Genomic DNA, 495,733 nt, shown 5'->3' on the forward strand with positions numbered 1-495,733 from the left:
GATATATTCTTAAGGTGATAGTAGGCTGACTTTGTAACTGTCTTAATATGGCTGCTGAAATTCATGTCTGAGTTCATAATTACACCGAGGTTTCTGGCTTGGTCTGTAGTTTTCAACATTACAGACTGTAGCTGAGCAGAGACTTTAAGCCGTTCTTCCTTGGATCCAAAAACATTATTTCAGTCTTGTCTTTGTTTAACTGAAGAAAACTCTGACACATCCAATCATTGATTTGTTCAATGCATCTACTCAGGGTATGTATGGGATTATAGTCCCCTGGTGATATGGTTATATAAATGTGTGTGTCATCTGCATAGCTATGGTAGCAAATTTCATTGTTTTCCATTATCTGAGCTAGAGGGAGCATGTAAATGTTGAATAGTAGAGGCCCCAGAATGGAGCCCTGGGGTACTCCGCTTGTCATTTTCATCCGTTCAGATGTGCAATCACCAATAGACACAAAGTAATCTCTCTCATTTAGATAAGATTTAAACCACTTTAGTGTTGTACCAGAGAGTCCAACCCAGTTTTCCAGTCGGTCCAGTAGTATATTATGGTCGACTGTGTCAAACGCAGCGCTGAGATCCAGTAATACTAAGACTGAGATTTTTCCGCTGTCTGTGTTTGAATGAATGTCGTTGAGGACCTTAACAAGAGCCGTCTCAGTGCTGTGATGTGGTCGAAATCCTGATTGGAAAACATCAAAACAGCCATTTATTATTAAGTAATTGTTCAGCTGTTGAAAGACAGCTTTTTCAATTATTTTACTTAAAATTGGGAGGTTTGAAATGGGCCTATAGTTATTCATTACTGATGTGTCTAGAGTTCTCTTCTTCAGGAGTGGTTTAATGACTGCAGTCTTAATGGCTTGGGGGAAGACACCTGAGAGAAGAGACGTGTTAACAATCTGTAGCAGATCTGGAATCATGCAGTCTGAAACTTTTTTGAAGAACCCTGCTGGTAAAATATCCAGGCTGCAGGAGGAAGACTTCAAATGCTGTATAATGTCTTGCAGGTTTTTGGCATTGATTGGATCAAATTGTGTCAGGGTATTAGAGTTGGGTTTAGGTGGACAAAACGACAACACACCTCCAGTACCTGGTAGAGTGGCACTGACCGCTTGTCTAATGTTCTGAATTTTGGCAGTGAAGAATGAGGCAAATTCATTACAGGCCCTGGTAGACAGATGTTCAGATGCTACTCGCACAGGAGGGTTTGTTAGCCTGTTGACAGTAGCAAACAAGGCGCGAGCATTATTTTTGTTCTTGGTGATAATGTCTGAGAAGAAGGACTGCCTTGACTTTTTAAATTCTAAATTAAAAATGTACAGTCTCTCTTTATAAATGTCAAAATGAACCTGGAGATTTGTTTTTCGCCACCTGCGCTCAGCTATTCGACATTCCCTTTTTTCCATCTTGACTAGCGTGGCGTTTTTTCCAAGGAGATTTTTTCTTGCCAGAGACCACCTTCACTTTAGTGGGTGCAATGGCATTCATGACATTTGTAATTTTGGAATTGAAATGATGTACAAGGTCATTGACAGAGAACCTAGAGAGGGGTGGTGTGGAAGAGAAAGCCTCAATGAATATGTCACCAGTGTTTTCAGTGATGTATCGCTTTGAGACAACCTTAGTTTGAACATTTGTGTACACAGATATATCACTCTCAAATAAAACAGTAATGGTCAGAGAGAGCCACATCAGATACCAGAACCTTAGAAATGTTCAGACCCTTTGAGATAACCAAGTCCAGGATGTGGCCCCTGTTGTGTGTGGGCTGTGTCACATGCTGAGTGAGTCCAAAGTTATCAAGGACACAGCACAGTTCTTTAGTCCATCTGTCCTCAGGCTTGTCGACATGGATGTTAAAGTCACCAACAATTAACACACAATCAAAGTCAGTGCAGATAAGAGACAGTAGCTCAACAAGGTCATCAAAGAAATCCGTACAGTATTTAGGTGGTCTGTAGATGTTTAGAAATATAGCTCGAGAAGATGAGTTTACCTGAAGAGCAACATATTCAAAAGAACTAAAACTTCCATTAAACATCTGCTTGCATTTGAGTAACTCATTAAACAGAATACTAACACCTCCTCCTTTTTTATGCATTCTAGTTTCACTTATGAAAGAGAAATTTGGAGGACTTGATTCAATGTGAACAGCTGCACTGTTATCCTGGTCTAACCAAGTTTCAGTTAAAAAAATAAAAGTGGGGAAAACAGTAGTGATATCAACTTCGTAGTCCGGACCCGGCACATATCAGTAAGCGTTAATTGTACTGTCAGCATGGACAGGATGTGCTTCGCTGTTTTCAGACTGTAGAGACCGAGGATTATTCAGAGGAGGTGGAGGGGCACGATGACGTTTTGGCGATGGCGGTTTCAAGCGTGGCAGATTTGGACGGGGTGTGAGTCTGAGTCCAACATTGACAAGTTTTTTCATCTCATCCGTGAAACCCAGGAGGGGGGAAGAGGGGGAGAGGCTGAGGCTGAGGCTGGCTGGAGAGGGCAGAGAGTTGGTTGGGGTTGATGGAGAGTGGATGTTCCCTCTTGTTGCGACTGGGGGGGACTCCTCCTTGGGGGACGAAGATGGCAGCAAGGACTCCTCCTGGCACAGCTGACTTGTCTGTTCAAAGCTTATCTCAGGCACAAGTATTTCTCCTTCCAAGGGCTGTCTTATCAGTTGTTTTGGTTTGTCTTGCCTGCTGTCCTTGAAGGGAGGAACTGGTGTGTGGTGCACTGAGTAGAATATGTTGGAGGTTAACAACCTTACTCCTGATTTGTTAAGGCAGAATCCATCTGCCTTAAAGAGATGTCTGCATTCCCAGAAAATGTTAAAATTGTCAATAAAGTTCACCGATTGAGCGGCACATGTAGCTTTGAGCCATCTGTTCAACATCAACAACCTGCTGAATCTCTCATCACCTCTACGGACAGTTGGTAGAGGGCCACTGCCAAACACTACAGTATCGAGAGATCTGACTTTGTTCAACAGATCAGCGAAGTCTTGTTTCAATACCTCAGATTGTTGTTTCACAACATCACAGGCCCCTGTGTGTAAGATGAGAGATTTCGCTGTTGGATGTTCAGCAACAATGTCCAGAATTTTTTCTGAGATGTCAGAGACCATATCATTGGTAAAACAGAGTACGTTGGTGTTCTTTTTGCTGCAAAAGCTGTTTGCCTCCTTCACAGCAACATCACCCACAATCAGTGTTTGTGGTCCAGTCATTAGCTCTTTCTGTGGTCTTTTACTTTTGGATTTGGTCTCATATCTCTTCCTGTTCATTGACGGAGAGCTTGCACGGTCTTGATAAAGTGGAGCAAATCTGTTCTCCAGTTGTATTTTTGTTATTTGGGTAGGTTTGCTCTTTTTCTTTTCACTGTTGTCCACGGTTGTTTCCTCTTTGGTACGGGCGTTGAGGAGGCACTCTTTTCAGAGGAAAGTGCAGGCCAACCAGTTGTATCACAGATCTCAGGACGCTGGGCTCTGCCTGTTACTCGTTCTCTCAAAAACGATTTATCTTTAGGCTTTGCGCCAAGAGTATTCCAGCAGGGAAGAATGTTCCCGGACTTTTTATCCAGTCCCCAGAACTCCTGTTTTGTCAAGTCATTGTCAGGGCTAATTAGCCGTGTGTTAGCAGGCTCTTGTCTGCTGTTTTGATTCCATGGGAGAGTAGTTTCGTTCCCACATAGTCCATTCGCTTCCACATTTACTTCTATCTGGTGGATCTTGGTTTCCAGCTCAGCAATTTTCTGAAGGATCTTCTGAAAGTTCACGTTCATGTTAACGAGAGGCATTTTGGTGCTAGTTAGCTTTAGCTGCTAATAGGCTTGTGCTACTTCGTAGGCCTCGTTCTGAAAGTACTGAGTTCTGAAGAAAAAAAAAAAAAAAAGAAGTGAAATAAGGCAGCAGCAGCAGCCAATTAGTTGTAATCCCAGTGGTTTGTAAATATCCAGGAGTCGCTGCCTGTAATCTCTCAGTGAAGAAAAAGAATAACAGTGGAAAAGAAAGCACACAGAAGCGAGAGCAAGCAGAAAAGCGTCTGCACCCAAGCAGATACAGGAAGTAAGTTGTACAATCATATATAGTAGAGAGGGGTCAGGATGTTTGAGAAGCCGCAAGCTATTGCTACCATCTCCTGTTTGTTATAGATGTTCCTTATGACTCTTATATTCCATGTCCTGTCAGTTTCTTTAAAGTTGAATAAGTGAGTAAAAAGTGTTTCACCAGCTGCTCTGAGGAGTCTCTACACTCTCATTTGCTCTCTGGGTGTCCCAGTGGGAGCCAACCTACACCTAAGTCCACATTACTGAAGCTTCATTCTTGTCATAACAACTGAATCTTTTTTCTTTTCTTTTTTTTTGACCACCAGAGTACTCTTTTGCTTTTCACACTGTTTTCTGAATGGCAAAGGAAGTCCTTTTTTTCTTTTTCCCAGGGTATCTGCCACAGACTTGTTTGTGATTGAACATATTCTGAATAGTGCAGGGCAACTGCTATATAATTTTGCCATCATCTCTGCTGTGAACAGTGAAATCTGTCTGTTTTTTTTTCTCCCTATTTTGTAATGGCTACTAGCAATTTTCCCACTCTCTGCATCCTATGATCCATCTGCATACAACAATGAAACAAATATGTCTATATCTTCTATGATGATGCAACATGTGCATCAATTGCCCACATTTCAAATTCATTCTCCAAACCAATGTGTCACCAGAGTAACTACTTAATGCTGCTAACTGTAGCTGCCATTAGCTACATAGCTCAGTTAGCCCTGCAGCTAGAGGTCCAGAGCAGAGGGGAGAGTGTTTGTGGTTAAACCACTGCCACAGGAGCTTTGTACTCTTATAGGCTGGGGCTAGCTGGCTAGCATGCTACCTACAATAGATATCTGTGCGACAATACATTGACATCATAACATCAAAACTGTTATTTCTTCACATTCTGTCAATAATGTTGGTTAATTTTTCAACGCTTTTAGCTAAAATGCTTACATATTGCACCTTTTAAAAAGCTTTCTTGCTCTAGCAGAGGTATGGAAGAAAAACAGACGTCTACTTCAATGGAATAATGCTGTATTTTGCTTGTACAGCCCCATTACACTCTGCAGTGCTGACAGATACTGTGGCATCTTTCTTCCTGCTCTTTGCCTTCTCCAGACACTACAACAGACTCACATTTAAATTGGATCCAATTGCTTTTCAGGGATGAATTGATCTTGTCGGGAACTTTGTAATTGACACAGAAATTGGACAGAGTAAGAGGTGCTCCAGCCGTTTCAACACCTCTACACATGAAAGATTCTGCCTTAACAACCTCGAGGTCCCACCCAGGCATGGAAATTGGATTTTCTTTTATTGATTAGTCAGTCTTTGTATCAGGAGAAAAGCTTTATATAACAGCTGAAATAAATAATACTGAAGCTTTGCATTTGTATGTTGTGTTGCGTTTGTAATTGCCTTGCATAACCCAGTCTGAGTGAGGATTTGACTACAGTACAGTTTAATGTGCACTGCCAATCAAAATGCATTCTACTGCTGTTTCTGTTTTGGCTCACAATAATACAGATCTATTCAGGAGCTGCGTCTGATCATCCGAAAACAATCAACTCCAAAATACATGATTACCACCGTCTCTGTTTGTCTGTTTGTTACAGCACCAGGATTATGGACCCCAAAGTACTTCCAGTGGATCTTCCCATTTGTGCGTGAGTGCATATGAATTGTTATCACTCCAGCAGCAACCAATCCTTGAAGACCATCAGCTGAAAGTGGCTGGCTGTTGATGGATTTTTGGACTGTCATCTCAAGATCATGATTTACTGTCCCATTATCTGAAGACAACAAATAATGTAATTATGATTACTACAAGGAGTTGATGAAGGTTCTTAGTCTTCCATGGCATGGTAATTCTAGAAAACTGGACTTGTTTTACTTCCTCACCTCTCATCCAAGAGGCTTCTTCAGTTCTAACTAACTGGAGGGAGTTGCAGTTCTTAAACGCTGTCTGGGTTTGACCTTACAGAGTCGTTAAGGTCATGTGTAAGCTCTGAGTTTCCGAGTCGTGAGAGCCAACCGGCCTTCATGTAAGTTGCTATGGCTGGGAGAACCAAGTTGGGAATGGATTTTCAGGCTGTCAGAGGAGGGATACTACAAGGAACTTTCACATCTTTATTGATTCTGGTGGCGAAATTAAGTAAACTCTGCTGTAGTGTCGTACTACCAGACTACAGAGCAGCATCTCTCCTCAGGCTGTGAGACTCAACAATTCACCTTCAGCACTCTGCCCTTTAAACATTGTTTATGACTTGTCCAACCAGAAAAAGCAGCATCCAACCCAGTGTCAGGCATTAAGAATAACTTAGTGTACTGTAAACCCGAATAAGTTGCCAGAACTCAAAAGAGTTGCCTCAATTTTTTTGAGTTGATGAACTCAAAAGTCAACATTTTCCAGAACTTAAAAGGTTGGATGACTTGCTACTTGTACCTTTTGATAACCGTCAAATTAAAGTGCTCATTTAGCTCAACTCAAAAATTTGCAGTTATTATGACTTAAAGTTCTCTGTTAAGGCAACTCAATTATTTTCAGTTAATATGACTTACAGTTTCCAGTTTTCAAAACCACTGGAATAACTTCACAGAACTTTAAAAAATAAGTACACAACCACACCATTTTATCTTAAGCAAACTCAATGTTTATTAGTTTGTACTGTCATTGCTTTAAGTACACATTAGTCACATATGTTGAGTTTGTTTACTTAAAAACATGTGATTAGGGTGCTGTTTAGCTCAGTTGGTAGAGCACGCGTCCCATGTGCCGAGTCTCTGCAGCGGACCCGGGTTCGACTCCCGGCCTGGGTCCTTTTGCTGCGTTTCACTCCCCCTCTCTCTCTTCCTATTTCCTGTCATATCTTCAGCTGTTCTATAGATAAAGCCATAAAAGGCCAAAAAAATATTAACAAAAAACATGTGATTCAAAGCTTAACATTTTTGAGGCAATTGATTGCCTCAATTACATAGAGTTTAACAAACTTAATATCTCTCTCATATAACTCAAAATTCCTCCTCCTTGAACCGGCACCTTATCGTGGTGGAGGGGTTTGAGCACCCGAATGATCCTAGGAGCTATGTTGTCCGGGGCTTAATGCCCCTGGTAGGGTCTCCCAAGGCAAACAGGTCCTAGGTGACGGGTCAGACTAAGATCGGTTCACTCGCCCCCGATGAATATAACAAGACCAAGGACGTGCACGTCGCCCGGATCGGCGTCACCGGGGCCCCACCCTGGAGCCAGGCCTGGGGTTGGGGCTCGCAGGCGAGCGCCTGGTGGCCGGGTCTCTGCCCACGGGACCCGGCCGGGCGCAGCCCGAACGAGCAACGTGGGCCCGCCCTCCCGTGGGCTCACCACTCGCGGGAGGGTTCAGAAGGGGCCGGTGCAGAGGGATATGGGTGGCGGTCGTGGGCGGGGTCCCCGGCGGCCCAATCCCCGGATGGTGACTCTAGCCATGGGGACATGGAATGTCACCTCACTGGGGGGGAAAGAGCCTGAGCTGGTGCGGGAGGTTGAGCGGTACCGGCTAGAAATAGTCGGGCTCACCTCCACGCACAGCCTGGGCTCTGGAACCCAACTCCTTGAGAGAGGCTGGACTCTCTTTTACTCTGGAGTTGCCCGCGGCGAGAGGCGGCGAGCTGGTGTGGGCTTGCTTATAGCCCCCCAGCTCAGCCGCCATGTGTTGGAGTTCTCCCCGGTGAACGAGAGGGTCGTTTCCCTGCGCCTTCAGGTCGGGGATAGGACTCTCACCGTTGTCTCGGCTTATGGGCCGAACAGCGGTGCAGAGTACCCGGCCTTCTTGGAGTCCCTGGGAGGGGTACTGGAGAGTGCTCCAACCGGGGACTCCGTCGTTCTACTAGGGGACTTCAACGCCCACGTGGGCAGCGACAGTGTTACCTGGAGGGGTGTGATTGGGAGGAACGGCCTCCCCGATCTGAACCCGAGTGGTGTTTTGTTACTGGACTTCTGTGCTAGTCACAGTTTGTCCATAACAAACACCATGTTCAAGCATAAGGGTGTCCATATGTGCACGTGGCACCAGGACACCCTAGGCCGGAGATCAATGATCGACTTTGTGGTCGTGTCATCTGACCTCCGGCCGTATGTCTTGGACACTCGGGTGAAGAGAGGGGCTGAGCTGTCAACTGATCACCACCTGGTGGTGAGTTGGATCCGCTGGCGGGGGAGGAAGCTGGACAGACCTGGCAGACCCAAACGTATCGTGAGGGTCTGCTGGGAACGTCTGGCAGAACCCTCTGCCAGGGAGATCTTTAACTCCCACCTCCGGGAGAGCTTTGACCAGATCCCGAGGGAGGCTGGGGACATTGAGTCCGAATGGACCATGTTCTCCACCTCCATTGTTGACGCGGCTGTCCGGAGCTGTGGCCGTAAGGTCTCCGGTGCCTGTCGCGGCGGCAATCCCCGAACCCGGTGGTGGACCCCGGAAGTAAGGGTTGCTGTCAAGCTGAAGAAGGAGTCCTACCGGGCCTGGCTGGCCCGGGGGACTCCTGAGGCAGCTGACGGGTACCGGCAGGCCAAGCGTGCGGCAGCACGGGCAGTCTCGGAAGCAAAAACTCGGGTCTGGGAAGAGTTCGGGGAGGCCATGGAGGAGGACTACCGGTCGGCCTCGAAGAAATTCTGGCAAACCATCCGGCGCCTCAGGAGGGGGAAGCAGTCCTCCACCAACACTGTTTACAGTGGAGGTGGGGAGCTGTTGACCTCGACTGGGGACATCGTCGGGCGGTGGAAGGAATACTTCGAGGATCTCCTCAATCCCGCTGACACGCCTTCCATAGAGGAAGCAGAGGCTGGGGACTCAGAGGTTGACCCATCCATCACCCAAGCCGAAGTCACTGAGGTAGTCCGTAAGCTCCTCAGTGGCAAAGCACCGGGGGTGGATGAGATCCGCCCTGAGTACCTCAAGTCTCTGGATGTTGTGGGGCTGTCTTGGCTGACACGTCTCTGCAGCATCGCGTGGCAGTCGGGGACAGTGCCTCTGGACTGGCAGACCGGGGTGGTGGTCCCCCTATTTAAAAAGGGGGACCGGAGGGTGTGTTCCAACTATCGGGGGATCACACTCCTCAGCCTCCCCGGGAAAGTCTATTCCAGGGTACTGGAGAGGAGAATTCGGCCGATAGTCGAACCTCGGATCCAGGAGGAACAATGCGGTTTTCGTCCTGGCCGTGGAACACTGGACCAGCTCTATACCCTCCGCAGGGTGCTCGAGGGTTCATGGGAGTTTGCCCAACCAGTCCACATGTGTTTTGTGGACTTGGAGAAGGCATTCGACCGTGTCCCTCGTGGCATACTGTGGGGGGTGCTCCGGGAGTACGGGGTCGGGGGCCCTCTGTTAAGGGCCGTACGGTCCCTGTACTGCCGGAGCAGGAGCTTGGTTCGCATTGCCGGCAGTAAGTCAGACCTGTTCCCAGTACATGTTGGACTCCGGCAGGGCTGCCCTTTGTCACCGGTTCTGTTCATTACTTTTATGGACAGAATTTCTAGGCGCAGCCACGGGCCGGAGGGGATCTGGTTCGGGAGCCAATGGATCTCATCTCTGCTTTTCGCGGATGATGTGGTATTGTTGGCTCCTTCGACCCGGGACCTCCAGCATGTCCTGGGGCGGTTTGCAGCCGAGTGCGAAGCGGCTGGGATGAGAATCAGCACCTCCAAATCCGAGGCCATGGTTCTCGACCGGAAAAAGGTGGCCTGCTCCCTCCAGGTGGGAGGAGAGTTCCTGCCTCAAGTGGAGGAGTTTAAGTATCTTGGGGTCTTGTTCACGAGTGAGGGAAGGATGGAGCGTGAGATTGACAGACGGATCGGTGCAGCGGCCGCAGTAATGCGGTCTTTGTATCGGTCCGTCGTGGTGAAGAGAGAGCTGAGCCGAAAGGCGAAGCTCTCGATTTACCAGTCAATCTACGTTCCGACCCTCACCTATGGCCATGAACTTTGGGTCATGACCGAAAGAATAAGATCCCGGATACAAGCGGCCGAAATGAGTTTCCTCCGCAGGGTGGCAGGGCGCTCCCTTAGAGATAGGGTGAAGAGCTCTGTCACCCGGGAGGAGCTCAGAGTAGAGCCGCTGCTCCTCCACATCGAGAGGAGCCAGCTGAGGTGGCTCGGGCATCTGTTTCGGATGCCCCCGGGACGCCTCCCTCGGGAGGTGTTCCTGGCATGTCCCTCCGGGAGGAGACCCCGAGGAAGACCCAGGACACGCTGGTGTGACTATGTCGCCCAGCTGGCCTGGGAACGCCTTGGGGTCCTCCCGGAAGAGCTGGAGGCGGTATCCGGGGAGAGGGAAGTCTGGGTGTCCCTGCTCAGGCAGCTGCCCCCGCGACCCGGCCCCGGATAAGCGGATGAAAATGGATGGATGGATAACTCAAAATTCTCTGATTCTAGCCTTCCAAATGTGTTCCTGGTCACTTAAGGCCCTAGGAAATAGATATTTTTCACAAATTTCTGATATTGACCAAACAACTAATCAGATAGTCAGGAAAATAATTGGAGTAATCAAAAACAATAATAAATAATAATAAATAATACACAAATTAAATTAGCTTTCGTTACCAGCTATAAAAGTGCTTTTGGCGACCTGGCTAATTCCTTTAGTGACGACAGAGATTCTCCCAGGGTGGTAGTGAACTGGACTTGTATCATGGTCACTGATGACAGTAAGGAGGCCCACGGCAACACCATCAAGCTCTAGCTCATCAAACTCATCCTGAATGGATGAAAAAGAGACACTAATCACAAACTAACACATGGAACAGAACAGATGACATATCATTTATCTTTATCACATCTCCAGTTATATCTTCCTCAACTCTTAATACTTAACTTCTTGAAACTGGAAGAGAGAGATGCAATGATGGGAAATACATTCATCACATATCAAAATATACTGTTTGTGAGCTTGGATCCTCTGAGAGATTAGGTTGTAACCTAGGTTAGCTAATGTTAGCTTGTTAGTTCTAGCAGCTGCCGATTACATTAGTTGTAATTGGTTAGCTAGTTAGCACCATGGTGGCCAGCGGAGTTTTGCCTCTGCTGTAAACTTAGTTTATTACAATCCATGGGGTTAAATAAGTAAAAGTGAATAAATATTCAGCTTCAAAACTTAAAGTAAGTCCTGACTTCTGCCGCATAGGTCGAACTTTCTGCCTTCTGTTGCTTCCGGCCGCCAACCATCTTTGCAGTTCAAACTTTTCTTCTTCTGTGTTTTTTCAAAGAGCGGTAAGGAATCAGTGTAGTATGCACATTAACGCCCCTTCTGCTTCGGAAGGTGAATCGGAGATTAACTCGAAATAAAACATTATCCCTGCAGCTGCTCAACACTTAAGTAAAAATAAAAAAAACATATAGGCTAGACTAGCGTAAACTGATGCTTAAATAAAATACATTTTGTCCTCCACTAATGTCAAATGCATTGTAGACCATTTGTCCCAATCAAATTGTTACTGTTTTTTTTTACTGATTTTATTTATTTGGAGAAGCACTTTGAGATTTTATTGTATTTTAGCATGTGCTATATAAATTAAGTTTATTTTTAAATCATCCCTATTTAAAACCATAGAAATAACAGGACTTTATCATTATTAGCATGAAATAACTTAATTCTATTAATTTGTGCTTAAGTGATGTTTTTAAGTTATGCTCACTTAAATACAAAATAGTTCCATTTAATCAAAAATGATTAGTCAAAATTACTCAAAAATGAACAACATGTTACACCAACTTGACATAATTAAGTAAGTAGAACTTATTCTAAAACTTTGAGTATACAGTACTTAATCTATTTAATTACTTTGAACGTTCGGGTTTACAGTGTGTATAATCATACAGAAATAGCCAATAGTTCACAAGAAGAGCTAGATGGATATTAGCTCAATACATTACAAGAAATTACGATACTGAAAGGCCACACCACGTTTGAGGTCATTAGGAAACAAGTTTATGATACTGACACCTTTTCTTCAGGAAGATATTTTTACAGATGAACATCATTTTTTACAGATGAACATCATTTTATATTTAAGAAACGTTATTCTCATTATCATGATATCTTGGTATCTTAGATGAATTTATTGTCTTACAAAAGCTTTCCACACTCACATTGTTTTATTGACGTTGCTGAACTGTCTACAGGTCATCTCAAGACAGGTACTGTTCAAAGGAGTGACACAATGATGAAAATACACTGTATTGTATTATATTTTATGTAATTTGAACTTGAACTTTGAATCTTAGTCAAACTGAAAATAACATTTATGAAACAATAAAAAAAATGTTGCATTTTTTTTAATCATTACCTCAAAATGAGCACAACATAATTCTACCTCATTATCTTGAGATAATTAGACAAATAAGAGATCATTTGGGAGTGACCACAGCTGCTGTGGGCTTTCAAAATAAGAAACTTTATTGGCATACTTCCAAGAATGCACTGCATTTGATTCAACTCTCCTCAAATAACTTGTTGTTGCTGTCTGTGTTTCTGATGAATATTAGCTTAATATCATCAGGGCATCATGCAAGCTCCAACCTTCATGTGGGTTGCCTGGTGTGAATGGGTGGCTGTCTGGGGAGAGAACTCAGTACTGCATTGTACATTTACATTTATAGTATTTAGCAGACACGTTTGTCCAAAACCCCTTACAGTAATTAACACCAACATTCATACACTGATGACAGTTTGGGGTTCAGTATCTTGCCCAAGGACACTTCGACATGCAGACCAGGGGAATCGAACCAGCAACCTTCTGTGTATGTTTACTCACCAATCAGTGAGAGAAGTGAGAGCAACAGGATGAAGCAATCTCTCTGATGTTGGGCTTGTATTCTGTTGTCACAATCCTGAGGCACTGTCCAAGATGTGTATTGGATAGTCTGTTTCTCTCCTGACTCTTGATAACGTTCAATTAAGAAATTGATGACTCACATATATATGTTGAGGGAAACATTAGCTCTTTTTACACAGCGTCTCCGCATTATCTCCAGAGCGGTGGTTCGGCAATTCTCCGCCGATGGTGATTCACACAGAGTGAAGCATCTCCGCCTTCACGTGTGTAATTCACACAGAAAGCTGGCGCTGCGGCTCCTAAAGAGGCGTGACGGTACACGTCATGTTGATGACGTCGGTGTTTCCCAGGTGTTCCCCCTGTTAATCCAAACCCACGGACAGTTTATAATCATATTGATGCTGTTATGATTGAGATCCTGACCCACCAAACATCCTGGAAAGTGACGGAGTTACGTTTCTGGCTCTAAACTATCTAATTGCATAATTGCCATCAGTAAACTGGAAGCTGTCTTGACCTGAAAATTCCTGTGTCCGTCAGTCCTGGTTGGAGGCTTTTGCTGTTCCTGTGAAAAGTTTTTCGTGCTAAATTACATAATTATACATAATCACCATCAGTAAATAGGACGCTGTCTGACTCTGTCAGTCGCGGGGACGGAGGCTGTTTTCTGGGTGAAAGTTCCCTGAAGTCTCGGTCAGGAGGGCTGACGGTCGCGGTGATTTATTTTCATCACAAACACTCGGTGAGTTAAAGTTTTTTGCCAGTGACAAACGCAGTTTTTTGAGCAGAAATGTGAGGAAGAGTCAGTAGGACAGGTGGGAGGACAGACGCTTCTCCACGTACGGCTGTGGTATTTGTTTTCCTCATAGAAGTTGCCAAAGACAATTACAGTTACCACGTTACTTTTGTTCAGTCCTGTAACGTTGCTTTGTGGGACATTTCTCTGTATTTAGTTGAGTGAAGGACCTGTGCAGTTATCAGACTGTCAGACCGACACGCCCTCGCTCCGCGCCTCCGGATTATCCGTTCACACTGGGACGGCTCACCAATAATGCGGCCCTGATACTACCTCCAGAGGCGGATCAGCGCCGGAGCCAAATTTCCCCCCTCTCCGCATCTGAAACTTTCACACAGAGGAGGGTGCGGAGAATTGGCGCAGGATCCCCGCATGCAAACAGCAGTGTGAAAGAGGCTATTGTGAGTAAGAGCATCGCAACAGCTCTGGTGTTTTTGAATCGAGCTTGTGGAACCATGTTGATCCAGAAGTCACTCACCCCAACATCCTTGTGCTGTGCTTTGAGCAAATCAGATGTTGCCATCTATAAGACCTCTATCTGAAGAGCTGCCTCATCAATAGAAGGCAACAGTGTTTTGGCCTCTGCAGTCCACTGGCCATCAGCTGGAACAGACAGCGCTGTCTCAGGAAGAGGAGGATGTCACATGAGAGTTTAGGGGAGCTTTCAAATCGTTCCTTGAAGTTTTCTGCCAAACTCGACACAAAATCCTTCATCGCTGGATGTTCCCGCATGTCGTGCTTTTCACAATGCTCGCGCAGACGTGGAAAGTGCAACTTTCTTCCATGAATGTCTCTCTCCAGAAGGTTCAGCATTGACTGGAAAGCTTCAGCTGCCTCGTGCATGTCAGCAACAGTGTGGTTTGTGCCCTGTAGTTGCAGATTTAAGTGATTTAGATGAGACATGATGTCACACAAAAAAATAACATCTGCATCTCAGCATCAGCAAAGGGCTTCTTAGCTTTAGTCAGGGTCCATGAAACTTTCAGTGATGCAGCTGTAGTGCTCTCTTGTGCGGATGTTGATTTATTCATGGTAGAAATGGAGTGCTTGTATGATGTTAGCATGTTTGCTATTTTGCATTCACGCTGATCCGATTTTGTTGGGTAGTTGGCACTTAAGCTGACAGCATGCATCGTGTTGAATTGCCGCTTTAGATTCTCAGCTTTGCTGTCAGCAACAGTTTGCATGCATATTAAGCATGTCGCTTTTGCATTGGCATGATCCGGTAAAATAAAACAAACCTCCTCTGTCCAGTCAGCTTAGAACTGACGGTTCTCCTGGTCAACCTTGCGCTTCTTAGTAAAGGCCATGTTGTTCTCGGTTCATTATCTATTGTGACTTACTGGTAATATTTTGCTTTGCTAAGGTGGTCAGCTAGCTGGTGACTGACAGAGCTGAGGATGAAGCGCTCGCACGTCCTCCATGTACATGTGCGATGGGGCAATATGGGTCAAGTGTACGGTGTGGGATGAGGTCAAAATAGAACCAAACACACTTTGTTTCACCTTATGGCAGCACCCTAGTGCCTTTAAGACGTGTCCAAGTCCATTTTGCCAGTTAAACAGCAGCCGATCTGGCCACAAAGTGCGGTGCAAAATGGTGATATTTAGACTCTGAATTAGTCATGGGTTTGTTTTGGCCTGGAACATAAATCTAACCAATCCAAGTGTCGACTGACATTCCCTTTAAGAGCCAGGTGCACCGGGCCTGCACAGGGAAAGGGATGTGGCCCTCGGCTGCTGGACCCTCTGCCCCGCTGTTTCACAATCATCTGTTCCATTAACAGCTCTGTTTGACTGCAGATGAAAAAATACACTGATATTAAACTGAGGAGGAGGAAGAAGGCTGCTGCATCCCTCTGTGTGTGTGTGTGTGTGTGTGTGTGTGTGTGTGTGTGTGTGTGTGTGGATCTCAGTCCATGAATCAGATGGGACAGGTCATCATCCTCATCAATAACAGCTGCGATGAGAGGGGAGAATACGCCCTGAATGAGGAAAATATTAAAGACATTACCTGCAGTGATCCTCCAGCAGCAGGAACAATATGTGTGTCTGTACATTAACATGTGCATGTGTGCACAATGAACAGCTGATAAAGTTCAGTGATTATTTAAAACTCCTGACTTGTTCCCTTTGGAAAGTTTTTAACTACAGCTTTTAGTTCTCTGAATAAATGTGCCACGACATTTGTTACAGTGACATGACTCTGTTCATGGAAATGTTTCAAATAACTGAGAGCATCCTCTTAAATCATAAAATCAGAGTGTATGAACGGTGTGAGCCCGCCTGTGTAGGAGCATCTAATAAGTCCTTTAAAGATCAGGAAACAGACTGCAGCTTTGACTTTAGACCAGCTTTATGTTGGTCTGTGGTGCTGTCACTTTCTGCTGCCTCAACATAGCAGTCCTCCATCAGTGGGCCTGACCACACCTCACTTTAAGGTGGGTGCAGGTACATTTGCTATTTACACAATCTGGATGCTGGACGTAAAAATTAGTGTGTTTGATTGCAACCACACACACACATACACACACCACATAACTAACAAACATTGTTTTTTTTACTGTGTGTAGAGATAAGAAAGGATAAGAAAGAGATAAGAAAGGAGATGTGCCAACATCCTGTCAAAAATATCCAGTGTTTCACCACAAACACGGCTGGAAATTGTCCTGAGGTGTCCTCAAATAGTATTTTCTTATAAGTTTATAAAAACTGTGGGAAAAAACATTGTTCTGAACCTGTGTTCTGAGGCTATTCTGTAAATAGCTTTCTAAATATAACAATTTATTACCAATCTAACGCAAATTAACAACTTCTGCCATCGGCCGGGTTACACCCCATCTACTCTGAGTACAGATTCAGATACAGATATTGTAGTACTCACTCATCCCTACTGTTGCAGACCTGTTATAAGCACATCTGATCACCTCATTCTGCGTGAAATGATTGGACGACCTACCTGCCTGCCTGCCCATGCACAATCTGCCTGTGCAGCTTATTGTGCATGAGGGAGCTTTTTCAGATTGAGATACACTTGTGATGGTTACTTTATCTGTGTTTATATATGATTATTGCATTTAGAGCTGTTTATTTAGGTATTTATTTGACTAGATTTTGAACGTAGCAATCTTATAGATATATGCCATACAATATTTGAACTTGTTTGGAGTAAGCCGATTGCTGATTGACACACAGTTCACAACCGTATGAATATAAAAAGACTTCCTGAGATTGTTTTTAACTACAAACTAACGTATGATTAAGGCTGTAGTAGCTGTTACTAGAAGTTACTCTGTCTCTATATTTCATATCACGACATAAATTCCATTAATTGTTTTTATTTTCCTTAAGACATTATACCAACCCTTCATACTGTGTAGAGTCCTGCAACGGTTGGTCACTGTAAGTTTCATCAAACGTTACTCAGACAGGAGGAAACAGTTAATCTGTTGGAGCTATTTTTAAGTGTGTTCCAGTGAGCATTCAGTGCCGCAGAACGATGTGTGTTAGTCAAAAACTACAGTGTGTGTGTTCAAGGTAAAAAAAAGTGTGGCTTAGTTTTTTAGCAACAATGAAGCTCTATAACAAAGGAAAACTATATATAAAGCTTTTCAGTAGGATCCGTTCAGTGTTGGTTTGTGTTTGTACATGGGATTCTTTGACAACAATCATGATACAATAATATATCACAATGTTAGTAGAGTTGAGGCATAAAAACACCAACTCAAATGGAGCTTGTTGCATCAGTAGATCTGCAATTATCAGTTTGATCTCCATAAGCAGCAGCGAGCCTTACAATGCAGTGTTCTGTAGTGCTTCTCACACTTACTCTGACCTCAAGTTATTATTAGAACACGGTATCAGAGAATGATGTATGTACATCATGTCTGTCGTCGACACCAACCTCACACCTGACTTCACACTCACATCTCCGTTCCACCCACACACACACAGGCATACATGGATCGATAAAAACAAACTTGGTATTTAGCAGCATTGGCATTCCTCTCATTCATTTCCCTTGAAGGCCCCCGTGGCGATGTCTGCCCTGCTTGTGCCCTGGCCGACACAGCTCCCAACCGTCCCTCGGCATCAAATGTCATGGCCGGAGGACTGGCAGCTAGTGAGCACACAGCACAGCACTCTGTCTGCCTCTGGACCAAAAAGAAAAACAGGACCTTCACTTGTTCTACTCGTGAGACAGCAGGGAAATTGCTGACATCCTCCCATTTGTGTACATTATTAATGACTCCAGATCCAAGATGACTCCTTGTACACCTGTTGTAAAAGAATGCAAAGGTAAAGGAAGCACGCTCATCTAGAGGGAAGAGTTTTAAGTCCTGTTACTGATGTACGTTACACAGAAAAAAAGAGATTCTTCAAAGATAAGAGGAGCTAGGACAATCAAAAGACTTACATGAAAGCTGTCGACAAGTCAAGACCAATTTCATTTACACTTCTGAATGAGCTGAGATCAATCATTGAATCAATCAGCACCAAAGACTTTTGGGCAGTATGTCCGGAGGTAAAATTAATGTTTGTTAATGTGGAATTTTCAGCCTGATATACTGTTCATTATAAGTGTTTAATAGGTTGTATAAATAACCAAGACCATCACCAGCTATCTCAGGTGACTCCTGAAATCCAAAATTCGGCTTACATAAAAGAGGTCGGCTATAGTCAGAAACCACTGTTTAAGACGATTATTTCGTACTGTAGTTACAGTTACTGTAACCATTGTAACTGTAAATATTTCCCCACCAAATGTTAAGATTTGCCTAACCTCAGAGACTGCCCCCTCATGAGGAACAATAGCATCGGTAAATTCAGCAAGGGCCCCTAGTGCCTCTAGAGCATTTCCGATATAAACAAGCAGCGAGAGCAAACCTTAAAGGTTGAATATGTAATATGCTTATTAAAAGCTATATTTTTTCAAAAATAATACATCCACGGGGCGTTTAGAGGGGCGCAGATTAAAAGTAATGCGTTTCCTTGAAAAATTATATTTAGTCTGAAATAAGTAATTTAAGAAATTTTGACGGGTTCGACAATGACTTCCTGTTTACATCGTACCAGCCAAATAGCGGCCGGCATTGCGGGTTGCCAATTTCGCAACCTCGGCAATGCTCGGCAAAGCTCAGCACAGCTAGGCTGACACTGGTTAAAATGGCGGAGTCTGCAAGCTCTTCAGAGCCCCAGCGAACGGTGCGTTATCTGTCCCAGCAGCTGAGTGACCGGAGAAGAGCAAAAACCAGAGTAAATATCGGTGAAGCATACGCTGGATGGACTCAGGTAAAGGATTTCCACGGCATCAAAACACACGCGGAAATGGCGAACTTTCTCCTGGATCGGTAAGCTAACTCGCTTGCTAACTTAGTTAACGTTACCTGTCGGTCAAACTCCTCTGCTATACTTATTTTCATTATATCACGTTGATCCTAGATATGAGAATACTGATCGTGACCCATCGACCTCCACAACCAGTAAACGGAGGAAACGGAGGCGGCTCAATCCTCCTGCCCTGTCCAAACCTGGCAACCCGACCGCTGGAATAACCTTTTTGTTGTCGCGACTACGATCTTGAGACACTACCGGCGGCATTCAGCTCATATTCCATATTCCACCTTTAACTGTAGAGTTGTGGGTCGTACAGATAAACATCGAGTTGAAACTCACAGTAAGGCTCTGTGAAGCAGAGAGGAGCTGAAGATTCATCACAACAAGCAACACCACTCACACTGTTTTCACACTGACATGTTATTTATTGTTTTCATAAAAATCTGAGTTATAGGTGCTTTATGGAAGTAAACATTATTTTCCAAGAGAAATTCCAGTAAAATTCACCGTTCAACAGATAGGAGACCTCAATCAGTTCACATTTCACAGACTGAAGTGTGCAGCTGCACCACTTATTTACCATGATTTAGGAATTAAATCCTTTATTTGCTTTCCATATTTAAACATTATGACTCAGAAGTAAGGAGCAGCAGGAAGAAACATTTTCTTCTTCTGCTCGTTCAATAAATGAAGTTCCACTGTGATCTGATGGAGATAAGTGTGAGCCAGCTGAGGATCAGGTTTACTGTTCAGACAAAATTAAAGGGCTTTATACCAATATGCCCTGTCGAGTGAGTCATACTGATTATCACACAGACAAGTACACACACACAAGCACAGCAGCATGCACACATCCACACTTACATGGACAACCACACACACAGAAAGTTCACATGTGCTGCTGTCTCTCTGGGTGACCAGCTGGCAGCAGTTATCTCTCCCCAGAGCTGTGGTGTTAATCACATATGGATCTCTGTGTCTCACACACACACCACACACACACACACACACACACACACACACACAAAACTGCCATACTCAGACCTCAAACAGTAAGCCGTAAGGTTGGTCACCAGTCTACTTCTCACACACACACACACACACACACACACACAAACAAACAAACAAACACACACCACATGGATGTAGGATTATTGCGGACTCCTGCTGTGGAGCTGAGCTGTCTTGCCTGACACGCGTTTGCGTGTGTGTGTGTGTGAGGGTGACAGAAAGAAACATGTCCAGATAGATTCTGAATTTGATTTAAACTTCTTGGTGATCCTCTCAAGTATGCCATCATGTGCGCTGTTTTGACCCTTGAGCTGTGGCGCCACAACACCCCCAATTTTATGAGATCCAAGAGAAAGGATCACGTTGCTAATTGCTAGCAGGTTTTGCAGTTCAGCACCAGATACCAAAAAGTTGGATGTCAGAGTGTCTTGTATATAGTGGGAGAGGTTTCAAAGTAGGTCCAGTTTGCACCTGCAACAGCAATGAAGTCACTTTAAAAGCTTTGGTAGTGGATCTTCACAGTGTATTGAAAGAACTGAAACCAACTGCTGCCTTGGAAGTAGATAATCAGTCTGTTAACACAAGGTAGGCTTAGAAAATAGTCAGCAGTAACGAGAACCATTTGCATAGATATTGTATGGTTCAACAAATAAACCATACCTCTATAACACAAATATCTAAGATGCCATTCTTCTGTCAAAGAGGGACTTGAGAATCTCTTCGGTCCTTTCATCTATTCCTGTTTGCTCTCCTTGGTGTTAAGGAAAAAAGGAAAAAGGAGTTAGTTGCATCATAGCTCTATATTTCATGATTAAAATGAATTCAAGTCTTCAAGGCTGATATCAAGCTTAGTCATGCATTTAAACCAAACTAGCTGCTTACAACGACACATAATGAGTCAAAGAATTACATGGTTTCAGGATTTTTCAGCTGCTGTAAAATAATGCTCGCTTTTTGTTCCAAGTCCTGCCACCCACCTGTTTGTTGCTGCATTTGGTCCTCACCATCTTTCACCACAACGTAACATATACAGTCATTTTGGTCTTTCGTTAATAGGAGTATGCTCACTTTTCCTCTCAAGGCTATCTTATTACTATAGTCTCATCTTCAGATGTGTAAATGTAGACGTTACCTCTTCATGCCTCAGTCAGATCCAACCTGAATGGTGAGTAACCAATAACAAAAAAAATAAATAGGCATGCTATTTCAATACAGTCCACTCCATTCCCAGTGTAATATCGTTATTGCTGGTACATGCGATCAGTGTAAGGGGACTTGATGATTTCATGTCCATCAATCAATTAATCAATAATAAACCTTTGTTTATACCCAAAGATCTTTTACTGAGTACAACAGCAGGCCAGTAAAAAAAAGGCAAAGCCATTCCAAAAACACACAAACAAAAAACATAATCATTATTTAAAATTAAAATCAGTGACCAAAAAAACCCCTTACAATTTTGCATCTTGGGATTCTTAAAGTTGTATTCTGTAACTATTTTTTTTTGTTATATTTGCTAAAATTGTCATTATGATCTGACAGATCAGCTAAGATACAGGTCAGCTGTGTAAAAGTCCACTGTCTGTGGCTCCACCCAGTGGCTGTAATTTCATTTGCAAGAATCCACCGCTCCTGAATCAATACAACCGATCAGAGTCAAGGGGAGTGTCTGAGACAGAGGAGGCTCGTCCATAGAGGCAGAGGAGGTTGGTCCTCCTCTATTTTTGAGAGGCAAGAGGAAGATCAATTTTTTTTTTAAGAAAGAGTAACTGGTTGAAATAAATCATTAACAAATCTCAGTATCATTTATAAAATATATATATATATATATATATATATATATATATATATATATATATATTATACCATAAAAAAAGTTTCTTCTTTGGAAGAAAATCCACTTAAAACGGTTCAACAGCGACAGCTGCAGACGGAGGAGACAGAGCAGTCTGTGAGAGGAGCAGGGAGCAGGAAGGTGAGGGCTAGAGGAGGACGGAGGGCTTATGTCCTCCGTGGGAGGGATCTCCTTCCATTCACTCAATGCATTTAAGATTTTTTCATGCTGATCTGTGACTAGCTCCCAAAGGGCTTTGCATCACTACCCACCTCTTCTAGTAGGGCTGGGTATTGTTAAGAACCTCACGATTCGATTTTGATTCTTCAGGTCGCAATTCGATTCAATATCGATTCGATTCAATATTGATTTAAATGCTTCGATATCAATTCAGTAATAAGCAGTAATAAACAAATAATTCATTAGAGTACCTGTTGATAATTTTGAAATTCAAAAAAGTAATCTTAAATTATAAATCTTTCCTCTAGGAAGCTCTAGTTGAAATGTAAACAAAGGCACACAATGTGTTAAGTTATAAAATAGTGCAACCATAGTTAAGCTGAGAAAGTTCCATTGTTTCTGGGATTGCATGGTACACTTTTGTCTTACATAAACAGACACAACGCGGTCCCTCCGCCCTCCGGCTAGACGCAAGGGGGTATAACGTTGACACTGAGCCCCCTATCTCCCCGGAGGAGAGTGCTACCCGCGGTCGCACGGTGCAGCGGCCAGGGTGAGACCGTCTGCGCTGGGGGTTTACAGTCCCTGAAAGAGCGGTGCGTCAGACATCGGCTACCTGCTTCCGCAGCTCCGACGGTGTTTCGGCGGCGCATCACCCTCCGACCCTCAAGCGAGATTGCGGGCGAGGCACTTCCAGCTGCTGGAGGCGGGGACCAAGAGGCGTACGGCAAGGGACAGCGGGTGGTCGGGGGCCGCTGCTTGCCTGAATCGATTCAAAGGATTTTCTGAATCGTTACTGGTTTTCCATACTGCTCGTTGCCAGTATGGAAAATCCAGATTCAACAGCGATTGCTTTCTGGATCAATCTGTTTGGCCAAGGCCCACCCCCACCGCCTCTGTTAGATCCAGAGAACTGTCTGGGCAAACCCGGCGCCGGAATGCAATCAGCCCTGCATACGTCATTGTCACTCACGATTCAGTCTCACAAAAAAATCACGGTTAAGTAACGCAGTAACGCAGGCTGCTTGCAGGAAAGTAACAGTAATCTAATTACTGTTTTTGCAATTGTAATCCCTTACTTTACTCGTTACTTGAAAAAAGTAATCGGATTACAGTAAAGCGTTACTTCTAATGCGTTACTGCCCATCAGTGGCTAAGACACGTAAAATGACGCGCTAAGGGAGGACGTCCTCCCTTACCAATCAGCAACCTGAATACAAGATTGACAGCAGGTTGGTCCAATAACAGTTCCCAAATTTCATTCTCACATTTATACAACCGGAAACAAAAAATACTTATATGTATTTTACAGCTTTCACTGCCAGCCATGCTTGGAGAAGAAATATGGAGTTTTCAGCGATATTGGAATTGGTTTCAAAGGAAATATAAGCACATTTCTGAAAGAAAAAAAACTGTTCTGAGAAATCAGAGAGAAGCAGTCAGAAAGATAATTCATAGTTTTCGTTTCGTTCGTCCTGCTGGAGGACATAACGTTAGCGGCACGACCGGGACACAATACAGAGCAGCAACACAGTTGTTTTGGGCAATTGTGATGAGTGATGAGTGTGATGTCATGTGCTGTCGTGTATGTACATTGACTGCTGTGGTAGCACAGTGGGCAGAGCAGTTGCCTGCCACACAGTTGACTGGGGATTGAATCCCGGAAGGGGTACACATTGGTGTTTTTTTTGTCTTGTATATTAGCCCACTGTACATTATTAGCCGGCCGGGGACACACCTGCCCATGTTAACCGATTGTGTCGTTCACACACCAACAGCCAACAACAACAGCCTTTTGCCATTTAATAAAATGTTTTTTAAAAAAGTCTTGTAAGTCATTGTTTTATTGCTTAATTTTCATTGAATATTAGTTGACTTAGTTGGCTTGTATAAAATAACATGACACCGTGGACTGGTTTTCCTCCTGTCCTCCCCAATTTTTTCAGTCACCAGCCGCCACTGGTCTGAGAAGTGTCAATCATTCTCATGTATACACTGCTGGCAGACCCCCTCACTCATGCAGCACATACTGGGCAGTGCCCCTCCCCCGCACAGGTGCAGCGTCTGCTCTCACCTGCTCAGATACTTTCAAGCTTTAGCTCAAACTGTAAACAATGGCGGAGAACAGACAACAACAACAGAGCCTAAGAATCTCCCACCATTGCCCTCATCAAAGAGAAGAAATAAGAAGACTGGTGGAGAAAAGCAGTGTAAAAACAAAGAATTGGACCGAGCCAGAGAGAAAACCAGGATTAATATCCGAGCGTCACTTCAGAGGTGGAGGGAGCTGCAGGATTTGTAAAGACTCAAGAGCGACGCGGAGTTAGCAGCTTTTCCGCCGGACAAGTAAGGACCTCTGCTTGATATATGTTTCATTCTATGTTTTAACCAAAAGGCTAAGATGGCGGCAGTTACAGTAATACTTGCAACTGCGCATATGGCCGTACGATGTTGCAGTCGAGCTACGTAGCTTGTTGGTAAATCTAGCTTGTAGCTTTTATGCTATCTTCCGGTGTTTAGCTTTGTCATTATGGCTACTGGCTAGCAAAAGTGTCTTTCCAGTGACCGGGCAGTTATATTAACGTTAGTTTGTGTTCAGTAAGCTCTGAAGTGATTGAATTGGTTTAGAGAAATAACGTTACTCATGCTTCAGAAAGGCAGCATGGCAAAAATGTTACATCAGCTAATGATTAGCTGGTAACTCTGTCTATGGCGATGTGAGGAATATTATTGCTTACTTGGGATATCTACAGTGATCTGCACTCGTCACTCGTCACTGTAATTTAGATGTATTGGTCAGAAATAGAACAACCAGGGCTTATTTTGTAGTTGTTATTTTGAATGTGACATCTTGGTTATCTGGCGTCCTCTGTTACCGTGGTTACAAGCCTGCTTGTGCACAGCAGGCTCCTCTGTGGGCTGTCGGCAATCCCCGAACCCGGTGGTGGACCCCGGAAGTAAGGGTTGCTGTCAAGCTGAAGAAGGAGTCCTACCGAGCCTGGCTGGCCCGGGGGACTCCTGAGGCAGCTGACGGGCACCGGCAGGCCAAGCGTGTGGCAGCACGGGCAGTCTCGGAAGCAAAAACTCGGGTCTGGGAAGAGTTCGGGGAGGCCATTGAGGAGGCCTACCGGTCGGCCTCGAGGAAATTCTGGCAAACCATCCGGCGCCTCAGGAGGGGGAAGCAGACCTCCACCAACACTGTTTACAGTGGAGGTGGGGAGCTGTTGACCTCGACTGGGGATATCGTCGGGCGGTGGAAGGAATACTTCGAGGATCTCCTCAATCCCACTGACACGCCTTCCATAGAGGAAGCAGAGGCTGGGGACTCAGAGGTTGACCCATCCATCACCCTAAGTCCACTTAATAATAAATAATAATCTTAATAAATAATAATTAATAATAATAATAATAGTCTAATAATTCCAGACTGCAGCTTTAGGATCAAATTTCTGAAATGGCTAAAAGGTGAAAAAGTATTGATTTTAGGTGCTGTATCTTGTTCCAGGAGTCAGGGGCACTAAAATTAAAAAGTTTTTTCCAAGCTCAGATTTCACTTGCTCTGTCAAGATATCAAGTGGATGTTGTCTATACACATTACAGCTTTTTGTACAAAACTCGACCCTTTTGTTGCGGTCACACCAATTCACCTCAACTCCGAACTCAGGGAAACACAACGAAGGAAATTACACAGCTGCGATTTTGGTAGATTTCTGCTTAATTCATTTAATCAGAAGACTGACACCTTAATATTTACTTTTTCACAAATTGAGGACTGTTAACCTAGTACCCAATCACATACATTTAAAGAGCAGCAGGAAGGGACTGATTAAATAGGAGGAATCATAACAGCAAAACCAGTTTCAGTGTAGATATAGGTGCCTAACTAATGTTTGAGGATGGATTTTAAAAACTGTGTACCTGCACATCATGCCTCAGCTGCCAAACCATGTTTTGAAATATGTTGTGTTTTTCCTAAAATATTAAAAAATGTAAGGTAAAATGTATTGGCACTTGCCACATTAAGAGTTATGTTCAAGATGAGTTTTTAATCATTACGTAGCTCATAAACAAGAACTTGGGCACTTGTATGTTCCTAGTAAAATGTATTATATATTGCAAATGAGTATTACAGGACCACCAGGAGGGATGTAAAGCTAGTCATTTTAGTCAAATTAAAGTGATAATCAAACTTTAAACTGTGTGTTTATATCATCCACCATGTGTCTGTGGTAAATCCACTGAAACCTTTTGCTTTTTCATAATTTACATCTAAACTGTAGACTGCAGTAAACACCTCGTCTGGCTTTTGCCTTAGCTACAAATATCCACAAGTTTGTTGTGATGTTATTTGGTTGATATGCACATTTTGAATTCATAGTGTTGTTTGTAAGAGCCGCCAGATTTGTCACAATGTCCCTCTCTAAAGATGAATTCGACAATGCCTGGGTGCATTTACACCTGCATTACATTTTTTTAGTTATTGTGAGTCATAAAACTGACCTTACTTTGAAAACTACTTGAAAGCTGAAAGAGGAAGTGAGTTAGAGGTCATTGGAAAAGCTTAAAAAGGTTATTATTCCTATTACAGCCCAGAGCACACAAGCCCTGTAATAATCAGAGATAACGCTGTGTTGCAGTGAACTGAATTACCTTTTGAAAATGGCATTACCTGACCACCTCCAGCAAAACGAATCCCACCCAGTCAGGGTGTACGGCTTTGATTCATTTACACTTGATATCACTCATGCCCATTACCTACTTACAGCTTCAAATTGCTTTCAACTTCAGTTTGGTCTCTCTGTGAAAATCAATCAGGCATGCAACACTTCTCAGTTAATTTCCACGTGAAGCTCCTGCCTTCAAAGGAATGAAGTTCTTTATTAAAGATTTGGAACTGCTGCTTAATTTTCAACATGTTTAAAGCCACCCTATGCAGTATTTTTATGTGATTTTGGCATCTTCTTAATATACGGTTTGCTTTAAGCCCTGTCATGTCATGGCAAACAACACCAGCAGCTTGATTTCAAAACAGTTGGGACACTGTGAAACATGATTAAAAACCGAATGCAATCATTTGCACATGAACTATGTTTACCAACAGCATTTTTAGTGTTCCTGATCCCATCTAATAATATCCTTCTTACTATCGCATGTTTGTCAAAATGTTAAATCTTGCCTCATCCTCACTTGTGAGTGACTGAGCCTTTCGAGGATGCCCCTTTCACACCCACTCAGGACACTAAAACCTGTTACCAATTAACCTGTGTACCTGTGGAATGTTCCAAACCGGTGTTTTTGGAGTATTACACAACTTTCACAGTCTGTTGTTGCCCCTGTTTCAACACATTTGAAACAGGCAATCAAATTGAGAATGAGCAAGTACAGAAATCAATGAATGTGTCAAGCAAGAATGGGAGTATGGGTAAGGACATATCTGGAGACATCTGGACCGATACATTATCTATGTTCATGCTCCTCCAATGCCAGGCAATACAGTTTAAGGTGCTGCATGGGCTGTATTACTCCAAAAATAAACTCCACACCATTTTTCCCCGAGATGGCATTTCAGCACAATAAATGCAACTCTGCAGAGGGCAAAGTTGACCAAATTTTAGAGGACATTTTCAGCATCTTTTCCATAGTCTTTGGTCTGACATTGAACTTTTTAGGCAGAACAGAGACACTGAACCTACTAAGGAAGCCTCGAACAGTTTATTGCTTATGGTCTCATTACGGCAAAGTTTTGCTCCAGCACTGCAAGACAGTGTTGTACTACACTCTTAGAAATAAGGGCTCAAAAAGGGCTCTTCCCGAAGGGCTGAGGTTCTGCCCAGAACATTTGCTCTTGAAGAACCATATTTTTAAGACAGGGTTCTTCAAGGGTTCTTTGTAAGAATAAGGGTTCCATTTAGAACCCTTTATGGAAGAAGAAGTTCTTTAAAGATTGTTGAAAGCATGTTCGTTGAAAGATCCTAACCCTCAAATATTCAAATGTTTACCTATGTTTCAAATGGTATATCTGAAGGTAGATATATCTGTAATCCCCTTAATCAATTCACTTTACTTGTGTTCTGCCAGTGTTGATAAATGCTGAATTACTCCCTACTATCTCCCTTGGGCCTTTCTACTGTTGTTGTATTTTCATATACAGCTGGGGATTGAAGCAGGAACCATCAGATTGCTAGACGAAGGCTCTACCTCCTGAGCCATACTTGCCCAACAATGGCACAGTCTGTCTTAAAGATCTGGGCCCGTATTCACAAATACTTTTATCTTAACGTTAGGAGTACTCCTAAATCGGACTAAAAGTTTTTATGTAGGAGTAGTTTCTTAAAAGTAATTCACAAAGCCGCTGAGACCTACTTTTAGTTATGAAAACAGTGAACTCCTAAACTAGAAGTAACTCTCTGTTGCTATGGATGACGTCATTTTATAAGGACGCACTTAGAAGCGGTGACAACGGTGATTGGTTGTTGAGTGACAGGGCAGCCCATTGAAAAGTCATTTAGGCTACGCAATGCATGAAGTGAAAATAAGGAAGTTGCCTACAAGCCCATGACAAAGCTTATGAAAAGATATTGGATAAAGAAAAGTATTTATGAGGAGAATTAAGTGCCCCCCCCAACAAAAACGCTTCGGACAAAAATTACAGATTAGAAGATTGCGATGAAAAACGTGAATTGTCAATAAAAGCCGCATTTGCTCGAAAAGCTGCGTCAAAGACAATTTGTGTATTAATGGAATGCAACTTTTTCCGATTGACAAAAGCCCTATTCGCATGGGACTAGTATTACCTGGGGACCCCCAGTAATTTGTAATAATTGCGGAGGTCGTCTGTGATCTTAATCCCGTGTGAATCTGCCATGTCCATAATTTGTAAAGTAAAAATTCTACCACAAATTACCACAAATTATCATATTTCACCAAACACAGAGGTCATGTGATAATATTAGTCCCGTTCGAATCTGCATCTCTGTGATTTGGTCGTTTTTTGTGTTTTCCACACCTTTTTCTGCCTTTTTCCCGGTCGAGAATTATGGAGGCTGCGTTGGGAATTATAAATGAAAGTTTTGACAGGCTCATCAGAGGAGCAAAATCTCGAAAGATGATTAGATGGATTACAAGCATGGCAGCATGCGGTAAGGAACATTTTTCCATCTTTCAACAGGCTCACCAGTTATTATATTAAAAATATCCATATCTAACCGTTGTGCTGCTCCAGTAAGGGCTCCGGTGTGATCGAACCGGGGGATAATGTCAGTAAATTCGAGTTAAAACACAGACTTCGCTTATGCCATGCGAATGTGCTGTACGAAACACGGACGTGGTGGGATCATTTCTAAATCACTTGAGGTCCCCAGGTAATACTAGTCCCGTGTGAAGAGCTGCATTTTCCCCGTAGCCAAATACCGGAGTGTTGCCACACATTTTAACTCTGGCGTTATTGGATTGTTTCGGGTTGGTTGGGAACGTTATTGCGTCCCTCATCAACTCAACCACAACTTCAATCCCTTCACGGTCCATCCGTCATTTTAATAATTCCCTGTCATTTAGCGTCTCCAAAACATTCGGCTGTGACCAGGTCTTAGTGAGTTAGGAGTCCTCTGGACTACTTCTAAGGTCTCCCAGACTTAGGTGCTACCAGTGTTGGGCAAGCTACTCGAAAAGTGTAGTGAGCTAAGCTACAAGTTACTCCACATTAAATTAAGCTTCACTACACCGAAGCTACTCCCCTGAGAAATGTAGCAAGCTAAGCTACAGCAAAATGGCAAAAGTAGCTTAACTACATCGAAGCTATTTTTTTTTTTATATTGGAACAACTTCATCCCAAGTCAAAGCTATCTCAGTGATCAATAAAACTATCAATCAGACAGATAAGCAGGCAAAAATGTTACGTTAAATTGTTTATTAAACAATAATCTGTGCTCTCACTATTGTGTATATTGTATTATTTAACTATCAATGCACACTTAATTCTAACATCCATGGACAGTCATTCACCTTGCTACCACAGCAATATCCACCTGACTTACACTAATGGACAGTGTCCTACACTGTAGCATATTAACATAATTAAACAATGTATACTCAGCAAATAGTATATTATAGTTGTAGTTTTCGTTAAGGTTCTCTAGTCTGTGTTCTAGTTTCAGCTTTATAATTAATATTTGATATTTGAATTAGTCTATTTAGTTATTGTATATAATTCAGCCTTTAATTGTATTGTTTCTTTTACCTACCTCATTGTTTTTGTATTTTGATTTATGTCAAGTGGCTGTAACACTTTAATTTCCCTTTGAGATTAATAAAGTACTCTATCCATCAACCAGTGTCTCATAAAACTGGCAGTTTCAAAAGTGGTATTTTTTATTAGGCCCATTCTGTGGTAGTAGCTATATCTACATACATTTTAAGCTTATCATTTTGACTTATCACCATACTTTGGTTTTGTAGAAATTGCATTTTAGCTGTACCCTGTGCTAGTTAAAAATTACAAAAGTAATAATTTAGAGTGATGTAAACTTTTCAAATGTTTCTCTGTTCTCTTATTTCCCCACCTCTTACCTCCTATATGTAACGTTACTGTATTTGTTTATTATTCAAGTTTGTCTTTTGCATCCCTCGGGATCAACTTGTCTCCGTCCTCTTCACCCTCTGCCATCTTTCCATCAAGTAACGTAACTCACTCAAGCTAACCTGTCTGTATTCCCGTGCAGCAGAGATGTTGTAGACAAGGATTAGTCCGTGGTGTCACCGTCATACGGAAGTGCTTCTGTCGGCTCCATGTACCCGGCCGTGTATGGCGGTGGCAGTGACCAACACGCTACTGAGAAATGTAGTTAAACTACTTCTAGCGACGTTACTAGTCTCTACAAGTAGCGTTACTACTGGGTACTACTTATAGGCCTAAAATGTTTTGTGAATAACTCGTATTTTCAAAAATTAGGAGTGTTAAAGTTACGACTGACACGCCCATTATTTTTAGGAGTTGCTCCTAAATTTGTCTGTTAGGAGTTACTTTTAGCCTTAAGATTCTTTGTGAATACGGGCCCTGAACTACATAAGCTGCGGTCGTCACAGCTGATCGTGTCAATGTTTATGTTTCCACCAGCTGTGCCACGGCACGTCCCAGAAGAGACGCTATCTTTTTTTAAGGACACGGACCGCAGTTGTGTCAAGCTAACCAGAGCAAACATCTTGTCCAGAGGACACAGATGGTTTGAAAGAGGAGTAAAGGAATCATCTATGTCACACTGGAACGACCATCTTTGAGCAGAGTTGGTGGCCTAAGACATTACTGATCACCCACCTACAATGCTGTACAGAGTACTCTCCACAGACAGCTTAACAACCAATCACACCTGGGCTCTTGGATGAGAGGTGAAACGTGTTCAAGAAACTGAAACAAGTCCAGCTGACTACAATACAGCACCTAGATTTACCGTGAGCGGGATGACTGGGAACCTTCAAGACAGAATAAGGTCGTGACAGCACTGAGCCTCAAAGTGGAAGATAACGTGCTGCTGAGATGTGAATCTAGGCTGTGATAAGAAAAGCAAGCAAGAGTATATTCATACAAACACATTCACATACACTTTGTATTCTGTGTCGGGATATTGTAAAATTAAATCTCACACACACGTCAATCATCCCTCTCTGTATACAGTATGAGTGGGAGCCAGTGAGGACCTGTGGGCTGCAGGGCAGGCACTGTCAGGTTGTGGGCAGCTGAAATTAAATGGAGGTCAAACTGTCTGAGTAAAAGAGAGAAAAATGAGAGAGACAGAGCCAATGTCATGGAGGACAGACAGGGGGATACACTGGGGTGAGAGGAGGAGGTGGATGAAGGGTAGATGATGTGGTAAGTGATGAGAATGTAATGAGACAGAGGAAACGTATACAGTCAAAAATGGGAAGTTCATAAAGGGAAATGTAGAGTACAATAACCTATGTGGGGGAACAAACATAAAACCTTTTATAAATGTTATTTAATTAAAGCTAGGGTCTACAATCCTGGAGAGCTAGCAACAGAGCTAGCAAGATTTGAAAGTGGCACCTCCTCTAAGTTCCACCCCCCCTCCCCTTCCCGTCAGTGCTCCGTCCAAAGCCACTCCCCCACAAACTTGAACGCGCATCTGTTAGTGGGACTCAGCAGGGAGAAGGAGATGCCGGAGCAAGACGCAGCAATTCAGCTGAATTTAGCATGGAGCAGACAGGAAGTCAAGCGCCGAAATAACAAACTACATCCGGTTACTTTTCAAAATAAAACACTCAGTGCTGACATTAGCACACATCGTGAGGCCTGCTGTCTACGTACTGCGCCGTTGCGGACTCAAACCGCAACCGGTGGGGATTGCCAGACTGCGGAGCAAAACCGGATCGGAGCCGCAACGCAGCGGACCCCTATCCAGTGGAAATTAGGCCGACTCATTAGTCTTTCTCATGGCTAAAAACAAAACACAAAGATGCTAACGTTAGCATTGGGCTAACACGAACTACAAACGTAGCCAAGTTGGCAAACCTCACATATTTCATGAAAATAACAAATACCCTTGAAACAAAATAAATAATTACCTGCCCAACAGAAAGAGAGCAACCTCTGCATCACTTTTCAAGCCCTTCACATGCCCCAGTTGTCTCCACCGCTCAAACGCCGCACCAAGGTTGACTCGGTCTGACTTCTTTCTTTATCCAGAGCCTTTTTCGTAGCAGCCTTTCCTACCTCAGGCTTTCTTTTCCTTGCCTTTTTAACGTTAGCGGGGTGAGCTGTTACAAGTAAGGCTGGCTGCATTTTCTCTGCCATTGTAACCAAATGAACGTCTTCTCCTGCAACTCTGTATTTCTGCAGAGGAGTGTGCTGAATATTTCTGCATCAGTGAAACGTAACGGGTGCGCGCGGAGGAGGGAGGGACAGAGGACCAGACATGAAGGCATTTGACCAGTCCGTGCATCTGACCAATCCATGCAGTCCGGGCCAGACGGCACGGATTGGTCAGATTTTTCTCAGTCCTACAGCTGCCACAGAGGTCTGATTATTTAGATTCGTTTTTCTGAATACATAATGTATTGACTACTCTCAGGATAGCAGGATCATTTCACCCAGTATAACAAAATGTGTTTCTGAACAACATTACAGACCCTAGCTTTAAGTATTTAATCAAAATGAACAAATTACATCTGACCTGGCCACTTTGTACCAGTTACCCATTTCTTTTTCTTTTAAATGTATTATTTCCAGTCAGTTACCAACAAATCCCAGTAACAGACGCACTCCAACAATGTTTCAGTACTTTTGTATTTTGAGGTGTATCAGCCAATGCTGGTCTCTGGATAATAAGGCAGTGCATCTCTGCTCTTTGCATTCGGCCTGGTACATTCTTTGAATCATAAACTTTTCACATCAAGACAGATCTTTTAATTTCCACACTGTCAACTGGCTGCAGGGGCCATGTGTTTCTAATATTTGCCTGGAATATACAGCACGTTTGTATTCCTGATTACAGTTATTTTCCACAAAAAATATCTCCTCTTGAGTGACTGTGTCCAATATGTTAGGGTCTGTCAAATTCGGTGGTGGATTCTTGTGTTTGGTGTTGTCTGTTCTGTTGTGTTTGCAGAGGTGCACTGAGAGGCTGGGTGGAGTTTCCCCTCACCGGAGCTGCTGACACACACCCACCTGCAGCAGGTTGGCAACCTGCTGATATGCCCTGGTCTTCACGCTAGCTGCTGCCAGATGATTTCGTCAGGTCGACATGGTTTATGGCTCTTTCTAAGTCGGTTTAACAAAGCCTCTTGTCAGTATGTTTCATGTTTTCTCGTTGAGATCTAATTGTCATTTGTTCTGCCTCAAGCGATCACCTGCGTTCCCAGCTACCAGGGACAACCCAGCTCTCAGCACCTCTGCAGCCACCACCCATGCCCTAAGCTTACTGAAGGTGAGGTTTGCCCAGGGTAGCATACAAGCTAGGACTGCCATTGCCTCAACACGCTATACTGTCCAATGTCACAGTGAGTAACCTCTCCTCCAACACCCCCCTACTCTCCAAAGGACTCCAGCCAGAGTTTCTCCACACATTCTTTTGCATATTTATTGTGAAGTATCAATACATCTTCCTTCACTCTGCTCCTGCCTCGTTGTCTGCTTTTGAGTCCTACAAAGCACCACACAGCGTAACACAATCACAATCAACATACGGTGTTGAAATATTTCTTTTCACGTTTGAAACACAGTAGCGAACTCTACAAGCCAAAGAACTGAGAACTCATATGATGCAGCCTTAAGAAGTACTGTAGATAATTGGTAATGATTCCTGAAAGATCACACTGCGTAGCCACAAATATTCATTTGTCTGTGATTTGTCAGAAGGATTACACAAAAATTACTCCACAGATTTCAACATAACTCGGATGGGGGATGGACCTAATATAGGAGTACCTAATATTTGCTTAAAACCACTATAAACTACTTCCTCAAAAATAGCCTCTGAACTGAAGACCTCTGACTAATCCACTTCAACAGCTGGTATCTCCTGCGGGGCAATTGTGGATTTTGCATTTTTCTTATTGCCTCTACCCCCATATTTAATTTTGACGGATGATGAGTTCATGCTTGCAGCGGTTTAATGTGTTTATGTTCATGCATCTGTGCGTGTGATGTGGTGGTTAGATTTAAGCAAGTAAAATAGATCATACATGGCACTACAGGGCAAACCTTTCATGAAGTAGCCCCTGTCCAGTGGCCAGTTGCCCAGTAAAGCGGCTACTCAAATGGAACAATTAGCTTCCAGTGGTCTGTGGCTTTTAGCCGGTTGCATCATGTTATTTACTAAGCTGCTGTCTTTGAAGAGGAAAACTTGCCGAGATGGTTAAATGAAAGAAAACGGTTGGGGAAATTACTAGGGAAATTATTTAAATGAGGATGTTGATGAAGGTTCTCAGTCATCCAAGTCATGGTAAATCTAAGTACTGCATCTGAGGCAACTGGATGTGTTTCAGTTTGTTGAAGACATTTCATTTACATTTAGGGCATTTAGCAGACTCTTTTGTCCAAAGCGACTTACAGTCATTCATACATACAATCACACATTGATGGTGGTGGCTGCCATGCAAGGTGCCGACCAGCACATCAGGAGCAGTTTGGGGTTCAGTGTCTTGCCCAAGGACACTTTGACATGCAGACCAGGGGAACTGAACAACCGACCTTCTGATAACAAGTTCTAACTAACTGGATATGCTGCAGGTTCATAAACTCTATGTGAGAGTGTCCTTACAGAGTTGTTAAGGACACGCGTGAGCTCTTAGTTTCAGAGTTGTTAGGGCCACTTGTGGGTTGCTAGGGCTAGGTGAGCCCAGGTGTGAATGGTTGTTAAGCTGTCTGGGGAGAGAACTCAGTACTGCATTGTAGGTGGGTGATCAGTAATGTCTCAGGCCACCTCCACTGTTCAAAGACAGTTGTTCCAGTTTGACATAGATGGATTCTTTTACTCCTCTTTCAAACCATCAGTCTTCTCTGGACAAGATGTTCACATTGTTGTCCTCACAGGAATGATTTGTTTCCTTCAGATGTAAGTGGACAGCAGAGTCTTGAGTACTGAGTATTCATATGAGGAGTTTCACGGTAAAGCCAGATATCCATTATTTAAAAGTTGTACATGTTTTACATGTACTTTGACAATTTGTTCTCTCAGTATGAAAACTCACACTCTGCTTCAAAAACAATAACATTTGAAAGAATATCCTTCCATATTCTTTAAGTATGGCAATACCATTTTCAGGTCGCAGGAGGCAAGGCTCTTACCCAGCATGCAATGGGCAAGAGGCAGACAGGTCTTATAACATGCAGGGTTAACTCACCAACACTGTCATTTAAAAACTATATTGATATACAGAATGATCTGTGTGTCCAAAAGCATTTTGGGAGCAGACATAGATGTTTGGATTGTTTTGATGTGAACATTTTTATACTGTACAGAAACATTAACAAAGGAGTGGGTGTTTGCTCGGTCATCTATCATCCATTCATTCAATTATTCAATTTGATCTGGCAAAAAAAGGTAGGCCATTTATGTAGGTTACGTGGCTCGGCATTGAGACAGCGAATAAAAATAAAGAACAACGTGAATTTAACTTGTTAATTTGGTTTGTTTCCTAATCTATTAGATTTTCCTTTCCTTGGCTCATTTGCAAATACAAAATGTATTTGCAAATGAGCCACTCCGCCATACACAGCAATGTTTTGAAATATTGACAAATCCGTAGCTGATCACTATTTTTCACCATGTTTGGCATTAAACTTGCAACCAATTGTTCCATCCAAAGTCAGCCTTTATGAAGCTTTGGGTGGGAGGAATTGCTCGTGTCATCCAGCTGGTCTAAAACTAATGAGCAGGGAAAATGGAGGGCATGGAGAATGAGTAGTATTTGCTGTTCTGTTCTGTACATGAGTCCATTTGTCCCAGTGATGTACATGTTTATTTGCGCACAGAGCAGGGATAAGCGATGCGATCACAAGGGGTCACTCGAGATGCATGTTAATGTCAGGTGGGAACTGCTGTCAAGCTGTCTGCTTGTGATTGGACCACTCAGGGTAGATGCATAGTGTTAAGCTTGAGAGTTCAAGAGTTCATCAGTCTTATGGCCTGTGGGATGAAGCTGTCTGAAAGCCTGGTGGCTCTGTTGACCTTCTTCCTGAACCACTTGGTGTACAGATCCTCCATGGAAGTCAACTTCATCTTGGTGATGTGCTGAGCAGTTTTCATAATCCTTGTGTTTGAGCACAATACCAGGTTTTGTTGTTGTCAGGATAATCCTGCACCCCTGCACCATCTTCTAGTTAAACTAGTTTAACAAGAAGATAAAAATGCTGAAATGCATCAGCAGAAAAAACATCAGAAAAAGAAGTTGTGAGTGACTATGATTTAACAAAAATGAACACATTAGCGAATATCTGATTTCTTATTCTTTATCTAATTTGATATTTGCCTTAAGTGCTGATTTGGAAGGAAGGGTTAACTCATGTCCTGGGGGCACGGCTCTGCTGCTGACCTAGTGTCTCACCTGTCTGTCTCGTCTCCTGTCATTTTCATGTTTTATTGTTGTTTTAAGTCAGGGGTCCCCAAACTTTTTTCGGTGGGGGCCACATCAACTTTCCTCTCTGTGGTGGGGGGCCGGTGTCAGTCTATAACAGGAAATGATATGGGCCAACTACCACAGTTCAGCTATTAAACACCAAGTCCTTACCACGGTACAGAACAATTACCCATTAATCTCAATGTCCCAATTCAAAATGTTGCACCATAACTGCATATGAAAAACAATACAAAGGGATCTACCATGTTAAATCAAGTTTATTTAACATTTAATTTATTTTCATTAATTGTATATATTAGGAGTTGAGGAAAACATCAACACTTATAGAGAAAATATAACACTTAGGCTAAAATATTGAATGAACAAATGCAATACTGCTGTTACATGACTTTTCCTAAAAGTGTCTGTATTTTAACTTGGAATAGATTGTATAGGAATTACACTAAATATGATATGTTAGCCTGTTTCACCAAGTACGGCGTGGACGTCCCGGACCAGATGGCGAGGGCGTACTCCGTCAAAGGCGAAAAGATGGCCAGTGGCGGTCTTCTATAACATCCTCGACCTGGCTGGGATCAATGCCCACATCTCATTCAAGGAGCACCAGCACCAGCAGCAGGAGAGCCCGGAGGAAAGTCCTGCAGCAGCGGGCAGAGGAGCTGATGAGGGCAGAATGGAGGGGAAAGCGGCCGCGGCAGTCGACACAAGGTGGGCAGCAGCGGTACCAACCACCGCAGCAGCAGCAGACACGGACACGGAGGCAGTGCCGGTCCAAAAGAGCTGCAAACGGAACCAAACGTCGGACACGGACTTTGGCTGGCTGTGTGCCTTCTCAGCAGTTTAATCGCCGAAGTGTGGAGTTTACACGAAAAGTCGGCATCCTCACTTACACACAGGACCAGCTGTTGCCACTCAGGCACTCAATCAAACCGGGAGACTCTGGTCTGGAGCCACTGGTTAAGTATCCGCAACTCAAAAACACCGGAACGCAAAAATGGACTAAAATAAAGAAAAGAGGATCGAGAGGTGGAGTGAGAGAAAGATTAAGGAGGCGCGGCAGCAGACATCCTCTACCGGTAATAACATTTTCTAATGTTCGCTCTTTGAGCAACAAGATGAATTAACTAATCGCTAAAGTTCAATATGATAACGAGTTCCGTCAGAGCAACCTCATCTGTTTTACTGAAAGCTGGTTGAAAGAGAAGATGTCGGACCCCAACATGCCGGGTTACACAATTATTCGGGCTGACAGAGACATTAATTCGTCAGTGAAATCTATTGGCGGTGGCTTGTGTGTCTATATGGATACACGCTGGGCTACCCAGTACACTGTCCGGGAACGTGTGTGCACACATGACTATGAAATCCTGCTGGTCTCATTTCGTCCCTTCTACCTCCCGAGAGAGTTTGGCCAGATTACAATCATATTGGCCTATGTACCTGGGCCGGACTTCGTGGGAGCTGTGGCCAGGATAGCCGAGAGCTAAAACACCGCCCTGTCCCGCGCAGTTAACCAACCCGTCCTGTTGCTCGGGGACTTTAACTCTTGTGACCTGTCCGATCATCTACCCACTCTACATCAGTACGTGGACTGTCCGACCCGCCTGGTACGTACCCTGGATAAGTGCTATGGCAATAGTATACCAGATGCCTATAAATCCACCTGTAGGCCCGCCTTGGGGAAGTCTGACCATAATGTCATACATCTACTTCCACGCTACAGGGCTAAACTGAGACGGGAAAAGACAGTGACTAAGGAAATAGAGACCTGGACTGAGGACTGTATGGAGGAGATGAGATGCGAGTTGGAGACCACCGACTGGCTTTTTCTTAACTCATGTGACACTCCTCATGAACTAATTGACACGTTTGCATCCTATCTGTTGTTTAATGAAAGTAAAATCATTTGAACAAAAACTGTTAGAATATTTCCTAATGACAAATTATGGATGTCTAGTGATCTTAAGGAATGTATTCGTGAGAAAAAACGTGCTTTTAAAAATGGCAATATTGAGTTACTTAAGGAAAAAAGATGTGAACTAAGATCTAAACTGAGTAAAGCAAAAATAGAATACAAGGATAAAGTTGAATATCACTATTTCTCAGGAAATGCCAAGAAAGCATGGGAAGGTTTAAATGTGATGATGGGCAGGGAAACTAAGCAAAACGCGTACCCCCCTGTCACACCCCTCTCCATCTTTTGCACACGATCTTAATGTCTTTTTCAATCGTTTTGACAAGAATGTTACAGTGCTGAACGTGATAGTGTGCGTAGGTCCATTTTGGGATATGCCCCTATTAAACTCAATGATCATGAGATTGTAGCCAGCCTGTTTAGTATTAAGCCCAACTCGGCCCCGGGGCCAGACGGCCTGAGAGGTAGAGTTTTAAAAGAAAATGTTCATGGACTTAAAGGTATTGTGTTGGAGTTATTCCAGTATTTGCTCAATTCTTTAACAATGCCCAAATTATGGAAAATGTCTTATATCGTGCCTCTCCCCAAAAAGCCTTTAGCTACCGAATTAAAAGATTTTAGGCCCATTGCTCTTACTTCTATCTTGGGAAAATGTTTTGAGAGAGTTATAAGCAGACAAATTACAGCGTCGGTTTCTAACAGCTTAGATCATCTCCAGTTTGCTTATAAATGTCAGAGGGGAACTGATGACGCAACTGTCAGTATGTTCCACACCCTGTCAAAGCACCTTCAAGTCCCCTCCCACCTTGCTAGGGCCCTGTTTATCGATTTTACTTCTGCTTTTAACAGCATGCAGATTCACATCCTGCTGCAGAGACTTGTTGATATAGGAGTAAACAGTGGTATTATCCACCTTGTTAGGGACTTCTTCTCTGACCGCCCTCAACAGGTTCTGGTCAATAATACTCGGTCCGACATCATTGTGCTGAATACTGGTGCTCCGCAGGGGACTATTTTATCCCCATTACTTTTCTCCATATACACAAACGAATTCCAATTAGATCTGGAAAAGTTTTGTTTGTTTAAGTACGCGGATGATATGGCCCTGGTTGCCTTATTGAAGAAGGGGGACATAGTTGGAGAGGAAGTATACAGAACACATGTGTCATCTCTCCAGAAGTGGTGCGATGAAAGCTCCTTAGAGATCAATGTAACAAAAACACCGGAACTTGTCTTTCATGAAAAGGACCCTGTGCAGCCCCTTATAATTAAGGGACAAACTGTAGAGGTAGTAAACAAGTTCAAATATGTAGGTACATATATTGATTGCAACCTAAATTTCAGTGAAAACACTGACTATATTTTTAAAACCTGTAATCAACATCGCCACCTACTACGCAAGCTGAACTCCTTTAGAGTGAGCAAGCATATTATGGAAACAGTTTATAAGAACCTGATAGAGGGCATTTTAACTTTTAACATGGCAATGTGGTACAGTAATCTAAACAAAAGGAAGAAGCAAGCTGCAGAGAATAGTAAACCTAGCCTCAAAAATCATAGGGATGAGACAGAAACAATTAAGTTGTATGTACGAGGAAGTGTTTTGGAAAAAAGCTGTCAAAATAGCAAACGATCCCTCTCATCCACTCAATAGGGAGTTTGAACTTCTTCCCTCTGGTAGACGATACAAAGTACCAAGGGCAAATCGTAATATTTTTAAAAATTCCTTCATCCCGAATGCCATTGGAGCACTGAACACCATGTCCTGTTGATGCGTTTTTAATGTAACTGCCACTGCTGTCCTGCTTTTAGCCCTGAAGATGTTTGTGTGTAAGTGTTTTTGTTGTTGTTGCCGTCCTGCTTGTTGTTTTTATGAGACCAAAGACAAATTTCCACATTGTGGACAATAAATGTAACTAACTAACTAATTATTTCTATGTCTACTGTTTGTTTTTTGTATTATCTTTATCGTGGTATGAAAGAGCGAGACAATCTTACAAATGGTTGTACTGCAGTTTATGAATTCACTTACGCAATAAACCAAAGGCCCCATTTTCTGAGATAAAGTCAATAAAATTGGATTGGGTGATATGAGTATTATCTACAATTTGTCAGGTAAAAATATAAATAAGATACAGTTGTTTAAATAGAAAGCCCATAACTTTCAACACACTACAAAGCAGAATTAATTTACATTTAGGGCATGTAGCAGAGGCTTTTGTCCAAAGCCACTTACAGTCATTCATACATATATACATTCATACTCTGATGGCGGTGGCTGCCATGCAAGGAATCAAACCAACGACCTTCTGATAACAAGACACTGGCTATGTTATCAACATCTGGTCTAAATAAGGGAGGAATTTGGGATGCGGTCTGTTCAAGGACGTTTCATTACTGGACACAGCTTTGGAAACTTGTTGATATTTATGATTTAAAATCTGGATGATGACATTGATACTTTTCGAGCTGGACCACAACAACCAATTAAAGAGGCAGCTGACGATGCTGCCGAGTAACAGTTAACATTGTAGTCCATCAGGCTAACGTTAGCTAGCATACTACTGTCGACAGAAAATTTCCACTCTTGTTCTCCCTAAAGAATGGAAAACCTGTGTTGACTCGTCTGCTTCCCCCTAGACACAGAGGAGAGGTAGAATAACCCTATCTGTAGTGTGTGACATGTCAGTATTTTATAATGCTGTAGTGTGTGTATGTTTAAGATTAGAGAGAAGAAAATCTATGGAGTTACTTCTTATGTGTGAGACACAACCCAATTTCAAAATTGGTTCAGGTTTTAGAACCTGTTGTGTGAGCACAGCTTCAGCGTGCAGAGCCATGAAATGATTGCTAAAGCCAAGCCCCGGCTGCTGCACAGTGTGCTGCTCCCTGTTTATTCAGCATTATTAATATTAAACGTTTCCAAATTGCACGAAATTTGGTCCCTCAACAACAAACCTGTCAAGTGTGAATTAGATCAGACGAACAGTTCTCGAGATATGTCAAGTACAATCATACAGACACACAGACAGACTTTCCTTGCTTTATAGTTAGTTGACTGGAGCAGAGTGATCAATGAACTGCAACTACTGAGTATCTAGAAGGAAGTGCATGTCTAGAAATGTTTTAGGAGTAACACATTAAAGTATAGAAGATTTGTGTCTGAAGGTCAAAACATTCAAATCAATCAGTGTTCCTTTAATCAGGCCCTCAGCATCTCTGCCTCTGAGGACTCCACACGCACACAATTCATTGCACTTATTGTCATTAACAGCTGTCCAGGCACTTGCCAAGGTATGTTTGTTAGCTGTGAGCCCTGATGACACCACTATAGTTAATACATTACACCCTAATACTGTTTGTACCTCCCTGACCTCCACAGCCTAAGTGAGGCTCTAACAATCCTGTCTGCGCTGACATGCTCTCTAATCGGCTAAGGACCCACCGCCTTTAACACAGGGCTTAGTAATTAGATGGCTTTAAAGAGGGCTCATTGGGGTGTGCACACACACACACACACACACACACACACACACACACAAACAGAGACATGTCTCATGCTGTGATGGAAACCCTAACATGCTCACATTGTTGAACCATGTAATACAGGCTTTTGATTTGTGGACAGCTTTTCAAAATAAAAGCTCAAAGAGATTTTTTTTTTTTTATTATCAAACACAATATACCTGAATGGAGCCATAGACACAAAATATTGAATTTAATGTTTAATGTGTATTATAATTCTATCATTGACTAGACTTTGTTGGGGAGTGTATGACAGCAAAGAAAGAGTGTGATAATTCAAAAAATGCAGTGTGAAACAAAATTATTACTCAATACTATACTATTTATATTAACAAAGCATTACATGACCCCTTTGTCTTTAGAAAGTTGTTCTCATAGTGATGAATGAACAGTGAATCATTACCCTACTCTGCAGCTCTGCAAAGCACTGAAGCATTATTCAGATCAATGTTCAACACAGCTCTCACTGGCCTCAGTTCTGACAACAACAGGTAGCTCTTTTTATTAGCAGACACAATTGTCAACCAGCTGGTGGACATATAGCACATAAAGAATCAGATTGCTTTTGGAGACCAGAAAGTAGCTAAAAATAGAAGGAATATTGAACTTTAAGCCGTGGTCAGAAGTTTACATGCAATTGTAAAGGACATGTCAGAAGTTTGGTTCAATAATGAATTTATTATAGGTCTGACCAAATATGTTGGATCAAAAATATACATACAGTAATTCTGATATTTGGTTAAATGTCCCTCAGCCATTTTCACCTCAGTAAGGTGCTTTGATCCACCCACAAGCTTCTGGTGAATGTTTAACCCATCTCTTGACAGAATCGGTGGCGTTCAACTAAATTTGTTGGCTTCCTGGCACAGACTTGTTTCTTCAGCACAGTCTCCATGTTCTCAGTGGGGTTCAAGTCAGGACTTTGTGAAGGCCACTCCAAAACCTCAGTTCTGGTCTGAATGATCCACTCCTTTAACACTTTTGATGTGTGTTTGGGATCATTGTCCTGTTGGAACACCCAACTGCACCCAAGAGCCAACCTTCTGTCTGATGATTTTAGGTTTTCCTGAAGAATTCCAAGATAATCCTTCTTCTTCATTTTTCATTTACTTTCTTGCTGCCAGTGGATCTGCAGCAGAACAGCTGCAGATCCACTGGCAGCAGAACAGCACCGCAGTATAATATTACCAGCACCATGCTGGACAGTAGGTGTGGTGTAAAAATAAATATATACAGCAAAAATATAAAAAAAATAAAAATAAAGCAATTTAAAAAGGCAGCATGTGAAAAATAAATTCCAAAAAAGCACTTATGACTAACTGTGACTTTTTTTTACTTGAAAAATTATCTTTCTATTTCACAAACATCATAACTTTATTTATGGTATAATTCAAACTGGATGAAACAAGTTTTTGTCTCTCTCCATTGACTACTGTCAAAGTTTTTTCTGAAATAAGTTCCCATGAGGTCCAATGGAAAGGGCTCTATACTGCGCCACCTCACTTCCTCTGTTGCTATTGCAGTTATAATTACTACGGCCACTGGAGGTCACAGCAGCAACAAGAAGTGTAAGTATGGGTCGTAATAAGCTGCTTTCACAGTCGACCTTAGGGCTGTTTTTCTGATGAAGACAGGCTGACATGGTTGGAAATGAAGTAACACCTATTTTCAGTCCAGTTATGTAGCTTTCATAGGCAGCAAATGAACATTTAATAAATAGTTTATAACACACTATAATGTGATTGTAAGCAGAACTATTAAGTATTTATGTGTTTATTTCCACCTATAACTCCTCTTGTGGGCACCCATATGTGGAGACTGCTGTATGAACATATAATGACAATACAATAAAAGGCAGTTGTTCCATGGGGTAGTCTGAGGAGCGTGACTGTGAGCAGGACGACTGGCCAGGGGGGGTGGAAGTGCAACATTTACAGTGATTTGGCCAGGACATAACGGTGGGAGCAGGTCCTCCTCTTCCTGGAAGACCATTTGAACTCTGGGTGTGTGTTTGTTTGGGGGGTTAACGGGGTGTGTCTGCATGTGTGGTGTGTCTATGTGAGCTATTCCTGACCTCAGGGATAGACTTAACAACCTGTGTGTGCTTTGTCTAGCCTCATTAGAGAGCATGTGTGTCTGTTGTGGGAATGGGGAGGGGGCGGTAGGTGGTTTGTTTGGGTGGCAGGGGGATTTCCAGCCAGTTGAGCTTTAAGTGTGGCCTCCTGTGAGATTCTGTGATTGGACGGGAACAGAAACACTGATGGTACAGACTGTGCTCCGCCGGTCGATCAGTGTTTGAGCAAACACTCAGCTCCAAAATAAGCTCCCTGTCATCTGAGACAGGCAAGGTCTTCTAAAGTAGCCCCTCATTACTGAACATTAGCGCTGTCTTTAGCTCTCATAAGAGCTTTGCTGTAGAAAAGTGGGATTTTAGGATTAAGCCACCAGTGCTTTTGAAGGATATTGCTGATTGACTGCTGAAAAGTGCATTGCCAATCGGACAGCTCTGCCACTGACTAAAGATATGCTTCATTTGGACAAAATGCACATGAATATTGTTGAATTGCACAAGAGCAGTGCTGCATATGCTTCATTGAAAGAAAGAACAATAATCCTGTGATCACTAAAAAACAGGGCTGTACTGGAATATACACGCCAGAGGCAAATTAAGAAAATAAACCTGAAAGGATGAGTGCAGAAACATGCATTAATTTGGACTCTTCAATAACACAGTTCTTTGACAAGTTAAAAAAAGCTGAACACGAGCAGGGCACATAGACTTTGGATTAAGAGGGCAAGAGGAAAAGACCCAAGTGACAGTGAGAGAGGGTTTAATGGGAAGCCACAGGTCACAAGGGCTCACTCAGTATTTTGATGAGTATATATATTGTTTTTTTTATATAACTTTACACCTATGGAAGGGTTTGGACTGATGCGTTAAGCTGAAATCAAACCTTCTGCATCTGCATTGCTGCATGTATCAGCATTATTTTGCTGTTCGCCCACGCCCACAAAGCTCCACACTAGGAAGGCAAATTTTAAGACATTTCTTTAATCGATAGTCAGCTGCGTTAACAATCGACTATCAATAAATGATGATAATGAAAGAAATGTATTTTTCCATTTGAAAAACGTTAACTGACTTATTCGTTTTTGAATGAAAATATGAGTAAGTCACTGTAGAAGTTACAAGGATATCCAGCCGATATTGACACTACTAAGTTGCTAAAATGTAATAATGTCAGTTTGTACTGAATGTCTTTTTGTATTTTTTAAATTACAAATAATTTGTATTTTAATTCTATACATTTTCTTACACCAGTATTTATATCTTATTCAATAAAGTTCATAAGCAGGTTTGTAACACTTTTTGATGGATTTGTTCCCATCAATACAGTACAATGAATCAAGTCATGAATCATTGATGTCAGCGGTCCACACACATATGCAGGCATTACATAACAGACTGGAGGAAATAGGCTTCAGAAGAGACGCGTGAAAAGCAGGGTGCACCTTGAGTGCAGGGGGAGGTTGAGTCGAACAACTGCCGGGTTAACAATCTTGTCAATAAAAATGGTCCAATATATCTTGCAGCCTACTTATGGGAGTCGATCCGGAGGGGGAGATCCCGAAAGGGGAGCCACATTCTCTGTCCTGGTTGATAGTCAGGAGCTGGGAGGTGTTGCCTGTCCGCCAGTCATTGATTCTAAACATTCTGAACGTTAGTCTATGAACACATCCATAACGTCTCGGGTCTGCTCACGTTGTCCCTCCTTGACTCCTTGAGAGGAGAGGGCATGACGCTGGTGTTCAGTGTCTGTTGAGCTTTGTTCTGTTAAGGTTTGCGTTTTTGTTTTGAACCAGAATGCAGAGAGTGGAGGCAGAGAATCAGTCCAGGGGAGTAAGCAATGAGTGAGGAGGGCAGGCGGGCTGGGCGGCTAACCCGTGGAGCTAAGAATGAAGTATATCTATAAAGATTGACAGTTACTTGAAAAAAATGAAGTTTGAAAGAATTTGATGTAATATGTAACTTAAAAAAATCAAATAAACCTAGTCCACGTTGTAGCATTGACATGGTTCCGTTCACAGTGCCTCTGAAGCCTTACTGAAGTGACAAGCTAATGTTAGGCTTCAGATTTTTCAAAGTGTGCAAACAGTTCTACCATTTTCCTTCATTCATCTGCTTGTAAAGGCACCTTGCTGCCAGAAGTGATGACAGCATGTAATATATGTGTGGATTGTTCAGTTCAGTTCAGTTCAGTTCAGTTCAGACAACTTTATTAGTCCCCGGGGGACAATTCAGTTCAAGCAGTTCTGGCATAAAAAAAAAACAAAACACAAACAACAACCATGGCATAACAACGAGCAGCAGACGACAAACAGGAGTACAATATGCAGATCAGTACATGTCCCCAGGTGGCCAAGGCACTTAGGCCACTGTCACATAATTGTGTGGAGTGGCACAACTAAATACCAGAGACCAAGAATAAGAATAAATAGTAATAAATAAATAAGTGGCACATTAAGTAACAAGGACACAAAGTTGCAATGTTACAAAGAGTGGCTGCCACTGTCCATGTTCAAGAGCTTAAATGCAGATGGGATAAAAGAATTGGCATACCTATTTGTCCTCCTGATAGGTGCTATAAAACGACGGCCCGAAGGCATCGTCGTGAACTCAGATGACAGGATGTGGCCATACTGGGAAATTATTTCTTTAGCTTTCTGAACCACCTGCCTCTCCTACAAGTCCCTCTGCTGGACGCCAGTTATTTTAGAACAGACCTTTACGATGCTGCAAAGGCTGTTTTTGTCTCTTACAGCCAGGCCACCAAAGCAGCAGATGAAGGAAAAAGTTAAAATGCTCTCGACAAAAGACTGATAAAACATACACAACATTTTGTTACAGACTCTAAAAGAGTTCAGCTTTCTTAGTAAGTGGATTCTCTGCTGGCCTCGTTTGACAATGGACTCAATATTTTTGTCAAACTTCGACTGTGAATCGAAAACAGCGCCTAAGTACTTGTAAGTTTCAACAATTTCGACCTTGTTCCCATGAATTGTACTTGGCTTAGGTTTTCCACCATTTTTTTTTTTAAATCAATGACAAGCTCTTTGGTTTTGTTCACGTTAAGATCGAGGAAATTTTCGTCATACCAGCTTGTATGTTCTGACGGGTGAACAGCTCCAGTGGTGTTTGTTTGTCTGCTCCGCTGTGTTTGCCCGTGTCCATTTTGGAGCATACCGAGGCATTTAGAGCCTGCGTAAATGTGTGGCGATAATGAATGATGAATGTAGATCAAGTGCACACCAACATGGAAGTTAGGTAGTGCTATCTACCACCATCACCAAAACACCAATTTTTTCTTTCATTGCCGTTGCTTTTAATTGTGTACACAGACTCTAAGCGGTGATTTAAAATCTTCTATACATGCTATCGAAAACTTTTAGGTTTTGATTAAATGCAATTTGAGATTCCAGAATAGAAAATTATCCAGAGCAAGAGGAAATATTCAAAAGAACAGACGATTGGAAGACAGTTGTGTTGTAATGGTGGATGGATAAACACGGACAAGCAGTGTTGCATAATTAAGGTTTGAGCTGCTCAGTGTTTGTATTCTGTCAAAGAACAGTGAAATGTCCACACACTATGCAATGCCTCTTGATTCATTTATTATTACGTGGTTTGTCATGGTACACTTACTGGATACATACATGCATGTATACTGTATATCGCCATAAAAGAGGTGAATGAGGGGACGCTTTAACTTGTAATTTGATGCAAATGTGTATCTTTCAGATCCATTTATGAAGATCCTGGTTAGCATGTTCCACATTGGATTGTGTTGAATGCAGTGCAAGGCTCTGTGGGTCTTTGCCTGACTCAGTCTTAGTCTTGGCCTTGACTTGCTCTCAACACCCAAAAGTCTTGGACTTGTCTTAGTCTTGAAGCACTCTAGTCTTGGTCAGGACTTGGTCTCAGTTTATGTGGTCCTGACAACAGTGCTGGTGTGTGGAGTTAAAAAGTGTGATAGTGGTCAGAGGAATCTATTTGATTTTGATATTATATGACAAAATGTTTTTTTACATGTACTTTGCCCATAACGGTTGTTCTCATTCAAAAGGAGGTCTGCCATTCATCTGTCAGTCTGTGTTACAATGGAGCTGTTTATCGGACATTTGACAGAGCGATTTTCGAGCGAGTTGTGAGGGAATGTCTTTGGAAGGCACACGCGTCCCTCCAATAGAGCTCTACTAATGTGAAGAATCTAAAACAAGGAGTGTTGAAGTTGTTTAGGAGGCCTGTGCTAGAACTGCTCTTTAAAACACTGTTGTTCTTTATCTGGAAAAAAAAAAAAATCTCAACCAGAGGATCTAACGGCAGATGAAAATTCACTCATCTTATTTTTTCAATGTTTTGGACTTCTATGGCAGTTGCCTTTTATTCATAATAAATGGAAAAAAGCAACAGAGGACTTGTCTCCAAGTAAAGTACGTACAGTTCATATATTATGTAAGAAACATGCACCGTATACCATATTCATAACAAGCATGCATGCATGAACAAACACCACAAACAGTCATTGCAAGTGTACATGTACGCACACACACAAACACACACACACCAACCAAAAGAGTTGGGATGTTGTGTGAAACCTTAATAAACTTTACATTTTGCCTCACCAACTTCGACTGGGGGAATGCTCCAAAACACCTGTTTGGAACATTCCATAGGTAAACAGGTTCACTGGTAACAGGCGACAGTATCATGATGAAGGTTGCATATGAAGGAGCATCCTCGAAAGGCTCAGTCACTCACAAGCGAGGACGGGACGAGGTTCAGCCATTCTGAGTGTCATTCACGTTTGAACCGATTTGCTGCACTGTAACTATATATGACCTGACTGACTGGCTGGTTGAGTGATCATAAACTCACACTGCAAGACCCACCCTAATAGTGAACTTCACATGGGGTCAGTTTAGCCACACGCTGATGAGGATGTCTGCCAAAAAAACATATCCCACCTCCTCCCGTCACTTGGCAGAAAATCATTGCTTGTGTCTTTATCCTCTGGGCGCGCTCCCATCTCCTGGATGCGCGCGCACGCGGAATCCCTCGCGCGCTTGGCACGGACCCGCGCACTCTAGCCCCTGTGTGTAGTAACCCAGAGCAGTACTGCTCTCAGCTAGACATGGCGGCGGACCCTAAGCCGGACTGGCTCTCCTGCCTCCCCTCTTCTTGGAGTTATGGCGTGACTCGGGATGGACGCATATTCTTCATCAAGTAAATATCACGCGGACACATGGATTTATGGATACGCACTGCTTATTTCTCCGACGCATTTTTCCTGTTTGTCTTTTTCGGGTTCTCTGTTCACCTTCTCCCCGTTTTTTTCCCCACCAACAGCGAAGAAGCAAAGAGTACGACCTGGTTGCATCCTGTTACTGGAGAAGCCGTAATCACGGGGCACAGGAAAACTCCAGGTAAACAGTCTGAGAATGTGGCTTTTCGTTAATCACTGCGAAAACACGCACACACATGCGCGCACGCCGCGCCAGGGAAAGGTTATCCGCGCGTCACGGCGGAGAAAAAAGGGGCGACAAGTTGCGGAGAGAGCGGTGGAAGACGATGAGGGGAGATTTCTTCTCTGCAGCAAAGCAACAGCCTCCTCTGCTCCGCTCCCCTCTCTGCTCTCCTCTGGCGGACCATTACGCACGCCGCCCTCCCCCTCCTCACACACGCCTCCTCCAGCTCTCTCCACCTGGACACTTTGCGACACACTTTTTAAAAGTTCCGTCACGTAGGCGTTAACCGATTTCGGAGCCGATTCCCTGCAGTGACATTTGACACATTTCCCGCTGACAGGCTTTTTCTGCTGCAGAAAGCGAGTATTTCCGAGCACGTACAGGCACCGAGGCTGCTTCAAGAACAATGCAACGCGTCTGGTGCGTCGGTGCAAAGCCGATATATTCCAAAATCATACACATCTGCCCGCGTCAGGAGAGAGGTGACGGATGGATAGGCATCGTTGCATGCAGATCAACAGTGTATTCAAACACCTAGAGGCCAACCGCTGCACGCACACAATGATCCAGTGATCAGTAAATCTTGTCTGGTAATGGGGAGGGGGCGCGGAATCGCATCAAAAAGCACAAGCCAAATTAGCTATTTGTGGTCCAGACACTGCATTGCTGTGCAGGTGTGTGTGTGTGTGTGTGTGTGTGTGTGATTGTGTGTTTGTGAGCGAGAGAGAGAGAGAGATCAGCTTCATATCTCTCTGCACAGCTGCTAATGTTTCAGTGTTTTGTCTGTCCTCTTCCCCCTTCCCCTGTCCTTCCAGATTTACCAACAGGATGGGAGGAAGGATACACATTCGAGGGAGCTCGCTGCTTCATCAAGTGAGTTGGACATGTGTGGCGAGAGAGGAAGAGAGAGAAAGGGGAGAGAGAGCGAGAGAGACCAGTAGATGCAGGGGGGAGACAGAGAGGCAGTGTGAGCAGCGTCTCAGGCGGTGAGGGGCTGCTTGGACTGGTCGGCGGGCACAGAGATTTCCCTCAGCTCTCATCAACGCCCACCTCTCTGCCTCTCTGCCCTGCAGGAGGAATTCACAAATATCACTGTTTCCCTCCCCTGTAACACACACACACACACACACACACACGCGCACGTGCAGGTTCACACACATGCAGTCAAATCAGTGTGAATGGATAGATGCACTGTCTTTTGCTGCTGTTGAAGCTTTACTCCTTCATCAGTCGGTGCTCTCACACTTCACCTGTCTCTCTCTGTCTCCTCACACACACACACACGCACACACACAGAGGGATTTTCTCAGGAACAAGTCTGCTGTCTTGATGCAAGTTTGACGAGCCAGTGTGACTCAGAGGCTGCTCTGCTGCGCTGAACAGGCTTTACTTGTTGCCGTGCTGCGTGTGTGAACATGTGTGTGCGTGTGTGTGTGTGTGTGTGTGTGTGTGTGCAACCTCTCCAGGGTTGTTAGTGTCTCTAGGTTCTTGTGCACATTGGCAAACATGTGTATTTTGTGGACCTGTTGGACGACAAAATGGCCCTGTAGCTTTTCACACACCCATAGCTGACATTAACATGCATACACACCCACACACACACTCACACACACACACTTATTCTCTGTCTGTCTGCGGGTTGTGAGCGGGCACTTTCATGTGCTCTACCTACTTTGCCACCTAGTTTTCCTGCTGTTGCGCGTGTTGTCCGTGGCCATTTTGAGAGCAGCAGCTGACACATACGGTGAGCTAATATAGCTGCTTTATAAATAGCCCACAACCGCTGCTCATCGGTATGTATGAATGCATGCAGAATGCGCTCACACGCACTCTGCGTGTGTGCGCATGTAGGCATGTAAATATACGAGCACGGTCGCACATGTTAAGTGCTCGCATGCAAACACAGACGGTCAGGTGAGTGACAGTTAGATGTGACAAGCAGACAGCTGTGAATGCAGGTGTGAACACAGCCAGAACACACTGAATGTGGTGGGGACCAGAGCAGGACACATTCAGAGATGGTGCACAGAGGCATGAGATTGTGTACAGCAGTGGGAGCTGACAAGTCACAAATTAGATTAGTATAACAAATTCAGAGGAGCATGGCCAAAACACTGGTCTTGGGCCCGTATTGACTCACCCTACGGCCCTCTGCGCATTCTGTATGTCAACTCACCTCAAAGCCCCAACTGAGTACTGAGCAGACAGCAGACACGGACATGATTGACCCAATGACCAGTTCTCCTCTGCCAGAATAAATACCCCCATGTTATGATAGTAATAACTAGTATGGCACTCAGTAGAGCACAGACCTCCACCAAGGCTCAGCTGCCCCCTTCATCTGCATCAAACTGTACTCACTCACAGATGCCAGCCACAAGATCCATGCATCATGTCCTGAGAAATTAATGAAATGTCCAAAAAATAAAAATGTTGCAATGTCAAGGACAGTAAAAAAAAAAAAAATCCTGGATCCGCCCGTTTATTTCTGTTGAGGAGGCCAACGGTGCTGTAGATTTCGGGCGCTGATAACAAAAGCACGATTCCCCTTGTCACTAACTGTGACTACTAATTGTGATTTTATGAAACACAACTTTATGAGTAATCTGTACCATATGGGCATAACATTACATAAAATAGAACCATTAAAAATTGGTTTTGACAGAGAATTACATTTATATCAATAACTCGTCGTAGTTGAGTGGTGCAAATTCTCTGAACAAATTTGCAATCAGTGAAGTTACCAAAAGCTAATTGGCATGCAGTGAACCCGGGGCTTGTGCCCCCCTCCAGATGTGTGGCCTTGGGGTCCGTTCTGCCCAGTTGGTAATCTGTCTCTGTGGATTGGCAGTGTCCCCAAGGAGATGGGTCTCAAATGATTAATGGGATTAGCTCATCCAAAAGTCTGCTGCCAGAATTTTGACTCACACTAGGGAATATGATCACTCTACACCAATCCTCGCTCCCTTACACTGGTTATGTGTTGCTTTTAGTATTGATGTTTTGGTTATTCCTAGTTATTCAACAGGGCTGTCGCAGTTTTGGTTCATTTGGTTCTGTAAAGCCCTGTGAAACTCTTTTGAAAGGTGCTATAGAAATTATGTTTTTTATTATTATTATTATTGTTATTATTATTTTCGGAAAGAAAAGAAAAGATGTTAATATACAATTATTTTTTTAGGCTTTTCTTTAAAATTTGTTTGGGGGTTGGAATTATTGTTATTAATTCAATACTGACAGAAAGTTGTCTGTCCCCTGAGTATCAGTGGATGGGATTGGATACTTGTTCAAGTTAATAGTCTTATTCATGCTTTCTTTGAATATATAAGAATATTATAAGTAAGCAGAGAGCATACCGTTTAGTCTCAAGTATTGGTACCAGAATACTTACTTACCCTACTCTTGGCTTTTTCTCTTAATGCTGACTAGTTTACTTTTTGACAATTTTGCAACTGCTCATAGCTCATAGGCATGACAAAGGTGAACAAGGGAGCTCTATACGTGCCTAAAACTAAGATCTGACATGTTCCAGCATCTTTACGTAACGTGATCTAAAGAATTTATGCAACAAAACAGCCCAAACCCAACCTGATGCCCCAAACTATGGCAGGACTATTTTGCTTGTGTAACAGAACTCCACATAATCCATATGTAGACTCCATTGAATAGGGTTTGGAAACAGTGATCTAGGGTAAACATAGAGTTACTTTAGGGTCAATTTTAAATCGACTCATCCAAGGGCAAGGTGCGAGAAAACTACCACAAGGTAATTTGCAAACCTTTTCTTACCAGGTTTCAACTGCAGTCTTTGCATTTATTCCTAGTGAGGATAGGACATGAGGTCTGACCAGACAGCTACTGTTGATTCTCAGCTATTGGCTGACTCGGTCTGGACTGTAGGCTTGAGGATATGTTCTGGAACAATAACAGCCTTGAATACAATGGACAGCATTGGACTCCGAACAAACAGGCCTAGTCTCACACTTGCATCATCACCACTTCTGTGAATCCTTCAAATTCCTTCCAAATTCTTGCTCGGTCACTTTTCTGTCAGCCCATTATTGGAATCCTGGCCCCTCTGGTCCCTCTACATCCATGGTGTTGAAGGACAGTGCTGTCGTCTGAATGCCTGGTGACAGGCAGTCACTACCAAGGCCCAGACTCAGTAAGGGTCGAATGGCTCCAGCTTTTGTTCAATCCTCAAATTTCCATTTTGAAACTGATTATACCCTCAGTTGTATTCTAAACCCTGTTAGGATTCGTCTACATATGAGTTGCTGGTTCGCTGTAACAACGACCACTCAGGTGCACTGACTCTTAATTGCCATCACTTACCAATACTTTCGACTAAGCATTTAGTTTGAAACCACACTTATTCAACAGCAAACATTGACGCAATCGGTCGAGTTCAGAGCGTTGAGGGGAGTCCCAGTGGAATATGAGGAAGAGATACTGGTCTGTTGTTTCTGCTCCGTGACTACTGTGTCTACAGTCCAAACCACTTTTTCAGGGTGAACTGAAACATGGAGGGACAGGCCACATTTTCAGTTAGTTTGTTGCATGGTTAGAAGCTGCTGCAATGTCTTCCAAATGCCTTTCAAAATAGGTCTTTCTTCAATTGCCAAGATTTTGAAGTCTTGCCAAGGTGTTTAGCTCTGCACAGCTAACTAATTGCTCCTGCACTGACCCATGGCATGTCAAAGGAGTTTTGGCACGGAATGAAAGATGGCAGCTTCTCATGTGTCATAGTAGAATGTTTAGTTACTTTCCCTCAGTTAAACAAGTCACAGTGTGGCTCTCAGTGAAATAAGACATATTTACAGCATGTTAGCTGCCTGTCCCTTTTGACTTCAGGAAAACTGCATGACATGTGGGGTTTACTACTCTTTGCCTCGTTGGAAGACAACATTGATGGCCTTCTCTTATTGTTATAAGCCAACTCCTAACACGTCGTCTCTCCTGAATCCAAAATAAGTCCATATAGCAGAAGTGCTGTTTCTTTTCAACACAAGGTCTTCGTCGACCACATTTTCATCACATTTCTCCCCTCCCTCAGCCATCATAACCTGGCAATCACCACCAAACTGATGCCGATTAATTTTGTCAGGTTAGCTAATGGCTAGCTGGGGCTTCATCTGATTGGCCCTTGTATCCAGGGCTCCGTCTGATAGGCTAAATGTTGGCATGCTCAAGGTGCAGGCATGGCGCATGTAAACAAAATAATTTTTCTTATTCATCGTGTGTCAGGCAGTCTTTTGCGATGTGTTTATTGCACATGTTCATATCGCGATGACAATGAAAATTCGATTTATCGGGCAGCCCTTCTGAATGGGAAACAATAGCCTTAATAGCTTTAATTTGAGCTCTTGGCATTTTTGCTCGACTTTAGTGTTATCTTTTACTGTGATGTTAAAAAATGTCGAATAATTTCCCAATTAATGACCTCTGCCAATAAGGTTATGTTTCCCATGTAGGTTGGTTGGTTGGTTGATTTGTCAGCAGGATTACACAAAAACAACTGAATGGATTTCCATGAAACTTGGATAGAGGATGGTCTCTGCCTAAAATAGACCCTTTTAATTTTTGGTGCATATCAGGAAGAATCTTGGGGCCTTAGAGGGGGTATGCACTCTACTTAGTGCCATTCTAGTTAATCTGTCCAGAAGCTGGAATCAGGCAATTTTTAAGTTGATTTTTTTTTCTCAAGAAAAATACTTGAATTGATTATCAAAATAGTTGACGAGTTATTTCATAGTTCACAACTAATCTATTAATCACTGCAGCTCTGATTTACAGCCCAGTTACTACATGTCATAGCAACGCCTGCTATGTATTGTTATTTTCAGAGAACTTGGGCAAATGAAAGATACATTTTCTACAAAGTGAAAGTGTGGCCTTTCCACTTAGTTTGTCACTCCTGCTATTTTTCATATTTCCATTTGGCATACTGATGTTTTTCGTTTGTTCAGGCTTTTGGTCAGAGAGCAAGGTGGGGGCTTTATTAACCTATATTTTGACTTATACAGGACTTCCCATGGGTTAGGGTTGGTTGGGACTGTAACTGTTTTGATGAAAATTTGGTTGAAATCACAAATGTGGAAATTAAATCGGCTGTTGAGAGCTTTATTGTTGCTACAGAAATGTTTTGACTTTAATTCTGTCAGACTTTGAATTCTCTTTAGTCAGATTTTTGTGAAGCTGACATCTACGAGGCTGCAAGAGGAAGTGCAACATCCACGTTGGTTTCACTACTCAGCTGATGTGGCTGCTGATTGTGCTGTCTGCATCAGGTCACGAACACATTTTTTTAGAATATGTAACTGGTCAGCATGTGACTCACGTCCACTGTGTTGTGTTTTGGAACAGCTGATCCACTCTGTCTCCATAGGACAGTTCTTCGGCCCTGAGTTAGACTGTAGCTCACAAGCAGAAAAAAGGTGAAAAGTTGGGTTTGTTTGATTATTCATATATACTTGTACTTGCAGAGGTTTGTGGAACAGTGATTTAGAACATTCTTTTCTGTCCTATCTACAATTTGACTTGTACAATGCTGCAGTTGTTGCTGTAGCAGTGAATCACAGTCAGAGGATGCAGAACAGGGGGACTGTATGGATGTAATGCAGTATATATTGGTAATTTTGTTGTCAGGCTGGATGACACCATGGTGAAAGAAAAACACAGTAATAATTTTCTCCATTCATTTATTCAGGTTTCTTTTTTAATTGGTCATGAGTCCATACGGTACATAAGAGCAACTGAATTGCTTGTTGAATTGTGTGTGATAGTCTCAGCCTTCTTTTAGGCCCCATCCAGACGACAACGTTTTTTTTTCCGAAAACGCAGACGTATTGCATCGTTTTGGCCGACCGTCCACACGGATCCTGAAAACGCAGCGCCTGAAAACGCACTTTTTTGAAAACGGGTCTCAGGGTGGAGAAATCCGAAAACGCAGCCCTCCCATTTTCATGTGGACGGCAAATCCGCATACTTTCCAAAACGATGACGCCATCGCCCCACCCCGCGACGTCCCATAACAACAACAACAACAATGGCGGCCTACATGCTCGTGTTCGTGCCGCAGAAGATATTGAGCCTTTCTTGCAACTTAGTCTCCTTGTAGTCGAGTGTGAGTCGCAGCAGCAGTTCGACCTCATTAACGGTCCACACAAACAATTCTGGTTTCCTTGCACTAGCCATTTTCATCTTCTTGTTGTGTTCGGTTACTCCGTCTGCTGTCTGTTTACAGAGCGCAAGCTTAATGGGCATGCTCCGTGTCTTCTTCTCCGTTTTTGGTGAATGTCAAGCGCCACCTATAGGCCTGGAGTATGAACTACAGCGTTTTCGGTCGTTTTCAGTGGATCCGTATGGATGCAAATATTCTTAAAACGATGACAAGGAAGACGGAAAAAAAAAGATTGTTTTCACCCGTGTGGAGGAACCGTTAGTTTCTCTCGTCTTTTCTCTTCATCTTCTGTGCTAACTGGGCTGCAAAACATTCAGGTAGTGTATTAATGTTGTCATTAGTGTCAAAAGTTTCACTTTTCAGTTTAGTAGCCTTGACTTAACACTTTGCCTGTGAGAACAGTTGTCTTCTGTGGTTCTGGGGAAGTTGTGCCATATCTGTGAAAATGAATTAATGCTGTGTTTATGTCATATGGAAGAGATAGGAAAGGTTCCAACTCAAAAATGATTGCATGACTTCAGAGTTGGTCATGTGAGGGTGAAATACTGTTAATTGAGTGCATAACATAGTTTCCAAATCAGAGTTTCCTCTGAGAGGAGGCTTGTGTGTACATTCCTGTGTGTGTGTGTGTGTGTATGTTTGTGTGTGTGTGTGTGTGTGTGTGTGTGTGTGTGTGTGTGTCTGTGTTTGGAGCCCCTTCCTGCTCAGTGGGAGCCAGTTTGCCCTCCACTCCTCTCAAGTCTCAAATCCCTGGAGAAATCTCTGTGCCGCTTCTTTTGACATCCCCCCCTCCGTGTGTGTCTGTGTGTGTGTGTGTGTGTGTGTGTGTGTGTGTCCTCTTCTGTGTCTCTCTCCCCTGGCTGTAGCGGTTTGATGTTTGCTTCCTGCTTGACTGAACACTCCCTAAAGCCTGTACCAGCTCCTCATGCCTGTGTGTTTCTGTATGTGTCTATATGTGTGTGTGGGCACTGTAACACTCCTTGCAGGAATTTATTCTGTGTGTGTGTGTGTGTGTGTGTGTGTGTGTGTGTGTGCGTCAAGCGTGCGTACGTGTGTGTATGTGTGGCAGCACTCTTCCAGCTTGACCTCACCTTTGAATTTGCCCTGTATGTGTGATGTTTTTGCAAATCATAGAAGCCTTGCAGGTATCAGGACTGTCACCAAGCTGCCCTCATACTCACATTGTGTGTGTGTGTGTGTGTGTGTGTGTGTGTGTGTGTGTGTGTGTTCGCTGATCCAGAGAAGAGATCCATTCTGACTGACTTAACTTGACTATTGACATCATGAGAATATTCAACTGGATGTTATTACATTCTCAAGCCATCAGGCTGCTATATGCACCAAATCACTTATTATTCCACTCACACACACCTCCTGGTCATCAGCTGGTGTGTTACCAGTGCAGGCTTTATTAAATTCCTGCCTCTCTGTGTGCCTGGGGGGGGCGGTGTGTGGCGGGCTTGGGGGTGTGGGACTTAGGAACCGATTTATAGCAGCAGAGATGGGAGGGCTGTATTCATGCATGATGAGCACAGCTGATGGAGGTTAGCTATGGTGACGTATAGCAGAGGAGAAGGACACACACAGGACGACCGCTCAGCCACTCCGTTCAGTAACCACAAGCAGCCACAGAGGCAGCTGACAGGCTCTTCACTGCAGGCATGACTGATGGCAGTGGTGGATTTTAATCCGAACTGGGAATCTGTAACTGGATGTGTTGTCAGATGTATCTACCCATCTGGTCAGAAAAAAAACATTAGTTGTCTTTCTAAATGCTTTAAACAACTCTGCTACGTTTTCCTGTCAAGGACCTGTAGTTGTTATCGGTATAACTGTTCTCTGTCAGACACAAAAATGGAAGTAGCATCATGTTGTCGTACTCCTCTAGAGAGTAGGCCAAAGCGAAAGATAAGGGTAGAAAATATCTTGACTTGGCATGAGGATGCTCTTTGGATGCCAGTGAATTGTGTCCAATTCAAAATCTACGGTTTCCCAAATTTGAGGTAGTGTGTCCCCACTAACCCCACTGTAGCCACCACTGTCGCTGTTTTCTCACTAATCTAACCTGGCCACGAAAGAAAACTGCCTCCTGTCACCAGTGAAGTGAGTCAGATCAATTGTCATATCCCTGCCTGGCAAGTAACAGCTAGCTATACCGAGTAAGCTAAGCTAGGAGAAAGCAAATAGCAGTGGCCTGGAGTGCATTGAGCAACAACAAACCTATTTTTATTTTCTCTCCCAGATGTCACAAATGCCTACCTACATCTCCTACCTTACAGCAACTCTAGGGGGACACAATACATTGTGTGCTGTCTGTCTTTTAAATCAGGAAGTTATGATGATACAGGGCTCAGGAGTTAATGACTGTCAGCCATCAGTGATGGACGATGGCAGCGTCTCCCAGCCCAACCCTACCATAAAGTGACCACTGGTTAGTCTGATATGTATATCAAACTTACCAGTGTGTTACTGAGTCTGTCTAGAACTTGAGTATTGTGTGGTGTTGCAGTCGTTTGCTGTGGAGAGTGGTTGTTGCACATGAACAAGATTTATTCCTCTGCAGTGACAGTTAAGCACACGCATGGGCCCCCTAGTAACTGTGTTTTATTGGAAGCTTAACAAGATATTCAGGGCTGACAGACAGTAATGTTAACCGTGATCAACAACAATGAACTGACATTGACTGCCAGATCTATGTCTCTGTCCATGCACTGTCCTCCGTGTCCTCTAACCCTTCACATCAGACACCCGGCCAAGAGGAAACGCCTCCTACAGTCAGTGAGTTATCCTTCTATGCAAATGTTGTCTGCTCATATGGGAGTGGCAACACATAAAGCTACAGTCTCCACTGAAAATACTGAGCTCCCAGACCAAACAACACTGGACCCATGTCGACTACAGATACAGGTCAACAATGCCAGTCAATCTTGCCATCATGCATGTCGTTGTTGCATTTACAGTCTATCAATATTGCAGAGGTACATATACTGCAAAACCAGGAGCTTTTCTGTAGAATAACAACCCAGTCAGTGCTGAGTATGTAAATTATTGGTTTAAGGCTAAGGGCGACTGAAAGCTACTCATGAAAATCCACAAACAACGCAACTTTAAACATTATTTCATTTTTATGTTTGTTTTTTGTGTGCAAGTAGAACAATGTTTAGGCTACTCATACTGCAAGAATACATCCCCCATACTACCCTAAATAAAGCTTTTGTGATAATACAATAATACATATTTTACAAGGCATAGACAAACATGTACTTGATGCAGTCGTCCTAGGTTTTGTGTTCGAGAGTATTGGATTGTAGCAGGAAAAAAGCGAGGTGGAGAGACTTTTGTTGTACTCGATGTACCATGTTTCTGTACTGCATTGTGATCTCTGTTCTGTTCTGTGATGCAGAAATAGTTTTTTGTATCCTCTTTATCGCTCTGGATTTCTTAACTAATATTTAATGATTTATGTGTTAATAATTAAAAAATAATTATTGTATTTATTATTGTTTTGATTAATCAAACTATTCCCAACAAAAATATCCCAGTTTTAACTGGTAATCTGCATAATCCTTGCATAGATTATGTCTGGGTGGGGACAAAAAGTAAACAGGACTTATATTCACATTGGATCCAGTGTTGCAGGGAAAACACATGTTTTCCCATTCATTTTAATGAGTAGTTAATGTTAGTTAGTAATGGTAGTCCAATTTGGCTGACGCCGGTGCACAGCACAGGGGTTCTGCAAAAGAACGCAGCTGGCTGCGGTGGAAAAGCCGACTCAACTTTTGGAGAAACGAAGCCTGACGTCACGTTGCAGTGGCCAATCACATGAACTGTCGACAAGGAGGGCATGTTATTTAGCATGGATAAATACTACAGAGGACTGACTACCACAGACAATTCTTGGTGTAAAGTGTGAAACTTAACTTTAACAGAGAAATGTCACTTCAGTTTGGTCTTGTACCCCAGTTTATTAAACAAAAAATATTTGCCTCATCCTGGTTGTTCACTGATATTTTATATCCTTCAATGAGGACAAACAATCACTAGCAGTGCCAGCATGCTAGTGGCATAACAACACAGTAGCTTCATTATTTTGGCAAACTATTCTGCGGAGGTTCCCAGCACACCACACAAATGGACCATGGAGTGACACTCCCACACCGCCACACCAACCTGTGGCATTTCACTGCACCGCTGGATCCAATGTGAATCCAGCCAACCCAGGATGCTTGAGCATGGCGTTAGTTCTGCATACATCCAATGCATCGAGAACACGTTACGTAGTCGATTCAGTGTTTGCCACAGAATCAGACTTTAATTGTGGAGGTGGCTGTCCAGCTGGGGTGCCGTAGAGCATGCGCAGTTGAGACTTCCGTCGCATGAGTTGGCTTACTTCCGGTTTAGCGGCGGGCTAACTTTGAGGGGGATAAACTGGAATCAAGTGGCTCTTCAAGACACTCCAAATCTTATTCAACCGAATTGCCCGAATTCTGACACTAAAATTAGTCATTTTGCAGGGGTTGTGAGGCTTTTATTACCGTTTTACAGACAAGTCTTTCACAATGTTAGCTTTTGGGGAAAAGTCCCCAGTGCATCACATGACAATGTGACTATGGCAAAAACTGGTTTCAAGGCCTAGCACTCTTTGTGGAGGCTTGATCTCAAAGATGAGGCCAGAATATCGAGGTGTCACACCAGCCCTGCAAACAACCAATCAATAAATCAAGAAAATTATCAAGAGATTGATTGGTTATGTAAATAATCATTAGATGCAATCCTGCTCACTGACACCCTAACGTTTACCTTTTTACCTTTGCTTTGTTTTAATTTATAGAAACATTTTCTGACCTGCTGTTTTCCGTCCTGGACAGGGATCTTTTATCTGTAAGGCTGGATGAGTCGATGAGACTTAAAGGGAACGAGAGTTTGAGAGGTCATAACTTCACCCTTAAAATCTGACTTTACTGACCCTGACATGCAGCTGACCTTTGACCTCTGTAGTGGGACAGTTAACAACAAGGGCCTGGTTTGTGGGGTTGTCATTTAGCCTGAAACGCGTTGAGATGAAACAGGAGGAGAGGTTATCAGAGGCTGTTTAGGCTCTGTGTTGATGAACAGACAGATAAATAGAAAATGAAATGACAAGGATTGATAGTAGATTCAAATGAAAGTGAAGAGAGTGTAACCTGGAACTGACACTGAGAATAGAGGAGGGGTAGTGGCCATGTCAGGCCGCCACGGCTGTCTCTGCCTCTTTCTTCCCCTTTTCAGTGTGTGCACATGTTTCTTTCTGTGTGTGTGTGTGTGTGTGTGTGTGTGTGTTTAGCTTGGCTTGGCAGCGGCTCAGTGCTTTGGGAACGCCACAAAATAAACAGTTAGAGTAACATGAACGTAGCCTTGTTGCTCCCCGCCCACCAGAAAAAACATCTTCATGCAGTCGCTGCTGCAGCAGCTGATTCTGAGCCTCTGTGTCAAACTCAGTGATGCTCAGCAAGACTATAAAGCTGTGCTGGTGTGTGTGTGTGTGTATGTGTGTGTGTATGAGGTTGAAATCATGTATTAGAATTTATCCTGGACACAAATTTCTTTGTAATCCAGAAATGTATTTGAAACTTTAAGGGGTCATTTCACTGAGAAAATGAAAACTGTACTATTTACAACTAGTAATTACATCCTACACGTAACACTATTTCTGATTTATGCTGAAAAGACACAGATGCAATGGATCCTGTTATTGTATGTAACAATCAGTATTGGATAATTCAAAAGTATCTATCTCTATTTAAGTATCTTTTGTCTTTGTCATCTCACCCACACTTTGTGAATAGTTGTATGTTCCATTTAATCAATCGATCGATAAATCTTTATTTGTAAAGCGCCAGTTCACAACAAAAGTCATCTCTGGACAATTTCCAAATTGAGCAGGTCCAGACCATACTCCTTGATTAATGTTTTCCCAGAGGCCCAACATTTCCCTCCATGATCAAGCACCTGGAGACAGCGGCGAGAATAATCTGCCTTTTAACTGGCAGAAACCTCGAGCGCAACCGGACTCAATGGGGGGGGCAGTCATCTGCCTAGACTGAGTGGGTTGAGAGAGAAGGAGAGAGGGAGAGATAGAGATAGAGACAAAAGCCCTTTTCACACAGAGACGCCAAAGTATCACCGCAGCGGCACTTCGCCAATCGTCCGGCGTTGTTCATTCACACAGAGCGAAGCAGCTCCACGGTATAGTCGAACCGCTATCTATTTTTAAACGAGCTTTCAACATTTTTACAAACACTAAAACAGCATCATCTCCACAGCTGTCTCTGTTCTGTTCTGTTCTGTTCTCTAAAGAGGCGTGACGGTACACGTCATGTTGATGACGTCGGTGTTTCCCAGGTGTTCCCCTCTGTTAATCCAAACCCGCGGACAGTTTATAATCATATGGATGCTGTTATAATGTGTAGTGATTGAGATCCTGACCCACCAAACATCCTGGAAAGTGACGGAGTTAAGTTTTTCGCGCTAAATTACATAATTATACATAATCACCATCAGTAAACAGGACGCTGTCTGACTCTGTCACTCGCGGGGACGGAGGCTGTTTTCTGCAGTGATTTATTTTCATCACAAACACTCGATGAGTTAAAGTTTTTTGCTGTGACAGACGCTGTTTTCGAGCAGAAATGTGAGGAAGAGTCGGTAGGACAGACAGGAGGACGGACGCTTCTCCACGTACAGCTGTGGTATTTGTTTTCCTCATATAAGTTGCCAAAGACAATTACAGTTACTACGTTACTGTTGTTCGGTCCTGTAACGTTGCTTTGTGGGACATTTCTCTGTATTTAGTTGAGTGAAGGACCTGTGCAGTTATCAGACTGTCAGACCGACACGCCCTCGCTCCGCACCTCCAGCTTATTTGTTCACACTGGAATGGCTCACCGATAATGCGGCCCTGAAACTACCTCCAGAGGCGGATCAGCGCCGGAGCCAAATTTCCCCCCTCCTCATCTGAAACTTTCACACTAAGGAGGGTGCGGAGAATTGGCGCAGGATCCCCGCATGCAAACAGCAGTGTAATGAGGCTACTGTGACAGCTTCTCTCCATTTACTGACTAATAGAGAGATACTCTTAGTGAATTTCACCTGTAGGCGGCAGGCAAGAGGAGCTGCATTGTCCATTTTTGCACCTGCAAGCTGAACTACATGTCCCAGAGTCACCACATTAGACACACAGAACTGCCTGAGCAGAATAGACCCCACCTGACAGCCTGGACTGAACAGGTCCCATAGATAACAGGTTCTTGGAGCAGCCAGTACACTGAGGTGTGGTGTCCCAGCCTCTTCTTCTTTAAAAAGCTCCACACTTTAAACAGTCCACAATAAAAATCAGGTAGTTCCTTGATGTACGGCTGCTTGAGGTTCATTAGAAACAAAGATCTGTTGAGTCCATGTCCACCTAACTGACTCAAAAGCCAGCGGCCTCCACACTAAATCAGCAGGACCACACAGAAACCTTTGCAAGAACTAGAAACTGAAGGTAGCCCCCCTGCTGCTCAGGTGGATCAGGCCCTGTCCTCCATCATTCCTCGGCAGATACAGCTCACTCTGAGGCATCTGGTGCAGTTCATCAATGCTGTCAGAAAATGACGACTCCATTGTCATATAGTATAGGAAGTATAGGAATGATAATAATGATAGTAATAATCACCAGACCTCAGTAGCCTGCTCCTAACCTATAACCAGATGGTTTGGTAGACAGAACCATCTGGAACAGCACTTCTACAAACAGTTTGGAAAAGAAATACTTGGCAGGTGTTGGATGTACGTGCCTGTCACCCTCTGTTGTGGGCTAGCTTCAACAAATTGGATCAGCAGTAGAAGAGCAATACCCCCAGTGAAGATGGTTGGTAAATCAAACTGTTACCGAAGATGGCCAAGAGATAAGACAAACATCTTTTCCATTGAGAAAAGCCTTCTGTGCTGTTCTCTGCTCTTCTTTTCAAAGAAATATACTGTCCAGCTCTGATATATTGAAGCTTTAGCAGCTATGCTAACCCTGAAGAGCTGCCAAATTATGCTTCAGATGAGCAGTCACCTCTCGCAATGGTTGTCGCACCTAGACTATGGCCATAGCTGCAATCTGTTGTTGCCAGTAGTTTCTCATATGATGCTGATTGGTCAAAAGCCCTGTGTTCTCCCACCAGTGCATAGCTCGAGCCACGAAGAGATTTTTTTCTCTTTTTTTTTTTTGTTTGTTTTTGTTTTTGTTTTTTGATTATTTTTTTTTCACATGATCATACAAACGTTCAGTTACAACTGGCTTGGCGTGTGTGTGTGTGTGTGTGTGTGTGTGTGTCTGTGTGTGTGTGTGTGGCTTGAAAGAAGTCAGATTTACATACTTGTGCACATAATACATTTATTTACACAACTGCGCTCAGTAGTGAGGACGCTCTACACAAGTAGTGGGTGTGACCAGCAGCATGCAGGCAGGGACACATTCATTAACACAGAACAGGTTTGGAGAGCAAACCAGGACAGAACTATGAGACTGATGTGTCTGCTCTGACTGAGCCGTGATTATTAGTTTGCTCGCCATCTTCAAAGTCGCTTTCTTTCAGTGTTGGCAGGGAGTATGTCATTGCTAACCTGACTCTCAACCTCTTTACATTTTTATTTCAGTTTCTCATCTTTCATTAATGACAAAGTGATTCTGATAGGGATTAGGGATGGTGATATGGCTTTATAGACACACTGTGAGACTGTGTAAGTTTGTCTTAAATTTTTCACAACGTGTCTACAAAGTAAGCTATCCATATGTAGCAATACATTAATATCTTTGGTTGTATTAGCCCCATGTAGGTAATGTGGCCTAAGAGTAAAACTGTTTTTTTTACATGATTTTAAAAATCAATGTGATACAGTGTTTTGATTTTCAGGTATTTGATTCACAGGACTCACAGCGAATAGACATGCTGATATGGTTATTTTATCTACAAGCATTTTCTCTATTTAATATCCAGAAAATTTACAATATTATAATATATGTAGCTATCACTGAATTGGATTACATTTAATGTGATTTATCCATATTTTCCACCAATAGCAAAAAGTTAAATACACCTTTTTGGATGTTTCAGAACAGCCACAGTGTTTTATTCAAAGGTCCCAGATTCAGCTCGTTTTCAGGGTCACATTTTTCATTTGCTGTTTTTATGTTTTGCCCCTGATTGGTGGAGCACCACTGGAAGCTATCAATCAGGGCTGGGAACACTAATGTCTTTTGAAAAAAACTTAAAAGTTTGTTTCATAGGTAAAGAAGAAAAAATATGATTCTGAACAAAACATGCCACAGTTGAAGTCAAAGGCCACTGTTCCCTAAACAAGTATTGATTTTTGGTGACTAAAACTATATTCAAGTCGTGGTCTTTGTCTTTAAAGATGTGCAGAAAATAAAGGCACTCTCATTTCTCTTTAAACGTGTAGTTTCTTGCGTGTGTGTTTCTCTCTGCAACAAAAGATGGATCTGACGCCACATTAATGGGAAGTGAGAGTACTAACAGTCCAGTTTAACAGATCGAAGCTTGAGCTCTAAATCCACTGGACGCCACGTTAGCATGAGCGGTTATCTCTGCATCAGAAACACACAAAGTTTGTGTGTGTGTGTGGGTGTGGGTGTATACTGTATCTACAAGCCAGCAGTTAGTGCAATCCTCTTTGGTGAACTGGTCCTAAGATGCAGGGAGAGATATGAGGACAGGAAATGAAGAGAATTAGGAACAGAGAGAGAGAGGGGGAGATAACATGTCACTCAGTCACACACTCGCACACTCTGCAGGTGTTTCCATCTTCACAAGCAATGCTGACACTACTGACAGCGAAGACATGTGAGTGTGTGTGTGTGTCTTGGTTTTCCAGTTATTACCAGCTCTGCAGTATCATAAGTGCAGCGGTTTTTGGGACAAAGAGTTCCTAAGTGGGTCGTTTGCTGGGTGGGGCAGATCTGCTCATAAGTAGTTTCTTGTACAATCTGAATACACACATAAACACACAAGTTTGCACACCACCCCGCATTGGGAAGTTTTTTTCATGTGCGAATTCATTCCGCACGTGACCTTTGTCCCTGACAGCTGGTGGTTGTGGTTGCGTTCAGAGCTCTCTCAGAATGAAACACATGCTCCATATTGCTTTTAAAGGGTGATTTATGTGAGGATTATAAATATTGTTAAACTGAGATTATATTATCTGAAGCTGGAAGCATCCCTGAGGGGGCACGGGACCACTGCAGGAGCCAAGACTAACATAACAGGACACTTGGTGTGTTCACAGGAAGGGTAATAATATGTTATTAATCCACAAATTGACAAATCCATTTCACAAATTTTGAGACTATGAGCACCATTTGACTGGACCTCTGTTTATTTAAGTCAGACACTTTAAAGGAGGTGAATACTTAAGCAGTCACTTTTTTTTACATTATATATCTTTAATAATTGACATAACTTTTTAGAAATCTGTTTTCACTTTGACATTAAAGAGATTTTTTGTTGGTAATTTTTTGGTTTTGTATATTTTTTGTTTATTGACCATGATTCCATTTGTAAGAGCAATAAAATGGGAAAAACAATTAAGGTGGTGAATATTTTTTACAGGCACTGTATCTTATGACCAAGGGCGGACTGGCATACGGGGACACCGGGGACTTCCCCGGTGGGTCGGTGGGCCGGTGGGCTGGTGGCAGGGGCGGGCTGGCAGTTCCAGGCCGAACCGGCCGGTGGTCGGAACGTTTTTTTTACCCTATAAAACGGCCGCAGGTGGCACAGAGTGAAACGTCAGACTGGGTCAATCTAATATTTTGTATATTAAGGGGGGATACGAGCGGCCCCTCCCAACTTGAGCTGATCCTTGTTTCTATTGAAATGTGATTGGCTCAGCCGCTCAGTCAGTTATTAAAAGAAAGTGGAACGGGATAAATTCAAATTAGCAAACATGCTGAAAAGAAAGAAGGCGGAGAAAGAGATGGGTGGAGCAGAAAAATTAAGGGCAAAAAAGAGAAAAAGGTACATACAGGATGCAGCCAAATGTGCCATATTAACAGAGCTTTTAGTGGTGGAGGGGTGAAGGTCAGCGCGGCTACAGTCCGCCAGGCCAGTGAAGACACGGAGCCAGCAGCAGACCCAGTGCCGGTATGTCGGGCTGCGATGGGTCGGGTTGTAATTTCAGGACCGTTGAGAACTCTAGTTTGTGTTGTTGGATGTGTTCAGGGCACACAGAACCAGGATGTCCGCTGATCGGATCGGCCGATATTTTGCATTTTGTGCAATTTGTGAGATCACCCTAATGTCTTAATTCACCGATCCGATCAACGACGTCATTGTCCTGTTGAAACTTTTTGCAGATGCTCCCGTTGCATAGATTGCAGATGGCTTGTGTTTTATCTGTCTCATTTACTCCGAAGAAGTTCCACAGCACCAACATGTTTGTTTGCCAGTGATGATGTTGCTAGCTAATGATTCAAGATTCAAAAAACTTTATTGTCTGTCATATAGTGACAGGGCTCAAAACATAAACGCCACAAAAACATAAAGACAGAAATCCTGATTGTGTAAAACCTACACAGAACATTAAAGGTAGCCTATCAGCAATGTTACACCATACCTGTGTAAATCCTTAATCTGTCATACTGGCTGACCAGAAAAACGCACAAATGTCCTTGTTGCAAAGAAAACATATTTCAGGAGAGAGTCTGTGTTCAAAGTTAAAAAGATATTATTAGAATATATAGGTTATACATCCTGCTTTCCTGTTCTGTTTCTACATTAATATGTAGCCATTTTTACCAGCTCAAGAAAAATACATGAAAGTGAGTAATTAATTTACAGTGTGTGTGTGTGAGGCACTTTTGTTGATTTTTATATTGTATTTGTGATTCTTTGCAAAAGTGCCATAACGTTTATCTTTGTCGCTGTTACTGTTATTATTAGCTTACAAGGCCAGTGTCAGTCATGGAGTTGATGCAGAGGGACAGGATAATGCCAGTCATAGGAGTGAGGAGGAGGAAGAGACAGATGAGGAGGGACAGGAGAAGGAGGAGGAGGAGATGGAAGAGGAGGAGGAGGAGAAGAAGGAGGAGGAGGAAGAGGAGGAGGAGGAGGAAAGTGGAACCACCAATAAAACAGTGCCAGGTACAGGTGCAGTGTGCAGGACTGGGTTGGCAATAGGTCTTTGCATAGAATTATATTAAGATGTCATATGTTGATGTTCCAATTCCAGTCACATAGAAACAATAAGCCCATCCACTCCTGCAGTTATTATAGTGCAAATAAAGTATTCATGTTAAAATTACGGTTCCACTTGCATCTGTCATGCGATCGGATAAAAGGCCTCTCCAAACCAAGCTCCCGGGCTGAATTTCAACCCCAGTCTGCCCCTGCTCATGACGCTTTCCAATTGGAGAACGTCTAGACCATACTCTTCAATTAATTTCCTAGCAAGTATTGTACAAACACCCAACATGGAAGGATGAAAGACCATGTCCAATGTCCCCATGTAATGTGATGAAAACAACTGCGTGTGTGTGTTTGCATGTGCATGTGTGTGCATGTGTAGGCGCTAATTAATGACTGGTGTGGATTCCAGCATTGGTAGACTGTTGACTATAGAATAACAGAGCTCCACCCTTTCGCTGACTCATCTGACAAACCAGGAAACACCATTTGCTAGGCCCTCACTGAGGGGAGGGACAAGTTAACTGTGAGAAAATCAAAGATTATAGTCTGAAAAAAACTTACCCTTCCCACTCAGAGAAGGACAGCTACAGGAGGAATTTGTGGAAATACTGGAACACTTGGAATACTGCCAGCTCAGCAGTGAACACTGACTGAGAGATTCAGAGGAAGCTCAGCTCAAAGTGAAACTAACTGTCAGGAAATGCTCTGGAGGAGGGGGGGAATCCACACCCGACTGACTCACTGTGCTGTCTGTCTGCTGTGTTTTTAACTGCAATCATGGTATCTTATTTCCTTGAGAGGGACCTCTCAATGACCTCTCATGACATCTTCAAAGATCCTGTTTTCCTGTCATGTTGTCACTGCTTCTGGAAAAAGTGCCTGTGTCTGGATTGTAAGAGAAGATCTTCAAGGAGTGACCCACCTTCTATCTTGGTGTTAAAAAACCTGTGTGAGGCCTTCTTAGTGGAGAGAGGCCAGAGAGCTTCGGAAGCTCCCTGCTGCTTCCGCATTGAAAAACTCAAACACCAGCAGCCAGTGTGTCTGTCGGGACTCAGAAAAACACATGGGCCACAGCTGCAGAGGATCACAGGAAAAAACTAAACTTTTAATCAAGCCTTTCCAGGAGGAACTGAATCTCTTGTGACGAATAAGAGAAAATTGTGACCTAACAGCAGAACACATCAAGGTCCAGGCTTGACACAGAGAGGCAAATAAGGAAAGAGTTTAAGAGGCTTCACTAGTTTCTACAAGAGGGAGAGCAGGCTAGGATGTCTGCTATGAGGGTGGAAGAGGAGCAGAAGAGTCCGATGATGAAGGAGAAGATGGAGGCTCTAAGCAGAGAGATGGCAGATCTGTCAGGTACTTGTAAGTTGTCACCATCTCAGTGTCCGTTCCCTGGATGTTCACCTGTGTGCAGGGTTGTTTGTGCCCGCGGAAATCCACCACCAGCTCTTTGGTCTTCCTGGCGTTGAGCTGGAGGTGGTTCTGCTGCCACCAGTCTACAACGTCCTTAATGAGCTCTCTTTAGGCTCCGTTGTCCTCGTCCCTGATGAGGCCGACCATAGCAGAGTCGTCAGGGAACTTTTTTAGATGGCTGTGGGGTGATTGGTGGTAGAAGTCTGCAGTGTACAGGGTGAACAGGAAAGGGGCCAGGACTGTTCCCTGTGGGGCCCCTGTACTGCAGACAACTGTGTCTGACATACAGTCCCGAATCCTCACATACTGTGGCAGGTTGGTGAGGTAGTCAAGGATCCAGGACATGCAGTGTTGGTCCAACCCTGTGAGCTCCAGCTTGTCCCCCAAAGTGCAGGCTGAATGGTGTTAAAAGGAGTGGAGAAATCAAAGAACATGATCCCCACAGTGCTTCCAGGCTTCTCCAGGTGAGAAAGTGATCTGTCCAGGAGGAAGATGATGGCGTCATCCACACCAATGCTAGGTTGACAAAAGGACCCACCAGAGGGCAGAGATGGTAGGGGACCAGGCGATCCAGGGTCTTCATCAGGTGTGAGTAGGAGCAACTGGTCTGTAGTTGTTGAAGTCTTTCGGGTGAGGGATCTTTGGTGCTGGTACCACGCAGGAGGTTTTCCACAGCAGTGGCACTTTTCCCAGCTTCAGGCTCAAGTTGAAGATGTACTCCACAATCCTGCACAGCTGGTCTGCACAGGACTTGAGGAGCCTGGAGCTGATCCCGCCTGGACCCGTAGCCTTCTTCACCTTCATCTTTTTTGAAAACGGGTCTCAGGGTGGAAAAATCCAAAAACGCAGCCCTCCCGTTTTCATGTGGACAGCGCCCCACCCATTGACCTCTGAACCCCGCGACTCTCATAACAACAACAATGGCGGCCTACATGCTCGTGTTCGTGCCGCAGAAGATATTGAGCCTTTCTTGCAACTTACTCTCCTTGTAGTTGAGTGTGAGTTGCTGCAGCAGTTCGACCTCATTAACGGTCCACACAAACGATTCTGGTTTCCTTGCAGTAGCCATTTTCATCTTCTTCTTGTTGTGTTCGGTTTCTCCGTCTACTGTCTGTTTGTATACATAGCGAAAGCTTTCTGCGCGTGCTCCGTCTCTTCTTCTCCGTTTTTGGTGAATGTCAATCGCCACCCATAGGCCTGGAGTATGAACTACAGCGTTTTCGGTCGTTTTCAGTGGATCCGTGTGGACGCAAATATTCTTGAAACGATGCCGAGGAAGACGGAGGAAAAAAAGATCGTTTTCGTATGTGTGGACGGCCCCTGAGTGTCGGGTGGAGGGGGTGGGTGAATGTCAGGGGGTGCAGTGTCTGCAACATGAAAGCAGTGAAAAGGCAGGTAGAGGTGAGAATGGGACAGTAAACAGGGGGGATGGAAAAGGTGCTGGGGGGCAGCAGAGATGACTGGGCTGGGGAAGGGGTGGGTGTCTGGTCAAACCTATTGAAGAATAGGTTCAGGTCATTCACCCACATCTGATCCCCCGCAGACTGGGAGTCTGGAGTCCTCTGCCCTGAGATGGTTTTAAAGCTTATCCAGACTCCACTGACATTTCTCTGCTGCAGCTGGTTCTTCATCTTCCTCCTCTAGTTGTTCTTCCCCTCTCTGATATTCTTCCTCAGCTCCTTCTGCACATCCTTCAGCTCCTCCTTGTTTCCTGACCTAAAGGCCCTCTTTTTCTCCTTCAGTAGGGCCTTTATGTCAGGGTTTATCCAGGGTTTGCTGTTTGAAAAACACCGTACAGTCCTGGTTGGTACAGTGTTATCAACACAGAAGTTTATATAGTCCATTATGCAGCCTGTTAGACTGTCAATGTCCTCCCCATTAGAAACACACAGTTCTTCCAACACAGTTGAGTCAGAGCAGTCCCTCAGAGCCTCTTCAGTCCATGCCTTAACTGTTCGGGTCTCCACTGGGGCTTGTATACAGGCAGGAGATGCACCAGGTTGTGGTCAGATCGTCCCAGGGGAATGAGTTGTATGCCTCCTTGCTGTTGGCATAAAATAAGTCTGGTGTTTTGTTGACATATTGAGTGAATGTAGGCAGGGTGGAGGACAGAGAGGCTTGATTGAAGTCCCCAGAGATGAGGAAGAGGGCCTGTGGGTGCTGTGCCTGCAGTGAGCTTGTGACTGAGTGGAGGACGTCACAAGCTGCCTCAGCGTTAGCAGAGGTGGGGATGTACACAGCGAGTACAATCACCTGTGTTAACTCCCTCGTGAGGTAGTACGGCCTCATGCTAACAGCTAAGTTTGATGTCCTTACTGCAGACTTGTTCTTTAACAGTGATGTGCCCAGAGTTACACCATCTGTCATTAACAAACACAGCCAGCCCTCCTCCTTTCCTCTTACCGCTCTCTGCCATACTGTCAGCCCACCATAGTTGAAAACCGTCCAGATTAGCGTTCGTGTCCGGGGTCAGCGCCGTTAGCCATGTCTCACTGAGCACCATGATGCTGGACTGGCGGTAGTCCCTCTGATGCCACGTCAGCGCTTTAGCTCGTCCATCTTGTTGGGGAGAGATCTCACATTCCCCATGATGACAGACGTCAGGACGGGTCTGTAGTGTCTCCTGCTGCTACGGTGAGCAGCTCCGGCACAGCACCAATGTCTCCTCCTCTTCAGCTGGCGGGGGACATCGGGCCGCTCGTGCAGCAGCACTGCAGCACTACTGAGGGCCAACAGCTGATCCCTACTGTACACAATAGGGCTGCGTACAGGCTCCCCGGACACGGTGGAAAACAGTGAAAAAAGCAAGTCTGGTCTCCATTCTGCCCGGAGAGAGAGCTCCAAAGAGAAGTAATTAAAAACAGTTAAAAAGTACAAAAAGTAATATAAAAAGAGGAAAAAGCTCGAAAGTGAGACAAATAACCATAAGTGAATGTTTCGTTCAAATTACTTTTTTACATAAGCAGTTTTTTTAGATCAGTTATTTCATCCACCAATTATGATATAGTTTAATGTCTGTTAGTTAGTGTGTCTGTGAGCAGGATATCTCCAAAAGTGCATTATTAATACATTGGCTGGACCAACTGGCCTTGAGCCAAAGAAAAGTCAATAAGATTTTGGTGGTGATCCAGATCAGACAGTTCCACAATTAAACAATTATCGACTGGGGGCGTAACTTTGAAACTAATGGAGAGGGAGGCTGGATTGTAATTCCTAAGGGAATGTTCGCAAAGTCAAAAAATTAATTCAACTTTAAATCAAAGCCATGGGAATGATGTATTTGTGTGATGAATTAAAGACTTGTTTGGGGAGGTGTGTGCTCTCTGGGTACCTTCTTGTTTTTGAAGAGTCTCACTCTGTCTCTGCTGACAGTCTGACAACAAGTCAAACTTCTGACCTTGGCAAAGGAACAGTCTCAACCACCCTCACATAGAGAAAGATGTGGAGCCCCAAAGACACCACTGACCCAATTTAACCTGATGCACTAGAGGCGTCTAGATATGTGCATGTAGGCCGCTGATACCCAGAGGGTGCCGAGTGAATCTACGCCACAGCGCGCTGCACTATGGGTCAGACTGAAATTTGGGCACACATAACACCAGCCACCGCTGTTCACCACATGATTGAGAAAGTTCTGCAACCCTCATGGCTCATTACACACTTTCCTTATCCATGGAATAAAGGAAATAAAAGCATCATGCACATTTTATCTGTGCCTATATGCTACGTGATAAATTCTTGTATGTGTATGTGTTGTGTTTATTCATATGCAGTGACAGCTGTCATGGTCTGGAGTAATGGTTGTGTTATTTTACTTGTCTGAGCTTATGTGTTGTATTTTTTGTTAGTTTTTTTATGCTATCAACCTGCCAGCGACTGCAGTTGAACAATAGCCTGTAATGCTAAATCTAGCACATTTACATAATAGACTCATGTAAATTAAATTGCATTTATCAGATGCCTTTGTCCAAAGCAACTTACAGTAATCCATACATACATGTATACACTGATGGTTGTGGCTGCAATGCAAGGCTGGGATTCAGTATCTTATCGTATTTCGACATGCAGTCCCGGGGAATCGAACCAGCGACCTTCGGATAACAAGATGCTGGCTCTACCCCTGAGCCACAACTGCCTTTGTTAAATCTCATTAAATGAATGATTAAATTATAGTCAGCAGCTTAATCATTAAATTAATTACAGAACTTTTCATAATAAACCTGGCCTTAACGATTTAGTATGCCCAAAACGATCGAGTTCGTGGGATGTTTTGTTCTCTTTGTCTAAAGGCCAAGATGTGAACACGTGTTCTGAAGAAACTCAGAGTAGGGAGGGAACGTCTTGTTCTGGCTGCATCCCACTGACTGCCTACTTCACACATCCACACACCTGGGAAGTTGCTGCTTAGAGTAGATTTATAGGGGCAGTTTGTAAGATTTGGCCAGAATTTGAGTTTGAAACACTCAAAAAGTAGTAGTGTTATCAGAGTGAAGAAACAACAGCCTTGACGTCATGTCTTAGGTCTCCATGTACTGTGTTACACAGATGTCTACTGAAATGAGCATGCTAACCAGTCGATAGTCTGATAGCCCCAGAGTTTCTTTCTCTTAATCCTTGACTGACTTTGCCTTGCTACTGAGTTGGGATGAGAGTTAAAGTGACATGGTAGCGTTTCTCTGTGATGTAAAACTTTGCATTGACAGCTCTTTGTTTCACTGGGATAGTAAAAGTCATTTTGATATGTAAAAGTTGTCAAATATGTTGACACATTGAAGGTTCTTGGTGAAATATTGAAGTAATACTGTACCACATTTCAGTTGACACAGTTAGGATAAACGTCGGAAAGTTTTGGGTGCTGCTGGTGTCAAAGGAGTTGAACGGCGCAGTTCGCTTCATAACTGCTGCAGAGTACAAAGTTAAAGATGGTTGAGAAAGCTCAACATTATTGCTTAATTGTATGATATTACACACAAGCCTTCGCCACCAAATTACCAATTACTCACTGTCAGTGAAAAAACACACAAATAATACAAAACTAATGAAGCTTTTATTCTCTATAGATCATTTATTGATGGTCTTTAAGAAACTTTGTAGGACCAAACTTTGTGCTGTTGGAGTGAGGTGGAACCCTGGCTGGCCGGATTGATTGTATTGAGCCTGTGCTGCTCAACGATGGAGGAACACATTGAGGTGTGGCTCGGTGGAGAGAGTTCGATCAAACCACCGTCTGTCTTTCTGATGACAGTTCAGAAACTGATCGACTCCAGTTTGCTACGGACTGTTGCACTATTTATCAAAAAATGCAAAGTAATGGAAATTGTCATTAAATTAGGGCTGGGCAGTATATCAAAATGATATCATTTGCGTGATATGAGACTATACTGTATATGGTTTTGGATGTTGTATAGCATTATACCTTGATATGTCATAATTGTTGTCTTTTCTGGTTTGAAAGGCTCATTACAGTGAAGGGATGTCATTTTCTGAACTTAACACGCTGTTCTACTTGTTCTAATAATTGTCTTTAACCACCTAGTCAATATATCTACATTACTGATGATTATTGAACTAACATGTAACCTCCGTAAATATTTGAATTTGTCCAACAGGCTGACATTTGTTTATGACCAAATACCTGCAAAACAAGACACAAAAAAAACAAGAATTACTGAACCACTGATGAGGTAAGATACAGTCTTTTAGCTCTCAGGAACCTCAAAAACTTCAGATTAGGTGAGTGGTCCCCTTGTTGTAACCAATACTTACTTGTTCTTGACAAAATTCTCATTACAAAGCCTCCAAACTCAGAGCTCACAGGTGTCCTAAACAACTCTCCAAGGACACTCCCACACAGAGTTTAAAAGCCTGCATACTCCCCTCCAGTCAGTTCGAAGTGGAGAATGAGAGGTGAAACATCTTCAACAAACTGAAACAAGTCCAGTTTCCTACGATACAGCACTTAGAGTGACCATGACCCAGATGACTGAGAACCTTTTCTACTTTTAGTCCATCTAGCTTCATGATTTGAAGACTAATTTCATATTTACTTGTTTTTCCTGGAATCATCAGGTTAGAGTTCCAAGCTGACTGTCTGCTAGACAAAAACTTTGTTTCTCTTGTTCACAGGATTACAACCCGGTACGCTTTAGACTTATTCTAAGCTCTCGTGCCGCCAGACAAAGGGATGCAGTCTGAGATTGCATGTTGCGGGGGGGTCTTGCGTTGACTGCCTCTGTTGACATTTGGATAAAGAATGAAGCTTTTAAATGCCTCCAGTTTCCTTTGGAGTGTTAGCCCGAAGGTTCGCAACTTCACCTGACTGAGAATTTCAAAGACCAATCCATTTCAACAAAATCTCTCTAACGCTACAGTATCATATTGTGGATATGAAATAGAAATGACTATCTGAGGAAGCTCAGAAATCTATTTAGCGATCACCTAAACCTATCCTTTACCAAGGATAAACTACATGTGGAAAAGGCAAAACGTTCTATAAAATCTTTGATCAGGGGACACCGTCAAGCTCAGTTGGTAGAGTGGGTGTCCCATGTGCTGAGGCTCTGCGGCGGACCCGGGTTCGGCCCCTGGCCTGGGTCCCTTTGCTGCGTGTCACTCCCCCTCTCTCCTTCCCTGTTTCCTGTCACCCTCTTCGGCTGTACTATCAATAAAGCCATAAAAAGGCCAACAAAATACTTAAAAAAAACAACAAAAAAAAATCTTTGATCAGCACTTTCTAAAAGAGAATCCTGTTCTCTTTGTCATGGCCAAATTGCTTTGACAGAGTATACACATCCTTTAGAGACAATCAGCAATCATTTGTTTAAGAAGTTGATCATATTTAGAATCTACCAAATCCTAACAGCAGAAATCAGCTCCTTAAGGTGCGGAAATGCTTACACAATGATCTTAAATTTTTTTTTTTGTTTTGTATTTGTCTTTTATAGTTTAATCTTAAATCCTCTGTGGTTTTCCCTCACACACTCGCATGTTATCCTCTCCAGACCATTTGCTGTAGTATGACAGTATAATTCCAGGTGGAGCGATAAGAAGGCTATCTGCACGCAGGTCGTCGTGCGTGCGTGTGTGTGCGGCTGAGGTCAGGTCACTGTGCAGGACAGTCAGCACTCCTTGGTCTTCACTGGTCTTCAATAGTTGTGTCAAAGCTTTGAGGTGTACAGTCACAGGGTTTATTATTTCTTTAACCAATAGGCCTCCACAATGCAGTAGTGTGTCAGCGTTGTTAACTGTAGCTGAAACAATGACTTAATTGGTTGATTGAAATAAGATATATTGGCAACAATCAGTTAATTTTTCAGCTATTTAAACAATGCCGTTTGTGTCACAGTTGCCTGTTCCCGTGTACATCTATATATAATGAGCATTTGTTGCTGCAAACTGGACATTTTGCAGTCACTGAAGCGAAAAGTAGTGCTGTTATGTTGAGCTGACCAGCAGAGGATTGTTGCAGTTATAAATATATCTGAGCCCTAAATCTAGGGCTGGGCGATATGGCCTAGAAATTGAATCTCCGATTTTTTCACACCAAACTCGATTTATGATTTTAAGCGATTTTTTTATCCTTCTCAAGAACAAATTTCAAATTACAAAGAAATTATTAAAAGCATTGCATTTATTTTAATGCTATGATTCTAAACAAATTTGCCATGCTGTTGTAAAGAGTGCAGCTTCAAACTCATTTAAAAAAATAAATAAAAGTGCATCCTTTTGAAAAGAATGTGTCCCTTTTTGATAACAAATGCTTTTGTAAACATATTTAACATGTCAGATTGCTTGCTATTATAAAAACAGATCAGTCTCCATATTGGTATTGATAAAGTGTTAACATAACTTTTATTAAATACTTTATTTTGCAAAAGGTGCCTTTTGTTTCCAAATAGTATTTTATATCCCTGAAGATATGTAAACTAAATCAAACATCTGCATGCATTGCATAGTAAACACTGCACGTTGGTAGATGTACAGGACATCAGGTGTGTGCTGGCTGTCTTTTTAAAACATTTTTGGCCAGGAAGACGAGTCTGTCTGCTTCCTCTGGCTTGAGACATCTTGCCCCGTTGTGGCTTTGTAGCACAAACCTGGGGGGTCGAACATTTTCAGCATGTGGATGAACCTCCGGCGTTTCCACTGTAAATACGGGCACCATATCTTTAGCGATATGCAACGTGACTGCATCCGTAACAACTGTCCACCGGGACCCTTTCTTCTCATACGGGACACAATGATTAAATGATTCTGTTAATGTTGGCTGCTTTATAGCAGGTATTTGTGGGCTGCCGCGGTCTTCTCGTAGTGAACAAGTGTCCCACTGTGATACATGCGTCTGTTTGAGAGGCTGAAATAAATGTCGGTCCGCTGCCTTTACTAACAACAGCCTTTGAACAAACTTTGCAGCGGACGGTGGTTTGTTCGAGGTCCGACGCTACAAAACTAAACTACTAACGAGACGGTGCCGTGTTAGGAACGAGCTCGCTGCATGTTGTTGTGTTTGTTTCTCAGTGGAAAGTCAATGCGGGGGGCGGAGCCACTATGAACTACGGGAGCCCGTGAGGAGCAGCGGCGGAGCAAGTGAAATAAAAACTCGATTTTCATTTTTTAAAATCGTCCTAAACCAAAAACTCGAATTAATCGATTTTGCCGATTTATCGCCCAGCCCTACCTAAATCATTCGTTTTACAAAACAAGCTATTTGTTTGTTTAAGTCTTTGTCTGGACAATTGTGACGGGAATTCTTTCTCTACTCTGAAATTTTATAGACCAAACAAGCAAAATAATTGTTAGTTTCATCCCTACTGTTGACACCAAAAACTGAATTCAGTTTAGCTCTGAAGTATTGGAGTGAAGGCAGAAATCTTAGAGAAAGTGTGTGAAATGTGTGTGTGTGTGTGTGTGTGTGTGTGTTAGAATGAATAAATTCCCAGTTAATTGTACTGTTTCAGTGCACTAATGACATTTTAGAGATTAAAATGTATTATTAAACTGGAAAAATATCCTGCGCATGTTTTATATCCTTGTCACATGTGTTTGGTAACCGCATTTGAGTGTTCATTGCAAAAAAAAGTGTGTGTATGTTGGGAGATATATTGATGTATAGGAATTGTGTTCTTATATTTAATTAGGCCACCCCAGAGTGTTAATATTCACATTCGTAAAAGACATTATAAAAAATGGAAACAAAATTCCCCTCACCATGATGTGTCCACAAACGGTAATGAATGCAGTCCATGTGTTTTTATGACTGTACAAGCCTACCGACCAGGCCTGTGCATATGATCTTTCAAAGGCACGATAGTTAGTCATTATTGTGTCAGAGCATGTTTTTGAAAGGACTCATGCCTCCTCATGAGCAGCAAAGCATCTGAACAAACAGACAGCTTGACCTCAGTGCTGCTTCAAAGCAACGCGGTAATTTAGAGAGCTGCTTGATTGGGTTGGATAAATAGACCTTCAGCAGACACAATGAATAATCCCAGCTGAAGCAGCCTAAATCAGTGATGAGAGGGAGAAATGACTTTGAATGACCTCTCTTGGGATCCTCCATTGTTTCTGGTGTAGAGCTGTGTGTAGAACATGATTACATGGTATGATTGTGCCTTTACCTGCACCACCTGGAATTGTCCTCACATGTGTTTTGTGTATGTGTGAGCGTTCCCAGACTTGAGGTCATTGCACCAGACACAGACAGGAGGGAGAGCCCCAGGCCGAGCCCGACACCGGGCGAGTGCAGGGTAGGATAAACGGATAGAGATGAAGCAAAGCTGATCTTCTGATTTAGTTTTTGTTATCTTCTCTCTTCTCCCCAGTCATAAGAGTTTGTGAGTTTTTCCGCCACTGACTGATAAGACCTTTCTTTGGGAAATGGATTTTGAAACATGGCAGACTCAGACGAGGAGGAACTTCAGCTCAGAACTTTTCCTCCACCCCCAAAAACTCAATGACCAAAGTGTTGACATGGCCCATCCCTTATGGAATTATTGACAAATTAGCAAATCAAACGTTCTACCATGTTAACCCAACCATCATCTAGTAGTAGCACAGTACATCAAACTCTGTATATTTAATCCAGTACATAAATCAAACATCTTCAGTCTGAAAGAGCAGAATTGTTATGTTGTGTATGACTGTCCTTCTCCTGTCCCATGCTCTGAAGACATATTCAGAAAAGATAAACACGTCACCAAAGACGTATTCAATTAGAGCTCCGCCCTCAGGACCTATCAGATCTAAATCAGCAACATAAACATTTTAAAACAATATTTGTCGTAAATCATGATATAAAGGACCGTGTAAAATAAAATGCATTTCATTCTCCACCTCAGCATTCACATTTCCTCAGCCCATGATGTGAGCATTTAGCCAAGGCTCTGTGTTTCTCTTCTAATCCACACTCTTCTAATAAATAAAGCACTTCACAGGCCCATTCACCTTTAACAGACAAATCCCAGGGAAATATTTTACTGGCTTTCCTATTACTTGGTAAGCTCAACAGCCTGTTTCACAAGCTGATTTCCATCTGACACCACATGACTCCCAGCCCATATCTTCATTAAATGCCAGAAGAGGTCCGGAGTTCACACTCACTGGTTCTGATACCAGTACCTGGAATTAGATACCGGTACACAATGGTACCTTTTTCCATACTTGAATCTTTCTGTGATAACAAAAAAAGTCATTTCAGTTCTAACCAGTGAAATCATTCTGTTGTAGACCATATATCATATATCTAAGTCAGATTTGCAGTGACAAAGCAGATCACAAGTCAGTCAGTCTGTCTCAGTTTTGTTTCACTAGCATTTTGCTGTGCTGCAGATGAATCAGGGTTCATTCCTGCTCATCATTGTGTCATAAGAATAAATATAATAAATAACACCAACATGTATATGTGCAGTCAGTCAGTCAGCACTTATAAGTTTGTCTCAAGAACATATGAAATACTGTACATGCCTACAAATAGGAGCACGCATATCATTTTATGTTCAGTATGTGAACTGAAACCTTTGGTTAGTAAATATATTTACTACGGTAGCGGTAGACGGTAGGTAAACTGTGTTACCGCGTTAATGGGAATCCCCATTATGTACTGGCATCGAGCTAGTGGGCTGAGCGCTTCTTACAGAAAATCGTTTCAGGAATCCATAAAGCATGCTGTAATATTTCCTGGTAGACAGTCTGCGGTTTCAAACTGAGGTCATTGGATTGCCCTTAAAAGTGTAAGTCTTAAGGCCAGATCAGTCTTCTGTGGCCCCTTTGTAGAAGGTCTCATTCTATTAAATGTTAAAGTAGTAGATACAGTAAGTCCATCTACACAGTCTTTCAACAAAAAAACACTCTCCATCAATCCATCAACAATACCTGCTTAAGTTGGTTGTGTGTGAATGTGTGTGGTAATTATTAATGACCCCGACTAAGTGGTCCACAGGAAGTGATGTCAGAGGGGCCATAGGAAACACTCATTTCTGTTTCCGGTGCAAAAATCTTTAGCTGGTTTTCATCTGGAAACCTGTGCTAGTCCTATTCAGGTCACATACACAGACACACACACAGACACACAGACACACACACACACACACACACACACACACACACACACACACTTAATATCTGTGTGGCTGCAGACTTTGTGCAGGGCAGGCTGGCTGCAGACCCTTTGTCCTCACCACAGCTTTTCTCTAACTTCCTAATTCCAAACATCTCGGAACACGCCTCACAGCACAGTGTTCCCAACGTTACTGAGCCCAGCAGCTTAGTGAACACATCGACCGTCCTTGTCAGAGGGTTACTCACTGCAAATCAACACATCAAAAACAGTGCTCCTGTGTGTGTGTGTGTGTGTGTGTGTGTGTGTGTGAGAGAGAGACACATTTCTAACCATTAATATTAAGTATTGTCTGATCTGACATCTATTCACTCAAGTTTGAGACAACAGCAACTACGTGAAAAGATGAAAGCTCAACAGATCACCAGTGAGCGCCCTGATTATCAGGGATGTTGGCATAGCAACCAGTTGGGCTGGGGAATTAGCAGTGTGATGTGAATGCCTCATGGAGCAGAGAGACTCTCCTCAGTGGCTGAGGATACACTGGTCTCTCCAGTGTGACGGGGGTTAATGTTTGTATCAAAGTCTCATCACACTTATGTGTCCAGATGTGACCATTAATACTCTCCATCGCTATTCTTGTCTATAGCTGTACTCCTGTGAACTTGTGAAATGTCACCAATTACTGCCCAACTTCAGAATGCCCACTGGAAGGGTTGATGCTGTCCCCTGTCTATTGAGGATACGTAGGGAGCTGGTCTGTCCATATGGACCTGCGATGGACGTGTACCTCAGCTTGCATTTTCCATGAACCAGTGGCGGTGGCAAAGGACATGAACCACTTTCATACTTCAGCTGTCACCAGATTGTGTTGTGACATTCTTCTAATATAATGCTTAATTGTGAATATGTGGTTGATTTATCAGAACAAATTGGCCTGCTTGAACATTTGATGTAACCTTGTCAGTTCTGTGAGGACCGGCTAGCAGCAGGTGTTGATGTCAGACAATTATTTTATCTATGACAATTTCTGATATTTCATGTTTAGATATTTAAAGGGGGTGATCAAATTAAATATGAACGTATTTGCATAAATGCCCAGAACAAAAGTCTCAAACAGCACTACCACTGCGTTAAAAATGATGTTGTCAGGTGTAGTGTCTCCCCTTCATGAGGAAAATGTCTCCTTTTAGAAGGTCCTTTTTTTTCTATGAATATGTAGTATAATAAGGTTGTTTTTGAAAGCCTATTGTTATAAAAATTGATTATTGCTTTTTCATGGATGACCAAATGAGGCTGTGTTTGAAGGTGGGACATCAGGGATATAAGTGCCCGTTTTTGACTACTTTTGATTTTACCATTATATTATATATATTATTATTCACCTTAAAAACTATTTACCTTTCCTTGTACACAATAACTATACACTCGCTATATGTCACAAATCTCTCAACTCTCAAAACTCGCTCTCTCTGTCACTGTCACTGTCCCTCCCACAACTTCCCCCTGTTCCTCAGCAATCAAATCACGTGGTTTGCCATAATTTTGTGATTGGTTGGTGTGCTGCCTTTTTCCACCAATAGGAACATGTTTTCTTGCTTGCAAACGCTGCTTGCGGACACTTTCGTGACAAAAGTCCGTGTTTACTGTTTCTTCCTGCACCAGACACAAAGCAAACGTGACGGCAATTTTCGCGAAAAAGCCGGCGGACATTATTTACCGTGAGTCCGGCTTTGGACGTGACGGCACGTCCGTCGACTCAGGAGGTGGGGCTGCTAGCTAGCTACACACGAACATCCACAGATTCCGATTCCAGTTTGTATCCGGATCTCCTCGGACCCGATCTCCTCAGACCCGAACAGACTCGGTCCGGACTCGTTTAGACTCATTAATCCACAACAGTCAGTTTAGATGCACAGAACGGGACCGAACCGCCAGCAGAATCCCGGTCCAGCTCACGCTGCTGTAGGTATAATTAAGGTGTGTCGTGGGGGTGAGCTCTGCAGTGATTGGTTCTGGTGCGCACGTGACTACGGTGGCTGCGGTTGACAATGCTAGCAGAATTGGTAAATACTTTATGAAATAATTTATTAACGGTATCATTGTAGTCCAAACAAATCCAACGTTGCACACCCTTAAACCACACAGCAGCCATGTTGAAAATCTCAGGCCAGTCTGATCCTGATCTGCAGAGATTTGAGGCACACACACACAGACACACACACATACACAGACAGACAGAGATTCCTTGCTTTTTAGAGCGATATTGTGAAAAAGATTATTTAAAGTTTTCACATAAATCCTCACCTCAGAAAAGGATTACTGTAATTTTTGTGATGTAAGTGCTGACTCGTAGTGTGAAGTGAGGGTGTGTTCAGGCAGTGGCTGTCTGGCAGTCTGTCATCTTGTTGAGGGAATGAGTCTCGGGGCCGGTCGGCTTCTAAGAGCCTGTAGACAGGCACAGGAGCCGGACAGGGTTGACACATTCAACCAAACACCGTTCAGGGGAAACCATCACTGAAAGGAAAAAGTATTACGTAAAAGTGAGGTCTAGCCTCCATCTGCCACCCCTCAAAAGAATCTAACTTAACTTATCTAATATGCAGGGTATGAATCAGCCGCCTCATGACCCAAGTAATCACTTTAGCGGAGTGCTCTGCCTCCCTGACATGTCAGACACTTGCAGATTCAGATACTGTCTGGTGGAATGTGTTCACCATCTTCAGGCCTCGCAGGTAAACTGAAAAAAGATCTGTCTGCATGAGTGGATTGTACCATTAACAGGGAGGAGGTGGGGGTGCAGTACACTAAATGTGTGCCTGTGAAACAGCATAGTACAGCACAAAGACTGACAGATGAATTTTCTCACAACCTGAAAAGTGTGCACAGGGTTGACAAGTTTTATTTGGTAGATGTCAAAAGCATTTTAACAACTGTGTCCATTTACATGTACTTCTCTCCATTTTGCCTGCAGTTTAGGATTTGTCAAATGATCTTAGGTTCAGAGCAAAATGTTGAGGTAACTGCAAGCTAAATATCATTCAAATTTGCTTTTATAGCTATAGGAACCTTTTCTCTCAGGCCACCAAAGTCAAACATTTCAGAATTAAATCAGAACTTATATAGTAAAGACGATGTTTTTGTGTGATGTTGCCCTGTAAACATGAATACCTTTTGATGATTAAATTTGTCCACTCTCGATAGCGCAAACTCCTTCCTTTTCTGCTTGCTCTCGCTTCTGCTTGCTTTCTTTTCCACTGTTATTCTTTTTCTTCACTGAGAGATTACAGGCAGCGACTCCTGAATATTTACAAACCACTGGGACAACAATTAACTGACTGCTTCTGCCTTATTTCACTTTTCTTTTTTTTTCTTCTGAACTCAGTACTTTCAGAACGAGGCTTACGAAGTAGCACAAGCCTATTAGCAGCTAAAGCCTATTAGCAGCTAAAGCTAACTAGCACCAAAATGCCTCTCGTTAACCTGAACCTTCAGAACATCCTTCAGAAAATTGCTGAGCTAGAAACCAAGACCCACCAGATAGAAGTAAATGTGGAAGTGAATGGACTATCTGGGAACGAAACTACTCTCCCATGGAATCACAACAGCAGACAAGAGCCTGGTAACACACGGCTAATTAGCCCCGACAATGACTCGACAAAACAGGAGTTCTGGGGACTGGATAAAAAGTCTAGGAACATTCTTCCCTGCTGGAATACTCTTGGAGCAAAGCCTAAAGATAAATCATTTTTGGGAGAACGAGTAACAGGCAGAGCCCAGCGTCCTGAGATCTGTGATGCAACCGGTTGGCCTGCACTTTCCTCTGAAAAGAGTGCCTCCTCAACGCCCGTACCAAAAAGGAAACAACCGTGGACAACAGTGAAAAGAAAAAGAGCAAACCTACCCAAATAACAAAAATACAACTGGAGAACAGATTTGCTCCACTTTATCAAGACCGTGCAAGCTCTCCGTCAATGAACAAGGAGAGATATGAGACCAAATCCAAAAGTAAAAGACCAAAGAAAGAGCTAATGACTGGACCACAAACACTGATTGTGGGTGATGTTGCTGTGAAGGAGGCAAACAGCTTTTGCAGCAAAAAGAACACCAACGTACTCTGTTTTACCAACGATATGGTCTCTGACATCTCAGAAAAAATTCTGGACATTGTCGCTGAACATCCAACAGCGAAATCTCTCATCTTACACACAGGGGCCTGTGATGTTGTGAAACAACAATCTGAGGTATTGAAACAAGACTTCACTGATCTGTTGAACAAAGTCAGATCTCTCGATACTGTGGTGTTTGTCAGTGGCCCTCTACCAGCTGTCCGTAGAGGTGATGAGAGATTCAGCAGGTTGTTGATGTTGAACAGATGGCTCAAAGCTACATGTGCCGCTCAATCGGTGAACTTTATTGACAATTTTAACATTTTCTGGGAACGCAGACATCTCTTTAAGGCAGATGGATTCTGCCTTAACAAGTCAGGAGTAAGGTTGTTAACCTCCAACATATTCTACTCAGTGCACCACACACCAGTTCCTCCCTTCAAGGACACCAGGCAAAACAAACTAAAACAACTGATAAGACAGCCCTTGGAAGGAGAAATACTTGTTCCTGAGATAAGCTTCGAACAGACAAGTCAGCTGTGCCAGGAGGAGGAGTCCTTGCTGCCATCTTCGTCCCCCAAGGAGGAGTCCCCCCCAATCGCAACAAGAGGGAACATCCACTCTCCACCAACCCCAACCAACTCTCTGCCCTCTCCAGCCAGCCTCAGCCTCAGCCTCTCCCCCTCTTCCCCCCTCCTGGGTTTCACAGATGTGATGAAAAAACTTGTCAATGTTGGACTCAGACTCACACATCGTCCAAATCTGCCACGCTTTAAACCACCATCGCCAAAACGTCATCATGCCCCTCCACCTCCTCTGAATAATCCTCGGTCTCTACAGTCTGAAAACAGCAAAGCACATCCTGTCCATGCTGACAGTACAATTAACGCTTACTGATATGTGCCGGGTCCAGGCTACGAAGTTGATATCACTACTGTTTTCCCCTGAGAAAAGCCAGGGCCCCTTGGAGTTCAGGCAGCCTCCTCAATTCCTGTCCTTACAGGTAATAGAAAAATTGTGAATTTGTTGAGAAACAGGAAATGCGGGACTAAATGTGCCAATCCATTCAATTTAGCTCCCATTCCTCATCAGCCACTACCTGTCGCAAAAAATTGCACAGTTGGTTTTGATACTGTAACTGTAGCTATATTAAACATCAGATCTCTGGCAGGAAAATCTGTTTTAATACATGATTTTATCATCAAACACAGTCTTACTGAAACTCGGTTAGACCAGGATAACAGTGCAGCTGTTCACATTGAATCAAGTCCTCCAAATTTCTCTTTCATAAGTGAAACTAGAATGCATAAAAAAGGAGGAGGTGTTAGTATTCTGTTTAATGAGTTACTCAAATGCAAGCAGATGTTTAATGGAAGTTTTAGTTCTTTTGAATATGTTGCTCTTCAGGTAAACTCATCTTCTCGAGCTATATTTCTAAACATCTACAGACCACCTAAATACTGTACGTATTTCTTTGATGACCTTGTTGAGTTACTGTCTCTTATCTGCACTGACTTTGATTGTGTGTTAATTGTTGGTGACTTTAACATCCATGTCGACAAGCCTGAGGACAGATGGACTTAAAGAACTGTGCTGTGTCCTTGATAACTTTGGACTCACTCAGCATGTGACACAGCCCACACACAACAGGGGCCACATCCTGGACTTAGTTATCTCAAAGGGTCTGAACATTTCTAAGGTTCTGGTATCTGCTGTGGCTCTCTCTGACCACTACTGTTTTATTTGAGAGTGATATATCTGTGTAAACAAATGTTCAAACTAAGGTTGTCTCAAAGCGATACATCACTGAAAACACTGGTGACATATTCATTGAGGCTTTCTCTTCCACACCACCCCTCTCTAGGTTCTCCGTCAATGACCTTGTACTTCATTTCAATTCCAAAATTACAAATGTCATGAATGCCATTGCACCCACTAAAGTGAAGGTGGTCTCTGGTAAAAAAAAATCTCCTTGGAGAAACGCCACGCTAGTCAAGATGGAAAAAAGGGAATGTCGAAAAGCTGAGCGCAGGTGGCGAAAAACAAATCTCCAGGTTCATTTTGAAATTTATAAAGAGACACTTTACATTTTTAATTTAGAATTTAAAAAGTCAAGGCAGTCCTTCTTCTCAGACATTATCACCAAGAACAAAAATAATGCTCGTGCCTTGTTTGCTACTGTCGATAGGCTAACAAACCCTCCTGTGCCAGTAGCATCTGAACATCTGTCTACCAGGGCTTGTAATGGAATTTGCCTCATTCTTCACTGCCAAAATTCAGAACATTAGACAAGCGGTCAGTGCCACTCTACCAGGTACTGGAGGTGTGTTGTCTGCAAGACATTATACAGCACTTGAAGTCTCCTGCAGCCTGGATATTTTACCAGCAGGGTTCTTCAAAAAAGTTTCAGACTGCATGATTCCAGATCTGCGACAGATTGTTAACACGTCTCTCCTCTCAGGTGTCTTCCCCCAAGCCATTAAGACTGCAGTCATTAAACCACTCCTGAAGAAGAGAACTCTAGACACATCAGTAATGAATAACTATAGGCCCATTTCAAACCTCCCAATTTTAAGTAAAATAATTGAAAAAGCTGTCTTTCAACAGCTGAACAATTACTTAATAATAAATGGCTGTTTTGATGTTTTCCAATCAGGATTTCGACCACATCACAGCACTGAGACGGCTCTTGTTAAAGTCCTCAACGACATTCATTCAAACACAGACAGCGGAAAAATCTCAGTCTTAGTATTACTGGATCTCAGCGCTGCGTTTGACACAGTCGACCATAATATACTACTGGACCGACTGGAAAACTGGGTTGGACTCTCTGGTACAACACTAAAGTGGTTTAAATCTTATCTAAATGAGAGAGATTACTTTGTGTCTATTGGTGATTACACATCTGAACGGATGAAAATGAAAAGCGGAGTACCCCAGGGCTCCATTCTGGGGCCTCTACTATTCAACATTTACATGCTCCCTCTAGCTCAGATGATGGAAAACAATTAAATTTGCTGCCATAGTTATGCAGTTGACACACAAATGTATATAACCATATCACCAGGGGACTATAATCCCATACATACCCTGAGTAGATGCATTGAACAAATCAATGATTGGATGTGTCAGAGTTTTCTTCAGTTAAACAAAGATAAGACTGAAATAATTGTTTTTGGATCCAAGGAAGAACGACTTAAAGTCTCTGCTCAGCTTCAGTCTGTAATGTTGAAAACTACAGACCAAGCCAGAAACCTCGGTGTAATTATGGACTCAGACATGAATTTCAGCAGCCATATTAAGACAGTTACAAAGTCAGCCTACTATCACCTTAAGAATATATCCAGGATAAGAGGACTTATGTCTCGGCAGGATTTGGAGAAACTTGTTCACACATTTATCTTTAGCAGGCTCAACTACTGTAATGGTGTCCTTACAGGACTCCCTAAAAACTCCATCAGACAGTTGCAGCTGATTCAGAACGCTGCTCCTCGAGTCCTAACAACAACCAAAAAAGTAGATCACATCACTCCAGTTCTTAGATCTTTACACTGGTTTCCTGTCTATCAACGAATAGATTTCAAAGTCCTGTTGTTGGTTTATAAAGCATTGAATGGTTTCGGGCCAAAATACATTTCTGATCTGCTGCCGCGTTATGAACCATCCAGACCTCTGAGATCGTCAGGTACCGGTCTGCTTTCAGTGCCCAGAGTCAGAAGTAAACATGGAGAAGCAGCTTTCAGTTACTATGTGCCACATATTTGGAACAAACTCCCTGAAAATTGCAGGTCTGCTCCAACACTCACCTCTTTTAAATCAAGACTTAAAACATTTCTTTTTGCCACTGCTTTTAACTGAAGCAATTCAAGTCTTTGAACTGCATTGTGACTTTTATACTACAGTCTTGTTTCTTTTAAAGCTTCTCTATTTTAGCCTACTTGTTTTGATGTTTGTTTCTTAATGTTTTTACTGGTCTTAAAATGCTATTTTTAATTTTTTTTAATGCTATTTTTAATGTCTTTTAAATGAAATTCGTATGTATTTTAATGTAATTTGTGTGTGCCTGTAAAGCACTTTGAGTTGCCTTGTGTCTGAATTGTGCTATACAAATAAACTTGCCTTGCCTTGGCTAGCCTAATTAACCTTTTGAGCCATGTAATGGATGCCTATGTTGGTCAGTCTGATGGGACACCACCACGTTCCTATTGGTGGAAAAAGACACCACACCAGCCAATCACAAAATTACATGGTAAAACATGTGATTTGGTTGCTGGGGAACAGGGGGGAGTTGTGGGGGGGACCAACAGTGACGGTGATAGCGAGTTTTGAGGGTTGAGAGATTTGTGACATTTAGCGTGTTTTGGAGTGTAACATTTTTTGTTTAATGAGTCAAAACAATGAGGAGACAGCTGAATGTGGAGCAGGCAGGAGAACTGAGGCAGACCTGAGCCTGAGGCATTGCCTGCATTTAAATGTAAATAATTACATATAACTTTGCAGATTTTAAAAACGTATGCACAAGCATTAGCAAACAACAATTTATATTTGCATTATAAGTAATAAAAATTGTTCGTTAAACATATTTGTAGTTTTCAAAGTAAAAAAATCGAACTTTTTCCTACTCGGATTTTATGTTTTTTTGTGATTTTAGGTCCATTGTGTTAATACAGTGTGTCAAAATGAAAAAATAACTGTACAGTCACACATGTGAGGTTGTGCTGAAAATAATGATGCAAAATAAGGCAAGGTAAATAGTTTTTAAGGTGAAATATATTGGTAAAATCAAAAGTAGTCAAAAACAGCCAATTATACTTTGGACTGCATAAAATCCCAATAACACCCAATCAAAACTCTCTATAATCCAAATTGAAACATATTTCCTGGTCCACATTTAAATTCATTAAGCTTTTTATTACCAACACCCCTATGAGGTAGGCCTGTTCTGTTCTTTGGTAGGCCTATTCTGGTCGTGGTGTGTGTGTTTGTGTGTGATACACCTGATGACACAAAAAGGAAGAAATGTATCTATATACATTGTTAAACTAGGAGAATATAACTGTTGTTTATTTTTGCAAATAAAAGTTTGTAATTAATCACTTTATTCTTTTAGTGTATGAGTGTTGGGGTTGGGGGGGCCTGGCTTGTCTTGGACACAGGGCAAGGGGGGCTTCAAGGAAAAAAGGTTGGGAACCACTGCTCTAAACGTACCTGTCAAAGCAAATCAGTAGTAATCTAACTTAATTTGTTGGAGTCAGAGTTCTCACACTGGATCTTTAGTCTTTGTCTTTCCCGGTGCAGAAACTTGTACACACCTGTAGGCAGACAGGTAAAGATGTTTCTGCTGATCAGGCACCGCTGAGATAACCTGCCGGGGAACAAACACACACATGCATTCCCTCCCAGATATCCCTCACAGCAAAATCACAGTCATCCTGGCAATAATAACTACGTTTGGATTATTACAAGGGTGTGTGCCAGAGCTGCATGGTCTGGGTTTGCACTGATAGAAAAACAGTCAGTGTTAGGTTCCTAGTTGCACAGTCAACATTTTTGGAGCTTCACAGTAAAACAGAGTTGCAGCGTTCTGCTGAACAACTGAAGCAGCTCGAGACCTGATTCAAAACAGAGAAACAACCAAAAAAACTCACACTTCCACCCTCGATGCACTGCTGAGCTCATGCACCAGCTTCAGTCAGGATTCAGTCAGAGTGCATGTTTGTGAGAGCTAATCACCAGCAGATGTTAACAAAGTTCCTGAAGTTGGCGAGTGGTCAAGTGTGTCAAATATCTCTTCTTCTCCCAAAAACACACACCCACCCACATTCACACATGTGCGCACACACATACACACGCACTCACGTGTAAACTCTGTCAGACTTACTTGCAGTTATTCTCTAAATGTCCCATCTGGCTTCCCTTCTCTGTCTTACAGCACCCTGCAGTGTGCTACAGGGTGCTGCTCTGCTCTCACATGGAGGCTGATTGGTAGCAGTACAAGTCGGTGCGAGGCAAAGTGTGATTAATGCCCAGTGGCTGGAGAGAAAGGTGGACTTTTTCTGCTGCGTTGGCTGTGGCTGTGCTTCCTCTGCCATCTGCTCACGCTCACTCTCTCCTTCTTTCTTGCTCAGATAGATGCAGGGAGCTGAAGAAGGGAATAAAGCACCGGGTGCTGCCGGCGCTCGCTGCGTGTCAGGGGAGATTACATCAAGTTTGTGCCCAGGAGCAGAGAGGCTTGGATGGTTGTAACTAATCACAGGAGCTCAGGTTACAGCTGGGACCTCCAGATTGATTCATCAGAGGAGCCTGTGAAAGAAATTATGATGAGAACGAATTCATAATCTCGCAAATAAGCAGTGATGGATAGAGACTGAAAATATATACTCAAGTAAAATGGCAGTTACTCTCAGAAGAATGGCTCAAGTAAAAGTGAAAATTGCAATTTAAGAATCCTACTCAAGTGAAAGTACAGGAGTCCTGGGTTAGGACAAGTTACTTTCATTTTAATATAATTAATGGCAATTACAAAAGTAGGTTGAAAGTTAATGTTGAAGTTGGCATGAAATCGGTTACCTGCTTCCTAAAGCCCACCCGGAAACAGAAAGGTTGAAGTTACACGTCACATATTAACTTAACTAATGTTAGCTAGCTAACTACACTTTCCCCTACAGAGTGTGGCTTTATGGGGAGGCTCAGTGCGCCCTTTGTCATGTAACTGTTGTATTTTTTACATTTTGGTATAAATAGTGGGACCAGATGATCCAGGGATTGTCGCTGGAAGCTGCCTCTCATACTGGTTTTTGCTCCACCTTCATCCCATCATGCTCAAAAGACAGGTGGTGCCTTCCAGGCAGCTGCAGCCTGGCATGTGCAGTAAAAGGGCTCCTCGCAATTTAAGACATTTTGTGGATTCTCAAAACTAATGCAGTGCCCATTCCAAACCTTCAGTTTGGCACAGATGATCTGGTAACGTGAGGGCTAATAGAGCCTTCTGAACTTTTTTGTAACTCTGTTTTCCTCAAACGAATATAACTTTATTCTCAAGACGGACATGTTTAGGTTTTTTGTTTCTTTCTTTTTTTGTATTTGTTTTTTAAGTTGCGACTCACGTCCTGCAGCAGTGAGCTAGCAGGCTAATCCACATGAGCTCTCCCGTGTCGCTGATGGCACTCTGCCCCCTGCTCATCTCCCATCATGCTGCAGGCAGGATGAATAGTCTCGTCCTGAGGCTGCCCAGGATTACAGTGATGGAGAGGATCTGAGCTGTTCTCTGCCAAGCTCATGAAATTCTCTCATTCCACATGGGCAGCCGCCAGGCCTTTCTCACTACGCTAATGTTCTCAATCTGGGTTTGAAGAGCCGAGCTCAAGCCGTTCAATCCCCTTTCATTGTTTGTATGTGTGAATGCACATGCTTGTGTGTGTGTGTGTGTGTGTGTGCAAAACAAACAAATGGATAACATGAATAGGATTGTCGAGGTGAGCCCGCTGCTCTGGAGTCAGTGGAGGCTTATGTGTGGTTTATGATTATGAATTTAAAAGCAGGAGATGGCAGCACAAAACAGGCTTGTGTGTGTGTGTGTGTGTGTGTGTGTGTGTGTGTGTAGTGGTCAGTGTGCAGGCAGGTTTAGTGTCACTAAAGTTAAGTTTTTCTTCTGGCTCCAGTTTGACTCTGGATACACACACACACAAACACATACACACCCTAAGTGGATGATGCGGAGCCGGTGTTATGGAGCATTGTGTTCTTTGCTGCAGAGTGTTCCCCTGCCACTGACTAAAGCCATAAATCGGATGAAGTTAGCAGAGCAGTGTTGGGCCAGTGCAGATGCAGGTCGAGCTGTGTGGATGTGGGCTAAAGCACAGATACCTCCATTTGTGATGGTGCTCTTTCTGTGGCGCTGACACCACCTGGCATAGAGAGACTGAAGAAGGAGGGAGGGACGAGGAGTGAGGGTGTGATTTACATTAGTCATGTTTTTGCCTGATGGGAGCTGGTGTCAGCAGACAACAACCCTCACAGACTGTTCAGACTTACTGTTCAGACTTGGTGTTGACGTCCGTCCTGAGTGATACGTCCGTAAGTTCACACCTGGCCTCAGCATGTAAATTAATATGCGTCTCTGTATGCAAATGGCCTGGGACTAACGGATACGATGTTTGCAAACATTTAAGAAAGAAATCACTTCATGCGTAACGTCTGACACATTTAGAAATGGGCAAACCCAAACAGGGTTGGGCAGGTACATGTGACATGTTTAGAGTCAGACAGTACAGGCTGGTGCAGCCAACTGACACGCTTTACAAGGAAGCAAACAACTTCAGGTTTTGATTTAATGGTCAAATCACAAGAAGGCTCCAGTGATTTAGGGTTCAGTCAGCAACACTCAAAATCTCACAGTTTGTTCGGGGAGTCTGGTGATGTTGTGTTACTAGTTCAGTGGTTGGATCAGTTCAAACAGACAGTGTGTTCCCCTAACATAACATAACCCTGCTTACACTGACAGGTTAGCAGAGACCAAACACTCCTCCTCCTCCTCCTCCTCTTTTGAATCCGGGGGCTGTTGACATCATGGGGCTGTTGTCGTTCTACAGTGCGGTCCTAAAGACCTGCTGTATGCTCGGGTATGTTTGAGAGGGGGCAGTGGGGCCAGAAGAGCCCATCGTCCTGTGGAGCTGTTGTTTGAGGGCTGGCATTGTGAAACTGGGCCACCTGAGAAGGATGGAGGGGCTGGACTGGAAGACCACAGCAGCTGTCAGAGGAGTCAGGTGTGATATCTCTGAGACTTCTGGAGAGGCTGAGAGGGCAGGTGCTGGGCTCGCTGTCTCCATCACTGCTGGACTCCTTCAGTCAGGCAAAAGGGGGAGGAGCCTCCACTTTTCCCAGTGCTGCGGTTGGCGGCAGGTCCAGAAGGTCCAAGCCTGGGGTGTTTTTGAGGGTGTAAAGCGGAAAGTGTTGCATGCAACGTTAATGAAGGTTAACAACAGCATTGAAAGAGATCAGGGAGCATCAGTGGCAGCACTACCTTAATGGGCAGACGATGGCAGGGTTGAGGTGGAGGGTGCTGTATAAGCTCCCATTACCTAAGAGATCAGGGGATCTGCAGTGGAGGGTGTTACATGGGGCAACAAATGTTTTGGGTGGATGGTAATGTTGGGAAAGCTGTGTGTTCTGTAACGTGCCTGAGTCTGTACATCATATGTTACTGTCACTGTTTGCTGTCTTTACTGTCTCTCCTCTCTGCTCTCTGTGGGAAGATGTGGGTGGTGTTCTCTGAAGGGCTTAACATACTGGGGCCCAGGGAGTCAGCTCGGCCCAAGCACACAGATCTGCTAATGAATTTTCTGTTTGGCCGGGCTCAACGGGCTACTTGGCTCACAGGGCGTAACAGGTTGCAGGGTTCGGGGCTGGTGGACCCTGAGTTACTAGCCCTTTTTCACAGCAGTTCACCAGTTCTCTTCCTTTTCTTCCTCTTCTTCTTTTTCTAGTAAAGCAGCATTTCTAGAATGGAAAATCCTCTTTCCTCTCTCATCTCCTCTAAACTGGCTGATCCATGTCTGAAGGGAGCATACGTTTTAGATGTTTGTAATGCTACAGAAATTGTTAGACAGCCCCTGTTTCTCATTTACATCGGTGTTTCTGAAGTTAACACGATGGTGATCATGCCACAGCAGTCGGTAGCAGCAAGGAGAGAAAGGGTAACTTCTGTGTGCGCTGCTGTTGCTGAGTTACTGATGGTTGAACAACATTAGATAACCATGGCAACCTGAGGAGCTGAAGCAAATGATGCAGGAGCTCATTTTACTTGTATCAACGCTTGCACTTAGTATGGAAGTTGTCTCATGTTGCTAATTTACTCTTTATTGTAAACTACAGCCCTCTCTGTTTAGCTGTGTTAGAGTCTGCAGTATGTGCAGGTTGTTAGTAGGATCAGATTTATCAGAGTACCCCCTGCTGCCACCCAGCCAAAATTCAGAACATCAATAGCTGTAACCACACACTGTCTGACACCTTACAGAAAAAGGTTGATGTCACTTGTATGTTTCTTTTTTTCTATTTTTTTCCTGCCCAGTTAGCGACACTGTGCCGTCTCTGAGGTGTTGTTCACCTTCCTGTATGTACACCATGCACACAGACGCATGCTGTAGGCAGTGGTGGGCACATTGCTGAACCTCCTTTTTGATTTTGATGATCTTAATTGAAAGCTAACTTTGATCTATTTTTTTTTAGACTTAAAATCTAAATTGTGACACCCCTAGCGTATGTCTTCGTGCTTATAATGGAACACGTGTGTGCTGTTAATGTTTCTGTGAAGCCACAGATATTTTCACATTTTTGTGTTCACATTTTGTGTTTATCATCTGACTTTCCAGTCAGGAAGTGGAGGGAAAGGTTTGGAGTTGACCACAGTTCAAGTCCGTGTTTCGACATTTGTCAACGACACACCACATTGCTGTGAAAAGAGAAATAAATTAAATTTGACCCTTAAGAAACCTAAAGTTTGAACTTATCTGAGGTTTGCTGAAAGCTACTTTGCTGACATTCTGGTGACTGGGTAAATGAAAACCGAGAGTCATAGACAATGAATGCCATGAAAAGCACAATGGGAGCTGTAGTCTTGCTTCTCAAGTGTGCTATAAGGCAGAACATAGATCTGTTATAATCTATCTGAAAAAGTGGCCCTCGCTGTCAGATATACTGGCCACATAAGTTAACAGGTATGTCTTCTGCTGCACTAAAATCCAGCTACATTAACTGCTGTGTGTTTGTTCTTCATGTAACATTCATGATGTGTTTGAAACTGAGTGTTTATCGAGCGGCTGTTCATACTGCAGTCCACACACGCTGCACACTGGCAGCCAGAGCAGCGTGCTGTTGAAATATTTAGGTGCTGCTATCAGGTAAATTAGCATATATGTGCCTGCAGACTGCACACACTCCTATCAAATAACACCGCTCATGTGCATTTACACACACGCATGAACAAGCAGGTAATCATTCAGTCAAGCTCATTTGACTTGACATAATTAACTGTTTGCTACCTAACAACCATCCATAGCGCGCACACACACACACACACACACACACACACACACACACACACCACACTGAGTGCTTCTAAATGAAAGACAGCGAGGTCATTCATATGAGGTAAACTCATCATATACAGAGCAGAGCTGCTAATTCCACTCTGCAGACAGACAGCTCTGTACTCAGGAACACTGATACCCATCATGTTTCTTGCTATTATATTCACAACTGCACATGGAAGGCTCACTAATCCATTCAGAATATGTGACAGAGTATTTCAAATCCTGTCATATCTCATCTCTGCACAGATTAACTGCTTTCAGACACTTCCAGGCTGATTTACAATGCAGAGAGAGCTCCTCAGCTTGTCTCCCACTGCTGGGAATAAATGATTTCTGTCACCTTGTGTAAATGATCTTTTAACAAGGCCAACCTCAGTGACAAAGAGCAAGGACCTGCAGGTTCTGTTCCACACAATGGATGTGAGAAAATAGCCAGTGCCACGTTGTGCTGCTCACTGAAAAACATGTTGTTGATCTACAGAAGGCCAAAGTGAACAAGGGCAAACATGACCTGTGAAAAATATATATATGGGTTGTTTTATTTTATCATCAGGACGTGACATTGTTTTGTTATGAGATGACAGAAAGGCTGTTCACAGTTTCTGTTTGTTTCTCAATTTATCCAGACCGTTTCTGGTGATCATAATTCATAACCAGGACTATGAAACTAGCTCCTCTCTGGCCATGATTATATTTATCTATAGTATAATTGGCTAGCCCCTCCCCCACACAGTCATTATCTAATCACAGCTTGGCAACCATACAATATACTGCAGGTCAAGATTTCTCCACATGATGAAGAGGTGTGCGTGGTTCTGTGGTAAGAGACATCAAAATTAAGACCAAACATAACCCTAACCCTAACCCAACATGTCAACAACAAAAAGCTAACATTAGACACAAGTCTAAATAATGCATACAGATCCATTAATCATTGCATAACTCTTTAAGTTTATCTTGTGAAGCTTTCAAGAGACTGGTTGTCAGTGTGACTCACTGGACGTAGACTGATGGTATAAGCCTGTCATTGGCCAGCTATTCCAGTCAGCATTCTCCACCCTGCTGCTATCTGCATGCTAATGTCTTTATTTGAAACAACAACCCACTGCAAGATGGCAACCTACACGCTGACCCTTACACTAAGATGACTGCCAACAGCACATTATCATTTTTTGGGCCTTTTCACAGATTTATTCGACAGGAGAGATGAAAACGGACTGGAAATGAGATGGAATGACTGCCACTGCTGCAGGAAACACAGCCTCTGTACATGGGGTGCACAGTCTACCAACTGAGCTACTGCGGCACCTCAGCCTTTTTTTCCCCCCAATTGGTGCAGCCAGACTTTTATCCAGCCCTGACACAGCACTGTGGAGTGCACATTGCCGTGGACAAGTTTCTGTTTTTGTATCTTGTTCGTCATCACGGTCAGACCAGATAGCAGCAGCACATATGCCTCATCAGATTCATCCAGATTCCAACCTATTTTTAAAAAGTCTGAATTATACACATCGTTTTGTCCAGAGCGGATAATGGACGTTGTTGAGGAGTGAGACATATCACTCTTTTTTTCATCTCTGTTGAGAGCTGCACTCATGTAGTTCTGATCAGGCAGCGGACAGGTGTGGAAAACATCTTTTACTTCAGTCTCTCTTTCAAACTCAGCACTGACTGAATTTAACCTCAACACCATTCATAGCATTACACCTGAGGAGTATCAATATTAACATGTTCACCTGGGTGTTGTGTTTACATTACAGTTTATCCCAGGTGGAGACTATAAATACCTATAACCACTGCAGAGTCATTTGACCCGAGAGTTAATGCCGATGATACACATTCACACTGAAGACAAAAGCTGTGTGTGTGTGTGTGTGTGTGTGTGTGTGTGTGTGTGAGCCAATGAACAAACAAACAAACAAACAGATACAGATAGATTTTAAAGGGTCAGTTCACCCAAACTACTAGGACATATTTTCCCATTTAACCTCACCAAGATGTTGGCTGTTTTGAATATGTGTCTTAGACATTTCTGAAAATCTCTTTCCTCTATGACTAGAAAATTAAATAAATGATCAGTTCCTTGTGGCTTGTTTCCACAAACTGTATCATCATGGGACCATGGTCACAAGGTATTCCTCTCTCTCCAATATTTCCTGCTTATTAAAGAAAGAGTCTCGGAAAAATAATCCTTGTGAAAAGAAATTGGGGCATTTCTTTTTCTCACAGTAGAATACTACATGCCCTTGGGCTAACTTTTAACAAGTTGGTCCCAGTGCAGCTGTACTGAAGCAGCTCCATCTCTGTTTTGCAGTCTATGGGGGTAACACATCTGCCGCTCAGCGCTCCAATCAGGTGGAAAACAAATGTTAGCGAGCGGTGTACTCATTAGCATCTCCAAATTGAATAAACATGTGTAAATAAGCACAAAATCCCCTTGCTCCATCAGTGCTGCCATAACAGGCTAAAAAGATCCTCTTCGGGGGCTGATTTGTGCGTTGCTGTCCTAAACTTTTAAGAGAAAATGATTAGTTTTATGCGGAAGCCTTAAAGTATAAATTTGTATTACATCTTCTCACAACTCTTGTGTCTTCTGAAGGCACAAATTCACATTCACAGTCAGCTGAACACTAATAACCATTTCTGATGTCCATTCAGGACAAATGTCCACAAATCTAAGGGTTTGGGAAAGACCCATAACCTCCTTGTAGAGGATAAAAGCAGCAAAGTGAGTTATCATGTGCAGGGGGTGATAAATTTCACTTATTAGTTGTTTGATGCACGTCCGAGTTTTTCTTTTTATCCGTGCATATTAGCAAATGTTAACATACTGACACGGTGCGTAAGTGGTGAGCACGGTTAACGTTATACATTTATAACATTAGCATGTTATTGTGTTGGTATTAGCATTTTGCTTAAAAGCATCATAAGGCAAAAGTCTCACAGAGCTGCCAGCAAAATCTTTACCCCTACCTCTCGTTTTTGATTGCCCCCCTCGTTCCTCAGAACAGTCACAAGGGCTAGTGGTTGAAATCACCCCCTATGAAATTGAACAACCCTTCAAGACCCTCATAGGTCATCCAAAGTTGTCGATGGTGTTTTTTGTAAACAGACGGGACATTTCCAGTCTGCCGTCGTCAGCTGTGGTGATTTCTCCTGCGTTACCATGACAACCCTGCTATTGTCACAGTGCCATTTTACACTTATAGAATGGAGATGGCGAAAAAAGGACACTGCACTTCGTTCACAACATCACACTATCAGAAGAGTCATCAAACAAAAAAGAAAAACACTGCCGGACTTTAGTTATCAAAGGGGGTGACCGCTGAACATTGAAATATGTCGGTATGACTGTCATGCACAAATCGGCAATAACAATGTGACGTTAGCTAGCTAGCAAGTTAGCCACCAAGTCATCATCAGACTAATAGTGATTAAAAAAAAAAGAAATATAATACCATGAAATGGCGGTAATGGCTACAAACTGTTGAAAGGTGGAATATTTTTTGGCTGAAGCTGAATTATATCTATTAATGATAATTACAAAATTGTTTATTGCCTTCAGAAGAATATTTACACTTCCATATAGTTTCGAACTAAAATAACGCAATACTTTGCTCGTGCCCATGGGTGTACAGCTCATATTGTGAACACAGAGCTAGAAAAGCCTCTCATGTCATTTAGATTTATTGTTTTGGAATGTTATGGTACCCCGGTAAGTTACTACAGTACTGACATTGTTGGCCCAAAGTTGGGTATACGTCTGCAAAGAACCAACAATCAAGCATACTTAACAATTTGTGGTTGCATCTTGAAATGTGTTCTGCATGCATCTCAGCCAACACATAGCTTTGTGTGGGCACCAACAGGACTTGAAACCTTGTTCTGTTTTTGTTAAATCAAAGTGTGTCAGGCTCCATGTGCAGTAATGTGTGGTGGGAATAAGCCTACTAAAGCTATTGTAACAAATCTAGTCGAAAGGATGAAAGTGGTGTGAAACGTGTCACTGTTTCTGCTGAGATGATCTTCAGTTCAGCCCACGCTTGGCAGCAATCTGAATGCAGCAGTGCCGGCTTATTGTTTGTATTCAATATGCTCACACACACACACACACACACACACACACACACACACACACACACACACACAAACATGCATAAACACACATGCATAAACACGCACAAAGTAAACATTTGAGTATAAGCAGTAATATCCACAGTGTAGGTAAGAATGCACACACACTCCTTGCATCCAGTCTAGATTAACATGACATGACAGCAGAGTTTACACTGTTAATTATGAAGAGTTTTACAGTGTATACACTCCTTGTCTGTGTGTGTCCGTGTGTGTGTGTGTGTGTGTGTGTGTGTGTGGGAGGGTGTGTTTGAAAACACCTTAAATCTCACTGATAGCAGAAGGCTGAAAAATACATGATTACAGCTTGAGTTCATGTCACTGTAAACACCTGCAGTAAAGCATCTGATTATGTATTTAATGTAGAAACTTGTTGTTCAGTCATTATCTACTCAACCCAGGCCAATGGAAAGTCAGTTGAAAAAATAAAACTTAAAATGGCTCTATGGAGCTCGTCCAGCGTAATCCAAGTCTCTGGAGACTGGTCACCAGTCTAACTAAAACCTCACACTATGTTTCTGTAACTTACTGCAAGCACTTCCACAGCAAGTCATCAGTTGTTTTGTCTCTATTTTGAAAATGTTATATATCCTCCAGAAGTATATACCCTAAAAAAACATAGGCATCAAATAGAGAGGCCTTTTTACAAGCAGGGTGAGAAACGCTATGTGAAATATTAGAAATATATGGAGAGTGAAAATAATTCTATGATTAAATTCTGAAAAGAAAGCATCTACAATGACAGCAGGAGGAGTAATTGGAGAAGTCGGGTTAAAAAGTCGAAAAAAGGGGAGCTGTGCAGCTCTGTGGTAGAAGTGTGCCTGTGTTACAGGACAATGAAGTTCTTCTCTGTCAGCTTAGTGTCGACGCCCTCTCCTCCTCTATCTCCCGCTCTTATCTCTCTCGCTGAGTCCCATGTCTCTCCATCGTAAGCCGTCCCTTTGCACGTATCCTCCTCCTCCTCCTCCCTGCTCCTTTGTGTTTGATTGCTAGTACTACATATTCCTCTCAGGCTGGATTCATGCGTGGGTGTCTAAATATTGTGAAAAGAGACCCCCATTACTGACGAGTTTACATAAGAGGGTAAATCTGCGAGTAGGCAGCGAAACAGTGGATTGCAGAGAAGCAGAGAGACATCTAAACATTGTTCACAAGGTATAAATGAAGCACCTGTGCTGATGACTTTATGTAAGATGGTAAATCTATGAGTGGGCAGCGACACAATAGTACAGTAATGCAGAGGGGACACGCGCAGAGGGGAAGAGCAGAGCTGTTTCGTCAGAGCAGAGAGGATAAGATGCAGAGGGGAAGAGTCGCTGTTAAAGGAACAGTCTGACATTTTTTTGGAGGCTAACAGGAAAGTGGAGCACTCATCAGTTACCGACCTCATCAGGTGCAAGGTGTTAAACCTTTGAAAGGATAGTATAATATGAGGATAATATAAGGATCATGACCTTGATCGTATATCAGAAATCATCCAAAAAGCTTTTGGATCGGCAATTCTCCTAGTTTTGCTCTTGTCTCTCCAACCCTGCTGGCTCGAGCGTGTCTAATGAGAAGGAAAAACACACTATGGGTTTATTCTCTTTTTCAGATATCCTTTATTAATTTGACTTGAGACAGATTTGCACATCTGAACTTTGAAACGAACTCTATTGTTCATTGTTGAATCACTGAAGTCTGTTATTTTATGTTGAACTCTGTCACCTGTATTTGTGGTGAATATCATTTGAAAATCATAGTTGTCATGGCATAAGGCAAGGCAAGGCAAGTTTATTTGTATAACACAATTCAGACACAAGGCAACTCAAAGTGCTTTACAGGCACACACAAATTACATTAAAATACATAAACATTTCATTTAAAAGACATTAAAAATTGCATAAAAGAATTAATAAAAATAAAAATTAAAATAGCATTTTAAGACCAGTAAAAACATTAAGAGACAAACATCAAAACAAGTAGGTTAAAATAGAGAAGCTTTAAAAGAAACAAGACTGTAGAGTCAGAGTAATAATGCAGTTCAAAGACTTGAATTGCTTCAGTTAAAAGCAGTGGCAAAAAGAAAAGTCTTGATTTAAAAGAGGTGAGTGTTGGAGCAGACCTGCAATTTTCAGGGAGTTTGTTCCAAATATGTGGCGCATAGTAACTGAAAGCTGCTTCTCCATGTTTACTTCTGACTCTGGGGAATGAAAGCATAAGACCATTGATCTTGTGATCTTTTCACATCCAGATGTGAATATGGAGAATTGTGACACCCTTGACCCTAAAACACAAATTGGTAGTGTCAAATTGCCAAAAAAACAACTGTGAAGTTCGTCTGTGAGAGCAGCGTATTAAGACCAATATTTCTGTTGTCACACATTTAAACTCGTAATAAGGCAGTTGTGTACCCTGATGAGTTGTCAAGATGCTGCCAGTGTGTGGGCTCACATACATCAGTATGTCTTTGTCTCCTTAACAGTCTGGTTTTCTACAGTAGTGATTGTACTTCAGCCTGCTATGGCTGCAGTCAGCAAATGGGGCATGCACACACAGTCAGTGCGTTTACATGCACAGCTTAGTCAGATTACAGCCATAGTTCGACTATGCTACTCAATCAGACAACTGCAATTATCCGAGTATACATGTCGGTGAGAAAATCGGATTATTGGGCTGAAGCATGTCATACCCCGGTACACTAGGTGGCGCTGTACTCATTTCAACTAGTGGTAACAGAGACACATCCGGCTGACCTCATTATGTCACCAGCTGCCTCGGCATTCAAGAAAGATGGCGTATGAAGAGCGAGACAGAGCTACATCTTTGTACATTTTGTATATGGTGTACATGATAATTACACAAACTAGATGCACAATGGCGCTCTTTTTTGCAGTGATTTCGGAGGAAAGACGCCGCCGCCGCCGCCGCCGTCCGTCTACTTCCGGCTCACGGCCCCGGGGAAAAAATCTCGCGCCTGCGCAGAACGCAAAATCCGATCCGAGCCGCTGGAACGTATACATGCAGGAGTAATGCGACTATCAATCCAATAATCTGGGTGCTTTAATTCGACTATGAGAAATCCAATCTGGTCCGATTTTAGTCAGACTAAGGTGTATACATGCATCTTAAAAATCCATTCATAGTCAGACTAACCCTGTAATTCGGTTTTCTTGAGTGTCATGTAAACGCACTGACTGTGTAGCCCAGCGTGATGTCCACGGATAGTCTCATTCAGTCCAAGTAGTTGGGTTCTGCTTTGATTACATGCAGAGATACATGGATATTCTCTAGATGTGGGGGCTTTTTGCCGAGAAAATGTTGGCAGGTTTACGTTTACATTTCTGATATGTTCAAAGCGTGTCGTATGTATCATATTGAAACATCATGTTCACATTATATCTATATGAGATGACTTTCATGTTGGGTGCTGGAGAGATGATGGTGGTACTGAGGCTGGGCGAGAAGGCTGCCTTACCCTCTCCAACTCTTACATGCCTGATCCTGACCAGACCACAAGAACAGCGTTCCTTTGTGGTGACTGGGCTGGTATTCAGTAACATAGTAAATGAAATCATCATCGTAGGTCTTCAGGAAAAGGAAATGAAGACGTACGAAAAACCTTCACAAAATAACAGAATGAACAAAACATCATGAATGGATTGGAAGATGGTTGTTTTGACAAAAGGAGTCGGTCTTAAAGAAGCTCGAAGGCAGCGCATCTCAGCATCTGCTTTACCAGGTTAACCCATCCTTTTTATTTGACCAGTTTTATTGAAGTACACTATAAACTGTCAGTATACCCTTGTAAAATCCAAACATGAGAAGACAAGGGAGTACTTTTGGGGGCATGTTAAAGGAGAGGTAATGAAATGAGTCATTCTGGAGGACGACGAGGTAGTACAGAGAAGGAAAGCCAGGATTGTTGAAGCTAGAAGAGGGAGAAGGCGGGTGATGTACAGGACGGAGAGATCAGTCGAAGAGAGGACGAGTAGATGTGGGAGAAGGGAGCAGGACATGTGACTCTAGAGAAGAGTGTCTGGAAAAGGAGAGCACAGAAGTAGAGTCAAGTGTCGAGTCAAGGACATGAGAGAAACGAAGGAGAGGAGAGGGTTTGTTAGAGGAGGGAGGGAGAAAGAGGAGCAGTTCTTAGAAAAGTGGAGATGACAGGTGAATATTTAGATGAGCAGAAGGAAGGAGAAGAGAAGAGAAGAGAAGACAGCAGCAGAGTTACAGGAGCTATAATGGACACATCCAGAGAAAGCTGGCTCTGCTGGCTCTGTGATGCATGCGCTCAGCTCATGACGAGTCTCTGCCTTAATCTACTCAGCCGTTGTGTGTATTCACATCACACCCTGCCAAGAGTGTCGAAGAGTTGTTATGTGCAGGAGTTTCTGCTTCATTCTGGTGTGTGTATTCTTGGTTGACTGTTTACAGTCTATGAAGACAATCTTGGCTTGGTTGGAACTCTTCTCTGCCAGGCATCCTCCCTGAAGTACACACTGAGCCAGCAGCTGATGCACACCGCAGAGATTTACAGCAGGAACACAGGATTTTCTTTACTTTGGTGTTTGTCATGTAGCAGGCACTGGCCTGTTTGCATTGATTCATTCAGTGTCTGTAGGCAGGGAAATAAGATGACTGTGGCACGGCTGCTGTGGCAGAAAATGTAGAGAGATAAAATGTCAAAATAATTCAGCTCTTAATTCTTCAACAGACATTTGGGAATAGTGTGTATATTAACAGAAGAATTAGCAGAAAGCATTTAGCATGCTTAACTTCATGTAACTTTGAAACCAAATATGAGCGACCAGAATGGCTTGACTGAGGCACCTATGTAGAAATCTGATTTAAATCACATTTGAAACCACCTCCAAATGTGGTTTGGATCCAATCATCCGACTTCATGAGATGTCTTGCAGCCAAGACTTCCTAAACATTTTTGAACAATCTGGATAGTGACAAAAACTATTCTGGGCCCTTCATTATTAGTCATAGTCCAAAAAGTTTTTTTTTTTTTTTTAGTTTAGAGGATTTTGGATTGGTAGGTTATCAATCGGCTCATTCGATACTAGACAAGGAAGCAAACCAACAGAGCTGCTATGACTAAAGAATTTGTTGTCAACTATTAAATCAAGAAAATAATCACAGACAATTAAGGTGTCAAGTCTGCCTGCTGTGCACAGATTATACAAATAGTATTTGGGGATCCTACATATTTATAGAGCATTTTGACCTTGCAAAAATTAAAAACTGCATAAACATTATAATAAAATATACTCATGCTAATTAAACCAGGGCTCCTATTTGAGCAGCTTGAGTGTTATTTTAAGAAGGAAACAGCCCAAATTGTCTAATTCCAGCTTCTTTAAATGTGAACATTTTCTGGTTTCTTTTCTCCTCTGCGACAGTAAACTGAATATCTTTGGGTCATGGACAAAACAAAACACCTGAGGATGTCTTCTCAGGGTTTGGAAACACTGATCACCTTTTTTTTTCCATTTGCTGACATTTTATAGAAATACATGGTCCAAAATGTTGAACAATTTCTTTAAAGTTGGGGAAAGACAAGTCGCACTTTTGTGCATCCTCTGGAAAACTCACATTGCGATCCTGGTTTCTGGATGCTTTGGCTATCTGTGGCTTATATACATTAAAGGATGCTGGTCTCCTGATGCACTTACATACTGTTTGTGGACCTTTAGATTATCATGTGTATTTCCCATGTGGGCCCTCTTTACTGATGCTTCATTGGATGATGCCACGTTGTGTAAAATGTTACCCATTGGAGGGGAAAACATTTTTTGCATTCTTCTGATAACTAACCATTGTGCAGAGTGAATCATTTTTGAAGGCCTATTGGGCAAGTTTGTTCATTCAGCTTCTGTCCAAGACACTCGTACAATTTTAGCTTTGCTTGGCTTGCTTGCTTCCACTGATCCACTGTTTCACACGTGTTGTTTTGTTCAGTTTTTTGCATAACATGGCAGCTAACAGATTGTCTCCGTCTTTCCTTTTCATGACCATCTACTGAACTGCATCACACCTCCTCACCAGGTAAGACATTTGCTTCAATGTATCTGTTTCCTGTTTTCTTTTCTTGCAGGGGCTGATTATTTGAAGTTTTAGACTAGAATGGGACTGTGAGACTGTGGCTCTGTGTGTGTGTGTGTGTGTGTGTGTGTGTGTGTGTGTGTGAGTGACTAGACAGATATTATTCAGAAACAAGTGCAGAGATGAGCAGGCAGGATTGGAGCCAGTGGAACTAAATGGTGAATGAGTATTTCTGTTGGGAGCAGCAGCGTGGTGACTATGACATGACTCTGTTGTTAAAGTTTGGACTTTAGATAAACAGTAGAGAGGCTTTGCAGTAGAATGTGTGCCACACTCAATACACAGGAAATTAGAATCCGTAAAAAAAGGGTCGAAACGAAGCCTCGTTCTGTCTTCAGTTGAAGTCAGTAAAAGCCTGAACACTTTCGACAGTTCAGCGGAGACTCATTGTCTTTTCAGAGACGTGACATCACATTAATCTGAGGCCCTGCTCCTCAACAGCTTCAGAGCAGCACTTAACACAGCTGTGGTAGTTCAGTGGCGTGTTAAACAGAATTCACACTGTCGACACAAACTGTAATTATCTTTTCCACTGTTGAGTTCCTGACATGCAGTTTGCACAGATGAGAATGAAAACTATAAGGTGATTCCCTCTGCATCTTCTGGCTGTCATTGTCTCTTGCTTATTGATGAGAAATGATCAACTGCCAACTCTAGTTAATCACTCATCATTTCCAGATTTTAAGCTGACAGTAGTGCCGTAGCTCTGGGGTTAGCAGTGTTGGTCAGTTGGTCCACCACTTTGGAAAAAATGCACCAATTATTGCATGGTATCTATGAAATTGTCACAAAAAGTCAAGGTCTCCAGAGGATGAATCCAAGTGACTTTTCAGATATCATGCTATTCTGCCCATTATTAAGCACCACAGCTCAGGAACAGCAACAGAAGAAGCATACAACTGCAATGTGGTCATTCTACTTGAGTACTAATTAGCAAATGTTAGCTCCCTCACACGGTGAAGTAAGATGGTAAACATGTTCATAATGTTACTTGCTACACATCAGAATGTTAGAATTATCATTGTGAGCATGCTGATATTAAATGACAGCATGGCTTCTTCAAGCCTGCATACCAACCTCTGTCTAATCCATGCAACAATGTATTTACCATACTGACATTTTATTGTACAAATTACATTTTACGTATACAGTAAATACTGTATAATAAATACTGTTTGTTTTTTTTTATGTAATTCGTGACACCTTGGGCACCTTTTATTCTGAATAATTTAGACTGCAAACCAAATTTTTCTCAGGGTACAACACACATTTTGAGAATACAAAGGGTCTTTTTAGTCATATTTTTTCTCCACGTCTCTTCTCTATCTCTGTAGAATGCAGGTTCATGTTCTTTTACCCCAGCTGGTGACTTCTCAGACTCACTCTGGATAACCCTGAGAGAAAAGCAAAGACTGTCACTTTGTTACATCATCTCATTTTGCCAAGACACTATGTCTGACAGTTTCACTGTGTTCTGGTCTACTGAGGCTATTTTTGCCTCATGTCGGAAGGATCTCTTCCTGTATCATTGCTATTGAAGTTCAGTTCCAGTTCGATTTGAAATAAGACACAGACACCCTCAGTGTGCTCACACTAACATGAAGAGCTGCATTATAACTACTTTAAGGAAGTGCTTCTGTTACTGCTGTCATGCAAGTGTATTAACCAGGTCATCTTACTTAGACTGAAATTACTGTCTTTGATAACACCCAGAGATGAGAGCAGGAAACACCGTCAGCCTCTCGCCCCATTGGTCAGAGTGTGTCATGAGTCCCTGTGGAGAACACACAAGGATGAAAACAAAGACAAGGACGAGCTTAATCTGTTTTCAATACTGACATCAGTTTATTGGGAATGTTGCTTTAGCCCAGCTCATGATGCTTCAGCCCACACACACACACACACACACACACACACACACACACACTAACCTGCTGCGTGCCTGGTTACTGGGTAGACGATACCCAAATATGCGTTAAGCAGCTTTTGTTTAGGAGTGAAATATTGCCTCTCAGATTCCATCAGCAGCACAACAAGGCAGAGTCCTGCACGGGTTCGGGTACCCGCTGGTACCCAACAGGTGACCCGCACAATTTGGATGAAACGGGTGAGAAATAATGTCCTGTGTCGGACACGGGTGCGGATCGGGTCGGACGCCTAGAGAGCGCGGGTCGGGTTTTGCGATTGTCATTTTCATGGCGTCAGGTGCAAAAAAATAAAAAAAATCATTAGCGACACATCTACAAAAATATGCCTGCATTTCAAAATGATAAGCATGTACCGTATTGACCTGAATATAGGACGAGGTTTTTTTCGATGAAAATGATGTGAAAAAGTGGGGTCGTCTTATAATCGGGGTCTAACCGTTGACACATGCTGATAGTTGTCTGGGTCGCTACACGAGCACAACAGCAGAGGGCGCCAGCTTATTGTAGAGACGTCACTGACACTGTGGCTGCGGTTATCTGTCAATCACAGCGGAGAAGAAGTGACAGTGGTACGGGCGGGTGCGGGTTTGCAAAATAAGACCCGTGCAGGACAACAAGGTCATTCATTTCCCATTTCTTCCTGTGTGTGTGTGTGTGTGTGTGCGTGTGTGCGTGTGTGCGTGCGTGCGTGCGTGCGTGCGTGTGTGTGTGCGTGCGTGCGTGCGTGTGTGTGACTAATACACTTCTACAATTTGTTGTCAGACATTTATTTGTTCCCTCTTGCCATGGAGATGCACAGGGAGTTGACCTTTAAATGGTTGTGTTGAGTTGAAAACTATTTCAGACTTGAATAAAATAAAAAAAGTAGTAGTTAGATTCAGCCTTTTATCTTGAAGTCTGTCATGATATTGAAGTTTCATATCGGTTGATATTGATGACCGATGCTGTTCTTATCATTTTCTTGTTGTCGTTCTTATTCTGAGGATGGGTGGTGGAAAAGCGTGGCATCACTAGCAGAGTACTGGGGCAGAAGCTGAAGGGGTTGGTGTGTTTGCTGGCAGGGCTGCAGCTCGCAGGCGTACAGGCTCTGACATTACCAGAGCTACCGTGTGATAGTTAATCACTAGGACAGAAGCAGGAGACTGCGGCTGCACTGACCAAATACCCAGAATTCTTCTTTAACTCTACTGGTAGAATTGAGTTCTTTCTGTGTCTGAAAGATGAAACTGTCTGTTGACATGCAGTGTTCGGATAGCTTTATTTAAACTGGGATATTAGATCGAGAGAGGCTGACCTGACTCTAAAATGCCATCCATGTCCAGCTGTTAAAGAGCAAATGTGAACAAGCTGAAATGTTAACACACTTTTCATATATTATGTATTTGCCTTCTCTGACTCGCCCAGAGAGAGTCATTGGTGCTGTCGTGGCTCCGTAGCACTGTTGTCCAGAGAGAAGAGCAAAGAGATGATGAAGCCGCTAATTAGCTAATCTGTTTTTGTTTCGCTCACTCTCACTCAGCCTCTCAGAGGGAGAAGCAGAGAATAACTATATTTAGGGCTGTTGTAAGCCTAGAGGAGTCACCCGACGGACGCTAGCCGCAGGGAACTGATTACCATGCATACACACATGGCTAATGAATGACCCTTATAATGGACTGCAGTGGTGCTGGAGAGACGTCTGGCCAGATGAATTAATAACTGCAATTATTCAATGATGCTAAGGTATTGCCCCATACCTCTACACACCTACCGCACACACTTGTACAACACACTTTTTAACAAACTGCTCTTATCATTAGGGGGGATACATGTCACCTTTCAAGGTGAAGATTAAGCTGATGCAAGGTTAAATTATCTTCGAATAATTCAGTTTATTTCTATAATGGAAAAGGGGTTACTAAAGGTCATAGGTAACAGCAGAAAGGAAATTAATGTTCTGTGAGTCATTGCATAGGTATTGATTAATGTGGCAGATTCTAAAGCTGCATCATTTTTGTGAATTCCAGCTTTAAAAGCTTCTCTTTTGTGGAAGAATGAGTGAACATTAACCCCTTCTAAACGGACACATGTCGGGATGCAGAGTTCTGCTTTCCAGGAGAGATATCGAGCATCTGGCAAAAGGTGACAGGTTCTCTTACAACGTGATTTATGACACAAAATGGACAGCTGAGCCTTATAAAAAGGTTTGCAGGTAGCAAACGTCCTTGGACAGCTCTAGTTACATTCATACAGCAGGACACTTTCTGGATATTGAATGATTTACGGCTGTTTGCAGTGGTGTTTGGTCAGTCTATTCAACACAGGTCCAGAGCAGGTATCTCCAGGGGCGGTTCTGGGGGGGGCCCAACAGGGGCCAGTGCCCCCGTAACTCTGAGTCTGGACCCCCCTGTGGTCCCCCCGACAGGCAGTCTGCATCAATAATACAATGACAGATTTCTTGCAATGATTTTGTTTTGAAGGGAAAGACGGAAAAAAGGTGTCTCAGCAGTTTACTACCCAATCAAAATTGCTGAAATTGTAAACACTGCTTTGTCTGAATAAGGGATTTATCTTTCTTTCCGGGTTGTTTGTGCCCCCTAACAAAAACGCCAGCCCCAACCTGGCCCCCCTATTAAAACTGGTCTAGAACCGCCACTGGGTATCTCAACTATTACTATCCATATTTCCTACAAATTTGCAGTAGATATTTATTGGTTTTGTGGTAACCCTGATTTTTTACCTTGGACCAATATCAAGATAAGATGTCTACATGTACCAAGGGTCTATCAAAACTCACACTCACCAGATAATGAGCTCCTTATTTTGGACACTACACATGGGCAGTAACACGAGAAATCTTTCCTCATCCTCCTCAGGTGTGTTATGTAATAAACTATACAAACAGTAAATGATGAGTAAATGATTAAAAGTCCACTGATTGTTATGAACGCTATAAACATGGTGCTTTCATTCATTCAGTCAGAAATGGTGGTTTGGAAATTCACAGTTCCAGTCTCAGAATGCTTAGACCGTAATTATAGTTAAATGTCCAAAGTAAAATAAATACAATAACGTGTGTGTGTGTGTGTGTGTGTGTGTGTGTATATATGTATATATATATGTGTGTGTATGTATATATATATATAGATATATAGATATATATATATATATATATATATATATATATATAGATATATATATAGATATATAGATATATATAGATATAGATATATATAATTTTGTTACTCAGCTGGTAATTCTTAGGCCATAAATACACTTAAAAAGATAAGGTTAATTGAAAAAGCAAAGTTGAAATGTAAAATGTTAATCTGAAAATGGAATTCTAGGAATTCACATTGTAAACTCACCACTGTCTATCCCAGTAACCAACTGGCCACCATAGACATATACTAGGTTGTGACCGAGCCTTGTTTTGGGAGACATTTGTCTGATTTACATTAAGAGGCAATCCCAATCCCTGATTTGATTGTTTGTTTTGCTATATAAACTCTTATTTAGTTTTCTTCCAAGCCTAGTGAAGAGAACAATGAACGTTTCCTTCTGCATCTTTCCAATGAAGTCGACGGTTGTTATCCATTGAATATCTGATAGCATTCTGCGTGATAACGACAGTTTTAGGGGACCACAAGGACCGCTGGTTCTGAGGATCACTGTGCTGTAACAGAGGTTGGAGTTGGTGTGGATTGAATGAATGGCCACTTGCACTGTGGACATCTGCCATCTGGTGTGAATAATTGGTTAGTCTTGCAGACCTTGACATGTAGACTTTAAGCCTTGAGTTTGTCACTTGTCTTTTAAAAAGCACCTAAACAGAGTTCTAACAAACGCTGACACATTCCTATGGATATAAGCAACCAAACAGATGTACTGTATATTTACTGTATATGAAAATGTCTGTGTTTAACAGAAACGGCCTTGAAAAAAATGTGGCTTTCTGTGAGCTGCAGATTCTAAACTGTCTGTGAACCAGGCAGACAGGCCAACCAGTTCTTCTTCTAGCTATCCTCCCAAATGTGTTGCTGAAGCAGATCACTGCATGTGAGAGCCTCGCTCTGTCCCCCTCCCTCTGTCCTACATGAACACTGAATTCCTAGGCAAAGAGGAAACAAGGAAAATAGAAAATTAGGTTTTGGTGTCATGACCTGTCTCTCATTTAGATCCCAGCAGGAATTATTGGGAAATTAAAGGTGACCATTATCTTTTTAGCAAGCGAGCCTGACTGATGGCTGTTATGTTAAGAGGAAATGGACTGCTTGTCACAATAGTCTAGACGGTGAGGGTTTAAGGTCGGACTGCAATGTGGAGGTGTGTGAATTGTGTAATATCTTCAATCCAGAGTTGTGTGGCCTGCTCTCACCTGTTCAACCATGATGCCTCCACTTCTGCTTGGTTTTCAAAGGCTTGCATTAGCCATCACAATTAATACTTCATTAATTCATTAATCCAGGATGGAAGGAGTTATTGTTCCTGCAGGTTAAATCACTACCCAGCACTGCCACATGAAGTCCATCTTAAATACAACATATACATTCAAACTAACATTGAAGATCAGTAAAGTACATGTACATTTGTACTTGTTTACTCAGAAAGTTAACCTTATTTTCATGCCTTTTTTCCAGCTTCAAATTCCGAAACTAATGTCATGGTTGTGTTATAAACTGAATGACTCACAGAATAAGCAAGTTAGACCTGTTCAATTACACAAAGACTTTGAAAGGTGAAATTTGAATGTGAAGTTCAGAAGCCTTATCCTGCACCTCCTCTCTGAGTGTGATGACCTACACACAATTTGCATGTCACAGTATCATTACAGCTCTCGCCCTCAGCTTTAGAGAAACCAAACTCAACAAGTAACCGGCACACTGTGGACTGTATACACAGGAATGGAAATGATCCACTGGATGTGTCATCTTGTGCTGTAGCTATAAATACGTATTCAGTTCAAATGCTGTTTAACAAAGAAGGTGGCTTCTGAAATGAAACACTGAATTCATCAGAGCAACAAAGACAAGAAGCAAGTTCAAACAGGAGGGGGTTGTATAGGTGACATTTATTGAACCTCACTGTAGGGTTTACAACATAGACTAGACAGTGTGTGTGTATTATTGTTTGGTCATGCTACTACGGTAGTTCCAAATCTGCAGTCAAAAATCTCACAGTTCTGTTAGATTAATGTCCTGTAATGGGCTTTTTGACTCTTACCAGAATATTTATTTATTTGCAAACCAGAATTAAAATTTAGGATTCAGAGGGAAATTCTGCAAAGTGATTTTGCAGTGTGTGTTAAAGGCCAAGATCAAGTCCCAAAAAGACACATATTGGAAGATTAAGAAATGACCTAGAGAGAATATAAATAAACAGTGGCTGGAGCGAGTACGGCATTTCTTCTTTCACCTTTTCTCGTTTATTCTCAGCTGGCATGTTGTGGCCATTACAGTTATTGATTTAAAGTGTTTGATCCTGCTGCCAATACATGTCAGTTTTGGTAAAGATACAAAAAAAAATTATAAGAGTTAAAAAATTAACTATTACAATCCATAGTTTTGGAATATAGACACATTTTAACCTTGATTTGTCATTTATAAAAACATGCCAAACTGTTGAATGCATCAGTGATGGATAAAGCTCTGTACTGAATGAGTAAGCACTGAGCTTTGATACCCAGCTGTAAGCACTATAATGGCAATTAGTCAGGCTGCAGCTTAAAGCACTTCAGCAGTGGCTTCGAGCTCACCTCTAGTTGTTGCCTCTTTGTGTCATTTGCAGTGCTGATTCATTGACTTCAGTTTTTAAGTGTTTTGTCAGGCCCCTGTAGACGTGAGTTTTCGTTGATAAGAACAAGTAATAACCTTTGATTTGTGCAACTCTGTAAACCAGTTGCTTCTTGCCTTTGAAGACAGACACGAGCGGTGGAAACATCCAGATCAAACTAGTCGGCAAAGCCACCATCAGAAGTCTGTTTGGATCACGCAGCATCACATCCGAGCAGTGCAAATAAAGCCCCTCTCTGAGGCTTTAAAACGAGGCTGCTGGTCTCCTGTTAGCCGCAGCACTCACTGGCTGCTCTGATAACTCTGTGTTTGCTCAGCGTCGATATCTGCATTTCACCAATTGATGGGTACATTGTGTGGAATTTGGACTTTGAGTTAACTAAATGGCTTTTTTAGTTCTCTCTTTCTTCTTGTCTTCCCTCACTATATTCCCGCCTGCAGTCTATTTTCCAGCTCTCCTTCACCCCCCTGCTCCCTGTGTATATGCACTCCATTAAAACTGACATTTCTCAGTAGACACCCGGCCTTACATGGAGAGAGAGAGCTGGAGAGTCAGGCAGACAGGTAGACAGCAGCTTGACCTCTGGCAGCAGCAGGCTGCTGTTGTAGCAGGCAGCTCCTGAGTGAGAATATGTCTCAACTGTGTGAAAAACTGCAAGACAAAAGTATTAATGCTTAGTCAGCCTCTCCTGAATCAATAAAGATCAAAACTATGGACCCAGAGGGAAGAGCATCAAAGGGGAGGAAAACATGAACAGAGGATTGAGTTCTTAGCATTGTTGTTAGCATGTTAATACAGGCCTGCAGCTAACAAAGCAGTGTTTATCAAAGTCTGTATCCATAAAAAAGCTGAGCCAGTCCTCATAAGAGCCATGAACATATAGGTCCACTGTGAGAGCATCTTATAATAATCCAAATTTCACGTTTCATGCTACGACAACCTCTTCTAGCTGTAGTAACAATCAAGGCGGCTACATTATTATGTAGTTAAGTCACATCACATAAATTACGTAACCAAAGATTCATACAGTAGGGTCCAAAAGTGTGAGACCACCAGTCAAGATACCCTTATGTTGCATTGGTTTTGAACGTTATACGGTGTTCGCATTACAAAAGATCATCTCAGCTGAGCAGTTTGAGTGAAAAGTTGAGTCTTTGAAATATCATCATGAATGTCAGATTATCTCGGTATACTGTTTGTCCCACCTTTGCTTTAATGGGCTGCGTGGACTCCATAAGTTAGTGTCAAAACCTGACTCCTTATCCTAGCATAATGTGACAATGTTCCACAAAGCTTGTGTGATGTCACAGAGTGCTCAGCTAACTCAGTCTTCACGTGCTCCCATAAATGTTAAATGGGGTTGAGGTCAGGTGACTGTGGAGGTGTCATGACTCTAGAGTCGTATCTTTGTTATGTTCAGATTATGGTTTTGTGTCTTATATTCTCCTGTATTTGATTTCCATGTCTTTGTATCATGTCTTGTGTCTTGTGTTTTGATTTTCCATGCCCTACTGTGTCCTTTAAGTTTCTCTTATGTTCATCCCTCTGTCTCCCAGTATTGTTCCCTCCAGGTTTCTCCTCTGTGCTCCTCCCCGCTCATTACCACACCTGGCCTCCTCCCTCCTTTCTCTCCTCACCTGTTCCTTGTCTGATCGTTAGTGTCTGTGTTTTAAGTCTCTGCTTTCCCTCTTGTCTTTGTCTGGTCATTGTATGCCTCTGTCTGTGTCCATGCTCCCGTTCATGCGCCTGCTCCTGCCTGTTCCCAGTTCCCCATGGTATGTGTTTTTTGGACTTGAGTTTTGAAATTTTGCCTTTTGATTTGAACTTTGTACTTTTGGTTTGCACTTTGTTTAGCTATCTTGGTTGCTACTTTGCTTTTGTCCCTTTTGTCTAGTTTTTGGTCTAGCTCCCTTTTGTTGTTCTTGTTCAGCTTTAAATTAAAGCTCGCCTTTTGTTTCCCCATATCCTTGCCTCCCGTGTGTAACTGCATTTGGGTCCATCTCCAAAGCCTTTTAGTTTTTCCCCCTTTAACCTAAACGTGACAGGAGGACAGTCCAGGACAGTTAAGACTCCTTGGTTTTCTTTGGTCCTCAGGTAGTTGTGTCAGAGCTTTGAGGTGTATTTGGGCTCATTATCCTGCTGCAGTATGAATCCTTCTCCACAAGATCAAACCATAGGGTGGAGCATATCTCTCAAGAATGGAGTGGTGCTTCTCCTCGGTCAGGGTGGAGTGAGTTCTGTGCTACATGAAAACAGCCCCAGTGTTACAAACAGCTTTGAACCACTGGTATCATTCTCTCTACTGTTTGTCTCCTCACGTACACCCTTCTGTTACTGACACCAATCGATCACAGTATCCCCATTCACACTGCCCTTTCAGTGCAGGAATCATGCACCGATTTTCCGCATCCTCCCCTGTGTGAAAGTCTCAGATGGGGAGAGGGGGGAAATTTCGCTGCGGCTCTAATGCGCCATCAGAGGTGAGACGGCATCTGTGTGAATGGATAAGCCAGCAGTGAGGAGCGGGGGGCGTGACAATCTGATGGTGCTTACAGTCAGTGCGTTTACATGCACAGCTTAGTCAGATTACAGCCATAGTTCGACTATGCTACTCAACCAGACAACTGCAATTATCCGAGTATACATGCCGGTGAAAAAATCGGATTATTCGGCAAGCATGTCATACCACGGCATTCAAGAAAGATGGCGTGCGAAGAGCGAGACGAAGCTACATCTTTGTACACTTCGTATATGGTGTACATGATAATTACACAAACTAGGGGCACAATGGCGCTCTTTCTTGCGGTGATTTCGGAGAAAAGGCGCTGCGCCGCCGTCCGTCTACTTCCAGCTCACGGCCCTGGGGAAAAAATCTCGCGCCTGCGCAGAATGCTAAATCTGATCCGATCTGTTGGAACGTATACATGCAGGAGTAATGTGACTATCAATCGAATAATCTGGGTGCTTTAATTCGACTATGAGAAAACCGATCCGGTCCGATTTTAGTCAGACTAAGGTGTATACATGCATGTTAAAGATCCGTTCATAGTCAGACTAACCAAGTAATTTGGTTTTCTTGAGTGTCATGTAAACGCACTGACTGTGATAACTAATCAGGTCCCTCACTCAACAAAATAAAGAGAAATGTCCCACAAAGCAACATTACAGGACCAAACAACAGGAACGTAGTAACTGGTAGTGTCTTTGAGAACTTGTATGAGGAAAGAAATACCAGTTATATGTGAAGACGTTTCTGTCCTCCTGCCTGTCCTCCTGCCTGTCCTCCTGCCTGTCATCCTGTCTGTCCTAGTTGTTCAGTTCAGCTTCATTAGCCTCCTGTTCTGTAAGACCTGATGTGGTTTGGACGTGCCACCAGACCATATATGATTTCTGAGCTGCTGCTCCACCTTGACCCTCCATGTACTTAGCATCCATGGCAATCATTAGCTTCTTGAAGCCCTGTTTATAAACTGTGATTATAGGCATCATATCATTAGTGGTAAATTATGTAATTGCGCTGGTTATGTTTTTGTATCGCTTTAATTTCTTCTTATATGGGAGAATGGCTGAAAAAGCAGCGGCGATTGTTGGTTGTCAAAGGGAAGTTTGACTAGTAGATGCAGTGGACTTGCGGGAGGCTGATGCTAGCATGATGGCACAAACTGATGATATCGGAGTTCTGTTTGGGACGGTAGCTGTTGAGATGATGGAAGAGGTTAGTGGTCGCCGAGACATTTTGCACCTAATGCTGGTCTGTCATCTGTCAGACTTCAGGTAGGAGAACTCTTTCCAAATAAACAATGTGATATGAACTTTCTTTGGTTCAATTTCTTTGTCCTTGTCAATTTCCTCACACTCGGTTACGCTAGTCGGACGGCTCATTTTCTTGTGTCGGTTTGACACCATCATTCAGAGTTGTTGTGAGTGGGAGGGGCTAGAAACATGCATCCACCACATGCATCTGTTTCTCTGCTGTGCAGTTGTCTGTTGGTGTAATGTTCTCTAGGGAGAGGAAAACCGACTCAAAAGAAAAAAACCTACAGCCAAGCCCTACATCATCCGTATGTCAGTGGGTACATGTTTAGATTAACAGGAGGACACCGGGGGGAAACGCATTGAAAAAAACACACAGACTTCATCATCATGACGTGTACCGCCACGCCTCTTTAGGATCCACAGCGCCACTCTGCAGTGTGAATTACACACTGGTTCGTCTTTCCTGGAGCAGCTTGGCACTTTGTGAACAAACAACGATGGAGATTTGGCGAACCTCCGCTGTGGAGATAATGCAGCATCTCTGTGTGATTCATCAGTAAATAGGACTTTCATCTTCCACAGTGAAAGTCTGGTATTTCATAGCCCACCTCAAGTGTGTTTGTCCTTGTTTACATCCTGATTGAACTCTTGTGTTGTTTATTTCATAGATTCGGTACATCTGATGTCTAATATGCAAATAACCTTGTAAAAGCAGCATTTGCTATCCTGTAATAATCAATATTTAGAGTTATAAAGCAGCAAACAGCAGATACCTTTGTCCCTGCTGTGTTCAAGGTCTTCAATTTAAAAGCTTTCAACAGCCACTCAGGTCAGCGTGCCTATTGGAGTTGACCTGTTGCCTGTCACCTTTTTCTGGTTGACAGATGATGTTTTACTGCTGTCTTATTGGTGATCATTAAAGAGGAGAGCAGCTACAGAGGCTTGTAGCCTGGACTGTGTGCTGAGAGAAGCATTGGTATTGATCCTGGCCTGGACAGGTGTTTGTGTGTGTCAGTGTGAGTTTGGGCAGGATTTCAACAGGTTCTGATTTTGTTGAGTTTATTTATGTCATTTAATGAAGTTGGCAGTAACCAACAGACAGTAAGTTGCCTATTATTCCCTATCTGTCTGCCGGTTCTCTGAAATAAAAAGAAAGCCGAAACCAGGTTGTTTGAGGTTTGTTGTAAGCAAATAAGAAGTTTCTTGAATGGAGAAAATGATCCCCTCGAACAGACGGCCCAATAAACAGATGCAATTTTCATTTGACAGGTGTCTAATATTCAAATCATTTCCTGAAAAGGCCTAAATTGGCATTAATTCAAATGACTGAATAGAGGGCCAGTGTTCAACTGGTTCACTTCCAGTTAATTAATTCCAATTAAATGCAAGCATAACATTGTTTTTAATTGACTCACAGCAGGTCATCTTACCATGAAAACATGTCCGATTTGTGTACAGGCAAGCGTGCAATTCAACATGTGAAATAAATGAATAATTCATTGATATGCTGGGGTTTAAATCAGTTCTTCTTTACAAAAATAAAACTGTGCCCTTGTAATTACTATGAAAATCACAAAGTTCTTTCAAGTTTAGAATTTACCCTGAGAATGAATTAGCATATAAGGGACTTGTAAGCGAAGCCTTATTCTCACTTGAACACCTAATGTAGATTAAGCCGCTGCTCAATGTAGTTCCCCCATAATGCACTATTTCCTCCTGCTCAAGGAAAGTTTTTAAAAACGACAGTCACCAGCTGTTTTAGGAAATAAGTGAGTCTTATAAAATGAAACTATATATTTGTGAGTTCTTCTGACAGGGAATTAAGACCTGGTATTGAAAATCTGAGTGTGGACACTGCTCAGTCTGTCAGTTCACACTGGTATTCAGATACGTCTTGAGTGACCTCTTGTGATCAGGGCCCGTATTCGCAAAGACTTTTATCTTAACGTTAGGAGTACTCCTAAATCGGACTAAAAGTTTTCATGTAGGAGTCGTTTCTTAAAAGTAATTCACAAAGCCGCTGAGACCTACTTTTAGTTATGAAAACAGCGAACTCCTAAACAAGAGGTAACTCTCGGTTGCTATGGATGACGTCATTTCATAAGGACGCACTTAGAAGCGGTGACAACGGTGATTGGCTGTTGAGTGACAGGGCAGCCCATTGAAAAGTCATTTAGGCTACGCAATGCATGAAGTGAAAATAAGGAAGTAGCCTACAAGCCCATGACAAAGCCTATGAAAAGATACTGGATAAAGAAAAGGATTTATGATGAGAATTAAGTGCCCAAATGACAGCATTTTGGGTGCAAATTCAGGAGGCTCATCAGAGGAGCGAAGTCTCGAAAGATGATTAGATGGATTACATGCATGGCAGCATGCGGTAAGGAACATTTTTCCATCTTTCAACAGGCTCACCAGTTATTATATTAAAAATATCCATATCTGACCGTTGTGCTGCTCCAGTAAGGGCTCCGGTGTGATGGACCCGGGGGATAATGTTGGTAAATTCGAGTTAAAACACAGACTTCGCTTATCATGTGCGAATGCGCCGCACGAAACACGGACGTGGTGGGATAATTTCTAAATCACTTGAGGTCCCCAGGTAATACTAGTCCCATGTGAAGAGCTGCATTTTCCCCGTAGCCAAATACCAGAGTGTTGCCAAACATTTTAACTCTGGCGTTATTGGATTGTTTCGGTTGATTGGGAACATTATTGCGTCCCTCACCAACTCAACCACAACTTCAATCCCTTCACGGTCCATCAGACATCGTTTTAATAATTCCCTGTCATTTAGCGTCTACAAAACATTCGGCTGTGACCAGGTCTTAGTGAGTTAGGAGTCCTCTGGACTACTTCTAAGGTCTCCCAGACTTAGGTGCTACTTTTAGGCTTAAAATGTTTTGTGAATAACTCTTATTTTCAAAAATTCCTAAAGTCCTAAAGTTATGACTGACACGCCCATTATTTTTAGGAGTTGCTCCTAAATTCGTCTGTTAGGAGCTACTTTTAGCCTTAAGATTCTTTGTGAACACGGGCCCAGATCTCCCAGCTCTTTATGTGAATAAACATACACATCATAAACACAAACAGACGCTGTTTTTCACATGAAGAAAGAAATGGCTCAATGTGTAATATTTACTAAATTAACAAGAAGGCCCAAATAATTAAGACTGTGTTGTTGACAGTGTTATGAGTTAATACAAGAAAGGTCAGAGCAGACTGTATCTGCTGAGGAAGCTCAGGTCCTTTGGGGTGCAGGGGGACCTCCTGACTTCTTCCTATGATTCTGTGGTGGCATCAGCCATTTTCTATGGAGTAGTCTGTTGGAGCAGCAGCATCTCTGCAGCAGGCAGGAGGAGACTTGATGAACTTACCAAGAAGGCCAGCTCCATCCTGGGATGCTCTCTTGACTCAGTGCAGGTGGTGGGAGAGAGCAGGATGATGGACAAGCTGTCATCACTGCTGGTGAAGGAGTCCCACCCCCTGCAGGTCACTCTCACAGCACTGGGCAGCTCCTTCAGCATCACAGGTCCTTCCTTCACCTTCCTGCTGCTGTCAGACTCTACGACCAGCACTGATCCCAGTAGACCTCACATGTGCACCATGTCACTTTTTGCACTAACTGGACAATTTCTTTATACCCATATTTATTATTTCTTCAACAACACACTGCCACACTGCTTACAAAAAACCCATTATGTATATACAATAAATATGAGTATTTGTATTTCTCACTTTTCTATTGTATTATTTATTTTTTGTGCTGTGATGAAGAAATGTCCCCGATGGCGGGAAAAATAAAGGAAATTCCTATTCTGAGAAAGTTTCTCTTGAAGTTTCAAAATGGAGCCTTTTTTCAAGGCAGTCGGGGACAGGCACTTTCTACTTTTACTTGTAGTGTCAATATGTTATTCTTTAATAAATTAGGTGTAAATGGTGAAATTTTAGTCATTGTAACTGACAGGCTGGTACAGTGATGCTAGTGACACTTTTTACAAGGCAAGAAACACATTTTACATTTAATGCTGAATTTACAATAAGACACCAATGATTTAGAATTCACTGTAGCCATTTCACAAAGTTAAGTTAAAGCTTCTCCTCATGCAACAACTCGCATGATTTGATGGAGAGTTTAAGGATATTGTGGATACTGCTCCATTGATTAGTTCAAACAGTGTGTTCACAAATGGGCAGGTTAAGGGAGCCCAAACATGTTATTTACATTCCCAGTGAACCAAATGGAGATCAGACAGCTTTTAAACCATTGTGGTTGTTGTTGTGGCTTGTGTGTGGTGTTTTGTTGAGGACATCAGTTGAGTAGGCGGTACTTCAATGTCCGCACGCTGCTAAAAGAACATGGTCACATGCAGCCCAGATCACCTCCGTATGTCATCTGACTGATCGGATCTCAAATGTGTCCTCAGTGCATCTTGGGGGTATTCTCACCTATACTTGGAGCTGTCCAACAGTGATTGGATCACAGCATTAAAGTGTTGAGAACAAACACATTGTTGGTTGACAGGGTAATTTGCTCGATTTAGGGATTTCATTGGTCTGTGGTGGTGTCCCCTTTCTGTATCTCAGAATACAAATTTCATGTATTTTAATGCTTACAAATGGGAGTAAAGTGCATTTCCTCCACTTGTATTAAACATCAGCTGCGTTCAGTGAACACAGTCTCATTTTTACCTTCTCCTTACGCCACCCCATATTCTCTCTCCAGAACTGGATTTAAAAATGCAAATGCCTCACTTTTATTAACAGAACAAATGAAGACTCCTGCAAGTTCAAGTGACATATTTGTGGACTAACAAGATTGTCTAACCTCCGTCAGAACAGATAATCAGGGTATACATTTGCACTTTAAGGAGCCAGGTCAGTGAAATCATTTTCCTCCCTCTATATCCAGATACAGTAACATTTGGTTTTTATTTGTCGTGGTTTTGAAATATCTGCATCGGGGATTCCCTTGATCCTAGTACAATGAGGATAAATTGGAATTTGGTTTCTGGTGCTCACAGCACTGATGAACCACAGGCAATTTTTAGATTTTAAAAATGTTTTTAAAAACCTGTGTAGACCTGCTAATTTTGGTGGAAAAGCGGCACTGAAAACATGATTGGAGTAGAGAAGTTGCATCCGCTGTTCTGTTCCTAATGAACAGGTCAGCATCTGCATGGAACCATCAGTGTATAAATGTGCTTGTGCATGGGTGAATGTGGCATGTGCTGCATGCTTCTGTGGACTAGAGATGCGCTGTACAAATCCAGTCCATTTACCATTTACCTTACAAGACAGTTCCACACCAATTTATGCCCATCATCATGTTTAGTGGCACTGCAGGAAGTAGTGTGTCCTTCAGACGGTGAGTAAGCTAGTCTTACTACAAAGTTCCATTACTTGAAACATTTAAGAAAAAGTGAAAAACGTGACTGAAAAGGAGAGCGAGGCACTGTGGTGTTTGGTAGTGTTTAGTGTTTTGGGTTTTTTTTTTTTCTTTTTTTTTGCATTTTTGATCAAGCAGTCAGCCTGCTTGATGATTAGGTCCATGAGATTTGGGGAATGTGTGCATGCTTCGCTTAGGAGAAATGTATCTTAAGAGATCATAATTCTAGCCTGACAGGAACACTGCTCCTGCAAAGAGATGCAGCTGTTACATATTTTAGATGTAACTTCTCAATGCTGTGTTCACCACAAACTCAACATCTTCCAAAAAACTTACATCCACCTCCATTGTCCTGGAAGTGGAGACACAGATATCAAAAAAGTGAACACATGAAACTAAAACTTCTGTATGGTCCCCAGAAGGAGGAGGGGGAACCTAGAACCTGAACCAGGATTTCTTCTCACTTCCTGGCATCTTACCTTGTTTCTAAGGAACAAAACTCTCAATGCACTCCTGTGTTTGCACGCGCACACACACACACACACACACACAAGGATTCTTTCTAACAAAATTCACGAGACACAGTAAGTCAGGAGCAGAGTTACAGTCACTGCTCCAATATAAACAGCACAGAGACAAAGTAGCTTTGTTGTGTGGTTGTGTTGTGCACTGTGACTTATTGAGCTGTGTGTGTGAACGTGTGTGTTTGTGTGTGGCGTGTGTGTTCGTTTCCACCCTAACTAAGGCAAACGCAGCAGCAGCTCCCAGCACACACATACACAGACACACTCATGCACACATGCGCACACACACACACACACTGAAGAAGATTGTTGACTTGCTTGTGTGATTGGAGAGTGAGAAACTTTTTTTTTTTTTGGAAAGTTCTCTCCTGTTACCTGTGTGTGTGTGTGTGTGTGTGTGTGTGTGTGTGTGTGTGTGTGTGTGTGTGTGTGTGTGTGTGTGTGTACGTGAATTATTCTCTGTGGTGGTCATTTAGGAAAGAAGTCATGCTCTCTGTTTTTACCCACCCATTACCTCTCTCACACACACAAACTCACACACACACACACACCTCTGGCTTGAATTCAAAGGGATAATTACAGGGAAGAGGTTTTGGCTCTGAATGCCATTTGATTGCATTGTATCTTCCTCTACTGGAAGTCGAGTGGTTTGTTGAGTGTGTGTCTGTGTGTGAACGCATGCATGTGTTACCATGACAACAACAGAGCGACTGTTTGAAGAATGATATGCTCCATACTTAAACAGAAAGATACAAACTGTCACTGTCATGTTGATAATCTTCATGCTTCATCATATGCATCATGATACTCTCTCCAGAAGGCATTTAAGACAAATGATATTTTGAAATAATGTTGTTCCTTTCCAGCTACAGCTGGCAAATAGGTATGGCAACCTGCATGTACCTCTTGCAGCACTGGAGGTAATGACTGAGGGTGGCTCAGATGAGTGTATCAAGACTTGTATCAGCTTCTCTTATGTGGACTGTGATACTTGTAAGTAAGAGAACAGTGTTCCAGTGGAAATGATGCCCCTCTTCTGCTCTTATTACTTACCCTGGAAAGCCAAAGGAACTGATGACATCACCTCTGTAACTCAGCTTCAGCTGCAACTAGTGATCATTTTCATCATTGGTTGTTTTTACTACTTTTTTATTAATCTAATTGATCATTTAATTCAAAACAAAATCTACACAATTTGTCAAGATTACAAACAGCCTCAGAAATATTGTTATTGTTTTATTTGCGATCAACAGTCCAAAAGCTGACAACATTAAATTTATGGTATGATATAAAACAGAGAAAATCAACGTATTTTATAAGCTGTAACCAGAGATGCCTGCGTATTGCCATGGCAATTGACATCCATGTCTGTACAAAACCAATCATGATGTTTGTTTACAATAACTTAAGGTTAGAAAACCTCTGCATTAGGTATTAGCTTAAAGCCAATTTGACTGTCTCTATTTAATGATGCTATTGCAAAGTGTATACATCTAAATCATCTAAAATCAATATCTGTTGCTTTGATATCTCATCATTAGCAAGTTCCTGAACCCCAAACTGCTCCTCATGTGCTGGTCGGCACCTTGCATGGCAGCCACCACCATCAGTGTTTAAATCTATGTATGAAATAGTGTAAGTCCTTGTGGACAAGCACATCTGATAAATGCCCTAAATGTAAATGTAAGCCGTTCTTCATATAGCCCCATTCACACTGCCCTTTCAGTGCGGGAATAATGCATTGATACTCCACCTCGCCATCTGTGTCAAAGTTTCAAATGCAGAGAGGGGGGACTGTATCACTGCCACCCTGACCCACCTCCAGAAGAAGCCAGAGACACGGATCAGGAGGGTGTTGGTCTGATGGTGTTCATAGTCTGATAATTAAGCGGATCAGGCACTCATCAAATAAAAGAAAAATGTCCCACACTTCAACCCACAGAGCAACGTTACAGGACCAAACAACAATAATGTAGTAACTGGTAGTGTCTTTTGCAATTTATATGAGGAAAGAAGTAGCATATCCATAAGTGGAAAAAAGATTTCTGCCCCACCTCATCACTGTCATTAGAATCACACACACCAGAGTTGGTTTAAAGTCTTTTGTACCAAGTCCAAGTCAAGTCAAAATCTTTGCCATCCATCAATGCTCATTATGAAAATTAGCAAAGAGTTCAGCATGATGGGACTTAACATTATAACCAATGAAAAAATGTAACAATAGTCAGTACTAATTTGGTTTAACTTGACTTACTGGAGAGAAGGGGGAACTATTGATAGTAAGTAAGTTTATGTGTATAATATATGTGTAAGTTTATAACTACCACTGTCCAAAGATTTCAGTCTGTGTAAGGCTTCATGGGGGATTAAAAGGTCTAGAAGTCATCAACAGAGTTGCCAACTTTGCAGACTAGGTGACTTTTTATATATCCTGAATGTCCACTGCTCTCATCAACTGCCAGTTAATAAGTTAACGCAATAATAAGTTATTAAATTCCTCTTAACACTGTTATCTGATTCAAGGGCTATTCATGTCAGGTGCCAAACCAGAGGAAGCAGCGTAGATGTTCCGATTCAGGCAGTTAGAAGCTAGGCAAGTCTCCTCACCACCAGCTTAAGCAATCCCTATTTAAATTCCCAGTTTTTAAGCAACCTCTTGTAGGTTTAGGGATCTAACCCTTTAAACGGAGAGCTGGTCGAGTGCCTCCTGGACGGGGGTAAAGCTCAGGATGTAACACCCTTTAAGGTACATTTAGAAGAGATAAAAAAATTTGCAATTAAATTGTGATTAATTGCCAGTGAATTATGGACAATCGTGTGAATACTTGTATTTACTTGTGCAAGCCAGACGGTGAGATTGAGACAACAGGGCGCATGGACCAGATGGGAAGAAGCCATGAATAGGAAGATCTCGTGGCCTGAGTTGTGGAAGGCAGAACCCTACCGCATCAAATTCCTCATTCAGTCTGTCTCTGATGTCCTGCCCAGCCCGTTGAACCTCTTCTGTTGGGGCAAGGTCGATACTCCAGCGTGTCCCTTGTGCCAAGGAAGAGGAACTCTGGAGCACATCCTCAGCAGCTGTCCCAGAGCACTTGGAGATGGTCGCTATCATGACCAGGTGCTGAAGGCGGTTGCCGAGTCCATCAACACTGCCATCGACCAGAATAAGCGCTTGCAACCACCAAGGCATGGAATTTCATTCGTGCGAGCTGGAGAACAACTACCCTCCCGACCGAAAGCCCAAACAGGCCTCCTGGGAGCAGCGAAGGACTGGCAGCTAAGGGTGGACCTGGGAAAACAGCTTTGATTCCCTGAAAACATCATGGAAACCAGCCTTAGACCAGACATTGTCCTGCTCTCACAGTCATCCAAGCAAGTCATTTTGTTGGAGCTAACGGTGCCCTGGGAGGAGAAGATGGAGGAAGCCAGTGAGAGGAAGAGAGAGAAATACGCGGAGCTGGTGGAGGAGTGCCGCAGACGGGGGTGGCGTGCGAGGTGCTTTCCCATTGAAGTTGGAGGAAGGGGCTTTGCAGGAAAGTCACTCTGTAAGGCCTACAGCCTCCTGGGCATCACCGGAGCACGCAAGAGAAAAGCCATCAATGCAGCATCTGAGGCTGCCGAGAAAGCCTCACGATGGCTGTGGATCAGGAGGGACAAGCAGTGGGCGACAGCTTCTTGGACACAGGCCTGGAACTGATCACTCCCGGGGCCGCCTGGGTGAGGGGGTCTGAAGTTGAAAGAACCGAAACCCCCCATGACCCCAGGTACTATCACTAGGATGTGTCCAAGAAACTGCATCACAAGATGTATGTAGCAACCATATAAATATTTTAATCGATTGATATATACAGTAGGGGTCATGTAATTTTTGGACTAGTCTAGTCACAGATCATTGATTTATTACCTTTATAACTCATTGGAGGTTTTTATTCCTATTTTTTTTTAGAAAAGGTCTAAATGTTGTAGAGTGTGATACACATTCCTTTATTTGTTTGTAATGTACCACACTAAGGCCTAACTGTCAAATTGAAATAATTTATAAATAATATAAATATAACAAAAACTTGCTCCACCAGTTAATTGGAAACTAACTATAAACAGAAGAAGGGAAGTTATAGAGGCTATCTGCCATATTTGTCATGTTGCCTGTGGACGTGTAGGCTACACACGCATAGCAAGCAGACAGTGGTGCAGCGAAATGCTGCAGGTTGGTGTGGTGTTGTGCGAGTGTCACTCCATGGTCCGTGTGTGTGACGTGTCCGGAAACCCCAAAAGTTTGCAGAAAGATCAAGCTGCTATGTTGCTTTGCTACTAGCATGCTGGACCTATTAGTAATTGTTTGTCCTCACTGATAGATTAAGAATAACAGTCAAGTCATTACTGTCATTATTGAGTGCCTGTTGTTTTCTCTCTGTATTATTTATTCATGCTAAATAACATGCCCAGCTACTGACCCGTTCTGCTCTGCTCTTGATCTGCGGTCATGTTCCTGCCACAGTAGGTTAAACATGCCAGTGAGTGATTGTTGGTGTCAACAGATTGCATGTATTGGATGTTTGTGATAATGCAGCAGTTGATGGTTGCTCAGTGGCCTGTCCAGGCAGTCAATTGCAGTGTATTCATTGATGCTCTCGCTCTGTAGCTTTCCCTGGTATAAGCGCCATAGCTCTCTTGCCTCCCAAATATTTTGTGGAGGATTTTACAATCCTTACAATTAGAATAATCTAATCCAGTGATGTTGAGAGCTTCTCTCTGTTTGTCTCTGGTTCTCTGGGTGTTGGTATAGTTTGTAGGGAAGTATTAAGGCTTGTTTGTTTGACCGTCTCTGTCACTCTTTATCTTTTGATTTCTGGGTTTTACAGCTTGTAGGTAAATGGTTATAACTAGTTGTTTGAACTTCTTGCTCTTTCTCTCAGGATATCTGTGTTTCTATAGCTTTGTAAATATGTTAGCTGAATAGTGTATTTGATTTGTAGCTTATAATTTAGCTAATATTTAAGCAGTTCATTTGATCCTTTCCACAAATGAACATGTGACATCATCTGGCTACTTTCAGTGACTTTAGGAGCTTGTACTACCCATGGAAAATCAAACACTGGTCATGAAGATCAATCTCTAAACAAACAGGGAACATCTCAAAAATTTGAAACAGATCTTGTTTTGCAATATTTCTAAGGGGTTACAAACATGATTGGATAAGCTTTGCACATAACTTAAACTGCCATTAAAAAGTATACCATGGTCGCCTGTAACAAGCTTGATGTATTGTGACAGGTAACTAATTGATGGCAGTATTTGTTCTGTAATATCAGTCCAGTCCAGTTCACCTGGGAGTTCACCTGAACAATAAACTTAAGCAACCTTTAAGAAATGTCGGAGTGGCTCCATCTGCTGAGGAAGCTCAGGTCCTTTGGAGTGCAGGGGGCACTCCTGGGGAATTTCTATGACTGTGGTGGATTTTAGGATTGGTTGGACACAAGCAGTTTTAAAGCAGTCTTGGAAACAACCTGTAGACAAAAAGCTATCTAAATAGAACATAAATGGGGCCCAGTCCATTACTTGAAATAAAAGACTTGGCCGTAATGTTGTCAAGAAGGCTAGAGGATACTCTCATTTCCGGTAGAGTAATAGAGGAAAAATATCTCAAAGAATCCCAGCACGGGTGATCAACATATACAGAGGTAGGCACAGGGGTAATATCAAGTATTATTAACATTTCCAGCAAAGTGCAATAAAAAACTTTTTTGAAATTAGTATCACAATCAGCAGAGACAAAAAGAGAGACTGGATTTGACAAATGGATCCCTAGTCTTAAATAGAAATCTGGAAAGGTTAAGAAAAGTAGCATGTTTTTGCATCTTTCTATCCTATTGTAAGGTAATAATAACTATTTCATAGCCAAAAAGTGGATCTGGAGACCCAATTGCTTCCAACTACTTACAGCTTTCCTGTTTTTCCTTTTACAGCTACAAATATGGATTTAACCACAGCTGTTCTGCAGTCTGTGAGTCAGATCTATTCTTCATAGGAGCTGTGAGATCTGAGGAAGAGGAACACAGAGTATTAAAATAATTAACCAAATCATTAGCATAGGGGACATCAGGAAACACATTGTCAAGGGAATTCAGAGGCACTATGCTCATCAAAGACGTGACTGTACTTAGAGCAGTTTAAGACTTTACTAGCAGCTTTTCTCTGATTAGAATATTGAGTATTCTCCATTTCATTTAGCTTAAACTTAACGTGTGTGAACCATGGTTAAGCTTTCAATTATTCATGACTCTAAAAGACAAAACTACACCCAATATTGCATTTTTCAATATGTATGGGACTGCTCAGCTTTTTGCCTTGGAGTCTTAAGTAAGTTGAGTCTCAAGGCAGGTGAGTTCAAGTCCTATGTCTTAATTCCACAGCTCTGACACACTCACATTATTGTCTAACTATGGCTGTGGCTAAATTCCTTTCAGAAGCCTTTAACCTGAATCTGAACTCTAAACTAGCAAAAATGTTCATATTTCCTGGACTTTTCACCAGTAGAACCTTTCAAACATCAGGTGGTAGTGTCTACCTGACTGTTATTAAAGTTCTTCTCATGCTGATTCAGTCTTATGAAATCTTTGATCAGTCTTTGATTGAATGCATTGGTTAATCTGGAACAAACTACCATCTCTGTTGTCTTCCACACAAGCTACTATGTGCTGTAAAAGTGAGAGCATCATATAAACCATTACACCGAACAGATGCAAAACTGCAGTTATAGCTACTTTATATTTTATAGGAAAAGAAGATCGATGTGAAAGTCCTATAGCCTGCAGCTATTTATGCTTTTAAAGTGTTGCATAATAAAATAAAGTGTGGACAAACTGCTTCATCTGCCCTGAACTCAAAAGAATGGTAAGGCAGGTAAAAAACACAGCAGTGCATCCAAAGCATCCAAAGCATCATTTACCACAATAGACTTTCACATGGGACTGTGTCAGTATTCCCTCCAGATGGTCTCCAAGAAGGATGCTTTTGACCAAGCTCTCTGTACTACATTAAGTCATACTGACAGAATTAAAAAGAAAATTTCACTGTCTCTCACCGATGTTAAGTAAACGTAATATATGTGAAAGTCATCTCAAAATTTAAAATGTCAAAATTCTGGAGCAAAATCCATTAATCTCTATCGAACTGACATGATCAACACCTTAGGGCACAGGGTCAAAGTCAATCAAAATAATAATTAATTTTGAGTTCAACTTTGGTGACCTTTGAGAGACAAAAAGCCACATAATCTAAAACGGGGGACTCGCTTGGAATGGCTATGGCTAACATGGTGAGTGTCATGAGACAGAGGAATGTAGTCAAGCTATCGCTTCTGCTAGCAAGCTTTTCTGCAGCTGTGGCTCAGGAGGTAGCGTGGGTTGTGCAGTAATTGGATGGTCTATAGTTCGATCCCCAGATCCCCTGGCTGTGTGTCAAAATATCCTTTGGCAGCATACTGTAGCCTAAATTGCTTCTAATGGCTGTTCCACTGGTGCATGAGTGTGTGTGAATGGCTGATCATAGAAAAGTTGTTTTAGAAAAGCACTGTATCTGCACCTTGCATGAAAGCCACTGCCATCAGTATATGAAAGTGTGTGTAAATGTGTGAATGTGTGAACACTTGGAAAGTGCTTTGTGTAGTCAAAGCATTAGACTTGACCATTTGCCATGTTTGCTACCAGCTAATTATTTCCTAAATTTTCCTAAAGTCGCCCCATTATATTGACGTTTTTGATTTTCAGTGAATGTCTCAACAAGTAATGAGTTGTACCATTAAATTAAAACGAGACATTCATGTTTCCTGGAGGATGACTTGTATAATCTTGGTGGCCCTCTGATCTATCATTTATCATCACCAACAGGTTGACATTTGTTGTTCCAGTGTACTGTTTCAACAGCTTTTGATTAGAGTACCGCAAAATTTGGTTTAGGCATTGTTCTTGACCTCAAGAGTACCTGTTATCCCCTGGTGAACATTTCTGCTAGCTCAATTGCCATGGCAATTTGTTTTACTTTTTAAACACTGTTATGATGAATTACATGCAAAACTAATGACATTCCCATCAAACTCCACTGTGCTTTGTGTTAGTTGACAACTTGCTAAATGTAGCCTGCTAAACATGCTAAAGATGGTGACGATGGTAAACGTTTTATTAAAATGGACATGCTAGTATGCCTGTATCAGCGTCATGATGGTTTAAAGCAATGCGCTCAGAGCTGCAAGCATGGCTGGTGTCTTACTTGACTTTCTATGGCTCCAACAAATGAAAGTGAAATGAGTGGTGACTGCTTTTTAAATTTTTCATGTCATACAGTTTACTGTGAGACTTTTTAACCTTTTACCCCCTTCATGACTCTCAGGCATTGATTCAGCAGCTAATCTAATTTACCAGCTTGGTACTTACACCATACTGCATGAGCCAATTGTCCCAGCAGTGCAAATTGACTTGGTGTGGGTTCATCCATTTCCAGTGACTCAGAGGTTTCTCAGTCACCGGTCGAGATGACTGTTTCTCTCGAAAAGTGACCATCTGTCCCAGTGAACTGAGCAGAGTTATCAAGCCTGACAGGGCCGGCCACAGCATCCCTTTCTCCTTTCTGCCCCCATTAGCCCTTTTCCTTACACCTCCCCTCAGGGTTCAACAATTACAAGGAGAAGGCCAGAGCTGTATTCTTCAGCTCTGCCATAAGCCAAACTCAGAGTAATTGTCTTGACTCTTCCAGTTGTGCGGGTTTGGGTGGGGGGTGGGGGTTAGTATGACAGATTGAATACACGTTTTTTTTTGTTCTGGTGATGTTTTTATGCTTTGGCTCCATTCCATATTTATCAACACAGATTGATTGATTCTAAGAATAAAAAAAAAGATATAAGTTAGTTGAGTTTCATGTTCAAGTTTGGTAACTACCTCAATATTTGAAAATGTATAAGAACTTGTATTACTTTAAAGCTATTGGAAGTTACTTGTGAAGTCCCTCAGGACTATGTGTTAAGCCACACAGCCTCCAACCTTTCTTACATGTGGAAAGCAAATTGAAACTGGGATCTGTTTGTCCCAGTTAAGTTGGAGGAAGTTTTGTGTCTTCTTAAACATATGTCAAAGATGCTGTTTTCAAGGGAGTAGGGGAAGCCATATTTTCATCAGGGAAATTTGAATACAGTGTCAGAGCAAGGGCCCCATTCATTCCCAAGAGAGATGCTCAGCTTCTGTATTGCTCCCATAGAGTGTGCAAACAAGACACTTACATTGGTGGAGCGGCTAAGTTCTGGGTTAGCCATGCGCTACCTTAAATGGGAATAAACCAAGTTAATGATGTGGAACTTCTAGACCTTGTAAATGTTATCAGATCCAATGGTTCAAATTCTGGAAGTGAAATGGGTCACTTCGTGGGGGTCGTGATGCTCAAAAGATTTATCCAGTGTTATAGTTGCTTTTCACTGCCTGTGGGAAGAAACTGTTTTTCAGTCTGTTTGTTTTAGATCTGATAGATCTATATCTCTTCCCAGAGGGAAGGGTGGAGAACAGGTAATGTCCAGGGTGTGTAAGGGCTGTGTGGAGTGTTGTGTTGACAGCATCCTGTGTAGACCTGTTCACTCGATAGGCAAACTGGTGTTGGTCCAGGTCAGCAGGGATGGCAGATTTAATGTGATGGAGGATAAGACTCTCAAAACATTTGGTGGTAATGGGGGTGAGCGCAACTGGGCGATAGACATTGAGGCAGTTCACTGTACCTTTCTTTGGGACTTGAATGATGGTGGCTGACTTCAGGCAGGTGGGGACTGCAGATTGTAGTAGCAAGAGGTTGAAGATGGTGGTGAATACCTCAGCTAGCTGGTCCGCACAGTATGAGAATCCTGCCGGTGACTCCGTCTGGACCAGCTGCTTTCCTCGCGTTAACTCTATGCAAGGTGGATATGACCTGATGTTGGTCCAGCTGAATGGCATTGTCCTTCCCTGGTAGAGCCAGATGTGTGTCAGCAGCAATCTGGCGGTCAAAGCGAGAAAAGAATTGGTTGAGGGATTCTGGCAGTGTGCGGTCTGTGGAGTTAGTGGCTGTGTAGCTGTCGTTATATCCGGTCAGAGTCTTTATCCCCTGCCACATGCTTCTGGAGTTGTTGCTGTTAAAGTTCTCCTCTATGCGCTGCTTGTACCTGCGTTTTGCCTCATTGATACCTCTCCTCAGGCTTCGCCATGCTTGCTTGTAGGCCTGCAGGTCCCCAGACTTAAACGCAGAATCTCATGTCCTGAGCAGGGTCCTCACCTTGCCGTTGAACCACAGTTTTCTGGTTGTGTAGCACCAGTGTTTCCCCTACCACTCTGTTGGCGGGGCGGCCCGCCCCCCTTGAAAAACGTGAAAATCTAGGCGCCAACCCGTGCTTGTTGTCTGTTTCTCTGCACACTGTCGGATGCTATTTACATTTTACACTTTTCATTCAAATAAGCTAACGCCGCATTGGCGTTAGCTTCTGGTGGTACATGAACAGCTGTGATAGTTACCGATGTAAACTCCCAGGGCAGGTAGAAAGGTCTGCACTGTAGTACTATGTACTCTTTGTCCAGAGAGCAGTGAGTGTCTTCGACAATGGCATTTGTACACCAGCTGTTGTTCACAGACAGAAATAATATTAATTTGTCATGTTTACAGGCTGACCTTCACCATGTCACGATTCCTTTCTTGAGTATTTCTGCTAATCATTACTGATAACAAATTTTCTTTCCTCTGTTTTTTTTTCATGTCCATCTACTGCACAACTCTGTCACACCTCCTCACAAGGTAAGACATTTGGTTTTAACATATCTGTTTATTTCCTTCTTTTCCTTCTTCTTCCTTCTTCCTTCTTTTACTTTTACATTTTGAAGTCAAGTTGCATTTGAGAGTGTGTTGGGTCTAATTTAATTGAGTTTGTCTGTATGAAGCTATCTTAGTCCATAATATCAGGATGATGACAAAACAATCTCACAAAGGTCCAGTCTTTAGTCCAGTCCAGACTTTCACAGTCAGCCTGCCCTCTGTGAGTGCTGGTGTCGCTGCAAATCATTAAGAGCCCTATTTCCTATTCTTTTCACATGTGCAAGATGTTTGATGTCCTATCCAGGCAAATTTTATTAGATCACTATTGGCTAAATTAAATCCAATCCTTTTGGCACTGTTCTCTGCTGCTTTGTCCATCTCACCTTGCTGGTATAATAATAATACAAATAATTTCACTGCACCAGACCAGCTGTGACCAGTCACCGACTCTGTTGTCAGAGCAGTAATTGACTCTGTTCCCAAAAACACAGATTCAATGAGCTCCAGTGTAAGCAAAGCCATTCTTCCCTCTGGTATAAGCAGGATACAAAACATTCAGCAAGCAAATTCTCATTTGTAGAGAGCACTGGCCATTTTTTCGCTGGTCAATATGACAGCAGTAGGTCAGATTAACTGTCACTATTTGACATATTTTTAACTATGTCAAAGTAACTTCATGGCCCCTCAAAATTAAACTTGTCTGGTTAACGCAGAAACAACCTGAAGTTTGTAACACTGCTCTATAACCACAGTGGATTTCTGTATTTCATGACATTTTCATTTCTGCATTTCCTTCATATGTAACAGAGTAACTGAAGCTTAATTGGCGAAGTTACAGGAGCAGGACCACACCTCAACAGCGCCAACTTCTGCATTTCTATAAATAACCACCTGACCCTCTCCTCTGCTTCGCTCTCGTATTCGTTCCCTCTCGTATTCAGCAGAAACGAGAGTACGCGACTTCGCCTCGAGCACAGCCAAACTTTTGCATGAGCAAACATCAGCCTTTAACTCACCTCACCATGGATTTCGTCTCTCTATCCCCGTCCGACGACGATCTTTTCCATCGAGATCAGGACCATAATTCACCAGAAGCCGACGTCACCTCCGTACCCGAGACCCCGACTTCAGTGGCTCAAACGATGTCCAGGACGCAAGCGACTTCAAAGAAAACCAACTCTGTCTCATCCATGGTCCGTATTCCGCCTGGTTCATCTCTTCTCAACATTCAAGACTACCATAGCTCGCCTGACAAATCCTCCGTGTCTCCCAGACCACCTCCTTCAGCAGCTAAGAGAGGACGAGGAAATTCACGGACAGATCGTCGCCGTCGCTGGAATTCGCCGACCCCTTCGCCTCCTCAGATCACTCCAGCCTCCCGCCATCGTTCCAACTACACCGGCCGAACAACTCGCCGGTGGCAGCGTCACCATGCTCCAGTGAGATCCCCCAACCAGCATTTATCTTCAAAAATCTCCGACTGGAAAATAGCCACACTCCAAAAGGCTTTAAAGGATAAAGGGATTACGTTTCACCAAACGGACAATAAAGCCAAACTCTTCTCCACACTCATGGCCGCTCGTTCCGTCAACACCAGATCGCTTCCAGGTGACGTCATAACGCACACCCCTACAGGCAGTGACATTTCAGCATTCTCTCGCCTGTCGTCGGCAGCTCCACCAGCACCCATACCCCCTAAACAGGTGTCATCTGCACCTTCTGTCATCTTTCCCATTACCAACGGCATAGATAAAAAAGGCAGACCCATCTTGCACCAAGGAGGTCGTTCCATCTGCAACAACTTCAACAGCACCAGATGCACCATGTCCCAGTGCCACTTCCTCCACGTCTGCTCCTTCTGCGGCGAGGGCCACGCCCGCCCAGCATGCCCACACAACTGTACCTCGCTGAAGCCAGGTGAGCACTTATCGACACCTATCAACATTGCAGCTTTAGCAGTGGTACTTCGTAACCACCCTGATCCAGCTTTCGTTCAGTTTCTTATTAAAGGATTTGAAGAATGTTTCCACCCCGGACTTTCCACACAACCATCCATCTCTTTGGAGATAAAAAATCTTCAGTCGGCTATAACCGAGCCGGATTCAGTCGACCGCCTGCTCGCTAAGGAAGTTAAGGAAGGCTTCATGATCGGACCATTCCTCCATCCTCCATTTTCTAACTTTCGCATCAGCCCCCTCGGTATCGCAACCAGGAAATACTCCAGCAAGAAACGCATCATTATCGATCTTTCAGCACCCCACGGCAGTACCATTCCCAGCATCAATAGCTTGATCCCAAGTGAAGACCTTTCCCTTCACTACGCCACCATCAACCATGCCATCGCCCTTATCAAACTCGCCGGTAAAGGCCACCCCGACTTCTGGCGTTTCTTCGGGTGTCCACTGGCGCGGTGCATATTACTTTGCCGTCAGGCTCACCTTCGGCTGCAAAAGCAGCCCCAAACTCTTCGACACCCTGTCTATAGCCCTTTGTTGGATCCTGTCCAACAACCACAGGATTCCATACCTCGTCCATCTCTTGGACGATTTTCTCATCATTTCCCCACCGTCGTCACCACCCGCCTCCGGCCTGGTCACTCTGACTTCAGTCTTCTCTGACCTCGGAGTTCCATTGTCCACAGAGAAAAAAGAGGGCCCCTCCACATCCCTCAAGTTTCTCGGTATCACCCTCATACACAAACAAGTTCCGGTCTTCACTCCCGGTCGAAAAGCTCAACCGAATCAGCCTCCTGATCTCAAATTTCCTCCACGCCCCCGTGCTGCACCAAACATCTTCTGTCCCTTTTGGGTCACCTCAACTTCGCCCTACGCATCATCCCCCAAGGGCAAGCCTTCATATATCACTTACTATCCATCGCTTCTGCCGTTCCATCACTCTTGACTTCCATCTCCCTGGATAGCTCAAGCCGTGTCGAACTCCGTCTGTTGCTCAACCTTCTCACTAATTGGAACGGAATCACTTTATTCTACAACGACCAACTGAATCACCCACATGACATCCATCTGTACACCGACGCTGCTCCTTCAGTCGGTTTTGGGGGTTTCTACAACGGAAGATGGTTCGCAGCAGTATGGCCCCCAGAGCTCGCAAATGAATGCCAGGTCGCTTCCTCTGCGCTCTTCGAGATCTACCCCATACTAGCCGCCGCCATCTTGTGGGGACATGAATGGTCCTGCAAGTCCATTCTCATATACTCAGACAACCTCGCAGTCGTTGACATAATTAACAAAGGACGCTCCAACTCCCCTTTCATCATGCCATTCACACGGCGCCTCATCTGGCACTCCGTTACACTGCAATATGTTCTCCGCGCAGCTCACGTTCCCGGTCACGCTAACACCATCACTGACTCTCTTTCCCGTTTCTCGTTTCAGAAGTTCAGAAGCTTGGCACCTCACGCCGATACCTTCCTAACTCCAGTTCCTCCATATTCAGCACTGACATTCAACTTGTAAATCCAGCGCTAATACCCCTGATAAGCGACTCCCAGAGCTCCATCATCAACAGCCTATCACCCTCAACCCTCTCTTCCTACTGGACAGCTTGAAAAAGCTTCCACCACTTCCACGACCAATACAACATAACCTTTCCGTCGTTCGATCTTATCACCATGACTTCTTACATCACTTACGCACATTCCATCATGGCAATCAAAACACACACCATCAAAGCGTACCTTAGCGGTATCAGCTTCTTCTCCAAGTTAATAACTGGCAGTTCGGGCCTGGCCCCCAGCCATCCCCAGATAACTTCCCTCCTCAAAGGACTCCTGTGCCAAGAGCCAGCCAAAAGCCCTCGTCGTCTTCCTCTTACCGCCGACTTGCTGTCCATCTGCCTCCACACAATCCGTTCCAGGTACGGCACTCCTCAAGTCGCCCAAACCCTGGAAGCCATGTTCTTGCTAGCCTTTTTTGGTTTCCTCAGATGCTCCGAATTCATCTCCTCAACCATTCACTTCAACTCAAGCCGTCATGCCTGCATTTCTGACTTGTCTCGCTTTTCAGACGACACTATGGTAGTCCACTTAAAGCGAACAAAAAACAATCAATTTGGTCCGCCTACACCCGTCTTCTTCTTCAAGGTCCAATCACCACTGAATCCCTTCGAAACCCTTGCAAACTTCTTGCAATTCCGTAAATCTCAGAGCACAACAATGACAGATCCTCTCTTCATCTCCGAATCTGGCCAAGTGGCTACTCGATTCTGGTTCCACCAACACTTTCGCCACATGCTCTCATTGTCTGGTATTTTGCCCGACAACTACTCCAGGCACTCCTTCAGAATCGGAGCTGCCACTTCAGCCTCCCGTAATGGCATTCCAGAACACTTCATACATCTCATGGGCCGCTGGTCCTCCCAAACGTGCCACTGCTACATCCGTTCAGATCTCAAAGATCTCAGATCCACTCAATCTCTTCTCAAGTAATTGGAGGTTTTTTGGGGGTCTGTCGCTGTCCGGGAGCGGCGGGGGATTCTCTACAAGAATCCCCACAACGCACTCGAAGAACTCTAAAGAACCAAGATCTTCAACACTTCGTTTTCCTTTGTCACTAATAAATCCTTAAATGCATCTCGTTGACGGCGTGGTCCTTGCTAGTGAAAGGGTCTTTAGCGGATTGTGTGACATCAGTTTCAGGAGTTACATTTCTCCACTTAAACTTTCAACTTTCAAAGTATTTGGATAAAGTCTCTTGTGTGACTAACTCAAGGGGGGGCTTAATTTATCCTGATTATTTTGTTGGGTCAGATATATATTTAATTAGCATGTAGGTAAAAATAAGCATCCGGTTGGACTTGGTATAGGCAAATGTCCAGTCTTAAAGACTCAGCCTCAACTACACATGCCAGTAGTGAGTGAGCCAGATTTTCATATTTACAGTAATTAGCTCATCTCTGTTTTTTATTCATATCACAAAAAGTCTGTGAGCATTCCTTAGGTAAGAGAACAGCAGTTATCAACATGTCAAAATGAGAAGAAAGAAAGTTTGCTAGAAAGCTCACTCAAGGACCTACTCAAGGCAAGCTGCAGGGGCTCCTCATGGATCTGCTTCAGGGTTCTGGGGTGGTTCTGTGTGTGCCTGAGTGTGTGTGTTTGTTTGATGGCTTTTTGTTTTGTCAGTGCTGATGTTAAACCTGGAAGACTGGCTTCATCCTCCCACTCAGCACAGAGTGAGAGCTGACAGTGAAGTGTTTGGGGTTGAAAGGATAAACCTGTTCAAACAGAAAACGTGTTCCTTTGTGTTTTCTCAGTTTTTTAGCCTTTTCCCAATGCAGAGAGCCTTTAGCAAGGAAGATATTATTTGTGTGTGATGGATAAGAACAGAAAGAGTGAGCGGCACATGCCCTCCTTCTGTCTTTGAATAATCACTTTGAATTATATACTCTTTTTATGAAATGGGTCTCCCAAGTATTGTGTTGAATGTTTTAGTGGGGTGAAATATGAATATAGCAGGAACATAAACACAGCCTTCTTGGACAGGAAGGTTGTATCAGCATTTTGTTTATTGTGTGTGAGATGCCAGCTCTCCTTCAGAGGACAGACAAGGAAAGAAACAGAATAGCTCAATTATCTCTGGCCACGTGCCCTTGCTACATGCTGGCCTTGCGCAAAGTCATGACAGTGGAAACATCTCTCGATTTTTCCAGGACTGGTGTTTGTTGTGGTGTTACAGCCACTGTTCACTTTTTTTTAGCTTGAAATTAATACGAAGTATGTGTACATGGATAAGGTTTCCCTAAGACTGTATGAAGCTCATTCACGCATGCTACAGGGTGAGGAGTGTGGACATGGGTTCCAATTCTGTGTGCAGCCAACGCAGACCTTCAGGTCGACCCAGAGCACCCTGGAAGCATGACATATCCCATCTCGTTTGGGACTGCTGTGGGAGAGGAATGGTTAGCCACCTTGCTCAGCCTGGAAGAACCGAGTATATCCGAGTTTGTATTATTACCTACTTTCTGACTTTGAATTTCTTCTCCACAATTAAACAGTGCACCTTTAAAGTTTCCTGTTTTGTACCTATGCAGACTTTGTCTCTCAATAATAGCATCACCTGACTTCTGCCTTTCTCCCTGTTCTGACCAGGGACATAGTGCCCCTTTTTTTAACTAATTGCCCAAGTTGGCTAGAAGTGCTTCACCCGTTGAGATTGTGTTGTCAGTTAGATATATCATAAGAGAAGGCGTATAGTGTGTTTAGGTTGTAAGTAAAGGGAGCACAGACAACAGATCGTGGTGTTTTGTCTCTGCTGCTGTCTGCTTGTCAGCCTTGAAATCTACATATCATGAGTACACTCTGCCCCCGAGGATAAAGTAGACTTTGTATCTTAAGTGAAGGCCAGGTGCTGTCTATTCCCTCGCTTTCCTAGGGCACACTGGAGTTTTGGCGCCTGATCTCAGAGACGAGGATGGGGAAAGACACGATGCGAGGGACTAAAACCAAACATCTGCAGGCCTCTTCATAACATATCAGAGTTTGAGAAAATTAACTCTGCTCCTGTGTTGTTTATGGAGGGCTGAGACTCCAGTCTGTTTGTCAGTGTTTTTCTCGTACTTAGCATAGATGGCCTGACCACAGCGACCTCACAGATAGTACTCTATCAGCAGAAAAAATAAACACGGGAAACATCATTATTGACTTTTCCATCTGCGGCCAGTTGGGTTAGTATCATCTCTCTTGCTGGCAGCCGGAGGAAAGGCTCATCTTCCATTCCAAAACATCTCCCAGATATTTTCCTCCAAACACACAGCGGTCCATATGACCCTGAATGCAGAGCTCTGAGTGTGTCATCCTGGAGTGTCCTCGTATGAACTCAGTGATGTCAGTCTTTCTGTGTGACGATATGTGCATTTATCTTCTCCTCCATCTGGACTGCTGCAGGTCAGGGGTGCAACAGGAGAACTGGTCCTCTCTCTTTTTTTTGATGTTTTTTTCTGTTTATCATTTGGTTCCCAACCTCAAGAAGAGCCACTCAGAGATGGGATTGTGATACAGAGAGAGAAAGTGATGAGGAGAGGAAAAGGTCAGACATTAGGGGCGGGAAGCTGTTGCCTGTTTGAAATGAGATTTAGTTCTGCAGCTCAACTCTTCTACATGAGCTGCAGAGAGGCAGCTGCACAGAGCTGTACACACACACAAACACGCACACGGACACACACACGGAAATGACAAGGAATAATTTTAGACTTACATTCATAGTATTATTAACTTTATTGATATGCATTATATTTTTGCAGTGGTAAGAAGTTTTCACGTAATGGTAACTGTCTATAATGTGTAATGTTGAAAAATGTTTATCTGGATCCAAACCAAAACTTAATATGGGGTCTCTTCTGGGCTGAGACCCATCCTCCAACCAAGTTTCACAGAAAACTGTTCAGTAGTCTTGTGTAATCCTGCTGACAAAACTGACCAACCAACAAACAAACAGACACTGGTAAAATCATAAGCTCCTTGTCCCCCTTCCAAATCCTCACTGACAGCAGAATTTCTAATGTTCAGAACCCACCCCAGTTTCAGCAGCTACAGTACCTCTCTCCACCAGGAAAGTGATCCGCGGTGACCTTTCTGTGTCTACGTTTGCAGGCGTCTTTTCTGGCTCCCCTCTATTTTGACTGTTGGAATATTGAGAGTGTGGTAGCTGTGTGAAATGGCAGCTGTCAGTGCTACACTTCATTCACTCGCTCACTGTTTGACGTCAGCAGCAGATCAGCAGCAGCAGGGCGCTGTTTGCTATTCTACAGCAGTCTGAGAGGTGGAGAACGGAGCAGAATGAGCTGAGGATCTGCTATGGAAGTGAGGCATGGCCAGAAACACTGACTGGTCTGGCTGGTGTTAAGATTTAGTACTTGAGCAAGCACTATTGCCATTTTTGGTGTGTGTGTGTGTGCGTGTGCGTGCGTGTGCATGCATGCATGGAAGAAAGAGAGAGAGAGAGAGAGAGTGTAGGCTGACAGTCTGTTTCCTAATTGAAATCTTTGAAAGATGCCCAGTCATTTTTCATACTCTCTCTCTCTCTCTCTCTCTCTCTCACTCTCTCTCTCTCTCTCTCTCTCTCTCTCTCTCTCTCTCACGCACACACAACTAGGCCAGCCAGTCGAGCCAATTCCCTAACAGAGCAACACACACACCAGCTGAGGCTGTAAAAAGTGCTGTGTCACATTATCCAGCTGAAGCAGTCGGAGGGGGGAGCTGGTTGTGTGTGACCTTTAACCCTTGGTCTGCATCTGTGTTTGGGTGGGATGAGTTACAGGTACCTCACTGTTATTTTCACCGTGTGTCTGAGTGGCTTCATAAGGGAAATTGCTGGAATGGTTTACAGCACAAAACATCCACTGTCTTGTTTGATTGTAAAGCAGGTCAAGGTTCTCTACGAAGACTGTGAAAGTATGAAAACACAGTGGATTCTGCTTTTCCAAAGTTGTTTGACATTGTCAGGAAAATGGCTGCGTTGTACTGTAAGTGTGCGTCACATTCCCTCCAGCTGGACTGTTGTTTAGTGAGCCAGCTCATGTGGAATGCATTATTATGTAAATATGGAAGATGTACAGCATTGATATGTAGTGTGGAGGCTCTGACCTCGTCCCTCCCCCACAAGGAGACACCAGGCTCAGCACAGCAGGTTTGGGAAGTGATGGAAATAACCTCTTTTGAAGGGGAAGGTAGAGTCAGAGCCCACAGGTGGATGCTGGGTGGAGGCATGGCTTTTTGAAATGCATATAAACAGCAGCAGCAGCAAGTGACAGTATGGTGTCAGGAAAGCAGTGTGTCTGCAGTATTTTTGCAATATGTTGCAAGGCTGGGCTATATATTTAAGACAGTATATTGTTATCCATATATGGAGTGTGTATGGTCTCAGACGTTAATTAACGTTATACAGTGATATGTGTATTAAGTGTTGTCTTTTCCAGGTTTGAAAGGCTGCCTTACAGTGATGTGATTTTCACTTTACCCATTTACTCATTATATCCACATTACTGATGATTATTTAGCTTTTTCAATTCCTCAGATATGCTTGTGCAGTGTTCTAGGCAGACCGGATGACACACAGCAAGCGACAGAATGCTCTTTACAAAGAAAAAAGACTTGTGAGCATCTTTGTGTGCCATTAACCTTTGTCACGACTGAAGGCAAAGGCGGCTCTAACTGTAGGATTTCGTTTGTTTTGAGAGGTTTCCATGGTTACGATGTTGTACAATTTTCTCAACCAGTGCATGATCATGTATACTCATGTGCGAGATTTAACCCAAGAGAAGCAAAGGTAGATTTAGTTTGAATTATGCCAAGTAGGTCATTAACATTACTGAAAACATCTGCAGTAATAAAACAGCTGTTTATTTATGTATGATGTTAATAACAAGCCAGAGCTGTTTGTTTGACAATTGCTCTGTGAATTTCAGCCCACTCTAGTTACAAATAATAAACACAGAAAGATGTGACCATGCAGGCCAGATTCAGCAAGAAGACACAAACACTGGTGTAACGAGGAAAATTACAAATCTTGGATGCAGAGGAACTACAGGCTGTGTTAGCGACTGCAGAAATGTCTGAGAGCATGGTGAGCCAATCTGCCACAGATGCTGTTTGTATCTTTAATAGATTAGATTGAGTGGAGGAGCCTGTGGAGTGGTGGCAGGGCTCTGCGTGGAGCTCTTATCATGGGAAAGCTGAATCTGGTCAAACTGTTCCGTCTTCGGAGGCCGGCTGATAAGAGACTTGTTTGATGAGCTTTGAGGCCGCTGACAGATGCAGCTTGACAAGACTGCATATTTTAACTTGCTTACAAATCAGACATACAGTACAACATCACAAGAAGCGTGTTGCTGTTATGTTGCTGTGGCGTCTCAACGCTTTCTGTTTACTCAGTGTGCACATGTATGTGTGTTTATGTGAGTGTGTTCCCTCAGTGCTGCAGGGCTCACATTATAGGTTCTCTGGGCCATCACCAGCAGAACCACCACCCCCATCACAGCAAATGTCTTCTGCCTACACACCCACACACACACACACACACACACACACACACACAAATGCATGCATCCATTCATTTCAGCCCAGATAATTTCAATTAGCTGCAGAGGGACTGCATGAATCCCTTTAGTGTTTGATGAAATATGCCCCGCTCTCTATTTCTAAGTGTGTGTGTGTGTGTGTGTGTGTGTGTGTGTGTGTGCTTGCACATTTCCCCTTGTTTACTTGCTGAAGAAGGACAAACCACACAGTGTGGAGGGTAATATGAAGGCAGCAACATGCTCGGCCTCTCTTGTGCTCTCTCTTACCATTTTCTCATCTGGCTGCACATTAAACAACAGACCCATGATGATAGGGTGTCTTCACCTAAATTGGAAGAAAACATTTTATTACCCCTCTGTGATTCCAAACCTGGGGGATGGACCCCCCAAGGGGTGAGGTACATGTGAGAAGTCATAAGATGGGAAAGAGGGAAAAGACACATTTCTGCAAACACAGTGTGCTCAGCTGATGCTTGGGGCTTAGATGATGTGATCCAAGCTGAGACTACATCTATCAGATGTTCTCTGATTACCGTCAGTGCTTCCTCAGTTTGGATACTGATAGAAATTGTTTAAAATGTGAATATTCCCCATCAACATGGTATGTTTCATCATACTGTATGATAGCCGTATACTCCAGTGATTTAGTATTGCATTAGTATTGAATCACCATCAAACCATGTGATATGCAACTTTTAAGCATCAGTTGCAACTCGGCTGGTTCCAGTCCAGCCATGGACCTTTGCTGTATGTCATTCCATTCCCAACCAGGAGTGGGCTTCTCACATGTATTTTTACATTACTCTCCAGAAGTAGTACTTTGAACTTCAGGTGTAAGTTGGTGGAGTTCCTCTATGATATGAAATATCATACCTAGGTGATATGATGATGTTCACCAATTCTGAAGAGCTGTAGAAATATCCCAGACTCCTTTTTGAATGCACCCATCAATCATCACTCCATGCGTCCATCATGCACCCACTCACCTCCTCCTCCTCCTCCTCCTCACCGTCTTCCTAACTTTTTTTAGGAAAACAAACACGACTTGTCAGTGTAGGGATAAAGCTGGAGGCTGCCACCCTGGTGATGAATGCTAGGCATGTCTCAGACACACACTTTGACAAACAAGACCACAGTTTATCCCCTGTTGCATGTGTAGCTCCCTGGTTAGCAGAGGAAAAGGATGATGCGATGCTGGTACAGCAGCCTCCTTGAGCTCATGTGAAAGAATTAAGCTGCAGAACTAAATCTCATTTGAAACCAGCAACAGCGGCCAACCTTTTCTGAAGCCTGTCTTTTCAAGCTAATGCTTGTCATAAAGTTTCAAGACAACCACAGGTTTTCTCCGGCTCTAGTACTCAAGGCTGGGCCACTTTTTGCTGAAAGGTACAGTGCCTATAAAAAGTATTCACTCCCTTGGACGTTGCCCCCTTTTATTGCTTTTATAAATGGAATCATGGTCTATATAATTGGACTTTTCTGAGAGAAAAATTACAAAAAGAGAACTGAAAAGTGAAAACAGAGTTCTACAAAGTAATGTCTGGACACTGCAATTTTACTCCATTCTTTGCAAAACTTCTCAAGCTCTGTCAGGTTGCACAGGGATGGGACGTGATATATATATATGTATATATATATGTATATATATATATATATATATGGAATACTTATATATTGCCAATGCTTAGCAAGTATAATGTTTGATATCTTCACCAACATAATTTAGCATGTTAGCATATTAGCGAGCTGAGGCTGGTGGGATTGCACTGGGGATCACCCAAGTCATAATGATAGATCATTTGGAGACCATACATATCCCTACAAAATACCATCCAGTAATTCTTATGACATTGCATTCTGAACCAACACATCACAACCCTCTGCTGTACACTGGTAACACTGTGTAGAGATTGCGAATACATTTAGCAAGAAACAAATATTGCTGTTGAGATACTTCTGGACAGCAGCGGTGGACTGAGAAAAGCTTCCTTCCTTTGAATAAATGAAAAAGCATCTATTTACTGATCTCTTTTTATCCACACAAAACCGTTTTACATACATATTACACATACACATACACATATTATAGTGATAGTAAACTGATGTCATTTTCTGAACTTTTTTTTTTATTTTTTAACCTTTTTTCATCCAGGAAAATCCCATTGAGATTAAAAACCTCTTTTTCGAGGGAGTCCTGACGAACTTGTTCTTCTAATACTATATATTATAATTATATTCATATTACCGATGATTATTAATCAAAAATCTTGTTGACCTTAACATTTGATTTTGTCACCCAGTCCTAGTATCTATCAAGTACCTTGGAGAAATTTAGAAATATTGAGATAAATGTTGTGTATTGCAATATAGCTCACTTTATTGCAACGTTATTTTAAGGGCCATATCGCCCAGCAAGTCCGTCTGTCCTTGAATGGCCTACATTCCGCTGTGAGCATTTCTCATCAATCACAGCTGACATGCAAGTAGTTGCTTGAATATGCACTTTGACTGAGAAGAGAAAATAACAGGAACTGTTGAGTAATTTTTGGGGGAATTTGGAAGAACATTTTCTGTGGTATCTTATTTTTTGGGTTTTAACACAAGAAAAAGAAGAATTATAGCCCAAGTGTCTCAATCTGAGTGCATAATGGCACATTTTGCATGCCAGGAAGTTATATTTTATAGGCAGAATCCTAGCACACAAAGTGTCATTTAATTTGAGCAGCATTTATTTGTATGAGTGCTCTCAAGTTTTCTTGCAAACTAATTCAACCTGACAAAGGTGCCATAATTATATCCAGTCAGACAAGAGGAGTAGCTGGTTTCAGATTGTTGTTTGGTCTCTAGTTCAAAGGCTTCAAGCATGATCTGTCCTGATCAGAATGTGTTATTCAAAATGTATCATTTATGTGTGTGTAAAAATAATTAAGCTGCTCAAAATGTCCCATCATGCTCAGTAAATCCAATAGATGATAGAGGAATGAAATGCTGGTGATTCCAGCTTCTCTGGACGGAGCGCTCTCTCACTGATGAGAGGCTCAAGATTGATTTGCCTGTGAATACCTGACACCTGAAGTTCATTTTGTAAAAATGTGTCATCAAGCAGTCGGACGTGATGGACTCTCTTAACTGCTGTCGCCCTTCTTGTGAATTAGAACAGGTATATTTTCACAAGCTGTTGAGCGTCATGGGTCCTATGGCAGAGTGACCTAATAACAATGTCAATACCTAGATGATGATTACAGGCAGCCAGCGGTGAGAGGAGCAGGGGTCAGAGTCTCAGTCTGCACAGCCATTACTGTGTTCACTGAATGACCTCTAATGGTCTGCTGTCAGACCTCCCATGAATGAGCAAAAGGTCCTCATTAGAGTGAGTTCAGGCTGGCAATGACAGACATTAGCAGGACACGTTGGCCCACAACATAATTGTCTGCGGGCAGCGACTGGTAGCAGCATTTTAATTCTGTAGAGAACAACACTCAGAGCTCTCACTGTCTGCCATATTTCCTCTGTGTTCCGACACTCCTAAACAACTCACGTGAAGGTCTGTATAACCAGATAGAACAACCTGAGAGCTTTAAGCAAGCTCCCACTCATCTGCAATGAAATTAAAAGACTTGATCATCACCTGAAGTGATGTATTCTCTTGTTTACATTTACATTTACATTTAGCAGACGCTTTTGTCCAAAGCCACTTATCACAAGGAAGAAACCACAACATTATCATTATGAAAAACTAGAAACAATTTTTCAAGCCCTCGTCTGAGCATCGTAGCTGCTATTGTGTCTTTTTCACTTGCAGGAGGCATTCTGTTTTGTGGTAATCCATCCAGTTTTTGTAAATGTGATATCTTCAAAATTGGCACAATTGTCCACTCTGACTCAAAGATGAACTTCATACAATTTGGCAGTGAAATGTCAAACATGTTTTTGGCCTTTACTGAAGAATTTCACAAAAATGTGAAGTGAAGAAATGTTATTTCCAAATCAACATCAGAATGTTGCAAGCACACATTCCTGGCCGTTATTCAGCACCTAACTGAGGAACTGAAGGGCGATTGTGAGCATGTTTCACATTTGGTCAGCTGCTGAGCCGGTGACACTAATCCTGGGTGCTCACCTGGAAGCTGTGCTGATTGTAGAGATCTTCTTAATTTCTATCAGAATCAGCTTTATAGTCCAAACGTGTGAACACATACAAGGAATACTCTCGTGAACTAACACACTAAGAGACATACAGCAGCAGTCCAGCAGCAGCTCATTGGTTCTGTTCATATTGATCTTCAGGTGGTTGTTGTTGCACCATGTGATGAAGCTCAGTCTGTCAGTGAAGTGAAGATGTTTCTCACAGGAAAGGATTCACTGGAATCATTCATGTCAGTACAGTGAGAACTTGCATTTCACCAGCAACTACACTTTGTACCTTTCTATTCCATTCCTTCAAAGTCTTTATATTAAGTATAAGTTTATACAGTATCTCACAAAAGTGAGTACACCCCTCACAGTTCTGCAAATATTTTATTATGTCTATATTACATATAGAAAAAAGAATTGTTGCTCTACATAAAGATGGCCTAGGCCATAAGAACATTTTCTCACAGGCACAGTTGGATTTTTTTTTACTGTCATTATGCAGGGAAATTCAACAACTTACATATTTCTTCATAAATCAGTCATGGTCCTCCATGAGTCTGAAATGAATCTAGAAGAAATGCACTGAGCGTATATCTGAGGCAGGCTGCAGCGCGCTGACAGGCGGTGTGTTCAAGGCGGCTGCAGCACCGCGGCTCGGCGCTGCGCTGAACTGTGACAGGACACAGCTTTGATGTTTATTGTGAATTTCCTTGCAGTTGGACACCCACACTTTGCTGTGCTGTATCATGACCACAGATGTTAAACCAGTCACTTTACAGGGATGACATGGCTCGGTTGAGAGTGGAGGCCATCAAAGTTCAGTTCTGCTCCATAGAAAGGTCACAATGCTTTAGGTCAGCACCATTACTACCGTTGAGTAAGCTATGAGCTTCAAGTTCAAATGTATAGTCTGATTATGATGCAGCTACAGCATGCTACACTGAGCCAGTGGAAAATGAGCTTTCCCTATTTAAGTCAAGCTCTAGGTCTCATGTTGAGCTCGGAACTTCCTAAAAAGCTGTCCCTGTTACAGTGTGAATCTGTTGGTAAATGGAGCCTGTTTCCAGCCTATGCCTACCTGTTTCACATGAGCTTTAAAAACCTCTGCCTGTGAAACAAAGAGAGAACTGTGGTTAAACTTTTTGTGCAGACACTGTGTTGAGACGGCATGTGAGCATAACAAATACCATTCTGTACCCAAACAATAAGTTGAACCTGAGAAAATTGTATGGTCCAAGGCCAATGCCAGTTGTACATAGCAGGATGTTGTTATAATGTGTATCAACAATGTGAGATAACATAAAAATGCATTAAAGGGCTCTTACACCATCCCAACACCATCTCAACAAATAATAAATACACTGGACTTTTGCTCTCTGTCGATTGGACATTCTGACCTTGTGGCAAGCCTGGCTATAAGATGAGGCTATAAGATGAGACTGTTGTTCACTCATGATGGACTAATATGGACACATGTGCAGACACACATGTAATCTGTATGTACTGTCTAGAGCTTGAATTCAGCTCTGTATGCTACTGCTGTAATATGTTTTTTATCAAAGGTCATAACAAAAGAAGTTGTTAGGTAAAAAAAAAAAAGAAAAGAAAATGTAAAATGCAAAAGACAAGAAAAGATCAGGATGAAGATTTTATCCTGTGGGTAATGGGGGCGGGACTTGATAAGCTTTGGCTTCTCCCGCTTTTCCCTTTCGGCCATGTGTATTGTATTATTTGAACAATGATGAAATGTGATGTTTATGAATTGACATGCCCGAAATAAACAACATAAATAAATAAATAAATAAACAACGCATGCACAGTTGTTCGTATGTCTAAAATAGTTGACGATTGATTGACTGGTTTAATACCAATCAGCACATCCTGCTGCAGGCTTCATGGTACCATGAGATGGTTTAAGTACTGCATGATATCGCTAAAAATCACATTGAGTTTTTTTTAAGGATATTGCAGCGTGATTCACAAATTGTGGGAGATATCACTTTTGCATCACGTTTTCGATTTCACTGAAAACAGTGATAAAATCAGGATGATTGAGATCATGATAACCAGATTTGTAGGTCAGGACATCTCCGCTCTACAGGACTTCGTTATTTTGTTTGTCACACAGTTCACTTTTATCCAAAAACTGCAGCTTCTGTGAATTGAATATTGCATGTTGCACTGCAAATATGTCCAAAATAGCAATTTTGATTATTTTGTCATTATTGATGCATACCTAGGTTTACGTGACAGTTGTCCGAAGTGTTCTTCCTTTCATTTAAGTAAGAATGTTTGTGTAGAATAAACCTTGAAGCAGCATTACCTGATATTTATTCATTTATTCTGTATTTTTGTTGACTAGGATGCAGTGAAACAAACTCAAACACTGACATGATATCACCTTTTAAAGTCGATATGGGTAACTTGTTAGCTCACAGTTGCCTATTTATGCAGACACTAGGGTTGGGTACAGATACCAGTTCCAATACCAATACCTGGAATTCAATACTGGCACCCATTGGTACCTTTTTCTTCTGTACTTTACTCTCTCTGTCATAATAAAAAGAAATAATTTAAGTTCTAGCCAGTTAACTCATCCACTTCTAGACACAATATATCATGAGTCAGGAGTCTGCAGTTAGGCTGCATCAAAATCTCCACCCTCTGGACTTGTGGACTGAGCTCTTGCAGACTTCAATTGTACGCGATCACCGTCATCACGTCAAGTCCGTGAGTGCGTAAGACTGCAAGGCAAATATAAGCTGATCATAGACTACGATGATAAATCAGTTTGATTACCTCTATTACCTTTACTGCTACAAATTTCTGTATCATGAATGATGTGGTTAAATATTATCTCTGGCCATTATGATCCAAGTAACTTTTTCTGTGGCAGTCTGCAGAAAATCCACTTGAGAGCCCTTGTTGACTGGATAAATTGTGAGTTTGGACATCCCTCAAGACTCATAGACGTCCTGCGAAGGTGCACGCAAGGTCCACAAGTCTGCAAATGTAGTGGAGTTTGAATATTCAGATCCAGCCTTATACGCTGGTTTCCAGGACATATGAAATACTGTATATGCCTGTAAATATGAGCACACATATCTTTTTATGTTGAGTATGTGAACTGAAATGTTTGAATAGTGAGTATATTTACTACGGTAGCAAAGGTAAACTGTGATGGCGTGTTAATGGTAATCCCCATCATGTATTAGCATCAAGCTAGTGGGCTGAGTGCTTCTTATAGAAAATCGTTTCAGGAATCCATAAAGCATGCTGTAATATTTCCTGGTAGACAGTCTGCAGTTTCAAACAGAGGTTTCACTCACACTTATAAACATATCTTTTTAGTAACCAGACAGCATGCTGGTAAGGAATTTCAAATGCAGTTGGTGGCTGACTTTTGGCAAGATGTCTCTCTATGTTTCTCTCTCTAGATAACATCACTATAAAGATGTGCTCTCAAGTACTGTAATTTGGCACTGAATGATTTGTCGTAAGTTGGCACTCCATAGTATAGGTAGCAATCGAACATAATCTGAGCGCTACCTTTAAAAGTACCAGGTTCGGTACCCAACCCTAGCAAACACAGAGCAACAATTTGAAAAGACACAATAAATCTAGCATTAAACTTGTATAACTATCCTGTTTTTACATGCATTCCCATCCAAGAAGTGTCACAGATGGTGAAGGAACTCCGGCTACAGGACTGCAGTCTGTCAAGCAGTACCAAGTTCACCACAGGTCAAACCTGGGTCCAAATCAGAGAAGTGAAGTGGAAGCCTTCACAGAACATGTAAATACTGTGGACCAAAGAATCAAATTGAAGCAGGAGGGAGTCAGAGGAGACGGTCAGCCCTTCTTGGACTGTGCAGTACACATTGAAGAAGATCTGAAAACTCAGGAGGGTCTGTAATAAACGTCATGTCCCGGTTCACTTTAAACCTACCAACACGCTGAGGCAGAAACTTGTCCATCCTAAGGACAAAACACCCAGGCATAAACAGAGTAATGTAGTTTATGTTGTTCAATGCAGCAGGACTGCACAGATTTGTACATTGGGGAGACAAAACAACACAGGAGTGCCAACTCCTCGGGCCAAGACTCTGCTGTCTACTTACATCTGAAGGACACAACTCATTCATTTGAGGACAACAATGTTGTCTTGTCTTTGAACAGAGGAGGTGGCCTGAGACATTACTGATCACCCACCTATAATGCTGTCCAGAGTTCTCTCCCCAGACAGCTTAACAACCAATCACACCTGGGCTCACCTAGCCCTAGAAACCCACATGAAGGCCGGTTGAGTCAACGACTCTGGAGGAGTTGCAAGCTTTTAAACTGTGTGGGACTGTCCTTACAGTTAGTTAGAACTGAAGGAGCCTCTTGGATGAGAGGTGAAACGTCTTCAAGAAGCTGAGACAAGTCCAGCTGACTACGATACAGCACCTAGATGTACCATGACCTGAATGACTGAGAGCCTTCATCAACATGCTATGACACATTATGTTGAAATGTCATGTGGCATATCATGTGACACACACAAATTTGAACACAGCAATGGTTTGCAGAAACATTAAGTGCCAATTGTTGGTAGCTGTGCTGTGACTCAACACCAACAGCTTATTTTCATTTTTGAACTTGTAGTCTTCAGCCCCCCTAGAGGACATTTACCAACTTCACGCCAATGCGGGCCGCTGCGTTCGCCGATCCGGCATTATTTACAGACAGGCGTCCACAGGCAGCCCCATGTTGCTGGAGACGCTGCAAGAAGTGGCGGAGCAGAAAACCAATCCAGTGCGGCAGCATTTCACAGAGCACTGTTCTATCTCACCTGTTATTAATATTTGTTAAATATTGTTTACTTGTTCTTGTTCTACCTCACCATTTTTAATTTCGATAAATGTTCCTTTTTTTAAAATTGAGACTCGTAACATTTGTTATCATCATTGTGTAATTTTTATGATGTAAATTGAGGGAGCAAAAGTAGTATCGGCTCCAAATATCGGCTCAAGAAAATCGGCAGTCCGTGTCGGTCATCGGCTAAGGCCGATGGAAAAAAAAATCAGTATCGGCATTGGCCCGAAAAAATCCATATCGGTCGATCCCTACTGCTAGGGCAGCTGTTAGAGCCTGTGATATTCATACACTGGATGTGCTCTGAAAATAATGTGAAGTACTGACTGACCCTAATCATACTTGGTTTGTACAATATAATGCGTTAACCTATTTCAGACTTGTAAATGTCACAGCGAGCAAGGAGAAATTGCATTTTAAAGGATCACTTTTGTTTTCAGAGCTTCTATAAAGTTCCCTTTATTCGGCCACAACAGTCTCCATATGCGTTGTGTGCTTCACTGTGAGTCATTAGTTTCCACTACGAACTGAAAATTCAAGCATTTTCAGTTTCAGAAGTTTGCTTTCTTACGAGTCCTGCGTTTTGCAGCAGGGAAACTGTGTGGTTTTATGAGTCTTCACACTGGCCTCTCAATGTGTCTTCCATTATGGAAATTCTACTTCCAACTAAATCCACACCCAGATCCCCCCCTCCAACCCCTTCACTTTGGGTTGTTGTTCTGTGTGTTTTCCTTTCCTTCCTTCCCTCATTCCTCCTTTTTCTCTCCCTCTCTTTGCCTCCTTTTCCCTCCACCAGCCAGCTCTGTTCAAACTTTCGCAGGCATCAGTTTACAGCTCTGCTCTGCTACTGACTGAAAAACTGGCTTTAAAAAAAACCTCACTTATTTATTATATTGATTTGGCCAACACACACACTCTTTTTAAAAGTATGTGTAGGGTTGCGTGATCCCATACCCTCCAGTACCTTCCACACAGTTTGCTTAATGATCCGATGTTTTGTTCAGACTGCAGTTTTAGGAAATTTTAATTTGGTTAAAGCTGACATCCTTTGGCTTCTGCAGAACTTCTTCTCTTCTCTTCTCTTCTCTACTCTTCTCAGACAGGGTATATAAGCTACAGTTAAACTTTTTTGTTGCAAGTTTTCGTCCCTCTGCTTTGTGCATTTCACATAATTTAGTCTCCCACACACCACAGGCATACAGCATTATAATGTCTCGGGGCCCCGAGGCTGTTATTAACCGTGCAGGAGTGTAAGACCACACACTCCAGCAGACATAATTCTCCACTGCTGTTTTGGCCTTAAAAATGGGGGAGCCGTGTACCTACTCTAAACTGCCGTCTAGTAGTTTTCATGGTCCCGCTGAAGGCTTAAGTTTGAATTCTGTGCTCCTAAAACGCTGTTTCACAAACTGACTGAAGAGGATATATCAACAAAAAGATATTTAAAAATGTTAAGGTACGTCAAGTAGCCATAGCCATTAGTCCTGAGGCAGTAACAGTCCAGGTAAGCCCCAGTGTTATTGTCCATTATCACACATATTGTAGAAACGTGTCGTGCTTGTACTACTGAGGGTCTGAATCAGAACTGCTGCCAGGCCCAGCAGGCAGCAGATGAGCTGTTTACTCCTGGAAACTCTTTGTGGGGAAGTGAATGAGAGATACTCCCTCAGCAGCAGCTGCCCAGGTGCCCTCCAGCAATGTGTTTAAAGACTGTTAGTAGTGCTGTGGTGCTGGGTGTCAGGGCTCAGGATGCATTTTCATTTTCATTGCTAAGGTGAGCATGTTCAAGCTTTTATTGGTCTTCAAGTTGCTCTTACAAACTCTGAATGACTTGGACTGAGCTGGCTGGCTGATGTCCTTGTTGAACGTAACTTACAGCCATGTCTGGATAATGCTATAACAGGGCCCCATGGTGAACAGTTACCCCTTTAAGTCCATATTGAGCCATGCCCCACCTTCACTCAGCTGTCTGCCCTCAGGCTCTGAGTCTAGACTCCCCAAAGGGGGTATTTACTGTCACCCCCCTCTCCCTGCTGTGCTTAGTTTGGTGCTCAATGATCCAGTAACAATTCCGGAAATCCCCAAACCGATCTTTCAATATATACATAAATACATCAGTCCTCATCTGTCATTACTGTCTGGGTCTATCACCACAGCATTTTTAATGATTAGATGCTAAATGATAACAACATCCTATTCATTATCCAACCACGTTTCAGAGACTATTCAATTGAATTCTTAATGTAAAGATTTATATTTTTGATAATGCAGCAGTTAAGAGGGTTTCTTGTTCAATATAAATCCTTAGTTCTTTCAGCATGTCTTTCATTTCCAAGCAAAATCATCCATAAATAAATCGATATGAAATGGAATGGGAAATGGACCTGGGACCTTGAGATTCAATACTGAATCAGTTCAGTGAATCAGTAGCGATACTCATCTCTAGTCCCGGCTTAGGTACCACGTATCAATGCGATACATATTCTTCACTCGTATAGTTTTTTATTCCACATGAGTTGGCATATCGAACTTAGTTAATGTCTGTGCACCTTGTGAGCACAATATTCTCAAAGAATAAAGGGACCCCTCTGATTTTGCACATGAAGATCACTGCGCTCATCATGATGAGAACTTTAAAGACTATGTCTGATGTGTGATGATGTCAGTTTTGGCTGTTAATCAAATGGTGTAGGATCCAGTGTTTTTCAGGACTTAATAGTCACGATGTTTCACCTTCTGCTAAAGACATTTTTATGAATTGAATTTATGAACAGAAATTGGTGTTCTACCAAGTACTGACTCTGCAGCCGTTGTGACTTAATCAATGTAAATCCTGGTGGAAACCTTTTCGAGAGTTGATTGGTCGGATTTGACCATTCTGCTTGTTACGGTCAGAATCGGCCCTGATACCAGTGCAGCGGATGTTCTGTGCACATTTACACAGTGTTAGACATGGTGTTCCTTTAAGAGTTGTGATTCTTGCACCAACATACTGCTGATTCTACAATTCTCCCTTTTCTAAAAAAAAGATGAATCAGACATGTTGATCTTTCTTACATTCTACTGTCTGACCACCTGAAGGAATTCAGTTTGGTTAAAGAAATCTCTCCAGCAATGCTGGCATGGAACTTTCTCTGGATAAATGAATGCTAGACAACAGAACCTCCTTATACTTAAGAGTAGTGGTTTATCTGAAATATTAAGTGCTGGTGTGTAATGGAGTGTTTGCCCTCCTTGTGCTGATGTGGCTGCTGATGGATGTGGGAATGCTGGAGCGAGTCACTTCATGTGCTGCTCTTCCTCCTCTGTCTGCCCTCCGGAGCTGTTCCCAGAAAGAACTGCATCACAGAACAACGTTATAGCCTTTGTCATATTTAGTGAGAACAATACTCTCTGCCATTTATTTTGCTTAAGCACATGTCAGAGCCTGGATCACATTATTTACCAGATGTAATAAATGCATCTCGATGACAGTATTATGCTGCACATCCACAGAGCAGACAGCGCATCAGTCAAACTCAAAGAAATGACTTCATCCAAGACTGTTCCTGGATTGCAAAGTGGATTGCATAATGCTTGGAGGATTAACCATAGATGGATTTTATGTTAAAAAGATTTTTTTTTTTGTATTATTAAAACTTTGATCGTATTCGTGTATATTTTTTGTCATCCTTTCTCTCCATTGTGATAACATTGAACCGGACCAGAACCAAAGTCCAAGGTGATGCGTTTGTCAGCATATAACACAGGGTCGCATAATGAAAGTTCGTAAATGCTGTCATGCTACACAAACACAGAATATATATATAAAGTCATCTATACACATACGTACATACATAACCACGTAGAGCATTTTGAAACATTTCTTCTAGGTGAATGTAAATAATAGCAGCAACAAGACGGTGATGCTAATGCGGTCAGCATATTCAAAGTAAAAGTTCGACGTCAGGTCCATTAACTTTGATTGTGTGCAAGCACCAAGCGTCAATGAACCTGATGTAGGGCCTCCTAAACCTAGTTCAGCCTCTCTTCATCCTGCTGTACTCCTGCGCCCTGTTGGCTCAGAACACCGTCGCACAACCGCTTGATCCAGGATAATGATGATGATGTTAAAGCCGTACTTAACAGAAAGAAACAGGCATTCAAAAACAAAGATCCAGAGGAGATGAGGAGAGCACAGAGGGAGCTTAAAGACTGCATAAGGGAGGCCAAGGATTCCTACAGGCAGAAGCTGGAGAGGAAACGACAAGTCAATGACATGTGGGAAGTTTGGAAGGGAATGAAGACCATCACAGACAGGTGGTGCTGCAGTGGAGGGGAGCATAGAGAGAGCAAACACATTTAACACCTTCTTTAACAGGTTTGACTCTACATCTGCCCCCCCCCCCCCCATCTCAGTCACTTCGGACCAGGTCAGACAGGGGCTGAGGAGACTCCGCCCAGGAAAGGCAGCCGGTCCGGACAGGCTGTGTCCCGGGCTACTGAAGGCCTGTGCCGCAGAACTGGCTGAGCCCCTGCAACACATCTACAACCTGAGCCTGCATCTGGGGAAGGTTCCAACACTCTGGAAAACATCATGCATCATCCCGGTGCCAAAGAAGGGTGAACCAAGCGACATCAGCGACTACAGACCTGTTGTCCTCACCTCTCACCTGATGAAGACACTGGAGCGGCGGATCTTGAACATCATCACACCTCAGGTGCAGCAGGCCCAGGACCCGCTCCAGTTTGGCTATCAGAGGAAGGTGGGAGTCGAGGACGCTGTGCGAAGTGTATATAGATTTCTCCAGCGCCTTCAACACCATACAGCCCCTCCACCTGAAGGACAAACTCACCATCATGCAGGTTGACCCGGCCCTCGTCAGCTGGGTCGCGGACTACCTCACTGGCCGGCCTCAATTTGTCAGGTTGGGGCCCATAACATCAGACATGGTGACCAGCAATACGGGGGCGCCGCAGGGGACCGTACTGTCCCCCCTCCTCTTTACACTCTACACAGCAGACTTCAGACACAACACCCAACTCTGTCATGTACAGAAGTTCTCTGATGACACTGCCATTGTCGGGTGTATTAGAGGGGGGGGACGAGGGAGAGTACAGGTTCCCTGGTAAAGGATTTTACCACCTGGAGTCACCTGAATCACCTGCAGCTCAACACACAAAAGACAAAGGAGATGGTACTGGACTTCAGGAGGCGCCGCCCGTCTCCTCCGCCTGTCACCATCAGTGGCGAGGAGATCGAGATGGTTGCCTCCTATAAGTACCTGGGGCTGCAGCTCGGCCACAAGCTTGACTGGTCAGCGAACACTGACCATGTCTACAAGAAAGTGCTGAGTAGGCTGTATTTCTTGAGGAGACTGGCATCCTTTAATGTCTGCAGAAGAATGCTGCAAACATTTTACCAGTCTGTGGTCTTCAGCGTCTTCTTCTATGGAGTGGTGTGTTGGGGTGGCAGCACCAAACAGAGGGACACACAGAGGCTGGACAGACTAATCAAAAAGGCCAGCTCTGTCATTGGTGCAGAGCAGGACTCGGTGGTGTCGGTGGCTGACAGGAGAACCCTCTCCAAACTGCTCTCCATCATTGACAACAGCAGCCACCCACTACATGAACTGGTGGTGGGACAGAGGAGCTTGTTCAGTGGGAGGCTGCTCTCACTGAACTGCTCCACAGACAGACTCAGGAGGTCCTTCCTGTCAAGAGCCATCAGGTTCTATAACACATCACTGGGGAGGGGAGGGAGAGGAGTTGTGGAACGAGGGGAATGATGTCCCACACATGTATGCACTTGCCACTGCAATTCTGCATTTTCATTACTATGGGCTATTTATTGTTACTGTTTTTATTGTTTTTATTATTTATTACCTTGAATTTCTTTATTCTTAACTATCCTTCTGTTCTCTATGCACTAATTTATGATCTGTTGTCTTGTTGTTGAATGATTATGTTTATCGTGCAGCTGAGAAACTGAATTTCCCTCGGGATAAATAAAGTATCTATCGATCTATCGATCGATCGATCGTGGTGGAGTCAGTTATCTGTAAAGATGTGGGCAGTCTCTGATTTCCTGAGTCCTATTTGTCTGCGACCAAAGGTTAGCCAGGAGCAGCCTTAAAGGAGAACTTCGGTCGATTTAAACATGCAGCTTCATTGCTCAAGCTACCCTTGACTTGCCAGTACCGAAGACGCGAACAAATTTGGTCCAGCCATTACAGAGCTCCGTGAACGGAGACTTAGCATTGAACGCTAACAGCATGGGGTCAGAACTTTACACTGTGTTTTAAGCATCTTAACATGCTCCACATCTCACACCAAAAGTTATGCAACATCAGCAGACACCTTAGCACACAGCACTGTAGCGTGTATGACTCAAACTGAATAAAAAAGTAGTTAAAACAGTGTGTTTGTGCAAGGAGCTACCTACCTGTTTGTTGACATCGGCGTCTTCCGGTAGCTAGACCAAACTAGTCAATCCGTCGAGCGTGCACCTACTCCCTCACTGGCGGAGACGGAAACGTATTCCAGCATTTTCGTGTTTATGTTCATAATGTACATGTCCATGTTACAGCCTGTCATGAGCCATGAGCCTTACAATAGCCTGTTAAGCCTGTTAAGTGCACACTGGATGGATATGCTAGTTTGGTCTAGCTACTGGAAGACGCGGATGTCAACAAACAGGTATGTAGCTGCTTGCACAAACACACTATTTTAACTACTTTTTTATTCATTTTGAGTCATACACGCTACAGTGCTGTGTTGTAAGGTGTCTGCTGATGTTGCATAACTTCTGGTGTGAGATGTGGAGCATGTTAAGACGCTTAAAACACAGTGCAAAGTTCTGACCCCATGCTGTTAGCGTTCAATGCTACATCTCCGTTCACGGAGCTCTGTAATGGCTGGACCAAATTTGTTCGCGTCTTCGCTACTGGCAAGTCAAGGGTAGCTTGAGCAATGAAGCTGCATGTTTAAATCGACCGAAGTTCTCCTTTAAATCTAAACTCCAACCTGGATCTTGCCTCTTTCCTCCCTGGGGTGGTCTGGCTGGTCCGGTTGGATGATTGAAAGTCTGCTGCTCTTAATCCAAAACAATCTGTCTATGCATTATCTCAATCCAAAACCTGTGCTTTCACCTCCAATGCTGATGAATGTATTTCTGCAATACGCAATACGTGTTTCATCAACAAAAGCCAAAAAAAATTAACTCTTACAAAACAAAAATGTATAGCAAAGTTGGAGAGTTGTTGGAAACAAGTCAGCAGTCAACACTACCAGAACAGAACCACCTGACAGTGGAGGTCACCTCCGGATCACTGCTGTAGTCAGGCTGATCAACAGGATCAAAGTGAAATCACCTTTTTAATCCCAAAAGTTAAAAAAGTAGTCTCAAAACTCCTCACCTGTCGGTACATGGCTCCAGATCAGAGCAGAGTCTGATGTGACTCCGTCCTCCAGATCACCCGGCTCTGCACTGACTCTCTCCTCCAGATCACCCGGCTCTGCACTGACTCTCTCCTCCAGGGCTGACCAGCTCTCAGCAGCTGAACTCAGGGCTGCCTGAAAGGTCTTCTTCCTTGTAGAACAAATTCAAATGTAGATAATAGTATTAAATGAACACTCATTGCGAATGATTTGTGCTGAATTTCACAAAAGATCATTCTATTCAATCAGAGTGATCTTCTGTGGTGTGCCTGGTCCACATCTCCTTGGTGAGACACTGGTCTCGTCACAAAATGAGTTTTCCTAAAATTCTTCTTTTTCTTCAGGCCAAATATGTCCAACATACAAAAACAGCTTATCAGAGAATGACATCCAGCAGCTGTGTTTTTCATGATAGGTCACATCTTGACACTGGAAAGACTATTTAATGCAGCCTTAACGACCAAAAGATTTGAAGTGGTATCACAATAAGTCACAACCCTATGTGTAGTTGGTCGTAACTTCCGCCACACGGCAAAAATCTCTCTGATTTTCCACGCTGAAGCAGTGAGACATCCTGCCTCTCTCTTATCTCACCATGTTTCTCCCTCTATCTCACCCCTCCTCTCATCTCCTCCCATCCTCCCCGCAGCTTCTCCTCCTCCTCATACTAATCGCAGCCGTCGGGGCCGGCTCGGGTGGAGCGGCGGGCTGCCGCGGGTGCTGCCTGCGCCGGGTGAATGCTTGCAGTGTGTCTAGGCGGGCTTTGATCCAGCGCTCTCCCGGGACGCAGTCAGGAGTATTAGGCACTTTTCCACCCTTGTCTTCTTTTAATTACGGGCCCATAATGAAGGCTGCACGCTCGGCTGCAGCACATCACACACTCGGAGAAGGAGGAGGAGGAGGAGGAGGAGGAGGAGGGAGATCCCACCCTCCATCTCCTCACATCACATCTGTCTGCCCCTCCCACCAGCCTCCTCTCTGTCCTGTGGATCCCTTTCTTTAGCCTGTACCTATTTGCTCTTTTCAGAGACTTTTATGTCTCAGGGCTTCTTCTTCGCTCTTTCATCTATCCTTTGCTTTTTCTCTGTGCTAACTTTGTTTTCCATTCTTCTCTTATGAAAGGTGTATAGATGGATGGGTGGATGGATAGTTATAGTAAAGATAGATAGTAAAAGTCAGCCAAAAGAACATGTGAAAACAGGTGTTTGACTTGTGACAACTATTTCCCGGCCAGACCGCTGACCCGGTGACCTGCAGTCATGGATGTTTCCGTGGATCAGCTGGTCACGGTCACTGTCTGTGGATGCTGAATAGTTTCTTTCTAAGGCGCAGGTCTCTTCCCCTCAGCGTGGGCATCACTCAGGAGGGAGAGCTGGGTGTTAACTACACTCTGGCTGAGTGAGCGAGAGCCCTCAGGAGTCCTGCTCCTGGGAGGATTAAAAAAGGTCACTCTCTATACGCTGAATTATCATCACAATGGGCCGTGAATCAGCTCCACGTGACTCGTATTATTCTAAACTCGGATTGGCCTCCCAGTTATTTTTTTATTAGTGAATATGGCAGTCGTTAATCACTGTCTGCCCCTGTGCTTCCTCTCCAGATCAGAACAGTAGACTGGAATTGTCCGTTAGCATCATGTGAGACAGAAAATGACTTGCGCAAGTGAGTCGATACATAATTTGATCTTCATTTCCATTTCCTCACTCAGACGCGCTGAATGGTTCAGTGCTGTCAATAATTACTGGATGACGCGTCACCTTCAACAATTTGAGATAAGCACTTTTTCCACTGTCTTTCTAGGAGCCTGTTCAGACTCGGTATCCACATCCAGCCTGGATCAACAGGTGGACATGTCTAAGTACAGGCGTGAATGCACCCAAGATGCATTGAGGACGCACTTCAGTTCAGACCACATTCTGTTAGCCTTATGTATAGCAGCAGGGCATTAAGCTCTTCTCTGTTTAAAACGATTGTCTCTGTGTGTTCCAGTGGCCGATGTATGTATGTGCATACTGAGTGTGGGAACTGATTGACTTGTGCTGTCCACTTGGGACATGATGATGAAGTGCCTGGCTCTCAGACAGCCTAGAGTCCTCGCTGGTTGTGTATGTGCCGCTGTGGTTTTAAAAAGATATTTTTTCTATATATCATTTTTGTTGGGTGTTTCTCTTTTGTTCCCTTCTGTCTTTCCCATAATCATAATCCAGAGCTAACAGCTGACTGAGCTAACAGCTGACTGAGCTAACAGCTGACTGAGCTAACAGCGACTATCTCACTTTTGGTCTGTAGCATCGAGCTCTAAATACCTGATTGTTTCTTACATTTCCCACAAGGCAACACAGTAGCATCTCTCTCCTCCCTTGTAAATGCCAGGAGGTATAAATGATAGGTTTGAACTCTGTAAGACCAAGCAGAGATAACTCTGATGACATCATCAGAGGATCTTGCTGACTCAGTCGTCCCCTGTGATGTCAGATGACATCACTGTGAGCAGCCTCCCTGCAGCAGCACATCACACACTCATCTCTCCGTCTGCCTCTGACGCGTTCTTTGTTCCCTCGTGTCTTTACTCGGTGTTTGAAAGCCCTCCTGTTTTCTAAAGCACCTCACCTCGAGCTGTTTTTGAAGTGCCTCTGAAACTGCATTTGAATAGTCATTAAGTTTAGTGAGTAAACACCTGAATTAGAGCTTCACAAACTGGACTCCAGAGACCAATAAGAGGGGATTCCAAATGCTCCCACGGTGGAAAACAGCTCCATGAATTTGGCTGTTAACCTATTTAATTCACTTTAATATGATTAAAGAATGCTTTCACCCTCCTCTTGTACTGGACTGTGACGTCTCTATTTCGAGGGTCATGAGTGGGATGAAGCGTTTGGGACGTCGGGACTGAATGCAGTGGGGAGCGTAGGTAGTGAGCATATTCGTCTGTGGCCACAAGAGGGAGGCAAAGCTGCACTGCTCCTGAGTGTGAGTGCTGCTGACGGGGCTTGGGCTCAGGATCAGCACAGTAACTGTTGCCTTACACTTGTACTTGTCACACTGATATGCATTGAACGAGGGCAGGCTAGACAAAACTGAACATTGGACATCCTCATTGACTAATCCTCTAATAACAGGCCGCACAAATGTAACACAACCAAAAATACTGTGAACAGACTTCAGTACTGGACTTAATGGTGGTTGTGATGAACTTGATCCAGCTGAAGGGGTTTGGCCTCAGTTCAAAAATCCCTATACATGCACAGAGATCCATCAGCTGTACTAGATGCACCGTACTGAGGGTTATACTGTATGTAGGTTGCGGTGTGTGTCTCTCGGTGCCCTGTGCATCTCTTCATTTCTTCTGATGTCACACATGTCATATCTTCAGATTCGTCTCAGTATCTGAACGTAGACCGTGAAGTTTGCTTGGCGAGACAGCATTAGAGAAAATGATACCCTCCACTGTTGTTGGGGTCTTTTTTATGCTCTGGGCACCAGACAAAGCTGTCATCTTTCTTTTCTGGCACTGAGAAACTGAGTTGCGTTATTAAAACAACATGTAGACGACAGATAACAAACAAACAGACACTGTCCCAATGAGGCAGTGCTCTTCAGCATTCCTTATTTCCCCCTCCTCAGTCTCTCCTCATGCTGCTCTCTCTACGATCTTTGTTTCGAGGACAGTGTTGCTTCGGATTTCTCCGTACGGTTCTCAAAGCATCAGCATTACAACAATTACCAGATCTGATGACACATTGATTGTGTCCAATATTGTAACAAAAGTGGTTACCGTAATAATAATTGATTTATGGTGCACAATGAATAATATACATGTCGTAATTGCATCGACATTGACAGTGAAATAGGGGCGGCACTATGGCAAGTTTTTATTTTGCAGAACAATCGAAACTCAGGCGCTCACAGATGATTAGTTTTCTTAGTCACCATGACGATGATGGCTACTGTCTGAAAGGAATCCGCAGAGCCGTCACCACTGAATATGTCAGTGCTCCTCACATATTGTTCAAGTTTTGGAGCAGCGCACGCAGTTATTTCTTCAAGGTCTTTGTGTTGTCTGACACTCTGAGGTGCAGTCTGAACATCGGGGGTGTTTAGAAAAGCATGTTCAGTGTTCATATAAGATTAACTCCTGGTGTGTTGTGTCCCGATTGACTGACAGGTGGTTGGAGCTGGTGCGGGGCCGTGAGTGAGAGCTCGGCTGTCAGGCTGCAGTTGCATGGCTGCGTGTGTGGGGGAGGTGTTGAGCTGAGTTTGTAATCCATCCTTCTTAAAGATTTAGGGGTGGACCCAATAAAAGAGACACCAGTTTAAAGGTCTTGCGATCCAGCAAACCAGCCCTGCAATAAACCATGTCTTCAGACACCCTCACTCCTTCTTCACACTGCCAGGGTATTACTTTAGTCTGTGATCATTTGACAAAGTCTTACATACCATCCTCAGGTGTTATTGCAGCTGTATTTGCCCCTGACTGTCCTGTAAAAATCAGTCATCGAGTTTGTGAATTTCATGAAATAATGTCTGTACTGTTATGCTGACCTCATCCAAGCTGCCGCTGTCGTTCTGTTCGGTATTCTAACAAGGGAGCTAACAGATTGTCTTTCTGTCTTTTCTTTCTATGTCCATCTACTGAACCACACCTCCTCACCAGGTAAGACATTTGGTTTGAATGTATCTGCCTGTTTCCTGTTTCACTGTATAACCAGGCTGCTTGTCTGAGGGTTTTGACTGTGACAGGTTTCAGCCCAGATGCTCAGACCTGGTGCATGCTGGGGGAGAGATTGTGGCTCTGTTTGCAGCGGAGATGCCGCTTTTATTTAGTTCTCTGAATTCAAGTCACATTCGCGTGTGTGTGTGTGTGTGGCAGAGTGCTGCTCCTCTGTCTGTGTGTGTTTTTGAAGCTCGCGGCCTCAGTCTGTAACTAAAGGGATATTCTTCCCAGTTTATTTACTGCATTAGTCATGAACTGGAGCTGCCCTCCTCTGTGAAATATTCCATCTCTGTCTGTTGGTCTGAGTCTCCTGAATGTCACTTATATTACTTTTTTAAATAAACTTGAGCTGGGAGCACTTTGTTGGATAGAGTGTGTGTGTGTGTGTGTGTGTGTGTGTGTGTGTGTGTGTGTGTGTGTGTGTGTGTGTGTGTGTGTGTGTGGTTCGTGCGTGCGTGCGTCCTCGTTTGATGTTGTATTGTCTCAGATTTGATGGCGTTGATGGGAGGATGGCTTGATGGGCGAATGAGGAGATGGATGAGCCCTGACAGTTTTTCTTTTCCTCCCTCTCCTCCATCACCGGAGCGTATGCCACCCTTTTTCTTTATTTATCTCCCTATCTGGGTTTGTCTTTACACTCCTTCTCTCTGTTTGGTATGCAAACAGTGTGTGTGTGTGCGCGTGCGCGTGTGTGTGTGTTTCTGTCTGTCTGTCCGTGTGTGCTTGGGCATATATGTATGTGTGTTTACAGATATAGTATGTGTGGAGATGGGTAACCATGACAACAGCAGCCTGAAGTGTGAGCGCTTGTGGCGGCTCAACACAGTGCCCCCTCTCTCTCTCTCTCTCTGCAGATAGAGATAGCACACGGATACAACGTCTCTTCTTCTCTTTCTCTATGCATACACATACGCATACACAATCTCCATATATGCTGTTTCAATGTGGTCATTATGTGCGGTTGTACATATAAACTGTCCATCAGTCATTGCCATTTAAAAGAGGTGCACACTCAAAGTCAAAGTAGTCTGTAGTGGTTGTTGTTTGCTGTGTATTTGTTGGTTTGTGATGCAGAGGAATAGCAAGCTCAAACTTTCTCAGTGTGTGAGCCCAGTGACTGTCACTCCAATTTCTTTAAAAGGAGCTATATGTAAGAATTATTGTTGAGATATCTACTGAGGTTAGCATGCTAACCAGCTAGCCCTGGCCTGTCCTGTTATGTAATAATTGGACAAAGTGGTGTGAGAGTATAGCTTAGGGCCTCCTTCTGCCACTTCATGCCTCTCCAATCCCTCCCTGAAGTCACTGCGTCTTCTTGTCCCCATGGTCCTTATCCTGGCCGGAGCTGCTGTAAATCACCTCCGTTCTGTATTTCCTGTCATCAAACTGGCCTCTGTTGGTCTCGGACACTGTGCTCATTCCTGGTCCGGCCGTGTCCACTGAGAGGCTGTTAAGTTGTGCTGCCCTCTGGCCCAGTTCCAGTTCTGGTGCCCATTCCAGTGCTGCTCCCCACCTGCGTTCCCCGTTTGGTCTTCCCCATCCAAGGCGTGTAATCCTCTTCCTCCCATTGGTCCAACGCATCTCTGCTAGCATTGTTAACAACACCGGCACTCTCCTGATGCTTCAGGCTGTTTGCTGCATGTCTAACTGAGTTGACCAGCTAATGGTAGCTGAAGTGAGCTCAGTTTTAACAGTTACTCTGGTGGTGTGGTGTTTGAATGAGCATTAATTGGACAGGTGTCCATTTCTTACATAGTGTGCCTTTTAAAGAGTAACTTAACACCTCACCGACTAGTAGTGATGCCACAATATACTAGCACAACCAGGAGTACACTTGTACCTCCCTTCAGCAAGGTAAGTTATGTAATTAAAACAAATCTGTCACAGAAAAGGTGTAAACAGATCAGATTCCACAGCATAAGATGTGGCAGTACATAGACTTCGAGATGTGCGCCGTTTGGTTGAAAGTAACAGGACTCTATGGATATAGTAGATTACAGAATTAACATCCCACTCCTATAACTAAGTTTTGAAAGAAGGATCAAAAATCAACCAAAACCTGACACATACGTTATCCACAATGCAATTCGGCCACCTACATACTGGTTTGAGATTTGGGTGTTTTAAGCTAGTAGTGGTTAATGTAGTAGAGATTTGTTAAGCTCACTTCATTTGATCCCAACACCACCGTGATGTCACTCATTGGATAGTGGACTGCTGTGTTGGAAGCCTTGACACCAGCATTGTCCATATTTTGGATGAGAGGGGTGGAGCTGTTTCACATGTTAGAGGTATTGTGGAGCAAAGCAGGCTAGCTTTGCTTCCTGCTTTTATGTGAAGCTAGGATCCAAGATAATGTGAACATTTTACTCAAAAATGTTATTTAAAGGTTTGCAGTTCTGTAACCTTGACACTTGTTCATAAATGAATGCACTTAACAAAATGACTTTCAGCTCATCTGCAAGATGACGATGTGCTTGCCTTGGCCTAGTTTAAACTTCCTCACTTCCACATAAAAAAAAAGCTCTATCCTCCTGACTACCAAGAAAAAAAATATTGTCCAATCACATTTTTTTTTTAATTCCCCAATCTTTGTAAGGTAATTAGAACACTGAAAACATTTTCTTTGAAAAAAAAGCTTTTATTTTTGCGATATCATATGTCCATGTTACGACCCTCTAGTAACAGTCCACTACAGTGGACATTGGAATGCCATACATGTGAAACTGAACCTTGATGGCAACCAAGGTGCTTCTGAGAATGACTCCCTTTCTTTTCATTAGAAAAAACAGAACAAAGTGGAGGAAATGACTACACATGTCCACTACAGAGGACATTTTTAAACACTTAAATACTATGCTAAAATACAGTTAAAAAATTCAGACAATGTTTTAATGTGTTGTTAAGAGACTCATATAAAATATGCCAACAACATTTCAAGCCAAAATTTGCTCAATAAAAAGTATTATGTGCTTACTTTTCCTCTTCCCATAAAATGTGCTTGCCATTTTCCTAAATGAGGAAGAGAAAGGTACCAAAGCCCCACCCCTTCACATTTGGTATCATTGAAAAGCCCTAAATGTCCTCTGTAGATAGCAAAAGGAGTTAATTTAGTAGTATAAAGTGGGTGGGAGATATTCAGGTTTAGAAATGTCCTCCACAGAGGACAAATTTTAACTACTGGTAGTCAGGAGGCTATGAGGTATTTTACAGTAGATATTGGCCATTTTTTCCAATGACTGAACTCAAAGCCACAGGTCAAGATCGGCAGCCATGAAAACAAATAGCAGAATAGGATAACAGCTCCAGTGTCGCAACACCTGCTTGCTAAGAGTGGAGTCATTTTCTTTATGCCAGCATGTCAGCGGTAGACTTGGCAGGCATCATGTTTGTGGGTTTTTAGGAGCTCTGACTACGTTTTGCTAGTCAAAGGGCAAGGTCACTGTGACCTCACAGAGCACAGTTTTGGCTTTAACTCAACAATTCAGATGATTAAAGAAAACAACATTTTACACGAATGGGATCAAATGTGTGATGACTTGTTAAATCCAAAAGGTCAAAGGTCACTTCACTGTGACGTCATAGTATTCTTCCGGCCGTTATTCAGCCACAGCTGAGGAACGGCAACTTGACCGATACAACCACAAGGCGGTGATTCTAGTGTGAACTATGTTTTCTGAAAACATAATGTTTCACTGATCAAACCAAAATAAACAGAAAAGTGCAAAATGTTTGAGTATGCCACACAGATCAGGTGCATTTATCCCTTCTTTTATTACATGGGCAGGTCGGCAGAATCTTCCTCGTCTTCTTATTCTACACATTCATGTTCTGTTCTATATAAAAACTCCCTGTGCTGCATTCTATCACCATTCTGGCACATTAGGCAGCACACAACAAGCGTGTGCAGTCACACAGCGCCCGAGCAGCAGCCTCAGAGATGCCTGCAGCAGCAGCAGAGGCATCATGGGTGCATTTCTTCTTTTTCTTTTTTTCTCCCCCAAGATGTCATCAGTTGCTGAGCTGGAACATCCCTCAGCCTCCTCCTGAAACTAGCTACAAACTGACCCAGTTTGGCAAAGCAATGCACTGCTGCTGCTCTCAATGTCAAGTGTGTGTGTGTGTGTGTGAGTGTATGTACTATATGTGTGACAGGAAGAGAGAGAGAGCAATACAAGCAGAGCAGACCAATAGCAGTCATCCACCTCCTGATTAAGTTCAACCAGACAGTTGTAGATACACAGAGCTGCAGCAGATGAAAACATCTCTCTCCTCTCCGTGTGGTGTTCCCAGCGCACCCTGCGGTCACGGTAAGCTCTGGACGCGTCCGGACTTAATAATCTCCTGTTTAACTAGTTACCTGCTTGATATTCATCCACAGTACGACAGCTGCTTTCCTCTGCAGCTCCTCTGGAAGCTGCAACAAACAAGCTGGAACTAGTGAAACGCTGGATGTATCTGCTGTCTGAAGCTTTCAAAATGCAGCTGACAGGTATTGTCTTGGCTGTGTATTGATGTGCAACATGTAGCACACCTGGTTATACCTCCCAGCAACATGCACGCGACTGCCTGTTAGGCATGTCGAGTTTCGTGTTCGTCCAGCCTGAGGCACACTGACAGGGAGTGAGAGCGGTTTGTTGAACAGTAAATCAGAAAGGTTTTCTCCGAATTGCACCAGAACTGAACACTCAGAAGAAGTCTTATTGTAATTTCTTTGATTTAGTTCATGACTTTTGTAATATTGAGATTACATTTTATATCCAAAAGGTCAAAGGTCAACATCACTGTGACATCAGGATGTTCTGCACACACACTTTCCTGACCATTATTCGGCACCATAACTGAGGAACTGAAGGCCGATTGTGAGCATGTTTCACATTTGGTCAGCTGCTGAGCCGGTGACACTAATCCTGGGTGCTCACCTGGAAGCTGTGCTGATTGTAGAGATCTTCTGTGCTGCGGTGTTGAAGATGTGTGTGTGAAGTGTCCACGTCTTACAATTTGTAGCTTCCTTATTTTCTATCAGAATCAGCTTTATAGTCCAAACATGTGAACACATACAAGGAATGCTGTCATGAACTAACACACTAAGAGACATACAGCAGCAGTCCAGCAGCAGCTCATTGGTTCTGTTCATATTGATCTTCAGGTGGTTGTTGTTGCACCATGTGATGATGCTCAGTCTCTCAGTGAAGACCGTATGTTTCTCACAGGAAAGGATTCACTGGAATCATTCATGTCAGCACCATGAGAACTTGCATTTCACCAACAACTACACTTTGTACCTTTCTATTCAATTCCTTCAAAGTCTTCACTATGCAGGCTTTACTGAATGAGGACATGGATATAAAAACTTACAACAGCGAGGCAGTAAGTCCGGGTTATACAACAGTGTGCTTCTTAGATAGTCAGTAGCATCATTCTCATCTCTCTGTGCTCGGTTGACTTAGTTAAGTAGTCGTCAGGTAGGTGCAAGGATGCAATTGAAAAAAGTGGTGAGTTCATTGCTTTACACTTGAAGTCACATTCAGGTTGAGCAGCGTGCTGCAGGATACACAAAATAAGCTTCTTAGTATTATTGGTGTCTAGTTATTTAAATTCTCATTATCTGCTTTTGAGCCTGTGGCAGAGACAGCAGTCCAGGACATTAGTAACGCTAACACCCAAAAGCACAGATGTAAGCCTCAGAGATGCAATTTTTGTGTGCCTTACGTGAAACAATGTTACCTCTACAGCAGCAGAAAACATTGGGATTTGAATCGGCCTAACGACAGCAGCCTCAGTTAAGAAACGCTGTTATCATCCTTTTAAAGATCTGTTGAATCCTTCTCCGACTGCTGGAAGAAATGCTGTGACACTATCAGATACACACTGTAAAAAGACCCTCCAATCATGTTTTTTCCCCCAAAGGTGCTGTCACTATATTAACAGTGTGAAGGCAGCCTGAACTGGAAAAAAAAAGGGAAATGATTTCCCCTATGAAAGAATGTTTCTCCTTTTAGGAACACTTCAAAACCATCACAGCAATAATTATGGTTAGGATGGCGACTTGAGCAGGAAGGTCAGTGGTGTGAAAGCCGGAGGAGAGCAATCAGCTTGCTCTGGGTGAATAAGGCCCTGATGAACGAGAGATGGGTCCAAACTGACCTCCTGCCAGTGTGCCTTTCATCTCAGTCACATAATGATATCATTCATCAAGCTGACACTCCTCAAGTAGCCTATATATAAGCTCCACTCTGAGAGATGAAGCTCCTTATCTTTGATTCTGCGTCTCAGCTGCACTCTGTATGAGAACCAGATAGCACTCCTATTTTGAAGAACAGCTCTGTGTCACCATCATATACTGTATGTAGACTATATTCCATACTGTATTATAGTAAGTGACTGAGCAACCATGAAGTCAGCCATGTGAATATTCTATACTGCAGGGCCCATATTCACAAAAAATCTTAAGTCTAAAAGTAGCTCCTAACAGGCGAACTCCTTAAAATAATGGGCGTGTCAGTCATAACTTTAGGACTCCTAATTTTTGAGAATAAGAGTTATTCACAAAATATTTTAAGCCTAAAAGTAGCACCCAAGTCTGGGAGACCTTAGAAGTAGTCCAGAGGACTCCTAACTCACTAAGACCTGGTCACAGCTGAATGTTTTGGAGACGCTAAATGACAGGGAATTATTAAAACGATGTCAGATGGACCGTGAAGGGATTGAAGTTGTGGTTGGTTGAGTTGGTAGTTGCTAGTAAACCTGCTGAAAGATGGAAAAATGTTCCTTACCGCATGCTGCCATGCATGTGATCCATCTAATCATCTTTCGAGATTTCGCTCCTCTGATGAGCCTCCTGAATTTGCACCCAAAATGCTGTCAGAACTGTCATTTATAATTCCCAACGCAGCCTCCATAATTCTCGACTGGGAATGAATGGAGCGCCTGTCAGTCAGCACGGAGGGAACACTAGCACTGAAGTCAGTAGCACCGTCCGTAAACAAACTAGCGTCTGGAGGCTCCGTGCACACAGCGGGGGCGACGCAGGAGACAAAGAGATCCAATCCAAGCGATGAAGCCTGGGGTGAAGTGACAGCAGAGGTCCAGGTGCTCCTGCACTGAACACCTGAAGACCCCGCCAGCAACAGCGGAGTAGCGACCATCTAACATCGCTGCGAGCCGGGGAGACCGCAGCAGCAGAGGAGGAGACAAAGCAGCCCAGCCGTGAATAACCCTGAGGTTGTGGTGGAGGGAGGACCAACAGAGCAACGGTGGACAGCCCACAGAGTATCGAGTACGTCGGTTTGAAAGTTAGCGTTGCTAGGCTAACAGCTGATCGGTGAAGCTAACAACTGATGGCGGCTACACCTGAGAATAAACTAATAAAAAGTTGGTCAATCAACAACTTGTTCTATCCAGCATGCGACACACGCGCCGCTGACGAATGACGTAGGATGTGCTGCGACGGAGAAAAAAAAAAAAAACTGGATCGGCCCGTGGATCTGTTAATTTTACCAATCCCCGATCCAGCCATTTTGTCAATATCGGGGCCGATATCCGATCTTAATATCGGATCGGTGCACCCCTAATTGTAACTCAGGAACTATAATACCAGCTTGAATACAAGGAGCTGTTTTATCTGATATTATCTGTTATTTCTTATATTTCATTCACCCAGTCTGCATGAAAAGGGTCAGGCCAGACCTGGAAACCCCTAAATATAAAGGGAAAGATATTTTTTCTGTTGGCTCATGCAGCCACTGAGCAGGCCGGAGAAGAAAGAGACAGATATTGAGGCAGACTGTTCGCAATTTACCCTCTGATGCTGATAGGGAAGGGACGGGTCTGCAGATCCAGTGGGGTTTGGTTAAGCCATGTCATTTTCACATTGACAACTGACGAGTGAGCGCACGAACTTAGCTAGGGGCCCTCCACATCCATTCTTTTAACACAAGAAAAGTAGGAAGGGCCACCCCAAAGGCACCTGTCAGCATGTGCTCTCTAGTGAGTGAGACTGTGCGTGAAGTGTGAGTGAGATTGCAATTACAAATTTACATTTACAATATAACAAACAATAGCAATTGCAAAACAATGTATGCAAACAATCATACGACAGTAGTATACAAAGTGTGTATGAGAGGAAGGGATTGAGATGGGGATAAAGTGAATGTTTGCAAAGATTAATTATGTTTTTGTGTGTCTGTCTGTTTGTGTGTGTGTGTGTGTGTGTGTGTGTTTGTGTGTGAAGAGAGAGAGTGTGTCTGTGTGAGAGTGTGTGAGTGAGAGAAAAAGAGAAAGAGAGTGAATGAGATTGCAGTTATGAAATTACAATATTACAATAACTAAAAATGACTGTGAAATGTATTACAAAAAAATTACAAAAAAATGTATGCTCAACTACAGTAGTAGTATGGTGTGTGAGAGGAAGGGGATGGAGATGGGGAGAGAGTAAGGGTTTGCAAAGATGAATTATTAGTGTGTGTGTGTGTGTGTGTGTGTGTGTGTGTGTGTGTGTGTGTGTGTGTGAGTGTGAGAGAGAGAGCTTAGTTGGACTAGTGGAGAGTGAGTGTATGGAAGTGAGACTGTAACAATTAAATGGTAATTATTAACGGACATTGTGTAAAGCAACTAATGCTAGCACCAGAACGGCCAAGACGGTCATTTTGACTGTGTGCAATATGTGCAATAACTTTGTTGAATGAAAAAATGCAATATTGCTGTTACATGACTTTTCCTAAAAGTGTCTTTATTTTAATTTAGAATAGTTTTTTTATATAAATTACACAAAAGAAAAGAAAATATGATAAGTTTGACCTTTTTCGGCATCAACCAGCAGAGGTGGGACCAAGTCACATATGTGCAAGTCTCAAGTAACTCTCAAGTCTTAACCTTCAAGTCTCAAGTAAGTCCCAAGTCATTTTTTCTTGGGCAAGTCAAGTAAAGTCAAGTCCTGTACTAGGTCAAGTCAAGTCCAAGTCAAGTCACCTTATTATTGCAATTTAACCCGCAGAATCTGATCTTAATAAAGTGAAAAGACAAGATATAAGTAACTGTCAGTAAAAATCAATGGCCAATGTCCAACCTGTTTAAAAAATGACAATACTTTGGATTTGCATTGTAATTACTGATATTCAGTAAAATACATAATGGAATCAAACAAAACAGAAATTTACATTTACTCAGCTGTTAACCCAAATCAACTTCATATGCTGTTTTTTAACTAGGGGTTACTTCATTTTAAAATCCTATTTACTTCATGTGCTGTTTTAACATATGTATTCCATTTTAAATTATATTTACTTACTTTGCTAAGTTTTAAAACCATATTTGTGTCATGATCTGTTTTTAAGCAGCATCTACTTTATTTACTAGTGTTTTAGCTTGTAGTAATTACTCAATTTTAAGACAATTGCTTCATTTAGTCCATCTCAAATAGTATTCATTCAACTTCACAACCTTAGTTACTACTACTACTTCTTTTAGGTGACTTCATCGCTGCAATATTTACTTTGCAGGGATGACCCCCGCGTGCACGCATGTGGTAGTGGCAAAAATCACGCAGGCGGCCCGCCGTTGCTCAAGAGGCAGGGAAAACACTGGGTAATGATTCGGTGTTGGTGGGCTTGTATGTTATTTAGCTCGTTTAACCCTGTGTTGCTCGTTCCTAAAACGTACAGCCAGTCTTGTGATGAACCGGTCGGAAGGTTCACTCACGTTGTCTGGGGTTAATGTTGGCAAATTAAAAACAAGAAGTTCCACCAAACCGACCCTTCCCACCCCCAGCTCCGTATCATAACAAGCTAAAGTTAGCTAACAGGCTAGGCTAACAGGATAATATTGGCTAATTGACAAGCACTTACTGGGCAGAATGGCTCTTCAAATGACGAACAAAGTTTGAAGTTGTCGCTTGGCTGTCCAAGATGTTTATGTCGCATCATGTCTTGCACTGTGCTGTGCGTCTTTTGCCGTCAAAATGGTACTTCCGAAAGCACGTCGGACACTTGAAATCCCACAAGCCCGAGTGTGTTAACTGTGAGGAGAGCAGAGGTCAAAATGACCGTTTATGGCCGTTAGAGTAGTGTTGGAAATCTGTCTCTTCTAGCTAGCGTATGTGTGTGTGTGTGTGTGTGTGTGTGTGTGTGTGTGTGTGTGTGCAGGACCTGTTCATCTTCTCCCCGTTTCTCATTAGCATGTAGTAATTACAGCGTGTGAATCGCCGACCGTCTTGATTTTTAGGAAAGTCTGTCTCCATCTGAACGGGTCCTTTCTGAACAACTGCGCATCTCCTCTCTGTCATTGAGATCTTTTGGCCGCAGTGCCGGGTCATCTTCCAGTAGGTCAACATCACGTTCGTCGTCAGAAGAAGGGGGCTATTTGACCTACTCACCACCAGGTCTTCGTCTCCCCCACCAACTCTACTGGGTTGTCTGCATTATCGGACTCGGGAACAGCTCGGGAACGGCAAACGAAACGGAAAAAAAAACGAAAACGTTTTTCTTTTTAGTTTCTTCCTGCTTTTTCTTCTTTTTATACCTGCTTGGCTCATTTTACCAGAACTCGGACTGCACACCTCTATCGTAAACAAATCGCAGCACTTCACTTCCTGGTTGCTGTCTTTCCTCTTTTCGCGATCATGATGACTCATGGAATAGTCCATTACAGTACGAAAGGGGAGGGGGGGCAGGTAATACGATTTGGGCATTCTGATGTTTTTTTGTAGTTTTTTCTTTATTTTCTGTTTAGAAGTACACAATTATAAATTACAAAGACAATGGTGGGGGGCTACTGGCCTGAGGCTCCGGGCCCCTGCTGGTTGGGGAGGGGGCAGCTGGTTGGGGGCCCCTGCAGGTTTGGGGGCCCAAGACAATTGCCTACCTTTGCCTTAATGGTAAAACCGTGCCTGAGCACACACACACACGTCCAGCGGCAGGGCTGTAACAACTAAGAGATGCTGTGTTTGGAGGGAGCAGCAGAGAGGCAGGTGAGACCAGCACTAATCCACCGTTGCATCTGTGTTACCCGTCTGTGTGTCGGCCTTCCTCTGCCACCACGGAGCCCACTGTGTAGAATATGGGTGATGAAAGCTCGCTCAGCTGACGTCGGCAAATTGGCCTCACAATGTTGACTCACATTGGTGAGCGATCTCCATGCCTGCTCCTACATCATGTTTACTTCTCCCTCTGACTCCAGATCAGCTCCCTCACTGTCGGTAGCACACAGCTCAGCTCGCTCCAGTTCCATCAGCTTCACCTTCAATTGACACTGTAAAATATCTTCTTCTTCACCTCTCTTCTCCTGCTTGTCCGTGAAGCCACTGACAGTGGCAACAGTGACATTACCGCATTTAGGTTCGGCCACTTCATGCCTTTGGGTGGATTGGAACAAATCTATCAAGAAGCAGTAATGATGGATTGAATACCCCTTCAGGAAGTTGGGGTGCTTTCTTGCCAGATGTTGAGGGGGTGTTGATTCATGTGGATCTCAAAGTGTAAAAGAAGTCAGAAGTCAGTCTGTGAAAGCTCTTACAGTATTACAGGGATCTTGCCTCTGTGATAATGGGAGATGTGATCATACTGAAATTAGACTAAAACTGACCATGGTTCATCTTGTTACATAAATAATTCTATATTCATCATTATTTTTACAGTCAACAAACTCCATGTGCAGAGTCAAACCAACACTGAATGTATCTGCTAGCATGTGTGTATTAAGGCCTCTGTGCCATTGAGATTGTCAGTCAGAAGCTATTAAAACACATCACTGAGCCACACACACACACACACACACACACACACATTTTGACTCAATCCCACACACACTGCTTGCTTGCTGCCTGAAATACTCACTGGAGCAACAAACAGGGATTAAACTGCTGCTGAAAATAGCCCCCAACTGAGGCACTATTTCCTTCTGCTGGGTAATGTTTTTTAAATAACTTTTTTTACAAAATCACTGAGCCTTTTTAAAAATGGAAATGTGTTTGTGAGATGTCTTTAAGGATTAAGGATCTGCAGAGGAGCATTGGAGCTGAGAGCTACAGACAGGCAGTGTTGGGTGTAGTTACTTTGGAAAGTAGTTAATTAGGCTACAACGTTACCATCAACGCGTTAGAGTACTCATGCGTTACCAAAAATTAAAAGCCGAGTGGTGCTTGGATACAAGATGTTTTTTTTAAATTTGAAGTGGAATTTTTTGCGCTTTTCACCAACGCAGAGTGTGCATTTTACTGTTATGTTGTTCTTGTCCTTTTCGCTGGCGAATTGAAAATAATGTGCGTACTTCCTCGATGCAAAAGCTGTCCTCTCTGCCATCTTGCCGGGGGTTCGAAAAAACACACACACACACACACACACACACACACAGGTAACGTAGGTCAGAAGCAGGGCACAAATGCATCACAGCGCTGCTCCTCCGCTGACACATCTGCAGGTGGCACAGTACTGTCTGACAAAAAGCAGGCTGCAGTCGGGATTTTCCTTTCCTTATACGGAGAAATTCTTAAAATTATGGATTACTTTTTAAAAAAAATAACTAAGTTACTGATTGCCTGACGCACGAAACTAACGCTTTACGTTACACGAAAAAAGTAATTAGAGTTACTTTGTAACGCGTTACCCACAACACTGCAGACAGGGTATGAAGACAGAGTGTATCTAGATATGGATTAATACTTTATTTATGTGTTGGCCTTTGATGAACTTGACAGTGTCCAATGTCAGCTTGGTTTTAGCTCCAGCCCCATAGGCCAACAAAAAAACAGATCTGAAGTCAGTATTTTTGTTTGCTATAAGATGTGCCCACACAGATGGGTTCATATCCAGCATGCACATTTTAATGATTATAGAGTCTGCTGTCATTTCAAATGCTCCCACACGTGCAGTAATGTCACATCAAAACTATAAGCTCTAGTTATAAACTCGACAGGACGCAGGAAACGGAATACAAAGTTTGAGCTTCTAAAATCTATATTTTCCGGCAGCTCTGATGGAGCTCAGGAATTATCAGCGCTTTGCTGTATGAACATGACCAGTCCTTTCATCTTGTTGGGAGCTGCTGCGCCTCGTACATGTAACTCAACACATAGGCCTCTTAATGAAGAGACACATCTATCATGGTGGATTTAGTAATGTCATTAATATTTTCCTCATTAAAGATTATTTCACATGTATTATTCTGGTCGTTTTTCTAATTCTGGTTGCTGCTAGCATCCCCATCGTCACCATGAAGCGCAGCAGCCTTATCTCCTTTAGCTTGTGATTGAGGAGAGCACACAGTCACTGCTTACTTTGGAGGTAATCATTTCCCCACCTTCATTATCTCATCCCTCTCTCCTCTCCTCCGGTTTGTCCCTTCAACCTGGGCCACTAATTCACCACCTCAATTAGACGGAGGATTAATGAAGATGATTACATCATGAGCTGTGTGTTACCTAAGGACAGGAGAAACAGTAGCCTCCTGGCTGGTACACAGATGGGGAGACAGAGGGAACAGGGGCTTTCTATGGTTAAAGAAAGAAAAGTATGATTTCTGCTGACGCCTTCAGAAAACCGCTGACAATAAAGAAACACTACATCACTGTTATCAGCTGTTTGTCACAAAGAATATGGTTTAGAAGATGTTTTCATTATTGTCATGCTGTCATATTCAAGGTCCTTGCCCAAAATAATATGCTAATAAAAGTGTTTTAATGAGAGTTGATAGCTGCTGTCATTATACAGATGATTTGGAGTAATTGATGGTTTCAGATTACAGTGATCAGACCACACTGCTGTCAGTCAACCAAGTTATTAATTTGTCAGCTCAACAACTATTGCTCAGTGGTTTCCACCTCTTAACAAAATGTTCTGCAATTATGCAAGTAAGTTGTTGTTACATGTTGCTGATGATATGCACACATTTGACATTCCTGCAAACAATTGCATGGCATTGGTTTAACTAGCTGTCAGCTGTTCCTCTGAGCGTTTATTACGTTTTTTCCTCTTCATGACCAGAAGATATAGCTAGTTCCACCTCACCGAAGTCGTAAACAGCGACACAGCTTTGACACGAGGGGGAGGAGGCATCATTCGCAGGCCTCGATCGGAGTGTGTTTGTGTGTGTGCACGTGTTGAGAGAGAGAGAGAGAGCGCCTGTGCTTATACAGCAGGGGGCAGTGCTGCACGATAGTTTGAAGCTTAAGGCCACTGACAAAGCTGCTGTATTTGACGAGCTGGAAGTGAGAATGCGTCGATCACGTTGTGTTTCGGTCGTAAGCACAAAGGTTGAAGCCTTGAGGGGTGGATTTGCGAGATTACGTGATCGCGTGATCTTGCAATTCCAGCTATCTCACAAGCGAAAGCAATGTCCGCCTCGAAGGTACACTTCAATCCAAACACTGACAAAACAGTATTAGAAATATGAAATACGTGCATGTTTGTATCCAATGGAGCTCAGTATTTAACCATATACAGTGCCACTGATTGGTCTTCAACCTTCATTGTCTGCCTGTAAGATGCAAGAGAGCAGCTGTAAAAGGCAGCAGGGTGATGGACGGGCTTTATCATTTAGCCCGACGTGTGTGTGTGTGTGTGTGTGTGTGTGTGTGTGTGTGTGGGTGGGTGCACATGCTTCTCAGAGTTTGTGACCTTATGTAAGGGTGATTTGTGCCATGCGTGGTTGTGTGTTTGTTTGTGTGTGTGTGTGTGTGTGTGTGTGTGTGTGTGTGCTAGGCTTAGAGGAAGGTGAAGCTCTGAGACTATATGTCAGGCTGGAGGACACAGGCTGCCCCTCCACTCTGCCATATCTAACCATGTGTCATTTTACATTACAGTGCCACAGCACGCCAGCCACGTCCCTGTCCGTCCTTGTGGATCTGTGTGTTTGTGTTCACATTTGAAGGGCAGTTAGCCGAGTGCCCACTTGTGACTGTCTGCGTCATGTGGCGTGGACGGGGGCGGGCCTCACAGACTGATGGAGAAAGGCTGTGGTGAAAAACAGCAAATCACCGCTGAGCTCTTCACTCGTGTAGAAATGTCTTCGATCCCTCTGCGAGGCACGTAGAAATGCCTCACAAATACCAGTTAGAGTGCTCTACTCTTTACTCAAGCCACAGCGCACGCGCACTTGTTAGCTACGTCATCAGTGGACATGCTACATTAAGGATGTAGTACACAACAGCGTTCAGATGTGCCAGGATGCAGGTGTATAAAATCAGAACTTTGACTTGATCAGTTTGATGTTTGCAGGTCTCTCTTAGCCCCACAATTCACTGTTAGCAGATACAATCATCAAAATGTAAAAGAGACAGCTTTGGCTTTAAAAAAAACTTGTCTACTGGTGGAAACACTTGTTGTTTTAAGTATGAGTTTGAGTGCAGGAATATATCCAGTGAAGACTGTAACCACTTCTTTGAATCCCAAAGAAACGGAGACAGGAAGTCCTTCTGATGGGCTCAAGCAGCACAGCTGCACTGGAGTACTGTGCAAGAGAGCTGATGAGAGTTACTGTTCATAGAATATACTCAGAAAGTACAGGAGAGAGGAAAACATTACCTAATCATGGCAACAAGTCTAATTGGAAGCTTCAAGCTTTGACCTGAGCAGCGCTGACCTTAGTGAGTGCAGCCAACTGTTGTTGACAACTGCATGACTGGAGAAAAAGTGAGTGACTCGTGTAATGATTTAATTATAAACTGACCAACATGAGTGTGAAGCACAGGGCATTTGTATGTAATTAGACAAAAACTAGAAATGATATATTAGACAGTAAACAAACACAGTTTTAACCCTAGTGATAAACCATGCACCTAAATCATGCTGTAATAAGGGACGCAATGCTTTATTAGACCTAAAATATACTGAAATGTACTCCTCCTAAAGATCCTAATACACTATTACCAAAGTCCTTCTAGGCAAGTCATATCACTCGGTGGCCATCTTGGCGACGCCTCGAAAAGCCCAAAGAGACCAGACCCCTATCTAAATGAATGGAGGCATGGTCAAATCCACCCTTTAACGTGATAGCAGGACGGAAAAAACATACAGACATGCTCGCCAGTGAAATAAGATACACATAAAAACCAAAAAACATCGACTTTACCGTAGAAATTATGTTTAAAACGCTCTTTTCCTACAGGGAGAACTCCACTGCGCATGCGCACAGATTTACGACACCGACGTCAATCGTACGGCTGAATCTGTGCCGACTGCTGTGCTCTGGGGCTGCGTCCGAAATCACCCACTCATTCCCTACTCCCTAGTCACTACATAGTGAGTCCAACATAGTGCACTATATAGTGAGCTCAACGGCAGAAAGAAAAACGGACTTTCAGACACTACTCCGGTGCCATTAATGACTCTACCAGAGACGTTCTCGCTGCCGTAAAAACTACTTGTGCGCATGCGCTGGTGAAACAACATGATTGGGCTATAATTTTCCCGGTTCGGCTGTGACAACGCAGGTGATTGGCTGTTGGTGAAAGGGGCGGGATATGCGCCATCTTTGGCGTCGCAGATTTCCCCATTCAAAATGATCAGAGTGATCTGTCTCTACAATAGTAGAACGTCTCTGCTATTACACACTATTTCACAATATCATGAAATTAGAAATCAATTGTACCCTCAAGACCAAATAATGCTGTAATTAGACACTACATTTAATGTTACCAACATGGACCTGATGGCTTCATTAGACAACACAGGCTGTAATTAGAAAGTTGTAATGCCACATTAACGATGTTCAGAAGAAACATGTCGCTCTGAAGTAGATGCATTTATTTTAGACTTCACTGTATGACAGGGTCATTTGTTTCTCATAACAGTAAAACTGCACTGTAAAATAAAGTCAAACAACATCGTAGTCTCTCTTGGCCTGGATGTCATGGTTATTTTCATAGCCACATGCTTGATACTCTGCTCCCATATCAGTTCCATAAGACGTCAGATCATAAGACCATTTAATGTCGCATCACTCCTTGATTTGTTTACTGTCTAATGATCTCACCAGTAATGCTGAAATGCAAAATGTACTCGGGGAAAATGGTCAAAGCAGTATTTAGATAAAAAAACAAATCAGATAAATCTGTGCTTTTAAAATGCAAGTGCATTGCAAGCAAGTGACATAGTGGCGTAGTGATTAAAAGCCCAGAGGCATGCACAGAATATTTGACTCTGAAGCAAATGTGTGGAGCAAAAACCACAATTCACACAGTGTGTAATGAGGTAAAGTGTTCTAAATTTGCTGAGACTAGCCAGCACCACTCTGCTTTAAACCGCCATGAAAAACTAAAGACTTCTGACTGATGGAGGCCGTTTTGAACATTTTAAAAAATTAGCATTACATTAATATCTCAATTTGCAGCTTGTTGAGGTGGGAGGTGTTGGGGGGGTCCTCAGTGGACTCAAACGTGTCATGTGCAGATGAGTTTGTGCCTCAGATCCTCCCTCTTTGGGTAGCAGGCGGGTTTAAAAATACTGCTGCCTCGGCTCCAACGCAACCCTCCCAGGATGCCACTGGAGAGCTGAGGCTGGAAGTGTGAGGCATGCTGGGAAATATGCACAAACACGAGCGCACATTCACATGTAAACACACTGTGGAGAGGAGGAGAAGAGAATAGGACAAGAGAGGAGGGAGGATATGAGGAAAAGCTCATTTTAATAGTATAAAGGGAGCAAAATGAGATAGGTGGTTTTTTTGGGCGGCTGTGAAAAATACAAAGGCCAGTCTGATGTTAGTATTACAACAACTGGGGCTCTGTGTTCTGCAGAGAGAGGAGGGGAAGTTATAGAGAGAGGAAAGTGAGAAGACTGTAGAAGCCTTCAAGCTTCTGGTTTTAGACCAAATCCAGCAGTGCTGCGAAAACACTGGTCTACCCGTTTATTTTATTGAGCGAATTCCGTTTTGGCTGTGGCAGTGCTGGCTGCAGGGGGCTACAACAAAAAAAAAGCAGTGACAACGTTGGGGAGAGACGTCACACGTAAGCTGGCGATCGGACTGGCGGCGTGAATGAGTGAAACCACAGTGGAGTGTAATATCATGGGTCATGTGTAATCACTCAGTCTGACTTTATACACCAGTTAAAACACATCTGTGGGTGCTGACGGGAGCAGAGCAGAGCTGGTCAGTAGCTGGGCTTGTTCTTTAGCATGGCTCAGTGCTACAGGGGAACAAACGGGCACCTCTGTGTAGCGTCACGTTGCACTTGCGATCACTCGGTTTTGATTTCGATCCCAGTTAACGACATGCTGTGATGATCTGACTCATCCTGGTTGTTTGGCAGTTATTTTGAATCCGTTGATGAGGACACGTGATCACTAACAGGACTAGCATGCCAGTAGCATGACAACGTAGCAGCTTCTCCTTTCAGCAAACTGATCATCGCCAGGCCTGCCACTGCCCTGCCTGATTTGGTCTGAATGTACCCTAACATAACCAAAGTAGACATGTGGTGCACAGTACACAGTGGTGTTGCACTCCGAAACTGAGAGGGGCGCCAAATCACAAATGACACTTTCTACATTATGTTGCTTTACTCTGCCGACTGGGCTGGTATTCGAATGTGGTAATGATATTCTGATTTGATTTTGTTTACTCCAAAGTCGCTCTCCTCCTTCCATGGCAGGAGCAGTATTTCATGGCACAGCAAGTGACTCCTTATACCTCAAGTTACTTCTTGGGCTCTGGATGCATTTCATAACAGAGAAGCTAGTTTGTGACACAAAATACATGAAATTTTCACCAGGATTTATCTCCTGAAAATACAAACTCCATCCACGCTCACACATGAATGAATCGAATGTCTTTACTGGCAGGCTCATTCTGCACACAGCACAATGTTCTGCCTGCAGCATTATGAGCATCACACAGACTGATGAGCAGATTCACTATCAGACTGACTTTGCAGGAATGTGAACCTCATTTTCTGTTCTTCCTTTACCTCCTCTTCAGAGCAGCTCTCATCATTCTCAGGAAAGCATCAAAATGCAGTCATGAATCACTTTGTACACACAAGCCTTTGTTGCCAAGCAACACAAAGGATGTGTCAGAGGTTTGGTTGGTTTTTCACACAGCTGTGAAGGTGTATGTAGCTGCAGTGAACTTATTGGCTGCCAATTAGCCATCATTAGCTGCGGACACACTGCAGGTTGTGATGTAACAGCTCTGTGACAGGGTTGGATTGAGGTGTTCGGTGGCCCTGGGGCAAAGATGAGCAGCTGGGTCTCACACTGTCTATCTGTCTGTCTGTCTGTCTGTGCAGTGGCAGTATAATTCTGTTACTACTCTCTGTACTGATTCTACAAATTCTTACTCATCAAGGGGAGTTCGACTCAGCCTGTTGAAACAGTTGTGTGATTTTATTTTCTGACAGATAATGTCACAGTGACATCATTCAGAGTTACCTCGGCTTTGGCTTCGAGACAAATTTATGACAGAAAAACTGAGGCAGTATCTCGGGACAGGTAGGGTCTAGTGGAAGATCGAATGGAATGAACAACTTTGAATGTGCAATACTAATACTTCGAGTTGGGAACTGGACTCAGTACTGTTAATGGCACATTAAATCAATAGGTGCCAAATGGCAGTACCTGAGCAGCATGCTTTCTTTGATTCAGAGTCAGTTAAACTTCAGGGATATCAATCTGTCCATTTAGGAAGCACTAGTGACTGTGAATCAGTTTCAACTGCTTTGCTGCGAATCAAAGGGACAGCAGGTGCAATGGAGAGGCAAAAGCAAGACAACCCTAAAGAGGGAATGGGTTTGCATGTGATCTAGGTCTGGGAGGAGATCCCCCAAGGACACCACCCACCAACTCATCAGGAGCGTGCCCAGACGTTGTTGGGAGTGCATAAAGGTACGCAGGGGCTATACACACTAGTGAGTCACATTATAAGTTGCCATGATAAAATTAATGCAAGTTGGATCAGCCTGTGATTTTAATGTTTTGCTTGTGAGGTGTGATTTTGGGTTGATGATTTTGGTTTCCGTTGACGGCTGTTAAAGCTACCCCTAACCCTCAGTTGAAACACAGTAAACCTGAAGCTTGCAGGGATACTGTAATTTTAGGTATTTGTCACGTTTTTCACGGATGGCTTCATGCAGAGGAGTTTTAGGAACTAAACTTTAATGTTGAAAGGTCCTCCCTCCCCAGTCCCCAAGCTTTAGTCTGAACACTGAATTGCAATTACAGTGGAATCATGTATTATTCTAAAATTAAACTGTGACAATAATTTAAGCACTGTTGCTATATTCACTGTGAAGCAAGGCAAAAACAAATTATCTATCTGTTCTTGACACATATCTAGGATGGCTTGAATTTTTTCAGTGAGCCGACTCACCCAACCCTGATCCACCTGTTCCAGATAACTCACACTCAGGTTTTATGCGAGTTCATAGTATATCACAGTGTCATCAAGGTGTACCTCTCAGTGCTGGTCCAGAGTTGGTTAAACATGCCAACGTTTTAAGAACCGGTTAGGTTTTGGCAAGCATGGAGAACCAATACAGAGTCACATCATTCAGTCACTGTGCACATCTGCAGTTTGGCACACTATATCAACTCTTTAAAAGTGTTGCTCCTGGCATCCAAACGTGACTGGTCCTCTGACCACTGTTGCATCAATTAGGCGGCAGGAGTGAAAATCTTTTAAGTCAAGCTACAATGATAGCTTCTCCTGGTTTTAAGAATGGCAGTCATTAGTTGTAGGTGGTCCTCAGGGCCCCAGGACGAGCGCCAGGCTTTGAAGCCAGTTTTCTAAGTGACCAAACTTGTACAATATTAAATACACAGCATGAAGGTTCAAAAGAGAACATGGTTAGTTCAGTGAGTCTGTGTGAAGCATAATTCAAGTGATTAGCTGTGTAGCAAAGGAAACTACCAATAACCTGACTTGAGATCACAATAACACCCAAACGGTGAACAAACACATAAATTGAACACATGTGCATTACATCAACCAGAGTTTAAAGTCCTGTGCTTAGCCGTGCTATGCTATGCTATCTAAGCCCAGTTCAACGTTACCAGTCTTTAAAGAAAAGGTGCTGGTGGTTGCAGGAGACAGTTGGGACTCCAGTGCTGAATGCTGTTCTTGCTGTGCAAGGACTGATGAAAGACAGCAGGTGGAGGATACTGTCTGTTTCTTTCCCTTGTAGGGATACCTGCTCGGTGCTAACTTGCTTGGTGTTCCTCAGATTTTGAAGTTAGCTGGTTAGCTTTGCGTCGCAGCTGCTGGTGCTTACTCATCTGGAATACTGGCAGGACCTTGTGTCGCTGCAGCGAGGAGAAGTTCTTCGGGCCTGCAGCAAATGCAGCTTGCAGTTCTCAGCGGCTGTTAGGCCCAGAAGAATCCAGGAGAGGAGAACATGATGGCAGGCAGACCCGTGGGAGAGAGACGGAGAGGAGCGGTGGAGAAGAGAGGCTTAATGGATTTTTGACTATCTGGTCAGAGGGGGGTCTGTCACCATGACCAATAGTAGCTCAAAGCTGAATTTTGCACATAGGTCTGAAGACTGGGCAATTTTGGGAAACTGGGTTCAGTTCAGCTTCCATTTTGAAATCCACAATGAACGACTTCATCAGTGGGTCCTAACAAAATCAGTCGTTTCACTGTCAGAATTTGAGCCATTAGGTTCAATAAAATTTGGGAAGTGTAGAAGAGCCCCAAGATGTCATAATTTGCTCTCCACTCAAGTTAGCTGGGCAATAAACCAGTAGTTAGCCGGCTTAGCCACACAACACAGAAGATCTGGGTATGTTTATCAAGCCATTTTGGCTTAATGAGCCACTGAGCAGCTATCATAGGAATGGACGGGGCTCCATCTGTATGATTGTGTCCAGATGTAAGTGAACGTCCTTTGTGGTCATTGGTCAAGATAACTCCGCCCCCAGCCTGCATGAAGTAAGCAGTTCTTTGTTCTAGAACAGCAAAGGTGGTGCCATTCTGGAACTACTTATCGTGGCCAAGAGCCAGTTCTCAGGAACTGGTTCCAGATTACGTATCATCTCCAAACCAGCACCTGAAGTGCCTTTGTTGAAAAGGACTAACTAGCTACACTAGCTAGGACTACTGTTTGTGCATGAGGGGTATAGCAGGTGTGTTTCTGTCACCAAATGAGCGTGTACTGTACGATACAAACTTGCTTCTTGACTCAGAATCTTCAACAGACATTTATTAGATGTCAAAAGCCTGATGTACCAATATTTAAATGTTTACTCGGAAGTGTAGCTGTCAGTTTAAGTTAGAAAAATGATCTGCCCTGCTAAAAAGACACCAATCTCAGTTACACTCTCAAAGTGACTTGTTGAGACCTTTCCAAATAAGATCATTATTTGACTGAAAAACCTCTGTATCCTGTTTCGATTGTTCAAGATGTGGTGTTATCATCGGGGTACTTTCATTATATATAGTTATTGGCTCCTGGTGTCTGCTCATGCTGGCTATGGAAGATGATGCATTTCATTATCCAGTGTGTGTACACTCACAAAGCTGGACCATGAATGGCTGCCTGCCACACATTAGCGCAGAAGTCTAATTTCACTTCACAAAACAGCTCCCTGCTTTCTTCTCTCCCAGGCACAAAACCAATTTTAATATTCTCTTCTTCCCCGACTGGCAAATTAAATCTTTTGAATATGTTTTGCTCTCATTTGCTGCAGCCGTTCATTTAAGCAGCAGCTAATCAGCACTGAAAGTCCACTTTTTAGGAAATCGTATGCTAACTTCAGTTGAGCAGTTTAAATGTCCTTGCAGGCATTGCTCTGCCTAGAAAGTTTCAGATATTTGTTACCATTCAAAGTGAATTTTGTAAAGTACAAGCCAGGATGTGTTCATTTGTCTATGGTGCCCAACTACTGAGGGGTGCTTGTGAGGAAATGGCAACATGTTCTCACTACCAACTTGTCAATTACTGCAGCTTTGGTTTGTGGCCTCAAGCTTCCAACTATGATGCCGTATGTCCCCCCCTAGCATCAGTTTTGCATGGGCAGGGCTCTGTTGTCAGGTTAGCAATAATACGAGAGCAACATCCAGTTAGACATCCAAAATAAAGCTTGCTCACGAACACTTGACATATGATGAGTTTTGGACCATTTATGTTGTGAAACAGTCACAGTTTGGTTGGTTTTAGTGATCATGGTTTGGGTTAAAATTAGTACGTAAGAACTGCAACACACTTGCACAAAATCAGCTTTGATAAATGGTTACATATGAGACTCACACTCTGGTATCCTGGGTGGAATTCCTGTGTTTGACCCACCCTACCACAAGGGTTGGGCCACCAATGGCTGACAGTCATCAACTGTTGAGCCCTGTACTATCGTAGCATTGTGATTTAAATGGCACCCCACCAGAGAACACAAAACATTACTGTTTCCCGTCAGAGTTTCCATTGGGTGGAATTTGTTGGCATTACATTGGTTGCAGCAGTGTTGTTTTTTCTGCAAACTGCTGATACTTTGTTTCTCTCATTCGTGCTGTTGTTATTCACATTTCCTTAGCTTAGTTTCCTCAGTATAGCTAGCTGGCTAACTTTGTTGCAAGTTTCTGAGGCTGAACATGGTTAAGTCACAGTAATGTGTTGCAGAGAAAAAGACTCTATTGAACCCAGTATGGGGGATGTATGTTGGATGCTTGCCAGGCATGTGAGAGCTGATCTGACTCCCATTCGCAGTTTTTCTAGCGGGGTGAGACAGTAGGACATTAGCAAAGAGTGGTGACTACAGTGGTGTGCTATCAACTCCGGCCTTACGGACACTCACACACCTTGAACACTACCTTGAATTCATAAACACATGATAACAAGCCCCCCCTCCTGATGTCATCGTCCATGACAATGTTCATGGTCATATGATCATATACCAATCATGAATGATGCGAACATGCAAAAATTGCATGAGTTGAAAATATTGAACTCAATTAAGGATTTCTTGTCAAGCTGTGTCGTGAAAGCCTTTTTTCGGCATTGACATTGACGTCATGATGCCACCGTGGCTAATGTCTGGACGTGCAACAGCAATGGAGGAGAGGATAGTTATTACTAATTTAGGCCATTTGTGGACACCCAGAGATGTAGCTACAATAACACATTTTTTTTTTTTTTTCTGTTCTTACTGATGGTAAAACAGATTAATACAGTGTCCATCTACTTGCTGGTCACAGTGACTATTTATTGATCTTTTATTCAAGTATTTGTTGAACTGCCACTCAGTGCAGGAAGATGGACAGGCGCTCTGCAGCTGACTACTGGCCTTAGGTAGTGTAGAAGCTGCAGTCATCCGGACACAGCTCCAGATGGTGAAATTCCCCGAGCTGGGTGACACGTGAGCAACCCCCAAAAAATGTAGAATCCAGAGAATGTATTCTTTCTCTCTCACACATTGTTAGGCATAGAGGACATTTCACCTGTTGTGAGCACACCATGTGCGTGAGGAGCATGGCAAACACAAGCAGGGTAAGTGAACGCATTCTTCCTCGGGGTGTTAGGGAGGCCTCAGAGGATAGCAGCAGCATGAAGCTGCAGATGGACTCGGCCGCTAGTCAGCGTATGTAACTGTCAGTGCCATCATGTGGAGCCATGTTTGCCTGGCATTATTTCTACAAATTTAGTGTGTTTATTTGCCACAATGTAGCGACTGTATGAACATTAGTTGTTGCTAGTGACATGTGCAGTGTGGATCCTCTAGACTTCTGTCTTTTTTGTAGTAGTACATTGATTGCAGTCGCATGAACTGGTCTGTTCACAACCTCACTTCATACACATTCTGCCTCTAAAGCCTGCTTTCATTTCTTCAAGTCTGAGGACTCTTTAAGAGTTCCTGACTGATTTTGCACTGCAGTCCTGTAACAGTGTTGGGATCAGGATAGGGCTGCTTGATTATGGCCAAAATCATAATCACGATTATTTTGATTGATATTGTAATCACGATTATGAAAAACGATTATTCATTATTTGAGAACAAGCACTTATTGAACTTTGAACTCTGGTATTTCTTTTAACACGAGGAGTTTGACCTGAAAAACAAGAAAAATGCAAATAAATAACAGAAAAATATATCAATGAAATGAATTGAATAATATGTCAAAATAAAAAATAAACACTATCGCGGTGTGGCTCGACCAGAGGTCCACTGTGGTGGCTAAATATAATGCTGTTGACACTTCTCTTGTAAACTTTTCCGCGACATTCGTCATAAAGTGCAGGCAGCGCAATTCTGCTGAAATGGTGACGTGATGGTACCACATACCGCTTGTCCAATGTGTTAATCGGTTTATTGAACCCCGGGTCGCTGACGGTGTTGATAGGGCACATGTCTTTGACAATCATGTATGAGACGGCATCCGTCATTTCTTTATGCCTGTGGGAGCTGGGTGGATATGCGGTGGCATTGTAACGTGTGTCCTTAACTGAGGACTGTGTGGCGGTGGCAGGAGTGGAGGAGCTTTTCATTTTAGAGTTTTTTTGTTCCTTCACTACTTGGTCATGTATAACTGTGTGTGGAGTTTAAATGGTTAAATTAATTGCTCTTTTCCTTGAGGTGCAGACACGGTCGTGTGACATATCTTGCACAATATCTTCGTTTGTTCCGATTCAGACTCCTCGAAACTATAGTGTTTCAACACCACAGAATTCACTTTACCTTTCTTCCCGACCAAAGGCTGCATTTCTGCCATCTTCTACCGTCTTCTTCTACATGTTTTTTCAAAACACACATCGGCAACACGCACCGGCAACACGAACCGGCGTGGCTGACAGCGAACATTTTCAGGCGGGGGCGGGGCGGAGTGCACAGGTGGAGATGGAAGGGTTCGCTGCATTTACCACACAAGACACGGCTTGCGGCAGAATGATCGTTTTAGTACGATTATCTTGTTTTCATGATCGAGGGAAGCCAAAATCGAAATCGAAATTGAAATTCAATTAATCGCCCAGCAGAACCAGCCAAGTCATCTTTTGTGTTGCAGTTCAAGTCATTCCATGTCATCTCACGCAGAAATTGATTTTTGCACCGAAGTTTTTCGAAAGACCAAATAACTTCTAGATATGATAAAACTACATTAATACTACACAGAGTCAGAATTCAGTTGCAGACTAATGAAGATAAACAAAAAATGATAATAATTGTTAAAAAACGATTTATTGTTATTACACTCTGCGACAACCATTTTAAATAAACAAATCACCCATAGGCTCTTTTGGATGTTCAGCACTAATTTCAACCCGATCCAGTGAAAATGAGCTTTTAGTGAAGTTTAGAATACACATCCAAAGAATCATAAAAGAGATGACATTTAGCTCCGAGGGCCAAACTTCAAAAAAATCGTGTTCATTTATTTTTGTTGGAATATATACATGCCTACATTCAGTGAGGTGTGCTTTGCCAGATTCTTCCATTTCATTATGGAAGTTAATGTCTTTTGAACTTCGTTGAGAATTGATTGGGTCAGTTAAAGCAAAAATGTCACTCGGTCTCTGGTTGTAGTTTCTGCAACATTAGCTCATTCTGCTTTTCTTTGTTATTCACGCTCTGTAACACTCAGTATCTTAGCTGTCCACAAAGCTTGGAGGATCCAAGAGGTGGCAGTTCAGGTCAGCATCTCCGCGACCCCATTCAGTCTTTCCATTAGCTGGCTTTGCAAGACGAGCTCTTGGCTGAAAAATAAGGCGCATGAAAAATAAAAGCCCTGCTAGCAGGCTGCACCTATAGCAAGTGTTTTTTATGTGTGCGTACCAGAATCTTTCCGTGCCCCATCTGTCAAACACACGCACTCCATGGACATTCAAACACCAATATCTCTAGCTAATGTGTTTTCACTCTCCATGTGTCCCCTCTTCCTGCCATTTTCTCCCACTGCTCAACAGTGGCTCTGGCCCTATTGCTTAATGCACCACATGTGCTCCATCCACTGTAGCACTGTAGCCTAAGTGCATGGTGCTCTTTCAGGGGCCCACACTCATTACATTAGACCAAGCTCTGAGCCTCAAGTGCAACCTGCAACGATGGGGCAGCTTCACGAGAGCTTGCCTTTTACTGCCATCTTGAAGAAATGGAAGCGGAAAAACACGACATGACTTGTCCCAAATGTCAAACTATTTTGGTCTCTGAACAGTGCAGCGTAAACCTCTTTGTGTTCACCTTCTTGCATTGTCTTCCGTGGATTGGTGATTCACAAAAACTTTAAAACTTTAAGTATGACCTTCTTCAGGATAACACACTCATTTGTCCCGAACCATCCATCAGTAAACTGTCCCTTTTTCACATCTCATTCCATTTGTGTTCATTCAGATATCTCTGCCTAATTTAGCTCTTTAATTAACGAGAAGAGATGGCACCCGCCCCAAAATAGTCTCCTTAAAATCTTCCGTTGGCATATCAGAGAAGTAGACTTCTCGAACATCTCTCTGTTTACTCAGTGACCAAACACTTGAAACCTCTCTTTTTGTTGATAATGTACCTTAACATTTCATGACGTGCCCTTGAAGTTATTTAACATTTCAAAGGCACTGGAAAACATGTTATTTTGCTTCACTTTGCTTTTCGTTATATCACTGTGACCCTAGAATACATAACACCACAGTAGACAGGGTCTCACGTCACACTTCTGCTTCTTCTTTTTTTTTCTTTTTCTTTTTTTTCTATTTAGTCGTTTCACAACCCAGAACATTCTAGCTTTTATGGACCACAGCATCCCAAGAAGAATGTTTTCACTCCTTTTTGGATGCTTTTCGATGCCAATTTTCTCTTTGTCTCAAACTTTGTATCCTTGTCTGTTCCTTTGGTGTCTTTGAACGCACAGGAAGTGTGTGCTGGCAGTGCGAGTTGGGTGCAGAGCTAGACCTTTTGGAGGAATAAACACCCACAATCTCACCAGTAAACTGCTCTGATTCAGAGGGGGAGCTCAGAGATGAATTTTTAACTTTTCTGATTAAAAATGTGATTTCTCTTCACTCCTGTCTATCAGCCTGACTGCAGCAGTGATCCGGAGGTGACCTCCATTGTCGGGTGTTTCTGTTCTGCAGTGTTGACTGCTGACGGGGGCTGGAGGGGAAATGTACTCTACAGTCAGTGCGTTTACATGACACTCAAGAAAACCGAATTACTGTGTTAGTCTGACTATGAACGGATCTTTAACATGCATGTATACACCTTAGTCTGACTAAAATCGGACCGGATCGGATTTCTCATAGTCGAATTAAAGCACCCAGATTATTGGATTGATAGTCGCATTACTCCTGCATGTATACGTTCCATCAGATCGGATCGGAATTTTGCGTTCTGCGCAGGCGGGAGATATTTTTCCCGGTGCCATGAGCTGGAAGTAGACAGACGGCAGCGGCGGCGGCGTCTTTCCTCCGAAATCACCGCAACAAAAGAGCGCCATTGTGCCCCTAGTTTGTGTAATTATCATGTACACCACATACGAAATGTACAAAGATGTAGCTCCGTCTCGCTCTTCGTAAGCCATCTTTCTTGAATGCCGAGGCAGCTGGTGACGTAAAGAGGTCAGCCGGAGGTGGCCCCGTTAACACTAGTGGAAATTGGTACAGCGCCACCTAGCGTACCGGGGTATGACATGCTTCGGCCCAAGTGACTGACCTGATTTCAAACACACAGGCACACACACACCCTCAATGAGTGTATGTTGCTCGTCAGTTTATGGCTTATGTTCAGTCGAGTAATCTGGCTGTTTGGGGCGAGTAAACCCTCCTGCAAGTTATACGATAAACACAAATGATCCCACATTCAGACATGCCAGTCTGAATGTGGGATCATTCAGGGCAAAGGCCTCGCTGGCGGTGAACACAACGTCAAATAACTACCAACGCCGATGAAAATCGATCCGATGTGACTCTGGCACAAACGTTGACAGACGGGATCATGTTTCAAAGTTGTACTCACGTTACTTTCAGTCTTGTTTGGCAACTTGCTTCGTCACTCTTTCCTGGAAATTGTAGTGACGGGCGACCAAATGAAACACACCGTTACCATGGATAGACCTTGTAGATTTATTTGGGTTTGAACATTGTCAGATATATTTGGGGTGTTGTGAGTGCATAACTGAACAGCATATACAACAAAGGTCATTTTTAGACTTTTTGATACAGAAAAGTATATGTCATATGCTGGCAGAATGAGATGATATAACCATTCTCAGATGAGATTGCTTTGACTGTGGGGAATGTTACACAGAGCTTACTGCACAAGCCTTTGAAACTGTATCAGACAGTACAGCATTCCAACAAATCTGACTTAAAAGAATATTAATGTTGAGCTTTCATTTCAATGGCAGACTCTATGATCTTACAATTTGTGGGAGAGGCGGTGGCTTGCCTCTTTTTACTTGTTTGTAAGGTTTCAGCTCGGAGCACACGGCATACATGTTTAATGAGTGATTCATTCTTTGAATTTTAAAAGCCTCACACCTACGACATCTGTTCTGGAAATAGCTAAGTGACAGGAAAATGGAGCCGCATAAAGGAGCAGCCTGCTATAGTTGGAAGAATCACACAGCTTTAAGAGGCAGACATTCATGCCTTCAGTTGTTCCTACAGCTGAAAAGGATTTTCAGCTGTAGGAACAACGGAAGGCACTTATGCAGGACACACATCGAGAGGAAATGTACCAAATGTATTCATGGCCCAGAAAAGTGTCTCCTGCTGGAAAAGGAGAAGGTATCAGAGAGAAGAAGAGTGCAACACAGAGCTTCACAGCTGGTTTCACACTTCAAACATGAGTATAAGGCTTTACGGCACAGCCAACATCACAAAACCCTGAAACCTTCCCACCTGAGCTGCAATTTGAATCTCTCAGTCCTCTCTGTATGTAAATGAGTTGAGTGATGATGTTACATAGAGGACAGGAGAACTTCACATCCTGCTCCAGGCTGCTTGTAATTAGTTTGAGTTGACTTGTGGTGATGCATTTGCCAACAAATCATGTTGTTGTCTGTGAAGTGCTACATGCTCTTGCATGGAAACAGCAAATTTGTCACTGGATATTTTGATCAGCTCTGTGGTGAATTCAGGTCTTTGCTTGGTTTGTCCGTCCAACACTTGGCTCAAGAAGCCATGAGATTTGCTCCAGGAACTGATTCTTGGTGACGTTTGAGACCTCTGATGCAGTAGTCCTTTTGACTTCCACAAGGTGCTGTAACTTGAAGAGTAATTGCTAGATAACCATAATAGCAATCGTTAGCCTACACCTACAATAACTGCATATTTTGTAGGTCATACAGAGGCAGTGGAAACAGGTAGTGAACTCAACATTGACATATAATCATGTTTTAAGGTGCTTGATCCACATCCAGCGCTTACAGAGCGCCATTAGGAGTCATCACGAGTCATGTTTGTGTGAAAATATTTAATATAAGTCCGGCCCACTCACTTTTTTCTCCACTAATTCTCAAGATCACATGATATCATGCGATCTTGACAATCCAAATGCTTTGCGAGGTAAGAACATGGTTGCTTTGACCTGAAAGGTATAGGATGATAACATGGCAATATTATGTCTACAGCTTGTTGCACTTGTGGGCAAAAGAGCCATTTAATGCCATTTTTCAGGCCTTGAGACAACTTCTCAAACACTGACACTGTTGGATGACGGTGGACCCAACCTGCAGTCCAAAAAACATCAGCGTCTGACAAGTTGGGAATGAGTCTGAAAAATCCACTTTCTTTACAAGTGGACCTCTGGGATTCACTGGGTCACAAGAGGTTCTTAACAGGAAAGTGTAAACATGGATTATGTTAGCCTTGAACACATTTTTATTTTTTTTTTCTTGTGAGGACACCCTCAGATTTCTACGAAACGTGGTCCCCAAAGGATCCTCCAAACTCTAGGAACCCTCCATGCCACTTCTTCACAGACAGATTTGTGCTTCTGAAACATTCTAGACGTAGGAGACAGTAGGTGAACTATCTCCAGTTGTGTTTTGGTTAACAAATGATCATTTGCATTAAGAGACAGTGCTGACACATGTATACATGAATGACAGCCTGAGAAATGCCTTTTGTTGTACAGTGGCTCAGTTAACAGGTTTTGTGATGAATTGATGAAACAGCTGATGAATTAGTGATGCGGAGAGATGAAATTACTTAAGTAAAAATAAGTGACAAACCCTGTGTCGTTGCCCATGGAGGCAGTGCAGCACTGTACAGAATCCATATTCTTCCTCCTTCTAACATCTGAACAGACATGCTGCTCAGCTCGGCTGCCTTGGCAGGGCAGCCTCGGGGGGTTTTCTTGCAGGATACCACTCCACGTTGACACATGTGTCTGATAACACTGGCACAATGGTGGTGCAGGCGAAGCAGGAGAGAGAGAGAGGCAGGGAGGGAGGGCTGTTTTAGCAGCGCTCGCGCAAGCAGAGCTGTGCCTTCACCCGGAGCACAGCCGATGGAAGAGGCAGCCGTCCTCCTCCTGCTCCGCCTGCCTCCGTAACTACTGCTGCAATTCCTCTGGTGAGTCAACAAGCTGTGGACTTTATGGCTGTTGTGTTGTTTTTTTACGACGCGTGGAGTGTGCATATTTTCATGGTTTGCAGACACTGTGAAATATGGCGTACAGTGTGGCATATGCTGAGAGGTTATTTATTGGCAGTGTAGATTGCGATGCAAGATTCACACATGCTGTTGCCAAGGCTTTCTTTTAAAATACGAGCCGCTCCACCGTGGCTCTGAGCTGTTTGTGTGCTGTTTCAGCTGAGTGAGTCAGAGGTGCAATTTCCTAACAGCAGCTAATGTCATTACAGCTGCCGGACAAACTGTCACCGGCTGCTTGTGCGTATACAGAATATTCATCAACGTGGAAGTAAATCAGACCGAGATATTTGTTTGTCGCGGTGCCATGTTTTGCACATCGGTCGCAATCAGTGACTGATTTCAAGTTTGAATTTCTGAAAACGTATATGAAGCATACAACATCATGTTCCTTTACTTCTATCTATTGGATCTACAAATTCTCAAATGGTATTTTATTCGCTATAAAAATCTTAAAATCAATCTGTTTTCTTTTTGTTCATTTTAGAAAATCGCAAAATCTGTATTCTGTCTCCAAGTGTTGGAAGATATTATATATGTATGTTCTATATATTATTTGTTGTCAAATGACCAAATGTATCATTAAAGCTAGATAATCAGTATCTGTATCCACCTACCTGTCTGTCTGGTTACCTGCTCAGACCAGGACTTTGCTACCGCCTCCAGCTGGCAGTTGAAGCGCTGCAGCAGCATGATTTTGACAGTCACATCTGATAGCCACCGCTGGGCTGATGGATCAGCCATGTGGACGGCTTCATCACAGTTGCAATGCCTGTGAGGAGGGGGAGTGAAAGGCTGGGGTGGTTTTGGGCTGATGGATACTGTGGAAGTGGAAGCTTTACCAATTACACACAGCCAGAGAAGGCACGGGAAGTGTAACGAAGCATCTCCATCACTGCGACAGCATAATGTTCTGTGCCTGCTGGTTTCTACTCAGCCAGCCCTGAAGAGAGTTGTAGTTTTGGGTAAACAAGGTGACGGGAAGTGACCGGGGAGCAACTGTCGACATGAACAGGAAATTATAAATGGAGCGTGACAATCAGTCAAGTAGTTATTTTGGATTTCAGTGCAAATTGAGTGGAAACCTCAATCTTTCACTGGGGATAAATTTAGCATCCTGCCTGCTTTTATGACCTGTATGTGTCACTGCTTGTTTGTGTCCACACAGCAGTAGCCCGCTTTATGTGCAAGTGAAGCATGTATGCATAATGTAGATACTTCCAGATCCTGTGAGTGCCTCTTGGGTTCATGTGCTGTTTCCTTGTTCTGATCTCCTACTGCTGGTAGGCATTAGTTAATAGACGAGAAGTCATGTCCTTATCAGATTCTTATTAACATCATTATGTGTTAATAAGACTATACAAGTGTTAAAATGGCACCAAAAACGTGTTTATTTTTGGATTATGAGACATTTATGAGCACTTATTGAGACACTTTAAGATTAAGATGAATGCATTCTGTATTATGAATTTATTAGCAGTTAATGGCTTTTTGATGCCACCAGATCTAAAGAGAGAACAATGCCATGTTAGGGGTAGTACATCCTTTATCATGCAAATATTAAAGGGACCCAATTTACATGCATTAATCACTCTTTTATTGGCTGTATGTGAGCAGACTGTAACACTGCCGATAGCTCTTGGTTGTCTATACAAGCCTGTTGATGATGTGTTGAAGTAGTTTGAAGCCGCTGGACTCGAGTCAGATTTTCTGCGACAGTCCAGAGGATGTGGCTTTATGCACGAGAGCCTCGCTCTGCTCCGCTGTAACACAGAGCAACAGAAGCTAACGGGCAGTTTGGCAGGCTGCATTCTGGGTGTTATTTCTTGCACTTGCCTTTATTTCTAACAGTGACAACATGATTGTGCTCAATAAGTTCATTTCCATGATTAAGGTGATGTCGCTTAGAAGAACGTTCAGACAGGTTGTAAATAAACCCCCACAAATAAAGGTAGACTAAAGGTGAGAGATAGAATGCTGTCTCTTGCCTCGTTGAGTTTCATGGTAGAGATGTCGCCGTGTTCCCAGATCTCAGCAGTTACTTTAGCGATCACAGCGACAACAGTAACTGATGAAATGACGTATGACAGCTTATCTGTTTTCCCGTTTACTTGCACACCGGTGACTTTACATCAAACGCCATTTCTGCAGAGAATCTGAAAAACTTGAATTCCCTCTGCATGGGAGGACACGGCACCTTCTTCCTCTCTTGAGTCAAGTCATCCAATAGACTTTCTTGCAGAGTCTCACCCGGAAGCTTAGACTATACTGCCGTCATTGTAAATGAATCATCAGCCAAACATCACAAAAATGTCAACCTGTAAAATGAGTGGGTTCTGTCTGACTAAACGTCGGGAGGAGAATGATATCACTGGCCTCTTAATGCACCGAAAGCCTGGGGGCGTCCAAGCTAACTGCAGCTGATGGTGATGATGATGATACAGAGGAAGATGATAGGTGGAGAGGAAATATGGAGGAGAGGATGGGAGGATAGAAGTAGAGAGATGACTTCTTTTTCACCCAGACTTCCTCCCTCCAGTCCTGTCTCCGGTGGATTCCTCGCCTGGCTGATAGCATTCGACTCGAGGGACCTTCATCACGACCGCAATCCCATCAGCCATCTGTCGCAGTTACCAATAGCAACATGGGCGCCAATACAGGAGTGTGATAGCAATATGAGTGGTGTGTTTTGTATTTCAGCTGTAGTCCTCCTGCCTGTTGTTACATAACTCAAGGTTATCTGTGTGAAGCAGTAAAGAGGTGTGCGCTGGCTACTCTGTTCACTGCTGCTTGTTTAGAGGGCTTTTAACATGACAAAAGCAGACATTGTTCCAGATCCAGGGCCAGGCTGGTTTTATGTTTTAGAGATGCAGGAAATAGGCTAAAGTAGGAGCAAAATGCAGAAATGTGGAATGCATGAGAAATGGTCATTTTTCTATATTCAGGTGGTTGTAGTTGGAACCAACGCTACAAATCAGCCACTAACTGCACAGTGTTCATTAGCTAGCCAGGCTAGCTGTTTCCCCTCTGACTCCAGTGTCTGTTATGCTAACCAGCTCCAAGGCTCTAGGACCATACATGTCGCCTGCATGAGAGCAGACTGGTCTTGACACTTATCTCAGCATGACACCATATGAAAATTTCATGTTTCATATTTGACGACAGAAAGTTTGAATTTCAAGTCGTACTTTTTATTTATTTTTTTCGCTGCACCGGAGCCATGGCGATCATCAGTGTGATACTGACTGACAGAAAGCAAGCACAATACGTGAAAAAGGCAAAGAAGAAAAACGTGCAGTGTTAGTGGTCACGTCGCAAAGGACTCTGATGTCTCTCTGAAAAGAGATTTTCAACTGGAAGCTCAGAGTGGTGGCAAGAAAAGGCAGAGCGCTCTGAAAAAAGAGGCTGGTTTGTCCAGCTCTTTTTCTCACCGGCCCTCCACCAGCTGCCTCACACACTCACTCCTCATTGGGAACAATTGAAAAAGGACACAGGCCCCTAATGATGGCTCGGTCCCATTAAGTGTAAAAGTAAGCAATACCGGTAAACTTGCATGCATTACGCCAAGTCCTCGAAGTCAGTTGTTACGACTAACTGTATCAAATACATCTGTAATTGTACGCACTGTACTGACAAAAGGTGCATCTAATAGTCTCTCTTATTCACTTCTGGTTTCTCTGAGATTTAGCTGCTCTGTGTTCACCAGCTACGTGTGTCTGTCTGCTGTTCAGTGCAGAGTGGCCAAAATGCCGAAAGTGCGGTTTAGCTGAAAAGATTAGCAATGACTGAATTTGAATGAATTTCTGACCAACAGTGACGGTTCATTGTGTCGCTTGAGTCTGTCTTTAATAAAACAAATAATTATTAATGTTCATGTGTTTGTAGGGCACCAGGAACAATATGTTCAAGTGTTGCAATCAGATGTGTTTTTATCACAGTTGCTTAAAGTTAAATTCATCTGCAGTCACATTGTGAGCCGAAGCTTGTCGCTTGCTTACATATTAAGATGTTTTAGTAATATATTACTCTAAGTAAGACGGACTCAGTAGACTCAGGGGCTCAATCAACTGTTTTCTAAATCACAAACACTCCTGATTCTATTTGAAATATAAGCTGTCAAAGGCTTTCAAAAAAAAAACCATAATGTGGCCTAACACCTGTAGTTGCCAGAACTCAAAAAATTCATGTATGTGTGGTCTCTGTGCAAGTACCATGACCTCAAACTGAATCACACTGCACGACTTGTCTTATGGCAACGTATGCACCACGCATAAGCCACAGGTAAACAGACTTCCCCAACAGCAGTGTGTCTCTTAGCTAACCTGATTAAGACTCTTCTTCCAGTAATAATGAGGACGAGGAATCGCTTCCTGAGCGAACAAAGGCGATTTGTTGTGCTGTTGGGTCTCATTGTAAAAAAAAAGGAGCTTTGGCTTGTCGTCGGTTGAATGTGTTGGCACGCTCGTCCGGGTGCCTTTGTTTGACTGGAACAGCGTATTAACTCAACAAGCCGTGTTGGTATCTGACGTGGAGCCTGCTCAGGATTTGCCAAGCAGGAGTTTCTACATGGTGAAACATGTGCAGTGTTGGTAGAAGTGCTGTGATCAGACAGTTGAGAGGACTCACATGTTGTCTCTTATGTTTGTACTTATCTTAAATGAAGGGAATTAACACCTCCATGCATCATTCAGGCGTCGTCGATCAATGCACTTATCCCGTCCCCAGACGGTCTTAAAAAACTTCACCTCCATCGATCAAAGGAGTCTTTAATTTACCTGAATACCTGTTAAAGGAAGGGCTGCAGGGCGGGGGAGCCCCTGAGTACAGTGGGTTATGGGAGCCCCCTCGATCGCCACAATCTAATAACAACTCACAATCCATTGACCACGATAACAATGCAAAATACCAGCACCCTCATATTCGTCGGGCTAAGATCAACACCCATTAGCTTCAGATGCACCTCATTAGGCTCTGCCAGCTTCAGCGGTTGTCGGTCAGAGACAGCTGTCACTTGCCACCCTCGGTTGTTATTTGTCAGACACATCTGCGATGTGTGAGACGCAGCAATACTCTGTCAGATCAGCTGTCACTTGTCGGCTTCAGCGGTCCTTTGTTGGATTTAACTGTGCTTTGTTAAACTCATCTCTACTTTATTAGATTCAGCTGAATCATCAGATGATTTCCACGCAAGACGGTGATGTTCCATCCATTACTGCAGCCACTTCAAAGGAAGGACTCATTCATGGACAAAAATGCATGCCTGTAGGGTTCACACACACACACACACACACACACACCTGATCCTAACTCAGTCGGCTCATTAGGAAGAAGATGTCATGGACGATAAGACATTAAATATGTTTCAAGCTCTGGTTATTTTTAGCTCCGGAGAGGAAAAAGAGAGCAGCTGAAGTGTTTTGTTCATGCAGCGGCACAGCTGCTCCAGCGGTTCCATTTGCTCAACATATAACAGATGCAAATCAGATGTCAGTTTGCGTCTTCATCTGCATCGGAGAGACACGGGAAGGATGAAAAGTTGGAAGTTGAAGGTGTGCGCGGGGAACACCACGCAGACTTAGTTGCGATGGCCCACTACCTTCAACATGACTGCTGTATGAGCTGCCCCTAAAACGTCAAATATTCAGCCCCCGAGATTAACAGCAACAGGAACACACCAACAACTTGTTATCAACGTGTCTTTAACATTACTATGACACATGTGGAAACAGCAGCTCTGTGCCCTACAGTGACAAGTGCCTCTAATATTTACCGAGGTGACATTTAGTTTTTCTCTACTAGAATACTATTTATTTAAACGCAAACATGAATGACTTTCACTAAAGCTGCAGGATGGACTTAATGTCACAGTGAACGTGACCGACTGATTGATTGAAATAGTCCATTTGGATGACTGATTGAATGCATTTTTAAGCAAGCAAAAATGACTTTCTGCTTTTTCTGTTTAATATAATTGGAAATGAAATCTTTTGGTGTTTTGGATTGTTGCAACAACATTTGAAGATGTCTTGAGCTCTGATACGTTGTGCTGGCACCTTTCATCCAGTTCTGACAGACTGAATGATTATTCAGTCCACTGAAAACATGATCATTAGATAAAATGACCTTTTCAGTTCTTTACCATGCAAACCTTCATCTTTTGACCCATTCGGAGGTCCCAACCCAAGCTGCAGTATTAGATACTGTCTCTAACAGAAAGCACCAGTAACTCTTGTTTGGACTTGGTAATTTAGAAAGTAATCATGTAATGTGACAGAAAAGCGTTTTAATGCTCTGCGTGAGTTCATGATAGTAGTTGTGCTGCTGGGTTTGAATGCCTATTGAACAAAACTGGTTGTTAAGCAAGTGAACAGAAACGTCATTGCACAGCCAGGGTTTGTCATCAGGTGCTGTAGCTGTAGCTTTTTCAATAATGTTACGCAAAACTAGTGTCCTGGCATAGTCAAAATCATGTCGAGTTGTGTTTTAAATGTGTTTTTCAGCTGTGTGTAGGTAACCCTCCCTCTGACTGCAGAGTGAGGAGGAGGAGGAAGCAGAGAGAAGCCGGAGTTTAAAGGTGAGAGGGGACGGAGAGAGGCGGCTGAAGGCTGGCAGACGCAGACTTAATTGAGACAGCGAAGGAGGAAATGAGCAGGGAAAGGTTGGGGAGGGGGCAGCGCGAAGAAAGAAGCCGATAAGAAAAGAATCGCGGGCCAGGTCGAGGAAGGAGGCGTGGAAGGAAAAGAAATGGAGAGAGGAAAGGTGGGGGCAGGGCTGTCAGTGCTGGTGGCCTTTCTGAAAGGTTAGTGGCCTGGCCGGAGGGAGAGATGGAGAATGGCAGCCGCTCTGCAGGGAGGAGAGGGGAGCTGTGGTCAGGCTGTGGACACAGGGCTTCATAGCACACACACACACACACACACACATTTTCACATGGCATTTAAAGCGAGGCACGTTCATCCACACTGACGACTAAACATTAGCTGACATTTCACATGGACAGAATTAGCCGATTGTGCTATTGTTCAAAGATGGGGATGTGTGTATGTGTGTTGACACAGTGCACAGTACACAGTGTGTATCTTTTATTAAAATGCGAGCTCTGTGGTAGTTAGCCCCTTTATGCAGACGTTAATCATGTTGAATTGTTCATGTTTGGTGCTGGGTTAGAGGAGCAGTGCAGGTGTCATTTTCAGAGTACTTACAGGTTGTAAATGGTTTCCTAGAGAGTGTTCCTGTAAATGCAGTTAGATAAAGAATTAAGAAGCAGGACAAACAGGGTCCATTCTGCTCATATAGTTTTCTCTTTCTCTTTCATTTTCCCACGTCTTTGCCTGTCGCCGCAATATAATGGCTTTCACTTTGATTGGTCGTGTGAATATAGGATATCTGGGCATTTAAGCATATTCTGTGGTTCGAGTCAGCGAGAACTGCAGCTGAAAAGCCTTTATTTGCTCGACGATTGAAAAGCTGAGTGAAAGGTAGACAGACGAATGGAGACGGATCAAACAGCCCCATTTCCTGTGAAATGAATATTAAATTTGCTTCTACTAATGTGTTGTGGAGAAAATGTAAACCCTGCCGGGATTCTATTCATTTATTAACACAGTTTTATTTCCAATCAAGGAAGTGTGACATCCTTATACTGTGCAACACTCTTGAGGGTGAGCTCAGGAAGGCTGGTCGGTACTGCTAAGCACATGGTTTAGAGATTAGTGTCTCGGTTTAGTTGGTACTAATAAAACTCTCATGTATCCGTATTAAATAGTTGTGCACCGTGATTGTTGATTCGCCCTTTTAAGCACCATCCTGCTAACTGCACAGGCCCTGAAGCATCAGACCGCTCGTTGTTTAGTGACAGAGGAAGTGAAGGTGACAGTACAGTGGTTCAGACCGTCTTGGCGTTACAGGCATAGTGCCTTTCAGCTCCCCTCCCATCTCCCTTGTCTTCATCCTCCTCCTCCTTCCTTTCTTCCCATTATGTTTTATGTCAGTACATCTGAATTGGAAGTGCTTGGAGCCACACCAGGAAGCTGCTGTGAATTGGCACCGTTCTCTTTGCTTATTGCATTTATTTGTCTTGGCCTCCGTCATTTGCAGTTTGCTTCTCACCTCCTCCCCGTATCTCTTCATTTTCTCCTTTCTATTCTATCAGCCTCACAACAGTCTGATGGCCTGTGCCTCATTTCTAGCAACCAACGAGCGAGGAGGGCTTAAGCCTGGTTTATGCTTCTGCGTCGCGGCGACGGCGTAGCTACGTCGTCGACCCTACGCCGTCATTGAGCATTCGAAGTTCACCGCCAAGCCGCTAGGGGGGTGTGGCTGTGTCTTTGTTTGGTTTCGGGGGGTTCATATCGGATTCCTTGGTTTTCTTCCGGTCAATCCTTGTAATGTTTTGAAGACGAGTTGTAAAGGTGGTCATATTTTCTGACCTCCTCGATAATTCTCTCGTCTGCCTGGTCCATTTTTTCCGTGTCGCTCGTACCACAAAAACTTTAAAAATGGCGGTTTTGTTATACTGTTGACCAGAAAAGCAACTGCCGGAAATGACGTTCTGAGCGGACCAATCACAGTCCTTGCCGTTCGCGTCTCGACGCGTCGACGTGACGCGTAGTCAGGATTTTTTGGAGGCGCACATCAGGCTACGGCGCAGAAGCATAAATCAGGCTTTAGGCTTCTTGCTGAGATGGAATTATTGGCTGGTGTACTGAACTTGGGAGCTTTAAGTATCAGAGTTATAATGGGATGTTAGGGATCAGAGGGTGTTCTGATCTGTGTAATGAAACAACAACCTCTTGATTCCTCCTATACACACATACAGCCTGCAGCTGTAAACCATTCAAGTGTTGTGTTTGCATCCCTGGCATCGTGTTCAAGTGGACTTGGTCCCAGACTGGGTTGCTTGTTGTCTCCTCTCCAGTTTGTGATATTACTGCTCAGAATATGGAGATGCATTCAAGATCTTGAAAGCCTCTGGCTTGATGGTGCTATTGGTGAAGTCCACAATCTCAAGGCTTTCTGTTTATATTCGACAAATCTGCAGCTCGCAATTTACATCCAGTGCCAAGATTCCATCCACATGTGAAGGACTGGGATGGAATGAGTGGAATACAAACTACTTTGTCAAAAAAAACATTTATGAAGTTTGGTTCAGTAATGAATTTATCATAGGTCTTCTGAAAATGTCACCAAATCGGCTGGATCAAAAATATACATACAGAAACTTAGACGATCAGTTTAGGTGATCGTAGAAAGTTGTGTCTGGTTGCTCCAGACTCTTTAACTTAAAGCTCGACCGACAGTTCTGCTGATCACACAGACAAAGAAAAAACCTTTGTTCGGCTATAATGAGCAGCAACGTGTTGGAGGAGAGAAGGTGAGGCCTTTAACCCCAAGAACACCAAACCCACTGTCCAGCGTGGTGCTGGTAGCATTGTACGGTGGGGCTCTTTTGCTGCCAGTGGATCTGCCACCATGTACTCATTCTACCACAGAAAAGTGAGAGCTGTAGAAACCATTGGGACTCAAGACTGCCATGATATAGTGTACATGTTCCTTAGTGAGTGTGGATGTAAACTTTTGACCGCGACTGTAGTTTCCATCGGGGTTCAGCGAGCACTTCACTGTAATGCCTATCTGGTACAGAGGACGACTATCATCCTGGAAACATAAATAATAAAACAGAACAGAACAGTCGAGGGCTACTTTGAGTTTGTTTTTTCCACCTGGGAGGTTGAGAAAAAGTTGTCTGAATGACATTTTGAAAGGAGCTACATTTGAATTCTGGTAAACTGATCAGCAGTTAGGTACAGCCTGTGTAGAGCAGTGGTCCACAACATGCTGCTATTAGAGCACGCAACAGGCTTTTCATTCATTCATTAATACAAAGCAGTGTGGAACTTCATATGAAGGATCCAGGCATCCATTCTTAAAGCAACATTAATAGGATGACAGGTTCACTGGCTGTTAAACAACAACTTTAAGCATGTTGCATTGATGTGGCATTTGATTATTGTGAGGGACTGTCCTCTGTGAAGCCAAAGTTTGGTTTCCTATCAGTGAAAGTGTTTAATGTCAGTGCTGACTGTCGCTGCTCATGTGTAATGACTGCCTTGTGATTGTAGAGGAAATCAACCTGTGACTTTGATGACTCATGGTGACTGACACAGTCTGTTCTGTCCCATCTGAGCTATGTCAATCCTTGCAGGGGAGCAGCACTGATGTGACTGTAGTTAAGATTGGATAAGGCAGCGTTTACATCAGGTCCGCTGGCTCGCCACGTCGCTGTGATTTGTGTCGCTGCGTCTCTTGACACAGAGTGTAATGATGCTCCTGGTTTGAAATGTTGCTTTAGGTTGAAAGCCTGTTGAAAGCTGCCCCGATGGTTAATTCACAACTTGTCATTTTGCTGCTCCGTCGCTAAGCCATCTTGTTTCTGCTCCTTTGACTTTACCCTCGTTTCTTTTCTTATCTTTTAAAGAAGACTGTATGACAAGATGTGACAGATGTTCTTTTCTTTATTATCAGAGCCAAAAGCGTGTGCGCGTTTGACTTTACACAGCAGACACAGAACAGAAATAATGAGTGCTCCTTCAGAAGATTTTTTTTTTTTTTTTTTACATAAACATTCACACATTTACAGCACAACCTTATACATAAATAAAAAAGACAAGTATGTAAGTGACTCAAGTGCAGCTGCATACTTAGCTTAGCTAACGTACTTGTATGTAGTATAAAGAGCAACTTTGTCGTATCTGACTTCCTCCTTTGCTCCCATTGTAATTACTACAGCCACCAGGGGTCACCACCTCACAATAAACAAAAAAGAGAGTGCTGCATGAATGAGTCCTGAGGCCTTGAAATGTGAAAGTATTTTTGCACGTCGGCCTCCCTCATCTCAAATTCGGTGGGTTTTTCTTCGAACGGGTTGTGTTGTTGCCCGTGCCGACTGGCCTCTGCAGCCCCCTGGCCTGGCTGTCCTCCAGGGACTGGAGCAGAGGAGCATTCCCAGCTAAAGTCCGACACAGCAGGCTAGACTAGATCCAGGAGCAGCCCCCCCCGCTGCCCCTCCCTCAGTGACTCCCTCCAGCTCCTGCACATCTGGCATCTCCAGATGTGGGTGTGAAAAAATTGTACACTCTCAGCCTCCATCTGCTGCCAACACATGCTGATCCTCCGGAGAGCTCACTGTCTTCATTCAAGGCCTCTCACTCAGGTGTCAGAGCTGGGGGGGGGGGGAACAATTACTCTGCTTACCTTTTTATTTGTGAATGTGAATATTTATGATTTTCGTTATGTGTCATCTAAAGAAGCATCCGGCCACTGTGAGATTTATAAAGGCAGGGGATTTTAAGGCGGAAAGCAAAACCTCCTGCTTTCCTTTAAATGCAGTTTTATTTTACAGCCCAGTACATTTGGACAGTTCTCTTTCTTAAGTGAAGGCTATCTGAACAATCGGGAGAAGATGTGGAGAAGAACTAGTTGAGGCTCTTTTCAGGAGGCCTGTGGGTGTGTGTTACAAACATGTGTCATCGTGTTTGCAGGGTCAATAACAAAGCTCCTGTTTTGTGAGGAGGAGGCGAAGGAGTCAGGAGTCTTCTTGTGATGCAGCATATGACCGAGACAGAAAATGCAGAGGGAGAGAGGGAGGGAAGGAGGAAGATGAGGCGGAGAGGGAAATAGAGAATCAGAGGAACTCTGAGGGAGGGTACTCTGACGAGATGAAGACAAGAGGAGGAAATGAAGGGATCAAAGAAGAGAACAAGAATGCTAAACAAGAATGGAGGACCAAAAAGAAGAGATGTATAGATGTATTAGTCAGATCCGATTTAATAAATGCTTTGAACGATGAATAAAATGCAGAATGAACGCAGTTTATTTTGTTGACGTGTGATTTCATTCATGTCACCACAAGAAAGTCTGCAATTGTTCTCGCGGAGATGAACTGAGGAGTGAAACAGAGGAGAGGGATCAAGCTGAAAGACAGAACACAGATAAACGATGAAAGACGGAAGGGAAAGAGGAGAAAAGGGGATACAGGAAGTGCCTCTGAGGAAGAGCGAGTGAGAGAGAGAGAGAGAGAGAGAGAGGGGGGATTCTATCAATTCACTGTTGTTCTCCTGCAGTCTGTCTCTCTCTCTCTCTCACTGTCCTCTCTGCTGTGGACCGGACTGGACGCAGTGTTTGGAAGGAGACTGTCCGTGTTTCCGTCTCGTGTACCTTCTTACTTTCTGTGGGGCTCAAACAGGACATTATGCTGAAGTTTAGAGTCAACCAGGGCTCCAGGTGTGTGTGTGTGTGTGTGTGTGTGTGTGTGTGTGTTGTAGTGTGGCTGAGTGACCTTTTTGCTGTGTTTGTTAAAGGTTCATGATGCACGGTTGGTATCGCTTTTTCCAACCGATAGTAAAGTGATGTATACATGTCCCCGTCTTCAGCTCTTTGTCTGCTTCACATTTCAGCTGCTGTGGTGATGTTGCACTGACGGAACTCTCTCTTTCTCCCTCTCTGGATGTCTCTCCCTCTATCTTTCCCTGCAGTCACAATGAGCGAAAGGTGACCTGTAAACACCCGGTGTCAGGCATCCCCTCCCAGGACAACTGCATCTTTGTTGTAAATGAACAGTAAGTCTCTCTGCACTCCGACACACCCGCGCAGCATTGTACATTTCTGATTTGTGCACTGATTTGAAAGGTCAGTGGACACACAAAGCGCCGCTGCAGCTGTGCTCTGCAGCTGTGACAGTGTGTGGATGTACTGAGTGTTGATGTGGAGGGACTTCACTATAACACACTCCAAAGTCCAAACTTTTGACATGACCAGACAGGACCCAAGAACAATAGAGTGGTAGTGGGGAGGGGGGGTCATATTGGGCATCCAGGGTCCCAGAGTTGATGTTCCCTTTGTTTAATGCAAAGACACTACTGGCAGAAGAGGGTTTAAACAGATAACACCCTCCGAACATCAGAACTTCTGCTGCCTCTTTTGCTTTAGTTGTGTTTGTTTTTCTTGTCTCTTGATTGAGATCACTTCACAGCATCGAGATCATAATTCATTCAAATCAGACATCACACCCACTCCTAACTCACTCTTTACTACGGGGGCCGGTTCTCTGACGTCAGTGAAAGATAAACGTCCGTGCATCTTTGGAAACAACAATAGAGAGAAGGTGCTCCTTTTAACTTCATAATTTGCCTGTTTTCAGGCTCCGGTTTAGTATCACATCAACACATCCGCCGACTTAAACGACTGAAAGCTGTAGGTCAGTTGCCAGTGACCAAAACGTCATGTATCGCCCGTCTTTAATCATCATGGGTTAATCATCAATCTAACCTGTGGTTGTTCCTGCTGGCCATGATGGCTGTGATTATGGCACTTGTTCAAGAAATGATGGTGGTTTTGCTGTTCAATGTACACGACATACAGCCTGCTTTTGTGGGAGAGCATTTTAACTGTGGTGTTGTGGAGGAATGACTGCATCATCTGTAAGCCATGTTAAAGCTCTGACTGTTGGATGACGGTCCTTTTTACACGTCCTAATCAGAGGCCGTGTATCCGCGCAGCTGTGAGGACTTTAATAGAGCATCAGTGTGCAGCTGGGAGGAGCTGCGGCTCTCCTGCAGCATGGACGCCCACACTGAGAGCAGTAAGACCGGGCTCTTATCACAGTCTGCAGTCTGTTCACCGCTCCAAAGCCTCTCTCCGGTTTTTCGCGGCACAAAATATTCATCGCACAATCCGTTTTCAGTCCAGCTTCTGAGCACACCCTCTCTGTTGGGTGTTGTTGCCGGAGTTTCCTGGAGGCGGTCGGTGGAATAGAAAGCAAGGATTGTGGTTGTTATATCTGCCATAAATCATCTTTTCAGTTTGCATGATCACAACACGGCTGCACACAGACCAACAGCCCTGTGTCTGGTTCTGACCACGTACGTTTTTGCCACGTATCAATGGAAAACACTTTTATCGAAAAATGTGTCCAGATGCAAAATATGTGTATGTGTTCTTCTATGATAAGTGCATATAAACTGTATTGTTTTTGTGCTGTGTGACCAAACCAAAGAAGAAAACATCTCATTTGTAACTGTCCCCCAAGATGAGTCATATACGTATACTATATGTTTTGTACACTGACACCCCATATTGCTAGGACATCTTAGGTTGTCCAACACCATCAGAAATATTACAATTATATTCATATTCACTCGTTTGCCAAAGTAATGGTTAAGATTTAGTTAGGCTCAAAAATGCTTTATTGTATTATGTATATATGTATGTATTTTAAAAAAAAGGTAAGCGAAAGATTGGGTTTGGGTTTGAATAGCTTCTTTTTCCAAAGAATAACTGAACCCACCATGACCCAAACCAACCCACAATTGGTTTTTGCCAAAAATGAACAAAGATGGAAAACAAAAATTCCCACCTTCTTTCACTGTGCCTGACTACACTGACACTGACTGCCCCCGAACTCTCATAAAGGTAATGTGTTCAACGAGCTCTCTACGCTTTTTTTAATCTGATGAAAACGTAGATGAACAACTTGAAATGCTCAAATGCCATAACCATCTTAAGCACAATAGCTGTCCTAAACCTTCCTCAACCTAAAAAGACTACCTGACACAACAGGTGCTCTTCACTGCTGCAAGTGTGTGCTCTGTGCTACTGGGTGAGCTGCTGGCCAACAGAAGCTGTGTACTGGGACTGAGCACATCGTTGTCATTGGTAACCGTATCCAGCTACCTCGCGTCTCATTTAAATGTAAGACAACAACCAACATGGCTATTGTTCAGCGCAGCATTCACCACTGTCAAGTGCTGCGTAGTGCAAGTCAAGTGCAAGTACTGTGTTAGTGCTGGAAAATTCTGGCTGCACTTTCTCTGCCATCGTTGTGCCACTGGCTTGCTAATACCTTAAGCCATACATCCACCTAGCCCTGTGGAAGACTCATTTACGTGACGATGGGATGGGCTTACTCGAGGCCTTCAACAGCCACAGATACAGCATTGTTTTTTGTCAGGGATCGAGCAGTCAGACAATGAGGAGACAGGAATATAGATTCAAAAAATAGGGTTTTATTTACCCAGAAACAAAATCTTTTACAAAAACCAAGGCAAACTTATTAACAAAGCATATAAAAGAGGTCAACAAAAGATAACTGTACTCAATATAACAACAACGATGTTCACTGAACAGAACAGAGCTGACAAAATGACATAAGGGAGCACATATATGGTGGCTTGGCCAAACCAAGTAATACACAAGGGGAAAGCGAAATGGACACTAACTACATCTAACTACAAAGCAAGCTAACTAAACCCAAATCCCCTCCATGGCACAGCAAGAAATGGTCCAGCCTGACGAGCTTGGCCCAAGATTTAAGAGCGCTCCACCCTCAGCCCCGCCTTTTGTCCCACCAGGAAGAGGCCTCCCCCAACCACGGTAACTCAAGACAAAGAAAGACATGATTAATACAACACAAAATGATACAGAACCCGGCATTGCTTAGATGTGTACATTCTGACAAGGCAAGGCTCAAAGTAAATAAACAACTTCTAAATCAAACAAACTGTGTAGTATCAAATTGTGTAATGTTAATTGTTTGCTGTAGCTGGCTGCAAATTACGTTAACCTGTGTAGAAATCAAACTAAAGTGGAGAGTGAGTGGGTTAGATGTTACCCTGTGATGGCTGTTTTATTTGTCAGAGCATTTGATGTATTGACGTCTGTATAGGAATTTTCTACAATTATAACAAATAGTGCACGTATATTATATATAATATCCTCAATGAATAAAACATCAACGTAAACAAAATCGTAAAACCAAAACTATGGATAAAATTAGATCTTTGGCTTGTGTTTCAAAACACAACGGGCAATATGAGGTCAGGAGAAATGACTGAGGTCATGTTCATATTAGGGGTGTGCCAAAATATCGATGCTACGATATATCGCGATATTTCGTCTTGAGGTACGTTATCGTTGCCAAATATCGCTATTTAAAAATGTAAAAAAAAAAAAAAAAAAATTTTTTTTTTTTTTTTTTTTTGGGGGGGCCCACCACCACCATTCCCTCTTCGGAGGACAGCTTTATCTTTATTCAAACATAGGTATACAACCAAATAAAATTCAAAAAAATGGTTTAAGTAGCTCTGAAACCCACACATATAGATATTTAATGATAGTTGTAGTCAGTGTGTGTGTGTTAAGAAGAGACACTGTGCAATATACTCTTTGTTTACTTGGCTGTCATTTATGTGAAATTGATTTACAATGTTTTGTAATTGCTGTGAAATGGATTCAGTGCAGTCAATAAATTCTGAATTTCTTCAGTGACACAGATATCGTGATGTATCGTGGATGAAATTCCTTGCAATATATCGATTATCGCAGAATCGCTGTATCGTGATATTATCGTTATCGTGGGCAAAATATCGTGATAGTATCGTATCGCGAGGTACCTGGTGATACCCAGCCCTAGTTCATATACATATACATGTTGATATGATATGCACGCTAAGTTAATAACATCTGTCTCGTTTGTTCTATCATCTGCCGTCTGTCTCTCTTTCCCTCCTCTGTCTGTATCCATGCAGCTCTCTTTGTTTTTTTTTTAAATAGCAGCTATGCTACATATTCACAAATCAAGAAGGATCTCTCTGAATGTTTTCCCTCCCTCAGTGTGTGCTGTCAAATGACCGACTGCTAGATGCTCCCTACCCTTCAGGATCCATTCTGCAGACGACACACACACGCACAATTCTTACAAATAAACTACGTTCTCGTCCCCTGGAGATGAGCTACAAAACAACAAAAAGTCAGGATGACAGTGCTGAAATGAAATTTAGGACCGGAGCTCCTGAAACAGACAAACAAACTGCAGCAATTACACACTCCACCTCCAAAAGCGTCGTCAGGATGGTATTTCAATCTGTTCCCGTCTCTGAACTGTGCAGCTGAGACACGACCCCCATCACACACACAGACACACACACTTTCTTAATGCTAACAAGTTTAGTGGAGCTGCACTCTCTAGGCAGCACCTCTCTTGCTCTTTCCCTCACACACTCCCTCTCTAACGCTTTCACACTCACCCCATTCATCTCCCATCCCAATTATCTCTTCTGTCACACTGCTCCTGTTAAGGAGTGCGGAGACCTGTGCATGTGTGTGTGTGTGTGTGTGTGTGTGTGTGTGTGTGTGTGTGGTTATGTAAATGAGGTGTGCGCGGTTTGTATTTTTAAACTTGTTGAGCAGAGAGGAGGTGAGAAAGTCTCGGGAATGAAAGGTGCTTAACTGCACTGATGCCGCTAATGAGAGTTTCACCTCGTTCCGCCCTGACTGGCATGCAGATTAAAGGTGGAAGCAGAATATCTGTGCTGTGAAGTTCAGTTGAAGTAACTTGGGGACATTGATGAATGTGATTTGACCTGCAGACACAAAGTGTGATGTTTGCGGCTGCACTGTTTACTACAGCCCGTGACGTGAATCTAACCAAAGAATTGATCAACACACCCATGAGCCTGCTATTTCCCTCAGCCTTAACGAGTGTCATGTGAAGCGTGCCTGGAGGGTGGGGCCTGAGGAAGGCTTATAGGGTTTGAAAACAGAAGTGTCTCAATCGCTGGGTTAGTCTGACTATGATCGGATCTTTAAGATGCATGTATACACCTTAGTCTGACTGAAATCAGACCGGATCGGATTTCTCAAAGTCGAATTACACCACGTAGATTATTCGATTGAAAGTCGCATTACTCCTGCATGTATACGTTTCCAGCGGATCGGATCGGATTTTGCGTTCTGCGCAGGCGCGAGATTTTTCCCCGGGGGCGTGAGCCGGAAGTAGATGGACGGCGGCGGCTGCGTCTTTCCTCTGAAATAACCGCAAGAAAGAGCGCCATTGTGCATCTAGTCTGTGTAATTATCATGTACAACATATACAAAGTGTACAAAGATGTAGCTCCGTCTCGCTCTTCGTACGCCATCTCTCTTGAATGCTGAGGCAGCTGGTGATGTAAAGAGGTCAGCCGGAGGTGGCCTCGTTAACATTGGTTGAAATGGGTACAGCGCCACCTAGCGTACCGGGGTATGACATGCTTTTGGCAGTAATTCGATTTTCTCACCGGCATGTATACTCGGATAATTGCAGTTGTCCGACTGAGCAGCATAGTCGAACTATGGCTGTAATCTGACTAAGCTGTGCATGTAAACGCACTGAGTGTTGCCCCCCCCCCCCCCCCCCAAGTCATTAAGCCATGACATTATAAAAACAAGATTGTTTGGTCACAAATGATGGCCCTGTCCCAATGTTAGCATTAGAAGAAAGATTGGGATCCTGGGGTAACCAAAAATCTCAGCCCATCTGAACCGAGCCCGTAGCAGCAAGTTGTTCCTCATAGAACACTAGCTTAAAGCCTGGCAAGGAGGAGCAGCTGAATGCTCAAGATCACAAGATCATGTGATTTTGTGATGTTGAGAATAATGCTGCTTCACAAGGCACTTTTCCTGGACTTATGCAGGGATTCAATGTAATCTGTCCTGCCTTAAACATGTGGCTGCTTGGTGTAGGGGTTTAAAGGTACCAATGATGCAATGAAATACAAAGAAGTCCAGTTGGAGTAAACGTTCTGAAAAAAGTTGCCACGGCAGCAACTCTGTTGTCTGCTGTCTTCACAAGTGGTGGTGAACAGTAGAAACTTTCACTTTACAATGTGTGCTTGCACATATGTGGCTGGCCAGTCCAGCACCTTGCTAGATATTTTAGCATCTCAGAAATACTCGCCTGGTTCACCCTTTTTCTCCCCAGGGGACCTTGTGTTGTTTTGATGGAGCCCTCTGCATTTTCACCTGTGCTGCACCAATGAACTGGCTCCAATCAAGTCAATGGGAGGCGTCTTAATGCCACATGAGCCCTCGAGTCTCTTCACATCTTCCTTCCTCTCCAACCTTTAAACTAATATGAAAATCAGTGAGCTCAAGTTCTAAGCTTTTCCTCCAGGCGCAGTATATTCCCGGTTTGAGAGAGCTTCTCAAAGTAAATCCAGCCGAGGTGATCCTCGAGAAACTGCCAAGAAAACCTGCTCTGCAGCATGAATGACCAAAGGACACAGGAGTGAAACACAATGTTTCATGTGTGTTCACTCAGTTTGTCTTTATGTACCAGTTTAGAGTACACTACTGCATTACTGCAGAAAGCCTACAAGCTGGAAGAATGGAGTGTTTATCAGACACCAAAGGGAGTTCAGGAGGTGTGGTATTTAAATACACAGTCTGTGCAGAGCAGAAGAGTACCATGTTTTGGTCCACAAATGTTCAACAGGTAGGCTATTGTTCCAAGGCTGGATGAAGTTACTCAGGCAGAGATGATCACGGATGAGACAATATTGAAAAGTTGAATTTACACTATACTTTCAGTCCAGTTTGCAGAATTCCTTTCTCGCTCTGTCTTTCTCCCGTGAGTTCTCCTGGCAGGTGACCAGATGAAACGCAGCACTGCCCTGAAGGCTTTAGCATTGTCAGGAACATTAAGGATAGTTTAAGTACCCAAGTCAACAAAATATGTAACAAAGTCTTGTCATTTTTGGACATTTTGATACAGAAATGTTACATATGATATCATTAAGTGTTGCTTTTTTTTTTTAACCCCAGCTAACCACGTCAAGTTTAAATTAAGAGATTCATAAAATCCACATCCACAAAGCTTTTCATCCCCTGGTGGGAGTTTTCCTCCTCTCACCTGGATGAACGGTGCACCTCTTCAGCTATTGCTTTTATTAGTGACTGTCTAGTTTTGTGATACATTCAACTCAGTAATATCTAGTTCTGTTGGGCTCCTGGATGTTGCTATCATGCTGCTCTCCCATCCTCACAAGCTAGGAGGAGTGTTCAAAGGAGTGTGTCGTACTCATCTGGCTCAGTCCTGACCCTTTCTGACACTTTGTTTCTTTCTTTCTCTCTTCCCACTTCCTCCATCTGCCTCCTCACTTAATTATTAACAGATTCCGCTCAGACATCCTCAGATGTCAGATTGTTCAAACAACAGAAAGACAAGAAGATAAGAAGAATAACAATAGAAAATGATAATACACAGACACACAAGCCTGACTGAAAATCTGCAAGACAAACCGACAAGGCAGAAAACAGATATGGTGATGTTGGGCTAATGGGAGGCTCTGAACGATGGTGGGCCAACGGGCTGATCAAAGACATGTCTGGGAGAGCGGATGGAAGAATAGTGTGGCTTTAAATTAATAATCTGTTTGCCTGAAGGGAGGCAGATTGGTGCTTAGAAGAACAAAGAGTTTGGAGTTTGACCACAGAGGCTTCCTGTTTTCACTCGCGTCATGTTTCATTTGCACATACGCAAACAAAAAGACATTTTAGTCGCTAACCTGACCTCCAGTGACGTGAGAAACGCCCTCATTCATATAATGTTTTCATGTTAAATTTGTTCTTATTTTTGATGTTGTGATTTCTGTCTATTATTCCATGTGGCACGACTGAATTTAATATCACTTTTTGAGTTCTTATTATTTTGTCATTCTCTCTCCCTCCTTTGTTTCTAGCGTGAGTTGTGGAAAGCTTGTCCACCCTGACAAGCCCCTAGAGGCTCTCACCAGGTAATGATCGCTCACGTTGCAAGAGCTGCTTCGGCTTCAGCTTCACTTTCAGCCTTGATACTTGCTACTATAATACTATTTCCCATTCCACTAAGTCCCGCCCTTTCCTGTGTGCCCCATGGGACCTTATTTTGGGGAAAAAAATGTAGAGCAGTCCACGGTGTGAGGCGACTGTTTGATCCTGTTTGAATTGTGGCAAGAATCACACATACGATGTTTGTCAATGTAAAAGATAGTTTTTCTACATGAGAAAGTCACAGTTTGTCGTCAAGATAGTAAATGATCATGTAGTTTTATGTAAATCTGCTCACTGAACTACATCACCTTGCACAAAGTAGCATATAAAGAGATCTGGTCATATAGACAACTGCAGTTATGTGAAAGGTGGATTAGTCAGTTGTGTGAGCTGCTGATATACAGAACCACTCTACAAGGTGTTTTGGGTTTTGGTGAATGTCAAGCGAGACCATGTCACTAATAAGACTGTTGGCTGTGTAGCCTTTATAGATCTGCATTTCACATACTTGAGTAGTTTTATGACAAAGTGAGACTCTCTTAAGTGGAAAAAAATAATCGTGGCAAAATTCAAATGGGATCAAAACACGAGTCGCCGTCGACTGCTGTATATGTGTTTTCTCAAAGGGGAGGAGCTTGGCCTCTGTAACGGCGATGACTAAACCGCAAAGTGTTTGCTTGCTGCATGTGTTGTTAGCAGCGGGTAAGTTCGGACAACAGCTTCACATGTGAAGGAAACTGCTCCTCCACTCCCACTTCTGACAAGTTCAATAAGGAGATCAATGCAAACATCTGTTAGAAATAAGTTTGTGAAAACAGGGCGCTGTATTTAGTGGAGTATACCTCCACATCTGTTCATTCATACGTCCAGCTGCAGGTGTTGCTCTGTTCAGTCTGTAGCCAGTCACTGTTGGTTCTGTTGATAACCACTCGCAAAACCCATCCAGTGTAATTTAACAACAAGCCAAAAGAAACCCCTGTAAGTGAGCTTTAATGCATAGTACACCATCGAGGATTCTAACTCCAGAAAAGTTAAGGATATTCACTGCTCTTTTTGGAAGTAGTGGGTTAGCCTAACTGATAAAATCCTCATGCTATAATCCTTTCTTCTTGTAGGACTCTCCCCTTGTGTGGCAGATTATGTCTAGTTATATGCGCCTTCTCTGATAGATAGTAGCTTTACTTAAGTTCTTAATGTGAAATATGGGATTGCCCCCCGCACAGTGCATTTTTAATCATCACGAACAGCACTTCCTGTTGTAGCGCTCAGTCATTTGGGACTCAGCAGCAGCTGTTATGCTGGGACGTATTGCCAAATTATTCAAAGGGCCCCGCTTTACCACAAGCAATCACAGACAAATACGTGTAATAGGCAAAAACACAATGATTCAGATCTACAGAAGTTCAGATCAGCCTCAACATTAAAAGGACTTACAGATGAAGTGAATAACATTGATACATGCAGCGCCATGTTCTGCTGGACTTGGAGCTGGCCTGAGTTCCCCCTGCTTGCCTTTTAAGTGCTAAACTCGTTATATTTGTCCCTCACATATCTCTGTACTTGACGCCCAGAGACGATATTGATCTCCTCATGTGATTCTGTAAAACGGCGGACCAGTCAAGCTGTTCTGTTCGTTTGCGTCTAATCTCACTGGTGAAACCCCGCCGTGCTGGCAACGACGGGCCGTGACTAACACACTGATCATCCATCTTTGTCTTCGGCTGCATTCGTCTTTGATTCAAGGCTTCGCTCCTGTTTGAGAATCCCTTCTCTTCCTCTTGTTTCTCCTTCTAACACTAACTTTATTTCAGACTCTGCGTGAATTGCCTGACGAGCTGCGGTGCAACTCTAATGTAGAAATGATATTCCGGATGATTAATGTGAATGCCGTGAGTGGTGTCTACAGCGGCAGCGGCAGGGAAAGTTAAAGTTTCCTCTCTGAATAATAACCGTGTTGAATTTATGCGAACAAGCTCCTTTTTCTGTCGCCATCGGAATCAAATTACATCCTCCTTTCCCTCATAAGTGGTTTGTACTACCTCTGAAATGATGAAATGAAATCTGGTGTCAAGCTGCCGCTGTGACTACAAACACTCTCTTCCTGTGTTGAATGACAGGGTTTAAAGTTGATGCTTAGTATTTTCTCCCAAGCCAAAGCATTCAGCTGTGTCGTAGTGAGCTGCGCCTCACTGATCCAATCCAGAAACATTAAAGAAAGAGGATTCCATTACTGAGAAGTATACCTGAAGTCATTCTCACAGCCAAGTAAACATGATTCAGCAGAGAAATGAACACAAGTGGAGTCATTTAGCGATAGAGCCGACGTGATTGCTACCTCCTTATCTTGGTTTCTTTATGCCGTTGATCTAGTCAGGGACCCACAACATTTCTCACCATCAGCTTTCTCAGGACCCGTTTCCTCGTAGCATTTTTAGTCGGGCAGAAAGCGGCTGGCTGGGAGCTCAGGAGACACTGCACATGCGTCTGTATGATCAACAGTGCCCCCTTTGTGGTTTAATATCTGTTTTGAGTTTGACCTCGGGACATCCGAGCAGGGAGGATGTGGCTGATGACATCATCCATAGGAGACAAATACAGCGAATACTCAGTAGCTCGGTGGGTAGAGCAGGCGTCCGACGTACAGAGTTTTGTCCTCGCCGCAGCGGCCCTGGGTTCGAGTCCCGGCCCGGGCCCCTTCGCTGCGTGTCACTCCCCCTCTCTCTCAACCTGTTTCCTGTCCCGTCGTCAGCTGTACTGTCAATAAAGCCAAAAGGATAAGAATAAGAGTAATGGTGACGTCACCAGCTGCCACAGACGCTCGCTGCTCATTAGGAACAATTGAAAAAAGATGCTGGCGCTCTGAGGAAAACGCTATGTAGACACAGCTTTTGGAACTTTTGTTTTCCTTAATTGTTATCAAATCATAATCATTGACAATTGTGGAGACGAATTCAACGCAAGTACATGTTCCTGAGTCATACAGTATCCTTGATGGTTTGTCTTATCAGCTCACTTTATGAGCGATCACAGGGACAGCATGATGAAAATGTTGATTGAAAAGTGTTGGAGCTTCTTAAAAAAATGACGTTCACTGCCGTTTCTCATTCAAGCCGATCATATTTACTGATTTAAACATGGAAACACTGTTACAAGCAAGGAAAAACAACAACGGCGACATAAAAGTGCGCGGAGGAAAGAAACAGTTCTGTTACTTAGCAACAATAACATTCTTTTTTAGCAACTAACGTCTAAACGCTACACTGGCAGAAGACAACACAACACATTCTTCTTTCAAAATAAAAGCATTTGTTATTGTAACCTGTCATCCTATTTGTCAGAAACAATATTTACAACGATCAGCTCACTTTATGAGCGATCACAGGGACAGCATGATGAACTACTGAACAGACACACATGACGATACACTCATAATAAGACATAACAACAAGAAGCTGTGTGTCGTGTCCTACAACGCACACAAACAGAGACATTCTGCTCCCATCTCCAGGTCACACATTGGGGTTATCTGGCCTGTGTGTGACTCTGATGTTCAGTGTGAGTCACTGTGTTGTGCCGAGGTTGTGAGTGTTTGAACTTTTATGTAAGGCTAATAAATCTCAGGACAGTGTTCTTTCTAACTGAAGAGTTCAAGGCTGTTATCAAGTATCAAGTTTTTGTGTCATCAACCATTGTGCAGTTTAATTGCGCTGGAGGCGGAGAGCTGCAGCTGGGTGCTCTGTGAGTGTGTAGCTGAACCCTGATTCACACTGCTACGATGTGTTCCGGTAAAAATGGAATTCCAGACAGCCATCAGAGAATGAGTTGCTGAATGCCAGGTCTTTTAGTTTTAGTTGATTAGTTTATTATATCGAAGACAATCCCAGTTAATTAACTGCATCAACAACAGTAAAAAGGGGCAGCTTTAGCCAACATGGCTAATATCCTGCTGTAGTCCCCGGCCAGATGACAATAGGCACCCTAAAAAACAAAACAAAAGTGGAAGAAACTACCTCATCCACATTCAACTCCATCTCAACACCATCGTACAGTATTTGCCACTCACTGTTTCATAAAAAGTATACCCAAGTGTTATACTTAAGTAATAGATGTGGTGTTAGAATATTACTCTGATAAAAGTGAAAGTAACCCATATGAATATTACACAGTTCCTAAATTGTCTGATATTAGATGTACTTCAGTATCAAAAGTACTAGTAAAAGTAAGTGATATTATATATAATAATATATTTTTTTTGCCAATGAAATACATTAATTTTAGAATGTGCTGCTGCGGCTCCAATGCAACACTCTGCGAAGTAACTGGTGACCAGAGTTGTCAAATACATGCAGTGGAATAAAAAGCATAATATTTGGCTCCAAAATGAAGTGCAGTGGAAGTATACAGTAGCAAAAAACAGAAATACTCAAGAAAAGTACAAATACCTCAAAATTGTACTAGGTTGACTAGTTTAATTCCACCACAGTAGTTAGTAAATGAACTTGGCTCAGGTCAGATAATGTTAACAGCGGCTTGAACAGATTTCAGTACTCAGTACTATGTATATAGCTTTCTTTTAAATGCAAGGCTCAACTGCTTGGATGCTGTCTTTATTGCCATTGTCCGTTTCCAAACTGATATTTATTGTAATGACAGCATTGCAGTTACTTGTGTGATGTCACCACAATGAGAAATTCCCTTTGACTGAAGTCAGAAGTAAGATAGTAGAGAGAACAAAAAGTGGACGAGCTGAGTCATCAGTTCTATCACTCACATCGAGAGCAAATAAACACTGATGCTTACAGTGCAGAGGAATCCATCCTTCAAACACATGGCTCTTATTGCGTTCCAGAGCTCTGTGATCCTGCTTAGATGGCTGAGTAACAGCCTGCAAAGCCTCGCACTCACGTGACCAGTTTCATCAGCAAGTCGTCGCTGGGGAGGGAAGTAACAGAGCAGCTGAAGGACAGGGTCAATGGAGGAAAGGTTCATGAAGGCTAAGACAACCCTGTGACTGAAAGATGAAAAGGCAGACGAGATGAGACGCTGGGAAAGATTGGAAAGGGAGAAAGAAGGGAAAACTGTGTGTGTGTGTGTGTGTGTGTGTGTGTGTGCGTGTTAGTCACCCTGATTTGGATGTAGGGCTCTTGTTTCTAGAGGCGAGTATAGGCCTCCTCTCTTTCTCACAGTCCGCTGGCCGGCATTTCAGTGTCACCAACAGAGCCACCAAATTGGAGCAATTTCAGAACATCCGCCTCTGGCAACAATAGCTCCCTGTTTCCTAAGGGCTGAATGTCTTCACTTGGAGACGCTGAACACACATACACACACAATTGAGACTGATATATGTGAATGTTGCCAGCTCAGCTGAAAAATATTTCACAATGAGTGTATTCTGACTGACTGCTTGAGCTCAGCCAGTTAAATCAGTGAGGCTGGCAGGCTGCTGTGAGTGTTTGTGTCTCCATATTGTGGGTATCTCTGCAGTCAGTCACTGGCACTACTGTTGCGAACGCAGCATTAGCAACATGGCTAACATCAGCTGCCCGGCTACTGTCCAAAGAACAACTGCACGATTGAACAGTTTGAGCTAGAAACCCTGATGTCAGTGCTGGGACAACTCAGATAAAACAGCCAGTTGTATACAAAAGTAGGAATTTTGTTTCTTACTGATCTTAGCTTGTTTTTGCCTCCTCTATCAGCGGGCTTTTTCTTTTATAATGTAGTTTCCACAGTTATTCCAGTTGTTTCACCTTTAGCAGGGGATAGTGACCTTTTGCTTTGGTTGTGTAATGGGCAGGCTGAATCCACAAGATGTGAGAGTGTCGTATTCCTTTAGTTTAATCACAGCCCTAAAAAAAACACAACACTACATTTTTGTTTAACACCACAAATAAGTTTCTATCAAATACCGGTCGTCAGTCACATATCGTCCCAGTTCTTTTGCCTCCCTTCATCGGCTTCCAGTAAAGCACATAATCAATTTCACCATCTTGTTAATCACATATAAGGCTCTGCACTGTCTGGCACCTGCATACATAACAGAATAACTGAGCCCTTATTCAGTGGCCATCCTCTATGGTCATTTGATGCGCTGATCGGTGATTACGGTAGGGAACAGAACGACTATAGATATGTACTTTATATGACCCCACTTCAAAAAACACCTACTATCCCTTTAAGAGGCAGGGAAAACACTGGGTAATGATTCGGTGTTGGTGGGCTGGTATGTTATTTAGCTCATTTAACCCTGTGTTGCTCGTTCCTAAAACGTACAGCCAGTCTTGTGATGAACCGGTCGGAAGGTTCACTCACGTTGTCTGGGGTTAATGTTGGCAAATTAAAAACAAGAAGTTCCACCAAACCGACCCTTCCCACCCCCACCTCCGTATCATATCAAGCTAAAGTTAGCTAACTACCGACTAGGCTAACAGGATAATATTAGCTAATTGACAAGCACTTACTGGGCAGAATGGCTCTTCAAATGACAAACAAAGTTTGAAGTTGTCGCTTGGCTGTCCGAGATGTTTATGTCGCATCATGTCTTGCACTGTGCTGTGCGTCTTTTGCCGTCAAACGGTAATTCCGAAAGCCGAAGACGATGACTCTCGGCACCCCTCCCGCTGCCATGTTGATGCAGAGCTGATATAAGAGGGCGGGTTTCTCAAATAAACACATAAGGTACGTAGAGAGGGCATGATTGATTGACAAGGTAGTGATCCAATCATGACAACGCCATTCTCAGCCTGCGCTCCTACCGGGTAATCGATATATATATATTCTTTTTTTTAATGAATGTATTAATGTATATTCAAACTGAAATCATGAACTGAATAACACTCAAGTCATTCAAGTCATTGTGTCTCAAGTCAAGTCAAGTCCCGAGTCGTTAACTTCCAAGTCCGAGTCGAGTCTCAAGTCTTTTATTTTTTTCAAGTCAAGTCACAAGTCATCAAAACAGCGACTCGAGTCGACTCGAGTCGACTCGAGTCCAAGTCACAGTGATTCGAGTCCCCATCTCTGGTTATGCCTGTGCACTATAAATTACAATTTTAGGTCACTAGCAAATGTTTGTTTTACCTGACAGTGCCGTCTATCTTCAGTAATAACCAGAACTGTACAGTATGATCTCTGTAGAAATGTTGTTGTGTTCTAGATCACCAGCCAACAGACTGTTCAGCTCTACCCAGTGATTAAAAGAAAAAAAAAAACTTGTGTATTGAATGCCATCAACAATAGTAACAACATAGACAATGAGACTCATTGAGCTACTTTGCTTATATTCCGCTTACCTTGGGAGCAGCGATAAAGCTTTCACTCTGGTAGTTTTAATCAGACACAGTGACCTTGAACTTTCTTTTTCTCACATTAGCTGTTGTCCTTCCACTTGACTAGGAGCAAAAGCTTTGGGCTGAGCTCAATTTGTCAGACCAAGTTGGCAGGCCATTTAAATTGGCTGGATGTAGAGGCATATATCAGAGGTGACACCCGGAGAATAATAGCTGTGATTAATGCCACCAACTCTCTTCCCCCACTTTCTTACTTTCTTTATCTCTGTTTCTCCAGCTCTCATCGCTGTCGCTTCTCTCTGCTCACACTCATTCGAGCCACTCTACCCTTCCCCTCGCTCTCCTTCTCCCTCTCTTTAATGGCCCTAACAGAGAGAGTGTGTCATTAAGAGAGTGAAGATAGGGTCTGCTTGGTGAGATGGGTTGGCTTATTGGCCGACTGGATTGTCCTGGAGAAAGATTGTGTCTTGGAGATTAGCCACTTCTCTCCCTCCTGTTGGTTGCACAATTAGATACGAAACAACACATCCACCTGCTCATACTTAGCAATTATGACAACTGAATGAATCAATCCAAAGGCACAGTTATGCCCCCTGCCTTTGTAGTTCAGTCACAGTGGTTGCTACAACCACTGAGAACAGAGTGAGAACATTTCAACTATCCTTTTAGCAGTATTGTTAGATGATCTCTTCCATACAAACAGCAGGGATCCAATTCAGAATTCACCCAACTGGACACTCTCACTCCTCAACTGCCCCGTCGGGGTCTGTCATGAAGGGAATAAGTGACAATGTGGTGGAACCCAACGCCACAGAGAATATATTTGATGGCTAGATTCCACCAGATACGTGTCCGGTCCAGCTCCACTCCGTCACGGAAGCAGAGCTGATAGGTTTCACTCTGGTCTATGTGTTTACTTCCACTGGCTCCGCTGCGTTGTGTATCTACCCCATCCCAGCAATGGCTGTCAAGACCCTGCCGAAGGGTCAGGACCCTGCCAACAATTCAGCCGAATTCAGCACAGAGCAGACAGGAAGTCACACACCGAAACAACAAAATAACATCTGGTTGATTTTCAAAATTAAACACTCCATGTTGATGCCAGTACCACATCTATGGCGACAACGACGGTGGATGTTAATTGAATGATTTGAATACAAAAATGCAAAACTCGCTAAACTCATGAAATGAAATCACTGAAATTATGGCCATATCTGCCAGTTCTAACTTGAGTTGTTAGATTGCACGATATCTCACTGTCTTAATGTAAAGGTCAAATGTCTGACTGACTCCCTCTCTCTTTGTCTCTCTATGTCTCTCGCCCTGTGGCAGGCCGGCTCCTCAGGCTTCGTCAGAGCAGGGCAGCAGCAGTGACAAGAAGGAACGTCCCATGAGCACCATGAGCGAGGCATCAAACTACACAGGTGGCTCCGACTACAGCACCTTCCCTGGCAGCCCAGCCACCACCGTCACTACCGCCACCACCACCACCACCTCCACGTCATCTACACGGGTCAGTCTCTATTGAAACAAGCTTTGAATCTTAAGCTTACCTCTGGTAAGCAGGTTAATCAGTGTTCTATATTATTCTGTGTAAATTTTATACTATATTTCCTATGTCATTTCAGTTATGAACGCACTTATGTTACATGCACATGTTCAACCAATGGCGTGCGCAGACTTTTTGAAGGGCAGGGGCGAAAAGAAGGGCACTTTAGCGCGCGTTTTGGCTCCCAAGAGGGCACTTTAGCACGCGTTTTGGCTCCCAAGAGGGCACTTTAGCACGTGTTTTGGCTCCCAAGAGGACAGTTTATCATGTTCTAACCAGCCAAGGGGGCAGTTTAGTGTGTTTTGCTACCAAGAGGGCACTTTGGCATGCTTTTTTGGCTCTCAGGAGGGCACTTTAGCGCGCGTTTTGGCTCTCAGAAGGGCACTTTAGCGCATGTTTTGGCTCTCAGGAGGGCACTTTAGCGCGTGTTTTTCAACAATTGGGCCACGAGGGGGGGGGACTGCCCCCCCTGCCCCCCCCCCTTGCGCACATCACTGTGTTCAACACACATCAGCTTGATGTGTGTAAGAACACACTTATACACAACCCTTTTCCCTGACCACTTCTTCTGCATAAGCTATTTCTTCATTTACTGTCTTGAAGTTGAGCTGGGTGACATTTGCTTCTGCATATTTGTGAGTTATGCCCCCTACATGCAGCTAGTTACATGTTGCAAAAGCCAGCTCTGACTGAAAAGATCACCAGTATGTCCGAGTGAAACAGGAAGTGATCAGAAGGCTGACATAACAGGTGTAGCTACTGGCAAATGGGGCTTAACATTAGTCAGCTAACAGGACAGCTAACATTAAAATGGTGAGTTGTCACTGACTCCCAGTACTCAGTGACTGTCTTTTACCTTTCCTTTCAGGCTGGGGAAGCGAGGGTATAAAGGAGGATGGCTCAGCTGCATTAGCAGCAAGTGTATCATCTGCACGGGTCACGGCACTGTTAGATTGAACAGTGTGTCCCTATAAATGCTTAGTCAAGTTCACAAACACACACAACATAAATCTGCATGGCTGGATCAAATCAAAAGTTCTGTGCTTTCATGAATAAGTGATGCTCATACTGTTTGTACTTCTGCTTACACTGGCCAAAAGAAAGTATAACACTGCATATCTTCATGTATTCATGAGAAGGCATTATTTATAACCAAGCTGTACGGGTCCTGCTCCGTACCTTGCCTGAGAAGCATTCAGAAAAGAACATATAGACTGTCTAAGGAAGAAGATGCATTTTATGAATGAGGTCAAAACAGCCAAGAAGAAGCTGCGAATATTTTTAGGACATTTTCCAGTGTAAACATCTATGTTTTCCTTTCACTTAAAATTCCACACAGTGACAACATGCACACAAGTTCTGCCCGACAGTGCTTCCAGTGAAGGAGAATCTTATACTGTAATTTATTCAAAGATTATATATGAATCTCTCGATAGATGTTAGACCTTTCTCCTTCTTGGAAATTCCTGTGAATTAGCATGATGTCCTCCTCTTTGATGACTATAATAAGTCCATCTGTAGACGCACTCAATCTGTTGAAACTGTCGTGAATCCCAACTGTGCCCTTACGTCAGTGCAACAACATGATCGGCTGATATGCTCCCTGGTTCAGCTGTGGTAATGCGGATGGAGAAGTGTCGTACACCCACTCTGGCGTTACAGATCATTGTATCCAAATGCCTTAAGTGGTTTGTCTCCTCTCTTAAAACATCTCGGGGGTAACTCCCCGAACCATAATTATCTACAGTGAATTTCATGCCAATCCAGCCATTAGTTTCTAGAGTAAAAGCTTTAGAGGGAAGGTCGAGTGCTTAAAAAATGAAACGGTAATCCAGTGGGAAGTTGTCAGTAGACATTTAGATCTGATGATGGTGCCAGAGGGCAGCCAAGAAATGCAGGAAACATCACTCATATATGACAACTTATGGTTAGTGTTTCAATAGTAACATCATCTAATTTGTCTTTAATTTACACTCTAAGACCTCTTTGAGTCTTTCCTCTACTGACTGACATAAAAGAGATTTTCATGCTGCAGTGCCGAATTTCCAACTAAGTGAGCCATGATGTATGGGGGATGTGGAGTACGCTTTGTTTAATGAGCCGAATACATCTGTCTCTGTTGTTGCTTTTTATAGCAGCTGGAAGTGCTGCGTTTTCAGTATACAAGCCTTTTTACAGCCGGTCAGATTGTTGCATCGAGATCAGCGGAGAAAAGCTGATATATTTTCATTTTTTCTCTCTCTGCATCACTTCGGTTCTCCCTGCCCTGTCCTCTCTGCAGGAGATGAAAACACAAGCACCATATGGTCGCTTTGTGTTTTTCCTAGAGGTTTAAGACCTTGTTTGTTCGACTTAGAAATCCAAAAATGTACATACAATACCTGAGATATAAATGTTTATTCTGTATTCCTTTAACCTCAACATTTTCCGCCACTGTGTGTGTTTAACAGCCTTCCAGGTCCTCCAAAAAAGTTCACAACTTTGGAAAGAGGTCCAACTCGATCAAGAGGAACCCCAATGCCCCAGTGGTCAAGAGCAACTGGCTTTACAAACAGGTACTGATCTGGAGGAAGTCCAGTCGATGTAATGCTACGAGATGTGTTTGTGTGAGACTAAGAGAGGACAGATGGGAGACAGAACAGACATCAGAACAGTATTTTTGCATCTCCTTTTTTTGCCCCTCATCACAGATTCATCACATTTCTGAGAACCCTTTTTCAGAGCTGCGGTGTTTTAGACTTTTGAATTGTGCTTTTCTTCTGTGCCTACAGAGAGCCATTACTAAAGTATGAAGATCAGCTCACGGAATTTTAATAGCTACTGTACCTGCGGGATAATGATATTGCTAATGCAAACTGATTAGAAAAGTCTGCACAGCAACAGATACACATCACAGCTGAAAACCTTGGAAAATGGTTGGCAGCAATGGAAGATGAAGGTGTGGTGCACACTGCTATGGTCCTTCAGTTTCTTTTCAACTGAACTGAACAGTCCTCATTCCAATCTTTGATTTAAAATGCACCAAAACTTCTTGGTTTGGGTTCAGATCATGGTTTTGCTTAAATTAACTACTTACTGAAAATAGTCAACATTGACCCTTGGCCTCACATGGAACTCTGCTGCCTGGGTGAGAATCCCATGAATTACCCACCACGCTCATCCCTGACCCGCTCCCAATGCAGACATTCTGGCTCTTTGTACTGGTGTACTACCCTCACCCACTGACCTCTAGTGGAATGGTGGGTCTATTACACGCTTTGGCGTGAGACTGGGTTGTATCTTTGTCATTGGTTTGAAATAGAACTAGATAGTGGACTGAACGATCTTGGCCATTTAGTTCAATGACAGTGGCTAGCCTTGCACATAAACCAAAAACATTTTGCCCTTCACTTCCTGGATATGAAACCCACTGAATATGCACAATAGAGTCGCTGCTGCTCAGCCCAAAGACTTTACACTGTGATGACGTCATAGATTTCTAAATCGACCTAAATCGAAGTTGTTTGAACATAAAACCTCAACGGATCAAAAATTCATTATCAAAAAGGTCATTATTGACGTTGTTTGCAGTTCTTGGCGTCCCATCGACAGTTTAATAGACATCTCTTTTATAATGGTACTGTGTGGGGAATATGCATTTTGGGCCACAGGGGAACTTTTCACTGCAACACTGTGAGTGGCCGCTGGACAAAATTAGAAGCTGAGCGGCGCCCCAGTATCCAGGTCTATAATACAGTTATAATCTTTACACATATCTTACTAGCTAGATACATCATAAATATGGCCACAAAAATGATGACAGGTACCCCATGAGTGAGATGAAACAGCTAGATACTGTGTGACTCAGTTCATAAGTCGAGATGTAAAGTTGTGAAGGTTTTCTACTCCCACCAATTGCTACCAGTAAATAGAGAGTGGCTGACAGTGACACGGTGTCAGGCTGAGTGAGACTTCTCGTCCTTTGGGTTTCAACATCAGCTGTTTGTCGGGTTGGAGACACTGGATCCTGCTGCAGCTGGTCACGCTTGAGGAGATGGAAGGATCCTGACCCTGCTACGGGGCTTGACTGGATGTGAACTAGCCTAGCTTGATGCCCAGCTTGTTCTCTTATTATCTTTCCACCCACTCACTGCAGGTTGAGCAGTTTTCTCCACCCCACAGAGATCTGCTGTGGCTCAGTATTTCAGTTGCTGTGAGGACCTCTGACCATCCCTGAAGGACAGCCTCATCGAGTCCCATTCAGTTCAGCTTTCAGACCCCAGTTAGAGCCGCTGTCTGTGACCTCCCACTCAGCCCCAGCCTCACTCCTGCGCCGCAACTCACTGTATTTATGTCGAGACAAGGATCGATTCACTTCACACCTGCACTTGCCCACAGACCTGTCAGACAAGGTGCTCTCTAACAGAAGAAATATCACCAGTGTGTACCCCCAGCTCCTGACCTCAGGATCTGTGGCCAAACAAGACACATTGCAAACAGTGCTCCAGATCCGAGGGGGCAAAAATGTGTTTTTGTGGCTGCAGTCATTACAACGGCAGGGAGGGTGGAAGAAAAGTAACCGGAGCAGTAGTGTAGAGAACAAAGCACAGGCTTTCGCCCCGAGCACCATAGAGGCAAATTTGTCACTACGTTATGAAGAGATAAAACACAGCAATTTGTCTCAGAGGAGGAGATAGAAGCTGGTTAATAGAAGCAGCCGGAGGGAGAGACAGCGAGGGTGTCAAGAGGAGGGAAGAGAGGGGAGATCAAAAGAGAGGGACGTGTGTGTGTGTGCGTGCGTGCGTGCGTGCGTGCGTGAGCAGCGTAGAGGGGTTGTTTTCTGTAATGACTGACTGATGGTGTGTGACCTTTGACCCCTGCAGGACAGCACGGGTATGAAGCTGTGGAAGAAGAGGTGGTTTGTTCTGTCTGACATGTGCCTGTTCTACTACCGCGGTAAGCACAGACACACACACACACACACACACACACACACACACACACACACACACACAATGCAAGCTGTTTAATTAAATGTCTTGTCTAATCGAAAGCAATCCACAGTGAGAGCAGGAGGAGTTCATGTTTTGTTCAAGGACACTTGATCGAGTCAAGGAACATACCACTCATTTTAAAGTGATGGACTGTAGCTGAGTGTATTTCCTCGAGTAATGTACTTAAGTATAATTTTGTGGTACTTGTACTTTACTTAAGTGTTTCCATTTTTTTTCTACTTTGTACACATTGTTATTCAAATTAAGTGTTAGGCCTTTGAGGTGCTGGCAGTGTCGCCTGTCCATAGATGGTGGAACCAAATAAATGGTGGATGTGGTTAAAGGTAAATGTCTTGCCTGTAATCAGGAAGTTGTTTTCGAACCATCTAAAAACCAGAATGTTGAAAACACCAAAGCTGATGGCCAACTAGCTTGTTTATTGTGCCCATGCGGAAGAGAAAATAACTCTCCATACCAGCAGGTGGCAGTAGTCTGTATTCATCATTCAAAAAATGGAAGTTGGAGGGCTCAGGAATGCGGAGATACAAACCCTTCTTATGAGCACAACTTTCGCTAAGATAGCCAAGTTCAATCGAGCTTATGTCTGATAAAAAGTAACAAAAAGTTACTAGTGAAAAGGCAGAGTTGAAATATAAGGACAGACTGCACTGAATGGGTGAGATCATCCACTGACTCACTCAGCTGAACAGCCAATCAAAGAGACTTCTCAGGCTGAAGGGCTCCACTGGTGAAACTGCTTGCTCTGTCATCCATCAGACTAGTGCCAACTGTGCAGGACACACTGCAACAACTAGGACCACAGACGCTCACCGATGGTGTGTCAGAGCCCTCACATCAAGTCTTATTACAGCGTGTTATGGACACACTTTTTACCAACTGGAGTTTAAAAAGAAAACTATCATATTCAAACCCAAGTGAAAGAGCTACTTATTGGTAATAGGCCACATAGTGGCAAAATAAAGAGCGGCACTACTGACTTTTGAAAATCACACTTTACATTGTTTTTTCCCTTCATTTGTCACCAATCCGTATGTTATATTACCAAACTTCTCAGTTAAAATAAAATGATGCTCAAAGTCCTTTGAATATTTCCATATAGGAATGAAAGGTCTATTATCACTTAATCAAAAGCAGTGTAACAGGTAATATCAGGGGTCAGGAGTCCAAGTGTCCTCGCCAGTTAAAAGGAGTCGTCCTTGCCTTCACCCACAGTTGTGACTCCCACAGTGCAGCACCACTCATTTAGAACCTTACGTTCACAAAAGCTCATCTGTCCCTCCTACATGTCACCGAAAACCCTTGAGAGAGATTTTTCCATCTCCATAAATTGACAAATTAGTCGCTCCTAGAGCGCAATCAGCAGCTGCTTTCATGACAAACCCAAGGGAAAATTGGATGTTTATTGGCTTAGTCAGCCAGAGACGAGTGAGAGGAGGCATCCTCAGGAAGGACAATGACGTGCCTGGCTTTCCGATAATAACCTCTTCTTTTTCCATTTTTCTCCTGCCTGCTCTATCACTTTATTGAAAGTACCTTCTGTCGCTCAGGTTGGGAGGTGTTTGTAGAGCTTGGAGTCGTACTTTGTCAGAGCAGGGATGATAACACCATCCTCAGCAAGTGAGATGGAAAAGTAACACAGAATTAAAGTTAAGCATACATTAGATTGCATGTGTGAAAATGTTGATAATGATAATTCAACAAAAGTAAAGGATCACACTCTCATCAAACTGTAATAATCATTTTAGAATGTATGGTAAAATGGATTGCACTGAAGAAAAAGGATTATATTGTTCTTCTGTTATATATTATATAACAGACAATATTTAATACAGATACAGATGATTATAATATACATATTTAGGGTACTAAATAAAGTGTGCAAATATGTCACATTTATAACAAGGGTTATAAAGTGCACATACAATGAAGTTTGTCCCCAGTGCAAGAGTCGCTTCTTTTTGCACTTCAGAGGGGCCATCTGTCAATATACTCCACTTACATTATCAGCACAGTGTGAAGGTACAATATTGTTGGCATTATTTCAAAGGTGTCTGTGTGCTGTGTTGCCTTGTTGCTATGGAGTTAGCATGCTAACCAGCTAGCCCCGGCCTGTCCTATCTTGTAATACCAATTTGTACCTCAAGAGGTGATAGTCTGATTTATTATTATACAACACAGGTTTATATAACGCAATTAAAGTTTGCCAACTCTTTAATGCTAAACAATTACAGAACATATACAGTTATCTATTAGGGGTGGTGAAAAAAATCGATTATTGATTAATCGCGATTATAATATTGACGATTATGATTCGATTATTAAATTTCCAAAAATCGATTTAAAAAATAAATAAATAAATATTTTTTTTTTTAAAAATGGTTTTTTTTGGGGGGGGGAAATAGTAATTCCACTACATGGTCCACAGTCTGGAGCCAAGATATGTTATTCCATCCCGGAGCTTTTTCACACTTAAATCGATTCCAAATCTTTAAAAGGAGACAAAGCTTTCCGTGCAAGTGTCCCTCAACTCTGCTCACAGGGTAGCAATAACCTGAGATGCCTGGACATCCAGAGCTACAGTCTCATATGTGACCGTTACAGTTCATCATGTCAGCAGTTAATGGAAGCTAATGTCCTACGTACTTCAGACGAGAGCTATGGATGATAGCCAGACAAGCGCAAATATGTGTGAGTTTCTCAAAGCAATGGCAGACGAGTGGGGAACAGAGAAACACGGTTATCTATATAAAAAACAGACATGAACACGCAGTGCATCTGTCCTGTGACTGGACATTAGCCAGGAGCAGCCGTAAACCAAGCCGGATCAGAATGGCTCTTATTCCAACCTCCTTCCTCCCTGGGGTGTTCAGACTGGTCAGGATGGTCAACAGATGTTGTGGGTCATGATGGTCTCAAAGACCGCTGCTCTTAATCTAAAACACCCGTTCTCTCCAGTGATGATGACAGTATTTCTGCTATGGTCAGTACACGTTTCAGCAAAAGAGCTGAAAAAATGATGGTTAAAAAAAAACATTTTCCAGAATTTGGAGGAGTTACTGGCCTCTGCATTGTCATGTGTTCCTGTAGCCTTAGCAAAACGAAATCACCCCCATAGTTTTTTCTGGGAGAAGTTACAGCAATGATTTCACCTTCACACATCACAAAACACACTTGATTCAAACTAGACATAAACTAAATAAAAATCACCAAAACAGTCTTGACTCTCTTTCTATCTTCTGCCGCTCCATTTCTCTTCTATCACCCCCTCCTGTGTCTTCTCATCCTGGTCAGAGCCACTGTAAATCACCTCCATACTGTACTCTTCAGCTGACTTCTGTGCTGTCAGAAGCTGTGTTCAGTCCCAGTCTGCTGTCCAGCCATGCTCACCAAGAGGCAGCTAACTCAATTAGTCCGAGCCCGATTGTAACACAGGGAGTCTTCGTCATCTGAGTATGTAGTTCGGCTAGATATCAGTCAGCCAGTCAGGTGACTTGGCTCCATGGCTAACCGAGCTACTTGCTAACGGCGATAGTGGATTATGGTGAGCAGCAGTTAGCGGTGATGCTGCCCCCTATAGTTTTGGATCTATTTCTTACAAATGGTACCTTTAAATGTGTCTCTTAAAGACCTCTGTAGTCATTTGAGACATTTGTACAGTAATGTATCCTATTTTCTCCACACTGTGATTGTTTGTACATTTACGTATAAGCTGACACTCCCACTGGGCTGTTGCTCTTTTTAAAGATTAATAGACAAACATGGAATGATGATCGTCCGTCTGAATCAAACAGGATAATGAAGGGTGTGTGGATGTGGAAGTCAGTGGACCTGTACAGTCACCTGCAGAACACAACGGGCATAGTTTGAGTTTGTGGTTTTGTTCTTTCCTGTCCCCCTGGTATATTTCAACTGTGTCTAATCACCCATGGCTCCCCTGTTTGTTCTCTTCCTTGGCCCACCTTGTTTGGTTGCTTTATTTGGGGGATTTATCAGCTTAATTTCATTTAAAGCTCGCTTCTTGTTCCCCACATGCCGGCTTGTGTGTCTTGCCTTTGGGTCCCATTCTGCGTGAATTCTGACAACAGCAAGTGTCTTATGTCTGGAGTATCACTTATATAATAGAACAGATATTGTATGTGATGTAGATCGAGGCTCCAGGTGACATTAGGCGTCTGTAAGTCATTTGTGTGGATGGAGTCACGTCCTTGTGTTCATGCAGCCATACAGTCACTGCTAATGAAAGCATGAATAGAGGAACTGTATAATATAATTGTAAGTGCAGCCTGAATGCCATCCCTACCACAGGAGGAGTTTCTGCCATCTTTTCTTCAGACGCTGAGGGGGATCCATGGGTCAGATTTTTTGTGTGTGCCTATGCTGAAAAGAAGGATCTTTCCATACATCCTGAAACGTAAAAGAATAAGCACTTAATCAGGATGTAATCAAACAGTTATCATTCAATCAAACGTTCAGGTTAATCTAAGTAGTTACAGGTACGGTACGTGGGATGAAGACACGTGCGTGTGGTCACGAAGTCATCTGAACAAACATGCCTCCTCAAACCTCAGTGAACCCGGAGAAGCTTCTTAAAATGTCAGCCGTTGTAAAACAGCCTGAAAACACCCACTCACGCTGCAGTGTGTACCTACAGCCTCTCTCTGCATGCTAGCTTACTCGTTCCCTCTCTTTCTCGCTCATGTCCTCCGTGTGTGTGTTCTGTATCTCAATAATTCAGCAGTGGGGACGAGGCCGGAGGAGCTGCAGGGCTCACCGTGCAGGCTCTGCTAAACCAAACAGCAGTGCTGGCTGCAGGCACTGTAGGTTTTAGCTGCAGCTGGTGCACCACATGTGTTTCTGCCTGCTCTGTACTACCTTTAGTTTGTATTCGGAACACTCCTATCAGATCTGAATCAAGCTATACAGAAGTGATAGAATGATTCACGTCTGGGTTTCACATCTTTTGTGCTTTACAGCTGTTTGGCTTCTCACATGTGAAAGACATAATAGAGCCGTGCACAGAAAGCAGTGTTTCTGTTTGCTGCAGCCTGAGAGTCAGTCCTCAGCTGTGTGTGTGTGCATGCGTGCGTGCGTGCATGTGCTTCCACGCTGTGTACCACACACAGGGAGGGAAGCAAGATCATAGTTCACACGGAAAGTGGAGTGAGGAAAAACTCTGAAAAAAGAAAAAAATAGCAACTACTTAGCATCATTTTGCGAACCTGAAAAAAAACATCATCCCTAGAAGCCTCCTCAGTCAAGCCCGTCTCCATATTATGTGACCCCGCCTTCTGCTTGACATGTGATTTGACCTTGGGCATCTCCTCAGTTACCTCCAAACCTAAAGCAAACCAAAGATGAATATTTAGCGTTAGTTGTTAGCAGTCCAACCCCTTAATCCATCCACAACCTAATGTAATAGTGATAAATCCTCATTGATTTTACGTCCACTAAACCTGAGCCAGACTCCACTCAGTTTAGTGTAGGTCGTCATGGCTCTGCATGTCCCACTTTAATCTGTTGACGTATGGCTTTTTCTTCACGCTTCTTATTGGTGCAGATGAGAAGGAGGACAGCATCCTGGGAAGTATCCTGCTGCCCAGTTTCCACATCTCCATGCTGTCGGTGGATGACCACATCAGCAGGAAATACGCCTTCAAGGTAAAACACGAGTGTGGAGCTTCAAGGCCACTTCAGTGGGCTTTAATTAGTTGTGTGATGATGATCGCTGAACGCTCTAATTCTTTTTGATTATTTATTCCAACTAACAGCTCAGAATAAGAATGGTTTACTGGAGGGCTCAAAGGTAGGAGGAAGTTACTTAGTAATCTACACCCCCCCTACCCCACTGGAGAAAAGGCGCAGCAGCTTTAACAGGCCGGCCTCATTTACACAAACAATCATTCATCCTGTCCCAGGAGAGATTTGTATCAGGGGTTGTTCTAGTGAATATTGAGAGAAATAGTCGTGAACATAATGGAAAGATAGAGCTGAGAGTTCCCAGAGTGAAGCAGCTGTGAGTGTCAGGGTTGAACACGGACCCCTAACAGAGCCGGGTTCTGCTGCAGTCTAAACCCCGCCTTCTCCAAAATACCCCACTCCACCATGTCACATCACAGATAAACTGGAAATGTTGTTTAAGGAAGCAATTTCAGAAACAATAAGGCAAAGAAAAAACAACAATAATGTGTCATTTCATACAACATACCGACATTGTGGAACCAAAAGAGGTGTGATGGTACACATCATGACGTCTGTGTGTTCTATCTAAAACTGAGGCTGGTTTTAATCATATGGATGCTATACAGTGTTTTGATTGACATCCTGACCCACCATACATCCTGGAAAGTGACAAAGAGATGTGTTTTGCTCTAACAGACATACATGATCACCATGTAAACTGGACAGATGCTGTTTTCCAGGTGGAGGTGTGAAGAAGAGTCGGTAGGACAGACGGGATGACAGACAGACTTTATTGTACTTCCACTGTATTTTGATGCTAAATGCTCAAGACACTTCCTGCTACCACATTACTGTTGTTTGGTCCTGTAACGTTGCTTTAGTGGGTTGAAGTGTGGGAAATTTCTCTGTTAATTGATGAGTGAAGGATTTGTTAAGCTGTCAGACTGAACACCGTCAGACCGACACACTCCTGTCCCGCTCTGCCAGCCAACCATCACACACAGACGTTGATTTGCCTCTGTTGCATCTCTGTTCAGGGTTCGTACGGGTGCTTGAAATCCTTGAAAGTGCTTGAATTTCAATGTTGTGTTTTCAAGGTCTGAAAAGTGCTTGGATTTTAGTTTAAGTGCTTGAAAGTGCTTGAATTTCAATGTTGTGTTTTCAAGGTCTGAAAAGTGCTTGGATTTTAGTTTAAGTGCTTGAAAGTGCTTGACATTATAACTCTGTGTCTTTTACAAAATTGGGATCAGACTGGATAATTAATTTCTGAAGTTTTTGCTATTATAAATATAATTTTAGATGTTTACAGCATAATACAATGTACATAATTGTGATAAAAAGTGAAGAAAAAAATCACAAGTATATATATTCCTTTAGATACGTATTTTACCCCAGCAGTAAGGTGCTGGAAAATCTTAAAAATTACCCTTAAAAGTGCTTGAAAAGTGCTTGAATTTGACCTTGAAAAATGAACCGAACCCTGTCTGTTACTTCCTATGTTGGTGGATCAGAGGTGGATAGAAATTGTCTCCCCTCTCTGCCTCTGTAACTTTCATATAAACAGGTTGATGGGATATCGATGCAAGAGTACCTGCTTGAACAGATAGTGTGAATGGGGCTTATGTGTTTGAAGCACAAAAATATGTGACTTTCACCACAGATAATGTCCAATCAATGAATTAATCCAAACAAAACAGGGCTACAGAAAAGAAAATCATTTGACAGACATAAATATGAATATAGGCATTTTCTCATCTACCAGGGTATCAAGGTACATTTCATTTGTGTTAGTAAAATGGTCAGAGCGAATTTAAGTTTAAGTAATGGCACTGTGTGTATGCAGTGCAGCTGTGAGCAGAAAAAAAGTTTGCTGTCTTGGTTCAAACTACGGAGCCTCAAATTATCATGTCATTATCTTTATACAACTTATAACCCTCGGCTGCAATATTTATGAACATGAAAATGTAGTTTTTGGCCTCCTCTGTGTCCGTACTTTCCCTAATGCAACATCTGAAATGTGTTTGGGAAGAGGTCGTTACCCTCAACCATCCATCCAACAGTTCTGATGGAGTAAACCGGTACCTAATGACACAATAATGAACACCAGTCAGTCCCATTGGTTTTATCTGATCTCAAACCAACATTTAAACAGTCTCTCATCACATGTGGGAGGAACAGGTCAGTGAAGATGGGTTTGGATTTTGGTCTCTGTGCAAGAACGTATCAAATCTGACTTTGGGATGGTGTGCATGCACATTCACGGTGCCAAAAAATAGCTCCATCACATAACTTGCCCTGAAAGCACAAATTGTTATTTTTAGATTTTTGAGTTCAAGAAGGGAGATTTAGGTGAGCAGGGAGCTTTGAAGTTGCTGGTAGGTGCAGCTTTACACTTTGGACAGAGTCAGGCTAACTGTTTCCCCCTGCCTCTGGTCTTAATGCTAAGCTAGGCTAACCACATCCTGACTCCAGATCTGCGCTTATTATAGATATCTGTGAGGGATATCCATCTTCTCATCTCAGAATCTCAGAAGCAAATGTAACTATTCTTTAAGGGTGGCTGTTCACTGTGTTTACATGAAGTCTAGTTCAGAGCGAGGACCTGGTGGCTGCAGCTCCTGCACAGAGCCTTACAGTGCTCATAGACAACAGAATGTAACACGTACAGCACACACAGACAGAGGAAGCTGTTAGCGGAACACATCGCTGTCATTTTTATTTATGCTGCTTTACTGATGCCAAGACACACAGAGGAACCTTGAAGACTTTCACACGTAGGTGTTTTCACACTTGAGCTGAAACACACATGGGGAGCACACACACACACACACACACACACACTCAAACTGTACACACTAACACACTGCTCTGCCAACAGGAGTGATGTAAAGGCTCCCTGCTGCTAATCTCAAGGTCACCATCCAGCGCTGTTTCTCACGCCACTATTTTATCTCCTCCTCCTCCTCCTCCCTCTCTGTTCATCTGTGTCTCCTCCTCCTCCTCCTCCCCCTCCTCCTCCCCCCATGTATCTCTCTCTCACACTGCCAGGCCACTCACCCCAACATGCGGACGTATTATTTCTGCACCGACACAGCCAAAGAGATGGAGTCCTGGATGAAAGTCATGACTGATGCCGCCCTCGTTCACTCTGAACCAACCAGAAGGTCTGTACTCCTCAAAGGGGCCCACCCACACAGATACCAGGAGTGTGATTGAAATCTAAGACACAGTCGCCATGGTCTCCTCCGTATCATACAAAAGGATTGTTTGCACATCACATGGTTGGTGGACCACACTTATCAGCCCAATCAATAAACAATAAGCATCAATGACAATAACAATATCCATACCTGCTTAGAGGCCCCGCACAACACAAGTTAAGAGAACAAATACAAGGATGGGGAAATAAAACAACTTCTTTTGTCTTAAATTCATAGCAAGTTTTAAAAAATGTTGGGTTGGCATGTCCCACACAGAAACTGAAAACACCTTTTTGAATTGATATCACTTTTAAGATTGGGAAATCGATCAAATTATTTTGCTGTATCTGGTAAATGGAGGTGTCAAAGGAAACGAGGGGCAGGGTCCCAGTCAGGCTGAGGAGACGTGCAAACCAGCCTCCTCTGCCGGAACACTATTTAAAACATCAAGTGCATTCAGCTGTGTGGGTACAACAGATGAGATGAATTAACACTTCTTTTCTCCTTTCTTTGTAGAACGCATGTATATAGTCTTCATTTACTTTCGTTTGACCAGCAAAAGTCTCACGGAGCTTCAGATCTCTCACAGTTTACAACAGCTGTCATCCATGAATGACCTAAATCTGCATGCATGTTCTCCTGAGTAGACCCTGACCAAAAACAACTCAGTACGTTGGTACATCAGATGAGCTGTTAAATTCATTTAATGGCCTTTTATTGTTTTTCGACTTTCATTGAATGTGCTTGTTGTAGGCTAGTGACTCACTTACCCTGCTGAGCTATTGCTGATAGTGGGTAGTGTTAGCCAACAATCTGCATCAGCGACCTAGGGGACACTCTGTCCATTTCAGATTGCATTTACGGACATATTTATAGCTAAAACAATCAGCTTGGTAATAGTTACGTGCTGTCAGTAACCCATGCTGGTAATTTAGTTAACTCAGTGTGGGCTCCATGCACCTAGCACACATAACAAACCTGAGGTGGATGATGAAAATAGGAGCTGAAAACAGTGCATTTTCCACCTGTATGTGTTTACTGACACTAGAACTGAAAGATGTGCTCGTATTTCCAACCTTATTTGCACTTAAGAGCAGTTGAAGTGTCACCAGACTTCTGAGGTGTATTTCTCTCCGGCGCTGTCACTAAGAGCGGGGTCTCTGTGTGACTCATACCCTCGCACATATGACAGACACAGAGGTCTCTTGTGGATCGGAAACAATGAAATGCAACATAGACAATTTTTGACATCTCCAATATGTCAGCAGAACAAGTAGCGTACCTATCATCACTGCGGCCTCAATGATTTGTTTACAGCTAATCTGGTCATCTGACTGCTTGTTTCTGTGTTGTAGTGAAGTCACACAACACATACCAACACATCAAATCTGTGTGACATCATAGTCAGCCTGTGCCTTGAGCCTTTGTGGCCATAATCTCTCGCTGTCTTTAACCCGACACCCACTGAGCCCTTTCCCTTCAGTCCTGCACTGTCAGTGGTTTGTGGCTGAGATCAGAAGCTTGTAAGAAGTGAAGAACCAGAAAGGAGCCGTGACAGAGGTAGAAGGGCTGTCAGAACAAACACGGACTTCTAAAACTTAAGGTGTCTTTGAATTCTCAGAGAAAACTCTTGCCTTTCGCACTTTGTCAAATTCCTTTCTTCCTTTCATCCCAGACTGGACAAGTTGAAAGTGGACCAGCGGACACCTCAGGAGCTGAACAATTTACTGAACCACAGAGTTCTAACCCGGCCCGAGATCCAGAACAACGAGCGCAACCGCGAGCCTGTGCGGCAACACTCCCTGTCTCGAGTTGATGACAAGCGGCAAAAAGAGCTCGAGAAAAACAACGGCCAGAGGGAGCGTGAGTACTACACCTTACAGAGAGACGGGGAGAGGTACTCCCTAAAGAAAGACGGCGTGAGCTACACGGTTCAGAAGGACGGAGAGAGGTATCTCCTCCACAAGGATGGAGAGAAGTACCTGCTGCGGAAAGACGGGGAGAAATCCTCGCTGCAGAAAGACGGAGAGGTGTGCGCCATTCACAGGGATCTGGAGAAGTACGCTGTACAGAAAGTGGATGAAAAGTACACTGTGACGCCAACAGAGGACAAATACGCTCCGTCCAAAGAAGGAGAGAAGTACCTGCTCGCGAAGGATGGAGAAAAGTATGCACTGCAGAAAATAGGAGACAGGCACATGCTCCAGAAAGATGGACAGAAGTACGTCCCTCAGAAGGAGGTGAAGAGACAACTGTCGTTAAGGGAGACAGAGAGATACAGCACCATGAGGGAGACTGAGAATAGATATGGGACCATACAAGTTGTGGACAAATACGGCACTCTGAAGGAAGTGAAGAAATACAGCACACTACGAGAGGGGGACAAATACGCTTCTCTCAGAGACGTAGAGAAGTATGCTACGGTCCGCTGTGGGGATAGATACGGCTTCCAGAGAGAGCCGAGTGCAGAGCGGACTCTGACTAAAATCAGCAGCATCAAACTGCAGCCAGCTCAGGCGGCTGCCATCGCAGCAGCGGTGTCTGCATCTCGCCAGGGACAGGCCAACCTCAGCGTCCAAAAGCCCGCGCAGGTCAACGGCTCGGGATCCTCCGCAGGGGAGCAAACCGGGGACTGCACCCCGGCGGAGGTGGACGCCAGCCTGGCTGGGGGTCCAGCAAAGCCCCATGTTCCGGTCCAGGAGCCCCAGAGTGGCCTGTCCAGGACCAACTCTATGCAGCAGCTGGAGCACTGGGTCCGAACACACAGGAGAGGACTGGACGATGACACCAGAAGGTAAGACTGAGTGTGTGTGTGTGTGTGTGTGTGTGTGTGTGTGTGTGTGTGTGTTTTCTTAAATGTACTGTCATTTGTTGGTACCGTTTGGGTTATGGAATGTCAAATTAACTTTTTTGCAAATATGGTGACATCATTTCACGTGATCAGAGTTCACTGCGTCCTGTTACATGAGGATCGTCTATAGCCTGTTGTAATGACATGATTTCTGTTATTTATGTGATTACTGCAATGCATGAACTTCATAATCAGGGACAGACCATTACATTCAACTTGTAACACGCACTTGCAGTGTTGGCAGCATGTTGCTGTGTATAGAGTGCTTTATATGCTGCTGTGAGACAGAAACAAGACAAAATGAGCACCCTGACTTCTAAATGTACTGTGCTGTGTGTCAAAGTCACAAATCGGCTATTGTTGTCAGATCACCGAGCAGGACGTCCACTCTGACTTTGCGAAGAGATCGGCTTTGCATAGTGGAGCTGCTTTATGTTGTGGCAGCAAAAATGTATGAACTCAATTTATGTTTGTGTGTATATGATGTTATCTTTGTAACTCAAACAACAACGTGTTTAAAGCTCACTGCCTTTTCACTTCATTTCAACCTTACACACCGTCATTGGTGGCTAATATGCACCTTCTGTCTTCAGAACAATATAAAGGCGACCTTTCAACCGGACAGGTCTTTTTTTTTAACACTGTCATTACATCTTGCACCCTCGCCCAGTGTGCATCCTCCTCTTTCCTCGCCCTGACCTTGTCAACTGAAGGGAGCTTAAAGCTTTTTGCGTCACCGCAGATGTGTATCTCATTTGGGAGCACTGGCGTTTAGCTGGCGTTTAGCCGGCTGTGCCGAGGAACGCAGCGGAACAGAAGTGCAGAGCAGCGATGCTAACTTTTCTCTCAGCGCTTCTCCTCTCCTTCTGCTGCCATGAATAAGTCATGGAAATGAGACCGTAATGAGAACAGAGCAAGCTGAGGGCTGCCGAGCCACATTTGTCATCTTTATCAGCACTCGCTGCAAAGGATGGAGATGGAGAAACTTTGTCGTAGGACTGTTTGTTATGTGGTTAACACAGAGTCCTGCTTCTGTTAACAGTCATGTCATTTTAAGTTAGCAGAGGTGCCCATAGTTATTTTTTGTGATCCAACACAGAGTCATTGGACTTTTGCATCCAAATTAGTCATTGATAAATGCTGGAAATGAATTCATAATCTCGCTAACGCTGATGTTCTCGTTTGCAGAGAGTTCCCAGAAATGTGGAGAGCATTCAGTTTTAGTCATTGTTGATGTCCCCTTCAAAGGCCTGAAAGAGAAGGCCATTCCCCTGGGCCAGTTATTGGCAGTACTGTACTTTCTGATATAGAGTTTTGGATTAAAGTGACACTCTACTCGTGTTTGATATGAGAAAGGATCAGAAAGCAATCTCTTTATATTTGCATTTTCACCCTCACTCTTATCTTCTGTGATACCGTTATCAGCCGCTATCGTGTCTTACTTTGGATATAAATCACCACAGAGGCCATTTAGACTGTCAAACAAGGGATTGTTAGAAATTATTTTTACAAATGGATCAAGGCTTTTTTCATTTCCTGGGAATCAACATCACTGAGAACCTGTCTTGGTCCTCACGCATCACCACCCCCTGGTGAAAAAAAGCACAGGCTTGGCTCTGCTTTATACGGACACGTAAGAAGGCTGAATTCTAGAGATCCTGGTCAACGTTTACAGAGGAGCCGTAGAAATCATCCTGACGGGTAGCGTCACAAACTGACTTGGTTCATCGCGGCCCTGGACAGGAAGGCTCTACAGCGGCTGGTTAAATCCACCAGAACATCACTGGTACCATCTACTGACACTCTTCAATTCATGATCAACACCACACTATATCATTCCTTCTGATGGTATAAAATGACCACGAAATTAACCTTTTGAAACTTTTTTCAAAGTTAGCTAAAACATGTGCACTCATCATGTGGCCCCTCAGTCCATGCAGACAAGGGTATTAGCTTGTCTCCTCGGTGAATGTAAAGGTTAAATAAGATGAACAAAGTCTGTGCTGCTCTACCCATCCAGGTGACGGATGGTGATGGGCATAATAATACATTTGCCTGTGGACTTATAAGGTCAAAGCCAGTCCTAGTGAATCAAGGCACCCATTCTATGATTAGCGGCTCATAGCTGGAATGATAACGACCTCCTCATTACTTCATGCTCGCGGGTCGAAGCCAAAGTGAAAGTGAAGCAAAGTTCTGCGCACAAAAGTGGTTGGGTAATTAAAGCCAGTCAAGCACAGCATACATGTCAGAGCACACACACACACACAGATAATTAATCTGGTTCCTATTCAGTTCTCCCTGATTAAAGGCACTGATCGCTGGCTGCTGAATAACAGTGAGCGCAGGTGTTTATGTGGAAGGTATTCCATGAGATGCATTCATTCCGCCCTCGTTTGAGTGAGTGAGGCCTAAATTTCAAGCAAATCACGAGTTCGAGAAGTTGTTATCTTGACTGGCGCGAAGGCAGTAAATGTCTTTCTTACATAAAACTCAGCAGACATGTTTCCTGCTCAGCTCGGCTCCTGCTGCTACAGAGGGAGGTCTCACCACGGCAGCGTTCATGAGTCACTGACCGCTGTGAAGAATCGCTCATTCATTCATGTATGCAGCTATCTGCACATGTATTAGCTTTTGCAAAGTTCAACTGATTCTGCTGCTGTCTTCCTGCATTACTAAACACAATTTACATAATCTCTGCTGCCCAGCTGATTTCCAGCAGTACTTTTGTCCCCGACCTGTCGAGCAGTACAGGAATGTGGTCTGGATTCTGTGACGGTTTGTCTTATTATTTGTTCTGTATATGTGATTTAGGAGCTAAATGTTTGGTTTCCTCTGCTCTGTCAAGCAATTGGCTGCAATTCAAACAGATTATTCAATATTGCCCATGGAAAACAGGTGCTAGACTTTCTCAGTGAAATCTGCGGCGAGTCATTTCTCATCACTTTGTCTGTTTTCACTCCCAGTATTACGTCCTACCAGACCTTACCCAGGAACATGCCTAGCCACCGTGCTCAGATTGTGCCCCGCTACCCAGAGGGCTATCGCACGTTGCCACGCAACAGCATGATGAGGCCCGACAGCATCTGCAGCGTGGCGGGCTCCGTGTATGATCGTGCCCTCCGTCCTGCCTCCACCACCACCGTCACCACTGCGGAGAAGAGGAGGTCGATGCGGGACGACACCATGTGGCAGCTGTACGAGTGGCAGCAGAGGCAGGCCTTCTCCCGGCAAAGTCTGGCTCAGCCAACAGGTACACATACCACAGAATGATATAATGACTGACCTTCAGTAAGAGCAGTGGTGTTCAGTAGTTTCAAGTGACAATTTAGCCTGCAGTTTGCTCAGAAAGCTAGCCATCCACATCCACGTTGTATATTTGTTATTGTTATTTTTTTTCTCGATATGATAAAATACTCTACATCAATATGTCATAGGTTTGATTTTATTGATGTTATCAGGGTAAGTCTTTTAACATTCCTGTAATGCTACGCCAATCTGTATTTTCAACAACTAATTATAATGAGAGGATCACAAAATGGATTCTCAAGTGTACCACCACCTTGCATCGATCTGTTCCCCATCTTTTTTCTATGGATTTATTACATAGGACAGATGAAGAGTGACAGGTCACATGGTGGTGGCATGTTCGAACCCTGAGCTGAGCCTCTTCTTATTCAAGCCTGTAAAGACTTTGAAGTGTTGCACCATTCCCAAGGTTTAAAAATCTGGTGTTTTATGTAGAATTCAAGGGATTGATTAGGGGTCTGATTTTAAACTACTAGTGCATTGCCCGTAGGAAGTATGTATTCCTATAGAAAAGTGGGAGGTTAAGTAGCTTTTTCATGGATGGCCAAATGAGGCTGTGTTTGAAGGTGAGAGGTCAGGGATATAATTTGCCATTTTTGACTATTTTTGATTTTACCATTATATTTCACCGTAAAAACTATTTACCTTGCCTTGTTTTGCATCATTATTTTCAGCACAACCTCACATGTGTGACTGTACAGTTATTTCTTTCCATTTTGACACACTGTATTAACACAATGGACCTAAAATCACAAAAAAAACTAAAATCAGAGTTGGAAAAAGTTCGATTTTTTACTGTGAAAACCACAAATATGTTTAACGAACCATTTTTATTACTTGAAATGCAAATATAAATTGCTGTTTGCTAAATTTGTGCATGAGTTTTTGAAATTTACAGAGTTATATTAACTATTTACATTTAAATGCAGGCAATGCTCAGGTCTCTCTCAGCTCCTCCCTGCCTGCTCAACATTCAGCAGACTCCTCATCGTTTTGACTCACAACACAAAAAAACGACTACACTAAACACACTACACCAAACACTACAGAACACACTTACTATACATTTCAAACACGCTAAATGTCACAAATCTCTCAACTCTCAAAACTCACGATCTCTATTGCTTTTTGCTTTTGTGACAAAAGCCCGTTTTAACTGTTTCTTCCTGCACCAGACACAACGCAAACGTGACGGCAATGTTCATGAAAAAGCATGGCGGACATTATTTACCGTGAGTCCGGTTTTGGACGTTGCCGTTGCATCCGTCGACTCAGGAGGTGTGGATGGGCTAGCAGCTAGCTACACACGAACATCCACAGATTCCTATTCCAGTATGTTGTCCTTGCGTATCCGGATCTCCTCAGACCCGAACAGAATCGGTCTGGACTCATTCAGTCTCATTAATCCACAACAGTTAGTTTAGATGCACAGAATGGAACCGAACTGCCGGCAAAATCCCGGTCCAGCTCGCGCTGCTGCAGGTATAAATCTGCTTGTTTCTTAAGGTGTGTCGTGGAGTCAGGCTCTGCAGTGATTGGCTCTGGTGCGCACGTGGCTATGGTGTGCAGTCATTGGCTCTGGTGCTCATGTGACTATGGTGGCTACGGTGGACAATGCTAGCGGAATTGGTAAAGCATTTATGAAATAATTTATTAACAGTATCATTGCAGTCCAAACAAATCCGACGTCGCACACCCTTAAACCACGCAGCAGCCATGTTGTAAGTCTCAGGTCAGTCTGATCCTGATCCGCAGAGATATTTGAGGCACACACACACAGACAGACAGACAGACAGAGATTCCTTGCTTTTATAGAGAGATATACACTGCACAAATTAAAAAATAGACTTTCCTCGTGTGGTATTGAAACTCCCTTCATCCAGTTAAAATATTATTTCTAATATTTTGTTTGTTCAGTATATATTGATTTTGCATAATGTCTGCTGCTGTCAGTACTTTCTCATTTCAGAACATTTCACCCTCAGGAGTATTATTAGGCATGACCTTAGGCTGGCTAAGTGCTTAGAAATAACATATGATACACTTTTTAAGGACATTTTGGGTATTTTCTCAAATGCTTGTCCTCTATGGGATAAGAAGTTTTCTGAACCCACCATGACTGTCTTTTCTCCTCCTGTTGGTCTTTCAGCTGTGACTCATTACGGCACCCTCCCCAGCACAAAGACCATGGGCAACATCTCTGAACACGCCGTGGCACACTCCATCCCTACCTCACCGTCTCACGGCTCCCTGGCTCTCTACAGCACCTTCTCTCCTCCTCGCCAGCAGGTGGCACCACACAATCCCAACAGCCCCCACTCTGAGGTGTCCTCGCCTGTCTTCAGGGGGGACGTGACACTGGACCATCGGCACAAGACACACCTTGCCAAGGTAGAGGGCATGACACTGGAGTCTGACTCAAATACTAATTATAACACACTTCTTTTATAGAGCACAAGATATATAGAAACAATAAAATAAATATTTTTTGTATATATTTATATATTTTTTTGTTGTTTAACGAATGATGAACCAGCAACATTATGTGTGCACTCTATATGCTGGATAGCTAGCATGCTACCAATGCTAGCTAAATGTGCCATCAAACTGTTCATGTAGAAAAAATGTACAATTAGCGCTATTACATTCATCAATTAGTTAGCTAGTTTGTTTTTAAGCTAACTTCCTGTCTCACAGGAACATGAGGTCTGTCTGAAATCAACCTTAAAAGTCAACATTTACAACATATTCAGAGCATAATACAATATATTTCCTACAAATGGGTCACAACAAAAGCCTCCATGTAATGTTCCAATGGATTCATTTTATTATAAATCAGCAGCATGAGATATGTCTGTAGAGCAGTTAATTCTGTTTGGTAAAAATGACATCCAGACATTCCTGGACAGAAGTGTACAGATGCCCCAGTTTAAATGACACATTTTCATTGGATCTATTCATGCTTTTGACTTGACGTACCAGCCCTTTATCTGTCTTTACATCGTGGAAGCTCTAACATGCAAAACATCGTATCATCATGAGTCCAATACAATATTCATGTTAGTCTGCGAATCACTGAGGGTAACAACAGAAAACATGTAGCATTCCCACCACTAATCTTCATGGTTTAGATGTGCCATATCTAACGTGACCATAGCCAGCAGTTGCTAGCTAACCAGCAATAAGCTACATCATCAAAACATAATTTCAAAACAATGTCTGAATGCTAACAAAGCTAGCTTGACGGCTATCAGTACTAGCCATGCTGTGTTTGTTGATTTCCTTCAATATGATGATATAAGGAGTTTACTTACAGGTGAATGAGACATGAGGAAGCTGCTTGTAGTTAGAAGTTGTGATGAAAACGATGCACAGATACACTCTCCTTCCCACTCGGACTCGGACTCTGTCGGCAGTATTTGGCAGTTGTTGTACAGCACTCTTTCATGGTTTGGGGGGGAGGTTTTTACAACTTACCAACCCCAGCTTTAATTATCACAATCAAAGAGCTTACGCAGATAGAAAATTGCTGGAAATGATACTGTCTCTTCACAGTTCATTCATTTATCTTTCCATCCAGAGGAGGAAAATTAGGCATATAATAGCCCCCTTTGTATTGAAAAGACATGGAAACAGTCCTGGAACTCAAGATTTCACAGATGTTCCTTCTGATTTCCCCAGGAGTGCCTCCAGAGAGAGTTGGGCAGGGTACAGAGTTGAAATTGCAGCCAGTGAATGAGCCTCACTTCAGTGGATTCCATGAGTGCAAACGTCCTGTCACAAGTCCAAAGTCCAAAATTAGGACACATTGAGTTGAAATGAAGGGTTGTAACATTGAGTCCAGTCTACAGAGAGACAATTTTGTTAAATGGACATATCAGAGGAGAGCCTTTACAACTATTGAACCCATAAGTTGAATACAAGTTTGCTAAAGTGTGAGATTATTGAATCTTCTGGCAAAACAGATCATCTTATTTTAACACAGTGCAGAATTGTCACTCTCCAAATTCTTGAAAAACATCTGTAAAGGGTCAGTTACCCACAAGCAAGTCCAAATTCAGACCCCCACCCTTCACAGCTAGTCCAGTCATAAAAAGTCAAAGTTCTAATTTATGGAAGAATATAAACCTTTAGTGGTGCACACTTTCAAATAATCAATCCACAAAAGAGTGACCTGGTAGTGAACCGGTACAGAGATGTTCATTTGACTTTTGTCTTTTTAGTTTAACAATGGTCTGCCTCACTACCAGACTTTACTTTTAGGCCACTGTAACAGCTGAATGTAATTACACAAGTCCAGTCATTGTTCTCAACAAAGACAGCAGATGGTAATAAATGGATAGCAGGATAAAGCAGCAACGTTGTTTCCTATTGTTCATTTAAATAATGTTCCTTTTGATGCAATCATGTTCCTCATGGTTATACCAGTGAATGGATTCTGTTAAAGGACATTACGAATGCGTCATTTCGCAAAAATAGAAATTTCCAATTGATTCAAAACATGTGATCCCATATTGAGCCAGCTTTAAAGGGTAACTCCACCGCCTTCAAACATTAAAGAATGTTTAACAGGTCCTAGTCCCAGGTTCTACTGCATATGTAAAAAAAAAAAAATAAATAAAAATTTAAAAAGCAGTACAAAGCCTTCTGTGGATACAGAGGAGGCTGCATGTAATCTGACAAGTGGCTTCCAGTGATGTCAGTCAGAGACTAAATTGCATTGTGAGTAATTTGGCGCTGGGTTTTAAAAATCCAAAGTGCTTTCCCTTCCGGTGGACCACCACAGAACCTTATTTTAGAAGAAATATGTACAGAGGAAAATCATTTTTTGATCACATTTGAATTGTTCCATGAATTACACACTATTCAATAGATCATTTTTCCTTGAGAAAGTTTGTCATACAACTAATAAGGATAACTGTGAGTGCGTGATTAAAAAGACTACAAAGTCACATCTCAAAAGGCTTTATACCTCACACATGCTGTTGTACTCACCAATACCTGTATGCACACATTTCCGTTGTAGAGTTAATCCATGGTCTAACACACCGTGACACCGAGTAAGACCCCCCCTCGAGAGATCAAGTTTGCAGACCGCTAGCTTATGTAGTTTTAGCAACCTCAGAAAAAAGACTGCACGATAACAATACATTGCAGTCTATGCCTCCACCAAGAAACCACCTTCAAAAAGCCACAAATAATGCTCAGAACAGCACCAAACTTCAGTAACAGTACAAACAGGGTCCCAGCACATAGTTAGAGGCATCAAACGTCCGCTAGCTTAGCCAGATTTCTATTTTAAAGTGAACACAACTCACCACTTCTCCTCCAGCAGCTTCCTGTTGTGGGGAAGCCCGACGAGTCGATTACCGAGTGCGGTTAGAAATGCTCAATTCCGGTCTTTTCCCTGTCCGCTCTTGATAATAACTGTTATAAGCTCATAGGTAAGACACATATGAACTTTGATAGCTTTTCCATGGAGTAATAATCAAACATTTTCATCCTTGAGCTGCGGAACTCTACTGCACTCGGTAATCGCCTTGCAGGGCTTCCCCAAACTTGATCTCTCGAGGGGGGGGGGTCTTACTCTGTGTCACGGTGTGTTAGACCATGGATTAAATTTACACCGGAATATCCCTTTAAGTTGCCCTTCTCCACCTGAACAACATAAGTTGTGACTTTATTGCATAAAACGGAGAGTAGAGAGGAAAGGTTTGGTTTGCTCAAAGTCATGGAAAAACAGTTGATATAGGAAAATTAAAGGGATGGATGGTAACAGTAAATGGCCCGTGTCAAAAAGAAACATCCAGCATCCATGAACACTGACATTTATGACATGGGAAGTATCAGTGAACAGGTGAGTTACACTCAAAGGGCTGAGAGGGTAAATGTGACAAACAGTTTGAAACCAATGCTTTAAGTCATTTGACTCAAATTGAAGTGTGTGTCCCTGTCCCCCACAGTACGGCTACCCGCCTGACCGACGATCCATCGCAGGCAGCGTCCCTCCTCAGACCATCACCGCACAGTCCCTGCAAGGCAAGACAGTGAGTGTTACGCTGAAGCGCCCCCCCCCACCCCACACACACACACACACACACACACTCTCCATACCTCAGTACATTCAACACACTGTCCCCTGCCTTCAGTATGATAAGAATTTACACAAATCAAGGACAGCCTCTCTCAGACACTCAGTGACACACACTCACATGTCAGTGATGTTTTGTTCTCAGCAGCCTCTCTTTGCTGTTTTTCCCCACTTGTCTCTGCAGCACCAGTGTAATTATTGACAAAGCCATTGTCTCTGAACAACAGCACACACAGACACACAGTGATGCAGCACAAGTCAAAGTGGATTTTTGCTCTCAAAGTGAAGCAACGGCAGTCAAGAGGAGGACTGAGTGTGTGTGTGTGTGTGTGTGTGCGTGTGTGCGCGCGCGTGTGTGTGTGTGTGTGCGTGCGTGTGTGTGTGCGTGCGCGCGTGTGTGTCAAAATCATGATGTTGATGAAAGGCAGGCACATTTTATTTCACACTTGACATATTACATTGACTTTTGTAGAGATCGTGTCAAAGGATCAAACCCTTTCAGCTCTGAAAGACTGTAACAGAAATGTCCAGGGTAATAGTGCAGACAAGGGCTCATAGCTGCTCAGACCTGTAGATGGTAGGAGCCATTATTCACATTCCTTTTAGCTTCTCCACCCACTCCTCATTTAAATACCAGGCTGGATCCTCCATGGGAGTAAAGTGAGACTGAACTGAAACAGTTATCTGTGTTCAGCCAAGCCAAAACAATGAGATAAGGAGGTTGAACAGCACTGTAGAGTTTGGAAGATAATTTTCTGTTTGGTTTGCAGCTGCAAGCGACCGTCCTCACGTTCCACATAGACATGTGAGCCCTGGTAATAAATCTATTGAGAGGTGCAGCTTTAAAGCTGTATTTATCAGTCTTTGTCATTTAACTCGTTAGTCATTCAAGTTTTTTTCATCTTTTTCAGTTATTGTTTTTGATCCAGCTTAGATACATGCACATAGAAAAATGCTCAGCACCAAACCACAGTTTGAAGGACTTCGTGCTAATGCTTCTCTGCATCTGCTGGATATGTATATAGGGAATTGATTCACTTCATGAGGCATTAGTATGTCAGGGCTGTGTGTCTGTTGACCAGTCAACTTGTACATGTTATCAACCAATGGCCCACATTCTTTTCACTTTCTTGAATATTTCAAATTCAGCCTCACATGTTTTTTCTGTCTGTCAGTTCTGTTTGGTCTGTCAGTACCAATTCCCTCTTCCTTGCTATCCTAAAAGTTGTGTTTTTTCAGCCCTCCAACACAAGACAGACACAATCCTGTGTATGTACAGGTGGATTGTCCATCATGTTGAGGTTTCTCTTTGCTTGTGAGTTCATGGATAATTCCTGAATAAACAATAAGAAACTAAAATACATGGAAAAAGAAGAAGCTCGGAAGACTGTGAAAATGAAAGGAACACAGTCATGTGCACATCATATACTTTTGCCTCCAGACGGAGGAGTTGGTTTAAATGCCTCATCCTACAAATATAGCGTTAGGATTGTTTTACTGGGCACTCAGTGGGCTGTAGAAGAAGTCCCTCTCCTCTTGAAGGTAATTGAAGTTACTGCATCATGATGAATTTCCACCAGTGGAGGGGTGTTGATGTCAGTGTGGCTCCTCTTCTCTCCTCTGTGTTGCTGTGTGCAGCCCGAGGAGCTGACCCTGCTGCTGATCAAGCTCCGCCGGCAGCAGGCGGAGCTCAACAGCCTGCGGGAACACACAGTAGCTCAGCTAATGGCCCTGGGTTTGGAAGGGCCCAACGCTAAGGTCAGCACTGAGTCTATTCAGTAGTAGTGTGTGTGTGTGTGCATGCACGCATTTGTGATTTCCCAACCAAGCAGCCAATTCAGTACTCTGTGTGTTTATGTGGTGTAGCACTGGTGGTTTACTCCAAATGAAAATGGTTTTGGTGTCTTCTGACTCTACGTGTGTCTTCAAATGGTCCACTTCTTTGGTCGAGACTGAAATGTATATTTTGATTGATTGTCCTGAAATTTTCAGTCTTGGCCCAGAGGATGAATCTTAATGACATGCTAAAGGCAGGTTGAATTTCCCATGTCTCAAAGAAAGAGCTCGAGATATTAAAGATTTATTTAAGGGGGCACTTTAGGATTTTTTGCACCAGAAAAGTGACAATAATTGTTCCTTAACCCAAACTCTGGCTTCAACAGTCACAAGTTTTCTGTTGGACTGTTTGAAGAAACAAATCACAATGTCATTTGAGTGTCAAACCCACCGCTTTGGCTGTGTGAACACCCCATATTCAATTTCATTTTGCAGTATTGTTCCCATGTGCAGGGTGGTGGAGGAATGATTTGGTTGGGGATGTTGGGGATTGATGTGTGGATTTACGCTCTTTCTTTTTCACCTGTGTACGTGTGTGTCTAAAGGGTAACTTCACCAACTGTACACACCAGTGTGTGTTGACTGGGGAGTACTACTGTATATGTGAAAAGAGTCACATAAAGCCTTTTGTGGTTCCAGAGGAAGCTGCACGTAATCTGATAAACTGCCTCCAGGGATTTCACTCAGTGGCTGAGTTGCATTGTGGTTGATGTAGGCTTTTGAAAAGCGCCGCAGTCCTATAATACCGTTGGACAGTTTAAAAACAAATGATCAAAATGGACACGGCAGAACAGAGATATCACCTTCTTATTCCACACGTTCCTCTCCCAGTAAAGAAGAGGGAAACACTGTAGTTTTAACACTGTTTAAATTACAGCTTGAATTACCTCTTATCAGATGGTCAATTTTATCATTTCTGGTTTTAGGAGGTGCTGCAGTGTTCCTTTGATAAGTCATGAAAAAAGACCTCCTCTTTATTCCTTTTAAATAAATAAAATGGGTATTTCTGTAAATGGAACATCTATCATTTGGTAAGATGGGGAAAATTAATGTATTGTGTCGCATGATGATTTAAGAGGTGCACGTACATTTTGTGCTGGTGCTCCTTATTTTAAGTGGTAAACACCCCCCCCCCGAGACATCTAACCACACTTGACGGTGTAAAGTTGGTGAAGTGACCCTTTAAGTGTGTGTCTTGCACGTTGGCTCGAGGTGTTGGTGAAGGCCCAGGTAACACGGATGCATCAGAGCTGATGCATCGAACAACATGGACTCAGTTGTCTGCTTTTCAGCTTGGTGGACATCATGAGTACTGGTTTGAAACCATCAGTGTTCTGTGTTTAATTTGGATTCATTTTGCATTAACCCGAGCAGTTCTGAGATATGTTATTCAGAAGACTGGAAGTTGTTTGCTCATGCTTGTACAACGGGTATGCAGCATGTCTGGTACACCAGTTTTCAAAGTTGTATTGCAGTGCAGCATGTTGTCATGTGTTCTGGGTTGACAAACTGTAACTTCTATGATCTATACTGCAGAATATGTGTGCTACCTAGTGACTGCTTAACAATTTGCATGTGTTCAGAGCTTGCCTTAAGATATATAGATATAACGTCATATTTGGTATGAGACTAGATATTGTACTGTTTTGGATTCTGGATATGGTATCATGGTGAAAGCACAAATATTTCATTTTCGTTTTTGGCCTTAAATGCTGCGTCATTGTAAAGTCATCGGTTTTCTTGATTTACTAGACTTCTCCAGTAAAGAGAAGGCAGCAGGGACATTTACACCATACCCACTCTACAACTGAGATTTATCTGTGGTAGCCAGTCCTCTCCTGAGCCTGAACACTGACTGTCATTGAAAATAACAGATGTTCTTGAAAACAAAGCCGAAAAAAAACAAAGGAAAAATTGCCATCGAAGCATTTATATTTGAAAAAGTTGTGTTAGCACTGAAACAAATATTTGGCTGGAAAAAAAAAATACACTGAAAAATATAACACAAGCATTGAAAAGGATTCGATTTGATTTTGCAGAGAGAATCAGGGAATCATGCACTTGATCAAAATGCGTCATTAAATACGGAGAACCCAAGTGTATCTTCTCACCAGTGCTGCATGAGCCCTGTTACTCTGCTGTTGTTCTGACATCAGTCACAGCAAAAAGTGCTGCTAAAGTGAAACTTTAGATTATTATTCATTAAGGCTTTTTACAGCTCAGTGCAAAAAGTTCTTTCTCTCACCCTCTGTGCATGCCAACTGTGGTCAGGTTATTGTTATGGAAAGATTGGGGTTATGACGAAGTCTGGCTGAGGTAAAGTTAAAGCTGCTGTAAGTGTCATCAGTTTTTATACTTGCGCGACTGCTTTATTTTTCTCGGCAGCTCTCTTTGACTGTTCTTCAAATGTTTTTCATTGCATGCTGTGTCTTGGATCAGCTTCACTGGGAGCGCTGGAATTGGTAGCTTTCCATGTTCCTCCGTTGGTACCAGGACAGGAGAATCCTGCTGTCTGTGGGTTCACCTGGCAGGCAGGACAGCCTCTTTGCAGAGTTCCCTGTCCTGATTGGATAAAGTCAGAAAATGTCTTTTTCTTTTACTGAATGAGCGAGGGGAGAGGAGAGACATGTTACCGACCTGTAACAGTGATTACAGTTGGCGTATAGAGCTATTTAACACTTCTTTTAATAAGAAAACAACACTCACAGCAGCTTTAAGTTTTGGCAGCAAAAATATGCTTCATTCTAATTAAAGAATAAATATGCAATGAGACATGATTAAATATGCAGCACTGCCTTTTAAGGCATCCTCCATCATCTCGTTTTCCTCCTATTCTTCTGATGATCTCTTCATTCCCGTTGATATGTGCCCTTGACTCTGTTTTTCCTTCCGTCTCCTGCCTGCCTCACTCCATCTCTACTAAACATGGCCTCACTTCTTCTGCTTCTTCTCTTCCTTCTTCTGCCACTCCTGCAGACTGATGTTCTTTCCCATCACCTTCAGAGGAACCTTATTTACCTGGACAGCCAGGTGAGAACCTCTGAGTTTACTCCCCTCTTTCTCCGGCTGCTACCAAGATATTTTTATGAGGCGCTGGAGCTTTTGATCCCTCACTTCTCCCTGGGTGTGACTAGTGTTTCTAGTTTCATTAATGCTTCTCTGTGGTCCTGCCTTCTGTTTTTTCTCTCTGTTCTTCCTTCATCTTCTTTTCTTCCCCTCTGCCTGTTGCCTCAGAGTACGTTCATCTGAACAAACTGATATTAACATCATTAAAATTATTAATTGTATCAGCTCAAATTACCCTTTAACCTTGACTCAGCAGGTCAAGCTCTTTGGTTGGTGGCCGCCAAGTTCGAGGACTAAAATGCTCTCTGTATTGACCTTCCTAGTATAGAGGGCCATACTTAACATATTGCTATTTATTGAAGACTTGTTTCACATTGCTGCCGAGCATCCTCCAGTGCATACAGTGCTTTTGTAGTTAAGCTCACCGACAAAGTGATTGTTTTCATGAGAACCAACTAGCAGAGACTTAAATCAGTTGCAGATCTCAGAACGTGATTGATTGATTATCAACATTGTGTGGCTGATTAGAATTTAAGGACTGTTTTATTTGGAAGCCTTGGCATTGATAGATCAGTTGCTCACAGTCCATGACAACAAAACTGCAGAGGACAGTAGTGAACGAGCGTGGACACTGTGATAAGTAAACAGTGGACATGTGTCATTGGTTAGGGTTAGGGTTAGCGAGTGTCAAGCTGAGCAGATTGGATGCTAATTGAAAAACAATGTACAAATGGTTTGATTGTCAAAGTACAGAGTCTATTTGAGGAGCTCTGAGCCTTCCTCAAAAGGTTCAGTCTGTTACAATCAGGCATGTCCTTTTTATTCCAAATCAAATAAACTACCATTTCCTAACCCCTATTCTCAAAGGAATATTGTCAGTCATTCACGTAAACTCATGTATTTAGGGTTTGACAGTCACCTTGCAGCGACTCAAAGGTAAACTACTGTTTAATTAAAACCATGGCAACATCACTAAAATAGGTCTGACATTTCAAAAAACACAAGCAACCACATGATTATACAGGTTGTAAGCTTGTCTTTATCTGCAGGTGAAAGCAGAACTAAGAACACTTAAAATACCACTTATAACCCCTCAGTGCACAGGAAACCCATGTAGTGTACACCCACACTAAGAACTGTAATCAAAGCTGAACCAGAAGTGGGTCTATAAACTGCATCGACAGTTCGGGTAACAACTGTTAAACTTTGTTTTCTCTTTGACTAACCTGATCATCTGACTGCATGTGTTTGTTGGCCTACTGGACCTATTTATAGCAATACTGCTCCAAGGTCTTAACAAATACTTTGGTGAGATTAGATTAGTCATACAAGACAGATAGAACCAATGGTCAGCACAAGAAAAATAGAAGCAAGGGCCGATAATACTTTTTCCTTTTTAATGTGCCTCAGACTTGCTTGAGACTTGGTTGGTAGTGGTAAGGGAGTCATCATGGGTCCTTTTGTTCCTGGAATATTTGTGTCCACATTGAGTGGTAATAGAGTTGGAAGTGAGGATTTGTTCGTCTAGACTGCACGACCACACCTTAAAGCTGCTAGAAGGAACATTTTTTTGTTGATTCTGCTGGCCCCTGTGGACACGAGTGGTAGAACGGGTCAGTAGCATGGCTCAATGCTACAGCAAAACAAATGGACACTTCTCTGTGTAGCATAATGTTTCACTTGTGATCACTCGGTTTGATCTTGATCCCAGTTAACAACATGCTGTAACGATCTGCCTCATCCTGATATTTTGATGATCTTTTAAATCCGACAATCGCTAGTAGCACCAGCATGTAGCAAAATGACATGGCAGGTTCTCATTTCAGTAAACTGATCAGTGGGGGTTTCAAACACGTCACATACACGGACCATGGAGTGACACTGCCACACCGCTACACAAGCCTGCAGTGACGCGCTGTACCAACAGATTTGGCCTGAATGTACGCAAACTGACGACCTGCCTGTCTTGTGTAGTGGTCAAATGAGCGGCTCTTCCTCCCCACAGTACTATCATAAAAAAAAACGTGCAGACAAAGTTCCACTCACTTGGCAGTAGACACATTCCCTTTCCTTTAAATTGTTCACAATAAACCTCCTCCATTATTAAGTTGTATGAAAGCTTTTATTGTGAAATGCTGGGTTGTCACCAGCAGTAACTTAACCTAACTCCCGAAACAGCTGAAAGTGAAACAGTACAAACAGGGGACACTGGAGATGAACTAGACTAAAAACGTCTGTCTCTCAGGTTTCCTGCACAGACATGAGTTGAGTCTCAACACCACAGGCTCATTTTAGGCAGAGATGGTGCTAGTTTGAGACGTTACTGCAAGGTCGGGTGAACGCCCTTTGGCACTTCTCCGGAGCAGGTGTGTCTTTGCCCAAGGCAGTGCAGTAAAACTGGTAATGGATAGACAAATTGCTGCAATTGCTGTTTGACCAAAAGTGGCAGTGGAAAAGAATAGATTAGACACATCAGTATGAAACTGAGACTGTTTCATAACCAGTTAAAAGTTCCCTGAAGTAGTTTTAATAAGTCTCAGCAAGTCGACATTAATTGTAGAAGTTTTGATGGCTTCATAACTTTTGGCCCGTTGAGACTGAGGATGAACTTTGAATGATTCATTGTCTAGACACCAAGTGGATCTGTAAAGGCCAGTAGTTCATCATGAACTAAAATGAACTAACATCAATCCCTGCCTGCAAAGAAATACTATAGCGTGCTTTGGAAAATGCTCGATATGAAGTATTAGCTGGTACAAAAACACAGGAATGGTCCTTAAATGTATGCTTAAACCTAGCTTAGCAGCCTTTACAATCTGGCCTCTGCTACTTGCTGCCGACCACAGAGATGAATTTCAACAGAAGTGTTGTTAAAGCTCCCACCTGACCGCAGCTCTTTCAGAGAGGGTTCTTCAGTCATTAAGGTTATTGTTAATCAGTGAGCTGGAGAACACTAAACTGTCCATTACAGTGGTGTTTGTCCTCATGTGGGCTTGTTTAAAGAGAGGGAGGGTTGCTCCCATTCCAGCTCATGGATCTCAGCCATTAAACAGTGGCTGATGCTTCAAGCAACATGTACTGCTGTGTCATTACACCACTGTATCCTCTTTCTCCCTGGCGCTCCGCTAGACGAAGGAGAACGAGCCTCTAATCTTCATGATTCACACTATGATCGAGAACTCGGCACCAAGGCCGCAACTCTACCAGCAAGTAAGATATCTGGCCGGCTCTGGTTTGAGTCGGTGTCAAGACAGTCCGTCCGTCTTTTGACACACTCTGAATATCCGTGTTGTTGGGTCAAAACCTCACAGTAATCGTGACAAATTTTCATCTCAACCATTTTTAAAGATTTGATAAATCAAGTGTCATGCTATGTCTTATTTCATGATCAATCGAATGAGTTAATAGGTAATGAGTCCTTATAAGATGTTCATTATCATTTTGCGGAGTGATGCGGAGCAGACTCAAACCAGACCTTGGCCCTGGTAGCCCAGTGGTTGTGTGTCCACGTCGTCCTCTTCAACATCCACCTCTTGTTTTACATTTTGGATGCGGTCCGCCCGTTCATCGACCAGTTGTTACTCAGCCACCATTCCCCACACGTCATCACAGCATCATTTGAAGTGTATATGGAGTTGTTCTGAACCCGGCACGTCTCATGTCATCGCTTTCTGTTTGACGCAGTCGGAAGTGTCCTGAAAGGAACATGGCTTATGGTGCAATGCTACATAGCCATGGATTCCTCCTCTCACTGTCTGTCTTTATCTTGCACTCTCCGTTGTTCAGTATCACTTTGGAATGTCATACTGTTTAGATGTGTGTGTTTCATTGGTCCACTTTTTCAGATGTTCTTTGGAGAATAAACACTGTGGAACGTACATTTTCTTTCTGTCCGAGAGGGGTGGTGGGTCTGGGGATGGTTAGCCAAGCTTAGCATGAAGAGGGTAACAGCTCGCCAAGGTTAAAAAGATACAAATGAACACATCATATCTTTAGTGGATTATAAGTCCATAAAAAATAAGTTTGCTGTTTAAGCGGGAGTTACCTGCTGAAGCTTTTCCCACCACTAAAAGAAAGTGAATAAATGTATTTCCCAAAATGTTGAATAACCTTTAAAAGGGTATTTTTTTAGTATGGGCTTGCTTAAACATCCTTTTATATGAAGTGTGAATTTGAGATTGAACAATAGTCCAGTTGAATAAAATGGCTCCTTTCAGATGTGCCCAGTGCTTTGCAGGCAACCTCTGCAGAAGCTCATTTTCGCTCCGCTTCCATATCAGGCTGCAAACCAACATATCCATCACCTCAAACTGGTCCGAATGGACTTCAGCCTCACGATCAGGGAGTCAGTCAGGAGCATCCAGGCCCTGCTGTGATGCTCTGATGAGATCAGATCAAGCTATTCAAAGAACAGGATCGTAAAACGTGTTCAGCAAAGTCAAATAAAGCATGTATCTGGCTCTTCGTTCAACCTCTTCTGTCATTTTTGCTCACGATTCAAAGGCAATTTGAACTCCTGTAACAGGGCCTCTGTAATGCATTTATACACTTTTCTACACTAGAAGTTGTAGAAAAGCTTCCAGTGGTTGAATGGTCTTCAAACAGCGCTTTGTGAAGGTCCCACCTTAATGAAGCGTCTGAATTCCCTCTGTGTGGGGTTTGTACTGCCGTCTCTCAGCCGTATTTCATGGAACAGAGCAGGATAATGTGCACTGTGAAATTCAGTGGGGGTAACTGTCGGAGGAGTTCATCACTGTAGTCCACACCACTGAAAATCTGCGTCTGTCTGCTCCCATCTCTCACCTCCTGCCTCAGCCAACAGCCTTGCTTTTTTTCTTTCTTTTAGGAGGAAATGGCAGGCGGGCGCATGAGTTGCCCCAGTGTAAGTTACGTTGATGCTGTACATAACAAAACTGCTCTGTTACACAACACTGTTGCTTTAAAAAAAAAAATGTATTTTCAGCGAGTAGATTTTGAGATCATTAATTGTCTTTGCATTCTACATATAGTGCATAATGATGGACATTTGACACACAGTTCACACAGAGATAGGTGGGGGGTTTTCTCCTTCTGTATAACCTGATGCAGGTTTTGTAAATGCTAGAATTTCTGTGGGTTTGTTTTAAGGGCCTCCTGTTTTTTGAGAGGCTAAAATACAGTAAAAGATTCAATCCTCAGTTACTGTTTCAGTGCACTGATGTCATTTAGGTCAAAAGTGTATATCGGCCGATACATCAAAATTGGAATTTTCTACTTCATATCGGTTGGGTTCTAAAAAATAGCACATTGTGACCTGTTAATTTCAATAGAGATTTAATGATTTTCCCCCAGAAGAAGTTGGCCTGGAGACAAAACATTTGTTTCTTTCTGTCAGAGGACACCTCACAGGCATCATAGAGAGTAAATGAGACTGAAACTGTAAAAGTGGAGGGGATAAAACTATGATATTTCCTCTAAGTCACTTGTGTAACATCACACTTTTGCAATTGATCAATTTACATGTATAATATATATAATGTGACTTAATGCAGCTGCAGCTCCCCTCCGTCTGTCTCGACATTATAATCTTCAGTCACCATGTCCTTGGTAACACCTGGGTAAACAGCTTCAAGGGAAATTAAACAGGATTAGTGAAAATGCACGGAGTACTGATCCCTTCATCCCCTCATACCCTGCCGCTGGAATAAACAGCACAAAGCATATGAAGAGCTTCTCTCTACAATCTGTAGCATGTGGGGGGGGGATTTTATTTTATTATTTAGTTTAATAAAACACAATTTACATCACAAATGTAACTGAATTGAAAAACCCACAGTTTGGCGGACTGGGGAAAAAAATAAGCGAAACAATTCAGATGTCAGGTCATTCTTTCCCCCCCAAATTGCATTAAGAAGTATTTTGGAAGAGAACTTTTCATGGCTGGAGCTCTGGGCTCTCCATCCATCCACCATGAGTTGCTGTCGCCCCCTGCTGTCCGTCTCTGACTGTGCCTCCTCATTTCAGATCAGCCCTGACGACTACAAAGACAGCTCCTTCACCCAGCGCACGGAGGAGGCCGACATCGATGTAAGACGAGCACAGCTTGGAGTGAAACAGAGAGTATTTTCAAAGAAAGTTGAGTTGATGTGTGTGTGTGTGTGTGTTTGTGTGTCAGACCAAGCTGAGCAGACTGTGTGAGCAGGACAAGGCAGTGAGGATGCAGGAGGAGAAACTGCAGCAGCTGCACAGAGAGAAGGTACAGCAAGGTCAGCTGTGGATCAATGTGTGGCGTCTCTGTGTGGATTCATATGTTCAATTAGTGTGTGTGTGTCTGTGTGTGTGTGCGTGTGTGTGTGTGGCAGCACACGCTGGAGACGGCCCTGCTGTCTGCCAGTCAAGAGCTGAGTGAACAGAGTGGCTCCAACCCTGCAGCCCTTCAGAGTCTGCTCCAGCAGAAGGACGTGCTGCAGAACGGCCTGCTCAGCACCTGCAGAGAGCTGTCCAGAGTCAGCACTGTGAGAGAGCACCCCAACACACACACACACACACACACACAGCACATCCAAAACACACGCAGCACGCCCCGACACACACACAAGCACCCCCATGACTCGCTTCACTGTCATGATTTGAGGCCATTCAGTCCAATAACCCTTCTAAGTCTAGAAGAGCCACACGATTAAATGATGTTATCCCCCTTCAAGTTTGCCGGGCACTCAACTGGAAGTTAGCCAGCTCAGTTAGCGATCTATTTTCAGCTGGGAAGTCGAGCTTTTTTGGCGACATAACACCACTGAGCAGCTTTTTTTTGGAATGAACAGGGCTTTGCCTCCCAACACTGTATCCAGTAATAAGTCAACCTTACTAAGCTGCATCCCAAATTCCTTCTTTATTTATGCGCCACCACCAGATGTTGAATTGCACACGTTCCCATTGCAGGCAAAAAGCCGATCGTAGCAGGTTTAAGTGGATGGAAGGATGTTTGACCAGTGGAAAAGGGCTATATGATAATGGCTGAGATGGTGACTTGTTTTGCAGCCTCAGTAGGAGACACATGCGTGTTCTGCATCAGCCTCAGACATGTAGCCTCTGACTCTGGCTCTGTTGTTAGGAGTATAAAAGCAATTTTTGCTATTGAAATGGTTTTGGAAAGTAAGGTCAGAATCAGGGATAACGGTCTGAGTTTCTGACCTGTGAGGAGAGACGGGATAAAATAGAACAAGTGTTTTTCCACAGAGTCCAGGCACCAATAGAGAAGGTAAGACAAACAGACAGACACGAGGCTCAGAATGTCCCATTAACCTGGTTCTTGTTTCTCTCTCACACTGACACTCTCCTCTATCCATCCATAGTGACATATTAGCAATGTGTTGAAAATCTGTGCCTGTAAACACAACATAGCGTATTCATTCTCGTATGGAATTATACAAGATGGGTGGTTGGGAAAGTTTGGACACGCACACACAGTCCCATGACCCGACTGTTGGCTGGTGTCCTGGTTTCAGGAGCTGGAGCGCTCCTGGAGGGAGTACGACAGGTTGGGGGCAGATGTCACTCTGGCCAAGTCCAACCTGCTGGAACAGCTGGAGGCTCTGGGCAGCCCACAGGTAACACCAACACACACACACACACACACACACACACACACACACCAAGTGGTGGGGTGATCAAGCTTTTAACAGCATTTATCTCCGTGTGTGTGTGTGTGTGTGTGTGTGTGTGTGTGTTCACAGACAGAGCCTCCTAGCCAGCGGCACATCCATATCCAGAAGGAGCTGTGGAGGATCCAGGACGTGATGGAGGCTCTAGCCAAAAACAAACCCCAGCGGAGCACAGACAGCAGTGAGACTCTCCAAATCCATTCACATCATGTCATTTATTTCATATTTATCTGGTGTGATTTACATTGAGGATGGTGCCATATTACACAACAACAAAACATTCAAGGAACAACATTTATGTAAAAAGCCTAGCTGTGATGTCAGAGTAAACCCAGTTCCATCACACAACTGCAAATGCTTTCTCAGGGGTCTTTTGCTTTGGAACAGTGTAAAAGTCCCATTTCCCCTCTCTCCGTATTCCCCATGCTCGGCAGGTTTTCCTGGTTCCAAACCACTCTCCAGTCTACAGAAGAACGAGGTGAGGCAGCCCACACTGGGCACACCAACATCCACATTGCAGCACACATTCTCAGCTCTTTCATATGGGATTTAGCCTCTGCATTAATTAAAGCTCCCTTTTAAAGACCGAGGGCCTTATTAAGATGGCCTATAGCACGTGGTCTTTAGCGCAGCACCCTAGTGCCTGTAGGACATGTCCAGTTAAACGGCGGGCGAACCGGCCACAAAGTGCGGTGCATGGTGCACTGAGCTGATATTTAGACTCGGAATGGGTTTGTTTTGGGTGGAACAAAAATCTAACCAATCATAGTGTCGTCTCCCGTTCCCTTTGAGAGCCAGGTGCACCGTGGCCTGCACATATTAAATGCTGCAGCACTCGTGAGGGATGTGGCCCTCGGCTGCTGGACCCTCTGCCCCGCTGTTTCACAATCATCTGTCCCATCAACAGCTCTGTTTGACTGCAGACGAAAAAATACACAGAGGATGAGGAAGAGCACTGCTGCGTCCCTCTGTGTGTGTGTGTGTGTGTGTGTGTGTGTGTGTGTGTGTGTGTGTGTGTGTGTGTGTGTGTGGATCTGCCACAACATTTGTTACAGTGACATGACTGTGTTCATGGAAATGTTTCAAATAACTGAGAGCATCCTCTCAAATCATAAAATCAGAGTGTATGAACGGTGTGAACCCGCCTGTGTAGGAGCATCTAATGAGTCCTTTAAAGATCAGGAAACAGACTGCAGCTTTGACTTTAGACCAGCTTTATGTTGGTCCGTGGTGCTGTCACTTTCTGCTGCCTCAACATAGCAGTCCTCCATCAGATGGCCTGACCACACCTCATTTTAAAACCAACATGTCCAGGGGAGCACAGGTGGGTGCAGGTACACTTGCAATTTACGCAACCTGGACGCTGGGCATGAAAATGACGACTGTGTTGGTCTGAAACTAGCTATGACACTTGCTGTGCACTTGCCCCATGAGTCTGTGATTTTGGTCAAGTAGCCATCAGGCGTGTGAAAGTAAGTGGATTCACCTGAATGTCATCAGGTTGACTATCTGAGAATTAGCATCAAGCACATGGCTGCAGGATTCACCAGGAACATCTGGACGGGTTCCTTCACGTTTGTCAGTTTTTTTGATTCATTTGTCAGTTAAAGCAGAAATAGACAACTTTCCAGTTTTCCTACCCCCTAACGGTACCTGCTGTAATACTGCTGACTGTTCTGACATAGTGGTTTAAAGCTGAAAGAAGAGTGACGTTTTGTCTTTTTTAGGCTTTTGATTTTGTTTTTGTGTAAATGAAAACATGTTGTGTGTATCGAGGGAAATGACACTTTTTAGTGGAGCTGTTAAAATCTCATAGACATTTGAAGTGTGACTTCTTCTTCGTGTGAGAGTTCAGAAATAGAGGTCAACCAGTGTGGCTTTTTCAGGGCTGATACTGATACAATTATTAGAAATTGAGATGAAAAATTAATATTTGGGACTGATATTCATTTGCAATAAAAAATTCAACTCTTTTTGCCAAAATTTCAAACAACCAGCGATGAAATGATCACACGAAATCTTCATGTTTGATGCTCTGACGGTGAAAAAAGCTTCTTTGAATAACTTTCTACATTTCCTGCTTCAAAGTGAACTGAATGTGATGGATGACATGGTAAACACGAGTGTGTGCCACAGTGTACGAAGACAGAAATGGAGGAAACTAAAATGGAAATGCGCAAGTTAACCTAAAAAGTAAAGTACTTGTGTGAATGTACATACAGCCGGTACGTGTCATTACTTTCCACAAGGACCAGCAGCGTCCGACAGCTGTCCTCAGTGATAAAGCCACAGTGCACTGGCTGCTCACTAGGGGTGGTGAAAAAAGTCGATTATTGATTAATCGCGATTATGATATTGACGATTATGATTCGATTATTAAATTTCCAAAAATCGATTAAAAACTTTATTTATTTATTTATTTATTTATTTATTTTTAATAGTAATACAAACTGGAGACCTCCTCTTACTGGCTTGCTTCCGCTACATGGTCCACAGTCTGGAGCCAAGATATGTTATTCCATCCCGGAGCTTTTTCACACTTAAATCGATTCCAAATCTTTAAAAGGAGACAAACCTTTCTGTACAAGTGTCCCTCAACTCTGCTCACAGGGTAGCAATAACCTGCGATGCCTGGACATCCAGAGCTACAGTCTCATATGTGACCGTTACAGCTCATCATGTCAGCAGTTAATGGAAGCTAATGTCCTACGTACTTCAGACGAAAGCTATGGATGATAGCCACACAAGCGCAAATATGTGTGAGTTTCTCAAAGCAATGGCAGACGAGTGGGGAATAAAGAAACACGCCCTGGTTCTCGTCACCGACAATGCTTCTAACATGAGTCCGGCTGCTGAGCTTGGCAGCTTTCTTTTAACAGTGGAACACTACATTTAAAACAAAGTAAAAAATAATAATTTGGATATTACAGTTACACTATACAATATTGAAGGTGCTGTGAGGTGTTACTCAAAAGAGAAGTAAAATAATCCAGCAGCTGACTGATGTTAAATGGAAGATCAATAATCGTTAATAATTGACAATCGAATCGATAATCGTTAATAATCGAAAATCAATTTGTAATCGAATCGAGACTTCAATAATCGGAATCGAATCAAATCGGGAAATTGGGCCGATTAACCACCCCTACTGCTCACACACAGCTGGTGTGTGTGGGTGCTGCTCAGGAGCAGAGGTGCAGTCAAGTCATGTCACATGATTTCTTTGGAATGAGGCCTGCTCTGTTAACTGTCAACAGGCAGTGACGCTGCTGCCACTCAGTCCTCTCAAGGAGGGTGACAACGTGCCCCCCCGCCCGCCCCTTCCCCAGTACTATGACTCGACAGAGCGGCCCCCTCACGTGCCCCCCCACCACCCACACCCCAGCGGCCGCCTGCCCCCCCACACGCACCGCCCCGAGGACCGCAAGGCCGGCTCCAGGAACGGAGCCCACAGCGTAAGAGCCGTCATCCCCTCCCCTGTCTGCCCCCTCCATCTGTGAGCGCCATCCATCAGCACACCGAGCCCCGCACATGAACGTGTCATTTCACTAGATTCTGTGTGCTCACAACATCATTTTCACTTGTCAACTCCATCCTAAAGGCTGATTTCATAACCACTGAAGAGATCCATTCCTCAAGCCCCATTCTCATACATGTCATTCAACTCAGTGTGTCTCTCTGTTTTGAATCCAAACTGCATCCAGCCGTCATCGTCACTCGCCTGCAGTGTCACAGTCGCACTCTTGGGTCTGATGTGGAATTTCATTGTTATGAGGCTGATGTTTCATTCTGTGTTTTGTGTGTGTGTGTTTGTTGATGCTGAGAGCCATTTACTGCAAGTGTGTGTGTTGGGTGAAAACCTTGTAACTCCAGCTCATGCATTTTTGTCTTGGACAGTAGAGTAGAAAGGATCTGATGTGATCTAAGAATCAGTTTTTCATGTTTGCTTTGCTTATTAGCTTGAGTGCCAATGTGAGGTAGATATTAATAGGGCACTGTGTAGTTTTGTAGTTTTACGGAATTGTAATCTTTACAATATTAATGAGGTAATAACCCAAACGTTTTCCATAAGTGAATAAACAAGCTGTTCTCAGAGGAAAATAAGATCCCAGAACACTGTTTGAAGCTAGAAAAGGTGGCAGGGTCCGCCACATATTAACAAATGAATACAGTGCAAATTGTGTTGTCCTATAAGGACAGTTTGTTTATTCAGTCATGAAAACAAAGAGAGTTTGTTTATTTAGTTTGTGTAGGCAGAGACAAAAAAATCAGCCAATGAAGATCTCTCATCGCTCATTAACATTTCTTTAACAAAACTGCTCCTTTAAAAAAAAAGTGTGTTTATTTAAATGATCCTCTATAGCTGATGCCATGGACATCAGCTGATCATCCTGCGGGCCACACCTGACACACGACGCATATCTAATGATGAAAATGAGTTGCATTAACATACATTAATGACATTAATATATATATTTTAACAAAAGATTATTATAGAAAGCAAAACTCATTTACAATGACAGGGATGCAAAACATTTTTTTTTTTTCTTTTAAAATTGCATTTTATTATATGATTATATTTTATATAATCGCCTTATTTTTCATGAAGAGCTTATTTGTACCCTGTGGGCTGATCAACGGTCTACAGCTCATGAAGCGTGTTCTTAGATCCTTAAAAGTTAACATTTGGGATATACAAGGTTTTCACCCAAAGGCAGCATTAAGACTGTATAAGTCATTAAGCTTTGTGCACAATACTGTTCAAAGGTTTGGAATCACCTGCCACAAAAGCTCAATTCAGTACAGTCAAATGACTACTCTGATTTTTCAGTGGCCTTTGTTGCTTTTAGGCGGTAGAACTAGCCATCATCTATCATTTTTAATACTTCTATATATTATGTTGTGTATTCATTAGGAATAGACTCCTTTATAAGACTGTGCCATGACTTCATTGTCAGAACAACACCCTTGATCCAAAAAGCAAAATATTCTTCCTGGAGGTAAAAGTCGACCAGTCTCTTGTGTTTGATATCCATATTTCCATCTGGAAGACCAAGAAGGAGACACCTAGGATCCATATTGGAACATCAAAATTAATAGATAGATCAATCAATCACAACACCTCATTAATACCTCATATCAATAATCATTATCAATTATTATTGAAAGAGAGAAGAAAAGCATTCATTTGTGTAATTCACCCATTCCATCAGGGCAAACAGAGGACATGTGAGAAAACAGTGCTGCCGCATGGTGTGTATACTGACGGAGAGCCGTGTCTCCCCTTTCCCTCACAGCAAGCTCCGGACTACCGGCTATATAAGAGCGAGCCTGAGCTGACCACGGTGAAGGAGGAAGTGGACGAGGCCAACGGTGAGGACAAGGACAAGACAGAGAGCTCTCCCGAGAGTAAAGACACTGCAGCCTTGAAAGGTACTTTCAGCTACTCATTCATCCAACTTCTTCATCCATCTGGATCTTAACTTCCTGTAGGCTTCATCTACTCATTTCTATCACAATACGTACAATGCAGACATTAATGGCATGTCTCTTTAATTCTCTGTTGAAGAGCAGACAGAATTTTCCAAGCCTATTAGTAGAAACACATTCACATTCACAGTATGCAGACAGTATGGCCGACCTATTAGTGAGTACTGTCGAAATTGCAATACGGCCTCTTTCAGTATCCAAAGGAGCTGTATTTATTGTAGCCACTGTAGTCTATTCTGAGTCTGCTGTGAGTTATCTCAGTAATCACCACGCACACAGTTCTGGTTTTTAAGCCTCTTTTTATTCAGCTCACACCAGTATGACCGAGTGATGCACTCCAGGGACAGATCGCGGCTCGTGCCTCCATCCCAGGTCTATCATGCTCCTGCAACTGCTACAACTGAAATTGATCGTATCAATGGCTGTATCAAACATTCCTATTAACACGGACCCAGAAAAGTCAGCAGCTGTTATCAGAATCACTCAGAAGAAGTTTAGAGGCCGTGATACAAAGAGCATCTGATTCACACGACGTTCTGTGATCACCAAAGCAGATCGTATGTGTGTACTGTATATCTCTGATCCAGCAGATTTGGTCAACCAACAATTAGCTGCTTGTTCTTCAAAATGAGGGCTTGCTGATGGGCTGTGATGTTGTCACTGGATGTCTCCTGCTCTTCTGAACATTACTGTAACATGTCGTGTATCTTCAGTGAAATGGAGCATGGTTACATGTGCATTCACAACATGAAGCGATTAGCCCGACTGCAGTGTTTGCTTGCTGATGTGTGAGTGACAGCGTTGCCTGCCGTCTCATTGACAGTTCCCCCCTACCCGGTGGGCATCGTTCCTCCCAGGACCAAATCTCCCATGACCTCTCCCGAGTCCTGCACCATCGCCTCCTATGTTACCCTGAGGAAGACCAAGAAGCCTGAACCCAGATCAGTAGGTTTTGCCCTGGGCATCAAGAGAGACGTAAAATTGCACTGATTCCCATTCAGCAAATGTGGCAGAGCCAGCCTGAAGGATAGCTGTTTCCTTTGACTCAGAGCTCTTTACATTCCTAATCTGCTCCACTAACAGCATTTACACTAACGTGTCACTCTCATTGAGGGCAGACAGTGCACTTGCTTTAGGAACAGTTTTCACACGTATGATATGCTTACAAGTGTGTGAGCTAGTGTTTGTCTCCTTCAGTGAACTTGACCCCATAAAACAGCCTCCCTCCCCTCGAGTGACAGAGTCAGACAGGGTCCTGTTTACTGATGGTGATCATGCAATTATGTAATTTAGAGCTATAGATTTATGCAAACACAGAAACTGATGTAACTATCCCTTGTGGCTGTTCTGCCTACGATCACCCACACTACACCTACACTGCACCACTATACCACAGGTATGAGATGTACACTCTGACCCTCCACACTCACCCACAGATTTAGAAACGAGACGAATGTCCAAGGCCTGTACATACTGACACATATGGACTGTGGAATGTTTCTATCTAATGCCTGAAAAAAAACCACTGAGTCATTTCGTGTACAGGACCGTCCCAGGAGTGCGGTGGATCAGACGGGATTTGGGGAGCGGGAGGTGGGCAGAACGAGGATGAGCGTGGAGGAGCAGCTGGAGAGGATGAGGAGAAACCAGGAGGCCTCGTCACTCCGAGAGAAGAAGAGAGAAACCCCGTCACGCTCGCCCTCCTTCAGCAAAGACAACCCTTTTGTTACCCTACAGGTACACACACACACACACACACACACACACACACACACCTTAACTAGAGTGATTTATTTTGTAGCATTTTAAATCTGAGTTAATTCAAATGTGTGTGTGTGTGTGTGTGTGTGTGTGTGTGTGCACATGCAGACTCGGGTCCAGGCAGAGGGGGCCTGCGCAGACCCTGTGGAGCTGGAGGCAGCTCTGCAGCAGCTGCAGGTAGCTGCTGAGGCTGGTGGGACCCACACAGAACCTGCCCCAAAGGTTCATGGGATATGTTTGTTTACACTGATCGTCTGCTAACCATAGCCACAAACGTTTCATGTACAGATTTCAATCATGTTCTTTGCGGTGTTTCAATCGGTGGCAAGATACAAACAGACAAACAGGTTATAGTCTTTACATAAGTACTGCAGGGAACGATGCACCGTCGCGCACATATCTGATGATGACTGGGCCAGCAGCTCCTGACATGATTCTATTTCCATCTCCAGGAGGTGCAGCAAGCGGAGGAGGTGAAGAGTGACGAGTGTGAGGGAGTGCAGCAGGGAAGGGAGGTGACCCTGCAGAGTGTCGAGGAGCCGCAGGCTGAGTCCAACAGCGTCGACACCGAGGTACTGTCCGCACAGCCAGGGTAGGCTTGTCTGTGGCTCTCAGCCCCCAAGCCCATTCGGTGCTCTAGTGAGTTTTTAGCAGCAGTAGGTGTGTGTGTGGGATCGAGGGCTAAACTAAAGCCTCTATTGAGACACACACACTTCTTTACATTAATCTGATGGCCATTGAACGTGACAGTCCCTTTTCAATAAGAGTCACAACAGCAATCTCTCTAGGTCGGACCTGAACATTTTTGCCACGACACAACGCTAAACTGAATGCTGTCTGAGAAACACAAGATGCAGCAGCAGCACAAGGTGAAACGTGCAGAGAGAAACATTTGCCTTGTAACCTGGGTTGAGTGAGTGCTGGGCTAGAACGAGTATACAATACAGATAATGTATCCAGTATCATCCAAGTGAAATATGTCGGTGTATGTACTCATGATAAAGGCAGATATTATTGGGAAGCTATGGAAGTTCATTCGTTCGAGTTTGTAAAAACGGCGTGACTGTCAATAGAAACAGTGATGTGTAAAGCTCAATTTTGAGGCAGTTCTGTCAAGGTTTTCCAGTGAAATGATACATGAAGCAACTGTGATAACCCACGTCTGTTTTAGGCTTAAAGTAACGTCATCCAGCTAACCCCACCCACTTCTGATTCAAGCCACACCTACTTCTTGTTAAGCCCATTCCAACTGAGCTGGCTCATCCTTCATCACCACCGTCTAAGATCACCAATACACTCCTCATATCAATATTCACCTCCGATGCAAAAAAAATTAACACATTTGTTGAATACATTTAATAAATATGATGATGAGCTGCTGCGGAGTTAAAGGAGAACTTCGGTCGATTTAAACATGCAGCTTCATTGCTCAAGCTACCCTTGACTTGCCAGTACCGAAGACGCGAACAAATTTGGTCCAGCCATTACAGAGCTCCGTGAACGCAGATTTAGCATTGAACGCTAACAGCATGGGGTCAGAACTTTACACTGTGTTTTAAGCGTCCTAACATGCTCCACATCTCACACCAAAAGTTATGCAACATCAGCAGACACCTTAGCACACAGCACTGTAGCGTTTATGACTCAAAATGAATAAAAAAGTAGTTAAAATAGTGTGTTTGTGCAAGGAGCTACTTACCTGTTTGTTGACATCTGCGTCTTCCGGTAGCTAGACCAAACTAGTCAATCCGTCGAGCGTGCACTTACTCCCTCACTGGCGGAGACAGAAACGTAATCCAGCATTTTCGTGTTTCTGTTCATAATGTACATGTCCATGTTACAGCCTGTCATGAGCCATGAGCCTTACAATAGCCTGTTAAGCCTGTTAAGTGCACACTCGGTGGATATACTAGTTTGGTCTAGCTACTGGAAGACGCGGATGTCAACAAACAGGTAAGTAGCTCCTTGCACAAACACACTGTTTTAACTACTTTTGTATTCATTTTGAGTCATACACGCTACAGTGCTGTGTGCTAAGGTGTCTGCTGATGTTGCATAACTTTTGGTGTGAGATGTGGAGCATGTTAAGACGCTTAAAACACAGTGTAAAGTTCTGACCCCATGCTGTTAGCCTTCAATGCTAAGTCTCCGTTCACGGAGCTCTGTAATGGCTGGACCAAATTTGTTCGCGTCTTCGGTACTGGCAAGTCAAGGGTAGCTTGAGCAATGAAGCTGCATGTTTAAATCGACCGAAGTTCTCCTTTAAAACTGCACTTGTCTTTTCAGTGTGTGTGAACATTAAACCAGAGTAGTGTTTGCTGAAGAGTCTCAGGCCAGAATCCATGAGAACATCATAGTTAATGACACAGACAGCAGGCTGACAGGTTATCCACTCCACTCATAAACAGGCATGTTAGTCATTTGATATAAACACTTATGGGATAGATGCACACGGTGTCTGGTGGCCACCGGTAAGCGGGCACAGAGTGGTCTGCTGGAGGCTGCAGGGGCAGCAGGTGGAGAAGACGCAGGAATTCTAACACGTAGCCTCACTATACTCGGCTCCCTCTGTTAAATTCACCATCTGTAATCCCGGCCATGTCTGCCACACAGCAGATAATCAGCCATTGTGGCCGTAACATCTCCGAGTGTAATCTGGGACAATAACAGAGGATTTGTGGGGATGTGGAAGAAGCCAGGTTGGCTTTAAGGGTTTTATCTCCTGGATTCAGCCAGGGCTTCTAGCTGGGTCTGGGCTGTTCTCCAGCGGGATGCCACCCGGAGCTCCGTGGAGCTGAAGACTGTACCCACAGCAGTCCGCACTCCACGGCTGAGACAGGAAAAATATACTTCTTCTCTCAGTCTTTGAGTTTTTTATGCAGTTCTTATTCGGGATTTTTCTCTTTTGTCATCCATTTGCTCAAAAACTGATGTGACTCATTTCCTCATGCATTTCTTTTTTGTTCTTCATTTATTTATTTAATCCCTAACTGTCCCCGGTCATACATCAGATATACTCGCATATTTAATTGTTTGCAGCATGAATAATTATGCTATTGGACATATGGAGTGACTGTGCTGTAAAAAAAAAATAGCGCTGAACTAATTCATTGTGCCAGCCCTGCTCTTTAACTTCCAGCACATTATGGCCATAAAGAAATGTTCTGATGGAGGTGTATGTGTGTGTGTGTTCCAGCTGTGTGGAAGCCAGAGGGTGGTGATCGTTGACCTGGGTACAGCACCTCAGCGCGTGGAGATGGTAAACCTGCGGCCTTTTGAAGATGATGAAAGCAGAGAGCAAGATCTGACAAGCTCGCCAACGAACACCACCACTGAAAACAGGTGTGTCCCAGAGTGTGTGTGTGTGTGTGTGTGTGTGTGTGTGTACACAGTCTGCTATTGGAGCTCATCAGTGAAAGTGCAGATCAAGACCTGTGAAAGAAGGGAACGGGATCTCCAGGACACACATGAAATAAAAATAGATGACCCTAGTTGTCTCTCTTGTCCAATCAATAGTCGTCTCTCTTGCTTGTGAATCGGAGTGTGACCCATTCTGCTTGCCGTAGCTTCCAGACTCCTGAGCCTGAGACGCCGAGCCCGGAGCCGAGGGAGGAGGAATCTGACGTTAATCAGCAAACCACCAGAGAGGAGAAGCTGGAGAAGAGTCCGGATTCCTCCAACCAGCTGACGGCGGACGACAAGAAACACAGCAACAACAACAACAACATGTTGGCTTGTAAGAGAAGACTCTGTCCATCAACGCTGCAGATGTGACCTCCATGGTCAGAACACCTGTGTCTGTCCAAACTGAGACCACATTTCATGTTAACCCAAATACCTCCTGTTGCAGCTGCTCACCAGGAGTGAAATTTGACAAATTTGCAAAACCTCACTTTTTCATTCAAAGATGCTCGAACATTACAGAATGCTGTTGGGCCTCAGCTAAGATTCATGTTCTGTAATGCTGTGTAATACTCGGCTTACACATGTTTTTTTTTAGTAAAAGTTCACCAAAAAAATAGAAGTCCAGTCATCATCTCCTCCCTCCATACTGATATAAAGTCAGGCGAAGTGTCGTAGTCCACAGAACATTTCTGGAGCTTCACAGTAAAACAGACTTGTAGCATTCTGCTGAACAACTCAAGTAGCTGGAGTACTTGATTTAGAATGGAGCAGCGACCAAAGAAACATCAGATAGCTCCCCACAGCTCATCTCCAGAAGCCCACATATCACAAACTTGATTTAAAAAATGTTTTTTTTTTACTGTTCGCTCTTTTTAAAGTTGAAATCTTCAGTGTAGCTGCTAAGTGTTAGCGTGCACCCCGTCTGAATGGCTGCACGAGGGAAGATTTTAGAGTTTGACAGATAACTACTCAACACTTTAGGTTGAATTAGGCTGGTTGGTGGGTGTCTGCTGGGAGAATTACGTCTTTAATAAGGTTAATAACATCCTTTTCAGACTCAGCGTACTTTGATCTGGCTATTCAAGAAAAAAAATACACTACATGTGTAGAAATGTTTTGATTGGATATCTTTAAAAGATTCCAAATCGGGGCAGCGTTTAGTTCAGTTGGTAGGGTGCGTGTCTCATGTGCTGAGGCTCTGCAGCGGACCCGGGTTCAACTCCCGGCCTGGGTCCTTTTGCTGCGTGTCACTCCCTCTCTCTCCCCCTGTTTCCTGTCATATCTTCAGCTGTACTATCAATAAAGCCATAAAAGGCCAAAAAGATACTTGGAAAAACAAAAAAGAAGAATGTATTGTCTGAGACATTTGAGAGCAATTGCCTTTATTTTTTATAATAACACAAACTTGGTCAAGAGTGACAAGCAAAGAAAATAAAGATAGACTATAAAACTAGGGTTAGGGTTAGTGTTTGCCAACTATAAACAGACAGGGAGATGACCATTAGAGTGTGGAATGACAAGCCTCAATAATATCTAACGAGTGAATCATTCAATAATGACACTGTTGAAGTCACATGAGCAAGCTTTGAGGCTTTCACTCACACACATAAGAACACAATGTAACTATAGGAGGAATTGCACAGACTTCCTTCACTCCACCTGATCTGAGATCAGGCCTACGTCAGGCTGTGTGCTGTGTCCCTGTTGATCTCACTTTATGTCTGCAGACTGAAATGACTCAACATGTCAAACTGTCACGTCAAAGTCTAGTGCAGACACCGTCCACTGGGTGGTTCGGTGTTCACAGAGCAGACAGACAGCACACTCTAGTGGTTAAACAATGAAACTTTTTTAAAAAGAATCAAGGAAGACGATCAGTGATATTCAGACTTAACTGGAGACCATCGACCGGAAAAAGGTGGCCTGCTCCCTCCAGGTGGGAGGAGAGTTCCTGCCTCAAGTGGAGGAGTTTAAGTATCTTGGGGTCTTGTTCACGAGTGAGGGAAGGATGGGGCGTGAGATTGACAGACGGATCGGTGCAGCGGCCGCAGTAATGCGGTCGTTATATCGGTCTGTCGTGGTGAAGAGAGAGCTGAGCCGAAAGGCGAAGCTCTCGATTTACCAGTCAATCTACGTTCCGACCCTCACCTATGGCCATGAACTTTGGGTCATGACCGAAAGAATAAGATCCCGGATACAAGCGGCCGAAATGAGTTTCCTCCGCAGGGTGGCAGGGCGCTCCCTTAGAGATAGGGTGAAGAGCTCTGTCACCCGGGAGGAGCTCAGAGTAGAGCCGCTGCTCCTCCACATCGAGAGGAGCCAGCTGAGGTGGCTCGGGCATCTGTTTCGGATGCCCCCGGGACGCCTCCCTCGGGAGGTGTTCCTGGCATGTCCCTCTGGGAGGAGACCCCGAGGAAGACCCAGGACACGCTGGTGTGACTATGTCGCCCAGCTGGCCTGGGAACGCCTTGGGGTCCTCCCGGAAGAGCTGGAGGCAGTGTCCGGGGAGAGGGAAGTCTGGGTGTCCCTGCTCAGGCAGCTGCCCCCGCGACCCGGCCCCGGATAAGCGGATGAAAATGGATGGATGGATGGATGGAGACCATCTTGTGACAGAATTACAGTCGTCACCGTGATCACAGTCTGGCCCACGAGCACTCTGTTGTCTTAGTGCAGTGGATTAACCTTTTGCACTACAGCTAATGTCCACCTTCAAAGCAGTCCAGCGGTTAAATGACAAAGTAAAACCTTGGAAACGTCTAAAGAAAAGTCTACATTTTTAACAGTGGTCGACACACAATCGGGCCCCAAAAGCTGAAAAGTTGCTAAAGTGTTAAAATGTCTTTATTTATTTTTGGTTAATAACGAATTGTTCATTATCTTCCACAACGGAATTAAGTGCAAAGTAAAAGTAAAAAAAAAAAACAAGATTTAAGAAACTTCATTGCCTATCACATAGTGACAGAAATGACCTTGAACAGGAACAAACATTCACACCCATGAGACTCGCATAAAATCACACAGCAGTTAAAAGCATGTGTGCAAAGCTCCAGTAAAAGAGTAGTGTCTATACGCATCACTGTGTAATCTCTGACTCACTCGGCTTTCCCTCCTTCGTCTCTTCTTCTCCTCTCTGCAGCGCAGACGTTCACCCTGGTGAGCAGCGACGCGTGAGTGGCGCCTGCCTCGACATCCAAACCGGCGTCCCATAAAGCCCAAATGTAGCCAGCCTGCGAACGAGCATGCTCCACGGCTTCCTGCGTTTACAACAGAACTACTTTGACACTACTGTTACGTGCTCACGACGAGGCTGAGAGGACGGCAGCAGACACAGATGGGACATGAAGAAGGCAGATGTGCTGCATCTGTAGCTCCTGTTGGATCTGTCCATACTGATATGTCCATGAGCGAAAAAACACCAACTCTATGGAGTCATACTTGTCCCAAATAACGTCTGCATACAGATCACATTGTGAAATGGTTTAGTCATAAAGAGTGACAAATAAGTTCTGTTTGGCCTGAAATATACCTGCACAAGCACAGAGTTGTAAACCACGTCTGCGTCTGTATAAGCCATGCAGGGTCTATACTGTAGTTAAAAAGGAAGATGACGTACTCAACTCTCAGCTGATTTCTGAAACTATATCATGGTCATAAAAAGTAGCTCTTGGTCCAATAAGGAGTGTTGTTGTGTGAGCAGCGTCTGTTTTAGCCACCTTTGTGTCTGTTTGGTGTCTTTTTTAAAAAGGTGTTTAAAGGTGCAATGTTTAAGATTTGTCCACCTGCTGAACTCATACTCACAAGACAGATATGTGGCAGCATATCACTCCATAGCCAGGCTACATAAGTAATGCGTTACAGTAATATAGTACTAATACGCAGTGCTCGACTTTAAATGCGTTTCAAACGGGATTTTTTAAAAATATTTGTGGTTACTGTGTTTAGTAACACATTACTGCCTGATATTAAGTGTTTGTTGCTGTTGTTTTTAAATGTGTCCACACCACGCCACCCCTGCCAGTACGACCACCAGCAAAATGTCCCCCCGGAGAAGACTCGTGTGAGCGGAATGCCGAAATGGCTACACGGTCAGACTCCTCTGGTGTGCACCGTGGGAGCTTATGGCGCGTTCCATTTACCTTGGAGTTCAGAAGTCAGAGCTGGGAATGATGTCATACCTGAGGTGACTGCGTCCCAGTACAAAAGTTGGAATGCTATTTCCAGCCAGCTTGGCCAGTGTAAGCCATTGTTAGCAGTACCAGTTGATAACAACGCACGACACAGTGTTTTATGCAGGGAAAATGTCCACAAATAGACAATGGACCATGCTGCATATCGGACTGATTTAATGAGACACAAATAAGACAGAAGTGCTGATAGCTTTACAGCTGTTGATAATCAGAGCGTTTTGTTTTTCGTTTTTTTTTTTAGGTCAGGGCTGGTGAGTTGGAAATCCAAATAAAGGGGATTCCAGTTGATATGAGTGAATAGGGACTGCACTGGAATGCATCATGTTTAATAGGGGGAAAATTCTACCGAGTCAATAATGAGAGAAAAAATTACATTTTTGATTTTGATGTTTGAATTGTGCCATGACTTGCACATATAATTTTCGTCCGTTTAAAAGATAATTTTACAAGCCGAGAAGGCCAGTTTGTCGTAAAGATAGTAAAAATACCATTTAGTATTGTTTTAAACCGTTAAACTACATCGTCTCACTCAAAAAACTCTGGCAAACCCAACACGGCTGTAAGCTTAAAGTCTCGGAGAAATGTGAAAATCACATCAAGTCTGGCTGTTTTGACTGCTACAGTAAGAAGAGAGAGGAGAGTCGGTCAGTTCTGTGAGCTGCTAATGTACTGGACCTGTGTACAAGGTGTCAGCTACAGGTTCTGGTGACCTTTAAACAAGACGATGCCACTAACGCGACTTGTTTTTCCACTTCTACATTTTCACAGCCTTATTCTCGATTGGTTTTATGACAATCGGCGCCTTTTTCTCAAGTCGGAAAATTATCTTTTGAATTCACAAACGTCATATGTGCGATTCATGAAACATGCTGCATGTTGTCAAAAATGGTATTCATGCATCCAGTCGGGGTGAATACTGTGGAACACAAAGGGTGAGCCGTTGATCCTGTAGTTCATACTTTTAGAGCTATAAGATGTAAAGAGTTTAAACCATTTCACAATCGTGACTGTATGTATAACTTGTCTTGGGGGGGTAAAATAGTCAAAAATAATCTCCATAGAAATTTGTTGCCAAATTCATACACACACACACACACATCACTATACAGAACTTTTGATACCTTACTAAGTATTAAAGTCATCTTAACATAATGATTATTAGTATTCTACTGATCTGGAGGGGGGGATGAGCTGTTACTGAGTTGCTTGGAGGTGAGTGTACAGCTGTATATAAGAGCATTGGAGAAGTCTCGCCACAGATGGGCTAAGCACCAAAAGTCGACACATGCAGTGCTTTACTTTAACCCCAAAGTGACCGCGGATGCTCTTGGATTTTAACCTGCTTTGATTTTTGATTCTTTGCGTTGTTTTTGACACCGGAAGGCTCCTTTATCGCTCTATTTTCACATCTTTTGCACCTGCAACACAACAGAAAAAGTATATATATATATGAACATGAAGCCGATTTTTACTTCAACAAGGTGCCACTTCATGCTGCTGTTTTCTTCCTCTTTCCTCTTTTTGGACAAAGCATTTTGCAGAAGTTGTCATTATTTATGGAGAGCAGCAGTCTGACTCTCCTGAAGTCTGCCGATGACACACACGGTATGCGAATGATTTCCAGTCTGCTTTTTCGGTTGCGTCTCTTTCTGTTTCCCTGTCTTTGGTTGACGTTACTTAAAAGGATATACAGTGAAGAGGCTGAGGACGTGACGCAGAATAGACACTTTGCATTTGAAGAATCGGAGAATAGCACATGTACGAAGCAATAAGTAGGACTTTGGCGCTCCAGGATAAACAGACATTTAAACGAGATGTATAAACTGTAAAAAATGAAATTAAAAGATAGCATAATTTATGTACACACAGCAAAGAAGAGTGAATATTATAACTATAAGAGGTTATTATTAATATTATTAGGGTCAATATGCAAAAAGTTCATACCCCATCTGTTTTATATCATGTGAAATAAATGTTGATGTTCTTAAAACATGCCTGTTGCTGGATTTTTCTGTCTGTCGTCATGTCAAATGAACTTCCGCCTTTTAGCTCATGTACTTCTCTGATCTTTCCTTTTGTCCATATCTCTGGCAAGCCGGTCTTTAACAACCTTTTTGATTCATGGCTCCTTAAAATGAATACAACTTGAGACCCCACATAACACGTCGCAGAGGGACCAGATTTGAGGCGTTTTCTAATCCTGGTAGCTTAAATGAAAAAAAAAAAAAAAGATAGAAGGCAGAACATAATAATCTTATGCTGCGATCCGTTGCAAGTTCAAAGTCAACGTTTTTGAGTAAATATTCCGGACTTTCAATTGCAATGTGTGACACTGGTGTCTGCTCAGCTAAAACATGGATAACCACAGCAAATAGATGGCGGGCTGAGTCTTTGAACTTTGCAAGCACCTAAAGCAGCTGATTTAACACATGAATATGAGGACAGACAGGAGGAGTAGGCCTTCAAGCACACGATCGCCACGGCTTCTTTCAAGCGTAATCGGAAAATGAAAATGGCAACCACAAAGTTTTAACGCACATTTCACAACCCAAACACTGAATGAAGTAAAACGTGACGAAAGGGGATTGTTCAATGTGCGCGCTTGTGAAGTCGGGCTTGGTGGATCACGCCCAAGTTTGTCAACTGGAATTACGACTTGGATGACCATATGGCTTTCCATGTCCAAAGTTGTTGTTTTTTCCAAGTTCTGAGTACAATGGAATGCAGCATTAATTTTGTGTACCAGATTTTTATTTTTTTTATCTCGCTATCTAGACCCTGTGACCATTCAGTGATCACTCAGATTGAATTTGGAACCCTTTGGAAGGACCTGACCCTGAGGTTTGGAAACAATGGACAAAACAACCTGCACTTAGTCAGGACATACTTACAGCTCAGCATGCAACACAACCTCACCCATGAATTCAATTCAAATCAAGGCTACACAGGATGAGGCCATAGTTTGCATAAATATGAATGGGTTCCAGCTGTGAAACAGTAATGGTATTCGCATGTCTAAACACAGGATACAGGATTGAGTTACGTAAGATGGATCAGAACCGCCGCATTGGGCACATAACACTGATCAAAAGAATATACCCAAAAAACGATGATATAGATGATGAAACATACAGCAGAGAGTGTATATTAGTAAGGCTGCTGGTCCGGATCATATACCTGGATGTGTACTAAAAACATGTGCTGGTCAGCTATTTGATGTTATTACTGTCACTGTATCACTACTTTAAACATCTCACTCTCACAGGAGACTGTCTCCTCCTGCCTCTAGACAGCAAACATCTTCCATGTACCTAAAAAGTCTGCTGTGTCTAGTCAAAATGTCTACTGCCCTGTGACTCTCACCCCCATCTTGATGAAGTGCTTCGAGACTATAGCTCTCCAGCACATCAGAGACAGCATCCCTGCCAGCCTGGACCCTCACCAGTTTGCTTCCAGAACCGACAGATCCACAGAGGATTCCATATCTACTGCCCTCCAATCAGTCTTCACTCACCTGGACAGCTGCATTAGAATGCTGTTTGTTGACTTGAGCTCAGCATGCATCACAATCTCACCCATGAAGCTGATTGGTAAACTAAACACTCTGGGCTTCAGTACAACACTCTGCACCTAGATATTGGACTTCCTCACAGGCAGAGCTTTTACAGAGGAGCCATAGAAAGCATCCTGACTGGAAACATCACAAACTGACTTGGTTCATCACGGCCCAGGACAGAATGGCTCTACAGCGGCTGATCAAAACCACCAGTACATCACTGGTACCATCTACAGAGCACTGGTGACATCAGTGGAGTGAGATGTATTCACAGAGCCCAAAGGATACTAATAGACAACACCCACCCAGACAGGGACTGTTCACCCTGCTGCCATCTGGCAACAGATAGAAGTATCTGCTGCCATACCACCAGACTGGAGAGCAGCTTCTTTCCACAGGCTGACTCCTGAACTCATCCTCAACACGCCAACATGAAAATGAGTTCTTATAGCATAAAGGGACAACAACATGCATGTTGTTGTAAAAACCCTGTGTTGTAGAATGACAATTAAATGAACCTTGAAATGGTTGAAGATGACTGAGAATAACTGAACTGTTTACCAAAATGGTTGACGATTAATCTCCTGTTGATTGAGAATGAACTGACTAATTGTTCCATCTCTTTGAAAAGCTAAGTCGTGGACTTCAGTTGGGATTGTTTTACCAACTATGAAATGAACAGAGCCAAGGAAGTTTCATGCTTACACCATGTGTACATAAACCTAAAAGTGTTGCGGATGAAAGTAGCCTGTGCAACAGAGCTATCTCCATGACAACTGAGCAAACTGAATCTGCTGATGAAGACCAAGTGATGTGGCTGAAAACTCCAGAAACAGCAACAAAGTGCATCCTGAGATTGTTTTGTCAAAAATGTAAGAATTATCACCCAGCAAAAGAGCTAATTAGTTATTTTTTATTATTAATATTTCTACTATTATTCTACTGACTATTATAAGGCATTAGTATGTAGATATATCCCAATATAGCTGGCACTTTTTCTCCATCTCAACTCGCAGTAGAGAGGCAGGCGTTCATTACAATGCAACAAGTCGACCACAAAGGCCAGCACTGGCCCCAGAGAGCAGATGGACTGAGGTTTGGTTGAAAACGAGGACGGCAGCGGTACAGTCGTGAGGCTGCAGCGGGCTGAACGAGTGCTGGTGCCTGCAACAATCTGCACCTTGCTGAGATAAGAACGTGCCTTTTCAGCACTTTTTGAGTTGGATCATTTTCTGTTTGTCGGAACACGTGGAGCTGAGAGGCCACAATGCCGAAGATCGTGTATATTTACGAAGGTAACGCACAACGCACTCGTTTTTCGAAAACAGTTCAGTGTGCTCTTTGTAGCGGTGCTATATTTTACCCGCATTTTATATATATATATATATATATAATATATATATAGTATATATATATAAGTCAACTGAAGTAACTTACAGTAAGTTCATGTGAGGATTGTGCCCACAGGTCACAGTTACCCACAGCCACATGGTGGTGAACCAACAGCAACAATCAAACAACAATCATGAGCAGATCTTAATTAGACATTTCCTGAAATAGTTTATTAAAATAATAATATGGGATGAACTCTTTATTTGAATGATTGACATTTTACTCAGATTTCTTGTGAGCTTTCTGAACAATGCAACACAAGAGAGACATCCACATTAGTTGAATATGCACCTTGCTAATTCACTTTCAGGTAATTTAGCTATGATGGCCAGCAGTGGTTATGGTTGTTGGATTAGTACTCACTACTAATAGGTCCATTTGTCACTAAAAACATTTGTTTCAACTCCATGTAATTCTATTTCCACAGTTGGTAAACGTAGAGGTAGAATGAAATGTTCTTCTTTTTTTAAAAAACTATTTTAATGTTCATATCAAAATTATTGCTGGTGCGGGTTTAGGTATGAAGTGGGATATCTTTTCAAATAGACAATCTTTGGCCATGCGGAGCCCCGACGTCATGCAAACCCCCTGCTGTGTTTTACGCTTGAAGCGGAGAGTGTGAGTGGAGGAAGAAGGGCAGCCTGGGGCAACTTTTTGGGTAGAACATCACTAAATACCTTTTCGTGTTGTTCAAAAATGGCTCAGATAACGAGCGAAGGGGCCGAACAAGATTCTCAGCCGACGCCGGATCAAAACGGCACCGGCGAAACGGCAGAAACCGGCAAGGAGGGACAGGCCGTGCCGGACCCCAAACAGGAACCGGGCGACAATAACGAGAACAGAGAAGGAATGGACGTGAGCAGCGGTCGTGGTGTGGCGGTGGAGCCCGGGGACAACTCGTCTCCTGCTCCCGACTCCGACAAAGAAACGGCGTCATCGACCGAAAAAACAGACAACGATGAAGGTGCACACGGCTGTAAAGTCTCTGAACCGGGGAAAAGTCCCGTACAGGGGAGTTTGGCGAGTAGCACTGATTCTGCACAAGAGGGCTCCCGGGTGCTGAAACAAGAACAAAGAGAGGGGGAGAACGTGTCCTCCTCACCGCCTACCGACCGCACAAAGACCGCCGAGAAAGCCGAGCACGGCACCAAGAGACGGGCCAGCGTGGAGCTGACCTCGTCGGATGGAGAGCCGCTCAGCCGGATGGATTCAGAGGACAGGTTCGTGAAGTAACGCTAGGAAACAGCATGGAGAGGCCTCGCGTTGATTTTGAAACAAGCAGAGGTCTCGACATGGTGCCCACTTCATTCATTTTGGTGTTAGCCGTGAGCCATGTGATTAACGGGAAATTGTTTCATCCTCGGCGGGGAAACCATCGAGCCGTCGTGAGTCCGGGGAACAGTAAGCGAGCATTAGCTGCAGGCTGCGGGGACGTCCGCTGCGGGCTGCGGGCTGCTGCTGCTGGACGTCCCTCCGGTTGGTCAGGAAAGTTTGCCAAGCCGACCTGACACGATCGTGTAGGGTTCAAACGCGAAGCGATCTGTGTCGATCTCGTCGCGTTATTATCAGAAGCGGCGTGACTCGTTCTACAGCTCATAGCTCCAGCAGCACATGGCAGCACACACATCTGTGACAGATGTCCCGAGCCCACACTGATCCATTCAGTTCTGGTGCGAATCATTTTCTGTATCATGACCTACAATCCACTGTAATTCTCTTGAGTTTTTATAACGTACCATAACTTTGTATATAAAGGAGGTTATGGTATATCGATGTGAAAAATCATCCCCATCTCACACATCTGCTGACCAACAACAGGGTTTGGGACGTACATTTGTGAGTTTACTGATTGGTTACTGACCGATTCTACAGTAGAGACATCCTGCATCAGGGCTTAAACATCTCCAGAAACCATGTGAGTGTGTTGTAAAGGCGCAGTACATGTCTGCTTCCTTAAGATGCATATACATCGAATGAGGAAGTAAGAATGCCCCCGCACACTGAAACATATAGTTTCAGTCTGTCTGTGTGGCCCTTCCTCATGGACTGAAGACAACTGAGGTAACTTACAGTAAGTTCATGTGAGGATTGTGCCCACAGGTCACAGTTACCCACAGCCACACGGCGGTGAACCAACAGCAACAATCAAACAACAATCACGAACAGATCTTAATTAGACATTTCCTGAAATAGTTTATTAAAATAATAATATGGGATGAACTCTTTATTTGAATGGTTGACATTTTACTCAGATTTCTTGTGAGCTTTCTGATTAATGCAACACAAGAGAGACATCCACATTAGTTGAATATGCACCTTGCTAATTCACTTTCAGGGTCATTTAGCTATGATGGCCAGCAGTGGTTCTGGTTGTTGGATTAGTACTCACTGCTAATAGGTCCATTTGTCACTAAAAACATTTGTTTCAACTCCATGTAATTCTATATCCACAGTTCAAACACACAAAAGGCTTATTGATGCTGACATTAGATTTTAAGGCAGCGAGGCAGTTATGTTATCGTGCAGGAGTGGGACATGCTGGAACAAGTCCAATCCGCGGAGGCTCAGACGGGTCAGAGCCCAGTTGGTGGCGATGTTGGCGGCGAATTGTTGTGAGTCGAGTTGGCATCCGTGGATCGTAGTTGTCGCGGCACGTCCCCCGGATGCTCAGTTGGATTGGGATCTGGGGAATTTAGAGGCCAGGTCAACACCTTTGAGCTCTTTGTCATGTTCACTGCCATTCCTGAGCAGAGTTTTTAGTGTGATGGGGGGGCCATTGTCCCACTGGGTGGCACTGCCATCAAGACTGCCGTTGCCATCAGTTGGTGTACTTGGTCTTAAGCAGTATCTTAATACTATGCCCATGCTTTTGTTTTACTTGAAAGCTTTAGTGGCCTAAAGAGTTATACAATTAAGTAATTCACAAAAAGGAAAATATCATATGAAAATCTGAAAAAAAAAAGTGTCAGTGCAGATATGTTTTGTCAAGGTTCGACTTTTTAGCATTACTTAGCCCAGAGCGCTCTGTGTCGACACTGTGGATGTATTAAGGAAAACAGGATACACCTTTCCAAGATGGTGCCCCATTCTCTGAAACTACAGTTTTTTTCAACTGGCCGCAAAAGTCTCTGTGGGCTTCGACTTTTGTGTTTCTGAGCCCACGGAGAATGTATTGGCTTTGTCACCACCCGACCTTGTAGCCGGACTGATTTCATTGAAATAAATGAGGTGCTGCTTTTTTTCCACAGGGCTGAAGTTGCTTTGAGCACAGCCTTACTGTGACTGATGTTAATCTCCTCCTTTATTCTGATAGCTTGGATCAGGGTTATTTGCCAATACAGTGCTGATCTGATGCCACAGCTCCATTTTTCTGAATATAAAATCTGTATAATGCTTTCACCTCAGTCATCTACCTTAACCTGCTCATTCAAAATGGTTTGTTCCCTGTGTGAGAAGGCGTGTGACAATTGTTTCTTTTGGTTCACATCCCCGTTTTTTCTATCATTTCTCGATTCATTGGAAAGTGATCTTCCCCTGGAAGCTTCTCTGCGGCAGATTGAAACTGTGTGAATCATTCTGAGTAGTTGTGATAGTGTGAGCTAAATCCTGAACCTTGGCCAGAAATCATGCTCGGTACATAAACATCAGCCGTGCCAACAAGGTGGGAAATGACTAAACGGACGGTTTAGTGAAACTGTGCACACCTACACTGCTGCTGATTAGATACAGTATGAGTAACAGTGCAGTGTATCAGGATCACTGGAAGCTGCACCACTCGTGGTCCCATTCTCCCTTCCAGTTCTTGGAAATGCCACAGTAAGGTTGGTTTCAGATCAAATCCGTCGATGTGGTGAAAACACTGTTTTTCCATTCATTTTAGTGATGGCAGTCGATTTTAGGGGGCTCTGCAAAGGTGAAAAAGCTGAAACAGCCCAACTTTTGGGAAAATGCAGCCCGTTGTCAGAGAAGATGCTGATCAGAATGGCAGTGTGAATGAGTGAAACCAGAGTAGTGTGTTTAAATCTACTGTGGCAGAGGTATGACAGCAGAACAGGTCAGTAGCTACAGAGGGAACACAACGCCGTGTCCCTGCATCACCGGATTTGCGAGGGACAAAGTGACTACGCTAATAGATACTTATTTTTTTTGTGTAACGTCTTTATAACAGTGTAGGAGACCACTGTCTAATACCATCCAATAGAGTCCAATCAATTATTAATGATTATGTCCTCCAGAATGTAAGAGCAAAGTGAAAATGACTGACGACAGCTTCTTAAAAGTCAAACTGACATTTTCAAACTACCAAGTTATAGTCCAGAACGTAATCCATTTTACTATATATATATTTATTTCACTTATATATGATGAGAGAGAGATTATCATATAGATATCATATATATATATATAGATATAAGGAAGCTGAAACCAGCTAACATTGAGTTGTCATGGAACCATTGACATGCATGTTATTTAAGGTCTGACAGTCTCTCTGAGGATTTCTTCCTGGTACCTCAAAGCAGTCAGGGTACTGTTGGCTATGACATGCAGGTCTGTGCAACCCTCCAAGGACATGCTTCCCAGACAATCACTGACACACCACCAAACTGCACCCTCAGCGGGTCTGTTTCTGACAGTTTGGTCAGAAACATGCATACCAGTAGCCTGCTGGAGGTTATATATAGAGCCGTGGCAGTGGTCCTCCTGTTCCTCCTCTAACGAAGGAGTACATACAGGTCCTGCTGCTGGGTTGATGCCCTTCTATGACCCTGTCCAGCTCTCCTCGTGTAACATCTGGTCTCCTGGTATGTCCTCCATGCTCTTGAGACTGTGCTGGGAGACACAGACATCCTTTGTACGACTGCACACCCTGGAGGAGCTGGACAACCTGTGCAACCTGATGGGGCTGCAGGTACCATCTCATACTACCAGTAGTGACAAGAACACTAGCAGAACTTAAACTAGAGAAGAATCAGTCAGGAAGGATCAGGAGAGAGCTATTGTCTGAGGCCACCGCATGCAAAAACATTCCCTCTTTAGGGTTGTCTTGCTTTTGCCTCTCCATTGCACCTGTTGTCACTTTGATTTGCAGCAAAGCAGGTGACACTGATTCACAGTCACTAGTGCTTCCTAAATGGACAGATTGAGATCCCTGAAGTTTAACTGACCTGGTGTTAAACTGTGACCATTAGGTGTTCCCTTAATATTTTCGAGCAGTCTATATAGAACATTAATCATTCTATATCTTTTTAAATAAATGAATGGCCTTGGACACAGGCATTAGCAGGCAGCCAAAGGGTCCAAATCTGATATATTTTGAGATGGCTTAGTCATATGAAACACAATGGACCTATACCCTTTATAATTTAGCCTGTAGTGACATGACAAGACAAAAATCTCTTTATTTTAGTCCACAGACCAAGGAATGCATGGGCATATGTGATCCAAGAATGTAAATTAAAGTGCACTCAGGGAGTAGGGCTCATTATAAGGCCTATAAAAAACAACTGATAGGCTCAGCTATGTTACACACACGGAGCCTATAATAATATGATCATGTTGGTGTTGATGGATAAAAGAAAAAAAACACCAAACACTTTGGTTGGTAACGCAGGTTGTAATGTGTTACATGACATAACTAGTAGTAGTTACTAGTAGTAAAACGTTACCCCAACACTGCTGAGCACACGTGCTGCGAGAGTCACGCTGCTCTGCAAACATCTACATTAAAACTATCTGTAGACAGTCATATCAACATCATAGCAGCGTTTCACTATAGTTTTGATGTCTGTGTGTAGAATATGTCACAGACAGGAAGAAAATACACAACAGGTGAAGGGTGTTCTCCCCCCCCCCCCCCCCCCCGCAGTGTCCTCAGTGTCCTCTGTCTGGGGTGGCATGTATGTTTTAAGTGTAGAAGAGCCAATCAGGGTCTCTTTCTGTCCGTCTGTCTGTCTATCGCTCTCTCTGTTCAGTCTGATAACACAGGTCCTTCACTCAACAAAATAAAGAGAAATCTCCTACAAAGCAACGTTACAGGACCAAACAACAGTAACAACTATAACGGTCTTTGGGAACTTATAGGAGGAAAGAAATACCGCAGTTATACGTGAAGAAGTGTCTGTCATCCGGTCTGTTATCCTGCCTGTCCTCCCATCTGTCAGCCCGTCTGTCATCCGGTCTGTCCTACTGACTCATTGTCACATTTCTGCCCCAAAAAACAGCGTCTGTCTCCAGCAACAAACTTTAACTCACAAACAGTTTGTCTCCTTCCACTGTTGTGTTGTTGTAGTCACCGCGACGGTCAGCCCTCCTGATCGAGACTTAAGTGAACTTTCCCCCAGAAAATGGCATCCCTTCCCCACGAGTGAGACAGTCAGACAGTGTCCTGTTTACTGATTGTGATTATGTAATTGTGTAATTTAGAGTGAAAAAATGTAACTGTCACTTTCCAGGATGCATTTCTTTGTTTCACTGGCACAAGAGGGGGACTACATAGTCCATGTTTCCCTCTTTTATTAAATTGAATAGAATGAATTGGTTCCACTGATCTGCAGTGTGTTGACCAGCGTATTCAAATTTATTTTCTACATTGCCTCCCCCGTCAGTTTTACAGAGAACTTGCCTCCAATGAAACATCTAAACTCTTTTATAATCATTGAAGTAGGAATGATGCCTTCCTGAAGAGCTGAGGACTCATAACATTTAGACTTTCTTGGCCTCAGGTGTATATCAACTACAGGTGAGGAACTTTATACTGTCCCAAAAATGTTAAACTATTGGTTATCTGCATCAGTCATGAGGAGGTGATAAGTACGGGTATTGATGTTGGCTGAAAAAAATCTATTCAAAAGTCAAAATTCCTGCCAAATCACATACTCAGTGCTCGCACAGGTGCACACACTTGTGTGCCTATTAACAGCAGAAACCTGTAGCAGACCTGGAATCAATGTCGGCAGCCAATCTTCTGTAGCTGTAGAGAGAAAGAAAAAATGTATATGAGTAAAAGTAAATCCATTGAAATCCTTAGTTACAGGAGCAATCTGTGCGTGTAAATTCACACTACTCTCCCAACAGTTAGCACCTGTTAGCAGTTGTTAAATGCCAAGCATAAATCGGCATATGTTGTCACAAACCTATTGAAACGCTCCTTAGTGAAGACTCATCCACTAGAGCAGGTGGATTCCAAAATGCATCGTCCACTGTGGCTATTTCATCAGACAGCCACGTAGTATTTGAGGCTTTAACCGGAGCCTTTGAACAGAGGTTAGTTCAGGCACAGTTGAGAGAACTTCAGCAGTCTCCGTTGAAAATAGAATATAATCTGTCGCCTGCTTTAATGCCCACTTGGCTGCCTCTCAGCTTTTGGTAATCCTGCTGTTGTGGCAGCTGTAAGACTTCACTGTAACCTTTGTTCTCACCCAGAGCAGAGTGGCAGCTGGAAGAATGCATGTGTGATTCAGAGGTATTTGTCCTCTGGTAGGACGTCAAAGCACGGCCCCCATAGAGAGCCACTATGGACACTGAGCAGATGGTCAGCTGGCCCAGGCTGCCACACACACACAACCACACACTGGCTGACCGAAATCTGCTCCCACTACATATAGCCGCAGCCACAGTTCAGATCACTTTAAGATCACGCGTTTCTCACATTATTGCAGTTTGTTGTTTTCAGTTTCAGCCGGTTAAAGTCACTTCAGGTCACTTTGAAAGTCAGCTTGAAACCTGCTTGAGGGGACAGTTGACAGTAATGACAGTATACAGCGTGTGTGATTTGTAGTTATTGAGTTGACACATGCACAGCCAGCTGTACTGTGTGTTCATAGATCCGCTGTTCCTCTGAGCACACTGCACAGCAGCACAGCAGATGTGCTTTTACTTAAAGTCGAGTATCAGTTATGTCTCAGTATGACAGGTGTTTGGTCTGTAAAATGTCATCAAAGGGTGACAAATGTGGATCAATGTTTTACACTCGCGTGTACGCCACTGCATGACAACCAATACTGGAGGAACAATTTCATGCAGATCTCTTGCAGATGGGCTTATTTCACGTGATAAAAATCAACTCAACAGTGCCCCCCGGTGGAGAAGTTATGTAATGGAGTCACTGTTTCTCTGCTAAAAAAAACTGAAACACATCTGTGACATTTCTGTACTGGAGTTTCTTATATACAGATACTGATATACAATACCTGCAATGCTATAAGCTAACATTGGACTGGCTTCCACAGCTGAGCCTGCTGCTGGAGTCACATTTGGGTTGCATGCAGAGGATGTTTGGCTGGTGGTATTCTTTTCTCTGGTGACATTTTCGCTCTTGTCTGGATAAATTGCCATCATATTCCAGCCGATGTGTGTATTGTGTCCACTCTCACAGCCAGGTGAGCCCAACCAATCACCAGTGTTCTGACAAGATTTACCTCCTATCTCCTATCTCCTATCTGGGAATCAAATGATCATTGTTCATGTGTGTGGACTGCGCTCTATTATAGAAAGCTGTTTTCCTCTACATGATTCCACTCTGTTAAACTGTCTGCACCTGGAGGACAGAGTCACACTGAACCTACACACCCTGCAACTGCTTTGTCTTCATTTTATCTGCAAAATAACATTTTAATAACTCTAGTTGTACAGGAGATGTCTTCAGATTCAGCCACAGAATCGAAACCTCCAACCTGCAGCTTGTGTTTATCATGTAGTCAAAGATGGTGAATCATGGGTAATACTGTATGTACTGTACTTTCTGGCTTTTTTCTAACGTCTTCTTCCTGCCGTGTGTGTTCTCCAGTATCAGCAGCACCCTGATGGACATGGAGAGCACTGCGTCCAGCGGTCGCTCCACCCCGGCCATGCTCAACGGTCATGGTGGAGGTGCAGTTTCGGGGAGCGGCTCAGCGCCTGCGGGGGGCAAGTCTCTGAGCTACACATGCTGCTGGGATCACTGCCAGCTGCTGTTTCCCAGCAGCCCCGACCTGGCCGAACACATCAGAGCCACACATGTGGACGGACAGAGAGGAGGGGTCAGTGTTGTCAGGTTACTGTGTGTGTGTGTGTGTGTGTGTCTGTGTGTGCGTGCAGCTCCTCAGGATGTGTTCATGTAGTTAGTTGTATTTTGTAAGGAGGAGGCTGTGAAGTCCTGTGGCATCAAATAAATGAAACGGAGCACCTGAAGATGCAGGTGTTGGTCATTGTAGAAAATAACAGTTGGTGAGAATGTAATTTGAAGCAGAGTTGAACATGGACAGATGTTCCAGTCACATCTGATAGCCTCTTGGACTTACGTTAGAATAAACAACTGGATCTAAAGAAAGGAAGCTCCTGCACTCAGTTTATCAGTATGGTTATTGACAGCACTAGATGTCACTGCTGGTCTCCCTCCGGAGCTCTCCTCCAGAGACCACGTCTACACTCCGATCATTACACTTACAAACCCCACCTGGCTGTTTTGTAAAGATATTTGTCTACACTGAAACACCTGAACACATCTCTTCTTCACTGTCTTATCAGTCAGCTGACAGCGTCACTGTTTGTCAGTTTCTTTGATCACTTATGGGGCTTTTCCACCGGCACCAAGACAAACTGTGTCACGATGATTTGCTTCTCTCCACTTTACCCGCACCTAGTTGAGCCAAGCCATACCTGGAATAGACCTGTGCAGCTGCCCCGCCTCCAGGACTTAACTCATGCCTGTCCAGGAAACCTGAGAGAAAATGTCTCTCTGTGTTCAGTTCAGTAGTTTTCCAGCTTCTCTGTTCCTCCGTTCAGATACCTGCTGTATTTCACTGTTTCATCATGTTTGCTTTCAGCAGCGTCAGGAGTTGTGTTTAGTGACTGTACGTAAAGGCTTTTAAATGATTAAACAATGGGGGACTTTTAATGTGAGGAGTTTATAGTGGCTTTTTGTTAGTGGCTTCTCCTCGATAATACTGCAGCAAGGTGTATTTACAGCTAGTAGTTTGACGGCTACAAAGACAACTGCATCATCAGTTAAAGACATATCTTCAAGCAGGGAGTCCTGTTGTCATGGAAATGCAGATCCCCGCTGTACTGGGCTGACATGCCAAGTCAAACCAGGTCAATCTGAGCCAGCACATGAGGATAAGACCCCCTCTACTGTGTTGTGATACAGAATCATTTACGCACCGAGACAATGAAACAAGTTTGAAGTGACATTTGAGCCAGCAGTAGGCCGGGAAGTCCAGGCTGAGCGCTGCTGATGAAATCACAAAATAACTCAGACTAATGACACTACCTGCTCTTTGTGATCAGCCACTGAAAGACATGTGATGACACAGTCAGTAGGAGGTAATACTAGATTGTCACAGTAACCTGTGGGAAGGCATGCTTACATCATCAATTGGCCAAACTCTGGTTCCAGTTTAACATTGGAATAAGAGGAGCTCATCTGAATGACGTTACATTTTACTCATTCACTCACTTTGACCTCGCTACTGCCATTCCCTCTCTCTCAACCATAAGATTGATCTGAAAATAAATGTGCACAGCAGCGCTTCTCTTCTGGGGCAAGCCACAGTATATCAAAAGAGTTAAATATTCCAGCACACCAGGACGGATTGACACTATTATTCTTACTGTCATTAACAGTTGCATGAAAAATAAAAAGGCGCAAATTAAGCATTTTTGATGTGACTGATAATAAAATGGTGTCCATCTGTCCTGTATTGATTTTTTGTTTTGTTTTTTTAAACTAAATTATTCTGAAAGCCTTCATGTCTTTAAGAAGTCTTTTCCCCTGCCCCAGCTGTCAGAAAAGGGGATCATCTTATATCCAGGCCAACGCAGTGATCTCATCACCACCACTACAGTTTGTGTGCGTTTGTGTGTATTGACTTTGTAATCAGAGTGTATGCTTGTATGTATCCCACACAGGTGTTTGTGTGTCTGTGGAAAGGCTGCAAGGTGTACAACACACCATCCACCAGTCAGAGCTGGCTGCAGAGGCACATGCTGACCCACAGCGGGGACAAGCCATTCAAGGTGAACACGCACGCACGCATAACAGTCCAGTCAGTCATGAGTCAGAGTATCTGCTCACCACCTGGACTACATGTAATTCAGTCAGCCTGAAATCGCTCTGCATCATGTGAGTTGACTGCGAATGGTGTGTGTTCCTGCAGTGTGTGGTGGGGGGCTGTAACGCCACGTTTGCCTCTCAGGGCGGGCTGGCCCGTCACGTCCCCACTCACTTCAGCTCACAGAGTTCATCCAAAGTGTCCAATCAGGGCAAAGTCAAGGAGGAGTCTCCATCCAAGGCCGGCCTCAACAAGAGGAGGAAACTGAAGAACAAACAAAGACGCTCGCTACGTATGTACAAACTCACACATACCTCTCTGTCCGGATAGCTTCACGTTGTTCCATTTAAGGAGAAAACACACACTCAAAAAATGACGTACCGACACATTTGTGTAGGGACAAAGCATGCAGCATAAAGTGAACATCATTATGAACATCATGATTTATTTCCAGCCCGACCTCATGACTTCTTCGATGCTCAGACCATGGACGCCATCCGCCATCGAGCCATCTGCCTCAACCTGGCAACACACATCGAGAGCCTGGGCAATGGACACAGCGTGGTCTTCCACAGCACGGTGGGCTCACACACATACAAACACACACACGATGATGATAATAATCTGATAGTCTTTATCTGTAAAGCACCTTTCAAAAAGCAGAACAAGCTGCCGTACAGTGCAAACGTTGATTTAAACAGTTGGAGCAGGGTGTAAGAATGTAAACCATAAAGAAAGAACTACACTTTCAGGCAGCACAGAAATCAAACAGTAAAAACAACAGAAAATAAGGTTTACAGGACACGAACACGCATTAGAGAGCAAAGTGCACAGGTTCAAACTGTCAGCTGACGTTGTTTTATGAGAGTAGAGGACGACGTTCCAGAGTGAGCTACAACTGCAACAGCTCAGTCACTTTGGTTCTCAGCCAAAAGGCCTCGAATCGTCAGACCTCAGGTCTCATCGTGAACAGGGGACAGAGCAATTCACAGATATGATGTGGTGGTTTATCTAAACCAACACCTCACACTGTGGATAACCAATGAAGACTGGCCAACACTGGTGAGGTGTGACCTATGTCTTATATTGTGATCAGCAGAACTTTATCTTCATTGGTGTGTGTCCGTATGTGTGTGTTCAGGTAATAGCCAGGAGGAAAGAGGACTCTGGGAAAGTGAAGGTCTTGTTGCACTGGACACCTGAAGACATGTAAGTCCTGCTCTCCTCCCTTCTCCTCACCCCACACTCTTCATGTCCTCTGCCTTCTCTGCACCTCACTGTCCCGCAGCAGGAAAACAGAATCACGGTGAAGTCAGATGAACGTAAACGCGCTCAAAATCAACTCCATTTTCAGATCTTGCATTAGGGCGCCACCTAGACAAAGTCTACTGCAGAGCAACTGATACAATGCAGCTTTCCACTGTTCATGAAAACATCAGTGACCTGTGAGCCCTGTAAGGAGACGCCCACTGAGTGCGACACTGTGTTGACGCGTAAATGTATTCTTCACTGTGTGTCAGACTGCCAGACGTGTGGGTGAATGAGAGCGACAGACTGCAGCAGAAGACAAAGGTGGTTCATCTGTCCAAGCTACCTACAGACACCGCTGTACTCCTGGACCCCAACATCTACAGGTCAGTCTGTCTGTCTGTTCGTCTCAGTTGGTACGTTGGTACACAACAAACAAAAAGAAGAACTCTTGAATAAAGTATCTGAACCCTTTCTTTCCCACAGGATGTTCTTCTGACCGCCTCCAGAGGAACTCCACTGTCACTTCCCGCTAATCAAACCTCGAGGAGGATCGCCTCCTTTTCCCTCTGTCTCCAGCTCTACATTCCTCTTCTCCCTCTCCCAGAGGATGCTGGGAGATTAGTGACTTATTGTCAGGGCTGTCCTTAGGCCTCCATTGTTTTCTCTATTAGGTGCTGAATTTACTGAGGGACATGTAGGGAAGATGTTGCTCGTTTTAGGTAACATAACTAGACTGAAAGCTAACTGACAGAAATGTAACTGTAGACATGTGTAGAGAGCTGTCTTTGTAAATACTTGAGATTTGTAATATATTTTTATACTTTGGATTTTTTTACTGTCCTGTAGATAGATGTCTTTTTCTGCCAAACGTTTTTAAATAGATTTGAAAAACTGATAATATTGATCATGTGCATATAGCAGGCATTGCTCTGGTTTAATGTTATTAAACTCTGGCAACAACCACGTGTGTTTGTGTAACGGGGACACGAATCAACTGAGTAGAACAAGGTGCTTCAGGCAGGGCGACGGGTTGTAGGCTCTAATGTAGACATGGGTTTAATTTACAAAAATGCTCAAAGGATAAATATACATAAAGATGTGAACAACTCAAATGATTAAAGAAAAAAAGTGAGGTTGATCCTGTGAAAGTCACGACAGCAGGAGGAGACGTGCTGTTGGGAAAGACTGTGAAAAAGTGGTTTCTGTAAAGATGAAATGAACTCTCTTTAAAGAAATATGCCTCAAATATTTGCTATAGAAAACTAAACATTGTCCACGATTTTTCAATGAATCCGAAAATCACCCATGATGAAGTGCGTCCTACAATTGCTTATTTTGTATTCATGTGCCGAGTAAGAAAATTCAAAACATTTAATTTCACTCTGTAGCTAAATATGTTCATGGGAAAATAGAGCATGCACTGAGGGGGAGCCATAGAGTGTAGGTCATAGACATGTATACATGGACGCATGTACTCACTGAGCGGGCTGGCCCGTTGCTGCGATACGTTGTCACCATATTAGATGTGGCAGCTCCGCCCCGTGAACTAATACAAGTCAATGGCGTGAACTATATAAAGCTCCTTCTACAAAGTGCTATAAGTGAATGCCTCTCATTTACACATTCACACAGATTTGCAGAACCTACACAATGTCTGTCACGTTCTCTGATATGTTCAGTATACAGGTCAGCACCAAACCACAGGATGTATTTTTCTAATGTTTTTACAGCTGCCAATGAATGTAATGCTGTTACTGTGATGATATGTGACAGTTAATATGGAATCCGTCTATAATAACCAAATCCTGACATGTAAATGTGACATCTGTGGGAATAAAAAGCACTGTTTACATTTAGATCAACCATTTGTAGAAATACAGTGATTTTTGATCATCTAAGTACTAATAATAACAATCGGAGACAAAAAATGAACATCTGCAAATCAAGATAAAAAAACTGCAACTGGCAGTGAGCCAGATTTCTTTTCTTTTAGCAGTGAAGTGATAAACTCCATGACAGAACATTATAAAATAATAATTTCAATAACAATAACATTTCATGGTAAAAAAATAAAGTTGCAGTAGGCTATTATTTAAATAAGCACCATAGTTATTATTATTATTATTATCATTATTAATGTGTTTCTGCATATCAATGTATTTCTGATTCTGAGTCATATACTATACAGTCAATTGTCCATATTTAAGCTGACAGTGTGGTAGACAGATGTCACATTTACATGTCAGGATGTGGTTATTATAGACAGATTCCATGTTTAACTGTCATTTATCATCACAGTAACAGCGTTTCATATATTGGCAGCTGTAAACACTCAACATTATAATAATCCATCCTGTGGTTTGGTGCCGACCTGTAGTGTATACTGAACATATGCGGAGTAGTTAACGTTTATAATCATCAGAGAACGTTACAGACGTTGTTTTTGGTATCTGTTTCTACAATATATCCGTAGGTGTGAGTGTGTAAATTAGAGACATTAACTTATAGCTTTCAATGAGGTGTCTACGTATTATAATGTATACATGTTTATGTATAATACAATATGGCTGTTGTCAAGGTGCTGCAGTTTTAAAAACCACTGACGTCATATTTAGTGGCCGGAAGCGACGGACGGGAGACTTGTTCGCAGAATGGCTGGCCTGCTGAAAAAGGTACGAGTAGAGGTCATGGTTTGTTTTAATGATGGAAGAAAACGCGGTGACCAGTGCAGAGCTAACTCGGTGTTGTTTGTACTACACTGTATTAATGTGGTTGACTTAAACGGGCACGGTTTTCCGTGTGCTGTGTGTCAAACTAACATTAGCTAACACCTGTTTTGCTAACTTGGCTAGGTAGGTTAGCCTGGTCAACGAAGTACAGCTACTTACAGGCTTGAATTTTAAGGTTTATGGCACTATAACATTTACTTCATTGTAATTTTACACCTCAATGTGGAAGCAGTCATGATAGCTAACTTACTATAGAACCCTTGCACTGTGTTGTGATACAGTGCTTCAAGTGAATTAACTACGATAATTGTTGAGAATCCATATGAGGGGGGAAAAAAGTAAATGTAGAATATCGAGGGTAACACGCTTACTTTAAAATGTCTGATCTCCTGTAATTTGCCACTGACGTTGGAGGTTAAATAGTAAAATCCCGTTTTAGAGCTAGCCGAATGCTAGCCATAGTTTGTGCATGTCATGTGTTAGCATTCACTGGGGTCATATGTTGAAATAAAGAGTAAGTACGTCTTTGTGAAGGACAGTCTGAGTTTAGTAATAATCTTTGAAGAACCACATATTTACCTGTGTGACCTGAATATACGCTTACACTGAAGAGGGACGAGATGCAGCCAGTCGATTCAACACATGTGGAGAAGAGAGTTTCCACACTGAGCTGTCACAGAAGTAATCGCACTGCAACATCATTCATGAGAGTTACTTTCTATCTATGATTCAGGTTGAGTAAAGATGTTCCAGCACCAGGACTGCTGCACTGGTAACCTTAAACTGATTGCAGCCAGTCATTAACACAGCGACAGAGGGATCGATTTCAACTCATTTCATTTATAAAGCCCAAAATCACATTGCTTCAATGGGCTTTACAATCTGTACAGTGAACGACATCCTCTGTCCTTAGATCCTCAATTCGAGTGAGGAAAAACTTACTATAGCGAGAAAAATATTTTTGATAAAGTCACCATTCTGTCCAACTACGCACATGTGTGAGCAGTAGTTGACTGTATAGAGCAGTGAACATCCTGTTAAATGAGGTTCTTTTAAAAAGAAGTACTGATCAGAGTAAAGTGTGAGGTTGATAACTGGAGCCTGACCGATATATCAGTTGGCTGACATTATCAGCTGACACTGGCCTTTCATAGATATCAGTATCAACAAATATGTTTTCTGATATGCTCTGACTGTGATAGATTATTATAATACAGAATATATTGCTTGGAGTAATAAATAAGGATTGACAATAAGATGTATTGTTCAAAAAGTCATCAGTGCACTGAAACGGTGTACTTCACTGGGGATTTAAACGGTAAAATATCTTGCCACTGTTGCATATCCTTGTCACGCGTTTGATAACCACATTCTAGAGATCATTGCTAAAAATATGCACTGAATGTTATATCGATATCCATAATATCGGTCTATCGGTCTCTGCATCAGCCCCCAAAATGGAGTATCCATCTTGCTCTTGTCATAAAGTGCAGAGGGAGATTTGGTGAAGTAACAAGTGTCTCTCCTGCTGTTCTCTTCCAGACGACCGGCCTGGTCGGCCTGGCAGTGTCCAACAATCCACATGAGGTGAGCAGCAGACAGTACAGACACCACACATGGGTCCAGTGTGCACCAGTCATACTGCTGCACCCTGGCCAGAGAGAAACCTCCATCACATGGTGTGAATGCATGCAGTTATTGACTCCACACAAAATAAACCAAACTTTAATCACACCTCATCGACACACTCCAGTCGACACTGACACATTCTCCAGAAGAGTTTGTTGCCTTAACTAATTTGCTCTGGTCTTCCTCAGCGTCTGAGGATTCTGTACTCAAAGATTCTGGCATCAGTGCAGACGATGCCACAGGACGCAGCCTACAGGAAGTACACGGAGCAGCTGGTCAACGAGAGGTTCAACCACGTCAAAGTGGTGAGTGAGGGGGTTGAAAATTCATACTCCTGCTTGATAATGTCTCTGTTTGCCTACAGGTCACTTCATTCAGTCAATTCTTTTGAGGGAATGAGTCCCTATTTCCAGTCATGTGACTGGTCAGTAGTAGGACTGTTGGCAGGTTTTGATCCAATCCTCTGAAGTTGCTTAGCAGAGTGTAGGTTACCAAGGTGATCCGGCTTTACAATGGCTGAACACCTGAGTTCAGCCCATATAGCTGACTAACCTTTTGGTCTCCACAGGAGCCTGATGTCGAGAAGCTGGAGAAGAAGATAAACTGTGGGCAGATTGAAGAAGTCATTTTCCAGGTGGGTGACTGATGATGCATTTCACTTCAGTCTCCTCGCACACTGTCACTTACTGAAGACGTATTATTTTCAATAGGTAGAATCTGTGCCATGTGAAAGAAGTGAGCCAGCATGATGTTTTGATGGAGTTTATTCAGGTTCCTGGAGGATCTTCACACACCTCCGTCTCTGAAAAGCAGACTTTACAGTTCTTGGCTCCCATGTGTCTCCACCAGTTCACCTGGTTTCACTTTCATACATCACAGATCAGTATCCATTTCAGTTTGCAACAAACACTTCAAGGAGGATTTGAGGAGGCTGCTTCACGACAGGACTCTGGTCGTGGTCTTGTTAATCAGTGTCAGTTTGCGACTGTGCTATTTAGTCAGTGACTGTGTGTTCCCAGCTGTGGTGACTGAAGACATGGCAATGTCACAGATATACCAGTACTGCTGAACTGTGTAGACTTCATGTTGATGACACTCTTCATTCTTACAACAATCATCTTTATCTCCTGAATTGAATATATCACATCATTCTGAAACTTCAGCTAAACATTTAGCTTGTTTATGCTGTTCATCTCTCACACTGGACGTGCTGGAAGATAAAGCCCTATATCTGTAGTTTGACACTTTAGAGAACTACAACCAGCAGCTAACCTGATTATAGATCTTATTTGTTTAAAACAACAAATGAAATAAGATTTGTGTACATCACCAGCCTAGCTGTTTCCAGCCTTTATGCTAAGCTAATCACCCTCTGGCTCGCTCTATACTTGAAGAACAGAAATGAGTGTCAGAAATATTTTGAGTATTTCCCGACATGTAAAGCATGATATGAGGACTCAACTGTCTGTTATTCATGGGATAATGTAAGTGTTACTGAACGCTGTGTGTCCTGTGTGTAGGCGGAGTGTGAGCTGGCTCTGTCCAGGAAGATGTCAGAGTGGAAACCATGGGAGCCGCTGGTAGAGGAGCCTCCTGCCAACCAGTGGAAATGGCCCATCTGAATACACCTATGTAAACTGCTCATGTTATACCGTGTGTGTTTGTGTTTCAAAACCCCAGCTTCTAATCAAGTAATGTATAAATAAAAGTCCAAGATATTTCCCCATTTATTCTCAGTCATTGTTGAACTGTTGTACACCATAACACGAGTCAGTGTCTGGAGAAGCTCAATCCAAATCACTGGGCTAAAAAACCAAACATACCTTCCTTTACATAATTGAGATGAGAGGCTGTGGTCTTTAGATACTTCTGGGACTACACTTAATGACAGTTCTTATTGTAAGTTTCTCAAGTTAAATTCTTGTAAAGTGACAAAACCACAGTTCTGTTCAGTGAAGAGTGCCACAGTTGGTGTCATTGGAAGGCAAAAGAACTTAAACATCATGCTGTCCTCCACAACACAGTCCCTTGATTCCTTCAGAACTGTAAAACTTTGACGATCAGTTTTAAGTTTTAGCTGTACTGCTGCTGTGGTCATACATATTAAAAGGAGCATTCTGTAGTGTGCACAGCGCTAAACCTGATCCAACGCACATCCTTGTGTTTCCACCTACGTCAGACAAAAGCTTCTGACTCTGCTCGATACCATTAGTCCTCTTCAGGCTCTGACCTCCTGTGTGCTGCTGGTGGCTCTCTGTAACAGCTGTAGCATGATGGGATAGATGGGAGCAAACTCCTTCCCCTGTCGAGCCCTCACCGACTGCACGTAGGCCTCCAGAGCACCCCTTAGAGGATGTAGAGGACACAGCTCAGTTACACCACATGATTAAAGCATATGAACAGCTAAGAAGTATTTATAATGTACAAGTCAGACATGCCTCAGTGCTAACTTGAGAGTAGACAGAGGAAAATGTCGTGCTGATGATGGCGTGTGCTGTCTGTGTTGAAGTATTTTAATGACGATGATGGTTGATATGAAGCTACTTCTAACTTCTTTATAGCTCCTATATGATCCTTTTAAAAACAGTGCTCTTTCAACTCAAAATCTTAATCTAAAAGTAATTTATGAATATTGCTGTTAAGGGTGTATTTGATAAGAAACAGAGGAATTCAAGAGCTGCTGCAAAGTCAATGGGCAGCAGACTGTCACCTCTTCAGATATGAAGTGGGATGATGAGACAGGATGGGCCTGGGCTAGCTGCTTAGCATGTTACGTTCAGCAGACGTCCCTTAGCACAGTACACATGTCTTTGACAGAACTTTAACTCTGTTGTTTATTCACACTCTGTTCACAATGGCTCATTTTTTTAATACTTTAAACTAAAATTCTGTCCAGCTCTTACAGACTGCCCCTTTAAAAATAAAATCAGAAGACAGAACAACATACTGCAGTTTTACTAATTCTGGTAGACGGTATAATTGAAGTACTAAAGTACTAAGTACAAAACTAAAAATAGCAAATACAGAAAACATTTTTACATTTGGATGGAAGCAGCTGGTCCACGTGAAGCTACTTTATATACTGTTGTTAACAATGCATCATGTTGTAAAAGCCAACAGTGCTCTTTGAATGTACACTTAAAAAAAAAAATGTAGTGGAATTGAAAGTATTAGATCTCCTGCTTGCAGTAAAGGTAGAAAAGTTAGAAAATCTAAATTCACTTTCAACAGTATTTCCTCACAGCAATGATCCAACTGTGTCAAAATAAAGTTAATTTTTGTTCACTGGTCAACTTTCAAAATACAGCCAGCTTTAGGTGTCTTGCAGCTCCATTTACAAAGGTTACATTAGGTGAAGGCAGCTGAACCCATCCAACAACCACACGTGTGTGTGTGTGTGTGTGTGTCAGCTGTGAGGTACCAGCACTCTGACCTATAAAAGGAGAAAGCCAATGGAACAAAGGTTACCTGAGGAGAGTGAGCCTGTCTCTCTCAGAGGGATGATCATCAAGCCACTGGGAGTAGCGGGCGATGGACCACTCTGCTCTCTGTGGGGGGACAAACACTCTTTAGATGCTGTAGTGATATACAGTAATTTAGGGATTCATTTCTCAGTGTGTGTACACGCCTGGTGGGGTGACTTGAGCTCAGATGGGGCTCTGGTGAGGAGGAAGTGCAGCAGGGTGCTGTAGGGGATCAGGTCACCCACAGCTGGACTGCTGGCTATCAGCTCACTGGTCTGAAACAGCAAAGGCCTGGAGCACAGAACATACAGTCATATAACAATACAGTAATATACTGTATTCTGGACACAGCCAGGCTGACATGACCATGTAGAAATGATATTTAACTTCTGAACACTTTCCACACCATCAGTGTTTGATTGGTTTCCTTCCCTTTAGGCAGACGGTTATTAAAATCAACTACCAGAAGCATTTAAGTTCATTCATGTGTCGTCCTTTAACACAGGAGTGTACAACCAAATGTATGCTGTGGTTCCTTTATGATACTCCAGAAACAATACTTTGGAAACATTTTCGATGAAGCCCATGTCTAGAATGCATTCAAGTACAGTATTATATTGTGTCTAAAGCACTGTATAATCAGTTACTTGCTTTATAACTGTAACTTAAAACTGTAAACTGAAACAATATTAGTTGGTTAAACTGCTTCCTACTGAAACACAGTCTTATTCAACTTATTCAAACTGCACTCTGTTGATTTGGATGATCACAGGATACAAGACACTGCTGGCAGAAAGACACACCGCTGTAGAGCATTTCAACAAAACTAGACAGATACCTCCAAACATGAACCGACTGCCATTATAGGGGTGAGCTGTGTTATATGACTGCAGCCAAACACACTTTGACACCACGTTGAAGGCTACTGCACTGACGTTCAAAATAAAAGATAGATGAAGTCTATGAAGTCTGTACCTGACTGCAACAATACAATAATAATTCATTATCCTAATAATAAATATCAGCCTTCAGTTTCAGCGCTCTAACCACTGTTAACATTAACATTCACACTGGAGGTGGGAGTCGGAACAGATCACGATATTATTAGACTTCGTATTAAACTTACAATCACCACACACACTGCGTGATAAATGAAGTAAGACAGGAAGTGAACTCGCGGAGACGCTCAGATACGACAGTGAACCAAGAAGCGCCAAACTCCTGTCTTTATAATGTGAATGTGCTTCCATTTGAGTGAAGTGACCCTTTAATCCCACTAGACCAGGTTTCCAATAACCACTCCTCCTTCTCCTCTTTACAACAGAATCAAAGAGTACAAATGAGCATGAATATTGATCTTCATCATACATGAGTATACACACCTGAAGGAGCGCAGCATTCTGTAAGGTTTCCCCAAATCTGACACTCTCCTGCACAGAGGAGCTACCGCCATCTCCATCTGTCACACACACACACACACACACACACACACATATTACATTACACAAACAGAAATTCATTTCAGTCTGCTCAGTGACCTCTGCATCTGCCTCATCATGGACACCAGAGAAGGATTTACATTCAGCCTGGAGCAGTCTCAGCTCAGCTCACCTGTGCAAAGTCAGCAGCCAGCCTCATCTTGCCGCCCTCCCCCAGCGGACGCAGCAGGCTGGTGTGGCGGACGAACAGCTCGATGGCCCTCTGAGCAATGGACTCTGTGCTCTCATAGATGGAGTCCACACACTTGAAGTGTCGGAAGTAGTCACCCATCACTCTGGAGATGAAGCCCTGCAGCTCCTTCATGTACAGTGAGCAGGGAACATCTGGCTTATCAGGGCTGGACAGAGGCCTGACACACACACACACACACACACACACACACACACAGATGACATCAAAGTCCAAACATTACACATAAACAAAGTCATGTGATTTCCCCCAAGTTATGGCATTGACAAAAGACGATACGGTTGTTGACTCAGGATAGACCAATCACTGGGCCGATATTCATCATTCTTCAGATTATTGGTATAAGTGATCTTCTTTCAGATCACAGATAAATACACCAATTTAAAATGTGTTTCTTTGGATCTGACGGAGCCTCCTCTCCTACAATATCCAGCCCCACAATATTATCTGATTAGTAACGCATCACAATCATCATAAAGTACGCGGAGGACACAGTTCTCCTGTCCCTGCTCTCAGGCCCCTCACATCACCACAGCTCAGAGCTGCATGAGTTTGTGGAGTGGTGTGATAAGACCAAAAGAGATGGTGGTGACCTTTTCCAGCAAGCAGAGGGAGCTGGCTGTAGCTGCTGTCAGCACAATCCACGGGAGGAATGTAGAGCTTGTGGAGAACCGCAAATACCTGGGCACTATTTTTGATGGCATGTTCAAATTTGCCTCCAACACTGAGGAGATGCTCAGGAGATGCCATCAGCGGCAGTATCTCCTGAGGAAGCTTTTGGGGTAAATAAACCCACACCATACCTCAGTGCTACTCGCACCTCATGTAAATACTTTAAATTTCTTATTTTAGTTTATTTGGTCTCTCTTATTCTATAACGTGCTGACTTATTTGTGTCTGTGTACAACTACTCAATGTGCCTTTACCTTCCCCCCAGGGACAAATAAAGTTTTTTTGAATTGAACTGAATTAGAATTTAATAAAAAAATAATAAAATAAATTAGTGGAAAAGAAGTATAAACTAGCAGAGAAATTAAATACTCAAGTAAAGTGCCTGAAAATTGTACTGGAATCTTAAAGTTTTTAGAGAGTTCTTACAGGTCCTCCGTCATTCTGTGGCGATAGTAAATATATAAGAAGGAAAAAAAAAATAAAATAAATTTTTATATATATATATATATATATATACGCAAGATGAAACAAAAAGAAAAACAATTATTTAGGTTGTATAAACAGACATAATGTGTAAAATAAAAATACAAAAATAAGTAAAGAGTAAAAAATTGAATAAACAACAAAGAGTAAAACTAAAAAAAAGAAAAAAAACCAAAAAAAACCCAATATCAATCATTTGTGCCAAAAAAAAAAAAAGTAATGACTTATTCTTCAGTGTAAGAGCTGCAGGGACAAAGCTGTTTTTGTGTCTTTTTGTTTTGCACTTTTAAACCTGCGCCCAGAGGGGAGAAACTGAAAGTCATTGTGCAATGGGTGGGAACTGTCCTTTAAAACTGAATCACATATGCGTTGTAGTTGTTTTGTGTACAGGGCCTCCACGTTGAGCTGTGGCTCACCAATCAGCCTGCTGGACCACCTTACTATCTGGTTATGTGAGTTTTTGTTTTTCAAAGAGAGGTTCCCAAACCAGGCTGCTAGTGTGAATACTAAAACCGACTCAATAAAAGCACGGTAAAAGAGGGTCATGATGGATTTATCGATATGAAAGCGACTCAGTTTCCTCAAACAGAACAGACGCTGATGCCCTTTATACACACAGCTTCACAGTTCATTTCAAATGTGAGATTAGAGTCAGTAATCGTCCCCAGATATTTATAAGATTGCACACATTGAACAGTTTGACCTTTGATCGATGTGACTTCTTGTGTCTGGATTTTTTCCCTGAAATCAATGAGCATGTCCTTTGTCTTGACTACATTTAGTTGAAGGTGGGACGCCTCGCACCATTCAACAATGGTACGTGTTGTACCTCCAAAGATTTGTTAAAAATGTCATGGAAAGGAGGACTCAATTGCTTTGCGCGGGTTTTGAGTGTGCGCCCACAGATGTTGTCTGGACCATGGCTCTTGTTTACTCTTATGGAGAGGAAGGCTTTATGCACTTCTTTTTGTCCTATATTAAAGTGTTGAACATCTATGAGCTGGTTACTCAAATTGTAGATGTCATTGCTAAAATCAAAGGTATGGAAACGATTAAATAATTGGTTTAGAGCACTGGCCAGCTCTGTATCTGAGCTGAAGCTTTCCAGGGTGACTGGACTGCTGTCCCAGGCTGATCCAAGGTTGTTTGTTGCCATCTTGGTCTCCAGTTTATTTTTATAGTCTCGTTTTGCTTTAAGGATTTCTATTTTTACATCCTTTTTTGATATTTGTAGTTCAGTGATGTCACCCTGTTTAACGCGTGACTTTTTCTTCTGTAAGCTATCCTTAACGGTTTCGTTTATCCACGGTTTGTTGTTAGGATAGATTTTTACCCTTTTGCATGGAACAATCATGTCTCTACAGAAAGCAATATATGAGCATGTCACATCAGTGAGCTCATTTAAGTCATCACCACAGGACTGCTTAAACATTTCCCAGTCCGTGCAGTCAAAGCAGTCTTGTAAGCAGAGAACAGATTCATCAGTCCAGTCTTTCATTTCTCTAGTTTGTGCTTTCTGTCTTTTTAAGACAGTTTGGTACGTAGGCAGCAAATGCACACAGCTATGGTCCGCAGAACCCAGCGGTGGTAATGGCAGTGATTTGTAAGCATCCTTTATAGATCCATAGCAGAGGTCCAGGATTTTGTCCCGTCTGGTCGGACAGGAGACATACTGGTAGAAGTTTGTCAGTGTTTTCTTAAGACTTACATGATTAAAATCACCCACTATGAAGTGGGGCGCCTCGGGTGAGAGCGACTGCATTTTCTGCACGGCATCGAAGATGGTATTAGACGCCGACGCAGCATTCGCCCTTGGGTGAATGTATACTGTAGTTATAAAAAGTGGTGGAAACTCACGGGGCAGGTAGAAAGGTCGTAGTGATACCGATAAAAGTTCGACATCTGGTGTGCTGATACGTTCTCTTACAGTCACAGAGGTGCAGTAACATCTGTTGACATATAGACATGCTCCGCCGCCTTGAGATTTCCGTGTTACCTCTGCCTGTCGGTCGAGTCGATAAGGCGCACCAAATCCATCAATTGACAAGTCGGTGTCCTGATTATTCTCCGTCAGCCAGGTCTCCGTGAAAGCCAGGACACAACAGTCCCTGAAGTCCTTCAGAAAGGCGACGTTCCCCTGGAGCTCATCCACTTTGTTCCTCAGGGACTGGACGTTCCCGAGGATCAAGGGGGGTAAGGGAATACGAGAAAGCCGCTGTTTTTGGAAGCGTTGCCCGACGCCTCCCCGCTCGCCTCGCTTCCTCTTCGTCACCCTTGTATTTTTCCCTGAGTCTTTTAAAATAAAGTCTGGCAGTTGTGGTGTGATGTCTGTCACGCACGTTATTCCACAGTTCAACTGCAGCAGCGTAGTTCTGGTGTACTGTAGCCTTCCATAGCTGACAGCTCCGTTAACAGGGTCGGAGGTAATTAAACCATAAAAGAGCATCCACAGGGCGATAAAGGTTGTAATGTCCATTGTGGATAAACGCATACATAAAAAATCGCTATAAGACGATTAAATAAAAGAAGTGGACCCGTATGAACAAGAATAAACAGGAAACACAAACACAGGGACTCCAAACATTTCACGCCAAACTTCCACTCACTCTCACTCCAACTCTCACTGCAGGTCGCTTGCGTGCGCATGCGCCCAGGATCACGGATTTATCATAATCAGCATCAGCCCTGACAAAGTGCGATACTGATTATGGTGTTAACTGTCGTCGCATAAGTAACAAGAAACATCAGTTGAGGAGCTGGAGTAGGTTGGAGCTCATTGAGAAACAGTGTCTCCATTACTAAGTTAACAATTCATTCCCTAGTTCGTGAAATGGTTCCTGAGTCCCAGGAAAAGGTCCTGCGATGGAAACAGGCTGAATGCAGCTTACCCTGAGAAGTCTTCTTGGTGTAGTGTGATGATGATGGCCTCTATGGAGTCACTCACTGACTGCAGGAGAGGCAGCACTGCACTGCTCATCAGGGCCTGCACCCCCTTAAATGAAACAAGAAGGGAACAAACAGTGAGAGGGACTAAAGTGAAGTTCTGCAGGAAATGTTAACGCAAAGCAAACACAAAGAGCAGATCACATGAACTTCACTGCTCAGTACCTGTGTCTGAGGGACACCCTGTTACCACACAGTAGCAACTTGTGAAGTCAAGTGATTAAGTACATATACAGTGCTGTGAAAAAGTCTTTGCCCCAATTATACACTAGATATTTTTCATTGTTCTATATAGTCATAAAAATAATGTCTGTCTATTTTTCTCCTCGTACAAATCAAACAAGAAGACATATGCAGCTACCTGGTCACTTTGAAAAGGGGTGAAACATCTTTGTTGTCGTGCTGCAGATCACATATCCATTCAATAGTTGTTTAACGGCTATACTAGGTTTGTCAGATAGCTCTTTTTTTAGTAAATCAAACCTGGTGTCTAAACACAGAGAAAAACTAATGCTACAGAAATATAACAATGAGGTCTTGCACACTTAATGTTAGGCTCCACAAACAATGAAACCAACTGTGCATGTCCCAGTTTTCTAATTCACAGTTATGAAGAAGGGATGTGAGCCTCAGGCCTTTTGCAAATTGGCAGAAAGCTCCATTATAATAACATACTCGGAGGACGTTGTCCCCACAGTGTCAGCACAGGAGCGTGTGGATTTCTACCAGAGCATGTGTACTTAGGAAGATTTGCTTCACACAAAAAAAACAAACTCAGTTTCCTGTGATACCTCCAGAGAAGAAGAGAGGGCCTCTGCAGCAGCTGCTGGACACGACCCCAGCCCTGAGACGATCTGCAGATAGAAGAGACAGGAAGTCAAAGGTTTAATACAACCCTTTGGGGACATCGGTACTAGAGATAATTCTAGCTGTGTGCCTCAGCATAGGCTGGACAGATACTGTATGTGTTGCTGTATATTGTGGGAGAATGGAAGCATGTATAATGAAACAATAATAAGTGGACCAATTATGGATGACTGCAGGCTGATAGGTCAGGATTCCTTTTCTGTAGCTAACTGATGCTAATTAGCACAAAAGCCCCCCCCCCTTGCCTCTGTTCTCACACGGTAACATTGTAACAGCTGGAGGTAAAATATTTATTGCAGGAGTAATCTTTTGTTTTGTTTCTTTTGCTATTAATCAGCTGGGCTGCTCTGGCAGGACACAGCATACATCTGTAATTGAGGAGGCTGTACACACAGCACCCTGACTGCTTGTCCTTTGATCCCCCTTTAATTTCCTTTGCTTCCTTTCACGTGTGTGTTTGTGTGTCCATGTGATAACTCTTAGGTAACAGTCGAATCACATGCACAGTTTAGAGCACTGTGTGTGCTACTGTGTGTCGCGCTGGAACTGTCAGCGTCACACCTGTTGTGAGGAAAAACGTGTAGTTTACTAATCACCAATGACTACACACTCTACACAGACACTATAGTATTATAGTATATTACAAGTACCATACTATAGTGCTAGAGTATACTTGTACTGTAGAACATACAGGAAAGCTATCATTGACAAAAAAGTAAACTAAACCAAAATGATGCTCCCAAATTTAAAACTAAGAAAAAAAAAATGAAGTTTGAACTTTTACTTTTCTCAAGTGTGATACAAGCTCCAGGCAGCGTAGCTACAGATACATGGGCTGCAACAAATGATTATTTTCATATCAATTTGGTCGAATAATCTCCTGATTATCTTCAAGATTTATCGGTTTGTCTCTATAATGTAAAAAGTAAAATATATTCCCACAGCCCAGAGCAACATCTTCATATTGCTTCTTTTGTCCAACCAACAGTCCAAAACACACAGACTCTTAATTTACTATCAAGAAATGAAAAAGAAAAGCAGCAAAAATGTTAAATAAAGAAGTTGGGCATTTTTGCTTGTAAAATCAAAATCTAAATAGTTGGAAACTGATTTTCTTTTAACTATACAGTAAAGCGAACACATAGGACATGAGCCTTCATCCTGCTCACTTACATTCTATGCCTCTTTTGTCTCTCCTGTGCTGTGTGCAGTAGAGAAACTTCCATTGTCTTTTTGCATTCATTCTCAAGCACCCTTCAGACATGCACGTCATTACTGAACCGTTACGTCCATTCAACATGTTGGCTTCATTTTCTGAGTAAGCAGAAAAGTCATGACTACAATCTATGCAATGGGAAACTGAAGTGGCACTTTGAAAGGTCCAGTGTGCACAGTTTCCTGGCATCTAGTGATGTGGTTGCAAATAGTGATGGGAACGGCAGTTCTTTTTACTGCACTGAATCTCTAGAATCCGTTCATTAAAATGATTCGTTCAAAAGATTCGTTCACCGAATCGTTCAGTGCTCTCCAACTCCCTGAACTGATAAGCAGCCAAACGATCCGTCATTCAGTTCATTAATCAGCCCTGAGGTTCACGTTCACTTACTGAGGGACGGTGCGTTCACGGACTATAGTACACAATCATTCGCGGGAGACGCGCCGCTGCTTTGAGTGGTACACATGCACTAAAATTATTACACGGTGAAAGTGTCCTCTGTGCACAGTAAAATCACTTAACATGATGCTACACGGATGTTAGCAACACAGCGCTAATTTTAGCAGTACGGTTACTGAACGTGAATCAGCTCCTCTGCCCTGAGTGAGTGAGTGACACAGCGCCACTTTCAGCACAGTACGTGAACGAGAATCACGTCCTCAGCGACAGTTCTCTGTATGCAGTAGGTTCGCGAATCATGAACAAATCACGAGTCACGTTCGCTCAGGCGTCAACAACAGTCCCTCCCCGCCCGCACGCTGGCTGCGTCGTTCGCTGAAGATTCACGAGTGAGTCACGGCAGTTCCACTCCCGGCCCGGCATGCTCGCGGCTGAGCTCAACTGAACTGAGAAAGGAACGAATCAGTTCATGAAGTGATTCCGTTCAGTTCGTTCACTCAAAAGATTCGTTCATTCAAACGACACGTTCGCGACCGACACAACGCTAGTTGCAAATTGCTTCCAACTAAACACCCCTCGTCTCACTCTCCCTATGGTGCAGGGGTGGTTCTAGGGGGGGGGGGGCCAACAGGGGCCAGTGCCCCCGTAACTCTGAGTCTGAACCCCCCTGTGGCCCCCCTGACAGTGAGTCTGCTCTAATAATACAATGACAGATTTCTTGCAATGATTTTGTTCTGAAGGGAAAGGCAGAAATAAAGTGTCTCAGCAGTTTGCTACCCAATCAAAATTGCTGAAATTGTAAACACTGCTTTGTCTGAATGAGGGATTTATCCTTTTTTCCAGGTTGTATGTGCCCCCTAACAAAAAAGCCGGCCCCAACCTGGCCCCCCTATTAAAACTGGTCTAGAACCGCCACTGCTATGGTGGCTGTTTAAAAAAAATGCAAAAGGCCCTCTGTAGATTCAGCGTATGGGCTGACCTTTCTGGGCTACAGCGGAAGTCAAGCGAAGTCAAGTATCATTTATATAGCACCAATATACAACATCTTGCCCAAGGACACTTTGACATGTTGAATGCAGGGGCTGGGGATCAAACGCTTCAATCGGTAGATGACCACTCTGCTTCCTGAGCCGACCACAGCCGCCCTGAAGTTGCATCGTTTGGTATGCTCATTACCCACTTGGCCACCAGGTTGCCTCTAGCAGACACACAGCTCCCTCTCTCACATCAGACGGCCAGTAATGATCCTGTCATGACCGAGAACAGACTTCACCTAACATTTATGTAACAGACACCTATTTCTGAATAACAAAAAGCCATTGAACATGTAGATGAAGCCAGAAATGACACATCAGTGTATATTGTAAATGTGAACAGAAGCTGCATGAAGCCTTGAGTGGCTCCAGAGGGAGCTGTGTAATGTCTGATCAAAATCTTCAAATTCATCTCTGACTGAACTGTTGGCAGTGGCGCTGCATTGTGGTTAACAAAGAAGAAGAATGTGTGGGGTAAAAAAAAAAGATGGCATCTCTGGTTCTGCAGCAGCAAATTAAACTTAGTACAGAAACTGGAGGTGATTTGAAGTTGTAGGACAGCTCTTAGAATTGAGTGCTGGAGGACAAAGCTACGGTCTATCTGGAGGCAACTGGATCTTGAATATTTAGCCCGGACTGTAAGAAGCATCTGTAAATATCTTTATTTAGTGGAAAGAAAGCTTGACATTAAAACCACTACAGAAATATAAATTACAATGGAGATTCCTCATGATAAAACAGGACCACATGATCTCGGTGTTACAGTAACATTTCTCGTTTGGTCTATGAGAGCTGAAGTTACGTACTTACTGTATTTGTGACTTAAACTCTAAGCGTGCAGGTGGATTGGTTCAGCAGAAGGAACCTCCTACCTTGGTGACAGCCTGCTGTAGACGGTAAAGGGAGTTGACCACAGCGACGTTTCTCCTCTGGCCCTCCGTTAATGGACCAATCACCTGACTGGCATCACCCTGAGTACACAGCTGCAAACAAGAGGGAAGAGTGACTGACTGATTGAAAAATTAAAACTGGACAGGCCACAGGGGGGCAGTGGATGGTATACAGACGGTCTCCACACAGCAAAGCCAACTGTAGATAAATCCAGAAAATCCCAAAACGGAACAGAGATGATCTTTTTTCATTCAGAATTTTAGAATTGCACACACACACATGCACGCACATGCGCACGCAGAGCACACACAGAGCACACACCAGTTGTTCAGACTTGACGCAGAAGAGCTGGACGGTCTTGGCAGCATTCTTAGCCACAGCCACAGAGAGGTTTGGATCTACAGATGCTACATTCAGCTCACTGCAAACAAACAAACAAATATGTTAATTGAACAGATTTCAAACCCCACTTTATTAATGCAACCTGGCTAATTATCGAGCTTAACTGAAGCTTGGCTTCATCATATTTTTATCAGTAATACATTTTATATGGTCTTTGAATTTGATTACCATGTACACTACCAGTCAAAAGTTTGGACACACCTCCTCATCCAACAAACCAGGATATGTTTTACATTTTATGGACTACTGGAATGGGTTTCAGTTAACAGGTGTGCCTTGTCAAGAGTTCATCTGAGTAATTTCTTGACTTCTTAATGTGTTTGAGTCCATCAGTTGTGTTGTGCAGAGGTAGGGTTGGTACACAGTTCTATACAGTGAATAGCCTTAACAAAAAACAACACTGTCTTTAAATAGACTCGAATGCCTCTGCCACACTGTGTCTGGTGTCACTGTGCCACCATCTGGTCTGAGAACTTCTTTTATGCTCATTATTAGGTGCTAGTGATTAGCATTTAACTTTGAATGTAAAAGTTTGTCAGTGAGGAGGACCAAATGCTGAAGCAGCATCGGCCAGTTGTTCGTATGTACTGTGTATGAGCAACGACATTTAAACTGGCCCTCTACCATGAAAAGCCCTGACTTACATTATACTTATATGAGACTTATTAAATGTTCTGAACATGAAGCTGGAGACCTACAGCGTAAAATGTCTGATGATGTGATTTGCGTTCCATATCAGGCAAGTAATAGGCCAGTTATGCAAGAAAAAGGAGGATGTTAACGTTTTTCAAAATTAAAGCCTCAGACTAAGTGCGTGTCGGACTGCTTTAACCGATTCATTCACGTTACTGGCAGCGGCAGCATTGAGTGATTTTGTCACGTCTAGTGGGTCTTGGCTGTGAGGCATGTAGTGCACTTGCCTGCTGATAGTCTTGATGATGCTATCCAGCTCATCACTGGAGGGCGGGTTGCGGCCGCCCATAGGGAACACAAGGTTGATAGGATCAAACAGACGAGAGAGGGACTTGGAGAGGTAGGCTGCCTCATACGACTGCAGAGAGTCCTTCAGGGCCTTCTCTGGGCTACACACACACACACACACACACACATTCACAGAGATAGACAGAAAGACAGACACAGTTTATATGTTAGGATGATATTTACAGTGTTAGTAACATACATACGGTGGTGAGATCACTGTTCATTTCTCTCAGCCTCGACAGGAGATCAGATAAGAAAATAGCATCACTATGATGATTATGGGCATCATACATGTACCATTAGTGTTCGTCTTCACATATAATATTCTCGAATTGGCTAAAACATTGTGCTGACATTTTCAATTGATCACTTAGAATGCAAACATAAATGGAACCAAAAGGCCACTGTGTCTCAGGCTACTACATTTCAGGGCTACTGTGTGTGTGTGTGTGTGTGTGTGTGTGTGTGTGTGTGTGTGTGTGCGTGTGTTTATGTGCTTCAATCATCATCATTGATGATTGTGTCCAACATCTAACATATGTCTGCTCACGAGCCTCTGTGCACATGCTCCCGAGTGCTAATCGAGAGGGGCCTTGTTTCTTGTATCTGTCATGTCTTCACTGCCTCTCCGTCCACCTATTACATCACTCCTTTGTTCCTCAGCCCCTCCTCCCCCCTGCACTTCTTCATCCCACTGTCCTCCCTCCTACTTTCTTTTCAGAAACCTTCTCTGCTACATCCCTAATTAAAAAAAAAGTTGGAATGCTAAATACCGACTATGATGATTTACTCATCCTGCAGTGGCTGTAGCTCAGAGCGGGGTTGTCCAGTAATCGGATTACTTCATAATGATACAGTCAGAAGAATATTCTGTTTAGGCTTGAGCAAATTGAATGGTACTGTTCTATACGCGATATTAATTCGGAACACTTGAATGACTGTTTTGGAGCAGTGCATCAACATCTCTCACTCTGCGGAGTGCAGATGTTTTGATGTTCAGTCTTGTAATCACTTGTTACAGTGGACCACAGTGTCTGTTCAATCATCAAATGTTACATCATATTGTTGAACATAACTACTTATTACCTCTGCAACATAATATTTTTATTGATGGTGCAATATTAATAATAATAATGAATGATAACACTAGATGTTGCTTCAAAAAATCTCCAACACGAGTGGATTATAGGTGACTAAAACTCTGCTTGTGAGTTGAGCAAACCTTTACAACAGTAGCAGTATTTGTTCCCTTGAATGCTGGTGAATTGTAACTAAAGCGTTCATCTCAACAAACAAAACAAAAATATGCCCAAAAATAAACTTCTCCACCCCGGTTCTGGTTCTGTAGGTGTGATTACAGCCTATGCGGACTCTGATTGCGTCGCTGTCTTTGTTGTCTGCTCACTTGTAGTCCTGTTTTCCATGTGTGAAGAGGTCCTGACTGTCTGACTCTGCAGCTGAGATGTCCAGGGATGCGTCCATCCCTCCGCTGCTAGTCAGCGTCCCCTGCAGACTGGTGCTGTACTGCTGCAGGCGGCGCCACAGCTCGTTGTACAGTCGCAGCAGCTTGGGGTACTCTCCTTCAAATGCCTGCTTCAGGAAGGACGAGGCTAGAGAGAGAGGGAGGAGAGAGCACGCGGTGAGGACAGAGATTCACATGTATGGTAATTCTGAGGAAAGCAACAAGTGAGCAATTCGTTTTAACAGAACATTTGAAACTTCTGACTAGAGCTTTTTATATGACCTGCTAAACCTCGTCTAAAGTAGAAAAATACACACGACCCATTTGAGCTCCATCATTATGTTAATAAAGCATTGCATCTTGTGTGTGTGTCGGGCTACGAACATAGCTTGACTTAAGTGTGCCTATTTTGCCTATTTTGAACGCAACATGTGTCGCTCTCTGCAAAAATAGAGCTAAAAACAACCTGCAGACACATTAGAGCCGCATTTCAGTTTTATTGTCTGCATCTGTAGAATATGTCACAGAAACGAAGAGAACACACACAACAGGTGAGGGGCATTTTTTTTTTTTCGCTTTCCCTTCCTCCCTCTCTATCTCCCTCCCACTTTCTCTTTCCTTGAGCAGGGTAAAGGAAAAATCCCATCATCACATTAATGATCAACAATAATCAAAGTCAAACTCCATGTAAAAGAAAAGGGCAGGCAAGAGCAACACTGCTGCAGCAGCAACGCAAAGCAGCAGCAGCAGCTCAGCAACCCAGACAGTGTGAATGGGTCTGGTGTCAGTTTGGGCTGCAGACCGCAAATGAAAAAACATGTGGGTGTATGGAGTTAGACAGAAGTGAGCTTACCACACTTCTGTGGCCCATTCCACATCTCACCTGCAGGTTAGCAGCAGACTAGCCATTAGCCCCAACACACCTGAATCTCTGAAATGACGGCAGTCGAGTTGTATTGTGGGTACAGTGGAAACCATGTTTCCACGAGGAAGAAGAATGCATCAAATGACAAGGATGATATTTCTGAATCTGCTGCATTGATTTGCAAGCTTATTTCAAACTGCCAATCATTAGTCCGACAGAGTGGTACATAGTGGTATACACTGGTACATACTGGAGAATTACATCTTCAAAAATGGCTCACAAATCCCTTAATCTTTTTAAAGGCTCAGTCATCTCCTAAAAGCTTTTTTTTTTTAGCAAACAATGCTAACAGGGGAAAATAGTGCAGTGCTTGGGACGATCTCAGCAGCGGATTAGTCCACATTCAGAGAGTATTTGGGGCAGTAGGACGGTGTATGTGGGAGTGTGGGAGCCGTTGATGCGTTTCTGTTTATTTATTCATTTTGCACGTAGTGTTTTTGTACTGGAGATCTATCAGACTTTGATACACACAATAATTCAGTAGACACATTCAGTGTTTGTTTGACTTTACATGTGACATTTTGATGACTATTAGAGATATGTAGAATACTATCATTTGATCAACCATGACAAGGAGTGGAATGAAAAGAGGGGAAGATAACAAAAGGGAAACCGAGGACAGTCAGTAATATCACTTGTATATAAACCTATACATGCACGCTCTTATATTACTCGTATATAAAAGCCCTACCTTAATCATTTTTGTTGCAGGATATCTTCAGCATACAGCTAGCGTACACACACACAAAAACACACATACACACACACCTCATGACAGACACTGCAGGGTTTTCAGTAAAGTGTGAGTGTGAAGCCAAGTATGTTATCAAGCTGCCAAATCCGCCTCTCCTGTTCTCACTTTGTTATTCCTGTAATCAGATAACTCTCCACTGAAACACCTCCATATGATTTGTGTGTGTGTGTGTGTGTGTGTGTGTGTGTGTGTGTGTGTGTGTGTGTGTGTGTGTGTGTGTGTTGGGGGGAGGGGGGTTAATGTTTGCATAATGATTTTAATAATAATAATGTTTCCACTCTTTGATAGGATTGGTCATTCACCCACTGCTTATTTATTCATATTTGTAGTCTTTTTTAGATGTTTTAATTGAATTTGGATTATAAGAGACTATGGAGAGGTGAGGAACAAGACGGAGATAACTGAAACAGAAATCATTTACCATTTACAACTGGTTCTAAAGTGTTCAATTCTTGAGAAGCACTTAGCTTGAAAATGATCACTTTCTCTCATTGATGTCTGTGTGCTGCAATCAATAACGTAACTTTCGGATGCACATACTTTAGGAATGTCAGAAAAGAATATTAATATGTGTGGTTGCAAAATCTGACATATATCTCAATGATTATTGTCACCGTACGTTATCAAATCGGAGGAAAGTGTTGTATGTCCCTCCAAGCCAGGACAAGAACATCTATAAGCTAACTATAGATCCCCACAGGCAGCCTTAGCTGATATTTTAATGTCTTGAGTGGGAGGACACAAAAAAAGTCTCTGATTTCATCTAGTTTAGATCATGTTAGTCAGACTTGGTAAGTTGGCTCAAGTGATTTACAGTGAATGCTGGCGACATGTTTTTAGTTGTTGTTCTCATGGTATTCGATAAGACATAATCCTCCTCCTTCCTCAGAGTGAAGATTACTGAAATAGATATTTGTATAGAGCATACAGATTATCATTATCATAAGTGGAGTTCATGGCGAACAGGTTACATCAGGCTACAGGTGAGCTGTGTCATCTTGATTCCAAGTGGAAGAAAATGTGATTCACATGTACCACAGCTGACTGCCTGCTTAATTCATCTTCACTTAAATGACCTGAATGAAACGTTGTACGGGTACATTTTACAGACAGGTGTCACAAATGTGCAGCATTTACCAGTTTAATGGCAAATGATTAACAAGTCAGTATTCAAATGCTTTGTTTTGTTCTGCCTTGTTTTTTTTGCTTTTGTTTTATTCCTAGCCCCATAAATGGTATTTGTAACAACTCGACTTGAGGCATGCCAGCCCACCGCAGGGGGTGAGATAACAGAAGAGTTGAGCACGCCTGGTTAACATTTTGTTCCACAAAAGATAAACAATAAAACTGCATTAATACTTCAAGACTGCAGTGCCAAAACTGTTTTAAGACTAATTACTACTTCCAGACAGCCGCTGCTCTCTACTCTACCCTGCTCAACGACTTTTTAAAAACTACTGTTCCATGAGAAAAAAACAAACATCAAAAACTTGAATTGCCAGTAGTGACTTTATACAAAGCAAGGCTGTACGACGGGACAACGCTGATCCAAAGCTCTGATAGGTTTATGAACAACAGACTGTTTATGACTTGCCGCACCATCAACTCCCTGCTGTTAACAGTGCTCTTGTTACAGCCCGGTGATTATGGCTTACTAAATGAAACCTCCCACTAGTTGTTTTTGCTGCTGGTAGCGCAGCAGCTCTCTGCAAGAAACCTTTATGATTCACACTCTTTGAGTGATACATATTATCCCTGAATTAGCAGCTTTGATATTTCAGCCGGTAGATGCAGTGGACAAAAGGTAGAAATGGAAGAAAAGGATGTTCATATCATACCTTCAGTTGCTCTGTGAAACTCCTCGCTTAGTGTGGTGGTTACATCGTTCCAGAAGGTAAAGAGGATATCAGGCTGACCATCCTGTCATCAAGTACACAGAAGAGAAACACACTGCTGATCAGAGCCACACATACACTAGGAGGCCTTGTGCCTGACACGAGTCGACAAGTTCATGGGAGACACCTTTGGTCTCAGGGTGGTAGCTGTAACTCAAAGCATCATAGAAAACATGATTTATTGTTTCATTTTTAGTGAAGTGAATACTTTACAAAACAGCCTGTTTGTGTACTAACTGACATTTCTGTGCATAGGTGAAAAAAAGAAAAAACAGTTGAGAGAAATAATCCTGAAAAGTAATTGCAATCAGAATATTCAGTGAAATAACTGCAACAATATCTATCAACTAGTATTTATCCGTGATGATGTCACTGAGGTCTTCATCTGCACCTTCTTAATGCATATTCGAAGGACCAAACTCAAAGCTGGTGAAAAGCTGTGGTGTGAAAGGAGAAGAAAAAGAGCAATAAGCATTTGAACACAGATGAATGTGCTTTAATTATCGAATGGGATGGGACATTGTGAGAACTCTGTCATTTCATTGTATTACTGTCCTTTTTTTTATTTTTTATAACAAGCAGAAAACAATCATAACCAGTCTGATGATGACTCGGTGGCTAACTTGCTAGCTAGCTAACGTCACATTGTTTTTGCCGATTTGTGCATGACAGTCATACTGACATATTTCAGTGTTCAGCGGGCACCCCCTCTGATAACTAAAGTTTGTGAGGTTGCTAAACTTGGTCCAGCTCCTCTAACATCAGAGCAGACGGGTAGGATAGGAGCACGGGCTGCTAATGTTAGCCTATAGCCGCTAACATTAGTGGCCAGGTAATGAAAGGGTGTTTTTCTTTTTTGTTTGATGACTCTTCTGATAGTGTGATGTTGTGAACGAAGTGCAGTGTCCTTTTTTCGCCATCTCCATTTGATAAGTGACAAATGGCATTGTGACAGTAGCAGGGTTGTCATGGTAACGCAGGAGAAATCACCACAGCTGAAGACGGCAGACTGGAAATGTCCCGTCTGTTTACAAAAACACCATCGACAACTTTGGATGACCTATGAGGGTCTTGAAGGGTTGCTCCATTTCATAGTGGGTGATTTCAACCACTAGCCCTTGTGACTGTTCTGAGGAACGAGGGGGGCAATCAAAAACGAGAGGTAGGGGTTAATCTTGGAAATGATGTTGAACCTTTGTTTCAATCAAGGGAAATCAGATCACTAGTTTTAGACAACGGTATGCTTCCAACTTCATGTCAACAGTTTGTGTTTGGCCCTTTCCTGTTTTCAGCGTGACAGGTCCTCGTACACAAAGCTAGCTCGATAAAGAAATTGTTTTCCCAGTTTGCTCTGGAAGAACTTAACTGGTCTGAGCAGAGCCCTGATGTACTGGAATGTAGACTGCTGATCAGCACTGGACCCCGAGTGTCTGAAAGGGAGCAAATCCCTGCTGCCATCTATAATATCAAGAGCAATGACTAAAAGTAGAAGAGTGGAGGCTGTCATAGCAGCCGATAAATGCCCGGGCATTTTGACATGTTCATTCATCAAAGATGACCGAAAGGCTCAGCTATCCGCATAGAGAATTTAGGGAACGTATTGCAGGTTGAGAATCAGAATAAAACATAAAACAGAATAAATGATTCCGTTATTATTTCAATAAATGTCTAAAAATGTGTTAGCCTATGTGTAGCACAGAAATACCCATTTCTGTAAAACATAAAATAAAAATATCGTGATGATGACGGAACCGGACCTCAAGCAGCGTTTACAGTTGGAGGGGCTTAATAGATCAGGAACCTGATCACACAAACATCTAAAAACTAAAATGAACATCAGAATCATTAATAAAAATGAAAACCAGTGGCTGGCAGCAGGGATAGGAGTATCACGCTGTATCTCTTTGAGCATGATCATAGCCTGGCAGCGGTGTTCAGTAAAAGCAGGACAATTTTACTTGCTGAGAGCTTAAAGAAGGAAGCCACAATAATCAAACCTGGAGGAAATAAAAGTATGAATGATCTTTCACTGGCTTTCAAAACAGAAGAGAGGGGTTTTTTTTCTCTCCCTGTAGAATCAGTGGGTGGTTAGAGTTAATTGCTATCACATGAAGAAACCACGATTGAGGGGAGGACAAAACAAGTGATGCCACAATTAAGGCGAAAAAGATCAGGAGAACGAGCTAACCTGTGTAACTATGCATAAACAAGTCCAGGGGATAGGTGTAACAGCTATTTCTGAATGTAAGACTACACAAGTGATTGCATTACATAATATTATCTCCGTCAGGATACGATGCAGCTCATTTGTCAGACGCCAGGTGTCTGAATGTTTCTCTTTCTCTCCTTGTAATGATTTAATTGGATACAGCTACTCTACATTAAGATGTTACTGCTGATGTGTTGTGTGTGTTCAGTCATGTTTCTGTGGACACACGGCACTCTCGTCCGTGAGGAGTGATAGTGCAGCTGTGCTGCTGAGAAGCCTTGCATTTAGACATGTCATTAGGTCTCCAACTCACACCTCCATCTCTGGGTAATTGGTGAGAGCTTTGTTTCCATAGCAACAGTCTCCTGCTCTGATTTGTACATCCATGTTTCAGTGGAGGTAAGACAGTGAGACACTGATGATGGTCATGATAATGTGTTAACTATTGATACTACTCCTATTTAAATGGCCAGGAGCTGGTAGCCTGCTGCTTTTCTTTCCTTCTTGATTGCTTTTGTGCTTTCCTCTAAATAGAATAGAAGAATAGAGCATTTAAAAAACTGTGAAACCAATTTCATAATCTTTACATATTTCATGACAAACTGCTATCAGGGCTATCAGAGGAGAGATTCATTTAAAGCAGTAAATACTTAAAAAATTAAATTTTCTGTCTTTTTCAGTTTTCTTCAATTGTTAAGAACCATCAAAAAACCCCAGTGCTAGTTTTTTCAAACCATACTGCATTACCAACAGTTCATCTCCCCTCCAAAACTCACTCAGACCACCGGAACACTTCATACATGTCTCAAAAAAGGCTCCTTCCCTAAAAACTAGCAACAATCCTCACTCAGAGAGCATACACCGTCACTCACAACAGTCCGCCCCAACAAACAGTCACAACAGCAAGCATTACATCAGTGATTACCTTTTGTCTTTAGAGTTTGAATGATTTTGCATAGACAGTTTTATGAAATATCTGACAAACATTTAACTAAAGATACTCTAAACCAGCACAACTAACCCAGTAATAATTAAAGAAGTGCATCAGATTGGCAAACCACCAACAACTGAACAGATGTTTCCCAGAGAGTTGATCATGAAAGTAACGAAGGCTGCAGGAGAGATGAAAACAGTGAAGTACCATCAGCACAAAGTCATGTTCTTCCACATTCTCCATTGAGGTGCGCAGACAACGGCAGCAGTTTGATGGGTTGAACAAACGTCTACAGTTGTGGAACACTGAATACAGACTATCGTTGGATGCCGAAAAGAGTCGAATGGCCTCATTTATTTGATGAACTTTGTCGTTATGGATGTGGTCCTTAATTCTGTCAGTGGATTAAACTACTCTATTGTGAACCATCAACTGAAATTATTACAAATAATTAAATTTAAGAATCCTGCAGTCTGTCACGGGGCACTCGTCAGGGTCTCCATTGTTGACTCTTGAACCCCTGGCAATAGGAATCGGGAATCATCCAGGGATAAAAGGAATTATGAACATCAGAGTTCTTTATTTGCCGATGACATACTGTTTAAGTTCAGATCTAAAGAACACAATACCGATTCTGATTCATATGGTTGACCTTCAATCAATTCCTCTTAAACCCCCGCCAGCCTTTTTCTCCACCACAAAGAAAGTATTCATTAACCCCATCCTGAATAATAGACAATCAAGACTTCGCTTAATGCTACTATAACTACCATATCATAGGGGTGGGCTACAGCTACCCAACCTCTCATGGTATTGTAGGACAGCTCGGCTTCGATTTGCCTTTTTCTGGCTCTCTGACCCTTTCAGTCTATCTTGGGTCCAGATAGAGAAAGACAGTGCCAGAGGACTGACTCTTGAAACATAATCTATAATATTAATAATAATAATAATAATAATCTATCTTTACCCCAACTCACTCAAAAAGCTTTAGCAGAATACAGCTAATCCATAATGTTAAAACAAAACTTAAAACTTGCTTTAAATCACGTTTGGGAAATAAAATTGATCCAATATAATTGGTTTAAGAGAACATATATACAACTCCTATATAAAACCCAATAAATTCAATCCTAATATCCCAGAAAGCTGTATAAAATGTAGAACAGAGAATGGAACCCTGTTTTCCCACTTTTTGAAAGGAATAATCCACCTTATTTCCAACATCATTCAGAAAGTTATCCCTGTACGCTCAGAGGTTTGTATTCCATTTTCTATTTTCTTATTCCAGAAGCCCTGAGAATTTATAAAAGTCAGTTGGTTCACCTTTGCCTAATACAAGTGAAGCGTCTTATTGCTAGACATCGGAAGATTGTCTGTTGTCAATCTTTGAACCTGTTGATTAATGACAGGGTTCGTACATAATTTTCAAGGTCAAATTCAAGCACTTTTCAAGCACTTTTAAGGGTCATTTTCAAACTTTTCCAGTACCTTATCGCTGGGGTAAAATACATATCTACAGGAATATATATACTCATGATTATTTTTTTTTTCATTTTTTATCACAATTATGTACATTGTATTATGCTGTAAACATCTAAAATGATGTTTCATAATAGCAAAAACTTTAGAAATTAAAGGAGTTTTATCCAAAAAAAGGGAAGCCACTTGGCGTTCTTCAGGCACACTTGCACCGAGACAAGGAGATACCTGAGAACACCATGTAATTTTCTTTTTTGACACAAACCTTTTTGAGTTGTTCGCCTATTCATCAAAGTTCATTAATACTGAACATGTCATCAGTCCAAATTGCATCAAATTAGCCTTCTCCTCAGCCATCCTTCTCTAGGCTGCATGTGTGATGATACACACACACACACACTGATTTTATTTCTCTTTGTACTAAGCTATCCAGTCTGATCCCAATTTTGCCAAGACACAGAGTTATAATGTCAAGCACTTAAACTAAAATCCAAGCACTTTTCAGACCTTTAAAATGCAACATTGAAATTCAAGCACTTTCAAGGATTTCAAGCACCCGTATGAACCCTGTAATGAGCTTTCTTTTTGCATAGCATTTGAAAGGCTTACATACACAAGCAAACAAAAAAGTAACATCTCTCATAAGATATGGGATTACATTCTTACATTTTTGGAATTAAGACCTCATAACCTGTGTATTTTTTGTGTATGTCTTTTTTGTTGTTGTTTTTTCCCCTCAATGGATAGACACGTATGTATGCATTCATACTGGGCTTTCAGCTCTCACTTTACTTTGAATATTCTGCTGAGACTTTCCGTGTATTTCAACATGGTTACTGCACAGATGCACACACCATTCTGTTTTTAACGATTTTTAACACTAGTGCTGTGTTCTGCTGGTGATGGAGTATGAATGATGAAAGAGCTCAAGGATTTTGGAAGATGTTGTCATTAAATGCATTCTGAGGGAAAGCAATGAAAAGTGGTTTTCGGTTTGGTCCACATCTTCTTTTTCACTGACTCTGTGAAGAGTTTCAACAGTGGTCGTTGTTGACCAGTGCACGTCAGCAATCAAAACACACTGGAATAACTACATGGCCAGATTGGAGCCTTGTCACTGTTGTCCTGATTGCAACTATAATTACTGCTATTGGACTGAAACCACAGCAGTAGAGCCCACCCACCTTGATTATCTCATCGATGAAGCACACATGAGTGACAGGGTCTCTCTTCTTCATCAGAACCTTCTGCAGATGTTGCACCTGAAAAATATGCAGCAAAGAAACCTTCATACCATATTCATCAGTCTTGCTGACCGCACGGAGTTACGTTTTGATGTGTTAATGAACAATCTGTGATGGCTGGACAGTCAGTAGGCATACCTGTCTACACGCAGCACATATCTGGTCCATCAGTTTCTCCAGGTTTGTCCACAGAGCAGCGCGAAAAGCTGCAGTGTTGCCTGGTGTCGGTAGCACTGCTCTGCCCGGTGCACCTGGGGGAAGACGTCAGTTAATTGCAATGTTTTTGTTATTTCATTGAGAAAAAATGAGATAGTACTGGCTCACAAAGAACAGATGACACAAAAAAGCCTCGATTCTTCATGGAAATCAGGGAGTCGATAAGAGGAGCCTTTCTGACATGTCCCGATACATTTATTCAATAACTAATTCACATTTTTATTTATTAAATTTCTCATTTATCAAAGGATTAGTCTGGGTTTATTCTTTTTTTTTCTTAATTAGTCATTAAATCCCATGAAACAACCCAAACCAGCTGTCTGTCAGTACTTTTTGACTTCCTGTCTGTGACTCTCAGATGTAAAATATTTTAAAAAATGTTTGAACTAGAATGGTACTTAGTAGAGCACATACCTCTACCAAGGCCCATCATCACTTTTGCACACGCTCATAGATACCAGCCACCTAGACATACTGAATTTTTCATTTATATATCAAGATTCCCTGAGAACAAAAATGCTGCTATCTCGCAATGTTAAAGAATGTCAGAAAAAAATGTTCCTGGACCTGTTCCTTTATCTGGATCCATAATCAAGTTAATCTCAGTGTGTTGTACATGGTAATGAAGGAAGATGTTACCCAGTTTTTGGACAACAGTGAAACTCTATGACACAGAGAAAGCAGATTAATGAAGGTCGGCAACACACACTCCATTCAGAGTTGGTTCCAATGTTTTTAAGATGTGTGGACGATAAGAAAAATACAGAATATCACCAGACCTTAACACTTTTTTAAATTCATATATCTATATACAGTACATTTATTTTACAAGATGATATAATCCCTAAAAATAGAAAAAAGGCCAGAGGAAGAACCCTTCGCCTGATTGGGGCTGGTTCGCTGAAGCATTGTGGGCATTAATTAGAATGATGATGAGGCGATGAAAATAACATGCACCCTCCAGCCAGAATTGACTATTCTCTGTGGCCATGGAATAATAATCTATTTTAGATCAAGCCAACTTGTGAACTAGGTCAATTCATCAAATGTCATTGTCTTTCATCTTTTAGAAATGAGGGCAATGTTTCCAGTGTGTGAGTGTCTCTGTGTGTGTAAGTGAAACTTGTTAATGAAACACATCCTCCTTGGATGTTACCTCTGGGGTTGGCCGGCTGTGTCAGGCCCTTGATGTCCAGTGCACTAGTGATGTTGTCCTGTATGGTGGTCCTGTAACCTCCAACTACAGAGCTGATGGTCTCCCTGAGACTGCCCAGGTTATAGAAGACCTGCAGGGCTGTGCCGACCTGGGTGGGATTCTGCAGAGAGGATGAGGACAGAGAGAAGTGAAGTTGGCAGTCGTCCATGGTTCTGTTTTTAGCTAAATGAAATCAACTTAATGGATCTGGGAGTTTCACACACACACACCGTACACGCAATAAACCAGAGAATAGAGGTGACAGCAGCATCTAAAAATACAACTTGCATTGATTTAATGAGATAGAGCTGTGAAAATGTAGCAAGGCAAAATCAAGACAAGAACAAGTGAAGAGAGAAGAGAAGAGAAAAGAGAGGAGACACAGAGGTCAAATCTAAACATATCCCAACTGCACTTTATTTACTCTGTATGTGCCTCAAACCATTCTTCTCTTCGACTTGTATTAATTTTTTTAATGAGGGTAATTGCTGACATAACTCTGCAGAGATTGAAGGTTTTCCAGTTGTGCCCCATTCACTGTTGTATGAACCTGACATGACCTTTATAGTGACTCCAGCTGTTACAGCATTTGTTTCAAGATTGTTGTTTAGAGTTCGACTAAAATAAAACAGAAAATAAACTGAATCTGAATGCATCACCTTGAGCCTCTTTCCAATATTTTCCTAATTAAAAACGTTTCAGATCCGTTCCTTTCTAAACAGGTTTACCAGCTTTCTGGTTTCGAGGTAAACAAGAAGACTGACGTCAATCTATTAGAACAGCAATAATCACCTATAATTATTCTGTTCCAGAATAAATCTGAGGCAAAAAAAAAAAAAAAAAATCTAAATAAACTTTAGTGTCCAAATATCCACTTCATATAGTATCTCATAGTAGAAGGAGAGGCAGCAGGTCACATCATCTGTTCCCACCCACACTCCCCCGTTACTGGCTGCTGCAAATTGAAGTCCCTGGGGCTCGACTAATTTCATATTCTTTAGATAAAGTAGAACTACATGTTGCTGCAAACCAGTTGCAGTTTATGTGCACGTCTGTCCAGACTGATACAATATGTCATGAAAACTTTGAAGGAATTTAATAAAAAGTGTTAATTTTGGAAAACGCAAGATCTCATTGTACTGACATGTTTGATTCACTCAAATCAAATCAAATTTTATTTATAAAGCCCAAAATTGCAATCACATTGCCTCAATGGGCTTTACAATCTGTACAGTGAATAATTATTCACTGAATAATTTCCAGTGAGAAACATGCTGTAAAACCACCTTTACAGCAGCACCGTGGTTACATTTTTATTTCAGCTGTGAACAATGTTTGCGTGCTGCTTGAACAGAGACAGATGGGAAGGTATGCATTGTGCTATAAAAAGGGGCAAAAATCAGTGTCTCCACCAGGATGTCGTGTCAACACCACTGCCGATCAGAGTTGGAGCTGATAAACTCCTGTGGCTACTGTAGAGTCACTTTACCCATGAATGATTGCTGATTGCACCTTGTCCATTAAAGACAAGGATTTTTGCCTGGTGTAAAAGGGTCATTAGAGACTGTTTTCACAGAAGAGTACAGAGGATTGATAGAGAGCGTCATCACATGGTGCAACAACACCTTAAGATCAATATGAACAAAACCAATGAGCTGCTGTTGGACTGCTGCTGTATGTCTCTTAGTGTGTAAGTGCACGAGAGAAACAAAAACAGAACAAGCTGTAGCCATGACAGCAGAAACGTTTCAAATGTTCACATGTGAAATATGGTCACCATCTCTGTTCTGTTCCACAGTCATAGCATTGAATAATGACCAGAGAATGTTTCTGCAGAACTTCAGTCACAGTGAAGATGAGCTTTTACCCCATGGGTACAAAATGTCATTACCTCATCATTGTATCTTATAAGACATTTGTGTGAAATTGGGCATAAACTCCACGAAGGTTTTGCCGAGATAATGTGTTCATGAGAACAGGATGGACAACTTAAAAACACTTGGGCCGATGCAGAGGCATATAAAACATAGAGGCAATCTTATACATGAGAGGAGAGGAGGAGTTCTTCTACGTGGGTCAGCTGAGCTCCCACTCAGCAGATGGGCAACAGGGTCTCTGCTGGCACAATCAGAGCACCGAGGTGAAACTAGCTCCCACACACCCCAGGCCGCATGTCCAACTGCTTACATAACATTCACAATAAACAACTCCCAGGCTTGATATAAGAAGCCGTCACTGTGTGTGTATACACTACATATGTGTGTATCTGTGTGTGTTTCTCTACAGCTCCATATGTCCACACAAATAACACGGTGACAGAAGTTCTACTCCAGCAGTAGTCATGGTAAAAATACTTCTACCGAGGGTGGAATACACAGGGGGAGAGCAAAGTGTGTGTGCATGTGTATATGTGTTTGTGACAGATTGTGTGTGTGTGTGTGTGTGTATGTGAAAGAGAGAGAGAGAGAGAGAGAGAGAGAGAGAGAGAGAGAGAGAGAGAGAGAGAGAGAGAGAGAGAGAGAGAGAGAGAGAGAGAATGAGTGTATGTGAGTATGTGTCTAATTTTGGAAGCAAAGCTTACTGTCTGGGCGTAGGAATAAAAACCTTCAACTTGAGACAGTTATGTGGAGAGAACTGTGAAGTAACCGTATCCTGCAACTTCACTCTGCCACCCGCTTCTGACACACCTGTTTATCTTCTTTGTTTGCACAGACAAAAACATAAATCCGCCAACTTAAAATTGGAAGAAAAAAAAAATTATTCAGTGTAAAGCTACTGTAAATGAAGTCAACACTTCCTGGAAAGAAGTTTTTTTTATGAAAACAGGCCTCAGCATCCTGTCAGTTCTTTAGTTTTTACCCAAGCTTGCAGGCTGCCAATGGTTTACTTACAGGAGGTCAGCAGAACTTCAAGCCTCTTATGTACACTGCTTTTCGTTTTTAACAACAATGAACACTATTGGAAAAGGTTCACTTCTGTCGTACAAATAATACAAGTTGAACTTCTGAGCTGCAAGAGTTGGTTGTTTGTCTCTGTGTGTCAGCCCCACATCTTGCCCAGTGTCAGCTGAGATCGGCTCCAACCCACGCCACCCTCCAAAAGAAAAGTGGTTGTAGATGGATGGATGGATGGATGGATGGATGGATGGATGGATGGATGGACGGATGGATGGATGGACGGATGGATGGATGGATGGACAGATGGGTGGATGGATGGATGGACGGATGGGTGGGGTGGATGGGTGGGTGGATGGATGGATGGACGGATGGGTGGGTGGATGGATGGATGGACGGATGGGTGGGTGGGTGGATGGATGGACGGATGGGTGGGTGGATGGATGGACGGGTGGGTGGGTGGATGGCTGGATGGATGGACAATGTGTTTATGTGGCTGCGAATATTAAAATAAAATAGTTTAACCAAATTCAAATGATCCATTTGTGTGTGCATTATGCATCACAAAATAAAGATAACATTTTAAAATCAAGGACATATTTGCAATGTCATCATTGAAAATGTGAAATTGTTTCAATTTAGAAAAAAAAGCATTAGACTGCAAAAATGATAAAGACAGACTGACAGGTGTGCAACTTAAACTTGAAAAGGAAATGTGCATGCCCTGCTTTTATTTTGAATTAGGAGGCTATGTTTTCACCTGTGTCCATTTGTTTGTTGGTCAGTAGCTCGGTTTGTCGGCATGATTTCACAAAAACTACAGAACGCATTTCTACGAAACCTGGATGGAGGATGGCTCTAGAGCCCATTAACCAACCAATCCAAATCATTGACATTAATTTCTCGAGGAATAATGTATCCCCCATACATTATCCCCTGAAAAAATTAATGTTCCATTCTAGTTACTGTTTTTTTGCCTCAATTTCCTGCAGGAGGTTAAAATTGAAATGAACTGTATGATGAGAGGTCGGATTAGATGTCCTGTGATATTAAGATGGAGAAGGTTGTGCTGCGTAATTCGGATCAGAGCAAACTACCTCTAGGCTGATAAACATTTTTATCATCTCTGCATTTGGAAGAAGGACAAGCATAGCATGGCTGCACACAAGCTGAAACACTACGACAACACTCTCCACGACACGGACAACATGTCATCATAGACACTGAACAGACTGCCACACACACACACACACACGCACACACACACACACACACACACACACACACACACACACACACACACACGTGCTAGAAAATGCTTCCTTTAATGGGACACTGTCCCCTTGAGAACAAGGCTTTCTGGGGCAGATGAAGGTTAGCAGAGCTCACATGTGCTCTCTCTCTCACAAGTATATTACAGAACATGTATATATACGACATGCTCATCTCTCTTCTACTGTTCTCCTTCTGGTTGACTTACAACCGACAGCTTGACATAGTTTTTCAAAATAAAGTGGCATCAAATTTCCTTTTTTGCTTTCAAAAATATGAATAAAAACAATGTAAGACTTGACAACAATGAAAATTACAAATCACATCACCTGTGATGTCGGAAAAAAACTGTACTTCCAGTAAACTAGAAAAATAAAATTATAGACTGTCAGAGTGCTTTACCCTCTGTGACCCTATTACTCCATTGAAGGAGCCAATATGTGATGTTAACGGCTGGGAACATAAATAGTAACTGCGTGGAGTGGCGGGGCTGCTTCTGGGATTTGCTTGACGAGTGCATTTACATGCAGAAGTTCATTCTTATTAATGTTCAAAGAAAGCTGAAGGTGGAGAGCAGGTGGGCCTCTGCCATAATTACTTCATTCTCTAACAGTCTGATACAGTTAACAGGAATGTACAGTATGTACAGAGCAAATACCCAGTATACCTTTTCCAATGTGGTGGAATATCTGATACTGTATGTAGTAGCATACAGTATATCGTTCCTGATCAGTAAGTAGGAGAACCAGACTACAGGGACAGGGTTTTTGCCTGTGCACCACCCACGAACCTGCCATGCTTATTTACTCTACTTTTATTTAATATTTAATAACAGAATATTAAATGAAATTCTCGAGTAGCTGGTATCCAAATAATGATAAAGTCTCCATAACAGCTACAGGCGCTAAGCATCAAAAGGGATAAAAACATTCTGGAGATTGGCATTTCCTAGAAGGAGAGGGAGGAGAATTGGAACCATTGGACAACCTAAATAAGCCAAAAGGAAAAAGTTTCTCCTTGTCAGTGTGTTGTGTTTGTACCTGGATCTCCATGCCCTGCTCCAGCAGTCTCTTTGCCTGGTTCTCCACCTCCAGCCTGGCTCTGCTAATCAGCAGCAAGTCATTCTCAATCACCTCAATGCCGCTCAGGTCCACGCCTTGGGACAGATAATCTGGAGTACACACACACACACACACACACACACACACACACACAGACACACAGACACACACACACACAAAGAAACCACATGTTCATACGTTTTCTAGTTTCTTTTCCATTGTCATTCATGTTTACTAACAGTTTGGGGATAATTCAGTGGATTACTTATCAAGATTTTATTGTACCGATTCTTTTGCGTAGCTTTTTGATGACATCTCAGAATGGTGTTGCTTCATCTCTTAAGGTCATTTTTAAGGTGTGGTTAGTGGTGTTGTTGTATCGGAAGCAGGTCTAGACAATACTATTCATAATTTACAGCATCCCAACATTTCCCCATGAGCAAGGCGGGAAAAAACCGATACCTCAGAGCAGACTGAAGCTTTATAAACTACAGTCCAAAACAGGGATCAGTTACTTTTAGACTTTACTTTAGGGGGATACAAATATCATGTTTAAATCTCCTGTCAGTAATGGCCCTGTCAGTCTGAAACTCCATTAACACATTGTTAACACATCATTTTTCTGTCATTTCATTTGCCTCCAGTTGACAGTCAAGAGGATGAAGGGACTGGTCAGCTTGACAGAGTCGCCAACAACACTCCAAAGAATAAAGAAGCACTTAGCACTTCTAACTGCGTTTGAAACATTTCCACTCTGCTTTTGCCTCGGTTTTGTTTGTCCACTCACCTGCTTTGGAAAGCCTGATTGGGCCATTAGAGAAGGCCGAAACTGATCTAACGCAATCAATATGTGGGATTCTTGTCCCACAAATCTAAACACAGCTCTACCATGATGATTCCAACATCAATGACAGCCAAACTGCTGCCGCGATCTTCGTTTCTGCTGTTCGCTCTCAGTCATTAGCACTTCAACGCTACCATTCAAGGTGAATTACAAATAAGCAGAACAGCAGAGTTTGCAGCTCTTAGTGCTGGACAAAATGTTACCAACAGTGCTGTTTTTTTAATAGATTGCATGAGGAGGATCAGGTGACATGAAGTGTCTTTTAAGACTTCTGAGGCAGTGACGCTGCAGCCCCGACTTGAGTGGGAAGTTCACTAAGCAGGAAGGAAGAGAGAAGCAGGGCCAAGCAGAGAGATGAGCAGGCTGGAACATGGAGACACAGCTAAGATATGAGGAGAGAAGACAGACAGCTGACAACAGACTGGTGTGTGACTAAACCAGGAGCTGCTGGTGCAACCTCCTTCTGCGGTAGTCGGCACTCAGAATGTATATCAACAAGAAGCCGGTGAAGGGGGCCTTCAATATTTCAGTAACATAGTTAAAAGCTGCTGAATCAGATGTTTAGATGAATTAGACTATAACCAATTACATCACTTCTCCAAAACACTGTCATTGCTCTAAGTGTTTTGGGGTTTTTTTGTCCAGCAACTGAGGTATGGAACCAGAATTTGCCCCATTTGTTTTACAGATCCTCAACAATTTCAAAGACTTGACGAAAATGTACATTTCTAATGTGAAATAACGTGAAAAATCTGTAGATGTAATGAAATTCACTTCTTTATTCTGCAAACGTATCTGAGCTTTACACACGTTTATATTTTAAAAACTCTACGTTACAATTAAAATTAGATCAAAATGGCACACAGAAGAGCGCATAGTTTACCTCCGCCAAGACCACTAGTCCCCTTTATTTCAAATCAGGCTGAATGCAGTATCAAATAAAACAGATTTAAATCCAGATTTCAAATTGTCCTCACTCATAGATAGCAGCCACCTACTGTACTGTGATACGTGTTTGGTGTGCCATTTCCTTTCTGATATGACATGAAAAGCAGTGCGCTTCATTCCCTCAATCTCATGCCATCATTCCAAACAACTCTGGTGCTAATTGTCCTGAGTGTCAGCATCTTAGTGACAGCCATATGTTTTAACACAGAAATATAGGAAGACATTACGTACGAGGAAATTAGCTAATTGAGTATGGGAAGAGATGTTAGGGTGTGGGGCCTGATATCAAACCTTTTTTCCGATGTGCTATTTGTCTTGAGCTGCAGACTGTTTGCTCTTCCTCCCAGAGAGACAGAGACAGAGAGTATTATCAGGCAGGTGGCGGGCTGAGGCACAGAGGACCAGAGAATTGGACTGGAGCCACATTCAATTCAAAAGCAATCCCCTCGAAGTCTCAACCCAACCCAAGACCACAATCGAACAGCTGAGCCCCGCATCCTTTTGCTTGTTTAGATATGTGTGTTTGAGAGAGAGAGAGAGAGACAGACAGAGAGAGAGAGAGAGACAGAGAGAGAGATCCTTTTCTGACTTGTCTCATAACAAACACAGCCAACACAGGCCATTGGATATCATGTGTTGGTTCCCCGGGGATAAGCTGTTCTCTGGCACAGATGTGCCCTGGTTTCCGTGCTGGGGGAATTCATTCAAGCTCACTCTTTAGAGGACAACAAGATGTTCACCAATAATAAAAGTTACCCATACATCAAAATGTGCTTCACCACATTGGAATGTATCATTGTATAGCAGCACTTGAAATTAGCATCATGGCAGAGCTTACCCCCCCTTTAGCATCACCTTGGCAATGTAGGTAATCAGCAGAGTGGGTTGTGAATAAGCAGTAGGGAGGGATGCTTCCCGCTCTCAGAGCATATTTAACAGTCAGGATGTAATTACCATCAAGTGCAAATGAAGAAGACTCTGTAGGTGAGAGATACACGTTCTTGAACCATGGGGTTCGTGAAGGAGGCTAAAAACAGCCACTACATCTTGCTTCATTGAGTGTTAAAACATACTATAGATCGGATCACCATTATATTCAAAATAATGTCACACAATTTAAAGGCAGTGAAACACTAGGATTTGTAGTACTGCACCGGAAACCAATATCAATATCAAACATTTGTCCCCGTGGTCCTAAAAGGTTTGTAGCTTGCTCCTTCGCAGAGGATGGCAGCTGTCGGGTTGGTTTCACAGCAGCTATAATGGATACAATATGTGGTGATGAAAAAATATCAAAACATCCTCAGATGACTGCCAGATCTCTCCTGCAGCCTGTCCATCTGTAGGCTGACTATGACCCGAACACATATTTTTTAACAAATACTGTATAGAAAATATTCCAGCAGGAATAGTAGTTCAACAAAAGTACTCAAGACTAACCTAACTAGTATTGAGCGTACCTAATGATAAAGGCTGTCCGATGAGATAGAAGACTCTGTAAAAAGGCTCGTGGTTGGCTAAACGTGGCTTGATGCTACTATGTGTGGGGTTAGGGTTAGGGTTGCCCTCAACCAGTCAGTGTCTCCAATAACCTGGGGCCTCATTTATAAAACTGTGCGTAGGATTGACGTAAAAAATATCCTGATTTATAAAACAGTGCGCACGCACGTCCTACGCCGATTTCCCTCTATAAATCACACTCCACTCTAAATGTGGCGCACCTGTGTGCGGGTCATACCACGCCCATATTTGCCTATAAATATTAAGAGAAACGCCCCTAATTAATATTGAATCATGACTGATGGCATGCCGAAAGCAGAGAGAAAGGCGAAGAAGCGCAGTTTCACCCAGTGTGAGGTGGAAGTTCTTGTCGGGGAGGTGGAGAAGAGGAAGGCTGTATTATTTGGTGGACACAGTGTTGGGTCGGGTCACCAATGCCAAAAAGGCTCTAGAGTGGCAGCATGTGGCAGACAATGTAAATGCTGTTGCCTCAGAAGGTCGGAGTGTGGCCGAAGTGAAAAAAAAAAGTGATCAGACGTAAAAGTGGAAGCAAAAAAGCGCCTGGCGTCACACAGGCAGAGCGTCTGTGTGACGGGCGGGGGAACGGGCCAACCGGAGCTCACCCCGCTGGATGAAAAACTGACGGGGATCAGCAGGGAATCCCTCCTGAGTGACGTGGTGACGGAGGTGGAGGGGGACACCGGTGCCGGCCCAATTCACTCTCACTCGGTGCTCTTATAGCAACATGAGTGCAGTTAGTGGCACCGATTACATTTGGGAAACCGGACATTGCTGCAAATTGTGCATTTTTTGCCTGTTCACCCACCGTATAAGGAAACTTTATGTACTGCTGCGACAAACCAATTATACCTCCTAACACGTCTGGCATACCACGGCTAAAGTTTGGCTGGGATATCTCTGACCTGTCAATTCCCTCTGGAATGTGCCGGTTGAAACCCGAGTGTTGTGTGCACTTGAAGCGGGACTGGCACGGCGTGGTTTCTGCAGGTGCTCCTCTCTAACGCTGGGCCCAATACCGCACATAGAACCAGGAGGACAGCTCGTGGGAGTGGGAAACGGCTCATCAGCCACTCATCACTGTTGGCCAGTGGATCGTGCTGGTCTCTGAAGTTCCGCTCCCTCCGTATCCTTCTGTTTGCCACATCCTCCAACAGTGCCAAAGCAGCCATTGTGCGCCATAACGCATTGTAAATACATACCGTTATATGCCCATCTATTAGGTAATATCTGCTACACGTGTGAGAATTACCCTGACTGACTAACAGTCCTTCAAACTAACAGTATAAGATAATTATATGCTAGTCTTTATCTGTATGGCAACAAAACACAGTTGCAAAGTGTTTTATGTGTTAAGCATTGAAAACGGAGATGAAACGAAATGCGCTATATGGTATAGGATAATAATATATTAAACTGCATTCATATCAGTGTAAACGTAATTTGTCCTACTGTTGTCTTACTTTTGTCCTAAATCATATGTTTCCCATGTGCACTCCAGGGAGTATGTTTGTTTATTCATTGTAGAAATAGTTTTTTTTTTATATACATTTCTTGCAAATAAACTGTTCATATATGAGAGGTAATATTACTATTTATTTTACACGATCAGTATCAGTTTCACAGTTTCTCCCGTTTCTTTCTTCTGCCATCAGTGGCGCAGTTTCTCCTTACCCCAGTTATGTGTGTACGCATGGGTCAGAGTTTGCGTGGAGGACCACACATTTTCCCATCAAGTTCTCTTTTTATAAATCCCACGGCGTGCGTAGAGAGTTGCGTACGCCTTCTTTTGTGTGTACACAACGTTTATAAATGAGGCCCCGGGTCTCATGTATGTGGATGTTCACGGTCACCAACCCCACATCCTGGAAAAAGATGATTTGTCTCCCCAGTATATCATTGTAAACAGATTCTTTGAGTTACACCACTACATTTGGTGTCCTCTTCAAATTGCTAAATATCACGTAGGCGTCCCCTCCAAAGGTGACATATGATTTTCACCCTTGCAGATTGAAATTTTCAGAAAAGACTGGCTCATCACAACTCATATGTACTTTATGTGTTTAGAGTCCCTCTGCAGACACATAGAAAACTCCCCGATGGGGCATTTTGCAAACATAGAAAAAAAAAAATTCCGCTGCTACAACTTTTCCTAGGGGAAACACTATCATTCATAAATAAAAAGCACACACATAAACAGCACTACAATTGCCTTAACTCATATGCACCTGTGTTTGAAATATCACAGCTGTGGACTAAACAGCAGCCAGGAGCCTTCAGGCTAGCCAGTGGACAGCCTAGATATCAGGCTAAAATATTAATGCATCCATTAAAAATGTATGGATGTTTTTGTATTCCACTCTATTGTGCTTAAAGCAATGTTAGGTGTGAGAATGGCCTCTCACATCATCACATCTTGTTTGTTGATAAAAAAAAAGTCTAACTGCCCTTTTCCCCCCTGTTTCTACCTCTGCTTAATCACGACAACACTCATATTTTCTCCCTCTATATGATCCTGCTGCCTGCCATTTTACACTCTCTTGTTAAAGACTTGGATCTGGGGGAAAACATGCCTCCTGCTGAGTTGTGCGTGTCAGTAAAACAGTCGGACTGGAAACCATCATCTCTGCTCACGCTCTTTGAATAAACAGATGAAGATACAGTGACCAAATGAGGGAAGATGTGAAAAATGTTGCATCAGTGGAGAAGTGTATCCCAAAAGACAACAGATGGGCCCCGATTTGAATTCTGATCCATCAGTCTGCATTCACTTTGGTCGGTGAGGCAGTTGTTGCCATGCCAATGCCAAGTAGCCCTAATTAGTCCTCTCACTAGCTGCCTTGTAGATACGTCGGGTGGGCAATAAGGGCAATGCAGTGACTGTTCCAATGGCAGCCAGCATGTGACCATGAAGCATGTCCATCCGGCAGGTGCTATGCAAACACAAACAGCAGAGGAGTGGCCAAAGTCCTGAGAGGAAGGACGCTTCCATTAGTATTGTCATGGCCACCGTTTTCTACCTGGGTTCTTTAATGAGGGCAAACAAACTTATGGGTAAACAGCTAAGAGGAGAAGAAAAATAAGCAAGGGTTCTAGGCCATGAGAGACCTGTGCTGTCCTTGCATATTGGAAACTGACTTTTCCCACACTGATTTACAGACACTTTACAGACAGCAAAATAGATAAAGATAACAAAGGAAAGATGGAGAGCGAAAAAAATACACGGAGTGTTAAATCTGCTTTGTGAGTCCAATTAGTCTGGCGTAGAGGTGCAAAAAGAAAAAAAGACAGGGAGAAGACAGTTTCAGAGAGGAAATAAGATGGAGGAGGAGGAGGAGGAGGAGGAGGAGGAGGAGGAGGGGGGAGCAATGGATGAGTTAGGCTACTGGAGGCAGATACGGAGAGAGGCAGGAAGCAGGACCGACAGACAAACTGACAGAAAAAGAAGCAGAGCAGAGAGGAGAGAGGGGGAGGCAGAGCAGCAGCGTCAGTATCTCCCTGGATCCCTCCAGGGTCCGTGGCTGCATGCTTTTTACCACTTCAATTTCCATCCAGGAAGGACTCGTCAACCGTGTGGCGTGAGATCCTTTAATGATGGACTACTAAACTACACCTCAGCCGCTCAGGCTTATCACCTGTGGGCACTACGCTACCTTTGTGGAATTGAAATTACAAAGTCCTGCAGGGAAGGAAAGCATTCCGAAAGACCCAAGGATCACTGAAGAACAGGCTTTGTCTAGAGGTAAACTAACACACACACCACAGTCACTCACTGACACCGTTATCTGTGTTCTGGCAGCAACATAATGTCAACGTGTTGTATGAAGGCACTCGAAAAATCATCACATTTAGCTCTACATAAACACACACAGCATGCCGACATGTAGTTGAGCCTGTGAGTCACGATTTTCAAGCAGTGATTATTTTGAGTGGAACAATTACACAAAATGAGCGGCTGTCAAACAGCAAGGAACAAGCGAGCTCAGTGCCTCCCAAAGAGACCAGCTCCTCTCAAACTAATCAGACTGAAGACAGAAGTTGTTTGGATTTGTCCTAAGAATGAGGTCACCCAGTGGACAGATATTTCATAAAAAGGAAAAAACAACTATAAGAAGAGCATCCCAAAAAAATGGGTTAGTTAAAAAGATTATGAAGACTATATAACTGCTACAGAGGCTGCTGAAACTACTACTACTGCTGCTAAGCGTCATGAACTGAGTATCAGAACACAAGACAGTGAAAGCTAAAAGGCAAAACATTCCTTTATGTAAAGAAACTACTAGGGCTGCACCTAGCATTTACCTTCATTGTTGGTCATTATTTTTCAGTTCACTTAAAATATTAGAAAAACATCCATCAACATGACATATTCAAATAGCTGGTTTTGTCTAAAAGCAACTGTGCAATACCGGAGTATACTCAATTCACAGAGAAGTGGGCAAATCATCATATTTGCGAGCCTGAACTAGTGGTGCAACGGATCATCATTGATCCGTGATCCGTTCGGATCAATATCTCCGGTTCGGCACACACGTGATCCGCGGATTGATTTATGAAAAAAAAAAAGTTGTGCGCATATTCAATCCACACACTTGTTAAGTGCAGCGTGGTCACTGCGAGCGGAGGAACGGAGGAGCTTGAACGCCCCGCGTCATTCAAATGGGAGCATTTTGGCTTCCCTGTCAAATATAATGATGAAGGAAAGAGGTCAGTGGATAAAACTGTGACGGTGTGTCTGCACTGTGGCACAAGAAAGCCATATGGCAGTGGAAAAACATCAAGCATGGCCACGCATTTGAAGCGACATCACCCCGGTGTTTCACTGACAGGAGTGAGAACAAAGACTGCTTAACAACCGCTTATCACCGCGGCATTTGTCTCGTCTTTTTTTTTTTTTGCTGATCCGAAAAATGATCCGATCCGTGACTCTGATCCGCGAAACCATCCGAACCATCAGTTTTTTGATCCATTGCACCCCTAGCCTGAACTCAATGAATTCTTGGCATTTTGCTAATAGAATGAATGACAGAACAAACTAATAAATGACAAATAATCAAACAGATTACTTAAATTGTTAGTGATTAACTACTGTTGACCAACAAATGGATTAATAAACTTTTCTTTTCCCTGATTGATGGATCAGTTCATTGATTTAGAATTATACTTATATAACTGCAGTCTAAGGTGGCTCTGGAACCTGGGCGTTTTGCCAGAACTTGGTAGGAGTGTTGACTATGGTAGGTGCTCCTTGAGATTGCATGTGATTGGCTGATAGGGTATAGGTGCAACTTTTGCGTGGTTAGGGTAAGCCCACTTATGTCAACATTTCCCACACTCGATATTTTTATACGGCATAGATTATCTTTGATTTTTCCAGGACAGAGAACAAGCAATGTGGGCTATAACCTACAACATACAATACACATATCAAGTACATAATCTGTAACGGTAATAGTGGATTATGTGGTTCATACCAATTATTGCCTTCACAAGACAAACATGAATTGTACCGCAAAAAACATGTAACCAGAACCTTAGCGCACGCGCCGCCCGGACTTTTTAGTGAGTGGGACCACAACACACGGAGCAGGAACGTTAGTTTCTTTGCAAAATGGCAACAGCTTTAGCAGCCCCCAAAGAGCAGCCCATTCTCTCGCCACCGGGGTTCACTGCAACCGTGTGGAAGCACTTCGGATTTTATGAGAGAGCAAACAAGACGACTGACAAGACCTACGCAATTTGCTGTTTTCAGTGTTTTCCACCAATAGAGGGGGCTCTCGTGCAAGTGGAGCTTTCCCTGGTCAAAGTTAAGTAGGTCAGAGTGCAAATGTTTACATAGTCATAAAATAAAATATTTTGTGTCTTTGAAAAATACAAGTCAAATGTTCAAAAAACCTTGTTATCTACTTAATGCGTGTTGTTTTAGAGGAACTGAGCTAATTGATAGGCTATTTATTTACAAATGTAGCCACAGATGAAGACAAAATCAATCTTGTATGGAAAAAAAAGCATTAAAAATCGCAATAATCGAAGAATCGTGGCACCAATGATCAAATAGAATCGACAATCGTTATAATCGAAGAATCCAAGCTCCCATAATCGAAATCGAATCGAATCGTGAGGTACCCTTGTTGGAACACCCCTACAAAACACACACATCGCAGAACCTAAACAACTTAAACCAACTCTGAGGTGAAGAAAAGAACTAAATTCTCAGTCTGTTTCATCTCCAAAAAGCCTGCGTGTCCAGCGTCTTGGACAGCGAAGGCTTTCCCAGGAGCACAGTGCTGCAGAAAGGCTGCTCTCACTGCTGGAGGCATGATGTTAATAACAACACAGCAGAGTACTCCACCTCCCCCTTACTTACTTACTTACCCCCTTAATTCTCATGTAGGCAGGACAGTTACATTTGCTATCTAAAAATGTAACTGAAGTTGATTTTTTTAATCAAAAAGGCTGCAGATCATTTATCCTATCTGCCAGTTATGTTTCAGTGGATGGTTTGGCACACAGTATAGAGGAGTCAAATATTAAAATATTGCCCCTTTTCTATTCATTCAATCCAGAATGGGTTTTAAACCCAAATTCTGATTCAGATCTACATCAAAGTATCACAACAGTGACATGTTTTTAAACTACAGTTAGAGAGGGGCAGCTCAGTCGGAACAGAGATACAATAGCTGGGAAGCTCACCAGTGACATCTGTTGGTTAAGCCCACGCCAGACCCCCATTAAAAATGTAGAGACACAAAATTGCAATTTTCTTGGCAAATTAGTCGATTTTATGTTCATAATGAAACAATGACACGTAATAAACATAGCACGTTGAAAGCACTGAGATGTCTAGGTCAAGTTTAGCTCCCCCCCCCCCCAATAAGCATTTGCTCAGTGTAAAATATCTAGGACTAAAATACAGAATAAAAAGTTTGCTACTCTGGTTCAGACAATGGATCATTAACCTCAAAGTAACCACACAATTCCTCACCCACGGTTTTTTACGAAAGAAAACATCTCTACAAAAACAAGACTGATTTAACACATATTTGGTACATGCATAAACACTACATGAGCAAATTGCCAGGTGTTTAATAAGCACTTTAACTGAAATCTTCTTCCCTTTCCCTTTGCAGCATTAAAAATGGAAAGTGAATGAGGAAAATGAACAAGGGATGGTTGTGATGATGATGACAGAGGTACAATCAGGTCCTCTCTCACTGTTGTGACAGATAAAGGAGAAGTATGTAGTGACTGTGAACGTCCAGGAGTCGAGGAATCAGTCTCTTTGAGCCTACATACAGGTCGCTGACCTTCAGTGCAACTCTGCCCCCCCCTTGGATCACAGGGAAGTGAAGGGTTTGACTGGCTCGAGCCCAGAGGAACAACCACACAACCTTGTTTTCTTTTTCTGGCAGAGCCTCCCCTCATGTGGAAAAACTGACGTGGACTCACATAAGGTGCTATGGACCATACCAGGATATTCACCATGTCTAGAGGGATAAACAGATGAGCGTGAAAGATGTGTAATACCTGAAATGCGGGAAATAGCGGAGAGAGGATTGTTCTGACACTGGCATTATTTTCAGGCGGTGATGAGACTGATGGCAATGGTCCAAGCACAACGGACAATGAGGAGACAGAGCTATGCATGAAAGAAAGCATTGATCTAAGTGCACCAAACTGATGTTGCAAACCACATGCCCCCCGATGAGGGGCGGGTTTGTGTCGCTCTCCGTGTTTCACAAACAGACTACGCTCCTTGCCTGAGTGGAGTTTCCCCTTAGCTAAAGCTTGCAGAAGACTTTTTCGTTGTCCATCAAGTGATCGCCAAAAGAATCCTGCACATCAGCCAGATGAAGTGAGGATTGATTTTGTCCAGGCTGAGTGTGGCGGAATAGTTTGACATGCTCCACCTTCTTTGTGGCCACTTCGATCGCTGCTGAGCTGGAGAGGACACTGCTGGGGAGGAAGTGGTGAGTGCAAGCCTCATATCACACCTGCAGTCAGTTTTCTCTGAACAATACATAGACCAACGTCTGTTTTTTATTTATTTTTTATTTTTTTACGTATTTTAAAAAGCTGTCTGCTCTTTGCCATAACATACCTTCCCTGCTGTTAAAACCAGTGGGCCCTGAAACAAACTGTCTGGTACTCACAACTCAACACTGACAATATAGCATTTGGCTTTCACGGCGTAAACTGATATATAAATATTGCTACCAGACTTCTGATCCTTAGTGAAGACAGTAGTGTTTGGTGCCTTCTGTGTATGCAGATTGACTGCCCCCCTGACATCTGAAGAACCTTCCTCTTCATATGCTGATGAAGGTTCTCAGTCTTCCAGGTCATGGTAATTCTATGCGCTGTATCGCAGGAAACTGGATGTGTTTCCTTGAAGACGACCGACCTCTCTTTCAAGAGGCTTCTTCGGTTCTAACTGACTGGAGGGGAGTTCCGGGCATTTTTACAGAAGCACATCAGGGGAGCACTTAAAACCTGTGTCTACCCAAACTGGACCTTTGTCAAAACCTCTTAAAGATCCAGAGCAGACAGAGAGGAGGAGACAGAAAAATTTAACAACATCATCATTCCTGATGTCGTGGGAACATACACAAAACGCAGGAGGGTCTGTAATAAACATCATACCCTGGTTCCCTTTAAACCTACCAACACACTGAGGCAGAAACTTGTCCATCCTAAGGACAAAACACCCAGGCATAAACAGAGTAATGCAGTTTATGTTGTTCAATGCAGCAGGACTGCACAGATTTGTACATTGGGGAGACAAAACAACCTCCCAATAAACGAATGGCACAACACAGGAGAGCAACTCCTCAGGTCAAGACTCTGCTGTCTATTCACATCTGAAGGAAACAAATCATTCCTGTGAGGACACAATGTAAACATCTTGGCCAGAGAAGACAGATGATTTGAAAGAGGAGTAAATGCGTCCAACTATGTCAAACTGTAACAGCCGTTTTTGAACAGAGGAGGTGGCCTAAGACATTTTGATCACCCACCTACAATACTGTACCGAGTTCTCTCCCCAGACGGCTTAACAACCAATCACACCTGGGATTACCCATAAGGCCTTGTAACTCACACGAAGTCAAAATGTGTCAATGACCCACAAGTCTGACACTCGGAGCTCACACGTGTCCTTAACGACTCGGTAAGAACACTCCCACACAGAGTTTAAAAGCCTGCAACTCCTCTCCAGTTAGTTCAAACTGAAGAAGACTCTAAAACACATCCGTTTGCCCACATTACAGCACTTAATTCATTATTGAATTTTGCCAGAAGAAACAGCATCCTAATAAGTCACCTGATGGACCATGCACCTCATGTGCCCATGGTCCCCAGCAGCGGCCTGGGTTTGATTCCAACCTGAAGCCCTTTCCTGCATTTCTTCCCCACTCTCACTCCCCCCTTTCCTGTCCGAAGCATTATCTGTCCTGTACCAGTAATGTACCAGGCCAAAATGTGTCTTATATAAAAAAGAATTTTTTTCCGAGGAATAATATGTTCCGTCACAAGTTTTGTTACGCAATTAGGGGCTCATATTCCTGACCATGAAAAACAAATCACTAGCATGTAAAAAAAAACAGTGTCCTGTGTGACAAGATGAATTCAAATTAGTATCCTGAAAAAGTACATTTAATGTACAAGGTGATGTTATGACAGAAAAGCAGATCATTTATACTGCACAAGTAGCAGAAGATAAAGGACGATATTCATCGCTTTTCCCAATTACCTGTATTTTTCTGTCAAACTGCCGAAAATAAAATATCTTAATTTCAAAAATGTGCCACTTTAGCTCTGGTACAGCATCCTTTGTCTGTAGTCACCTCTCGGTGGTCTCACTCAGTGTCCCGCTAATGACACCATCTGAGTGGTTACATGTCACAAGTTACAGCCTATCATTAGTGAATCATCTAAGCCTGCAAAGTAATTGGTAAATTATCAAATCAGTGCAGTGGGGTAGAAGTATAAAGTAGCAGTAGCAATGGAAATAATAAAAGTAAAAAAAGTAAAGTACCTTAGTTGTACTTAAGTACAGCATGTGAGTAAATTGTAGCTAGTTAGATTGATTTGCAAGTTATTTTGACACATTTATTTTTACTGAAAATGTAAATTGTAAAATTTCTTTCCATTTTAACAGACTTTTTTTGCGAAATCTGCTCTCCAGGCCTCTTCTTCTCATCAGGATAATGCACACATCCCCGGTGCTGATCTCTGCAGCCACCATGAGCAACATGACGGTGCTCGACACTGCTGACCCCTATGACCTTGACTTGACCTCGTCCGAGGCCATCTACCCCATCGGCTTCCAGGTAATTCAACAGGCTCACACGTACATCTCTGGCGGCTTTTTCAATCGAATCTGTGTGACATGATAGAATTATATCCTTTTGCAAGCACTTTAATCTAAAGAGATCTTCTTTGTTTATGCTATTTTTAGGGCACTGGTAAAACAGTTTGGCTCATTAATGTGTTGGGAATTTGGATTTTGGATACCAAATAGCAGGGGCACTTCCTGTTTATATAATGTTATCATTATCACACATTATCATGGCTACATAACATTGAATGTAACACTAAATGCCTCCATGCTCTTTCTGTTGGTAGGTTTCTCTGACAGGTTTCCTGCTTTTGGAAATAGTTTTGGGCTTGAGCTCCAATCTCACCGTGCTCGTCCTCTACTGTATGAAACAGAACCTCATCAGCTCCGTTTCCAACATCATCACCATGAACCTGCATGTGGTGGATGTGTTGGTGAGTCTTGACCTCTATTATCAGTTACTTTTGTTTCCAACAGGGATTTAACATACTAACACTTCTACAGCGACAAAAATGACTTGTCAGCCCTGCTGAATCCACCCATTTTTTGTACACATCGGCTGTGTCATTCAGTAGACTGAGACTGGAAGTTCCACTCTGTTCACGAGGAACACAACATTCTTAGTTTTTATAAAAGGAGCCAACACACCTACTACTATGTCAGTCATTAGAGTGCGAGATAAATACAGGAGGTTTGATTATGTGCTATAGACAATTGTAGGAACTTGGTCTGCCCCCAAATGTTGACCATGTGAATCATAAGTGGAATCTCATTTCCACAGTTGAATCACTGCTTTCCAATGCTTTAAAAATGCACTAGTCACTAAAGTTCTCAAATAAATGAAATGACTAACAAGTGCACTATTGGACTAATGTAACTCAGTGTAAGTAAACAGAGGTAGAAAACTGAATAACTCAAGCACACCACCTCAAAATTATACTTAAGTACAGTACTAGGGTAAATGTACTTAGTCACAGTCCAACCATAAAGCCAATAAGCCTTTACCAAATCAGCTGTTCGAGACAGTATGATTACAGTTTATTCTCTGGACGGACACAATATTATCACATCCTTCAGAATAGACCTACGAGTTACATTCTGATTAGATGGAAACAAATAAATGCAATCAGGACGTAACCTGAATTTCTGTCTTGTTTCCAGGTGTGTGTATGCTGCATCCCACTGACAACCGTGGTGGTGTTACTTCCTCTAGAGGCGGACACGGCCATGATCAGTTGTTTCCATGAGGCCTGCGTCTCCTTTGCAAGTGTAGCTACAGCTGCCAATGTCTTGGCCATCACTGTGGACCGCTATGACATCTCAGTGCGGCCTGCGAACCGCGTGCTGACGATGGGCCGAGCTGTAGCTCTACTAGGATCCATCTGGGCTCTATCCTTTTTCAGTTTCATGGTTCCCTTTATGGAAGTGGGCTTCTTCATCAGCTCAGGTTCAGACCTCGTGAACCAGACTGCAGTGGTCACAGTGGCTCAAACAAATGAGTACTACACAGAGCTTGGTTTGTACTATCATTTGCTAGCACAGATCCCCATCTTCTTTTTTACAGCTGTAGTAATGCTAGTGACTTACTACAAGATCCTTCAGGCACTTAACATTCGCATTGGGACACGCTTTCAGCACAACTTACCTAAAAAGAAGCAAAGAAGCAAAAATACTATCTCTTTGAGCACTGCGACACAGGCAGAGTCCACTGACGCCTCACAGAGCAGCACAGGAGTCAGAGCAGGTGGGAATGCACCACTGGGCATGCGCGCATCAGTGTCAGTCATTATTGCATTAAGACGAGCGGTAAAGCGCCATCGGGAGAGACGGGAGAGGCAGAAACGCGTCTTCAGGATGTCTCTGCTCATCATCTCCACATTCCTACTTTGTTGGACTCCAATTACTGTGCTCAACACCATCATCCTCAGCACTGGGCCGAGCGATTTAACAGTTCGCCTCCGCCTTGGCTTCCTTGTGATGGCCTACGGAACCACCATCTTTCACCCACTCCTCTATGCCTTCACTCGACAGAAGTTCCAAAAGGTTTTGAAAAGCAAGATGAAGAAGAGGGTGGTGTCTGTAGTAGAAGCTGACCCCACACCAAACAACGTGGTCATACATAACTCATGGATTGACCCGAGGAGAAACAAGAAGGTCACTTTCAAGGACACAGAAGCCAGACAAAAATGTCTGTGCTCGCAGGATGCAGAGTAATGGGATAAACTCAAATGTGAATATGTCAAATACGTACAGTAAAAGGGGAATGATTCCACTCCACTCAGAGTTAAGAAACAGACTGTGACAGAAACATTTTAAAAACTGGCATTTTAGAGGGAGTCAGTTAGAGGGTTAGACAATTAGAGAGGTAGAAAGCATTTGAATAAAATCAAGGAAGAAATGTGGCTATGATGGAGAAATATACTATAAATCTAAACAACACATCCAAACAGACTGGTGCTCATTAACACTGGAGAAGTTATAAACCCACAAAGGCAAGGTTTCGTTTCGTCTCGTTTTCTTCCGCTTTATCCATGCGGGTCGCGGGTGATGTTACCGCTTTTATACCACAAAGGCAAGGTGTTTTCTAAAAATAAACATCACCATACAAAGGGAAACTACAAGTGGCTGAATGTGTGCGAGTTCAAGTATTGCATTTTTTTCCTCAGCACAAAGGATGTCTCAAAATAGGTGTAGTCAGCACACAAAGAGAGTAATTTATTGCTATTTATTGTGGAATGTCGTGGAGTGTTCGGTCAAGGACAATTCAGTCACAACTCTGTATCTAAGCAACAGTCCTTGTTGTTCTCTGGTTAGTGTAATATAAGACAAGAGTCTACTGTCTGTACAGTCACACAATACCTTGATCTTGTTTGTCACCATTTTTAATAAACAACCAAAGCCACAATGTGTTTCAGTGTGGAAACAGATATTACAAAGACTGTCTGTCATTTCAAATACAGTGAAAAAACTAAGGGACATCTTTTGAATGTTTTCATTTAAAATAAGGCCACTCTTTTTTGCAAGAAAAATGTAATTCATTATTTAATTAGGTGTAAAAGGGAAGAGGTACAGATCATTACACTATCAGGAGATCCTATTTCTACCAGTACAATTTATTTATTTATTTATTTATTTTAGATTTTTATTATTTTTTTTATGGCATAGACACCTTTATTAAGCAGCAGACAGATAGGAAATATGGGAGAGAGAGGGGGATGTGACATGCAGCAAAGGACCTCCGGCCGGAATCGAACCGGGGTCAGCTGCTTTATATGGCATGCGCTCTAACCACTCGACCACCTGCGCGCCAGTACAATTTATTTTTTTGAAAGACACATCTACCATTTCCTAAAGACCTTAAACAGCCCGTGTTGTTTTAACATAAGCAGCTATATGGAGGTCCATATTGATAGGGAGAAATGACAAATGAGAGCACTGCTGAAAATCTTCCATTTGAACATGGAAAGACAATTAAAAAATGAATTAGTAATTATACTTGCAGATTATATTCCATTTATTAAATGCACTGTCGCCCTTATTGATCATGTCTTGTTGTCCTGTTAATTAAGTATGCAATCATTTTTTTCATAAGTGACTAACAAGCCATGCTGAACTGAGAAGTGGAAGCATTCTGTAATTGTGAATAATATTAAGGCTTTTGTTTTCTAAATTGCAACTGCCCTACTGTATTGTGACCATAACAACAAACATGAAGTCATCCATCGCTAAAAGGAGCTAAGGCATCTCTAATGAATGAGACAACATTTTTGATTAAGTTTGGGTATTTTTTCATTAGATCAATCTTGTCATTTCAGAAAAAGTCTGAATAACAACGAAAAGTCACAGGTTTGATCGGCACAAAATTCATAGGGCATTAAAATCATTACATACTTACTTCATGCAGGGGATGAAACTATCAACGTCGGTTAAATGCTTTATGTCAATGGAAATTACTATTTTGAGTATAGTCAACTGGGAACCAAAGAACTGAAAACGATGACGAAAATGATCCCTGTATCTGATTCAGGGCTATATAGCGGTTTGTTTGAAGGAAACGTTTTTTTTGGAAGGATAAAGAAACCCTACAGCAAAATGTTACCACAGACTGTTATGACCCTGAGTCAATATTGTGTTTGTGTTTTCTGCTGATCTGTCTCTCCTCCTCAGTGGTATGTGTGTGAGTGTGTGTGTGTGTGTGTGTTCCTGATTGTGAGCAGGTTGGACCTGCTGATTGGCTTGCTCAGCTTAATTGCTGACACAGGAATGGTCAGAGGAAAGGAGCCCTTCTTGAACTGCCGGCTGACTGCAATCTCCCTCTCCACCAATCTTCCACTCCCAGACCAGACCAGTGTCTAGTCTGACAAGAGTTAGGGAAGATTTTGTCTTTTGTTTATATTTTTGATTTGCCGCAGGAAGTTAGGGTAAACAGATTCTTTTGTTTGCTGTGTTGGCCTTGTTCTCCCTCTGAAGCAAAATAAATGCTACTTTGAATGTAACTCCTCTGTGGCACTGGCTTTCGTCTTGTGTTCCCCTAGACCGGGTGCGTAACACAGACACATGGGTTTCACATGTCTATTTTTCCTATGTTATTACACTCTTCATTTTAACGGGGTTCGTACACATTTTTCAAGGTCAAATTCAAGCACTTTTCAAGCACTTTTAAGGGTCATTTTAAAGATTTTCCAGGACCTTTTTGCTGGGGTAAAATACGTATCTACAGGAATATATATACTCATGATTTTTTCTTATCACAATTATGTACATTGTATTATGCTGTAAACATCTAAAATTATGTTTCATAATTGCAAAAACTTCAGAAATTAATTATCCAGTCTGATCCCAATTTTGTGGAAGACAGAGTTATAATGTCAAGCACTTTCAAGCACTTAAACTAAAATCCAAGTACTTTTCAGACCTTGAAAACACAACATTGAAATTCAAGCACTTTCAAGGATTTCAAGCACCCGTACGAACCCTGTTTTAATGTTTGTACTGAGTTTCTTACAACAGCTGGTATTTGCATTTCAAGCAAATTTGATTCAGCTAAGATCTAAGACATTGGCAGACTCACATGGTCAAAGGACAATGCTAACACACTGATGTTAAACAGACACAATGTTTATCATGTTTACTAACTCTCTGAGCTGATGGGAATGGACATAAAGCAAAATATTGGACACACTAAAATTTGAATGCGATGATGAAAAGTAAAGAAGATTGCCAAAGTCATAGTGTATGCTGAGGGGTACATGATTGCATTTGTCAAATGTCATCTATCATTTCAACAGCTATCATTTCACTCAACACTGCATGCCAGCCCTATGGTCACATGACAGGGAAAGTCATGGGATCATCGTGGCAGACATAATTATTTGTATACAATTTCATGGCAATTCAATTTCTATCTGATGAAATATTACAGTCTGGACCATAGTGATCAATCGACTGCCCAACACTACCATCCATAGTGCCATGCCACTGGAAAGGCAACACACAGCACTAGACCAAAAGTACACATAAGTACGTGGACATAATGTTGCATAATTGTGCTATATAGTGTCTATAAGGAGCATTTTATTAAAGATATTTCACTGGAAATAAACTTTTCTTCAGAAGAACTCTTCTTTAAACTCCACTGAGGAGAGACAGGATCAAACAAACTCGACATACAAACTCTAATAAAAAATAAAAGCAGCAAAGCACACTTGAAAAATTGTTGGAATTGTTGGACCGCAACCAACTGGCTTAACAGAAGTTGACACTGTAACAGCTAGAAGGGTTGTTTCTGTGCTGGAGAACACCACTGACATTCTGTGTGTGTGTGTGTGTGTGTGTGTGTGTGTGTGTGTGTGTGTGTGTGTGTGTGTGTGTGTGTGTGTCATAAGGAGTGGTCACAGGCAAGCAGTCATAGGCTTCTGCAAACACTTGCTCTTGTGAACCCACTGTGACATGTAAATGCATTGTGATAACTCAGGCTAGTACAGGATATAGATAACTGGCGGTGGTGACAGCAATGCATCAATATCACTTTCCCTCTGCTGACACCAGAAGGTTACACAGTCCTCTGACCCTATCCAGCCATTGTAAAACACAACAAGTGTGACCGAGAGACTGAGATCTATGAAGGGTAGCTGGTATGGTGGTATCATTACCTCCTTCATGTTGCGTATTTTCTTGCTGGGCCAAGACATTAAACAGTAATGTTTGCTTCACACACAGGGCTAGGGGACGGGCCTTCACAGTCAAATTCTGGCCAATTCTGTCTATCCATTCCCAAGCAGCCCTGCCGCTGACACAACAGGCCTCATGCGCCGATCTAAAGGTCAACAGCCCCGTCATCTCTGAAGCAGCTCACTTTTACCACAATTCCAATATTAGGTTGAAAGAATTAGGGGTAAAAAAAACAAACAACAGTTACAACACTTTCACCCATTCACACACACATTCATACAATAATAGCAGAAGCTGCCATGCAAGGTGCCGACCTGCTCATCAGGAGCAGTTTAAGGTTCAGTATCTTGCTCAAGGATACTTCGAAGTGCAGCTGGAACCAGGGAATCAAACCAGTGACTTTATAATTACTGGACAACCCACTCTACCTCCTGGGCTACAGCCAGAAGCTTTAAAGGTCACCTGTTCCCATTAAGTGTATTTTGTTGTCACTCGTCATGTTTGTCATTGTTAATGTCATGTAATTGGTTTTTAAAGTATTTCGTTCAAAGTTTTTGTGGTTGCGTTTCTGCATTAAATAAACCAATTTTAGCATTAAACCTTTGGTGAAGGTGATCTGGAAGGATCTGCATAGCGCACACACACATGATGTGAGCAATGGATTAGACATCATTAACCATGCTTGTCCTTACCGAGTTCGTTCAGGCTTTGAGCAGCCTTGGTGATCTCCCTGCTGCCCCCCTGGAACTGCCCCTGGAGCCTCTTGCTCAGGTACAAGATACGAATGATCCTCCGCAGCAGGTCACAGGCCACCTGGAGCAGATGGAAGAGAAGAAAGAAGCAAGATGGTGAGGTACGTAAATCACCTTTAAGTAAAATATCCACAGATTAGGCATTGATACGCTGATGTATGTTCAAGCGAAACGGTAAAGCTAAAAGAGGAAGGCCATCTTTGTGGCAATACTGATTGGCCTCTTTGTATGGAGGACCAAACCTGACATAAGTATAAATAAATAAATAAATGCATAAATAAATGCATAAATAAATAAATGCTGAAATAAATAAATGCATAAATAAATGACTAAATAAATAAATGCTGAAATAAATGTATAAATAAATAAATAAAAGTATAAATAAAATAATAAATGCTTTTTATTTATTTCTACATTTTTGTTCACCTACATTTATTTATTTCTGTATTTCTGTTCACCTACATTTATTTATTTCTGTATTTCTGTTCACCTACATTTATTTATTTCTGTATTTCTGTGTCCATATGTAAATGAGGAGGTAGGAGGTCCTAACCTAGGTCAAGAACATGATTGGTTAAAGGAGTGTGCTCGATGAGGGTCTACTACTTCTGCCTTACTAGCTGCGCTGATTCCTGTACACTGTACAGGAATGTTGCTGGCTACCAGCAAGCCCGCTCAGCTAACTGTTAGCTGCAGTTGTTGACATTTGTTCATGAGCTCTGGTTTAGTTATGAATTTGACTGGCATTCATTTTAACTTGCGAGGGTCCCAGGTGTGCTGGTGGTGTGGTTTGAGAATCCCGTCTGGAGAGAGAGGGGTCCTCAGCCATGTCCGCTAAGCAGAAAAAACATTCTGCTCATCGCTCCAAGTCATGTATATGTGTGTTCTAGACGAGCGCTACAGAGCACAAATCGTCCAAAAGTGCATGTTGTCGGTCTCATATCTTTGTCGTGAATGTCTGTACTCTCAAATAACTCATGGGTGGAACAGGCTGAGGCATTTGTTCACGCCGAGCGGCTCGAGAGCAGCGTGGAGACCCCCGTTAGCTGTTAGCTGCTCGCTGTAGCGCAGCGTCCAGGTTACCATCGGGTATTTTCATTCCGCACTGCGTTCAAATGGTTACCTAAAGCCATTGGTCCTCCATATCTTTGAAGTAACAGCCACTTGGAAAGAGAACATGTCTCTTAAAAACAAACTAAGAATTACACTATAAATACATCATCAAATTAATTTGAGTCTGTCTGAACTACATGCAGGCCAGTCTAGTACCCATACACTGCTGTGGCACCTGCAGAATGCGACTTGGCATCGTCTTACTGGATAAGAAGGGACATCCTTTTTGTCTGGATGGCGACATATTGTTCCAAAAGCTGTATGAACACATGAAGTTAGCAATGCCATGGGCACCAACATACGCTCATACCATCATGCTGACTTTTAAAAATCAGTCCGGATGGTCCTTTTCCTCTTAAGGCCAGAGAAGATGATGTCCATGACTTCCAAAAACAACTAAAAATGTGGACATGCCCATTCACAGCACACTTTCTCTGTTTTAAGTCAGTCCATCTCAGATCTTAAATCAAGTCTTAAATTGCATTTGTACCTGCAGCAATGAACTGTGGTTACTGACAATGGTTTTCTGATGTACTCCCATATCATTTATAAAATCATGCAAGTATTTTGCAGTGAGGGGTCGAAAGTCACAAGGTCCATTCACACTGCCGTTTAGATGCGGGGATCCTGCGCCATTTCTCCGCCTCCTCTCTCCTCTTATATGAGGAAGAAATAACGCAGATATACGGGGAGAAGCGTCTGTCCTCCTGTCTGTCCTACCAACTCTTTGTCACATTTCTGCCCGAAAAACAGCGTCCGTCATCGGCAAAAAACTTTAACTCACCAAGTGTTTGTGTTGAAAAAAAAATCACTGCGATGGTCAGCCCTCCGTAACTTTCCAGGATGTTTGGTGGGTCAGGATCTCAATCACAACACATTAAAACAGCATCCATATGATTATAAACTGTCCACAGGTTTAGATTGACAGGAAGACACCAGGGAAACACCATGAAAACGCACACGTCATCATCATGATGTTTACCGTCACGCCTCTTTAAAAGCCGCAGCGCCGTCTTTCTGTGTGAATTACACAGCAGTTAGTCTTTAAGGAGGGGATGCTTCATTCTGTGTGACTGACCAACGGTGGAGAATTGGCGAACCACCACTTCGGCGATAATGCGGCTTCTCTGTGTGAAAGAGGCTACAGATACTGAAGAATTCCGCCTTGACCCTTGAAGAGTGTCAATTCGGGGCGCGGTTTAGCCCAGTGGGAAGAGCGGGTGTCCCATGTACAGAGGTTTTGTCCTCACTGCAACGGCCCTGGGTTCGAGTCCCGGCCTGGGGCCTTTTGCTGCGTGTCCTCCCCCTCTCTCTCAACCTGTTTCCTGTCATGTCTTCAGCTGTACTGTCAATAAAGCCAAAAACCCAAAAAATATATTTAAAAGAGTGTGAATACACCCCACCCTCGCTTGTGAATGACTAAGTCTATCGAGGATGCCCCTTTCAATCATGATACTATCACCTCTTACCATTGAACCGGTTTACCTGTTCTTAAACAGGTGTTTTTGGATTATAAAACAACTTTCACAGTATGCTGTTGCCCCTGTCCCAGCTGGTTTGAATTCAGGCATCATATTCAGAAGTGTATATTAACAAAAAACAAAGTTTACGAATTTGACCATAACATATCTTGTCTTTGTTCTATACTGAAGTGACTACATGTCCAGAAGGATTTGCAAATATTTGCATTTTCTGAACCAGTCGACTAATCCTCTTTCCCAATGTCATCCACAAGTCAATTTTCAAAAGATAAAACGGGTCCTGACTTATCGAACACTTTTTCTTTAGTAAAATACTTTTTGAATGATAGTACAGGATCTCCTGATTTCATTGCTAGCCAATAATAGAAGCAGCAAACAAATGCTGTCAAAATTTCATGTCATAGCGTTACAAATTGCACTTCTGTTATTATTACATGTGGTACTTTCAGCCTAGCAATCCACTTTCATCAGAAATACTTGCTTTTGAAGGGTTAGGGTTAGCTAGGAGAAGAAAACTAAATGACATTTTATGGCTGCTATGTTGACTCATATGGTGTCCACCGAGCTACGCAGACTATTCAATATTCAGACACAACAGGAAAAGGGGACAAGTAAAAAAGTATATCTTTAAAATAATTCAAACTCCATACAGAGTCTCATTCATTTGAACTGGATTTTTTACTTTTTATTTAAAGTGGCGGTCTCATTGTGCAGATATCTCCAGGACGCATGTTCATGTAATGATCTGAGATGGTCGAATGCATTTCAGTGTAATGAGAGGATGAAATTGTGTTGCTGATCACAAACAGAGGCCTTGGATTCCCCAGTGACTGATCATCTGTGTATGAGTCACATCCAACCCATACTGAAGGCTCAGGCCAGGCCAAGACTGAGAAGGATCCCTGTCTCTCTCTCTCTCACCCACAGAAAATCTGAGCGACATGGAGCCATTAGCCCAGGCAAGAGACTTCAGAATCACACTGACCTTTTAACAGTCGCTGTTTCATCAATATTTATTTCATGATTTCCCTCGGCTGAACAAACAGGAGACTTACTGAGCTGCATGCACACCAGCTTGGGGCTCTGCACACAAATCTGTTGCCTACATATAGGCAAATGCTCCCTCCCACACAGTGTCGATTTCACTGTGGGCTTTGGAACACTTCAAATCAAATCGAAAATTACATTTTGCCATGTAAAGAACCGTCTTTCTGTTTCTTCTGCGATCTCAAAAGCAGACAGTGAGTGATTCACAAACAGTCACATAACGTTTACATGAAAGCATCATCGAGTGTGTGGTAGATTACTACCTGCAGCCTAGCAAGCTGGGTGATCCTGGCCACAATCTTGTTGTACGGGTCAACAATCTTGGTCCTGATCCTGGAAAGACATGCATGTAATAACTGTTAACAGCACAAAGAATGAGAATAGATGAGAAGAGATGCCAGGTATCACAGTTAACAGCTGAGGAAGGTACCTTATATGGGTTTTTCGCTGGAGAACATGAAATGTTTGTCACGTGCAGTAAACAGGAGTGCATGATAGATTTGTTTTGCTTGTTGAAGCTGAGGCTGCAAGATGACACCACAATTCCCACAATGTGGGGTTTACAGAACACACTATCTGGACCTTTTATTAGTGTCTCTTAGCCATGGGATGATGGGATAATTCATGTCAATATTACCCTGTCAAACAAGGCGCTGTTAAGCGATGGAGAGATAAGATGTGCCTGGCTGTATCTCATTCTAAGGGTGCACTTTTGCCAAGTGCTTGAGGACATACAGTGGTGTGAAAAAGTATTTGCCCCCTTACAAATTTCTTTTGTTTTTGCTTTTCTGTCACACTTAAATATTTCAGATCATCAAACTATTTTTTATATCAGACAAAGATAACCAGAGAAAATACAAAAAGCATTTTTTAAATGATGATTTCATTTATTAAGGGATCAAAGTTATCCAAACCAACCTGGCCCTATGTGAAAAAGTCATTCCACCCAAACCCTAGTGACTAGTTGTGCCACCCTAATCGTAAATGCTTGACTGCAGTTTGTGATAACTGGCGATGAGTCTTTCACATTGCTGTGGAGGAATTATGGCCCACTCAAAGAATTGTTTGAATTCAGCCACACTGGAGGCTTTTTGAGCATCAAGGCCTGTTTAAGGTCAGGCCACAGCATCTCAATCTAATTTAAGTCTGGAATTTGACTATGCCACTCCAAAACCTTCATTTTGTTTTTGTTTTTTTTTAGCCATTATGACGTGGACTTGCTGTTGTGCTTCAGATCATCTGTAAGGACATCTGTAAGGGGGCAAACACCTTTTAACAGCAGTGTATGACAGAGAGATTTAGTCTAATATTAGTCACCTCACGAGAGTTTGGGGAAACAACATTGCCTCCTTCTTTTCTCCCTGTATTGGTTAGCCTGCTGTTTAGAAAAGTCTTATTTTTCTTTCTTCCATTTAATTTAATGCCATTTAATAAATGACATTTAATATGCCATACTGCCTACAGATACCATCTGGCAATATGAATGTCAGTATTTACTAGACTGGCTTATATGTTTTCCTGCAAGAATACATTCTCAAATCTATTTGAGAATGTATTTTACAATAAAGACAGTATGAGTACTGACATGTGTCTGATCAATGCTGAAGAACATAAGGCCTACCTGTTTAATTGGCTGAGAGAGAGTAGGCCTTATTATTTTATGTTTATTTTTATAAAGCTGAACATGTATGGGCCAAACAATGATGACCCTGATTTTTCAAGAAAGGTTCTAAATTTAATAACGGATACCGGATATTTCCACTACTAACTTTGTCATTGTAGGTGTTTAAATTTAGTACTGTATACTTATTTGGATAGGTCCTCTCGATCAAGTTTGTACTCTTCCAAAGCTTGCAACCTTCTAAAGGCATATATCTAAAATATTAATCTATTTGATGTATGGCGCGTCTAGTGGGTCAAGCAGAGAGTATTCCTCTCACTCTAAAATACATGTCTACACCAGGATTGATTAACTTTTAATCAAAGGCATACTATTGCCATTCTCCTGTAATGCAAAATATATAGTCATAGTCCTGTTTCTTTCTCAGTGAAGCCTTGTGAAAATGCTTCAACTCAGAGAAATTGGAGATTTAACCCTCAACCTAAGTTTTGTGACTATCTAGAGTCTCAAATTAAGTTGTTTTTTGAAACCAATGATAAAAATTACACCCCTCCCACGCTGTTGTGGGAAGCCTCAAGTCTTATCTAAGAGGATGCATTATTTCCTCCCAATCCTCTGAAAAAAAGCGCAATAAAGCTAAACAACTAGAACTTGACGAAGAAATCTGTCAGCTTGGTATGGAAAATGCCCAGCAACCTTCTTTAGAGAAAAACACTAACATTTCTGCACTCAAACACAAACTTATTGAAATATTATCAGACAAAATTAGTAGGGCCTTTATGTTTACAAAACAGAAATACTTTGAATTTGGAGACAAACCGCATAAATTACTAGCAAGGCAATTACAAAAAAATGTATTTCATTTAAAAGACATTTAAATGCAATTTTAAATGTCTTTTAAATGAAATTTTTATGTCTTGTAATGTCGTTTGTATGCGCCTGTAAAGCACTTTGAGTTGCCTTGTGTCTGAACTGTGCTATACACACAAACTTGCCTTGCCTAAATTATTAACCAGCAACCCCTGTTCATGGGGTTACCAACTGGACTCTTTCTACTCAATTTCAACTTGACAGGGGCACAAGGCAGGGATGCCCTCTCAGCCCGCTATATATTCACTTTAGCCATAGAGCCGCTTGCCGAAACTATTAGGTTACACTGACCAGACTGTGTCTAATCACTATTTTAGTAGGAGGACATTCTGAGACGTCCTCTTGATGTCATCAAGGTAGTTTTGGAGTAATACAATCTTTTGTTTTTAAAGGGCACAGCTTCTGTTAATTGGTGCTTCATCTGCAGAAAAAAGAAAACTGATCTTCTGTCCACAGAAAGCATGTCAGTGAAAAAGCAAAGGACTGGACCTCCAGACAGAGCCACCAACACCTGATAACAATAAGTCATTGATGACCAATGAAAAATCAAAAGATATTGGTTTTATTCGTAATTACTTCAGTGCCACAGTGAGTGATTCTCTCTCTCTGTCTTGTTTGCTTGCTAGGGGCTGTGTTCTTTGATTTTGTGCCTGACAAGCATGAGAGTGAAAAGCTATTTATAACGTTTAATAAACACCAACGGGAAACAGTGTTTATCAACTGCAGCGCAGAAAAAACAACAGCCAGGGTTCAGTTACAACTAAATTAGCTTGTTTTGTGTATGTGTACTATGTGAGTGTATGACAGAAAGGGAGAAAGAGAGAGGCCATGTCAGAGTTTCAATGTCTTCCTGACAGAATAGCCTATCGCTTGAATAATGTCGATCTTCTTTTATTCATTTTTTCACGTGTGGTTAAACAAAATGCTGCCAGTTGAAACAAGAAAATGGCTGTCACAAGAAAATGGAGTGGCTGATTTTGGTTTTGGAATCCATCAGCCACAGTGGCAGGTGGTGCTGATATTGTTACAGATTTCCTTCATGATGAAGCCATTCAAACTGCGCTCTTAATGTTGAATCACTTTTGCTTACTCCACTGTGTGCATTGTGATTCTTCAATTTAATATAATCTGTTTGTCTTTACATCTTATGTTGTTCAATAATTGTGCCAACATTGAGTTGTCTTAACATTAAGACAAATTAAAAACCTGTGACTCGTTTACAGTAATACTTAAATAAACACTTCAGAGGCCTCGGTTTCTTTTCTGTCAAGAAATCCCAAAGAAGTCACTGGTTAAATACTGCTTATAAACACAAACATGTCAACAAGGATTGCTGCTGATATAGTCACATGTACAGGGTTCGTACACATTTTTCAAGGTCAAATTCAAGCACTTTTCAAGCACTTTTAAGGGTCATTTTTAAGATTTTCCAGCACCTTACTGCTGGGGTAAAATACGTATCTAAAGGAATACATATACTTGTGATTTTTTTCTTCACTTTTTATCACAATTATGTACATTGTATTATGCTGTAAACATCTAAAATTATATTCTATGATAGCAAAAACTTCAGAAATTAATTATCCAGTCTGATCCCAATTGTGTAAAAGACACAGAGTTATAATGTCAAGCACTTTCAAGCACTTAAACTAAAATCCAAGCACTTTTCAGACCTTGAAAACACAACATTGAAATTCAAGCACTTTCAAGGATTTCAAGCACCCGTACGAACCCTGCATGTATTCAGTTATGCTGAGAAAAATGTTTCTTAAAATGTTAGAAACAAAGTTTTCATAGACTTAATGAACTTGAATTCACCGTTTCATAACAGTGGTTGTAAAGGTTAATGTGAAACAGCAGGCACTAAGGCCAATGAGGATACATGTTGATGATTTATACATCTAACATAAAGCAACAGCAAAACATATTTACCTGTCAACAGCTGCCTGCAGAGCACTGATCCTCGCCTGCATCATCTGAAGGACCCCTGAAAACAACAACATCTTTTCCTTACACTACATTTTGACTTTGATTTGAGGACCTACTTCAATAGCAGACTTCATGTGAGGGATGTTGGCTCTCTCTGGTGGTAAATTCCAATAAGTACAGCCATTGTAGAGGTAGAGTTTGAATAACAGTTCACTGTTCCTGCTTGACAATACTTGAGATTTTAGATTTCTGTTTCTACAGTTGGTTTCTCAACATCATTATACTGGTGATGTGAATGTTCTCATAAATTCGAACCTCTAAGACAATTAGAAAAAACTGTCACTGACAATGTGGGCGAATCTTCCATTAAAAAGGCTATAAAAACACTATATTGTAATCTGTTCATCCGTTTTTGTGATCATTATATAACCATAAATAACTCATAAAATAACTGAATAGCTCTAAGTGTAATACAGTAATAGGTTTATTTCCATAATCCAATAACTGAAGCCACTGGCTGCTTGGAAAGTAGTTAAAAAAAAGCGTTTTCAATACGGTCACTGCTCAAACTTTCCTAATTGTGCTCAAATTATTTTACTTCAGCTACTTATCACGACAAACTTACTGCTACAATTGATTTGGGAAGCACAATGAAATGAACTGAAACCAATGGCAGTAAGGAAGCATATGGTAGCTTGTGTAAATGTGTCTCTTACCTTCTAGAGACTCTATCCCAGTCGCTTGAGACAGTAGGTCTTCATGTCTGGCCACAACCTAGAAGGAAGAAGTATAAATATATACATGGATGAGGCACCTGTTACAGTGAATAATGTGTTCCCTGCAGGACCTGGTTTAAAGAAAGTGCTGCCTGAAAGGCAGGTATATGTGGATGGAGCGAATGACTGAATGGTGGCACATGTGCACACGGACAAGAGGCAGTCATTTTATGTGATAAAGAGGCAATAAGCTGACAATATACAAGTTCGCTTTTTGTACATTGGTTCATCTCACTTCATGTCAGATTCTATGAAACTGACACCATGATGCAGTGAACAAATACATCATTCCAAGACTTTGCCTTCTTAGGGGTATTCTATGTACTACAGTTAGACAGATATTTGGATTCATCATGAGATCACTGACTTGCAGCGTATGGTTTATTTAAGCAATATTACCCGAGAGGGTGTGCTTTAACATTTGAGCACGACAGTGATGCGGTCACTGAAGTGCTCAAATGACGTTAAAGCACACCCTCGAGGGTAATATTGCGATTAGGGGTGCACCGATCCGATATTAAGATCGGATATCGGCCCCGATATTGACAAAACGGCTGGATCGGGGATCGGTAAAATGAACAGATCCACGGGCCATCCAGTTTTTTTTTGTTTTTTTTCTCCGTCGCAGCACATCCTACGTCATTCGTCAGCGTTAAGCCTGGTTTATGCTTCTGCGTCGCGGCGACGGCGTAGCTACGTCGTCGACCCTACGCCGTCATTGAGCATTCAAAGTTCTGCATCGAGGGAACGCGTTGCTCTGCAATTCACCGCCAAGCCGCTAGGGGGGTGTGGCTGTGTTTTTGTTTGGTTTCGGGGGGTTCATATCGGATTCCTTGGTTTTCTTCCGGTCAGACAGCAAACAATGGCAACTTAGATGGAGCGGGTGTTTTTGGAGATGGAGCTCGTGGATATTGAACAACAAATGCTGTTATTACAAATGGCGGAGTTGTTAGACTGTTGACCGGAAAAGCAAATGCCGGAAATGACGTTCTGTCCTTCAAGTCCTTGCCATTCGCGTCTCGACGCGTCGACGTGACGCGTAGTCAGGATTTTTTGGAGGCGCACGTCAGGCTACGGCGTAGGGTCCGCATAAGGGTCTGCGTCGACGACGTAGCTACGCCGTCGCCGCAGAAGCATTTGTTTCTCCATCACCCTGATCATTTTGCGGGACACTCTCTGGTGGCGTGCCAGTTTGCTGATAACTAATTCCCGCATGTTTATCTCAGGCACCTCGCTAGCTCTTCCTCCCTCCAGCAGGCAGCCTGGCCCTGTTGCTGTCCTCCTCGGACAGCTCTGTTTTATTTTATCGCCGATCTCTCACTCTCTTGGGGTCGACAGAGAAACGTCTAGCGGCTGCTTCTCCTGACTTTTCCTCTGCATATTTTACGGCAGAAAGTTTGAATTTCAAGCCGTACTTTTTTTTTTTTTTGCTCCAGCTCTGACAGTTACTATGTTGCCATGGAGATGGATACACTATTGCCACAGACTTGGCGGAGTAATATTTTGAGTAATGAGTCAGGCGTGCTGTCATGCTGATTTGAGCACGGTCAAAATGTCTTGTTGACCAATCAGATTGCTTGGTCGGAACTACTTGCTGTATAATATTACAGAATCGCTGAATCATATATTTTATTTTTGTATTCTATTTTTATTTTAAAACTACTTGAGCATTTAATTGCATTAAGTACTTTATTGTTTCTATATCTGCCCTATGTTTTTCTACCTATCAATTATTATCATGGGTAACATGTTGTAAACCCTATCATCTGTGAGTTACTCTGTGATTCACAAAACTATTAGCTGTGGAATTACACAAAAATCACAATATGGCCAAGAGCAACATTCAAATGTTGTTGTTTTTTTTTGTTTTTTTTACAAACAGCTTTATGATGAAGTACTGGAGTGCTGCAGAGATGTCCTGACCACCATTCCTGCTCTCCAGATGAAAGGAACATATTTGTTTGGTAAGGACTCCAACACATGTCACGTCAAGACTTTTGATAGATTCTTCCATTAAAATGAAAATTGTTAAGCAAAAAGGACCACTCTCACTAATCTAAATTCTATCGCAATTGAAATATCTGTAATTTTTTCCTTACACAACATGATTTTATTTACCAGATCATGCAGTCCTTATCCTTTGCTTTGTCTACAAAAAGTCAGAATATAGTGAAAATCAAATTTTCCAAAGCCAAATCTGATGTCTTCAAAAGTCTTCTCTCCTTCTCCTGACCAACAGTCTAAACCTTGAAAATATGCAGTTTAATATCACAAAAGACAGAGGAAACTAGAAAATATTCCCAATTGAGAAGCAGAACCCAGAAACTTTTGACATTTTTCCCCCAAAAGTATTTTTTTTTTTTTAAGTGATTGATTAAAAATGTAGTTGTCTAATAGTTTTCTGTCAATCTACATATTGGTGAATCAACTAAGTGTCTGAGTTCGACAACCAAATCAGACTACCTGTACCAGTAGATGACAAAATGATTGTGCACTGTGAGATGAAGATCTGAGTAATCAAAAGGCATTTCAAAATCTTTACAGAAGTCGTCCCCTTAGCCTCTACAGTGGCTAGATAGATAGACAGACAGATTTTTATTGATCCCAAGCTGGGAAACTGCAGTTGCCGCTGTGCTGAGGTGTGTGTTGTCTGTACCTGGCTGTGCAGCTCCTTGTCCAGCTGACTGATGCCCTGTGCCAGCTTGGCCAGTTGCTCAGCAATGACAGCATGATGGATAGCCTGAGCAGTGTATGTCTTCACATCAAAGTCCTCTGCCAGGAAATCAGCATAGCACTCTGCAACACAGCAGTACATCCTCAGACTCTTCAGTATATATTCACACTTCAACACTATTCCTAAATATCAGGCTTGAATTGCACCCAGGGGCGCAACTGCAAGAAAGAAGGAGCTCTGCTGGCCGTCACTTTACCAAGTCAAGTCAATCAATGGGCCATCCAGGAGTCAAAGTTGGTACAGTCGAAATGTTAGCTAGCAGGCTAACAGAAAGTAGAAACTAGTAGTTAACTTGGTCTGGGGCATTGCTATCCAAATAAACATGGTCTTTCCCATTTCTACCGTAACATTTTACCTCTCATTTTATAGGACACCAGAGAGTGATTTGGAGGGGAGTAAGCTAACGCTAGCTTGGACAATAGTTTTTCTGTAACGCGATGAAAGCTGTCTCTGACCGAGCTAACTCTCAAGCTACGACGTTATGAAATTAAGATGCGAAGAAATGTACTCTAAATGACTAAAGTATACTGGTGTAAATTACTGTGCTATGTGGGGTGTGATTAATGTATCTTATTGTATTTTCCATATCTGTAGAGTGGACCTGGTGGTTATGTGATAGGCCTACTGAAAATTGTATATTTGCACCATGCTGTAAATGTAAAAACGTAAGTAGCGATAGTGCTTCAGCACATAAGTTAATTCCTCTGTGTTGGAAATATGTTAAATTACATGGTCCCTATCAAATGAAATGTAACGAGTAAACAATGAAAAGAAAGCTATGCACAAGAAGAACAGTCAAAAGTTGAATTTGAGAAGTTCTAATTCAATAATGTGTAAACTTTTTCAATTGATGTTAATAACATGTTATGTGTTAATATCACTTTATTATCTTTCCTCAGGATGACGTGCAGCTTCCAAATGCCAACAACGGTAACTGTAAATTCAGTATTCCACTGGATTGATTATAACTGCATATGCATTGCACTCAAAATAATATATAAAATATACATTGTGACATGTCATGCCATGTTTCTTTTTTTGGTTATATCAGTTCAGTCGGCATCCACCTGCAGTAGGGGCAGTCAGCATCCACCTCCACCTCACGTGAGACAGCAACATATTTTCAAAGTGAAGACACATCACCCCCAACAAGAAGTATGACCACCACTTTGCTAGTATCAGATGACCCTGCACAATGGCAAGATATGTTGAGTCATCCAGAAAAGTGCATAATTGCAACAAGAGGACCAATACAAATTAAGGATATGATTTTCCCATAAATACTGACAAAACTTCACGTAGATTCACAAAAGTGGCACTGTTTGAAATAAAAAAGTTTACATTACACAATGTTTGTTATTGTTATATTATTTATGACGGCTTGTTCAATGGACCCCTGTGAATTTTTGCCAAGGGCCCCATCAGACTCTAAAATCGCCCCTGACTGCAGCTGAAACAGAACCAGAGTTCCTTTTCTAGCTGTTCAATCATGTCAACAGACCAGATCAGAGCCATGAAGATCTGCACACTGCCTACGTCGTCATCCTCTTAGCTCCATCGCGTCAGTTTCTTAGTTATTCGCTGTCACCGGTGTAATTTACATTTACTACCAATGATTTCTCACCAGTGCAAGAGAGCAGTACGACCTGTATTTCCAGGTAGGTTTCACTTATACGGAACAACGAACACGTCACAATAACAAAGATAACCAAGAGTAATCGCTAATTAGTTCGGGAAAAGCTTGTGCAGTAGCCGAGAGACGAATACGGAAATGTAGCAAAGTCACTGATGTAATTCTTCTACTATCTAAGTACACGTTAGAACACGGTTTGCATCACCACCAGCGTCCAAACACTTGCATTTACCGTCTTTCAGAAGTGAATTCGTGGAAGCTTCTCTGCCGTCCTCCATGTTGACACTTCCGCATGTGACGTATAAACTGAGAGACGAGAGCTAGACGTCGCATGCATAGGTCTATGGTCGCATGAGCTTTGAGGCTGAGCTCCACCCATTCACAAACACACCGAATGCAACGCGACCGCTTGATCCTGGACCATAGACAGAATGAATGGAAGGAGTTCCCTCCCACGGAGGACAGAAGCCCTCCGTCTTCCTCTAGCCCCCCACCTTCCTGCTCCCTGCTCCTCTCAGACTGCTCTGTCTCATCCGTCTGCAGCTACCGCTGTTGAACCGTTTTAAGCAGAGCCGGCCCAAGGCATAAGCGAACTAAGCAGCTGCTTAGGGCCCCGTGACCACTAGAGGGCCCCCAAGAGCAATTAACTTAAAAAAGAAAAAAAAATATATATTTTTTTCCATGAGTGAGCAATGATGATTCATATATTATCAAATGTACATATTAAAAAAACAAACAAACAAAACAAAACAATAAAACACCAAAGAGTGTAGTTTCCTCTGCTCCAAATGTCAGAGCTCCGCTAGTGACGTGTGCAGTGCCGCCAACCATGCAGTGCGCAGATCCAGGAGCTTGGAGGAGGTGAAAGATGTCGCAAAAAAGGACTTACCCTTCAGGGGCAGAAAAAGAAAAAGGTATGTCTTAGTAATGTAACATTTGTTGATATTTTGTTCCAAATACGTTAGCCTATAATAGCAAATTTGCTAGCTAACATTAGTTCAAAACATCTGACTAGGTTAGATGGCTTACTATTCAAGCTAACGTTGCTGTGTTTGTGTAATACTTTGAATAAGTTGATTTTCAGTGTATATACATTATTCTGGGTCGCTCTTTGGCATCAAAACAACGTTTTTGATAACAGTGTTTGATAGCAAATGTTTAATAACTAAAGTTAATTACAAACGCGGTGACATTTGCTAGCAATATGGTTTTGCATTAATTAATTAATTTAGTTAACTAAGTAGTTTGAGGTATGTTGTTTGCAGTTGTTTGTTGCAGAGCACAGTAAATTATGTGAGTAAATAAACATATTCCTTTTACATCATCTCCCTAATATGCTCATACGTCATATGAAACTTCCCTAGAAGCACTGTTAAAATATTTTGGAGGCACTGACTCAGCCCAGCGGCAATCCACCTCCTCAGGAGCAGCCAAGGCTGATGAATGAAGTGATCAAAAACTGTCACCATATATATTTAAGTTCTAGTCAAATTATCTCATTAAGATATACTAATATAAGATATAATCATATGACAAGGGATATGTTTTTTATCTCAGGTCCATCTCTAAAACAGCCTTTAATTGCTCAGTGCACTGCAGAACATTCTGAGATGAATATTTTTTTTTAATATAAGATATAATCATATGACAAGGGACATGATTTTACACAAATCCATATTATTTCAGAACTTCTCAAACAATTTTCAGTTGTTCTACAGTTTGTTTTCTTATTACACGCTATAGCTGTACTTTTTTATTTAGAAAATAAGCTGCATCATTTTCAAGTGTAATATGACTATAACATGGCTAGCTTGTTTTTCATCTTAGGTCCATCTCTATCCTCTGTGCCCACTGTCCCTTTTGTGTCTTCTGCAACCTCAGCTGTACCTGGTAAGTTAACAACAAAACAGCCTTTATAATTGCTCAGTGTACTGCAGAATATTCTGAGATGAATAATTTTGTCCAAAAATATTATTTTAATTTCCCTATAGGTCCTTCATCTTTGGTCATCGAGATTGATTTGTCGTCATCAGCATCCAGTTTGGAGCAGGGATCAGCAGCTCCGCCAGTTGACCCCACTGAGTGTCCCTCTTTCCTGTCAGACTCAGAAAGGACTGAACAGGTATTAAGAGGGCCACTGCCTATAGAGGACACATTCATATTCCCAAAAAGACACGATGGCCGAAGCCCCCCCCCCCCAATTTTACCGAAGACTTTGCACATTGTTACATAGTTTTCAGACCTAATTCATCTTAATATTTTATTTATAAACCATTTGTGTTACCTTGTACCTAGTATTTGTCTGATTTTTTAAAATGTATTGTATTTAATACTGTCTGTTTTCGTACATTTGGTGTTGCAGTTTATTTAAAAAAATAATAATAAAGCAGATTGTGTTTGCAGTAAATGATCAGTTTATTTTGTTACTTTTAATTGGCCTAGATGACATTTGCTATCCCACTTAGTACTATATCATTTTGAATATTAAGTGTTAATCAACCCCAGGCTGCTCTTGTAGCTGAATTTGCTACCATTTCAGATTAATAGCCATAGATGGGTAAGACATGTCGGGCTGCTCTTTAAGGTTTTATGTATTGACTACTAATGTGTTGCCAGTAGGGGGAGTTGCTGACTTTGCCAAATATTAATTGAAAGATTTTTCTGTAAATTTGCAAATCTGGTGTCTGCTTCTATGGCATTAATCGCTGTGGATTACAATCTAACTACAGCAAAAAGTTCTCACATTTAGTTTTACAAGTGTATTCGTAATGATAATAATGACAATAATCATTATTATTGGCAGTAATAGAGGGCCCCAAAATCAAATTTTGCTTAGGGCCCCATGGAGGCTTGGGCCGGCTCTGGTTTTAAGTGGATTTTCTTCCAAAGAAGAAACTTTTTTTATGATATAATATATATATATATACATATATATACATATATATATATATATATAATATTTTATAAATGATACTGAGATTTGGTAATGATTTATTTCAACCAGTTACTCTTTCTTAAAAAAAAAAATTGATCTTCCTGTTGCCTCTCAAAAATAGAGGAGGACCAACCTCCTCTGCCTCTATGGACGAGCCTCCTCTGATTTGTGATTAAAATATGACGATGAGGACCCAACGATTGGCCTTCCTTTCCTTCTCAAACTATGCTGAAATTGCATCTTTTAACAGCCAAATTTTCGAAATTTCCCCGGACCCCGTTAAAAAAAGACTATCTGCGGCAACATTTACAAACCAGTAATCAGATTAAAGTTACTTATCATTATTTTTGTCATTTTCCTTAGTAAAGATATATAGTTCTGCTTTCTTCTTGACTCGGGGAGTGATGTCACGTGTGCCACAAGTCGCGTTTTCAGCACGAGCACAACTCACGTGTAACACCACGCAGCGACACAAACACAAACAACAATGGAGGGAGGAGAGAGATGCGCGTTTTCTAGCTGGAAATACAGTCATAATTTTAAGTTCCTGTCAGCTAAAGATGAGAATTGGCTTTGCGAGATCCTAAAGGTTTTGCAAGATCCCGCAAAAGTGACATCTTTTTTTTTTTTTTTTTTCCACCCATCATTCCCCCCCCCATGTCCCTTAAGGGGCTCCGTAAAAATGCTATCAAGTGAACCCTGAAAATGTAAAAATGATACAATCAAACACTTCTTTAAAATGTATTCTGGGATGTTTATGGTTACTTTTTTGTAATCTCTTTGTGGCAATGTATTATGATTTATCATGTGGCATCCTGTTTTCTAGTCTTACCATTTGTTGTAGGCAGACAAATAAACAAAACAATCCGTTTAAAAATCTTTAATCCTTAGAAGAGTATCGTAATTGTATTGACATAACTGTACATTTAAGCGATAACAGACATTAGATTTACAGATTGAAGGTCAGCCCATATACTCTGATAACACTGACATTACAATAACACTGGTTAGCTTCTCTTGATCAGCACACTTTGCATCAATGTTTCATTTTGGCAGTTTAAGTATTAACAATGACCTTTACAGAGGCGTCATCAATAATTTCCCATGAGCCACCTCACATCATCATGGAGGTCTGTTGCTGGCTTTACACATAGAAAATAGAATAGATTATCTTGCAAGAATATTGTATATATTTTTCAATATATAGAGTTCTATTGTCTGGTCTTTGACATCATATCAGTTAAAGGACACTTTAGTTTATTGCTACATTAGTTTTATTTTTGTCATTTCTATTGGTTATGATAATATTCTCAGCACAGTGGAGAGCAGGGTGGGGCTCCTGCTGTAGCAAAAGCCACAGAGGGAACACAGAAACAGTCACACTTCTGGAGCAATGATAACTTCCCTTTCTGTTGAGCAGAATTGAGGCCAACAGACCTTCAATGTGACTGTTACGAGTTTCATTACGTCACCTAAAAAGCATCCAGGTGGCACCTTGAGATATCACACAACTGTAAAAGTCAACAGACATGATTAAAAGGTCAAGAGGACAGATAAAAAGAGCCACTTATGAGGAGACAAAGAGATCTTGATTCAGTTACCTGTATTATAATAAGGAATGAAAGCTTATTTGATTAGTATTTAAACAAACAGGGAGGTAGGGTTGTATTAAGACAATAAAACTAGACACATTTCTGTGCTGTACACTGAAACAGGTCATAAATTCATTCATGATCCTGAGTAAGTTCAGATGCCATCTTCCAGAGCACACATTCATATAATAATACACTTGGTGCTGTGTGGATTGGCTGTCAAATTAGTTACATTGTTACCACCCATGGATACACCAGCTCCTTGCAGTGCAAGTGGAGATTTGACCATGTCATTTTTTTAAAGTGCGGTTCCTAAATAATTCTACTGTTCTTGGCTCTGAGGTTCATCCTTTAAGCCGACGAAGAAGCAGACTTGTTGCGGAGAGGATGGGGCAGTGTGAGGATGATGTTTTGAGGAAGAGGAGGTAGAGTTGGGGATCTCCCAGTAACTGCCATGGAGGTCCAGGGAGGAAAGAGCCGGCGCCTTGTCTTTCTGGATGGGATTGTCACACTCCGTAGGTAGAGGTGGTGTACTCAAGCATTTCCTCAGGCACGGCGCACTGGTCAAAAACAAACGTCAAGAGAGCAAATTTATTCCTTTGGTAATTATTGGCCTTAAAACGTCTGACGTCAGAAGGACTCCCGTTGACTAAGTTGTACAAACATGCTGTCTGACTATGGCTAAAACCAAAGTTGCACAGGAAAAAGAGTAGGTAGTTATGTAAAGAATGAAAAATGAGATACACTGTAGTGAGACAAAAGTTTAAACCTCACCTTGCCTTGTGAACAACCACTGTGTTCAATGAGCATGATTGTTGGATTGTCTTTTTTAGAAGGTTGTTGCTGATGGACAGGGGTTTTCAGTTGCTTTTAGATAATTTAACAAGCACTTTGTTTGAAGCATACTTTTACTACCCTGATGTGACCTCATGAAAATACTTCTACTGAAATGCTTCACGCCATGAACTCACTGAAATAATCCAGATGATTTGGGCCTTACTTACATTTGAAAAAAGTGTCTTAATTTCAGATTGAATCAAAGGGATTTTGATTGTTTTGTTTGTCTCACAGAATACCCATGGCACAACATACCGTGTTGAGAGGTTTAAACATAACCATGTGGCCTGCTCAAATGCCAGCTGTGGCTGCCCAAACTTTACACTTTTCATTGTTGTTATTTCTGCTTCTTGCGTTAAATTACAATTATATGAGTGATTTTGCCCAAAACAAATTGCACACATGAAAGCAAAATGTACAATAATTTTATGTGGAACTGTGGAAACTAACTGAAAAAGAAAAAGAACCCTGATGGTGGAAAGGCAAAGGAGGTAAAGAGGGAGAGTGATAGAAATGTTGGTAGTATGAGAGTAAATGGACAGGTATTCCCTTCATGGAGACTGCTGGTGTTGTGTCAAAGTCTGTTCCCCAGTTAAAATATGTTTCCCTTTAACACCGGCACCCTGGTCTTATTTTTTCCGCTTTATCAGTAAGTAACAAAACCTGCCTACTTGTAAATATAATTGGGTGTTTTACTTATTGTTTATTCATAACCCTGGCATCAAGGTTTCTAGGTCAAACTGGGATTCTTTTTTTCCTTGGGGCATGCCAGGGGTAGCAGTGTTGCTAGTGCCAACACTGTTCCACATTGATACTCAATACATTTGTGGAAAAATTACTCTGATTTCAAGTACTGAGCTCTTGTTAAATGGTCATATGTAATGGAGCACAGCACGACTGAACCGGAATATTGTTTGCACTGTATAGAAAAATCATTTGTCACCTTTTGGAATTGGCTGGTGCTCCTTTCCAGGCCTGTCTGTAAACGTCACCTGCCACTCCAGCCAGCCAGCTCACATCAGCTGGCACCTCTGGAATCCACTCCACAAACCTGGACAGAGGAGAAATGATTTTGTATGGACAAGCATTTAATACTAAAATGGGCAACTCAGTCATGAAGCTGAGTCTTGCCACAAGATGAGTGGAAATGAGTTCTTTAAACCTCTTTTGGTTAAAGTTGAGGTTTTGCCATTGTTTGGATCTATACTCACCTCTGGGCCACTGAGTAGGCTGACTGCACAGGGAGTGTGTATGGCATGAGCATGTAGGAGGCCAATCTCACAGGCAACATCTCAGACACCTTGGCATACAGGCCGGGTTTGTCTTGGCAGGCCTCACAGAACACTGACAAGCACACATACAGAACATGACCAGTCAACCTCATGGCACGTTTAATTCATTATTTACACATCAGTTTATAGAGGCATGAAAAAAACCCCATAAACCTTTGTCCTTTAACTTTAACTCTTCACTATGAACTGTGTATTCCTGGATGACACCACACCTTTCTTGATGGGTGGAGGTAGAGCGATCTGCTCATCAAGCCACCAGTGCCGTTTACGCAGCAACCAGAGCCTTCGGAGCACCCACTCTTTTGTGGTTTCTGTGTGCTGGCAGCAGCTCGTGGGTGGGTTCTCTGGCAGGGAGGGGCCTGACGTCGGACACTCCAGCATCACCAGGTCTGGCACCACAAAACGTGACATCAGTGACACAGTTCAAACGTCAGGCATAGAGGCTGATAGAGATGCATCATAACATGATCATAAAATGGTAACACAACCGTAAGATACTCACTGTTCTCTTCCAGGAAGCGTAGAGCATCCTTATAACCACTTTGACACATCTCAGCCAGTACCTGTGGAGAGGAGGACAGCACAGCTTATAGATGGGGAAACAAAGATCTGTCTTTGTCTGGCATTTTATTGACTAAACATTATTGATCAGTGACATAATTAGGGCCCGAGCAGGGAAACCTGCAAGGTCCGTTTTGTTTTTCGGATGACAACGTTTTCGTCCCAAATTATCACATTTTTCACTGCCTAAATATAACCCAAAACTCACCAAACTTGGAATATAGGTCCCACCTGACGAAAAATGTTATAATCTGTTATCGTTGTGAATTTCCTTTTTTTAAATTTAATTAATTTTTATATATTTTTTTAAAATAGGCAATCCTCCTAGGCAATTTCATCAATTTGCACAAAACTTTGAACAGACCCTTTTGACAAAAAGTTATCAGAACATTTTTGATATTTCAAAGAATACTCAAGTTATTAAATAACAACTTCCTGCAGATTTCGTTCCAAACAGTAAGTGTTGCATATCTCCACATTTGTGTGCCCCTGAGGCTCTGTGCAAGATTTTGGCCGATGACCACTAGGTGGCACACTTTAAATTGAAGTATTTCATATCTCCACATCGGTTGGTCTGATTAAGACCAAACTTGGGACAATTATTGCCAATGCCCTCCTAACTCTATAGCGCCCCTTGGAATATTAAAAGTCCAAGCCTCGCCTCCTACATGCACATACATGAATGACATTCGGTATGCATATGTATCATGACCAGACGCACAAAAAACTGTCCGGGGCACCAAACTGTCACTCCAACAGGAAGTCGGCCATTTTGATTCAAAGTTCCCATTTCACCCCCATTTTGATCCATTTCCATGCCTCGTACTTTAACGAACTCCTCCTACAGATCGAACACCACAGACTTCCAATTCACTCAATACAATTTCCCATGTACACCAAATTCATCACACATGTATACGATGTTGCCCTGAATACCCCCATGCATCAATACTGTGTCATATCCATAGCGCCACCTACTGGACACAGGAATTCAGACAAACAACATCCTATTTACATGACATTTATAGGTTTTTTCTCCATATCATACACTACAAGATGACATGCAACTAAAAGGTGAGCGCAACCGCCGACAGCGCCGCCGCCTGACGCATGTGGATTGCGAATCAATAATCAAAACATACCTGACCACAAATTACTTTGAGGGATTTTATTACCTGTAGTCCATTTTGTATTTATGCAGATTGAAGGGACTTCTTCTGACTTCAGCGTACATTATTTAATACCGGCAGGATCAGGCCACCAAATTATGAAAGAATAACTTCCTCATTCCTATCTGGACCAAACTTCACATGTTTGATAAGAGTCCAGCCCTGAACACATAGGCCAGTATACAGTCATAGTCAAAGCGCCACATGTTGGATACAGGAAATTACATGTAACCCTTTACTGCACTGTCTGAAACACGGACCACATAATCGGGCAATGGGGCCGGGTATGCGGCACGCCCCAACAGCAGCATGCCCTGACGTGCATGGACTGCGAGGGCCCGTTCATCACTGCTTGCCGCTTTAATCATTATTATTAAAGTACGCCCATTGAACGTGATAAACTTAACTTTGCATTGACATATTAGCCTTCAGTTTCTGACCATGTTAGCATGCTGGTATTGATAAGTGTGGTTCATATACAGCGCTGCCTAAGTTGAGCTTCAAAGAGCAAGCATAGCTATAAGAGTTTTTTCTCAGTTAGTTTATTACTCAATGAATGTTATGTTCCTCTTGATCAAGGTATTTCACAGACCATTTACATACATTATGGTACAACTACTACATACTACAGAATAAAGCCATTTGCACAAGGAATGTCATTTTTCTTTCCACTTTCAATTTCTTTATTAAAAAAGAAAACATTTAATTGTGAGGGAACCGGAGCACCCGGGGAAAACCCACAGAGGCATGGGGAGGGTGTTTACCTCACACAGACAGCACACATGTAGCTTGTCTGAAAGACACAGTATGGGGAGTGTGAGAATGACCACAATTACGGCTAGATGATACAGCAAAGAAGAATGATCCACAGGCAGGTTTGAGGTGGGTCACAGAGGTGGTTCTTTATTCATCTATACCTCTCAGCAAAACAGAATGGAGACCTCAGCACAATCACAGCATGGAGACATCAGCACAATCAACGCATGGTGTTAAATGGCGCCCATTTATAGGGTGTCACAGCTAATGACCCTGGAAGATTCCATTCACCGGGATCCACTGCCTACCACATGTTTAACCCTTCATGTATTCCTATATTTACACAACATATTTGTTAACTTCTATACACATCCCCCATTTACATCCGCCACCAAAGAAAATACACATATCCACTTAATTTACATTTGCTAAAAGACAAGATGCACATATCGTCCACCCCCACACCTATTTACACTTGGTTGCCCCCAGAACTATAAAACAATGTCCGTTTCCTGAGGAAGCCTTTTGCCTGCACAACCTGAAGACAGAGACTGGTGAGTACACAACACACTTTACTTCCCTCAATGCACACACTTATTAAGCAACACAATACACATGTTTAACTTGGCTCCTTGTTTGATCAATTAACAAACTTCATAGGCACATTTAACCCCATGTCCCTCTGCTCTAGGTAAACTGCGTGGCCTACACAGCACCCATCAGCCAGATCAAGACCCGCCAAACAACATCAACATGGCGACAAATACTCAACACGCATCTATATATCCATACAAATGTGCCAAAAACAGTGTTAAAATGTATTGTGCAAACCTCCAATAAAGTTTGGTTGCTCCTCTTAAAGTGTCTGTGCAATTATTAAAGTGCGTATGCAGTCACACTTAGTCCAAAGTCCGATGATACCATGTGTGCAAAGCCAGGTGACGATGTGCTCTTCGTCACAGGGAGCATTTCTGATTAGCTTCTCGTACTATGTCTGCAAGAGTGTGCTGCTGTTTGGAGGTAACGGTGATATAGTATAGACTTGAGCCACGTCAAGAACTTCAAGGGCCGGGGCAGTAGTGATGGACTCCCACTTGCATGCCTTCTCTTCGGGGACTTTGGTCACCTCCATTGGTTCATGGGCCGAGGCAGTAGCGATGGACTGCTCATGCCGCTTCTCCTCTGGGACTTCAGCTTCCTACAACGCCTTAAGCTCTGTGGAGAGCTCAAGGTTGAAAGAGATCTGAACAGTAAGCTGAGTTTTCAGCTCCTACAGTTGTCTCTCATAATGTTCCTCCTTCTCCAGGATGTTTTGTTGGAGATTGTTGATTTCCTCGGTCATCCGGTGATGGAGGTCATCCTGCTTAGCCTTCAAGTTGGTAATCACCTGCAAGCCTTTGGACACTGTGTCTGTGTGAGCCTTGACTTCTTTCTCAAGCTCCCGCTGCAGACTTTCAGCCTGCCGTCTCACAGTGATGACTTCAGATTCATACCCTTGGCTGATCCTGTCCAGTTTGTCTTGAAGAAGGTTGTGCTTCTGCTGCTCCACCTGGAGCTCAGCAGTGAACATGTCCTGGCTGGATGTTTGTGCCATTTCCAGCTCCTTGTGTTGTTGTTGAAGGAGCTTTCTTTGCAGGGCTTCCTTCTGAAGCTCATATTGGAGAGTCTCAACCTGCTGTCTGACTTCAATGACATCAGTCTCATACCTAAAATAAGAATAGATAAGGTAAGATGAGATTACTTTAAGGATAAGCATACTTCACAGTAACTGTCACATTATGTGTAATATGTGCAATATATAATAATTACCTGAGTTTAATCTCATTGTAGCCACTGAGACACTGATCTGATCCAGTCCTTTCTGAAGAAGATTGTTCTTGTCCTTCTCCACCTGGAGGTCGGCTTGATACTTCTCCTCGCTGATTAAGTGGGCAACCTTCAGCTCCTCATAATCTTTATGAAGATCCCTCTTCTTTTTCTGCCTGGTGTTGTCCCTCACCGGAGTAGCTATCTTTGCGTTGCTGAGAGTTACATCATCGCTGTACTTTCTCAGCCGATCCAGCTCTCTGGTGGTCTCTTTCCCCCTGTTGATATACATTTCCTTCAGGGTTTTCTGCTTTCTCAGCTGTTCTTTGGTGTCTTCAAGCTCTTGGATAAGTCTTTCTTGAGACATGTCTGTGGGGTAGAGGGCTGCAAATCTCGCGGGAGCGGGCGGTTTGAACTTTGCTGCAGGCGGGAACGGGCGGCTAAAACAAACACTGCGGGACGGACAGGATGACGGAGTCAACAAATGAAGTAGGAAAAAAGCTAAAACAAGGTCTCTACAACAGAAAAAATAAGCAAGGCAAGTCTGACATTTGGAAAAGCTTCTCAATTGTGTGACGGTGCAAAGTTTTGATAAAACAAAGTGATATTTAAATTTATTGTGTACCGTTGTCTATCTGCTGATTGTGTTCTCATTATTGTTTCTTATTCAGGTCTGTCTTAGAAATGAGACCTTAACCTCAATGCGTGATTATATAAAGGTAGAAAAATAAACGAAATACAGTGGAGGAGAATAGAATATGAAACGGCCTTTATTTCATTAAAAACTAAATGAAAACAACGAAATAGGAGCGCTATTCCTGACCAATGCGTCAAAAGACACGCAGCCCAGGGAAACGAAACAAACAACCCCATGATTCTCTTTATTAATAGCCTATAAAATGACGTGTTTTCTCCTGCGGGACAGGAGAAGACACAAAATCAATGCATCTCTATTATTGTGCGGGCATAAATTCTCAGAGTTTTGCAGGTGCGGGCGGGAGTGGACATCCACATTGTGGGAGCGGGCGGGAGCGGGCGGGAGTGTAACACACACGTTGCGGGTGCGGGCGGTAATGGTCAGAAATTCAGCGGGAGCGGGCAGGAGCGGAAAGTCCCGCGCAGGGCTCTACTGTGGGGTTCTCGCTAGAGTACACCATTTCGTTCGAGTGGTATATTCTGTCTCACAAGAATGCTGTTGTTGTTTCTGATAAACAGATATCGTCACGTTGTTCCTCACTTTTCTTTCTGACGTTAACACGGCTGGGTCTGCGTTCGATGAAAAATCGGACTCAAGAAATGTTGTCCTGCGAACCTGCCTTTATATAGGCCCGGAATGGAAAGTTGCCGTGGAGGTTCTATTTGGCTTTGAATGTTTTGCTTTGTTTTGAGATGTTTTTTTTACATCTCTGTACCCATCAGGGTAATACATGGTTTCTCATTATCCTCTGCATTCTTTCCTAATCACCCACCACCATGAAAAGAAACATAAGTTACCACACCAGATATAGGCCTTTTAACACAACAATACATGTGGCACTTGTGAAACTTGGGCGGCGAGGGCCCGATCATCTAATTTAATCGGTCTGTGTAATGTTGTCAGTTGAAATTCCTGTTTAAAAAAAATCAATAATAGAAAAACTGGACTTTCATCTTTTTATATTTCCATATTATTTTGTAAAATTGGTGTTAAATGAATACTTTGACCTTTTTTCAATGACATTTTGTTACATTTTCTAATTGATGGATGAGAAGATTGATATCTTTTTCATGTCTGTGTATTTAACAAGGAGTAGGGGTCAGGAAATGGTTAGCCTAGCGTAGCATAAAGATTGGAGGCAAAGGGAGAGGAGCTTGGAATTGTCCAAAGTAAAAAAAAACCCCTAAAGCTCACTAATTAATATATATTGCATGATTTTCATTGAACCATACACAAACAGAAATGCAGCAACTCCTTCTTTCATTCTAAAAGAATGACCTCCTGGCTCTAGCTCTATTCTATGGAAGATTTAAGATGTGACGTACAAAACAGTTGTTACGCGTGTTTCCTATTTATGTATGTATTAACGAGTGGTGTCAGGATTAAAAAGAATATGGCGGTTATATCACACTTGAAACCATTCTTAAAGAAGAATTTGAAAATGCACAGTACAGATTGCAGTGCAATGGCATGGTCATTGGGGCTATAAAACATTTAAATCAAATCATGACCTTTAACTCAAAAGAAAAATCAAATTGTGGACATAGAGAACTGTGGCAACCCCTGCATTTACTGTTTATTCAGTTATTATAGACAAAAAGCTCACTTGCTGTCTTTTTAGTGTTTTATTTTTCATTTGACATGGTATATGCTTGCAGATTTAACAATGTGTGTTGTATTTCAAATCTTTTCTTTGGTTGTTTTGTATTTTACCAATTTAAATCATCCATACAATGCTGAATGCAAACCTTTACATTTGTATTATACATCTCATCTAACTCTGGCAGGTACTTTCTGCTTTTTAAGTTTTCATTGCCTTTTGATGTTTTTTTTATTTCATATCTTTTATTATGTATATATATATTTTTTTACTTTATGTATTTATATTCATGTAATACCTTCTATGATTTACAATATTTTTATATAAATTGTTTATTTGGTATTATCTGTGAAATCGGGTTATATTTCATGATAAAGCACCATGCCAAATATATGCACCCACCTTGTTAAGAAATCCATATCCTGTCACTCTAAGTGCTGTATCGTCAGAAACTCAAGGTCTGTTTGTTGTATTGCACAAGACCAACTTCTTAAATAAAAGAGAGCTCTGACATCTTCACAAGTGCTCACAGCTAATTCACTGGCTGGACAGACCATCAGATCATGGGACAAAATACACAGAGGTCTCTGTGTTGTTTGGTGTTTCCTCCCTCAAGGACAGTGGTGCAAGAACACTTGCTCCTCTCACACAGACATTACACCCAATTACATAATCGTGGTGTCGCATGCACACGTGAGGGAGGCGGTCAGGAGCGAGGCTGTAGGAGAACACAGCAAACAACTCCACCCCAACAAGATTAAAGCTCACCTCATTGTAAAGTTTACCTCACAATCATCACACAACAGGAAATAACACAAGGAAACAGGGGATAAGGGAGAGTGACATCAGGTGAAACCAGAGACAGAGGGTAGATCCAGACACTATTTCTCTTCAGTGACAGGTAAATAAGTGGAGGAAGATTAGGAAAGTAAAGAGGGAAGCAAAAAAATGCCATGAGAGTGAAGGTTCTCAAAAGACACATCTCGGTAACCTGCATATGAAACATTATTGTACTCTGTTCTTCCAGCCCTCATGTGTGCCTGAAAGAGGTGAGGCATACGTATCAAAATAATCAATGAGCCCTTATAACGTTGCAGTGTGGAATTAACTTTAATTAATTCTATGGAGCTGGGCGATGATTCCGATCCTACAGTAACATCTGCTAGCCTCTGAGAGTTTCGGTGCTTGCTTTGGATGGTGTCAGTTTAGCAGATGGCTGTAGATTAAAGTTAATGTTGCCTTCAGATTGAACAAGACCGCCTGGCAGATGTTGATGAAAGGGAAATGGGATGAGAGAGAGGAGGGATGACATGCAGCAAATGGCCACAGGTCAGACTCGAGCCCTGGGGTGCTGCAAGTGAGGGCCCCTGTACATGGGTCGCATGCTTACACGCTGCGGTGCCCGAAATCAAATGATGTTACATTTGTTTAAACATTTTTTTTCAGTTTGGTCCATAAAGACCAGTCATGCACAATCCTGGAAGATGTTTAACTCCAATCATGTTTTTGTACAAAATATAACTGTGATACATATTTTAGATGTTTTATTGTGTATATTTTTTAAACTATATGTATTTATATCCCTATAAGAGCTAACTACTATGTTTTACACAGGGTTCGTACGCATTTTTCAAGGTCAAATTCAAGCACTTTTCAAGCACTTTTAAGGGTCATTTTTAAGATTTTCCAGCACCTTACTGCTGGGGTAAAATACGTATCTAAAGGAATAAATATACTTGTGATTTTTTTCTTCACTTTTTATCACAATTATGTACATTGTATTATGCTGTAAACATCTAAAATTATATTCTATAATAGCAAAAACTTCAGAAATTAATTATCCAGTCTGATCCCAATTTTGTAAAAGACACAGAGTTATAATGTCAAGCACTTTCAAGCACTTAAACTAAAATCCAAGCACTTTTCAGACCTTGAAAACACAACATTGAAATTCAAGCACTTTCAAGGATTTCAAGCACCCGTACGAACCCTGTTTACAATAATTTTAGGCAAATTATACATACAAAACCGTCATTTTAACTGAGGCATACTGCCACACAATTCGTTGGTGCTTATCTTTGAAGTTTGTTCTATCTTTACGGTCCTATTTGACAACCATCAATTGAATATTAGCTCCTACAAAACTAGAATGGCACTCTGTAGAGTCCATACCTCTGCGAATGCCCAACATTGGTATTTCCACTCACACTAAATACCAGCCACCTAAAAAGCCTTTTTTTTCAGTTTTTCCATCAAGATCCATGGATTATTCCGTGAGAATTTAACAAATATCTGGAAAAATGCATTATCTCACAATGCTAAAGAAGGTGAGAAAAACTTCTCATCCTTTTTTTCCTTATCCATAACAAAAGATCTGGGCTGAGACCGATCCTCCATCCAAGCTTCGTGGAAATCCTCTCAGTAGTTTTTGTATAATCCTGCCAACAAACCAACCAACCAGCAAATGGACATGGGTGAAAACATAATCTCCTTTGTGGAGATAATTATGAATACAAACTCAGAAGATGATGAATGTTGGATTCTCTGAACTATTCTCATGACCAACAGCCATCAGCATCGATTGGCATCGCTATATACAGAACGCCATTGTTCATCAGTGTGGATTCTCACATTGTATGTCATACTGTCTACCTATAAAGTTCTATATTATCTTGCTATTTCGTCACTTTACCAACCAGCTAGTCTTTACATTTGCTTGTTTCAAGTATGGTGTTGGGTAGTGGATCTGAAAACTGCAGTGTAAAGGGTTGGAGCTGAGGGGAAGCTATCATTTGGATGGTTATTCTTTGGGTTATTTAATGTGAGATTCCTTTCGTGTTACACACTTTAATTTGAGGAAAACAGAAATATCTAACTAGAATTTCTCGGTGCGTCCGCACTGATGCTGAAGCATTGCCTACCTTGGGTTCTGGTGGAAAAAGTGCTCTGCTGAGGCGGTACATGTTCCCCAGGTTCATCTGGATGCTGGTGTTGGTGAAGCGCAGCTCGTGGAAGCTGGTGGAGTTGTCGCGGGGACATATGTCACTCTCTCCAGAGAACGGGGATATGGTGATGGTATTTTTCAGCTCCGACTGTGGCAGGTTGTCACTAATCCCGCCATCCACGTAACGCTAAATACACAGATACAGACATATATAAAGTAACTACCTACTTTCAATTGAAACGTTGATGCAGTTTTGGCCTGAACCCACTGAACAGGCCAATATTTGTCATCATAACAGAGGCGGTGTCACTGAAACACACTTAATATTGTTCTTGGCTGCTGCATCATGATAATGGGGCCAGACTCAAGAAAAAGCTTTTTTTTACACACAAAAATGTTGATCACATAATAAACATTCTCGAGTGACCTGCAATTGTCCTGACATAACATCAACAGAAGACACCTCAGCTTTTCATGATCAAAACACAAAACAAGAACCCGTGTTGCCGCTTAAGCATCTCCCTTACACTAACATCTTTGTATGTGTGACACAAATTTAAGAGACTTGGTCGATTTCAGATGTAATGAAATGCACCAGTTCCATATCACATGTAACCCATGGGATGTTAGAAAATGAAACAAAATGTCCTCACTTAAAGTTCTTAAATTGCCATGGAATAAGAGTGAACCTTATTCTAAATGCAAGCCTTCAAATCTTAGTCAGCTTGGCAGAGACACTGCCAGCTGACTAAACGGATGAAACTGCAGCCTCCCTCTCTCTCTCTCTCTCTCTCTCTCTCTCTCTCTCTCTCTCTCTCTCTCCCTCTCTCTCTCTGTGCCTCTGGAACAGCCAGCCTGACAGAATATAGGTCAGCGATTAAATGTTGGTCAGGATCATTCAATGTGCGTACAGAGGATAAAAAGATATATTTTGACACGTTTACCTCAACTGGCAAACTTCTTGCAGTGACACTGGCCGATTTACATTAGCATCAGAGCGTTCACATTTTGTGAAATTTGTCCTTGTTGGTGCTCAGCCACAGTTTATTAGAAGATAAATAACACTGTCAAATATCCATATCTGTATCTGCCTCACAAACCCAGTATCAGTTAGGCTTTAGTTACATTTTTAGTTTTTTTGATGTAATAGTTTTCCTGGGGATTTTTTTCAAATGGCTTTTTAAAAATCCGACTCTAATTAAATCTAAACCAATGTGAACTTAAACTTCCTGGAAACTGTATTTCCTTATCTACGTAACTTATGTGTGGTATTGATTTGTAATTAAAAAAATAAAAGAAAGCAGATGTCTACACTGGCTCCTTTTTTCCTATTATCAGCATGAAATGACACAGTCCTTTCTAAGAACTATCTAAGAATCTGTAGCACTTATCGGTTCTTTTCTAGGAACTGAGGAAACTACAGAGACCCCCCCCAATAAAAGAAAAAAACGTGTAACAGACAGCAATACCACACACTCATGCACGAGTTAATGAGTCACACAGAGCTCTGAGCTAGCGGTGGTTCAGGCAGCAGAAAGAACACAATGTACAGAATCTATAGATAACCCGTGCAGACGGACTATGTGTATGTATACGTGTATTTACATGTGATATGTTAACAGTTCAACTACGGTCTAAAATCCAGGGTTTTGCATTTCCATCGCAACTGGACCACTTGCTGGACCGTGTGTCTTAAAGTACTGACGCACTTGTCCCAATCCCTGCAGCATTATCACTGCTAACAAAGTGTCTCCACTAATTCAGTTCAGTCAGACAACTAACGTTTGAAATGTTTATTACAAGCAGAACATAGCTAGATTTTGGCGTCTAGGCTCTGACCTCGCCACTCCCCGCGGATATGTTTACATGAGATATTGGGGAGTGATGATTAAATAGATTTCCCACCTAGACAGAGCCTGCAGGTGGATGCTGGGGTGGTGGTGGTGGGCTGAGAGAGCGGGCGGTGATGCTTGTGCAGAGCAACAGCAGCACTGACGAGCCAGAGGGAGAGAAGGGGAATTCATGCGTTTAAATAACCCGCTCAATAGAGAGGGTGCGTTTGTGAGATGGTCTGGAGAGAGAAGCATATCACGTTTGTATGTGGCAGTGAAGCTCGAGTTGACTGCCTGAACTAGCTCGCAGGCGTCGCTTCATTTACAAACATGTTTCACTTACTATAACTTCTTCACAGAGCCTCCCGTTATCTAGTCATTTAAAAAGCTTTCATTATGACAAAGCATAAAAGTTGCATTTTCTTCAGCAGTAACTAAACATGACTCCTGAAGCAGCTGATAGTTGGGGACAACTGCAAAAAATGTGTTTGTGTTAATTTTCTGTGTATATACTCGGGGTGTAAAAATTAATCCATATGAATCCGAAACTGGTTTTAAAGTTGACTTGACTACCTGGTGCACAGGTAGTCGAGTGGTTAGAGCGCATGCCACAAACACAGTGGACCCTGGTTCAAATCCAGCCGGAGGACCTGTACCACTGTCAAATAAAGGTGTCTAAGCCTCAAAAGAATCTTGAAAAAGAAGTTGAAGATGCAACTACACCAATACGCAGACCTCTGGATCGATCTAAATGTGCTGGTCAACAGTTATGGAATTTTTAAGGGAAAGCTGTTATGCTGCTACTTCCTCACAGTGTCTTCAAACTCTCGTGGAAAGTTCAAAGGTCAGCGTGAGACTTTTGCAAGATGCGCCACAGAAGCGTTAGCGTAGCACTGCCCATACGAATCAAATCATATTGATTCGTTCTAAAATAAAAATAATGGTCCCTGAATCTTATCGTAGCCCGTGTTTTCAGATACGTATCAAATCGTCTTGTAAGAGAGCAATGTAAATGCCTCGTGTATACTCCATATTTTAAAAGGATGTCAGGTAAAAAAAATATGTTTGCTTTCATCCGAATTCTTTTAACTCACAGTTCAACTGCTTTCAGTCAATACCCTCATTTGCACTTTCATTACATCTTATATCAGTTGACCTTTGTTTTTTGTTATGATTACATGAAGTCATCTGAATCCAATCTGACTAACTTAGTTATGATCATGTTTGTATGACCTGGCAACAGAGAGTGGGAAGCAGGCCTGATAAGTGCAGCCTGTTCAAAGTGGGACCAACAAGGCTGTCAATCTGAATAAGATCTCTGTCAAAGTCCAATGGGAGCTGATAAGTTAAATTGAAGGCAGCCTTGGTATGAGAAAGCAGTACCTGTAGTTAAAATGATTACCACAGTTCTTCTTCTTGCTGTGCAAATGACTGATCGCGATCACATCGAATTACAGACCATGATCTCCAACACTACAGCACTTCCACAGTCTTACTCATTAGGGTTTCCTGTTCTGCTTTGCCAGTTCGACATTTTTCTGAAACAAGCGTGTGAGTGATTTCCATTCTTCTTCTTTTTTAAACTTTCCTTTTCGTGACAAGCTTCCCAAAGAATCGCTTCAATCCCATATAATGAAGCAAACAATGTGACGTAGACATTGTGAAATACATTTTGTGCAAAGTGTGCATTCCAAAGGGAGAAACCTAAGCTAAACCATGATGAGAAGACAGTCAACCAGATACCTACCACTCCTCTGAAGGATGGAGGAATCAGCCCGCAGTAGATGGGAATGAAACAGCTACAGACCAGCGCCTGTGGACGGAGCGCAGGGTTACACCAGAGGAAATGTATTTCCTGTCAAGGCCCTAAAGGCGTCTTAAGGCTGAAAAGATAACCATGTTTCAACCGTCCTGTACCTGGATGAGCTCCTCTTTGGAGCTGAACTCCGACACCAGCACGTTCTCCCCATCAGACACTCTGGTTAGCGAGACACACAGCCGCCCTGAGGCCAGAACATGTGCGTCAGAGGCCAGTTCACGATTCAGGCCAGACTTTATCACCTTGACCAAGTTGAAGGATGGATGAAGGGGGCCCAGGTTTCTCTTCCTGGCCTCTTTCGCCACCTCGATCACATCTTCACAGCATTTAGCTGAAATAAGAAGGAAACGGAAGAAGGTTAGACTCAACTTTGAGCAGTGAAGAAACCTGTGACCGATAAACTACGATCAACAAAAAACACTCCTACAAGTGTGAACCTGCAACTGGATCAATATTCACTAAAGGTACTAGGAGTCAGCGACCAACAGTGACCTTTGCAAACGCTCTTCCGAGCCCATGCTGATGTCACCGCAGCTTTTCAGTGGTCAGATAGCATAGGTTGGTCTGCAGTCTCACAGCTCACATGTCAACCCTGCTGACTGCTTATTGGTGGAAGAGAAAGAGAAAGGATATGTCTGTATGTAGTTATGTAGATTTGGTAACACTTTAATAACCATCAATAACAAACGGTTAATTTAAAGTTAATGAATGTTTAGTTAATAGTTATTTAATATGTGCTACAAACCATTTAATTAGCAATTGTAACAGTTTATAAACATCAGTTGCATTATAAAGCATTTCATTGTTTTTTTGACAACAAAATAACTGTATACTAAAGTTAATTTAACTATGAGTCACCATTTCTTACAGTTCAACTGCCATCAATTATGACTATCATACATTTTTACCGTTTATTTCACTGAATTATTTTTTTTTTATCAAATTGATATATTGGTATACACATTTACATGCACATATAGCTTATTTATTTAGAGCTAACATTACAAGTGTTTGAATTGTTTAAAGAAGTTTTTGAAAACACTATTTGGTCACTGTTAGTCAAAAATAAAAAAAAAAGTATCCAGTTATAACAGAACTATAAACAAACTGACAAGAAACCAACAACAATAATACAATAATAATAACAGTTATAATAATAACGGATTTCCGGGGTCCTAAAAGTAACAAAGCCACAGCGGTATGTCTTACTTATGGACGCCTGACTGGCGAGCACCGAGGCGGTCAGAGCACCGGCAGAAGCCCCGTACAGCCTGGTGGCCCGTTTGACGAGGTACGGCGCCTTCTCCAGCAGGCAGCTAGCAACTCCGATGTGGTAAATCCCTAGGAACCCGCACCCCGCGAATGACAGATTCCAGCCTCCGTTTAGGTCGAACATGGCGGGTTATTCCCCGCCTGGGGAGCCCTAAGAGCAGACAGAGTGCGCGGCGGCTGAAGCGGAATGCCACTCGATGGAGAGAAGCACTAGACAGACTGGAGGCTCAGTCTGTGACGGGGTCAGTACTGCTGCTTGTACAGAGCTGGCTCTCAAGAGGGAAGTGCAGGGGGAAGTCTGCTGATGACACCTTCAGGTGCTGTCAGAACTATCAGCACCCTCACGTGAGCCGGGCAACAGTACGCCTATCGGGAAATGTATTCTTATGAAAAGCTATGACATTGTATACACTATTTTAAAAAGAGTTTACAAACAAGTTTCACTGCCATTATTCTGTTACGTTACATAAACATACACGTACCGTTTGTCGCTAAAAGGGTTGCCTCCTGTTTCATTGTCCAGAGTTACTATCATATGACAAAGAAGCTTCATGAGTTTGTCCATTGTTATTGACACCTAGACTAAATAATAATAAGATGCACTCTTTCCAAGTGACTCCGAGGGTGAAGCCACTGGATGCGTCGCATGTCGCAAATGATTTAACAATTGTATGATTTTTGAGGATCCGTAAAGGCAACATATGTATCCGAAACATGATTGGATTAATGCACGTCTATCAAATCCCTTTTCTACACAACAGCCAATCAACATGGGAGAATGACAAGACAACAAAGTGTTACGTCATGCCCTCTTTAAAAAATGATAAAGAAAAGAAAAACACACAAAAGCATGGCTACTTCATACTTAGCTTCTGTTTTCTTTCCCCAACAGTTATTTAAAAAATGTCCCATTCATTCAACTTTTCTATTGGAATCACAGAACATCTGTAATGGTGACGGACCACACTCTGCATTTCAGTGAGTTAGGAAAGTTGCCAAGTTTGTTGGCACAGCTCTGTGAACCTGATTTAGAGGGATTGTTTCCCCATAAGTAAGTGGATAACAATACACAACAATAACCTTAAATGAAGTCTTAAAAAGATTACACTAATATCACAAAAAGGAACTCACAACGAAAATAAGATATATTAACCAGTTGTCTGTTGACCTAGGGGAAGGGTATTGTTAAATGTCATATTAATACAAATGAAATAAGACAACGTGTCTTAATAAGATCAACTTTTAACGCACCATACACCCTAATAAGAGTTATTAAACGCACAAAATAGGATACTGCATTAATGTGTTCATAACAAAGGATAAGTAGATTACATTACAATGTGTGTGTTAACGTTTAATCACAGTGACAGTACAAGTAACTTAAGAAGAATAGTCCTAAGAATAGAGAGGGGTCTGGCTGCAGACCTCCAGCATCTGCAGCCAGACCGTCTTGTAAGAATATGTAAATTTGCTGTGCATTGATGCTAATTATCCTTATAACAACATTATTCAACCTTTTTATCTCAAAATAACAGCTTCAAAATCGTTTTGATGGTACAGTTACCTGTATTATGGTAAATGGTGTCTCAGTCACAGCCTCTCTACCCCTCTATCACTTGTTCCTGTACTATGTAACTTCTGTGAGAGGGCAGGGCTATAGTGTTATATACATGGTAATTTCAAGATAAAGGTTTTCAACACATAACATTGTTATGATGTAATGATTTAAGTGTTAAGTACAATCAAATCAAATCCATTTTATTCATGAAGCCCAAAAGCACAATCACACTGCCTTAGTAAGCTTTACAATCTGAACAGTGAACAACATCCTCTGTCCTCACATCCTCGATTTGAGTGAGGAAAAACTTACCATATTGCAGCAGTTAACACCAGAGGGCTGCCATGTCAGGCTTCCAGGGAGCACATGCCTTGCTCAAGGGCACCTCGGCAGTAAGTGAACTGGCACCTCTTCAGCTGCCAGTCCACTTCCATAGTGTGGTCTGTAGCTGGACTTGAACTGGCCACTCTCTGGTTTCCAAGCCAATCTCTACTGAGCTACTGCCGCTCACATGGATGCTTTGAGGGCTTTAATACACTTCTGCATCAGGAATTAATGCATAAAGGTATCTAACTTGTAAACTGTACACCTCATTATCATGATCTTATAGGATAAATTCACACAAAATGAAAATTCTGGTATAATCTACTCACCCTCATGCTGATAGAAAGTCTGGTGGAGATATGTCGTCCACAAAACATTTCTGGAGCTTCACAGCAAAACCGTGTCGCAGTATTCTTCTGAACAGCTGAAGTACGTGGGAAATGGTGCTGAAACGTAAAGATAAAAAAACAGCAAAAACATAAAATGACTCCATAGAGCACATCAGTTGCATCCAAGTCTCAGGCAGCCCATAGATGCCAAATTGATTTCATATGATGCAATCATACACCATTTTTAAAGCAGAAATCTTCACTGTAGCTGTGAAGGTCAAAGCCCCCATCCATTTCTGTCGTTTAGGAGAATGCTGCAACATTGTTCTGCTGTGAAGTTTGCAAATATCATAAAGATACGGGAAATTGACAATATTGAAAATAACAGCATCTATCTATAAATGCACGGAATCTCTGTCTGTCTGTGTGTGTGTGTGTGTATGTGTCTGTTGGTCAAATATCTCTGCGGATCAGGATCACACTGACCAGAGACTTTCAACATGGCTGCTGCGTGGTTCAGTGGTGTGCATCTAAGCATTTGCTTGGACTGCAATGATACCGTGAATAAATTATTTCATAAATGCTTTACAAATTCCGCCGAGCTTAGTCCACCGGAGCCACCACAGTCACGTGCGCACCAGAGCCAATCACTGCACACCGTGGCCACGTGCGCACCAGAGCCAATCACTGCAGAGCTCAAGCCCACGACGTACCTGAAGAAACAAGCGGATTTATACCTTCAGCGGCGCAAGCTAGACCGGGATTTTGTTCGGTCAGTTTTGTTCTGTTCTGTTCTGTGCATCTAAACTGACTGTTGTGGATTAATGAGATAAAACGAGTCCGGACCGAGTCTGTTCGGGTCTGAGGAGATCCGGAGACGCGCGGACAACAAAGTGGAATCGGAATCTGTGGATGTTCGTGTGTAGCTAGCCGCTAGCTAGCTGCTAGCCGCTAGCGGCTAGCTACACAGCCCACCTCCCGAGGCGACGGACCGGACGCATCGGGATGTCCAAAACCGGACCTAGGGTAAATAATGTCCGCCACGCTTTTTCGCAAACATTGCCGTCACGTTTGCTTTGTGTCTGGTGCAGGAAGAAACGGTAAAAACGGGCTTTTGTGACGAAAGTGTCCAAGCAGCAACTTTGGTTGTTGAGGAACAGGAAGTTGTGGGAGGGACCTAGGCGGATGATTGACATGCAACGACGGTCGCTGTGTAGAGACAGCGATATTGAGAGTTGAGAGATTTGTGACATTTAGCGTGTTTGGAGTGTGTAGTTAGTGTGTTATGTAGTGTTTGGTGTAGTGTGTTTAGTGTGTAGTGGAGTCGGTTTTTTGTTTAATGAGTCAGAATGAGGAGAAGCTGAATGTGGAGCAGGCAGTCCAGCTATTTATTCAGCTGGAAGGAGCTCAGGCAGACCTGAGCATTGCCTGCATTTAAATGTAAATACTTACATATAACTTTGTAAATGTTTTAAATGTATGCACAAATTTAGCAAACAACAATTTATATTTGCATCATAAGTAAAAAAAAAATGGTTTGTTAAACATATTTGTGGTTTTCACAGTAAAAAAAATGTATGTTTTTTTGTGTGATTTTAGGTCCATTGTGTTAATACAGTATGTCAAAATGAAAAAAGAACTGTACAGTCACGCATGTGAGGTTGTGCTGAAAATAATGACACCAAGTAAATAGCTTTTAAGGTGAAATATAATGGCAAAATCAAAAATAGTCAAAAACAGCCAATTATACTCTGGAATATCGGATTTCACAACAAACCTAAATATCCCTGACGTCCCACCTTCAAACACAGCCTCATTTGGCCATCCATGAAAAAGCTGCTTAACCTCCCACTTTTTTATAGGAATACACTTTTCTTACGGGCACTGCACTAGTCATTTTAAAATGTGACACCACAGATTTCTCAAATTAAAGTGTATTTACAGGTCTTGGGGAGTACTACTTCACATGTTAAAAAAAGTAGCATAAAGCCTTTAATGGCAGAGGAAGCTGCACGTAATCTGATAAATTGCCTCTAGTGATAAATTGCATTGTGGATAATGTAGGTACCAGGTTTTTTAAAAAAAAGATGGAAGGACATGTGGAATAAAAAGATGATATATCTAGTTCTGCCATGTTGATTTTAATCATTTGTTCATAAACTGTACGCTGTATATATTAAGTGCAGTGTGCTGTGTTTCTGGTATTCTTATGCATTATGCTTTTAAAGTAAGTACTGTATACTTGATTGCAGTTTGAAAACTACTGTATATATTGTGTAAGTAGTTGATTGCAATTGATGCACATAATTAAAACAAGACATCAGTCAAACTTAAGAGCACTCACAAACACTGTACCAGCACAGACTACACTACACAAGTATTATACCGGCATGATACTTATCACTCTTTAATCTAACCGAAGGCTGTAGAATATTATAGACCCATACATGATTTATGTGGCAGCATGCTAATTGAGTTGATGAAGCACTGTAAGACGAGACGATTATAATACAAGGATTGGATTAATATAGCAGCCTTATGGTAGTTTAACTGGAGCGTCCTTCCTCTGCGGGAGCGCGCGTCCTCGAGCCCGGTGAGAGTGGTCCTGATGCTGGGACTCGTGCGCGCGCATTACATCACTTCTCTCCCGCATGATTGGCTGGAGGTCAACCTGTCCGCTTGCCATGCAGCTCCACTTCGAGCTCCATCATCACGAAGCGAGCGGCAGCGGCGTTTCAAAACATCACCACCGCCATCGCCATCACCACCATCTTCATCGTCATTGCCTCTGATTACGATACCAAGCTGTTCGCGTGGCTGTGCGCGTTCTCTTGTCCTTGCGCTGGCGACTTGTTTCGAGGATGGCCGAGAGCGAGGCAGACACGCCGAGCACGCCGATTGAGTTTGAGAGCAAATACTTCGAGTTTGATGGAGTGCGGCTGCCGCCCTTCTGCAGGGGGAAGATGGAGGAGATCGCCAACTTCTCGCTCAGAAGTAGCGACATATGGATTGTCACCTACCCGAAGTCAGGTAAACGAGCCTCTGCGTCACCTTCTGTACAGCGCTGGCTGTCTTCGCATTCTCTTGGCTGTTCGCTGCTCTCTGCTGCAGCGGCGACTGCAGGGCTTCCCTTGTGGTTATTAAAGTTTCATCATATAGGCTACATAAAGCGCAGGGCGAGCAAATATACATCCTCCATCAGCCATAGGGCTCCTTTCGCATAGCACAGCCACTAAACATACATTTTGCGGATCAGGCCGTGCGTTGGGCGGGTCACAGTTATCAGACTGACTCACATCTCATGTTTATATGGCGCTTGTGCCGCAGAACTCTATTTATGGGCTTCTAATAAGCCAGTACAAGCAGCAGCCGCTGTCTGCATGGAGGACCAGATGCACACAGATATAAGTGAAGTAAATGGGACGTGCCTGGCTCTGATGCACAGCCTACACGTCTAACCTGGCCTTCAGCATCCTCCGTATTCACGCGCTGGCTGTCAGACTCATGGAAGTTAATGTTTACACTGGGAGTGTTGTGGCGCAGCGCTGCTGCAGGCCGGCGGCCGCACGCTGGGCCCCGCTGTGCGCTGGGTGGGTCCGGTCATGTGACGGCGGGTGGGCAGCCTGAGCTCGCCCTCAGTGCACGCAGATGGCCAACGGGAGTTGATTATATACTCGTGGGAATTATTGGTCTGGTTTAGCAGCGTAGTTACATGTATAGGCTAGGCTGATGGGAAAAAGTCTACTGTGCACAGTTACTTAATTTTCATCTATAGGATTATTAAGGAAGAGGCAGCCTTTATTTTTTAGCATTTTCCCATCATGGACAGGGGGTTCACATTCTGCTGTAACACAGTTACACACAACCCTGATTTATAATGTTTTTTTTTAATTTTTTTAATTTTTAATTTTTCTTTTTATCTTTGAACACCAAATAATAGTGCATATTATGTAATAGTATGGCATTATAAGGATTTAATATTGACACACAACTTAAACCATAAATAAATATAGAAGATAGGAGGATACAGGGACGTGAAATTATTGTTATTAGGCTATTAGTATTTCGTGACCAGCCAAAGCTTTCTTTGAGAAATGGAAGGGTTGGCACAATGAAATGCCACATGCTGAAAGCTGACACATTAATAAGCAACAAGTCTGTCTTGACAAGAAAAACAGTATAAAGGCCTGATCACAGCAGAAGCCGACTAATAGTAACTCCTCAGCTTAGCTTGGTAACTTCCAAGACAAAAGGTTAGCACAGCCAAGCTTATTATGAAGACATATGTATACCGTTGGCTCCTGTCTCATAACTGACTGTTAAGCACAGCTCATTCATGGAGCAGTTTATACTCTGAGATACCCTCAGATAGGTTCTGCCATTTTGGGATCTCCAGCTAGCAGTCCTCTCAGAGTCAGCGCTATCAAGATGGCATGCTGCTGGTCAATGGGGCAAATTCACAAGTCAAACTTCCCAAAAGATGAATGTCGCATGAAAATATTAGGGTTTGGGCTCTTGGAATGAATTTTGGGAGTCAAATATAATTAGAATAGCAGAAAGAATATTAGAATGCTACAATCCCTACTTGAGTGTGTTTTTTTTTTCTTAAATAGAGCTGTTGGCTAAGTGAGAGAATCTCACCCTGCCTTGGATCTCAAGCCCTTTTAGAGTTTATTTCTGGCAGGACAGCACAGGCAGCACTACGCTGGAGCACTGGGATGAAGTGCTTGTGCAAAGCGCAAGTTTTCTAGCCAGATAACATATCGCTAAGTTAATAGAAAGGTTGCAACATTCAGTGTCTGGCTGATCTGCTCCCACAAATGATGGGTTTTTGGCCTAAATATATTTGAAATTGAAATGCGTTTGTCATGCCCAGTAAAGTTTTTCATTTTCAATATCATATTCAATGTGCAAATGTTAACCTCTGATGTTAATAGAAAGCAGTGCTTCCCTCCTCATCACTGGGTAAACCAGTGTCTAAGCTTAATTATTACTTCGCAAGAAAAGTAAGCCTATCAGTCTAAAGATTATTGGAGCGTCCTCTGGTAGACAGAACATATAACAACAACATGCTAGTCTGGGTACACATTGTATAAGTATGAAAAGGCCAACCAATTTGAATATACAGTAATTCTAACATGAAAAATACTAAGGAATGAAATTAGAGTAGAAAGGAAGGAAGGTTGACACCCCTAGCATGAGAATCAACCAATGGTGGCGATTCCCTTGGAATTATTAGAAATTGGCTCAGATATGTGCTGTTGCAATTTCTGGTGTGACCAGGCTTTCAATGTGAGTATATTTAAACTTATATTGTGACAATTCCAAAAGCCTGATAATAAAGGAGACAGAAAAAAGCACACAGAGTAGGACTGCGGATAGGTTTCTTGATGGATTCATGAATGGAATGTATATTGGATACATTACTTGATGTTATACACATGCAGTAACATGACACTGTGACAGAACAGTACTGTTAGTTCCTATTAATGTTCAGCCCTGCAAGCATAGATTTACGCTGCATCCAGTGCCGGTCCTGAGTAATTTGGTGCCCTAGGCAAAACCTTAGCCGGCGCCCCCTTGCACCACAGTCAATTTCACAATCAATTTTCATACACTCACACAGAAACTGCATGTATTTATTCAAGATTTTATTTCTTTTAAGTCAAAAATATCACACCAAATAAAAACCAGGGAAAGAAACAAGTGGTAAAAATACAATATAAATAAGGTATTGTGCAAACATATTATCTCTCAGCCTCAGCAAATGCCAGCTCTCGCTCATCTATTGTCAGCCGCTTTGCAAAACGACCTCCGACTCCTTCCATATTGCCACGTGGGAATTCTGCTCCCGGCTATCCTCATGAACCTTCAGCAAGTGTCTTGCATTCTTTTGATTTTTTTTAGTATTGACTAAGACTCTGTTACAAAAGTCATGTTGACACTCTCCCATCTTTGTTTTTGGGAAATGTGTAACTGTTTACTTAGTTCACAGAGGACCAGTTCAAATAACTCTCATCTCACTTTGTCAGTTGGAAGAGATGGCTCTGTGTCACTCTGCTGTGCTGAGATAGAGGGACAGGAGCACCTGATGCTGTGTCACTGGGCTGCTGGTGAAATATGTCAAAAGTGCATCTGAAGAGAGAAGAGAAGTATACGTGACCACTGCATGTTACATTTTACTTAAAAAAACAAAAAACAGATTGGTGTGTGCCGTACATAAGACTAATATAGACTAATAATGAAAATGTGATGAGATTCATTCAACTTTATTGTCATTGAAAAGCAATATAGTGTAACCAGAGCAGGGGCGGTTCTAGGGGGGGGGCCAACAGGGGCCAGTGCCCCCGTAACTCTGAGTCTGGACCCCCCTGTGGCCCCCCTGACAGGGAGTCTGCATCAATAATACAATGACAGATTTCTTGCAATGATTTTGTTCTGAAGGGAAAGGCAGAAATAAAGTGTCTCAGCAGTTTACTACCCAATCAAAATTGTTGAAATTGTAAACACTGCTTTGTCTGAATGAGGGATTTATCCTTTTTTCCGGGTTGTGTGTGCCCCCTAACAAAAAAGCCGGCCCCAACCTGGCCCCCCTATGAAAACTGGTCTAGAACCGCCACTGAACCAGAGTGCAAGTGCAGTGTATATACTGCCTACTGCCTATATACCTATGAATGATATGGGAAAGCTAAGGTGTGGAGTATTAACAAATAAAAACTTTAACTGCACTTTAACACTGATGTAACTTTAACAAACATAAACTGTGACACAATATTTACAACTACACTATTACAAAGGGGATGGAAAACTAAAAGCATTTAAACTAACATACAAGCAGGAAAGACACCTGTAAAAAACACCTGAACAGGCCTAACGTTAACTTTCCAAACGTCCCTGATGAATTGAAGGTGGAGTAATATTAACACACGTCGACTCAGCTATTTATTGATTATTAAACGATGCTGCAATCCGAAGTAAGCTAGCAAGCTAACACTCTGCTCCAACAACGATCATTAAACTATTAATTTCCTCTCGCGTCATCACACTGACGTTACTGTACCTGTATCTTCTTCACGTTTTTCTTCCTCTTCTTTCCGTCTTTTCCTTCACTGGGTGCCGGATGGTTTCAGTCTTTTGGACCTTGTTATTCCGCTAAAGCATCAGTAAATCTCTCTCTGGGTCTTGGGGACTCGGTCCGGTCAGATTCAGGCAGCTCGCCTCTTGACCCGCCCCCCTCACAGAGGACAGGTGAAGTGCAACGAGCCAGAACCCAGAAAAAATGCCTCTCCGTTATTTAATTGTCCTTGCCATGACGTTATATCGCTGTGGGCTTTGGAAATAATAGGAGTAATTGACAATGAGAAAAAAAAAATATTCTTTAATTTTTAATTTTTTTTTCTCCCCCCGTTTTCGGCGCCCCCCGCGGATGACGGCGGCCCTAGCAGTTGCCTTTACTGCTTATGGCCAGGGCCGGCTCTGGCTGCATCTACCCATCCCGTCCAGAGAGGCTTATGTTAACAAGATTCATTTTAGCTCTTCTGGACCCGAGTAGCCGACTGCGGAAAGACAACTGCGCTTCTCTAAAAAATCAAATCATATCAAATTGTTGATGCTTGACAGAGTATGCTAGAATTTATTCATTTAAATCACAGATCAAATAAGTGTGTGGAATGTGAAAGGTGTCACTTGTCGTGGCAAATTTGTCATTATCACCACAACCATTTCAGCTTCTTTGAACTCTGTATAATTTTTATTCAATCTCAGGCAGCTGTTCTCAATGAAAAAGGTCTAAACCCCCTCTGTACACTACCTGCGCAGCGCCAAAACAGAAGACAGACAAAGTTGGTGACTAATGTAATTCAAAGAGATAGTGGGCTAGCATATTTCGGTTTATGTTGTATAAAATGATTTTTGTATTGTATTATACAACACAACATATGTATTATTTATGTTTCAGTATGTTCTTGTTCATGGTTTTGCTCATTTATTATTCAAACAGTATTGCTAATACAGGAGTTGTACTTACAATCAAAGATAGATACAGATGTCTTTTTTAATCTACAGACAGTTGTGTAATGGCTTATGACAGGTTGTAGACTTACCCTTTGAATATCTGGCATGCTTATTAGCCGTTTTCTCTCTGTGTTAGTGTCCATCCAGTACCTTATATTGAAACTGAGAACAATCTGGGTGTATCTCAGTCTTTACAGAGATGCACCCAAGCCTGAAAGACCTACAATATACACCAATGGACCGATTTAATCTGCTGTCAGTATCACACTTCGTAGGGCTAATCATAATCCCTGAACTCCCTGATGACAGCACCCCCTAACCTGATGGCTCTTCAGGTCATGGAGCTCATTTGGTAGACAACTGTGGGGGTGTAATAACGTCTAAGAATCTTCCAGCTAGACTTCTTCCATTGTAGAAGTTGGAAGTAAAATAAATAGAATTAAAAAGATTATTAATTTACCACGTAACTAGAAAAAAATCAGGTCATAAATAAACCTACTAAAAAATCTAATTGAAAAAAACAAAAACAAATGTAAAATGAAAATAATAATCTGAAGAAAATGTGAAATACGAAAGCTGAAATACAAATGCTAAACCTTAAAGCATTTGTAAAAAGGACATTTTAAATGGTAATTTTACAAGGGAAACATGAAATGTATTTCATAATTAAATCAAGAGGAAATAATCTGTGCCTCTCAGCAATACTATTTTTTCAGACCACAACTGTCTGTCTTGACCATGAGTAAAATATATGACTATAAGGAAAGGGATCAGTGAATGAAGACTTTTGTTATCATCGCTGACAAAGAAATGTTCTGCTATGTTTTGCCAAGGCGTATTTCATATGGCAATTCATATCGTAAACTCTACAGCTGACTACCCCAGTAAAGAATTGGCCACATTTTTGCACCTTTACCAGACATGGTCCAGTCATATACAGCTGCAGTCAAGAGCTTACATCCACTGGTAAAGAACATACAGTATCATGGCAGTCATTAATTCCAATGATTTCTACAGCTCTCATTTTTCTGTGTCACAAAAAACAACACAGAAGTTTAGTTCAGAAACTCATTTATTATAGGTCTTCTGAAAATGTGACCAAATCTGCTGGATCAAACATATACATACAGTAATTTCAATGACTGATTGAGGTGATCATAGAAAGTTGTGTGAATCAAATGTTCCTTGTAGCATGGCCTCTTAACTTCTGAGTGATCTGATTGCCAGCAGCTCTGGTGGTTACTTTTCTGAGTCCATGTTATTAGGACTGTTTGATACACCCATTATACTCAGCTACAAACACTACAGTGGGGAAGTCTAAGGAGCTCAGCTTTGATCTGAAAGAGCACATTATTAATTTGAACAAGTGAGGAAAGTCATTTGGAACAATTTCACAGCAGTTACAGGTCCCAAGATCAACTGTACAAACAGCTGTTTGTAAGTATAAAATTCATGACACAGTTGTGTCATTGCCACGATCAGGAAGAAAACACAACTATCACCTGCTGCTGAGAGAAAACTGGTCAGGATGGACAAGAGACAACCAAAAACCACCAAAAAGCAAGTCTGCATAGAATTCGAAGTCACGCGTGTTTTGAATCGCCAAGAGCTGAGAGGCTGCTGTGCAAGAAAGAAGCCTTTTCTCCAGATGTAGCACCTTAAAGCTCGACTGAAGATTGTTGCTGACCATATCGACAGAGAAAAAACCTACTGGTGGAAAACTCTGTGGTCAGATGAAAGAAACATTGAGTTCAACAATGACGAGCAATATGTTTGGTGGCCTTATACCCCGAGAACACCATACCTGCTGTCGTACTATTACGCTGTGGGGCTGGAATCACTGGAACTTAAGAATGCCATGATATACTGTGCATGTTCTTTAGAAGGAGATGTAAACTTTTGACCGCAACTTTACTAGGCTTTGACCAAGTCCTGTTCAAAACTGTTATTTCAGGTCCAGAATCAAACTTTTTCTTAAGGTCACCACAACTAAAAGTACTGAACTCATCTGTCTGGACACAGGCACCAAGACATGTTGGTTACAGCAGGGTCTGAAATGTGCCTCCACAATGGTAGACAAAAAGAATAAATGCCTGAAGGGAACTCGTCTTGCTGTTTCCCGTGCACAGGACTGAAGCAGTCAAAAAGCAATCTAAAGCGCTGAGCCTCCCATCTCTCCTATTCACCTCCCCCTGCTCTGAGTTGGCTTCTGGTGCAGAGGATTAGGTTGGGTTGGGATGATGTACAATGCAAAATTCTTAAAAGCAAGGGCAGAGAGAGAGTGGGTTGGCTCTACAGTTTATGATAGCAGTGCATTTATGTCTGTTATGGTATGAGCTTGAATAATAAGGTCTGCATTCCAATTTCTTTTAAAAATGTTGGATAAAGGGTGTTAAATTGAGGGCTCTGTGCAGCCAAGTCAAGTTCTGCCGCAGATAGTCTGACTCGACAGATGTATAGTCTTGGTACATGCCTGCCACTGTGTGCCTATTTTAGGCAGCATCCTGCTTCCTTTTACTATTTCTAAAATCCATCTCACTGCCTTCTTACGTGCAAAACAAGTCCTTCCCCAAAGTCCTTGACTTTATTGCAAGGGCATTGTTGATGTATCCTGGACTTTGCAAAACCCAAGTTTGGAATTGGTTTAACTTCTATCCCATAATGAGAATTATGGCCCTTTTCCAGGGCTGACACAGCACTGTGGATATCTTCCACATTATATTGAGAAAACCATTTATTATGGACAGGGGCACTGCCAGGGATTTTGGGCCCCATGAAAAGAAATATTACTGGGCCCCAGTATACAGGAAAAAGATCAATTTAATTGTTTCTATACTTATGTGTTTCTTACATTGATTACCAATTGATGAAGATTATGACATTTGCCTAAAACACGGAACTTTAACGTCTTTTTTTATGTGTGTACTATGTTGGTAGATGTCAAATTCATATGTTATGTTTATGGCATTCTTATTTTACAACTAATCAGGTAGAAACATGGAAAGGTCAGCTAGCGTCTGTGTTTGTAATCACCTCCTGTGGCTAATCTGAGCTTAATCAGTTCGCTACCTAAAACTGATCAAATCTGGCAGTGAAATGTGTCATTTCAGCAGACAATCTCAGGCATCTCATGATGCTTTCCAGATTGAGCAGAACCAAGTAATTAACTTATTTGTAGAGAAAAAGCAAAAAAAAAAAAGCCTTTTAACCTGCAGAAACCTCGAGCAGTACCAGACGCAATGGTCATCTGCCGAGACAGGTTGGCTAAGATCACTAGCTAGAAATGAGAAGGTGCTTTTGTTTACCTCTGTCTGAAATCAGGGACCCAGGTTCCAAGCATCACTCACAAATATAATGGGAAATCTGCCCTGTTGTCATTGTAAGCTGCCAAACTGAATCTGAGGTGTGGAATTGTCCAAATTAATTTAGAGGAATACAGCACTAAAGTAATACATTAAAATGGACATCCAAATAAAATACTGTAAGGGGTCCAAGATGTGCCCTGTATGCATTTTCTCATATATTTTTTTAATCCCTGGTCTCAAGGGTGTTGGGTGAGGCTGAGGATAGGGAGAGCTACTATTTACCCAAAGATCATACTTGTTTTAGCAACCACTGGTTGTTATATTCATAACTAAACCGTCATCAGAAACAAAACTATAATTTACATTTATTAATGGATGCATTCACAACAACCACTCAAAATCAGCAGGGGAGGCACATAGAAAGTGTTTTCTTTTAATGATATAGAATATTTTAAGGATGAGCAAGGCTGCTTTCAGTATTTAGATTTGTGCACAGTAATGTCACTGCATTACATTTCAGCAGCAAAACTAAGATCTGTAGTTACAAACTTGACAGGACAGTGGACGCTTACCAGAGGAAACAGAATTAAACATTTTGCTTCTGAAATAAATATTTTCTGTACAGCTGATGGAGCCTATGATTTATCATGAGAATGGCTGCTTAACTCAAAACTATGTCATCCTTTTGGAGGTTTGAAAGAACACAGCAAACAAATTAACATTAAAGCCTGATTGATCCTATCGATGGGTTGAGAGATTTAAATAATCAATGAAATTAAGCTGCCATTCTGCCCATCTGCTATTAATCAGAATTATTATTCTGTAGATACACTGCAATTCACATATCACTATAAATAACAGACTTAAGCTGTAAATTTAGGGAAGGTTTAGCCTCCCAAAGCCTACATTACCCTGCCAAGTCTCAATATTTTGTGGTTTTGTTTAAATTAATAGGAACAGCTGAAGATTCTCTTGATTCAAACACAGCTGAATCCTTTTATAAATGCAAAATTCACCGTAACTGCCACCACTGAGAAATAAAGTATTCTTTTAGAGTGAGAGGGATTTTTTAGGGGGAAAAAAACAAAAATATGTGCTACATGTTTTATTTGGTTTCACGGCCTGCATTTGGCCTGCCTGAGGCCAAACAGATACATAACAACAAACAAGTCCTTCTTTTTCCTGTCACCCTCTTATGCAAAAAGTTGGCAAGCTGTCGGGTTGATAGTTTACTAAAAAAACAGTTGTGAATTCATTGTACTATTTCAAAAGTCAGAGCTGTTACCTTACACTTTGCTTAATGAATCAATGTTCTTTAGGTTTTTCACGAGGTGAATATGACAGCAACCTATAACCTGCATTGTGTTGTGTTATTAGACTTCAGCTTTCAAACAGAAGCAACTGGAATTGAAGATTAGACTGGCCCGCTTGAACATATCTGAAAAACCACAATGAGTCACAGGAACAACACAGAGAACATTGGCATGGCCATAATGAAACAGTATTATGATGACAGAGATTTTGCTTTAATATATGAATTAATTGGCAATTTTTACCTAATAAGTGATTGTTGGTAAGACTAGCAGGTTTAGGGTTGAAAAGCGACAAGACTGAATCCCCAGGCTGACTTGAAAATCTGCGGCCAAGCTTCCGTTCAGCAAGGCACATATTGTATAAATAGCTGGTGAGTGGTCACAAGTGGAGCATTGTACTTGAGTTTTCCTAACTGAATCTAAAATCTAGATAAAAATCTAAATCCTGTATCTATACATGTTGTTAAGTGTGTTTTTGTGGCCCACCTTGGTAAATATAACAGCAGAATATAACAGCAGAATTCCATCATAGTAGAGCAGATATGTCCTCATAGGGAGCTGTGTGTCTCATCAAATTCCTGAAGTGAACTTTAGTGAAGTTTTTTTTGTAAATATTGATAACTTTTTAATGTAGATAAATAATCAATAGCAATACATTCACAGAGCTTGGAAAAAGGTGCTGGATAAAAACTTAATTATGGTTGTGAAATAATCATATTATAGTGTGACGTGTTTTATCAGCATCAAGAGTCTTGGTAGCTTCCAGTTTGTGTGATTCTTACAGTATGCATCCAGCATACCGTACTGCCCTAACATTAGCCGGCGAGTATTAGCAATGTTAACGTTAGCTAGTGATAGCGACATTAACATCAGCTAGCATTAGAGATGTTAAGTTTAGCTAACACTAAAGATTTTAGCAATTGCTTACACTTGCAAAATAATGTTAAAGCAACATTAATGTTAGCAACATTAGCTACCAGTAACTGGCAACCACTTGACGGGGCAGATGATTGGAACAACAGTGGTGTTGTGATGTGAATGCAACAGTGGGGGAGAGATGGAACGCCATTTTTAGTGGCTAAATAACGCCTCAAAGAAAATGCAGTATGTGTTAAATCTGTGGTACAGTACTATAGGGCATTTAGTGTGTGGTAATTCTATTGTACAGTACAATAGGGCATCGTACTGTGTTGTAATCTATGGTAGTGTTCCTCAGGTTCTGTGATACATTACCAGAGAGTAAGGTTCTACCACATGAATATTACTGGAACATTTGCCAGTACCACAGGACATTTTTGTGTGTCTACATAAAAAATGCTTGGTCCTCAAGCACAGTGAAAGTGGATGGGTAGTGTTCATCAGATGTCAAATTTCTGATGCTAAGATGTTTATTGTTGCTGTGTACATTCCCCAAGATGCAGCCTTAAAAAATACACTGCCATGAATGGTATGATGTCATCCGCAGCAACATGACTGAACAACCAGAAGAAATTTTCAATGTAGGTGGAGATTTTAATCAAATAAACCTCTGAGCTGTTTTACCTAAATTCCACCAGCATGTCCAGATCCCCACCACAGAAAGAAATATCCTCAGCAACGTGTATACAAATATTCCTGGCAGCTACAAAGCCCTCCTACACCCTTACTTTGGCCAAACAGATCATATTTCTGCCCTCTGCCTACTTACTCTTAGCTGAGAGTTAAAACAGTCTAAGTATGGACACTATGAAGCGACAGCAGTCCGACAGGACTGCTTTGAGATGACAACATACACACCATAGATCGGCAAATGTGGTGATGATGTTTTGATCATAAAGACAAGATTATTCCCCAACTATAAGGCAGGGATAAATGGAGAGGTGAGGGCTCTATCCAGCACCAATAAGCTGCCTTTCGGGCAGGTGACAAGGAAACATACAACACTGCCAATGCAAGTCTGAAAGCTGGAATCAAGGAGGCAAATAGGAGACATCAGCAGAGACTGGAGCGGGACCTCAACACAAAACACCAACACTAGTCTCAAAAGGGGCAATAATAAAAAGTAACACAATAGTTACTTTTCCTGGTAACTAGTTAGTTCTATAGTGGAGTAATTCCGTAACTAACTCAGTTACTTTTTGGAAGAAGTAACTAGTAACTATAACTAATTACTTTTTTAAAGTAACGTGCCCAACACTGGTCATCACACATCAACGAACTGGTTAAAAAACACAGAAAATGCTCCACTTCCTACAGAAAATGAGGAAGGCTCAAACATTGTTTAGTTAGTCTTTTTCACACAGAGATTCTGCAATATTGTTGCAACAAAGGCTTGCCTTTACGTCACCTTTGTTTGTTCACACTGAACGGGCAAGCAGCACCGGCATAAGCCATTCCAGTGTGTCACTGCAGTGTATACTTTTGCATACGCCAACCGAGTTATTTCCTCCTTCTTCTGGCAAGTCAACAACTAAGAAAGCTTTACACCAAGACCCTAAGGTCTTTCCCTTTGCACCATGAGACCATGCAACAGAAAGTTCTAAGGCCAGAATATCTCACAGCAGGTTCCACTTTAATGATTTTGACAGTGTGTGTGGAGGTTTTCCGAGAACAAAGACAGGTTGAGTTAAAGCTTTTTGCTCAAAATCACATCACATAATCATGGGCAGTCAGCTGTGGCAGCCACCAGGTTTTTTGGCAGGATTGTGAAAAGGAGTCGGTAGAACAGACAGACACTTTTTCATGTATAAATTCAGTATTTTTTTAATAAGAGGCTGAAGACACTACCTGCTGCCACATTGCTTTTGTTTGGTCATCTAACGTTGCTCTCTGGGTTGAAGATTTCTCTCTTATTGGATCAGTGAAAGATCTGTGTAGTTGTCAGACTGTGAACACAATCAGACTGTCCCGCGATGCTGGTTAAGCCTTTGTCACCGACATCGTATTGCCTCTGTTGGACTCTGTTACTCCATCTGCTAGTGGAATGAAACTCAACGCAAAAGGCAGTGTGAATGGGGCTGTTTTTAATAAATTTACCTTGTGACCTTGTAAGTAAAATTACCAATGTGATGGTCAATTAGGATTGCTGAAACACTATTTCAGCCAACATTGTTTCTTTTGTACTTTGTCTCATTAATTTCACCTCCCTTTACTTGTTCTCTTCCTGTCGTCTTACATTCCCGACTGTCTTCTTGCTTTCTCTCTTCTCTCCTCGTAGGCACCAGTTTACTTCAGGAGATCGTGTATCTCGTGAGTCAGGGAGCAGACCCTGATGAGATTGGCCTCATGAACATCGATGAACAGCTGCCTGTCTTAGAGTATCCCCAACCTGGGCTGGACATCATACAGGTAATGTAGCTGAAATTACGTTAGCATTCATTCACGTCATTAGTCAACTTCATCATTCTGGACCACAGGAGTTCTGGGGGCCACCCCAATGTGGCAGCATCATGACAAAACTGACACCATGTTTAGATGCGAAACATGAAATGTTACCTGCAGCTGTTTTTAAATTTTACATCACCAAAATACAAATTAGGCTATCCTTGCTCCCAATCACAAGGATTCTACCTTTTAGCTTGATGAGAACATAAGAAGAACTGAAAACCAAGTTTGTTTTGAAGGTTTGTCACATTCTCAGACAATAAGCCTACAATATTTTAGGCTTTACTCAAACAAATGGTGTAGACCAGTATGGAGAGGCATCAATAATTCTCAGCTCTACACTTAAAACAAGATGACAATTTAGATTAACTCAACTGGACTCATTTAGTTAGTTTTCAGTTGATTGTGCGACTTGAAGTATCCATGCTGATCCCATACAGAGTTTACACCTGGACTTCTGCCATTATTGTCCTGCAACAATGGCAGAGTGCCACATTACTCTACAAACCCCATTAGAAAAAGTAGATGACAGTAGAAATACATTTTTGAGCAGACAGACTAAACTAGATGAACAGATGGCTCAAATACATTCTTCAGTGAATGCACTCAATAAACAAACTGCCAACGTTCAAACCAGTGTCAGTGCCACCGAGGATTATATAGTGGATGCTGATAAGAAGATCACAGGGCCGCGCAAAACAGTAGAGGCTCTGGCAGTGAAGATGGATTACTTGGAAAAGAAAAGCTGATAATCCAGTCTGCTGACTTTTGGTGTGCTGGAGGGTACGAAGTAGAATGACATTGTGGCATTTGTACAGTTTTTTGCCGGAGATCCCGGGCCTGGATATACAGGCTGCTTCTCCTTTGCAAATTGAAACCTCAATCCCATTGAACACTTGAGGGATCAGCTTGGGCTCGCTGTTTGTGCCAGAATGACCAACACAACCACGTTGGCAGACTTAAGACAAATGCTGGTTGAATAAAGGGATGCTATCCAACAGCAGTGTGTGTCCAGGCTGGTGATGAGCATGAGGTGGAGGTGCCAGGCTGTTGTGGCTGTGTATGGTTCTTCCACACGCTACTGAGGACCCTGTTTGTTAAATAAATAAATTGTTGCCAATTTATTGCCAATATGTCTTGTTACTTTAGTCTCCAATCAATCAATCAATCCACCAAACAACACCAAACAAGAGTGAATAGTAGAATAAGCTGTTTGACTGAGAAGATTTAGCAAAACAGTTCATGGGCACAACACGCATACGTAGCTCTGCTGCTCATCCCACACATGCATGTTCCTTACAAAAGAGGCCTCATTTGAAAGGGATATTAACAGGTTTTCCAACCATACGAGATTCATTGCCAAGAAGCATTGTTACAACAAAGAATGAATCAACAAAACAAAAAATTTCGAATCACAAACAAGTAATTACAAGAAGTTACAAATGGGGTTGTGAAGTTTAGCTGATGAAAGCATTGACCAGGCAGGAAATGTAGGCCAAGTGTAAAACATTTTTTATTTATCATTTTTTTCTATTTCCATTAAGTTTTTTTATTGCACAAATTGAAAATGTGCGTAAAAAGAGCGAGATATAATTGTACTTAATGGTTTGTACTTCTCAGCAAACTTCCAACTACAACAGAAAACAAGGAACAAAAATTCAGATATGCATAGTAACTATAGAAAAAGACAGATGCAGAGCCAACATTAAAACTGCTACAAGGAACTTCTGGATGTGTTTTGTGAGTGCTTCATAACCAGTAAAATGCTCCCTGTAGTATGTTTGACGGATTCTTAGACTTAAACAAGAACTTATCAAGAACATCATCCTAGCTACTTAAATTTGGGTGAAGTAAAGTAATTTACTACTTCCTTTGTGTTTCCACAGGAGTTGACGTCCCCTCGTCTGATCAAAAGCCATCTTCCCTATCGATTCCTCCCCACAGCCATGCACAATGGAGAGGCCAAGGTCAGTCAATTGAGAACTGACAGCAGAAAAGACTTTTCATTGCATTAAGATGCTTATGTAGACATTTTTGTCACTTCTATTTCTTGGCAGATTCACATATTAAAAGAGTGTGCCCTAAAATGAATTTAAATCCATAGCCAATTGTCTCCAATATGGAGGCTAAAGCAGCATCACATGGGACTAATTTTATGTATCTGACGGCATAGGGTATTGTTGTGGTTCTGTTCTAGGTGATCTACATGGCTCGTAACCCTAAAGACCTGGTGGTGTCCTACTACCAGTTCCACCGCTCTCTCAGGACCATGAGCTACCGGGGAACCTTCCAGGAGTTCTGCCGGCGCTTTATGAATGACAAGCGTGAGTACGGACTGGGACGTACCTTGCCTGGTGACCTTAATCTGGTTCCAGGTCAGTGAACACCTGTACTGTTGCGTCTCTGTAAGCTCATGCAGCTGTATCTCTTTATCTTTCTCTCTCGTAGTGGGATATGGTTCCTGGTTTGAACATGTTCAGGAATTCTGGGAACATCGTATGGACTCCAATGTCCTCTTCTTGAAGTATGAAGACATGTACAAGGTAACATCTCTTGTGTGTTTTTTTTTTTAAACATATGTCTGCTAGCTCTTGTCTTAATAGTATGTAACCATAAGTGATAACACACTGCTCTGGCCTTTGTGAAGCTCTGACTCCTCTGATTGTTTAGTGTGTTTAGATAAGGACAGTGAATCAGTAAGCTTATCTAGGGCAGCTTCTGAACTGATGAGTGAAATCACTTTTTGACCTATATTCAAACACGTTAGGTCTTTGTGATCATGCATGCATACACGTTTTTTGCGCTTTCACTGAGATATGCAGTATTAGTGAACAAATGAAGTTTGCCTGAGGTGTTGCCTCTGTGAGGCCTAGATATGCCACAATCACACTGTATCCTCTCCCTATCAACATTTCAAACTGTTCTAAATGTAAGGGCCTGATGGATTGAAATGACATCACAACTGACTCCCTGGAAAAAGAAGCCCAGATGATAAAATAGAATACCCAACAATAAAAGAAGATTCAAAAATGAGATGAGTTAAAAATAGACAATTAAACATGTGACAAATGTTAGAAGTGATCTTAGATCCTTAGAGAGATTTAAGGCCTATGGGCCCTGAATGCAATATCCTGGTTGCCGTTACTCTTGAGCCATGGATGAGGAATAGTCAGAGGACTATTGCCCAAGGCTGTGCATCAGCAATATAATCAGGAGCCAGCTTTTGAGAAGCCTTAGCGGGATCAAACCTTCAAATCAGCGCTGAAACTTGCTAACAGTAATCAAGATGTGATTATATAAACGCATGTAGGAACTTAAAAGGATAAGGGCGAGACTTTGGATTTGGATTAGAACCTGCACACACTCAAATTTCTGCTGGATGGGTTGTCATCTGTCCAACCCAAAGCAAGATATAGTATTTCATCAACTACAAGCTAATTATGATGATGATGATGATGATGATGATGATGATGATTATTATCATGATTATTTTATCATCTGCTGCATTCCCCATATGGAAATGCTCTAAAAATATATTTACTCGTACAATTTGTCCAAAACAGGACATGTATTATATGAATCTTTCTCTGATGTTTAACAAATGATTTATGTTTTATTTTACTAATATGAACCTTAGAGTAAAGTGAGAAATTTACTCTCATTTATAACGAGAGGCTATAAAGAAAATAAACCTGTCGGTTATGTGTGACCTCACCTAAGATTCTGTAATTCCGTCTTTCAGTCAGTCTGTTGATTTGATGGTTTGACATAACCTAAAAGTTTCCTGCAGCTAATAAGAAAACACATTCTCACTCCCAAGTCATAATGCATGGCAGCTTGATCAATCGCCTGAAGCTTCAAACTATGGGTCTCTACCTCCCCTTTAGAGTCAGTTTTAGAGGAGTTAAGTTTAGGCCCCAAACATACTTGGTCAGGTTTAGACTCCATAAGTACTTTTTAACTTGTTAAAGTTTAGGAAAGTATCATACTTTGGGATAAAAAATCTACATTCAGTCTTGTAACTTATCCACAGTACTACGACTTCTACCTATAGTGTTGTAAAGCACATGTCTAGATCATCAGGACCGCTGACATCTCAGTCCTTCAACCCTCATCAAAACAGTCCACTTTTTTTTTTCTTTCTTTTTTTTTTTTTACAAAAAACATAATCTGGTGGCTCATAAAATCATTTGAAATTGGTAAACACACTGGTAAAGATAATTCAAAAGCATGTGCCAGATCAAAGCATATGCTTACAAAAAGCATGCATGTAAAGAAAAACATCTCTGTGTACCAAAAGCACCTTTCCCATCATTTGCCTACAACCATAACTTTATTCTAACTTTATTTTGACTCTGTAAGATGTGGAAGCTCATAATAATCTTGTGTAAAACTCTGCAGTTAAGGAAAAAGAACATAATATGCCACATTAATATTTGACCTTTGCTTTCTCAGAAGTGTTTATGAGGCACTGACTCACGTCATAGTCTTTTCTCAGAAACGGTTTCTTGGAACTGAACAGAGAAGTTGTAACTGGTCTGACAGTTTCACATTTGTCGCATTTGGCATCTGTGCAAAAACATGACATCATTTTTTAAGTGCTCAGTGTATGAATGAGAAGAAGAATAAAACAACCACTATTTATTTTATGCCATTCTCTGTGAATGTTAAATGTACCTTAATCAGGTGGCCTGACACACGACTCAAATTAATGCTAATGTTGCTATATTTCGTCTGGATGTGTAAACAGGCAACTGTTTTGTGCCCCCAAAGGCAATTATGCAACATTTATGTTATAAAAGAGTGGTTTGACATTAGAGTCATAATTTAGAGTCAAAAAAGTCAGTTAGTTCGAGTTAGTAATCAAAACAACTATCATATATAGCCTACACTAAGTAGGAAGCTATAGTCAGGAGAGTTGAGCTTTACATAAAGACCCAGGCACAGCTATCCTGACTATCCACGTAACAGCTCTTCTAAAGTGAACTGATTATTAACAAATGATATCTTGTTTGATACATTCAGAAATGGAGGAATAAAACCCTATAGCATTCCCACCAGTCTCCAGCCTACGTTGTGCTTTTTGTCAGCAGCCTAATATGCTGTAAGTTTTTGTATTTGTGAACATAGTGACATTAGCATTAGGGGCTTTTAGGTGCAATATGTAAGAGCTGGTCACCTGTTGGATTTATACTTCACTACTTGTTACTTCACTAACAAAGAGGAGCCAGCATACCACCAGAATAACCACTAACTGCTGCTACAACAAGGCAATACTTTTACACTTTATTTAAATGTATCTAATGCACATTTACCTCCTGTATACAATGCACATTGCCTCCTGTATATAATGCACACGGCGTATAGTCCTTTCTATATTGTATCTTTCTTTCTTTTATCTAAATCTTTTTTAGCATTTTTACGTCTACTTGTTTAATGTCTGTACTTGTACTTATTGTATGTCTGTCTACCTGCTACTGACACAAGTGAATTTCCCCGATGTGGGATGAATAAAAGCCTTTTCTATTCTCTTAAGGCCTAGCTGTACTGTTAGACTATTGCCTCTTGAGGTACAAAATGGTATTGCGAGACAGGACTAGCTTGTTAGCATGCTAACTTCAGTAGACATCTCTGATACCTTACAGATATCACAAAGATATCTTTAACATCTTAGTCCACATTCTGTTCTGTTTTTAGCTAATCAGTGAGCGTTTTAAACTACATTTCTTGCATATTGCAACTTTATGGCCCTGTGTAGCCTACAGCCTCACAGAGCTGCAATCTGGGTCAGTAATTCTCACTGAATCTGCTTTAAACACACAGAGACACCCATATATAAACATGCATGTGCATGTAACTCAGTGCACTGATAACCTAAATGATCCTAGATTATGTATTGTATACACAGAGCTGTACATTTTGTCCTTGCAATTGCCATATGTCTGCAGCCAGTGTGTCTCACCTTTATACCACATAGATTGTGTGGGTAAGGGAACACTGTGTTCTCTACAGCTGTGGGTGGATACTGTTTAGGGAAGCAGAACTGCTACCTTCATATTATGTAAGAATTCAAGAGGAAGGCAGTTTTTCTCTATCTTTGTTTGAAATGATTGTTTTCATAGATTTCTCATTTTTATAACTCTCCTCTCCTCTCCTCTCCTCTCCTCTCCTCTCCTCTCCTCACCTCTCCTCTCCTCTCCTCTCCTCTCCAGGATTCAGGTACGTTTGTGGAGCAGTTAGCCCGTTTCCTGGGTGTTTCGTGTGACAAGGCTCAGCTGGAGGGTATGGTGGAGAGCTGTAATCAGCTCATCGAGCAGTGCAGCAACACAGAGGCACTGTCCATCTGCAGGGGTGAGTGGAAGAGGATGAACACAACATTCCTCTGGTCTGTACGGAAGAGGATTAGGGCCACACATGAATTTTTTTTGTAGTTCTGACTTTAAAGTCAGAATTCTGAGAAAAAAGTCAGAATTCTGAGATTAAAGTCAGAATTCTGACTTTTTTCTCAGAATTCTGAGATTAAAGTCAGAATTCTGACTTTTTTCTCAGAATTCTGAGATTAAAGTCAGAATTCTGACTTTAAAGTCAGAATTCTGAGATTAAAGTCAGAATTCTGACTTTAATCTCAGAATTCTGACTTTTTTCTCAGAATTCTGAGATTAAAGTCAGAATTCTGACTTTAAAGTCAGAATTCTGAGAAAAAAGTCAGAATTCTGACTTTAATCTCAGAATTCTGAGAAAAAAGTCAGAATTCTGACTTTAAAGTCAGAATTCTGAGAAAAAAGTCAGAATTCTGAGAAAAAAGTCAGAATTCTGAGATTAAAGTCAGAATTCTGACTTTAAAGTCAGAATTCTGAGAATAAAGTCAGAAGTCTGCACATGTAAAAAAATTTTGAGTTCTGACTTTAATCTCAGAATTCTGAGAAAAAAGTCAGAATTCTGACTTTAATCTCAGAATTCTGACTTTAATCTCAGAATTCTGACTTTTTTCTCAGAATTCTGACTTTAAAGTCAGAACTACAAAAAAAATTCACATGTGGCCCTAATCCTCTTCCGTAGGTCTGCTAAGTAGGCACAATTTGGAATTTTTGGCTCCCTGTCGTCTGCTGTGAGATGCCTGGCTGAAAGGGCTTTCATTGTAGCTGACACTGACACTGTGAAGCAGCCTTTCCAAAGCATTGGACTTGCCAAACGTGTCCTAAATCATGTCTGCCTTATCTTCAACATAATGGGAAAAAAAAACAACAAAAAAAACCCAGCAAGGTCTCTTTCCAAAAAGCATGATAATTCTTAATTACCCCAAGCATCTGTTTCTGCATTATGATCTAAAAAGAAGCATAAACGCTATAATACCGATATATCTGTGATAGGCCAATATTGGCTGATAATATTGGCCATCCAAATGAAATTTCGATTTGAGTGCTTTTAGCACCACAAGCTGAGAGCAATCTAGTTCTAGGCAGGCATCTCTATGGCCAATATCTCCAAAACCTGCCGCACTTACTACATTTTCAAACCTGCAGTCTTCAGCACTAACCAACACTGACTCAGATGACATCACTAGAGGACATACATTACATACCCGTGGTAATAAAAAGGCTTTCCTGTACAACCTTTTTGACAATTGTAGGTACACTACTGAAGAACTATAAACAGACTTAAATGTGTACATTCAATGGATTTCACCATTACTGTAGAGGAAAGTATTTTGTCTAGATCATTTCAGATAACCATGTTACTGGTTTGGTTTTATCATACAAATAGAAACACTTTCAAATGTGAAAATTGCCTCTTGGCCTTGACTACTGGCATGATAAAAAGGAGAATAATTTCAACTGCAAAAGTTGAAATGATTCAGCTCCCAGCTGGTAGCCTACAGACAGTATAATCTAAGAGAAATAAGAATTAAATTATAGCTAATGCTCAGCCTATTTTAAGCTAACATAATTAACTTTATTCAGGATGTAAAGTGTCAATATCAGTTATCTAGCTATTCCTGAATTTATTTTATTTTCCTTCCATACAGCGAAGACTCTGTGTTTTAGCCAATTGTCTATTATGGCTTGGGAATCTTTTCAGAAAAGTGGGGAATAACTTGGATGCTAAAAAATGTACAAGAGGGCACCATGTAACGTGGATCAATTGTTTGTCTTTTAGCAACGAATGTCCCCACTGCACTGGTGATATTTTGAGTTCTTCTGAACTGGTAGGATAGGTTTGTCTGAAGGCATCAGAGAGAGAGACTGCTGTTTCACTGACAGCGTTACCTGCTCGCCACAGCATTATTGCCCGGTGGTGCTTGCAGTGCTTGCAGACAGTAACCTTTCTGTCCGCTGCTTTTGTTCCCTCATCGTTGTATTTGAAGATTTAAAAGATGACAGTGCTTCTTCAAACTGTTGCCTCCCCAATGCTGTTGCCATACTGTCTGCTGTGATTCTACCCAACTCCAGCACCACCTCCAGTGTCATCATGTCATTTACACACTACCAGTGATTGGCCATTTACTCCTGGTTACACACCTACCTGCTCTCACCACAGGACACCAACACACACAAAAACAGCCAATTTTGAGAGAAACACATGGGAAATTTGTAACGCAAAATTTGAACTGCAATAACGTAAATCCGCGAACCAAAAATGCATATTGACTGTGGATGGCATATCGTATGGTTTAATGATACATTTAGATTTGTGGCACCCCTAATATACACAACATTTTTTGCAATGATCCGTCAAATGTGGTTTCAAACAGTTGTGTGTAACAAAGGCATAATATCCGTTTTACAGTTGAGCAATAAACTTTATTGTCAAATGACATCACTGCAACTGAAACAGTATTCTTCACTGGGCAAGTAAGAACTATTCTGCATCATGGTCTGTAAAACCAAAAAGTTTCATATCATCCAATATCGTAAAACATATACAATGACAGGACAGGCCAGTGTCAGACGATAATATTGACCAATTAATATATCGGCCGGGCTCTAATATATATATAGCAATAAAAGAGGTGAATGAAGATGAATTGTGATGAACTGCCGCAATAAAAATAAAAAATGAAAACGAATCAATCATTTCGAGTTGAGTTTTTCTATGGTTTTTCCATTATTTTTCTATTATTTAACTTTTTTTTACACAATGCATTCATATGATTATCTATCTCAGAATTTGGAACAACACATATACACTTCTAGATTTATACCATATTGAACCCCTTTGGATTCCATAGTTATCTATATAGGTCACTTTCTTACACTCTTACAGTTTGACATGATTATAGCACCACCAGGTGGCTACATGTTGGATCTTATGCCACAGATTGTATTTCATTATCCAATACTTCAGCATACTATGATGTATAAATTATTTAGTGTATGATTTCAACCTGCAAAGGCATAGCCTGTTTTAATTTAACCCTCTTAGGAGTTTCACGTGTACATTTTTAATGATATTCTTTAAATAAATTTGTTTTTATTATTCAGTTGTGTTTGTTCCCGTTTTGATTTGATGTATTGGTTTCTGTCATGTGCTTTTTTTCTGTTTTCCCATCAATTTGATTTTCCTTTTAGTGCATGGAAGTCTGATGTCTGGTCTGCTATAGGCTTAACACACAGCTGACTGTCAGTCTGATCTGTCTCACACACACCGCAGCAGGTGAGTCACTGCCACATCAGGCTGTATTCACTCTGCAGCTGAATCATGCAAAACAACATGCAATGTTTTCAGTACAGAAAACACAATTCCGATCTGTATGAAGCAAAGCAAAAAGCCTTCAAGCCAGCTGTTCAGATTCAAACCAGCTGTCTGAGGATATCTTGTGCCCTGATTTGGAACAAGAAAATAGGATGGGACTCAAAAAATCAGCTTAGATTAAATAGGGAGTCATCTAATACACATCTGGATTTACTTGAGCAGATTTCCTTCGCCAAGATGTTAATTAATGAATTATTTAGGGAGTGTCTTAACTTGGTGTTGGGAATCAGCTAATGGATCTGTTTTAGTCAGGTAACACTCTATTTTGATAGTTAGTTTGGTACTTGGTTAGTTAACAGGTAATAAGGACCTTTTAAATTGTTATAAGATGTGTAATATCATCAATAAGACTATAGACCTGTTGATAATAGCATATTAAGCATTCTTGTTGATTATAAGCCATTTATAAGCACTTATAAGAAACTCTTTCCTGGCATTACATAAACCCTGAAAACATATCTCTGTTCCTCACCATTACAAATGTGAGCTTTTCCCCATTAAAAAATGTAACTCTTCAACTTCGTCTTTTTAAGTATGAAATATTATTTTGATATGCAAATTAATCTGGATTCTACGGTCGTGGTCAAAAGTTTACATACACTAAAACATAACACACCTGTGTGTATCATGGCAGTCTTGAGTTCCAATGGTTTCTACAACTCTCATTTCTCTGTGATGGAATGAGTGGAACACAAACTACTTTGTCACAAAAACAGAAATGAAGATTGGTTCAATATTTAATTCATTATAGGTCTTCTAAGAATGTGACCAAATCTCTAATCAAATTTTTAACCACTCCCCTCGACAGAATCGGTGAAGTTGGCTTCCTGGCACAGACTTGTTTCTTCAGCACAGTCTACATTCTCTTAATTGGGTTCAAGTCAGGACTTTGGGAAGGCAATTCCAAAACCTCAATTCTAACCTGATTTAGCCATTCCTTTAACACTTTTGATGTGTGGTTGGGATCATAGCCCTTTTGGAACACTCAACTGCACCCAATCTTCTGACTGATGATTTTAGGATTCCCTGAAGAATTTGGAGATAATCCTCCTCCTTCATTATTCCATTTACTTTCTTTAAAGCAGCAGATCCACTGTCAGCAAAACAGCACCACAGCATAGTGCTAACAGCACGGGAAGCAAGGGCTTCTTTCTTGAACAGCGGCCTCTCAGCCCATGGAGATGGAAAATGCTTGACCTCCACTTCAGTGCAGACTTGCTTTTTGGTGGTTTTTGGTTGACTCTTGACCATTCTGATGAGTTTTCTCTCAGCAGCAGGTGATAGTTTGTGTTTTCTCCCTGATGGTGGCAGTGACACAACTGTGTCATGCACTTTATACTTACAAACAGTTGTTTGTACTCATACGTTCCCATTGTAGTGTTTGTGGCTGAGTGCAATGGGTGTCAAACAAACAAGCCCTATTAAAATGGGCCCAGAAAAGTCACCACCAGACCTGTTATCAATCTGAATCACTCAGAACTTAAGAGGCTGTGCTACAAAGAACATTTGATTCACACAACTTTTGATAATAACCAAAATGTATCTTTGTATTTTTGAGCCAGCAGATTTGGTCAGATTTCAGAAGACCTATAAATGCATTATTGAACTAAACGTCATGATCAGGTTTTAGATGGCATCATAGGAAATAGCAACAGCATTAACTAAAGTTGCAAATTATCTTTTAATCACTTCTGGCCAGGATTGTCTCTGTACAAGTCTCATTAGAACTTAGTGCAGCTGTTGACGCTATTGACCATCATGCCCTATGACACAGACTGGAACATTTAATTGGCAATCAGTTTGTACAAATTAAGAAAAAAATCCTCATTGCATACCAAAGTTGATCAAGGATTTCCACAAGGTTCTGTGCTCGGACTCATACACTCATTCATTTAATTTTTATGCAGATGACAGACAATTATATTCATCCATTAAGCCAGATGACACTTATTAGTTAGCTAAACTTGAAGCATCTATTAAGAACATAAAAAGGATTTATCCTTCAACTCACTCATAAAACAAATTTCAAGGACTGCCTTCCACCTTTGGAACATTGCAAAAATCAGGAACATCCTGTCTCAAAGAGATGCAGAGAAATAAGTCCATGCTTTTGTTACCTCAAGGCTGATCCAGAATATTTCTACCATATTAGCCTCTCTGAACAGGCTTCCTGTAAAATCCAGAATTTAAATTAAAATCCTCCTCCTCACATACAAAGCCCTTAATGGTCAGGCACCAGCAAATCTTAAAGACCTAATAGTACCCCATTTAGTACCCCAATTACCCCAACCAATTACCCCAATGCTGCACTCTCAGGTTGCAGGGTTACTTGTGGTTCCTAGAGTCTCCAAAAGTAGAATGGGAGGTGCAGCATTCAGCCATCAAGCTCCTCTCTTCTTCCAGTGTTGGTTTGGGAAGACACCCTCTCTATGTTTAGGAGTAGACTTAAAACTTGCAAATGATCCATGACAGCAGATTCGCTTATGGTCGGCATTTAAAGTAACGCATGCAAAAGATGGTGCTGCCCACCCACTCTGTACCTTGAGGATCTGATGGCTGCTCTTGTAAACTAACTTCAGTTTCAACCGCACTCTCTCTTTTTCTCACTGCCTCAAATGTGTAAGTCATTGGGTTTCTGGGAATCTCCTCTAATAAGACTTGTGTTCCCATACTCATACTACCATATTATTTAGAATACCAGAAAAAGATTCAGAATGGCCTAATTGAAGTATGTGAAATACACAATGTTACTACATCCGGTGGCATGTTGCAGCATACAAGTCAGCATGCTTTTCTGGCTGACCGACAGTCCTCTGGCAGCATAAGATATGTCACATATGCAATATAAAACAAAGCTGGGAGAGCACAAACATTTGACAGCTGACTGACAGATGACCGACTGCAATGACAGATGAAAGCACATTTAAGTGTAAGAACTATGTACATTCTTTGTACTTTGTGCTAAGGAGCAAGATTGTCAAAGTTCAAGGCACTTTTAGTACGTACTAAAAGTGAGAAAAAGTATACAATTCGGAAGGCTCCCTTAACTTTCAGCCAAGTCTTCGGCCATATAAGGCTAAATTCGCTTCAGTGACTGCTGTCTTCCTCAGCCAGTTCTCCAACTAACCAACCTGATGATGCAGTCAGTGACGCAGTGCCAGTCTAGTGATGAACCAGAATGAAAGCATTAGTTAGCACCAAACATATATTTAACATGTAAGCATTTTACATCTAAAATGTGTTCTAAATAAATTCCAACACACTTAGTTCTGTACAAAACTTTAATATTGGTATTATAAACTTTAGTATTACATGTCATTTAACAAGGTGACTGAACTTTTTATGAATACTTACTTGAACTTCCCTCATGCTCTGTATCCTGCCTGCAGGTCGTGTGGGTCTGTGGCAGGACATCTTCACAGTGTCCATGAATGACAAGTTCGACACAATTTACAGACAGAAGATGGGCAAGTCTGACCTGACCTTTGACTTCTGCCTGTGAGGAGCACCCTCCCCCAGCATCGTCTCCCTACTCTACACCCCACTGATCTACTTCAGTACGGTTGACAAGTGCACACTTCCTGCCAAAGCCCACGCTACTACATCGCCATTCAGTCAATCAGTCTGAAGTTTATGGTTCAGTAAGACAGTAGGAGTACACCACAAGACTTTTCCCAGAATGCGTTCTGTCTCAAATCAACAAGTCATCACCAACCCCACCTTTGTGGACTGATCAAAATGAATCCAGATCTATTGGGAATTTATTGAAATTTCTCAATCAATAGTAAACCAACCTCCCTCAACCCCTACCTCCACAGTATGTTCCCACTGCTGTGTATGTATATGTGTAAATACAAACAAGGGTTTGACCGATGTAGGTTTTTTAGGGACTAATACCGATAGCTTTGAGCTAAAGTATTGGTCAACATTTATATTCAAAATATATGAAGATATTTGTGACTGAAATACACAACATTTCTTCATGTTGGTTTGCCCTGTAATCCTGTTATCCTATATTATTATTATTATTATTATTATTATTATTATTATTATTATTATCCTTATTTTCTGACCAATGAAGTTCATGAGTATATCAGACACAAACCAGGTAGTGTTGTCCAAAATCCTCTGTAAGCAAAAGTGTTCTTAACTGACTTAAGAATAGTAACACTCAATAGATGGGCAAAAAGTGTTCCTGAGATACGGAAATGGTTCCAATTAGATAATAGCTCACACTTCTGGACATTTTCTCCTTAAAAGCTTTCAATGTGTTACATTCATTTGTATACACCATTAGTGACAGAAGTAGTTTGTGAAGGGTGATAAAAAGAGCTTAAGAGAGATTCAAATCTGAGTTTCCCACCCTGCACACACTTTAGAGAGTTGAAAAAAACTTGTTATACATCGCCATGCCAATACAAATGTCTTAAGCTTTCCCTAACTAGTCTACTTGAGCTGATCAGAAGGATCAGGGACAACACTGTTGTGAGAATTTATCATGTCAAAATATTCACATGGTAAATGTGTTTGTAAGAAGTGTCAATACTCATGTTTCTGTCCGCCCAACAATTAGAGGTTCAATATTCACATTCACACAGAAAAATATGTGTCACCTTAGCTGCTAAATGCTACCACCATGTTCCCCTGCTAGTTGATTCTGTCTGCTGGGCAGACAGTGCATAGTGGGTGTGTATACTGAAAACATCTGCTTGCTGAAAACCAGGTTGATCAGACTGCACTAAAAAAAGGAAAGCTGCTAGCTAGAAAAAGCTAAACAATTACCTAAAGATGCTAAAATGCTCCATAGAGCAACTGCTGAGTCAAGTGATGATTATCTGTGCGGTCATCGCTACAAGCAACTCATTTCACATTGCACCCACTTTAACCCACTTTCATTGATTAAAGTTCATCATATTTCTTCATTTTTCAATGGCAAGCCATGGACTTAAATTATAGTGTTGATCAGCCACAAATATCTTTAATCTGTAAGCAGCCTCAGTAATGCTCCATGATGTTTCTGGTTGTCCGGTGGTCAAACCCTCTGAAACATTTACACCGTCATGAGACACTACACCTCTTCAGAGAGGCCCAGGCTAATGAAACAATTTTAGGGTAAGTAGATCGAAAGGCCAGGCCACACACACTGGTTTATTGGTAGGGAAATTGGGATATATAACTGCCGGTAAGCGAGGAATTAACTGGGCAGCATTCTACTGTTGAAAAGATTTTTGAAAATATAATTTAGCTACGATTGCTAAATAAGACAAAACCAACATCCGCCCTTTAATGTGTCAAAGTAATACCGGTATATTGATCTAACCCTGAAACTGAGTTCTTTAGCAGTTGGTCTTAATGCAGCGGTGGCTCCAAGCCCATTTGATGCATGGAAGGTAACTGAACGAGGTGAAGCCTGTAGAAAAGAAGAAGCCTATCACGCCTAAATCAACCCAGCAGCTCAGTGTCATGGCTGGGAGACTGTTGTGCCAGACGATCATTGTTTTTTGGGTTTTTTTTGCTCTAAGTGCTGCAGGATTTTCATCATCCTTTATCATTTAATCGCTGGACACTAATGTATAAGCTTTACATGTTTGTATGGATGTATGTGAGTGTATGTGTTTTGTCTAAGATAGATAGATAGAGAGAGAGAGAGAGAGAGAGAGAGAGCGAGAGAGAGAGAGAAAGCGAACAAGACAAAGAGTTATGTCTTGCCTTCAGCCTCCTCTGTGTCCCCAGTGACAACAACATCAGGGGTACGTCAATGATCTTTCAATGCACTTTGTGTAGAATGATAAATTGTGTACAACTCTGTCACTCCTCAGTGGTAGAATCAAAAACAACACTGTAGTAAGATCTGACACTGAGATGAATGGGCTTAACGCAAGACAAAGAACCCTGGGATTTGTTCCTTAATTTCGAGCAAATTCTACAAATAATGGCTGCAAGGGGTATCACACTCCACATTATACTTGAGATATTAACTGGTGTTTTGTACAACGACGTGGTGGTTACATCGTCAGCATTTGAGCTGCAATCTGCTGCACTGTGTTTACTGTCTATCATCAAATTTATACCTACTGGTGGTTACATGTGCAGCTGCTGCTCAGTTGCAGACGAAGTTGCTCCAAACACGGTAAATATTATAGCTATAGCTATAATGGCTATAATTTAGACAAACATTTTTATTTTCAGAGTCAAAATACAGCAATTATGAAATGAACGATATATACACAAACACATTTAAATACACATACATTCAACAAAGACACTTGTTTACATATATACCATAGTGATAGTAATGCAAATGAAAGCAGACAAAGGCATTTTCCCAAAAGTTCAAAGCAACATGGACAAGATTACATGAAACAAACGAGGACATGACATTTTTCTGTATTTGAATGTGCATTTTGTCAGAATTCTAGTTCACGTTCACAGCAGAGTTTGAAGAAAACTACACACTATAAAGTTAGCATGCTGACCATCCAGTGTCAAAGCCAACAGTCTGATAGCCTCCATAGTTTTCGCTGGAAGATTGCATTATATGCCAGATGTGACTGTGTTAAGCTTCTAGTGTAATAAATGAAGAAAGTTAACTCACAACGTGCAAATAAATGAAAAACTTTTACTATCTATTGTCCTTGTTAAACATAAAAATGCAGCTGTATACTGTCTGGATTCAACTTTCCTTAACCGAGCAAAGACAAACTTAATTTCCTTGGTAAAACGCACTTCAAACTGGACAAAATAAAACTCATCTAAAGAGTCTTTTATTTTGACATTTCACAATCAACTCTGGTTGGGTCAAAAAAATCCTCAATTCACAGAGTATAATGTGAAAACATTCAGGCTCTACAAGCCATTTTGCTGCTGCTCCATGCTTCTCCCTGCCTGCTGTGTCTTCTGGTCCCTGCAGTCATAGTCCAGGTCAGAGCTGCTGTAAATCATCTCTGTGCTGTATCCTCTGTCTACAAACCAACCTCCTTCTGTCTCCGAGTCTGTGTTCAATCCCAGTTTGGTGTCCAGCTGTGATCACTCTCAGGCTGCCAAACCCCAGTGTGTTTCTTTAGGTTAAATGTTCTATTTTATCATTTGAAAACACTTTGCTAATGCTCTGGTTAGATTTGGGCACAACAACAACTTAGTAAGAGATGGGAAAAGACCAGGTTTTTGCTTAAAATTCCTGTTTTGGTCGCACACATGTGGCTGCAGATGTCCCACTTCCTGTCAAAAATATATACATGTATATTTTTTTGTTGCAATGCAGACTTGAACTGTGGTTACTGGCTTAGCATCCTTCACTATTAACTCAACCACCATCCTCACCCCCTCAGGCTATTAACATCAGGTCCTGAACATGTGATGTGAACTTGATAGGACATGTATTGTAAAAATAACAACATGTTACATAGCCTGTGAGACGTACAAATTTGAATGTATCATTTTCGATGTGGAAAAATGCTCCGTCTGCTGACTGTGCTAGGTAATGCACCACGTTCTTTGCTCTCAGCTAAAAACACACATTGAAGGATACCTTGTTGGCTTTAGCAGTTGCGGTAAAACAACAGTTTAACTAGGACGAGTAGCTAATGTGTAATGTCTTCACAGGCTCAGACTCTCCACTCACAGGAAGCAATCATCAGGGATCAGATAAACCATACAGCAACATGCCACATTCCTCTATGACCCATGTGCTGAAATTGCTAGAGCTACTCATCCATTTGCATGTGAGTGGAAGAACAATGGATAATGTCAGTGTAATGCCACTGTCACTTCAGCTGCCGTTACCATAGACACAGGTCTGAATCAGATTTTAATGTGATGGATACAGTTACACTTTGCTTTCTAGCTACCCAAGACATATCAAGTGCACACGTGTATATAGGGTTGGTTAGCAATCATACTACCATTAATGGGTGAACAGTGTCCTTTTTCTCTCTTTCTCTCTGTTTTCTCAGAATTGTCAGGTATTGGCTGCAGGAGTTACAGTGTATTGACCCATAACCAGCATTTACTGTACTCTGCTACTCCCTGTATTGTCACCACAGCAGCAGTATGTGGAGTCAGACTATTAGCCTGAGGCATCACTTACAAGTAGTCCAGCACCTCCTCCTCGTGCTCTGTTGTCACAGTAGCTTCCAGTCCAGCAGCCCATTCCCTCTACCAGATACTTGTGAATGTCTTGTGTGGATGTAAACGACAACCCTCAGCACACACCTGTCACAGTGACTCGTTTACTGCTGCTCATTCTCTCTGGTCATTGTTCTCTTTTCTGTCACTCTGTTTACAGGTGGTTTGTTTGGGATTTTATACATGACTGTCTCTGTTTCCTGGGCATCTTTGCGTTGTATTTTACATGCTTTGCTTGCTGGTTTATTAATAAAGCTGTGTCTTCAGACAACATCAAATAACAGTGTTCTCTTTCCTTTAACTCTTCTTCAGAACTTCTGCAAATTGCAAAAATGTGTTTAGTGCTCTAAAGTGCTGCTATCAGGAGAAATGGAAATGAGAGTCATGGAAATGTAATTTGTTACTACCGTGAAATACAGGCTGGTAAAAGAAATAATGGTTTGACATTTGTTGCATATCCATGCATATCTACAACCATAACCCAATATCCGTAACTAATATTGAGTATTGTAATATACCAAATACATTTTTCGCACTTTTCTTGTTGTCACAAGAAAGATTTCTGTCACCATTCTCAAGAGAAAAATTGTTAGGCTTCAGTGCTGGCGGATCCAGAAGCAGGAAGACGAGGTAAAACTCTGGAGACATCTGCACACGAGGTAAGCACAAACAAATGGTTATGTAGTGGCTATTCATACAACAGTAGAACTCAGGGCTATGTTTAATAGTGAAAGTAAGAGCATTTCCACATGCACAATGGGAAGGGAACTCAAGGGATTGGGACTGAACAGCTGTGTAGCCTTAAGAAAACCACTAATCAGTGAGGCTAATCGGAAAAAAAAGTCTTCAGTTTGCTAGGGAGCATAAAGATGCGACTCTGGAGCAATGGAAGAAGATCATGTGGTCTGATGAGTCCAGATTTACCCTGTTCCAGAGTGAAGGGTGCATCAGGGTAAGAAGAGAGGCAGATGAAGTGATGAACCCATCATGCCTGGTGCCTAAAGTACAAGCCTGTGGGGCCAGTGCTGTGATCTGGGGTTGCTGCAGTTGGTCAGGTCTAGCTTCAGCAACATTATGTGCTCAAAGAATGAGGTCAGCTGATTACCTGAATATACTGAATGACCAGGTTATTCCATCAATGGATTTTTTTCTTCCCTGATGGCATGGACATATTCCAAGATGACAATGCCACGATTCACCGGGCTCAAATTGTGAACGAGTGGTTCAGGGAGCATGAGACATCATCTCCACACATGGATTGGCCACCACAGAGTCCAGACCTTAACCCCATTGAGAGTCTTTGGTATGTCCTGGAGAAGGCTTTGCATAGGGGTCCGACTCTCCCATCATCAATACAAGATCTTGGTGAAAAATTAATGCAACACTGGATGGAAATACATCTTGAAACAATGCCACAGAGAATGCGTGCCGTAATCAAAGCTAAAGGCGGTCCAACGAAATATTAGGGTATGTGACCTTTTTTTATTTTGGTGGCGACTCTTTATTTTTGGCCAGGCAGTGTATATCTTTAATGAATGGACACTGTCTACATACTTTGTAGAAATCTGTTTTCACTTCGACATTAAAGAGTTTTTTTTGTAAATTGTTTGTTTTGCATATTTTTTGTATCTTGGCCATGAAGCAACATAAAAGCAATAAAATGGTGAAAGCAATAAAATAGTACAACAATTAAGGGGTGGAATACTTTTTATAGCCACTGTATTTCTAGCGCAATGACAAACAAACTGGTCACTGGTGCACCAAACATACACTGTACTGGACTGTACCCAGCCTTTATCCATAGCAAATCACTTCACCATTTTGACACTCTCAAATACAAAAACAGTTGGGATGGGGCGCCGTTTTGCTCAGTTGGTAGAGCGTGTGCCCCATGCAGCGGACCCGGGTTCGACTTCCGGCCCGGGTCCCTTTGCTGCGTGTCACTCCCCTTCTCTCTCCCCCTGTTTCCTGTCATATCTTCAGCTGTACTTTCAATAAAGCCATAAAAAGGCCAACAACAAAATACTTTTAAAACAGTTGGGATGCTCTCTAAACCTTGAGATAAAACAGAATGTAATCATTTGCTCATCCTTGTATATATACTCAATTGAAAACAGTACAAAAAAAACATATTTAATGTTTAATCACGTCACCTAAGAGATTTTTTTAAAATATAAGTTATGCTTATTCTGAATTCGATGCCAGCAACATGTTCCAACATGTTCGGACAGTAGCAACAAAAGATTAGGAAAGTTGTGGAATGCTAGAAAAACACCTGGTTTGAACATTCTCACAGGTAAACAAGTTTAGTGACCACAGGTGACAGTGTCATGATTGGGTATGAAAGGGACTGTATAAAGGATATTACTTATAGGCTCAGGAACACTTGATTGCCTTTGGTTTTTATTTATGTTTTACACAGCATCCCAAAATTTTTGGCATCAGGGTTGTAACTTGGACTCATTATAGGCAATAAACCCAGTTTTTATCAACACATCACTGCTCTCCATAAAAGAGTGTGAGATCAGAGCACCTTCTGTTGCCCTCTACCTCCTGTTATAGCTTTATAAAAGCATAATTATCTCATCCTGCTGTCCTGTTTCCTCTGCTTTTTCACCAAGCTGTTTCCAGCAAAAAACAACTTAACAGTGTCAGTTACACCGCCTCCAAAGTCATTGACCTCCCTAGAGCAACAGAGGAGCATCGCATGGAAAGCACTCACCAGAACAAGTGACACTGATCAACTCCTCAATTCGCGTCTTCATTGTTTTGTGTATTTTTAGGTTTTTTCTTGATTTTGACAACAAATGTCCATCCTGGGAAACTACTTGTCTGTATTCTAAAGTGACATTTAATATTTCCTCCTTGTCTGACCCCCTCAATCCTGGTGCCTAGTGTGCAGGCTGGCAGCTGACCGTTGAGCAGGTGATCCACAGCGGACTGGACAGCAGACGACATTAAGTCAATCGACTTGTTGGTGGACCCTGATGGGACAGGGCTTGTGAGCAGAGAGGAGTTCAGAAGAGTCCTGAAGACCTTGTAGTGTGTCATCTATTCATTACATGTATTAAGAAAGTATTTTCTAAATACATTTTTTAAGCATAAGTTGATAAAAAGCATTGCACTCATGTGCTTTCTTTCTTTCTTTCTTTCTTTCCACCCAAGTTCCCATTTGAAGCAAGCTGTCGTGGCCGAACGGATTGATTAGTTGTTGGGGGCAACTTGTTACAAAGTAATCTGCAGATTACTCTTCTGAAAAAAAAACAGCTGTCTTTTCCTGAAGGTTTTGCACCAGCTGTGTCAGTGAGAATAAATTCATAATGTTAGGCTATGGTTAGTCCACGTGTTATTTTGAAGGGAAATACCAGAAGCACTAACATGAGGAAGCATTCAGTTATTTGTGGAACCTATACTAAAATTTGATTTACAAGGTGTTCCACGTTCAACATTTAGCGTATGCAGTTGACTGCTCCTCTAATATTTTCCTCAAAAATAACAAACAGACTGACTGTAGCTCAACATGTTTACTTTTTATTCATAAAATTGTGACTACTGTAATATTGATTTAGACTTTACTTTAAATCTCAGATTTTTTTTTCTTGAATATGGCCCTAAAACTCATATGTGCACTTGAATCGCTTATACTTAGAAATGCACTTCGTTGTATTTGTGTGTTTGTTGTTTCTATATAAGCAACCATAATTAATTGCGAGCTCATTAGTTGCATTTTTAAACATCATACACTGGCTATAAGAGCCTGTGTTGTATTGTTAGCAGTGAATCAGCTGTGCCTAATAGTTACCCAACACTGTTGATTGCAGGATTCTCCCCCCGGAGAACAGGCTTTGTATCCTGTTTGGAATGTGTTGTAATACTGTCCACTTATTATTTTGCCTTTTTCACTTTGTGTTACAGTTTAGTTAGGCAACAAGAATACTGAGGTTAACTTAAGATGATTAGGCTTGAAATACACCCTTGCACAACGTTAACACAATGTGTTAGAAAGATTAACTTCTCCCACGTTTGTATTTTTCTGTTATTTTTCCCACGTTGCAAAGCTATGACGTAAGAAAAACACGAGTGGCCAGTTGCAGTTATGGTCCTGGAACAACATTATGGCCAAGTTGCCAGGATATAAAGATAGCAGTTAATGTTTCTGCAAACCAAAGATATGTTCAAATTTGTACATGTCATAGGCTATATTGACAGTTCTACAAAACATGTCATATCACAGTCCATGTTTATTGCGCCCATTGCTGCATTTGCTTTCCCAAAACACACCCAGTTTGGGGGTCTGAGAAAAGAAATGCCTGATCTGAAATAGGTGTTAGAATTTTTTTCCCTTTGAGTCATATCTGTGCTGTTATGTGAAGTATCATCCAGAAGATGGCAGTAGAATATATATATATATTGTATTTTTCTCTCCCTGGCAGCTTTCTTTGACAAATGATGCTCCATGGCCGTAGAGACTGGTCAGAGGAGAAGTGTTTGTGGCAGCTGTTAAAGCAGACGCTAGTTGTTTCCACCTCTGTTGCGATAGCAGGCATCAGTTTTTCCTTTGAACCCGCCGCCTAACTTATTGTTTCTGTGCTTTGTTCCATACATTTCTCAGCAGCGTGCATATTTTTACCAAAAAATGAACGTTTACAACAACAAAAAAAACCCTCTTGGCTATAAAAGCAGCTGCAGTAATATTGCTGGCTGATGTAGGAAGTGGAAGTCGTCACTCTGCATCCAGGAGGCCTAATGAGAGAGTGCCTTGTATCAGGATGCCTCTCCTCTCTGGCATTGATCAATCGAGCGTGCACGTGTGTGTGTGTTTTGTTTGCGGTCCGTGCGCGGCAGTGTAATTCCCCCTCTGCCTTCATCTTCATCTGTGTGCACGATGCCTCTGTCACTCCGCTACGCCACTGTAATCGTCTCCACTGTTCCTCTTTGTTCCGTCTCAGCGCTCACGCCTGACAGTTTGACTGCCTGTCTTTCCCGCACAGATTTCCTCCCATAATATCAGCACTTTGTGTTTTCCACCCCCCTATACACTACCCAACTTCCCTCCATCCCCTGCCCACCCCTCCCACTCACTGTCTTATTCATTAAAGACACTGTGTGTGTGTGTGTGTGTGTGTGTGTGTGTGTGTGTGTGTGTGTGTGTGTGTGCTTTCTGGAGAGTTGTGGAAAGTTTACTTTAAAGGATGATCGCTGGAGTAGCAGCTGTTGTTCTGGTGACATTCTGATGTGGAAGTGTGCTTTGTGCTTGAGGGAGATGCCCCAAGCAGCCCGACATCCACACTCCCCTTTCTTCTTCTTCTTCTTCTTCTTCTTCTTCTCCTGTATTTTATTTATTTAATGTCCTTCTGCTCTCATCCATGCTGTAGTTAAAGACTGACGTCTTTCTTAGTCAATATCGATTTATTATTGAATGTGCACTGGTATCTGGTCCCGTAAAAAAGAAGTTGCTTGAAAAATCGGAGCTTAATGTGGAGGAAGAAAAAAAAGACAATCACATCTGACAAATTTGATGATGAAAAAGAATTCGGTGACAGACACCCAGACTCATGCAGAGAACAACACAGAGAAAATCCACTGCATCACAAGAGCTCAAGCTCTGTTTCCTCCCTTGCTCCATGTCTCTTTTATTGTGTTTATTCAGTGTGATTAGAATTGATTTAGAATTCCTCTTGAACGTTGCAGCATCCACCCTACCTCTCTGCAGACACTCTACAATTTCAATCTTAATTCAAACCCACATTTAACCCACAGACTGTCAATGTCGACGGTCATGTAAGGCGATATGTGTGAGCTAAATGATTAGAATCCTCACAAAATCAGACAACTCTGAATGTGATCTGGCAGTCTGACCTCAGAAATGGGATGCTGAAGTAATTCATAGATTTTAAACCTGTTTTTTCTTCTTTAATTATTTTCAAGTTCCACTCTTTACATATATTTATAGGTCATATTTGCTCTGACTTTTGCAGTCATGCCAGGTTCACTTAAGTCTTAAAGATGCACTTAGTGATATTGTTATATTATCAGTGTATTATATTAAATGTTATCATTATTATATTGTTCTTCTGCAATGTATTATGTTCATGTATATTATTCAGGGTTCTGTACGTTTTTTGGCTCGCTTCTCCTACAAATTTTAAGCTACATAAACCATTAAACTGCTCAGATTTTTGAGGACATGGTGGCACCCACTTTTGGCTTTTATACTTTTATACTTTAAATAACTTTTGGAAATATTCAGCTTTTTATGTAAACATTTTCTCCATTCACCCTCATGGGGAATTTTTTAAATTTTGTTCTGCTACTACTTCAGCATACATTCAGCTAGAGAAACGTTCAGCTATCAAAATCTTCAGCTTTTTTACGCCCATTCAGACTTTGACTTTTCAGCCTTTTCAGCTTTTGAAAACATTCTGCTTTTTCAGCAAACTTCTGCTCATTCATTCTCATGGGGAAATTTTCAACTTTGTTTCTACTACTGCTTCAGCATTGCAGTACAATGGATTATAGTTTTACGCATTTCAGGCAAGTAATTTCCTCAACTGCAGCATAATAATGTGAATGCCATGTTTGGCGGCCTGTGGTCAAAGACTGCTGGGATGTGTACAGGGGACTGATCATCCTGTCTGGGTTGTCGCTGAAGTGTGTGATGTTGAAACACCGGGTGCCCCAGTTAAACTGACTGGTGCAGTTTAACTCCACAGGATGTGTCGTCAAAAAAAGATGTCAAAATGACCTATTTTTTCTGGAGGTTTTGAGGAATAACGATCATACTGATATGTTTTAATAAATGCAGGTATATGGCTTAAATATATCCAACAAAAATCTGAGGGAAAATTTTTTGATCTGTGACTTCCGTGCCTTGCTCAGTCCCAGGCACGCATGTCATTTCATGCCATGGACGCAAAAGGACATCTGCTGATGGGAGTTGGACAATCATCTTGTAGGGAAGACAGCTCTCTACAATTATTCTATTTGTCTGATTTATTGATTCAATTCTTTAAAATGTTTTCAATGTTAATTAGTACATAAATCAGTGTAACTTTAGGAATATGAAGTTAGACAACTTTCACAATATTATTAGGGCTGTTGGAAAAAGACAAAAGTTGACTCGACGATTTCTCCATAATAAATAATACACCCGGAGGCTGATGAGTTGATCAATTACAGGTGTGCCACTCTGCTGCTGCTGCTGCTGCTGTTGCCACATCCATGGACACACACACCGGGAGGGAGCAGGTGAGGGAGAAAGGAGGGGGGAAAGCAGAAAAACAACCAGGCTGCCACAGTAGCACCGTGACATACACTAAGTTTTTAATAATACTGACCTGTATGAGTATTTGGGGGAAAAAGGTTAAAAATGTAATGTGATCAACTGTTATACTTAATTCACTGAATTTTACTGACGTTGAGCTTTAATTATCAAATTATCTATCCAACAAATGATAATTGTATTATTTATTGTGGAGAAATCATCGAGTCAACTTGTCTTTTGTCTTTTTCCAACAGCCCTAATAATATTGTGAAAGTTGTCTAACTTCATATTCCTAAAGTTACACTGATTTATGTACTAATTAACATTGAAAACATTTTAAAGAATTGAATCAATAAATCAGACAAATAGAATAATTGTAGGAAGCTGTCTTCCCTACAAGATGATTGTCCAACTCCCATCAGCAGATGTCCTTTTGCGTCCATGGCATGAAATGACATGCGTGCCTGGGACTGAGCAAGGCACGGAAGTCACAGATCAAAAAATTTTCCCTCAGATTTTTGTTGGATATATTTAAGCCATATACCTGCATTTATTAAAACATATCAGTATGATCGCTATTCCTCAAAACCTCCAGAAAAAAAATAGATAATTTTGACATCTTTTTTTGACGACACATCCTGTGGAGTTAAACTGCATCAGTCAGTTTAACTGGGGCACCCGGTGTTTCAACATCACACACTTCAGCGACAACCCAGACAGGATGATCAGTCCCCTGTACACATCCCAGCCCTTTATATACACCGACTAGTAGTTTAGTTAGTTGTAATATACCTGAATTGACAGGATGTGCCAGCGCCGGAAAGCTGAGCCAAGGGTAATGGGGCTTTAATTACCTGGATGGTGTACAGATCGCACTAGATGAATGATCGGGCTAGGTGTAGGGCACTTTGATGTTTGAACCTAGTTGTGTCCCATATCTGAATGTGCTTTTGTATTTTATATGGTTAGGTGGAAAAAGGATAGCCCCTCAGCCTCTACTATTACACATAATGGCTGCTTCTAATTCACTGAGTTCTGCATCTCAAACTGACTGGAGAAAGTGTTGTCTTTGTCAGACAGATTTAAAGCAAGAGTTGAAATCTCCTCCAACTCATTATCCATGTAGTCCTGAGAGCAATGGTTATTCCAATGATTGCCACAAACATACCACTCTTTCAAGCAAGCAACCAGTTGCCAGTCAGGTTAGACATGTCCCGGTTGGATGATGGAGGGGGCATTAAGGAAACACTGAGAAGGAACAGTGCAAAATATCACCAAAGCTGTCCTTCTGCCAAACCTCACTGTTCTATTGAAATAAAAAAAATCTATACAAAAAAAAGAAAGAAAACAAAATGAAAAAAGAAAAACATGCACTTACTTAACCTGGAAGGTGTACCCTGGTGAAGTTCAGTTCAAACCAGTGATCATTTCCCATTCATTTTAAATATTCTATTGATATAAAATGTATCAAATGTAACAAAACAAACAAACCAAAAAATACCAAAAACAGTGAGAAAACAATTAACTAAACTAACGAAAATTTGTACAAAAAGGCGTTATTTTTGCCATTCATTGCCGTCTATCTTCACAATTTAACACAATTTTGGACTTTTTATCGAAGAAATAAAAAGCTCAGATCCTGTCACCTATATTTAAATATCAAGATCATCAAAATGTGATTGTCCAATCTCAGTCCAGGTCAAATACCAAGTCTAATGGCTTTCAATGGCGGCCATATTGGAAATTGGTGGCCATATTGGATTTTTTGCGTGGCTAACGGGCTTTTTGGAAAAAGTGGTTCCCAAAGAATATTTGTGCCAAGTTTAATGCTTGTATCACAAAGTGAACGATTATCTCACTAATCTGCCGGACTATTTGAACTAATGCTTATATCTTTGTCGGCTCGTCTGCAGAAACCTCCAGCGCCATTCTGTTCTGCTTCCTGCTCACCTGCTCTCTTGAGTTCCTCCATGCCAGCTCCAGTCAACCTTGCCTGCCTGCCTGCCTGCCTGCAAACCTGTTCTTCTTATCTACGTTTCCCTTAATGAGAGCTAGTTTGTACCAACTCACTAACTTCCTGTCTCTGTTCTCTGCATTTGGGTCCTAAGAAAAACCCCCACTGTAACAGAATAATCTAGCCATAATATGGACCCAGCAGTTAAAGGCCTGGAGATGATCTACTGGTTTCAGGAATTGTTGGTGAAAAAGACTAATGGATCATCAGGTACCTGCTAGCCACCAGCCTGTTAGCCAACCTTTAGCTCCAGTGTTTGCTGGCTGTCAACTGGCTAGCCTCCTGCTGGTCTAAGCTGTCGCCTCTGACCTCCAGAGGGTCTAAGCCTTCACTTCGCCGCAGGCCGCCAGAGGGTCCTGGTCTCAGCCTTTGCCGTCAGCCTTCACTGCAAGAGGGTCCTGTCTCAGCCTTCGCCTTCCCTGCCAGAGGGTCCTGGTCTCAGCCCCAGCTGCCAGAGGTACTCAGCCTTCGCCTTTGCCATCGCTGTCAGCTTTCGCCAGAGGGTCCCGGCCTTTGCCTTTGCCACCAGCCTCCAGAGGGACTCTGCCTTCGCCAGAGGGTCCCAGCCTCAGCCCCAACCGCCAGAGGGTACGAGCCTTTGCCTTTGTGTTCTCACCAAAGCTGTCCTTCTGCCAAACCTCACTGTTCTATTGAAATAAAAAAAATCTATACAAAAAAAGAAAGAAAACAAAATGAAAAAAGAAAAACATGCACTTACTTAACCTGGAAGGTGTACCCTGGTGAAGTTCAGTTCAAAGCACTTACTTAACCTGGAAGGTGTACCCTGGTGAAGTTCAGTTCAAACCAGTGATCATTTCCCATTCGCCCTCCAGAGGGTTGCAGCCTTCGCCCTAGGGTCCTGGTCCCAGCCTTCGCCCTAGGGTCCTGGTCCCAGCCTTCACCTTTGCTGCCGCCCTCCAGAGGGTTGCAGCCTTCTCTGCACGGCAGAGGGTCCCAACCTCAGCCTTTGCTGCCAGCCGCCAGAGGGTCCCAGCCTCAATCTTCACCACCAGCCTCCTAATCAGCCACTACCCCTCACCCTGACCTCCTGGTCTCTCCCTGAACTGACTTTGGCCCTCCTCTAGACCCCCCTCCACCCTTCCAGCTTTGTTTGGTTTTGGTGTTGGTGGTTTTTGTTCTTTGGGGCATCTGGAAGCTGTCCCTTGAGGGGGATACCGTCACGGTAATACTGTGGCAGCCTGGTTGTTTTTCTGTTTTGTTTTTCGTTAATCCAGTCCTGTCAATGTTTTTTTTTTAATTTTTTTTTTTTATTTCCCCTGTCATCCAATTTTCCTGTTTATGAAATGTGGGAAGAGCCGTCTTATAATGTCAGTAGCTCATAAAGATTGAGCTCCTCCTCTCCTCGTCCTGTACTTGCAAAGCATTTTTCACATGCATCATATTATCAACAACTTGTTTTAATAGTATCTCTACAGTGTTTAAGGCATATATCATCATTATCAGGCCTAGTAATATTATGACTTTTAAAGGTCCCATATTATACAGTTTTTCATCAATTTCACACAGCTGTCAGAGGTCCAACAACACTGTATTTGAAATGTATTGCCCCAAACCCATCCGGGGTCCTGAATTTAGTATTATTTAAATATATGAGCATTTTCATGTTGCATAATTTATGGTCATAGTGTTTACTGTCACAAAATACAAAATGTCACAAAAGATTCTGAATATATCAAATTTGTTGGAAGATTGGACAATGAACAGTAACCTTCCAACAACTTCCTCTTTCATGGCGAAACATAGAAATTTGCAGCGCCACCATTGCCATGTCCCTCTACAAAAACTCAAGCTTTTGATACATTTGCATTGCAAAGTTAAGATTGCCCTGACAAAATTTGAAGTCAATTGGGTGAAAGCTGTTGGAGTTTTTTAATGTACAACACTTTTAAATGGCCAAAAATGAGAACTAAATTGAAAATTGCTGACTCAGTGTTGGATTTAGGTCAGTTAGTGGTCAGGCCCTTAATGTAGCTTGACATATTTACAGTTGATCTCCATATGTCTATGGTCCCTGCTCTTCATCTGCCACTGACCTCTGTTTCACCTTCACCCTAAAACTGAACTGCAGGTGTAACAACGCTGTCACAGGTATATAGAGCATGGAGAACTCCCTCCTCCCCTGAGGTGGGGGCTGATAGCAGTGATAATTGGACAGTGTGGTGTCTATAATAAGACTCAATGTTAGGAGCTCCGCTGGGGACTGCTGCACTGGATTACACCATGGAAGGATGTAGGGCAGGGCATCAGGGACTGTACTTTGATTATGAGCCACCAAAATAGGTATAGGTGTGTGTGCCAAATATTTATCCTCTTGATTGAACGTATATGAATTTTTGTGTGTGTGTGTGTGTGTTTTTGTGGAAACTAGCCTCTGATTTTGTGTGTTTAGGTATGTGCCAGCTCTTTACCAGTTTAAATGTGTGTTTGTCCATGAACGTGTGTGTGAAAAGCAGCACAAGATCAGAACAAAAGCATGCGGCTGCATTCCCCAGGTGTGCCCCGTTCCAGAGAACAGCACCTAGTGTATTCCCACAACAGCCTCATCCTGAAAATTACTGCTCAACCCACCTGACGCCAGCCAACCACATCACTGCGCCACTCTTCCGGTCTCTACAGAGATGCCATTACATGTGCCATTAGCACAGATGCTGGTACTGGAATGTTTGAAAAGTTAAGAGTAGGCTTGAGTGCAGGAGTACATTGGATATAGGGACCATCATCTTCATCCTCCTCCTGCTTTTCATCATCATCAATCTCAGTCATGCTGTTTCCTATATGCTGTTTACACATCTTTGTGTGTGTGGCTGTTGCAGGTGTGTGAAACGAGCGGTGAAACCATGGATCACTCGCAGTTTCTGTGGAGCTTCAGACGAGCTCCTGTGGCTAGCAGAGCGTGCAGCCGCCACAGCAGTTTTAGGTAGACGCACTTCTTTCCCCCAGCACCATAACAGACCAATTACCTAAATATATGACTTGTTCAAAAGCTGCTAGTGGAATATATGCCTCACTGTTGGTCAGTCTGGTTGCATTAAAGCTGCAAAGAGGAACTGTCTTTTTTTCGTTGGTTCTGGTGGCCCCTGTGGGGGGGAAAAAGCAATATAAGCGCCTCATGTCTAAAGATCTTGATCTAGTTGGCTCATACATTTATTTTTTAAACTAGTAAGTGGAATAAAGTAAAATAAAAGCTTAAAACACAGCTATGTAAACTTTGTGTTGTGTTGTGTGAGTGTTGTACTGTACCACCAGACTACAGCACAGCTTCTTTCCTCAGACTGTAAGACTCCTCAATTCATCCTCAACCCATCCTTGAAATAATTTAAAGTTATAGTTAATTTTAGGACTTCTCCAACCCATGACAGGTTGGAAATCTGGTGACAGACATTAAGAATAACTATCATCTATGCAGAAATAGCCAATCTTCTTGCCAATATTCTAATTTGCTGATGTAGTACGAATAGAGGCATCGGTATCAAATTGACAGTGTTAATAACGAGTTAAAACTAGTAGTATATTTAAAGATAAAATATTTAACATTTCTGCATTAAAATGCCTAAAAGCTACTAGACCTTTGTTTTATATTTTGAGTTGTGTGCTAAAATTATCCCAAACAATTTTCAAACCCAAAGAAATGTATATTTATACCACTGTATATTCAAGTTGCTCGTCGCCATAACTTCTGGAAAAGGTTTAGAGAGTGAGGAAGGAAGTCAGCGAACATGGCTTAACATAATATGAATAAAACTTTAAAATGTTAACTCATTCATGAGCACATCTGCCTGAATAAGGTCATATAGATTTTCATCGGCATTGGTGGTTATTAATGAAACATCAGCTCAGATGATCTTACACTACTTAGGGCTTTTGGTTTGATTGAGAGACCACTCGCAGAATGAAATGCTCAGCATTAGCAGGTGTATGCTCACATCAATGCAAAATTAACAGATCATAATTTATTTGGCAAATCAGCAGTCTTTTTTTCTTTGGTTTATATGGATACCACTGAGGGAACACAGAGCTGAAAATAAATGTTTATTGAGTATTCCACCACCTCTGATAAAGGCTCAAATAGTTTGAAGGTTGCTAATTTGCTAGCTGTTTTACTAACTTGCTTGCTGAATTTAGATGCTAGTTCTCTAGCTGTAAACAAGCTAGCTAGAATCAAATTTGGTCCCACTAAACTAAAATTAATCTTTGTATTTAAATAAAACTTTCAGGCGAACCTCCATGTAGCTGTACAGTGCATTAAGGTTAGGGCAATGACCATGAACATGTCCTAGTGGCAAGTATGTAGCATCTGATGATTCAATGCCAGTTCTACAGACAGTGCTATTGGAAGAATTAAATGAAATGTTCTGAACACTGACATGACTCACACAGCATCTTATGTTGGTAGGCCCAGCTCTGGCAGAATTCAGGCTCTATGTAGGAAGCATAGCAGAACTGACTCTGGATTTGTGCTGCTTGTGTTCCACATATTAAAGTGGGAGGTTGATGTTGTTGTGAAATGCAGAAAATTTACGAAATCCTCTCTGTTGAGACATGACTGCTTGAGGGCTATCAGGGCTGTCCCTATCCTTACAGCAGTCATTCGTGTGTGTGTGTGTGTGTGTGTGTGTGTGTGTGTGTGTGTGTGTGTGTGTGTGTGTGTTTCTGTGTGGGCTGTTTTGAGGAAAAACATCTCACAGCCCATATTTTTCAGTCCACACACAATACACATTAATTTGAAATCGATCCATGTCCTCCTTTTTCAAAAATCATGCCATTGTTTCTGTGCATATGCTTTTTGCTACATGTCTTACAAGCCGTCTGGACATGTCTAAAGCGATTGATTTGTAGCAACAATGATGTGTGTGTGTGTGTGTGCTGATGGAAGAGGCTATTTTTACAGTGCCTTTCACCATCGAGACATTAAAACAAAGCATTAAAACAAGATACGGATGAAAAAAAAATAGAGGATAAAATGACTAAAATGAAACATGAAATAAGCAGTTGCAGTGCAGTAAAATATATGAATGAATAGTCAGAGAAATACCTTTATAAAATACAAGAGAATACAGGGAATGGTGTTGCGAGAGCACTCCGCTAAAATAAGTGTGTGGTATGTAAGTATGTAAGTACAGGTATCATTTGAGTAAATTATGTAAAAACTTCCTGCGAATCCTACCCACTCGCAAGTTAAGCTCCCCCATTCCACATATACAGATGATGTTGTATTTGCTCATTGCTAACGGCAAGGTTTTAATCCCTAATTTAAAAGAGCAAAGTTACAAAGTACATTCTTTGTCATTTTATTTTAAAACACAAGGGTTTAAAACATGAAACTATGTCTTACTGCTTACTTACTGGTGACGTGCACTATGAAGTGTCCTTACAGAGTCGTCAATGTCACATGTGAACTCTCGGTTTCAGGGTTGGTAGGGCCACATGTGTGTCATTGACCCAACTGGCATTAAACACAGGAGGGCCAACTCCTCAGGTCAAGACTCTGCTGTCCACTTACATCTGAAAGGGAATGGGTATTTATTTGAGGGCAATAATGTACACATCTTGGTCAGAGAAGACAGATGCTTTGAAAGAGGCGGAAAATAATCACGTTCAAACTGGAACGACAATCTTTGAACAGAGGAGGTGGCATACAACACCACTTTTAAAGAGGAGAGTTCATGTGTAACCTAAACGACTCTGTAAGGACACTCCCACACAGGGTTTAACGCCTGCAACTCCCCTCCTGTTAGTTAGAGCTGAAGAAGCCTCTTGGATGAGAGGTGAAATGTCTTCAAGGAAACTGAAACAAGTCCAGTTGCCTATGACATGGCCTTTTTCTCTGTTTTGAATTTAACATCTATAGAATTCGGATGGTGGTTGGAAGAACCAAATAATTTAAATACAATTGGTGGAAAGATTGAAGGACATTTAAGCAAGGGCTAGTAATAACACAGTGCTAATTTTGTAGCCCTGGGCTTACGTAACCCTACATGGGTAGTGATGTCAGGCAGTGGCTCATTTCTCAAATGTTCCTCCTACAATGACTGTCTTCTTTTTTTTCCAACAGTTTGTTCTCCATTGATGGCATCAACTGTGGTTGCTAGGACACTTGTCATGCAACTATAAAGCCTCTACTTTGTAGGATCATCAACCAAATTTGGATTTGACTGGAAAATGTCCTAGCCAGCCCAGTGTTTTCAGGACAAGCCTCCAGAGAATCATGAAATGACCTCAAACACAACAGGACATTGTTTTGAGGACATCAAAGACCAAATGACAAGACGTTTTTTTGCAGGAAAGAACGTAACCTGTATCTGATATATATCTGATAAACTGTCACTAATGGCCCAGAGTTTACAGAGCTCAGGACCTCAGACCCTAGGGTGCTGTGGCCTGGGTAGATGCTAAGCTGTACATGCATGTCTGTTAATTCATATTACAGCCTCTCTCATCCAAGAGAAGAAGGAACAATCACTGGACAATCGTGTTTTGATTTGAATTCTGCTTCATTTCATGGATGGTCAACTCAAAAATGCTTGGAGAAAGGTCAGAGGCCTGCTCTATCTTTGTGTCCTGACTCAACAAAGTCATGAATGAAGAAACTTAAGATCACCAGCAAGCCTTCCCAAGTAGCAGGACCCTAAGCCAACAAAGGCTGATTGGAGGAACATTGCAATCCCTCCTCCCTCTTTATCTTCATTGGACCCAACTTCTCCTCCTTCCCCTTCAGTGAAGTCAGGTATAACAAACTTTCCAAGGGTTGCATAATATGGTTGATGGTTTACGGGTTCAATAAGTGCAAACTAAGTTCAAACTCATATATCCTGGTTCATTCCCAAGTAACTCTCAATGCTCTCAGCTTTGAATGATGCAGTCACAGTCTGTTTAAAGGTTCCGCTATTCACCCCTTGAGTCCACAGGGACGTACAGTCAATGGAGCTGATCGCAGCAGATTTAGTCAATGCTCATGTTTCCGACAGCTGCGCTACGGCACATCTACGAGCTGCGCCACAGCTCTATGCGCTGCTCTGCGGCCAGTCTATTTTTTCCAGAGACGGACCGCAGTTGTGTCAAGCTGAACAGAGCGGATTGTGCCAGACGGGAAGTCACATACAGGAACAGCATAGTGCATCTGGACCATTTTCAAAATAAAAAAAAAACGTATATCGTTTCAGGATCATGTAGGAACACAAAAATCGAGGAGACTGATGAAATAAGTGAAATATCAGCACATCTACTGTATCAGCTGGCAGCATGCTCCGCTTCTGCAGTGCTCTCAGTTGGATATGCAGTCGCATATGTTTGTGGTTTCTGTACATTTTACAGTTCAGTCACTGTATGCTTTCTTATATTGCTGATGCTTTACTTGAATTACAATTATTTCCCCTAGTTTAATATGTGTGTTAATAGACCCACTTTTGCCTGATCAGCAAAAAGTTCCACTTTTTCATATCGCTGGTCAAGAAATTAAAAGTAGTCTTTATTATAACTATGTATAATAACTTTGATTCATTTTAAGCTTACTATAATCTTACAGTGTACATTACTTCATGTCACCCAAACAAGGTAATTTCAAAATTCATTGCCATAAACACTCTGCATTTGATCTGTTGTCACAGCAACATGATGAAGATGAAGCTCGTGATGAAGATGAAGAACCAGGTATTGACCTCTCTGTGGGTCAAAAACAGGCTCTGTTTAAGACAAAGTTGTGATGAATAAATCAGATATTCTAAGGGCTGGTTTACTGTGCAAACAACAAAGGCACCAGGAAATCCCCCTGCTGTGTATATATAGTTTTGGTAACTTTGATCTCAGTGAAAATTGTTTGTCAATTACTGTAATAAGTCTGAGCGTGTAGGAATTTGTGCAGGAGCGCAGGTGTCTGCGTGTGTGTGTGTGTGTGCGCGCGGTCACTGTCTGATGACTCGTCTTGCAGGACCAGCTGGGCCTGATAATGAGTGATGCGCACACACAAAAGATGAAGTACCAGTCACAGCTGTTTATCCAGTGTGCTCTCCTAACTTATCAATATTCAATTAAGATCACTGCAACCCACCACTCCACCCCCACACACTCTCACTGAAGTAGCCGTCCAAGGGCGGAATAAAGGATGTTTCCAAACTATGTATTTACTCCATCTGTGTCATGATCACCTTCTCTCTGGGTTTGTTCATTATGCTCTCGGTGCAGAGTAAAATCTGACAAGATGTTGTCCAATTTTTTCAACAATCTGCCAAAAGTAAATTACATTTGTCATCTCGTTAATTCAGTGTTCTTCAGCAAAAACACTGGGTCTGGGCATTCCCCGCCCAAACACTTGCAAACCAGGCACGCACCCCCACAGCACTCTCCGATTTCAGTACACCCACAGCAGGACAGTGCATCCTGCAACATGGCAAAAACTGCTCAGAAACAGGCTTGAGAACGTGTCAAAGAGCTCTAGGAATTGCCCTGCCTTCTTAAATCAACAGAGCCCAATTATTGAGCATCTGCAGTACATGTCGGGACAAGTCTGATCTATATGGAGGCCTCACCTCACACCCTACTGGACCAAAATTATTTAATCAGATTGGGATCTTGGGAATCTGGAGGCAAGATTGATGCCTTGAGCTCTTCATCATGTTCCTTGGACTATTCTTGAGCAGTTTATCCAGTGGTGCAGGGCACATTGTCCTGCTGGTAAGACCACTGCCATTAGGGAGTGGTGTCATTGCAATGAGGAAGGGCACTGGGTCTGCAACAGTGTCAAAGTGGTATCTACATGAATACCAGGAAGAAGACAATTGCATTGTAATGAGATGATTACCATTATTAACTCAATTTTTTTTTTTGTCAATTTAAAGCCCCATTTCAGCCAGTGTTACTTACTATCTAATGATCAACATTCTTTCTCAAACAAAGAATGGGGGTGTGGTCAATATGAGAGCCTCTCAAACTCTCGTCTCAGTGTGCCTGTGCAAGCTTAGAGGCTGACACGTAACTCTCAGATTCTACTATGGTCATATGTCATTGTGACATTTTAGCTAAAGTTTGAGCACAAAATTAAGTGAATTGTCAAAAAATATTTGGCAAACAGCATGGCTCATCAACATTGCTAATGTCTCATGCCAAAATACTCTGGAGTGTGAGCTGATCAGAGTATAGAAAACACTGGACTGGAAAACTGGACACACGACTACCAGTGATGTCATTGGTTCTCGGACGGATGCCAGATCTGTTTCAGAAACGGCTCTTTTTACGGCTGATTGCTAGCTGTAGCTTTGCTGGTAAACACACCTATCACTTCAGCCCTTCTCCCGGTCTTCTGCTGCAACCTTTCGGAGTTACACATCCACAGGAGCCACTACACGCTGCAACTGCAGTGTTTCCAGGCTCGTAGCAGCAGCATGACAGCCCACCTCCACTTCCCCAGAGAAGAGCAGCAAAAGACTAGGAGGACCTAAGAGATCTGCGTGTTTATTCGCTAAGCTACAGTTCATAAACTGCCATAAACAGAGCAGCTTATTAGCCCATAAATCATTCTTTTTCATTTTCTGATTTTAGATTCTCAATTGAATATCAAATGGATGAATAATACACAGACCAACATTTCACAAATAGTTGCCTTGTAATCCCATACAACGCTTGTGCATAGGCTACAGCCAATTCAGAGGTAGGTAAGGCAAACTCAACAGTTGAGATAGCAGAAAACACTCTTCCATGTTATTTTGATGAACACATCTAAAAAAAACACTCAATATTGATGGAATTGAAACTTGGACAAGTTGAAAATTTTGGAACAGACAACAGTTTCCAAACAGGTGAGAAAAATTGGTTTGGCTGCAACAGCAGAATTGTGGTAAAACAGAACACCTTAAACAGGACTAATTTCCAATCAAATTTCTGTCTGTTCTACTATGGATTAGTGTCATACTTCTGTCATTTAAAGCCCATTTGGGGACATTTTAAATTGATCTATCTGTCTGTCTGAATCTGCCATTTTTGTTAATGCCCTACAGTTTTTGATTGACTGACGTTGGTAAGACTAATTTACATGCTATTAAAAGCTTCTCAATTCCTCAGATATAACTGGGTATCAATGGACAGAGTGTGTAGCAGCAGTTAACTTAATGCCAAGTTATTGTGCAGGTGTTTGACATACCTTGCCCAGAGCCAATTAGGTCAGTACCAGTGTACTGTTTGAAATTGTGTAGGGTCAAACCCAGAGGATTGTCAGACTACAACCAAGAGATTTAAATAGAATAAGGGACACAGGTTAGAACACAGATAAAACTAATACTACTTCTACTACTACTACTAATACTAATACTTTGATTTATGGGCACCCTCTAGCTCATGAGCATGTATTGTAAGAAGAACATCCTTGAAAAAAATGACAGTTTCATTTGTTTCTGAAAGTTCTCCAAAACGACCTCCATCTCATTTCATTAAGTCATAATAATGAAACCTCACTATTCTCCCAATGGCCGTTTAATCTGTGTGAGAGTTGTTGAGCACAGAAATGTTTTTGAGTGCTTTGGTTAGGAAGTGGCGTATCATTTCTGATGAGCAGGTCGGCACATGGATGGTAGCCTCTGCCATCAGTGCATGAATCCGTGTATGAATGGGTGAATGTGACAAGTGTTGTAAAGCGCTTTGAGTAGTCAGTAGACCAGAAGAGTGCAAAATGAAAGCAAGTCCATTTCCAGGTTAAGTTGTCAGGGTCACTGTCGAGTCCTACGTTTAATCAAACAGACAATAACTTGTTTTACTTCCAGTTTCCTAGTTTCTCCTACTTGATGCAGCCATGTTGCTGGATATTTTGTCACTCAGTTTAAGTGGGAATGTGATGTCAGTGTATACCCTCTATAGAACTAAAAACTGTATTGTTGCGCTTACAGCAACTCACCTCAGAGTAGGCAATTGGCAGTTGATTTGCATTGCAGAAATCTGTAACTATTGGCGAACTTGTTTATTACTGTTGTCACTTCAGCCATAACTGTAATGTTTAAAGATATATAGTTAAACTTGGTGTACTGACCTATCTGACGTTTCTCCTACTTAACTTAAGTACTGTGTTGCTTTGTGAGCATCTTTGATATCTGTCCAACAGCGACAGACTAACTGCTAGTTTGGGTTAAACTCAAACTGCCATTTTATTGTGGCCCCTACAGGAAATGTTAATGAGAAATAACATACATTTCGTAAAAACATCATGGAAAAAGCCAATTTGTATGTAAGCTAGTGTGTGTTGAAGGGTTTTTTTTTACCAGGAGGTTATTGTAATTAAACATTGTGATTGGTTCTATACAGTATGAGAGTCTGCCATTTTTCATCAATGGAGAATGTGTAAAAATTGCTCTACCAATAGCTGTTTCAGCAGGAAGCTCCCTAAAAGGAGCTACCCAGGCGTACGTCTTCATCAAATGGGGGTCTGTGGTCTAATCTGCATCTATTTCAGGAGCCACAGCGTGAGTATTTCTGGGAAGCCCTCTTGTAGACCCTCCATGTTGTTCAGGTTTTGTAGTGCCTTTGTAATACTAATGTTTGGATAGGGAGTGACAGCAGCAGAACGGTCCCAGAGCCCCTTATTATCCCTCTGAGCTCAGCTTTAATGCTGCCTGTCTTCTGCACTCTGGATCCCAACCAGAGAGAAATTAGCCCTCTAATTGACAGACAAAAGAAAGTTCATTTCTGTGCTCTCTTTTGATCGCTGTCTGATCTCCCCCTGCTCTCGTCTCTTCGCGCGCCCTCTGTCACTTAGCGGCTTCTCCTCCTCCGCTCCTGTTTGCGATCTGACTGTCTCCCTTCATTCCAGTCCAACTCGCCGTCTCTTTCTCTCTACACATCTCTCTCTTTCATCCCTCCTCTTCAGAGAGCTGTCCTGTCCCTCTGCTCATCTCCTTCCCATAATTCATAGTGACAGGAAAGGTTAGAGCAAGCACGGTGGAGCTCCGGTTGACAGAGAGAGGAGAGCTGAATGTCTTTTAAAGCCTTGTTCACACTGTTTACAAGCCACCACCCGGTTGACATGTGAGGATTAGTGCAGCTATCATCGTGTCATGCTTTATGATGCAGTTTTCTTCTTTACTTTGGGTTTTATTTGATGGTTTTAAAACCACAAGGGCATGTTTCATCATTTTGTTTAAAATGTGTTGTCTAAATGAAAATGAAGAGCTGTTTTGTGTCCATACACAATGCCAAGTCAAACAGTATTTGCTTAAAATAAACAAGAAGGTGAGGTGGGAGGCTGGAGGCGCAAACACAGTGTATTAGTCATTAATCATCACTCTAATTAAGCCTGGCCGAGAAGGTTTCATGCTTAACAAATCACTGGATATTAGGATATTATAGGGTCAGTTTGTCGAAATTACAAAACATAAATGTTGTCATGTTTCTTTCGTGGGATATAGGCATGTGTTTAGTATGTTGTGAAAGGGTGTTAACCCAATCCATGTTTTCCTAATCCTAACCAGACAGAAAACTGTTGCTCTTACATTTTTAAGTTGAAATGATGGTCCTGGAACAAAGTTAATCAACACAGCTTTTCAGATAACACCCCATGTATATTCTCAGTGGTCATCATGAACAGATGACGCAATTTATCTCCCACTGGCTCTTGTGACCAAGGGAACCAGGAATGTGTTATTTGGTTTTACCTTTAACATTTTTTTATTTCATTAGTTATATATTTTACATATTTTAATCATAGAACCAGATATTCGCTAACAAAGTTGTGTCATTTCACACATTCAGTATAATCTTCATTCATGCCTCTGAATTGCTCCAGCTGTTAGTCACATATCACTGTCTATGGGATGGAATGAAAGTAATTTATACTTCTGAACACCTGAAATATTTTTTCTTCCTCTATCTCCGGATCAACCTGACTGTGACTGTACTCATTGGATCAACATTCTAACTAAACCCTAAAAACACATTTCAGCTGAAAAAACAATGACTATGGGTGTTTAGTAGTGTTGTTGATTAATTCAGGTGTGTTATATGCATGCATAGCGACAGGCTGAAACCTGGCTTTTGCAGTTGAATGTTGCCAGGAGCGAGATCGAGGAAGGCAACCGCTTTCATCACCAACCTACCCTCCCTCTCCGCCCCCCAGTACAAAACTATCACCTCCCAGCTTGGCAGACAGTGGGAGAGGAGTATCAGCAAAGAAGTGATTGAGTAGTTACATAAAAACATGCCTATAATAACAGCCCAGTTGCCAGGTTATAATGTTGGCAGTTAATGTTTCTGCTAACCAGTGACACATTCACAACATATTGGCTTTCCCTTAAAGCCTGTCATATCACGTTCAAATTGCATGTTTATGACATGACTTTCATAGTGAGAGGTGAGGGGGGTGGTGGTGGAGTTACAGGGGAGAAAGTCAGTGAACGTTTTGAAACTGAGTTTAAAAATGGTTGAAGTTTGAGACCAGTGAGTCAAAGTCATATGTGAGCTACTAGTATGCTGGTGTGTATGTATTATGTGTGTATATATATATGGTGGTGAGGGGTAGAGGCACTTTAGCCAAACCTCTGGGGTTTATTTGCTATTTAAGAAACGGTCCTTTTTGAGAATTCCTCTCTGTGTGTTCTGTGTATTATTCAGACTGACAGGACCACTTCTCCTACTGATGAGACGCTACTGTAAATATTTTTAATACCATTGCTCAGTGCTATGGGCACCGCAAACAAAATATCATTCACCTCCACAGTGCCTCAGAAAGATATTGGTTGTTCTTGGTGGCTAGACTGCAGTAGTGGTGAATGGGAAAAGTTACTTTTTAGTTGATTTGATATTTGGGTGAACTGACCCTTTAAACGTGTGAAAAACATTAGGAGGAGAACGGTTGAGAGAACACAGTGATCAAACGGCTATCAGACCTGACTTTGGAGCTTTGCTGTTGGGATCATGCTAATCAGCTGAGAGGGTAAGACACAGGCATCGATGATGGAAGGGCTGGATTAGCATATAACAGGCTGGTAAACAAAAACAATAGAGCTTTCATTAATTAAGGACCAAGGGGCTGGGTGGGCAGACGGATGGGCGAGGGCTGCTGAGACACTCCGAGCGTGGCACAGTGCCAGGCCTCCAACCACGCCAACCAGAACACAGCTGCCTAATGGAGCGCTGGCACTGCTGAAGGACGGGGAGGGGGGAGGGGGGGGGAATGAAAGCAAGGGGGGAAATTGGAGATAAAAAACTAAATAATCAAGGAATTTGTGGGAGGAAAAAGAAGGCAGAGAGAGGCATGGGCTGAAAGACAAAAGGGGATGAAAGAAAGGGAAACAAAGTTTGCGAGGGAATTGAGAAGAGGAGGAAACAAAGGCAGATAAAAGGAGAGGGGGAGTGTGTGTGCAGAGGGAGAGATGAGATAGAGATAGAGATGGAGATTGGATGATATCTCTCGTTCTCTGTTCATTAATACCGTATGATCTCCTCTCTCCCTCCTTTGTGATTTTAACACATTTCTAATTAGCACAGAATCCTCTAAGTTGGAGTGGGATAGAGGGAGAGCGGGGGGGAGAGAATCATATTTATATCTGTCTTTAATAAATTCACTTTCATTTGATCTTTTTTTAAACACACGGGCTGCTGTGCAGCGCCTCTTCCCTTTCCCTTGACTCTGGCAGAATGAAAGGTGGTATAAATGCAGGGCCAATTGTTATGCTTGTAAGGAAGAGTGCACGGTAGCTAAAGTTGTTAGATTACAAAAAGTAGAGATTTTCAAAGTATTACTGCTGAACAAAAAAAACCCATCCTCCCATTTAGAGAAGAACTTAGAATGCAGAAAGCTGGAGTTATAGGTTCTGTACATCCTAGCCTGGAGCATTGGATGAGATAATCAAGCATAATGGTCCAGAGTTTCTTGTTTATTTTTGCTTGACTTTACTCTATATGCTCTATTTCGTGTCTTCACAGAGACAATGTCGGTGTAACAGCACACGAGCTCCCTTCATGCCTTTCACTGACACACTTGGCAGTTTGTCTAATCAGAGTGCAATTAAACGGAGACTTCTCTGGGCGACGGAGGACTCTGATTACCCAAGAGTCACTGGGGGTATATTTAGTATCTGTGCTCTTGTTCCTCTGTGGTTAATGTGGCGCCCTGGAGCTACAGAGCGAGCTGGTGCATGGCAGAGACATTGGAAGGCAGGACGGGCAGGACTTGGCTGGGGCGCTCACTCAGACTGACTGAGAGACTGCAACTGAGTTCTAACACGATAACCTGATCCAAACCCTCATCATCCTGCTTCCCAGAGTCAGTATTGCAAATTACACATAAATCAAAACTCAATGTGCCCGTAGCTCCTCAGTGCTCTGCTGCTCTGATTCTAGACTGCCTCATGTCATAGTTGAACTCATATATTAGCTTGCCCCTAAGGAGCTGAAAGGCCAGTATTATAACCAGTATTAAATGCAAGCAAATTACGCAAGGAACTATGTACATTTTGGATTGATGCTTATGATTTGTATCAAGTGCCAACATTCAGTACAAGTGTAGTAGTAAGGCAGTATGGGGGTGGAAGGTGGGGTGGTGCATGGGCAAATTGTCATGTATGACACTAAAGTTAAGGGCCAAACAGACTGAAAGAGTTTATCTCCCAAAAGCTAATCAAATAAAAGATCATGTAATATCACCAGACAAATTAAATATTATATATATGGGTATTAAAGTTGCAGTGAGAAAGGTAATTGATTGTTGAGTCTGACTCCCACGTAGTCAGTCTAAGATATTGCACTTTTAATCATCATGGATATATATTAAACTGTACTTAACATATGTTGAATGTTCAAATAAATGTGTTTAACTTCACGTACACACACTGTCTTGTGGTTTTCTTGTGCAATGAGTAGGCTTGGGGTTCAATACAATATTCAATACAACTGGATCCTCTCTCACACACACACAGGCACACACAGTTTATTACACCTGAGCCCCATATAAAATCAAATTCAGTGAATCCTTTTTTTAACATGTATGCATAGAGTAATGTACACACACACACACACACACACACACACACACACACACACACACACACACACACACACACACCACATGATTAATTAACAATCCATTTTACTTTGTGTAGAAATAAAAAAACTTGTATATGGCTGGAAATTGTCCTGGGCCCTGGGGTATCCTTAAAAACAGTGGTGGTGCCGCTTACAAATGTTGAAAGGCCAGAGTTTATTCTTACACTTAAAAAAGAGTTGTTCTGCAAATACTTCTCTTGCTCTTTTACACAAATCAAAAATGGGTACTACAGTGCAAAACAGTGGTAATTCTTGGCATTTGTATACAGCAGATCCATTTACAAAATGTCTTGGAGTAGTTTTGTTCATTCCGTGGGAGTACTGAATAAGAGGGAGCTGTTTGATGAAGAGCTGCAGGCCACAGAATGCACACCTTCAACTTCTCTGTGAGGTAAAAACTCCTTTTCCCTCCCTTTTGGTTATCAGGTTCCCTATTATCACCACGCTTAAATCTGACTTATTGCCAAATAGGCACTTTTGCTTCACGCTTTAACAGCAAAACCTCCATGGTCTTGTCAGTCAGCTCTGTTAACTCTCTTCTTGCTAAAACTTAAATATGACTCCTGTTACTCTGTGCTGTGACTCTGCTGCTGGCCCCGCTGCTGCATGGAGTAGCTGCTTCGAGCAGTTTGTAATCAGAGTGTCCCTTATCTGACTGGTGATATTCTAAAAAGTAAAACCATGTTGGGGGCAGTTGTTAAGTAATGTAATCAATGTCAGCCGGGGGTCGGCATTTGCGAGCAATGCCCCCCAAATAAGTTACTGTGCCCCCCCTTTCCTCTGCCCTTACCTGCCAGCAGTCCAGCCCTTTGGTTCCAAACTTTATATATTATTAATCTGTGTATTAATTGATCTATTTAAGTCACTATACAGTGAGGATTAGATTAAAAAAATACCAAAAACAAATTATTTGGAAAAACAGTGTTGATCATTTGCATACAGTCACGTTGCGTTAACGAGTTATTAACGCGTTAACTTTGACATCCCAACTAAAAATATAAATGGATATCAGAAAGTTGTTAAATGGTGGTGCTGCTGCTTCTGCAAGGCCTCCTTCGGCTCAGCCGGCGTCCGAAGAGGGAGCAAGTGCACCCAGAGCTGCAGCATTTTCAGTGGGAGGAAGCTTTCAAACAAGCTTCTACAGAAAGAAGACACTGACTTAATGACAGGGTTAAGTATTATGGCCAGCGCAACAACCTGTGTGCAGAAACTCCACTTTGATGAGGATTCAATGAAGTGTGGGACTCGGCCCGCATTGTCCAAACGGAGACGCAAGGCAAACAGTCAAATGGACGCGTATCTCGTTGTGGGAACTACTGGACAGAGAGATGATGACACCAAAAGTGAGCTTCAGAGACTGTCCTACAGTAGATTCAGTACTTGGAGAAATGGATCATAGATTCAGGGAGCGCAACTCACAGCTGGCTGTTGCGCTTTCTGCACTAAATCCAGAGAGCACTGCATTCCTTGACGTCAGTGCTGTGAAGCACATTATGGACCTGTCACGAGTGGATGTCATTGAGACAGATTTCAAAGTTGCTAAACAGTTTTTCAACTCGCAAAAGCAGCAATCAGAACCGATGGGGGTGGATTGGACTGTACAGTACATCCACTCAAAGTACCACACGCATCTGATGGAGATGCCAAGTGTGCTGACTGTGTTAAAACTTGGCCTGACATTTGGTGCCTCCACGGCAATGTGCGAGAATTCATTCTTCACCTTGAGAAATGTGTTTTTGGACCACAGACACGCAATGCTTCACAAAAGAAAGGCCCAGTTGGTTCAGCTGGCCTTTGAGAGAGACTTGACCCGAAGATGCACCACCAAGTGGAAAAACACCATTCTTTGAAGGTTTATTGGCCACACTCGCCGCATACAGCTCTTCTAAAGGTAAGCCGTGCTTTTAATGTACCTTATTTTGCCCGCCGGGGCATACTTGTTTATAACACTTAAAGCTCAATGGGTTTTTGTCCTGTCTGAATTCATGCTGCATCTGGCTGTGTGGTCTATTGCAGTTGTTTCAGTGATGCGCAATGGCTGCGTGCGTGCGTGAAAGAGAGAAAGGCTGTGTGTGTGTGTGTGTGTGTGTGTGTGAGAGAGATTTGGATGTGTTGGTATAAGACATGGATAAGCATGTTGATTGTTGACAGAAAACTGATATTATCACGTGTATATTGAGTTGTTGAGTGGCAGAAAGTGACCCCTGCATTCACTGACTGCCCCCTGGTTAGATGTGCTCTGACGCCGACTCTGATGTCAGCTCAACCACTGTCTAACTCCGGGAACACAGACTACCATTGCAAGGTTTAAATAAGTAAGTAAAGCCTGATTTATGCTTCTGCGTCGCGGCGACGGCGTAGCTACGTCGTCGACGCAGACCCCTACGCGGACCCTACGCCGTAGCCTGACGCGCGCCTCCAAAAAATCCTGACTATGCGTCACGTCGACGCGTCACGTCGACGCGTCGAGACGCGAACGGCAAGGACTGTCATTGGTCCGCTCTGAACGTGATTTCCGGCAGTTGCTTTTCCGGTCAACAGTATAACAACACCGCCACCGCATTTGTTGTTCAATATCCACGAGCTCTATCTCCAAAAACACCCGCTCCATCTCAGTTGCCATTGTTTACTGTCTGACCGGAAGAAAACCAAGGAATCCGATATGAACCCCCCGAAACCAAACAAAGACACAGCCACACACATCCCATTCACTTGGATGGCCTGCCTCTAAACATAACCCAAGGGTTAGGGTTAGGGTTACTGTGAAGGTGCACTACAAACAGCCTGAAACATGCAAGTCAACACTTCCTAGAGCAGCCAATTGGAGCCTGACAGTGAGTCAGCCCTCACCTCTTATTCATCCCATTCACTTGGCGGGCCTGCTTCCAAACGTAACCCTAACACCATCCATAGGGTTAGGGATCGGGTGAAGGTGCACTACAATCAGCCCGAAACATGCAAGTCAACATCTCTTGGAGCAGCTATTTGGAGATAACTCTAACTAAGGTAGACAGCCTAAATAATCATGGAGTATACCACTAGATGGCACACCAGAGAAATCGGACAAACCAAACACTTGCTCTAGACAGGGTCTTTTTTAGCAGCGACTGTAGGGAAGTCAGACAAGTGATTTTTCTGCAACTCCACAGCTAGATGCCAATAGATTTCACACACTGGACCTAGAAAAGAAACCAAATGTGAGATGTTAGGTAGGAGATCATGGACACAAACAGTTTTCTTTGTTAAAAACCTGTCAGCGTTCCAACCTGACCTCCTCCCTAAAATATTGTGCAACACTATTAAGTTCTTAATTGACTTCAGAGGGAGACAGTAGATAATGTACAACACATAGAATGCTTAAGTGTTTGAGTAAACAACCGATATTGTAATCTTTCTGGTGGGTTTAGTCAAGGAAGTGTGATATTGTTCTTCAACAGAGAAGTGAGGGAGGTGTGGATTGATGATAGGGTGTACAAAACAACAGAAAACAGTGTTTGTGTTATCGTCTGTAAAGATGTGTTTAAAAGTCTCTGCAGTTTATCCCTATTTCCTAAGCATATTGTTATCTGATGCAGTATTAGCAGGATGTCATTATTTTTTCTGTAAATGCAAGATATGCCATTTTGGACTGCTTTGTGGGCATGTAGTCACAGAGCAGCCAGAGTGCACAGCCCTCACTGCTTGGCAATGGCTTGTGCTAAACTGCTCATCAAGGATATTAGGATTAGTAGTCTGGCTAAAATCAGAACTGTATATATTAGGGACGTAATTATACCAAAAACTCGGGGTTTGAAATCACCAGGATATATAGTCCATGGTACAACATTTATCATGATGTTAAAAAAAACGAAAATGTATTTATTAATAAATGTGATGTGTACAGCATGTATTATTCATATGCAATTTACTTAAAGTACTTCTGCTTTCCTTCTATAGTAAAATAAAAGTAGCCAGCCATGCATGTGCATGTGTAAAAAGTAGCCATTGGACTATGTGCAATTGCAAAAAACAATACAGCAGCCAGTAGCAATCCCTCCCTCCCTCCCTCTGGTTGTACTGTGGGACTACCAGGACACCCAAGGGGTGTGACACCGAAGGACGGGTCCCACTGAGCTCCCTTCCCTGTTGTCCTGCAGAGGACCAGGGCCAGTACAGTGAGCTTTTCTTGCAGCTTTGTAAAAACAAACAGCCAGCGGCAGAGATGACGCAGAGGATTGTGAGCCGTAGTTTTCCTGCCAGTAAATAAACCACCTAGCTGTGGCAGCTGTCTTCAAGCTCTAAGCAGGATGGGTGACAGAGCCGGCTTGCTCCACCTTAAGAGCGTAGGGAGACTCTTGCAGCGAAAAGTGGCTCCTCAGAATGAGTGAAGAGGTCGGAGTGTTGTTACGGGACAACAACGCTTAAGACAGACTTTGCTGGAGCGTCTGTGTGACAGTTACACAGTAAAGCATCAAGAACGAAACCAACAAAGCCAACCAATCAGGGGCGGAGTAGATTGGGAATGACTCTGTCTTCTTGCCCTGTATGATTGTGCCTTCTGCTTTTCAAACAGAACAATACATTGAGGAAAAATTTGTCATACTTACTTTCCTTGTTAGATCTATTAACGATATGAGCAAAATGACTGTCAAAGTCCCACATCGGTATTGCTGCATTTTTAATCGCGAAATCGCAACATCCTGTATATCGTTAGATCCCTAATATATACTGTTTATGTAAATGTACAATAAAATTCCTCCAGCATGAATAAAAGAACAGCCACACAAATGTCTCCAAATGACCCCTGTGTGCATTCTCCTGCCTTGTGTCCAGTCTCATGCTACATTATGGTTTTACAGACTGTGTGGAAGGCAAATGAGGAAGAGAACTCCGGGGCACCGTGAATCCAAAAGAAAATCAGAAGCCTTTAATATTGCATTGTTGACACCATGGCTGGTTTTGATGGTATTTATGGTGTCATATAGTGATTTATAACAATTGTTTTTCCGCATTTTTTGATTTATGACCTTGTTTGTACACTCTTTAATTAGCCCAGAATTTAATGACCTGTCAAGTTGTCATGTGAATTTGATGACATACTTTTGTAATCTATTCTCACCAGCATACATTGAGTGCTTAAATGGTCTGTATAGAAACAGTGGCACACGCACTTATACATGAATATATTCTAGGAATATCTTTACTGCCGGGAATTCAGTCTAGTACTGAGAAGATATCCTTCCAATCAGATCACCAGTTTTTCACATGAAACATCCATTTCAAGCTGCTCTTCAAACCACAAACCTCTGTGTCTTATTGACCCAGAATCCCCTGCAGTGCCCTCCATCCTAGGTGTCATCTCTCCATTTCACGTGTCCATCAGCTATCTTTGCATCTCCTCTTTGCTCTCTCCCACCTCATCAGTTGTCAGCACTATGGGGGGCTTCCACAGATCAAGGCAGCTGTGTCAATACCCATGTTCAAACAGATGAAAGCTTCAGTGAGGTGAGCCTCTCTAGTCACTCAGGTTCGGGAGTTCACAGGCACCGCCTCGGTGTTGTATTGCTGTCAATCATCGTGTGTCTTCCCCGCGGATCGGAGGGAACCTAACGACCATGATCAGAGCGTTCAGGCTGTTTGACTGCAATGGAGAAGGACACATCTAGCAGCACGAGTTCCGTTGCATCCTGGACAACTACTGCATCCGTCTGAAAGACAAGGAGTATCAGTGGCGGCGGTTTGTGTACATCTGACTCAGTTTGACACAACAAATTGCACATCAGATCTGTACAGCAGCATTCTAAGGCTTGCACACCACACACAAGGACTAGTTGACTGGTGTGTGAGCTTGGATTTTTTTTCTGAAATTCAAGTAGTCAGCACGACTTAGTTTAACAGAAAATACACTCTTCTGTCCTGTTGTGCACTGCATCACACAAGGCACAATTATGTAGTACTCATGGAACATTAAAAGTGAGTTTTAGTTTAAATTTGGCTGTTAATAATAATTAATGATTATCAGGGATAATTATTAATTATGAAAAATAATATGATCCAATTTACATCAGATCACCTCGGGGCACCACCCTTGACAAAGGGAAAATTGAGGTTCAAAAGTCTTTTATTTAACTCAGAGATGAAAACACACAATCTAACTAACATGTACTATATACAAGTGTGTGTGTGTGTGTGTGTGTGTGTGTGTGTGTGTGTGTGGCAGAACAAAGAAACAATGGTGGTCACTGATATCACGTGTATGTATGATATGCTCAAGGCTCAAGGAATGTGTGTGTGTGAGACGTGATACCAGGTTAGAGAAGATGGTTAGTTGCATGCAGAGACCCTGAGTCTGTGTGTGAAGCAATCTTCGACTAACGCTGAATTAGTTGTCTCGGTAAACAAACTACCAATAACCTGACCTGAGGTCACAATAACACCAACAGTGAACAAACACTGTTCTTAGCCATACTCTGTTATGCTATCTAAGCCCAGTTAAACGTTACCAGTCTTTGAAGAAAAGGTGCTGGTGGTTGCAGGAGAAGGTTGGAACTCCAATGTTTATGCTGTTCTTGCTGTGAAAGGTCTGATGAAAGTCGGAAGAGGAGGAAACATTTTCGCTTCTTTCCTTTGCAAGGATAGCAGCTGGGTGCTAACTTGCTTGGAGTTCCTCAGATTGTGAAGTTAGCTGGCAAGCTTTGTGTCGCAGCCGCTGCTGCTAACTGATCTGGAATACTGGCAGGACCTTGTGTTGCTGAGAGAGTCAGAGTTCATTTTGAAATCCACAATAAATGACTTAATCTATGGGTCCCAACAGTCCCCATAGGGGAATTTGTCTTGGACTCAAATGCTATGCACATATCGCTGCCTCCATAGTGGAGAGACACAGGTTTAGGCACAAAAAGCACTTGGTTAGGATTTGGAAAATATTATGTTCTTACTTACCTGGTTCTGTCCCCACAGACACATCTCGTTCAATGTACCTGGTTTTCAAATGAAAATGTGGTCTCTTGCTTGGCAACTGTCATGCCAGTTGCAGCCGTCATCATCAACCCCTCCTACAGTTAACTTTTATACATGTATTCTGTTCTTGCTATGACATGTATTGTTAAAATATTGAAGAGATACATATGAAATGTAGGCTACAAAATTTAAGTAAACTTTTCAACTTTCTTTCCTCCTTTAGTTTCCCTGTGGTATTACAAAGACAGTGATAGCAACAGCTACAGCTAGCAGCCCGGCTACTGTCCAAGAAGACCAGTTTCTAACCGTGTCCCATCGGTAAGAGACGCATATCAACAGGTTAACAGACTTTGACACAGCACCGGTGCTCTCTATTGAGTGAGTGTGTGTCATATCACTACCCCTCTTCACGTTCTTCACCTACTCCAGTTACTCCACTGTTATCTGGGGATAGTCACTGGGGAAAACAATATCTCTTCATGTTTTGGCTGTGTAACAAATTTTGCTACAATTATGAGGACTACCCAACTGTCCAACAAGGACTGCAGTTTAGTTTAGTTTTGCCTTAACTCAACCTACTTCAGGACACATATGGTTTTCTTGTGCAATGAGTAGGCTTGGGGTTCAATACAATTTCATCACAACTGGATCCTCTCTCACACACACAATCTGTCTTATCTGAAGTATTCTGAAGTATTCTGTCGGCTGGGATGGGATCACTTGCGCTAAGTTTGTGGTCAGCCTTTGTCTCGGGATGAGAGAGGGCTAATTGACTTTTAAAACTTCAGGCCCTGCAGTCAAATCCACTCTAGAAATGCGCTCAACTTTTTGATGCGACTCTAGAGGATTGAATGTGACAGGTTAATTTTCAATGTCTTTAATTGGTTTTAGCACTCTCTTGCTTTCACACACACTTGCTCTGTATGTGTGTTGGAACAGATAAAGCCAAGCATAAAATGTGATCTCTTTTCTCATCCGTCATTGACATGGATATTCTTGACATAAAAGGTCACCTGTTTATCTAAACATTAATGTCCAGCATCTGTTTGTTTTTTTCTAGATTGTGGAATCACTACAGACCCAATAACATGGCCACCATTTCTTACCAAATGTTCCTGAAAAAGCCAGGACTTGGTGGTAGTCCTTCAAGATTGCTCCAGTGTGCACTAGGCTAGGTATGGATATAGTGGAATGAAGAGTGGATTTAGAGAATATGATTAAGAGCAGGAGCAGAGTGGGGCACCAAAGTCCACCGGGAAAATTCTGACGGCCCACCACCTGCCCGGACCAACCAAATCTGTCAATTCACCTGCAGCACTGGCTGATGCTCGATTTCGGCAAAAATCTGTAATTTTTGAGCACTTTGATGCATCCCCCTCCAGCCTCCTCATCTTCTTCTCCTTTCTCTTCTTGCCTTCCATGTGTAAAACAATAAGCAACCACGCAAATCCTTCGACTGTCAAAAATCAAAAATGTACTTTTTCTCAAACTTGCTCGCCATCTCTGTCTGACGTATGTCATTATCTTGTAGGGTCATGCCATCATGCCACTCATTTATCTCCCTACATTTGTAAATAGACTTGACCTGCAATCGGTTCATTGGATAAAGGCATTTACCATTCCCTGGAGGATATGCTCCATTCTACGTTAATTTAAGAGCAAACAAACAAGTTAAATTGCAGGTTGTTTTTTTTATTTGTGACCATTTGTGGCCATCACAGCCGCTCAGAATAATCTGTGGACCAGTTTGTGCAAATTCATCGGCCGGCCGGTGGGAAAAACTCCCGATTGTCCCGATTGCCACTCCACCCCTGATTAAGAGGGTGAAGCAGTGAAGACTAACCAGATCCAAACAAGTCTTCTTGAAATCTATGGACATGCTAGCAGCTGCTGTACTACACAGCAGTACTTTTGGCTAAATGCTGATACAAATGTAACACTGGTTATAGAAAGTGATAGAATTAACTGGTTTTCAGTGTAACTTGGTATGCAAACACAAATATATATAGAACGTTATATACAAAACACTGAAAGTGCTATGTAGTTGTCAATCTAAAAAAGCATGCCAAGGTGCTCACAATGACTACTTGCATCTAATGCAAATATCCCAGTGAGCACAAACTGGGACATCAACATTGACTTTCAAGTTGAAAATGATGTGACGTCTGTGTGTATGTGACATCTAACACCCTTTGTTTTAACCAGCTAAAATGCGGTTACAACTTTAAAGGTGCTATATGTAAGAAAAGTAGTTTTTTGAGTCTCGTTCCCATCTCTTCGAATACTGACGCATTGGGATTGTCTGTCATGTTGGCCACCATCCAGAAGGGTCAGTATTTGATTACATGGGAAAGAGGCTGAAAAATCAACTTGTCTTCCCAATAGGACTTTTAACGTGTGACAAAACACATGGTTGTATAATCATTTTAGTAATTTGTCAAGTTTAAGGTTAAAAGAGTGACAATATTGGTTAGTGAAGGGTATTTTCTGAAAGTCATGCTGCATTGGCAAGCGAAATGTGGTCTGCATGATGATATAATTCAAAAACATTTATTGTCCTCCGCAATGTGCAAATTTCTCTGTTGGATGCCAATATTGCAAATCCAGGTGAAATATGAACTTGAACGTAATCTCAAATCATCTTGGCCATATTTGCTAGGTAAATACTGGATTGTGATCGAGGTGTCCATCTGAGAAAGTCAACCAGAGGAAGCAGAGGCTAAAATCTCTTTCCAGGTCATGTGACTCCTGCCCCACAGGAAGCTGCAGTCTCTCTTCTACAACAAGGTACGGACTTGTCTGAATTACTTTGTGCGTTTATTCCTCATGTTTGCATGTTACCATCTGGCCCTCTCTCCTACATTATCCTCTTCGAAAGACGGAGGAGTAAATTGACTCTAAGTGGCGCGTCAGGATGCAAACGGCAGAGGGAACACTTCTAATTAAAATGTTTGCCCAGAAAAATCAGCCCCTAAGTTAGTGTGTTAATCATGGCTAATTTGTAAGAAAGGCAGCAGAGTCGGGGCTGGCTCCTCTCTAGTATCTGAAAGCTGCACTGGGATGTTCTCCATGGCAACCAACACCAGAGATGACTCACTTCCTGCCATTATTGAGGAGCTACAGGCAAAGCAAGAGAGAGGAGTCTTTCTAAAATATGAATGTACGTCATGGTGTTCTTCTACCTGTCAGATATGTTTGAACTCTGTTCCATTGTGGCAAGCCCTGCAGGCCTTTGACATCATCCACTCTGGCCTGGTAAAACAGGATGTCCTCAGGCCTGTTCTTAGCAGCTTTATATATCCCATGAACCCCCGCTCCTTCCATAAGTTGACCAGCCAGCAGGGAAAGCAATATTTTATTTATTTATCCTTTTTTTGCTTTCTAGCAACCTACTCTGCCTCAACCTCCCTGCCCTTTACTCTTAAATCTTACAATCTAGCTATCATTCATTCTCTGTAATATATTTTTCATCCATGTGTATGGATTATGGTGTGAACACTTCTTGGGCCACTTCATGAGCCCGGTCAAAGAAGAGGGTGACACAAATCCTCAACTACGTTGCATTTAACATTAGTTAGGTTCAAATTTTCAATTTCTTTTGGTGACAGTGTTGTGGTTATGGTCTGGTTAAGTTCAGGCACAAAAAAAACCACTCGGCTCGAATTGCAAATCAGGGATCTTGTTTTGGTTTGCCTGATTCTGTCGCAAACATGCTATCTTGACATTGGCAGCCACATTCCCTGTTGCAAAGCCACAAGCGTTTAATTTGAATGCAATAAGGCATGTTCTGTAAAAATACTGACATGGATTTAGTTGAGCAGCCATTTAAAGATTAAGACAGATTTGCCCCACGCAGTTCCACTGGGTAGTGCCCTGAATTTGTCAACCACAAATAATTTTAGAATCAGGCCCAATTCCTGGCAGACTGGTTGCAGCTTGTGAGGGTCATGATAGACTGAACAATTAACAGTCCACCTTTTGGGGGACTGGTAGAATTTCTGGCGAGTGAAAAATGTTTGGTCAGGTATTTGTTGTTTGACCAGCTTCGTGGTCTAATTTCCCTCAGTGGTACAACCAAAAACCTGCATTAAGGTTGCTCTTTGCATATCGAATTTGACATGATATGACAAAAATGCATTTAGTGAGACTGTGCTGTGATATAAAACTGAACATCGCTAAAGAACACATTATAGTGTCTGCAAGCCATTTATGTCCCATTGTTTTTCTCCTATTGTCACTGTACAAATAGTAGAATTGCACAAAGTAATGCTGCCTTTCTGTCTGTTTATTCAGCGTTGTTGCAGAAACAGTCATCTTGTTTTAAACAAGCATCAATGATATTGTCACTGTACAAGACCCACTGGGGATTTCGAGCTGTAGTTCAGTGTGAGCTTTAGACCATGACTGGTCGTTGGCCCATACAATTGATCACAAATAAAAGCTTCAAATCAACTCCAGCTGGTAGTCCCACATGACAACTGCCACAACATTTATGGATGAAGATGTTTTAAAAGATAAAATTACTTGAGGTGCTGGAAAGGTAAAGCAATGGATACTGGTCAGAAAGAGGAGGAAAATTTAAGGAATTAACAGCTTTACATGTCTATGTTGATGCATCATCTCCTTTCCTTTTCTTTCCTTTCCTTTCCATCTATCTCTTCTATCAGGATTTTCCAGCAGCCTGCCTTAGATGAAGACAACTTCCATCTCCAGGGCAATTATACTTGAACGGAAAAGATGGGTAGGACTGGGGTAAGTAAAAAACAGTCCAAAATGGACTGATGAATCTTTCTACTTCCTACTGTTTTCTCCCGTATTTGCACAACCTTGCAAAAAACGTATCAAAAGACAAGACAGGAGTGATTTTGAATGTTTTCAGACAGGACACATGGGAGTAATCTCAGCAGATTGCTAAGAGACAAAGGCACATGCTCAGGTGTATGCTTTAAATATAAATGCCAGACAGCTTTACAGATGAGCCAATCATCATCCGCAGCTTTTTGATGGCCATAAACATGATTAGATGATTGCATATGGCCACTGGTTAGCCACTCAGTCACTAGCCATATGTTCGTCTGACAGCCATCCCCTACAACACGCCTCCGCATCCAGTTCTGCCTCTTTAATTTCAAATCAGTCTTCTTGAGCTGGATGAAACTTTGGAGTTTGACTAAACTTTGGGGGAAGGGGGGCCGAGTTTTCCATTAATTTACTGTTATGTTTGATGTTGCTGCCGCCACTCACAAAACAACAGTCAGCTTCCAAGTTTGAGGAAGATTGTGCGTGTGTATGCGTGTGTGTTTGCGTGTGTGAAGCCTCTCCCAAATATGAATCACACATATCTATCTGCCAGAATCTCCTCCTTTAATGGCATGGGAGGGGAAAAAAAATCCCTCCATCAACTGTTTTAATAATCTATTCAGCGGTGGGAGATCAAACAAGAGTGTCCTCACACCGCCAGTCAATAATGAGGTTTTTCACTTGGGCAGGTTCCTAGCCAACTATGGTTTTTAGACTATCTCTAGGGAAGCATTCAAGAGCTTGGAAGAATGAATCCCATTGTGATGTGTTTATAATTCAAACATACACATCAGATGGAAGAAATATTGTGCCAGGCCATAATTAATGCTATCATAATATTACATTCAACAACACAGTGTCAGTGGTGTGTATTATAACAAATACTATTCACATATGTGCTCTTAATGTAATTCAGAATAATAGCCTTCGATATAGGGCCAATATAGTTGTTGTGGTTGGTCTGGTGTTTTATTTGATTTTATTTGTTAATTCTCATGGTAGGCCATTATCTTAGACTTAGATTAGCTGAAAATCTTCCTTAAGTGTTGGTTTTATATATATACCCACATTGTAAATCTTTACATCACTTTTGGTAGTTGCGATAAATAGAAAATTAGCTTCTTAAATGCTCCCTTTTGTTATGCTAAACAAAGGTCAATGGTTTGCCACTGCCATTGTTAAAAGATTGTAGAGTAAATCGTACACAATTTAACGTAAGATGCCAGAACACTTTTTTTTTTGTTCTATCAAAGAAAAGAATGAATACAAGCATGTAAGAGGGATGGTAAGGGGAGCAAGAAGCTACAAGCTGTGACATGTACACCAAATATTGAGCAATGAGTGGCAGAAATGAGGTATCCTACAAGCTTTACGGGCTCAGATCTCCCCACCGAAAAAACACATTTTTAATTAGATTTTTTGATAATTTTGATGAATTATAAATACAACACAGTAATATGTTTGCCGTTGTCATTTCAGGGATATCACATGTTCATGTAATTTACCTAAAGCCATTCGTTGAACTTAATTAAAGGATTTAATTTGTTTACATCCCACACAGTCGCATGAGTTTTCTTACCTGTTTGAATATTTGTCTATTTAAGCTTAGACTATCAAGTTGAAAAACAGTTTAACATAGACAACTAATTGGAACATGTCAAAATGTACCTGCCACTTTGATTAGTTCCTTTGTGGGCTCTTCGCCCAATTCTTCATTTTGTAAAATCTTTACTGATTGTATTGTATAATTTGTTGCGAACAAAATGACGTAGCGGTCAATGGAAACCAAAATCATCAACCCAAAATCAATGCGGCCCTTTGCTGCATGTAATCCCCCCTCTCTCTCATCCCATTCCCTATCATCTCTCAAGCTGCCGTATCAAATAAAGCCGTAAAAGGCTCCCCCCCCAAAAAAATGCTGTCATGCTGGATGATGTTACAGGCAGCAACATTCACGCCAGCGTCTCCAGGTTCTATCATGCCTGCCACATTTGCCTGCTCGTGGACTGATCCCTTTCTTCAGCCCTGTCCAGTTCTCCTCGTGTATTGGCCAATCTCCTGGTATCTCCTCCATGCTCCTAAGACTGCTGGGAGACACAGCAATCCTTGCTGGACTATTTGTACAACCTGATTGGGTTGCATGTACCACCTCATGCTACCGGTGGTGACAAGAACACAAGCAGAACACACAACGTCCAAGGTGAGAATAGTGCAATAGAGTGGAATAAAGAATAGGCAAGAGTGTGTGGAGGATTCAGATTCGGCAGTCCTCACCATACAGGAAGTCAACCGGGGTTGGCTTCTGGGATGAGAATAGTGCAATACAGTCGAATAGAGAATAGGCTGGAGTGTGATTATATGATTAGGCTGATACAGAGTAAGCCACGCTGAATAAGTGTGTTTTCAGGCGAGATTTAAAAGTGGAGACAGTGTCAGAAGTGCGAATGTCTGGTGGGAGACAGTTACAGAGGCTGGGGGCGGATCGGCTGAAAGCTCTTGACCCCATAGTATTTAGGTTGGCAAATGGGGTAAAGAGCTGAATGGTAGAAGAGGATCAGTTCAGCGAGATATGATGGTGCCAGGTTATGAAGGATCTTGAAAGTGAGGAGTAGAATCTTAAAATCAATGCGGGATTTGATAGGGAGCCAATGGAGTTGCTGCAGGGTTGGAGTGATGTGTTCAGCAAAGGGAGTTCTGGTGATGATATGAGCAGCTGCGTTCTGGACCAGTTGGAGTTTATGGAGTGATTTCCGAGGAAGACCATGGAGGAGAGAATTACAGTAGTCCAGACGAGACGTAACCAGGGTGTTTTCAAGAATAGCAGTGCAGGCTGGTGTGAGTGAGGGACGGAGGCGGTTGATGTTGCGTAGATGGATGTATGCAGACCGGGTAACATTATTGATGTGGGCTTCGAAGGTTAAGGTGCCGTCCAGAGTGACACCCAGGCTCCTTACTTGGGGTGATGGTAGGACAGTGGAATTGTCGATGGACATGGAGAAGGGGTTGTGCTTTGCCAGGCTGGATCTGGTGCCAACGAGGGGGACCTTGGTTTTGTCACTGTTCAATTTAATAGATAGATAGATAGATAGATAGAATTACTTTAATGATCTCAGACAGGGAAATTATTTAAGGAAGTTGAGTGAGTACCATGGTTTGATCTCCAGTAGGCAGTTGGATAGAGCTGTGGGTGGTAGAGTGGAAGTAGGCTTGGTGGAGATATAAAGCTGTGTATAGTCAGCATAGCAGTGGAATTGAATATGAAATTCCCTTAGAATGTGTCCAAGGGGCAGAAGGTAATTAGTGAACAGGAGGGGGCCAAGGACAGAGCCCTGGGGAACACCGCTGGAGACTAGAGTGGAGCCAGAACTTAGGTTCTTGAGTTGAACTAATTCTCTGCGACCAGTGAGGTAGGATTTCAGCCAAGCCAGAGGGATGTCAGTGATTCCAATGGAGGCCAGCCTGTCCAGGGGGATGTCATGAGAGACAGTGTCGAAAGCTGCGCTGAGGTCAAGGAGAACCAGAATGGAGAGTAAACGAGAGTCAGATGCCATCAAAAGGTCATTAGTGATTTTTACAAGGGCTGTCTCAGTGCTATGATGGGCATGAAAGCCAGGCTGAAATTGTTCAAAAAGGTTGTAGTGAGACAGATGGGTTTTTAGTTGAGCTGCAACAGTTCTTTCGAGTATTTTGGAGATAAATGGCAAGTTTGAGATGGGACGAAAGTTGTTCAAATCATTCGGGTCTGCACCAGGTTACTTGATAGTTGGAGTAATTGCAGCAGTCTTTAGTGATGATGGAACAACACCAGAAGTCAGTGAGGAATGAATCAATCAATAGTTCGAGTACACTTGTGCAGGTGTATTGATTTGCGATGTGAAAAAACAACGGGAATTGGAATCGAGTTAATCACAGCAGTGGAAGTAGCGTTATGACAGCCAGTAGGAGACTGTGGGCTATGGTGGGGGCGTTGAGCCATGGAGAGTGTCAGTACTTGGGTGGCTCCCAGGGGGAGCTGGTGAGAGACACAGTGCTGTGTGCTGCCAGAGTAGGTGGAGAAGAAGAAGAAGGCTCCAGGTAGGGGGCGGGGCAGGTAAGCTGTCAATCACGCGAAGCAGTGGTCTGGATAGCATGCTGGATGTTAGCTGCTAATACTAGCTGATGTCAGCTGTCCTGTTACAAGTTCTGGCCTGCTTTGAATCAATCCTTGAGGTAAAGAGCGCAAATTTTCTCCTGACGTCACAAACTGAATGTACTGTACATTTAACTTGGTTTTAAGAAGTTAAATAGCCAATACATTACTTCAGTAGTGCTACAATGTAGCAAAATGACGATTGAAAATAACATATGTGCTTGTATGTTGTTTATAATGACGATATTATAAACTATATCTTGTTATCCTGCTAACTTGCAAACCTGACGCTGTCATTTTGAATAAGTAACATATTAAATAAAAGGTGATATTTTCAGTAAAAGCACCACAGTCTGGGTAATAATCACAGGGCTTAAGAATCATTTTTATTCCATTCAAACTTTGAAATGTCCCACATCCAGTCTACATTTCAGGTATGATTCATCTTTCAAAGTCCCATTTAAACTTTTCAAAATAGTACATAATCGATGCTCCTGAATGCTGGTTCTTGCTGTCCTCTTGTGTGACAACCAGGGTGGGAATTTCACGCCCTGCACTTTGGCCTTGATGCCCCATAAAAAAAAAAAAAAACATTTTAAGGCCACAGTGGCCTTTGTGCCCCTGGCCCGGTCAGCGTAGTGGGCTTGCCTTGAATAACAGCCACCCGAGTACACAGTAGTCACTCACAGTTACTTCATCACGATCTCACGTGAAAGCCTCTCACACAGCAGCAGCATCTCAAAACGGAAAACGACACTTACAGCACAGCAAGCGAGCGCAGCCGGTTTTGATATGATACGTAACTGACTTATGTGGTACAACCGTATTTTCATCAAAACGAGCGCTCCTCCGGGCTGGACATTAACATTTGTCTCTATGGTCAGCCGTCTGTGAGACGAGCGCGCAGGGACCATCTACAAAGTGCAACACCGAAAAGAGATACTACAAAAAATATTCAATAACTGCGCTATTATTAAAGCGAAACTCTCGCCAGAGAAGGCTCGACACAACATGAAACTTTGCTTGTAGCATCACTAGGGTCTCTACTCATGAACAAGAGCATTGAGAACATTGTTTGTTTGTTTGTGTCGAGCCTTCTTAGTGTTCTAAAAATAGTGATTTTGATGCTAGCGTGTCTTGCCCCATGCACTCCCGTTCAAAATTAACGTGCCCAAAACCGAAACTACGGTAAATCTTAAAAGTGCCTCTTTCGTCGTAATTATGCTTTCACGCGAAGGTTTGACTCATATTCAATCCCAAATAAAGCTTCGGTTGCTTTTTGGCGAGAGTTTCGCTTTAACTGTAGTATCACCAAAATCACTCCACACATCAATGGTCTCCTGCTGTTATTCTACAATTTTTTGTTTTGAAAAAATGTGCTTTGCCATAATTTTGGGGAATGTCTATTGGGAGAAATATTCAATAAAACTAATATTCAGTGTAGTGTCACCAAAATCATCTAAGCGCAACCCTCCTTAAAAAACCTGTTTTCTAATGTAACATTAACTTGATATTGGTATTAGAAAATGTTTTAATACATAATCCATGTCTTATTACAATTGAGGATGTTATGGTATCAATCTGAAAGGTAAATCATCGAATTTTACTCAATGGCCTTTGTGCCCTGTCATGTGGCCTTGGTGCCCCTAAAAAAAAAAAAACAGGACTTACTTCTGTCAATTCAACTTTTTCATATTATTTATACTTTTACAGTCACATTCCAAAAATTCATAATTTTAACCATTTACATTGGTGTGTACGAGACAAAATATTGCAGTGTTACCCACAGAATCAGACTTTAATTGTGGTTGTGGTTGTCCCGACCTTGAAGACAAAAACTGTCTTCAAGGTCTGGCGCTCATTGTGGCGGTTTGATCTAGACCAGGGGTCACCAACACGGTAGCCCCCAAGGACCAAAATTGAATATTGATATTATCTGTTTCCCACCTTGTTAAGTCATTGTTGATAATTATTGTGAGAAATCATTAACGTGATCAGTTTCTTCACATAGATGAGTATCATTAATCATTAATAATCATATATAACTAAAGGCAAACTGAGCAAATTTGTTATTTCAGAAGAGTGTATCAAACTGGTAGCCCTTCGTATGACTCGGTACCCATGAAGTAGCTCTCAGTTTCAAAAAGTTTGGTGTCTCCTGATCTAGACGATGAGGCCAGCTGTCTTCTTTGCAGAGGAAGAGCCAACTGCGTTAAATAGTTCTCCTCTTCTTCTTCATTGGTTTTACCTGCGGACTTAAAACCACACCACCATTGACTGTATCGGAGTATATTACATCATTCTATCAACTTACGGGTGCGCTGTCTTGAGTGAGTGAGAACGGGATGCGCAGCTCCAAAAATAGAAATCAATATGTGGCGGCCAATGTTGATATTGTGATGGACCGCCACAAATAAATGAATGTGTGGGAAACACTGTATTGACAGCCAAAGCAGAGTACTCAACTGAGGGGAGAGGCACTGCAAAAAATTCTCAGAAACGTCTTTTCAGTTTGCTTCCATTCCCGCAATGTTCACTCCACCTCCATAATTTAAACATTAGCTTGTAGGATAATTTGTGCTGCTTACACACATGTGCCTCTGGAAGCAATCGTACCAACTCTTTTGGCTTGGTGGGCTTAGCAGTGACAAGAGTGCCGACCAACTGACACTTTGACTCCCCTTTAACTGAGAGGAAAAAGTAGTTTGATGAGCTATGTATATGATCTGCTGCTTTTTTTTGTTCCCTGTTTGTCCATGATGACTAATAGTCAATTGCCATTTATTTGCATGTTTACCTGCATTTTAAAAAACTGTAAATATGTGCACAGTGGTCTAACAGTGCTATTTATATTATTTAATAAATTTTTCATATAAAGTAGAAAACACAGAATTCTTGAAGGCAGACCCGGGACACTGGAGGTTGCAGTCAGAAGGACCCTATGAATGCAGGTATTTAATTTTTGAAACGATGTTAAAGAAAGTAAAAAAAAAAAAAAAGTCCCGGGATCTGTCCCTTAAGCCAGATCCCAAATATTGGGATCTGTTCTGGACCAGGACCCATCTTCCACCAAAGTTTGGAGGAAATCCAATGAGTAGTTTTTGAGTAATCCTACTGACAATCCAACCAACCAGTCGACAAACAACACACAGATACAGATTAAAACACAACATAACAATTATCAATCATTGAAGCTCCTTTCAATTCATCATATGGAATAAATTAACAGGCCTTCTGAAGCCCTGAACCGGCCCAAATTAATTCTGCTACTCCAGGACATGGTTAGTTCTACATAACTTTGGTCCTACATTTCTTCTTATAACACTACCATGATATTACATCTCTGTGCATATCTAACATTGTGTCCCTTTGAAATAACACGATCTGTATAATTTGAAGAAGAACGCTAACATAGCTGCTCTTTACAGAGGGAGGCGGACTGGAGCGCTCGAGCAGACCTGCAACATTTGCCGGAGAGAGCTTCGTCTTTGTCATTCGAAGATGTTACACTTGTAGGCAAAAAAAACATGTGCAATGTCTTTTTGATTGTTGTTACCCAGGAGCGGCAAAACATACCAGATAAGAAGCAGACCACACAGTGTGCTGATCAAGTGTGTGTAGCATCTGCTTCATGTCGAGAACAGAGAGTGTGTTAGCCCAACATACTGTGATCAAATATCACCCGTATCACACATAGTGTACACCATGAGATCAAACAGAGAGAGAAAACAGAAGATGAGATCAAAAGAAAAAAGAAGGGTTAATTATTAATTCAGCGTTTGTGTGTGCGGGTATGTGTGTTTGCTATATGTGTGTGCACTGTGTATGCACTTATATATTAAGGTTGAGCATTTACTGCTGAATAAGTTGTCCAGCTCAGTTCCGTGCTGGCACCTCTGAAGCTGCGTAACCCTCAGCACACTGGGTACGTCACACAGGAAGATCTGTAGGAGGTCTCAAGCTGCTATGGCATGCCCATCTCAGACACACTTCAATAAGTGAGAGACTCACACTGCAGTAATCACAAGCTCACAAAGGCAAAAAAAAAAACCCCACACACATACGTATCAGAAATACACTAAGAGCAAAGTTGTAACCTCTAACAAAAAACAAATACAACTAACAAAAAAAAATACAACCATGACAGATGGGTGGTCTATCAGACGGCTGACACAAAAACAAACTTATTTAAAAGTATGAACAATCAACCAGCATGCAAATGTCAGAGTCAAGAGCGAGAGTTTCTTCAAACATGTTGCGGAAAATATGCTTCACTTCTCTGCAGTCACATTGGAAGATTTATTTAAAGCCATCCTGTGGAGGATATGGCCAGAATTTTTGTTTAAAACATCAAAAGAATTTAATAACATTATCAAAAGAGTGAATAAACAAGAGTGGTGATGTTATGTCAGACGTTCATTTACTGTGTTGGAGAGGAGCTACTGAAGTCAGCATGCTAATGAGCTAGCCCCAGGCCTTCCTGTCTCATAATAAGTCTTTGTAACACAAGAGGCGATAGTATGCAGCTTTGTCAGTTTGTCTTTTCTTGTCATGTGTCTCCTGTTCCTGTTTAGTTTCCCTGTCTCAGTCCTGCATTCTATGTTTGGGCGATTGTGACTCAGGGGTAGAACACGCGTCTTGTTATTAGAAGGTTGCTGGTTTGATTGATGCCCCGGCCATGATGTGTATTTGGGTGTTGTTTTGTGTTGTCTTGTGGTGTTTGTCACTCTCCTGGCAGTGCTTGGGGGGCGTGTCTATCTCTACTCATACACCTGACTGAGGTCACCACCACACCCGCTCCTCATCAATCCCCTGCAGTACTTAAGGAGCAGCCACACAACCAGTCAACGCTGGATTGTTGTGAAGTATTGAGTATGCTACTGCTTTCCTGACAGTTTTTTGTCGTTGCTACCGTTGGTTGCCTGTCTGCTTAGCCCGAAGTGTTGCAGAGACTCCTGGAGAATCGCCTCTACGCCAAAGCAGAGAAATGTGAGTTTCATGCCTCCACTGTCTCATTCCTTGGGTACGTAGTCTCCCACGGACAGGTTAAGATGGACTCAGCTAAGGTCCAAGCAGTCCAGGAGTGGCCTCGCCCTGAGTCCAGAAAAGCAGCTACAGAGGTTTCTGGGTTTTGCTAATTTTTATAGGAGGTTCATTCGGAACTATAGTCGTGTTGCTGAACCTTTGACCTCACTCACCTCTGTTCACAGACCCTTTACCTGGACCACTGAGGTGGAGAGCGCATTCCAGGGGCTTAAGGACCTGTTTAGTCTATTTGGTTGTTGTCTTGTGGGGTTTGTCACTCTCCTGGCAGTGCTCGGGGGCGTGTCTATCTCTGGCTGCTCATACACCTGACTGAGGTCACCACCACACCTGCTCCTCATCAATCTCCTGCAGTACTATACATAAGGAGCAGCCACACATCCAGTCAACACCGGATCGTTGTTAAGTATTGAGTATGCTACTGCTTTCCCGCCAATTTTTTGTCATTGTATACCGTTGGTTGCCCGTCTGCTTCTGCCTGCCTGTGCCATTCTCTTGCCATCTGTTTTTGTCTGCAACTAACTGTCTCTCTGCCTCAGGAATCATTCCTGGGACTCAACCCTGGAGCCCAGTCCACTCAGCCCAAGCCTACTGTGAGCCAGCCACTCTCTGGACCCCCCCCCACCTCTGGGATCCCACTCTTGCCTGCCAGCTTCCCCGTTCTTCACTATTTACTCGTTGTCAAACTGTCTAAACTCAACCTCTTGTCCTATCTGCTTCTGGGTTCCCCTCAGAACCCTGACAGCTGGTTGGCACCTTGCATGGCAGCCATCGCCATCAGTGTATTAATGTATGTATGAATTACTGTAAGACGCTTTGGACAAAAGCGTCTGCTGAATGTATCATTTGTTCTGTTTTACTCATGTCCCTGGTTTGTATTTAATTTAGTTTTTTGGACTTTCCTTTGTCTGTATTTTGTTTTCTGCCACCCACCCTTTGCCCTTGCAGTTTGACTTGTGGATTTAAATTGTTTGGTTTGTGGTATTAGATTTTCAGCTTTATTTAATGAAGCTTGCTTTTTGTTCAGTTACGTGTGTGTGTTTAGGTCCCCTTTCATTTAAACCATATCTATCGGGATCCAGTTCGCCTCTGCTCTCGCTGTGTGTCCATGTTTTCTTTGGGGCCTTCTGGTACCTACTGCATCCACCCGTCTCCCTTCTATTTTTTTTTTTTTTTTATGCAATTTTTAATGTCTTTTAAATGAAATGTTTATGTCTTTTAATGTAATTTGTGTGTGCCTGTAAAGCACTTTGAGTTGCCTTGTGTCTGAATTGTGCTATACAAATAAACTTGCCTTGCCTTGCCTTCTCTGTACAACTGCTACTCATTAACTTGGTTCCCTGCTCTTCATACCTACAGCAGTTATAAGCCAGTTTCTCCCTCCAGTCATTGCCATTTCGTTGTTTCATCCCTCGTACCCTGCCTCGCCCAGCCCTGTCGCCTCCAGCAACCTATTTCACTCCTCTCTGTCCTCGTTGGTCTGCTTTTGTTTCTTTTTGTGTCAGAATAAACTGTCTTTTGCACCGGTTCTGCATTGTGGGTTGAGTCTCAGGTTCTGTTCAGCTTTTTGAACTCCTGACAATATCTTTAAAGAAAACTTTACTATGATTACACAGTGATGTGACAGTTTTACTGTCTCTTGCAAATATGTTTGTCAGTATGCATTTTAATGATAGTGATCTCTTTGCTGAATCATTCCCACCGTGTGGTCTGGCATCATTTGCTTGACTAACAGATATATCAGGTTCCCTTGCACAGCTGCTAAACAGGCTAACATCATAATGCAATTTGCAGCGAAGTCCAGTTTCCCAAATGTAATCAGGGCTATCCAATGAACAAACGTTGCAATGAGGGTGCTATGGGAGGATAAGCCATCCTGTACGTTAACTGGAAACATGTTCACTCCAAGGGAGATGGCTTTAACTAGATGCCACTAGACCACTCTACCAGCCACAAAAGTATGCAAAATGATCAGGGTGCGTGCTGTGTTGCACAATCTGGCTGTGAATGCATCAAACCTGATACTCCCGGTTGAACCCGGTGCTGAACACCAGCCAGCAGTAGCAGCAGTCCAACTGTGTCTTGATATAATGCAGCAACGCTAAACTCAGTATGTCAAGTGAACATTGTGTGTTTTATTAAACAATTAGATGACGGATACACTTTGGTTATTTTTCCTAAAGATCTTTTAGTGTACAGTTTATTTCAGTCAATGATTGTTTTAGTGTTACTTGCAGTTCCTTCAGTTCCATGGCAGCATTATCAATAGAATTGATGATTCAATTTAGTGATTGTAAGATGATACAGGCATGTGTTTGGGCAGGTGATGGCTTTGGATTAAAAACCCCAGATCTCAACCTGTTGGCTGGAAGGATCAGGCTCATTATAATCATTATCTGTGAATAAAATATTGTACATTGAAACACAGGACAATGTATTCGTTTTTTAATCGAAAGTCAAATTAGTTTGAGATTCAAATTGAGCAAGTTACCAAGATCCATCGGGACAGGTGCTGTGTCTCCTATCATCGGGCACAAAGCCACTAATGACAGTTTGAACCAGGATAGACACCATGCCAGAACTTAGTCTTCCAAATAATACTCTTTTTCGTCTGTCATTAGATCAACCAATACTATGAGCCCAAAGTCAGTAAAATTACACTTCTTCTTTTTTTCAATTGTTTCTTACTTGCTCCATTAAAAGTCAATTGTGGGGATGGTCAGAAGGTGCAATGTAAACAATCGAGATGTATGAGGAAAAGACATGCGGGAACACTTGGGGTTTTATAAATCTGACAAAAAGACTGTCTTTTTTTCTTTGTACACAGATTTGTACACCTCAATATACAAGTTATATACCTTTGCAGTGATGTGCACAAGGGGGGGCAGTCGCCCCCCCTCGTGGCCCAATTGTTGACAAACGCGCGCTAAAGTGCCCTCCTGGGAGCCAGAATTTGCACTAAAGTGCCCTCTTGGGAGCCAAAAAAGCGTGCCAAAGTGCCCTCTTGGTTGGCAAAACACACTAAACTGCCCCCTTGGCTGGTTAAAACATGATAAACTGCCCTCTTGGGAGCCAAAACACGCGCTAAAGTGCCCTCTTGGGAGCCAAAACGCGCGCTAAAGTGCCCTTCTTTTCGCCCCTGCCCTTCAAAAAGTCTGTGCACGCCACTGTACCTTTGGCTCCAGGTGTCCAGCCATGTTCACTAGGAGGCAGCTGATGCTGGTCGACCTGAGGTATGTTGCAGGCATTCTTCTGTTAGGGTCGGGGCTTCTGTTTCTTCCAAATTATTCCTCTCTTAAATTAGATAAAAACAAGGAAAGCAGCCTGGCTGTCTCCAAAAGTAAAATCATCACCTATCTCCACAGCTCACAAATGAATACGTACATTTTTTATTTGACGAAGCTGGACACCAGCAGCCATTAGTGTGGGGTTAAAAATTGAGATACAATGTGTTAACAAGTACACTTTAGAGTTGTCTGTTACGTATAATTGAACTTAAGCTGGCTTGGTTAGCTGGTTTAGTTAGATAGCCTCTTATCCATGAGGAGATACATGCTTCCTTCTGAGTGGTGATACAGAAAGAAAGTGGCTTCTACATGAAACTGTTCATAACAAGGTCCGTGGATTCTCCTCAGTAACCAGGTCATGTTTTCTTGAAAGGCAAACTACTGTTGAGTTTTCTCAAGTGCCATCTAGTTCCATTATATTGGAGAGAAAGCAGATGTCTCTGTGGCCGATATCTCCAAAACGCAGCAACTCACACCAACATGATGAAGATCAGGGATGGGTAACTTTGTTCTTTCAACACTGAGGAGACACACTGACTTACAAAATGTAAGTGAAGGGCCAAAAAATTGGGAAATTGAATCAAAACATTAAACAAATGAATTATGATAAGCCACATCTATTCTACAGCAGGATAATGCAAACCGAGAAGTCTGGTTACATGTTTCAAAAACATATCAGGATCTTGTAGCTGGCTGTTAAAGGGAAATGGAGAGGACACTCGGATTGGTTTAATTTATGCTCTGCCCTAAACATACCCACGACTAAATCAGAGTCTAAATACAACCCATATGCGGTGTGCACTTGGCACCCAGATTACAAGGCCTAAACGCTCTAGCGCAGTGAGTTTTAGACCATGCGCTGACTGGCTAAACAGGGGCCTTTGACTCAAGACTTACTTTTTGTTGCTCTATGGCACTGTGCTTTCTGCTGCCTCAAGATACCTTTCCACCATCAGCAGCGCAAGTACATTTGATATTTAAACAACATGAGCACTGGGCATCAAAATGACAACTGCGTCTGTCAAAAACTAGCATTCCCTATGCCCTCTCTTGCGCTGAGCGTACGTTAGAGCCCATAGACTTTTACTGCAGAAAAATAGTCGGTTATCATCATCAACAAAACCACTGAACCCTAACCTCTTGATCCATTAAACTTATAGGAATTGATTGAAGACTGATTGATATTCATTATTTTTTGTTTTTGAAGGATAGAACTCCATTCTTACTACTCTGTAGTTCTGGTCTACTACATTGTAGATGGAATTCATGTACTTTCTACTCCACTGCATTTTTGACAGCTATAGTAATGTATTACTCATTACTTTGTGGTCATTTTCAGTCAACTGTCCAATCATAGCTTGCGCGCAGAACCATGTGTTGAGCCTATTGATTGATGCTTGGGGGTGGGCTGGGGGACGGGGGGGAGACACAGGGACTGCTGGGTTTTCCTGGGCGCTCCACTGATATTGGTTTTTCTGTCTTTACTTGCTTAAGTTTATGAATAAGAGGGCTTATGAGTTAACAGTGTGAGTCAGGTATAGGGTTTTTATGCTGCCTGTGATTGGTTGTTTCATTGTAGCTATCATCGAGGTAACAACTAATCACAGAAGAGCGCCCAGCAGAGAGTTCCTCCTCATCCCTCTTGCCCATCCATTAAAGCATTAACCAGGCTTCTTGCCATTGACATGAGCTGATCGCACCCATAACAGACAGACTTTCATATCAAAACAGTTTCCTGTGAACTGGGCTGGGCAAAGCTGTGACTTTGTTCATTGTGGTGTGATTTGATTGTTGATGTGAAAAATCCATCAAATGTGTTTTACTGGAAAATTCATCTCACGATAAGAATAGGATGCTGAGTATTTTCCTTTAAACATATACATTAATTTAATTGCAACATAGGACAAATACACACATACAGAAAATGAAAGCATAATATGTATTGTGTTTTAGTTAGTTGCTTGCTTGATTTGGACATTTAAATCATACACAGTTGGTCGATAGAAGATACAGATACAGATCAAAATTCTCTAGTCTACTTGTTGTGCCAGGAGAATAAATGCGGAAAACTCTGGCTTGAAGTACCGTGCAGTACAGCAGACTGTCATACCTGTGCTGCTTTCTCTACTTTTGCCCCCTAGATAGTAAAGGACAGCTGGGTCATCCTGCACGATAACAGTTTCAACAAGTTCAATGAACCGATGGGCTTCAGGGATGGACAGATCGAGTGCTCGGTGTTTCATCAGAGGTATGAGGGGGAACAGGGACATGCACATGATTATAGAGGGGCAGGGGCTCAAAGTCAGAAAAGGGCAGTACGTGCTCGCGCTGTGCGCGTGCCAAAACATTTTCCAGGCCTTAATAACACAATATGTAGATTAATTAATGTAAAATTAATAAATAAAGTACTTATAGAAAGCTAACTACTTAGCTGTGTATCCCGTGTAGCTGTGAGTGATATGCAATTATTGTCAACATGAGTTTATTCACATTATCATAATATTGAGGTTTGGAAGACATGCAATTCAACTGCAATTCTTAAAAAGCAATGAAACACTGGTTTATTAATAGGATATTTATTGGAGGGCAAGTGCAAACTAGAAATACAGGCTACACATCTAAAAATGTGACAAAACCAAGAAATGACTACTGCGACTGTTAGTAGGAACAGCAATGTTTACAACAGCAAAGTCACAGTAAACTCAATATCTGGAAGAAGTTTAAGATTTGTGGCAAGATAAACAGCCGACACAGACAGCTGCCAGATTAGATTATTAACTGTCATTAACAAGCAGTTAGCTTAACAAGTACAAATGGACACTCTCCTGAAATATCACTCATATTTAAGTAAATTGAATAAGTGGAAGGAGACTTCTTAGCCCCCACAAGGAAGTTATGTTCATGGATTTATAACTCACAAAGGTTCAAGTCGCTCCACTGTCACGTCCAGTGGCATGCACAGACTTTTTGAAGGGCAGCGGCGAAAAGAAAAAAAAAGGGCACATACAGCGCGTTCTCGCCACTGAAGAGGGCACTAAGTTCCGTGTGTTGCCGAGGGCACTTTAGACATGTTTATATGTTATACAAATGGCACATTATATAGCCTTAAAACAGACTAACTAGACAGACTACTCAGGTTAATTTGTAATTAGGATCAGCATCCACGAGAACTGTGTAGATTCAACATTGGACTGTGAAGAACACACATAGACATGGATGTATGAAAGAAATAAAGCCCTAGGGGGTGTGGGGGTCCTCCCCCAGAACATTTTCAATTAAGTAGATGCCATTTCCTGTATTCTAGTGCATTTTAACACCATATTAGCACCAGATAATCCAAACTGGTTCTGTGAGATATAGTTCTGGCTCAATATAGATCAAAAAGGGGCCCAACATAAAAGTCATTGCAACAGTAATGTTTCATAGTATTTCTTGGTCTTAATAGTCTTCTGGAGTTTAAGTGTGTTTTCTTCACCCAATAGGGCTCTGTGATAAAAACACAGGGAACAATACACATTTAAAATATTTATTTGACACCTCAAAAGAAACAAACTATGATGAAGCATTTACATACAGTGGCTTGCAAAAGTATTCACCCCCCTTGAACTTTTCCACATTTTGTCATGTTACAACCACAAATGTAAATGTATTTTAATGGGGTTTTATGTGATAGACCAACACAAAGTGGTGCATAATTGTGACGTGCAAGGAAAATGATATATGGTTTTTAAAATTTTTTTTAAATATAAAACAGAAAAGTGTGGTGTGCAAAAGTATTCACCCCCCTGAGTCAATACTTTGTAGAACCACCTTTCCCTGCAATGACAGCTGCAAGTCTTTGCCCATTCCTTCTTGCAAAATAGCTCAAGTTTAGTCTGATTGGATGGAGAGTGTCTGTGACCAGCAATTTTCAAGTCTTGCCAAAGATTCTCACTTGGATTTAGGTCTGGACTTTGACTGGGCCATTCTAACACATGAATATTCTTTGATCTAAACCATTCCAGCGTAGCTCTGGCTGTATGTTTAGGCTCGTTGTCCTGCTGGAAGGTGAACCTCCGCCCCAGTCTCAAGTCTTTTGCAGACTCTAACAGGTTTTCTTCCAAGATTGTCCTGTATTTGGCTCCATGCATCTTCCCATCCCATGGATTGAACAGTGCTCTGTGAGATGTTCAAAGCTTGGGATAATTTTTCATACCCTAACCATGCTTTAAACTTCTCCACAACTTTATCCCTGATCTGTCCAGTGTGTTCCTTGGGCTTCATGATGCTGTTTGTTCAACAATGTTCTCTAGCAAACCTCTGAGGCCTTCACAGATCAGCTGTATTTACACTGAGATTAGATGACACACAGGTGGACTCCATTTACTAATTAGGTGACTTCTGAAGGCAATTGGTTGCACTGGATTTTATTTAAGTGTATCAGAGTTAAGTGGGGTGAATACTTTTGCACACCACACTTTTCAGTTTTCTATTTTCCTTCCACTTCCCAATTACGCACCACTTTGTGTTGGTCTATCACATGAAATCCCATTAAAACACAATTACGTTTGTGGTTGTAACATGACAAAATGTGGAAAAGTTCAAGGGGGGTGAATACTTTTGCAAGCCACTGTATATGTTTCCAACTGAGCTGTGCACTTAAAAAGGCATTTTAAAGAAAAGCCTTTTTAAAAATTGAAATAGAATAAAAAATCCCAAATGCTTAGCCTGGCGGGGGGTCAACTTAAACCTGGCGGAAACCCTGATATGCAATGCTAACCCCACTTTTAATTTTACTGGCTAGCTTTAAAAAGCTATTCCCACAAGACTTAGCTAGGCTAGCTCCTCAGCCTAGGCTTAAACATGTGATAGGCATCTCTACCTAATAATAGCACTTTCAGGCTACATACACTAGTATTTAGTAATGCAAAATTGGTAACTTAATAGACTTATTTTAACAACGGGAATGTGTTCTTAAAACTTAAGTTACCATCTATAGCTGCTATCAATTTATTCCATCATTTATTAAAAAAAACCCCAGAAAATATGGGCTAATAGCCATACAAAGTGTATTGAACATAAACAGGGTTTAACTTGTTGAGACCATAAAATGACTCTGGGAAAGCTTGCATGCCTTAATTGGAATCAATATTCTCCATCCAATGGCAGCAGTTTAGTGTGTTTTTCCACCCAAGCGAGCACTTGTGTTTTACCAACCCCAAGGGCACTTAAGCACATGTTTATACCACCCAGGACTAGAGGGCAGGTTATCATGTTTTGCCAACCAGGAGTGTGCTTAAACTTGTTTTAACCACCCAAGAGAGCAATTAAGTGTTTTATTTTCACCTAAGAGGGCAGTTTAGTGTGTTTTGCCAATGAGGAGGGCACTTAAAGACGACCCTTTTGCCACCCAAATGGACAGTTTATCATGTTTTAACCAGCCAAGAGGGCAGTTTAGTGTTTGTTCCACCGAAAGAGGGCAGTTCAGTGTGTTTTGCCAACCAGGAGGGCACTTTAGCACGTGTTTTTGCCTCCCAAGAGGGCACTTTAGCATGCATTTTTGCCACCCAAGAAGGCACTTTAGCACACGTTTTTGCCTCCCAAGAGGGCACTTTAGCACACATTTTTGCCTCCCAAAAGGGCACATTAGCACGCGTTTTTGCCACCCAAGGAGGGCAGTTGTATTTTGCCAACCAGGTGGGCACTTTAGCATGCATTTTTGCCTCCCAAGAGGGCACTTTAGCGCACGTTTTTGCCACCCAAGAGGGCAGTTTATCATGTTTTAACCAGCCAAGGGGGCAGTTGAGTGTGTTTTTTCCACCCAAGAGGGCAGTTTTTCACGTGTTTTGGCTCCCAAGAGGGCACTTTAGCGCGCGTTTTTCAACAACTGGGCCCCCCCCCCCCCCGTGCACATCACTGGTCACGTCTCATCTACGTGCATGGTGGAGTTCAAGATGAGGCAGCGGCTTCTCTTTCTCTCTCTCTCTCTCTCTCTCTCTCTCTCTCTCTCTCTCTATCTCTCTCTTTGTCTACAAAATAAGAGCTTTGCATTGCACCCCATTGGAGTTTAGAACTGGGTTCTTAGCGGGGGGCTTTTAATTTGAAAGTAGCGACCATTTGTAGAGAGAGAGAGCAGAGCCGCAGCGGACAGAGAAGCGGCTTTAAAGGCTCAACACACACAACACCATATTACGTACGAAATGCGTACGGTAGATAACAGTGGCGTTTTTATATCGCCGTTTATCACCGACATCCCTTTGCACAACTAGATTTTATTTAAACAACACACAAAAAGGGCACTTTTTAATACGAGGTAAAAGGGGCAGGGGCTCAAGCACCCCTTGGGCCTTATGTGTGCACGTGCCTGAGGGGGAGACAGAAGAATGGCAGCTAGAGCATCTTGATCAGCAATCCCAACAGTTCTGCATGGCAGAGTTTTCAATACTTAAATAGAGATTTTGAAATCCTTTTCTACTCCCCTATTCCATCTTGCCTTGCATCCAAACTCCTACCCCACCCACAGTGATCAAATATAAGCCTACCGCTTCCTGTAAAATGATGTCTTTCTTAGCACATGAGCCACTGGAGAAATCATCCTGGATTATAAATAGAGTAAGAGAGTGCCTCTTCGTCTCTCATTAGCAGAGCGGAGGAGCACACAGATTCAGAATTGCACTCATTTCTGCTTGTTTGGGCTAATTATGTGCTTTGGAAGCAGAAAACAGAGCAGCAGGACATCGCTCTAATTTGTATTCTCTAAAAAATATATTTTTTAGAAACACAGCAGGAAAAATAACAAAAAAAAGGAGAATCATTAAACAAAGCCAGAACGTGAAGTTAGTCATGTTTGCATATAAGGCATACAAATCGCCTTTCTAGATTTAGAATATTAATTAATCAAATGTAAATTAGGTCAGGCAGTTAAATGCCCAGTGTGCTTGCCAGACATGAGGGGCAGTCTTTAGAGTGTGGAAAAGTGCAAATAATTCACAAAATGGTACAAAATTCCAATTTGTTGGGTTTCCCCTTAAAAAGACTGCGGATATAGGGGGACCGGTTAATTGGGTACCTAATATCAAAACTCCAGTCCACTCCACTCCAGTGGTTTCTTTAAAAGCCACAGCCAGAAACAAGCAGCAGGGGTCATGCTAAAATGCATGAGGTCAGCCTCCCGCTTTGGTCCGCTGAGCAATGCCTGGCTGCCATGAACACCAGGATCAAGCTCATCCATGAGGCAAGCAAGATTTTCAGCAATGCTGCTACTTCACCTGCTATTTCAATTAAAAATCAACACCCAGTTTGGCACTATTTTCATCTGCAGTTGTTTGAGCTTCTATAAGAAAATGACAAGAAATTAGGTAGAGAGGGATAGGGAACCACACGCTATAAAGGTCTCTGGCCTGGTCTGTGTTTCATCATCATCATCATCATCGTCTGTCACCACAGTGTTTGTTCAGTGATAGCCTGTGACGCTGAGAGTAAAGAGGGTGGACTCAAATGCGACAGATGGCAGGCAGGCAGATCAATTGCAGAACTTTATTCTAATGTAAACCATTGAAACAGATTAACTGATAAGCAAACACCATAGAAAACTCAACTTATATTGTAGATGGGTGATAAGTTATGTCGTAGGCTGGGGACATTGAGGCTTAAGCCAGACAGTTATGGGGGGAAAATAAGACTGGGGAAGATCACAGGAACACAAGAACACGGGAGGGAAACAGAACACTGGACACAGGTGAGCAAGGAAAAGGGTGAGAAAAGGTAATAAGGCAGGAAGTTGAAAGAGCAACATGACACATGAGGATAGAACCTACGACATTAAACAGTAAATAATTGAACTAAAAACACAAACCATCCCATAGCTTATAAATGTATCTGTGTTCTGTAATCATGTCTTTGTTTTATAACTGCTACTCCACACTTCCTGTGTAGGAATCAAACTACATACACTTGTGCAATGGAATTAACGGAAACAATGTCTCACTGGATTTGATGGCCAAGCTAATAGCTGTAATTTTGTGATGTAATTGGATCATGAGCTCACTATATCTCTGTAGCGTGCGCACATTTTTGTTAAATGAATAAAAAAGTTACCGAGGAACATACTCTTCCCATATCATGTCTTGCAAGTGTGATTTTGTGTGTTACTGCCTGTTGCTGATCAGTCATGTAGCGTGCAACCCACAGCGACTGTAACCCGTGGAACACACTGGCTGCGTGTGCAGTGCGTGGCTGACACACTAATGAACTTTGATAATTGTCAATAAAAATTATGACATGATGTTCCTTTAGCCTCGCTTGTGAGAAAGCAGGAGGGAGAAAAGGAAAAGTGAGTGCACGGGAAAAAAACTGCCCATCACCTGTTGGGTTTATTCTCTTCATGAGTGTGAACTATTCTACAGAATTGACACTGACACCTTCAGGAGAAGGGAGCAATATTAACAAATCTTTTTCTATATCTTGCAATAGAAGTGTTATTTTTAATGAAACTTTAAACCAGTGTTGTTAAAGTGCCCTTTCCAATACCAACAGAAACTACAGGTGTCACTAAATCAACCGGGACTAAAATATTAGAGGTTATTGGAGTTGGAATTGGAGTTTTTAACTCTAGTTGACCTATACTTTCTGTTTACTGACCTGTTTTGTATGAGGGGGTTCCCATTTTGTTTATCCAGACGATGTCACAGTCTTGTCAGTAGTTGCTGATCTACAGGTGGAAGGAACACAGATATGCAGAAATGACACAACAAAAGGCAAGGCACATTTAGACTGTTAGCAAGTAAGCATGGACGAAAACTATAAAACATAATGGACTTTGTTAAAGTCTTATGAGGAAAGAAATGCAACACATTTGTTTAAGGATATACACTGGCCTTTTGAACAGGGGCTGATTTTTTTAAAATGATCTTTTACTAGCGTGTGATTCCATAAAAGAGTACAAAATGTCTGATAACCCAGTGTCAGTCCATCAGAACAACCTGACTGCATTCTGCCAGATGGACATATAGGGAGAGAGAGTACAAGCAGCTGCTGGATCTGATTGGCCTGCATCCTGGAGGCAACTTAAACTAAGCATAAACTAACAAGGAACACAGATAGTTAGAGTGTAAGTTGTCTGTTTCAGTGTGCTTCTATGATATTTTTTCTGTCTCTCCTGATAGACTAGGGCAGCTCCGTGACCTCTTGGCCTGTGAAGCACACTGCAAGTGGGCAGACATGTCTAAGGTCAGCAAAACATCCAGAAAGCACATGTAGATGCTTTGCATGATGCAAAGACCTATACATGTTCCTGTCTTTCCCATCAGGTGCTGTCGCAGTTTGACACAGACTGCCAAGGTTGGATCCATAAACAGAGCTTGAGGGGACTCCTCTTCACCTATGCTTTTCCCGTGAGACCTGATGAGTTTGACCAACTTTGGTTGGGGTAAGAGATAACCAGCTGAGGTGTCAGAATCACTACATTTCACAGCTGAGTACTGTTGATTGAGCCAGCCACAGTTTGACCCAAGTATGATCACTTCTCTTTAGCTGCACCGTCCTTATCTTCCTGGGGGATCCTGAAGCTCTCACAGACCGGGGGGGAAATACTATAATCCCTCCTGGTTCTAACCCTATGTCTTTAGATACAAGTTTCAAGAATTATTTAACTGTCATTCTACAACACAAGATTGTATATGACATTCTGTTTGTAATTCCCCGAACTCAACACACACACAGAAAAAACAAGAACCTGACAGACTAAGTAATCAATAATAATCAAGTCACAAAATTACCCATTCGTGGTGGATGACATGACGAGGGTGAAACGAATGCCCTAAATCTGCCAAGCAAGCTCCTGTTCAGTTTAGTGTGGTATCAGTGGTGGATGGCACCAAAAGAGGCGCTCCATGCCACAGTAGTAATAACAGCATTACTAATTGAGATATGAGTATTAATAATACTAAAAGTATAATAACCTTCCACCCAGTTTGGTCATTAACAAAGGTCTTGGATCAGGAAGTAATGAACATTTCAAAAGGTTTAAAGACTTCAGAAGCATGATATATATGGGACAGACTCCTGCTTGGTTAAGATGAATGCCACATCCCTGGTTTTCCCAATCACACAGTTGATTAACAGAGCATTAATCAGGAAGGTCGCTTTTTTTCCTGAAATTGTAGAAACGGAAGTCATTACCCCAAATTTTAGGGGACCAGTCTGAGTTGGCCAATTATTAATTACCAATAATATCGAAGTTAATTGAAAAAGTGGAGCTTCAACAACTAATTAACCAATTGAATTTTGGTCAGCTTTTTCTCAGCCCAATACAGTTTGGCTCACTTAAGTGAAAAAGCTCTTTGCTAGTTTGTCAAACAACTTAAACCCATGTTGGAGGAGGGGTGGTAGAGGCCATATTTTTTATAGACTTGAAAAATGCATTTGATGAAGTCAGTAACAATGTTCTGTTATCTAAATTATCAACGCATAATGTATCAGAAAATACTGAGGAATGGATGGCGTCATATTTGAAGGATAGACAACACTGTATGGATGTTAGCATGTATTTTTGATTAGAAGAAGTGATTTCCAAAATCACTGAAAAAGGACAAAGGTTACAGGTTGTTCAGCACGTTAAATATCTAGGTGTGATTGTGGACAGAAATCTATCTTATTACAAACTTATTCCAAAACCCCCCCCCCCCAAAAAAACACAACACATAACCTTTCTCAATTTAGATGAATAAGAAATCAAATGAGTACAGATGCAGCAAAGCTGTACATGCATACCATGATATTTTCACATTTCTCATATTGTATTCCAGTCTGGTTGCACGCAACTAATACATTATTACAACCTTCTCTTAGTCTATATACGCAAGCGTTAACAATCATGGATAAACAAACAACTTATTGCAATAAAGTCAAAAAATCATTCTTATCATTGAAAATAACAACATGTATAGCAGGCCCAGGAACAACAAGTGCCTCTTCTACAGGGGACTGCCATGTTGCTTTCAGATCAACAACATCTGGTCAAAACTGCTTTTCAGTAAATGCAGGCGGGATGTGAAACTCTTTGCCACTGAGCATCAGACAGTGCAATACTTCCAAACATTTTAAATGTTGTCTTAAAACATGGCTAAAGGACAATCAGGTCTGTAGACATTAACTTAAATGATAGCAAATAGAGCTAGCAGTAGTACTGAGGGTTACTGGGAATACTAAGTCATTTCACCAGTGATCTAGCAGTTTTATTGCTGTTGTAATTGCAGTTGTTACAAATGCTGATGAGAATTTGTTGGTAGTTTATTATTTGGTTCTCATTTGGTTCTTTTGGTTTGTGTCATTGATTTGTTTTTTATTAATGGTATGAACTGTAAAGTTTTTGGTTTACTGCTCAATAATGGAGCCTTTTTCTGTAACCTGTGGTCTTCACCTAACATATGGTTCAATACATGTATTGTGCATTGTCCCTGCTAAATTACCAGTAAAATAAAGAAAGAAAGAAAGAAAGAAAGAAAGAATCAAGAGCAGTCTCTCCTCTGTTTTTCAACTGCTCGAAAAAGTGAAAGGGGGTTTCCCCAAAGACAGTTGGTAACAACCCAACAAGCGTACTGTTAACAATGTGCGGAAACCCAAAACAGATCTACGGTTTATACTACAGAGCAGATTTCCCTCAGGCTCTTCACCACCCCGCCATAAAAAATGCACAGAGCTATAGTAGCAACTACGATAAAGAAATACATACATCTAGCGTTTCAGTTATTTAAAACTTGAATTACTTTTAATTCACTTTTAAATTGAATGATATCCTTAATGGGCACAGTACACACAGTGAGCACAGTTACCTTGATGACAGGATATGCCCTACACAGAATACATTAATAGATAGATATTTACAGATTGTTATTTCCTTAAAGGAGAACTTCGGTCGATTTAAACATGCAGCTTCATTGCTCAAGCTACCCTTGACTTGCCAGTACCGAAGACGCGAACAAATTTGGTCCAACCATTACAGAGCTCCGTGAACGGAGATGTAGCATTGAACGCTAACAGCATGGGGTCAGAACTTTACACTGTGTTTTAAGCGTCTGTGTTTTAATGCTCCACATCTCACACCAAAAGTTATGCAACATCGGCAGACACCTTAGCACACAGCACTGTAGCGTGTATGACTCAAAATGAATAAAAAAGTCGTTAAAATAGTGTGTTTGTGCAAGCAGCTACTTACCTGTTTGTTGACATCCGTGTGTTCCGGTAGCTAGACCAAACTAGCATATCCACCGAGTGTGCACTTAACAGGCTTAACAGGCTATTGTAAGGCTCATGGCTCATGACAGGCTGTAACATGGACATGTACATTATGAACATAAACACGAAAATGCTGGAATACGTTTCCGTCTCCGGCAGTGAGGGAGTAAGTGCACGCTCGACGGATTGACTAGTTTGGTCTAGCTACCGGAAGATAAACAAGCTTTGATCTGGACCCCAGAGCATCTGTACTTTTCAATATAACATATATTGTTATTTTACTCTCCTAAATGAGCTACTTCCCGCAGGGGGTTTTGATAAACAAACATTTAAGCCTGGTACGGAAACATTTAACTCATGCTGTGATTATTATTGAGTCATTATTAAGATTTTTTTGATAAATTCTGTGATTGCCATACATCAGGGTAATATTTTTTTGTTCAGATGTTTATTTGACTTAAAGGGGAGGCCTTTTTCAGAATCTGCATTAAAGTTTCTCATATTCTGATGATGTGAATAAAACATAATTAATAAAATTATCTCAAAATTCCTCAAAACGGCTAAAAAATCTAAAAGGAAAAATTCCCTTCCGTGGGTTAACTCATCTTTTAGGGTAAAAAGGCTAACATGTAGTGAGTAAAGATGAATGAGTTTATTTTACTCCATCTAACTATTATCCACAAAACATCTAACTATTACCCACAAAACAAACAACAGTACTGACGCTTTAAATGTTAAATGTTTTTTTTTTTTTTTTTGTTAAAAACACTGAAAAATATCAAACACACTTCAACTTTTAGGAGTATTTTCTCTTTTTAAATAAATGCTTTGAAGTAATATTTTAAATGAAACCTGTCAATTGTATTAAATACTCAATACCAAAATATAGGCTTGCAGACAATTCCTCGTAGGAAATGTACGATTAAATCCATTGTAGGTTGATGCTGGAATGAATGAACCAATCAAAAATAGAGCACACAACAGAATGTCCCTCCCCCAGTCCCTATGGGGGAGGGACATTCTGTTGTGTGCTCTATTTTTGATTGGTTGTTACTTAAACTTATGAGTTAACAGTTTGAGTCGGACAGTTTGAGTTTGAGTCATGCAACCGCCATCTCTGGTGTTAGGACTTTTCTATTCAAAATGCCTTAAATGATCAGTCTCTTATGTCTCTGATATGGTCTACATTACACATTTGGCATCTATATCTATACCATTATCATTTTAACCATGTTGGCATATCTATGCTTAAAGTTACCCTAAGTACCATTCACAAAAGTGCTGGCACAGTTGTGGACCCCCACAGCCCTGACTCATCAGGCCAATGTTTGGCCTTCAGACTGTTGGGGAACACCATAGGTTTTGCGTTGTGTCACGCATCATTGGCACTAAAGAAACCGACAGCCCTTGTCATTGCTAGTTCTTTGATGTCAGGTTGTGTCTGGGCCTAACATAGGCTAACCACATCCTGGCTCCGGCCTTTTAATCAGTATACAGACAAGAGATTAATACCAATCTTTTTTTTAATCTTATTCTCAAAAATTAAAGCAAATAAGTGCATTGCCAACTACCTGTATCCCACATATACAGCACGCTTGTGTGTTAATAATGCTACAAATGTCAGCAGACAGCTGCCTGAGTGGGACCTTGGAGCAAGGGGCTAATACAAGACCCTGGAAATCACAGATCATCTGAAACAGGTCCGGGAAGTCATGTCAGGTCAATTGTATGAAATCAGAAGAGAGCTGATGGGTTGAGACCTATCCAACAGCACTACAGTCTCTAAAGAGCAGTTCAGACAGCTTTGTGATTGCCACTGCCTAAGACTTTCAAATGATCAGATAAAGCCAGAAAATGTGTTTACTGTTTATATTCCAGTTATTTATAATTTAGAGAATTCAAAGAGGAGACATTGCTGATAAAAAAAAGCTCATTTTCAACAACTCTCCCAGTGCTTTCAAGCTGAAACAACACATACTGGCATCAGTCCATGGTTACAAATGAGAAGATGAATCTGAATTATACTACATTTGCCAGTTCCATTCTTTTTAGACTGGTGTGTTTTCTTTAATTATTCTAATCAAAATCTAATTTATCTTTGCTGATAATTATTGACTGCGTGAGAAAGTTAGTCATCTGTAAAACCAATTTACATACATGTGTGGAACTCTCATCAGGGTATTAGATCCCCCGTGTGGATGATTATTATGTGTGTGTTTCCTCTTTATTCTCAGTTTGAGTGTGTGTGGATTCAGATGCCCGTTGATGAGCAGAAGATGCTGCAATACAGAGAGTTTCTGAAGCGTTTTGGTGCTTTGGGCAGGATTCCCCACATATAGAAGCAAACGGGCCAATCAACAACGTCCCATCTCCTTCCCCCAAACCCATTCTAACATGTAACTATTCTAACCTGTAGACCCCCTTAGGTGTCTCCAAAGACACCTACATGTCATCAAATCACCTCTAAAAAAATACTAATATTTTTAATTAATTAAACAACTGCTGACCATTGAGGGCACTTTTTTTCAGCCAGACATAGTAGCTACAACGAATCAATAGTGGAAGACAAGAAAGCCATGGCAAGGTAAAGTTTTTTGCTCAAAATCACCACCATTCAACTGTGGGAGAAGCCTGGCTCTCGCTGCTGGGGATAGCTGCTTTTTTCAAGTGTGACAAGTAGTTGGTAGGACAGACAGGATGACTGCAACTTTTCGCCATACAAATTCAGTGTTTTCATATAACACTACCTGCTCCCACATTACAGTAGTTTGGTCCTGTAACTTTGCTTTGTGGGTTGAAGTGTGGGACATTTGTCTTTTATTTGATGAGTGCAAGGATTCTGCCAACTTACCACTACGCACAGATGTCGTCTTGCCTCTGTTTTTCCCTTTCCCTCCATTCCACCTCTGCAACTTTCACACAGACAGCGAGGCAGAATATCGATGCAACATCTGGCCTGAAAAAGGCAGTGTGAACAATTCCTGATAGAAACATATATATACTTTTATATATAGTTTTCTGTCTGGTTTCCTGTATGATTGTGCAGCCCCCCCTAAGTGCACCTCCCACATTTCCTGCCTCAGAACAGGCAGTCTGCTGGGCAGCATGCAAAGGAGGCTGCATGGGGCAGTGCAGCACTGCTAAAAGTAGATCCAGAGGATCTGTTCCTTGGAGCATCCTCAGCCAGTGGGACACATCAGCATTACCTCTTTCCTGGGTGAGGAGACAATCAGATATGACACTAAGTTATGCCTTCTATAGGCTATATGCTGATGAACATGCTAGTGACTGACTGACTCCAGTCTCTCAGCATCAATATTCCTCAGGTGCAGTTTAAGCATCTGGCTGTGAAGTTGGCCATCAACATTAATGGCTCTGTTTCGTATAACAACTTCCTTCGTCACAGAAGTGATATACGAACACATTTTCTAAAATTTGGGTCTGTATCCATGATTTTCTCTTATTTTGTTAGTACCCACTGATTTCTGGGGTTCACCAGTGTTTTCTTATTCTTGCCCTATTCTTTAATAACAATAATAATAATAATAATAATAATAATAATAATACATTTTATTTGATGGCACCTTTCATGGCACTCAAGGTCGCCTTACATCAAGTAAAGATGGGAAGAGAACATGTTAAGAGAGGTCGAGTGTGCTCTTACCAAGAAAAGAGATAAACATCCCGTGTCATATCTCGTTTATTTTGCAGTGCTTGGGGCGTTGTGTTTTCTTTTTATGTTTTCTCAGAGGTGCTGGAGAGGCCGGGCGGAGCTTTGTGGCCGTGACAAGCATCACACACACACCTGCAGCAGATCGGCAATCAGCGGCTGCTGATAAGACCTTGCGCCGCACTCGACCCGCTGCCAGATGATTATATTTCTCCGATGTGATACTTGGCTCCAGATTCGACTGTCGCAACTTCGATCACTCTAACGAGTTTATTAAATTCTTTCTCCGTGTGCTTTCTCGTGTTCTCCACCTCGTCGGCTCCCTGTGCTCTCAGCTCCAGCCTCCCAGCCCTCTGCACGTCCGCTGCCAGCAACCGCTCTCCACCCTCCGGTGTGCCAGCGTTCCGCTCCTCCGGTGTCTGTGGTCCGCCACTCCCGAGCCGCCGCCGTCACACTCCTCCTCGGGGACTTCGCCTGAAGTGCCTGCCGCTCTCTACGTCACAGCTCGTGAAACCAATAAAGACTTTTGCGAAAGCAAAGATCAAACTCCTGGAATCTGCATTTGTGTCCTCTTTTTACTACAGGACATAACATCCCGTTTACCCAGTCCACAATTTGTTTTTCCAATGCACAGAAAAATGTGTTTTAAATTCTAGGAACATAAAATAAATGCAGAGTTTGAACAAACTTTGAATATAAGCCTATATATTTTAGAGGAATTTTAAGAATTTGATTATTTTTTTTGTAAGAAATACTATCCTTATTCCTAATAGACTATAAAAACCCTGGATCATGGCTTACCTACAGCTGCTAATTGCTTAAGCAAACCAGGCCCTGGCATAGAGCGCATTTTTTTGCACAGATCTGTTCGATGAGACACATGAATAGGTGCTGAGTCATTTCAGGTTATCACAAGTGGACATTGACACACCTTAGGTTTGGCCACAGGATGATTTCAGAGAGACACACTGCATGTTGTGCCCTAACTTGTTAAATGAGCTACCTAACTGCAAGATAATTAGCTAATCAGCTATAGAACATTGAACACTCGACCTGCAAAAGGCAGGTCAGTTTCTTTAGATGCTGAATGCTGCGGTGTTCATTCTTCAATCACACTGCTCACAAAACTGTTGTTATTAGCTGGTAAGCTACAGTTGCAAAGTAAGTGTCAAACACATGTACATGAACAAATATTATTATGGCAAAGTACCAATAGTCATACCTACAATACTGACATATTGGTTCAACACATATTTGTTTCCTCTTTGAACTTCTCTACGCAGCTGCATGGAAATTAACCAATATTCCGTACATGTTCTGGGGTTTTTAGCCGACAGTAAAACACAGAGCACACACATATGGACCATTTGCCAAAGACAATGCCAGCCCTGATCTCTGAAGTTTCAGAGTTGCAAGCTGCAAACGTGTGTGAATTTTCACCAGATACACAATGACGAGGCTAACACTGACACAGGTACACACCTGTTTGTAGATCAGTGATATGCCACTAATAAGCACAGTTTCTGAGTCGCCACTGACTAGTATGCAAGTTAGCATTTGAAAATATTCTTGTCCCTCGTGTACCCAGCGTGTAGACATCACAGTTGGAGTAAAGCGTGAAATTGGGATAGAGTATGTACTTTCAGCTACACGTACCCATGCTGAGCAGCACATTAGCAAATTAACTCTATAGTACCTCTCTATTCCTCCGCTTAAGGTCTGATCTACTGCAGTTTTATTGGCTGCAAGTTAAAATTGGGTTACAGTAAAGTGTGGGGGGACAGCTCTGGAATGTGAGGGGGTGGTGATGGGCGACAGCGGGTTGCCAGATTTTGTAAACTCAGCGGGGACCTCCCACCCTCAGGCTCTCGACTATCGCCTCCCATGACAAGTGAATTGGGCAAGTTTAGAGATTTGCAGTGCTTGTTGGCATGGAGAGGTGTATGTGAAGCTTTGAACAATGACACACGGGTGGGCACGCTCTAAAAGGACCCCTGCTGAGCAACTAAGCCCAGCCCCAAGCTTTAGTGGATCGTGTGGGTGAGGGCCTAATCTGGCAACCCACGAGCTGCAACCTTCCAAACCAACTTTGGAATCACAAAGACCTGCATTGTCTCGACCGAACCCACCATCTGTGTAAAATTGAGACCCCCTGCATCTCATCCGAATCGATAGTGTGTCTGTAGATGAGTATACAGACAAAACCCCTTTATCTGATCATGGAACAAAAACGACTTTGTTTGTTCTGAGACTGAGCTTGTGAAAAAGCGAAATCTTACCGATAATGTGGGTGCTCTCACCTCTATCTGTTGTTTTCTTTCTTGTTGTTTGTGTCCTTCTGTTTGGTTCTTGTACTCGGTGGCCTGATCAGATCTTGTATGCACTGGTTTTGTTCAGATGAGCCAAGGTGTCCTGGGCAAAGACTGTGTGGAGGTCATACGGAGGACCTACGGTGTGGTTGGTACCTCCTGGACGTCGATCAGACACACAAGAATTGTCTCCGTGCAGGATGTCAGGGAGGTGACGTCAGCTGCAGCACGCTGCAGCACGCCACGCTGCAAGCTCCACTTGTGCCTCTGCTATCAAGATATCTGAGGAGAATGATGTAGGGTGACTGGAAATCCATGCGTACTGGAGATCTCACACACACACACACACACACCTGTTCACTTGACAGCCAATCAGTAATCTTAATTGTTCAATTAAGCTGAAGGTTGAAACAAGACCACACTGACATTTCAGCTCAGGAGAACAGCAGCTGACACTCGTGTTCTATTGTCCCCGTCATTTACCTGCTGTACAATTTACTGAAGACAGCGCCCCTGAGCTAATCGATAGAAACAATTAGCAGCCCGTTGTGGATGACATCTCCTAAACCCCCACCTAATACACAAGGGCACACACATATGTGCATACATACAATACCCACTTCGATTTGCTGTTGTTGCCCTGCAAGTGTTGTGCAATTTCAGCGTGAATCTGACGAGGAGTTCCTCTACCTCAGCTCTTACTTTGATGCCAACACCACGTGGAAGATTTTCAACAACAACTTCCTTTGGGCATTTCCTCATTGACCTTCGTTCAAATGCCTGCAGCTGCATCACATAGCTGGGCTGAGTGGGACTGAGCAACTACTCCTAGGCCGAATTACTTTGATTAATTGCAAAGAGTGAAAATACTGAGCACCTTAAAGTGGCTTCTGCGATCTTAGATCCCCTGAAATCTTATTTCTCTATAAGTTTAAATGTTATTTGGTAAATAACAGCTATGATCGGGTAGGTATCTTTAGCAATTACATTACATCCATTTTGGAGATCAGACACCTAAGAAACCTGCAATAACTTCAAGGACAGTGCACCCCACAATCAAAATGACCTTTTTTCCCTCTTACCTGTAGTGCTATTTATCTATCTAGATTGTTATGATTTGAGTTTTGGAGATATTGGACGTAGTGATGTCTGCTCTTTTCCATCATAATTAAACTAGATTGGACTCGGCTTGTGGTGCTGAAGTACCACTCATAGTGTTTTCAGGGCTTTTAAGG

At 42.3% G+C, this 495,733-nt stretch overlaps 8 protein-coding genes across 33 annotated transcripts; 5 read left to right on the forward strand and 3 right to left on the reverse strand.

The window, feature by feature from the left end:
- Positions 1-49,220: 49,220 nt before the first annotated feature.
- On the forward strand, positions 49,221-283,651 carry LOC115595208 (pleckstrin homology domain-containing family A member 5-like). Of its 22 annotated transcripts, none has more exons than XM_030439373.1 (33): positions 49,239-49,817; positions 49,941-50,017; positions 50,875-50,932; positions 211,225-211,308; positions 219,244-219,297; positions 227,932-228,112; positions 230,599-230,703; positions 233,011-233,083; positions 238,700-238,800; positions 241,870-241,985; positions 243,697-244,815; positions 247,839-248,125; positions 250,331-250,572; positions 254,145-254,228; positions 255,911-256,030; positions 259,085-259,138; positions 262,304-262,384; positions 264,021-264,056; positions 265,178-265,240; positions 265,329-265,409; positions 265,516-265,668; positions 266,659-266,755; positions 266,882-266,995; positions 267,249-267,292; positions 270,072-270,269; positions 272,112-272,247; positions 273,128-273,249; positions 273,850-274,041; positions 274,174-274,287; positions 274,518-274,637; positions 277,262-277,407; positions 277,632-277,801; positions 280,607-283,651. In XM_030439373.1, the coding sequence occupies exons 1-33, from the start codon at positions 49,726-49,728 to the stop codon at positions 280,639-280,641; spliced, it is 4,749 nt and encodes a 1,582-aa protein (XP_030295233.1). In that variant the 5' UTR covers positions 49,239-49,725; the 3' UTR covers positions 280,642-283,651. The 22 variants fall into 22 exon arrangements, with proteins under 22 accessions (XP_030295253.1, XP_030295233.1, XP_030295232.1 ...); XM_030439372.1 differs by having other exon boundaries at positions 49,240-49,817; positions 266,659-266,760; positions 266,887-266,995; XM_030439374.1 differs by lacking the exon at positions 264,021-264,056 and having other exon boundaries at positions 49,240-49,817; positions 266,659-266,760; positions 266,887-266,995.
- A 3,512-nt stretch (positions 283,652-287,163) lies between these two features.
- On the forward strand, positions 287,164-299,851 carry LOC115595213 (zinc finger protein aebp2-like). Its single transcript, XM_030439397.1, has 8 exons — positions 287,164-287,825; positions 295,391-295,622; positions 297,493-297,600; positions 297,741-297,927; positions 298,090-298,214; positions 298,777-298,844; positions 299,156-299,269; positions 299,370-299,851. Exons 1-8 carry the CDS (start codon positions 287,302-287,304, stop codon positions 299,380-299,382), a joined length of 1,371 nt encoding a protein of 456 aa, XP_030295257.1. The 5' UTR covers positions 287,164-287,301; the 3' UTR covers positions 299,383-299,851.
- A 1,594-nt stretch (positions 299,852-301,445) lies between these two features.
- On the forward strand, positions 301,446-304,974 carry ndufa5 (NADH:ubiquinone oxidoreductase subunit A5). Its single transcript, XM_030439406.1, has 5 exons — positions 301,446-301,558; positions 303,158-303,202; positions 303,433-303,549; positions 303,813-303,878; positions 304,765-304,974. Exons 1-5 carry the CDS (start codon positions 301,538-301,540, stop codon positions 304,864-304,866), a joined length of 351 nt encoding a protein of 116 aa, XP_030295266.1. The 5' UTR covers positions 301,446-301,537; the 3' UTR covers positions 304,867-304,974.
- On the reverse strand, positions 304,959-370,075 carry cog5 (component of oligomeric golgi complex 5). Its single transcript, XM_030439395.1, has 22 exons — positions 369,834-370,075; positions 367,891-368,030; positions 365,175-365,232; positions 364,462-364,516; positions 360,302-360,371; positions 356,338-356,458; positions 335,805-335,935; positions 330,560-330,719; positions 329,326-329,438; positions 329,128-329,205; positions 323,265-323,346; positions 319,691-319,895; positions 318,225-318,386; positions 317,224-317,323; positions 316,884-316,994; positions 313,287-313,349; positions 312,441-312,544; positions 308,320-308,557; positions 308,091-308,167; positions 306,873-306,999; positions 306,713-306,792; positions 304,959-305,589 (listed from the first exon to the last, which is right to left on the reverse strand). The coding sequence occupies exons 1-22, from the start codon at positions 369,877-369,879 to the stop codon at positions 305,463-305,465; spliced, it is 2,448 nt and encodes an 815-aa protein (XP_030295255.1). The 5' UTR covers positions 369,880-370,075; the 3' UTR covers positions 304,959-305,462.
- Positions 342,530-353,970, forward strand: LOC115595214 (G-protein coupled receptor 22-like). Of its 3 annotated transcripts, XR_003986660.1 has the most exons (6): positions 342,531-342,877; positions 346,266-347,105; positions 349,322-349,466; positions 349,762-349,908; positions 350,636-351,971; positions 352,052-353,970. XR_003986660.1 is itself a non-coding variant. In XM_030439400.1 (5 exons), exons 3-5 carry the CDS (start codon positions 349,344-349,346, stop codon positions 351,686-351,688), a joined length of 1,323 nt encoding a protein of 440 aa, XP_030295260.1. In that variant the 5' UTR covers positions 342,530-342,877; positions 346,266-347,105; positions 349,295-349,343; the 3' UTR covers positions 351,689-353,970. The 3 variants fall into 3 exon arrangements, 2 of the variants coding, with proteins under 2 accessions (XP_030295260.1, XP_030295259.1); XM_030439400.1 differs by having other exon boundaries at positions 342,530-342,877; positions 349,295-349,466; positions 350,636-353,970; XM_030439399.1 differs by having other exon boundaries at positions 350,636-353,970.
- A 3,326-nt stretch (positions 370,076-373,401) lies between the features above and the next one.
- On the reverse strand, positions 373,402-392,032 carry pnpla3 (patatin-like phospholipase domain containing 3). The gene is made up of 9 exons (XM_030439396.1): positions 390,651-392,032; positions 389,540-389,772; positions 389,370-389,435; positions 385,768-385,977; positions 376,760-376,820; positions 376,470-376,646; positions 376,177-376,309; positions 375,909-376,016; positions 373,402-374,688 (listed from the first exon to the last, which is right to left on the reverse strand). The coding sequence occupies exons 1-9, from the start codon at positions 390,835-390,837 to the stop codon at positions 374,451-374,453; spliced, it is 1,413 nt and encodes a 470-aa protein (XP_030295256.1). The 5' UTR covers positions 390,838-392,032; the 3' UTR covers positions 373,402-374,450.
- Positions 378,864-380,977, reverse strand: LOC115595216 (uncharacterized). Of its 2 annotated transcripts, XM_030439405.1 has the most exons (3): positions 380,718-380,977; positions 380,553-380,636; positions 378,864-380,449 (listed from the first exon to the last, which is right to left on the reverse strand). In XM_030439405.1, the coding sequence occupies exons 1-3, from the start codon at positions 380,914-380,916 to the stop codon at positions 380,211-380,213; spliced, it is 522 nt and encodes a 173-aa protein (XP_030295265.1). In that variant the 5' UTR covers positions 380,917-380,977; the 3' UTR covers positions 378,864-380,210. The 2 variants fall into 2 exon arrangements, with proteins under 2 accessions (XP_030295265.1, XP_030295264.1); XM_030439404.1 differs by having other exon boundaries at positions 380,553-380,977.
- Positions 392,033-395,545: 3,513 nt separating the features above from the next.
- sult4a1 (sulfotransferase family 4A, member 1) lies at positions 395,546-427,076 on the forward strand. Of its 2 annotated transcripts, none has more exons than XM_030439402.1 (7): positions 395,546-395,954; positions 408,752-408,882; positions 410,805-410,885; positions 411,116-411,242; positions 411,367-411,461; positions 415,131-415,303; positions 415,978-417,986. In XM_030439402.1, exons 1-7 carry the CDS (start codon positions 395,786-395,788, stop codon positions 415,988-415,990), a joined length of 789 nt encoding a protein of 262 aa, XP_030295262.1. In that variant the 5' UTR covers positions 395,546-395,785; the 3' UTR covers positions 415,991-417,986. The 2 variants fall into 2 exon arrangements, with proteins under 2 accessions (XP_030295262.1, XP_030295261.1); XM_030439401.1 differs by lacking the exon at positions 415,978-417,986 and adding an exon at positions 422,061-427,076 and having other exon boundaries at positions 395,547-395,954; positions 415,131-415,269.
- The last annotated feature ends 68,657 nt before the right edge of the window (positions 427,077-495,733 follow it).

Source organism: Sparus aurata, chromosome 14 (assembly GCF_900880675.1).
Source record: "Sparus aurata chromosome 14, fSpaAur1.1, whole genome shotgun sequence".
NCBI lineage: Eukaryota > Metazoa > Chordata > Actinopteri > Spariformes > Sparidae > Sparus > Sparus aurata.

Coding starts and splice junctions, on each gene's coding strand:
- LOC115595208 (XM_030439373.1), top strand. CDS start 49,726: ATGGCGGCGGACCCTAAGCCGGACTGGCTCTCCTGCCTCCCCTCTTCT. Junction 228,113..230,598: donor CCTCCACGTCATCTACACGG/GTCAGTCTCTAT, acceptor TGTGTTTAACAG/CCTTCCAGGTCCTCCAAAAA. Junction 265,410..265,515: donor AGCAGCTGCACAGAGAGAAG/GTACAGCAAGGT, acceptor TGTGTGTGGCAG/CACACGCTGGAGACGGCCCT.
- LOC115595213 (XM_030439397.1), top strand. CDS start 287,302: ATGGCTCAGATAACGAGCGAAGGGGCCGAACAAGATTCTCAGCCGACG. Junction 297,601..297,740: donor GCGGGGACAAGCCATTCAAG/GTGAACACGCAC, acceptor GTGTTCCTGCAG/TGTGTGGTGGGGGGCTGTAA. Junction 298,845..299,155: donor CACTGGACACCTGAAGACAT/GTAAGTCCTGCT, acceptor ACTGTGTGTCAG/ACTGCCAGACGTGTGGGTGA.
- ndufa5 (XM_030439406.1), top strand. CDS start 301,538: ATGGCTGGCCTGCTGAAAAAG. Junction 303,203..303,432: donor TGTCCAACAATCCACATGAG/GTGAGCAGCAGA, acceptor GGTCTTCCTCAG/CGTCTGAGGATTCTGTACTC. Junction 303,550..303,812: donor GGTTCAACCACGTCAAAGTG/GTGAGTGAGGGG, acceptor TGGTCTCCACAG/GAGCCTGATGTCGAGAAGCT.
- LOC115595214 (XM_030439400.1), top strand. CDS start 349,344: ATGCACACATCCCCGGTGCTGATCTCTGCAGCCACCATGAGCAACATG. Junction 349,467..349,761: donor TCTACCCCATCGGCTTCCAG/GTAATTCAACAG, acceptor TTCTGTTGGTAG/GTTTCTCTGACAGGTTTCCT. Junction 349,909..350,635: donor TGCATGTGGTGGATGTGTTG/GTGAGTCTTGAC, acceptor TCTTGTTTCCAG/GTGTGTGTATGCTGCATCCC.
- cog5 (XM_030439395.1), bottom strand. CDS start 369,879: ATGGAGGACGGCAGAGAAGCTTCCACGAATTCACTTCTGAAAGACG. Junction 329,206..329,325: donor TATGTGCTGCGTGTAGACAG/GTATGCCTACTG, acceptor CATATTTTTCAG/GTGCAACATCTGCAGAAGGT. Junction 313,350..316,883: donor TACAGCAGGCTGTCACCAAG/GTAGGAGGTTCC, acceptor TTCTATCTGCAG/ATCGTCTCAGGGCTGGGGTC.
- LOC115595216 (XM_030439404.1), bottom strand. CDS start 380,916: ATGTCTCAAGAAAGACTTATCCAAGAGCTTGAAGACACCAAAGAACAG. Junction 380,450..380,552: donor TACAATGAGATTAAACTCAG/GTAATTATTATA, acceptor TTCTTATTTTAG/GTATGAGACTGATGTCATTG.
- pnpla3 (XM_030439396.1), bottom strand. CDS start 390,837: ATGTTCGACCTAAACGGAGGCTGGAATCTGTCATTCGCGGGGTGCGGG. Junction 385,978..389,369: donor CTCCATCCTTCAGAGGAGTG/GTAGGTATCTGG, acceptor CTGTGTATTTAG/CGTTACGTGGATGGCGGGAT. Junction 376,647..376,759: donor ACGCTTCCTGGAAGAGAACA/GTGAGTATCTTA, acceptor TTGTGGTGCCAG/ACCTGGTGATGCTGGAGTGT.
- sult4a1 (XM_030439401.1), top strand. CDS start 395,786: ATGGCCGAGAGCGAGGCAGACACGCCGAGCACGCCGATTGAGTTTGAG. Junction 408,883..410,804: donor CTGGGCTGGACATCATACAG/GTAATGTAGCTG, acceptor GTGTTTCCACAG/GAGTTGACGTCCCCTCGTCT. Junction 411,462..415,130: donor AGTATGAAGACATGTACAAG/GTAACATCTCTT, acceptor TCTCCTCTCCAG/GATTCAGGTACGTTTGTGGA.